The following is a 576,716-nucleotide window of genomic DNA, read 5'->3' as shown; positions in this document are numbered from 1 at the left end:
GACCTAATTTCAAGATTGTTGTGTCTAAGGGAAAAGGGAAACTTGAGGAGGAGAGAAGTAAAGAACAGTTGTTCAGTAAAGCAGTCATAAAACACACTCAATATTTATCAATTAAATTCACTGTATTAAATGGGCCCATGTAATGGGCAATTACAATTAATAATATCAAATATAATCATAGTAGGTATAATAATAATGAAAATGTTTGAAATATTGTGAAACTTATCTAAATGTGACACAAAGATATAATATGAGCACATATTGTTAGAAAACTGGCACAAGTAGACTTGCTTGATGCAAAAATGCTACAATCCTTCTATTTGTGAAAAAGGTGATATCTGCAAAGTATAATAAATCAAAGTGCAATAAAAGCCATGTCAATATGTACAAACAATTTTTATATAGAATATATTGGAGATAATCAACAAAAGAAAGTCATTAACATTAAAGGAGATTTGAAAAGGCTTTTCATGAAAGATGATGTTTTAGCTAGAATCTGAAGTAAGCCAGGGAGACTAGGAAGCAGAGATGAGGAGGAAGAGAGTTTCAGACATGAGGAATAGTCATTGAAAATACCCAGATTCTGGAAATAGAGTATCTTGTGTAATGAATAATAAGAAGGCAAGTATCAATTGATTGCAGAGTACATGGTCAGGGAATGAGGGTGGGGAGGAGGGGCAGAGACTGAGTAAGATTTAAGATCTTGCAGCACTTCTTAAGGTAGGAGGAAAAACAGATTATGAATATCAAACAGAAGATTTTGCAATTTATTCTGTATTGTATATTCATTAATATAATAGTTACTGGAGCTTATTGAATGGTTAAGTGGCATGGTCAAATGTGAGATTTAGGGACATTAATTTAATATCTAAATGAAAGTACTGGAGTGAGAAAAGACTTGAGTAAAGATGATCAACCAGGAGGCAATAGTCTGGGCATAAGGTGATAAGGATTTGCATAAGGATGGAGGCAGGGTCAGAAGAGAAATGTAACAAAAGTAAAATTGATAGGAATTGAAAACAGATTGATATTGGGAGTGACTAAAGAATCTATATCCATATCAGTAATATCTCTGGCTGCCATTATCAAGTGATCAATTAGAAAAAGTTTAGAAAGAAAACATGCCCTGTCTTGTTTTTGTCTTGGCTTTGCATAACATAGAAAGATAGATATTGGCTTTGATTGGCTTTTCGCCAGTAATAAAAGGTAAATGGAAGCAGTATAGAGCATTGGATAGATGAAAGTTTAAAATCAAGGAAATTTGGGTTCCTGGTTATGATTCATATTGTCTGTGTGGCCTTGGATAAATCACTTAAACTCTCAGGATATCACCCCCAGTAGTCCTGATAGGCTGTAGATTATAGTTGACTAATAGATCTCCAACAATGGAAGATGTTTACATACCAGAAACTACATTGATGAAATTTCAGGTCTGTACCTTCACTCTTTGTCTCAGAAAAAGAGGAAAATAACTAAATTCATTATAGTAAATATGGAAAGCATTCCTTAACAAAATGAAAATTCTTATAACCACTTTGCAACCTTACTCACTTTTCAACTGAGACAATACTCAAGGACATTGGCCTCTATTCCCTAGTCTTTGATACATTTAAATCTAATTCTTTAGTTCTTCAGTTTACTGAGTACCCATTATATGCAAGTCACTATGCCAGCTTCTGGGTAAAGTCAAAAACAAAACAGCCCATGGTCTCCAGGGACTTGCCTTTATTATTTAATCAGATTCTATGTCAATATTTAAAAATCTATGACTTCATCTATGTGGGAACATTTGGCAATTTCCCTCCTGCTTTAGTTAAAAATATCTGTTAGTTCCTGTGATTAAAAAAAAAAAAAATCAAACCCTGTGATGAGACTCTTTGATCATTTTTTAGTTTGGCCCTCTTTGCAGGTGGGTGACTGAGTGGATGGAGTGCTAGACCTAGAGTCAGGAAAACTCTACATTGTAAGTTCAAAGCTGGTTTCAAACACTAACTATGTGAACTTGGGCAAGTCACTTTACTCTATTTATCTTAGTTTTTTCATCTGAAAATTGATCCGGAGAATAAAATAGCAAGCAATTTCAGTATCTTCACCAAAACAGTCTTAAATGGGGTGAGGAAGAGTCACACATAATTGAAAATGACTAAACAATAACCAGTTCATTCTTTGACAATAACAATCTATTCCTGAATTCATTCTCCAGGCCTTTCTATAGTATGGTAGAACAAGGGAAAACTAATGTTTTGCTGGTCTCCACTTGGAGCCTTCATGAACCCCAGAAATGTAATGATTAATTTTCTTTTTTTCATGGTTCATTTTGTTTTTATTATAAAAAACAACAAAGAACATGAACATGTACAGGTATTTTAAGTAATGAGAAATATAAGACAAATCATAACCATGGTGAGTTATTAAAACCCTTTTCTGTATACAAACAACAAAATTTCCAAAGTGGAATATCATCAAATGTGAAACACATTATAGCATTATACTGTACATATGAAATATACACTCAGACCTGCTGGTTATCTCTGAATCTTTTATACATGTAATTTGATACATAAAACTGCATTTAGACTTTAATTTTATTTCTCATATGCTCTTTCCTGCTACAATAGGATGAAATTAAACAGTTTTAATGAAGTTTACAAATGAGGAGAAAATAAGTTAAAATGAATTTCTGGCTGGCAAGAGCTTTGTCTTTTATTCTCTCCAGAAGCCCATTAAAAACAAACAAAATACAGTTTTGTAGCCTAGGCTCAGTAATAGAAAACTTTGCTATCCAAGTAATTTTTAACTATGTAATTCTCTAATCTTGAATGCATAGTCCAGAAACTGTTTCAGTTCAAGAATCAATAGCATTTTCATTTTGTTTAATTAAATTTAAAATGCCACATATATATTTTTAAAAACCAACACTAAAAAAGATACTTTCTGCAGCAAAAAGGGCAAAGTTCAAATTTTTGTTATCTAATCATGATACAATATTTCAACCTATCATTATGTAAAACATGTCAGTCTTATATGAAATGTATATTCAACAATATCATAATTTTGTGAAGGTTATGCCTTCTAGAATAAAGTCATTAATATTTTTTTCTTATTTGCCTATAACAATAAGGAAGGTCTCTATCTTTTGCCTGGTCTTGTTGCTGATATTGCTTTGATCACTTCTGAATGGTGTCAATCAAATTTTCTGGTAAAGACAAAAAGGCACTTGGACAGATACAGTATCTTTCTCTTCAGAGGTTTAGCTGAGTTCTGCTACATTCAACTAATTGACTTCAATTAAGCCACACATAACAGCAGATGGGATAGTCTTTGTGGTCATTCCTGTCCAATTTTCTGGTACCTTGGTCACTTCTGCTGAATTTCTGGGACTCAAGTCACAAAGAGCATATATAGCTGTTAACTGAATACTCCAGGGTACATCTTCATCTAAGTAAATATACAAAATGTGATTAATTTCCTTACAATTATAGTTGTCCAATAATTGAAGGAATGGACTTAGGTGTCCATAATACTGGAGACATGTAAAATATTCATTTTTGGATATGGGCTCAGTTATATGGCCTTTGAGGTCTTCTAAACTCTGAGATTCTACCCAAGGTTATGATTAGTGGATTAACATTGATACTAATATTATAGTAAATCATTCCTCTCTCTAGTACTCAGTACCAAGGTAAAAGGGAATGCTATCTCCTATAGCAGTAACTGTTGATGCACCTTCATTGTTTCATTAGTAAAAGTCTGAAAGTAGATCTGTAAAAGAGCAATTAGAATATCAACCCAATGCTGGTAATTGGAGTTTTGTGTGATGATTGAAAGGAGTCCTAGATGTGTTGTAGGAGCTTTAGTGCTATGGTGAAGTAAGCTTGAAGATATGGTATGACCAGTAATAGTTTAGTAGGATTCAATCAGTGTTTAGAGAATGATACTATAGAGAGAGGTCTTATCAGTGAGGAACCCCAAAGAGGGAGGAGTAAGACTTTAGTACTATGAATGAGTTTGGGGAGAATGGTATCATGAAATAAATGAAGAAAAGAGAACAGAATCTCCTGGAATCAGGAACAGTGATCCATGGTGTACCTGCCTAGAAGCTGGTGATTGAATCCAACATGTACAATAACATTAATGAGCTTTGAGTTGAGAGGTGAAAAACCAAGAAAAAAGGTAGATTTGGTTTTTCCCCATTTGTGCAGCAGGCCAGATAAATTAAATATGATTCCTAGGTCCTATTGCTATCCAAGACAGTGATACTAACTGAGGGTTAATAATAAGATAGTCCTGTAAGATATAAAAATTTCTATACTTCCTTTAAAGAACCAGTGTTGAACCTTTGTACCTTTCCTGTGAGGTTGGTCTACTAAACTTGCTGCAAACCTACAATATTGGTTGATATTGGGCAAGTAGTTCATGAGATTAGGCTATTAACCTAGTTTGTCTTTCACTTCCTTAGTGACAGTGTGAGAAACAGAATCCAGCAAAAAGGCAGTCAGGAGACTTTTGGGGATATGACTATAATTTTATTTAATATATTGAATCATCTTTCTCTAACTTCCTATGGTTGGTCACTAAAATCAAAATTCCATGAAGGGCAAACAATGGGGTTTTTAGCTCTAAGACAGTAACTACCCAATGGCTCCTGACAAGGCTGATGCTCTACTACATAGACACACCATCAATTTCACAATCAGTGGCTTGTCTACAAACCTACCAGAACAAATTGTCTTTCTTCACTATTTGCTTCCACTTCAAACTAATTTTTAAATAAGTGAGATAGCCTTCTCCTGATTTGCTTATTAGTATTTTTTTCAGAGACAGGTTGAACTGGATCCCTTAATGTAAGAAAATTTGGCTCAGGGGTTAATCAATGCCACCGATGTTTGAATAAAGCAATCCTTCATTTTGGTGCCATTTTAACCATTACCTGAATGAAACTATCATCTGATAATGAGATGCCATTTTAACTTGGTTGGTAAAAAAGGGTTTAAGTGACAAAAATCATTTAATAGTTCTAGGATTTGTGGAATCCTGGATTTGGCCATGCTTTCTGATTTTAGATCATGAGAACATAACAATCATAGGCTGCATCTTTCAAGAATTCATACTGACATTTGAAACAATTAGAGATGGTAAAATAGTAAAGGACCAAATAATGTCCCAGCATCTGGCACCCAAGAGTTATAAAGTATACAGAAATGCATTGATAGTGCAGGCTCTTGGAGGGTAGGAGGACAATAAGGAGCCACTGCTATCAAGTTTAAGACTGAGGCAGAAGTAATGGAGTGGTACATCATTAGTTAGAAATAGTACTTATAATTAAACATACCATAAGTGAATTTGTATGTGATAATATAAAATATATATGTGTGTGTATAAATTTCATATATATTTATATATGTTATAGACATCTTTGAATTTTTAAAATATCATGTTTTTTGCTTTTCTATATTTTTCCCAAAAAATTTATTTTACTTAAAGAAACAAAATAAGAAAAAAGAAAAACAGAAAAGGAATACAAAACAAAATGAAACAAAAGAGAACATTGTCATGGGCCTAGCAGAACATCAGGAAGGATCAAAATATATAACAAATTACCAATTTAAGAAAGTATATATATATATATGTGTGTGTGTGTGTGTGTGTGTGTGTATGTGTGTATACGCGCACATGCACATAGACATAACACATATCTTTCCTATACCTTTATATTTCCTATACCTATAAATTCGCTGACCCTTTGCTTTAATTCAGCTTCTAACTTGCCTTGCTATTACTTAATCTCCTCCCACTCATGTATTCCTCTCTTGTGTTTTTCCCTTACCCTTATGAGCCCTTCTCCCCACACCCCTCTAATGCCTCTATGTCTATTCTTCCTCTGGACCTCATTTGTATGACATAATTACTATTTTTACTTCAATATTGCCCCAATGTTTCTTTTGAGTTGTTGTATTTTTTATATCAATCTTAAACATACACTATAAATTTTCCATATTAAAAAAATAATTGTCCACATTGAGTTCCTTGAAATTGATCTTTGATATTGGCTGTTATATGTTAAATTTTCTATTAAGTTCAGGTTGGCATTTGGTTCTAAGAAATAGAGTAGTGGATCAGTGGAATAGATTAGATACACATGACACAATAATCAAGACCTATAATAATCTGGTATTTGCTAAATCCCCAAACTCCAACTTCTGGACTAAGAACTCACTATTTGACAAAAATTGCTTGGAAAACTGGAAAATAATAAATGCAGAAACTTGGCATAAACCTCTCACATACCATAGCAAAATAAGGTCAAAATGGGCACATGATTTAGGCACAAAGGATGATACCATAAACAAATAAGGAGAGCAAGGGATAATTACCTATCCGATCTTTGGAGAAGGGAGGAATTTATGACTAAAAAAGAGCTAGAGAACATTATGGAAGGCAAAATGGACAACTTTGGTTACATTAAATTAAAAAGGTTTTGCACAAACAAAACCAATAGAAATAATATTAAAAGGGAAATTCAAAGCTGGGAGGAAGAATCTTTACAGCCAATGTTTCTGATAGAGATCTCATTTCTAAAATATATGAAAAACTATGTCAAATTTATAAGAATAGAAGTCATTCCCCAATTGATGAATGGTCAAAGGATATTAGCAGATTATTTTTCAGATGATAAAATTAAAGCTATCTATACTTATAGGAAAAATGCTATAAATCACAATTGATTAGAGAAATGCAAATTTGAACAACTCTGAAGTACCACCTTACACCTCTCAGATTGGCTAAGATTAAAAGAAAAGATAATGATAAATATTGGAAGGGATGTAGAAAAACTGGGACACTAATGCACTGTTGATGGAATTTTAAAATGATCCAACCATTCTGGAGATCAGTTTCAAACTATGCCCAAAGCATTGTCATTACTGTGTTGGTATCCCAAGGAAATGTTAAAGGAGGGAAAAGGATCCCCTGTGCAAAACTGTTTGTAGCAGCTCTTTTTGTGTTAGCAAAGAACTGGAAAATGAGCAGATGCCCATCAATTGGGAAATGGCTGAACAAGTTGTGGTATATGAAAATAATGGAATATTATTGTTCTATTAAAAATTACAACAAGCTGATTAGAAAGACCCGGAAATGTTTACATGAGCTGATTCTGAGTGAAACAAGCAGAATTAGGAATACATTGTACACAATAACAGCAAGAATATACAATGATCAACTATGAAAGACTTGGTTCTTCTCAGTGGTTCAGAGATCCAAAACAATCCCAATAGACTTTGGACAGACAGTGTCATCTGCATCCAGAAAAAGAATTAAGGAGACTGAATGTTCTTCTTGCTATGTTCACTTCTTTTTTCTGGGTTTTTATCTCTCACATGATTTTTACCTTTTGCTCTGATTTTTGTTTCCCAACATGATTCATAAAGTAATGTATATTAAAAATAAATAAATTGACTTCTGGAAGTGGAGCCAAGATGGCAGAGATGACACACATTTCTCTCTGACCTTCTCTACAACCCTCAGATTAATTAGTAAATCCAGCCTCTGAATTAGCTCTGGACCAGCAGAACCCACAAATATTTGGAGTGCAACAAATTATCAGCAGAATTTCGAACATTGCCAGAAAAAGTCTGTTTCAATTGGAAACAGAAGGGAGGCAGCCAAACACAAGACTGACAATAAACCCCAGCACTCTCAGCACACAGAGTCCCAGGCCAGTGCAGTCTCTGTGTGGTGGTGCAGATTCCGTGTGGCAGAGAACCTATGAGGAGGAATCTACAGGAATATGCAGCAGTGTTGATCACTCTGCCCTGGTTGCAAGCCAGTAGATTAGCAGAGAAGTTATAAAACATCCAACACAAACACAAAAAATAAATAGTGAACATGAAAACACTAGAATCTCATGGGACCTGGTCATGCCCACCAAGCACTGGGATTGAATCACCATTGACCCAGCTCAGCTGCAGTCCTTGGAAAGCCTCCCCTACTCTAAAAGCAGACCTTAACTTTAAAAAATAAAATGAGAAAAAAGTAAAGAGGACTCTGACAATAGACAGCTTTTTTGGCAAAAGAGAACAGAATTCAAACCCTGAGGAGATTAAAGGCAAATTGTCTCCAGATGAAGCCCCAAAAGGTTATATAACCTGGTCCCCATCACACAAGGCTCTCCTAGAAGAAATGTAAAAGGATCTTAAAAGAGAAATAGAAGAAAAATGGAGAAAGGAAATAAAAAACTTTGCAAAAGGGTTTGGAAAAGGCATGTAACTCATTAAAAGATAGATTTGATAAAATGGAAAAAAAGAAAGCAACTCCCAGAAGAACAGGATTTGTGAAACAGAAAAATAAAATAACTCCTTGAAAAAGATAATGTGTTCATGATCTAGACATAAAGAATGATATTAAAAACAAATTAGAAGAACATAGAATAGTTTATCTCTCAGATTTATGGAGGAGGAAGAAATTTGTGACCAAAGAAGAAATAGAGATAATTATTCTCATAAAATAGATAATTTTGATTATATTAAGTTAAAAAGCTTTTGTACAAACAAAACTAATGCAAAGAAGGTTACTTTTTCCTTTAAGATGCAGCTTAGAAATCATCTTCTGAATGAGACATTTCTTGAAACCTAGCCTCTCCCCTCCTTGTGTTCTTTCTCCTAAACTATCTTGTATATTCATAAACATTAATAATTGTGTATTTGTATAGACATTTATTACCTTCATATTTCTGCATTATGTAATTTATACTTGTATACTCATTGTTGCCTCAACTAGAATGCAAGTACCTTGTGAGTAGAAATTTTTTTCATTTTTTATGCTGTACCTACAATGCCTAATAGATGTTTCAAAATACTTTTTAATTGATTCATTGTTTCTTGATATTCAATATTTTTCTACTAAGAATTTTTCTGCTAAGAAAAGTGATATATTTACATGGAGAATTATAACAAAAATTGTTAAGAAGAAATTGAAATAAAATAGATAAATTAGATGAATGATAAACTAGAAAGTGGTAAGAGTATATTAATGTATCCTTGATGAGCTGAAGTTAGTGCTTTTGAGTGTAGAGAAAATACTGGCAAATATTATTGCTTGTCCCTATAAGTGATCTTAGAAGAATTATTAAAGATGAGAAAAGTTTTAATGCACTAAAAACTGACAAATATTTTCAAAAGAAAGAGAAAGGTGGTATTTTCCAACTCTAAGTAGGCAATCTTAAAAGTTGTTGACCATTGTGAAAATAATGACTTATGGGGGCAGCTAGGTGGTACAGTGGATAGAGCACTAGTCCTGAATTCAGGAGGACCTGAGTTCAAATCTAGTCTCAAACACTTAATACTTCCTAGCTGGGTGACCCTGAGCAAGTCACTTAACCCCAATTGCCTTAGCAAAAAAAAAATAAATAAATAAAATAAAAATAAAATAAAATAAAATAAAATAAAATGACATGAGCATTTAGAATGGAAAATAATAATCATAAAGGATTATGGTGAATTTGTTAAAATAAAGTTTATGAGAAATTAACTTCCTTTTTTTTTTTTTAAATTTTCGATGGAATTATTACCTTGTAAATCAGAGGATGTCATAGACCTAAGACACTAGATTGCAGCAAAGTAGGTAATAATATCTCATGTTTTAACTTTGGACAAAAGGAGATGTGAATTATTGGGTAGTATTGTTATATGCATTTATTACTATTTGAATGACCAAATTAAAAAAACTGGTGGGGGGAGGAGAGATTCTGCCAAAAACTAGTTTGGTATCTGGGTGACTGGTATTGGAATTTGGGAGAATCTAGGCAGTTAGAAGACTCCCATTTCTTTTTGATGGTGAAGAAAATCCTAGGTGGTTCAAGTCTGTAAGTATTTTATTTTCCTTTGTAAAGTCAGGTGAGTCCATTAGCGAGGACAAGATACTATGAATCATGGGAAAGGAACATTCTAAAGTATATATGATGTGTCTACATAAGTGTACATATACATATATGCATCCATATGTATACATATACATGCACCTAGCTCTAAGAACTTGTATAATATATCAAAAGATAATCCTCTGGATTATAGTCTTAAGCAGGGGTCCTCAAACTATGGCCTATGGGCCAGATGCGGCCCGCTGAGGATGTTTATGTGGCCCGTTGGATTATGGCAAAATCAGACCAAAAGTGATGTTCAACCTAAACTCGTGTTAGCAATGCACATTTCTACCACTGGGCTGAGGTGGTGGAGACAGAGTGTGAGGCAATACTGAGGTGAGGTAAGTTCCCAGGCCAGGGTGTATGGTGTGGGGAAGGGAGAGAGATGCAGAAGAGAGAGAACTGATGGCCCACGGCCTTGTAAAGTAACAGAAGCCACCACAACAGACAGGCAGGAGGGATGTACAGTGCATGCTGCGCATGTCACATCTGCTGCAGGGGAAATATATGGGTTGTGTCTAGTACACAGGTATAGTAACAGTTAGTACTACAAGTCCCACCTTGACTCTATCATTGTCATTATGCTGTAATGACAATGTAACAGCTTCTTCTCTGGCACATGTTGTGGTACTAACTGCTATTGTCGCCCAGAGTGAGGCTCCTGGTACTAGGCCATGGCCCTGTATCCATAGTGACCTCATGTCTGGCTGTTGTGGTCATCAGTTTTATCATTGTGTGTATGTTCTGTAGTTTCATAAAGAGATGGAATATTGTTAATATATGTCATCACCTTATAATCGCTGGGAGTCTGACCTTAGTGCCCCCCCCCACTTATCTGAGTATGAGGGGTTGCAGAGCTGGTGTACTGCTTCATCCCCCTCTAGATTCTTAAGGTTTCCATATACTTGTGCAGCTTCAAGTCACATGATGACCTCCCCTGGAAGCCCCAATGTATGATTTGTCACTGAAGATCATTCTGCACATAGAATATATCGCACAGTTATATACATATATGCAGTCTTGCCTGTGAATATGATAAATTACGAGTGCAACACGTATGATCATGCAGCACTGGATCATGAGAATTGATCCCAGGATTCAGAGGAAGCCAGGGAATTTGGGAGGGTCACCTGAATGGTGATTTGTGTGCAGTGAAGGTCTGAAGTGGGAGAAAGAGTGTGGGAAATGGAGGCATCACAGCATAGAGGCAGCTTGGAGGAAGTTGGGCATTGCAGTCTGTATGTCTCTGTGTGGGCAAAGGTATTGCTGGTATGTTGTCAAGAATTATGTCAAGAAAAAGAAAAATTGACTTGGAGTGTAGGTATTCAAAGAACAGCAGACTTTTTCATGCAGTACAAGGAAAGAGTTGTATGTCTGATATGCCAGAATACAGTGTCTGTGTTCAAAGAATATTTGTGTCAACACTATGAAACTCAACATAAAGATAAATATGATTGTTTAGTTGGAGAAGTGAGAAAAGATAAAATATTAAAACTGAAAAATACACTGACAACTCAGAAAAATATTTTTGTGAAGCAGAAGCAGCTAAATATTTCATCACAGTGAGCAGGTTTTCAAGTTGCCAAGTTAATAGCACGCATTGGCAGACCATTCATGGAGAGAGAATTTGTTAAAGAATGCCTTCTTTCTGTTGCCAAAGAGATGTGTCCAGAGAAGGCCAATTTATTTAGTATAGTGAGTCTTTCAGGACCTACAATTACATGGAGGATTGAAGAAATGGGAGACAATCTGCATCAGCATTTGCAAAACTCCACAGGGAAAAAAAAAATCATGTTTTTCTTTGGCATTCGACGAAAGCAATGATGTTTGTGATTCTGCACAACTTCTAATTTTTATTCATGGGACAAATGATTATTTTGAAGTCATAGGAGAGCTTGCTGCACTGCAAAGCATCGAAGGAACAACTACAGGAGAGGACATCTATAAAATGGTTTGCCAAACTATGAATGGTTTGGAGCTAGACTGGGCTAAACTAGCCATCATGACAACTGATGGTGCCCCTAGCATGGTGGGGTCTAAGAAAGGAGTAATTGCTTGATTAACCAAGAGATGGACAAACATAACCATTCTCATCCAATAGCCATACACTGTCTCATCCATCAAGAAGCACTGAAGTGAGACTTTGTTATGAAAATTGTGGTATCTCGTGTTAACTTCCTTAGAGCTAATGCAATAAATCACAGACAATTTCAGGAATTTCTGTCTGAGCTAAATGTTTAGTATGAAGATGTTCTGTATCACACAGAAGTCCGTTGGCTGAGTCAAGGGAGAGTTTTGAAACATTTCTATGACTTACTTCCACATATTACAACTTTTCTGCTTTCAAAAAAACAAAGAAGTACCAGAGCTCAATGATGCATAATGGAACCTTGTTTTTCTGACAGATGTAACAGAGCTACTCAACAATTTCAATATGCAATTTCAATGAAAGGGGAAGCTCATCAGTGATATGCAATCACATGTCAAAGCATTTGAAGTAAAATTAGCCCTCCTCATCAAACAAGTGAAGGAGGAAAACTTCTGTCATCTTCCCACAACTCAAAATCTGCTAGCAGAAAAACAGCTGATTGCTTTCCCAAACAAAACATGTATGGTTTCATTGGAAAAATTGCAAAAGGAGTTCCAATTTAGATTTAAAGAGCGTCATCTCCATGAACAGGACATACAGCTTTTCTGTAACCCATTTTCTATTGACATTGAAAATGTGGATACAATTTACCAAATGGAACTGGCTGAACTGCAGAATTTGACTCTCTGAAAGACACATTCAAGTCAAGCAGCTTTCATAATTTCTATGCATCTCTCCCCTCTGAGACATATCCTCAGGAACTATGCACTCAAAATGGCAACTATCTTTGGCAGCACTTATGTCTATAAACAGACTTTTTCTAGAATGAAACATTTGAAATCTCCAGCCAGATCAAGACTAATAGATGCATACTTGCATCACTTGTTATGACTAGCAGTGACAAATATGGAACCAGACATTGACCATCTCATTAGCCAAAAGCAGGCCCATAGTTCTCATTAAAATACTGATAAGTTTGTTGATTTGACTTTACTTCATTTTAAATATTGTATTTGTTCCCATTTGTTTCTTCACTTCAAAATAAGATATATGCAGTGTGCATAGGAATTTGTTCATAGTTTTTGTTTTTACTATAGTCCGGCCCTCCAACAGTCTGAGGGACAGTGAACTGGCCTCCTATTTAAAAAGTTTGAGGACCACTGGTCTTAAGAATTGGAATAAAGTATTGAAATGTGCAGGAAAGGACAAAAAGAATATTATTAAATACTGTTGTTTTGTTTGGGCAGGCACCTCACCCAGAGGAGATGTCTTCTGGCCAAGGTATGGATTTACCAAGATCTGGGTGAGGCAAAAATTGAATGAGTATGTAAATTCAAAAGCAGTCATTGGGACGTCCAAAACCTGAAGGATGCAATCTTAATCCAGTTTATATCTCGTGGCCTGTATACTCTTGCACATTACCTAGTGAATGGTTGCTTATTTGTTGAAGGACAAATAAGTCTGCCCTCTGCCAGGCACCAAAAGGAGGAAGGCCTCTGAGAATCAGATCTATTTAGGTGGACTTTACTGAGCTGCCTTTGGTGGGTGGCCTCAGATACCTGCTTGTCACAATAGACCATCTTTCCCAAGACCCAAGTACTGATAGGACTGTTAGAACTTATTGGAACAGATTATTCCCAGATATGGGATGATGGAGAAGATAGAGTCAAACCAGAGCATTCACTTTACTTCTAAAATTCTCCAGTCTTAGCAAAAGCCTTGGATATTACCTGGGAGTTTCATACTGAGATAAGGTGGAAAGAATTAACCAGATCAAGAGGCAGTTCACTAAGTTAATGTTAGAATGTTTCCCTTTGGTACTCTTGAGAATTGGGACCAAACCCCAGAGGGATATTGGATTATCCCCTTATAAACTCCTCTTTGGACATCCTTTTCTGGAAATAGGAGAAGGAAACTGTGATCCCATATTTGACAGTAGAGATACATTTCTCAGGAATTATCTATTCTTTTGTAAAACATTTGACTATGTTGTAGAATAAAGGGCTGATTGCTCAGACTTCACCACTATGATTTCCTATACACAAATTTCAGTCTGGGGACTGGTATTGATCCAGACTTGGAAAAAGGAAAAATTCACTCCCTCCTGGGAAAGACCTTTCCAAGTCTTGCTGACGTTAGACACCACTGTGAGGATCAAGGAGAAAAGCTGGAGTCACCACACTCAGACTATGGGGCCATAAGGACCAGTTACCATTCCCATGAAGTGAATTATGGATTCAAACCCTCCCAGTGACCTCCCACTGGATGGATACATGCGCTTTTAAAATAAATTTGTGATCTGTTTCTTTTAGCATTTCTGTTGTTGCTGACTTTAGTGATAGACATTTTTATTCTAATTACTGGGGACCCAACTGGTTGGGGTGATAGATGGCCTCATATAGAAGTTGAGCTGCAGGAGGTCCAATTAGATAAGGATGGACCCCAGTAGAAAAAAAGGACAAGTAAGGTCAAGAGGGATTGGAGATTGAGAACAAGCTGGTTGAGGAAATAGTGTGTGAAGTCTTCAAAGGATGAATAAAAAATGGAGGGATTGTGAGGAATTAACTCACAATGAAGAGGCTCTCTTGGGAATATAGCCTTAAACTATATTTTAATTGTGACTTGAGACTTTATAATAATAAATGGAGCTTTGGCTAAAAGTTGCAAAAGATTGTTCCCTCCTATTTCCCCACCATCTCTTAATTATCATTTAAGTATTTCTTTTAGATGTAATGATGGCTTTGGATTCTCTTAAGAGTTTATTACTTATATTTCTTTGTTTATAGATTAGATGCAACAATTAGAATGTAAGCCTGGACTCCCCCAAACAATGGGAGAAAAGGCCAGGCTGGAGGGTTGGGCTTCTGTGTTCAGGCTATTTAATTTGATACTTGCAATTTAAGCTTTGTGCTCCTTCCACTGTCAAATAGCTTGTCAGATGGAAGATGCCCTTTCTCTCTTTCTCTGTTTTCTTAATAACTCCCCTTTTGCATTTTCTTACTCTGAGGGTCTTGGATTGTTTTTGTGGATGATGCTGTCACCCACACTATGCTCTGGCCAATCTGGTATATTTGTCATAGAACTCTGTATTCTTTCTCCCATGTCATTAAGAAGTCACTTTCTCCTCATATTTATCTGTTACAAATTCCTAGGTTTCTTCAAGGCTCACCTCCAATTACAAATTCCAGGAAGCCTTTTCAGATCTTTGTAGTTGAGTTATTCAGTCATGTTGATGAGAACTAGATAAGGAGTACCTAAATGAAATTAGGTTTAATTGCAGTCTAGTGGCAGGTTTGGGGTACAGGGAGTCAAATAGAGCTCCCCTGCAGCCCCTTTGGATTCAGCACAAGGATACAGAGTTAAATGAGGTCTAGTAGCGGCACAAGAGTCCTCTGTAAAGGAATTTACAGACCTGAAAACTTACATTGATAAAAAGAGGCTTATTATGGGGTTTGGAAATAAGGTTAAAAGGTAGAAAAACACCAGAGCCAGAGATCCAGCTTGACATGACCAGTGTAAGGATGCCATGTTTGGGATATCTGCAAAGAGTGGACTCCAGTTTGGCCCTTATTATGATCTGAAGGGGCTCATGGATGGAGTCCCAGATTGGCTACTGGCTTGAGTTCCAGGCAAGGTTAGAATTTGCTAGGTGGGGGTTGGGGAACCTGAGAAGATCATTAGAATGGAGGCTGGGACAGCCCAAGTTGGCTCAGATCCAAAGGGGGCTGGGAGAGCCCAGCTATCTCCCACTGGAATTCAAAAAGGTACTTTTGACCAGGATTTGTGAAGCAAAGGTCCTCGCTTCTTCAGCCATGGGGGGTTGGGAATCAGAAAGGAATCTTAAAGAGACCAACCCACATCAATGTTCCACTCTTTGTGACCCTGGGAAGCATAGAAAATCAATACTGTCCATGGGCACTTTTTTGGCAAAGATATCAGGGTAATTTGCTATTTCCTTTTCCAGTGGATTAAGGGAAACAGAGCTATAATGACTTACAAAGGGTAACATAGATAATGTCTAAAACTGGATTTGAAACTCAGATCTTTATGATTCCAGGCAGTGTTCCTTCCACTGAGCCACCTAGTTGCCTCCACTTTCTGATTCTCTTGGTTATTAATGCCTTTTCCCTGTTATTGTCATGTATACATTTATCTATTTATATGTTGTTCTTCCCCCATTAAAACATAACCTCCCTAAGTCTAGGTTGTTTTTTTATCCTTAGCACAATGCCTTATACATAATACTTCTTAAGCATTTTTACATTGAATGCAGAGGGAATTACAGCAAAAGATTATGTTGTAGACAGCTAAGTGGCTCAGTGGATAGAGAGCTGAATTTGGAATCAGAAAAACTCATCTTCATGATTTTAAATCTGTCCTCAGATACTTACTAGCTATATAACCCGGGGCAAGTCACTTAACCCTATTTGCTTCTGTTCTTCATCTATAAAATGAGCTGGAGATGGAAATGGCAAACCACTCCAGCATCTTTGCCAAGAAAATCCTTTTTTACAGAGAGTCAGACACAACTGAAAAATGACTTGATAAAAAGAAGTATATATCGTTTCCTTCCACCATTGAGATTCTGGGATCCTGCAATTCTATGGTAATTAGGATGTTATATTTATCCTCTATTAAAAGTTTGAAGATCACTGATGAGGTGTGAAAATTGGGGTGAGAGATCCCCTCTGGTTGGAGCTGTAGGTCTTATGCGCAATAATTCACAAACCCGGAATCTGTGGCAAAAGGAATTTTATTTACCCTAAGAAGCCAGCTTGCTAGGAAGTCAGCCTGTTGAGGGCAGTAGCCCCTTGATATTCCTTGTTTGATCTCCAACTTCCTTTGGGACTTGGACCTTTGATACAAGATCTGGTCAAACTAGTTTGGGCTATCTGAGCTGGCTGGGGTTTTACAGCCCCCATTCTAATCTGCTCAGATAGACCAAATGCCATCAGGAAATTCCTTTTTGGGAAGAGACTTCTGTCTGTCCCCAAAAGATAACAAGAGAATCCTTATCTTATTTACATCACTCTCAGGAACCTCCTTACATCACTGCATCTGAATGATTGTGCTCTTGTATAAAACAGAGTCCTCAAAAATCTATTCTTTGCAAAGTTGGCCTTGTACCATGCAGCCATTTTGCCCACCGGCTCTCTGGTGTTTCCATTCTAATCAATAAAGACTACGTTTCCATATAGCATTAAGTAGCAAATTCATTTGCTGCTGACCCCGCCCTTGGTTACTTTGGGGAAGGAAGGAGAGAGAGAAAAGGAACTGACCCATCTTGGTTTAGACTTCAGTTTACTCCTCATTAAGCCTACTTAGTGGGCAGATTATAGGTAAAGGTGGGTTACACTGAAAAGAAGATATCTTTAACAGTGGGCAAGGTCCTGTTAGGGTGTCTGGGAAGATTCTATATTTGTAGTCATCAAAAAGCTAGGAGTTATATTCTTGTCATGTTTTTCTTTTTCTGCTTTTTCTATCTTAGTTAAATGTTTATATTGCATTCTTTTTTGCCTAACACATACATATTCTCTCCCTTCAAAGAGCTTACAATTTCCCTACACAAATAGTGCTTACATATTTGAAGTAAGTAAAAACAATACATGTCTGTCTATAGTTGTTAGTGATCAACTCTCCAGAAGGAAAATCATAAATGTCACTGGGTTTTAATGAACAAATCATATCAATAAAATGTAATTGCCTTATCAGTCCACTCCAAAGTGAACATAATAAACATTATATATGATATAGCATGATTTCAGGAAAGCATTCAGGACCAAGTATCTCACACAGTTTATTTGCCAAATTAATTCCAAATGGATAAGATTCAAACACTGTCACAAGGTCTGAAATCTGAATGAAGGCTTCAAAACAAAGAGTAATGAAAAATGGCAATGTTTCAAGGCAAAGAGAAGTCTCTTATGGTGGTTTTATGTTCTGTCTTATTTAACATCTGTATTAATTGTAGAAGGAGTAGTCATGTTAATTAAACTCACAGATGACACTAAATTAGTAAGTATTGCAAACACCACTGGGACCCTGGTAAGTTTCACAAAGAAAAATGGAAAACAGTAGTTATAATGAAGAACATAGAAAAAATAGTTCCAATATTACTATAGAGAAGAGAAAATTTAAAATTATCTCAAAGAATATTCCAAATTTTTCCTACCCATTCTTCTTGCTTCTTTCAATCCAGAAAGCTCTTCTTATTTTAAGCTTGCTTAATAGTTGTCTTTTGAATTTCTTAAAATGCATATTCAGTTCATTATACCTATCAGACTTACTATTTCTGCATTTCCATATTTATTTTCAATATTTTTCTGCCCTAATACGTGGTCAATTTTTTTTATAAAATTCCATCTGATGCTGAGAAAAAACACATATCTTTTAGCAGATTCATGTAGAAAATGTCATAAGTCTGTTAGGTGTAACTTTTCCAGTAATGCATTTAGTTCTAAAAGTTCCTTTTTGTTTATCTTTCTGGGCTAGAAGGACATTGAAGTTTTCTGCCACTATCATATTACTTTATATTTCTTCTTGTAGTTCACATATTTTTCCTTTATGATTTGTTAGAATTGGTTTATCATTCGTAGTTACTTTCTTCCTGATATAGTTTTGTTGTTCATCATTTTTAATGTAAATATTTGTGCGCTTTGTATGAAAATGATTGCAATTCTTGTTTTTTTTTCAGATTTACCTAATGAAAAAGTAAATTATTTTCCAATGCCTAATTTTTATTCTGTATGCATCTTTGTTTTTAAAATATGTTTCTTATATTATAACAGAGCATGAGATTTTGTTTTCTTACCCATCCTTTCTTTTTCATTTCATTGATTGTTTAATTTATTTGCATTTCAAGTTATGAGTTCAATTTATATTTTCCTTTAGTCATCTGCATTATTATTGTTTTTTCTAAATTAATTTCCTTGTTACTTGTCCTTCAAAATTGTCTCAACTTCCATCCACACTGGGCAATTCAAATTTCATAGGCCTCAGTAATTTCTGTTCCTGATGACTGCTTAGGGAACAGAACTATCTTGAACTGAGCCTTAGGTTCTTTCCCCCCAGATTTACACAATTGTCCTATGTGTGTGTTTTTCTTTTGTGTGTGTATATGTATAATATACATATATACACATATATAAACTTATACATATATAAACTCATACACATATACATATATATATACTTATTTACATACATGTTTTTTTTTCTAATAAAATATAAGCACTTTGAGGACATAAACTATGTCATTTTTATTACTAGGTTCTTAGCACAGTATCTAACACATAGCACATAGTTTGGAATGGCTTGTTGATTGATTAAATGGGATTTCCATTAACAATTAGTTTGGAATATTGGAAAATGACTACATTTACTTACAATTCCAGTAATTGAAGGTTAGATGAAGATATAAATTAGAAAAATTACAAATTTAGATTTAAAAGGACCTTGGGAATCACATTTTAGGCCAGTGTTTTTTATTTTATAGATGAGGAAACTGAGGCTCAAAAATTATAAATATAGTACTCCTTCAGACTGCTACTTAGAAAGAAATTGTTACTCCCAAATTTAAGGATCAAAGGATTGTCTCTGGGCACTCATTCCTATTCCTATAATTCATGTATATTTTCTACTAGATACAATTAGCCCAAAGGAAAAGCATTTGCTAATCTTGCAAGAAGATGAGTTGTTACAAAATATTGCCCTCGATCTTTTATACTGAATACAATATAAATATCTCTGGGGAAAGTGGAGGATACAGAGTATCCTTATAATTGAATGCATACATAGGGAACAAATTCTTCCAGAACAAAAAGATTTTAAATTTTTTTTCTCTCATCATAGAGTTCTCATGAAGCTCTCTCTTGGGACCAATATTTCCTCTGGGTGAATTGCTCAACTGGATTCCCAGATTCTGTTCTATTAAATAGAATTATCCTGTGTTGCCAAGCTTAGGTTTCTCTTGCATCTAAGGAAACTCTTTTTTACTACCAAAGATCATGTTCTTTGAAACTGCTTCTGAACTCAAGTGACTACTTCTTTGTATCCAAGGATGTTTCAAGAATGTAGTTCTCTTCTTCCTCAGCTGTGTCTTAATGTCTCTATGAATGGCTCTGTAACTACTGGGTAGCATATCTCCCAAGTAAGTAGCTCCTCTGCTAGATGTAGTGGTTGATATGGAGTAAAGAAGAATACCTTCCCCCTCCCCCCTTCTCTCTCTGCCACATTTTGATATAGATACAAAGATAATACCCATAACTGTTCCTAGTGAACCTAGACAATCTTGTATTTTTTAGCTGTTTATCTGCTAATTTTTAAGGATCACTTAGGAGCATATTCATTCATTGTTCATCCAATTGCATTACCCCTTTCCTACTCAGTAAAAGAGAGGTTTTCATATTTCATAATAGTATAATTCAACATTAACAGTTGTTAATAGTTAGTAATTTAATACCTTATCATCTGTAATTATATCTTGATGTAGTCATCACATTCTTGGGTGAGGGGGAATATTATTTTCTCCTTTATATAACTAAGTTTTCCAAAGTCACACAATAGTAGCAGACCCATTTTTTTTTAATCTCTAGATCCATTGCTCTTTCTATGATATGATTTTACACAGCACATACTCCAAATATCTTCTAATATTTTAAAAAAGTTTTTCACCAAAAAGTATTTGCTTCAAGCAAATTACTCTTAGAAAATTAATCAAATTCAATGATTAAGAACATTTTCCTTCCACCTATCTTTTCTCTTTAATTTGTATCCCTCACCTTTTCAGACCTTTTCAGATCTAAATGTATTTCCTTAAAAGTGGATACTATTATATGGAAGTAACAATAATGTATGCAGACATATTTTTAAATTTTATATGCATTATAAACATTTTATTCATCAGTTTCTTAAGTTTAGAAAATCAACAAAACAACCGATAGAGGCCTGATTTTTTTTTTTTTTCTTTTTTGGCATTTGCCAGTTGCCTTGTTGTAAATGCTCACACTGAAAATTTAACAATCTGCTCATGAGAACCAGTTCGAATTGGCTCCAAAATGCTCCTGCTACTATATCTGCTTTTCATTTTATTGTTTCAATCTCTCTTGATGCATTTCTCAATTTTAATTTCTCAAATGCAATCTCAATTAATGCATGTCTTCCCCCTTTTCTGAAATTATGCCTAATTTTTTTTCTCAAATCCCTCTTTGAAAGATTAGGGGAATATGATAGGATTAATCACATTTTAATTGTGAAAAGACAGGACATTATCAATTAAACTATTTTAGTAAATCCTGGGGAACCATTTATGTAGTGACATTGAGATATTTTAAGGCAAACAAACAATTTTATAAGAATGCATCTTTTTAAAATATATTGTTTGTTCCTTCTAGACTTATATATATATATATATATATATATATATATATATATATATATATATATATATATACAAGGCCTCAGGATCAATATAACTAATTATGTAAGGCAGCATTTTGGTATTTTAAGTAGTTTATACATTCATATGTCTCCAATACAGCTCCACCATTTATCTCTTCTATTTCTACTGCAACAACCCCATTCCAAGTTTATTACTTTTCAGTAGAATCTTATAATAATTGCCCAAGTCTCTATTCTTTGTCACTGGAGGTAAGATGGCAGCAACAATCCATGCAGAAGAAAAAAAAAATAGCTATTGTGAAAAACACAACTCCTGGTCAGTAATCCTTAAAAGTTTGTGAAAAATTGGAGAAATGCTTCAGGATTGAAAAACAAAGGTTTGGATTTTTTTAAGACATCTTTTTTTTTTAATAAAGAAAATGTAATTTGCAAACTGTAGGCAACAGAGCTTGATTTTGATTCCAAGAAAAATTGTTGAATATACATTAAATGGAAAGATAGGAACATATACAAAAAAGGAGTAACTAATCAGAAAGATCTGGCCCATCATACTCAATAAGAAGGAGTCTTGTTGGATGATAACATTTAATAGAGTGGTAGATCAGGGAAGTACTCTGGATAGAGGTTAACCTAGATTTTAGCAAAGAAGGAACAAAGACAAAGAAGGAAAATTTATAAAGCTCCTATTATATTCCAGGTTCTGTGTTAAGCACTTTACAATTATTATCTCATTTGATCCTTAAAACAGTTCTTTCCAGTACAAAGAATATTTTCCTTGGAAGAGAAAATAGAATCAAATGAGAATTAAGCCCTGCACCATTTCTTTGACATTTATCATCATTATCATCTTCCATCTCTCATTCCCCTTCCCCTCTCACAATATTACTTCAAAAATTTCTCTTTGTTGTCTTTGCCTTTCATCACTATTTTCAACTTATTTTAAGTTTTAGCCCTACTGACAATATTTTCACAAAATGTACAAGGAACTCATTTTTGCAATCTTATATTTTTATATAATAACTGCTCTGTCTTCCATATATGTATGTGTATACATACACACATATGTGTGTATGTGGGCATATGAATATATATGTCAGGATGAGAGATTATATCTATCCTCTCTTTAAAGTTTTGAAATTTTCCTTCCAAAAATCTGGGGTACATGTTAAACTATAATCAGCTTTCCTCATTCCTACCACACAGTTTAAGATGGAATGATCATTTTCTCTTGAGGTATCCATTATCTCCCCCAGAAACAAGTCCCCTGGAGAGAATCATGTTCAAAATTAAAATTACCTTCACTCATTTCAACTAATAACTAAGAAATTGTTAGTTGCTATGCTTTGAATAGATAATTCCAATACTTCTGAATCTCTAATACCGATAAGTCATGCCTTCATTCCAGGATTGCAATGTTGTTCCTATATTCCACATCTGTTCTCTTTTCCTATTCAGTTTGGCTGCAATTTTCCCCAATCACACTATCACATCTATTTCTGTTTCTGTATCTCATTTTGTTGTTTTCATTATTGTTGTTCTCCTTATTCTTTTTTTCTTTTTTCTTTCTTTCTTTCCTTCTTCCTCTCTTTCTTTCTTCCTCCTCCTCCTTCTTTTTCTTCTTTAACATGAATTTGAGGATTTCTGTCTCCTGGCTACCTTCCTCTGGTTACTTCCAAGTTTATAACAATTTCATCATTAACTTTCACACCCAGGGTTGAACATATAAACTACTAATATTGTCTTGTTAGCACTGGTTCTAGAAACTATGATTCTCTTAATAAAATATAAAGTCACATTGGCTTACTTTGACTTCCATATATCCTGGAAAAAAAGTGAATTCATAATGATGGTTTGAAGCCCTTTAAGAATTGTCAAGTGGAAGAGGTATGGACTTTATTCTACATGAACCCTGAAGGAGTACATATCTAGGAAAAAATCTCATCAGTTGAGGAGAGATTGTTTTAGGCATATAGTAGGGGAAACTGGGTGGCATTTCTAATTAGAATTACCAAAAGCATAATGGCCCACCTTGAAATCAGATAATGGATTCACTTTCCTTTGAGGTCTTAAAGCAAAGATAAAAAGCTAGGAAAGCTATAAATGAGATTATTTTCAGTTTTACTTCACAGAATCTGTAGTTTCCTTCCAAGCAAAATTCAGGTGCCATCTCTTACATAGGATCTTTCTGGAATCCATCCCACGTAAATTGTTAATGACCTTTCCTTTTTGAAATTTCTTTATATTATTCCAAATTTATTTATCTGCATGTATATTCTGCAGTACAATATAAGCTGTATGAGGGCAGGAATTACTTTGTTTTTGTCTGTTCATCTTCTGCACCTGTAGCGTGCTGTCGTCTCCAGAAGCTGCTGGATCGCTCTCTGGGAAGAGATCTGCTGTGTCTTCTACTCAAATCTCTCCGACAGATTCTTCTTCCTGTAACGAACCGTTGTCGCCAGGCAGTTGCTGTTAACTCTTGTCCAAAGAAGTGACTTCCCTTCCTGCAGAGAGCCCCGTCAGGCCTGATGTAATGCAGAGAGTCTTTCTCTTGAATCCTGGCTCTGAATCTCCTCCAGCTCTTATCCTTCTCCAGGCCGATCTAGGACCACCCCAGCCAATGAGCTTGCCCCCTCTATCAAGTCAACCTGAGTTCTCACCTTGTAATTGTCCAGAAAACCTGAATTCTCACCTTGTCACCATCCAGACAACCTCAGTTCTCACCTAGTAATCCCAACATCTCCCCCTTTCTTTTGATTTAGAACATAGGACAGTCATGACCTTGAAACATAAATCCATCAATATGGGAAGTATTACAGATAATTACATAAATTACATAAGCACATAGTAACATAGTAACATAACACATGCTAGAAGTATATAACATAATCATAATCATAAATTGAAAATTTATAAATGTCCATAAGTCCATTGCCCATTAGTCTCATCTTGTGTGAGGAAGTCCAATGGCTCTTTCAGTGTCAGATGTTTCTTAGATCTTCTCCTTTATTTTGAGATCTTTCTCTTTTTCTGTCTCTCTCTGATGGACAAGGCGAATATGACTCGTTGGCACCCATCTGATTCCTTCTCCTGCTGAAGAAATACAAACAAACCCTCTCTCCCAGGCAGTTAACCTATCTAATTTCCTTCTATTTACCACTTTCTAAATCTCTTCACATCACCTGGCGATTATCTAAGGACAGTGGAGATGCTCTCACTGGACACTGCCCTTCTGGTGGGTTATAAAACCTGTCTGCTGGAGCCAGTGCATCTTTGTCAAAAATTAGAAAATTAATGGTATAGAGAACTAAATTTAGAAGTTCCCTAGGGCTACCTGTGGCTCCCCCTTTCTTTTGTTTTTGGAGGAGTGTCTTAATATCTCTGTTTCTTCTCTCTACTATTGCCTGCCCTTGAGGATTAAAGGGTATGCCCGTGGTATGTAAAATCTTATACTGTGCACAAAAGTGTGTAAAATGTTTGGACGTATATGCAGGTCCATTGTCTGTTTTTATTGCTTGTGGCACACCCATAATTGCAAAAGCTTGTATAAGGAATTCAGTGACCACTCGGGCTGTCTCTTTTGCTGCTGGCATTGCAAATGTGAATCCTGAAAAGGTGTCTACCACGACATGAATAAAAGATAGACGACCAAAAGATTTATAATGGGTCACATCCATTTGCCAGATTTCATTGGGTCTCAAACCACGAGGATTCTTCCCTGGAGGGAGTGTAGGAGCATGGAAAGGAAGACAAGCTGTACAGCTTTTTACTATGCTCCTAGCTTCCTCTCTTGTGATTCCAAATTGTAAACGTAAAGCTCGAGCAGCCTGATGATATTTAGAATGAGATTCTTGTGCTTCCTGAAATAAAGGACTACTGGCTAACATGGTTAGAAGGCTATCTGCCTTTGAATTTCCATCAAAAATGGGACCTGGAAGTCCACTATGTGAGTGGACATGCAAGATATAAATCTTGCCTGGATGTTTTCTTACTTGCTCTTGAAGTTCCTTAAAGAGCTGATAAATATTGGAGGCTGCAAATTTTATTTGGGCTGTGGCAATTCTTTGTACTACACCTACTGAATAGGCTGAATCAGTAATTATATTTACGTCTCCTGGGTAATAAGTGAGAGCTAGCATGATAGCAAATAATTCATTCTGTTGAGTGGATTGAAAAGGAGTCCTGATTACTCTCTTTATGGTTAAATCATGAGAGTATATGGCACAAATATTTTCTTTGGAGGCATCTGTAAAGATTGTTGGTCCTTTAAGAGGAACCTTAGAAACCTTTTCTTCAAAAATCCATCGCCAATTATGTAGTAGCCGGGTAATCTTTAATGGAGATCCATGTGCAAAATTTGGAGCGGTGGCCAATAAAATTTGCCATTCTGGGATGTTCTCACAGCATACATTAATCTGTGCGTTAGTATAGAATGTGTATATTTTTTCAGGACTTATCCCAGATAATTGTGTTACTCTCTTAATAGCCTTTAATAAAATCCTAGCCACAAGCACTGGGTAAGGTGTAAGGCTTTGTTCTGGTTGTGCTGGGAGGTTCACCCACTCAATCACTCTGTCTCCTTGATGAAGGACTGCTGTGGGTGCCTCTTTTGTAGCAAAAACTGATATTTCCAAGGGTTTTTGAGTGACTCTTTCAACCACATTGGATAAAGCCAGTTCAACTTCTCTCAAAGCCTTTTGTGCTTCTTTTGTAAGCTGGCGTGGTGAATTTAAAGCACTGTCTCCCCTTAAAATATCATATAGTGGTTGCAATTGACAGGTAGTCAAGCCTAGCACGGGACGCATCCATTGGATATCTCCTATCAATTTCTGGAAGTCATTTAAGGTGTTTAGCTTCTCTGTTCTTAAGGAGAGTTTTTGTACTGTAAGCACCTTAGGATATACTTCATATCCTAAATATTGAAAAGGAGCATGTCTTTGAATTTTTTCTGTAGCTATATGCAGTTTGTAGTACTTTAATGTTTCCATGGTCCTTTGTAGACATGCCTCTAACATTTGTTCCTCAGGTGCACATCCCAAAATATCATCCATATAATGTAACAATATTACTTTTGGAAAGGCTTTTCTTACTGGAGCAAGAGCAGCTGCAACATACATTTGGCACATAGTAGGGCTGTTTTTCATTCCCTGTGGCAAAACTGTCCATTCTTATCTTTTATAAGGCTCAGCCAAATTAACACTAGGCACTGAAAAAGCAAATCTTTTCATATCCTCCTTATCTAGAGGAATAGAATAGAAACAATCCTTAATGTCTATAACCCATAGAGGCCATTCTCTTGGCAACTGAGTAGGAGATGGAAGTCCAGGCTGAAGAGTTCCCATAGTTTCCATCTGTTCATTTACTCTTCTTAGATCAGTTATCATCCTCCATTTTCCAGATTTCTTTTTCACCACAAATACTGGGGAATTCCAAGGACTTAGAGAAGGCCGCAAGTGTCCTTGGTCAAGTTGTTCTTGCACTATGTCTAATAAGGCCTGAATTTTATCACTTCTTAAGGGCCACTGTTCTACCCACACTGGTGAATCAGTTTTCCACTGAATAGGAACTGGTGAAAGTGCAGGTAGGCCTTCAACAGCAGCCCTGCCTAAAAAGCCGAAGTGCTTATTTGTAATCCTATCTGCTGTAAAATGTCTCTTCCCCACAGATTGATGGGGATTTTTTCAACCACAAAAGGAGTAAAAGCTCCTGTTTCTCCTTCAAATACCCATCTCAAAGGCCTAGCACTAACTTCTGCTGCTATTGATCCTCCCACCCCAGACATATAGGTGTCTGCTTTAATCTTTGGCCAGTGACCGGGCCAATTGGCACCTCTAATAACTGTACTATCTGCACCCGTGTCTACCAATCCTTCAAATGGTATTCCGTTTATATAAATAGTAAGCATAGGTCGGTCAGCTGTCACAGCTGCTGTCCAATATATTCCTGGATTTTGTTCATTGGAGTCAAAATCTAGGCGACTATCACTAGATTGCTTATTAGGGGTCCGTAACAATAAGGCTGATGCTACTACTTCTCCTGGTTGATAAATCACACGTTGTCTGCCTGTGTTAGTGACTGGGATATTAGATACACATTCTCCAGTCTCCCACATCAGTGTATGGATGGACACTGTTTTGTAGGCACTCTCAGAAGGTGAAATGGTCAAGCCTACTGTGCCTGGAGGCAAAGGATCCATAGGCTCAACAGGAACAGATTTCACTTCTCCAGGGAGTATCTCGGTAGTCTCTACTGCACACAACTCTATTTTTCCTAATTTCAATCCCTTTCTTCCATCTGATTGCCTTTTGGCTGCTCCTCCCACACAAGTCACTTCCCTCTCTTTGTCTCACCAATCAAGTCAGCACAGAACAGCTGGGGAGGGTCAACCTTAAACAAGTTAATAGGGAACCGTCCAATTGGCAATTAGTCTCACGTGCTTCATCATCCAAGTGCATTGCTCAGTTCTAGCCCTTTACATCTCCCGCTTTCTTTTGTTTTAGACCACAGGAGGTCGCGCCATCCCTGACCTTTCAGGGAGATGAGAACCCCAAAAAGGACGTGATCACGCCCCACGTTGGGCGCCAAATGCTGGAACTCTGTCTTTCCAGAAATCAGCAAGAGTCAGGATCACTAAATGTCTTTATTCTAGATCTTTACCTTCGCCTCCAACGCCCAGTCACGAGTGCAAGTGAGCGTGAGTTCCACCACCCAAGTTTTTCTTGCTCCTCCCACACAAGTCACTTCCCTCTCTTTGTCTCACCAATCAAGTCAGCACAGAACAGCTGGGGAGGGTCAACCTTAAACAAGTTAATAGGGAACCGTCCAATTGGCAATTAGTCTCACGTGCTTCATCATCCAAGTGCATTGCTCAGTTCTAGCCCTTTACATCTCCCGCTTTCTTTTGTTTTAGACCACAGGAGGTCGCGCCATCCCTGACCTTTCAGGGAGATGAGAACCCCAAAAAGGACGTGATCACGCCCCCCCTGACTTCTCAGGAGGGGAGATGAAAGCACTAAAAAGGAGATAATCACGCCCTCCCTGACATCTCAGGAAGGGAGATGAGAAGCACCAAAGAGAAGTGGGGATTTGCTAGCGGGTTTCTGGATTGAAGGGCCTTATTAGAGGCAAGTATGCACAAACCCATCAGCATGGGAGTTATTACACAAGCACATAGCAATAACGCAGAGGCTATTAGTGGTGACTCTCCCCACAATCAGTGCAGACTCGATGTGGTGTAACAAACAGGAATTGTACATGCAAATAGTGATATAACAAACAATATAAATCAACATGGTATTGTAAGAGATTTCCAGAAGTCCTAGAAGGAGGGTATGTAGACACCAGACACACATACCCCTTCTTCAGCAACCAAGAAATAGTCCAAAACCAATCTATTGTCCATTGCTTCATTGTTAGGGAATCCAATGATCCCCACAAGTTTTTGAAATCCCACATCAGTCTTTTTATATGTTAGGGAATCCAATGATCCCCACAAGATTTTGAAGTCCAGCAACAGTCTTATGATGCCTCAGAGAATCCAATGATTCCCGAGGACTTTCAGTCCTACAACAGTCTTATGATGTCTCAGAGAATCCAATGATTCCTGAGGATTTCAGTCCTACAACAGTCTTATGATGCCTCAGAGAATCCAATGATTCCTGAGGATTTCAGTCCTACAACAGTCTTATGATGCCTCAGAGAATCCAATGATTCCTGAGGATTTCAGTCCTACAACAGTCTTATGATGCCTCAGAGAATCCAATGATTCCTGAGGACTTTCAGTCCTACAATAGTCTTATGATGCCTCAAGCCCTTGCATTATCCCACGCCCATTCTCTGGGAGGATAAAAAGAGACAGCAATGGGCGCAGACAGCAGATCGGCCTGGAGAAGGATAAGAGCTGGAGGAGATTCAGAGCCAGGATTCAAGAAGGAAGACTCTGAATTGCATCAGGCCTGACGGGGCTCTCTGCAGGAAGGACCACCCCAGCCAATGAGCTTGCCCCCTCTATCAAGTCAACCTGAGTTCTCACCTTGTAATTGTCCAGAAAACCTGAATTCTCACCTTGTCACCATCCAGACAACCTCAGTTCTCACCTAGTAATCCCAACATGCACCTACAATAAGACATTGCACATAATAGGAACTTAATAAATATTTGCTGAAATTTTGAAGTTGCAGATTGGACTAAAAAGTCATTGAGATGCCCTCCAACTCTGAACAGTGGTGATTTTATAATAGAAAAAAAATAAATTTGGTTCTTCTTACCCTTTCAGAATTTTCTTTTCTTTTTCTGCCATAGGACACAGGATTGTTTTAAGCAATGCACTTGAGAAACTTTAAAGTTCTTCATATTTGATATCATTGTCTTATATTATATTATTAACATAGTATATGCTATTACTATTAGAAATGCCATCAGTTTGGAGAAAAAATGGAGTGATTTAGGGCTACTTAGTTTATCTCAGAGTATAAAGCTGATGAAGACAACAAATTAAAGTTCCTCAGACAAGTGACTGCACATTCATTATTACTACAACTATGATGATTTCTGGAGGATCTCTGGATGGGTCTGTGTCTGAGACTCTCAGTTCCCAGTCCTCAGCCCTTAAATACCTGTGAACAATTATATCACTACAGGAAGTAAGCATGTTCCAATTATAGAACATTACATCACCATATTACACTAAATATATGCCCAGTAGAGTGATTACATCATTACATCACATTAAGTATCTGTTTAACTATAGAACTATTATCCCATCAATCACAGAATAGGTGTTTAACTATAGGCCTCTTGCTGTCCTTGATTCAAGTATTCATTTCCAGCCCTCTACATCTTCTGAACAGGTGATCACACCCTCCCTGACTTCTCAGGAAGGGAGGTGACAACACCAAAGAAGACATGATCATGCCCTCCCTGACTTCTCAGGCAGATGGGCACCAAAGAAAAATGAGGAATCAAACTACATATTATTAGCAGATTTCCTCTAGGCTGAAGGGTCTTAATTGAAACAGGTATACATAAATCCATCAGCATGGGAGGTATTACATAAGAATATAGGAATATAACACAGGCTAATAGTCATGTAATAAACAACATGAATCAATATGAGAAATTATACATATTCATAAGTCCTAGAAAGAGATAAATAATAATCAGACATATACCTAGTTCAGCAGCCAAGAGATAGTCCAAAATCAATCTATTGTCCATTACTTCATGTGTCAGGGAATCCAATGATTCCTGCAAATTTTGAAGTCCTGCAACAATCTCATCAATGGGTTTTGATGTTCATGAGTCAATGGCCATATTTATAGGGTTAACAGTCATGCTTTTTCAGTGGCACATGTAGTCAAAATGGAACCACTAGACGTTTCTTAGGTCTTCTTCTTTATTTCAAGGGTCTTTTCTTTTTCTTCCTTTCTCTGATGAACAAGGCAATTATGGCTCATTGGCATGCATCTGATTCCTTCTCCATCAGTAGAGATATAAGCAAACCCTCTTCCTCAAGCAGTTAACCTATCTGGTCCCTTCTATTCACAACTTTCTGGATCTCTTCACATTACCTGGCAATTGTCTAAAGATAGTGGAGCTGTTTGCACTGGACACTGCCCTTCCAGCAGATTATAAAACCTGTCTGCCACAGCCAGTGCATGTCTATCAATTCTATCAATTTAAAATTAAAATTAAAAAAAAAATTAACTGTTAAGAGCTAAATTTAAAAGTTCTTTAGGAAAAGCATAATCAGGGGATAATATGATGGCAGGAAATACAGAATTAGTAGTTTTCACTGTAAATGTGAATGGGATAGCAGACTGGATCAAAAGTCAGAACCCTACAATATGTTGTTTCAGGAAACACACTTAAAGAAGGGAGATACATACAGAATAAAGGTAAAAGGTGGGAGCAGAATCTATTATGCCTCAGGTAAAGCCAAAAAAGCAGGGGTAGCCATCCTTATCTCAGATCAAGCACAAGCAGAAATTGATCTAATTAAAAGATATAAGGAAGGAAACTATATCCTGCTAAAAGGTAGCATAGACAATGAAGTCATATCAATACTAAACATATATGCACCAAGTGGTATAGCATCTAACTTCCTAAAGGAAAAGTTGAGAGTTGCAAGAAGAAATAAACAGCAAAAGTATAATAGTGTGAGATCTCAACTTTGCACTCTCAGAATTAGATATATCAAATCACAAAACAAATAAGAAAGAAATTAAAGAGGTAAATAGAACATTAGAAAAACTAGGTATGATAGATCTTTGGAGAAAACTGAATGGTGATAGAAAGGAGTATACTTTCTTCTCAGCAGTTCATGGAACCTATACAAAAATTGACCATATATTGGGACATAAAGATCTCAAAATTAAATGCAGGAAGGCAGAAATAGTAAATGCCTTCTTCTCAGATCACAATGCAATAAAAACTACATTCAATAAGAAGTTAGGGGTAAATAGACCAAAAAGTAATTGGAAACTAAATAATCTCATCTTAAAGAATGACTGGGTGAAACAGCAAATTATGGAAACAATTAACAATTTCACCCAAGATAACACATCATACCAAAATTTGTGGGATGCAGCTAAAGTGGTAATAAGGGGAAATTTTGTATCTTTAGAGGCTTACTTGAATAAAATAGAAAAAGAGAAGATTAATGAATTGGGCCTGCAACTTAAAAAGCTAGAAAAAGACCAAATTAAAAACCCCCAACCAAAAACTAAACTTGAAATTCTAAAATTAAAAGGAGAAATCAATAATATTGAAAATTTAAAAAAAACTATTGAATTAATAAATAAAACCAAGAGTTGGTTTTATGAAAAAGTCAATAAAATAGATAAACCTTTAGTAAATCTGATCAGAAAAAGGAAAGAGGAAAATAAAATTGTTAGTCTTAAAAATGTAAAGGGGGATCTTTCCACCAATGAAGAGGAAATTAGAGAAATAATAAGAAGTTACTTTGACCAACTTTATGCCAATAAATTTGATAACTTAAGTGAAATGGATGACTACCTCCAAAAATATAGGCTTCCTAGATTAACAGAGGAGGAGGTAAACTGCTTAAATAGTCCCATTTCAGAAAAAGAAATAGAACAAGCTATTAATCAACTCCCCAGTAAAAAATCCCCAGGACCAGATGGATTCACATGTGAATTCTACCAAACATTTGAAGAACAATTAGCCCCAATGTTATATAAACTATTTGAAAAAATAGGGGATGAAGGAGTCCTACCAAACTCCTTTTATGACATAGACATGGTACTGATACCTAAACCAGGTAGATTGAAAACTGAGAAAGAAAACTGTAGACCAATTTCCTTAATGAATATTGATGCTAAAATCTTAAATAACATATTAGCAAAAAGACTTCAGAAAATCATCTCCAGGATAATACACTATGATCAAGTAGGATTTATACCAGGAATGCAGGGCTGGTTTAATATTAGGAAAACTATTAGTATAATTGACCATATTAATAATCAAATTAATAAAAAACATATGATCATCTCAATAGATGCAGAAAAAGCATTTGATAAAATACAACATCCATTCCTACTAAAAACACTTGAGAGTATAGGAATAATTGGACTATTCCTTAAAATAGTCAGTAGCATATATTTAAGACCGTCAGTAAGTATAATATGTAATAGAGATAAACTGGAACCCTTCCCAGTAAGATCAGGAGTGAAACAAGGTTGCCCACTATCACCATTACTATTCAATATTGCATTAGAAATGCTAGCCTCAGCAATAAGAGTCAAGAAAGAGATTAAAGGAATAAGAGTAGGTAATGAGGAAATCAAACTATCACTCTTTGCAGATGATATGATGGTATATTTAGAGAACCCCAGAGATTCTAATAAAAATTATTAGAAATAATTTACAACTTTAGCAAAGTTGCTGGATACAAAATAAATCCACATAAATCTTCAGCATTTTTATATATCACCAACAAAATGCAACAGCAAGAGATATAAAGAGAAATTCCATTCAAAATAAATGTTGAGAGTATAAAATATTTGGGAATCCATCTGCCAAAGAAAAGTCAGGAATTATATGAGCAAAATTATAAGTCACTTGCCACAAAAATAAAGTCAGATTTAAATGATTGGAAAGACATTCAGTGCTCATGGATAGGCTGAGTGAATATAATAAAGATGACAAGATAATCTATTTATTTAGTGCTATACCAATCAGAATGCCAAGAAACTATTTTAATGACCTAGAAAAAATAACAACAAAATTCATATGGAAGAATAAAAGGTCAAGAATTTCAAGGGAATTAATGAAAAAAAAAACACTATATCCATTCATATGAAAGAGTGTTCCAAATCTCTACTGATCAGAGAAATGCAAATTAAGACAACTCTGAGATACCACTACACACCTGTCAGATTGGCCAAGATGACAGGAACAAATAATGATGAATGTTGGAGGGGATGTGGGAAAACTGGGACACTAATACATTGTTGGTGGAGTTATGAAAGAATCCAGCCATTCTGGAGAGCAATTTGGAACTATGCCCAAAAAGTTATCAAACGGTGCATACCCTTTGATCCAGCAGTGCTACTACTGGGCTTATATCCCAAGGAAATACTAAAGTTGAGAAAGGGACCTGTATGTGCCAAAATGTTTGTGGCAGCTCTTTTTGTAGTGGCTAGAAACTGGAAAATGAATGGATGTCCATCAATTGGAGAATGGTTCGGTAAATTATGGTATATGAATGTTATGGAATATTATTGCTCTGTAAGAAATGACCAGCAGGAGGAATACAGAAAGGTTTGGAGAGACTTACATGAACTGATGCTGAGTGAAATGAGCAGAACCAGAAGATCACTATAAACATCAACAAAATATTTAGAAGTATATGCAGGTCCATTATCTGTTTTTATTGCTTATGGCACACCCATAATTGCAAAAGCTTGTATAAGGAATTCAGTGAGCACCTGGGCTGTCTCTTTTGTTGCTGGTATTGCAAAAGTAAATCCTTAAAAGGTATCTACTACAATATGGATAAAAGACAGATGACCAAAGGATTTATAATGGGTCACATCCATTTGCCAAATTTCATTGGGTCTCAAACCACAAGTGTTCTTCCCTTCACCGAGTGTAGGAGCATGGAAAGGAAAACAAGCTGTACAGGTTTTTACTATGCTCCTAGCTTCCTCTTTTGTTATCCAGAATTGCAAAAGTAAAGCTCGAGCAGCCTGATGATATTTAGAATGAGATTCTTGGGCTGCCTGAAATAAAGGAGTATTGTCTAACATAGTTAGAAGGCCATCTGCCTTTGACTTTCCATTAAAAAAATAGGACCTGGAAGTCCACCATGAGAGTGAACATGCAAGATATAAATCTTACCTTGACACTTTCTCACTTGCTTTTGAAGTTTCTTAAAGAGCTGATATATATTAGAAGCTACAAATTTGATTTGGGCTGTGGCAATTTGTTGCACTACACCTACTAAATAAGACAAATCAAATATTATATTTACATCTCCTGGATAATAAGTAAGAACTAGCATGATTGCATACAATTTAATCTACTGAGTGGACTGAAAAGGAGTTCTGACTACTCTCTTTATAGTTAAGTCATGAGAGTATACAGCACAAATCTTATGTTTTGATGCATCTGTAAAGATAACTGATCCATTAAGAGGAACATTAGAAACATTTTCTTAAAAAATGCCTTGCCAATTATGTTATAGCCAGGTTATCTTTAATGGAGACCCATGTGTAAAATCTGGAGCTGTGGCTAATAAATTTTGCCATTCTGGGATGGTTTCATAGCATCCATTCATTTGTGCATTGGTATATAAGATGTATATATTGTGAGGTCTTATCCCAAAAAATTGTACTATTCACTTAATGACCGTTAATAATTTTTTTTGCCACAAGGCAAAGGCTTTGGTCTGATTATGCTTGGAGGGTCACACATTCTACCACACTGTCTCCTTGATGAAGGACCACTGTACATACCCCTTTTGTAGCAAAAACTGATATTTCCAAATCACTATTGATCAGAGAAATGCAAATTAAGACAACTCTGAGATACCACTACACACCTGTCAGATTGGCCAAGATGATAGGAACAAATAATGATGAATGTTGGAGGGGATGGGGAAAAACTGGGACACTGATTCATTGTTGGTGGAGTTGTGAAAGAATCCAACCATTCTGGAGAGCAATCAGGAATTATGCCCAAAAAGTTATCAAAATGTGCATACCCTTTGACCCAGCAGTGCTACTAGTGGGCTTATATCCCAAGGAAATACTAAAGAAGGGAAAGGGACCTATATATGCCAAAATGTTTGTGGCAGCCCTTTTTGTAGTGGCTAGAAACTGGAAAATGAATGGATGTCCATCAATTGGAGAATGGTTGGGTAAATTATGGAATATGAATGTTATGGAATATTATTGTTCTATAAGAAATGGCCAACAGGAGGAATACAGAGAGGTTTGGAGAGACTTACATCAACTGATGCTGAGTGAAATGAGCAGAACTGGGAAATCATTGTACACTTCAACAACAACACTATATGAGGATGTATTCTGATGGAAATGGATATCTTCAACATAGAGAAGAGCTTATCCAATTCCAATTGATCAATGATGAACAGAATCAGCTACACTCAGAAAAGGAACACTGGGAAATGAGTGTAAACTGTTAGAATTTTTTGTTTTTCTCCCCAGGTTATTTTTATCTTCCGAATCCAATTCTTCCTTTGCAACAACACAACAACAACTACAAAAATTCAGATCTGCATGTATATATATATATATATATACATATATATATATATATATATTGTACCTAGGATATACTATAACATATTTAATATGCATGGGAATGCCTGCCATCTAGGGGATGGAGGGAAGGAGGGGAAAAATTTGGAACAGAAGGGAGTACAAGGGATAATATTGTAAAAAAATTACCTAGGCATATATACTGTCAAAAAATGTTATACTTATAAAATTAATTAAAAAACAAAAACAAAAACAAAAAACTGATATTTCCAAGGGTTGTTGAGTAACTCTTTCAACCACATTAGATAAATTCAGTTTAATCTCTCTCAAAGCCTCTTGAGCTTCTTTTTGAAGGTGGTGTTAAAATGTTATATAATGATTGTAATTGATAGATAGTTAAGCCTAACTGGAAGCATCCATTGGATTATATCCTATCAAATTCTGAAAGTCATTTAAGGTGTTCAACTTCTCTGTTTTTAAAGAAAGTTTTTTGTACTGTAAGCACCTTAGGATATACTTCATATTCTAAATATTGAAAAGGAGTGTCTTTGAAATTTTTTTTTTTGGAGCTATATGCAATTTGTAGTTCCTTAATGTTTCTATGGTCTTTTGTAGACATGCTTCTAACATTTGTTCCTCAGGTGCACACCACAAGATATCATCCATGTAATGTAATAAAATAACATTTGGAAATGCTTTTCTTACTGGAGTAAGTGTAGCAGCCATATATATTTGATACATAGCAGGGCTATTTTTTGTTTCCTGTGGCAAAACTGTCCATTCATATCTTTTATAACTCAGCTAAATTAATGCTATGCACTGAAAGGCAAATCTTTTCATATCCTCCTCATCCAGAGGATTAGAACAGATATAGCCCTTAATATCTATAGCCCAAAAGACCATTCTCTAGTCAATTAAGTAGGAGATGGAAGTCCAGGCTGAAGAGGTCCCATAGTTTCCATCTGTTCATTTTCTTTTCTTAAATCAGTCACCCTTCTCCATTTTCCAGATTTTTTTTTTTTTACAACAAAAGTATCCTTGGTCAAGTTGCTCCTATACTATATCTAATAAGGCCTGAATTTTTTCACTTTGTAAGGGCCACTGTTCTACCCACACTGGCGTATCAGTTTTCCATTGAATGGAAACAGGTGAGAGTGCAGGCAGGCCTTCAACAGCAGACCTGCCTCAAAAGCCAAAGTACTCAATTGTAATCCTAACTAAAAAAGGAGTAAAATCTCCTGTTTCACTTTCAAATATCCATCTCAAAGGGGTAGCACTAATTTCAGCTGCTATTGATCTTCCTTAACCAGACATATGGTAGTCTGCTGTAGTCTTTGGCCAATGACTAGGCCAACTGGCACCTCTAATGACTGTATGATCTGTACCATGTCTACCTACTCTTTCAATGGTATTCCATTTACATAGATAGTGAGCATAGGTCAGTCAGTTATAACAGCTGCAGTCAAAATATTTCTGGATTACTTTTGCTGGGAGTCAAAATCTGGTTAAATATCACCAAATTGCCTGTCAGGAGTGCGTATCAGTAAGCCCGATGGTACTCCTTCTCTGGGTGATATCACACATTGTCTACCTGTATTATTGATTGAGATATTGGCTATATATTCCCCAGCTTCCCAAGTCAGTGTATGGATAAATAACCATTTTGTAAGCACTCTTAGGAGGTGAAATAGTCAAGCCTACTGTGCCTGGAGGCAAAGGATCTATAGTCTGGATAGGGATAGATTTCACCTCTCCAGGGTATATCTCAGTAGTCCTAGCTTCATACAACTCTATTCTTCCCAATTGTAATCTCTTTTCCCCCATCAGGTTGCTTCTTGGCTGATTGATCATGTCAAAGTACTGAACTTCTAAAGACTCTCTGGATATAACATCAGCTACCAACATGCCCCAAGTGTTTTTTGTTTTTTGTTTTTGTTTGTTTGTTTGTTTGTTTGTTTTTTGCCTGAGGCCCTGGAGCCGAGCCCTGCTTTTTGTTTCCCTGAGTCAATCTACATTCTGTTGCCCAGTGCAAGCCTTTGTTACATTTTGGACATAGGTTTTAGGTTTTGTTCTTCTACCCCTTTTTTTCACTCTATCTTTATGCCAACATTGAGCTTTCAAATGCCCTACTTTACTACATTAAAAGCATTGACGAGTCTCTCTGGAAGTTCCTTGCCAAAAGGGACCCTATCTTCCCATGTTCAGATCTTGAAAAGTCTGCATTATAGCCTGAGTATAAAAGGTACTTGTGGCTACTATGGCACAGCATCTTATGATCCCCTCTAAAGGAGCATCCTTGTGTAGTCTTATACTAGGACTATATTATACTAATTCTTCCACAAACTTTATTAGCATTTTCCTTAGGAAGTTATCTACAATTTCTGTTGCTGCACTTTCACCAATAGTTCACATGACAGCTGTCTTCAGACATCCTACAAAATCAGCAAGGGCTTCCTTTGGACCTTGTGCTATTTTAGGGAAGGCTTCCCCTCTATCTTGTCTTCCTGGGAGGATGCCCCATGCTTTGATAGCAGCAGAAGCAATTTGCTCATATGCTGTCAAAGGGTAATTAATATGCACTTGGTCCATAGCCTCCAAGAGCTTTGTGAGTGAAATAATCTTGTCATTGCTAGAATTCCCCCTCCTAAAATCTCTAAATGACCTAGATAGAAAAACACCTTTTGTTCTGGGCTAAACCTGATTCAGGTCATTCTGGTAGTTTAGGTTTCATAATGGGACAGAAGAATATACTTCTATGTCACTCAACAGTTAACATAAAAGAGAGATACTAGTTGTAGTGGGAGAATATTCATCAGGGATAGGCACTGAGAATTCCTTGAATTGTTCCAGTTGGGTGAAACTCCCATTGAGTCACTAGTCAAGTTTCTGAGAACCCCTTGAGCTCCCTATGGTAGCATTATACTCAAGTGATGAAGTAGTATTGCCAGCTGCCTGAGTCCTTATTTCCCAAGATCCAACTTAATTTCAAGGAATGTCTCAAAACCTTTTCAGGTTTCATAACCTGTAAGAAGAATTAGGATATTGATCCTGCTTCTTATTTTTAATACTAGAGTCAAGGAATAGAGCTCATTGTGATATAGCTGTATTTTTTGATATATGTAGCTACAGTGAGTGATTCAACCACAAACATAAAAATCCATGTGCTTGTTTTTTGGGGTTTTTGTTTGTTTGTTTGTTTTTTGTTGTTGTTGTTGTTGTGGTGATGGTGATGGTGGTGGTGGTAGTTTTTCCTAATTTTCCCCCCTCTTTTCCTCTCCCTTCCCAAGATAGCAAGGAATCTGATAGAGGTTATATTTGTGCAATCATGTTAAATATATTTCCATATTAGTCATAGTGTGAAAGAAGAATCAGAATAAAAGGGGGAAAAAAGAAAAAAGAAAAAAAAAAAAACAAAGTTGAAAGTAGTATGCTTTCATTTACATTCAGACTTCAGAGTTCTTTGTCTCAATGCAAATAGCATTTACCATCATAGGTGTTTTGGGATTGTCTTATATCACTCTATTACTGAAAAGAATAGCCAGCAACAGTTGATCATTGCACAATGTTGCTGTTATTTGGGTAATGTTCTCCTATCTCTGCTTACTTTACTCAGCATCAGTTCATATAAGTCTTTCCATGTCTTTTTGAAATTTTGTTTATCATTTCTTACATTTTCCTATAAAAATCCATAGAATGAATTTAAGTTAGATTATTTTGAAAATTCCAGAAAGCCCTTAAATTTTTTGTCATAGCCTAAGGGCTATGACAAAATCAGTCATAGTACTCTGCCTCCTAAGTCACAGATTTTAGATAACTGCATTTTTTTTTATTTAGCTATATATTTAGGTGAAGTCTAAAGGACTGGGTTTATCATAGTCCAAGATATCACCAATAATTCAAAGAGCTTTCCAATATTCTCAAATGATATTAAATTTTTGGAACAGGAGTCATATATCATATATCAGTTCTTTGATCCTTCATAATAATGCATCACCCAAAGATTGTACTAGGCATGAGTATATTATAATATTTGTTATTATGTAGAACCTGAATGATATCTGATTAGAGTGCTTTTTCCCCCTAATGCACTATTTTACTTATGTCTTTTTACCCAGGCTCCAGGGCAAGAATTGCTTTTTTTCTTCCTCTCATTAAGAATATCTTCAAGTAAAGGGTTTTATAATTTTGCATTTTAAGTGAATTACATATGTGAATTTGATGATCTTAGTGACTCTAATCACATACATAAAAACACATAGGACACAGTCAAACCTAAACCCTAAAATTTTTTCTTTTCATACTGAGACTTGTCTTAATTCATTTATCTGCTATGCAATGAGTAATATTTATTATTTTATAATCCACATCCTGACTACTTAATGTTTTCCTTGCATTTATGATACCTCTGTTTCTATTTATCATTTGTGAACTTTTTGTTTTGTTTTGTACTTAATACAGTACTATATACCCTATGGATTCTCTACCCTTTGGAAATTAATGGCATTGAATTTGCCAGTCTGGCTTCCTCAACTAAATTCCAGTTAAGAAATTAAATAATGAGAGAAGGGGAGGGGTGTATCTCTAGGGGCATAAGGTTCAGGTCCCTTGAGATTTTCCTCCTGGTTCTCCCATTGTTTCACCCTGTGATCGTGAATTAGTTACTATGTTCCTTTGTTATCTTCAGTATAAAACTGGAGTTAGACCAAGTGCAGGCACTTGTATGGTAAGAATGAATGAATGCCTAAAATGTACTTTGAGAGCCTCAAGTAAAATGCACTATGCTGCATGTGGAAATTATTATTAGTTCATTCTTCATGCACTTCTAGTTCTTGCCCTCTAGGCTCAGACTGCTAGCCAAGGCACCAATTATTGACGATTGGGCTGTTGGTTCTTATGATGTGAACACCTGTCCCCTAGCAAATGAACTGAGATAATATATACCAATTTACTATGTGTGTCATATGCCCTGCAAATTGAGGCCCCCCAATACAGTACTGAGTTGAATAATAAATGACAAGAGCTGTAAATGACAGAAAGAGGATTTAATATAAGTAGCCAGGCATCTGTATGCACCCAGGCTTTTGTCCAGTCTGGCCTGCTGCTGCAGCAATGCCATACATTCACTCGGCAGTTTCAAAGCTGACTAAAGGAACCATCTGTATCTGCAGGGTCACTGCTGAATTATTTGCCTTCCTGGCCTGGGGTGATTAACTTGGTAAAGATGGGGATCTGGCCTAACTAGATCTGTACCACTCACCAGATAGGACAAAAGTATCAGAGAATGGCACTACCATCCTAAGAAATGATCAAGTTCATCTTTAAAAGATAAGGCTTTATCTTTTACAACTTCCCAAGCCTCTATATTACACTTGGAATATCCTGAATTTACAGTAGAAAAAGAAATCAGTTTTTTTAATAGAGGAAAAAAAGATTAAATGCACTAGTCAAAATCTTTAATTGTGGCTTAATTAGGAACTTATTGTTCTAGGCTGGAGAAAAGAGAGTAAATGCAGTATTAAAATTGACCAATCCAACTAAGATTCTTCAATTGAAAGTACCTAAATATTATATACATATATATATATATATATATATATATATACACACATATACATATATGTAATTATATATGAATATTATAGATATTTAAGAACAGATAGAGGGGAAGAAAAATTTATGTAGGGATCATTGTAAATTTCATATTTGGAGGAAAATATCTTAACAATGTTGTTATTCTCTCCATGCAATATGGCACTCCATCTTAGAGCATTAGTTCATTCCTTTACTGATTGAAAACACCATAAAAGGAAGTGATCGCATCCTCCCTGACATCTCAGGAAGGGATATGAAAACACCAAAGGAAATGGGAAATCAAATCAGATTAGTGGGTTTCTGAAGGGTCTCACTCTTAAATCCATCAACATGGAAGGTATTACACATGCATAAGCACATAGCAACACAGGCTAGTAGTGATATAACAAATAACATGAATCAACATGAGGAATTATACATGTCCATAAGTCCTAGAAATAGTCCAAAAGGAATTTATTCCTGCTGGTTTTAAATTTCTTTAACAATCTCATCATCAGCCATGCTCTTTGAGTGTCAGATGTTTTTTAGGTCTTCTCCTTTGTTTCGAGGTTTTTCTCTTTTTCTGTCTCTCTCCAGGTGTTCATTGTCACCCATCTGATTCCTTCTCCATCTATAGAAATACAAGCAAACCCTTTCTCCCAAGCAGTTAACCTATCTGGTTCCCTTCTACTTACCACTTTCTAAATTTCTCCTCATCACTTGGCAATTACATTGGAGCTGCTCACTGGACACTGCCCTTCTGTTGGGTTAAAAAAGCCTATATTCTCCAATTATAATCCCTTTCTCCCATCTGATTGCTTTTTGGCTGATTTATCATGTAATCCTTTTCTGCCATCTGATTGCTTCTCTGGTGACTGATCACTTCTAAAGACTCTCTGAGTGTAACCTCAGCTGCTATCATGCCCCACCTGTCTTTTGTTTGATATCTTGGAGCTAGGCCCTGCTTCTCATTTTCCTGGGTCAATCTACATTCTGATGCCCCGTGGAAACTTCTGTTGCATTTTGAACATAGGGTTTTAGGTCTTATTCTTTCATCCTGCTTCTTACTCTATCTCTATACTTACATTGGGCTTTTAGATGCCCAATTTTTCCACACTAAAAGCATCAACGAGTTTCTCTAGAAGTCCCTTGCCAAGAGGGATCCTGTCTTCCCATGTTCTTCAGAGTCTGTGTATAATAAGTACTTGTGCACACTGTGGCACAGCGTCTTATGATCTCCTCTAAAGGAGCATCTTTGTGTAGTCCCCATGTAATTCTTCTGCAAACCTTATTAGCATTTTCCTTAGCCAGTTATCTTATCATAATTCTTGTAGCTGCATTATCTCCAATGGGTCTTGTGACAGCTGTCTGCAGATATCCCACAAAATCAGCAAAAAGTTCATTGGGATCTTGCTCTACTTTTGTGAAGGCTTCCCCTCGATCTTTTCCTGAGAGGGAACCCCATGCTTTTATTGCAGGAGTAGCAATTTTTGCTCATAAGCTGCTATGGGGTAATTAATGTGTGGTGAATTGTCTGCATACTGAACTTCACCTTCTAGTTGGTCAAAGGTGATCTGTATATTAACTCCAGTTTGCTTGTATCCTACATAATTCACTATATTCAGAAAACCACAACAAGTTTTGTCCAGGTTCTAAACATGTCCTTGCTATAGATTTCTAATCACTATGGGTTAAGATTTCATAAGCCAAATTCTCTAGTAACATCTTAAGATGATGTAGCCCCATAAAGAATGCAACCCTTTTTCAAATCCTTATTTTTTTCCAAATCAAAAGGAGTGTATCTTCTCCATTGTTGACCTGAAGAGTCAAGCTTTTCAATCACAGGGTATACATTTATTAAATCAGATTTTTAGCCTTAATCAGTGCCTTTTGTAATCTTGCCTAAGCTGCTTCATAGATGGTGTTGATTGTATTACTGCCTCTCCCCCTCCTCCTTCTCCCTTCACCCATGAAAGGTCAATTGAGAGAGGTAGGCCAGAAGATGGGGAATGCCCTAATTTCTCCTACTGTGAAGCACCACACTCAGAATTGTAATTAACTCTATTTTTATCTGATTCTTCATCCTTTTCTCCTAATTTGTCTGGATCCTCTCTCTCCTGATCTTTCTTATATAACATACAATTTCCTAAAGCCAGTGGTATTGAATTGTATGTATAAAGTATTTCTTTGGAAAAAAGTTAGGTCCATTATCATTGTAGTATTTACATAATTGCTCTCCTGCTAATTTCCAATTGCCTGGATTTAATTCTTTTTCCTTAGAGAACCAAGGAGATGTGTACTATACTGTTTCAAAAGTTTTGTACCCTATTCCTTGACATCAGTCTAGTGATGCTGGCTTTCTGGCTGTTCCATAAACAAGACACTCCATCTCTTGGTTACTGGCCTGGAATGTTCCCTTCTCATCTCTATTTTTTTTGTATTTCCTGCTTCTTTTATGGACCAACTAAATACTTATCTTCCACTGAAAGCCTTTCTCAAATCCTTTTAATTCCAGCTCTCTCTCTCTCTGTTATTTGCTTTTTAGATTTAGGAAATGCTTAATCTCACCCAGAGAAAGAACTATGGAAAGTGAATGTGGATCATGTATAATATTTCCATCTTTTTGTTTGGTTGTTTTTTTGTTTCTCATGATTTTTCTTTTTCCTTTTGGTCTGATTTTTTTTTTTGCATAACACAACAAATATGGAAAAATGTTTTTTTAAAGGATTGTGCATATTTAACCTATATCAGATTACCTATTGTCTTGAGACAAAAGGAATGAGAAGAATTTGGAGCACAAAATTTTACAAAAATGAATGTTGGAAATTGTTTACATGTATTTGGAAAAATAAAATATTATTAGAATATGAAAAAATTCTTTATCTTGTATATATCTTGTTTGTATTTATTTGTTTGCTTGTTGTCTTCCCATTAGACTGTGAGGTCCTTGCAGATGGGGATTGCCCTTTACCTTTCTTTGTATCCCCAAACCTTAGCACAATTCCTGGGACATAATGAGCATTTAATAAATGCTTATTAGCTATTTCACTAACTGACTGATACATACTACCTGCATGATTTTGGACACTTATTTAATCTTTTAGTTTTCCATATGATTCTATAAAACTTCAAATCAGAAAGAAGGTACACATGGGCACCAATAATTTTTAAATTTGTGAACTTAAAGTCTGAGTAAAGGTTAGCAACATGTGATGACCAAAAAGTGTGATCATTAACCATGTCACCCTCACTGTCCCCATCCCATTTAACAAACTCCAATGGCTTCCTTTTTACATCCAGGATCAAATATAAAATCCTCTCTTTGCATTAACCTGGCTTCTTCTTACCTTTCTAGGCTCCTCAATATGTACTCTGAGATTCAACGCTATTGGCCTCCAAAACACTTTATCTTCTGACTCTGGCCATTTTCACTGTCTCCTATCTCTCTCCTCATTTTTACCTCCTGGCTTCCCTTTTTTCAAGTCTCAGAGAGCTGTGCCCTTTGTAAAAAAAAAATCTTTCTGGTACTCCTTAATATTAATACTTCCCTCTGAGATTATTTCTAATTTATTCTGTGTTATCTTGTTTTTTCATAGTTGCTTTTATATTGTCTCTCCAATTATATTATGATTTCCTTGAGATCAGGGACTTTTTTTGTTTGTTTGTTTTGGGCCTTTTGGCCTTTCTTTGTGTTCCTTGTACTGAGCACAGTGTAACACATATATATGATTCATAAATGTTTGTGGACTTGAATGCAAAGTGAATCAATCGCAATTTTTTTTCAATTTGTGGGTGAAGCAGTCCTTCTATTCCTTCTCCATCATCTCCTTTTGGTAAAAGGATGGAGGCAGGGGGAAGTGCTCTCAAAATGACTATCCATTTCTTCTCTATTAGTGTTTCACAAATAATCACATATTAATTTATCTGGTACAAGATTCAGAAATACTTTTCAAGCATGAGAATTTATGACACTGATTGTCTGCCACTGAGATTTAATTGACTGATTACAGGGCAAGGGCCCAAGCATAAAGACTAATAATTGTAATAGGTGAATGTTCTATTAAGAAATAAATAAAAATGACCTGAAAACATCAGAGCATTAATTATGTCTATGGCACCTTATCTATTTTTGAGTAATTGATAAACCTTTAATAGGGCTAAAATGCACTCACAAATTACTGTTTTCTAGAAGAATACACAGCAGAAATTATGCAAGCAATGTCACTGTGACATTCTTCCAGCTGTCACATGGCACAAGAATATAGTAACTTCCACCAAAATGCCAAATAATAGACAAGATATCAAAGTTTGAAAAGAGTATCAGAGGTCTTTTAGTGTGACATGTATCCTCTCTACAATATATCCAACATGTGATCATTTAGACTTCATTTTATATCCTTTAATGAAGAATAATCCATTATCTCAAAACATAGTCCATTACATTTCTAGACAATTCTAATTATAAGAGAGGGGCAGTTAAGTGGTAAAGTGAACAGATGACTGGGATTGAAATCAGGAAGACATCTTCATGAGTTCAAATCTAGTTTTATATAATAGAAGTTATGTGATCCTGAGAAAATCACTTAACTCTGTTTGCCTTAATTCTTTATCTGTATAATGAGTTGGAGAAGAAAATGGCAAACCACTACAATATCTTACTTAGAAAACCCCCAAAGTCTTCATGAATAATCAACATAACTGAAACAACTGAACAACAAAAATCAGGAGGCAGGGTTTTTTTTTTTGTTTTGTTTTGTTTTGTTTTGTTTTTAATATATAACACTGGACTGAAATCTTCCTCTTTGGAACTTTCAAGCATTTCTTCTAGTTCTCTCATGAGGAAAAACAGATCTAATGTTAGAGTTCTTCAAATAGCTATAGAGCCAATTAACTTAGCCAATTCTACATCCAATGTCTGTACATCATGGTGATGAGGAGAAACTGAGGCTCTAAGCCGAAATGGATCAGCTCTTTTTCTGGTTGTCTGATTACCTCTTTCTCCTTCCCCAAAGTACCAAAGGGCAAGTCCAGTTAGCAAATGAATTCGCTACTCAATGCTGTATTAAAACAAAGCCTTTATTGATAGTAAAAGGATAGGCAGGAGGGATAGGCCTCTAGAGAGAAAGGCCAGGGACGCCAGTACAGAGTTGGTGGGCACAAGGAAAAACCAAGTGTGAGAAATAGAATTTTAGAGATTCATTTTATACATAATCAGGGATGTAAAACAAAGTTTGTTCTCTGAATATAGATATGCTATCCAAGAGGTTCCAGAGAGATTTGTAAATAAGACCAGAATTTGTAAAAGTCTATCAATTATTTGTGTCTCAGGTTATCTCCTTTAACATCTCCTGAGACAGGAATTTCCTGTTAATTATTTGTATCTTGGGCTATCTCCTTTTAATCTCTTCATTTCCCCCCTCAAATAATTGGACCCAAATTCTTTTGGGGGTAGGGAAAATGGGCATTGAAGATTGTCTAGCTGCTTCCTTCTGGAAAGGGACATTGTTGATGGAGGGGGAAGGAGTGGGGGGAGACGAGATCTAAAAGCAATAGCCATAGCTTTTTAACAACTCCCATTTCAAATCTTAAACACACAGTAATAGATAACCCAGACAAGGTTTAACAGTCATTCATCAATCATTCCCAAAGTCTTCCTCAACAGTCCAAAATTCACTAGAATCAGGGTCTAGTAGGCTGAGATATGTTTGGATGTTCTGAAGAACTGGTCTGCATTCCATGCAGAGGGTGCTGTGCTGACAAAGCTGATCAAAGCTGATCTAGGTCCCAGAAGCAAGTCATTATCTGTAATTTGACCAAAATCTAGAACAAAAACATAAATCTAACTAATAAAGATTAGAACAGCCTGTGATAGAAAGACTAGTCCCCAAAACTGCTGGAAAATGCCCTATGTGAAGAAATGAGTTTGTGTTACAGGCCAGGCTGAAATCTCAAGTCTTAACAGTAGTTAGGTCTCACAAACCTCTGTTAATTGTCCTCTTATCATTTAAAACCCTTAAAAAAAATATCCAGTATCAGACAGATGACCAGGATAAATACTTATTTGCCCAAGTGTATAGGATACAATGATTACCTATAATCAGACTGAAAATAACACAGTATGATATAATTGAATTGCATTAACAATTCTATTGACCATTGCTTTGATCATAAAAATCAGTTACAGGAGGAAAAAATGCAAGAACATAACTATAACATGAGCTGTTAAAATTCAACCTTAATCCAGTTTCATTCCAATTATGTCCCACTAACTATCAGAGGGTGGAGCTTTAAAACTCCTAAATAGCATTAACCACTAACAGATTCCATCAATCATATTTCTGATAAATTCTAAACAAATATTTATCATAAACTTATATTGATAACAGTAAGGAATTTGTCCCAATAAGTTCACAACTTAAACAATTATCATATCCAAGTAGATGTTTCATAAGTGAGCATTATTCATACAAATCAGTTTGCTCTTAAAATACCCATTACATAGAAAAATATCCCAAATTGCATATTGCCCTTAACAGAAACATTTTCAAAAGGACAAAAAAAAAGAACTATTATTTTAGAGGCTCTTTAAATAATCTCAGAATGACCCAACACAATCTATTTAAACTTATACAGAATGTGCAAATACCCCATAAAAGAATAAAAGAAGTTCTTAAAAATAACAATTAAACTTTTACCAAAGTATGGATCACATTTATGACCATATTCCTCGAATAAGAAAAACCCTTATGTATCAAGAAACAAATATTTAATCAATTAACCTAAATGTGAGTCTGTCTCTTTAAATCACCATTTGCTGCTCTGACAGCAACTTGACAAAAAAACCAGCAGGAACACACCTAGAGGAAGGGATGGGGATTCCATGTGGCCACCGTTCCTCCATTCAATTTCCATCAGTTTATTCACTTCCTCCTATTCTCTGGCTACATACTTAATTTCCAACAACTTTTCTGTCTAGATGCTCCACTACTAAAGACAAAGAAAGCAGGGGGATTTGGTGAGTCTCCTTCCCCCACCTCTTCTTCCTATTCCTCAATACCTTCCAATACCTTGCAAATCTTTAATTGCTCAATCCTTCCTAAATCATTTATACATTAGTACAACAGGTTAAAATTTAAAATCACAAGCAAATTTTCAAATAACCAATTCCCAAATTTCTTAATCATTGTTCTTAAAACTTCTAATGCCTCCCAGATTTCACAGGGAATGTAGGAGGGTCTGGTGATTATTTGGAGATTTAATCAGAGAGAATTGAGCTCCATTATCAAATTTCTACCCATCAATGGGCTAGGATAGGAAGGGACAGTTATTAAAGACTATGGAAATTTGAGGTCCCTGCCAAGGCAGGGAGGGGGCTCCAAACAATTTTTATTTCTCCCTTCAATTCTATCACCTTAGGGGGGAGGGGGGAGTAGGACCTGAATGGAGGAGCAGAACAAAAAGAGTCTTCCGTATGAAAAAAGGAGATTGACATACCTGCTAAGTCCAAAGTTACCCTGGGCAGCTTGGTTTTGCTGATAGAAGAAGGGGGGGCAGTCCAGGGGCACTCCACCCCAATTCTGGAGAGGCCTGGAGGGTAAGGCTGGGGGTGCATCATAGTCCTTCCCTTCTCTGGGCAGTCACTCTTCCAGTGTCCTTCCCATTTGTATTCAGGGTAGGGACATAGAGTTTGAGGACAGAACTGTACTACTTGCCCAGTAGCTGTGCTGACTGCATCTGAAGCAGAAACTTTGGGGCCCATGGGAAATAGAGGTAGCCAGAATCTGTGCCTGCTGTCTGCTCTTTGCTCTGACCTTTCCATCCTCCTCCCCATCCCTGTCATTACATACCCCAAAGGTGACTTCTAATAATTGAGTCTTGGAAGTCTGGGACTCTAGAGCCAATTTCTGCAGATTTTGTCTTATACCTGGGGAAGACTTATTGATAAAATGCATGGCAATGACAGCAATCCCCTCTAGAAAAGTGGAGTGCAGGTTAGTGAATTCTCTAATAGCCTCTACAAGGGGACCCTGAAATAAAGTAGGATTCTCATCAGCTGCTTGAGTAATTTCTCCAAGCTTCTTGTAATTCACCTGCTTTTTATTCCCTTTTTGTATTCCTTCAATGGGACAGGTTAGGAGATGATCCCTCTTCTCTCTATCACCACTGCCTCCTCATAGTTCCCCTTGGGGTTTGGGAATGGCATGCCCCCCTCCCCGGCCCCATACCTCCCAGTCATGGAGGTCCCAGATCCTTCTTTTCTCCTATATTGTTTGATAAGAGGAGATAACATCTCCCCAGGGCAGATTGTGCTGGAAAGGAATGGCTTTAAACCCCTCAATAAGTTTCTCCATTATGTGGGAAAAATCCCAAAAAGAGAGGGGCTTTTGCATTCTAAGCGTTTCCCCCATAGAGCTGGCCATTTCTCTTCGGGAGACAAGGCTTAAAGATAGATAAATCAGAGTCCTGAGCTGCAGCTATAGTAGAGTCAGGCTGCGAGGGAGGGGTAGGAGGACTCTGGGGTAGGGAAGTCTGAGAAGGAGGTGGGAGGGAGTGGAATGAGGAGAAAGAAGCTCTGCTTCTCAGCTGAGAAGGGCAAAGCATTGGAGTATTCCCAGAGTCCAGCTCTGGGGGTGAGTTAGGAGGGTCCTGGTGGGGGCTGTAAGGGGGGGTAGATGCTCCCTGCACCCCCAAAGGAGTGGAAAAGTGAGGGTCCTTCAGGGGATTAGCGTCTCTCACCAGTTCTCCCTCGGTAAACTTAAGCAGAAACATCCTGCAAGTTAAACCCAATTTGGGATCCTGGGAGAGGCCCCAGAAGGCCTGCACACAAACAACTTCTAACCATTTGCCTTGTTTTCTGCAAAATAAATCTAATTCCCTAATAGTAGAGAAATTAATTGAGCCATGAATGGGCCATGTCTCCTGATTATGTAACTTATAATAAAGCTATATCTCATTGCAAAAGTGAATAACCCCTTTCAACTTTAAGTCTTTGAGGCCGAATTTGTCCCTGTTTCTTAAGAGACAGCCTAATGGTGAATCTTTAGGGATGGAGGAGAAGAGTTGACCCATTTTTGCCACCATACAAGCCTGATAATTTCCCACTTCTATAGCTCAATCTGAGCAGACATTTCAGACAGATTCAACAAATGCTCCCTTGTTCTTTTCAGGAGAACTATTTGTCCAAAAAATAAACCCAGTAATTCGTTTGCACCCAAGCATCCCGAGTCAAATGATCCTCAGCGCTTTCCTACCTCCCAGCAGTTCAAGGCCATTATTTCCTAGGAATTTTGAACTGCCCCCTCCCTCTTCCCCCTCCAAGCCCTCCCCCACCCCCACCCCCGCTTATAGAAGGAATATATTTCCAGCTTACCTCCATAAAATTTCCTTTCGAGGGCCACCAAATGATGAGGAGAAACTGAGGCTCTAAGCCGAGATGGATCAGCTCCTTTTCTGGTTGTCTGATTACTCTTTCTCCTTCCCCAAAGTACCAAAGGGCGGGTCCAGTTAGTGAATTAATTCGCTACTCAATGCTGTGTTAAAACAAAGTTTTTATTGATAGTAAAGAGATAGACAGGCATTTGGCCTCTAGGTTGAGAAAGGCCAAACTGCCTGGAAAGGGGACTCCAGAACCAAAATTGGCGGGCACAAGGCAAGGAGACCAAGTGCAAGGAATAGAATTTTGGGGATTCTTTTTATACGTAATCAGGTTCATAAAACAAAGTTTGTTCTCCGGATATAGAGATGTTATCCAAGAGGTTCCACAGAGATTTGTAAATAAGACAAGAATTTCTAAAATTCTATTAATTATTTGTGTCTCGGGTTATCTCCTTTAACCTCTTCTAAGACAGGAATTTCCTGTTAATTATTTTTATCTTGGGCTATCTCCTTTTAACCTCTTCAATGGTGTCTAATGCTCTTTACAAGCTAGCTACATTTATTGCTTCTATTTCTCCTCTCCCTTATGTCTTAGTTCCACGTAATCTGATTTTGAATTATCATTCAAATAAAATTGCTCTTTCCAAAGTCACCAGTGATGTTTTACTTATCAAATCCAAGGGCCTTTTTCAAAATACATCCTTTTTGACTTATCCAAAGCAGTTGGCATTTTTATCACCTTGTCCCCCTGGATGCTCTACCTTCTGGGTTCATAATGGTTCATATCTAATCAACTTTCTAAAGCATAGGTCTGGTATTCCTTCAAACCCCCCCCCCCCTCATTACTTTAGGTAATAAACTCTAGAAGCTTGCTATTATCTCTAGGATCAAATATAAAATCCTCAGTTTGGCTTTTAAAGTTTTACTTTCTTCAAATAGTCTTTCCCAATCGTCCTTAAATTTTGTGCCTCCCCTCTAAGACTACTTCCAATTTATCATCTATTTTGTTTGTACATAACAATGTGTGTTGTTTATTTTTTTGCATCTTTAGTGCTCAGCATAATCCCTGGCATATAATAGGTGCTTAATAGATGCTTATTGATTTATTAGAATAATGGTTGGTAAGTAGTTGCTTAATGAATGCTTGGTGACCTGCCAACTTAGGTCAGCTTCTATCTATCTAACTGCTCTTTCCCAGGCCCATTTTGAGGATTGTCATTCAATATCCTTTCCTTATATAAGTGACTTTACATAAAGAATATGTTCTAGCCCCTCTTATCTTTCTTTCTGTACTCACTCTGGTTACACAGGTATGAAGGGTTGAATTACCAGCTCTATTATATGCTATATATTCAGACTCAGATGACTCCCAAGTTCTAGTTCTCATTTTCCCATCTTGCATCTGAACATTTTGAACTTCTATTGGCACTTCAAATTCAACATTTCCAAAATAGAAATTGTTACCTTTTCCCCAAAATACACTGGTCTTCCTACTGTTTTCATTTCTGTTAAAGATACCATCCTTCCAATCACTTAATTGAAAATCTCAGTATAGCTCACCTTATATACTCATACATAATTTGAAAAGTCTTACCAATTCTATGTTTATAATATTCTATTTTTCTATATTTATTCACATGTCCACTAGCTTAGCTCTGGTCCTTATCACTTCTTGGTTGGATAACTACAATAAATTCCTAATTGGTCTCTCTGCTTCAAGTCTCTCCCCTCTGAAATCCATCCTCCCCATAGAAGCCAAAGTTACACTCTAAAAGCACTAATATTATCATGTAATTCTGCTCAAAAAGTTTCAATGACTCTTATTGCCTTTGGATTTACATAAAGTCTTATTTTTAATATATAAAGGCATTCATTACCTATCTCTAGCCTACCTTTCTAATTACATTATATGTTATATCCTTTCCCACCTACTAAACTATTACTAAACTATAAACTATAATTATATGTATATAATTTATATTTATATATATATATGTAAATTAATTCAATTATATGTAAATTAAACTATCTCCATTTGCTGTTCCTTGCACAACATTCTGTTTTCTCTCTCTGTTCCTTTGCACTGGCTGCTTCCTATACTTGGAAAAGTATCACCTTATTTTCATCTCCAAGCATCCCATGCTTCCTTTAGAATTCTGTTTATGTGAAATCCTGGATATAAAGCTTTTTCTTATCCTATCTCTACCTGCTAGTGCCTCCCCACCTCAAAACAATTTGTCTTTTCGTTGTTGGGCATATGTATGTGTGTGTATGTATATGTTGTATGTGTATAATATATGTGTGTGTGAATATATAGTTTGTGTGTATATGTATAATTTAGGCAAATATATCCCTCTTTCTTTCAACATAGTGTAAGTTCCTTGAGGATAGGTACTATTCTAACAAAGTGCTTGGAGCATAGTAGGTTTTAAAAAGTGTTTATTGATGAATGCAACATTTGTTGATGCTACAATTCCAGTATTTCTTTCACCATTAACTTTTTTCTGCTTTTCTCATAACTGGGTTGGATAAAACTTTGGTGGATCAATCTTGGGGTATAGGTGTGCTTATTATGGCTACAGCAGATAACAAGTTAAAAAAGAAGAGATAATGATTTTAAATTAAATTTTATAGAGAATACTATATCAGCGGTTGGGAGGATAATGATGATAAAAAGACATTCTAGACATGGGGTATGGTGGATGTAAATTCACAGAGGGAAGGGGGACAAGATTTGAGTGAAGAATAGTAAGTAATCCAATTTGCTATGGGTATAGAATGCATGAAGTATGAGAGAAGAAATGGTTGGAAAAATAGCTTGGAGGCATATTTTGGAGAACTTTGAATACCAAGAAGAGAAGTTTATATTTCTTTTTTGTAGGCAATGGGAATTAATAAAAACATGAGTAGGGGAATAACATAAATTAAGCCTCCACACTGGGAAGATTTGTTAGGCAATGGTACCAAGTATGAATTAAAGAAAATAATGATATGTAAAAGATGAATAGTTTGGAAGTTCTTTATAATACAATAGATAAAAACAAAATTGGCATAATTATGTATTTATATGCTGAGGAAAACATCACCCTAACTTTATGATGGTTGTTGTCTTATATACATGCACAGAAATGTTTCAGTGATTTTGTTTTAATTGAATTGCATTGTGTTGCCAATAATGAAGTAAAAGAGGGTGTGACCTCACAGGTGACAGAATATTTTCCTAAGATTTGTTGGACTTCACTCTCCAATTTATTTCCTCTATGTGTAATGCATTCAGTACCTCTTACAATATTTATGTGTGGTGGTCCTTTACCTGGAAGCACTGAGTGGCCTGAGGACAAAAGTGAAGTGGTTCTCATAGGTTGTTTGTCCTTTCCCTTTCTCTTAAAGAGCATATTTTTCCTATCTTCTTTCCTGGATCTCCTCTACCTCAAGATTTCTGGCCTTTGTAACCTTAATTCTCTTAATCCTTTCCAATAAGTAAAGGATAATTAAATTGTTAGATGATGTGGGCAAGAGTTATTGACCCTTACAAAAAATTTGTATTTCAGCGGGAACTCTTTAAGATCAAAAAGCCTTTATGATTCAAATTAATTGCCCTATAATAGTGATGGAAGATATGACCTGCAAATGATGTTGGCCCTAAGAGCTCCTGGCTGATGCTTCCTCAAATCACAAAACTCAGTATTTGATACAGGAATGTAAAGCTAACATTGGATAGAGATGTCCAAATGATTCTTTCAAAAGCAAATGGAGTCAAATACACACATGTATATATGAGTATGTATATGTGTATATATATATATATATATGTATATATATATATATATATGTATATATATATATATATATATATATATACATATATATATATATACACACACACACACACACACACATCTGGAAACACCCATTACCTGTAATAGAGGGAAAAAAACAACTGGCAATCTTCTCAATATGTATATAGAAAAAATATATAGAATATATAATGATATAATGGCCTGAATAGTTTTAATGCCTTCCCATGTGTCTTTTTCCTCATGCTCTGATCACTTCTACAATTGACTGGGTGTTTAAGTACATACATTTAAATCTGCAAACGCATATCTATATCTACATCTACACACATATGCATATATGCTATACACATACACACATTTATATATATATGTATATATAAATAGATGTCTGAAATAATACCACACAGATATATATACATCTGTGTGGTATTATTTCAGACATCCAAACTCTGATGTTCATATGATGTGTCATTTGAAAGTTTAAAGAAATATTACATTTTACCTTTCTAGAATTTCATGTTCATGTGGTCATAAATGTATCACTTGGAAATTAAATTTCTTCAGGAAGGCAAAGCAGCCAGGATAGACTAGATATTTAATTTTGAAAAGAAAACTAATTGCTAATTAATTGCTGAAGAATGTTTCTTTTAGTTCTAAAAGGGGCCCTTGGAAAATGCCATGGATTTTTAGAAGTTCCACTAAGTAAAAGTAAAATCAATATAAGAATTAAAACAACAAAAGAATCCTGTGACAGTGTGAATAATTACTGGAAAATAATGATATGACAAGTATTAGACATGTTTAATCAGAGAACCTGAGTTCAAATTCAGACTTTGTCATTTATTTTGTGTGTGAGTTATTTATTTGGGCCTTAGTTTTCTCATTTGTATTCACTCAATCTATAAGCATCTATTTAAGTTGCTTACTGTGTGCCAAGCACTGTATTAAGCTGGCTGAATAAAGAATGAAATAGTCCTTGTCCTTAAATGACTAAATAAAAAGGAAGCTGCAAAAGAATGGAGGGCAGAATGGGAAGAAGGTATCATGGTGGGGAGAGAGCCACAATAGAGGTGTCCAAATTGTAGTCTGATGTTGTTGTATTGTTATTGTTGTTATTATTTGTCCATCACTTTTAAACAGGGCCATGATATCAAGAAGATGATGTCATGACATGCAAGTGAATTAGATGTGAGTAAAGAAAGGCTCCTCCAGAACCAGTTGGGTTCAGTGGTAAGATATAGATCAGGATGACTCGAGATGGCCCTGGTTGCCATCTTGACTTTTTTAAACTAAGGTGGTCTCATTTCATCTGATGCAATTGCCCATTTAGTGACCAAAACTAGGTAAGAAATAAATAAAGCAAAGAATTGCTTTTTTTTTTTTTTTAATCTGTTCAAAAAACAGAACAAAACAGGAATCAATCTGTAACCCCGGTAAAAAAGGAAGAAATGGTTGTACTGGGCACCCTATAAAAATGGGGACTCTGAGAAGAGACATTCATATAAGCAGGAGCTAAGGATACTTCCAGAGCATGAATTCCAGGGCTGGAGTGATTTTTCAAGGGAAGGGAAGGGGAAGGAGAAGAGGAAGGAGAAGGGAAAAGAGAAGGGGAAAGAGAAGGGGAAGGGGAAAGGGAAGGAGAAAGGGAAAGGGAAGGGGAAGAGAAAAAGAAAGGGAAAGAGAAGGAAGAAGGGAAGGGAAAAGAAGGAAGAAGCTATAGCATGCACAGTAGTCATACACCAGTAAAACCATCTTGGTAAATGAACTAAATGGTTGAGGGAAATGGAGAGATCTCAAAGCTAGTGGTAAATTAAAAGGATGTCTACCTGAAGCATGTGAAGACTTCTCCTAGCAGAATCAGTGGATGAGAAAAATTTGTTCCAAGGGCCATGAAAGGTGGTTAGGCTAAGTACTGTGCAGTGCTTAGAGCTTGGTCAGATGTAGATGACACCAAGGTCATTCACTGCATTCTGGGCCATTGCTAGTCATGCTGACTTTTGTCTTGCCATTGGACTTTCATGACTTGAAGAGAGAGTAAAGTTGACAACTTTGTGCAACTCTGCTTCACTCAAATCCAATTCATGCATGAGTCAAGATATCACCTGTCTTGTCATTGGTGCTCTTCCAAATGAAAGACAAACAAACAATATGAAAAGACAAATCATCCAATGTAAGAAAATATAGTCAAGATGTAACCTGCAACACTGAAGCAAATGTCCCCAATGTTAAGATAACAGAACCACGTAATGATCTATCTATCTATCTATCTATCTATCTATCTATCTATCTATCTATCTATCTACATATATATATATATATATATATATATATATGTAGATAGATAGATAAATATGTATGTATGTATATCACAAATGACCAGGGTTAACACTGGAGAAAATCTTGTTTCTCCACAATACAGAAAAAAAAAAATTGAAAGAAAGAAAATCAAAAGAAATATTTGAAAAGTTTTCATTGCTTCTCCCACTACCAAAATCAAGGTCAGCTGAAATCAGTTGTAATTTACCCCATCATGAAGGAACCTTCATACTTGGACAATAATGACACACTTTTCTTTGACTATGGTAGAGTACACTTTGCTTTGATTACTATTTTTAATAATATATTAAAGTTTAATCAGATTTTCTTTGGTAGATTATATAGATATATGTGTATATATACACATGGATAAGTATGTATGTAGAAATATATAATATAAAAATCTATGTGTGTATGTGTATATATATATATTATATACATATATATATATAATTTTTTGTGTGCATGTGGAATTTTTAAGATAATATTTCAGTTTCTTTCTATCCTTATTTAGAGGGGCCACTCACGTCATTTTTTCTTAGAATTCACTCTTCATATCCTTGTTCTTCAGATAATAGTGAACTGATAAATGTTAATAACTAACTCTCTGAAAAAAAGAAATGAACATATAAATACAATTGAAGTTTAATCTGTGTAATTAACATTTTTACTAGATTAACAACAAAACCTGAGTTGTAGCCTTTGCCAATTTCCAAGTTATAAATGTTCATACTGAAGATTTAACAGTTGGGTCTTGAGAGTTAGTTTGAACTAACATCAGCAAACCCATGGATTCACTCAAGCATATATACTTGAGAAATATTTGCAAGAATGCTCATTCATGGCAGTCTTTTGCAGATTTCTACTCCTAAAATGCGATTGTGCCCATTAGGGAGACCTCTGCCATCTGACTGGGATTACAGACTTCTCTGAGCTAGATCCATGACTTTAGCAACAGGCATCAGACTAGGGATTTACTCTCATACAATTCAGCCTGAAAGAGGGTACTAAAATTAGGGCCTTCAAGGACTGATTGAAAGGAATGAAGATGCTTTGCCTGGAAAAGGAAAAAAAATATTGTCTTTGAGTTTCTGATATTCTGACAAATGAAAAAAAAATTTTAGAAATATTTGGGTTGACCTCAGAAGCAACAACTAAGAAACTGGTGGAAATGGCTAACAGGTAGATTTGCACTCTTTGGAAATATAGCCATCCCAAAATTAAAGTTTTTCAAAAGTGATGGCTAGCTGGCCTCTTGGGACAAAATTTATAGAGGGGATTATGAGTTATGTGTAAGTTGAATGAGATGCCTTCTATAACCTATTCAGCTTTGATATTCTGAGATTTTGAGTTGCACATCCTCCATTCTTGAAACTCTTCTTGAAGTTGTCCCTATAATTCTTGTTTGTTCTAATTTTTTAAACAAAGGTTTCCAGGTTTAGGTAGGTGATCTTTCTCCCACTTCAATGTATTGTATCCCTCTGATTCTAACAATAAAACATTTCCCCATTATGTTTCACTTCGTGTTCTCTATTTTGTAATCCTTTAGCGTTAAAGAGCATTAGATTTATACATTTAGAATAGAAGGGACTTTAAAGGCCACCAGGTAAAAAATCCTTTGTTTTATAGATGAAGAAACAGACACTCAGAGCAATTAGGTGATTTGTCCAATGTCACACAAATGGTAAGTATTAGAGGCACATTTTGAATAGGTCTTCTGAGACTCTTTTCACTGAAGCACTCATTCTAGGAGTATTAAAATTATATAAATTTGTTAGTAATTTTCAAATATGATAGACTGAGTTATCAGACCTTCTTAAACTGGCAATGTTTGTTTCCATATGGTTACTTCCTCCAACTGGTAAATTCCTTACCAAACCTCAGTTTACTGTCTTCCTGCTCTCTTCAGACCAGAACCAGCCCAGGATATACCAGCCCAAGTCATTTCCCCATCTGCATTTCTAGTTTTTTTTTTTTTTTTTTTTTTGTTTGTTTTTTTTTTTTTTGTTTTTTTTTTAAATTTTATCCACTCTACTTCTTGTGCTATCTTCTGTCTCTAAAACTGTAAACTCCTTCAGGGTAAGAACTCTCTTTCTTATTACTTTTATTTGTTTGTTGTCCTGCTTCATGGGAAGTTCTTAAGAGAAATCTTATCCATTTTTATCTATCTTAATTAATAGCCTAAGTGGCAATTATATTGTTGTGCCATAGTTTTCTTTTAATGTCCTGACCCAATTTTCCTAATTGTCCTACTCAGTTACTCTGCCTCAGGTTATAACAATTCCCTCTTAATGTTTGATGGGATAAAGGTCTTATATCTTAGACATCATTAGAGTATCAGGAGCCTCCATTATGTTATCCTAGGTGCCTGCCTCCATTATGTCTTCCTCATCCTAGGAACCTCCCCTGTTCTTGTTATCCTATAAAAGAATCTTGTATCCAACATTCTCTGCTGGACTTTTGGAGACCATAGTCTCATTCAGCCCATGGATCCATTTGGTCCCAGTAAATCTCTCCCTTTCAAATAAATTATTAAATTGTTCTCTAAATCTATCCTGCCTCAGTTTCTCCAGCATTACAATGCCTTTTACTGTACCCTGCAGTTGGAAAGTAAGCCATTCTTCTAAGTCAGCATAGGCAGAGAGAGAAAAGGTGAGTATTAGGGAAGAAGAGAGAAAGATTCCAACACAAGTTGTATTTATGATGAGTATTATATAATTGACTTTCATAGCATTAAATAAAAGAACCTCTGGCCCTTTAATGAAAAGAAGTGATCCAGAGATTGGAACATTGTGTTGAGTTGGGAGTGTTGTTGCATTTCTGATCTCCTTGCACATGAAATTATCCTTTATTTGCCTCACTACTGCCATAAAGTAGAGTATATAATGGAAAAAATGACTAAGGAAAATATTTCTTCTTCAGTGTTTATGTAATGTTTCTATCTTATATGCTGTTTAAAGTGGTCAACATATTCAGAGATTAGGGTTAATCATTAGTTTTAAGAATAGACAAGGCTCAAAACATTTGATAAATGTCATCCAGTAATAATCAATTTATCAGTAAACATTCATTAAGTTTAGTAAACTTAATCTACATAGTGCCAGGCACTGTGTTAAACTTTGGAGATACAAAAAGATAGTCTCTGCCTCCATGGTGTCCATAATTTAGTGGGGGAGACAATGCAAACTAAATATTTATATCTCAAGCTATATATTAGATATATAGGAAATAATTAACAGGAAAGAATCTAGAATTAAGAGGGGTTAAGAAAGGCTTCCTATAAAAGATGACTTTTTTAGTTAGCACAGTTGAGGACGGAGAGCATTCTAGAAATGGGAGACAACACAAACAAGAAATGGAGTGTCTTGTTTTTGGGAGAGCCAAAGATCAGTATCATTGGACTGAAGAGTACATGTTGAAGAATAAGGTTTCAAAAGACAGGATAAAGATGAAACAACTTATGAGTCTGTTATTATCAGCAATAAATTCATCTTCATGATAACATTTCATAATGAATTAAAATGATCAAAAACTTTAAATGAGAGCTATCTGATTGGTATATATAAAAGTCAGTGGAGAGAAGAGAATGAATTCAAGAGATATTATGAAGGTAGAAATGACAAGACTTAACAACAAATTGGAAATATGAAATGAGTGAGAGAATTGAAGATGACAACCAAGGTTGCAAAGCTGGGTAACTGCATGGGTGATTTCTTCAACAGTAATAAAGAAATTGAATAGGGAAGGGACTTATTTATTATTGAATAAGGGAGGGATAATGAGATCCCTTTTGGACATATTGAATTTGAGATGCCTATGGGATATTCCATTTGGATATCCAAAAGGCAATTGGGAGTGACAGATTTAGGCAACTGATTGAGGGCTGAATATGTTGATCTAGGAATTATTTACATAGCAAAGATAAGGTTGTATAGGTAATCTTTATGTAAGACAGGAAATGATCAGAGTATTTGGAATACACTTTTTTTTTTTTTTATTAATGACAGGGTATAAAAACATCTCTTTTTCTGACTTTTTACTGATCCTATATGATTAGATAAGAAAAATTAAAAAGAAATAAATCTGGTTTCCTTCTAGGGCATAAATATTTTAACAGTATTTCTCTGAGGCTTTTTGCAGCAATTTTAAAAATTAGTGATTTCTAGGTAAGTACAAATATGAAGTATCATATATGCCCTATCTTTCCAACTAGATTGCAAACTTCTTTGGGGTAGTGATTGTGCCTCACAGTTTCTGCATCTGCAATGCTTAGCACAACACTTTGCATGCAGTATTCATTCATTTAATCAATGTTGGTGATGATGATGTACATTTTATCTAAATCTGGTGACATTTTCATTAATTAAGGAGAATAGTGCAAATGAATAGCCGTAGATAATCAGATAGATGATCAGATTCAAAAACTCCTTGACATGAAAATGATCCATAGAGAACCAAATAATGGGGCAGGAAATTGCCAACCTGACACAGCGGTGGGAATGGTGTTTTTGTGACAATAACTTCTGAGTGATAAATTTAGAACTATACAAATAAACAAGCAGAACAGTCATTGATAATTATAGGGTCCAGTAGTGAACCTGTATTTTAGTACATGGTCAAAGATTCACTGATAATTCTGTCAGTGATCACAGAAGTGGAAGTTGATTAAAAACAACAACAACAACAACAACAACAACAACAACAAAGAGAATAGCTGCTCAAAGACAAATGAGATCCATTTCCCATCATAGTCTTGTGATGAAGAAAACTAAAGACACTAAAGGAACACTTCTGTTTCAGCCAGAATTCAAACTGAGCAAATATAATGATAGCTTGGAAGTGTTAACACAAACTAGGATTGAAAAACATTCCTGAAGTAGCAAATAGAATTCTTAATAGAAATTTCAAGAACTCTAGTAACTTCTGGTTAACATATATGTATTGATTTTATTTTAAGGGATGGATGTGGGGAGAGGAATTCATCTTCTAGGAAAGTGAAGGCTACATGGACATTACTTTTTTAAAAGATCACATTGGGAATCAGTGAATTATATTTAGTAAATGACCTACCTTTCACAGTTTTTTCTGCAGCCATTGAGGAGTGGAAGGGGAGAGCACTTGTCCTTTCTCTTGAAAGCTTTATGGAAAACATTCCTTTCTGGCTCTCATCTTTCCTCCCTTTGAACATCTAACCAGATGCACACTCTCAGCTGCTTTACTCAAGCTACCAACTGCCTCCTTGCAATCTTGATTAAAGAGAGAAAATGAGAATATGGCTTGCTTAGTTAAGAAGGAAAATGAATAATATTGGTTTTGTTTTTCTCATTTCCTTCTCTTGTTTTCTTCCTTGCCACTAGTTGGAATTCTATGCTTTGTAGAATCAAAGTGATTGAAGTTTGCTAATTAATTTTTAGTTAATGATGAAATGGATAGAAAACTGAACCTTGAAGTTAGGAAAACAAGTTCAAATCTTGACTTTTGCATCTATTTATTTATTATTATACCTTTTTATTTACAAGATATATGCATGGGTAATTTTTTAGCATTGATCCTTGCAAAATCTTTTGTTCCAATTTTTCCCATCCTTCCTCCTCCCCCCTCCCCCAGGTGGCAGATAGACTAATACATGTTAAATATGTTAAAGTATATGTTAAATACAATATATGTATACATATCCATACAGTTATTTTGTTGCACAAGAAGAATCGGACTTTGAAATAATGTACAATTAACCTGTAAAGGAAATAAAAAATGCAAGAGAACAAAATAGAGGGATTGGAAATGCTATGTAGTGGTTCACACTCATTTCCCAGAGTTCTTTCTCTGGGTGTAGCTAGTTCTATTCATTATTGAACAAATGGAACTGATTTGATTCATCTCATTGCTGAAGAGAGTCACATCCATCAGAATTGATCATCCTATGGTATTGTTGTTGAAGTATATAATGATCTCCTTGTGCTGCTTTTTTTCATTTAGCATCAGTTCATATAAGTCTCTTCAGGCCTTTCTGAAATCATTCTGTTGGTCATTTATTACGGAACAACAATATTGCATAACATTCATATACCTCAATTTATTCAGTTATTCTCCAATTGATGGGCATCCATTCAGTTTCCAGTTTCTAGACACTACAAAGAGGGCTACCACAAACATTTTTTTCACATATAGGTCCCTTTCCCTTCTTTAAGATTTCTTTGGGATATAAGCCTAGTAGTAACACTGCTGGATCAAAGGTTATGCATAGTTTGAAAACTTTTTGAGCATAGTTCCAAATTACTCTCCATAATGGTTGGATTCGTTCATAATTAATTCCACCAACAATGTATCAGCGTCCCAGTTTTCCCACCTCCCCTCCTACATTCACTGAAATCTTTTCCTGTGTGTGTAGTGGTATCTCAGAGTCATCTTAATTTGCATTTCTCTGATCAATAGTTATTTAGAGCACATTTTCATATGACTAGAAATAATTTCAATTTCTTCATCTGAAAATTGTCTATTCATATCCTTTGACCATTTATCAATTAGAGAATGGCTTGATTTCTTATAAATTACAGTCAGTTCTCTATATATTTTGAAAATTACTGTAAAAATGTTTTCCCAGCTTGTTTCCCTTCTAATCTTGTCAGCATTAATTTTGTTTGTACAAAAGCTTTTCAATCTGATATAATGAAAATTTTCTATTTTGTGATCAATAATGATCTCTAGTTCTTCTTGGGTCACAAATTCCTTCCTCCTCCACATGCCTGAGAGGTAAACTATCCTATGTTCTTCTAATTTATTTATAATCTCATTCTTTATGCCTAGATCATGAACCCATTTTGACCTTATCTTGGTGTATGGTGTTAAGTGTAGGTCAATGACTAATTTCTGCCATACTAATTTCCAATTTTCCCAGCAGTTTTGTCAAACAATGAATTCTTATCCCAAAAGCTGGAGTGTTTGGATTTGTCAAACACTAGATTATTAAAGGTATTGACTATTTTGTCCTTTGAACTTAACCCATTCCACTGATCAACTGGTCTATTTCTTAGCCAATACCAAATGGTTTTGGTAACCCTTGTTTTATAATATAATTTTAGATCTGGTACAGCTAGGCCACCTTCATTTACTTTTTTTCATTAGTTCACTTGAAAGTCTTGACCTTTTGTTCTTCCAGATGAATTTTGTTGATATTTTTTCCAGGTCATTAAAATAGTTTCTTGGGAGTCTGATTGGTATAGCACTAAATAAATAGACTAGTTTAGGCAGTATTATTGTCATCTTTATTATATTTGCTCGACCTATCCAAGAGCACTTAATATTTTTCCAATTGGTTAGATCTGACTTTATTTGTATGAAAAGTGTTTTGTAGTTTTGTTCATATACTTTCTGACTTTCCCTTGGCAGATAGATTCACAAATATTTTATACTATCAGCATTTACTTTGAATGGAATTTCTCTTTGTAACTTAACTGTTGGATTTTGTTAGTGATATATGAGAATGCTGATGACTTATGTGGGTTTATTTTGTATCCTGCAACTTTGCTAAAGTTGCAGATTATTTCTAAAAGCTGTTTAGTAGAATCTCTGGAGTTCTCTAAATATACCATCATATAATCTGCAAAAAGGGGTAATTTGGTTTCTTTATTACCTACCTTTATTCCTTTAATCTCTTTCTCAATCTTATTGCCAAAGCTAGCATTTCTAATACAATACTGAATAGTAATGGTGATAGTGTGCCACCTTGTTTCACTCCTGATCTTACTGGGAAGGGTTCCAGTTTATCCCTATTACATATGCTGCTTCCTGATTGTTTTAAATAGATGCTCCTGATTATTTTAAGGAAAAGTCCATTTATCTGTATAGTCTCAAGTGTTTTTAATAGTAATGGATGTTTGGTTTTATCAAATGCTTTTTCTGCATCTATTGAGATGATCATGTGATTTTAGTTAATTTGGTTATTGATATAGTCAATTATGCTAATGTTTTTTCCTAATATTGAACCAGATCTTTATTCCTGGTATAAATCCTACTTGGTCATGGTGTATTATCCTTGCGATTATTTTCTGTAATCTTTTTGCTAATATTTTATTTAAGATTTTAGCATCAATATTCATTGGAGAGATTGGTCTATAATTTTCTTTTTCTGTTTTTAACCTTGTTTAGGTATCAGTACCATGTCTGTGTCATAAAAGGAATTTGGTAGGAGTCCTTCATTCCCTATTTTTTCAAATAGTTTATATAACATTGAAGTTAATTGTTCTTTAAAAGTTTGGTAGAATTCATATGTAAATCCATCTGGTCTTGGGTATTTTTTCTTAGGGAGCTGATTAATAGCTTGTTCTATTTCTTTTTATAAAATGGGACAATTTAAATAATTTACTTTCTCCATTGTTAATCTGGGAAGCCTATATTTTTTAAGGTAGTCATCCATTTCTCTTAGGTTATCAAATTTATTGGCATAAAGTGTAGCAAAGTAAGTCCTAATTATTGCTCTAATTTTCTCTTCTTTGGTGGAAAGTTCTCCCTTTTCATTTTTAAGACTAACAATTTAATTTTCCTCTTTCCTTTTTCTAATAAGATTTACTCAAGGTTTATCTATTTTATTGTTTTTTTCAAATAACCAGTTCTTAGTTTTATTTATTAATTAGTTGTTTTTTTTTTACTTTCAATTTTATCAATTTCTCCTTTTAATTTTAGAATTTCAAGCTTAATATTTGATTGGGTGTTTTTAATTTGGTCTTTTTCTAGCTTCTTAAGTTGCAAGCCCAATTCATTGAACTTCTCTTTCTCTATTTTATTCAAACAAACCTGTAGAGGTATAAAATTTCCCCTATTACTGCTTTGGCTGCATCTCACAAATTTTGGTATGTTGCCTCATTGTTGTCATTCTCTTGAGTGAAATTATTAATTGTATCTATGATTTGCTGTTTCACCCATTCATTCTTTAGGATAAGATTATTTAGTTTCCAATTACTTTTTGGTCTATTTACTTCTAGCTTTTTGTTGAATGTAGTTTTTATTGCATCATGATCTGAAAAGAATGCATTTACTATTTCTGTCTTTCTGCATTTAATTTTGAGGTCTTTATGTCCTAATATATGGTCAATTTTTGTATAGGTTCCATGAACTACTGAGAAGAAAGCATTTTCCATTCAGTTTTCTCCAAAGATCTATCATATCTAACTTTTCTAATATTCTATTTACTTCTTTAACTTCTTTCTTATTTGTTTTGTGGTTTGATTTATCTAGTTCTGAGAGTCCAAGGTTGAGGTCTCCCATTATTATAGTTTTCCTATCTTTTTTTTCTTATTAACATCTATCTATTTCTTCTCTTAATATCTCCTTTAAGAAGTTAGATGCTATACCACTTGGTGTATATATGTTTAGTACTGCTATTGCTTCATTGTCTATGCTACCAGTTAGCAAGATATAGTTTCCTTCCTTATCTCTTTTAATTAGATCAATTTTTACTTTTGCTTGATCAGAGATAAGGATGGCTACTCCTGCTTTTTTGACTTCACATGAAACATAATAGATTCTGCTCTAGCCTTTTAATTTTACTCTGTATGTATCTCCCTGATTTAAATGTGTTTCCTATAAACAACATATTGTAGGATTCTGGCTTTTGATCTGCTGCTATCTGCCTCTACTTTATGGGAGAGTTCATTTGGGCACCTATTTATCTGTGTGACCCTAGGCAAGTTATTTACCATCTTTCTTAGCCTTTGTTTTTTCATCTGCAAAATTACAATAATAATAGTTACAATAACACAGAATTGTGAGAATTAAGTGAGGCAACTTGTCAAATCAAAAATTGTATAGTAGGTTGGAACTCTGGAGAAGTATACTTGAAACAAGGTGCTAACTCAGAGGAATTGATGAGATTATGGTTCTCTTGTTCACATATATATTTAATACTTAATATGGTGATGTAATGGTTCTCTAATTCACATATATTCAGTATGCTGTAATGATATAATTGTACTAAGATATATAAGGGCTGAGAAGGACTGGGAATGAGACATTCCATTTTTGTCCATCCTCCTGATGGCTCTCCCCAACATGCCACCCATCCCCTCTCCCACCAAGATCTGCTCATAAAATAGGTTTCTGTTTACTCATTTCTTTGCAGAAGTCTGCAATAGGGCATAGCCTGCCAGCATTCCTGTTCACTGAACAGACATGCTCTTCTCAGTGCCAAACTCCATTTCCCTAACAGGACTTTGCCACTGAAAAAGTCAGTTTTTCTAGCAAAGCTGACTTCTCATCCAACAATAAACTTCCATTTTTATCACCTAAAACTCTTCGAGTTTGTGAATTCTTTCACAAAGGACTTGTATAGACCAAAAGGGGATTTCCACAACTCTCTGACTGCTATTAGAACACCATCACTATCAGACATGACATCATACTCTTACCAAAGAGCTTATGATATACAGACTCTTAATGGGTGATCCCTAATTCAGTTAGTCTGCTGATACACAGAAAGAGAGCCTTGAACAACTATACTGATATATAACAAGTTTGAGAATTGACTGTCATCTTGAGATTTGTAGTTCATAGGAAAAAAACATTTTCATCTCAACCCTTACAAGCTACTTGTCATGATCTCTGAATCAGAATTTTGAACCTTTGAATCTCTGTCTTTGAGGTGGAATTGACTCAGACTTCACATTTCCTAAAGAGATACACATAGTATTTAAGAAACAGAATGAGAGGAAATGGTAGGAATCTCAACAACTGAGCAGCAACCACAATAGTCAGCCTTTTCAGTCCCAGGAACAACCCTAAGAAAAAGGAAAAGATAGATTGAGTTATGCCAGAGAAGGAAGAGCATCATCCTCTGTAGGTATCTCAGAGGAGAAAATTCCTGAAACCCCCAATGTATCTGCCTCTTTAAGGATTGAAGGAAGTTCCAAGAAAAGCTCTGCTCCTTCACCAACTTTCCTCCCTGTTTCTGTTCAATAACACATATTTTAACATGCTCCATATTATTTCTTTACCTTGGTATTTCCCAGGAATCTAAATGTTTGCCTCAACTCTACAGATGCCATAGTTTAGCTAAAGACAAATATAAATTTAAATTCAGGCAAATCCAAACCTCTGACTAAATGTTAGGAATTTTCCTAATTAGAGGCTCTGCTACTCTCAACTTCTTTTAATAAAAACTCCATAAAACAATAGAAGAAGGAACCACATGGACTTGATGGAATATTATATTACCCTAGGTAAAGATGAACTAACTGATTTAAAAGGATATGTCTACTTAAAGTTCCAGCACAAAAGAGAGGGGAAAAATCACCAAAGAATCTCAAAGATCAATTACACCATTCATGGTGACACAACAATCAATGTTTTACATTGCTCTTCAATAATGTTGTGCTTTACCAAGAATAGCAAAAGAGAAGAAAGAATGTGTTTAGCCAACTAGAATGGTTGCCTATCACTATTAATTTTTATTTGATCCTTTTCTCAGCTTCTGCCATTTTTAGTCCCTCATGTTCTCAATCTTAGTTTTATTTAACACCTCATGTTCTGAGGTATGTATTCACTTGCTAAGTTTCAGCTTTATTTTCCCATCATCTCTATTATCTGCTTCTTTCTCTCCACTTGGTAGTTCAGATTTTAGTATTTCTACTTCAGGGTACTTTCCTTTCCAATACATCCTCTATATAGCTACCAAAGTACCATTCTAAAATATATCTTTGCTCAAGCTACCCTCAAGAAATTTCAATGACTCCCTATTGTCACTATTTTAAAAACCATTCAAAGTTCCAGCAAGTTTTCTAAGCATCTAAAATACTTCTCCCTTTCATACAATATATGATATAGCCAGACTGACTTCCCTTCCTTGAAGAAAACATCCCATGTTCCATCTCATTGTCATTGTGTGTACCTGAAATGTACAAGTACATTTCCTCACTTCTGCCTCTAAGAATATCTAGCTTCCTTTAAAGTTAAGATGAGGGATCATTGCCTATTTAAGGACATTTCTGTCCCCTCAACTGTTCCCCTGAAATTAATTCACATATATTTATATATATATCATTTCCTCTTATAGAATGTGGAGGGCAGATAATATTTTTAAAATAGTTTTTATTTACCAGATATATGCATGGGTAACTTCACAACATTGACAATTGCCAGACCTTTTGTTCTAATTTTTCCCCTCCTCCCCCCTCCCCCAGATGGCAGGTTGACCAATACATGTTCAATATGTTACAGTATAAATCAAATACAATATATGTATACATGTCCAAACGGTTGTTTTGCTGTACAAAAAGAATCAGACTTTGAAATAGTGTACAATTAGCCTGTGAAGGAAATTGCAGGAAGACAAAATTAGAGGGATTGGGAATTCCATGCAGTGGTTCATAGTCATCTCCCAAAGTTCTCCCGCTGGGTGTAGCTGGTTCAGTTCATTACTGCTCTATTGGAGCTGATCTGGTTCATCTCATTGTTGAAAATGGTCACATCCATTAGAATTGATCAACATATAGTACTGTTGTTGAAGTATACAACGATCTCCTGGTCCTACTCATTTCATTCAGCATCAATTCATATAAGTCTCTCTAGGCCTTTCTGAAATCATCCTGTTGGTCATTTCTTACAGAACAATAATATTCCATAACATTCACATACCACAGTTTATTCAGCCATTTTCCAATTGATGTGCATCCACTCAGTTTCCAGTTTCTGGCCACTACACAGAGGGCTGCCACAAACATTCTTGCACATACAGGTCCCTTTCCCTTCTTTAAAATCTCTTTGGGATATAAGCCCAGTAGTAACACTGCTGGATCAAAGAGTATGCACAGTTTGATAACTTTTTGAGCATAGTTCCAAATTGCTCTCCAGAATGTCTGGATGTATTCACAATTACACCAACAATGTATCAGTGTCCCTGTTTTTCCACATCCCCTCCAACATTCTGCATTATCTTTCCCTGCCATTCTAGCCGATCTGAGAGGTGTGTAGTGGTATCTCAGAATTGTCCTAATTTGCATTTCTCTGATTAATAATGACTTGGAGCATCTTTTCATATGACTAGAAATAGTTTCAATTTCTTTATCTGAGAATTGTCTGTTCATATCCTTTGACCATTTATCAATTAGAGATTGGCTTGATGTCTTATAAATAATAGTTCTCTATATATTTTGGAAATATTTTGGAACGTTTGACTGTAAAAATGTTTCCCAGTTTATTGTTTCCCTTCTGATCTTAGGCAGATAATATTTTATTTATATTTTCTTATCCCTAATGCCTAGCTCCTCACATGACACAAAGTAGGTGAGTAGTAAATGTTTATAGATTCACTGTACTCCAATAGATGTATAGTCTTTAAAGATACAGAACCTTAAAATATAGCTCTTCCTTGACCTTCAAAGAAAACACTTCCAAATTATAGTGTATTGGAAAGTGTGCAAAATCTTATAATCAATGACTAAATGTCTTGTTAACTGGGAGAATGGTGGTGGTGGTATCAGGAATCTAACTAATATAAGCTCAATAGCTTAAATAAATTATGTAATATGAAGATCAATCATCGTGGCAATTATTACATTGCTACTATTTTGGATGGATCCTCAACTCTTTTGAGGTAAGCAAAATACTTGAATGTTTTAGAAACAAGTATAATTTGAAAGTTTTTATTAATCTTCTGAACTGTGAGAAGAATTTAGCATTAATTAAATACAAAATATGAGTCCTAAGATAACAGATAAGATATTCACTAATAAATAGAGTTTAAATAATCTTAACACATTTAAGTATATTATAAGGATGAATTGAAATATATCAATTTATCATAACGACAGCCAGGGCTTCATTTATGGTAGAGACACAATAGATTGCAGAAATGGATCAACTGAGCAATTAATACAGCTAGATAGGTTTTAAAAAGAAGCAAAAAAAATGACAATACGAAATAAATTTTGCTTATCCTGATGAGAGATTTTAATTTTCAATTGTCAATAATACCTGTTAGCTGACAGAGCATTGACTTTGAAGTTAAAGGACTGTGTTTACATGCATTTGCTGATATGTGATTATAGGCAAATCATGTAATTTCTCAGAGCATCAGTTTTCTTATCTATATAACAAGAGTAGTAATAATAGTTGATTTCCATATGATGTTTTTCAAAGTTTGGAAATCACTTTACAAATATTTTTTCATTTTATCTTTATGACAATCTTGTAGCATATAATTATTGCCATTTTACAGATTAGAAAAGTGAGACTGTAAGAGAGTAAGGAGTTTTTCTTAATTTATGATTAATCAAAGGCATTACTTAGGATCAATGTAACATAATTACTGACTTGCTCCTCTTCCTTTTTCTTGCCCTACACAAAGATAGCTACACATAATCACAGATCCAAACCCAGAAGTTTTATTAAAAGGCTCTCTGTGGACCTTTCTCAATTAACCCATTCCCTTATGCCTACAGTCCTCTAGCTATCTTCCTATGCTAATATGGGCTTGAACACTGACCAATTTGATTTCTCTTTGGATTTCCCAATTACCACTTTGTCTGGTGCTCTTCTTTTACCTTTGTTGGAGTAGTTGTAAGAAAGAGCTTAGCTATATTATTTATTCATGCTGTATCATCTTTCCCAATCTTACCTCAGCATGTCTTTAAAATTTTTTTAAATATACTTTATTTTATTAAATATTTTCCAGTTATATATTTTTTAAAAATTAACATTCTTTTAAAAAATTGTTTGAAATTCTCTTACTCTCTCACAATCCTTCCCCTTCCTTCAAGAAAACAAGCAATATAAATCCATTATTTATGTTAAGTCATGCAAAATGTATTTCCACATTAGCCATGTTGCAAAAGAAAACATGTTAAAAAAAAGGGGGGGAACAAAAAGAAAGTAAAAAAAATTAGACTTTAATCTGTACTCAAGTACATCAGTTCTTTCTCTGGAGGCTGTTAGGATTCTTACAAGGTGCTAAGTCACTGAAATTGATAGAGACAATAATTATCTAATTTAGCATGGTTCAGTATAATTGATCTGATACTTCAAGGAGATGTTATGGGCCAGAACTTGAAACAAGGTACTAAGTGGAATTGATGAGATAATAATTCTCTAATTGACATGTACTTAGTACTTACTATAATTCCACAAGATTTATACCTTTAGGAGAGCATATATAAGGAGGAGCTCTCAGGGCCAAAGAGGACAAGCCCACTTAAAGCTCATTTGGAGGGAGCTGGAGGCTGAAGCTGGCAGAGGCAAAGGACTAGCAGCAACAGCTCTCGGAACCAAGGAGAGAGATAGGTCTCTAAGAAAGCTAACCAGGCCCAAGGAAGGAGACAAGACTTGGAAAGAGACAATAAAAGATTTGGACTTTTAATTCCTGGCTGCATTCAGAGTGATCACTCTAAACTGAAACAAAGGCTGCCTCCAGAAGCTCCCCAAGAAATCTGCTCCCAGAGAACAATATATTTTAGAGAATAATATTACAGGAGGTGAATAACATTTTTTGTCATGGTTCCTTTGGAATTGCCTCAGATCATTATTTTGATGAGAGTGGCTAAATTTCTCTATAATATTGCTATTATTGTTTCTAATATCCTCCTGGTTCTGCTCACTTCATTTTGTACTAATTCAGATAGGACTTCCCAGATTTTTGTTTTTTTCCTGAAACCATCCTGCTTTTCTCTTCTTATTGCAACCACAATCAAAAACCACAACTTTATTTAGTCATTTCCCAATTAATGGACATCTCTTCAATTTCCAATTCTTTGCCATTACAAAAGAGTTACTATAAATATTTGGGATACAAACCTAATAGTCGTATTGCTGAGTCAAAGGGTATAGGTAGTTTTATAGGCCTTTGTGTGAAGTTCTAAACTGTTCTCCAGAAGGCTCAAACTAATTCACAGCTCCATCAAAAATGCACCAGTGTCTCAATTTTTTCATATCCTTTTAACATTTGTCATTTTCTTTACTGTTGTATCAGTCCATCTGATAGATGTGAAATAGTGCCTCAGCAAGTCATTGTCTTTCCATGTAAACTCATGTAAACTTCTAAACTTCCCTAATTCTGTTGAAAACTCCACAATCATAGGTTCATCTTGGCATTATTTTCATTCTTTCTTATGAGACGCATTGAATCCATTGCTAAATGTTGCCATAAAACCTCCACACTATTTCTTACATATATTCCTTTTTTTCCAATCATACAGATGTCATTCATCATAATTCAGAACCTCCTCACCTTTTAACTACATGATTTTAATGACCTCTTAATTAGCATCTCTTGCTTAAATCTCTTCCATCATTAGTCTATCTTCCATATTGTTATCAAAATGATTTTCCTGAAGCAAAGAAATAATCATGTCATTCTTTGGTTCAGTAACTATCTATAGCAACTATCACCCCTGAGATAAAGTACAAACTCTTCAATTTTCCTTCACAAAATGGTCTCAACTTCTTTCCAATCTCTTTGTATATTCTTCTTCTTCCTTCACTTTTTATCCTAATAAAAATTTCCTCCTTTCTGCTGCTCTCATATAGTACTCCATTGTCCATCTTTGTGCCTTTTATGTCTAGAATGCAATTCCTCCTCATCTCTGCTTCACAGAATCTCATTCCTCCTTCAAGACAAAACTCAAGTGTGAATTTCTACATGAAGCTTTTGCTGATCTTTTAACTATTCTAAACTCTGAAACTTCCTAATAGTGCCCTTTCTAACCTCTCAGGGCTGTTAATTTACCTTTGGTATCCATTTATTACTGAATTATCACCTGTGGTTCCAAGATGTTTTAGGATATTCAATATCCATATAATATCTTGGCAGATGGTTTAGATCAGGTTGAGAGTAACCAATGGGTCTCAAACCCATTGGTGAGAAAAGAGCTGCTTATACCAAGAATGCGAAGATTTCCCCCAGTAAAATGGGTGAATTAATGGCCATAAAGCATTATGGTCAGACATCAAAGAAACAAGTCATCCATTTCATCCAAGACTATCACCAGTTATTTTGACTTTTGTCCTATCACTGATCTTTAATGACTATGGAAGAAAGAATGAAGCTGAGGACTTAGTACAAATCTGCTTCTCTTAAATATAGTTTACATATAAGTTAAGACATCATACATCATCCACTATTTTATCCTGATATCATTATATAATTGGTCTTCTTTGAAAAGCAAGAAAGAACATTTATTTTCTTTATTCTTATATATATATATATATATATGTATATGTATATATATGTATATGTATATATATATGTATATGTATATATATATGTATATGTGTATATATATGTGTGTGTGTATATATATATATATATATATATATATATATATATATATATATATATATATATATATATATATATATATATATATATATATATATATATATGTTGTTTTCTCTCCAGTTAGAATGAATCTACAAAATGAGAGATTGTTTCATTTTTTGGTATTTCAATCCTCATGCCCAGCATAGTCAGTGCCTGGTCAATAATAGGCATTTTAACAAACCCTAACTAATTGATTGATTGATAAAGAACATCAGTGGAGAGTCTCAGTAATTCACAAAATCTGTGAAGAGGAGCAGTAATAATATTCATATTCTAAGGTGTGTATAAACAAATTGCTGATAATAAAAAGAAGTAGAGATCTTACTTTTAGGAGGTAAAATTAAACCGAAAGGTAGCACTAACATTTCACAAAGTATGATTAGTGATCATAATGTCATTGCAAGTATCAGACATACTCTTTGTTCTCTGGGCATCCTCTCCAGGGTTCTCCAACTCCACACTCTTTCTCTTTCCCCCCCCACTTTCCACATCTTTAAATATATTGTCTCCCTGAATTAGAATATAACTCTTTAGACTAGTGGATTATCTTCCCCCCATTTTTGTATCCCCAGAATTTAGCACAATGCTTGCTACATAATAAGTGCTTAATGAATGTTTTATCTAATCTAATCTGGAATATGTCAATGGGAGGGAAGAACTTTTTTCAAAATGATCATACTTAAGCAGACATGAAGATTATATGAATAGTTTTGTCTCTAGTGTAATTACAACCTGTTTGTTCACATCCTGTGAGATCCTTGTCTTTGTCTTCCCATAAATATTTCTATGATTATCTACTCAATATTCCAGCAGAGTTTTTTTTAAGGTAATTTAGCTTTATATATATATAATTTATATAATTTAATTTATATAATATAATTTAATTTATATAATATAATTTATATAATATAAATTAATTTATATAATATAATTTATATAATATAAATTTATATATATAATTTATATAATTTAATTTATATAATATAATTTAAGGTAATTTAGCTTTATATATATATATATATAAAGCTAAATTACCTTAAAAAAAACTCTGCTGGAATATATATCAGTGGAGCACTTGGATTGCCAATTTTATCTTGTGTTTTCTCTATATGATAGTAAGTCTCCTTTTCTGGTTACATATTTCCTGTGTGTGTGTGTGTGTGTGTGTGTGTGTGTGTGTGTGTGTGTGTGTATTCTTATATGACTGAAACAGAAAAGATTTTTCAGGAAATATATTTACATGAGAAAGCTTATGAATCAGATTGGATATACATAGTAGAAAATGCAACAGGACAAATGATAGAAGAAACAAAAATGATGATGTTGTGCTTATCAAACCATCAGACCAGAAAGAAAAAATAGGTGATGAATTTCAGAAATGGTTCACGAACTTGGTATGTAAGTAAACATAAGTTATGATGGGAGGGAGGATTTCAACTATTCTGAAATATGTTGGACTTCTTGACTAGCCTTAGAACATTTTATTCTTCAAAAAGTGGAGAAAACAATGAAAGAAATTGCTATTGACATGATTTTGACACATAAGGAACTTTTTTTTTTTTTTTCCAAAATGGAAATGTTGTAAACCTTGGTGGGAAATGGGTAGACTATATTAGGGTTTGTGATAAGAAAAGAAAAGCTGTAAATAGTCTGATATGTATATGAGATTTTGGTATAACAAACTTTAAAGAGTTTTTTGGGGAAATTGGTATGGTTCCATGCTCTCCTTAATCTTCATGCTTCCTGAGTTCTCTTTGCTCTTCCTTTTCAAGGAAGCAGAATCCAAAAATGTTCCTTTCTTCTTTTCTACTCCACTTCACCACTTCAATATGTGTCATACCATATCTTTCAATGGGACAATAAATATAAATGGGATCTATTCAGGCTCAGCATCTCAGAACCTTTGAGCTCTAGATCTACATCAACAACTGCCTCCAAGACAATATTATCTAGATATCTCACAGGCACATTTAACTCAGGATGTTCAAAATCAGGTCTATTATTTTCTCTTAAACCTTCTTCACCTTCTAACTTGACTTTTTCAGAAAGTGATAACAGTATTTACTCTATTTCCAATATTTGAAAATTTGTTATCTGGCTTTTCACTTTTCTCTTATTTCTAATATCCAGTCAAGTGCCTAGTCCTATCAATTCTACATTTGTCATGTTTTGTCCTTGCATGCCCTCCTTTCTATTAGCACTGTCACTAGCCTCATACTTGTCTTCATTATCTTGAATGTTTGGCTTAATGCAATTATCTCCTAATTTAACAGATTTCATTCCAATTCTAATATCTCTCCCTTCCAATATAATTCTTCATACCTCTGGCAGAAAGATCTCTCATGAATAAATAGTCATTTCACTCCCCTAAAAAAAAAATAAAATCTTCCTACTTAGCAAAGTTTAGGTTCTCTTAGCTGGCATTCAAGATGCCCTCCACAATTGACATCACCTGATTTTTCCAGCCTTATTGATCTTCAACTTCTAGTTTATGCTTCTGGCAAACTATATTACTTTCCATTCTTCAAAAAGGTACTAAACTTTCCCCAATTCTGTGCCATCATTCATTCAGAACTTCACTGTACCTAGAATGTCCTTCCTACCTTTTTAACCTATTGAATGTCTCACCACTGCATAAAACCCAACTCACCCTTGCATAAAGCCTCTTCCCCCAACCTTACCTAATATTGGGGAGTTGATTTGTAAATGCATTTAGCATTTATAATCTATGTGTGTCTTCAAACTAATTTATACAATAAATTACAAGAAAAGGCTATTTCTTATCAAAACGTTGGATTTCTTCTGGCTCCTGACACAATGCTCTGCTCATAATTTAGATGCTCAATAAAGACATTTTTTGATTTTTTTAAAATTAATTGAACTTCTTTCTCCTGACTTAGGGGGTAGGACCCTGACTCATTTCAACATTAGTGAGTTTTTGATGGTGAATTATCCTAACTTTAATCTCTCTTTTTCAAGTGTAAATCCATTTTTTTCTATTCAATAGTTTGCTATGGAACTGGAGAATGCATGTATTAGAATGCCTATTTCTCATATTAGTTAGAATTAAATAATTCAGATATAAGTTACAAATTAGTCATTGTTCTTTGACATTAAAAGGTAATACAGTATTAGACATAGTATAAGGTGAAACTAGATTTATAATTGAAATATATCAAATTTGTATTATTCTGCAGATCAGAATTCTTTGCTATTTTCATTATGGAAAGTATAAGAGAAAGAGCAAAATGTACCCTAACTTTTCATAATACTTTAGGAGCTACCACTTGCCTAAATCCTTTAAATAAAGTTTTCTTGCTGTTATTTACTTCTATTTCTTAAAATGCAACATTCTGGTTACTTGAAAGTTCTGGCTAGTTAGATTTGAGCTAATTTCATTTTTTTCTATATTTGAGTGGCAATATAAGATATAATATAAAATATATATATATATATATATATCTGTATATCTATGTATGTATATAATATATTAACTTAAATACATCAAATAATTTGCATAATCTGTCATACCTTTCAAGCTTGTTATTTTTCAAAACAGAATACTAACACTACAAAGAAACTTCAGATATGTCATTTCATTTTTACATAAAGTTAAATTATCTCTTTTGTAATATCTCATTAATTTGTACTACATATCACCTCGGAGGTCCCTGAAAATTCTAAATTTATATTCCTATGATCATAATTTAGTTATCACTAATTTGTAATTTGCTATGATTCACTTAAAAGCTGCATTATCATTATTAAGGAAAAAGTTCACATTATTGTGGCATGACAGAACTTTCATTGACATGCTACATTTAATGAGAATTATAACTTTTCTCATTAATTTAACATATTATCTTCATGAATGTCCATTGATCTTCTCAACAGAGCTACCTTCTATCCAAGGGCATATTGAGATGAGTTGAAGTCTTCCACAAATTCAAAAGTTTAGAGATAGGGGATGGGTGAGACAAATAGTAGAGGTTCTCATCTTATTAAATATGACAAATTGCCACAAACTCTTTGAACAAATTTGGACCTATCCTTTGACCTAATTATTAGCAGTTTCACTGACTCACCTTTTTTTCTTATTTTTCAGTTGACTGTGTCCAACTCTTTGTGATCTCTCTTGGAGATTTCTTGTAAAAGATACTAGAATGGTTTGCAATGTTCTTCTCCAATGCATTTTACAGATGAGGAAACTGAGTTAAACAAGGTTAAGTGACTTGCTCAGGGTCATACAGATAAGAAGTATCTGAAGCCTGATTTGAACTCATGAAGATATGAAGCTGAGTTTTTGTGATTCCAAGCACAATGCTCTGGACAATTAGTTCTACTTTAATTCCCAGAATTCTACTGCTACTATATATAGTAATAAGACCTCATCTCTGTCTTTTCTGCCTCTATGTTAAAAACTTAGTGTAGATCTCTTTCTTACTGTCAAATATTCTCCTTTGCCTTTGCTCCTTTTTTGACCTTTCAAAGTTTCTATGACTGACCACAGCTCCTGGTCATGAGTCTATGTTATTAAACCCTGGGAGATTTTAGCCAACATCTTGGAAGACTGCTTTCTCTTACCTTATCCCAGAGCAGAACCTGGTAGAATAGGAAAATCAGTATTCATTGATATAATTTTAATATGGAAAGTTCCTTAAAGCAATTACATTTAAAAAGTAACTCAATTCTTCTAAGACAACTCATAAGAGAGAGAAATTCTCTCTTTTATTTTAAATAAGGAAGTTTTATTCTCTCTATATACACATAAATAAAGATATAGTTCTCTCATATAAAAATATAACAAATAATTTAGGGGATAATGAGATAAAGAAGAAAAATCCCTGAAATGGAGCAGAAATAAGGTTTCTACATCATGTATAATTGCTTGGCCCTGAAAGGTAAAAAGAACTAAGGAGCATTTATGAATGGGTAGAAATTGCTTAAGAGCAGATTTAAGTAAATAAAATAAAACTTTCAAACAATTAGAACTTTCTGTAACTTGGATAGGCTACGTTTAGAGAAAGAAAAAAATTTCTTTTACTGAATATATTTAATAAGGTACTGTATTACTATTTCTTTGTAATGTTTGAAGGGATGCTTGTATTCTTTTTCTGTTATGTGCTTGGCTCTGAGATGTTCTGATTCTATTTGAGAAAATTTGACCCATACATAATTACTAGCTATGTGGGTCCTGATTTCCTCATCTATAAATGAGGAGAATAAATGGCTTTTAGGTGCCTTCTGGTTTTCCATCTATGATCATCTAATTCTGTAATTCTGATCTATTTGATCTTTATCAAATCTAAAATTCTTTGATCTATAATTCCTGCTAAAATTAGAGAAAAACAATTAGCAAAATAGCAAACATTAGGGAAAAATCAACAAGCAAATACATGGAGCAGATATCTATGAAGACTTTTAATATGAAATGCAATAATTTGCTTACATGTGATTGTGTCTTGACTAGAAAAGTCAGTATGACAGAAATATTGACTAATCATGGATACTTGCAGGATATTTTAAATCTGAAATTCTATGATCTATAGTACTTACTAATATTATAGAAAATATTTAGCCAATTAGCAAACATTAGGAAAGAACAATGAACAAATTCATGGATCAGATATCTATGGAAATTCCTATTATGAAATATAATCATTTTCTTAAAGATAACTTTATGCTTTGATTAAAATATCATTATTTGAAAAATGTTGATTAAACAGAACTTTACTAGATGTTGTAAAACTGAAATTTCCTCTTGAAATTCATTTATGCTATTTTTTTTTCTTCTGATAGGCACAAGCTTGATTTTAATGAAGGGAATGTGAAGATACTTAAATCCTGATTTTAATGAAGGAATATTACTTTAGTTAAGACAAACAAATTTAGACTTGGAAATAGAAGCACGACTCTAATTAATGATTTTTCTAATTTTTCTCTGCTTCAGGATTTAACTAACAATGAATCTTTAGTCCTGACAAATATTTACTTTAAATTATGAAAATATGTTAGTCATGACTATAGCAGGTGGTTCTTCATACTCTTTTTGTGATATAGCATCTCCTCTATTTGCTCTTGCTAAAAGCCTCATCAATTTAGGTACTAGGGCTAGGAGGTCTTCAGTAAGGATACTTAATACACTTTCAAGATGCTGATAGAGCATTTGACCCCAAATTAGAGACAATATGTATAATTGAGGCACTTGGAGTCAGAAGAGGTCTAAAACCTTTAAGCTTTTTTTTTTTTTTTTTTTTTTTTTAAAGCTGTTTGACTATCAATGAGTCACTTGTTAGTGTCAGGTTACTCACTTATAATATTCAGATGATAATAAAACATGAACTCTCTAGCTCACAGTTATGAGGAAAGCTTGCCAAAAATCTTAAAGATTTTATATAAAGATGAGTTATGATCATTATTATCATAGAAAGAAAAAGGTTAATTTCCATATTGTTCAGAATCATTAAGAAGAATAAACTCCACTGTTCCCCCTACACATGCACATATATTACAGTCATAGATCTTCTCATTTTCTGTATCATAAAGCAAATTGAGAGGTAGTATGGTAGTTGATAGGGGGTGAGGTCTAAGTCTTTCTTCTGACATGTCTTAGCTGTATGACACTGGGGAAGTCAGTTAACATCTTAGTAACTCTCTAAATCCATTAGTCTCAAAATCAGCATTGATAGAAATAATTTTCCACAATAATTGAATCAACCATCTAGATAATAAGTAGTAGTAATAAAGAAATTAAAGAATAATTGGAATAATAGGATTTAGGGATCTTCAGATTTCCACTGTTTACAAACTACATACCTTAAGAGATTATGCTCTGGACCCATACCATCTCCATATCTCTTTTAGTTCCTAACCAAAAGATTACAAAAATCTGTAATTCATGTCAGTAGGATCAGGGTTGCAAGAGATATCTGAAGAGAAAATGAAAGGTTTAGAGTAGTTACTATGGTGAAGGAGAATACATCAATGTAGAGGTGAGAGATTGTTGAGTAGCAACAACTTGGCAAAAGCTTTTTTAGCATAAATGTATAGCAGTTGAAAGAAATTCATCACTCAGTGTCATTACCCTCTCTTCTCTGCAGCTTAGAAAGAGTAGAAGAATCACATGACAGGGGATATTCAACCACATTTGAGGATAAGTGGACTGGAAACAGGAGAAGTTCTGGACAATCTGATATTCTCTGGGGGTGGCTAGTGAATCACTGAAGTGGCAGGCCATGGAGTCAAGGCTGGGTATCCATGCAAATAAAATGAAAGTAGAGAAGCTGGACTAGGTGAACATTGGGGATAGAGGGACACTACTGCCAGAAATATTAGTTTTCTCTAGAGAGAAGAAAACTGTACTTGGGAAGGAACAAGTTGCTTGAAACAATGCTTTATATAAAGCAAAACAACAACAAAATTCATTTCCCTACAGTGCCAAACTTGAAATTTTATGAATATTTTCATTCCTGATCAGTCTGACAGAATTAGGAGATTTAGCCCTAGGACATGAATGTGCTGCCTAGGGGTTTCTATGGAAATGAATTAGAATAAATAATGGGAAGCTATAAGAACATAGGTCTATAACTGATTTAGCTACCTTAAAATTAAGGTAGTTAAAGTTAAAGTAAAGTTAAAGTAGAATTGGAATCCAGCTTTCCATCTACTCTAAAATAACAATGGAGACAGACTGTGTAAGTTATATATGTAATACATATTGAGAATTCCTACAGTCTGGGAAGTAATGCACATGTGGTCTATAGAACATTATACATGTTCAGTTATTGTTAAAAAATAAAATTGAAAGAACTAAGAAATTTAAAGGCAAACTGTCTTGTCCTGTATCTCTGTGGTAACTATAAGATATATTTTTAAAGAAAACCTATATTCTTCCATAATGGGGAAAGATTACCTTTATAAAAATAGCAAGTTAGCACATAGCTAAGATGATATTTATATTTATACCCCAAATATTGCCTCTTTATTTGTTTGATTCAAGACTGGCAAAAAATATTGTTAGACCATAAGCAATATTAATTATTGTTATTATTATATAGATATAACTATTATTATATAGATATAACACAGAGTTTTGGGGCTCTCAAAGAACTCGGGACTCATACAGATGAGAAGGATGGCAGTGAGCATGCTTACAAGTCACAAGAAGAAGTCCAGTTACTTCAAATTGGCCCATGCCCTGGAATCTCTTTTTTTCTTATTTTACAAATGTTTTATTTTTTTCTAATTACTTGTAGAAAAATTCAAAAATTCATTTTTTTAAATGTTGAGCTCCAAGTTTTTTTCCCTCTCTCTCTCCCTCCTCGTCCTCCTTAATGAAAAGGTTTAATGAAAAATTTGATATAGATTATACATATGCAGTCATGTAAAACATTTCCACATTAATCATGTTGTGAAAGAAAACACAGACAAAAATCCAAGAAAAATATATATTTCTTAAAATTCAGTAGTATTCCATCACAATCATATATCACAAATTTTTCAGCCATTCCTTAATTGATGGGCATCCCCTCAGTTTCCAATTCTTTGCCACCACAAGCTGCTATAAATATTTTTACATGATCCTTTTCCTTTTAAAAAAATCCCTTTGGAATATAGGTCTGGTAGGAGTATTGCTGGGTCAAAGCATATGCACAGTTTTATAGCCCTTGGTACATAGTTCCACATTGCTCTACAGAATGGTTAGGTCAGTTTACATCACTAACTGTCATTCCCTGAAATTTCATCAAATTAAGTGGGAGAATTGTTAATATATTAGGACCTTCCATTACTCTCATTAAACAATGTAACATTTGTGTCATTCAGTTGCTAGCTCCTGCTATAACTGATATGCCTCATGTTGAAGGCCTCTCTTACCAATCTTTATGGTACATTACCCCACTAAGAAGCTTTTTGCAAGAAACTTCAGATTTTTGTTTCTTTTACTCTTTAATGCTCCTGGAAACATTAAAATATATTTCATTTTTCTCCCCAACAAGAAGAGATCTCTCTTAGAGGTTTAAGCTAATATGACTTTGGATGTGAAACAGTTGTGTTGCGGTTATTGTTTTTAACTCAAAAAATATATACAAAAGAGATTCATCTCCAAATTCCTCAACAATCAGAATCTTTCCTCTTATTTCTGGCAAGAATCAAGGCATGCATACAGAATAGATGAAGTGAAGATACAGAGGAAAGCAAGGGCATGGAGTTGTAAGAGAGAGAGAGAGAGCAATGCATTATGACTAAAAATGCCTATATAACTGGTAATTAAGTTGACCCATGAATTGCTAGATCTAGTTCAGTGTTTAGGAGGCTCTGAAGGAAAGTGTGGAAGAGAAGAGGAATTAGACTGGCTACTAAACTGATCTCATTATTGTATGTGTGTGAAGCCTGGGAAGTATACCAGTGCCATTCCAGGAAACTGAACTTATTTCCATTTGAATTATCTTTGGAAGATTCTGATTTTCACCTGGCAGGATAAGATACCAGACCCTGAGGTTCTTTCTCAAACTAAATTACCAAGCATTCAAACTCTACTTTAGAGAGCTCAACTCTGTTGGGCTGGCCACATTGTTCGAATGCCAAGTATAGGTTTGCCAAAAGACTGTTTTATGGAGAACTCATACAAGGCAAGTGCTCAGAAAATGGTCAGAAAAAGTGACACAAGGACACTCTCAAGATTTCTCTGAAGAACATTGAAATTGATTTCATGACATGGGAGACACTGGCACAGGAGCACCCAGCATAGTGTGCCTTCATCTGAGAAGGTGCTGTGCTCTATGAGCAAAGTAAAATTGAATTTACTCAGAAGAAAGACGAGATGGGCAAAGAGAATCTATCCAAAATGTTCATAGGGACTATTTGTGTCCAATCTGTGACAGAGTACTCTAAGCTTGTATTGGTCTCATGAGCCACAGTTGGATACACTAACTTAACTAACAGTGATGCCATTTTGGTCCTCTTTGAGAATGAAGATGATCGCCAACCAACCAATTATGTACAGTAGTGAAGTAAAGAATAAAGTGTAAAAAAACACTGAAAAGGAAAGAAAAGACCAGGTTGTAAAGGGCTTTATAGTCTAAACAGATGAGTTTATATTGGACTTTAGAGATAAGGGCAGGCAGTGGAGTTTACCGAATAGGGGGTGATATGGTCAGACTTGAACTTTAAGAAAATACCTTTGGATTGGGGCAGAGCCAAGATGGTGAAGAATAGACACAACTTTCTGTGACCTCCTTTGACTTTCTCTCAAAGCAACAGCAGATTGAGCCCCAAACTGGATTTGGAGTCAAAGAACCCATACATATTTGGAGAACAACACATTCCCAGAAGATATCTTGGAAGAAGTTCAGAATAGGTCTATTTTGCTGGGGCACAGGGGGTTGGGTCTGCTGAGCCCAGACCACAACACAGGGAGACCAGGGCAAAAAGGTGAGAAGTCAGACCTTTGCAGCTTCTACACACCTGGTAATCTGTGAGCCTCTTGGGCTACTCTGTCCTGGTTGAAAGTGGGTGGTTTGGTAGGTTTGGTAGGTTTGCTACAAAAGGCAAATTGTAAATTACTGATCCCTAGAAAAATGCGTGATCTAGCTGTGATTATCCAACACCTGAAGTCAATCAGCAGAACTTCCCCAGGGCAAACTAAATACCCCTTTGTACTGAGCAGACCTCAAGCCTAAAAACATGCTGAACCAAAAAAAACCCCAAAAAACAAAACAAAAAAAAAAAAAAAAAAAAAAACCTCTCACCATAGACAGCTTTTATGGAGAGAGAAAAGAACAGACCTCAAATCCTGAGTTTCCTAAAGGCAAAGCAACACCAGATGAAGCCCCAGAGGGAGATATAAGCTGGTCTCCATTTCATACAGTTTTCTTGGAGGATTGCATGAAGGAACTTAAAAGACTTAGAAGAAAAATGGGGAAAGGAAATGAGAAAAATAGAGAAAGGAAATGAAAAGCAAAAAGGAATGAACAAAACATATAATGCCCTACAAAATAAATATAAAAAGGGGCAGCTAGGTGGCACAGTGGATAGAGCACTAGCCCTGAAGTCAGGAGGACCTGAGTTCAAATCTGGTGCCAGATACTTACTAGCTGTGTGACTCTGGGCAAGTCACTTAACCCCATTGCCTCAGCAAATAAATAAATAAATAAATAAAAGTAAAAAAATAAATAAATAAATAAATAAGATACCAATTCATTGAAAAACAAAATTTGTGAAATGGAAAAAATTATGCAATGAACAAAACAATTCAATTGGCCAAATACAAAAGGAACTACAAAAGTAACTGAAGAAAATAATACACTAAAAATTTGAGTTGAACAAATGGAAGTGAATGACTCACTAAGATTTCAAGAATTGGTCAAACAAAAACAAAATAAAATAAATAGAAAAAAAAAATGAAATACCTCCTAGGAAAAACAACTGACCTGGAAAATAGATCTAGGAGAGACAATCTAAAGATAATTGGACTTCCTGAAAACCATGATGAGAAAAAGAACCTAGAGATTATCATACAGGAAATCGTAGAGGAAAACTGCCCTGATATTTTAGAATCAGAAAGTAAAATATCCATTGAAAGAATTCACTGATCGTCTGCTGAAAGATACCCCAAAATTAAATCCCAAAGATATATCATGGTTAAATTTCAGATCTATCACACCAAGAAAAAAGATATTGTGAGCAGCCAGAAAGAAACAACTTAAATATTAAGGAGCCACAATTAGGATTAGCCAGGACCTAGCAGCTTCTACCTTAAAGGACTGAGGGCCTAGAATCTGATATTGTGAAAGGCAAATTACTAGGTTCTTACTAAGTGCTAAGTCGGTGCTTAACAATTCTCTAGTTCACACCCTTGAGTCCAGCCTTTAAGGGGAGTTTACCCCTTTGAACTTCTGAGGAGGAGTTTACATATGAAAAGGAGTTTACACAACCTTTAAAAGGAGCAAATTCGTTGGTTGAAGTAATTTTCCCACAAGCTCCTGAGTTCTCACGGGCCCCTTCTCTGGGAGGATAAAAGAGACAACATTGGGCCGGGAGAAGTGAGTCTACTCTAGGTCAAAATTGGGACTGCTCTCTACAAGAAGAGTCTGGCCGGCAGGTTGAGTTGAGACAGATCTCCTCCCAGAGAGCGATAGGCAGTTTCTGGAGACAACAGAACATTACACTTTGGCGTCCACAGCATGGGGCAAGGACTTTTGCTTATCCTGAAGAGGACTTATTCTGAGCCTTTCAGAGGACTAGCCGGGACCTTGACATTTAAGGACTGATTCTGAGCCCTTTAGAGGAGCTAGCCGGGACCTTAGCATTTTGGTGCCTGAACAGGGACAGACAAGATCCTGATTCCAGTGGAAAAGCCTCCAATCCAGATCTCAGTGGAAAAATCTCTCTGACCCAGAAGCATGAGTAACAAGGAAACTGTTAAAGAACTAAAGTAGAATTCCAGTGAAATGGGGCAAATGCCTTCTGTTCAAGGAAAATATTTAGAGAGCATTATCAAGATTATGAAAAGCCAAGGATTGCTTATAATTTTGGAGGAGATTACTGAACTTTTAAAAGCTGTGCAGGTCATATGTCCTTGTTTTTCTCTGGAAAAAGAATTGGATCCAGATCAGTGGAAATCAGTAGGAAAGCAATTAGGTAAACACTACAATTCCAAACCAAACTTAATTTCCAAAGATACACTTCATACCTACAATTTAATCCAAATAGCTTTAAAAATTGTTAGACTAAAAGAGCCAGATGGGGAGAATCCAACTAAAGAAGATGAATTAGATAACAATGGAGTTAGGTACAATTCTGAGCAACAAGAGCATTTCCCATCTCCTCCCTCAATTAACCCTTCAGGGGTGGAGCAAGAAAGAGGAGGGGAAGAGGCATAAATACAAACAGAATCACCTGTGAAGCAGCCTATGACAAGATTAGAAAAAGCATTGATTAAGGCTAAGAGAGAAGGACAGGATATAAGTGATTTTATGCATGCATATCCTGTGATTGAAGATATTGACTCTGTAGGTCAAAGAAGGAGAAAATATACACCTTTAGATTTGAATAAAATTAAAGATTTGAAAAAAGGTTGTACCCTTTATGGGGCTACATCAGCTTAGGTTAAAATGTTACTAGATGGTTTGTCTTATGAAGTCCTAACCCTGAATGACTGGAAATCCATAGCAAGGACATGTTTAGAACCTGGACAAAATCTGTTGTGGCTTGCAGAGCTTCATGAATTATGTAAGATCCAAGTCAGATGCAATTTGGAAAAAGGAGTTAACACACTTTTGAGCAATTAGCTGGTGAAGGTCAGTATGGAGAGATTTCAGAACAGATTAATTATCCCATGACAGAATATGAACAAATTTCTAAGGCTGCAATAAACGCTTGAGGTTCCCTCCCTGGACAGAAAGATCAGGGGGAGGCTTTCACTAAAACAGAGCAAGGTCCCAATGAACCTTTTGCGGATTTTATGGGATGTCTGCAAACTGCTGTCAAAAGAACTATTGGAGAAAATGCAGCTACAGAAATAATGACCAGACATCTGGCTAAGGAAAATGCCAATGAGATTTGCAAAAAAATTATATGGGGATTAGACAAAGATGCTCCTTTAGAGGAGATATAAGATGATGTGCTACAGTGGGAACAAATGCTTTTTACACCCAGACTATGATCAACATGGAAAGACAGGGTCCCTCTTGGCAAAGGACTTCTAGAGAAATTCGTCGATGTTTCAAATGTGGAAAAATTAGACATCTAAGAGCTCAATGTAGATATGGAGATAGAGTGAGAAGACAGGGTGAAAGAAGACTTAAAACTCCATGTTCAAAATGTCACAAAGGCTTTCACTGAGCCTCATAATGCAGATTGACCTAGGGAAATGAGAAGTGGGGCCCAGCTCCAAGATATCAATCAAAGGATAGGTGGGGCATGAATGCAACTGAGGTTACACCCAAAGAGCCTTTAGAAGGTCAGGACTCTGATGTGATCTATCAGCCTAAAAACAATCACATGGAAGAAAGCGATTACTTTATCAGTCAGCCAAAAGGCAATCAGATTGCAAAAATGAATTACACTTGGGGAGAATACAGGCCTTTTAAACTAACAGGGCTGCTGTGTCCAGTGCAAACAACTCCAATGTAATTGCCAGATGATGAGAAGAGATTTAGAAAGTGGCAAATAGAAGGAAATTAGATAGGTTAACTGCCTGGGAGAGAGGGTTTGCTTGTATTTTAACAGACAGAAGGAAACAGATGAAGAAGGAAACAGATAGGTGGCAACAAGCACTCAGAGACAGAGACAGAACGAGAAAGACCTCAAAACAAAGGAGAAAAATCTAAGAAACATCTGACACTGAAAGAGCATGGCTAATAATAAGATTGTTAAAGAACTTTAAAACCAGCAGGAATCATTGGATTTCATAACACAAGATGAGACTAATAGACAATGGACTTATGAACTTGGATTGCAGCCAAGAATAAGCTATCTAGCTAAAATGAACATTATCTTTTAAGGAAGAAGATGGACATTCAATGATGTAGGTAAATTTCACCTATTTCTAATAAAAAGACCAGAACTGAACAACAAATTTGATTTGCAAACACAGAACTCAAGAGAAACATTAAAAGGTTAAAAGGAAAGAACTCTTGAGAACTATATTTCTGTTATTGGTATACTTAGAGAATGCGGGTATAATTAAATTCTATTATGATAATATAAAAAAGAAACTAAAGGTACAAAGGGTAAAAAGGGAAAAAAAAAGGAAAATGAGGTAAAATAAGGGAAACATCTCATAAACAGGCAAAAAAATCTATTATAATTGAGGGAAACAAGGGAGAGGGATGACCATTGTGTGAATCGTACTCTCAGAGGATTTAGCTCTAAGAGTGAATATCAAACATAGTGTTTTCACAGAGAAACTTAGTTCACTATATAGAGAAATAGAAGGGAAAGGGGAAAAGAAAAGGAAAAAACTAATAGAATGGAAAACAGAATTATTAGAGGAGAGGTGTAAAAAGGGGAGAGGTTCTAAAGGTGAAGGGCTGGTTGAGGGAAGTGGTAATCAAAAGCAAAATATTGGAGAGGAGAGAAGGGGGAAAAGAAAGAGAAAAGCATAACTTAGGGTAAATAAATAAGATGGCAGGAAATACAGAATTAATTATTTTAACTATAAATGTGAATGGAATGGACTCTCCCATAAAATGGAAGTGGAAGACAGACTAGATTAAAAGCCAGAATCCTGCAATATGTTGTTTACAAGAAACACATTTATAGCATAGCAAAACATACAGGGTGAAGGTAAAGGGCTGGAGCAGAATCTATTATGCTTCAGGTAAAGTAAAAAAAGCAGGGGTAGCAATACTGATCTCAAATCAAGTAAAAGCAAATATAGATTTAATTAAAAGAGATAAGGAAAGAAACTATATTTTACTATATTTACCATAGATAATGAATACAATATCAATACTATCAATATCAATATTAAATATATACTCACCAAGTGGGATAGCATCTAAAACCCTAGAGGAGAAGTTAAGATAAATGTAAGAAAAAATAGAAAAACTATATTAGTAGGGGATCTAAATCTTGCTCTGTCAAAACTAGATAAAATGAACCACAAAATAAATTTTAAAAGAAGCTAAAGAGGTAAAAAAAAAAATGTTAGAAAAGTTAGAAAATTGCATGGAGACAGAAAGGAGTTTACTTTTTTTCTCAGTGGTTCATGGAACCTGTATAAAAATTGACCATATGTTAGGGCATAAAAACCTTAAAATCAAATGCAAAAAGGTAGAAATAGTAAATGCTTTTTTTTTTCAGATCATGATGCAATAAAAGTCACATGCAATATAAGGTCAGGAGAAAATAGGCAAAAAATTACTTGGAAATTAAATAATCTAATCTTAAAGAATGAAAGGGTGAAACCACAAATCATAGATACAATCAACAACTTCATCCAAGAGAATGACAATAATAAGATATCATGCCAAAATTTGTGGGATGCAACCAAAGGAGAAATTTTATATCTCTAGATGCTTACTTGCATAAAATTAAGAAAGAGAGAAGATCAATGAAGTGGACTTACAACTAAAAAAGCTAGAAAAAAAAACAAATTAAAAACTCTCAAATTTGAAATTCTGAAAATAAAAGGGGGAGGTTAATGAAATTGAAAATAAGAAAACTTTTTTTTTTTTTTTTTTTTTTTTTGCTGAGGCAATTGGGATTAAGTGACTTGCCCAAGGTCACACAGCTAGGAAGTGTTAAGTATCTGAAGCCAGATTTGAACTCTGGTCCTCCTCATTTCAGGGCTGATGCTCTATCCACTGTACCAAGTAGCTGCCCCAAAGGGAGAACTTTCCACCAATGAAGAGGAAATTAGAGCAATAATTAGCAATTGCCCAACTATATGCCAATAAATTTTATAATCTGAATGAAATGGAAGAATATCTACAAAAATATAGATTGCCTAGGTTAACAGAAAAAGAAATAAATTATTTAAATAGTCCCCTTTTTAAAAAAAGAAATAGAACAAGCTATTAATCAACTGCCTAAGCAAAAATCTCCAGAGATAGATTTACATGTGAATTCTACCAAACATTCAAAAAACAATTAATCCCCATACTATATAAACTATTTGAAAAAATAGGGAAAGAAGGAGCCCTACCAAATTCATTTTATGACATAGACATGGTACTGATAGCTAAACCAGGTAGGATGAAAAACAGAGAAAGAAAATTATAGACCAATTTCTCTAATAAATATTGATGCAAAAAAGTTAAATAAAATATTAGCAATGAGATTACAGAAAGTTGTCCCCAGGATAATACATTATGACCAAGTAGGATTTATACCAGGAATGCAAGACTGGTTCAATATTAGGAAAACTATCAGCATAATTGATTATATCAATAACCAAACAAAAATCTTATGATTATCTCAATAGATGCAGAAAAAGCATTGGTTAAAATCCAACACCCATTCCTATTAAAAACACTAGAGAGTATAGGAATAAGTGGACTTTTCCTTAAAGTAATCAGTAGCATCTATTTAAAACTATTAGCAAGCATCATATGTAATGGGGAGAAACTAGAACTATTTCCAATAAGATCATGAATGAAACAAGGTTGCCCACTATCACCATTACTATTAAATATTGTATTAGAAATGTTAGCTTTGACAATAAGAGAAGAAAAAGAGATTAAAAGAATTAGAGTAGGTCATGAGGAAACCACATTATCACTCTTTGCAAATGATATGATGGTATACTTAGAGAACCCTAGAGAATCAATTTAAAAACTACTAGAAGCAACTCACAACTTTAGTAAAGTTGCAGGATACAAAATAAATCCACATAAATAATCAGCATTTTTATATATTACCAACAAAGTCCAGCAGCAAGAGATAAAAAGCAATTCCATTCAAATTACTGTCAATTGAACAAAATATTTGGTAATCTATCTGCCAAGAGAAAGTTGTGAACTGTATGAACACACCTACAAAACACTTTTCACACAAATAAATTTAGATCTAATCAACTGGAAAAATATCAAGTGCTCCTGGATAAGCCAAGCAAATATAATTTAAAAAATGACAATACTACCTAAATTAATCTACTTATTTAGTGCCATACCAATCTAAGTGCCAAAAATTATTTTACAGACCTAGAAAAAATAATAACAAAGTTCTTCTGGAAGAACAAAAGGTCAAGAATTTCAAGGGAAATAATGAAAAAAAAAAAAAAAAAAAAAAAAAAAAAAGCTAATGAGAGTGGCCTAGTGTGCCGGACCTAAAACTATATTATAAAGTGGAAGGACAAAATAGCTGTAGCTATATTATAATAACTATAGCATATTACTGTAAGCAATCTAGTGTTTGACAAACCCAAAGACCCCAGTTTTTGGGATAAGAACTCACTATTTGACAAAAACTTCTGGGAAAATCGGAAACTATTAGGGAAGAAATTAGGGCTTGACCCATACCTAATACCACATACCAAGATAAAATCTAAATGAGTTCATGATTTAGACATAAAGAGTGATGTTATAAGAAAATTAGAAGAATACAGGATGATTTACCTTTCAGATATGTGGATATGGAAGGAATTTGTGTCCAAAGAACTAAAACTCATACTTGAACACCAGATAGATAATTTTGATTATATTAAATTAAAAAATTTTATACAAACAAAACTAATGCAGACAAGATCAGAAGGGAAGCAATAAATTGGGAAATTATTTTTACATTTCAAGGTTCTGATAAAGATCTCAGTTCTAAAATATATAAAGAATTGACTCAAATTTATAAGAATCCAAACCATTCTCCATTTGAGAAATGGTCAAAGGATATAAAGAGACAATTTTCAGATGAAGAAACTAAAACCATTTCTAATCATATGAGAAAGTGCTCTAAATCATTATTGATCAAAGAAATGCAAATTAAAACAACTCTGAGATACCACTACATACCACTCAGATTGGCTAAGGTGGGAGGAAAAGATAATGAAAAATGTTGGAGGGGATGTGAGAAAACAGGGACACTGATGCATTGTTGGTGGAACTATGAACAGATCCAGCCATTCTGGAGAGCAATTTGGAACTATGCTCAAAAAGTTATCAAACTATGCATACCCTTTGATCTAGCAGTGTTTTTTTAAATAAAACTTTAATTTTCAAAACATATGCACGGATAATTTCACAACATTGACCCTTGCATAGCCTTGTGTTTCATATTTTCCTCTTCTTACCGCCACCTCCTCCCCTAGATGGCAAACAATTAAATATATGTTAAACATGTTAAAATGTATGTTAAATATATATATATATATGTATATGAAACATATTTATAAATATGTATAAGCATATTCATACAATTCTTTTGCTAGATAAGGGAAATCAGATCAAAAAAAAAAAAAGCAAATGAGTAAGAAAATAAAATATTAGAGAACAACAACAAAAAGAGTGAGAATGTTATGTTATGATCCACATTCAGTTCCTACAGTTCTCTGGGTGTAGATGACTCTCTTCATAACAAGATCATTGGAACTGGGATCAATCATCTCATTTTTAGAAAGAGTCACGCTCATCAGAATTTATCATCACATAATATTGATGTTGCCATTACAATGATTTCCTGGTTCTGCTTTTCACTTAGCATCAATTCATGTAAGTCTCTCTAAAAGTCTTTCTAAAATGTAAGTCTTTCTAAAATTATCTTCCTGATCATTTTTTTTTCATTATGAAATTTGTTTTATTCTATCTAAAACATCATCTTGATTATTTATTTGACCTAGGGATAATTTTGATAATTAACTTTATTTTTTAATTATAGCTTTTTATTGACAGAACATATGCATTGGGTAATTTTTCAACATTATCCTTTGCATTCACTTCTGTTCCAATTTTTCCCTTCCTTCCTTCCACCCCCTCCCCTAGATGGCAGACAGTCCCATACATGTTAAATATGTTAAAAGTATATCTTAGATACAATATATACATACAGATTCATACAGTTCTCTTGTTGCACAAGAAAAATCTGCTTCAGAAGGTAAAAAATAACCTGGGAAGAAAAACAAAAATGCAAGTAGTCCACATTCATTTCCTAGTGTTCCTTCTTTGGGTGTAGCTGATTCTTTCCATCACTGATCAATTGGAACTGAAATAGATCTTCTCTTTGTTGAAGTTATCTACTTCCATCAGAATACATCCTCATACAGTATTGTTGTTGGAGTGTATAATGATCTCCTGCTTCTGCTCATTTCACTTACCATCAGTTCATGTAACTCTCCAAACTTCTCTGTTTTCATCCTGCTGGTCATTTCTTACAGAGCAATACTATTCCATAACACTCATATATACCATAATTTATCCAACCATTCTTCAATTGATGGGCATCCATCATTTTCCAGTTTCTAGCCATTACAAAAAAGGGCTGCCACAAACATTTTGGTACATACAGGTCCCTTTCCCTTCTTTAATATCTCTTTGGGATATAAGCCTAGTACTAATACTGCTGGATCAAAGGGTATGCACAGTTTGATAACTTTTTTGAGCATAATTCCAAATTGCTCTCCAGAATGGTTGGATCTGTTCACAACTCCACCAGCAATGCATGAGTATCCCAATTTTCCCGCATCACCTCCAACATTCATCATTATTTTTTCCTGCTATCTTAGCCAATCTGACAGGTGTGAAGTGGTATCTCAGAATTACTTAATTTGCATTTCTCTAATCAATAGTGATTTATCACACCCTTTCATATGAGTAGAAATAGTTTAAATTTTATCATTTGAAAATTGTCTGTTCATATCCTTTGACCATTTATCAATTGGAGAATGGCTTGATTTCTTATAAACTACAAGTCAGTTCTCTATATCTTTTGGAAATGAGGCCTTTATCAGAACTTTTAACTGTAAAAATATTTTCCCAGTTTATTGCTTCCCTTCTAATCTAGTTTGCATTAGTTTTGTTTGTACAAAAGATTTTTAACTTGAAATAATAAAAATTTTCTACTTTTCAATAATAATCTCTAGTTCTTCTTTGGTCACAAACTCCTTTCTCCTCCACAAGTCTAAGAGGTAAATTATCCTATGTTCCTCTAATTTATTTATACTCTCATTCTTTATGCCTAAATCATGAGTGCATTTTGATCTTATCTTGGTGTATGGTGTTAAGTGTGGGTCCATGCCTAGTTTCTGCCATACTAATTTCCAGTTTTCCCAGCAGTTTTTGTCAAATAGTGAATTCTTATCCCAAAAGTTGGGGTCTTTGGGTTTCTCAAACACTTGATTGCTATAGTTATTGAATATTTTGTTCTGCGAACCTAACCTGTTCTACTGATCAACTAGTCTATTTCTTAATCAACACCAAATGGTTTTGGTAACCATTACTTTATAATATAGTTTTAGATCAGGTACAGCTGGACTGCTTTTATGTGATTTTTTTTCATTAGTTTCCTTGAAATTCTTGACCTTTTGTTCTTCCATATGAAATTTGTTGTTATTTTTTCTAGGTGATTAAAATAGTTTCATGGGAGTCTGATTGGTATAGCACTAAATAAATAGATTAGTTTATGTAGTATTGTCATCTTTATTATATTTGCTTGGCCTATCCACTTGTTTAAATCTGACTTTCTTTGTGTGGAAACTGCTTTGTAGTTTTGCTCATATAACTCCTGACTTTCCTTTGGCAGACAGATTCCCACATGTTTTATATTATCGACAGTCATTTTAAATGGAATTTCCCTTTGTATTTTTTGCTGTTAGATTTTGTTGCTGATTAATTATGTGGATTTATTTTTGTATCCTGCAACTTTGCTAAAGTTGAAGATTATTTCTAATAGCTTTTTAGTAGAATCTTTGAGGCTCTCTAAGTATACCATCATATCATCTGCAAAGAGTGATCATTTGGTTTCCTCATTACCTACTTTAATTCCTTTAATCTCTTTCTCCACTCTTATTGCCAAAGCTAGCATTTCTAATAGTAATAGTGATAGTAGACAACCTTGTTTCACTCCTGATCTTATTGGAAATGGTTCCACTTTATCCCCATTACATATGATGTTTACTGATGGTTCTAAATAGATGCTCCTGACTATTTTAAAGAAAAGTCAATTTATCCCTATACTCTCTTGTATTTTTATTAGGAATGGATGTTTGATTTTATCAAATGCTTTTTCTGCATCTATTGACATTATTGTTACTTTGGTTATTGATATAGTCAATTATGCTAATAGTTTTTCTACTATTGAACTGCCCTACATACCTGGTATAAGTCCTACTTGGTTGTGGTCTATTATCCTCATGATGATTTTCTGTAATATTTTTGCTAATATTTTATTTAAGATTTTTACATCAATATTCATTAAGGAGATTGGTCTGTAACTTTCCTTCTCTGTTTTAGGTGTCAGTATCATGTCTGTGCCATAAAAAGAATTTGGTAGGACTCTTTCCATTCCTATTTTTTTCAAATAGTTTATATAGCATTGGAGTTAATTGTTCTTTAAATGTTTGGTAGAATTAACATGCAAATCCATCTTGTCCTGGGGATTTTTTCTTTGGGAGTTGATTAATAGCTTGTTCTATTTCTTTTTTTTAAATGGGACTGTTTAACCAATTTACTCCTTCCTCTGTTAATCTGGGTAAGATATATTTTTGAAGATATTCTTCCATTTCATTTAAGTTATCAAATTTATTGGCATAAAGTTGGGCAAAGTAACTCCTAATTATTGCTCTTATTTCCTCATTAGTGGTGAGTTCTCCCTTTTCATTTTCAAGACTAAGAATTTTATTTTCCTCTTTCCTTTTTTTAATCAATTTTACTAAGGATTTATCTATTTTATTGTTGTTTTTTTTTTTTCATAAAACCTACTCTTAGTTTCATTTATTAATTCAATAGTTTTTTTTTTTTTTTTACTTTCAATTTTACTAATTTCTCCTTTTATTTTTAGAATTTCAAATTTGGTATTTGACTCAGGGTTTTTAATTTGTTCCTCCTCTAGCTTTTTTAGTTGCAAGCCCAATTCATTGACCTTCTCTTTCTCTATTTTATGCACGTAGGCCTCTAGAAATAGAAAATTTCCCCTTATTACCACTTTGGCTGCATCCCACACATTTTGGTATGACATCTCATTATTGTCATTTTCTTGGATGAAATTATTAATTATGTCGATGATTTGATGTTTCACCCAATCATTCTTTAGGATGAGATTATTTAGTTTCCAATTATCTTTTGGTCTATTTTCTCCTGGGTTTTTATTGAATGTAATTTTCATTGCATCATGATCTGAAAACGATGAATTTACAATTTCTGACTTTCTGCATTTGAATTTGAAGTTTTTAATGTCCTAATATATGGTCAATTTTTATATAGGTTTCATGAACTGCTGAGAAGAAAGTGTCTTTCTGTCTCCTTTCAGTTTTCTCCAAAGATCTATGATACCTAACTTTTTAGTTTTCTATTTGCCTCTTTGACTTCTTTCTTATTTATTTTGAGGTTTGATTTATCTAATTCTGAAAATGCAAGGTTGAGATCTCCCTGTATTATAGTTTTGCTATTTATATTCTTCTTGCAGCTGTCTTAATTTCTCTTTTAAGAAAATGCTACACCATTCCAATAATTCTCAGATTATCTCTCCTAGATCTATTTTCCAGGTTTGTTGTATTCCCAAGTCAGTATTTAACATTTTTTTCATAGTTTTATTTATTATTATTATTATTATTTATTTATTTTTTCATTTTGCTTGACTGATTCTTGGTGTCTCCTAAGTCATTTATTTCCATTTGTTCAATTCTGAATTTTAATGAATTATTTTCTTCATTTACTTTTTTATTTCTTTTTGTAATCATTCAATTGAGTTTTTAAATGAATTGTTTTATTCAATGGAATTGTTTTTTTTTTTCCATCTAGCCAATTTTATTTTTTAGAAATCTATTTTCTTCTTCCAATTCACTAATTATGTTTTCCTTGGAATTGTTTACCTTTTCTCATTCACTAATTCTGTTTTTCAGGGATTTGATTTCTTTATCTACTCTACTTTTAAATGAGTGGGATGACTTATCCAGACCCTCTTGCCAAATTTCCCTTTTCTTTCCCATTTTGCTTCTAGCTCTCTTGTAAGAGCCTTTTAAAATTTCTCCTATGAGAGTCTTGTGTGGTGGGAACAGATCATATCCCCCTTTGGGGGTTCATCTAGAGGCCATAGGTTTTTAGTCTCCTCAGGGTTTGAAGCCTGCTCTCTATCCATATAGAAGCTGTCAATAGTTAGAGGGCACTTTAGTTTTTTACTCATTTTGACAAAAAAAAAATCAAAGAAAACAAACTAGCAAAAGCAAATGCAGTCTGCTTTTTGGGCAGTGTGGTGTTACCAAACTTCCTCTACAGACTATAGTAAGTAGTAGTGAAGCAGAAGTGGAACAGTAATGGCTGTGCTGCCTGCACAATGACCACTCTCTGAGGACTCTGAGAGTATTCTGAGTCACTCTGGGTGTTGGGTATGGTCAGGTCCTGAGGGACCCCAGTGCTTATAGCTTATCTGCTGATCTACTGCCTTGCTGCCAGGGCAAAGAAGCTCACGATGTGTAAAGTTCTCCCCACAAATTTTCCGATGGCTGAGACTACACCCTGCCCCTTCCAGTCTGCTCAGCTGCCTTTGCTGCTCTCACTGCCTGCCTGCAGTCTGTGCCTTATCTAACCATCCTTGCTTGCAAAAATAGACCTTTTCTGGTGAATTTTCTGTTGGTAACATATTTATGGGTTTTTTCAGTCAAGCACTAATTCTGAAGCCATATCATGAAAAAAAGTAGTCTGAGGGTAAGGAAGAGCTTAAATAAATGTATGTGTCCCCTCCATCATCTTGGATGGAAGCCAATTAAGTAGTGTTTTTATTGGGCCTCTATCCCAAATATATCTTAAAGGAATGAAAGGGACGCACATGTGCAAAAATGTTTGTGGCAATCCTTTTCATGGTGACAAGAAACTGATTAGATGCCCATTAGTTCAAGAATGGCTGAATAAGATATGGTATGTGAATATTATAGAATATTATTGTTCTATAAGAAATGACTAGCAGGATGAATACAGAGAGTCTGGAGAGACTTGTATGAACTATTGTACATGGCAACAACAATATTATATGATGATCAATTCTGATTAATGTGACTCTCTAACAATAAGATGCCAGTTCCAATGGCATGTGATGAAGAGAACCATCTACACACCAGAGAGAAGACTGTGGGAACTGAATGTGGATCACAACATAACATTCTCACTCTTTGCTCTTGTTCACTTTAATTTTGTTTTCTTACTCATTTACTTTCTTTTATGATGTGATTTTTTTTGTGCAGTAAGAGAATTGTATAATTATTTTTTTCATCATGATTTTCAGGGAGTCCAATATTCCTTAGAGTATCTCTCCTAGATCTATTTTCCAGGTCTGTTGTTTTCCCAAGTAAATATTTAACATTTTTTTCTATTTTTAAAATTTTTTTGGTTTTTCTTGACTGATTCTTGATGTCTCATTGTCATTCATTTCCATTTGTTTAGTTCTGATTTTTAATGCAATATTTTCTTCATTTCCTTTTTTTTTAAACTTTTTTTTTTGTTTAAATGAATGTTTTGTTCTATGGAATTTTTTCCCATTTCACAAAAAAATTTTAAGGAGTTATTTTCTTTTTCTAATTTACAATTCTGTTTTCCTGGGAGTTCTTTACCTTTTCCAATTCACATATTCTGTTTTTCAGGGAGTTGTATTATTTTTCCAATCTATCTTTTAATGAGGTATATGCTTTTTCCAAATACTCTTGCAAAGTTTTCCTTTCTTTTCCCCATTTTTCTTCTAGCTCTCTTTTAAGATCCTTTTTAATTTCTTCTAGGAAAGTCTTATGTAGTGTTTGGGACTTCATCTGTATACAATCTGCTTTTAGTCTCCTCAGGGTTTGAAATCTGTTCTTCTCTTTCACTATAGAAGCTGTCTGTAGTTAGAGCTCACTTTGTTTTTTTACACATTTTTTAAAATGTTGGTATCTGCTTCTAGGGCAAAGAAGTTCCAAACTTCCTTTACAAACACTTGGAAGTGGCAACAGCTATGGTGGGATCACGCTGAGTCACTCCTGGTGCTGGGTGGGTGTGGCCAGATCCCATGAGACTCTGGTGCTTTGGAGTACATGCTTTACCTTTTGTGTTTGTGTTGGATGTTTTATAACTTCCAGGGCAACCAGGGCAGAATAGCCAACCCTGTGATAGAATCCTCCCTGTAGATTCTCTGCTCCACAAAAAACATACCCTTTCACTAGTCTGCTCAGTATGGGCTGGCCTCTGTACTCTGTCTCCCTGCTTGAGCCCAATAAAAACAGACCTTTTCTGGCAATCTCATGAAATTAGCTGATAGTTTGCTGCACTGCCAATATTTGTGGATTCTATTTCAGAGGGTAAATTTTGTAATTAGTGTGAGAGTAGTAGGAGAGCTCAGAAAAAAAAAAAGTGTATGTTCTCTCCACCATCTTGGCTCCACTCTCACAAAGATTCTTCTTGATAGCCATCTGAAAAGCTCTATCTATTAAGTGTACCTAATGGTACCTTGATGATAGGATTCAGAGAATACATGATAACAGATACATGATAAGAATATAACTGAGACATGAAGATGTGCAAGACAACTCTCTGAGACTAATATTCAAAGAAAATTATTATTAGATTAGTGAAAGGAGTTGTCTTTATGGACAGTTATGTATACATAGATAGATACCTATCTCTCTCTCTCTCTCTCACTACACACACACACACACACACACACACACACACACACACACACATATATTAGTGATATCACAGACCCAGTCCCTATTCCTACCAGAATTAATAACCATTTATCATCTCTGTGAAAATATTTGCATCAAAACATTATTATTATTGTTGTGTTAATTTCATACTTGGGAAAAAGCTTTCAATCATCAAAGCACTAGACAATTTTTCAAATGCAATGCACCTCACCCTTTTACTCTTGTTCAATGCTGGGTCAATTCACTGACCATTTGAGGTGCCTGGATTCATCAGTTTAATATATCAAAGAACTATCAATCCATAGCTTATCATACTTCTGAAAATAATCATTTTCATCTACTTCATTTTTCTGAATAGTTTGGACACCATAGAAAAACTATCATAATAGTTGTTTTAAATCATCAAGAAATGACTAATGAAATAAATAGGCATTTGGAGAAAAATTCCATTGCTCTTCACAACAAAGGGAACCAAATCAAAATCCGTTGAGAATGGTAAAGATATCATAAAAAATAATGTAACACTCCCCAAAATGATGAAGAAGCAGTTCAGCTTGTACCAAAATGCTTCTGAAGAATAATCAAATAAATAACTATCACAGAAACAGTGACAAATTGTAATTCTTAAAGAATTACCAGATAGTAAATTTAGAACAAAAGACAGACACAATAAGATTAAAAGAGGGTTGTCTGAAAAAGAAGACATGATTAGAATGCAAAAAATTGAGGAAAAAAGAAGGAAAAATAATGAAAAAAATATAAAAACAAGATTGGAAAAGCATATAAATTCTGCACAAACCCAGTGTTTTAATACATAATACCACTTTAGAATCAGGAAAAGTTGAGATGAAAGAGAATCAAGGACACTATACTGGAAAGGACCTAATCTAGTTTAACTGTGTTGCATATGTTAAGGAAAATTGAGCCTTTCCATCTGTTCTGAAAGTGAATTCTTTTGTATGTGTAGTTTCCTCTATCAGAGTGTGAGCCCTTGAGAATAAGAAGTATTTGGTTTTTTTTTTTCCTATTTATTTGTACCCCCAGCACAAGGCAAAGCTCTTGGAACAAAGCTAATGCTAGTTACTTTTTCTCTCATTTCTAATTCTTCAGTGGATATATGATTTAATTTGGGTTTCATTGAAACTTATCCTTCCTTATATTTTTTTCCATGTCCTCCAATCATTCTTTCATAGAGCATCTATTCAATATGCTAAAAATCTTCTTCTATGTCTTATCAATCAGTGGCTACCAGTGATGTTCTTAGACTGACATTCTACTATTCTTCCTCTGTACTATATGATTAGCCCTTAAATGTTGATTTATTAATTTTTTTTATTTTGAAAATAACTTTTTAATTTAGAAAAATCACTAGCCAGCACCTGATAGAGAAAAGATAGATGAATTATGCAATTTAAGATCCACATTTTTGGACATCTACAATAAAGAAATCTCTTTGTTTGACTATGCATATTGACTAGGAAGTTTTGCTTATTTTTTTTCTAGTGGAGCAGGTGGGAAGTATAGAAAATAAATGCTATTAATTGAAAAAATATTACATGACCAACCTGACTTCTTTTCTTATCATATATTTCCTATATAATATCTTTTAGCAGTATAGCAGAGTAAATAGAATCCTTATTAGCTAAGTGTGGAGAAGTTCATTACCAGCAAGTTAGTCAAAAGTGTGGTTGCAAATATATATGTGAATGTGTTTCACATAGTGATAAGAACTGCACCAGGGAATAGATTATCCATAGTAATGAATTGTTATATATTTTAAGACTTCAAATATTTTGCCTTACTTTTGTATGTCATATGTTATTAAAAAGAGATAGATTTGTGGATTTCTTCATAGTAGGTTTTGTTAAATGAAAATAAAATGAGAGTATATGTCTTCATAAAGAGAATGGAAACCCCTCCCCACAAAAAATAAAACATTAATTCTGTCATGTATAGTTCTTATTTCTAATCCTAATAGCTGACTTTTTTTACAGTGATTTAAGTTACAAAACATTTTAAAAACATTATTTCATTTAATTCTCACAATAAGCCTTTAAGATAAATGTTATTATTCCCATTTTAAAAATGAAGAAGTTGAGCCTCAATGATATTAAAGGACTTTGAATTTTCTCTGGGCTCTCTGTCTCTCTCTGTGTGTTTCTGTCTCTGTATGTCTCTCCTTTTCTGTTTCTGCCTCTGTCTCTGTTTTTTTATCTCTCTGTATAATGTGAGTATAAATGTGTGTGTGTGTGTGTGTGTGTGTGTGTGTGTGTGTGTGTGTGTGTGTGTGTGTATGTATGATTTAGAACTCAAATTTAGGCCTTCACTACCTTAGGTACAGACTTTATCTATTATGTTTCTGTACAAAGCCAATGATGCATTTAACATGAAAATTTTTTATTATCAACTAATGTAGCAAACTAAACTATGTATCATAGGCACATGTATAAAGAACTATTCTTAAATTTTATTCAATAAATTATATTCTTGTAGATGTGACTAAAAAGACATTTATTCATATAGAATCATACAACTTTAAAGATTATCTAGTCCAGTGCCCTAATATTGTTATGTCGTAAAAGCATGGCTCACATAGCATGGCATTAGGAAGAAATACAAATTTTAATACAAGAAAATAGTTTAAAACCTCTATATCTGAAAAAGCACCAGGGATATGCTGTTAAATATAATCAGTGTGTTTTTTTGTTTTGATTAACTCTACTTTTTCACAAGGAAGAGTGTTGTGGGGGCTAGGAGGGAGGGTAACAAAACAAAACAAAATATAACCCAACAAAATTATTAATTCATTTGTTTTCTGAGGCAATTGGGGCTAAGTGACTTGCCTAGAGTCACACAGCTAGGAAGTGTTAGATGTCTGAGAACAGCTTTGAACTCGAGTCCTCCTGACTTCAGAGCTAGTGCTCTATAAGCTGTGCCACTTAGCCATTTGAATTTCTGAATATTTATAAGTCATTACAGAAAAGTTTCTGCAGAATCACCTTCTACACAAGGTACTGTGTTATTTAACCGGTAATTAGGAGTATAAAGCAAGAAAGCTAGTACCAAATTTCAGGAACTCCAACATCTTTTGTACCTTCACTATAGAAAACCTTGGTTTTGATTATGAGCTGGGATTCATATCTCACCCTGTTTGGTACTTATACATTGTACCATGAATTTCTCTGACTTTTTTTATCTGTTAAAGTGAGATTCAACAATTATAAGAAAATAGTGTTCCTATAGTTTCTCACAAAGATCAAGTTTCCTATAATGTTTTCAATTGTTGATTTAGAATGCACAAAGAAAATTATTTGCTTTAATAAAAGCCAAGCAATTCGTTTGTTTTCAATTTGACATTTGTCAATCATCCCAGTTAAATGCAAAAATCATAAACATATATCTCTGAAATAGCAGAACTCAAGATATTTCTTTGAAAAGTTTTAAAATATCTAAAAATATGAGAAGCAGTAGAAAAGTCTGCTGAATGTGGAGGTCTAGAAACATAGATTTGTCTTTCAAACAAATGCTTTAAAATATTAAATAAAAAATATTTTACTTTTCAATCACATACAAAATAATTTTAAATTTCCTATTTAAAATTTCTGAGCTCCAGAGTCTCTCCCTTTTTTCCCCTCACCTCTTATTGAGAAGGCACGCAATTTGATATAGGTTACATATGCTTAGTCATGCAAAATGTATTTTCATAGCAATCATGTTGTAAAAGAAAACAAACTAAAAAAAAAAAAAGAAATACCTTCTAGAAAAACAAAGTTTAAAAAATATATGTTTCCGACCGCACTCAGATGCCATTGATTCATTCTCTAGAGCTGGATAGGATTTTTTCACCAAAAATCCTTTGGAATTGTCCTAGATTATGATATTACTGAGAATAGCTAAATTATTCATAGCTGATCATCATAAAATTATACAAAATATAATTATGTACAATATTATCCATGTTCTGCTCACTTATTTTTCATAAGTTCATGTAAATCTTTTAAAGTTTTTATGAAATCATCCTTCTCATCATTTCTAATAACAAAATAGTGTTTCATCAAACCACATACCATATCTTGTTTAGTCAGTCCTAATTGATAGGTATCCCTTCAATTTCCAATTTTTGCCACCAGAAAAAAATTTCTCTAAATGTTTTTATATATTTAGACCCTCTTCCTTTTTAAAAGCAAATTTCTTTGGGACAAAGACATAGTAATTGCATTGCTGGGTCAAAGGAAATGTACAACTTTGTAGCCCTTTGGACATAGTTCCAAATTGCTCTCCAAAATGAATGGATCAGATCACACCACCACCAACTGTGTATTAGTATTCCAATTTTCTCATATCTCCTTTAACATTTGTCATTTTTCTTTGCTGTCATATTAGCCAGTCTGATATGTGTAAGGTGATATTTCAAAGTTGTTTTAATTTGAATTTCTTTAATTAATATAGAGACCTGGATTTGAATCTGTACTTTGTGAATCTATTTAGAATAAGTGACATCGACATGACTTAATTTTTCTTAGCTTCAGTTTTTCTCTCTATAAAATGGAAATAACAATACTAGTATTACCTACATCACAGAGGTGTGAGGAGAGTGGTTTGAAATTCTTAAAGTACTGTATTTTATAGTCATGGAAATTATGTTTCTTTTGATTATACCCGAATCTAATTTTTTCCCTAGTTTTAATGAGTCTTCAATTCTGAATATTTGTAAACTTACACTAGTGTGTTGAGTCAGGGAATTAACCTTTTACTATATGTCCTCAAATAAAATTATCTGTGCTTAATTCCTAGCAGTATGAGTAGTTTAAAGAATTACAATAAAGACATAAGTTAACAACCAATAAAGAAGCATAAATGTCCACTTTTGGAAACCTACTGCTCACTTTTGGCTTCATACCTTCATTAAGTGATGAAATAAATATGGGAGCATGCTATGAGTACTGTATTATGCATAGACTTTGTGATCCACACAAAGAGCTGAAACCTCTGCTTCTGTGCTCCTTGGAGTCTAATTAGAAATAAAATGCATTAATGAAGAGTATTTTAATTTTTATTAAAATTGCTTTTGTTATTTAAAACAATACAGGGTAGCTTGTGATCAAGTACCAAATGAGATAGACATAATAAGTGATATATAAGCTCAGAGGGGTCCTTGAGTAATCAGGGAAGGCATCCTCAGCCCAGAAAAACTTAAATTGGATCCTGAAGGATCAATAAGATTCAGAAAAATAGAAGAAAAGGAAGAAAAGGGTTGCAGATGAGAGAAATCTTTCCCAGGGATTCCAGTATTTGGAAATTAAATATCCATAATAATGAGAAAATTATACAGTAGAAGAAAGTATGCTCTTTGGACAACACTGTGCATACTGAATAACAGTTCATGGTCACCCATTTCTCTGAATTCCTTCCTGAAACCTCTGTTCAAAATATTGCAGCATTCACCCTATGAACCCACAATTAAAACATTCATGATAAACTTGTTCTTCTTTTCCCTTGATTACCAAAAGATATATACTCATTTAGAAAGATGATTTGAAGTATCCTACGCATCCTGTTGCTAGTTTCCTCTCTGTTTTCAGCACTTAACTTACTGGATTGAAATGAAAGAGGGATGATTGTCCCAGAGATAGATTCTAATTCAACAAAGATGTTCTGTTTCTATTCCAGATGTATTATATCTACTAGTCTTCCAGACGTGCTAATGGAGGGCAGAAAATTTTTCAAATGTATGTCTAATCTTCTGTACAGTAAGAGCCACAACTTAGAACAATTTATTTATTTTAGAATAAAATGTTTTCTCACACAAAAAGGTGAAAAATAAAAACAGTCAGGGTGGCCTGGGGCGCAAGGAAGCTGTTGTTGCAGGAATCCTGCAAGTTAATGTGAGAATTCACCCGGGACTCTAAGAGAGATGTGAAGAGGGAAGAGGGGGAAGGGGGTGAGGGACAAAAACTCTCTTCCCCTTGCAGCTGTCCCTTTCCTTCATTTGTTGCTCCAATAAGCAGTAATTAGGTCCTGAGCTAATGGTGTCAGCTGATCTGCTGTTTTTAGGCTAGACCCAGAGGAATCTCCATGGAAACCCTGCTGGAGTCATCCCCCCACCTGGATGCTGCGTGCTCCTTTCTGCCACCTGGCTGCTGCCTGGCCCGCTGCTACCACTTCTGTTGCCTCCTCCCTGTCTCTAACCTGCAGCCTGCAGCATGCGCACTGCCCCCGGGATCCCTAAATGGGACAATTCTGCCCGTGACGTAAGCGCCCAGCCGTCTCCACAGAAACTTTTGTCCCGCTGTCCAATCAGGGAGCTTGGAAAGGGCTGGAGAGGGGGGGGGGGGGCGGGAGGAGAAGAGAGTTGGGGCGGGGGGGGGGGCGTGGAGAGGCGAGAGGTTTAGTGTGTGGAGCTGTTCGAGCTCAGCCTGGGCTGTCAGTCCCTGCTCCAGCCGCTGCGCGAGACCTCCTAGATTCATTCTCTCTCTCTCTCTCTCTCTCTCTCTCTCTCTCTCTCTCTCTCTCTCTCTCTCTCTCTCTCTCTCTCTCTCTCTCTCTCTCTCTCTCTCTCTCTCTCTCTCTCTCTCTCTCTCTCTCTCTCTCACACACACACACACACACACACACACACACACAAGCATACGCACATACTTCATAGGAGAGGGAGGCACTGACCATTTTTCAAGTGCTGGGACTATACTGCTGTGCGGTGGGTGCAAAGACTCTTCGTTCTCACTTCTTGCTTTCGCTCTGGATACAGAAGACAGGGGAAATACGGAACTTGAATTGGACTAGTTATTTGTACACTTATCTGACAGTCTACTTAAGAAAGCAGCTGAACTGGACGAGTTCATGCCTTAACAGTCTAAAAAAAAAGAAAAGGATTGCAGCTACAGCACGAGGAAGATGGGAACTCCCCTATTTCTACCTCTTTAATAAATGGAATGAAATATTGAATGGAGGAGCCGCACACTACATTTGCCTGGGAAAGTCGTCCGGCGGAACTAACAATTTGGCTACTTTCATCAGAGGAGGGGGTGTTCATTACGTGGCAGGGGGGAAAAGGAAACCAGAAACTGAATGTATGAATTTTAAACTATTGGCCAAGCAAAGGGAGAAAAAAAATTCAAGATTTTATTTTAAACAAAGGTTTTCTAGGCTTTTATACCATAAACTCACTTCAGTGTTTTGTGACCAGTTTAGCGGAGACGGAGAAAAAAACAGGAGTCCTACATGTGTGCACCATTATTAAACTGGCAGACACACCGACAGCCGCCTTCTTTCATTTACCAACATCCAACTGAAATTGAAATCTCTCTTCCGTCCAATAGTTGATCATGTACAAACTCTATATGAATATCATTATATGAATATATGAATAGCTTATATGCTGGGGAATAACTAGTAGGACATAGGTGTGGAGCTGCAGTTCAGAGTAGATTGAGGAGCTTAAATTTCATGGTATTTTTTAAAGAAAGAATTCTGTTACTGTGAAATAAATTCTGATAGGTTTATAAGATGACAGGTAAGAACTTTCACTGCTCTTAGCACCTTAACGCCCAAAAGCAGAGTGCAGAGAGAAGAAGCAGGGGGTGAGCACTAGCGACCACTTTGCCCTCCAGTGTTTGCAACCAGGATAGAGGCTGCTTTAGGGGGAGGATCAGTCCTCCAGGACAATTAGAAGAGGGAAAAGCTCTTGGAGGTTTGAGGAGGGAAGGCTTTTTTTTTTTTTTTTTTTTTAAGCCTGCGGTATCCGGGATAGGACCTGGAGTAGGGATGTTATCCTAGGCCTGAATACAAGTAAACATTTTGCTTTTTGGTAAACCTGGATATAGGGTTTTACTTATTTTAAACCAAACCCCTCTGGGCTAGATGCTGTTGGAGACACTGGGATGGTCCTGGCTGAACAACATTAAAGAGACTGATCACGTAGAAGGATAAGAAAAGCTTCAGAGACCCCCGTCATCCCCTCTTCTGTGAGCCGGTGCAATTAAAAATGAACAAGAGACTTGGTAGATCTCGGCACTGATTGCTCCCCACCCCCCTTCCCTGACCCGGACCCTCTCCTCCCTCCCCCATCCCAGCTCCCTAAAGCCAGGATCTGATTGCAAGCGGGACCTCCTCTTGTTCCACATTGTGGTAGTGGATGCATTTTTCATGAGCACTAGGTGAACAGGTGCAAAGTACATTTGGAAAATCCAGGCGGCCCATTTCGGTGGCGTGGCGTGGCGTGGCGTGGAGGGTGGTATCTGGCTATCTCCGAGGGGATCATGGAGAGCGACCGGGACATGTACCGTCAGTTTCAGGACTGGTGCCTCCGGACTTATGGAGACTCCGGAAAGACCAAGACGGTGACCCGTAAAAAATACGACCGGATCGTCCAGCTCTTGAACGGCTCCGAGTCGAGCTCCACGGATAATGCCAAATTTAAATTCTGGGTCAAATCGAAAGGTTTCCAGCTCGGCCATTCGGACGAGGTCAATGGTGGAGGTGGCAAGCAAGTGCTCTTCGTGCCGGTCAAAACCACGGTTAGTGAAGTCCCTGCCTTCCTCTCGTGTTTGTCCGCCGAGCGACCCACCAAGGCAGCCTGGAGGGGAAGGGGGAAGCCACAGTTGGCTCGTTTCTCTTCCTCCCCCCCTCCACCTGCCCGCCCCTTAGTCATCCCCATATCGCATTTGCCAGGCACGTTTCTCCCCACAGTTAAGTCTTTGTGGTCTTTTATTGCACAGCTCTAATGCACTTCGAGTCCCCTCCCTTCCCCTTCCCCTCACCCTCCTCGGCAGCTTTTCTCCGGGCAGGAGACGGCTTTGGGGGTGGGCTATTGTCCCGTCTCTTCAGCTGCCCGTCTGGCGTGTGTCCTGCCCGCCACATAAAGGCCACATCCTCATCCCACCGCCGCCACTGCCCGGTTTGATAATGTACGATTCTGATCGATAGTGTACAGTGTCTCCTTATTGGCACAAAGCCCGAGTGTGGCGCTGGTCGTTGATTTGGGGGTTTCCCCAGGATATCAGGTTTTATTGTTAGACCACAGCCTGGGAGACGCGGGGCAGCCGGCAGGCACGCACGCCTGGATTATTGCGATGACTGGTTAGATTTTAGATATGCGGGTGTGTTCGCTCCCCCTCCGCAAATAAAGAAGCAGTTAGAGGATGATCAACAAAGAGAGAGACGGGCTCTGAGCTCGGTCAAATGCAGTATTTATTGCTTACTCTTTCTGGGATTGCTCAAGTCTCTCACAGCTATGAAGCTTGCTTTAAGCACAGTCTCTGGGAACCACTAGCATTGCCAGCTTTGCGAGATCTGAGCCTGGAAAGCTAGATTTGTTTTTTTTCTCATAGCAGAAGAGCTATAATGCTGGGTAGCAGCAGGAGCACCAGAATTTCCTATTTAAGAAGATGGGAACTATGGGCCACAAGTAGGTTTGCATATATCAATTTAATAATGTTTCTCTTTCTACATCATGCCACGGTAGGTAGCCTCTTGATTTGGGGGAATGACAGAAGGTAACACAGCCATCTTTTCATTTTTATCTTGACTTTCTGGTTTAAGCATTCTTATTTACTACTGGCAGTCATTGTTTACAATATCCCTAGAGTATGCAAAATAGGAGATTTTTGGGGAGCTACTCTACTCTCACCATGATAGAGGAAAATGAAAATATTTGAATGTAGTTTTTTTCAAGGCATCAGTGAGAAAATATTTGAATGTACTTTTTTCAAGGTATCAGTGAGAAGACTTTTACATTTGAAAACAATTTCTTCTATTCAACTAAGCTTTTTGGTGAATCTCTCTTTTTTTTTTTAATAGGTGTCTGGGCAATAGGAAAATGAGAAATGGAAGTAAATGACAAAAACTAAGTATAGAAATTGTGTTGTTTTATTTGGTGTATCTGTGAATCAGATCTTTCCTTTTACTCTTTGGCTTTACTCTGGACAATTGTTAAATTGAATTCTTCCCCTTCCCCCACTATTTAATATAAATATAAATTGTAGAGTTGATCTGAATATTCAAATGATCTGCATATATTGTAGAAATAATAAGATGAAGTTTTTTCACTTTATGAAATTATAATTTTAAGAGTTGGAAATCTGTTTTTAAAATTAGATTTTGATAGAAATCATAATCTATAAGTAAAAGGACTTAATTCTCATTTAGACATTATAAAATTAATTAAAAAACAAAAGAATAATCCATTTTAAAAAAGATAGTAAAGACCTAAAAAAAATCTTTTGACTAGGATGAGGATTTGTGGTGACAAAAACTTTTTCGGCTTTCCTCCTATGGAAAACTTATTTCCTTCTGTCAGGTTGCTTTCCAATACTTGTAAGCTTAGTGAGCTGATTATGATTTGAATCTATCACTGGAAAATATTTGTACATAATATGAAACTTGCCATCAAAATCACGTGGATTTGTAAGATGAAAGTGAGTGCCAAGCACCATTTCCTCAGAAACACCTTAAGGACACACTTGAGTTTGAGTTGTCATAGCATAATTAAAGATTATTACAGAGATTATTTTACAACTTTTGGTAAGTTTTTTTTTTCCTAAAAGCAAAACACATTTGAAAATTTTAGAGAAAAAGCCATCTAATTTTCAGATGGTGAGAAAACAATGTTTTTTGTCTAAAGCTTGAAAGCTCTGCTTCCCATTCAAGACTGTATCAAAATGTTAAAGGTTATAATTCATGAACAACCCTACTGCTCTGTGGTAGTTTATGAAATTTTTATGTTACCGTTGTCACAGAAATGTTAGTCCCTTCTGCTTATAAAAAAACAATCTACCTATGTAGCAAAGAGTTTTTCCTTGAAACCCCCAAGGCAAGTTTCTAATATTATTTGTTTCCCCACATATGAAAATTATTTCCCTCTGAAATAGTTTGGTAATTTTCAATAGGAGTACACTTACTCAATAAAAAAAAAAATCACCATTTTGACTTCAAAGATAAACTGTTTGTTTTGTTTTGTTTTTTAAGGGGAAGTAGGGACGGGGAAGATTCCTTGCAAGTGCAATTCCAAGAATGATTTTAAGCTACTGGAGGTGTTGGGGTTTGTTGCTCAGTTTTGCTGTCAGCCAAAGAGATTTGCTCCTGACCATGCAGTAATCCACTGCTGCTGGTAATTAGACATCATTACTGCTGGTTAAAGGAAAAGAGAGAAGGGGAGAGGACAGGCTAGGGCTAATTAACTACTTGATTCTAATGAAAGACAGAGAGACTGATAGCAACTGGGAGGTTGCACAGACTAGACATACAACATAGACTTAATTGAAGTAAGGATTATCTTGTAGTCTTAGTCTTACAGTAAAAGACTTTGTTTTATTTTTATTTTTCATCCATGATATATAGTTAGGCTTTAGAATAGATCTCTTAAGGAAGTCTAATCTTAACTGGTTGCAAAACCATAATATTAATAAATATTTAATGATGGTATATATAACAGTAAGACATTAAAAAAATGTATTCTTCAACCAAATTTGACCATCCAAGAACATCATGAAGGGATCAGGCCTGATACACAGATCATTCTGTGGTCTAGGAGACATACTTTTGATCACCAAGCAACATCATCCTCTAAACAGCCATTTTTAGGTCTAGAGTAGGACAACAACACATATGTAATGAAATATCTATTCCTGAAGTCCAGAGAATATTCCATTTCATTTCAAATTAGCAGTATTATTTGTCTATGTTATTTCAAACAGAGCAGACTGCCCTATATTGGAAATGATGCCCAGCTTATGACTTTTTTTTTTTAAGAGATGAAAAATGAGCAATAAACCAAATGGATGACATTAAATAATACAAACTTTTTCATCAGTGGTACTCAACACTTAGACTTACTGGTAGTAGATTTTCCTTCTTTGATAGTTTTCATTCTGGTTTCTTTGGATTCTCTTCCTGGTTGGTCCTTAATGACATAGTTGTCAAATAGCATGTAAATATGACACCACAATCACCTATTACCTTATCCAGAATGTATCATTTTATCCCATATTTTAGAAAGTAAACTTAAATACTGCTACAAAATGTTCAAAGCTTTAGGCTAGGAATGAAGCTAATATAAATAACTCTTTTATAAGCCACACTATTTCAGAAAACTGGAAAGCAAAGTAAGCCTGTGTTTTGTTTTTGATTCATTCAGAGGCCAACTCTAATCTAAATTGAGTGATGAAGTAATGGGAAGACTACTCTTTTTTATATAAATCTGTAGGAACAGACGCCCAAGTCTAAATTGTTGCTTTTTCTCATAATTGCTTCCTCTTATATTTATCCCACTTGAGAACATAAAAGAAAAAATGTGTTATCTTTAGTTGCATCTTTAAAAAATAATGATTTATTCATTTCTGCAATCTGTAAGCCCCAGATTTCTATTGTTCTGTTGTGTATACTATGAGCTGATTACTGTACAATCATTAGGATGAATATTCATGTAGTAGTTTATAAACAGTTATGAGTTTTATGAGTTACTTAGCTGTGGATTTGGTTATACATCCCTCTATATGTTTATTGTGATTCACCCCCTTTGTGTGAAGGAAGTAAGTTATTTAAGGATCCCTACAGATGATGTGTATGTTTCTTCTGGGCACAGATCCATGCCTGGGGCACATGGCTATGCATTCCTCTATATGGATGGGACCTTGGTGTAGAAATGGTAGGGCATAGTCACTGATAATATAGCTAAAGCCATGGAAGACACTTGATTGCTATCATATCAAATAGTTATGAAATGGGAGGGGGAACAACAACCAAAAAACCAAAATCAAATATTTACCTTGATGTGAGTCCAGCTTTTTGTTTGTTTGCTTTCTTCCCCATCACTCGTGAATATAGACACCAATTACTAAGTGAGTTTCCTTTTCATTCATTACTAGTACATGAAAAACCAAGGGAGATAAACTGCCCAGAAGTGTGCTTGTAGAATCACCTTCCTGAACAATAGCATAAAAGAGAAAATAGAGGATTTCTAAGTATTTAAGGATTCTTTCCAAATTTATACATCATCTTACTTCTTTGAGATTCTGAACTCTAGCAATTTCAAAGGAATGGGGAGTTTCCCATTTCCCATATTTTTCTTCCAATGTGTTCCCTCTCTGTTTAAAGACATCCTACCCATCAAGAAAGGAATACACTGGAGGTTGGCCCTTATATACTGCTCACAATATTGCAGTGAGATAGACATAGAGGAAAGGCATAAGAGGGAAATATGTTGAAGGTGGTAATTATAGAACTTGTAGAAATTTCAGTGCTATGCCATTAAGAAAGCTGTAGATCTAGTAATTGACTTATAGACTCAAAGGCTTGGAAGGCATCTGTGAGATGACTTATGCCATCCATTCTTTTCATTTTTCAGATGAGGTCCAAAATGTTAAAAAAAAAAATTAAGGTCACACATCTAGCTAGTGTGCTAGTTCTGAGACCAAATACAAATTCTATTCAGTCCTTTTTCCACTAGTGAGAATGAGGTGAAGCACTTAGGTGGCACAATGGTTGGAGCACCAGCCCTGGAGTCAAGAGGATCAGAGTTCTAATTCTGCCTCATATACATATTAGTTGTAGAACTCTGGGAAAGCCATTTAACCCTGATTGCCTCCTAGGAAAAAAAGAATTTTAAAATTAATAGTAAATTCTCTAACACTATTGTTGCCTTGCATAATGAAAACATCTAGCATGTTTTGCCTTTTAGTTTCAAAATATTCAATGAACAGAATCAACTGGGACAGATATCTTTAATATCTTTAGTAGTGATAAAATGTTTGGACTTGTACACATTTTAGGTGGCATTTTGATTTTTTCATTCTATATGATTTATATACTTATATCTATGTTATTGGTAGCCATCCATCATAAAACAATTAAAAGTATGTAAGCCATGTGAGATACAAAGATTAAAATACAAAAAAGAATTAAAATACAGGGTGAATTTTTCCTATATACATGAATTAAGATAGTGCATTAAAGAGGGAACAACTCATTTAATGTATGGGAAAAGGGGTATTTCATAGTTTTAATCTGCTGGGTATTACAAATTATGATATAAAAGAATAGAAAATTAAAGTACATGACTCTTTGGTTACAATGACCATATGTGTCATTTGAAAAAAAAAAAAAGAAACATAGAAATGACTGTCATAAAGGGATTTAAAATGAATCATTAAAGATCTAATTGGATAGATGGTATACTCCTGACATCAAGAATACTGACAGAAGGCCCTTAGCATATGAGGTAATATGTGACCAATTTATGGAAGGATATATACTAAAGTTATATATGTTGGTAATGTATGGAAATTACAAAATGCATCCCTGAAGGGAAAATACTCCAAGATGATTTATTGAAGTAATGAAATGCTTTCCAAATATTAGATAACCCAGTGATTACAATTCTGGACTTGGAATAAGGAGGGCCTGAATTCGAATGCTTCCTCAGATACTTAACTGGGTTATCCTGAATAAGTCACTTAATCGATTACTTTCAGTCTCAGTTTCTTTATCTATAAACTAGAAATAATGGTTATGAAGATCAGAAAACATATAAAGTACTTTGCAAACATTAAAATATTACATACATGCTCAGTAGTTGTTTTTATCTTCTTGTAAATTAGGCACAGAGTACTCAGTTAACCATCTTTATTATTTGTAACTGGATTCACTATTTATTAGCTCTGTGAGTGTGAACAAGTAACTTAATCTCTATCTGCCTCAGTTTCCTCATTCATAAAATTATCAAATTGAACTCAATGATTACCAAGGACTCTTCCTAAATTCTAAAGCTATGAGCCGATAATCCTGTGGTACTAAGATGTATGAAACTTTATTATTAATAAGGAATTAGTTTACTAAAATAAGGAGCTAATATCTTATTACATGAAAAAAAAATACTACTGAACATTCCAAGAAGTCTATGAGAACTGCATCCTAAGGGGTCACATCTACCAAGTGCTTGCCAGTCAATAAACTTTTTCAGAAATCCAAGTGTAGATTCCCATATTCAACGCCTGACTAATTACAACATAAACTTTTTGAGATAGCAATGTTTGTTTCAAACAGCACAATTAAAAACAAACAAACTACTTTAAGGCTGGCTGGTCCCTGCTCAGTTTCCTATTTTATTCATTTACTTTCTACTTATCCTGCCTCTAACACTATGGAAATTTTAGAAATTGATTTTCAATGTTTTCACAAATTTAATAATTATGAATAGTCTTAAAATAATGTATCCTGATAGAACAGAACCAATCTTGTCAATTTCTTTCTATTTTTTTTTTCAAAATACCTTGATGGCTGAATACATGTATTTCAATATTTAAGTGGATCTATGATCTCTCTTTTATGAAAACTACATCCAATGGCATAAATCGCAACTCATATCTGTTTGTGTCAGGAAATAGATTGTGATCACTGACATCACTCAAAACATACATGTACATATATTTAAAAAAAATTCCTGTTTTCACTTGATGCCTTCTTTGTGACTGCAGCTTCTGTGTTGTCTTTCAGTTAAAGTATTAATTTCTTGTCATTTATTCCCCAATTTCTCTTTGTGGAATGTCCTCTGCTGCTCCTATTTCCCCCTGTTGAAATTCTACATTAGTGCTCCAACTATGAAAGCTGTCCCTATCCACCTATCTGTAAGTGATTCCTTCTCCCTTTAAAATTCCATGGCATTATGGTTAAACTTATTTATAATTATTATATTCTAATTTTATCATATATACTTGACATATTATTTATTATAAACTCTTGATTGTGTTCTATTAAATGAGTACTTTTTAGGCAACTATTCAAGGTACTGCTTAGTTATCTCTGTATTTCTTGGGGGGGTTTTGTATGCATTAGGAGTTTTTAATAAATATTTTAAGAATGAATGATCAAGCTAGTAAATAGAATGATGGCCTTTCTCTCTCCTCTCCTAATTTTTTGTTATGTGTATATATGTGTGCATGTTTTGTTGTTACTTTATTTTGTTTTTGACTAAAATCCTTGAAAATCTAATCTATTCCCAGTGCCTCCACTTCCTCTCCTTTCATTGTCTTTTAAGTCCTCTGCAATCTAGTTTCCAACTTTGCCATTCATTTGAATCTCCTCAAAGTCACCAGTAATTTCTTAGTTGCCAGATCAGATCTAATGATTTCTTTCTCAATACATAGCTTTCTGGAATTTATCACACTGTCAATGACCCTCTGCTGAATATTCTTGATATTTTCTAGGTTTAAGTGACATTGCTCTCTACCAGTTCTCTCCTTATCCATATGACTAACTGCTCTTCAATTTCCTTTACTAGTTCATTATCCAGGTTAATTTTACTAATGTCCCTATCTTTACTCCAAGAAAATCCTCTGTTTGGCATTCATAAGCTAGCTTTCTTCTTAATTTTCTTATACCTTACTCTTCAATCCAATAACATCAGCCTTCAGACTCTTAGCTCTGAGAATTTTCTCTGTCTCCCATACTCTTCTTCCTCATTTCTGCCTGGGGACAATTAGCATTAAACTGCAATTGGTTTTAATGATTATCACACTGTAATTTATTTCAAGGAAAGGACCTCTTTGGTTTCCCCTTTTATGGGAAGTAGCAGGATAACTTGTAAGTGCTTATTGGCTGATTTTGAGTAGATCTTATTATTTTTTTATAAATGGTAGAGATTTCAGAGGCATTTTTCCTCCTCTAAGTTGAGTTTGTTTTGTTTTGTTTTGCTTTGCTTTTTCCTTTGCAGCTAAGAATTCTACAATGGGTTCTTATATCATGCTCTCAAGAAATGTAATCAAGTACCAGCTGTCATAAATGTTCTTTTAGTGGCAAAATTTTGAAGTATTTGGGAGAAGAGCAAGAAAGTCAGGGATTTGGGGAATTTACTCAGAGATCAGGTTTAAGAATGTCAGATCCTTGATATTTATGGGAGTTAAGAAGAATGTGTTTTATAGGAATAGATCTGGTACTTGACATTTATTACCTTGATCTCTATTTTTAGGATGAGTAGTCATTGATAAGGCACTTTGTTATTTATATTTTAACTATTTTGTGGAGAGTTAGTGGCTATTTTTAAAATGTCTTTGGAATTAATGATTTTTTTCAGTGAGAAGTGATTACTTTGCAAAGAGTAATGAAAATTCTATTTGTTACTTATACCTTATTATAACTAACAGTAGCAAATTCCAGATGGTTGGTTGGACTTAAGGGTTCAGTCTGTGGCCATGGAGTAAAGATTTCTGGCATACACAGGGATCTAATGTGCTACCTAGGACTTATTAGTAGTACTCTGCCATAAGCAAATGATTTCATTGGCTAATGTTCTTAACATTACATTATAGATATTTTCCTAAATGTCAGGTGTGGGTCATAGTTCTTTTAGTTTGCTCTAGTTGCAGTTCTACAAAACTTAATGAAAATGCCTTTTTTATTGCTACTTTTTATAATTCACCAAAAAACTATTATATCAATACAATAATTTTATTAAGTTATATTAATTAAGAATTTGTGCTAATTTAACCAGAACTGAGCAGAAATTTATCATAAACAATGAAAGTGAATAAAGTTAGTAAAGCAATAATGTAAATCAAATTCAAGGCAATATGTTTAAAATTTAAAGCTCTTAATTTCTTTCATTGCATAAACATAATCCATATGCTTATTACAAATAGCCATCTTCTGTTCATTAATGCAGATATTATTCTATAAGGGAATACTTTGTAAACATCTAGTTTGAGTTATTGTGTAGATGGACAGACAAAAATAACTTCAATTCCTCCATAATTCAGCCTTTTTTCACTAATTCAAACTGGTCTCAACCATGTTTATTACATCATATGGGAGGAACACTGTGCTGTAGTTAAAGGAGTGCTGGGTTTGAAATTAAAAGGTATCTTTAAAGATACTTTTCAAATCTTGCCTCATTTACTAATTAGCTGTAAAACTGCAATTCCTTGCTCCATCTATTAAACAGGGACAATAATACCAAAGATGCTTATCTTCATAAGGTTGTTAGGATCAAGCAGGACCATATAGGTGAAGCATTTTGCAAATCTTAAAAGGCTAGAACAATGCTATTATTAAGCCTTAAAGTCAGAAAATTGGCAAATGATAACTCATAGAATAGTACACCTTGATACAGTAGCTGAAGTTTTTAAAAAAGTTGCATATAAATCAATTTTGATGGTTAAAATATTTTCAATGTACTCAATTAACTCATTAATGAAATTCCACAGTGAATCTTTTATAAAGTGGTATATTATTTTATAAAAAACAATAATTCCTTTTAACTTAACAGTTTTGTAGATAGAGATGAAGTACCAAGAGATGGTATTTGTGCCTGGAAATGTGAAAATATAAGATGATTTTTTTTGCTTTTGTTTTTAGCAGGACAAGATAATCATGATGGCCCATAAAAATAGAAAAAAAACTCTTTATCAAGATAGCCCCTCTTTTTTGATATTGAAGAAAAGATTTTAAAAAATGTACATTCTTCCAAATTTCATATCAAAATTAAAATGTCTTCATTATAATTCCTGGTTATTTGCCCAATTTTTTAACTCTGATACTAAAATGTTTTTTTTTTTTTTCACATTGCAAAAATTTTTGTTCCCTTTATTATGCTGACAAGGCTACAACTAGATCAAAATATTAGATTGGGGGATAGAGAGGAATGGGAAAGCAGGAACTAGGAAAGAAATGATTGCTCCTAATTCCAGTTTTTTCCAGAAGCTTGGCATGAGATAGATCTAATTTCCCATGACACAAAGAGACAATCAAGCTTCTTTTGCATATCAAAGGGACTTTTAAGTCTGAAAAGGAAACTGAGTAATATCTCCTATAATCTTAGATTTACAAGTAAATTTCTAAATATCAAATTTTAGGTTCATACATCTATAAAATCTTTGGAATTCTCTTAGAAACTTTTACTTGAAAAATAATTTTTTATGTTTGATGATAAAAAGCATAAAGTCCTTTTATTTTTTCAGTCTTCACACTCTTTCTGCCTAATTGCTGTTCCTTATGTACAACACTCAATCTCCCCCACCTTCATGACTTTTTCCTGGTTTTTCCCCTTTCCTAAAGTGCTCTCCTCCTCACTTCAGCCTCTTAGAATACCTATATCTTAGAATCCCTGCTATCCTGTCATCTCATTGGTATAAGGAATTCTGAGGTAGAAAGTCTCTCTACCAATGTAGGTATGCATTTTTAGAGAGAGTGAGTGATTTGCTTGGATCACAGAATAACACATGTCAGAGACAGGACTTGAACCTAGCTCCTTCTATCTCCTAAGCAACAGCTTAGTATTCAGCATACCATTTAGTATACCAGGAAGCTTCTCTTTTTAATAAAAGAATGATGAAGTGAAAAACAGCCTTTACAAAAGTAAATATATATATTGTTCTTAAAGACCTTACACATATGAAGGAATAGTAACTAGGGAAAGGTGTTTTAGGGAAGTCATAAGAATAGTTATTGGAATAAGAGTTCCTTTAATCCACAGCATCCTTTCCAGGAGCAGTTTTAGGATTGGTCTGATTATAACTTGCAGAATAAAGAGAAGGAGGAAAGGGAAAAGTAAGATATATGCACAGCAGCTGGCTTGAAATTGACCTGTATGAAGAAGTATGGTTCAATAGTCTGGGACTTTTCCTCTTTGGAGAGTGCAGTAACAACATGAAAATAGAAGGACAAATAATGATTTAGGTGAAAGAGTACTTTGGTGATGCAATAGCATTTTTTGAAATGTTAGGGTGAAGATATTGGAATTATATCTACAGTCATAGCCTGAAATATTGGCTTTTCTAAGACTTTTCACTTCAGAATGGAAAAAATATTGAGATTTGTTCAGTTGAAAAATTAGATAAATTTAATCAGACAACTTATTAGTAATATTTAGTAGTGTTAATTCACAGTCCAGCATGATATTCTTTTGCTTATTTCTGTGGACACATTTTTAATAAATGATTCTAAATATTACTGAAAATATAATTGAACCAAGTTATTTTAGAAAGGAAATATATAATGAACTATAGCACTGATGAGAAAGAAGTAAGGCTAGTAGCATACATTGCCAAACTTAATGTGATTGATAGTAAGAATTAGATTTTTTTAATTACTGGAATATTTTAAAAATTATCTTCATTTCCCAATATGAACACTTTTCCTGTCTTCTTACACTCTCCTCTCCTCCACATAATCTAAAATTCACTGACAGTGGCCTCCTTGCTATTTTTTCCCATTATCCTCCATTTTCCAACTCAGAGTTTTTATCAGCTATTTCCCATGTCTGGAACTCTTCCCTCGTCATCTTCATTTCCCTGGCTTCTTTCAAGTGTAAGGTAAATGCCCATATTCAGCAAAAAGCCTTTCTCAGTTCTTAGTACTTTTTCCTGAAACTTCTCATTTTAGCCTGTCTATGTCCTTTTTGTATACAGCCGTTTTCATCTTGTCTCTTCCCTTTAGTCTGTGATCTCCTCCATAGCTGGGACTGCTTTTTGCCTTTCTTTGTATCCTCAAGAATTAGTTGAGTACAATTAGTACAATGCTTGACAATAGTAGAATGACTGACCAATATATTCTGACCATCTTCCACTTTAGAACTATTATCTCTCTTTAAAGAAATAAAGTTGTCTTCCATTTCTACTGAGTTATATTTGAAACAGTCCAGTAGGATATGCATATGCATTGCTAGACAACAGGAAACACTGTAGACAAAAGAGAAAAAGAACATGATAACAATTATAACAATAACAGTCACTCACATAGTGCTTTTGAGAAACAGATAGGTAGAGACAGAAATGAGTATAAAAATTACAGCAAAGGAATATACGAGTGAAGGAAAAAATAAGAAAAGGAAGTGGACCTAGGGAAAGAATAGGGTCAGATTTAGTAACTAAAAAGAAGGAAAGAAACATCATCTATTTTTGTCAAAAATTTTACTTGTGATAAAACAATATGTTGGAAAATGGTGATCATAAGAGAAATTTGAAGAGGAATTTTAGAACCGAGGATGAGAAAGGTAGAAAAATGATGACACATGCTTTCAATGTGGAATTAGGAGGAGTATAAGTGACAGCTATAAAACAAAAAAACTTTGTTAAAGTCAAATTTTAAGTCCAAGAATTTAATAGATAGTTAATAATAATGAGTACTTTTTGAATTAAATGAGGCAGCTAGGTGACACAATGGATAGAGTGTCAGGCCAAGAGTCAGGGAGACTAATCTTCCTGAGTTTAAAGCTGGCCTGATATATTTCCTAGATGTATAACCTTAGACAAGTCCTTTAAGCCTGCTTGCCTCATTTTCCTTATCTCTAAAATGAATTGGAGAAGAAAATGGCAAAATACTCCAGTATATTTGCTAAGAAAACGTCAAATGGATCTCCAAAGAGTCAGATAAGACTGAAAAATGGAAGTTACATTTTCTTCTGCACCATCACAGATATAGAAGAGTGAACAGACCAGTACTTTGATTTCAGATTACCACTACCATAATAAAAAAATGACAAAAAAGAGCTAACAGTTTAAGAAAATAAAATGTGTGAATTTTTCCAGGACAGAGAAGAGGCCAAGAGATGAAAAATAGCTATTCCCATACTTAGGCCATTAAAACTGGCCTTCTTCCTGAAGGCCTGAAGGAAGTTCTACTGAAGTTGTTAATAAAATAATCTGGAGAAATGGCCAAGGCTGAGCAATTGGTTAGTAGAAAAACGGTTGGAGGAAGAATCACTGCTCAGAATCTATCTCTACTCCCACTACTCTCAATTCTATATACTGATGCCTTTGCCTCTTCCCCCATTCTACAACCCCCACTTTTACCATTCAGGAGACCATGATTGGAAAAACATATGGAGAATGTTACAGTTTCTGGTAGAAATAACTAAGTGTGTATGTGCCCAGGAAATCCCAAATTGGGGGGGGGGGGCATGTCTATATTCTAGGTAAGATTTGCTTGGATCAGAGATGAGCAATTTGGCATGTATGTAACCTATGCTGTTGATTATTTTACGTGGTTTACTTCTATAGATGTGAATACATAGTTTGACTATACTTATGGATTTGACTCCACTGACGATGTTTATGTTAATAAGATCCATTAAGATGGTAGCATATAGAGGAGGGCAGAGTTTTCTCAGTAGTCAGAGACTATCATGATTACAATTGGATAACTTCAAACTGACCATACCCTCAACTAAGAAAAACACTGCTATCCCCAAAAACAGAGCTAGAGATGGAGTTTCCTCAGAGATTGAGAATCATAGAAAATTTTGTGTTGGTATATACTGTGGTGTGGGATGAAGTACATAAAACCCTTTGGGTAGTGGAAGTGAAGCAGGACTGGGCCTCCCATGTTATGTAACATGATGTTTTTAGCAATATTGTCAGATGTCTCCAACAAGGGCAAAAATGACATCAAGTTCATCTAGTACATAGATAGTAATTTATTGACAAATTATTTGACTTGAAAAGGCTACAAATCAAGACCAGAGTAGAGGGGGAGTTGGTTTGTGACTTTTTCTTTACAGAAGACCATTCACTCAAGGTAGCCCCTGAGGCTGAGATGCAGCAGAGTACAAATCACAGTGCCACCCATATTAAGAAACATCAGTTACAGCAAATGGAGAAATTTTGAATATGGATAAATTCACTCACCTTGGCAGTATATTTTCCAGGAATGTACACATAGATAATGAGGTTAATGCACTCATTGCAAGAACTAGCTCACTGTTTGGGAGGCTCTAAAGGAAAGTGTCAGAAGAATTATTAGCCTGCCTATCAAACTGAATGTTTACAGAGCCATTGTGCTAATATCATTGTTGTTTGCCTGTGAAACCTGGATAGTATTCCAGTGCAAAGACAGAAAATTGAATCACTTCCATTTGAATTGTCTTATAAAGATTCTGATTCTGATTTTTGTAAAATAAGGTGCAAGGTACTGAGGTCTTTTCTCAACCTGAATTGTCAAGTATTTAAACCCAACATCAAAAAGCATAATTTCAATGGGCTGGTCATGTTGTTCAAATGCCAAATGGAAGTTTGCCTAAAAGAGTACTTTATGGAAAACTCTTACAAAACAGGTGCTCATATGAAGTCAGAAGAAGTGATACAAGGATAGCTTCCACGTATTTCTGAAGAACTTTAGAATCATGAGACAAGGGAAACACTGGCACAGGGCTGTCCAACAAGGCATGCCCCCATCAAAAAAGGCTGTGTGCTATAGGAACAAAGCAGAGTTGCAGTAGCTCAAAAGAAATGTGGGCATGCAAATTTAGAGACATCTCCATTTCAAATGTTCATACATACTATATTTGTGCCCAAACAGTGGTAGAACCTTCTGAGATCATTTTGGTGTGATCTGTAGTTGAATATACTATCTCATGTCCTAGACATATTGCTATTTCATTTTGGTCCTCTTCCAGTATGAAGAAGACCCACTATTAAGTGATAGGTACTTAGCTTATTCTACTTTTGGATTGTTCTGATCTTTATCTTGAGCCAAAATCCATTTATTATAGCTTTTACTTATTACTTTCTAGTTATATGCCATACAATCAGACAAAAGAAAATATTCCTTTTTAATAAAACAGCCTTTCAAATAACTGAAGATAGCTTTCATGCCTTATTGGGCAGTTAAGTGGTACAGTGGATAGAATACTAGGTCTGGAGTCAGGAAGACTCATCTCCCTGAATTCAAATTTTGTCTCAGTCATTTGCTGGTTAAGTCAATTAACTCAATTTGCATCAGTTTCCTCATCTATAAAAGGACTTGGACAAAGAAATGGCAAACTACTTCTGTATCTTTGTGATGAAAACCCTGAGGAAAAGTCCAACATGATTGAACAACAATGACAATATACTGCTGACTCTTATTAGACTTATAGACTACATATGAATTATTGTCTCTATTTTAGCCAACCTATACTTGGATAGATAATGCCTTTGAACTCTCATTCTGTAAAGTTGTGGTCTGCCTTCAATATTATTTGTGAAAACTTGATTGTTCCCTTTATAGATCCAATCAAGGGTGCCCTTGATGAAGGAATATATCATTCACATAAAAATATGATTTATAGTTAGTTTTATAGAACTGTGATTACTGGGAATAGTTGCTCCAATGATGCAATTCACAGCCCAGATATATCTGTTTAGCCTGTGTAACTTTTACTCCTTTCTATTCACAAAATTTTCCACAGGGAGCCATCCAAAATGCCACAGGTCTTTTTTTTTTTTTTTTTTCTTTAGCTCTCTTGATGTTGAATGGATGTCAATATAGCAAATGAACCTAAGCCATACCCGGAAATTCTGGTACCTGAAATAATTTCAATTCAATTAGATTGTCTAAAGCATAACTTCTTCTATATGTGGCTGAACTAGATTGGGGGATAAGATTCTGGAGAGATGGCAAAGTAAGTTGGTAAAATTCAAACTTTCCAAATTTCCCCCACAAATAGAACAAATTTGTGTCTCAGGGTATTCCCCATAGACTGGTGAAAAATCAAGAAGACTTGGAGCAGAACAAGAGTCCTCTAGGTACAACCTGAAAAGCTATGAAGAAAGATCCTAGGCCAGAGATTGAACCATATGAAGTGAAAATACCCCAAGGTTAGCTCTTCAGAAACACTAAAATGGAGGATTTCCAATGGGAACTGGTTTGGCTGGAGTCTCAGCAGAAACCACAGAAACTTTCATGTTCTGGACACTATGTGAAGTCAGGATCAGATCTGGAAGACTGAGAAAACCTCATCTGATTAGGAATGTAAGGCCCTTCTGTGTTGTTGAGATGAGAGCCCTGGGTAAGAAAAAACCAGCACCCAGTGAGCGCAGAAGCAGTGGGGTAGGGACACTGTTAGCTATAGGCACTTACAAGATGGGGGAGTGCAATGGTCTGGTCTAGCTCCTCTGAATGGCTCAGAATAAGTCCTTGTCAGGATAAGCAATAGTCCTTGTCCCACATTGTGGACGCCAATATGTAATGTGCTGTTGTCTCCAGAAACTGCCAATCTCTCTCTGGGAGGAGATCTGCTGTCATTAACTGCTGCCAATTCTGACCTGGTGTAGAGACTCTTTCTCTCCCTCCAGAGAGCCGCCCCAGGTCTGGCCTAGACAAGACTCTTTATCTCTTGAGTGTCACCCTCTTTTATCCTCCCAGAGAATGGGTGTGGGATAACGCAAGGGCTTCTGGGAAAAATTATTTCAACCAATGAACTTGCTCCTCCTAAGCATGCAAGCTCCTCCCCAGGAGTTCAAAGGGATTAAACTCCTAGTAAAGACCAGAACTAGAGAATTGTTAAGTACCAACTTAGCACTTAGTAAGAACCTAACATCTCCCCCTTTCTTTTGATTTAGAACATAGGGTGGTCATGACTTTGAAACATAAATCCATCAATATGGGAAGCATTGCACATAATTACTTAGATTACATAGATTACATAAACACATAGTAACATAGTAACATAGTCTTGTCTAGGGGACTATCACCAGGTTGCTTATTAGGGGTACATAACAATTAGCCTGATGCTACTACTTCTCCTGGTTGATAGATCACACGTTGTCTACCTGTGTTAGTGACTGGGATATTAGCTACACATTCTCCAGTTTCCCACATCAGTGTATGGATGGACACTGTTTTGTAGGCACTCTCAGAAGGTGAAATGGTCAAGCCTACTGTGCCTGGAGGCAAAGGATCCACAGGAACAGATTTCACTTCTCCAGGGAGTATCTCGGTAGTCTCTACTGCACACAACTCTGTTTTTTCCTAATTTCAATCCCTTTCTTCCATCTGATTGCCTTTTGGCTGATTGATCATGTCTTAAAATTCTCTGGATGTAACCTCAGCTGCCATCATGCCCCATTTGGGGGCCTGAAGCTGGGCCCCTCCTGTCATTTCCCTGGGTCAATCTACATTCGGAGGCCCAGTGGAGACTCTTGTGACATTTTGGACATGGAGTTTTAGGTCTTCTCTCACCCTGTCTTCTCACTCTATCTCCATATCTACACTGAGCTCTTAGATGTCCAATTTTTCCACATTGAAAACATCGCCCAGTTTCTCTAGAAGGCCTTTGCCAGGAGGGACCCTGACTTTCCACATTCATAATAGTCTGGGTGTAAAAAAGATTTGTTCCCACTGTGGCACAGCGTCTTATGATCTCCTCTAAAAAAGCATCTTTGTCTAATAACCATATAATTCTTTTGCAAATCTCATTGGCATTTTCCTTAGCCAGATGTTTGGTCATTATTTCTGTAGCTGCATTTTCTCCAATAGTTCTTTTGACAGCAGTTTGCAAACGTCCCACAAAATCCACAAAAAGTTCATTGGGACCTTGCTGTATTTTAGTGAAAGCCTTTTCCCGATCTTTCTGTCTGGGGAGGGCACCCCAGGCTTTTATTGCAGCCTTAGCAATTTGCTCATACACTGTCATGGTATAATTAATCTGTTCTGAATTCTCTCCATACTGACCTTCACCAGCTAATTGCTCAAAAGTGAATTGTGTGTTAACTCCTATTTCCAAATTGTATCTGACTTGAATTTTATATAATTCATGAAACTCCATAAGCCATAACAAATTTTGTCCAGGTTCTAGACATGTCCTTCCTATGGATTTCCAACCATTTGGGGTTAGGACTTCATAAGACAAACCATCTAGTAACATTTTAACATAAGCTGATGTAGCCCCATAAAGGGTACAACCTTTTTTCAAATCTTTAATTTTATTCAAATCTAAAGGTGCATATCTTCTCCTTTTTTGACCTACAGAGTCAGTATCTTCAATCACAGGATATGCATGTATAAAATCACTTATATCCTGTCCTTCTCTCTTAGTTTTAACCAATGCTTTTTCTAATCTTGTTATAGGCTGCTTCACATGCAATTCTGTTTATGTTTCTGCCTCTGAAGGTGGAGTTGATGTGGGCCTGTCAATAATCTGCTCTCTAGGCGGGGATGAAGCTTCTTCAAGAGAATCAGAGTCATCACACCCTAATTTAAATCCCTTTGCTCTTGGGCAAGATCTTGATTTTTCCTTTTTTCTTCATAGTTCCTCCTCTGTTCACTTTAAAAACTATCCTTCCTTGCTCGATAGTTTAAGGCTAATTGAACTATGTTGTAGATATAAAATACCTCTGCAGAAATTGAACAAGGCCCATTTTTTGCATGAAATTCTTTCATTTCAAATGCCACTAGCTTCCAGTTATCTACATCTATCTTTTCTCCCTCTAAGAAAACACATAGGAATATTATTGCTAAATTTTAAAACCCTCAGACCAAAGAGAAAATTTTGCAAGAACAAAGAAAAAAAAGTCAAATATCCTGGAGTTAGAATTAGAATTATACAGGACCTATCAGCAGGTACTGGAATAATATTTATTTATTTATCTACTTATTTATTTATTTGTTTATTTATTTAATTTAGAATTTTTTTTCCCACAGTATATATGCATGAGTAATTTTTTATAATATTATCCCTTGTATTCATTTTTCCAAATTATCCCCCCCTCCCTCCACTCACTCCCCCCGATGTCAGGCAATCCCATACATTTTACATGTGTTACAATATAACCTAGATACAATATATGTGTGTAAATACCATTTTCTCGTTGCACATTAAGTATTAGATTCTGAAGGTATAAGTAACCTGGGTAGAGAGACAGTAGTGCTAACAATTTACATTCACTTCCCAGTGTTCCTTCTCTGGGTGTAGTTGTTTCTGTCCATCATTGATCAACTGGAAGTGAGTTGGATCTTCTTTATGTTGAAGATTTCCACTTCCATCAGAATACATCCTCATACAGTATTGTTGTTGCAGTGTACGGCGATCTTCTGGTTCTATTCATTTCACTCAGCATCAGTTGATGTAAGTCTCTCCAAGCCTCTCTGTATTCCTCCTGCTGGTCATTTCTTACAGCGCAATAATGGAATAATATTTATAAACAATTGAAATAACTAGGCCCATGGACAAAAATATCATATTCAGAAAAATTATGTACTATATTGAATGAGAAAAAAATAGACTTGCATATTTTCAGGAATTTCTATCAACCAAATCCTAGCTTAATAGAAAATTTAACATATATGAATCAATATCAAAGATCAATTTCAAGGACCTCAACATGGACAAATTGTTTTTTTACATGGGACATGTACACCATATGTTTAAGATTGACATTAACAATACGGTAGCTCAAAAGAAAGATTGGGGTAGAGTTAAGGAAAAAAAAATATGTTTTACAAATGAGATGTGCAAGAAGAATAGTCACAGAAGCATTAAAGAGAGGAGGAGGGCTTTTAGTTCTGAAAACCTGCTCACAATGGGAATGGGCTAAATAGACATCACACAAATACCAAAGCTATAGCACCCTCCAAAATCTATAAAGAAATAAGGGGGGGAAGAGATGGGCAGACAGGGAAACAAAGAGTGAGAGAAGACTAGGGTTAAATATTTTTAAAAATATTAAAAATACTAGATTGTAGACAGGTTTCACAATCATGAGAGTTGAGGTTGAAAATTTTTGAGGCCAGGGATTTAAATAACAGGATTGATTAGGGTAGAAATGTTTGTTTAAAAGGTGTTTTGGAGAAAAAAGTGTCCTGGATAAACCATGATCTGGACAAGATAAAGTATATTTTAAAGGAGTAATTGCTGAGCAGTACTAATGTATTATGTGTGCTCTTTCCCTTTGTCTCTGAACCAGCAAGGCTACATCACTCCTCAAGATTTAGGATTCCTTAAGGGGTTTGTGTATGTTTCTCTATTGTCTTAAACCCAAAAAACTGTATTTCTGCCTATTTTAGGAAACTAGAGACTAGCAAGATCACTTCTATTTGATTATTTAATATCAGCTAGCTTTTACAAAGGGGTAAGTACCTTACAAATATAATAAATATTCTCTTACCTATACATAGAGCAGTTAATATCCCCTATATCACCTTGTTCTCTGGCAGGGACAGGAACTCAATTTCAAATTCCAACCCAATTCCTACATAGCTTTGGTCCTACCAACTATCACATAAATCCTTCCTTTGGCATGGAATCCCAAAGTTTCTCCTGATGATCTCCTTGCAGCATTGATGCTACACTGACTACATCTCTTGAATTACTGGATGCCTGGAGATTGTGTTTCTAGCTTTTGAAACTCTAAAGATCCAGATTCTGTTTCTTGCATCAAGCATGAAAAAGAACAATCAAACAATCAAAAAATAAGGAGGGCTCATTTCTTGGGGGAAGGGAGCCCTAAGAATCACTCGTATCCCATGGTTTCACTGAATTTCACAAATGAAGGAGTCTCTTTGTTTCTCCAGATGCAAATCAAAGAGAACAACAGGGTTAATTTACTCATGCCATTTTGAAGATTCTGATGGTGTTGGCACTAGGGAAAAATGGCTCCTACCAACCATGGGGCAGGCCAATTGGAACTAGTCACATAATAGTTACACCTTCTCCAATCATCTCAGAAAGATCTCCCTAGCATCCTTTATGAGGAGATGCCGTCTTAGCAAGCTAATGGGGTATGCATGTATGCCAGATTGTCACACTAATAGTGAGCAAGTGGTTATGGATTCTTCTTGGATCCTGTATACAAAGAGGGTACAAGGGAAAATCCCCTCTAGTGAGGGGATTAAGAGACAAAACATATTCAGAAGAAAATTAAATTTTGGTGAGCACCGGAAAATGGTTAAATTCTTTTTATTTTATTTCTTAGGCAATTGGGTTTAAGTGACTTGCTCTGGGTCACACAGCTAGGAAGTGTTAAGTGTCTGAATTCAGATTTGAACTTGGGTCCTCCTGACTTCAGGGCTGGTGCTCTATCTACTAGTTGTCCTGAAAATAGATAAATTCTTAAAGCAATCTAGGATCATAGATTTAGAGCTGGAACATACTTTGGAGGCTATATAGACTATTTTACAGGTGAGGAAATTGAAATCTAAGTAACCCAAGTTTACCAACTGTGACGGAATAGCATTTGAACTCACATCCTCTAATTTTAAAATCAAGAATCTATTCATTTTTTTAAATTTGTCTTTCATCCTCAAACAGGAACATGATATCATCAGGGAGGTGATGCCATGACATGCAAGTGAACTGTGTTTAAATGAGGGAGACTTGTGCTATATCACCTGCCTCACTTTCCCCTCCAAAGTATCCCTGAACCCTCCCAAGATATCTGGGTGTTTACCATCTAGGTTTTTAAAGGATCAGACCTTAAACCAAAACCAATCTGATTCTCATTGGTCACCAATGAACCCTAGGCTAAGTCCTATTTTGTCATTGAGTCTTAATTGACTCAAATTAAATGTAAATGCCAGTCATTTCAGCTTTGGCCATAAATCTTGAGGGTCTTTCTCTTCAAGATTCATTCATCTTTTTTTTTTTTGGACTAGGTGGAAGAGGAGATTCTTTGACTCAATTGCTACTCTAATCTTAATCACTAAATGGGTTCAGTCTCATTCAAACTGCAACCTGTTGAAGACTCAGCTTAAAAAAAAAAAAGGCCAAGGTCTTCCATTATATCCAGGGCCATCTCCAGTTACCTTGATCTATATCTGGCCATTGGACCCAGATGGTTCTGGAGGGGAAAGAGAGGCAGATGACCTTGCACAGCTTTCCCTCACTGAAATCCAATTCACTTGCATGTCATGGCATCATCTCCCTGATGTCAGAGTCCTCTTGGAAAATGAAGAACATAGTGGAAAGGGATGACAAAGGAGGAAGAATGGAGCTGTTTTCTGTGGGACACAGTGATAAAGCCAATGCTTTCACTGGTGATCTGGATTTGTTTTTAAGTCTTCCAGCTAATCCCAGTCTCCTGGTGGGGAGTGGATGGACAAAGAGTTCTCCTAAGTAGTGGGGCAGAAAAGGTAGCTCCAGAAAAGAATCTGATAACTCTTCAGAGGAAAAGAGGGAATGATATGGCAACTGGTATTTTTAAAATAGCTTTTTAGTTTCTCAATTACATGTAATAATAGTTTTCAACATTCACTTTTGCAAAATCTTGTGTTCCAGTTTTTTTTTTTCCTTCCCTCCCTTCTTCCCCTTAGCTCTAGACAGAAAACAATCTAATATAGGTTAGACATGTGTAATTATTCTAAACATATTTCCATATTCATTATGCTGCACAAGAAAAATCAGATCAAAGGGGGAAAAAACAAGCAATCAATCATAACACCAAAAAAGGTGAAAACATTATGCTTTAATCCACATTCAGTCTCCATAGTTCTCTCTCTGGATGCAAATGGATTTTTCCATCAGTCTATTGGAATTGCTTGAATCATTTCATTGTTGAAAAGAACCAAGTCCATCATAATTGATCATCATACAATCTTCTTGCTGTTGTGTACAATGTTTTTCTGGTTCTACTCACTTTACTTAGCATCAGTTCATGTAAGCCTTTCCAGGCTTTTCTGAAATCATCCTGCTCATTATTTGTTATAGAATAATTTCCATTACATTCATATACCATAACTATTCAGCCATTCCCTAATTGATGGGCATACCCTCAATTTCCAATTCATTGTCAAGCGGTATTTAAAAGGTGATGGGAAACATGAGAATACTGTTATGTGGAGGACATTCCAAGTATTCTATGCTAATTCCATTTCTGATGCAAACTATCTGGCCATTGACTAGCATGCATTTTTTCCAATAATATATTTCTTTGAGGCAGTTCCTTTTGCCACTAATACAAAGATAATTACTCATTGGAAATTGACTTGCTTTTTGAATATTCTTCACTTCTTTAAAGAACATGGTATTTCCTGATTTATAGCAATACAACATTACAAGAAAAAATAATTGTTTTTTTTTAAATGTTTTTATTTCAGAAGGATGTTTAGAGATTATTTAATAAGAAAATCTGTACAATTTCCCAAAGATAATTTCACCTTTTCTCCTCTAATTCTGGGTGTACTTTATTATCTATACACTGATGGATGAGCTCTATGCTGTTATATGTTTCAAATACTATTTTATGATCTTGATACTTGTATGACATATCCTACTTGGAATAAAACCCTTAGGGCAATATATTGATTTACCAAATAAATTGTTTTAAAGAGAATTCAAATATATACCGTGTAATAGAAAGTTGGATTATGTATTCTTTTATTTTCAGTCAATTATGTGATTACTAAATTGTGGGATTATACATATTGTTTGTGAAAAGCTACATGTGTTTTCCTTATATCCTATTCAAAGTGCCTTTGAGATATATATATATATATATATATATATGTATATATATATATATATATATACGTGTGTGTGTGTGTGTGTGTGTCTATGTATATATATATATTTCACATAAAAATTTATAGAAATTGTAAGATAAGTCATATGGGCTAGCCAAGTTTTATAATTCTTATTCATTTTATCTTAACAGATTTATTTAATTCTCATGGCTTCCAATTTCTTTTTTGGTTGTGATTTTTTTTTTGGAGAGGGGTTTATAAATCCAGACTGAACCATCTACACCATAGGTTCTCAAGAATTTTTTTGGTTTGTTTTTATTTTGTCTTAGTAATTCCTTTGTATGCTTAAAACTTATTGAGAACTGAGAGAGCCTTTGTTTATGAGTTATATCTGATATTTTTCATATTAGAAATTGAAATATTTTAACATATTATAAAATATTTTTGATCTTTTGGACTCATTGAAAAGGTCTCAAAGACCCTTAGAGGGCTGTGGACCATACTTTAAAACTTTTGCTATAGACTAGTGAGAAAAGTACTGTCTACCTAAAAAAAGGTAGAACTAAGGGTCAGAGAACCATAGAGACAGAGTTCTGATCTCTGGGAACCAAATATAAAGGATTGCTTTTGCTAAATAAGCAATCCATAATTCATTACAATCACACCCAGCCTCTACATAACTAATCCAGGACCACTAAACACTGCCAGAAACACCATACCCTACCACATTTGACCAGCAGTGGGAAGCTATGCTGATCCCATTCTTAACCTTAATAAATAAGAGCTTAACAATCATATTTCAATAGCTTCAGTTATAGTTCATTTGAATCTGATAGCTCAAGGTCAATGAAGGAGGTCTCTTATCACCTCTTCATTTTTATGTGTCTCCTTTACCAAGCTGTTGACTTTTTAAAGATTTTTTTGCACCACTCTCATTTTTCTTCCTAATTGTTCCTCTACCTGTCTTACTTGATTTTCAAACTCCTTTTTTTTAGCCTTTCCATGGCCTGAGCCAAATTCATATATTCTTGGGGCATTGGATGTAGGAGTTTTGATTTTATTATCTTGAGTTTATGTTTTGATTTTCCTTGTCATCATACATAAGCCATTTTATAGTCAGAATTTTTCTGTTGTTTGTTCATCCTCCAGTCAATTTCTTGACTTTTAATTCTTTGTTAAAGTGAGGCTCTGCCTCCAGAATGTAGGGTGCATTGTTCCAAGCTTCAAGATTTTTGTGTAGCTGTTTTCAGAGATACTTCAAGGGATCTATAAGTTTTCAGTTTCTTCAAAGTTGTATGATCTAAGGAGAGATATTTATTACTCTCCAACCCTGTTCTCTGGTCTTCGATTCATCACAAGCATTCTTTTTTCACTCTGGAACTGTGAAGAGAGCCCCTGCTCCACTAAGGCCTGCAAGTTCTGGTGTGCTAGTACTCCTGCTTGTCCTGGGACTGCCACCCAGGACTTCAACTCAGATCTGAGTATAAGCAAGCAACAGACTCCTGCCCCCAGTGCCAACAAAGAAATCCCTTCAATTTCCTTGTGACCAGTTGTTTGACCCCCTTATTTTCTGTGGGCTGAGAGCTCTCAGAGTACTCACGATGCTGCAGATTCAGTGGCTCCAAATGTCTGCTCCTGGTTTTCTGGGATGTGGTCTGTTCTGGCTGCAGTGTGCACTGGACTATGCTTTTCTCTCACACTAGTGCCACAGACATTTTCTTCCTACTTTCTAAGTTCTCTTTAGTGGGAAAATTATTTATTATGTCTTTCTGTGGATTCTGCCATTTTAGGAATTGTTTTATGGAATTATTTAAAGATTTTCAGAGGAGTTTTGGGGGGAGCTTAGTTGAGTAAATACCATTTCACCATCTTGGTTCCACCTCACATCTAAGATTTATCTTAAATCTTCTATGTATTACTTTTCAAACATGACAAATTAATGTATTCCTTTTGCAACCATATTGGTTCTCTTTACACAAACTTCTTTTTCTTCTTCAGAAATAATTTGTCTTTTTGTCAATATAATTCCATTCTTAAGAGTCTTATTAATCTTGAACCATCTTCTTCTATAGTGTCTTGCACTTATTTCTTTCTTTCTCTGTATTCTTGGAAATCTACTCTTCCAACATTCAACAATTTTTTGAGCTAATGCCTTTTATGTGAAAGGTAGTCCAATCTTGTGGGAAAATATACTGGATTTGTAGTAAGGGGAACTGATATCATATTTTTATAAAGCCACTTTGTAGATATGTGATCTTGTCAAACCTCTCAGAGTCTCAGCCTATTCATCTGCTAAATGGGGATAATAATACTTGCATTATTATCTTGTCACAGATCTGCATCTGTATTTGAAGATTGTAATTTTGATGAAGATGAGAATAAGAATAATGATAATAGCGATGCTGCTGTAGCTACTGGTGGTAATGGTGGTGCTGTTGGCAATGATGATGATTTGCAAAACTATAGTAGGCACTAGGGATATAAAGATGAGGAGTTGCTAAGGCATATGCACTAATAAGCATTCTACAAGGAAGAGTATGATAAGGACAGAGGAGAATCAATCAAAGATCTATGAAAAATTTAAGGAGGGAAAAATCAGTTTTACCTAAGAAATGATACAGGAACAATGAAACTTTTCCAACATATCCTCTCCTCCTCACATTCTTCCCCTGTCCCACTCTCACTGGCATCTATCACAAATTATAAGATGGTGTAGTTTTAATCACTTCCACTTCAATAACCAATACCTTCTTATTGGTCAGAATGAGGTTTAAATAGCATTTTCACTTGTGACTTTTTCTACCCTAGGAAAGAAGAATTTGATCAACATGGCAAGTCAAGAATTTCTGGTGACATATTTGAATGGAGCTTCTAGAAAATCTCTAGAGAGTCCTTATTTATTTGATGTTGACTATTTCCAGCATTGTGATATGCTTGTAGAATCAATCATCTATTGCCTTTTATGGGACTGCTGATTATAATATAATAATTCAAATGGTTCATTTCTCCTTCTAGTTTTTAGTTAAGTGTTTTCAATTGTGTTCCTCAACCCTATCCCTATTTTGGATGCAGAGATTTCAAAACTATTTTTTTGGAAATATAATGCTGCTGCACCACTGCTGGGATAATTTACAGAGATAAATTATTCTATTGAAAAAAAAAAGGAGAAATCTCCCTACAGTGATTTCATATAATAGCAAATGCACTTCATTGTCCCAACACAACTTGATTAACTCAAATTAGAAAAAAAAAAAATATATATATATATATGTATGCATATACTTATGTATAAGTATGTATCTAAGTAGAAATACTTATATTTATAGTTATAGACAATGGAAGCAAGGTCATGGGTGTGTGTGTGTGTGCGTATTTATTTAATATAGCAATTCATAAAACTGCCCATTTAGGAATAGTAAGGTAAAAATCTGTTTCAATAGGCAGAATATTCACACTGATAAAATTGTTGTAAAGTTACAGACTGTTAGAGAGTCAAATCCAAATAACTTTCAGCTATGTCTTGTAAAGTTGAACATCTTTCCTTTTGATTTAGAATTCTTTCTCTCTTTTAAACCTGCTGAAAATGAGATGCCTAAATCTCTATGGCTCTTACCATTTGTTATCTTCCAGGCTGTCTGCCATAGCAATTTGCCTATCTTCATCTATTGTCCTTTGAGTATTAGAGGGGTAAGATAGGATGAAAGATTTCTAATGAAAACTTCTTTATGGACTTTTCTCTATTTTTCTAAGGATGCTATATGCCCAAGTATTTTTGATCTGCAATTAGATTGCTAACAAGGCCTCAATGCAAACAATGGCTATAATTTATCGCTTACCTCCCAGAAAGGCATTTTTCAGTATGGACTTATAGTTAACTTGTGTTGTATCTTCCTTTCTCTTCTCTCTCCTCCTGGATGGTCATATTGATTGGGTGCTTGTGTTTCCTACCACTTTGCTCTTCCATGTTCTTCAATAAATTATTGGCTAGATATATAACATGTCTCAAATACCTCTATGTGGTCAAAGGCCTCAAGAAGCTGTTACTATGAAAATACGTGATTTATTATTAAAAATTAATAACACTGGTGAATAGACTAAAACAGGACTAGTATTAAACTTGTCCCTAAAAAATGGTGGCAAGAGAGCTAAATAATTTTAGAGTTATATTTCGACGTTGGTTTAAAAAGCTGAATAATTTATAAAGACAAGTAGGCAAACATGGTACATACTAAATAAATCTGGGTTCATATCCTACTTCTGTCACATACTAGCTGAATGACCATTGGCATACCATTTTACCTTTCAGTGTTCCAACAAATGTTTTAAGGATTATAAATTACAGATGAATGCTGATCTGCAATTTATATTATGAGTTTCATATACCCATGATATTGCATATACACATACCCCACACCCCCCCACATCTACACATCATAAATATGAAGTTATAGGTTGATTAACATAATAATAACAAGTAGCATTTAATAAAGCTGCTTCATCTTTTTTTTTTATTACATTTTAAGAATACCCTAAAAAAGCAAAAAAAGAAAAATGTATTTGTAAATATTCAAAAGGGCTTTTTAAAAAGTCATTATAGGGGCAGCTAGTTGGTGGTGTAGATAGAGCACCAGCCCTGAAGTCAGGAGGACCTGAGCTCAAATTTGCATTTGTTCTTTGGAGTAGAATGTCTGGCAACTTCTATTGACCTGAAAAGAATTTGGATTTGTCATTGATTGAGTTTGTCTGTTATCCCAGCCAAATCCCAGTTTATGTTCAGAGAGGTTCATCAGTAGGCCACTAAGTTATGATTTGAGATGAGGGAGATATCACAGTATGTCAGAAAAGGGGAAAGTGCAAAGAACATTTCCTGAAGTCTAAGGACCTGAGTTCAAATCTTGTCTCTATTATTTACTATCTGTGTAATCTTGGATAAGTCGTGAAATTTCCCTGTGCCTCAGTTTCCTAATCTATAAAAGAGGGATTCTATCTCAATGACTTCTAAGGTCTTCTCCATTTCTACATATATAGTCTCAATAAACTTTCTATAAAGACGAGAGGAAGCTACCGACTTCTTTGGGCCTTATTTATTCATCTCTAAAAATGAGGAGTTTGAATTCGATCACTTCCTAAGTTCCTTCTAGTTCTGTATCCTGTGATTCAATAATCATATATAGTAGCCTATGAATCATTCTATTAGTCTGGATGTTGCTTGAATGTGTTGCCATGATTATGGGAGAGAAGCCAGTGAGAGGCTATCAAAGAAATGTGACGATGTGGACCACCCCTTTAAATGATGCTTTTGGTGACTCAGTAAAGAGAGCAACAGACCCTTCCTGCAGATCTTCCAAGCCTTTTTCAGCTGGAAAATTATTCTTATCCATCTTTTTGTGAGTTCTGACACTAAAATTTATTTAGAGTTATTTAAAGGTATTTGGAAGGGTTTCAGAAAGAGTTCAGGCAAGTTCCAGCCTTTATTCTGCTATCTTGGCTCAACCTCCTAAGTAACTTCTTATTGTAAAACTTGCTTTAAATATATGTTAATAGTCATTTTTTTCTGGTGAATGAGCTTTTTTTCAAATATGAATCTGATCAAAATCTTTCATTGGATAAATTAGACCTTAAATAATCTTACAGGTCTTAGATTTTTGATATTTAGCTGAACATATTTTATTATATGGAAAAAGGCTTTTTGGAATATTTGAGAATCAAATTTTACAATAACAGAAATGTTTCATGTTCTTAATATGATTGTTAAGAGCAGAGGGAGTCAATAATGTGGAAATTATATTATAGAGGGAAAATAGGGTCTGTCCACAAAAGTTTTATTGGAGCCTCATACTTGGCTGGGCAACTGAGAGTCACAGTGAATCAAATTCCAGGGCTAAAATGAAGCTATCTTCCTTAATTCAAATCTGTCTTGTCACTTTTTAGCTATGTGATCCTACAGAAATTACTTAACTCAGTTTACCTCAGTTTCCTCATCTATAAAATAAGCTGGAGAGTAAATGTGAAACCACTCCAGCATCTTTGTCAAGAAAACCCCAAATGGGACCAGGAAGATTTGGACACAATTGAAATGACTGAACAATGAAATCATTGGCTAAAATTACTCCTTTGAGGAGAGAATTCTGGGAAGATGGAAGAACAGGTCAGAAATAGGTCCTTCACCAAAAAAGACAGAACATTGCCTCAGAGGGAATATAGAACAGTGGAAATAAGTCATCAATAAAGCAGTTGTTCTCCTAAGACAACCTAAAAAGACATTCAGAAGACAGACCTGACCAGGACCAGAAATTCAGTCTGAATAAAGTGTAATTAACAAGCCCTAGGACAGCTGGTATTAGGAGGCAACTTTAGCCTTAGAAACTTTCATCTCAGCAACAGTGTGGGGATCTGGTGGCTGAATGGAAGAAGATAGAAGGGCCTGCCCACAACATATTTTGCTGACTGGATGCATCCTGGGCTGGACTGCTGCTGCTGTGTAGCACCTGGTGAATGCAGTAGCAGAAGGTCTGGTCAGCCCAAAGGCTGTGGGCACTTGAAGTAGAGCCGAGTCCCGGCTCTTGCAGGGAAGAGAAGACAGGTGCAGTTTGCAGCCATTGAAAAGAGCACAGGGAGCAAAATTCATTTGTAGGACAGCATAACCAACAACTCTAGTGGAGGCTTAGGAATGGAAAGGAAAGTCCAAGGTTTAGCCTCAGAATAGATCTCAGAAAATAATGATAAGAAGAAACTGAAGCTTGGAGCATCATTCCCCATACTTTGTGATGAGAACTTAATTATAGTAATAACCACTAAAAACAAAAATAAAACCAAAAAATATAAACAAATGAAAATTAGTCAGAAAAGGAGAAAGAACTCAACTATAGATAGCTACTATGGAAATACAGAAGATATGGGTTTTTCTTCAGAAGATAATGGAGCTTTAAAAAAAAAAAAAGGCATTCCTTTTTACTGAGAAATGTCAAAGGATCCCAAAGCACAAAAAGAGTTCTTTGAAGAACTTTAAAAAGGACTTTAAAAATAAAATAAAAGAGACTAAGAAAAAATTAGGGGAAAAAAGAGCAATCCCAGAAAATCAAGAATTTTTTTTGAAGTCAACCAATTTGAAATTGAAAATCAAAAACTTAAGGAAGAAAATAATCCCTTAAAAACTAGAATTGGGTAAAGAGAAGCTAATGACACTCTAAGATACTAAGAAATAAAAGAAAATAAAAAAGATGAAAAAATAGAAGAGAAAGAGAAATATTTCAACAACAGAATGACACCAACAACAAAAAACAACTGATTTGGTGAACACATCAAGGAGACATAATATAAGAATAATCAGACTATCTAAAATTATCATTAAAAAAGGAATCTTTATACAATATTGCAAGAAATTATCAAGAAAAATTGTTCTAAGTTTCTAGAACAAGAAGGCAAATCAGAAAAGGAAAAAAAATCCACCTATTACCACTTTAAAGAGATCCTAGGAGGAAAACTTAAAGGAATATCATAACTAAGGTTCAAAGTTCTCAGGTTAAAAAAAAAAAAACAAGAAAGAAAAAACAATTTAAATATTGTGGAGCTACAATATAGAGCAAAACATTTGGGATTACAATTAAGTTTTTTTTTAAACTTTTTAAATTTACAAACAAAGAAGTATAATCTTGAATGGGAAAAATTGATATTTAATGAGATGAAAGACTTTCAGGTATTTGTAACAAAAGCAGCAGAATTTAAGAGAAAATTTATCAAAGAACATCCAGAAAAAATATAAGGTAAAAATTAAAGATAAATTATAAGGAACTCAATAAGTCAAATTGTTTACTTCTTATATGTGAAAATATAACTCTGTTTTATAATTTTCATTTTTATTTAGGTAGTTGGAAAGAAAAGCTTGGGCTAAAATGAGTCTGATGGGGTGATTCTAAAAAACATAAAAGGCTAGGGAGAGATTAAAAAGGAGCTATTATCTTAATCAAATGTCATAAAAGGAAAACATATACAGGAGAAGCTAATAGGGGGAAGACAGGTAGTGCTGAAACATTACTCTTATCAGGAATGTGTTAAAGAGGAAAGAACATATATATCTAGAAGGATATAAAAGTTTTCTAAATTCAGAAAAAAATATGAGGGCAAAGGGATAGGGTGGGGAGAAAAAATAAGGGGGGATCTCTTGGAGGGATGGATAATTTAATAATAGGAGGTAAAGGTAATAGGTAGAAGTAAAGCAGAGGAGTGAGGATGGATAGGAATAGAGTGAGAAGGATGACAAGGAAAAATAGGAGAAAGAAAATAATAATTATAGATTACAATGTGAAAGAAATTAAATTACCCATAAAATGGAAACAGATAGAATAAAAATTTGAATTCAACAATATGTTGCTTTCAGAAAATGCCATAAAAATGAGAGTTAAACACACAAAGAAAAGATAAAGATAAGGAGGAAAATTTATTATGTAAAAAGTTAGGGCTATAGTAATGATCTGACAAAGTAAAAGCTAAAATAGATTTAATCAAAAGAAAAATAGGAAAACTACAACTATGTGACAGAAATATTATTCAATATTTAGATTATTTATAACTGGACAGTATACAATTTTTGAGAGTATACCTTTTAAAATATACAGAGGAACTACATGATTGTAAACATAAAACACTTTTTATGCAATTAAAGTCAGATTTAAATAATTGAAGTAATATTTATTGTTCATGATGAGTAAAGCCTATACACACACACACACACACACACATATATGTTTAATGACACTTTTAACTAACCTATTTATTTAATGTCATTCCAATTAAATTACTAAAAATTATCTTAGTAGATTAGAAAAATAATAACAATCATTCAGGAAAAGCAAGAAGTTAGGAACTTCAAAAAAAATGGGAAAAAGATGTAAAGGAAGCAGATTCAGTAGTATCACACCTTAAATTATAAGGTGAGATCATTGTTAAAGTGCAAAATGGATAATTTTGATTAAATTAAAATAAAATTTTCTCGTATAAATAAAACTTATGTAGCCAAAAATAGAACAAATACAGGCAATTTCTCTCAGATAGAATGTGATTACCCTGGAATATTGCTGTGGTATAGGAAATGATGAGCTGATTTAGAAAAAAAAAAAAAAAACATGGAAAGATTTGGACTCATAAAGGAAGATACTATCTACCTTCAGAGAAACAGATGACAAGTAGAAATAAGCACCACAGTCTTACATTTATATGTATGAGTGATTATGTATATATTCCTATAAATCTGTGTGTGTGTATGCACATGTCTGACCTTAATTGTAACTTTTTTCAGGAGGGGGTGAAGAGAGGAGAAAAATAAAGTAAAAAGTGCATAGCAGAGAACAAAAGAAAACCTACAAGGAAGCAAAGAAAAGCTGGACAGTTTTGAAAACAATGTATAACTAAACTGCTAAACCATGAACCTAATCTGTATCATTAGGTTAGAAAGCTTAGCCATGGCTACAGAAGTTATAATATTCATATATGAGATTTGAATCCAGATCTTTCTAACTCCCAACATGTTATTTTCCACACCACAATTTGTCCCTCAATAACAGAGGTATTAATTATGTTATTTCAGCATGTGTCTCACCTGGGTATAACACTGAGCTTTCAAATAAATCAATTTCTTTATTTTTAAGTTTTAAAGCTTATTTTAAAATTAAATACCAAATAAGAAAAAAATTGTTATGTACATAGCAGTACATGAGGATTCAATATTTTTTTAAAAATTTCATTTCAAGAAAACGTATGTTGTAGTTACTGTATTTTTTTCATATTTTCCTAATAGGCTATAACCTCTGTGAGGTTAGAGATCCTGATTTTAAGATTTCATATCTCCCCCAGTTCCTGACATAATGTTTAGCACATAGTAAGCACTTTAATAAACATTTGTTGGACCAATTCAAATTTGTCTTTCTATTGAGATCTTCAACTTAAAGCTTCAATACTAAGAAAAAGTTTCTCAAGGCTTATGAAAGATAAGAGAATTAAAACTTTCTTCATCCTCACTAAGGTGATAAGCCATTATCTCATTATTATTATAATTTTCAAATATAAGCAGAATTTTTAAAAGTATAAAAATATTTTATATGGATATAAACTATATACTTATATATTAGTTATAAAAAATCTCCCAATATAAATAGGATTAACAAAGTTTACCTTTTTAAATTTTTTACAAAAGTTAAAATTCCCAAATTTTAACACATATAATATGTAATATGGTAGGGGTATGGAGATGTAAGTTCAGCTACTGGATTTTATAATAAAATGGGTATGTAATCAGAAGCTCAGGTTAAAAATGCTTGTATAAATGAGTATACATAATTGTATTCTTATACATATATTGATATTTATGTAAGGAAATTATGCTCCTTTTATCATGTAGAATAATTTACATGTGAGTTTAGAATTACCTGGATTGCTTCTCAAAGGAGCATCTGATATTTCCTAAGTAAGTGCTACTTCACCATATTTAAAATCATGAATGTGTGATGTCGAGTCATATCTGTGCCAGCCACCTTTCTGGTTTCCCTGCATTTGCTAGCAGGAAATCACTAGTTGTACAGTAGCATTTTTCTCTGTGACCTAGAAACCTACATATGCAATGTAATTCACAGTGTTTTAAAAGAATATAAAACTCCTTTAAGATTTCACCTGATTTAAGTAATGACATTTTTCCAGTAGTAATTGTATATCTTAAAGAAACTGTCAACTATCTAGTTACATCTTCAATATAGAAATAAAAATTATCAATAAATTTAATTGTCTTAATACCTTAAAGACAGACATCATGCTATATTTGGATGCTCTCTATAAATTGCCCTGACAGCCCTTGCCAGCCACTTTGTATGTAGGTGCTACTGGACAGAAAGGGAATAAAGGAAGAAACAGTGGTTTGTCAAATATAAATTTATTACCACTTCTGAAAGAGAAATTTAAAACATAGCTTTTATAGAAGGTGATCAATGCCATCTTTATTTATGTATAATACAATAGTCTACATCTTACATAAATGTTATACTTTTTTAAAAAAACAGGAGGGACATAAGAAACTCTGTAGTCCAGCCTACTATTTTTATAAATGAGGGAAAAGGCACAGAATTTGAATGATTTACTCGAAGTGGCCTCTGAAACCTACTTCTCCTGATTCCCCATATTAGCGGCCTTTTGATTTTGTTATATCTTTTCTCATCCATGGTTCTCAATTTTCTCATCTATAATGTGAGGCAATTGAATCAGGTGATATCTTAAATCCTCCTGTATTAGAAAAGTTTATGACTTTCACATAATAGATACTCCATAAATGTTTACTGAATGAATTGGTTTTTATTTGACAGTAAAGTAATTGAGAGCTATCTTTACATACAGGTGCTACAACTATTTATAAAAACCTTTGAAAGAAAATGTGCTTATCATATTATGATTTATACTGAATATTTACAGCTTAGATTTTTGTTATATGTTATTACTTTTCCCTCCCTGTTTATGAAATCCTTCAACATTTTTAAATTCTTACAAATTATTCCAAATGGATACCCAATGAACTGTTTCCCCTTTTATGCTATATTTACAAATTGAGACCTCCTGCTTACAAATTTAAATCTTGGCCTAAATGTGGATGTTGAAATTCACATTTACATAATCTATGTGCAATAGGACCAAGACATTCTTATAACATTAGTCAGTTGGTCTACTGTGCTGGCTGAATTTTAATTTGTAATCTTTGTTTGGGAGGAATATGATTTTGATGGGTAACCAGATGCAGACTAAAAAGCAGACAAGAAGAGACCTAACAAAAAGGCTTCTAAATCTGGATACTATAAATTCAAGTTTCCCAGGTTCAAGCCACCCACAGCCATCTGGAAATATACAAAATATATTTGTACTTTTAAAATGGAGAATGGAAATCAAGTAAATATTTTGAATTTGGCTATTTGTAAAACTTATAATTTGTATTTTACATTTATACAAGTATAAATAACAAATACTTAGTTTTAAATAAATTTAAATATACATAATCTTGAATTTTAAAATTAGTGATAAAAAGAAAAAAAGCTTATAACTCAGTAACCATTGATTAGTTACTTTTTGTTAAATTTATGGAGTGTCTACATCCTGCTTGATGCTAAAAGTATTAAACAGTTGATACGCTGTTTAAATTATTATTATACTCCAAAATATCAGTATTTTCAATCAATTAACTTTATTAAGTATTTACTGTGTCTCAGGCACAGTGCTAAGCCCTGGGAGAAAGAAAAAGAAAGGAGGAAAAAAAGTGACTTCTTCCCTTAAGAATCTCACATTCTAATGAAGGACAATATGTAAACAACTGTGAAAAGATAAGATTTATATATTCAAAATAGTAGCTAATCTCAGAAGATAGGGAGAACCTATCTTCAACAGTAGGGAAAGCAGTAGGGAGAATCTCCCAGGGAAGGCTTCTTGGGATTTGAAATGAGTCTTGAAAGAAGCCAAGAAACACAGGTAAAGGAAGAGCATCTTGACAGTCTTTCAAGACTGTGAAAGGACAAAAGGGCAGGTAAGTGGTTCAAGGAATAGAGTGGACTTGAAATCAAGAAGATTCGTCTTCATAAGTTCAAGTCTGGCCTTAGACACTACCTAATTGTGTGACTCTGGACAAATCACTTAATCCTATTATTCTGTTTCCTCATCTGAAAAATGAACTGGAAAAGGAAATGGCAAACCACTTTTAAAAAACCCCAAATGAGCTCAGGAAAAGTTGGACACAACTGAAAATGAAAATGACTACACAGGAAAGGACAAAATGTGGACATGTAAATATGTAAATAATTATTAAATCCTAGCTTTTCTACTTTCCTATTTTCATAAGTCCCAAACAGCCACCTGAATGATTTTCTTGCAGCAAATCTCTGACCATCTCACTCCTTATTCAATAAATTGTAAATTTCTTAAATTTCTTATCTTTAGTATCAAATACAAACTAGTTTAGTATTTACAACCTGATTCCAACCTTACTTCCCTAGTATTATACATTACTCACTTTTCATGTAAGTTTCGTGCTCCAGACAAAGACTTTCTTGCTGTTCTTTCCAAACAACCTTCCATTTTCCTGTTTCATGCCTTTGTATAAATAATTTCCTATGCCTGATACCATCTTCTTATCCTAGCTTCTGAAAATTTTTGCTTTTTTAAAAAAAATCTCAGACCAAGTGCTACCTTCTAAATGAAACTTTACATGAATCACCCATAAGTGTTCGAGCTTCAACCTGCCAAATTACTTTGTCTTTAGTTTGGTGTATTATTTTTTCTTGGAAAAATGATCTCTTTTTAGAGACTGTTTCACTTCTGTTTTTGGTGCCTGGCACAGTGTCTGACACATAGGAGATTGTTAATAAATGATTGTTGGTTAATTGATTGGCAATCGGCAAAATCATTTAACCTTCCGGGACTTAGTTTCTCATCTATAAAATGATTTTGATTATATGGTGTCTAAGGTCTCCTCCAATTTCAATCTACGATCCTTAATGTTTGTTGAATTGAAAAACTTGATTCATGGCTTTAGCAATGTGACAAGTTAAATAGACATAATCCCTATTCTCAAGGAGCATTGATTCTAAAGTATACAAGGGGAATACAGAGTTGTACATGATTCCTATTCATTATATATATGCAGTGAAAACACCTAAGAAATGTGAGGTAGAAAAAAAATTTTTAAAGTTTTATTGTGTAATGTTTGATCATGAGGAATAGGCAGTTATTTTCTTTATATGAGAGAGTTGACAAGTCTTCCTATCTTGAAATTCATTTATTTGAACTTATTATTCCCTACCTTATTTTTCTTCTTATTTTCAACTACCCCTAGCATCTTTTTTAAAAATGTATTATGAACTTGGAAAAAAGTCAAACAAATATGAACATTTCCATATACAAAGAATGACAGAAAAAGAAACTTGTATACGAATTCAGGAATTTTTGTTGAATATTATATAAAATGATCTGAGGACATTGAAATATTTACCATAGATTTCTGTTAATTGCAGGTGTGTATGTGTATGTGTTTTGAAAGTTTAGGTCATATCTCTGAGCATCCTAATCTCAAGTACCATCGATGTATCAGGTTTCCAAAGCTTAGCTCCATCTTCCCCTCAACTTTGTAAGTTATCACTGAGGGGTCAGGGATGATTCTTGAGCTCCTGCTTAGGTGATTCCTCTCAAGACTATTGACTGAGAATCAATTTATTCATTGTTTTAGCAAGGGTTGCTTATTAAGTTAATACATTAAGAATAAAGTTGTACAACATGTCACCCCAAAAAGTCTGTAACAAATGCAGTGTATAGGAATGTGTTTAGAGACTACATGTGTCAAAGGACTCCTGGTTATTGGAAGTTCTTTTCTTTCATTTGGGGGTATTCTGGAAGGCTCCTTAAGGCATGGGGATTCTATGTTCATCTGTCTTTGGTAGATGTAAATGCTACTGCCAAGTGAACATTCTAGGACACCAATTGGAAGATGAGAAGTTTGAAATTTTGAAACTTGTAAGGTCCTTCTTCAGTCAGGGATTGTGAGGGGAAGGAAGCCTGGCCATGGCCAAAACTAAGACTTCTTTCCCCATTTCCTCCAGGAGATTCTTCTCAGGTAAGGGGGAGAGTGCTTCAAATTCATACTTGCTCAAATCTTTTCAAGTCACTTGATAATTTATAGATAATCTCTGAGGCACAGGGAAATTCATGAGCCCATTCAAACATGACTCTTGTTCGGTATCATTCTTGTTTAAAGGCTTTCAGCCCTTTGTCTAGGGCCTATGGGCCAACTTAACAAGTCAACAAGTAATTATTAAATTTACTATGTGCCAGGTAACATGTTAAACACTAGGATGATAATTGATTGAAATATGGTCTCACTAGTAAAGATATAAAGGCATTAGAGAAGTTTAGATTGCACTCATAAAAGTTTTATTTAATTAATTCCAATTAAGTTTAATAGTAACACCATCTCTACAAAAAATGGTTCCATTTCCTTTTTATCTAATCTCTTCTTCAACCTCGAGAGCAAACTTCCAGATTCTATGAAAGAAAATGAGATTTAGATACCACATGAATTCAACAAGTGAGTTTAGATTTGAAGAAAGATAAATTTTGAGGTTGAAAAGGAGGGAAGATCACTTTGGATTCCCTCAATCTTAAAAGAGGAGGAGGAGAAAAACAAGGAGAAAGAGAAGGAAGAAGAAGAAGAAGAAGAAGAAGAAGAAGAAGAAGAAGAAGAAGAAGAAGAAGAAGAAGAAGAAGAAGAAGAAGAAGAAGAAGAAGAAGAAGAAGAAGAAGAGGAGGAGGAGGAGGAGGAGGAGGAGGAGGAGGAGGAGGAGGAGGAGGAGGAGGAGGAGGAGGAGGAGGAGGAGGAGGAGGAGGAGGAGGAGGAGGAGGAGGAGGAGGAAAGGAAGGAAGGAAGGAAGGAAGGAAGGAAGGAAGGAAGGAAGGAAGGAAGGAAGGAAGGAAGGAAGGAAGGAAGGAAGGAAGGAAAGAAAGAAAGAAAGAAAGAAAGAAAGAAAGAAAGAAAGAAAGAAAGAAAGAAAGAAAGAAAGAAAGAAAGAAAGAAAGAAAGAAAGAAAGAAAGAAAGAAAGAAAGAAAGAAAGAAAGAAAGAAAGAAAGAAAGAAGAAACTCATCATTCCATATCATGAAGGAGGTGATATGTGTTCAACACAGACTATCAAAAGTAAGATAATGCCAGATAACTAGGTAACCACATAAGCCCTGAAACTAGTAAATACCTCTGATCTGAAAGGCTGGCAGCACACTTTGGCCTATGATGATACCAGCCAACTGAATTAATACTCTATCCAGTGTAATGAACATTTTGATATGGAAGTGAATTGTATAATATTCCACATTCTATTACCACAAGAAGGCAAAATCCTAAGTACTGATCAGAAATACTTAAATTCCATTTGCCTTTAATTGTTTGTGGATTATTATATCAATCATTAAGGCAAGCAAACTACAAGTATATATGAAATATTCCAAGAAGATGAATTCTTATCATAGTCTTCTATTAGCCTCCCATTTCCCTTCTACTTTCTTCTCTTCTATACCTCTTCTTTATCCAAATTGACACCTAATTCTTTCTACTTCACAATACTTTGTCAAATCTTTCACACTTCAAAATGACTTTTCTTTCCTCCCTCTCCAAGTTCAGCACTTAGCCATTTCATCACTAAACTGCTCTCTGTTCTTGAACCCCTTGTTCCCTTGTCCTATCCCATTTCTTTCCTTCACAAATTTCAACCTTGGGTTACTCCTTCCATCAGCCACTTTGACCTCTACTTACAGACTGCTGAAGGAAGTTTTCCAGAATTACTAACCAGGTAGATTATGAATTCGTTTTATCCAATCCTAACCGTGCCCTATTTCTCACAAAAACATCTTTTTCTCTCTTCTCTACCTCACTTCCCTATAGAAGCTATTTCAAACTAGTTCTTCCTCCCCTGTCGCTCTTAGCTGAGGACTTTAATTCCTTATTGAAAGAATAAGGACATTTGAAGCGTGCTTCTTCTTTTCCCATTCTCTTTATCTCACCTCCCTACACACACACTTTGATGTACTTTCCAGTTCTCTCCCTTTTCTGTAGTGTCTGACAAAGAGGTAGCTCTTAGTTTTGTCAAGGTCATACTTTCTACGTTTGTATCTGAGACATTTGCTTCTCATCTTCTCCTACAGATTGTGTCATCATTTTTCCTTTCTCTAAAAATTTTCAATCTTTTCTTATTAACTAATACTTTTCCTATTACCTTCAAACATGCTCAAGTCTCCCTCATTTCCTTTTCTTGGCTCATTACAAACAGGGTTGAAAGCTTTCATTAGACCTACTTACTACCACTTCAAGTTATGGTTGTATATCTTTTCTTTCTTCCTTAACTATATTCACTGCCTCCTTTTCTCTCCTCTCACTCACTCTTTTACCCTGTTGATGTTGCTTCAGACAAACTGAGACTTGGGAAAGACTTTAATTTTTAAAAAGCCAAGTTCTCCCCTTATATGCTGGGCCATTGCCAGGTGTCCTGACTTATGTCTTGTCACTGGACTCTGATGACTCTGGAGAGAGTGGGGCTTACAACTTTGCCCTGCTCTACCTCATTTAAATCCAATTAACTTCCAATTCAAGACATCACCTTCCTGATGCCATTAGTTCTTTTTGAGAAAGAAGAATGAATAACAACTCTGCAATTAGGCTTCTGAATTCATTGCTCAGTTGAAACCACTCCTCTCCAAAGTTACCAGTGATCTTTTAGTTGTCAAATATGATCTTCTTTCAGATCTAAGCCTTGTAAATCTGTCTGCTTCATTTGATGCTATCAATCACTCTTTTCTTCTACTACAGTCCATCCTATATAGTATTGCCAAAGTAATTTTCCTTAAATGCATATTTGACCATGTGACTCCCTTAATTATGCAACTCTTATTTCCTATTACTTCTTCTAAGACAAAATCTCTGTTCAGCTTTTAAAGTTGTACACAATCTGACCCCATCTTCTTTCTAGCCTCATTTGATTTTTTTCCTATTTCTGCACTAGGTTATCCAGTCAAAGTCACCTTCTATTTTCCTCACATACTCTACTCCATCTTGGTCTTTGTGCCTTTTTACTAGGCCATCCTCCAAGCGTGAAATTCATTCTCTTTTTATCTCAACCTTATAGAGTTTCTCTCTTTGTTTAAAATGCATTATCTTTTTTTTAAAGATATAAGTACTAGTGCTCTCCCATCTAAATTTATTTGCATTTAAAAACTTTGTCCATATTATTCACTTTATATGTATGTTGTCCACATTTGTATAAATAGTTGTCTCTTCCATTATAATATAAGCACATAATGGATAAGGATTATTTTACTTAATATGCTTGTATTTCCATGACCGAATATAGTCTTTGGCATATAGTAGATATATTCATCACGTGCTTATACTATAACACAACAAAACTGGAAATGGCATCAGCTAGATGGCACATTGGATACAGCACTGCATCAGGAGTCAGGAAGAACTGAGTTCAAATCGTATCTCAGTCACGTAATAGCTTTGTGACCCTGGACAAATGACTTAACTTTATATTCCTCAATTGTTTCATCTTTAAAGTGTGGATGATAACAAATCTTAAAGGTTGTTGTGACAATATAATGAAATCATGTTTATAATGAGCTTTGCAAACTTTAAAGCCTAATATAAATGCTACCAGCCACTATTACTATTACCACTATTGCTACTGCTACTATTATTGCTGCTACTGCTACTGCTACTGTTGCTGCTGCTGCTGTTGCTGCTGCTGCTGCTGCTGCTGCTGCTGCTACTACTACTCCTACTATTACTACTACAACCTCATACTGCTTTTTATCCCTTGTCCCCTGTGACACAATAATATATTGCTAATCAATATAAGACAAAAATAAGTTAATGCTTAAAGCAGATGAAATATGAGCAGCTACTGAAATCAAAGAGGGAAAAGCTGAAAAACACTAAGTCATTAATATTTGTGGTTTAATACAAACTCTATAAAAGTCTTCCTAAAAGCAAAATAAATAATAAAAGCAATATTGGATGTCTCAGATAATTTTAAAGAAGAATTGAGGTTACTTAGAAAAAAATCTTAAAATCTCTCTTTTGTTTGATAGAATTAATTCAACAAGTTGATCAATTATAACAAAATATATTTTTTAAAAACTAGAATTTTCTCTGACATTATGAACAAGCACATTCTCTTGCAGCATTTGACAGAAATCATAAAAATGTTTCAGGACCTGCATACAAGAGTATGCAGCAGTTGTTGCTATGGTAAAAAAAAAAAAAAAAGGGTAGAGTTACCAAAAATATTCCTAAAAATAAGAAACAAGTACTACTATGGTAGAAGCATTGGAAGATTACATAGATATCTAGTTGATATGTTTAATGCAAAACTGTTACAATGTTATAAGGATGTTATAAGCATCCCATTAAAGCATCCTAAAAAGAAAATATACAAAAAAGAATCTGAAAAGCAAAAGTATATTAGAAATTCTAAATTCTCCTAATAAATTGAAACTTAAAGTCAAATAAGATAATAAATCAAAGTACCACAAAGAACAAAAGAAGCAATTCAACAGCAATAAATGCTTCAGTACAGAAGCTTATGAAGAAAAGAAATTAGGGAGAAATACTTCAGCTCTAACTGTGAAGGATAATGCAGAAAATTTCTATTCATTTATAATCTCACAAGAAATTTCAAAATGACTAAAACACAATTTGTACCAAACAAGAAATAGTAATCTAGTGTACCATGAATTTGATGAATAAGAAAATAGTTATATGGTGAGTCACCATAGTGATTCAATCTATATCTTCTATGAAAAACCTGAAAGTGAAAGATGTAGAAAAGATTCATTTTTATTGGTTTAAAATAGATGCTTCAGTGTGATGCACATGTTACTAACAAAGTACTTTACCAGCTTTTTCTCTGCACATGTCTATTCTCATTGTTCTTAACTGAAAGGATAACATATCTACCACCCAAAGATGAGAACAGTAGTGACTTTTCCAAATATAGGACAATTTTATATTTCTGTACTATACAAATCATTCATAACTTGGACTGATGAAAAAAAATCTATCAGTGTTCACAGTGATGTGTTGATTTAAGAACATAAAGTTTGCTAAAATTATTAGAAAAATAACAATTTGTTGATTTATTAATTATTGGAAAAGCTACCTTAAAGGCATTATGACACTTGTACTACCTTTATTGATTATTGTCAAATCTTTGAGTAAGTTTTTCACTCATAGCATATTTACGCACTGTAAATATGTGAAACTGACCTAAAGTACAAACGTTAAAAGCATTTGATAGCCATGTGAAAAAAAATCCTCCATTTAAAACAGTCCATTAATAGAATAATGTTTAATTTTTTTAAGATATAAAAGGGAATATCTTTAAAGGAGAAAGTTTATGCATTTTGCAATTTCATCTATCCTTAAATACATTTTCATTTTTTTTTTAAATTGAGTTTTGCTTCTTGCTTCCAGCTGACAATGTATATCATCTCAGTATTGAGTATATTGAGGCTCACAAGGTCCTGTTTCTTTTTTTTTTTAATTTTTAAAATTATTAATGTTACTAAAATCAGTCAGCATAAATTTCTCGCTATGCAAATAAGATCAAAAAAGAGGATTACATGTGAAAATTTAAATTTATGTTATATATATATATATTTCCTTTTATGGAATCTTGTAATCCCTAGCTGTTTCTTGCGCATAAAGCTATGAAGGAGACTTACTAGCATCCTTAAATTCAAAGTTCAATGGAAATAAAGCATTTAAAGCAGTAAATGCATATGCAAAATTATAAGTTTTCTGAACTGTAAAATGAACTATAATAGATTTGAATGGAAAATATCCCAACAAAACCTCAGGTAATATTAACATTATATGGGATTCATCATTTTAAAATTAAATATAGGCCGTTAACACTTTTCACCACTTCTGATAAATGATCCTGAAATTAAAAAATAACATACATTTTCTGAACATTAGTTAAATCTGAAATAAATATACATGCCATGATATTTGTAAAATATTATTTAAAATTATTTCTTTTCCTGGGTGGAATCTACCTATGAAATGACCAATCTGGGTGGTTTTGTACAATAATTGTATTCTAAGAATGCAATCAAAAGGCCTTGCAGTGTAACATTCACATGAATTTAATAAAAAAAAATGATTACCAGGAAGCAAAAAATTGAAGAAATTATGAGAATTTGTTTATAAAAGTAGAATGGTTTTTGAAACACAAGTTTCAAAATGTATCACCACCAGATATTATAAATGTATTATTTTTAGGGAATTTGGATTTATTAATCAATGCAAATTGTGTATAGCATGGAAAAAACAACAACTGTGATACATATAAGTTCAGACTGCAGTAATTTAATGCCTACCAAACACTTAGCAAGATAGGATCTGGTAGCTAGACATAATATCAGAAGCTCATTCTTTTTATGAAATAACATTATAAATTCCTCACACTATAAATATAGACCTTAAAATATCCTTAAAAATATCAAATCAACTATGCTGGAACTGGATCATTTAGCTAACAGAATAAACTCACAATCCCCTATCACAATGATTTTAATTTTAAAAAATTTATTCAATGTTAACTAAATTAAATACTCAAAATCTTCCAAATCAATATTAGGTATGAACAGGTTAAGGCATATTTAATTTTTATTATTCGGATTCCTGCTAGAATTGCTCTGAAGATTATTTCAGTGAGCATAAAGAAGATAAACTTGACACCCAAATGCTTATATTCAATTTAAAAAAAAAACAACAGTTACCTACCTGTGTAATATTAGTCATCAGTCATAGACAAGTGCAGAATAGAAAGTTATCCAGGATAATTTCTATCTGAACTCTTTTTTAAAAGATGAGAAGATGAACAACAACAACAGTATTTGAAATGAAGTATGGCAAAATGTTATAGAGAAGTGACAGAAAAATCAGAAATATTGGGTACAAGTCTTATCTATGACTTATATTGACTTGCCTATTTACTTTAGGAAAGAAAGTTCCTTAATAGGAATTTCTTTTACTAAATGAAACTACAGGTTTAGTTCAGCAATAAGATTTAGAACTAGAATATTTCTTAGATATTATCTAGCTCAATCCCCTCATTATACATATAAGGATTAATAATAATCACATTTGTATAAGACTTTTACAAAGCATTGGCTTCACAGCAACTTTGTGTAGCAAGTTGCATGTGCATTATTATCCTTAGTTTGAGATGAGAAATCAAGCTCAAGAGAGGTAAGTTCTTCCAGATACCAACTTAAGTTATGTGATTTTGGATGAGTAACTTAATCTCTTGTTTTGTGCCTTATTTTTCTCAATGGTAAAATGTAATTATAATAGTATCTATGTCACAGGGATGTTGTCAAGATCAAATGAGACTATTTATGTGTAAGTGTGTGCATATATATATGCATGTATGTGTATATATATAATATATATATACATATATATATATATGTATATATGCTGTGCTTTACAAACATTAAATCACTATATAAATGTTATTGTAATTAAATCACTTCTCCAAGATCATACATCTCTGTGAATCCACTCTCTGACTATAAGTCCAATATTCTTTCCTTAGCATCATACTGTTGGGAAACTTGAAAAGAGGGACTTCTTTGAGATCTTCCTTCTGTTTAGAATTTGTCAGACTGAGCTATAGATTAGTTCTTCTGAAATTTTGAATAATAGAACTATATTAGTCTCTAACATTTATAATCACCTCACTTTTAACTTCCTTAAAGTCATTTGTGCTCTGGGTCTTATCCTGTTTCAAACACTTCTCTTCCTTACCACTACCTTCAATTCCCATGGTGACATCTGGTTTCCACACTTTTCTTTTTATTCATTATTTAACTATGCCTTGGGGATTTCCAGTTTAATCAGCCTCCTTTCAGCTTAATAATTCTCTATCCTTCCTGTTTCAACCATTTATTCTTAATACTTAACTCTTAGTCAATTAGCATGTAAAAACACATCAATTACATAAAATATACAATAGCTCAATTCTACCCATAGCAAAGAGGATATTCAAGAAGATATACTGTACAAAATACCCCCACACATAATTCTTTGAAGAAATACAGATATTGATTAACTAAATAATAACCATTTAAACCATGTTTTCAAAATTCTACTAAAAACAATTCATTATTTAAAATGAAATACAAATTTTTGTTTGTTTTTCAATTAAGTCCTGAACTGAGTTTTCCTCTGCACTTGGGTGAACTTTAATTTGGACCATTTCTGAAACAGGACATAAACTTCTTGAGGGCAAGGACTTTTATTTTGTGTTTGTATCTTCTAACTAGTTTCTGCTATAATTTGAGCCCATTGCTATGGATGGAGCAGCCAATGTACCTGAAGTGCAGACAGAGCTATTATATGGCAGACAGATCAAAACATCACCACCTCAACTACTACTCTGCTACACATACCAGTGAAGACAGTAGGTTCCTAAAACCCAAAGTCCTGGTAATAGCAGACCATCCAAGATGGCCAGCCCTATTGTCAGCCGAGAACCCCCAATCATCATTTAGAGGAGTAACTCCTGTCAGGAAGGGCCCCACTAGCAACTCTACCACTGCTGACACCAACTACTTATCAACTGCCATTGACACACAGATAATGTCAAAAGACAAATAGTAGCTCCCCTCACATACCACCAAATAGCCCAGAAAAGCAATAATCCCTATCTACTCAGCAGCCTTAAATATTGAAGATGTAGAAAAGAACATTTTAATCCTCAATTCATTGCATTGTCAAGTGATTCACCATCAGAAAAAAAATTGTGCTTTCATCAATGGGAATGATCTCAAAAGAGAAATATTACTCTTTTCTGTGTATCACCAATGCTTTGCTCATAGTATTTGCTAAGTGCTCATTCATTCATCCATTCATAATAGGCACTTAATAAATGTTTATTTAATGAATGACTGAATTAATAAATGAATAAATCTGCTGATTCCTTCAGTTAAATATATATGTGTATATATACATATGTGTATGTATATATATATATATTATAATTTTTGTTGTTTAGTCATTTCTGTCATGTCTGACTCATTATGATCCTATTTGTAGTTTTCTTGGCAAAGATACTTGGAGTGATTTTGCAATTCTTTTTCTAGATCCTTGTACAGGTGAGGAAATGATGAGAGTTAAATAACTTACTCAGAATCACAAAGTTAGTAAATGTCTGAGGCTGATTTTGAACTTAGGAAGATGAGTCTTTCTGACTTCAGGCTCAGCACTCTATCTACCATGTCACTTAGCTGCCCTCATCAATTAAATTCATATATGTTTTTCTGGTATATTAAATGAACCATATTTTTGCTATATTTTCCCCTAGGATCTAAGACAAGTGGACATAACATTCCTTCTTTTGTAGCTATCTTTGTCTTTATTTTAGAAACTTCATCCAAGGAAGAGACTCAGGAGGGCCACATAACATGGGCTTGCTACAGATTCTATGGCTGCTTGGAGGTTGCCTCTTTGGCCCATTTATTAGCAGAGTTTTAAAGTAGGATCACATCATTGATTTTTCCATTCAATTCCTCCTAGAGAGGACTCCTCATTCTAGCTCATATAAAGGTGTTAATAAGTGTTTTTTTTCCTCTGTAGTCTCTATAATGGCAGTGGAAGTCATGGCAATTTGTCCAAGTTGAGACTGGGGCAAGGGCAGTGGCAGTCAACATGCCCCAAAAGAGAAAGTTCTGCTATAACCTTAAAATGAGGGAGATCATCAGAGAATTAGCTCCCACTCATTCAGATGTAATTCTCTAGATGTGTGCAATCCATGAAAATGAAATATAAACCCTAGATTGTTAATCATTAGACAACACAAAAAGCATATTTTATATTTGATAACAGCAAACAATATTGACTGGAAAACATGAGGATCTATGATAAAGCAAACATGCCACAGCCTGACCAACTCAAAGGCCAGCCCCTCCCACTCTATTTGGAACTAATACACCTGACTGGGCAATAACATAAATGTACTTTGCAGGAAACTAGGAGTGGCAGTTGTATTGAACAGAGTGGAAGCATTACATAGGGATTGGAAAAGTTGTGAAAATGGAAAACAGGCAAGGTAATCAAATATAAAATAAGGTTAGGATCTTGGCCCATGGGGGGTTTGCAGAAATGTTGGATGGTACCGGTCAAGGATAACACCTTTTTCCCCAGCTAATAAATGATGAGTCTCTGTAAATGTGTTATTTTTTGGAGTTTAAGGTTTCTTATCAGACAATTCAAGGGCTTGACCACTTACTAATATTACTATTTATTGCCCTACAAAAGATGGGCCATGCTTTTATAAGAAGACACAGGCTTATAGAAAGAGAATTAAAGTCTCAAAAGAATGAGAGCCTTCTTAAGAAGACTGAAACCTAGAACAAAATAATTGTTTAGAGTCTCTGGTAGCTTTGCTTCTTTAGATTTGAATAAAATTATCAGTGTTATATATTTTGAATGGTTGGGCTTATTAAAAAATGAAGTCATGATGAGAAAGGAGAAAAGAAAGAGTAAGCACATACACACACACACACACACACACACACACACACACACACACACACACACACTTTGTACCAGGCATTGTGCTGAGCACTTTCAACAAATAATATCTTTTTGATCTCCATAAAATCCCTGTTAGATATGTGCTACTGTTGTACCCATTTTGTGATTAAAGAAATTGAGATAAATAGAGGCTAAATTCAAAGGTCACAGAACTAGTACACACATATGAAAAAGGATTGAACTCAGGTTTTCCTGACTCCAAATCCAGCTCTTTTTCTGTTACATTACAGGAGGTTAACCATTTACCCAGGTTAACTCAGATACTTATTAGAAGTGTGATCCAAGGCAAGTCACTTAATTGAATCTTGATTCAGTTTCCTCATTTGTAAAATGAGTCAGAAAAGGAAATAGCAAACCTTTCCAGTATCTTTGTCAAGACATCCTCAAATAGCATTAGGAAGAGTCGAACAAGACTGAAACAACTGAACAACAACAAACAAAAAACCAGAAAATTGTTTGTCTCTAAGGTCATCCAATATTTTCTTATATCTTCTAATTCAATATGTTTAGTCATAGTTTAAAAAATTATCATCTATGATTTTCATTGAGGTAGATTGCAAATGGTACATCTATATGGATCTTCATAATTTAGTTAGATTAACATTCTGCCACAGTAAAATTTGTTATTAGAGGGAGGTAAATTTCTAATTCTGCTTGAAAATTACTAGATCATCTTGGGCAAATGTTTATACCCACATTCTCACCATAGAAAACATCTTTGTGGTTATGATTGCCAATTACTCTTCAATCTCTTTCCCTACATCAATTAAATTCAGTTCAATTAAAATATAACTTCATTAAATAATTACTATGAGTAATACAAGATGATTATTTCATATGATACATTGATTAAAGATAAAATTAGATATAATCTGGCTTCCCAGGCAAGTAACCAATAAAATGGAAGATTAGACATTTTTTTCTGATACTCAAGACCTTCCAGACTACTCCAAAACAGAGATTATGTGCCAAAGATGAAACAACTTCAGTTGTCTCTATGGCTAGACTATAACCAAAAAGTTAAAAAGAAGAAAAAAAAAAGACAGGAATTGACATCTACAATGAATTCACACAGCACTCCCCCCACCCCATCCCACTCTGCCTCCCATAACTCTTTGGACAGCAAAGCTAAACTAGCTAGCCCAAGTACCTGACAAAACCACACCATATCTTTACCACCACCATCCCTTCCAGTACTATGGAGATATGGGCTCTAGGATGTGGAACTTTCCTGAGACATTGATGTATTCCATTATGCAAAATAGATTGAGATCTATTTCAAGCTCAAATATTCTTCCTGCCCCATTTGCTCTGTTCTTCCACTTTACTTCTCCATACCCTACCTTATTCCAGCCTCAGAGACCCAAATTTCAAATGATAGAAATAGTTACAGTGGCATCATTGTGGCAGCACCTTAACTTCTGAAATTCGATACAGAGGGAATGAGATAGGATACTGTGTGTGTGTGTGTGTGTGTGTGTGTGTGTGTGTGTGTGTGTGTGTGTGTAGAGCAGAAGAGGTACTCCACTAAGGCTGAGGAAAAGAGCCCAACATCCAACTGAAGACAGTTTTTTTCCCCTCCACCCCCTCTGCAAAGTTTCTTGGGGCAGAGACCTAGGTTGATGAACCATGAGTTGACCAGTATGGGAGAAAGCTGAAGATCTAGTCCTCAAAGAAAAGGGGGAGGGATAAGAGAAGATAAATTACCAAAGATCTTAGGAAGAAAACATTTCAAAGATTTCAAGCATATATGTTTAAATCAAGAGGGAAACTATGAACAACATAAGGAAATATAGCCTCTAGATCTAGCAAATGAGTTCAGGCACATATAAATAACAAAGGAAAATGATCCAACAGTTGATAAGACAGAGGTATTTATGGAATTTGAGGAGAACATGGAACTACAGTACACTACTGCTGGTAGTTTAAAAGAGAAATGGGAATGATTAGAACACATTTTTGGCCTGAACAGCAAAAAATAGAATTAGAAAAAATTGAATCTGTGATGGCAAGTTTCACCAAAGAAACAAAAGAGATAATAATTGTCAATATAAATGTACTGAAGTGAAAAGAAGTCTAGAAGAAGAGAAACAAAAAGCTATAATATCGAAACAAAATATGCTCAATTTGCAAACAAAACATTGATCTTGAAGACAGGTTATGGATCTTTTAGAATGTCTTTCTGATTCAACATTATTTAAGGAATTATATTTGAAAACTCTACAAGAAAAGGAAATACCAATTAAAAGGATAAATAGATTGTCTCCAGAAAAACAAAAGACAAGGTTCTTGCTCTCAATGGTTTTGCAGTCAAGTAGAGGAGATAACTCAAATATGAAAACCTCAATTACTCAAATTGATTTGTGATCTCATTGATTTGTGTATTTCTTCTGATAATGCCAAATTTTCTATGTCTGATAATACTGTGAAACTCTTTATGTGTACATAAGTTTACCACAGTACATTCACTCAATGTGTGGAAGCCTTCTTTGTGGTTTTTTTTTTTTTTTTGACATCTATATCAAAGAACCATTCAGACTGTCTTGGTTATTCCTTGTCCTTTCCACGTGGAGTCTCTTTTCTTCAATTCATTTCACTGAATGTCACACTTTTCTCTCCCAATATTTAAAATTTCTCAATTATAAGCTGTGGCATGTACAGAAACACATAAGTGAAGACACATTCATACATCCTGTCTCTCTTCATTGTCCTCTGGGTACTATGTCTTGAAGCAAATGCCTGTAAGAGAAAAGGCAGCATAGTATAATGAATAGAGGGTTGGACCTAGAGTCAGAAAAACTTAGTTTCAAACCAGACACTCCTTTTCTGTGTCTTTTTTAAAATATAAGAACCCTCTAAGATTTCTTTCAGTTTTAAATATCTTATCCTATAAACTAAAATACAAAGTAGAACCCAAATAAGTAATAAGGCAACTATTACCTGGGTGAATGTATAATATTTATGTCATACATTATAAGTATATTTTGAAAATTGAGAAAGGCATGAAAACTACACTGAGTTCAGTGATATATTTGCTAGTCAGCAATTGTTTAACATTTACTATGTAACACTAAACCAATCCATGTGAGGTTTTAAGAAATATATACATATTATCATAAAGTTTACAAAGATTTCTATTTCTTTCTAGTTAAGAATAAAAAACAAAGGTATAAAACATGAAGATATTTACAAATAAAGGAATACACAGTTGGAGATGATAGGCTGTACATAACTCCCATTATATGGCTTTAAGGCTTCTAAGTGTTTGTTACAACAAACTTGAGATAACAAATAAAAATAGTAGCCTTATTTTCCAAAAGAAGAAACTTGAGAGTCCAGGTAAGTGCTAGAATCTGGATATGAAGCAAGCTCTTGAGTCCAAGACTAGTACTTATCCTAGTATTCTACCATTTTGTGAGAGACCACTGGGTTACATACATTTCAGTTACAAATATATATCAATATATATATATATATATGTATATTTACACATATATTTGAGTTATATATAAAATTTTTATATATACTATACATTATACATATCATGCATATCTATATACATACACATATATATGTGTATACATGAATTCAAATGAGTTGATATCTAGTTTCAGATGCTAGTCTAACTACAATCACCTTAGGCAATTCACTTAATCCTATTTACCTCAGTTCTCATCTGTAAAATGAGCTGAAGAAGGAAATAGCAAACTGTTCCAGCATCTTTGCCAAAAAATATCCAAATGAGGTGATGGAGAATAGGACACAGCTGAAATGGGTCAATAAACATTATCTATCTGTCTGTCTGTCTACCTACCTACCTACCTATCTGGTGTCTCTTCCTAACTCCAAACCTCTAGGAATTATTCTTTTCATTTTTCTTTGCATCTCTAGTGCATAGAAATAGGGTAGTTTGGAGGAAACTGATTTTTGTTTTAGTATGGTATGTCCATTTGGAGATTCTAATATCACATACAGATGGAGATATCCAAATAGATGATCTGTTTGGATCTGGAGTTCAGGAGGGAGATTAGTCCTGGACATATGGATTTAGTAGTTGTCTGCAAAGAGATGATAATTCAACCCATGAGAGCAGATGAAAAACAAGAAAGCATCACAGTGGGAGGAAGAGAAAGAAAGACAGAGATAGAGACAGATACACAGAAAGAGACAGAGACAGAGAGAGAGAGAGAGAGATACAAAAGCTTGGAGAATATCCACATTTAGTTGATATAATATTGATGATGATGATCCAGAAAAAAGGAACTAAGAAATAATTAGGTAGGAAAAAAGCCAAGAAGGAGCTGTGTCAACAATATCCAAGGAGAATGTGTTTTCAAGGAAGAAGGATCATACAGAGAGTCAAAAGAGGTTAAGCAGAAGGAGGAGAAAAGACCATTTAATTTAGGAGTTTGAGTTCCTTGGTAATTGTGGCAAGAACAATTTTAAAACAGTGGTAGATATTCAGAAGTCAGATTGGAAGGGGTAAGTAAATTAAGATGTGATCAAGTGAAGCATAGGAATGCAATCAATCCTTTGTAATAGTTTGCCTCTTAAAATGAAGAATAGATAGTATGATAGCTTGAGATAATGACAGGGCCAAATGAAAGTTTTTATGAAAGTTTCAAAGAATTACAATAATTCAAATTGGGAATGTTTTTTAGGCTATAGATATGGAGGGTGTAGAAAAGGAGACCTTGGAGATGAGAGAAGACCTCCAGAGAAGAGGGAAAGATATGGGATCAAAAACACAGGTAGAAGGGGCAATGGTGTTAGCAAGAAACACTTCATCAGTGACTGGAGTAAAAGATTCATTTAACCTGTTTGCTTATCTATAAAATGAGCTTGAAAATTTCTCTTGATGGGATTATTATAAAGAAAATTATTTTACCATGAAATGCTACATAGATTTGAATTATTATGATTGCCATCCTATATTGGTTCTCAAGGATTAATGAAAATTTGGATGAGCTTCTAAATACAGGATGAAAAGATTCTAGTTTTGTAAAAAACCTTAATTTGCTAACCTAATTTACTACCAAATACTTGAATCCCCTCTGCAACATCTTCAACTTCATCCAGGCTTTGCTTAAATACAGTAAAACCTCCTGTCTCATGGGGCAACCTATTAGGCAGCCAACTTTTAATTATTAGTAAATCCTTCCCTATAATGAGCTGAAATCTGTCTCTCATATTTTCAAGGGATATTTTATAATTCTTGTCACTTAAGACTTTTTAAAATAAAGGCTATACCTTGAAAATATGTCAGTAAATTATCATCATTCTGAAACAAGATATTGGTAAAAAAAAAATACTTTGAAGAGCTTGAACATTTATCAGTTTCAGTTTTCAAACAATAAAGGAAAATGTGATATTTTTCTAACTTTGCTTATAGTCCTCTAAATATCTTACATTTTTAGGTGCTTCAATTTTAGTTACCTTAAAATCAGAAGTTATTCATCCCAAATGCTTTCAGAAATCTCCTTTAGTTTCACATCTTAGGCATTGGGATTAAATACTCCAAAATATATTATACCCCAAAGAACATATAATACAGTTCAGTACTTGAATTTGCAAGCATCAGGACCAGGCAAAAAACCTGCCAGATTTGCTGGATGCCTTCCAATGCTATGTGAAATATAGAGAGTAGGAAGGTTAAGCTAACCTTTCAGATGGCATAAGAAGGGGGTCTAGCAGGTCTGGCATTTCTCCCTAGTTTTCAAATTCTGCATGCTTAAACAGTAGGTTGTAGTGATTCTGAGAGCACAAACTGAGATGTTAACATTTGGTTCCTTATGTCTTCATACATCACTTAATAATGGAACTTATTTCCAGTTGGTTCTTTGGTCTTTAAGAAGAGGTGGAAATAGATTTTAACTTTGGGGAAGACATAGATAATATACTTAGGTAATAGGGAGTAACAAGTTACTTAGTGCTTTTGACTGTTAGGAGGAAGACCAGATTTAAGGACATTTAATTTTTCTCAAAGACCATTCTGTGTGTGTGTGTGTGTGTGTGTGTGTGTGTGTGTGTGTGTGTGTGTGTGTAGAATATTACAATATTAAAGTTGAGAATTTGGGTGCACTGAAATCACTTTAATTGATAAAATAACATTTCCATAAAGACAAAAATGTAATTTCAAAAGTTCTAATTAAAAATTCATTATATATATATATATGTGTGTGTGTGTGTGTGTGTGTACAGATAGATAGATAGAATAGATAGATAGATAGATAGATAGATAGATAGATAGATAGATAGATATTCAGGTCTTAACCGACTGAATGTGCATTTATTTATCTGCTTATGCAAAAAAATTTCAGTGGAAGATAGCACTTCACTATTGGATCAGTAAGTGTAGCAAGTGTAATTTCAGTAATTTGTATCAACAATTGTAATTTCATTTTAAATAGATTCATCAAACACTTTCATAAACGACTAGAAAATTTACAAAATACTCTAACCTCATAAAAAAGAAACGTTTAGCCATCTTTAATCAAAGGAAGACTAAAACTGGCCCTATAAAAAGTGCTAGAGAGTAATCTCTTCTATAGATATGGGAGACCCGAAAGTAAGACGCTATATTCCCAAACCGTTGGGGGCTCATATATGAAGTTAAGGGTTAGCTAGTGGTTTTACGTCTAGCTCTGTCAAAATAAATAAATAAATAAATAAAATAAAAGAGCTTGCTTTTGTCTAAAGTCTTCAGAATATAATGCTTTAGCCCCTCCCTTTGGGACTGCATGTACAGTTTCATAGCTGACTGACAAAGTAAACACAAGTAAGCACAGTTCTGGTGGGCACTGAGAGCACTACAAAGAATGCACCTAACTCAAGCAGAGGGATAAGGAGAGCGAGTTTCCTCTTCATCCAGCACCTCTTTCCAGCTAGGGCTCTGCAAGCATTCCCGCCCCCACACCCCACGCCCACCCCAGGCTGCTGGGCTGCCGCGGTCGGGATGCTGCCCGAGGCCGGTAGCCACGTGCCCCAGTGCCCACGCAGAACTGGCTGAGCCAGTCAAGGCCGCGTGTATGTGAGAAAAGAACGGACGTTGGGTCCAGGGCAGATGGAGAGCTCAAGGGGGGGGGGGGGGAATGCGTGTGCAAGCACAGGGCAGGCCTCCCCCCTCCCCCAAGGGTCCCGGATCCCAGAGAGGCTGCGGGAGCAGAAGTGCGTGGGGGGCAGCCAGCCCGTTCCTTCCCCGCCCAGCCTAGTCCTCCCTAAGGAGGCGCCTCCCGGGCTCGGCCTCAGGGGAGAGGAGGGAGGAAGGAGGACGCCAGCCCGCTTCGATCTCGGTCCACCGGGACAGGGTACCGCGGGAGGAGCAGCTGTGCTTGGCGGCTGTCTGGCGGTGCAGGGCCCGCGGCTTCCCCACCCCCCCACCCCCACCCCCATAGTGTGGGCCCGGGGCACATGGGCTGCTCCGGCGGGGGAGGAAAAGGAAAGAGAGGTGAGCTCCCGCTCTCCGCCTCCCTCCCCCGTTACCCTGGTAACGGCGCTACACCTCCTGGACCTCTAGCCCGGGAAAGCTGGACTCCCTAGCTCCCGGAGCGCGCAGCAGCCACAGCCGCCGGGCCTGCTCCTGATTGGTGGAGGTCGGAATCGGAGCGGGGAGGGGCAAGAGAGGGAGGTCTGGGAGAGAGATCAAACCTCCCTCGCGCCACTGGAGCGCGTCCTTTCCAACCCTCCCCCGCCCCCAGAGCACAGAGGCTCAGTACGTTCCCATGGAGACTGCTTGGGCTGCACCTGTATGGGCTGCAGCCGGGCAGGACCCGGCAACAACAGCAACCTGAGCCCCCGCGTTCCTCCGAATAACTGTCAACTGGCAGCTGCCCCTCTTGTCTAATGCAAACAAGCACTTAGAGAGAAGGGGGTGGGGCAGAGACAGAGAGATCAAGACAGAGAGACAGAAGAGGAGAAAGGGGGAGAGAGAGACAAGGCGAGAAAGGAGAGACAGAAACAGAGAAAGAGAGACAGAAAGTGCAAAACCCTTCATTCTCCTTCCACCTCCCTTAAAAAAAGCTATTTGATCAGAATTCAATATTATTCTGCATTTTCCACAGCAAACAGTTTAAAGGATAAAAAAGAACCGTGCCGCACCTCTTCTATTTGAAAAGAGACATGCCAGCCTTGGCCCAAGCCTATTGTGGTTTCCTAGGGTTAGGATGGAGCTTTAAAATACTGCCTGTCATTGTGGGTGTAAAGTCCGTATAGTTCACTTACAAGATGTCTAAGACAATGGACGTTCATTGTATTTGAATATCACCCATCTTGATGTTTAGATCTAAGGTGTTTTAGGAAAATCCTCCTTCCCCAACCTAGGGCTAAAATTACAAAGGCTACCAATATCCCGAAACCTATTTCCTTTCTCATGAATTTTCCAGAACTCCACCCACTGCTTTTAAAAACAGGGTTTTGACTTTGTAAAGATTAGGGCAGCTGGTCTATTCTTTTGATCTTGGAGAAATACATAAGCTGAATAAAGGAGATATGTCTTTGTAGCATTTGATTATTAAGCACCAATTGGATGCAGGGCACAATATGTGAAACAAGAGAAAAAAAGGTAAACTTCAAGACTTCTAGTCTAAAGACCTTTTATCTCCCCGGATTGCAACTGTCCGTCTCACTTTGTAAATACCTGACACACATTTCCCCTTTGGATGCCCACCAAGGACACATCCTGATCTTTCTCTCAAGTTTGCATATGTCATAAATTTCCATTTGTTTGCCTTTTTCCTCTACTTTTTCATATTTCCACCACAGTAATTATTCCTTTTCACTTAAATGAAAAACCATTAGGGGATTCTAGACTTGTCTATGAATGGACTTGACTGGGTACTTGAAGTTGTTAAAAGCTTGGAGCTGCATTTGATTGGACATGGGTTGGATCTTGAAAGCCATATAGTTTGGGCACAGGCCTCTCGAGCTTGTACTTGTTGTGCACCTTGAAGAGCATGTTGGGAAAAACCACAATATTCCTCAGAAAAAATCATTGCCACAAAAACCAAAGACACTTTCTCTGTTCTACTTATATCAAGAGGCAGGGACTGGAGAGGGAAAATAGGAAGTCAGACTTGGAAATAAAGGCTCAATTTTCTGCATTTGTGTTGAAAATCATAATCTTCCCATCACATTTAACACTATTTTGGCCTATAACAGGTGGCAGTGGCCTGGAGTTAGGAAGGCCAGACTTCAAGTTCAGTCTCAGATACTTACTAACTGACCTTGGGCAAGCCAGTTAACCCTGTTTGTCTCAATTTTCCCACATGTAAAATGAGCTGAAGAAGGAAATGGCAAACCATTGCTAAGAAAGCCCCAAGTGGGGTCATGAAGAGTTGGACACAACTGAAAACCACTAAATAACAAAAATTATGGTCAACATAAGTTGCCAAATCCTCTTGACATTACTACAATGATATCGCTGGAATAAATTTCCTCCTTACCACCAGTAGTACCACCATGACAGTTGAAGCCCTCATTAATTCTTACTTGAATCAATGAACTTCCAACTTTTTTGATTAGGCATCAGTTAAAAAAAAAAAAAAAAAAAGGAGTCCTTACCTCCAATATATGTGTTTTTAAATAATATGTATTTGAGATATTGTACATGACTCTAAAGTTTAGTTTACCTAATTTTTAATGACTATCATAGCTGAAAAGTATAATCTCACAAATACATGAATCTAAATGGAAAAATGCACCATTGGCTATGATTATAAAAATCATGATATTTGAGATAGCCCAGGCAATAAAATTCAGGACAGCCAAGGTGTTTGTAATTTTGAGAGTGTTTATTACCAGCCGGAATGGACCTCTCAGTAGAATTACATCCCGAACAGAAGTAGAGACAGCCTTATAAATCGTTCTTGTTCAGCCTTGAGTTACATTTGAGTTAAACATTGACTCGATTTCCCTCATACAAAGGGAAATAAGGAGCTTACAGGATGTAAGGAGAATACACAATGACAGATGTTGACATTTATTACTGGAGTAAGTCTGACATTGTTAGGCAAGCATTCTATAGAATGAACACTTCTTAGAGCTTGGTTGAGCAAGTACTTCTTAGAGTGAAACATTTCCCTAAATCTAGTTGAGCAAACATTTCTCTGGGAGCCCAAGGCCCCTTGACCCAAGACGGGGTGAGGGGAGGGGAGGCCAGTCTTTTGTCCATTTCAATATTCATTTTTCAATCCCATTTGCTAATTATACAGAGGTTTTATAGCAATATGCCTAGTAAGATTTCTGTCTTCCCTAATGCCAGTCAATTGTTCTTGCAAAGTAGTTTGAAAGTATTGCATTTTTATATTTTTAACAAGTGGGTTCAAAATCCAGTGGAAGATTTTAAATAGACTAGAAAATCATTTCCAAGTTTTTACTGTGTGCAGATATGGAAGTTTTCATATGTGATATTCATAATTTTTGGCAAAAAAAATCAGTGGAAATGTTTCCAATATCTTTTTTCTTAATGTTCCCTCCATTGAACAAAAAAATTTTGAGAAGCAGTTTATTTTTCATTCACTGTTAAAAATTCACCATTATCTCAAAGGGACAAAGTAAGTGGCTTTTTTTTTTTTTTTGAAGATGTTTGCTACATAGTATGCTGTTGACAGTCACTTGTCATCACCGAAAAGGTCAGGAAATTTGGAACACTTGTCTTTTTGTGAAAGAAAAATTCATAACTAATTTTTAAGCTCAATAACTTTTTAAAGTACTTTGCCATATGAAAACCATTTATCCTCTGTGAGGTACAAAAGATATCCATGGTCACTTCCCATCTCATTATATTGATAAACTGTATCCTGCACAGTGACTATAAGATAGAATGTTAGTAATAATGCTCATACATATGTCCTGGAGGATAAATAATAATTGTTAGTGATTAATTATTCAGCTAATTTGATCTATGAAGCTAGCCAAGCTGATGAATTTCAATACTAAAAAATCATTTCTATTAAAAATGAAACCAGATGTTCAGTTATTCAACAACTGATTTCCTAGAGCATAGTTAAGAGGTGACAGCAGCTACATGGTGATCTCAGGAGCAAAGTATATATATATATATATATATATTACATGGGGATGATGTTGCCCAAAATAAAACACCTATGCAAATGATAGGCATCTGGATCTGTTTTAATTGCCCTTGAAGACAGACACATAGTTTAGAAAGGAAGAAGTGAGAGTTTGGGCAGGTAGAATACAAGATGAGAGACTTTTGGGCAGTGATGTATGAAGTGATGAGGTATGTTTTTGAAATGTCTGGTTTGTTACCTATAATGGCAAAGGTTGGATGAGACCAATCTTCTGACCTAGTGGGCCTATTCTTTTGTGGTTCCTACATATCCCCTGGAATGTAGGAAACTTTGTAAAACACTGATCTGGATCACTATAGGAGCTTCTGTTTAATTATCTGTCATTCTTCTCTAAATCACTCATCCAACAAATCCTTGCATATCATTAGTACTGTGCTAAATACTGTAAATACAAAGAATGGACAAGAAAAAAAAAATCAAAACATTCCCTGCCCATAAGGCAATAAAGTTCTATTACTGGGAGAATGCATTACATAAATGAGTAAAAACAAAATCATTTGAGGAGGAAGAGAGCAACAAGAAGGGTATCAGGAAAGCTTTTCAATAGTAAATAGCATCTTAATTGAATTTAACTCTGAAGAAAGTTTAAGATTACTAAGAGACAGGTAAAAAGAAAATACCTCTGAAGCCTGGCAGGCAACCCATGCAAAGGCAAGAGGTAGGAGTTGTAATTCTGATTTTGGATCTTCAGGTAGGCCAGTTTTATGAAAAGAATGAATTCATGAAGAAGAAAAAAGTGAAATAAAGTCTAATATGGTGCGCCAAAACCATATTTGTAAAGGGGTTTAAATGACAAGCTGAGGACTTAGTGTTTAATTCTAAAGCAGCTAAATATTCTTGCAGAGAGAAATGATGAGAATAGACCTAGACTTTAGGATGATTCGTTTGGCAGCAGTGGGGAGGATTGATTAGAAAATGGAGAAAATGAACTACAGGAGATCAATTAGATGGCTACTCCAGAGGGTAATGAAGGTCTGTATTACAACGGTGGGCATGTGTGCAGAGAAAAAGCAATGGATTTGATGAATGAGAAAACTGTCATGGAAATACAATCAATAAAATCATCCTTCATACTTTTCTCAAAATATTCAGCCTTGTTTCCATTCACAAGTCTGATTAAATCATTCTCCTGTCTAAAAATGTGCAATGACCCTATAGTATATACAAAATAAAATGCAAGCTAACATTCATTCAAGGACCTGTATAGTGTGGCTCCAATCTATGCAATTGTTGAGGTAATAGAGGAGATGTTGAGTTGTCATCTCTGAAAGAATTCAGGCTCAGACTGTCTCCAACTCAAGCAAAGGCATTTACTAAGGTTTACAAATTTGATGTAGTCAGCAGACCAGCAAAATAATTCAACCATATTTATAGAATAAATATACTATATTGAGATGAATACTCATCTTAAGTTTAAGTAATCTAAATACCAAGCATCTCCCTTTTAATATCTAAGACAATAGACCTTCCTAGTTATGCTAGCATAATCTCCATATAAAAATTTTCCTGTAGGTATAATCATAATCTCACTATCACCCCACACCTCCCCCAACCTCAGGAGGAAACAAAGGAATTAGTGTCACATGTGAATTTAGCTAGATCCCTAAAGATATGATCACCATATATTTTTGACCTTGAAACCCAACTTTTCTTTGTGCTTCCAACCCTTCTCTAACTTCCATCTTGTTCCCTGGCATTTGGAGTTATCACAGGCTGATCTCAACCAAGGCGTCATAGGATCTTGAAGGATGGAAATTCTAATCAAAAGGTACTTATCTTTCTCTTCTATGGATGGCAAACTCCCCCTTTCCTCTTTCCTTTATCCCTTACAACAACAAAACAAACCCATCACTTATAATTTTCTGTAACTTGAACAAATCTACATCAGCCTCCATCTACTCTTTTTTCATTATACCCTACGGATCTCTCATTATGCCATTAAACAGCTACTTTTCATACTGTATTTTGTCTCCAACTTTTCTGTTTTTTTGTTTTTTTGAATCACAAAAACGTGTTTGCTTGTGGAAGATAAAACATGTGTGGTTTCCATCTTTATTGCTCTCTCTTATGTCCCTGATATACTGGGCTAGAAGAAGAAATAGCCACATTCCTTGCTTTTCATGCTTACTTCAAGATTGACCAGGTGTAACTGACAACGTACAGCCTTTCCTTTTTTGAGATTTATTCCATCCATCAATAACACCTCAGGGTAGGCTCTTGCTGTACTCTCCTTTATATCATTCTTTTTCCTAATAATCTTCTTCTCCACCTCAATGTTGTTCTGATAATTTGATTCAATTTAACAAACATTTATTAAACATCTAATATTTGCAAGTCATCATAGTAGGTATCATATTAGAGGGTTTTATTTCTTCAATATTGATATTGCACCTTGATATCCTGACTTCCTAGTTCATCACTTCAAAGATCTGTGACCTATGCTTTTAGTCCAGTCAATTACAAGGAAGGTTATACTGCAGATTTCATCATCTTCTACTTCAATAATACCAAGTTTTAAAATTCCCCTTTGGGTTGATAACCACTAATTATTTTATCTTTACTTCTGTCTCTCTCCTAAACTTGTCTTCCACATTATCACCTTAGAAGTATATCAAAAGATTTTATGTTTACCCAATTTATCACCCCTGACTAGACACACTTTTCTCCTATAACAATCTTTACCTCCCCATTAATTAGTTAATTCCTCTATCATTCAATCCCTTGCCAAATCACAGTATACCTTGTCAACCCCAATTATGGTTTACCTTCAATATCTGCCTTTGCTATTATTCTATATAAAAAGGGTCCCTTACAAATTAACAATATTTCACTATTACTCATCAATTCCTTTTTTTTCTGTGTATAACTCTCCATATCATTCAGTTTCTTCATCAAACATGATACCTTTGATGATGTCCCCTTACTAAAAGCAGTCTCTCTATCCTTAAAAATTTCAGATTGTTCTATTTGACCTCTCCTCCTCATTTAGCCCTAACTTGCAATATAGTTATCGTGTACAACTCATTTCCCTATTGCTCTATTGTTAGCTCTTACAAACCAGAGATTATCATTTTTTCACTTTTATATTCCTAGTTCTTAGCACAATGCTTCAAGTGCAGTAGGCAGAATTAGGTATTGAGCTGAATTGGTGAACTAAATTAAATATAATCTAATGGGAATCATACAGCTATTACTCAACTTTCATATAAAATAATATGTAAGTACAAAAGATAAATACAAAATGTTAGAAAAATTGATTGTGGGAGAAATCATCTCTGTGGGAGAATCAAGGAACAACTCAAAGAAATGGTGATTTTTTCCCAGAATCTTGAAAGATGGATAGGTGATGTTAAAGGAGAAATTCAAGGCATAGGGAACACCATAAGGAAAGATGCCCTGGTAGAAAATGGGACATATATTCAGTATTGCTGGAGTATATAAAGTGTGAAAGAGAGTAGTGTGAAATAGAACTGGGAAGATAAGTTAAAGCCATATTTTGATTGTGTTGAATATAAGGTTAAGATATTTAGACATTTTCTGGGCATAAGGAGAGAAGAATTTAAAATTTTGTAAGAGGAGATAAGATCAGAGTATTATTTTGAGTGGTAAGGTCCTTGAAGGCAGAAATCATATCTTACCTGAACTTTTGTTTTCCTTAACAAAACTGCTGCTGAGTTTGGGGAATAGGTATGCCCTCTGGCATTGAAGGGCTTTAGCTCTGAGGTCATATTCATGGACCCAGTACATAGGAAATCTGTCCTTGAATGAAAGAAAACAAGCTTTTTCTCATTGCTTCTGACTCTTCTTCCATCCCCATCCTACAGCCCTGGGGCAAAAAAATAGTTAAAGCTTAAGTTTGGTTCATGTCTAGGGTCTCTTCAAAATGAAGGAGAAATGTAATTAATATAAAATGTAAGTCAAGTGTAGAACTATTATGTATTTTGTTTCCATGAATAAAATGCTTAAAGCACAAAAGACCCATAAACATACTATGACCAAACTTAAAACAGAATGTAGTAATCCATAACTCCTTTTATACTCTTTTGGGACTGATACTTTAAACATGGAGTACTTAGTAGGGGAGCTAGGTGGTGCAGTCAGGAGGACCCAAGTTCAAATTTGGCCTCAGAAACTTACTAGTTATATGACTCTGATCCAGTCATTTAATCATGTTTGCTTCAATTCCTCATCTATAAAATGTGCTGGAGAAGGAAATGATAAATTATTCTCAGATCTTTGCCAAGAAAATATGTCATGGAGATTTGGACCTAACTGAAATGATTCAACAACTTAGTTTGAAAAGGCACTTTGCTTTCATTTTGACTGAATTGTTCATACAGCTCCCTCATTTCTTCTGGACAGCCAAACCAAAGTTTTGACTCATCAGTCCCTCATAATCATCTTCTCTGAGAAGGGCTTAATTGCAGAAATCTCCTTCTAGTTCTAGTCATTTCCAACTGAGACCCAGGAATTCTCAATCTCGAGAAGTTTCAAGACTACCTAAAGATTCAAAACATCAATCTTAGCATAAATGTTTAATCACTTAAACTGAGAGAAACAAAAAAACAATAGGTATCCAGAAGTCTGAAGTCCAGACTCAGGTTATCATAGATATTCTGCTACAATCAATTGTTAAGAAGATTTGAGCAACTCCTTGTACTAACCTCACTTCACAGAGAATTCCACATCAAGTTCCATCTCACACATTTGAGAGAAAGGAAAGAAAAAAAGAGCAGATATTGCCTATGTGGTAAGGATGATCTTAGTTTCTCAAAAATCAAAATGCTTAGCACAGAATTTATAGGCTGTATGGCTCAGTGGACATGTCTATAACTTGGCAGATCAGAGGGCTCACTCACCTCTTTATCCTTATTATATACATTTACTGAAGCTGAAATGGATATATTTGAGGACAGAAGTAAGATAGAAATTATCTTAGGCTGAAGTATTGGATATCTATTGGATAATAGAAATCTTTTAAAAATTCCATAATTAGTTTCAAAGAAAAACCCTGTACAAGTATAGGATAGAAAATAATTTGTGTGCAAAAAGCATAAGTTTTAGAGATTTACAAGTTCAACATCAGTCAACTAGTGTGATGTAGCTGCAGCAAAAGCTAATTACATCTTAGGTTATATTCACAGAAGTAGAATAGGAAAGATTATCGTAGTTATTACCTTGCTTTGACAAGACTATATTTGGTGTTTTTTTGTTAAGTTTACAGCATCATGTTTTAGGCATAAAACTGGGAAGCTGTGCCTTGTTCAGAGGAATGCAATCAAGATAATTCTTAAAATCATGCCATGTAAAGATTAGTAGAAAAAATTGGGGAATTTTACCTGGAGATTTATAGACAATGAAATAGAGGTCTTCATGTGAAAGGGGGATGAAACTTTTTCTTCTCTGTCTCTAACGTTGTTTTATAGGGTCAAGTTTGGACTCTTAAAAATTTCCTAACAAATTAAATTAAAATTTTTCTGTTGTGTAAAAAACCCAAACAACCCAGAATGAACTGATTTACATATTATGAATTCTCCATCATTGAAGGTATTCAAATAAAGTCTAGAGGGCCCCTTTTGATGCAGGCGTAGCCCTCTAAGATTCCTTATTCTGATCTCCAACTTCTTTTGGGACTGACCTTTGATTTTACAAGATCTGGTCAAAACCACCCTTTTATATTCCAAGAGGAGAGATCCTATCTGAGCCAGTTTGGGCTTGTACCCAGCCTCCACTGGATCTGAGCTGGCTTGAGTTTTCAGCCCCTACTATTTGCTCAGGTTTCCCCAAAACAGTTTCTTCCTTATCTGAAAAGCCCGCCAAGAATTTGGCAATGCCCTAAGCTCCTTGAAGCAAATAAAAGAGCCAAGAGGGAATCATCCCTTGGTGGAAAGTTGAAAGATGCCAGCAGCATGCTTTGCATCACAGACTCTCTGTCCTGCTACTTTGGTGTATTTCTTCCTCTATCTAATATCTTTTACTAACCAGACTTTAACCTTGCTTCCAAACCCTACAATAAACTTCTTTTTATCAATCTAAGTTTTCCGGCCTGTAAATTCATTTACAGGGGACTCTCCTGCTGCCACTAGAACTCATTTAACTTTTTATCCTTGCGCCGAATCCAAAGGGGTTACAGGGGAGCTCCATTTGACTCCCTGTACCCCAAACCTGCCACTAGACCTCAATTAATCCTAATGTTATTGAGGTATAGACCTCATCATTAGGTATATATCTCATCACTTTGTAAGGGAATCTGCTCAGTTATAGATTGAACCTTTGATATGTTTTCTAAGTATTTTATGATTCCATGATTATATAGTTATTCTATGTAAGATTTAACTGTATAATCATGGAATCATGATTAAAGATGGGATAGTAGGAAAAGAAAATGGAACCAAGGAGACTTATTTAGCAATAATTGCAAGTAAAGCACAAGCAACACGCATTCATACAGTGCTTTAAGCATCTTAAAGTGTTTTCCTCACTACAACTTTATGTAGTAGGAAAGGAAAGGAAAAGGAATAAATATTTATTAAGCAATTACTATGAATCAAGTACTTTATTAAGTTCTTTACAAATATTTTCTCATTTGATGTAGAAAAATATTATCCCCATTTTACAGATTAGGGGACTGATGCTCAGGGAGTTTAAATGACTAGAGAGACAGGCTGTTACTATGGAAAGAAATAAGTTTGGCATCACATTTGGATTCAGATCACACCTCTATCACTGGCTGCATTTGTGAAATTACTTAACTTCTTTTGTTTGTTCTCTTAATAGTAGGAATGCAAAAGTGTGGCTGCCAATGGATATCTACTGAGAGATAGTTTATTGTAATGGAAAGAACCATAATGCCTAAAGAAGCCTAAATAGCCTAGAGATAGGAAGCATTGTAATAAAATTCTTTTACACAAACTCCTCTTATATAGATCTATAAAATTCAGTAGTCTGAAGGACCAAAGGAGAAAAGGGGGGTGCGGGGAGAAGTCACACTGTATCCTTTGTCTAGCCAGGTAGTCAATCCTGGATGTTTTTGGACATTGTTGATGGGGTCAAGCCAAGAACACATTGAGAGAATGTCCTGGGAGAGAGTGTCACCAGGGCAAGGAGAGTTCTCAGACCAGAATAGACCTTCCTCAGAATACAGGGATAGGCATTAGCTAGCAGGTTAGTCACTCACTACTCGGTCCCAAATTTCAGGTAGATGTGAGAAAAGGACGTTCAAAGGCCCTTGTTCCTGGATAGGAACCCTGGGTGGACAAAGGAAGAGGAAGTTCAGAAGCCAGCAGCAGCAGCAGCACCTATGGTTTGGATCAGTCATCTGACACCAAGCAGAATCTCATTTCTAAGATTTAGTTCATCTTGCAGAAGCATAACCAGGACAGGAACCCTTGGCACCTTCAGATCAAAGGAGAGCCTACCATTCTGCCTTTCTGAGTTAAAAGAGCTTTCCAGCTAACTGATAGGGATGGAATCCAATAGGATTTTACTATTGTTCCAACTGGAACCCAAGTCAGGAACAAGCATAGGAACGAAGAGACAGCACTCAGACTTTTACCCTGGATCAAAACCACTCTGGGGTCACTGAAAGCTTTCAGGTTTTGACAGTGTCCCTGAGATCCTGAAATAACATTACACTCCATACCACCGAAAGCAGCAAAAAGACAAACACAGCCTTTCCCTCCAGAAGTGCTGCAGAGCCTAACATCAAGTTGCTAGAAGCATGGGCAAACAAACAAAAAACTCCATTATTGAACAATTTACTATTATTTCATTATTTCAGGGGAACTCAAGACATAATGCAAAAAAAAAAAGAAGAAGAAGAAGAAGAAGAAGAAGAAGAAGAAGAAGAAGAAGAAGAAGAAGAAGAAGAAGAAGAAGAAGAAGAAGAAGAAGAAGAAGAAGAAGAAGAAGAAGAAGAAGAAGAAGAAGAAGAAGAAGAAGAAGAAGAAGAAGAAGAAGAAGAAGAAGAAGAAGAAGAAGAAGAAGAAGAAGAAGAAGAAGAAGAAGAAGAAGAAGAAGAAGAAGAAGAAGAAGAAGAAGAAGAAGAAGAAGAAGAAGAAGAAGAAGAAGAAGAAGAAGAAGAAGAAGAAGAAGAAGAAGAAGAAGAAGAAGAAGAAGAAGAAGAACAAGAAGAAAGAATTCCAAAACTTTTATTAGCAGTGTCTCAGAGAGAAACCTAGCATGGGCACAAATTCAACTAGAATTTCTAGAAAAGATTAAAGCAATTTAAAAACTTAATAAGTGGAATGAGAGTGCTTGAAGAAAAAATAGAAAAAAATAGGAGCTATGGAAGAAACATATGAAAAGGAAATTAATAGCTTGAAAGAAGTACAAAAGTTTACCCAAGCAGCAGAGTTCCCCACCAAATTCTAATGTATAAAATAAAAGCAAATGTCAAAAATTTTAATTTTCATTTATTAAAACAAGCATTTCCATAACATAATGCAAAAAAAAGATGATCACATGTGAAACTGCAAATCTACTATGCAAAATTTTGCTATTCATTTCAAATAAACAATAACATAATTATGTAATTTTTTTATTCTTCCTTTCATCTGTCCCCCCAGATATCTACCATTATCTATAAATAATGGTGTCTGTGTATGTGTGTGTGTATACACACATATACATATATACTCATATATATATATATATACATATATATATATCTTTATACATTTTTCTATTTCTCAGTTTTTTTTTCTAAAAGCAGTTAGCATCTTTATACATATGAAGTTATATATGAAGTATACATATGAAGTTTTATAGTTAACTCAGATATTGATAATGGTCAACATAACTTATTTTTTCTTTATTCGTCATCAGCAACAGCAAGCTTATAAGATCATCAATTCTGATGGACATGGCTCTTTTCAACAATGAAATGATCCAGGCTAGTTCCAATGGTCTTGTGATGAGAGGAGCCATTTGCACCTAAGGAGAGGTCTGTGGGGACTGATTATGGATCACAATATAGTGTTTTCACTCTTTTTTGTTGTTTGCTTGCATTTTGTTTTCTTTCTCATTCTTTTCTTTTTGATCTGATTTTTCTTGTGCAGCATGATAATTGTGGAAATATATTTAGAAGAACTATGTTTAACATATATTGGATTATTTGCCATCTTGGAGAGGGCATGGAGGAAAGGGGGGAAATTGGAATACAGGGTTTTCCAAGGACTTATGTGGAAGAATTGTTACAATTGGAGTACAAATACGAGAATGAAGAGAAACATAAAAAGATAAACATAAATGAAAATTGATAAAGTATCAAACAAGGATAAACAGCTAATATTCAAATAGAATGAGAATATACTATCTTCTTTGAACTATATTATCATCAAGGTTCCCAGAGCTAATTCAGGTAGACAAAGTTTGAAGTGATTGTTAGGACATTATCTTAAGAAGAGAATGGAAAGAGAAAAGAGGAATATATTGGGATGGGGGGAAAGGAAAGGAAAGTTAGGGAAAATCATATCACATAATGAGAGTATATAAGTAGACATCTATACAAACAAGAAGGTAGAGGAGTTTGGCAGTGACTTTCACTTCATTCTTCTGAAATGGTTAAAAGAATGAATATACACACAGAGTTGGGTACAGGTATACGTGTCACTCAGTTGTGAAATAGGAGGGAGAGAGAATTAAAAGAGGATAGATTAAGGCAGGAATTAATGCCAAGTAAAATAAATTCTAAGAATGTACAAATATATTTATTATGACATTGATACTAATATTATATTTTTTAAATTCTCATAGCAACCCTGGAAGAAGGTGGTATTATTATCCCCTTTTATAGATGAGGAAATTGAGGTACAGGTGAAGTGACTTGCCCAGTCTCTGGAGGGGAAAGTGAGAAGGTGACCTTGTATAACCCTCTCTCACTCAAATCCAATTCACTTGCATGTCATGGCATCATCTCCCTGATGTCACAGTCCTCTTTGAGAATTAAAGATAAACAACAAAAACATTTATAGTCTTTTTGAGATGGCAAAGAATGGAAATCTGAGAGGTAGCCATATACTGAGGAATGAATAAAGAAGTGATGGAATATGAAAGTTATGGGATACTATTGTCCTAAACTCTTATCAGTGAAATGATTAACTATACAATAACTCACCTTCTTGTAAAGAGGTAAAGTACTCAGAATGAGACAAATATTTTTAGGAGATAGCTAATGTACTTGTTTATATTGATTATATGTGTATAATGATCGTGTGTGTGTGTGTGTGTGTGTGTGTGTGTGTGTGTATTCTCAATATGTGTGCAGGTGGTACAGTGGGGAAGAGAGGAAGGATGAGTGAGAAAGTCAAACATGGATGATTAAAACCAATTTTTTAAAGAAAACTTGGGAATTTTGATCAACACAATCCAATCACAATTCTTAAGGTTTGGTGATAAGACAGGCTGCCTCCCTCCTGAAAAAGAATTGATGGATTCAAAATGCAAATTGAGATTATTTATATATATATATGTATATATATATATATATATATATAATATATACATATAACATATGTATATATTATATATTATATATATATATATATATATGTTAGAAATATCCATTGAGGAATTTTGTTGTGTTTGTTTTTCTTGTTTTCTCAAGGTATGGTGGAGGAACAGAAAGTTGATCTATTTAATTTAATAAAATTTAATTTAAAATTGAAAGGACCCTATATTGGAAGTCTAAAGATCTGAGTTTAAGTTCTAGTAGACCTGTAATTAGGAAGGTTTTCATCTTGGAACAAAGTAGTAAATAGGATAATTTGTCCAAAGTCCCATAATTAATAAATCCTAAAACTGAATTTGAACTAAAGTCTTTTGCATCTAAGTACAGTAAATGAAGGGGTAGAAAAGTATTTATTGATATGCTAGGCATGGTGCTAAACAATGTGGGACACAAATAAGAAAAAAAAAAACATTGCTCCTTCCATTAAGAAACTTTCATTCAATACAGGCAGAGAACATACAAAGGGGATAATGTCCATGTCAGGAAAGTTATGGTGATTGTGGGTGGAAAAATAGGGCAATCTATTGACATATTCTTTCTAGAAATAGTATTAGTAACATGCAAAACATTTTTTCTCATTTCTCATTTCCTAGAATTCTGTGATCTTTTATGCCAACATATCAATAAAAATTGCTTTCAGACAATATTCACTTTTCATAGCACTTGAATATTCTAGTATGATAAATAATATACAGCAAATAAAATTCTTAAAATGAAAACTTTTTTAGCATGAATTTTGCCTTCTACTGTGTCAGATGGCAGTGTGAGGGTGTTGTACTGAATACTATACTATTACACCTCTCTGCCTTGGCCATCAAAAGAGAGACTGTTGGGAATTTAGGCACTGTTTTTAGAAGATGCCAGTATTGGTGAGGACTTGACATCATGTCTGACACTTTGACCTTCTTGGCTGGTAGGTGGCATTGGAGATGAGGAAGGATACATCAACTTTGAAATAATATATCAGTGACGTCTGTTTTGTGGGCTGTTTGAGATCAAGGGTTTTCTGGCAAACAGTGGCTATAGACTTACTTAACTACTATCACAATTTCCTCAGTTTTAAAATGAGGATCATAATAGCACTTAATGTGTCAGTGTTGCGAGGCTCAAGTGAGATATTTTTAAAGTGCTTCTACCCTAACTCTCTAACCCATATCCCCAATTTAATTTTAAATTTAAATTAAGTTATTGCTAACTTAAGTAAGCAATAGAAATCTAGAAATCAGAGTCAGATTGTACTATGTAGAGATGCCTCAAAGTGGGTTATATGGTGTCTTGGAAGATATCATATTCCCTCTCTTTGAAAGGCCTTCAAGGGAAGTCTGGCGCATCACTTGTAGGGAATGTTGTAACAGGTATTCTTGCTCAGATTGAACTAGATGGATTCTGAGATTCAGTCCAACATCAAAGGAAGATTTTAATGGAGAAACAAGAATGGGAATAGATATGGTGATATCCCCCTTCATGACTTCTTGACACACCAGGTCCATGCTCTCCTCAAGCCTGTGATTATGATATGTAGCAAATTATCATCCTAAACTTACCTTCTTGTTCTTGGTCAAGTTCTAGTTACCTCTAGATTAAAATTGGCATTTTATAATCCAATTAGCAGAAACCTTTATTAAACTCCTGTGGAAAATATTTGGTTTTATAAGACTCAAATTTGAGTCTTGCTTGTGTTATATAGTAGCTATTCTTCCCCAAGGAAGAGGTGAAGATGGATAAAGAAAAGTCCTTCAGATTTAGAAATTAAGACAACATTTCTAACTCTGATGACCATTTTGCTTGTATTTCTTCCTCTATTCATCTTACAAGTGTGTTCCATTATGCTCTTTCGCTTTGTTTTTTTTTTTTTTTAATTTCTACCTCTATGATTTCCTTATGACTACCTAAACAAACAAAAGGAAATGGAACAAGAATTTAGAAAAGATAAAAAAGTTGTCATAGAGATATGATAGAGCAGTTATGGGAGATCTCATTATTCAACCATCTCTTGAAATGTGTGCTCTCTGTCCTCTTTCTCTCTCTGTTTCTGGCTCTCTATCTCTTCCCTCAAAAAAAAAAAGTAGGGCAACCAATATTTTATTGACTGGCCTTAAGGAACCAACACAGAGACATTTTATGAAATCTCATTCTCACTAGCAAGAAAGAGCTTGTTGTTGGGCTGGAGATAGTGCATATAATGAAAAGTGACTCCTCCCTAGAAGAGTGATAACAGCAGAAGAAAAGATGCAGAATTTAACTAGGAACCTAGATTAAAAAAAAAAAAAAAAAAAAAACAGATTCTGAAGGTTTTAGAATGATGATTTTATCCCATTCGCAAAAATTTGACAGGAGAAAGTATGCCTAGCACAGATGGAAAATTCTCATGAATGAAATAAAGAAGATCATTAAAGGAATGTGTTAAAAGAAACAGTGTTTCTGTTTGATTTATCAAAGATAATAACTTTTGCATTCAAAATGACAGAACAAAAATGGCTAATAGGAAGTTAACACCCAAGAGAAGAAGGAAGTGCTTCATTACGGTTGTAATCATAGTTTTCAAGAGAAGGAAGGGAAAAAAACAGTAAAAGTAAGGTTCAGAGTCAGGTTTGAATCCAAGTCTCCAAATTTCAGAGTCAGTGTTTTTCCTACCATAACATACTACCTCCCTTGATTTAATTCATCTGGCCCCAGGAGAATTATACACTATATAATGAAGGCTGGCAGAGGTGATTGCTGAGTCATTGTCAGAGTTATTTGAAAGAACATGGAAAAAGAGAAGAGTATCATAGGAAGAAAAAAGGGCAAATATTTCATTTTTAATGGAAAAAGAACATAATTTGAAAGCTATAGACTAATGAGTTTGACTTTATTTCTTGAAAATTCTAAAGTAGATGATGCAAGCAATAGTTAATAAACTTCTAGAGAAGGAAATATTAATTTTAAAGAACTAACATGGTTTGATCAAGAATAGGTCATACCAGACAGACTTTATTTCTTTTTTTTTTTTTTTTTTGAGCAATGTTCCTAAACTATTAAATTAGGGGAATTATGATGTAGTTATAGTTTGCCTAGATTTTAGCAGAGCATTCAAAAAAAATTCACACTATCCTTGAAAGATGGAGAAATATGGATTAAATAATAATAGTTAGATTTAGAAATAGTTCAATGGATAAACTTAAAAAGTAATTGATAAAAATGTCAGGTAATACAGGACCAATCATAGATCCCTGGACATTCCACTAGAGACCTGAAAAGCAAAAATTGACCCTCTCAGCCTCGTCTCCACCCTCCTACTGGCACAGACAGGTTGGGACCCAGAAGGGCAATGAATTATTTCCCTTAGAGTTTTGGGCTTAATTGAGAAGTTGGAGTTTCTGGTAGTTACTCATTAGTTTTCTTCCAATATGATCTACAATATCAATCAAACTTCTGGAAATGAATATTTTACAAAGAGAATATGTATTAAGAAGTTATAGGTATAAGAGAATTTTTAAAACAATCCTCCCAAATTGGAGATAGAACAGTGTCTCCTTATTTGCAAAAAAAAATTATCGAGAAGAGTAAATTCAAATCTAGAAAACTCATATAAATAAGGATTAAGTAATAGTTCTTGGTTACTAGAAATATTTTTCTCTCTGTCTTGTGAAAATCTCTGTAGGTGCAGCTCTCTGTAAAAATTCTTTAAAAAATCCTGAAGCTGCTGTTTATGGCTTGTTCCAGTATGCCTCTCAGTTACTGACGCATCTATTATGCTGTCAGCCTCTATTGCTCAAGAGAAACTTCAACTATTCTGGTGAATTTTGCAGATTGTTTGACATTTCAAAGTGTCCCTAGTCAACAGCCAGGGAGAGAGGGAGCTGAGAAGAGTTTAATCTGGTGTTTTTCTACTATGACCATGGATACTTCCTTCTAAAAGTTATTCATCTATGGATTTGACCACCACATGCTCTATCCTGATGGAGTACAAATTGGCTATAATTGTTACACAGAGATCCAGCCAGATAGGTGTCTGATTTTCTTTAATTAATCATGTTTGGGCCAAAAAGAGACCTACAGAAATTGACTACTCAGATCACTCATAGAAAGCAGAATTATTTATTAGAATCTCGAGAAGCAGACCCCATCCTGGTCTGTGAGCCAAATTCACCGCAGGAGAGAGCTACTCCCTTGAAAATGTTCACAGTGTTTATACATTTCAGACAAAGAAATCCAAAAATCCCACCCTCTATATGTAGTTATTGGTCACATAAGCCTCTATTCCCCTATTTGGTCAGTGGAATGTAGTAGACAAGGTGATATACAGCTTCTTCAACCACATATACTTCTTAAATCCCTTCTTTGGACAATGGAATGTAGTCCAGGCTTTATCTAAAATCACTTGACTCCAGAGAGGCTGAATCTGAGGCCTTAAGGCTTCAATCAATTTAGCTAACAGTCTCTGATTAATATGTTCTTAACCTGTAAGTTCTTCACCTTTCCACACAATCACAACAAATTTCCTATGTGGCATCATCCACTTTCAATCCAATGATCAGTCAGTCAATCAAAAACCATTTATTAAGTGTTCATTAATTCAGGTACAATGCCAAAGCAGTTTATTACTCTTAAGTTAATAAAGGAATTGTCCCCTAATTTATGCTTTTGGTTGATTAGCTTATTCAATTAACAAATTTTGTCCTTCCATAATTATTGGGATGGGATGGATATACACCCTTACATAAAAAATGACATTTGAATATTTAGTGTGTAAAAGAGAAGATTCATGGAAAACATAATAACTTTCTTGAAGTATTTGTACAACTGTCATGTGGAAGAGGGATTAGACAAATTCTATGTGTTACCACATGGCAAAATTAAGAATGGATGTTACAAATGTTATAATGGAAAGATGTTACAAAGATTAAATTTGGACTTGAAATAAGAATAATCCCAACTTCTATAGATTCCATAAATGGAATGAGTTGTCTTTGGATATTGTGTTCTCCCTTATTAGGGTTTTTCAAGGAGAGGTTGAATTGTGAATTGTGAATTGTGACAAATTGTGTGATGAGCTCTAATGGGAATTCTTTTTGGGTTTGGGATGCATTAAATGCTCCTTTTCTTTGGTACTTAGCCTATTGTTAAAATTTCAATTTATTTGAAATGTTTATATTAGAAATTAGAAATCTTTCTCCAATATTAAAGGAAAAAAATAATAACTGAATAAGGTATATTTATATTTATTCTCTCTTAATATTCCCTCATTTTCTGTATTTATTTTAAAGTATACTTTATTGGTGAATTTTGTCTTTATACAGCAATCATTTCTGAGAAAGAAAGGAAATGAACTCTACCCTCTCCACTTTGAACTTTTTCTTGTGATAAAGAACACTAAATCTGTTCTCCAGAACTTTTGTTTTTCTTATAAGATATTTCACATTCTGTTCTATTTTCTCATTCTTTATAATGTTTTGTTATTTCTTGGTCTTTCATTGCTTTGCTGGCTTCCCTTTGCCCAATTATAATTTTCAAAGAGGTATTTTCATCTTTAAGATTCTGTACCTCCTTTTCTAATTGGTTAACTTTTTTTCATAACCATGTTTTTCTTGGATGGTTTTAATTTTTTTCTTATTTTTCTATGTCTCTCATTTGATTTTTTAATTCTTTTTTTAGTTCTTCCATAAATTCTCTCTCAGCAGGAAGCCATTTCATGTTACTCTTTGGGGTAGAAGGTTTGTTGTTTTTGATTAAAGTGTCCTCCTCTGAAGATGAATCCCAATCTTCCCATGTTTCAATAGTGGGGTTCTTTCTTCTTTGCCAATTCATTTTTTTTTAAATTAGAGGTATTAGTGTAATCATCTCTAATTGTGGGGTGGGGAGATGGTGTCTCAAACTTCTCTTCAGCTCTCCACTCTGATCAGGAGTCCCAAACCAAGAGCTTCATCCTCTTGCAATTGCCCACAGCCAGCAATGTTCCTGTCTCACTGCTACTACCCTCATTGGGTGCTGATTCCTTCTTTCCCAGGGATGTGTCTCAGCAGAGTAGCTGGGCCTGGCATTCCCAGTCAGCCAAGATTTGCTCAGTTCCAGGACTCAAACCCTGTGGTTCCAGGTGAGGCTCTAGACTCAATGGAATAGCCCAAGGGATCTCTACTTGATATTCGCTGGCTCAGAGGTGTTTGTGCTTCAGACAGGTTAATCCTGGCCTGGGGTCTTTCTCCAGATTTTATCAGGCTGTATCTGGAGGGCCCATTTTCTGCTTCAAATATTCTAAAATTTTCCATCAGTCTATGGACTATTTGTGCAGGGAAATTGGGAAAGCTTGAAATTTATCAACGTACTCTGCCATCTTCCCAGAATCTTCCCTTTTTTAGTTATTTTAAAAATAAATCTTGTGCATGTCTTTATGGATTAATGCTAGGTATGTTATGCATTTTCTGGGTATTTTGGATGGATGGATATTTTTTTTGTTATCTTTATTATTTCTATAATCTCTCCATAATAGAATGCCATCATCATATCCTTTATCTGAATTACATATTACATAATAGAGTGCCATCATTGTATTCTTTATTGAAATTTAATCAGTCATAATGATTTATTTTAGGAATATATTAACATATTCTTCTAATGATGATTTCCACCTCCTACCCCATACTACATTCATTAATTATATTTGTCTATAGTTCTCTTTGCCTGTTTTGTTTCTCCATGATTTAGATATCATGACAATGGCATATCCCCTGCAACAAAGAAGTTTAGTAGAATATCTTTTATTTTCTTTTAAATAACTTTTGCAGCATAGATATTGATTGTTCTTTAAATATTTGATATAACTTATATATGGTTCCAATATATTTATGGGTATTTCCCCTTTTTCTTAACTCACTTAAGACTTTTGCCAAGATTGTTTTTCCAAGATTGAATATTTAGGATCTTTATTTCTTGTTTTGTTAATGTGGACATTTTATAACTTTGTGGTACTCATTAGCATTTTTTGAACTTTTAGCTTTGTTGGTACCTAACTGTATATAGTAGTTTTGGATAATTATTTTTATTCAAAACATTTTTTTTATTTCTAAAACTACTCCCCCAATTTTCATTTTCTCCCACCTCCTCTATAACCTTTGCTCCCCTATTTCCAATATTTTAAAAATAGCTCCTTCTTTACTGGCCCTTTTCCTTTCACTGTCCCTAAACACAAAGGATAGGAAAGCAAATAATGCAAAACTAAGCCTTCCCTTGACTTGGACACTCAAGTGATCTCTGTTTTCCCTTTCACCTAATTCTCATCCAAAGATTAAAAAAGCTGTAGCATACACAGTGGTCACACATAAAACATCTAGGCAGATGAGCTAAACCAGGTTGAGGGTAACAGATGGGCCTCAAATCCATCCAATGGAATGGATAGATAGGAATAACTTGTTCTAATAGTCACTAAGATGGTTGAAACAGGCACACAGAGTTTGGTCATTCATTTGGTCATATTGCGCCATCACCAGATTTCTTGACTTTTTTCATCATTGGACTTAAATGATTCTGGAGACAATGAAGCTGGCAACTTTGTATAACTCTGACTCACTTAAAATTAAATTCACAAGAAAGTAAAAATCTCACCCTAATGTCATTAATCATCTTAGAAAATGACAATAATTTCATTATGACTATTTGTTTAATGAAGAAGTAGAGGATTTGAATTCAGTATTATGTTGTATAAATCACCTGTGGTGATACATACCATGCATGTAATGAATGGCCTGATAAAAATAATAAATGATTATGTATTTACTATTAGCAGAAATGTGTTTATATCAGATCAAAGGGCCAATATTTTCCTTTACATGTGGTGTCCTTGAAAAAAAGGTCCTTTTTAAATACCACATAGGAAAAAGTAGGATTTGTATTTTTTTTTCATTTTAAAAGATGGCAGCAACTCTAAAACTAAAAAAAAAAATAAAATTTTGGATAAGGAATTCTGGAGATGATAGCTCTTTAATAATAACCTGTAATTATATATTTTTATATATTAATCATATATCCTTTCAGTAATTAATTTCAGAATGTTAGAGCTTGAAATAACCTCAGAGACAATATAGTCCAACCTTCTTGTTTTATACATAAGGAAAATGAGGCAAAGAAAAAGATGACTTTCCCAAATTATATAAGTGAAAAATTACTCAATAGTAAGTTGAGTGACAACATTTCTTATAAATCTTTACCTTTTTTTCATATTCTTGTTTTTAATTCTTGATTGAAATTCCTTTCATTGAATTTCCCTATATCAAATCCTACTTGTAATTCTATCTCAAATGAAATGTCACTTTCTCCATAAAGTCTTTCCTGACTTCATCTTGTTCTGTATTTAGAAGCAGCCATAGGGTTTGTTTGTTTATTTTTTTGGGGGGTAAGTTATTTCATGTTATTTTTCTGTTCAAATAGAAAAAAATCTACTTGTTGATCCTTCTAACTTCACATGATTAATCTCCTAAAAGAATGAGAAGGAAAACTGATGGTTTGGATTTTTATTTTTATTTTATTTTATTTTTTTTTTGGTGGGGTTGGAGGGATGTCTTAGATGCAAGCATAATCTACTATTCAGCTATGTAGAGATCCTAATCTACTATGGGTAGAGATAGTGGGATAGTACAAGGTGGAATCTTAAAAGTCCCGAAATCTGACTTCTTTTTTAATAAAGTTTTTAGGATTTCTGTTTTGCTGCTTCCTCACCTTCTTTCCTCTTTCTCCCTTCTTCCTTTTCTACCTAGAGATAACTCCCTTCTTTCCTTCTTAATTGGCAATCTTTAATGTCTATTTGATTTCCAGACCCTTTACTGAGATTGACTACCAATTTATCAATTATAGTAATTGTAATGGTGATTTTCATGATTAGCACACATATTTCCCCCCTAATAACTGAATTGAAGTTATGTCAGATGTTAACTAATTTCATTCATTGATCTTGAACAGATAGATTTAAATAGACAGTGTTCTCATGTATTGTCCTTCTATTGAATTTCTTCCTTGACTTTTAAATAAAAATATAAAGCATCAGAAACTTTCCTTCACTGATTTTACTATAGACTTACTACTTTGTATGGAATAATTTATCATTCTGTGTTCATTATTGTCACAATTTTTCTCTTATTCTGGCTTCACATCAACCTAATTTGCATTAGACATTTTCTAGCTATGATTTATTTTCAGGAAGAGCTCTGAATGGGGGAGAAGGGGAGTTAGGAAATCTTGATCACTTTAGATTTTATGATTCTTAAGTTAATCCTTTATTATTTGACTTCATTATGATATCTAAACTATATTTATAGCTATCTTTCAAGTAGATCCTATACCATCTAAGAGGCAGAATGATAATGATATAGCAGAGTGCTAGATTTGGACACAATAAGAATTGGGTTCTATTTCTGCCTCTTACACTTATGAACTGTTTAACCATAGATAAGTCATAGAATCTCTCAAAGCCTCAGTTTCTTCATCTACAAAATGGGGGTGATAGAACATGAAATATATAATCTATGGATTAATTATAATACTCAAGGTGTTTTAAAACACTAAATACTTTAAAATGTTATGCAAAGGTCAATTTTCATTATTATTCACAAGGAGATACATGACAGAATTTTAAAATGAATCTTCTCAGACCAAATTTTGTTTTCCTCCTTTATTGCTTTTTATGTGTTTCAATTAGACCAGTTTAGTAAACATACCATAGTTTGAAAAGGGGATTTCCAACAGACTCAAAATATCTATTTGGTGGTTATTAATAACACTAGAATCAATATATTACATTCATAGTAGAGAAAATAATTTATCATAGAATCATGACTTTATTCATATTCTTAAATTATATTTTTGTCTTGTAATTAAGTCCTTTTTTATTTAAAGACATATCATGAGAGGTAATGATGAAGACTCTTTAAATTGAAGTTTATCTCATTTTGTCCATTCTCTCTATTGCCACCATAGTTTAGGCCTTTATTACTTCTCTATTTTATTATTTACAATAGACTCTTAACTAATCTGTCTTTAGTGTTTCTTTCCCTGTTCCAATTTATCCTGTACAGTACCTCTAAATTAATCTTTCTAAGGCACAGTTTTAATCATGCCATTTTCCTGCTGAAAACCCTTCAATAACTCCACATGCCTGTTAAAGTCTAAACTCCTTAACGTGGCATCTAAGGTCTTTACCAGCTGGTCTCAACCTAACTTTCTAGATTTATTTTTATGTGTATACCCTTTACTTCAGCCTAACTTAACCTTCTATTGTTCCTTGAAAATGCTTTATAATGGCAAACATCATTTGTTCTACATGTCTTGTTTCTTCTACTTGATTGTAAATTCTATAAGAACAAGTTGTTATTTGCAATGTTTTATTTATTATAATGTTGTCATATTCTCTAGACCACCTAGGAAAATATTCGTTAGATTTCATTAGATTATTTATTGAATTAATAAACAAATGTATAAACTAGAAATTATGATAATAAACCTAATAGTAAGTAACTTATGCTTAAAATTTTTCTTCACCAACTTTTAAAAGTTTTATATTTCATTGTGTATACTTCGATAGAAATAAAATAAAATGATGAGGTATTACTTGATGAAATAAGCAACTGTGCTGAAAGACTAAGTGATTTTTTTTCTGTTCTTATGATTCTGAATGTAAGTGACAATAATGGTAGAAATATAAATCTTCATTTTACTACATTATGATGATTAGCTTCATAGTTTAAAATTGTTTAATCAGATTTCACTAAAAAGATGCATTATATTCTTATCAAAATGTATTCATGATTCTTGCATTCTTTATCTCTTTTCCAGGATGGAGTGGGGGTAGATGAGAAGCTGTCTTTAAGACGAGTAGCTGTTGTTGAAGATTTCTTTGACATTATCTATTCCATGCATGTGGAAACAGGACCTAATGGAGAACAAATCAGAAAACATGCTGGACAGAAGAGAACATACAAAGCAGTAAGTAAAAGAAAAAATGTGAAATTATTTCAAGTATATTTATGAAGAATACATTAAGTATTTAAGACTTTATATATATCATAGAATAAGCTATAGCCAAATGATATTTACAACTTTAGCTATAACAATCTATATTTTATATTATGTGCCTATAAAACATAATCAATATAAGTGTTATGTTATGTATAAATGAAACCTGCTTATATTAATCTAATATTCCTGCAAAGATATATATATATATATATATATATATATATATAGATATATATATATATATATATGTATTTTTAATCTGGAGGTTCTAATAATGGCTATAGCTAATGCCCAATGAGCTATAACCAGAATCAGATATCATTAGGATACATATAATTCTTGAATGTTATTTACATTTTGAATTGAAATCTTTTAATGTTTTTACAATAAAATGAATATGTGAACAACATATTTAATATTGTCAATTTAGTAAATAATGAAACTATAAATATTTTTCTTGTTTAATGGTATTTCTAGATCTACCTAAATATTTTAATTCAATTTTTACTTAATTAAGCTATTTTGTTATGAAATTATATTTTGCAAATTCATATCTTTCTATAAATATTTCAGTATCCTTTTTCAAAAGAGCTACTAAAGGATAAATCTATGTACTTCTAATGTGAAAAAAAATTACATTCCATGGACAAAATAGTGGTTGATCCATAATTTATGAGCCTTTGTTTTTGGCTGCTGTTATCTTCATTATTTTCAGCTCTATTGATACATAATATCAGCCTGGATGCATTTTTTCTTTACAGATACAGAAAAAAGTGTGAAATGTTCAAAGTTTCAAATACAGGTACTTATGTTTGAAAATTAGCTACTGAGCATAAGAAATAGCTTCTTTTCCATAACTATTTTTTGCTATATTGCTAGGGTCATATCAAATCTTTAGAGTTGCATAATAACCTTCAATATTTGTTATATTTATTCCCTTTATCCCCATGGTTTTGTTTCCTGGCTGTTTCCAAATTGCATGGTATTTGGATAGGCACCTTAGTAAATTTTCTCACCTAATTCTGCCAAATAAACATAATTTTTACCAATCATCTGAGGAGATTTTCTATCATTATTAATGAAAGTTGCTCATTTGGGGGAGGGTATTTTGATATAAACTAATATTCACTGAACACCCTAATTTTCACTTACCCTTTAAGCGAGGCTTGAATCCTAAGCTATTACTAGAATCCTAACCCATTACTAGAAGAGAATAGATGCATTTATCTACTAATTTCATTAACTATGCATTCTTTTATGGTATTTCACTTGTATGAAACAGATTTGTGAATTTTAATTTCCAGTGAGATTTTTCATCAATGGAATACCAAAATAGTGTGTATTAAATTAAACTAAAAACCTAAAGACTTTTTTGCATAGTGGTATGTTATCCAGTATACAATATTTACTAAAAGTAAATTTTACAGTTTAGTCTTTGAAACTCATTCATTAAAGACCTTTTATTGTTGAAGTAATATGACTTAATTACATAGGGCGACATTGCTTTCTCTTTATGTAATTCCATATTAGTTTTCTAACAGGATTATATGGAGAGAATCTGATCTACAATTCATTTAAGATATCTATTTAAATTACTTTGCTACAATATTTCTTTTTATATTATCTATTTCAGAGTATTGTTTGCATTATTTTATTGGAGAAACAACTTGAATATAAGAAGCATCTTAAGCTTGGTTTATTCCTTGATGAGAATGGATCTTGACCCCCCTCCCAACCATTTATGTGCCTTTCCCAGCATGCATCTATTTATTCCTTCTGGTAACTAGTTCTGTCCTTTTTCTAATACTGTCAAGGTTCCTATTCCTTTGTTCTCTAATAGATTTATATTATACCCCAGTAGTTTAGGTTTTCTATTCCAAGTATCAATAACTAATTATAGAAAAAGAAAAAGTCACCTTTGCAAGCAAATGTGAATTCTATACAGTAAAATATTTACTTAGCAGACAGTAAAACTATACAATTTTTTCATAGAGATATTAAAAGTTGTATTAGCCCCAACCTATAACGAATACTTTTATAAGAATTATTATCATTATTAAGAAAATTAATGGAGTATACTGGATAGCTAAAATTTCTTTTTAATTTCAACATCTCAACTCATAGAACATTCTCCATTTTATATTTTTTTCTTTTTTTCTTCTCTCCTTCATTATTTCTCCTTCTTCCACCTCAACCAATAAAACCACATATTCTTAATCACATGACTAATCACTATGTATTATGTTCATTATTAGTATTAAGGTCAATATGGCCTACATTTTTGCATACCTAGTTTATATCTTCTCATTATGAAGGACATTATTTTTGTTGGGTTAACATGGGGATGCTACTTAGTGTCATATAACTGCAAGACATCATTCCCTGAAATATCTAGATGTAGACAGTTTGCACTTATTTCACCATGATTTGAATCTAAGTACCTACTTTCTATTTTACTTAAAATTTTTTGAAAGTCCTCATAAAATGACACATTTTAGAAATAAAAAGGCTATCTGATACAAGTGAATTACATTATCAGTCTTATTTCGTTCAGATATATTCTTTTGCTTTTAATGCATATGTGTGTGAATATATATACTACTTACAAATGAAATACATGCCAGTACAGTCAACTCTTGATTATCTCCAATCATGAAGGGGAAATAGCCTAAAACTACATTTGACAAATACAAAAAAAAACCAACAAAAAAAGCCACCTATTTAGTGACTTAAAATGTTTTTGTTGTTGTTGTTGTTGTTGTTGTTTTTATCTAATGGTGAATCTGGGAATTTTTGATGATTTGAGATTTTACTTAATTTTATTTTTAAGGAACAGTAGTCACAGTATCAAACTCTGTCCAAAGAAGGACCATGTTATTTTACAATTTCCCAGTTCTTATACTTGCCAAATCTTCTCTGAAATCAATAAATAATGGAGATATTCTTTTTCCTTTCTCTTAACTGTCTCTTTTCCCCACGCTTAGTAGATCTTGTTCCTGCAAAATTCCATTCAGAACTTAAATTATTAAAAGATTTGAGATTGAAAGAGTGCCCTTGTTAAATGCCAAGTAAAAATGGCAATGGCAGTAGAGCAAGTAATTAAATAGAGTTGTGGCTGTAAAAAAAGGGAGCTGTATGCATTGCTTCATCAGCAAAGAACAAGTAACTAAGCAGATTATCACAGGTGAAAATAATATTTGCCATTGATAAACCATAAATATGAACAAATGTGAATGATAGATCCTATATTTGCTCATGTGAAAGCCTGCTGATTAGGACACTGGTTCACCAAAGTAACAAACTGCAGTGCATGGATGGACCAGTGAAGCTGTTTAAATAGCTGTGCCAACTGCTATTACAATTGGAGTTTTTTATGGTGCCATGACTCAAAGCTTGAAAGATAAGGGTAGTGCCAGATATTAACCCTTTACTGTTAGTGTAGTCTTTGGTTCCAATTTAGCCTAATTTGTGTCCATTTTTTTGTCTAAATGGAAATCAATGTTTTCACTGAATTGGTGAATAAGAAAATAGAGGTTCAAGTATCATTGTTCCTGGACATCTTTATTGCTTTTCTGGAAGAAATTGAAGTTTATACTGGGTTTGGCTCTTTTTTCTATCCATATTAAGAACAAAGCTTTTCCTGAAGAGGAAAAGACAGAGCAGTGAGGGGAAATTGATGACAGAAAAGAGCGTGGAAGATAAAAGTGAGCAAAAAAGTGGGGCACGATATATTAAAAAAGGAGAAGTTGTAAAAAAAGGAAAGCAGGAGTTTCAAATAAGAGGAAGAAACTGATAAAAATGAGAAATGATAGTAGGGGAGAAAAGAATGAGTGAATATGACACATTCAGAAAAAAAAAACAATGTGAATTTTGGCTATAGTATTTCTGGGAGTTTTCATTTTAGGATTTCGTTTTGAAGGTGCTGGAGTGAGAGCATGTAGATTTTCTATTTGAATAAGAGAGAATAAATTCTAACTATAGTGACAAATTGACAAGATAAACCTACAAGAAACATTTTCAAATATGTCTTCTTTTTCTATCCCTCAGTTAATCATTAACTTTTATTAAGGACCTATCATGCACTGGACATTATGTTAAATTCTATCAAGTACCTCTCCTGTAAAGGGTAGCATGTTGAAGTTTAATGAAGAGGTTATTGATCAAAGGAGACTTTCATAAGAATGAACTTTTTTGCAATAGAGTGAGTGATCATGTGTGTGAGAGAGAATGAGAAAGCTCAAATAAATCAGTCAGCCAGTGGGCAAGAGAGAGGCACATAGCACATCAGTTAATTCAGACTTTTATTTGAAATACATTCTTCTGAAAATCTTAGGATGAAGAATCCTAGGATCAAAATTGAATGATATAAATAACAGCAGAGAAATCAGAAAAAAAAAAACTGGGCATGAGAGGAGATGATAGGTAAGAAGACAGATCCCTGAACTTAGTCTCTGGAAGATTTGAATTTAAATTATACCTCTTATAGTTTCTCTGTGTTAGCCTAGGGAAGCCATTTCATTTCCTTGAATTTTGTTGTGTAATGAGGACAAAAAAACACCTACCTCTCAGGGTGGTTGTGGGGATCAGATGAAATAATATATGTAAAGGGCATTGGAAACCTTAAAGTGCTATATAGATATAAGCAATTATTATCCTTATTATTATTAAAATAGAAATATAGGGGGAAATGAGGAAAGCCTTATCCTTGACCTTTTCTTTGTCTCTTCTGTATTGTCTAGATTTTATAGTAGAAGAAGGAGTTGAAAAAACTTCACAGTTGAGTGATTCTTATTCTGGGTCTTTATTCTGAGATCCTCTTTTGGTAAGATAACTCAAAAATTATGCTAGAAGGTAGATTCTAAGCATAGGTTGTTGGTGGTGGTTTGTGTGTGTGCATGCATGAAAGAGAGAGAGAGAGAGAGAGAGAGAGAGAGAGAGAGAGAGAGAGAGAGAGAGAGAGAGAAGGAGGGAGGGAGGGAGAGAGAGACAGAGACAGAGACAGAGAGAGACAGAGAGAGACAGAGAGAATTAAACATTAGATTCATAGGAAATTAATTATATATATTTTTTAATTTAAATGAACATGAAATAGTAACAAGATGACTTTTTGGTCTAAAAACTTTCAGACCCTTCAGCCTTTTCCCATCCCTTTTGTGTCGAAATTTCTTGAGAATGGTGTCTACATTTGATCCACTTTGTTTCTTCTTATTCTTTTAACAATCTCACAGATGACCTCATCATTCAACTAAAACTGCTGCCTCCATATTTGTCAATAATCTTTCAAATGCTCCATCTAGTGATGTTTTTCTCAGTCCTTTTAAAAATTATTTTCAATTTCAAATTTTCTTCCTTTCTCCAGCCTCTTTTCATAACTTTGAAAAGGTGAGAAATACAATAACCTTTATAATGTAATACCATGTTATATATTAGTCATATTAAAAAAAAGAAAAAATAAATGAAAACATAAGCTTCAGTCTGTATTCTGAAATACATATCTAGAAATGGATAGTATTTTATACTATGGAACTTCAGAGTTGTGGTGGTTCATTGCATTGATCAGAATTATGAAGTCTTTTATAATTGATTATCTCTGTAATACTTCTGTTACTGTGTATAATTCTGTTACTGTTTCTCGTCATTTTGCAATAGTCTCTATTTCAGTATTCTCAGGTTTTTTTTTTGAAATCATCTTCATCATTTCTTATAGGTCAATAGTACTCCATTGCAATCATATGTTACAACTTATTCATCCATTCCCCAATTGGGAATCCATCGTTTGCAATTCTGTATCACCACAACAATTATATTTTTATACAAATGGAACCTATTTCTTTTATCTTTTATCTCTTAGAATAATTATAGACCTAATAGTAATATTGCTGTAACAAATGCTATGCACAGTTTAATAACTTTTTGAATAAAGTTCCAAATTGTTCTCCAGAATAGTTGGACTAGTTCACAGTTCAACCAATAGGTTCATTGGAGTACCTATTTTCACACATTCCCTCCAGCAATTATCATTTTCCTTTTCTATCATTTTAGGCCATCTGATGGATATGAAGTGGACTTTCATAATTGTCTTAATTTGTATTTTTCAAATTGGTGATTTGGAGTGTATTTTCACATGACTGTTGATAGTTTCCTCTGAAAATTGCCTTTTTCATATAATTTGCACATTTATCAATTAGGGAACAGCTATTTTTAAAATAAATTTGTCTCAGTTTGCTATATATTTGAAATATGAGAGTAACTTGTAAAATCCCCTCTCATCCCATTTCCTCTTTTTATTCCAATTTTGGCTACATTGGTTTTGTTTGTGCAAACCTTTTGAATTTTAAATTTAAAAACAATTAAATTTTAAATTTAATGTAATCTAAATTATCCATTTTATTCTGTGATCATCTATATTTGTTTCATTATGAACTTTTGAAAAAATTCATAGTTATACACATGCTCCCTTAATTTGTTTGATATCATTATTTATATATAAATCATGCATCCATTTTGAACTTATCTTGGTTTATGGTATGAAAAATTGATTCTATTAGCTGGAATCTTTGAGTTTATCAAACACTAGACTACTGTGTTCATTTGTTTCTATCTATTGGACTTCAAATTGATTACATTGGTCACCCACTCTATTTCTTTTTCAGCACCAAGGTTTTTTGATGATTTCTTCTTTGTAATATAATTTGAGATCTGGTCCTGGCTTCTTCCTTCACATTTTCTTTCCATTGATTTCCTTGATAGTCTTGACTTTTTCTGCCTCCAAATGAATTTTGTTATTATTTTTTTCTATGTGTGCAAATTAATTATTTGGTAGTTCAATTGGTATGGCATTAGGCAAGTAAATTGATTTAGGTTATGTTGTCACTTTTATTATATTGACTTGTTCTACCCATCAGTCATTAATATTTTTCTAATTGTTGAATGACTTTGTGTGGAGTGTTATAATTGCTTGCATACAATTTCTGTGTTTGTGTCTTGGCAAGTATTTTGTTCTGTCTGCAGTTATTTTAAATGGAATATCTTTTCTTGATGGGTTATGTTGATAAGATGTAGAAATTCTGATGATTTGTATAAGTTTATTTTATACTCTGAGATTGTGCTAAAGTCATTAATTGTTTTGATTAGTTGATTCTCTAGCATTTCTAAGTATAGCATCATATTATCTGCAAAAAATAGTTTTGTTTCCTCATCGTCTATATTTATTTTTAAAATGTTTTTCTTCTCTTATTCCTATAGCTAGCATTTTTTTAGTACAATATTGAATAATAATATGATCCTGGAAATCCTTGCTTCTCAACTGGTCTTATTGGAAAGGGTTTTAGTTTACTCCCATTACAGATAATGATTGTTCTTGGTATTAGATGGATGCTATTTATCATTTTAAGAAAAGTTCCACTTATTACAGTATGTGTGTGTGCATATTTAATAGGAATGAGTATTATATTGTATCTAAAGTGTTTCTGCATTTATTGATATAACCATATAATTTTTGTTATTTTTTATTGATAAAACCAAATATTCTTAAAGTTTTCCTAATATTGAACCAGTCTTGTATTCCTTGTGTGTGTGTGTGTATATGTGTGTGTGTGTGTGTGTGTGTGTGTGTAGATAGATAGATATGTTCAGTTTAGAATGATCTGGAGGATATATTACTGCAATGTCCTCACCAATATTTTATTTAGAATTTTTGTATTAATAATCATTAGGGAAATTGGTGCATTTTTTCTTCCTTTTTCTTTATCTTTTCTTTCAAAAGTCATATTTATGTCATAGAAGGAACTTGGTAGAATTTCTTGTTTACTTTTTTTTTTTTCCCCAAACAATGTTTACAATATTTTAATTAATTATTCTTTAATTGTTTGGAAGAATTTGCTTTTTTTTGTTGTTGTTGTTGTTTTTGTTGTTGTTGTTTGTTTTGTTTTTGTTTTGTTTTTTTCTGAGGCTGGGGTTAAGTGACTTGCCCAGGGCCACACAGCAAGGAAGTATTAAGCGTCTGAGATCAGATTTGAACTCGGCTTCTCCTGAATTCAAGGCTGGTGCTAAGAATTTGCTTGTAAATCCACTTGATCCTGAGTTGTTGTTTTTCCACTCTTAATAAACTTGTTTGTGCTTTCCTCATTTTTTCTGAGTTGGGTTATTTAAGTGTCCTACTTTTTTCATCTGGAAAATGTATATTTTCATAAATATTCATCTATTTTGCTTAGAACTCAGCTTAATTGTCATATATTTGAGCAAAATAGCTCCTAGTAATTGCTTTAATTTCATTTTCATTGACTGTGTATTAGATTTTTTAAAAATTTTTGATACTGGTAATTTGGTTTTGTTTCTTTAAAAAAAACAAATTAGCTAATGGACTAATAATTTTTTCATTTTTTAAAAAATAAAGTCAGCTCATGAATACAAGGGATAATATTATAAAAAATTACTCATGCATATATACTGTGGGAAAAAATTCTAAAAAAATAAAAAATTATAAAAAAATAAAGTCAGCTCCATTTTACTTATTTTTACTGTCAATTTTTTTTTTATAATTTTTAGGATTTTTACTTTAGTATTTATTTGGGGACTTTAACTTTATTTTTATTTCAATTTTTTAGTTGCATGCGTACTTTATTGATTTGGTCTTTTTTCTCTTTTATTAATAGAAACTTTTAGAAATATGAAAATTTCCCTTAGTACTGCTTTGCATCCCACAAATTTTAATATGCTTTCTCATTGGTGTCATTGTTCTTAATGAAATTATTGCTTGTTTCTACAATGTCTCCTTTGAGTTTGTCATTTTGGAGAATTAGATTATTTAGTTTTCAATTTATTTTTAATCCATATTTCAAAGAAATTTCATTAAATGTAATTTTTATTGCATTATGGTTCAGAAAGGGCAAATTTAATATTTCTCTCTTTATGTATTTGTTGATCAGGTTTTTGTACCTTAATACGTGATCAATTTTTGTGAAGGTGTTATGTGCAGCTCAGAAACAGTTATTGTCCTTTCTGTTCCTATTCAAACTCCCCCCCCAATAGTTTATCACATCTCAGTTTTTTAAAAAATTCCATTCGTCTTCTTTCCTGTTTATATTATGCTTAGATTTCTCTAAGTAAGTTTTTAGAAGAGAAGATGGTTTTGCTATTTCCTCTTGAAACTCATTTAACAATTCCTTCAAGAATTTGGATTCTATATCATTTGGTGAATATATTTTCAGTATTGATGGTAACTCATTATTTAGCTTACCTTTTTGTTTTAGCAAAGTGTAGTTTCTTTCCCATTTTTCATTAGGTCTATTTTGACTATTGCTCAGTTTGAAATTATGATTGTTTCACCCACTTTTTTTTTTACATCAGCTGAAGGGTAATAAATTCAATTCTCATTCTTTAGTTTGAATCTTTCTGTCTTTATGTTTCAACTATATATATATATATATGTATACATATACATATACATATATATATATATAAATACATTATAAACAATGTTATTGTTTCCAGTCCATTCTACTATTCTCTTTTATTTTGTGGTTGAGTTTTTTCCATTCACATTCATCTTTATTATTAGTTACTATATATTTCCACGATTTTATCTTCTCCTTTTTATCCTTGGGTTGTTTTTTTTTTAATCCTATCCCTTTTTGAAAAATATGTTTTACTTATGACTTCTATTTCCCTTAACATACTTCCCTCTTCTTATACCTCTACCTTTTCCTCTTAACCTTTTCCTTTTATAAGATGGATTTCTATAATCAACTGTATGTACATATCTACCTACCTACCTATCTATCTATCTATATGTACATATAACATATAGATAGATATTAGTATCCATACTTATTCATCTATTCATCTACTCATCTCTCCTTCTGTCTTTAATTCAGATAAGAGAGAAACTCAAGTGTTGCTTTCTTCCTCTCCCTTAATTTTGCCCTTCATTTCAAAGTCTTCTGTTTGAACCTCTTTTATGTAAGATACTTTTTTTCATTCCTTTTTGTCACTTGCCCCTTATCCTAATGATTCCCTATTTCATATACTTCTATTTTTCTTTTGAGATGATCCCAACACAATAGACCAAGGATTCTCAAACTATGGCCTGCAGGCCAGATGCAGCCAGCTGAGGACGTTTAGGCCCTCTGGGTTATGGCAAATGGACTGAGGGGCAGAGACAAGAGTGTGAGCTATTGTTTTTACTATAGTCCGGCCCTCCAACAGTCTGAGGGACAGTGAACTGGTCCCCTATTTTAAAAGTTTGAGGACCATTGCAATAGACACTATTCCACTTATCTAAATAGACTTCTAACTGCCTTCGTGATGATAAAGTTCTTAGGGATGACATGTATCATCTTCCCATTTGAAAATATAAACTGTTTAGCCTTATTAAATCACTTATGAATGCTCACTGTCTCTTACTTGTATCTGTCCATGTTCTACTTCTATTTTTATTTCTCTATCCTAATCCTATTCAGTTTTTTGAATATTAGGATTGTTCCCAGAGTTTTCCTTGCTGACCCTGGAATTTCTTGTATTATGATTCCTTATTTGAAAGCTGCTTCCTTAAAAGAACTTCCTGTTCTCTCCACTACTCCTTTTCCACTAGAATTTTTATTACTTTGGATACCATGGAAATCTTATCTTTATCCCTGAACATTTCTTTTTTTTTTTTTTTTTTTTCCCTTATGTTGCTGACAAGAAACATGCCCTAGTTCAGGGTTTCTTGAATTTTTCCTACTCACATCCCCTTTCATCTGAGAAATTTTTATTTGACTCCAGGTATATAGGTATACAAATCAGATATTTATTGATAAAAAATCTTAATTTCATAATCTCCACATTCATTTACAAGAATGGAAACACAAACTACAGTTTAAGAATGTGAGTTTAACAGTTCTATAATCTAGCATTATCAAGGTTCTTCTCTTTACAATATGCTGCAGGAGTATAGAAATGAGTAAGATGCACATGTTGCCTGCTCTCAAGGAGCTTACTATCTTGTCAAAGGATAAAATAAGTATGCAGATAATTATAATAAAAATTTGGGCAAAATATACTAAAGTATTATACCAGTTTGGACAGCTAGGTGGTACAGTGGATAGAGCAATGGGCCTGGAGTCAGGGAGACTCATTTTTTGTGAGTTCATATGTAACCTTAGACTTATTAAGTATGTGATACTCAGCAAAAATTTTTTTAAAAATTTATTATAGTTTTTATTTACCAGATAAATGCATGGGTAATTTTACAGCATTGACAATTGCCAAACCTTTTGTTCCAATTTTTCCCCTCCTTCCCCCCCCTTCCCAAATGGCAGGTTGACCAATACATGTTAAATATGTTAAAGTATAAATTAAAAACAATATATGTATATATGTCCAAGCAGTTGTTTTGCTGTACAAAAAGAATCGGACTTTGAAATAGTGTACAATTAGCCTATGAAGGAAATAAAAAATGCAGGCGGACAAAAATAGAGGGATTGGGAATTCTATGTAGTGATTCATAGTCATCTCTCAGAGTTCTTTTGCTGGGTGTAGCTGGTTCAGTTCATTACTGCTCTATTGGAACTGATTTGGTTCATCTCATTGTTGAAAATGGCCACGTCCATCAGAATTGATCATCATACAGTATTGTTGTTGAAGTATATGATGATTTCCTGGTCCTGCTCATTTCACTCAGCATCAGTTCATGTAAGTCTCTCCAGGCCTTTCTGAAATCATCCTGTTGATCTTTTCTTACACAACAGTAATATTCCATAATATTCATATACCACAATTTATTCAGCCATTCTCCAATTGATGGGCATCCGTTCATTTTCCAGTTTCTGGCCACTACAAAGAGGGCTGCCGCAAACATTCTTGCACATACAGGTCCTTTTCCCTTCTTTAAGATCTCTTTGGGATATAAGCCCAGTAGTAACACTCAGCAAATCATTTAACCCTGTTTGCTATAGTTCCTCATCTGTAAAATGAGCTGGAGAAGTAAATGGCAAATCACTTAGTATCTCTGTCAAAAAAATCCAAGTAGGATCAAAAGAGTTAGATAGAACTAAAAATGAACAAACCAAACAAGAAAAGAAATACATATGTATTATAAGAAGCACAACTTATGCAGGAGCAATCTCATTCATTTTGAGGCCTCATAAAGTAGATATAAGTTAAACTGGACTTTGGAAGATGTATATAATTTTGAGAAAGTTAGATATGAAAGGATTTTCTAAGCACTTGTTAGCAAGCCATAGATAACTTCCACTATGGATATACTGTTCCTCAGAGTTTGTTTCATATTATAGAGATAGGCATCAGTCACCCTTACTCGCTTTCTAATGTTCTTATACGCCACTGCCCAACATGTATTCTGCAAACCAATGACAGGGGCCTCCCAGCTGTTCCAAAAGAAAAATACTCAATCTCTTGATTCTAGTCATTTTCTTCTGGCTGTTCTTAGTACAGGAATACTTTCTCTCTTCAACTTGCCTAAGTATCTTGGCTCCCTTGAAGCTTTTCCTAAGCCCCTTTAATTCTAATGACATTCCTTTGTTAATGATTTCGCATTCATCTTGAATATAGCTTGTTCCTACTTGCTTCTTTCTGTCTCCTTCATTAGCATGTTTGATGCTTTTGTAGGGAAATTCTAGAATAAAAACAATAAAAATATGAAATATACTTGCTCAGTGTCATTTTGGGCTGATCATTTCATCTCTTAATGCTCTAGGCAACTTTCTAAGATTGTATGTTGTACAGAAGGGTTGCTAAACCCTTATCCAGAATTTCCCTGTATCAGTGAAGCCATAGCCAATTTGTAGCCTTTAAAATACATTTAATTTTGACCTTGATGATATATATTATATGGGCTACTCATGTATGAAATTATTGTTTCTCTCCTATTACTTCTATCTTAGAACTAAATATTCTGATCACAATTGTTTGTTGTTATTACAAGGTCAAGGCTGGATTTATGTCTACTTTGCCTTCCTTTTTTTTTTTTTTTTTTTTTTTTTTTTTTTTTTTTTTTGGTTAGGGATGCCTTTACATTGGTTATACTCTATAGGTCATATATTAGGGGTCCCAAAAATCCCATTATACAAATATCTTTAATTCTGTCATCCTGCCTTACATTCTGCCATCAAAAATTCATTTCTTTGAGTCAAAGCAATATCTGCTGCTGCTTTAAAAATACAAATGCTAAACAGGAAGAACAGCATATTGAATAATAAGTGAAAATAATTATTTATTATTGAATTTTTAGGATTTGAATTTTTTTAGTAGATTGTGATTGAAATAATAATAAATATTATAATTCCTTATTGCTGTAACAATTAACTGAGATAAAGACTTAAAAGAAATGGGATTTTTGAAAACAAGCACTCAAAAAGGGGAATTTTGGAGAAATAGGGTCTGGGTAAGGGAGAGCCAATCTAGGTAGAAGATCAAAATGATGTTTATTGAGACATAAAAGGATTAGTTAATCCTAAAGGATCCTCAATTAAATATCCCATTTGTATACACACACATTTATATATATATTTATATATATATATATATATATATATATATATATACATTTTTAAAATATAAAATTAATTATATATATATATGTAAATGCCTAGTGGAAATTAATTGTAATTATTTTTGAATATACATATACCATATATACATATCATATATATTTCTTTTAAAATAGTCCTTTTACAAAGGCACTATTCAGATAAATGTGGTATATTTTCTCCTTCTCTGGTAAAGTAAATGATGAGGTTATATGCCTGCATATGAAGTGACAGTGACTACTTTATAAGCCATAAAACATGGGTGTTCTATTCTTCCTTCTCAGTTCCCTGAGATGGCATGCAATGATGTATATAAGGCAATAGGCTAAGTAGAACCATTTTGCAAAACGTTTCTTCAGGGCTCAAAATTAAATTTTGTGCTATTGCCATGATGTGATCTCATTATGAATCTTCTACCTTTTTTACACTTACAGCATAATATTTTTTTAATGTTATTGCACTAGCAATAGAGAAAAAGATCAAGAAAGTATTCTGTGGAAGTGTTTCACATTTGTTTCAGGAAATACTTTGACACAATTTTTCCTAATGAGACAACTTTTGAGATGGAGCAATTATATTGCTTTCTTTCTCTCCAGATGTTTACTTCCCCCAAAGCAACACAACACAGAATGCGTTACAGCCATAAGTATTATCTCAGGTCAAATTTACATGCTTTGCTTAGAATCTCTAGTTCAATTTGATTGTTTTCCAGTACTTTTGTCATTTTCCAACCATCTGCAGCCATAGATTTTATGCAAGTATCATATTCTATGACCAGTATAATATAATCTCCTTAAGGACAAAGAGTGTTTTTCATTTAAATTAATCTTTGTATCCCATACATTAGCATGATGTCTTACAAATATCATGGAAATAATATATTATTTCTTAATTGAACAATTGTACATAACTATGTGCAACTCAACGCATCTATTTTTCTATATAAAATATTAGATCTAGACATAAAACACACATTAAATTTCAGTTACAGGTTAGGACAAGCTTATCATGTTAAGTAACTGAATAAAATGAACATAATCAGATTGTGGATTGTACCAGATATGTAGAATTTCTCAGGAGGGGAAAGTAAAATTCAGTGTCACAACAATTAAGTTTGTTAATGAAGCAACATTAAAGCAGTTTAATATGGTGGTTTATTGATATCAATTGCTTCATTGTCCATGAGAGTCTGGATAGAGTCATCAAAGGGGAGAAAAACATTTTTGTGATCCTTAGAAATTAATTGTTGAGGACTGGAAAGACAAGAGTTCAAATCTATCAAAGTAAAGTCTGAGAAAGAATCAGATGAAAGCAAAACATCAGTTAACATACATCACAGCCACCATCAACTTATATTTTATTAGACAATATCCTTCCATTTCTCAGACTAGTCTGTGTCTACAGGTTAAATGTTTTGTAAGAATTCATTTGTTTTTCCAAGTTAATTTGATCTTATCAGATGTCTCAGTGTGTTGTATCCAAAGGGATCTGAAAGAGCTAAAACTCTTGGGAGTGCTTGTGGAAGTACATGACCCTTTAAACTAGAACTGGAAGAAGCAGCAGAAATAATTTAGATCATTTTACAGATAAAGATGCTGATGACAATAGGTGAAGTGATTCGCTTGAAGTCACACCACTACGTAGTGGCAGATTCATTATGTTACATTCTTTGAGGAATTGAAATTTTGAAATTAAAAAAAGAAATTTTGTATTATTTTAGAGTTTTATCTAAAATATTCTCTTAAAGAATTTATACTTCAAATGAATATGAAATGAAAACAGATGAATATGAAATAAAAACAGCATTAGGTTCCAGTAGTTTAGTAAATTGGGATTTTAGGGATTAATAGGGAAGGAAGCAGAGAAAGTCTGAAATTAAAAGGTTTGGGAGTTGTTTTGTGTGAAGTGGTGTTCTGAGCTACTTTTGTATTAGCTAGGGAAATAATAGCCCTACTGATGATTAAATTTTATATTTGATTTTCATGACACTAATAGTATACTTAAGTCCAGAGCATGTTACCAACTATATAATGATGATGATGAAGATGAAGCAGCTATTAAGGGTTGTAGAACATTATGTACACACACACACACACACACACACACACACATATATATATGTATGTATGTATGTATGCATTGTTTTTTGCTAATAGAAACTCTGGGAGATAGTTTCCATCAGTATCTACTTTTTACAGATGAAGAAACTAAGGAAGACAATGGTTAAGTGACATGCCTAGGATCACACAGATAATGTCTGAGATAAAATGTGAAATTAGATGGTTCTAACATCACATGCAACATTCTTATTAAGTAGGCTACTCAATTGACTAGCTATATTCGTTTTAGTACAATGGATAGAAAATACTTTTTTGGTTATATAATCTTCTTTAATAACCATTTTTATATTTATTATTTTTATGGGGGAACTGTCTATTGTGATACTTCAGAATTGTTTTAATTTCCATTTTATTAATCAATAGTGATTTAGAGCATCTTTTTATATGACTATAAGTGGCTCTAATTTCTTCATTTGAACATTGTCCATTCATAATCCTTTGACCATTTATTGATTGGAGAATGGTTTGCATTCTTATAAATTTGACTCAGTTTTATATATGTTTTAGAAATGAGGCCTTTACGAGAAACACTGGCTGTAAAACTTGTTTTCCAACCTTCTGCTTCCCTTCTAATCTTGGATGCATTGCTTTTTGTTTTTTTGTGTAAAAACTTTTCAATTTGATGTAATCAAAATTATTTGTTTTGCATTTCATAATGTTCTCTATTTCTTGTTTGGTCATAAATGTCTTCCTTCTCCAAAGATCTGACAGGTAAACTATCCCTTGATCTTTTAATTTGCTTATAGTATCACCCTTTATGTTTAAATTGTGTATCCATTTCAATCTTTTCTTGCTATAGAGGGTGAGATGTGGGTCTATGCCTAGTTTCTGCCATGCTATTTTCCAGTTTTCCCAGCAATTTTTGTCAATTAGTGAGTTTTTACTCCAAAATCTGGAATCATTGGATGTAATAAACATTACTATAATCATTGACTATAGTATCTTGTATACTTAACTTGTTCCATTGATCCATCACTCTATTTCTTAGCCAGTACCAAGTGGTTCTGATGATTGCCATTTTATAATAAAGTTTTAGATCTGGTACTTTGAGGCCACCTTCCTTTGCATTTTCCCCCATCTTTCCCTCAATATTCTTATTCTTTTGTTTTGCCATGTGAGTTTTTTATTAAATGTTTTCTCTCTCTAAAATAGTTTTTGAAAGTTTGATTGGTATGGAACTGAATAAATAGATTAACTTAGGCAGAGTTATCATTGTTATTATATTAGTTCTGTTGTGGGTCTGCTTCCCTGCAGCTTCACTGGAAACTGAAAGTTTCTTACTGCGCGCTTCACGCTATCACCAGCCTTCGGACGTCTCCGGCCCCACTCCGGAGACAAGAGCGGGGAATAAGCAAACAGAGAGCCAACATGTAGCAGAGCTGTTCTTTATTGTCTGCTCCCCAAAATGTCTCCCTGAACTGTTGCTGTTCCCTACTTTTATACAGAATCTTCTTGGACCCTCCCCGATTCCTCCCTTCATGGGTGGGGCCGGCTCCTTTAGCAATGCCTAGCCGTTTTTCTCCTTATATGGCCAGGCAACTCATAGTTCCACGCATCTACTGACACGTAGCTCTATTAGTCGACCCGGAACCACATCCTGGAGATGACTGACATTAGGGCGGCTCCCTTCCGCACAGGGGGATCAGTTCTAGGTCCCTTACAAGTTCAGCCTACCCATGGACAACTGATATTTTTCTAATTATTTATATTTTACTTTATTGTGTGAAAAGTGTTTGATAATTGTATTCATATAGTTTCTGCATTTTTCTTGGCAGGTATACTCCTAAATATTTTATATTGTCTACAGTTTTTAAAATGGTATTTCTCTTTTTATCTCTTGATGCTTGACCTTGATAATGTAAAAATATTGGTGATTTATGTGCCTTTTTTATATCCTGCAACTTAGTTAAATTTATTAATGATTTCAAATATTTTTTTTAGTTGATTCTCTAGGATTCTCTAAATATATCATATCATCTGCAAAGTGATAGTTTTATTTCTTCATTGCCTACATTAATTCTTTAAATTACCTGTTCTCTTATTACTGAAGCTAACATTGCTAATATGATATTGAATAATAATTATAATAATGGGAATCTTTATTTCTCCGTAATCATACAGGCAATACTTTTAGATTATCTCCATCACATATAATGCTTGCTGATAGTTTTAAATAGATGTTGCTTTTCATTCTAAGGAAAACTTAATTTATTCCTATGCTCTCTGGTGTTTTTAATAGAAATTGGTGCTATATTTTGTCAAAAGTTTTTTTTTTTTTTGCATCTATTGAGAAAATTATATGCTTTCTGTTAGTTTTTTTATTGATATAGTTAATTATTCTGATTGTTTTCCTTATATTGAACCAGTTCTCCTATCCTGGTACAAATCCCTCTGGACCACAGTATATTATCCTAGTAAAAGTATTCTGTAATATCTTTGCTAACATTTTATTTAAAATTTTTGCTTCAATATTAATTATGGAAATTGATCTATAATTTTCTTTCTCTGCTCTTCCTGGTGTAGGTATTAGCACTGTATTTATATCTTAAAAGAAAATTAGCAGGACTTACTTCTTCTTTGCCTATTTTTTCAAATAGTGTATTGGAATTAATTACCCCTAACTTTTTGTTGAATGTGATTTTTATTGCATTGTGATATGAAAAGAAAGCATTTACTATTTCTGCCTTCCTGCATTTAATTTTGAGGTCTTTATGTCCTAATGTATGGTCAATTTTTGTATGGGTTCCATGAACTATTGAGAAGAAAGTATACTCCTTTCTGTCACCATTCAGTTTTCTCCAAAGATCTATCATACCTAATTTTTCTAATATTCTATTTACCTCTTTAATTTCATTCTTATTTGTTTTGTGGTTTGATTTATCTAATTCTGAGAGTGCAAGGTTGAAATCTCCCAATATTATAACTTTTCTGTCTATTTTTTTCTTGCCACTCTCTTAACTTCTCCTTTAGGAAGTTAGATGCTATACCACTTGGTGCATATATGTTTAGTATTGATATTGCTTCATTGTCTATGTTACCCTTTAGTAAGATATAGTCTCCTTCCTTATCTGTTTTAATTAGATCAATTTTTGCTTTTGTTTGATCTGAGATAAGGATGGCTACCCCTGTTTTTTTTTTACTTCCCCTGAAGCATAACAGATTCTGCTCAAGCCTTTTTGTTTTACTCTGTGGGTGCCATCCTGCCATGCGGATTCGTGAATACCCCACAAAAACTCCTGGTGCAGAATGCCTATGCACAGCTGTGTTTTGGTCTGTACTGAGTCACTTCCAGTCCTAAGTAGGCACAGCCAGATTCTGTGAGGCTCTGGCCTCCTTCAGAGTCCCCTCTACCCTAGGCTCTAATTTCTCTGCTGGTCCACTACTCCACAACCTAAACAAAGCATTCAGCCTATGGCAGAGAGCTCTGTGTAAACCTTCTAACTACAGAGGCTGCCCAGCTCCTGGTTCGCTCCAAATGCTGCCCTCTGGTTCTATCCCTACCTGGTGCTCAAGACAAACCTTTTTTGGTGATCTTCCAGATTATCTTTGGCTGGTGAGTTGTTGCACTTCCAATCTTAGTGAATTTTACAGTCAGAGCTATTTTTGAGGCTGAATTAATAACTGATAGTGAGGATATGAGAGAGTCTCAGAAAGTCATGTGTGCCTTCTCCATCATCTTGGCTCCGCCTTGGTTTTCTTTTTCTAATCAAATTAAGCAAAGCTTACATATTTTATTTTTTTTTTCCACGAACCAACTTTTTTGCTTTGTTTATTAGTTGAATAGTTTTCTTATTTTTAATTTTATTAATCTCTACTTTGATTTCTAGAATTTCTAATTTGGCATTTAAGTGAGAGGTTTTAATTTCTTAGGGTTTTTTAAAGCTTTTTTAGCTTTTTAATTGCATGTCCAATTCATTGAGTTCCTCTTTATCTATTTTATTCACATAAGCTTTTAGATATAAAAAGTTTTCTCTAAGAATTTTTTGGTTGCTTCATATAAGTTCTGTTATGCAACCTCATTATTGTCTCTTAGATAAAATTATTTTTTTTATGATTTGTCATTTGATCCACCCATTCTTAATGGTTAGATATTTTAAAATTCCAATTAATTTTAATCTATGTTTCCTTGGCACCTTTATTGCATGCCAACTTTATTTTACCATGATCTGAAAATAATGCATTTAATATTTCTGCATTTAATTGTATGATTTTTATGCCCTAGTAAATGGTCAATTTTTGTGTACATGCCATGTATATGTATTCCCATTAAATTTTCTCCAAAGTTTATGTTATCTAAGTTTTCTAAGATTCTGTTTACCTCCTTATTTCTTTTTTATCTTGTGATTAGATTTGTTTAGTTCTGAAAGGTGAAAGTAAGATTCCCCCAGTAGTATGATTTTGCTGTCTATTTCTTCTTGTTGTCCACTGAATTTACTTCTCAGAATTACTTCTCCAATGATGCATCAGTTGATACATTTAAGTTTAGTATTGATATTGCTTTATTGTCTATGGTATTTTTAAGCAAGATATAGTTTCCTTTCTTATCTTTTAAAATTAGATCTATTTTAGTCTTGTCTTTGTCTGAGACTAGGATCACTTCCCCTGTTTTTTTTTTTTTAACTTCAGCTAAAGAAGAATATATTCTGCTCCAGTCTTTTGCCTTTACTCTGTGTGTATCTTTCTGTTTCAGATGTGTTTTTACTTAACAACATATTGTAGGATTCTGTTTTTTTAATACACTGTGCTATCTGCTTCTGTTTTATGGGAGAACTCAGCCCATTCACATTCATGGTTTTGATTACTACCTGTGTATTTTCCTACATCTTATTTTCCCCTTGTTTATATTTTTTCTCTCTTTTCACCTTGTCTCTCCTTACCATGGTTTTGTTTATTACCACCTCCTCTCTTAATTTTCCCTCCCTTCTATCATGTTTCCTCCCTTCTCTTATCTCTTTCTCCTATTATTTCTGCTCTCTCTTCTAGTCAGCCCCTCCCTTTTCTTTCCTCATTCTCCTTCTACTTCTTCATAGGATAAGATAAATTTGTATGACCAATTGAGTACTTTATTCCCACTTTTAGCCAAATCTGATGAGATTAAGCTTCATACAATGATCATGCCTCTCCCTTTACCCTCTACTGTACCCTATTTTATCTTCCCTTTCCTCTTCTCCCAGTACAGTCCTTTCCCCATGATTTAATATCTATTTTTATATTTTTATTTTATATAATTATTTATTTATTTTATATAATTTATTTATTTATATTATATATTTTAATATAATTTATATATATATATGTTTATATATAATTTATATATAATGAATAATTAATATTTATAAAAATAGTTTATATTTAATATCTATATTTATATTACATATAAATATAATGTCTATATTTATATTATCATATCAAAATAAACTTATATCCTCATCCTTTTTTTTAAAGGTATATCCCTTTTAACTGCCCTAAGAAAGATACACTTCTCAAGAGTGACAAGTATCATCTTCCCATGCAGGAATGTAAACAGTTTAATCTTTAAACAACATCTTTGTGGGGGGTTTTTCTTCCCTGTTTACCTTTTTATGCCTTTCTTGAGTCTTATATTTGAAGATTAGATTTTATATTTAGATTTGTTTTTTCATCAGGAATGATTGAAAGTTCCCTATTTTCTTGAAGATTCATCTCTTCTGAAAAATTATGTTAATCTTTTTGGATTGTTGATTTTTGGTTGTAATCCAAGCTTCTTTGCCTTTCAGAAAATGCTATTTGAGGCTCTCCCCATTCCTTTATTGTGGAAGCTGCTAAATCTTGAGTGATAATGCTTGTGGTTCCTTGATACTTGAATTATTTCTTTTTGGCCACTTAAAGTATTTTCATTTTCTCTTTGACCTTGAAATTCTAGCTACAGTGTTTCTTGGAGTTTTGCTTCTGGGACTCTTTCAGGAGGGGATTGATTGATTCTTTCAATGACTATTTTTCCCTCTGCTTCTAATATATCAAGGCAGTTTTCTTTGATGATTTCTTGGAAGATGCTGTCCAGACTTTTTTTCTGATCATGGCTTTCAGGTAGTCCAGTGATTTTTAAATTATTTCTCTTGGATCTGTTTTCTAGATCAGTTATATTTTTCTGAGGTATTTTATATTTTATTAAATTTTTTTTCATTCTTTTAGTTTGCTTGATTGATTCTTGATGTCTCATAGAGTTATTAACATCCATATGCCCAATTCTAGTTTTTAATGTATGATTTTCTTCAGTTAGCTTTTGTATCTTTTTTCTCATTTGGCTAATTCTATTCTTAAAGATATTTTTCAGTTGATATTTATCCTTTTTCTAGCTGTTAACTCAATTGCGTCTCTCTCATTTATTTTCCCAATTTTTTTTTCTTATTCCTCTCTTATTTATTTTTAAAAATCCTTTATAAGCTTTTCCAAGAAGACTCTTTGGGCTTGAGACCAATTCATCTGTCCTTTTGGCATTCCACATGTAGGTATTTTGTCCTCTTCTGACTTAGTGGTTTGATTTTCCCTGTCACCATAGTAGCTTTGCATGATCATGATTGTTTTTAGTTTTTTGCTCGTTTTCTTTTTCCCTTCATCCTCCTTCCTTTCCTCCCTCCTTCTCTCCCTCTCTCCCTCCCTCTATCCTTACCTCTCTCCCTTCCTTCCTTCCTTCCTTCTTTTCTTCCCTCTCTACCTCCTTCCTCAGTCAACTTCCTGGTTTCTCTCTGCCATCTTTACATTTTTATATTCTTAAGAGAATCTGTATAATTAATTATCTGTACATAATATATCAGGGGAAAATTATCCTAATTGTCATAATGAATTAATTTAAAAATCTTCTTTTGTGAAGAACCCAATTGCTTGTCTCTAATTAGAGCTATACTAAAAAGATATCACATATCTAATATCACCCTTCTTAAGAATCTAGGGTATCTAATATCATAATTGTAATATAAAGAAAATTTAGAAATCATGATAATATGAATTTGTTCTAATATGTAGCAAGATTTAATTTTATGTGTAGATTTAACAAAGATAGATTGAAATATGTATTTTAAATATTAGAAATTTTGTACAAATAGTATATTACATTAACATTTATTACTGTTTATTCTAAGCACTGTTATTGTCCTCAAGACTATAAAGAACAGTACCTTCTTGGGCTTAGTGATAATGCAGAACCTACTACTATCTAAGAATAGGGCACCTGTTTACTAATAATATTCTCCAAGATGGCAAAAACCTGACCTTTTAGAGATTTCATAATGGGGCTGTGCAAGAATCATGTTTTTGCTCCAAAATAGCCAAAATTACTTCTATGTGTTGACATTCAGCATGTGGAAAAGATTTGAGGATAGAGCAGTCAATTCTTAAGCAGGCATTGAGAGTTTTGACTTGACCTGTGTTATTGCTGCAGGAATAGGGGCACTGAGTGGCTGAACTTGTGTGTGTGTGTGTGTGTGTGTGTGTGTGTGTGTGTGCGTGTGTGTGTGTGTATTTCTTTTCTTCCATGAACATCTCCCTCTTGTATGAATCATTGGAGTGTGTTCAGAACAGGGTCTGCATGTTATTCTGACAAATGCTAGTTGCATGTCTGTAGGAAAATCATTTAATCTCTCTGAATACATTTCCTTATCTAAAAAAGAACAATAATGTTGGTATGTCTACCTTATGGGGTTATTTTGAAGAAATTATTTCTAAATTTTAAAGCATTATACAAGTCCAGTCTATTTGTTTGGGTTCCAATACATCAGTTAGCCATGAAGAATATGTAGTTTGAAGCAAGCATATAAATAAACATGAAGGTTTTGGTGAGATAGCAACAAATGGAGTTCTGAGTATAGTATAAATTGTAGGTATAAATTGGGTTGGGAAGATTTAGGACAGGCAAGCAGACAAAATATATATTTAGAAGATAAACCTTTTTTTAGTCCTATTGATTTTTACTTTTACTTCATTGTTTATTTTATTTTTTTTAGTATCATCACAAAAAGTGAAGTTTCCTTTTTTATTGTCAATACCTTGATATTTCCTGTTTTATAAGGCTGTTCCTAGTTACATTCAATGTAATGACCATCAACACTGTTTCTTTGGTATTTAGTTTATGAAATTACCATTGTCCAGGCAGAAATGTTATGTAGAAATATGTTGATTTATTTCTACTGTTTATGTTTTCTCAAGGATGGGGAAAGGCAATTTGCCATCTATTGAGTGGGATTTTCAAATTTGTATACTAGTTAGGAAAACAAGTTCAAAAGTGTCATGAGACTTTTACTGTAAAAGTTTTGCCAATGGAACTATGTGAACCATACTGTTTGTATAGGTTCTTATAAATTTAAATAAATGGTCCTTCCTATCTTATGAATTGTTTTGTTCGATTCTACATCATTTTACAATATTTATGAAAAATATTTGAGTTAGAAATAGTACTTGTGACACACACACATATACATTGAAGACTGTTGAAAAGAAACATAATGTAAGATGTTCTTCTTGAATAATTTCAACTGAAATTTATTTAATTTAGTAACTATAAAATTTCAGGAATTATATAAGATGAATGAATTCAATGTTCAATTGTTATTTTGGTCTCATGAGTTTGATGGTGGCCAGCAGAGGTGATAATAAGGGTGTGACCTAAAAGGCAAATTCTACTGATGGTTTACATAAGTGAGTTCTTTAAATTTCTTATTTGCTTTTGAGATGTTTGCTCTTGGGACATGAAGATTTTATCTTCAAATATGGATTGTAGAAATTGATGAAATAATGTAGATCATGTCCATTTTAGTAAATGCAACCACAGAGTTCAAAAGAAACTAAATTGAGTTTCAAAAACTTTTAAACAGTGGGCGAATGCAAATTTTAATTGAAATGTAAAATAAGAATTCTATTTCTCCAGGCTTCTTTTCTTTTATTGAGAATAATTCATTATTGGCATAAGTATGTGGTATATGGTAAAAGTTTTGTTGCTAGAACTTTTAATTGGGTGGATTTTTTAAAACTTTACTGAAAATGTGTACTAGTTCTCATGCACAACTTTAAGTTACAAAGTGTGATTTAAATGTTTATTTCAACATCTCCATACTTTCTATCTTCAAATCTTCGACTCATGTATCCTTAAGATACAGGTTTTTATGAAAAATTAGTCTCTTTATTTCTTTAAAAATGAAGAAGTACTTGATGCATTTGCAAAACATGAGGCCTGCCTAACTGCTAAGATAATTTTATTACCTTATACTTTTATAGATCTTAAACAATTTTATTAAGACGACCAGTGACTTCAGGATATTACTTTTTATCCACCAAAAGACTCATGACAATGGATGGATTTCCAAGTCTCAATTCCTCTTTTATATGTTATTCTTTGATATTTCAATAGATCTATGATCCCTTCATACGGTTTCAACAAATGCAATTCTTTTTCATATCTTCCCATATATCCTCTACACAAAGTATAAGTGACATGCTGAGAGGCATGAGAGAATGGAAGTTCCTTTATGTCTCTTTGAGAAACAACTCTGGAATTGTAGTAGTTGAATATGAGTCTTACTTTTCTCACTATTGATCTTTTTTTGGCTCCAATTCGATAATCCTCTGAATAGCACATTACCTGACTTGCACTATACCTATATATACCACTATATGACTAGACAACTTTTTTTTTTTCTAGACACATTTCTATGATATATTTTATACTGATTTTTGTATGCCACTTGTTAGTAATGTTTCACAAACTATTGTCCACAATTATACATATCTTCAGAGATTATATTATTTCTTGAGTAGTTGCTATCAATTAATAATCAATAAGCTCTAAAGTTATAAAGAAAAAAAGCAACAAAATTCCCTGTCCCTCAAGAAGTTTGGATTCTAATAAGGGAGATTACATATATACATAAATCAGGTGATACCAAATAAATATCAAGCATACAAAAAGTTATCTCAACGAGGAAGAAACTAGCATTATCAGAAGTAAGCATGTATTTGATTTTTTTTTTCAGAAAGAATCTTGGGGTCACTAAATGGTCCATGCCATTTAAAAGATACATTCCAGCCTACCTTCTTTTAAAATTCAATTCTGAACCCAGATCATTGTGCATCTGCTCTGTCAGTTCAAGATAAATATATTATTAAATTTTCTGTTTCAGTAAATTGGACTCATTTTGATTGATTCTTAAAAAATCATTAATCACTAATAACTAATTAATCGTGATTAATATGACTTCATCCTTGGAATTGTTTTCTTTATTTTCATTTGCTAATCCATCTAAAGATATTTTAAATTATTTTAATATAAAATATCATATTTTTTCTAATTAGAACTAGCATTTTTATTTAAGATTTTGTAAGTGTTTTACATACTATCTCTGGGGGGGGGTTTGGCTGTATTTTATTTTTTCCCAATTACACACGAAGACAATTTTTAGCATTCATTTTTGCAAGAATTCAAAATTTGTTTCACTCTCTCTTCCTCTCCTTCCCCTTCTGAAAATGGTAGACAATTTGATATAGATGATGCATGTGCTATCATGTAGAACATATTTCTATATTAGTCACAGCTGTGAAAGAAGAAACAAATCAAAAGAAAAAAAGCACAAAATGGAATAAAATAAATTTTAAAAGTATGCTTCAATCTGCATTCAAAGTCCATCAGTTCTTTAACTGGATTTCAGTAGCATTTTCCCTCTCAGGTCCTTTATACTTGTCTTGGATCATTGTGTTCCTGAAAATAGATGTGTCTTTCATAATTGATCATTAAACAATGTTATTGATATTGGGTGCAATGTTTTCCTGGTCCTACTAATTTCACTCTATCAATTCGTACAAGTCTTCCCAAGTTTTCCTAAACTGCACCTATTCATCATTTCTTATAGAACAATAGTATTCCATTTTATTCATGTTCCACAACTTGTCCAGCCATTCCCCAATTGATGTGCTCCCTCAATGTTTAGTGTTTTCTCATAACAAAAAGGGCTGCTACAAATATTTTTGAATGTGTAGATTCCTTTCCATTTTTTTGTTTTGATTTTTTTGGATTCAAATCTAGTAATGATATTACTAAATCAAAGGTTATGCAGTTTGGTTGCCCTTTGGACATATTTCCAAATTGTTCTCCAAAATGGTAGGATCAGTTTATAATTCCACCAACAGTACAACACTGTCCCATTTCCCCCACATATTCTTCAACATTTATTACTATCTTTTTTTTCATATTAGCCAATCTGATATCTGTGAGGTCTTATCTCAGAGTTGTTTTAATTTACACTACTCTAATCAAAAGTAATTTAGAGCACTTCTCAGTATGTCTTTAGATAGCTTTGATTTCTTTATCTGAAAACTGACTGTTCTTAACTTTTGACCACTTAGCAATTAGGAAATGGCTTATGTTCTTATAAATTTAGTTCACTATATATTTGAAAAATAAGGCTTTTATCAGAGATGCTTGATGTAAAAATTGTTCCCAGCTTTCTGCTTTTCTCTTAATATTGCTTGCATTGGTTTTGTTTGACCAAAACCTTTTAAATTTAATATAATCAAAATTATCGATTTTACACTTCATAATGCTCTCTCTTATTTGATGGTAAACCTGTAACTCACTTAACTTCTTTAAGAATTTAGATGTCATACCACTTTGGTGCATATTATTTAATGTTGATGTTACTTCATTTTCTATGATATCTTTTAGCAAAATGTAATTTTCTTCTTCTTTTTGAAATAGGGCTATTTTTCCTTTGAAATCAGGATTGCTACTCCTGCTTATTGTTTTTTTTTTTACTTCAGCCAAAGCATAATAGATTGTGCTCTAGCTATATCGCATGTACACCTCTCTGCTTCAGGTTTATTATTTATAAAAAACATATTTTAGGGTTCTGGTTTTCGATCCACTCTTTTATCTGCTTCTATTTTATATGAGAGTTCATCCCATTCACATTCACAGTGATGATTACAGTATATTTCTACCTATCAAATATTCCTTCTGTTTATCCTCTCCCTCCTTTTACTCTTCATCTCTCCCCAGTGTTTTGCTTCTGTCTACCACCTCCCTCATCTGCCCTTCTCTCTGTCAATCCCTCTCCTTGCCTTTACTTAATCTTCTCTCCTCTTATTACAAAGATGGTAGGATGGAGTTTTATATTTGGCTGGTTTTGTATATTTTTCCCTTTCTGAGCCAATACTGATGGGAGTAAGGTTCAAACAATACTTATTGCCTACCCTCCCATCTTCCCCTCTATTGTAATAGATTTGTCACACCTTCTGTAGGAGTCTTGTAGCTTATCTGGTGCTAAGCTGGGCTCCTATTACTGGTGTTGGGTGAGTGCTGCGTGCTGAAGGCAGATGGGGAAGGTGGTAGTCAGAAGCAAAACATTGGTGAGGAGGGAAAGAGTGAAAGGAGAGAGGATAAACAGAAAGAAAAAAATTGATGGAGAGAAATACACAGTAATCATCACTATGAATGTGAATGGGTTGAACTCTCCCCAAATGGAGGCATTTCCCCTAATTACATTGAAGCATATTGCTTTTTGACCACTATTGGTTACCTGCCATGGCTATGTTGAAGTGAAAGGAGATCTGACTTCTGGAAGTTGCCTTTTTGCATAGGACTATGATGAAACACAGGTTGGTTCTTAGAAAGAAAGTTTTCCTATTCCCCTGGCTGTGCTGACAGACATGAGGTTGTGGGGTGGGGTGGGGAGGGCTGATGTTGGTGTTTATCAGTCTCACTGCATTCAGGCTCTATATCTTCCACTGGTTTGTTGAGGTGGAAGTTGCTGCTGCTTTATGGGTATATTTCCTATCCTTGATTCTGTTCTCCTTTGCTGAGTGAGACCTTTCTTCATAATCTTCCAAGGTTCTTGGGCTAAAAGAGTTTCACCCAAATTTTGCTGATCCTTATGCTCCATGATTTGTTTCAGGGCATTATTTTATGGTTATTTGGAGATGAATATGGGAAAATATAGAGATATGTCATCTTGACTCCTGGAAGACTGAACTAAACTTATCTCACTGATCCTCACTACAACTCTGTGAAGTAGGCAGTGGGTGTGATTAGCCCCATTTTACAAATAAGGAAATTGATAGAAACAGAGATTATCTGACTTGCTCTTGGTAGCACAGTATTAAATGTCTGAGACATGATTTGGATTTAGCCCTTCCTGAATTCAAGGCTAGTAGTGCATAATCCACTACAACACTCAGCTTTTGCTGTCTTTAGGGGAACTTCTTGTCAGCCCCTAAAGAGGCACATGACAGTGAGCATATCAACTTATTTTTGCATCTTTCAAAAATATTTTAATTGACTTATTAGACTGGTAGATCACAGGAAATGCTTTAGACATACTATTCTTATGTTTCAGAAAATAATTTTTAAAATCTCTTATACTGCCAATCTTTCTAATATAGTAATATAATTAGTCATAATTCTTCATTGACCATACTCAAAATTCACTAATTGGTCCATGATATTTTTGAGGAATGTCACTTTGAATGTTCCTGGAATCTTGATATTTTAGGCTTTGTGTTGTTTAACAGATTTTTTTAATATCTTTGTTGAAAGTCTTAATGGCATGCCTTTCAAATTTGTAGATGAAACAAATCTGGGAAGGACAAAAGACAAAAATTAGGATCCAAAAAGCTCAATTATCTAAAGCAATGGTCCAAAACTGAACATGTCAGAAGTTAATCTAAACTCCTACATTTGAGTTTTAAAAATCATATTGATAAGTACAAAATGAGAACAGATATATGAATAACAATGGATGTGAAAACAGACATGAGAATTTTAATGAACTATAAGTTCAACATAAGTTTGACATGGCAGCCGATAAAGCTAATGTGATTTCAGGTTGTATAATATCATTATTAAGGTAACTTTCCAACCGGAACTCACAATTGAGGATTGAAACTCTAGTGAATGGGCTACTTCCTCAGGTACTATGGATAGCCCTGTAGTTCTATACTTCTAAGATTATATTTCATGAGCTCACACCAGTGTGCTTTCTATTACTAGTGTAGTAGGCTCAATTACTTCTTTGTCAAGAAGTGACATGAAGACAGTGTCCTCCAAGCAGCACTTAATTTGTATCTGGTTCAGTTTGCTCATTAGTAAAAATTGGGATAATGAAAATTGAGAATAAGTGAGCTATTTGTAAAATCCCATGGAAAATTTGAAATGTGATATAAATGCAATACATACATACATACATACATACATATGTAATGCTATTATTACTATTAGTCAATGAAGTTTTATTAAACCTCAAATGAGTGAGGGTAGAAGTATTGCCCTCCCCCCAACCCATACCATTTGCTATTCAATTAGTAGAAACTTAGTGTCTAAAAAAAGGGATAGAAGTTTTTTTTTTTTTCCTACTCTCCCAAATGTCCCCATTATTTTACTTTTTTTAGAAATGATACAAAGAAACTTTAGCATACTCAGAGAGAATGATCAGGTGAGTGAGGGAATGGTAATGACTATGGTAAATAGGGATTGATTGAATGAACATAGAATAATTACCTTGAAAATGGGAAGATATAAAGTAAATGTGATAGCTATTTTCTTTTATTCAAATGAATGTCACCTGGAAGAACTGCACTCAGAGGATAGAAATGGAAAAAAAAAGTTAGTGTAAGTTATGAAAAAGTAGATTTTATCTTTATAATTTTTTAAAAAATTGTTCTCAATAATTAGAACTTTCCAAATGTAGAACTGACTTCCTTGGAGTATTGGTTTCATTTCTCACCATAAGGTTCATGGAATATTCTAAAGGATATTTTTATCTCATTAGGTATGTGCTGTACTATGTCACCTTGTTAAATTCTAACTCTAAGATTCTGGGTTGTTTCTTCCTGTTTATATATAGCATGAGCATTGTATATTTTCACTTTAGACATTGATTTTTATTGTTGTCCAGTCTTTTCAGTAATATCTGACTCTGTTACCCCATTTGGAATTTTCTTGGGAAAGTTACTAGAGTGACTTGTTTTCTTCTCCAGCTTATTTTACAGATGAGGAAACTGAGTCAAACAGGTTAAGTGACTCTTCTAGGATCATACTGCTAGTTAGTGTCTGAAGCCAGATTTGAATTCACAAAGAGGAGTCAGCCTGGCAATAGCATATCTGTCAAATAACAGCTAGCACCAAAAAAATCAAACAAACAAAAAACAACAATCTAGAATGAAGTAAGTCTAAAAATCATAACCGTGATGAATATTTATATCACATGTGATTAATAAAACCAATTTTATTCATATTGATTGCCAAAAGAAACCATTCAAAAAATTTTAGAATAGCATGCTTATTTCTTCTTACTCCATAAATATGAGTCACTTTGAGGAGGGTGCATAGTAAAGTATTGTATATATATTTATATATATATATATTGAATGCATTTTACAGTTACAAATTTTTAAAATCTGGTATAAATTGCTACTATAGTATAAGGTATAGAAAGCAGTTACATTTGGAAAGAAGATATGTTCAGGTGCAAGGAAGATACTTGTACAAGTACTTTGATACTTTTAATGATCTAATGGTTTCCTTTGTGTGGGTATTTCTTCTGCTGTTGGAGAACATTATTCCTTCATATCTTCTTTTTTAATGAAATTTCTTATCTGTTTCCTTACAAAACTTTCAGAAATTGGTTGTAGGCCCTCATTTTCTTCTTTTAATTACCACTTGGGTAATCCACTTTAATAATGCTTTATACATAAATTCTGAAACAGAAGGTATCATCGGAAATATTTTTTATGATGTCACATGTCAATAGAGTTTACTGCTAGGGAAATTGAGTCTAATGGATCACTTGAATTCAGGAGATCCGAGATGCAGTGGAGAATAATCCAATCAGCTGACTTCACTATCTGGCAACAATATGGTTAGCTAAAAGGAACAAAGGAAAGGACTATCATCCTCCCTAAAGAGAGCTGAATTGATCAAAATTGGAAAAAACACAGCCAATTAAAGCGTCTGTGTTGATCAGAATGGGAATGAATAGCTGATGTACTTCTAGCTCGATGAGCCCAAGAGATCTGTGATGTGAAAAAAAAAATTTTATATAGAACACTCCTGCCTGCTCACCACTGTTGCTGCTTGTCTATTTTCTGTTTGGATTTTTTTTTTTTTTTTGCCATTATAAGTATCATATGTTTGTGGCACGTGCTTTATGATTTGTAACCATCAGTAGCATCATCATGATTAAATTAGTATGAACTGGAAATGTTCAAGCCAAAGTGGATGGTCACATTTGAGGGGTGCAGGGAGAGTTGGATGTTGTAATTATGATGCAGAAGTGATTATTGTTCAGTTACAGGTTGGATTAAATGGATCCTGTAGATTCTTCTAACTCTGAAATCCTGTGATTCAGTGATTTTGTGAAAGGGGTGATTGGCTTTTTTTTCTCCTTAGAGACAGCCAGTCTGGGTAATTAAAGGCAATGTACAATTTTCCAAATGAATATTAACCTGATATCCCCTTCCTCCTGAATTCTTGGCTTAGCTCTTTATTCCATGATGCCTGTCCAAAATACATATATTGGTGAACTAATTTAATGTCAGAATCTGGATGAAAACCACTTAGTGCATTTCAGAATCTTTGCAATGTGTGTGTTTTTGTTAAATCCATTTTTGTGATTTTGTTGCAAATATTGCAAAACTTTTAAAAATATCATTCCTTCTTTCGGGATCTTTTCTATAACTGTAATTATGAATGCTACTGAGAGTAGAATGGGGAGGTTAAAATATATTTTTAGGAAGACTATCATATAATGTTCCTTTTCCTAACGTCCTTATTACTGGAAATCAGAGTATCAAACATCCTTCCTGTTACCTAAATTTTATCTTCTTCTTCTTAGTCTCTCTTATCTTTCTAGGGTTGGTGAAGCTAGTGATATGGTTAGTATATGAAGGGAGCCTAGGTTTGTGTGTAGATGAAGAAGGGCAACTAGAAGTGGAAGAGATCCGATTAGTGTATAGAAGAGGAAATATAGGCCTGCATTAAGTTGTTCATTTTGGCTTCCTCATTGTGTAATGATAATAAGGATGGGGATTAGGGTTGTTTCAGAAAAAGCTATACTATTAGTTGTTTATCCTGTCAAACCTAAGCTTCTTTGTTCATCTATATATCCATCCGTACACACAGAGACATATGTAGATTGATATATACACATATGTCAATATATGTGTATGTAAATAAGTGTAGAAATATATGTAATCATTTACATGTGCTTACACACATATATATATACATACATAAATGTATATAGATACATGAATTATGCATAGATCTGTATTTCATAGCATCTCTTGTATGTCCCCTTTTCTCTCTTCTGAGATGCAGTCACCCTCTTACAAGCTCTAATTGTTTAGGTATGCCTAAGCTATTACAGTAGTCTGCTGGTTTATATACTTGCCTTGTCTCTCTCTACTTCAATATATCCTACTCTTAGCTATCAAATTGATCTTCCTAAAGTGCATGACTAATCATGTCACAAAAATCTACTTCCTCTTTCAAAAATTGCACTGGTTTCCTGCTACCTCCATGGTCATATACAAAATCCTTCATAACCTGCCTCTTTCTACATTCCAATTTTCTTACACCTTACTTGTCTCCACATAATCTGTGATTCCACATACTCTGTCCCAACACTCACCTCCATACTGTTCCTTGTACACAACAGACACCCCATCTTCTGACTCTGAGAGTTTTTACTTTCTCTCCCTCATGCTTGGAACAGTCTTTTCTCATCCCCAATTCTGAGCTTTCCTAGATTCTTTCACATCTTTTGCATCTTAGCTCAAGTCTCACTTTCTGCAAAAAGCCTTCCCTCAGAGATTATTGTATATTTGTGAGTTCCTTGAAGTAAAGAACTGGTGGGTTTTTTTCATTTTCATGTATACTTATACTTAAAGGCCTAAATATTAAGTGCCTATCACACAGTAGGTACTCACTAAATGTCAGTTGAATTGACTTAACTTTACTTCTGATCATTTTTTCTTCTTCATATGCATAAAGATGACATGTTTTAAAGCTGCTAACTCTGTGAAGTCATTGCAATGTTGCCTTATACTGACATCTACTCTCAGAAAATGGAAATAACTAAATCAGGAATTAGCTACATTATTTCCCTCTTCATAAGAAATTGAGCAGGAAGAGAGTTGGATATTTGCCAGACAATTTATCTTTAAGTGGCTCTTCTTCCATGTGTCTTTAGCCTGGGCAGAAAGAATTGGTTAAGGTGAGAATGAGGTAAAACAAAGAAATACTGTAGAGGAACAAGAATCCTGAGACAGTGGCAGGTTATAATGGCTTCTCAACATGTAGAGATGCTTCTGTAATTCAGAATGGATATGATAATGCCAAGATAGCTTCTTAGAATCAGATTCACCAAGGACTATTTATTAAAAGTAAAGACTTTTTAACTTCTCTCTAAAGCAAGTAAAAAAAGTGGGACTTTGCAGTTACAAATCTTTTTCTGTGTCAGACTATCATGCATATGTGTTGCTTGCTGTAGGGCAAAATATGCTAGTGGGGGGTGGGAATGTCATGATTGAAAAATGATTTAATGAAAAGGAATTAACTTCAAACTGTGCTAATGGTCAGATGAATTATACAAATGAGTCAGGTCAAGCCTAAGTCTATTCAGAAAGAAATTCTGCAGAAAAATATAGAATTGGGATATATAAGAAAAGGCAAGTAGAGAACAGGGTCCATGCCATTGAAACTAATGGGGCTACTCATCAAAATCCAGACTTTACAAGTTCACTTGCTCCCTATGGAGGATTTCTTTTATATGTAAGTGGGACAAAAATTTGATAGGAATGCTTGATGAAAACAAATGAAGCATGCCTGTCAGACCCAGGGTGCTAATGAATCATTGGTCAGCCCCATTAGTTTCAATGGACTTAAACTTCAGATATATTTAACTGTCATAAAGGCATATTGACTGAATATATGTTGATAACAATTTTTCAGATTTTATTTGCAAGAGAGATTTTAAAGTAAGTTATTGGACACTTCATACAGTACTCCCCTTTCAATGTAGAAATCAATTGAGTGTTGTATTTTCTTCCACATAAAAGGAGAATGAAAACCTAAACTCTGTTTTTTATATGCTGAAAATTTCCTTGTTAGATCTCTAATAAGAAAACTTGTAGTAAAGTGTCTTCTGAGTGAATCTGTCTGTTTCTGTCTGTCTGTCTATCTGTCTGTCTGTCTCTCTTTCTCTCTCTTCTCCCCCCGTCTCCTTCTTCCTTTTTTTTCCTTCTTTCGCTACTTCCTCCCTCTAGTTTTTCCTCTTATTCTTTTCCTGGGATGAAAAAAAAAATAAACCACAGCAAAAATTTAATCTTAAAAACCAAGTCAAGATCAGAGGTTTGACTTTCAGGATTTGTCACAGTGTAGACTAAATTAGCTATGTTTGTATTGTCCAGAACAATTTTTATGCTAGGCTATTTTTCCCCTTTCACTCCTCACTTATCTTGGTAGCAAAGTGGTATGTAATAAAAAACTTAATTTTATCATTAAATTAAAAAAAAACACATTGAGGTAAATATGGAGCTTGACAAAAAAGGGGATATCAAAGCCACATTTTAATGTCTTTTGGATTATCATTTGTTTGTATTATGTGCACCATTGCAATCTCTCTATTAATGTGGATAATCAAAAGTTGACCCTCTCGGTGTCAATGGAGTGGAGTGGATATATAGTAAAACTGGATAACTTCTTGGTTCATAACTTTCCATATTTTCTGTTGATTTTAAGTCCATTAGAGTTTATAATGGTAATGATGCATGGAATCTGAAAAAAAATGGTGATTACTTCATCAAATTTTAAAATCTAGTTTATAGGGTTTTTTTTTTTTAATTAACATTTTTCTAACATTTTCTGAGTCTTATAATGCTAATGATTTGATAGAAGAATGATGTTTGCATCAGATTTCTCAGTAGCATACTCCTAGTGGGTGTCTCCTTCCATTTCATTTTGTTATATTTACTAATTTATCATACCTATGATGGTTCACTTTCATGTTATAAAGTCTTTACTCTTAAGAATAGGAAAGTTGTTTGAAAAGTTGAAACTTACAGATTTGCTATCATAGGAATGTTAGTATCTAACTAGCTTGTAGATGACAATCTTGAAATTGTCAGCTATTTATTCTTGGTTGTAGAAAGTCAGGAATATTTGCTCTGACAGAATTTATGAAAGATTATGAACAAAAATATGAATATCTGATATGAAATATAAAGAGAAGTAGATGGCCACTATGTGTTTCCAAGTGTGTCATTTTCTGTGGAATGGGAAAACTTTGGCAAAAAAGTAAGAGTTCTTATTTAAAAAGATTATAATTTATTTATGTCAAAGATTATTTTGCATGATAAAACAAGGAAGTTACTGTCATAGTGCAAAATTCAACATTTGCTGTTTGTATTAAGTCTCAGTTTAAAAAATAAAGAGTTTAAAATTTAATTTTTATTTTAAATAATTTAATTTTAAATAATACCAGAACTATTAAAATATTTCTGGCAAACAAAGTTTTTGAGAAAATTACTTTAGGTATCTGCAAACTATGATTTTTTTTTGCTTTAAAAATGTAGAACTGTAAGTAGAAATCCATGCTGATGTGACCAATTGCCTCCCCTACCCCCATCACAAATTATCAACCATTAAGTGATACACAACCAAATTGGATAGATATTTCTTGAAATGATGCATGGTATGCAGTGCATGCTTTCATTGTGCTTCTTGCCATTATGATATAAAGTGCCTTATTTGGAAATATAATGATCAGTTTGGTTAAATCATGTTCAATCAGCTTATATAATAACACCTATATTTGTGAATCATTTCAGATTTCAGAGAGTTATGCCTTCCTACCGAGAGAAGCGGTGACACGATTTCTAATGAGCTGCTCAGAGTGCCAGAAGAGAATGCATTTAAACCCAGATGGAGCAGATCATAAAGGTAGCTTCAGAGTCAAATACTGAGATGTAAAGTAATTTTATTCATCATACCAATTTATATCTCCTATTTTAAGTTAGGGTTCATAAAAAACGTGGCAGACTGGAACATTTCAACAACTCAGTTAGAAGGAAGAGATCTCAGAAAACCTCTTAAAGCAGAGATCAACCACACTTGTTTGTCTTCAGCAGAATAATCTATGAGGATCCTCTAGGAGAAATGTTTTTTGTGTTTTTTTTAAATAAAGACATTTATATAGAATCTTAAACTAGGATAATTTTTTTATTTGCTTGGGATATTTTGTGTTGGCCTTCTATGAAGATGGAGGGATCAAATATATAACCTTTTTGAGTCCTTTCCATTTCACTAAAATCCATAATTCTTTTTTTTTATTAGTTTTTGACATTCACTTTTATAAGATTTTTATTTTTGTTTTTTCTCCCTTTCTCACCTCACCCATTTGCAAGACAGCAATCAATCTGATATAAATTATATATGTACAATCATATCACACTTATTTCTACATTAGTCATGTTGTAAATTAAGAATCAGAACAAAGGGAAAGATCATGGGACAAAAAAACAAACAAAACCAGTGAAGGTAGTATACTTCAACAATCTGCATTCAGAGTCTTTTTTACTATATCATATAGTCTCTCTCTCTCTCTCTCTCTCTCTCTCTCTCTCTCTCTCTCTCTCTCTCTCTCTCTCTTTATATATGGATAGCATTTTCCATTGATGGTCTTACAGATCACACAGCCAAGAAGTGTTAAGTGTCTGAGGCCAGATTTGAATTCATGTCCTCCTGACTTCAGGGCTGGTTGCTCTCTCTCCACTACATCAACTAGTTGTTCCCCATCATTATATTTCTGAGAAGAGCAGAGTCTACCAAAGTTGATCATTGCACAGTGTTGCTGTTAGTGTGTACCTTGTTGTCCTGGTTCTGGTCACTTCACTCAGTGTCAGTTCTTGTATGACTTTCTGGGATTTTCTGAAATATTAATGCTCATCATTTCTTATCTGTTACATTCATATACCATAATTTGTTTTAAAAGCTGATGGGCATTCTCTCGATTTCTAATTTAAAAAAGGAGCTATTAGAAACATTATTTTATGTGTGGGTCCTTTTATGTTTTATATGATCTATTCGGGATACAGATTTAATAGAGGTATTTCTGGGTAAAAGGACCTGCACAGTTTAATTATTTTTTTGGGCATAGTTCCACATTGTCCTCCAGAATGGTTGATAAGCTCACAGCTCCACCAACAAATAATGAATTAATGTTCCAGTGTTCCCACATCTTCTCCAATGTTTATAATTCCCCATTTTTGTCATCTTAGGCAACCTAATAGGTATGAGATTATAGCTCAGACTTATTTTAATTTGTGTTTCTCTAATCAATAGTGATTTAGTTCACTTTTTCATATGGCTATAGATGAATTTAATTTATTCATCTGAAAACTGTCTATTCATATCCTTTGACCATTTGTCAATTCGGAAATATAAGTCCTTATTTCTTAAATGAATATATAGGAATTAGTGAATAAGTAGATATTCATCCCAACCTTTTAATTCTTTGGGTTTTACTTTAAATTTTGATAATATAGATGTTTGTGATGTATAAATTGCTACAAGCAATTGCTAGTTATAGGGAGAGATGTATTTACCCTGATATACAGAAAATTCCACATTTCAGCTAGATCATTGATGTCGGTGGTACACTGAGAAATGTAGCATCTCTTGCTATTAATTCAGATCATCACCTGCTTTGCAATTTAGTTCTAGAGAGTTGCCTGAAAGTTTAGGTTTCATAGGCAGTATGTGTCAGAAGTAGGCAATGAAGAGAGTACCAAGCCTGGAGTTAGGAAGACCTTAGTTCAAATATAACCTCAGATATTTAATAATTATGTGATTGTGGGCAAGTCACTTATACCTGTTTGCTTTAGTTTCATTTGTCAAATGAGCTGGAGAAGGAAATGGCAAACAATTGTAGTAGTGTTCCCAAGAAAAACGTAAAAGAGGTTACAAAGAGTCAGACACTATCAAAACAAATGAACAACGTCTGTTTGAGCTGGAATTTGGGCCTAACTCATTATGCTGGAAGACTATTTTTCTATCTTTTCTGACATACTGCCTCTTCAAGCAGTATGTAAAATCCCCTATTCAGGGTGATACCTCTCCATCTTATTCCAAAGTGGTGTATAGGGATTGTTCTCCTACATGCAAAGAGAGGGAAAAGGTGAACTATTTTTGTGCCACTAGAATAAGATATTTCCTATTATCTAGGTAGCATGACAAACAGTATGGTGTAGCAGAAAAGATAAGAATCAGAAAAAAGTCGGAAATGTGTGGCTATGTCACTTGCCAATTATTTAATCATTCAACAGCAGTCAATCAACTTCTCTTAATCTCAGTTTCTCCATCTGTAAAATAGAGTTAATAACTTTATTTCCTTACCTGACTATTGTGAGGAAAGTGGTATAATGATATATAGATGTACATAATAATGAGAAAGCCAGGATATGAAGTATCCTGGTGATTTGAGAGAGTTAATGAATCACTCTGTGATCATTTATAGTAATTTGCATTTGGAAAAATGTGACTGATCTTATTTATTTTTTAGAACATTTGAGGAATTCATATGGTATCTTGGAATCCTATTCCAATAAGACACATTGAAACTTTTGAGATTTGTTGAATAAATTCAACATGAAGCTATGCAATTAATCCATGTGTCTGAAAAATACTTTCATTACAGATAACGGGAAACCTCCTACTTTGGTGACCAGCATGATTGATTATAACATGCCAATTACCATGGCCTACATGAAGCACATGAAACTTCAACTTCTCAGTTCCCAGCAAGATGAGGTAATGACAATTAAATAGCTCGACTCCCTATGTCATCCTTTAAAAATTATTACAAAATAAGTGTAATTACAAAATCACAATTGGAACTATTTGTAACAGCTAGGCTACTTTAAAATTATAATTATCTTTCATTATAAAATAGTCTTATCAAGGTCATACAGAGGGGAAAGTTACTCAGCTAAAAGTATGGAAGTAGGCCACTAGGCAAATAGAGAAGGCTTTGCTAGCTAACATTCAGAAAGTTTACTTATATTCCATAAAAAGTTCACCAACAGATATTTTGAGGTCAATGTTTTCTTTTCTCCATGACTACTTTCAGGAGGACTTTAACTTCTTTTTCTATTCTCATTTCCACTGGGATCTTATCACCTGTCATGATTTTAACATATATGCCTGTAATTACATGGGCTTGGAATCAGGAAGACCTGAATTCTAATCCAGCCTCAGATACTTACTGGCTGTCTGATATTGGACAAGTCACTTAATATCTGTTTTCTTTAATGAGCTGGAGAAGGAAATGATAAATCACTACAATGTCTTTGCCATGAACATCTTATGGAAATCATTGGTGTTCTAGGTCACAAAGAGTCAGATGCAACTGAATGATTGACAACAAACAACATGTAAGCATACATATATATTATTCAAAGCCCTGCATTTCTTTTCCACATCTTCTCTAGGCTTATATCTTTCTTTCTGTAAAATATCCTCATAAGATTACATAAAATGAACATTGAAAGGCAAAGGACCATATAATCTCTATCCATCTCCTTAGTTTATCTCAACTATCTTCTCTATTAATAAGAATGGCCACCCCAGGGAGTTTCCTTTATATTACAGAAATGTATCCTTTCAATAACCTAGTCAACTCTTATAGATTAAATATTATAGATAATTTGCAGTTCTACATTGCTAAATGGATGTTCCTCACTTCAAGCACCCTACAAACATATTTGCTTATATAAAAGGATATAAATAAATTTTTACAACTCCCCAAGATAATTCCACAAAGACTGTCAATTTTTGGAGTTCTAGAAATAGAAAACTGTTTTAAAAGTAACTTATTTAAATGAAAAGTTACTTAAGATTAAGCATATATTTGTTGAACACTACATACAAAGCTCTGCATTAAATGTACAATGGCTTCTGAACCCAAACTGCTCTCTCCAAAGTTATCAATGGTCTTTTAATGGCCTTTTTTCAATCATCATCTCTGACCACTCTGCAGCTTTTAATATAATTAATCATCTTATCTTTAAGATTCCGTTCTCTCTTGGTTCTCCTTCTACATGTCTGACTGCTCTTTCTCTGTTTCCTTTGCTGGATCTTCATGTTTACTGACAGTGAAGATCTCTAAAGTTCTATCTTGGCCCTCTTCTATTTTTCCTCTTTATAAACTAGATCTCATGAGTTCGTAGAGTTTCACTTTTCTCTCTGTACAGATGGCTCTCATATCTACTTGTCTAACTGTAATCTTTCTCCTGATCTCCAGGCTTACATCTCTAATTGCCTTTTATATATCTTGATCTAGATATCTCATAGATATCTTAAGCACAGTATAACCAAAGCTAAACTCATTATCTTTTCTCCAAAACCCTCCCACTTATAAATTTCCTTATTATCATTAAAGGTATCATCATCCTTCCAGATATCCAGATTTGGAATTTAGATGTCATCTTTGACTCCTTACTCTTTCTGCCCTCCTCACAAATATAATCAATGACAATATGGTTCAGTGGACTTGATCCACCAAAAACAGAAATTGTGATTAAGAATTGATGTCAAACTGAAGAAATGTCCCTAGTAGAGTGTCACAGAGACCTGGTCTTGGCCTTGTTATGTTCAATATTTTTATTACTAGAACAGAATAAGACAAGGATGCTATATTTATCAAGTGCATATGTGACATTAAATAGGAGGGAATAGACAATAATATTTAATAGACTATATAACAGAATGTCCATCCAAAAATATCAAGATGTTATCATTTATTAAGATGAATTTAATACCAATAAATATAAAGACATTGCATTTGAAAATAAAAAATGGATTTGCAAATAAAAAATATGAAAAAAAAACATGATGAGCCAATTGTGTGGTAAACTTTTTGGTCAATACCTCTCCATTCACAAATAACTAACTCACTTTTATTAAATACCTGTTACTGTATGTCTTAAGAATTATTCCAGGCATTTGAGAAACAAAGAAAGAAATGACACATTATTTGCCTTCAAGGAACTTACAGTCTAACAGGGGGCTTAACATATAAATATTTAAGGATATACAGAATATTTGCAAGGGCCTGAGCATCTGGGAAGATTAGAAGTATAAACTTAAAGTGAATCAGCAATATCACCCCACTGTACAAGGCAATTCAGTCTTAGAGCACATTCACAAAATCTTGCATCTTGAAATCATAGTTATGATCTTGCTGTATTCTTTCCCTGTATTCAGCTCTAGGTACCACATTTTATGAAGTTGGGGAACAGGGAAAAATATGGTGCAGGGACTGAAAACTGTGATATATATGAGGATTAACTTAAGAATGTGAGTATATTTGCTTTGGAGAAGAGAAAGAGTTAAGGGTAACATGATAATTGGTATCCAACTCCCCATGACCACAATTGGAGTTTTCTTGGGAAAGATGGTGGAGTGGTTTGCCATTTTCTTCTCCAGCACATTTCACAGATGAGGAAATGAGATAAATAAGGATATGGCATCATATGGTTTATAAGTGTCTGAAACTAGATTTGAATTTGTCTTCCTTTTTCTAGTCAGGTACTCGATCCACTGTGCCACCAATATTTGAAGGGCTATCACAGGAAAAAGGGATAAGGCTTTATTTGCTTGGTCCCAAAGAGTAAAATTAGGAAAATTAGAAATTTCTGAACATTATATTTTAACTTGATATCAAAAATTTTCCTTAATGATCAGACATGTATAAAACTTCAATCAGCTGTTTTTTTAGTCATTTTCTTATAGGTTCATAGATTTAGAGCTTGAAAGTACCTAACAGATTTTCCAGTCAAATTTTACAGGTAAGGAAACTGAAGCCAAGAAATGCTTACCTCCCCAACATCACACAAGTAGTAAAAACAAGAGCCAGAATGAGAAATAGGTCTTGTATCTCCATAGCATAACATCAAGTAGTAAAAGAAAGGGAACAAGCATTTATTAATCCCCTACTACATTCCAGACACTGTGCTAAATACTTTACAAATATTATCTGTTTAGTGTGATCTCTGAGGTCTCTTCCAATTTTGAGATTCTGTCATGTTCTGGTGCTACTTTTTAGTCATTATCTTTAACCTTCATGAATTTAAAATATATTAAGGATGATAAAAATTTTAGACCTTAGTATAACCAGAAAGGAGATCAAGCAAATGTTAATAATTACCAATTCACATATGTGACTACTTTCTTTTCTCTCTAATTTTTCTTTTAATATTAGTTTTTCCAATTACATGTAAAGATAGTTTCCAGTATTCATTTTTTTAAATTTTGAATTTCAACATTTTACCCTCTCTTTCTTCCCTATGTCCTCCCTTAGATAGTAAGCAACCCAATATAAGTTATATATGAATACATGTTAAACATATTTCCACATTAATCAAATTCAGAAAGAAGAATCAGAACAAAAAGGAAAAACCACGACAAAAATAAAACCAATGAAAAAATTAAAATAGTATTCTTTGATGTTCATTCAGGCTTTACAGTTCTTTCTCTGGATGTGGATGATATTTTTTTTTTCATTTACAAGTCTTGGAATTGTCTTGGATCTTTGTAGTGCTGAGAAAAGCTAATCCTTATCTAACTGATCATTCATTGCACAATATTGCTATTACTCTATACAGTAAATTATGCTTGTTCTGCTCACTTCACTCACCATCAATTCATGTAAATCTTTCCAAGTTTTTCTGATATCCATCTGCTTATTTTTTATAGAACAATAGTATTCCATTCCATTCCATCCAATCCATTCCATTCCACAACTTGCTCAGCCATCTAACAACTACTAGGCATCCCCTCAATTTATAATTTGCTTTATAAAATTTTTTGAGATAGTTTGATTGATATGATACTGAATAAGTAAATTAATTTAGGTAGAAGTGTTTCCATAAAATTTTATAAGGATAATCTATCCATGTATCAAGGGAATCCTTAATGAAAGTATGAGAAGGGACAGGGAGAATTTTGTTGGAAGTATTCATTAGTAGATTTCATCATAGGCAACCAATAGAGTGAAAATTACAAGAGGAAGCTAGTACCATCTTACTCTATTGCTTGGTCAGCTAGGTGACACAGTGGAGAGAGCATTGGTTCTGGAGTTAAGAGGACCTGAATTCAAATCCAGCCTCAGACACTTAATCCACAATCACACAATCCAGTGTGACTCAGTTTCTCATCTATAAAATGAGTTCTAATACTTCAGTTCCCAAGAAAACCCCAAATGAGGTCACAAAGAGTAGGATGTGACTGAAAAGACTGAATAACAACAACAAAGCTCTATATAAATGCTAAGTATGAAATCATTCCATGAAAACCATAGGAATGCAATAAGGGTTCCAAATAAAGAGAGGTAATGTGAACTATCTGATGAAATAGTACATGAGATGAATCATCAAAGATGGGTTATGTTATTTTAGAAGGGTTAATACACTCAAAGTAAAGAGACTACCAAATGTAAGTAGGAAGTTAGAATAAACAAATAAATGTGTCTTTAGTCAGAGAGGGTATGGAATGCTAGAATGACTAAAGAAAATAATTTGTTTAGGGAAGTAATGGGGGATAAAAATGATTAATTTAAGCAGGACCAGTTCATGAATGATTTTGAATTCCAGCTATGTAATCAAAACATAATCTGTTCACTAAGCAATTGTTTAATTTTCTGAATTGAAGTGGAGGTAACCAGGCAATTCCTATTATCTTCTGCCTATATAATTAGTACTAGAATTTTCAAGCCTGCATATATAGTAGCTAGATGGTACAGGGACAGCCAGGTGTGGAGTCAGGAAGACCTTGGTTCAAATCCAACTTCAAACACTTACTAGCTGTGTGACTTTGGACAAGTCATTTGACCTTGATTGCCTCAATTTCCTCTGGTGAAGAAAATGGCAAACTACTCCAGTTATCTTTGTCAAGAAAATCCCCAAAAGGGGTCATGAAGAATTGGATGTGACTGAAAAATAATTGAATACCATTAACATTGCATTATATAAATAAATATATCAAGTTCTTGATTTTGCCTAGTACATAGAAAAATTTTATATTTTTCAGTCATATCAAAGATTTCTAGCTAGAAGGAATTTTGGAGACAGTCTGATAGTATCATAGAGATGATACTTTTCATAGATCTAATTCTGAAAGAAACTTTAGATATCATCTAGCTCATTTTATAGATGACCAAACTGAGGTCCAAGAATGTTAAATCATACCAAAGTCACACCAATAGAATGAAGGGCAGGATTTAAACTGATGGCATAGGACCCCAAAGTGCCTGGAGCTGAGTTTTTTTTTTTCCTATTCTACTATATTGCATCTAGTCGAACATTTTAATTTGCTTATTTATGCATGGATTCATTCATTCATTCATTCATAAAATCTTCTTTAAATGTATACTCTATTCCAGCCACTGATCTAAACATTGGGGATACAGAGACAACCTCAAAACATTGCTTGCCCCAAAGGAGTTTAAATACTATTCATTTTTATAAAAGTGGAACAGATAGGACTTACCTAATGTTTTCCAAGTACTGAATGACAGGGTCAGAATCTGAATGTAGATCATCTGATTCTAAGTTCACTGTTCTTTCTATCACACTATGCTTCCTCAGAGCTTAGAATTATGAAGTTAATAAAATTTTCATATTTCAAAAATAGTGAATTAAAAAGCACGTAATAATAAAGATAATGATAGGAACTAGAACTTTGATTTCATTTGTTTAGGGAATCTAAGGTGAAGAAGTTCCATCTTCTATTGCAGGTTGGCACTTTCCTGTCAGCTGACAATCCTACAAAGTTCCCTATAACACTCAGAAATTAAATGACTTATACAGTTATATGGCTAGCATGTGTTAGAAGTAAGTGGAACTTGAACTCAGGTTTTCTGGGTTCTAAAGTTGCTTATTTACTTCATTTCATTTTGGCTCTTATAATTTTCAATAAAAACTTCAATTTTAAAAAAGTTGTACTTTTAAAAGCTTTAATTGTAACTCAAATTATTAATTCATTTTTTTTTTGTTGAGTTGTTTTTCAGTTATGTCCATCTCTTTGTGCCTCCGCACCCCATTTGAGGTTTTCTTGGCAAAGATAGTAGAGTGGTTTTCATTTCCTTTTTCAGATTATATTGCAAGTGACAAAACTGAGGCAATCAGGGTTAAGTGATTTATCCAGGGTCTCAAGGATAGTGATTGGCTAGTGATTCCCTGAAATCAGTCTTCTTCATTCCAATCCCAGTACTCTCTCCACTGACACACCTAGCTGCCCACTAGAAGAAGGTTTAATTAATTAATGAGTTCATTAATGCATTATTAATATGATTTTAAAACTATTTTGGTATATATATATATGTTTATTATATATATGCATATATATGTGTTTTATACAAATGTATATATATATATATATATATATTTTGCACACACACACTCACACATATATGTATATGTTCTAAAGAAAACTTTTCTCTCTACTTGAGCAAGCTCCACTTTAAGAATGCCCTTTTAAGAATTTAAGAATTATTTGATCAATAGTTCCTGTCAAAAGACTGTTTATATATGATATAAGAGAGTTATGCAATTTTTTCATTTTTATTAATATTATGATTGTATTTTTACCAGATGGCTCTGTATAAATTATGAATTAAGTGATTAGATAAGCATCAAGTTAGGTTCATCAAAGAAAGCAAGGAAAAATTAATTCCTATGATTAAAAAAGGGCAAAAAATCAATTCATTAAACAATTTCAAATAATAGATTTCAATTATTCCATGAAATGAATGGAAACTGTCAAATTATTTGTAGCAATCTCATCTAGTGATATGTTTTTTTCTCTGCCAAAAAGTGAGGAGATCAACATGGTGCCAGTGGAGCTGTAGCCACATGCTGGGTCCTTCTGGCTACTCAAAATCAACAGCATGTTAAAAGCAAAAATAAATCCCTTCCTGTCACTAAATAGTTAGGCCTTCTGAGTTCTGAATCATGGAAAAAAAAACATGGTTGCATTTCTAAATGACCAGATTCCTTCAATGATTAAAGTTTTATCTTAAAGAAAGTCAAAATCCAAAGCATCAACCTGGAAGTATAGCAATGAGGCCCCTCATCAGAGGACTAAAATAATTTGCTTGTAAATAGATGGTTTAATCATCATTGAATAGTAATTTTATTGAAAATGATGAAAGACATATACAAGTTTTGGTGAGAAGTGAAAATGGAGACTTACTGAATGGAGAATAAAGACTTCAGTCTCTTCCTTTAGTGGAAATGAGATTAGAACAGTTTGGGTGGGGAGAATATGAAAGTCAACAAAATTACATTGAGTCAAATATGTGTCCAAGTAGACAAACATAGTGAGTTTCTTTGCCTCCTCTCTAGTAATTTATCCATTCTGCAGTATAGCTACTTAATAATATTGATTCTATGTAGTTGTTCCCTTACAAAATGAGATTAAAAATGCACATGTAATTCAATTTTGACCATATAAATGGATAAATATGTGTGTTTGCATTACATAGGAATTGTTATACAATTTGGAGTTGGTGTAGGAGAGTTTGACCAGTGATCTCATTAATATAGAGCATGTTTGATAAGGTAATGAACAGATAAGGTTAAACAACAACAGAGCAGCAATTTATTTTGCAATCTATATCTTTAGATAATTGCCAGAGGTGGAAGAATATTGTCAAAATTTAGCTGATTTGCTTAGGGTCACATAGCCAATATGTATTAGAGAAGATAACTTGGGTAGATAGATAGATAGATAGATAGATAGATAGATATAAATATATATGAATAATATATAAATATTATAAATAAATATTTAGTTACATGATACATTTTGTCAAATATAACTAGAAAATATGTGCTTCTTTGAATTATTCATACTAATAGATGTAATTATAAAGGTTAGATTACATTTACAGGCATACCTCAGACAAATTGAGTTGGGTTCCAGAGCACCACAATAGAGTGAATAATGCAACAAAGCAAGTAACATAAATTATTTTCCAATTCACATAAAAGTTGTTTCCAGTATTCTGTAGTCTATTAAAAGCACAGTAGCATTATTTCTTAAAATATATACATATATATATGTATCTTAATTTTAAAAAATTCTTTATTGCTAAAAATATGCTATCCATCACTACAGTCTTCAGTGAGTGATAATATTTTTGCTGGTGGAGGGTCTTGCCTCAAATTTGATGGCTACTGACTAATCAAGGTTGTAATTGCTAAAAGTTGGTGGCTTTTTAAAATAAAACCAACTTTGAAGTTTGTTGCATTGATTGGCTCTTCCTTTCACTTGAACACTTTTGGCCATTGTAGACGTATTAATGGGCTAAATTTTAATACTGTTTCTCTAGGTATATGGAGGCCTGAAGAGAGGGAAAAAGGATGTAATGATCTGTGGATAGAGTAATCAGAGCATAGACATTTATTAAAGAGGTTTTTGTCTTATGTGGTCCCCAAACAAATATTCTATAACATCAAAAATCACTGATCACAGATCATTGTAACATATTTAATAATAATTAAAAAGTCTGAAATATTATGAGAATTACTAAAATATGACACAGAGACATGATGCTGTTGGGGGAAAAGGTATCAGTAGGGCTTGTTCAATGCAATTGTAAAAAACCTTCAATTTGCAAAAAATTAAAAAGTGACGCACAGTAACATAAAGTGTGCCTACATAAAGCACTTTAAGGCTCATGAAGCATTTTTCTCACATCCCACAACAACTTTGAGACATAGTATGAGCATCATTACCTTCATTTTACACAGTTAGAACCCAAGGGTCAGAGAGAGAAGTGTCTTGATGTTTATACAGCTAGTAAATGTTAAATTGGGGTTATACATTGAGATCTCTTGGCTTGCATTCTCTTCTGTTATATTACACTGTCTTTTGCATTTGTATTTGTTTTTGTTTTGTTTTGTTTTGTTTAACATCATCAAGACTAACAGAAATTCAAATTTCATTAATAGTAAAATGGTGTCCAAAGTGAGGAAGATGAGTGAACCAATGGGTTCTACCTTGGTCAAACTTCTGAAACATCATGTTCAGTTCTTGATATCACCTTAAGAAGAAGGTTAACAATCTAGAAAGATTCTGCAGTGTGTTGGAATCAGCTCATAAGAGTTCTGAGAGCCAATTGTTTATTTTTCTGTGTGAACATTTAAACCTCAGAAAACAGCAAAAACTATAAATCAAGATTTGATTTATTATTTTGTTGATTGCCTAGACCTAAGAAAATGAGGGGGAAAATGTTGATAAGGCCAATTCAACTTTAAAAGCATGTCATGGACACATTTTTTCCCTCTTGAGAGCTGTGGTTAATCATTCCTAAAAGCATTGTAGAAGAGTGTGACTGGTGAAAGAATTTTCCTAGAAATAAGGAAATTAATGGGATCATTTTGACTCTTTCCAAGTAAACGAAAGACTGTTCTGTAAAAGGATAAATTTGGTTTGTTTGGGCCCATACTGCAAAACTAGGGGCAATGAGATAGAAGTTGCAGGGAGGTGTTTTGTATTTATGTAAGGAAAAACTTTATAAAACACAGAGCTGTCCAAGGTAATGTATTCCCTCTCACTAGTCTTCAAGAAGATATCGGATGACCATTTGTCAGAAAGATTTGGAGGAGGGATTTCCATTTCAGCTCTCTTCCTAATGTGGGATTCTGCAAATGGATCATGATTACAATGAACTATTTGTCATCATATTTGTGTATATAAGATTTGAACTCTATGAGGAAAAACTTCCAAAAAGAAACTGGTTGCCATGTTTGTGTGTGGAATTTCCTCCCACAAACATTTTTAAATGGAGGAAAAGAAACCTTGAGAACAACTTCATGTCAGGACACCTGAGTCCTAGTCCTAGTTCTGCCACAAACTAGTTGTGTAATCATAGGAAAATCAGTTAATAGTCTTGTGTCTCAGTTTCCTCATTTGTTAAACGAAAGGGTGGGATTAGATGTTCTCTAATTATAGCTTTCATCTTCAGAGTTCTCATGGATTTAAAAATTAAAGAAACCTTTATGAATGATTTAATAAGAATTATATAGAATTCCAGAATATCTGAATTGGCATTTCTTGAGACTATTTTATCCCACCCTTTCCTCTCCACCACAACTTCAAAAAGGGATCATCCAGTCTCTGCTTAGAGATTTTTAGTAGGAGGATGCCACTGAACACTGAAACATGGGTAGTCCTTATTTTTTTATTTAAGATTTTTTTCATATGAGAAATTGAGACCCAAGAAGAGAGGAAATGACATGTACAAGGAACACATATAGGAAGTAAGAGGAAGTACTTCCTGGTTCAATCAAGATACTTTATTCCTAGTCTATTCATATGAAATACTTTTTTAAAATTAGAATATTTGTCTCATTATCTCTCTATAACAGGTAAGTAAAATGTTTAAAAAAAAGATAGTAAGATAATTATTTGAAAAGAAAGAGTAATTCTATGACTCTTTTGAGCCTGGAGATAAGGATATAGAAGATCCCTCTTATTGTCACATTTGACTAATATCCTTTGATCTTTCCTAAATATTATAGAAAATAGCATTTATGCTATGCTTTTGTATTTAAGATATATTTGCCAATTTAAATTAAAAGATAATTCTTAAATTAGTAAATAGTTAGAAAATGCAATGTAATGTACTGACTTGGAATTTTTATTAATGCATTTTAAAATTCATATCAATGGCATAATTAACATTTTAGAATAATGAATGAGGTTATTAAAGATGAATAATCATCACAGATAATCAGAGTAGGAAATATTTAAAATAAAGTTGCGATTTTTATGGTACTTGAAATAATGAGTGAGAAAGGCATATTTTTAATTTCACAAAAAAATCATAGAAAAGTCATTTGACAGTATAAATGTTTTTGCTGAATGTTTCATTTCTCCCACAGCATCTAACTTTTGGCATCATAAAATGCACAGAAATCTTCTAGTACAAATTTAACATACTAAAGAGTTATTCCCTGTTATAATGATTCATTTGAATCCTAAAATTTCTTCTAAATATATTTCATTAAAGATATGATTCTCATCCTAGCCTACCAATTCCACCATTCCAGTGCTTATAAAATCTATTAGTTTTAGCTTTTCCTTCCTTACATTCTTTAAAGAGCAAGGATTTTTCTTGTTCCAGCACTACTATAGTTTCTATCGTCTAGTTGAAAGATCAAAGATGTTTTCCTCAGCAATTTAACTGACCTTTTTATTTGTGGATTTTCCTTGGGGATTCCATTTTTCACACTTATTTATCTATCAATCATATATTTATTATTATTTGTCTCTCTATCTATCTATTTTTCCATCTATCTATCTATCTATCTATCTATCTGTCTGTCTGTCTGTCTGTCTATCCATCTATCTATCTTCTCTCAAACTTTGGATACATTTTTGACTTGCACTACATTATCAATCATATTTTGCATTCTCAAATCTTGGATAATAGAATCTTTGTGTTCCATTCCTTAATCAGCTAATTCTAATGAACTCTGTTTCTCACCTTGACTTTTAAATTCACCAAACTGAATTATCTATGCTTTTTTGACTAAAATTTTTCTTTACCCTTTCACAACGTGTCCTTTGTTTCTCTTTTTTTTTTCCTTAGGAATAACCTAAATGTCTAAGCTCTACTTCATTTCCACATACAAATTCATGTTTATAATAGCGATACTCAAATTAGTGGATTCACATGACAAATTTCTAGATTGAAGTAAATCCCTAGTGGCTTCTAATTCTTCAAATGAGCTGTAATTTCATTGCTATACCCTTCCATGGCATGTGAAGTATAACTTCTCCATGCCTTACAAGTCAGCATCATTATTTCTGGTAATCAAAATAAATGATCACTTAGTAGCTAGCTTTTTGGTGATGAAAATTTCTAAACTTATGTCTGGACCATACATGACTTCATAAGATCTGCCCCATCTGTATTCTGCCCACAGCAACCATGACTGGACATAAGAGTAGAACTTTTGTAGAATAATCTTTCATTTCACTAATATTTAATAAATATCTAACATGACTTACATTTGTAATTTAACAGAGAAACCTCAGGATAGCCCTTCATTTTCATTTTAATACATACCTAGAAGAGTTATATAATTTACAATGTCAAGAAGAGCAAAATTTGCTACAGAATATACTTTACCCTTTAACTGCTAACTTGGGCTTTTAAGATTATTACTAAAGCCCATTCTATATCTTTTCTCCCACTCAATCCCAGCTTATATCCTCTTTGATGACTAAGGTTAGCTCACTGCAACTTTTCCTTCTCTGATCTTTTCCTGAGTCATTCCTAACACATGAAAAAGCCCCCACCTTTTTGTCAACCAAAGTAGAAAACCTTTCAATTTAAGTTTTACCATCAAGTTTTACTTCATTTGGGATGCTTTTACTTATAAATAAATAATAATAAATAAATTATTCTAAGTAATATTTGTAAAAACACTGATGTTTTCCCATCTGCTCCTTTAAACATATGATTGCAGTTTCAAACTTTTTTTTTCCATTTTGATAAGACCAGTGAAAAACAGCAATGTCTCTTCAGCATAGAGTCTCAGATTTGGTTAGAAATTTAAAAAAAATTAATGACTTACATAAGAGTCAGTACTTGAATCCCGTTTTTTCTGACTCTGAGGTCTATTCTTTATCTACTGGTCCAGGCTTCCTCTCTTATAATAACATTTACATGGTCATATTAATTGAGAAATCATTGAGTGACAAATTATTGAAAGGAGGTATATTACCATTCATACTAGATAGATCTAAAGTGCCTGCTAATAAAATATGTTGTAAAAAAGCTTGTCTCTTTTTTTCCTTTTCTTTTTTTTATTCATCTATTGCTAATTCCCATAGTTATCGCCAAACATCATCTCTCCTATCCTTAAAAAAGGAAGTACTGCTAGAAGAAATTGCAAAATCTTTCTGATGAATTAGGTCCATCAGAAATATATGCTGTTGTATTTTATTGGAACTCACAAAATGCACATGGAAATCCTATGCATTGAAAAAGCATTTGCAAAATCCAATATCCATTCCTACTAAAAACGCTTGAGAGTATAGGAATAAATGAACTATTCCTTAGAAAAATCAGAAGCATATATTCACGACTGTCAGTAAGCATAATATGTAATGGAGATAAACTGGAACCTTTCCCAGTAAGATCAGGAGTGAAACAAGGTTGCCCACTATCACCATTGCTATTCAATATTGTATTAGAAATGCTAGCCTCGGCAATAAAAGTGGAGAAAGAGATCAAAGGAATAAGAGTAGGTAATGAGAAAAACCAAACTGTCACTCTTTGCAGATGATATGATGGTATACTTAGAAAACCCCAGACATTTTAATAAAAAGTTATTAGAAATAATTCACAACTTTAGCAAAGTTGCTGGATAAAAAATAAATCCACATAAATCCTCAGCATTTTTATACATCACCAACAAAATGCAACAAACAAATGTGGAGTGTATAAAATATTTGGGAATCCATCTACCAAAGAAAAGTCAGGAATTATATGAGCAAAATTATGAAACACTTGCTAAAAAAATAAAGTCAGATTTAAATAATTGGAAAGACATTCAGTGCTCTTGGATAGGCAGAGCGAATATAATAAAGATGACAATACTCCCCAAACTAATCTATTTATTTAGTGCTATACCAATCAGACTCCCAAGGAACTATTTTAAAGTCCTAGAAAAAATAACAACAAAATTCATATGGAAGAATAAAAGGTCGAGAATTTCAAGGGAACTAATGAAAAAAAAAAGTCAGATGAAGGTGGTCTAGGTGTACCTGATCTAAAGCTATATTATATAGCAGCAGTCACCAAAACCATTTGGTATTGGCTAAGGAATAGACTGGTCTATCAGTGGAACAGATTAGGTACACAGGACAAAATAGGGTACAACTATAGCAATCTAGTGTTTGACAAACCCAAAGATACCAACCTTAGGGATAAAAATTCATTATTTGGAAAAAACTGTTGGGAAAACTGGAAATTAGTATGGCAGAAATTAGATATGGATCCATACTTAACACCATATACCAAGATAAGATCAAAATGGGTCCATGATTTAGGCATAAAGAATGAGATCATAAATAGATTAGAGGTACAGAGAATAATCTACCTCTCAGACCTGTGGAGGAGGAAGGAATTTATGACCAGAGGAGAACTAGAGATCATTATTGATCACAAAACAGAAGATTTTGATTATATCAAACTAAAAAGTTTCTGTACAAACAATACTAATGCAAACACGATTAGAAGGGAAGTAAAAAATTGGGAAACTATTTTTAAAGTTAAAGGTTCTGATAAAGGTCTCATTTCCAAAATATATAGAGAACTGCCTAATTTATAAGAAATCAAACCATTCTCCAATTGATAAATGGTCAAAGAATATGAACAGACAATTCTCAGATGATGAAATTGAAACTATATCCACTTATATGAAAGTGTTCCAAATCACTACTGATCAGAGAAATGCAAATTAAGACAACTCTGCTGTCAGATTGGCTAAGATGAAAGGAACAAATAATGATGAATGTTGAAGGGGATGTGGGAAAACTGGGACACTAATACATTTTTGGTGGAGCTGTGAAAGAATCCGGCCATTCTGGAGAGCAATTTGGAACTATGCCCAAAAAGTTATCAAACTGTGCATACCCTTTGATCCAGCAGTGCTGCTATTGGGCTTATATCCCAAAGAAATACTAAAGAGGAGAAAGGGACCTGTATGTGCCATTATGTTTGTGGCAGCTCTTTTTGTAGTGGCTAGAAACTAGAAGATGAATGGATCAATTGGAGAATGGTTGGGTAAATTATGGTATATGAAGGTTATGAAATATTATTGCTCTGTAAGAAATGACCATCAGGATGAATTCAGAAAGGTTTGGAGAGACTTACATGAATTGATGCGGAGTGAAATGAGCAGAACCAGAAGATCACTGTACACTTCAACAATAATACTGTATGAAGATATATTCTGATGGAAGTGGATATCTTCAACATAAAGAAGATCCAAGAAACAACTACACCTAGAGAAGGAACACTGGGAAGTGAATGTAAATTGTTAGCACTACTGTCTATCTACCCAGGTTACTTATACCTTCGGAATCTAATACTTAACGTGCTACAAGAAAATTGGATTTACGCACATATATTGTATCTAGGTTATACTGTAACACATGTAAAATGTATGGGATTGCCTGTCATCTAAGGGAGGGAGTAGAGGGAAGGAGGGGAAAATTTGGAAAAATGAATACAAGGGATAATGTTATTTAAAAAATTACTCATGCATATATACTGTCAAAAATTATAATTATAAAATTTTTAAAAATAAAAAAATAATTAAAAAAAAAAGAAATCCTATGCATCTCTGACTGATTCTCTATAATGATTTGGAAATGACCATTCTGGATATCTCTCTTTGAGCTCCCAATTCCATTCTTCCTAGGAGATGACATTTGGCTTCTATTTTTACTGATTATTGAATTTGTATCAGAATTATCAACTTCATCTCATGCCTCTCATTTATCCAGAATTTTAAATAATATATTTTATCTTCATCTATTCCTTTATCCTTCAATTGGTTCTGAAAAAAATCATGAAACTAAATTCTTTACCAAGGCCAGCCTATCTCCTTGTGTTCTTGACTTCATTTTCTTTCTTCTCAGCATTTTTAGCTATTCTCACTTAGGTTCAGTGAGAATCTTTTCTACTTTTTTTTTAGTTCTTTTTGCTCCTCTTTCTCTTTAAGCATGAAACATTCCTCTAGAATATGACATCACTTTTTCTTCTCTCTGTAATTCTCTTCATTGACAATTTCATCAAATTAAATGGCTTTATATGATTTAGAATTGAAAGAGATCTTAGAGATCATTAAGTTCATATCTCATTTGACAGATAAGGAAACTGAAGACCATAAAATTTGGTAATGACCACTATTTATATGGTATTTTAAGAATTGTAAAGGACTTTAGAAATATTGTTTTATTTTATTCTCACAATTACCATGGAAGGTGAATGTTATTATAAAATCCCTTTTTACAAATGAGAAAACTGAGGCAAGTAGAGGTTTAATCATTTACAGTCACATAGCTGGTAAGTGTCTAAGGCTGGATTTGAATTCATGTATGCTTGATTCCAAGTTCAACACTCTCTATGCTTCTCCAAAGTGCCTCAAATGTCACAGGAATAGTAATTAGCAGAGAGGATTCAAGCTGAGGTTCTCTGACTCTAAAATGTCATATGGGAATCTCTATGTAAACTCCCATATTCACAGATCCAGTTTCTATCTTTTTTTTTCTGAATTCTAAGTTTATAGTTCCAATTGTTTATTGAATATCTCTATGTAGATAAAAATTCATTGAATTGTTGCATTGCTGACTACCTAAAATTCAACCAGAAGTATTTTTTCTTAATATCTTAACTTTTCTTGGCAAAATTACTGTCATCTTAATTATTCAAAATCAAAACCTCATCTATATTGTTTATTCCCAACATCAAGTTGCTTTCTTTGGCCTGTGCATTTTATTATGCAATATTTCTTACACATCACATACATTACCTCTACACTGCCATTCACTAATGTAGACTCTCCTTCCATCTCACCTGGAATATCCTAACATTTCCTTTCTGGCCTGATATTTTTCATTCTTTTCCAATTCTAATACATTTTTCCATAGCTACATATATTATCTTTTTAGCCTTCTCAAAAAGCCTTTCTTTTCTTATTTCCTAAATTTAAAAAAGTGGACTAGCATTTGAGACCTTTCACAACTTCTCTCTGGTCTTTTTGTCATAATCCATATACCAATCAAACAGTTGAATAATTTTTATATTCTGTTGCTTATTTTCAATTAATTTTCTCTCATGGAGACTATCCTCATTGTTTGTAATGCATTTTCTTCACATATCCACCTGGCAAAGTTGATTCTACTCTCTCTAAAAAGCCTTTCCTGATAGCCAAGTACAAAAGTTATCCATTGACATATTTCTCACAATACTTCACCTATGTTTCTTATTTGTTTTTTTATCACATTCTACCTTTTATGTATATCAATGGATTGGTTAACTGCCAGATTGCATGATTGTATCATACTTATTTATGTACTTGTATTATCTCTTCTTCTTTTCTCATTATATTGTAAAATGGTTTAGGGACCAGTGTTTTTAATATAGTTCTACTAAACAAATGGACTAATATTTTGTGGTTAGCAAATACGTGTTGAATTTCATTAAAATTCACTAGCTGGGTATTACCTAGTTAAAATGTAAGTAATTTTATCTATAAAGTAGAGATGTTAGTGGAATATACTGACTATTTGAAATTTGTGTCATGCTATAATGTTTTTATTTTGTAGGATGAAAGTTCTATAGAAAGTGATGAATTTGATATGAGTGATTCCACACGCCTATCAGCTGTGAACTCTGACCTTAGTTCTAACCTTGAAGAAAGAATGCAGAGCCCCCAGACTGTTCCTGGTCAGCAAGATGGTGAGTGTTTTAATTTATAATAAAAAATAGAGTAAATATGAATGTATTACAAATTCTGTCTCAATGTCACTTATTTATCTATTAATAATTTTGGGATTCAAGTATGTTTAGTTTGAACTTTTATATTAGATTTGTTTGTGGCATATAAATGATTTATACAATCAATAATATGATGCAATTTGCAGATTTTTGTGCTTGTAAACTCTCCCTCCTTTGTTCCCTGGACATCAGTTACATTTTTGCTAAATGCAGTCTAGTTGTGTTTATTTCAATAACCCAGGAATACAATGCAATTCAGGATGATTCTAAGATTATTTTATTTTAAAAAAGTAAAATCAGTGTGATGTACTAAAATTTTAATCAAGAGTAATTTGATTATGATTGCTTTTAAAAACTTTACAATAAAGAATTCAAACTAATAACTAATGCATTTAGAGTATTTTTGTGGTGGAAAAATATTTTGTTAGAATTCTTGTTTTTGTCATGTAGACTTTTCATTTTAATGAAAAAATGGAGACAACTTCTGCTCTTAATATCTAATAGATGTAAAGATCCCTAAATACTGACTATATCAAGAATAACTGTTTGCTTCTTTTGTTAAAGTAGATGTTTAATTCACAAAGCTAGAATGTCAACAAAATTTGAGGCACTTACAAGTTCATCTTCTCTCAGTAGAATTTTAACACATCAGAATTATATCAAATTATAAAGAAATAGCTATAAATTACGTCTACTATCTCTAGAAATTACCATTTTCATATGTGTAAAATTCTACATGCAAGTATTTTTTTCTTCTTTTTGGCTAATTATGTATAAAATCCTCTTTTGGAGGCTTCTAAATGGATGGAAAGTGGATGATTTTAACCACAATTAGTTGATTATGCAATTATCTAAGTATAAAGGAAGTTATTGTCTGTATAGTCTTGTACCTACAAGTAATTTCAAGAACTAAAAATTGCTTGTAGCAAAAAAAGAGGGACAAATGTATTTGTGTTTCATCCTTCCTAGAAACCATATGCTGCAAAATCTCTGTTAGTTTTCTTAAATGCTGTTTATTGTTCATGGATCTGATAAAGACTAAGAAAATCTTAATTAAAAAACAGGCTTCAAAAAGGCCCCTTTCCCTTTCTTTACATACTTTCTAAAGGCCATAATTAGCTTTGATTGCAAGAAATATAGAAAGAGATGCTTATGTGAGTATCTTTTACAGTACTGGTAGCTTTAATAATGTCATTAAAAAAACTTTCTATAGGAAGGTTATTGAAACAGACAAGGCATTTAGCTAGTACCATACAAAGAAGATGTTTTGCTGGTTAAGAAATAAAATGTCTTGTATATCTTGTTTAAAATGCTAGCATATGTAGCTCTGGGTTAATGTAATGGTTTATTGGAATGGATATCAAAATGAGATAAGCTTGCAAAAAATTTAAGATATTACTTTCTATCTATTGGTTTCATATACATCATTCAATAAGGCTGGTATATAGCTTTGGTGAATAGTGAACAACGAGTCAGTTATTCTTTCATTATAGAATTGTTTCCTTGAAAGAAATTGCCTAGCTTATGCTTCTAGGATGCAACTGATATATCTGACAAATCAACATTGACTTGAAAATACAGTGGAAGAATGTGAAGAATAATTATGCTGGGAAAGATATGTTCTTCTATAGCTTAGTTTTAGGGGAGAATATTAGAGAGATCCTATCCCTGCTCTAATAAGTTTTACCAAGCTTCAGTGGATTTGATCAATCTGTATACTCCTTTGTTTTGCCAATGTGTTCCTTTGGAATAAAATACTTAAAACCAATAATTAGATAGAACTTGCAATTTTCTCTTGAATCGAATTCTCTTGAAACTTTAGATAGCTTGAAATTGCTTTGATTTTTTTTTCTAAACACTTTTGCTTTGTAAATAAATAAATAAATAACTCTTCTGTGGATTAGACCTCTTCTATGGATAATAAGCCTCTTTCTGGAAAAAAAAATGTTACTCTTCCAATTGTCTCTTAATTCATCTTTTATTGAAAACATTTAATTATTCATTAGTCTAATTATGTACATTCATGAATTGATCATTGATTTATGAAATTATGAAATATAATAGACATTTCCTGTTCTTAGCATACAAGCTAGGAAAGCAGCTGGAAGCAAGGTTACATTTTAATAAGATACAAGGATTATAGGAGAAATCAGTATCCAAAAGTATAGAAACAAGATGCAAAAGGGGGCACAGATACAGATGGTACGGAAGTGGGGGATGGGGTGGTGAAGGAAGGCATGCAGCTTGAGGACCAAGATGGGGAAGGATGAGTCACTTAGATATCTGCTGTTAGATTTGGGAACACATAAGCAGCATGGACTCTTAGGAGATGGGACAGTATTCCCTAGAGTAGGAATCTGAATTCTCATTTTTATGGAATTTTTTATGGAATTCACTACCACAGATATGGTAGTGAACTAATCCCAAGATGTCAAGTCTATGGAGAACAGACCTGCCACTTTGGGATTAATTTACTATCATAGCTGAATTTTCTCAAAGTTGTTGGCAAAACTTTAAAATTAATATATTCATGTTTTTTCAGAGTTACTACTATCATTTAGCATTCTGCTGATATCATTACAGGTATGTGGAACTTACTTGAGATTTACATATCACAGAACCCCAAATACATGACAGTAATGTCTATATGTCTTTCCATTATTTAGCACATATCACCCAAATGTGCTTTTTAATTAATAAATTATATAGTTTATAAACTATGCTCCTTTGATTTGGGAGATGGTTTGTATGTGACTTCCCATTTGTGATCTTCCTGCTATTGCCATTGTACACTGGCTTCTCCTCAAACTTGATATGTTAACTAGAAGGTGAGAAAGGGTGAGGAGGGAAGGACTGGTTGGAGAAACCAGAACAAGATATCATTTAAAACAATCCATAATAATACTGCTGACAATGGCTGACTTCTGTATTCCTTTGAAGCTACAAAGGAGTTTCAAGAATGTTTCATTTGATGCTCACAAAAAATAATCTTGTGAGATATGGTATAAGCTTCTCTTTATAGATGGAAGAAGTTAGGCTCAGTCAAGTGACTTGCCCATAGTCATCTAGCTAAGACCTTAGGATCTAAAAAAGAAAAAGACCTCAGAAGTAATTCAAGCTGCTCATTTTACAGATGAGAAAAAACTGAAATTCAGAAGTTTAAATGTTTTTCCCAAGGATACATATGGTAAATGTCAAAGAAGCATTTAAACCCCAGTCCTTTAATTCCAGAGTGATCACTCTTTCCACTTGAACTTCAGATCTTCCTTGCACCCACCTGAATAAGAACTTAAGTACCTTTGTCACTTGTTGTCCACTCCAAAAGATAAAGGGTTTTTTTGAATTTTATGACAACTTTGCACATTTCCACGTAAAAATATTGAGAAAATTATTTAGTTCATAATTGGTACTTAGTACATGGAGTTAAATTAAGCTGATTAAGATGAAGAAGAATGATGCAGAGCAAGTTTTTTCTTCTTTAATGGTTCCATTAGTATAGATTTGAAGAAGAGAAGAAGAAGGAGGAGGAGGAGGAGAAAGTCATACAACCCATTAATTAAAATCAACAAACATTTGTTAAGTATTTATTATATTCATGACATATCACTTTAGAGGCATAGAGCCTTTCTTGAGATCAAAATTGACCTTTGAGATTACATTTAGCCTAGTCTTTGATGGAAAATAATAAAGTGGGTAAAGAACATATTTTTTTACAACTTGAGAAAAACATAACAATAATAATAGTTAACATTTATATGGCATCTACTATTTGCCAGACACTATCCTAAGCACTTTACAATTATTTCGTTTGAATCTCAACAACAACCATTATTATGCTATTATGATCTCTATTTTAGAGATGAAGAATCTGAGGCTCATATAGTAGAGTGCCTTCTTTTATATGGGCATATCCTGTTCCACTGTCTTTCATATTTCACAATTGATATCAAAGTTCTTCAGAGATACCTTCAGAATGTCCCTGTATCACTTCTTCTGACCTCACTGTGAGTACTTCTCTTGTATGAGTTTTTTACAAACTAATCTTCTTGTTAAATACACATTTGACATTTGAACAATGTGGCCAGCCCATCAGAGTTGTGTTCTCTGCAATAGTTGAATACTTGACTATTGAGCTTGAGATTGCCAAGTGATCTTCAGAATGTTTCTAAGAAAATTCAAATGGTATGGTATGGAAAGTACATCCTCTATGAAAGATCCTAAAAAGAACATAGAGAAGAATTTCATATGACCAAAAGATATATATGAGTGATGATCATCATCAGTGAATAATAATGAGAATCTAAGTGCATTCATGATATGCCCTCCATGATATCCTGGCACTTCCCACCTTGTGATATTATAACATTAATCTAATAACACAAATGTGTTGCTTAGTTTATTGCCCTTCATTTTCAAAGAGGCTAAAAATTACACCATTATGTTAGAGTTAAGGTAGTGTATCTGACAGTGCTTAATCAGACCAATATGAGTTCAGAATGCTTTATCACAGATTGGACACAAATGGTCTTTGTGAACATTTGGGGTGTATTTTCTAACTTTGTGCGTCTTATGTTTCTTCTGAGGTAATTCAATTTTACTTTACTCATAGAGCACAGCACCTTCTCTGATAAGGGAATTTAATTTTTTTTATTAAAGCTTTTTTATTTACAAAACATATGCATGGGTAATATTTCAACATTGACCCTTGCAAAGCCTTTTGTTCCAAATTATCCTCTTCTTACCCCAACCCCTCCCCTAGATGGTGGATAGTCCAATACATGTTAAATATGTTAAAATATATGTTAAATCAAATATATGCATATATATTTATACAGTTATCTTGATGCACAAGAAAAATTGGATCAAGAAGGAAAAAAAACTGGGAAAGAAAACAAAATGCAAGCAAACAACAGAAAAAGTGAGAATGCTATGTTGTGATCCACACTCAGCTCTCATGGTCCTCTCTTTGGGTGTAGATGTCTCTCTTCATCACCAAATAATTATAATTGGTTTGAGTGAATTCATTGTTGAAGAGAGCCATGTTCATCAAAACTGATCATTGTATAATCTTGTTGTTGCCATGTATAATGATGTCCTAGTTCTGCTCATTTCACTTAGCATCAGTTCACGTAAGTCTCTCCAGGCCTCTCTGAAATCATCCTTCTGGTCATTTCTTACAGAACAATAATATTCCATAAAATTCATATACCATAATTTATTCAGCCATTCTCCAGTTGATGGTCATCCACTCAGTTTCCAGTTTCTTGCCACTTCAGAAAGGGCTGCCACAAACATTTTTGTACCTGTGGGTCTGAAGAATATGGGGTAGCTCCCTGAAAAGCCTCAGGGTCAGCCCAAGTCAGATAAATTGAAGTCTTTGTTCTTTAGGGGGAGAAGTGAAGGAGGCAAGCAAGCTGCCATGCTGCTTGCCAAAGACCTATTCTGGATTCTGGAGTTCAGAGTCACCAACCTCTCTTCTCCTCATTCTGTGGCCAAGTGACTCTGGCCTCTCTCTCCCTCTGTCCTCTAATCCTTGCCTATGATTATCTTAACAGCAAACATTTAGCAACCACCAACAGTGAGAAGAGCCATTTATCCAAATATATATATATATACTAATAGAATCATTATCTCACATCAAATAGGTAATTAAGCTGATGTTAGGCTCTTACTAGGTGCTGTCAGTACTTAACTGTTCTCTAGCTCAGGGTTCACACCTTTAGTTCACAGCTTTAAAAGGAATTTACACCTTCAGACTTCTGAAGAGGAGTTTACACATTTAAAGGTGCTTACACTTTTAAAAGGAGCTAGTTCATTGGTTGTAGGAGTTCCCACAAGCCCCTGGGAGTACCCACAAGCCCATTCTCTAGGAGGATAAAAAGAGGCAACATTGAGTCTGGAGAGTAGTCTGGATTGGGTCAAGGACAAGACTTCCCAGGAGAACTTCAGGGAAGCTGGAGGAGATTCAGAGCCAGGATTCAGGAAGAAGAGGATTTGAGATTCTACCTTCACTCTGGCTGAAGGCTCCAGAAGCCTCCCAAGAAACCTTCTCACAGAGAAAAGGATTTACAGAAAAGAAGCCTCCTCCCAGAGAAGGATTACAATTGATAGACAACAGGACACTACAATTTGGCATGCAACGTGGGGCAAGGACTTTTGCTTATCCTGACTCTGACTGATAATGAGCCCTTCAGAGGGAGCTAGCCCGGACTTAAAAAGTTTAAGTGCTCAGGTGTCTGATTCAAGCACACCTATTTGAGTTTCAGCCCTCTACATCTCCCCCTTTATTTTGTTTTCAAACATAGGTGTTAATGCCCTCCCTGAGTTCTCAGGATAGTGAGAATCACAAAAAGGAGGTGATTACACCCTCCCTGACTTCTCAGGAAGAGAGATAAAAAACACAAAAGGGAAGTGGGAAGTCAAGCCAGATATTGTTAGTGGATTTCTGGGCTGAAGGGTCTTACTAGAAACAGGTATACACAAACCCATCAGCATGGCAATAAAGCACAGGATAGCAGTGATGACTCTCCCCACAGCTGGTGCAGGCTCAATATGGTGTAACAAATATAAATTGTACATGTAAGCAGTGATAGAATAAGTAATATGAATCAACTTGGTATTTTAAAAGATTTCCAGAAATCCTAGAAGGAAGGTATGTAAATAACAGTCACACATATACCTCCTTTAGCAATCAAGAGATAGTTCAAAACCAATCTATTGTCAATTATTTCACATATAAGGGAATCCAATGATTCCTGCAAGTTTTTAAAGTCCTGCAACAGGTTTTATTTTTATGTGTTAGGGAATCCAATGATTCCTGCAGATTTTGAAGTTTTACAACAGTCTTGTTATGTGTCAGGGAATCAATGATTCCTGAGGGTTTTCAAGTCCTAAAACAATCTTATCATGTCTTAGGGAATCCAATGATTCCTGAGAGTTTTGAAGTCCTGTATCAGTCTCATTAACAATTTTTGATGTCCATGAGTCATTCGCCATAACTGCTGTGCTCTTTCAGTGGTGGGCACAATCAGCAATGGAACCACTCTATGTTTCTTGGGTCTTCTCCTTCGTTTCAAGGGTCTGCTCCATCTTGCTCCTATGGACAAAGTGAATACAGCTCATTGGCACCCATCTGATTCCTTCTCCATCTGTAGATATACAAACAAACCCTCTCCCTCAAGCAGTTAACCTATCTGGTCCCTTCTATTCACCCCTTTCTGGATTTCTTCTGGCAATTATCTAAAGATAGTGTAGCTGCTCCCACTAGACATCGCCCTTCCAGTGAGTTATAAAACCTGTCTGCCAGAGCCAGTGAATCTTTGTCAAAAATCAAGAAGTTAATTGTATAAAGAGCTAAATTTAGAAGTTCTCTAGGATTACCTGTGGCTCGACCTTTCTTTTATTTTTGAGGAGTGTCTTGATTTCTCTGTTTCTCCTCTCTATTATCCTTGAGGATTAAAGGGTATGCCAGTGGTGTGTAAAATCTTATACTATGCACAAAAAATGTGCATAATGGTTAGAAATATATGCAGGTCCATTATCTCTTTTATTGCTTGTGATACACCCATAATTGTAAATGCTTGTATAAGGAATTCAGTGACCACTTGGGCTGTCTCTTTTGCTCCTGGTATTGCAAAAGTGAATCCTGAAAAGGTGTCTACTACAACATGGATAAAAGACAGACAATGAAAAGATTTATAATGGGTCCCATCCATTTGCCAAATTTCATTGAGTCTCAAACCATGAAGATTCTTCCCTGGAGGGATTGTAGGAGTGTGGAAAGGAATGCAAGCTATACAGGCTTTTACTATGTTCCTAGCTTCTTTCCTTGTTATTCCAAATTGTAAATATAAAGCTTGAGCAGCCTGATGATATTTAGAATGAGATTCTTGGACTTCCTGAAATAAAGGAGTATTGGCTACCATTGTTAGAAGGCTATCTGCCTTTGAATTACCATCAAAAATAGGACCTGGAAGTTCACTATGAGAGTGGACATGCAAGATATAAATCTTACCTGGATGTTTTTTCACTTGCTCTTGAAGTTCCTTAAAGAGCTGATATATATTGGAAACTACAATTTTTATTTGGGCTGTGGAAATTCTTTTTATAGCAAATACAGGGGAATTCCAAGGACTTAGAGAAGGTTGTAAGTATCCTTGGTCAAGTTGCTCCTGTACTATATCTAATAAGGCCTGAAATTTATCACTACCTAAGGGCCACTGTTCTATCCACACTAGTGTATCAGTTTTTCCATTGGATAGGAACAGGTGAAAGTGTTGGCAGGCCTTCAACAGCAGCCCTGCCTAAAACACCAAAGTACTCTTTTATAATCCTACTTGTTGTACAATGTTTCTTCCCCACAGATTAATGGGGATTTTTCAACTATAAAAGGAGTAAAAACACCTATATATATATATATATATATAGTGAGCATGGAACAGTCAGCTGTCATAGCTGCTCTCCAGAATATTCCTGGATTTTGCTGCTTGGAGTCAGAATCTGGACATCTATTACCAGATTGCCTATTAGGAGTCTGTATCAGAAAACCTGATGCTACTACTTCTCCTGGTTGATAAGTCTTACATTATTTGTCTGTATTAGTGACTGGGATATTATTTACACATCCCCCAGTTTCTCATCAGTGTATAGATGGACACTGTTTTGTAAGTACACTCAAGAGACGAAATGATCAATCCTACTGTGCCTGGAGGCAAGGTATCCAAAGGCTGGAGAGGAACAGATTTCACCTCTCCAGGGGGTATCTCAGTAGTCCCAGTTGCATTACTAGTCTATTCTCCCCAATTGTAATTCCTTTCTCTCATCAGATTGCTTCCTAGCTGATTGGTCATATCTGAGTACTGAACTTCTAAAGGCTCTCTGAGTGTAGCATTGGCTGCCATCATAGCCCAAGTATTTTTTGTTTGTTTGTTTGTTTTGGGCCATCCTATTTCCCTGAATCACTTTACATTCTGATGCCTAATGGAAGCCTCTGTTTTTCCTCACATTTTTCAGGGAGTCTGATTATTCTCAAATTGTCTCTCCTGGATCTGTTTTCCAGGTCTGTTGTCTTTCCAGTAAGGTACTTGACATTCTTTTCAATTGTTTCGTTTTTCTGGTTTTGCTTGACTACTTCTTGGTTTAGTCATTCATTTCTACTTGTTCGAGTCTAATTTTCAATGATGTATTTTCTTCACTCACTTTTTTTATATCTTTTTGTAATTGTCCAATTGAGTTTTTAAGTGAGTTTTTTTCTCCTATGGAATTTTTTTCCATTTCATTCATTTTATTTTTTAGAGAACTGTTTTCTTTTTCCAGTTCACTAATCCTGTTTTCCTTGGAGTTGTTTACCTTTTCTAATTCACTAATTTTATTTCTCAATGATTTGCTCTCTTTATCCACTCTGGATAACTTCTCCAGACTCTCTTGCCAAGCTTCCCTTTCCTTTTCCCATTTCTCTTCTAGCTCTCTTGTGAGAGCCTTTTTGATTTCCTCTATGAGATTCTTTTGTATTGAGGAGCAGCTCATATCCCCCTTAGGGGATTCCTCTGGAGATAATCTGCTTTTTGTGTCCTCAGTATTTGAAATCTGTTCTCTCTCCATACAGAAGCTGTCAATGGTTAGAGACCTTTTGAATTTTTTGTTCATTTTGTCAGAGCAGAATCAAAGAAAACAAATTGACAAATGAAACAATTGGTCTGTTTCTGGGGGGGATGGGTCTGAATGGTGTTACGGAACTTCCTCTACAGATTGAGGGAGACAGCAGTGAAGCACTAACAGGACAGCCATGGCTGTGCTGCATCTGCACTCTGAGGCTCTAAGAACTCGCTGAGTCACTCCAGGTGGGGGTGGGGGTGGCCCGACCAAGAGATGCTAGTTTTCCAGGCTTTTATTCTTCACCTCCGGTAATTACACCTTCTCTGCTGCTCCTGGCTTGCTGCCAAGGCGGAGTATCTACTCTGAGGTAAAAGTTTTTTCACAGAAATGGAAGATATTGTACCCCTCCCCACTCCAGTCTACAGTGTGAGCTGCCTGTCTTGCTCTGGCTGCACCCAGTCTGTTCAACCTTCCCCCAAGCAAACACAGACCTTCTCTGGTGAATTTCAAGATTGTCTTATTATGTTGGTTATTATTCATGGGTTTCTTTTCCAGTCAAGCATTAACTCCGAGGCTTGTCATGAAGTAAGTTCTGAGAGAAAACATGGAGCTCAAGCAGCTGTCTGCCTTCACGCCACCATCTTGGCCGGAAGTCTAGTATAATTCTTTTACAAACCTCATTAGCATTTACTTTAGCAAGTTGCCTTATCATAATTTCTTTTGATGCATTTTCACCAATAGTTAGTATGACAGCTGTCTGCAGACAATCCACAAAATCAGCAAAGGGTTAATTTGGCCCTTGTGCTATTTTTGTGAAGGCTTCTTCTCTGTCCTGTTTACCTGGGATAAAGCCCTATCTTTTGATAGCAACAGAAGCAATTTGCTCATATGCTGCTATGGGGTAATTAATCTGTGCTGAAGTATGTGAATAAGAACCTACACCTGTTAGTTGGTCACAGGTGACTGGTGTATTAACTCCAGGTTGCTTATTTTGTTGGGCTTGTATCCTACAGACTTCACTATATTCAGAAAGCCACAACAAGTTTTGTCTGGGTTCTAAGCATGTCTTTGCTATATATTTCCGGTCAGGAGGGGTTAAATTTTCATAATCCAAATCCTGTAATAACATATTAACATAAGATGATGTAGCCCCATAAAGAATGCAAGCCTTTTTCAGATCTTTGATAATTTCTAGATTAAAAGAAGTGTATGTTCTCCTGAAGAGAGTTAAGCTGTTCAATCATAGAATACATTTGTATTCTCATATCAGCTGTATGCTGCCCTTCCTCTTTGGCTTTAAGTAGTACTTTTTGCAATTGAGTCATAGAAAGGGGTGATTGCTTGTGGGGGGGCGGGGAAGTGTTGATGATATCACTGCCCCTCCCATTCCTCCAGAAGGTGGAGTTGATGGGAGAGGGTCAAGAACCTTCTTGGTTGTAGGCAGAGTTGAAGCTGGGAATTGAGTGAGAATCACATTCTTTAAGTTCACTTAACTCCCCATGCCCTCCTTTGATATTTCCATTATCCTTTCCCTTTTCTTCCTCTTTCAACTCACACTTCCTTATGTGGCTGTTCTTAAAGAGCCACATTTTTTTTTCTTTTTTCTAGAACTTGTGGGATTCTTTAAGGCCAATTATATTATGTTGTGTATATAGAATGTTTCCTTAGAAATTGAATCAGGACCTTTATCATTGTGATATTCACATAGTTGATCTCCTACTAGTTTCCAATTATCTGTCTCTATTTCTTCTTCCTTGAAGGATCAAGGGCACATGAATTCTAATGTATCCAAGAGGCCATCAATCAGCTCCCAAGTTACAAGCAAATCTTGACTCTTTATTAACTTAAGTATGCTTTCTATAGACCTCCCTTGTGGTGGGGGTAGGAGTAGGGGTGGGGGTGGGGGAGAATCTTTTCCTAGTATCTGCCCCACTTCAGCTACAAAAAAAAAATTACTAGTTTAGCTCTTAACAAAGTAAGTTCCCTATTTGTCTATTAAAATACTCACCCTATTTCCTGGTGACAGGGACTATTTCAGTGAAATTAGGATCCTTGGTCCAACTTGGGTTCCAAATGTAGAATATGGGCTAGCTCCCCAGAAGGCCTCAGGGTCAGCCCAAGTCAGGATAAATTAAAGTCTAGGTCTTTAGGGGGAGAAGTGAAGGAGGCAGGCAAGCTGCCATGCTGCTTGCCAAAGACCTATCCTGGATTCTGGAGTTCAGAGTCACCAACCTCTCTTCTCCTCATCTTGTCACCAAGTGACTCTGGCCTCTCTCCCTCTGCCCTCTAATCCTTGCCTATGATTATCTTAACAGTAAACATTCAGCAAGCACCAACAGTGAGAAGAGCATCATACGTAATGGGGATAAACTGGACCCATTCCCAGTAAGATCAGGAGTGAAACAAGGTTGCCCACTATCACCATTATTATTCAATATTGTATTAGAAATGCTAGCTTTGGCAATAAGAGAAGAAAAAGAGATTAAAGAAATTAGAGTATGTAATGAGGAAACCAAATTATTACTTTTTGCAGATGATATGATGGTATAGTTAGAGAACACTTGAAAATCAACTAAAAAACTATTATAAATAATCCACAACTTTAGCAAAGTTGGAGGATACAAATTAAATGCTTTTGTCCTACCTGGTTTAGGTATCAGTACCATATATGTATCATAAAAGGAATTAGGTAGGAGTTCCTCATTTCCTACTTTTTCAAATAGTTTAAATAGTATTGGAATTAATTGTTCTTTAAATATTTGGTAGAATTTACATGTAAATCCATCTGGTCCTGGGGATTTTTTCATAGGGAGCTGATTTATAGCTTGTTCTTTCTTTTACTAAAATGGGACTATTTAAGTAATTTATTTCCTCTTCTGTTAATCTGGGCAATCTATATTTTTATAGGTATTCTTCCATTTCACTTAGATTATCAAATTTATTGACATAAAGTTGTGCAAAATAACTTTTAATTATTGCTTTAATTTCCCTTTTCATTTTTGAGACTAACAATTTGATTTTCCTCTTTCCTTTTTCTAATCAAATTAACTAAAAGTTTATTGATTTTGTTCTTTTTTCATAAAACCAACTCTTAGTTTTATTTATTAATTCAATAATTTTTTTAATTTCAATTTAATTAATCACTCCTTTTGTTTTTAGAATTTCAAGTTTGGTATTTTATTGGGGGTTTTTAATTTGTGCTTTTTCTAGCTTTTTTAGTTGCAAGCCCAATTCACTGATCTTCTCTTTCTCTAGTTTATGCAAATAAGCATTTAGGGATATGAAATTTCCTCTTATAACTGCTTTGACTACATCCCACAAAGTTTGGTATGTTGTCTCATTATTGTCATTTTCTTGGGTGAAATTATTAATTGTGTGTATAATTTGCTGTTTCACACATTCATTCTTTAGGATGAGATTATTTAGTTTCTAATTACTTTTTGGTCTGGCTTTTTCCCCTGACTTTTTATTGAAATTAATTTTTATTGAATTTTGATCTGAAAAAATATACATTTATTTATTCTGCCTTTTTGCATTTGGTTTTGAGGTCTTTATGTCCTAATATATGGTCAATTTTTGTATATGTTCCATGAAATGCGAGAAGAAAGTTTACTCCTTTCTGTCTCTATTCAATTTTCTCCAAAAATCCATCAAATCTAATTTTTCTAGTATTCTATTTACATTTTTTAACTTCCTTCTTATTTATTTTGTGGTATGATTTATCTAGTTCTGAGAGAGCAAGGTTAAGATCTCTCACTGTTATAGTTTTGCTGTCTATTTCTTCTTGCAACTCTCTTAAGTTCTCCTTTAGGAATATAGATACTACACCACTTGGTGCATATATGCTTAATATTGATATTGCTTCATTATCTATGGTACCCTTTAGCAAGATATAGTTTCCTTCCTTAGCTCTTTTAATTAGGTTAATTTTTGCGTTTGCTTGATCTGAGATAAGGATGGCTACCCCTGCTTTTTTGACTTCACCTGAAACATAATAGATTCTGTTCCAGCCTTTTACCTTTACTCTGTATGTATTGCTCTGCTTCAAGTATGTTTCATGTAAATAACATAGTGTAAGATTCTGGCTTTTAAATCAGTCTGCTATCCACCTCCACTTTATAGGAGAGTTCACCCCATTCATTTTTATGGTTAAAACAACTAAATCTGTATTTCCTGTCATCTTATTAACCCCAAATTATATTTTCCTCTTTTCTTTTCCCCTTCCCCTTTCCCTCTTCCCCAGTATTTTACTTATTAAGAGCACTACTTGCCTCAAGCAGTTTTCCTCTTTTAGAGACCTTCGCTATTTCTTATATCTTTCCCTCACTATTTCTGTTTTCCCTTCTATTTAACCTTTCCCCTTCCAATTTTGTATAAGGTGAGAGGAGTTTCTTGGTGAAATAAAATATGACTAATATTCTTTCTTTGAACCAAATCTGTGGAGAGTAAGATTCACACAATGTTCATCACCCTCTGTTCTTTCCTTCAATTATAATAGGTTTTCTTAGCCTCTTCCGAAAATGCAATTTCCTTCATTTTACCTCCACTTTCCCCTTTTTCTGGTACAATTGCCTTTTCACCTTTAGTTTCTTTTTATATTATAATAGTAAAATCAGATTATACATGCTTACTCTATGTATACTCATAAGAGAAATACAGTTCTCAAGAGTTCTGTAGCTCCTCAGTATTTGAATTGTTTCTTTCTGGTTGCTTGTAATATTTTTTCCTTGGTCCAATAATTCTGAAATTTAGACATTATATTCCTTGGAGTTTTAATTTTGGGGTCTTTTTCAGGAGGTTTCCCTTTCATATATTACAAATGAGCAAAAACTACTCAAAAATGACAACAGTCAATGATGGACAGATTTGCAATGATAATCCCACTAATATATTATTGGAGGAACTGTAAAATGGTACAATCATTTTGGAAGTCAATTTGGAATTGTAAAAATAATGTGACTACAGAGACTCCTTTATTGGGCTTATATATCAAGGAAGCTTATGGGAAGAAAGTGTGAAACAGTGAGAAAGAAGACTGCACTAGAAGAAAGGAGAAAGGAGGGTTAGAATGCAAAAATCCTGGACTACCATTCATATTTGTGTATCAAAAAAGAAAATTAGCTTAGTTTGACAACTTGTCATTTTTTTTACATTATAATGGTTCTTTTTGTTCACTACTCCTTCTTTTTCTAGATACATACTTAACCATGTCTTCTACAATGTATTCTAAAATTTTTCCAGAAATCAAATTCAAATTCATTACCTTGGTTTTTGCAGACTTCAATATTTTCTTCTTTTTTTGAAAATCAAGAAAACACTGCTTTCCACTTCTCATTTATCTTTCATTTATTCATTAAGATAATTAGATAATCATACATTTTATTCCACTTCTTTTGATATCTAATGATGTGATATATTTGTATCAGTTGTCTTGATATCCTCAAAGGCAGCTAGGTACTTTTAACTATTTCTACTTCTCTTGGTTTCATCAGCTATTGTGTTATGTTGTTTCTAATCCAAAGATCAACTGCATGGTTTGGATTTTAATTATACGTTTTTAGGGAATTCTAAGAGATGTGAACAAGACTGAGATTTAGACATTTTCTCCAATCTTTCTGAACTTTTAAACACTCACCATAATAGTAATTATGTTCAAGAGATAAAGCAAATTCAGCTGTCTCCATAGGCCAAGATAACAAGAAGTCTAACCATTTAACAACCTTAAGAATTAAGAGAAAGCATCTATCACTAACATACTCACTTAGCACCCTTACTTCTTTTATTCTTCAGTCTCTGGAAGGTTTGACAGAACCTGAACCAATGGCTTCTGCTCTAGGATTGACTCAGAAATTTCTTTGCTGTTGTTGAAATTTCTGCCATCCCAACCTGTCTCTGTACTTACTCCACTGCTGTATGCCAAGAAATAATAGATCTCAATTCTGTCCTTATCTGTCTACTTGTGGGAAAAGGAGAGATATAAGAAGGCAAGGGATTGTCCTGTCTCAGGACTAGTATACTATTCTTCATGAAATGGCATTCTTCAGAGTAGAAGAAATTGAAATGAATCAGCATGTGCATGGAGCTTCACCAACCTTGAAAAAAGGGGGTTCATCTTTATGTGGAAACAGGATTATTCCCCGTGATTGAGGTCACAGGAAAGAGGAAGCCGAGACAGATTTGAAATCCATTCTTCTAGAATTTGTCAACAAAAGTGAAAGATTGAAAAATTGAGAAAAGAGGAATATAAGAAAAAAGATATAATATTTGTCAAAGATCTAAGGAGAAGTAAATTTGAATTGAAGAACTAAAACATAAACAGATAGATCAACAGGAAAAATATTAAAACAAAAATGTCTATGACCATAAGATATCCAATGAATTTTGATAGCACAAGGGAGGAACCTTTTCTGGACTCCAACAATCCAATGTCTAGGTTATAATAGGGAGGATCTGGAGAAAAAGGCCCTAGATAGAAACAATAGATAGTACTATTTGGACATATGGGTTAATGAATATGTGGTGTTCCAGTCTTTCAATCGGTACTGAACTTACACTTAAGCATAAACTATGAGCTTCTGGGCCATCCCAGAAGCTACCTTTGATACACTGAGTCTCAGGCTCCATGATAACTATGAGCTTTCTTTGAAATATTGGCCATTTTTTACTTTTGACTTTATAAAGCTTAGAATCCCTTACTGTGATTAGATCTCTAGAGAGTGAGATAACCTGTTTATCATGAGTCCTACCTTCATCTCTTGAAAAGTACCTAGCAGTTTTTCTGTGTTCCTACACATAGCAAATTGTTTGGGAATACTAACTACCATCAGTGAATAGATTTACAGAAAATCAGAAGTGTTACTTAAAAGATGAACATGTACTTTTTTGAACTAAGGATTCAAAATCTGAAAACATTGTGAGGTAAGTCTTTTTGGTTTAAAAAAAAAGGTGATTTATAAAAGATAAAAATTAACAAGAAACAAGCATGTCATGTGCTATGTCATGAAGATACAAAGACATAAATGAAACATCCCCTTTCTTCAAGAGCTTACCTGATATGCACACCTAAAAATATACTACATATATATATATAATATATATATATTTAATCATTCAAGCATGTTGAAAATAACACTAAGAAAATCTATATAAATAGTCATTGATCAAGCATTTATTTCTCCTGGGATGGCTCAAAATGAAATTTAGGCAAATGTTGAGAGATTAGCTGAGAGTTGCATTCATACAAAAATGGGAAAATGTGAGAAGACACATAGTGTTACTTAGTAGCTAAGAAATTATGATGGACAGAGATGCACAAATGACCCATATTCTTCTCCAATAGAGGTTGATAGATGAAATGATCGTTCTATAAGGTATCAATTTTCTTCATCCACCCTCTTCTTGAATATACTCTTGAAGCTGTTGATGTGCTATCTGTCCTCAATTATACTTTGGATAAGCAATCATAAAGTGGCAAAACAAAGACATTCCAATGTGCATTTGAATATCTGGTTGTTTTTATCTTGAAGCTTGGAGCTTATTGTCTGAGACAATCTCTTAATTGATGTTTGTTAATGGTACAAAATCATTGATCATAAAATCCCTAATATCTCTTGTTTTTCTGTAAATAATAATTAGCTTTATATAGCTATAGTACAGTATCTTTTTGGAATATGCTCATACTTAATATTTCACAAAAGCTTATAATTTTATGTGAAATCATCAATCTTAAGTTTTGTAAGAAATAGTTATTTTTTTAAAGTTTTACTGGTTGTTTTATATGAGGAACTCCTTAAAACCATGTGATTGACAGGTAAATAGCATAGATTTATATTTTTAGATATAAACTAATGATAAATTTTATTACTATTCACTGTTTAATTTAGTGAAAAATCTAATAAACATACATTTTAATAAAGTGATTTATAACAATATGATTAATAGGAAATTAAATTTAACAGTTCTTTACTGTGCTAAGTTTTAATTAGGAAAGCTATTAAAATGTTTTTCATGCAGAACAAAAAATTCCCTAGTGATGTTATGTTGTCTGGGGAAAGTAATTTTCTTTGTTCTGCAAGTTTGTTTTCCTTTAGCCATTTTTCATAAAATAGAGAATTTTGACTGTGATACCTAAGTAAAGAATAATGTCTTCTTAAACAAATGTTTGACCCACATAATTTAATCAATTCTTCACAATGTTAGTGTTCTAAGTTAACAATTGTTTTTGCTATTTAAAAAATGTGAAAAAAATGTTCTTTCCCTTTCTTTCTAGGTTCTCCACTGCATATTTTTTTTTAAAAAGGAAATCATTTACACAATGTGGGGGGGAGTAGTAATTCATTAAATGAATTATTCTGTGTTGAGGAGGCTAAAGCTGATGAAGCTCTTTTCAAAGTCTTTTCTCTATAGCAGTTGCTCCATAAATAATTATACGACAATTTGTGGAACTATAAGGCATGGCACCTTATAAGTAAAGTAAAGCAAGTAGATAATTAGAAATAATGTTGCTGTTAAATGGAAAGAATTCTGATGGCTGAATTCTCTTTTGTAAGACTGGTCCTTTTGTTATTTGCAATTGCTTATAAGTAGAAAGGCAGTAATTTTTTTTTAACTTTCAGTGACAGAAAAAGAACAATTTGGACTTAAATACCAACCATAAGTTGGAATAAGATAAGGCTGGTAATGCATCTTTTTAAAGTATGGTGTGTATGTGTGTGTGTGTGTGTGTGTGTGTGTGTGTGTGTGTGTATTTTTCCCAAGAGACCAATAGAATTTCATTTTCTATTTGCATTTGGGGTTTATTTCTTGAAACTAGCTTATTCCTTTTTTGGGGGACAGAATTCAGCTTTCACATTTTCTATTACATATTTGTTATTAATGTTAGAAATCTGGCTTATAAGGAGTACTTGAATTTCTTGTTTAATGGGAATTAAATTGTTAAATATAAATTTGCTGTCCTATATGGACAATGATAGTATTGATAATACATTTACCTATAAACATATATATTGATTGTGATTCAAAAAGTCACTTCTTCAAAACAACTCTGTGAGAAAAATAGTTCAAGAATTATAATTCCCATTTTACAGATAGTAAAATTGAGTTTTAAAAGGAACTCTATACATTGATATCTTTCAAATAAGTACAGTATTGATGAAATTTGCTCAACATTAGAAGACATGTAATTATATTTATTCCTCTTTTTGATATATTTTAAGCATTAAAGATGTTGATATTAGTGGAATCATTTGGGAGATTTGATAATATTTTCAAAATAGTTCATGTTCACTTTTTATTCTGTATAATTTCTACAAACCTGCAGAAAGGTAAAAGACAGGCAAGACTCTTAGGTTTTAAGTCCTGTAGCAAGCCATTAACAATAACTTTTAGAGTTGGGAAGGGAGGAGGAAAGGATTTTTTTGCCCCACTTTTGTACCATTTCCAGAAGGGCAGAAGGAAAAAGGAAAATTAATAATGTCAAAAAAACTGAACAAAGCTTGTTGACTCTTTTTTTATAGACCAGCACAAAGGGTGGTTCTTACCCAAAAAGTTTATGCTCCCAAGACTCTGGGCCATTAAATCCCCTTAGATGAAGTCCCAGTATCTGAAAGCCATCCTCTAAGGGGCACTAATGGATTGACTTCAAACCAACCAATTTATTTTAAAGGCAACTCTAGAGGTTAAAACAATTCCAAGTTTTCTTCTCAAAAAAGTGCCAGAGAACACCTTTCCAGGAATAATGAGATGCAGAAAATTTAAGTTTTCAAACAAAGGCTGATCATATTGATTAGGGATTTCCCTCATCCACTTTTACATTAGCATTATTCTTTTGAAGACCTCAAAATATTCATATCAGTAGAAAATATTTATATTGGAAAAGCAACCGAAAATAGTGAAAGTAAATATGAACTTGGAATTAAAAGGACTGGATTTATATCTAGTTTCTAAAGTTAGAAATTATAAGCATCAGTGGTTCCATAACCAATTCATTTATCCTCAGTTTCCTCAACTATAAAATAATGAAAATGACACATAGTATATATAGTAACTTTAGTATCTTTACAGATTTTAAAATTTGGAAATCACATAACTCATCAAGACTATATCCACTACCTCTACAATATTTCTAGGTATTAGTCATTTAGCTTTTGCTTGGAAATCTTCAATGAATTGTTGTTGTTCTTTGTTTTTGAAGGGGACCAAAATAACATCACTAAGTTAGAGCCAAGTTACAGCTATGTATTATCAGATGAATACAAGATCAGAATGCTCTGTCACGGGTTAGACACATGGGTTACCAAGTGAATATTAGGGGTGGCTTCTCTGTGTGTATCTCACATTTGATCTGAATTAATTCAATGCTGTTTTGCTTATAGATCACAGCACCTTTTCTAATGAAGGCATATCATGCTTTATGGTTCTGTGTCAGTGTCTTTTATGTCATAAAATCAATTCTAAAGTTCTTAAGAGAGATCTTGAGAGTATCCTTGTATCACTTTTTCTGACCACCTTGTGGGCACTACCCTGTGTGAGTTTTCCATAAAATAATCTTTTTTGGCAAGTGTATATTTGGCATTCAAATAGAGCAGAATATTTTCACATCCCAAATTTTAGAAATATAAAGCTATGGTAAGACTTTTGGCCAAGATGGAGGAGAGGACATACACATCTATCTAAGCCCTTCCTTGCCCTCTGACTACTTTTCTTCATGTTACAGCCTCAGAATTAGTGCTTGACTGAAAAAAAAATCCCATGAATATATTGCCAACAGAAGATATCCTCGATTTTCACCAGAAAAGGTATTTTTGCTCACAGATGGGGATAGTTAGACTAGGCACAGACGGCAGACAGAGGCAGCAACAACATGGAAGGCAGCTCAAGCTGAGCAGACCAGAGTGGTGGGGGGAAGGGGTGATCTCAGCCATCAGAAAATTTGCAGGGAGAACTTTACCACTATGTGAGCTACTTTGCCCTGGTAGCAAGCTAGTAGATCACCAGAGAAGCTATAAACACAAGGAGTAAAGACTTCAATCCCAAAATGGGATTTCTTGGGACTTGACCATACCCACCCAATACCCAGTGACTCAGCACACTCTCAGAGTCTCAGAGAGTGTCTGCTGTGCAGGCAGCACAGCCATTACTGTTCCACTGCTGCCTCACTATTACTTTCTGCAGTCTATAGAGGAAGCTCGGTAACACCAACTGCCCAAAAAGCAGACTGCTCATTTGTTTTTTTGTTTGCTTGTTTGTTTTCTTTGATTTTTTTGTTGTTAAAATGAGTAAAAAATTAAAGTGAACTCTAACTATAGATAGCATCTATATGGATAGAGAGCAGACTTCAAACCCTGAGGAGACTAAAAACAGAATGTCTCCAGATGAATCCCGAAAGGGGGATATGAACTGGTCATCACCACACAAGACTCTCATAGAAGAAATTAAAAACATTTTTATAAGAGAGCTAGAAGAAAAATGGGGAAAGGAAAGGCAAGCTTGGCAAGAGGGTCTGGATAAGTCATCCCACTCATTTAAAGATAGAGTGGATAAAGAAATCAGCTCCCTAAAAAACAGAATTAGTGAATGGGAAAAGGTAAACAATTCTAAGGAAAACAGATTTAGTGAATTGGAAAAAGAAAATAGCTCTCTAAAAAATAAAATTGGCGAAAAGGAAAAAAACTCCATAGAACAAAACAACTCATTTAAAAATGCAATTGCACAATTATAAAAAGAAATAAAAAAGTAAATGAAGAAAATAATTCATTAAAAATCAGAACTGAACAAATGGAAATGAATGACTTGAGGAGACACCAAGAATTAGTCAAGCAAAACCAAAAAAAAAAAAAAAAAAAAAAGAAACAATGGAAAAAAATTAAATACCTACTTGGGAAAACAACAGATCTAGAAATTAGATTTAGGAGAGATAATCTGAGAATTATTGGATTTCTTGAAAATTACGATGAAAAAAAGAGCCTAGACACTATTTTTCAGGAAATCATCAAAGGGAACTCCCAGATATTACAGAAACAGAGAGTAAAATAGACATTGAAAGAATTCATCAGTCACCCACTGAATGAGACCCCAAAATCAAAACTCTAAGAAATATTTTGGCTAAATTCTAGAACTATCAGACCAAGGAAAAAATACTACAAGCAGCTAGGAAAAAAAAAAAAAACACTTCAAATATAGAGGAGCCTCAATAAAGATTACTCAAGATCTAGCAGTATCCACATGAAAAGATCAAAGGACTTGGAATCTGATATTCCAAAGAGAAAAGATACTTGTTATTCAGCCAAGAGTACCTTACCCAACCAAAATGAGCATTTTTTTTCCAGGGAAAAAGATGAACATTCAATGACATAGGTGAATTTAGTCTATTTCTGATGGGAAGAAAAAAAAAAAAAAGAAAAAAAAAACAGAACTAAACAAAAAGTTTGATCTCCAAATATAGGACTCAAGAGAAACATAAAAAGTTAAAAATAAATCTGGGGAACTATATTTCTGTTATGAATATACATAAAGAACACAGGTATCATTTGGTTTTACAGTTATAATATAAAAAAGAAACTAGAGGTGAAACCTATTATAACTGAGGAAAAGAACGGAAGGGGATGAACATAGCATGTATCTTACTCTCATCAGAATTGGCTTAAAGAGAAAAATATTAGATATATTTGATTTACAGAGAAACTTCTCCCACCTCATTGAAAATGGGAGGGGAAAAGTGAAAAAAGAAGGAGTAAGGTGAGCAGAAGGAAATACAGAAATAGTGAGGAACTCCAAGGTGAGGGGACGGATCCTAAAACAGGAGGGTTAGGAAGGTAAGTGGTGCTTACAAGTTTAATACTGGGGAGGGGGGTAAGGAGGTAGGAAAGGATAAAAGCATAAACAGGGATTAATAAGATGGCAAGAAATGCAGAATTACTCATTTTAACCATTAATGTGAATGGAGTAAACTCGCCAATAAAGAGGACCCAGATAACAGACTGGATTAAAAGCCAGAATCCTACAATATGTTGTTTACAGGAAACATACTTGAAGCAAGGCAAAACACACAGAGTAAAGGTGAAAGTACTGAGAAGAAGCTAGTATGTTACAGGAGAAGTAAAAATAGCAGGAATAGCCATCCTGATCTCAGATCAAGCAAAAGCAAAAATTGATCTAATTAAAAGAGATAAGGAAGAGCACTATGTTGTGCTAAAGAGTGGCATAATGAAGCAATATCAATATTAAACATGTATGTACCAAGTAGTGTCACATCTAAATTCTTTTTTTTTGTTGTTGTGGTGGTGGTTTGTTTGCATTTTCTTTTCTTTTCTTTTTTCTCTTTATAATAATTTTTTTAGGACTTTGTTTTTTTAATTAATTTTATATTTATAATTTTTTGACAGTACATATGCATGAGTAATTTTTTAATAACATTATCCCTTGTATTCATTTTTCCAATTTTTCCCCTCCCTCCCTCTACTCTCTCCCCTAGATGACAGGCAATCCCATACATATTAAAGGTGTTACAGTATAACCTAGATACAATATATGTGTGTAAATCCCATTTTCTTGTTGCATGTTAAGAATTGGATTCCAAAGGTATAAGTAACCTAGGTAGAAAGACAGTAGTGCTAACAGTTTACATTCAATTCCCAGTGTTTCTTCTCTGGGTGTAGTTGTTTTTCTCCATCATTGATCAACTGGAAGTGAGTTGGATCTTCTTTATGTTGAAGATATCCACTTCCATCAGAATATATCTTCATACAGTATTGTTGTTGAAGTGTATAGTGATCTTCTGGTTCTGCTCATTTCACTCCGCATCAGTTCATGCAAGTCTCTCCAAGCCTCTCTGTATTCCTCCTGCTGGTCATTTCTTACGGAGCAATAATAATCCATAACCTTCATATACCATAATTTACCCAACCATTCTCCAATTGATGGACATCCATTCATCTTCCAGTTTCTAGCCACTACAAAAAGAGCTGCCACAAACATAATGGCACATACAGGTCCCTTTCTCCTCTTTAGTATTTCTTTGGGATATAAGCCCAGTAGTAGCACTGCTGGATCAAAGGGTATGCACAGTTTGATAACTTTTTGGGCATAGTTCCAAATTGCTCTCCAGAATGGCTGGATTCTTTCACAACTCCACCAACAATGCACCAGCGTCCCAGTTTTCCCACATTCCCCTCCAACATTCATGATTATTTGTTCCTGGCATCTTAGCCAATCTGAAGAGTGTGTAGTGGTATCTCAGAGTTGCCTTAATTTGCATTTCTCTGTTCAATAGTGATTTGGAACACTCTTTCATATGAGTGGAAATAGTTTTAATTTCATCATCTGAAAATTGTCTGTTCATATCCTTTGACCATTTATCAATTGGAGAATGGTTTGATTTCTTACAAATTAGGATCAGTTCTCTGTATATTTTGGAAATGAGGTCTTTATCAGAACCTTTAACTGTAAAAATATTTCCCCAATTTGTTACTTCCCTTCTAATCTTGTTCACATTAGTTTTGTTTGTACAAAAGCTTTTTAATTTGATGTAACCAAAATCTTCTACTTTGTGATCAATAATGATCTCTAGTTCTCATTTGGTCATAAATTCCTTCCTCCTTCACAGGTCTGAGAGGTAGACTATCCTCTGTTCCTCTAATGTATTTATGATCTCATTCCTTATGCCTAAATTATGCACCCATTTTGATATTATCTTAATTTATGGTGTTAAGTGTGGGTCCATATCTAATTTCTGCCATACTAATTTCTAGTTTTCCCAACAGTTTTTTTTTTCAAATAATGAATTCTTCTTCCAAATGTTGGTATCTTTGGGTTTGTCAAACACTAGATTGCGATAGTTGTACCCTATTTTGTCCTGTGAACCTAATCTGTTTCACTGATCAACTAGTCTATTTCTTAGCCAATAACAAATGGTTTTAGTGACTGCTGCTTTATAATATAGCTTTACATCAGGTACATCTAGACCACCTTCATCTGACTTTTTTTTTAAATTAATTTCCTTAAAATTCTCGACCTTTTATTCTTCCACATGAATTTTGTTGTTATTTTTTCTAGGTCATTAAAATAGGTTCTTGGGAGTCTGATTGGTATAGCACTAAATAAATAGATTAGTTTGGGGAGTAATGTCATTTTTATTATATAAGCTCGGCCTATCCATGAGCATTGAATGTCATTCCAATTATTTAAATCTGACTTTATTTTTGTGGCAAGTGTTTTGTAATTTTGCTCATATAATTCCTGACTTTTCTTTGGTAAATGGATTCCCAAATATTTTATACTCTTGACATTTATTTTGAATGGAATTTCTTTTTGTATCTCTTGCTGTTGCATTTTGTTGGTGATGTATAAAAATGCGGAGGATTTATGTGGATTTATTTTGTATCCAGCAACTTTGCTAAAGTTGTGAATTATTTCTTATAACTTTTCATTAGAATCTCTAGGGTTCTCTAAGTAAATCATCATATCATCTGCAAAGAGTGACAATTTGATTTTCTCATTACGTACTCTTATTCCTTTAATCTCTTTCTTATTGCCGAGGCTAGCATTTCTAATACAATATTGAATAGTAATGGTGTTAGTGGGCAACCTTGTTTCACTCCTTATCTTACTGGGAAAGGTTCCAGTTTATCTCCATTACATATTATGCTTACTGACGGTCTTAAATATATGCTCCTGACTATTTTAAGGAATAGTCCATTTATTCCTATACTCTCAAGCATTTTTAGTAGGAATGAATGTTGTATTTTATCAAATGCTTTTTCTGCATCTATTGAGATGATCATAGGGTTTTTATTATTTTGATTATTAATATGGTCAATTATGCTGATACTATTCCTAATATTGAACCAGCCCTGCATTCCTGATATTCCTACTTGATCATGGTATATTATCCTGGGGATGATTTTCTGAAGTCTTTTTGCTAATATTTAAGATTTTAGCATCAATATTCATTAAGGAGATTGGTCTATAGTTTTCTTTCTCAGTTTTCAACCTACCTGGTTTAGGTTTCAGTACCATGTCTGTGTCATAAAAGGAGTTTGGTAGGACTCCTTCATCTCCTATTTTTTCAAATAGTTTATATAACATTGGGGCTAATTGTTCTTTAAATGTTTCATAGAATTCACATGTAAATCCATCTGCTCCTGGGGATTATTTCCTGGGGAGTTGATTAATAGCTTGTTCTATTTCTTTTTCTCAAATGGGACTATTTAGGCAGTTTACCTCCTCCTCTGTTAATCTAGGAAGCCTATATTTTTGGAGATAGTCATCCATTTCACTTAAGTTATCAAATTTATTGGCATAAAGGTGGGCAAAGTAACTTCTTATTATTTCTCTAATTTCCTCTTCATTGGTGGAAAGATCCTCCTTTTCATTTTTAAGACTAACAATTTGATTTTCCTCTTTCTTTTTTCTGATCAGATTTACCAACGGTTTATCTATTTTATTGGCTTTTTCATAAAACGTACTCTTAGTTTTATTTATTAACTCAATATTTTTTTTACTTTCAATATTATTGATTTCTTCTTTTAATTTTAGAATTTCAAGTTTAGTTTTTGGTTGGGGGGGTTTAATTTGGTCTTTTTCTAGCTTTTTAATTTGCAGGCCCAATTCATTAAATCTTCTCTTTATCTTATTCAAGTAAGCATCTAAAGATATAAAATTTGCCCTTATTACTGCTTTAGCTGCATCCCACAAATTTTGGTATGATGTCTCATGGTTGTCATTATCTTGGGTGAAATTATTAATTGTTTCTATAATTCGCTGTTTCACCCAGTCATTCTTTAAGATGAGATTATTTAGTTTCCAATTACTTTTTGTAATTTACCCCTAACTTCTTATTGAATGTAGTTTTTATTGCATTGTGATCTGAGAAGAAGGCATTTATTATTTCTGCCTTCCTGTATTTAATTTTGAGATCTTTATGTCCCAATATATGATCAATTTTTGTATAGGTTCCATGGACTGCTGAGAAGAAAGTATACTCCTTTCTATCACCATTCAGTTATCTCCAAAGATCTATCATACCTAGTTTTTCTAATGTTCTATTTACCTCTTTAATTTCTTTCTTATTTGTTTTGTGGTTTGATTTATTTAATTCTGAGAGTGCAAGGTTGAGATCACCCACTATTATAGTTTTGCTATCTATTTCTCCTTGCAGCTCTCTTAACTTTTCCTTTAGGAAGTTAGATGCTATACCACTTGGTGCGTATATGATTAGTATTGATATGGCTTCATTGTCTATGCTAACTTTTAGCAGGATATAGTTTCTTTCCTTATCTCTTTTAATTTGATCAATTTCTGCTTTTGCTTGATCTGAGATAAGGATGGCTACCCCTGCTTTTTTGGCTTCACCTGAAACATAATATCTTCTGCTCTAACATTTTACCTTTACTCTGTATGTATCTCCCTGCTTTAAGTGTGTTTCCTGTAAACAATATATTATAGGGTTCTGATTTTTGATCCAGTCTGCTGTCCACCTCCTTTTAATAGGAGAGTTCATCCCATTCACATTTACAGTTAAAATGACTAATTCTGTATTTCCTGACATCATATTATCCCCTGATTATGCTTTTTTCCCCTTGTCCCCCTTAAACCCCTTCCCCAGTATTTAATTTGTGGACCCCATTTGTGATGCACAGCCTTCCCTTTTTAATATCCCTCCCCCCTCCTTATAAGTCCCTTCCCCTTTATTGTACCCTTCCTTTATTCCCCTTTTCCTTTTTTCCTTTTCCTCTTCCCCCTTATAATGAGGTGAGAGAGAATTCTCTGAAAAACAAATATGTCAATTATTTACTCTTTGAGCCTACTCTCATGAGAGTAAGATTCACACAATGTTTCTCTCCCTCTCTAAATTCCCTCAGATGTGGTAGATTTTCTATGCCTCTTCCTGGGATGTAGTTTCCCTCTTTTTATCTCTCCTTTCCCTTTTTCTGATATTATCCCCTTCCCTTTACTACTTCCCTTTTTATGTTATATCAGTAAAATCAAATTATCCATGTGGACTTTCTGTATATCCACAACAGAGATATAGTTCTCAAGAGTTCTTTTTACCTTTTTCTGCTTCTCTTAAGTCTTGTGGATATAGATCAAAAATTTTAATTCTGTTTTTTTTTTCTTAGAAACAAATGGAATTCCTATTTCATTAAATGACCATCTTCTTCCATGGAAGAAAATGTTAAACTTAGCTTGGTAGTCTATTTTTGGTTGCAATCCTTGTTCTTTTGCCTTTTGGAATATCAGGTTCCAGGCTCTTTGATCCTTTAATGTGGAGCACATCTAAATTCCTAAAAGAGAAATTAAGAGAGCTTCAAGAAGAAATAGACAGCAAAACATAATAGTGGGAGATCTCAACCTTGCACTCTCAGAATTAGATAATCAAATCACAAAATATATAAGAAAGAAGTCAAAGAGGTAAATAGGATACTAGAAAAGTTAGATATGATAGATCTCTGGAGAAAACTAAATGGAGACAGAAAGGAATACACTTTCTTCCCAGCAGTTTATGGAATCTATACAAAAAATGACTATATATTAGCAGTAAAAACCTCAAACTCAAATGCAGTAAGGCAGAAATAGTAAATGCATCCTTTTCAGACCATGATGCAATGAAAATTACATTCAATAAAAAGCTAGAGGAAAATAGGCCAAAAAATAATTGGAAACTAAATAATCTCATCCTAAAGAATGATTGGGGGAAATAGCAAATCATAGACATAATTAATAACTTCACCCAAGAAAATGACAATAATGTGATGTCATACCAAAATGTGTGGGATGCAGCCAAAGTGGTAATAAGGAGAAATTTTATATCTCTAGAGGCCTATGTGCATAAAATAGAAAAAGAGAAAGTCAATGAATTGGCTTTGAAACTAAAAAAAGCTACAAATTAAAAATACCCCAGTCAAACACTAAATTTGAAATGCTAAAAATAAAGGGAGAGATTAATAAAATTGAAAGTAACAAAAAAACCTATTGAATTAATAAATAAAACTAAGAGTTGGTTTTAGGAAAAAACCAACAAAATAGATAAAGCCTCAGTAAATTTGATTAAAAAAAAGGAAGAGAAAAATCAAATTGTTATCTTAAAAATGAAAAGGGAGAACTTGCCACTAATAAAGAGGAAATTAGAGCAATAATTAGGAGTTACTTTGCCCAACTTTATGCCAATAAATTTGACAACTTAAATGAAATGGAAGAATAGCTTCAAATATATATCTTACCCAGATTAACAGAGGAGGAAGTAAATGACTTAAATAGTCCTCTTTCAGAAAAAGAAATAGAACAAGTTATTAATCAACTCCCTAAGAAAAAATCCCCAGGACTAGATGGATTTACATATGAATTCTACCAAACATTTAAAGAATAATTAACCCCAAAGTTATATAAACTATTTGAAAAAATAGGGAATAAAGGAGTCCTAACAAATTCCTTTTATGACACAGACATGGTACTGATACCTAAACCAGGTAGGTTGAAAACAGAGAAAGAAAATTATAGACCAATCTACCTAATGAATCTTAGCAAAAAGACTACAGAAAATCATCCCCAGGATAATATACCATGACCAAGTAGGATTTATAGCAGGAATGCAGGGCTGGTTCAATATTAGAAAAACTATTAGCATAATTGACTATATCAATAACCAAATTACCAAAACCATATAATCATCTCAATACATGCAGAAAAAGCATTTGCTAAAATCCAACTTCCATTCCTAATAAAAACACTTGAGAGTATAGGAATAAATGGACTTTTCCTTAAAATAGTCAGGAACATCTATTTAAAGCCATCAGTAAGCATCATATGTGATGGGGATAAACTGGAACCATTCCCAGTAAGATCAGTAGTGAAACAAGGTTGCCCACTGTCACCATTACTATTTCAATATTGTATTAGAAACATTAGCTTTGGCAGTAAGAGTTGAGAAAGAGATTAAAGGAATTAAAGTAGGTAATGAGGAAAACAAATTATCACTTTTTGCAGATGATATGATAATATACCTAGAGAACCCTGGATATTCTACTAAAAAGCAATTAGAAATAATCCACAACTTTAGCAAAGTTGCAGGGTACAAAATAAATCCACATAAATCCTCATCATTTTTTATACATCACCAACAAAATCCAACAGCAAGAGATACAAAGAGAAATTCCATTTAAAATAACTGTCGATTGCATTAATATTTGGGAATCTATCTGCCAAAGAAAGGTCAGGGAACTACATGTGCAAAACTACAAAACACTTTCCACACAAATAAAGTCAGATCTAAACAATTGGGAAAATATTAAGTCCTCTTTGATAGACTGAGTGAATATAATAAAGATGATAATATTATCTAAACTAATCTATTTATTTAGTGCTATACCAATCAGACTCCCAAGAAACTATTTTAATGACCTAGAAAAAATAATCACAAAATTCATCTGGAAGAACAAAAGGTCAAGAATTTCAAGGGAACTAATGAAATAAAAAATCAAATGAAGGTGACCTAGCTGTACTTGATCTAAAACTATATTATAAAGCAGTAGTCACCATAACCATTTGGTATTGGCTAAGAAATAGACTAGTTTGATCAGTGGAATAGCTTAGGTCCAAAGGACAAAATAATCAATAACTTTAATAACCTAGTGCTTGACAAACCCAAGGACCCCAGCCTTTGGAATAAGAACTCAATGTTTGACAAAAACTGCTGGGAAAACTGGAAATTAGTATGGCAGAAACTATGCATGGACCCACATTTAACACCATACACCAAAATAAGATCAAAATGGGTTCATGATTTAGGCATAAAGAATGAGATTATAAATAAATTAGAGGAACATAGGATAGTTTACCTCTCACACTTGGGGAGGAGGAAGGAAATTGTGACTAATTATTGATCACAAAATATTTTTTTTTTGTTATATCAAGTTAAAAAGCTTTTGTACAAATTAAACTAATGCAAACAAGATTAGAAGGGAAGCAATAAACTGGGAAAATATTTTTACAGTTAACGGTTCTGATAAAGGCCTCAAACTTTCCCAAGTTTATATAGCCAAGCATTTCTTTCTATTCATTTTTGAATACCTTTCACTGCTCATTTTTAGGGATGGTTGAAGATAAAGTTATTGATAGATTGGTTCAATGGGCTTCTTATATAGATACATGCCTATACCTCCTCTCCCCCCCCATAGAATTAAATCAGTCCATTTCATGGAGGACTCTTTGTAGTGTTCTTGGATGAACTGTGTTTAAGTCTTACTTCTAAGACATGTGGTCAAGTGACTCTGCGAAAGTCATTTAACTTCTTAGTGATTTAGGTAACTTTTAAAACTATAAGATGTACAATACATGTTGATCTGCACTAATAGAGGGAGTTTCACATCAATTATTCCAAATATCAATTAAATTACAGATGTGAATGGGGGAAGGGAAAATAATTGAGAGTTACATAGTGCTTTAAATTTTATGAAGCATTTTACTGGCATGAATTGATCAAAAATACCTAATAAGGAGTTGCTAGTCAAAATAAGGCCTATGTGAACTTTGGGAAATTGTGCAGTATTCTAATTTGTCTCAAATAGCATTTTACTGAGAAAGCTCACTTTTTAGCACCACCATTTCCCACAGTAATATCACAATGCTATGATTTATGGAAAATTATACTCTTAGAAGAATTAAAATTAGAAGATACAAAATATTCACGTTAGGTGAAATCATATGAATCTTGTTATTAGTAATACATTGTGCAGAAAAAGTGGTGACTTGAAGGAAATATTAGCCCTGAAAAGGAGAGAGCTCAGTCACATATTGAGAATAGGAAACAACATATAGTTTGAATGGGTATGTTAGTATGCCAATATACAAAGAGAACAAGTATATCTAAACACTTTTAAAATCTCCAGAGAAGACCCTTTCCTTCTATGCAAATACAAGAAGAATATATAATGAAAAATTATTACTGAGGGGTTAGAAATATGTCAAAGGAGAGAGTAACTTTATCAGTTAAACAGTACTCATGTCAAAGCTCAAGCTGCAAAATACAAGTTCTTTTCATGATAAAATAATTAAAGATTTGTAGAAATTGTCACAGGATGCCTTTTGCATAGTTGGTGCTAAAAATGATTGAATTATCAAGTATATGATCTTTATAAATTTCTGGAAATGATTTAGTGATTATTACCAAAAGTCTCCCTCTCAGCATCTTGGTTATTCTGTAGAAATCCCTTAATATATAGCTCTAATAAGATATACAATTACTAGAACTAATATATAGTTCTAGTAAGATATACAATACTAGATATATTGTATATCTAGTAAGACATGTAATAAAGTTCAACTTATGAGACACTTTATTGATATTGAATGTAATTTTTAATAGTCAACTTTTGGGTGGTAGAGAAATCATGATGGTTTAACTATAATATACAAATAAATACACATCAAATATGCCCTTGGAATGATTATAACTAAAAGTAGTGATCAGGGGAGGAAAAACATTTTAGTAATAATGTCTTTTTGATCATAGGACATGGATAATTGAAAAGATTTCCCAGTATCCTTTCAAAAATTAGTTTATTAAACCTTAAAGATCTCCTTGAGTTCATACTATTGCTTGCTTAGTTATTTCTTTTTTAAATAGTTTTTTACTAAACACTCATTTTGTACTATATTCCATACTTAGAAGCAGCTAAATATTAACAGTGAATAGAGTTCTGGGCCTAGAATTGGTAAGACCTGGATTCAAATTTGACTTTAGATACTAGTTGTGTCTCGGTTCATCTCTGTCTACCTCATTTTCCTTGAGTCTAAAATAATGGATCAAAATAGCACTTACTTTGTTATAAGGATCAAATGATAAAACATTTGTAAAGAGTTTACCATACTGCCTGGTATATAGTCCTCCTTTTATTGGACATTGTAGTAAAAGTATATTACGTTTCCTGCTTTCAAGGTTATTTCATTCTAAAGAAAAGATACATTTGTCTCTAGAAACTCCTGAGAATAATTTGTATTAAAATTCTTTTTTGCAGCAAAAGTAACTATAAATCATCAGTTCTTTAAATATTTTAAATACTTCTTTGCTCAAGGCTCAGTTTAAGCTACTTCAAATGTAAACTTAGTGAAAATAGGGGTGTATCATTCTTTATATTTGTATCTAGTTCCTAATAAAGTGACTGACACATAGGACATACTTAATAAATGTTTATTTATTAATCCTCATCCCCTCTAGGAAGCATGTTTCCATCATCCTAATCCACAGTGATTCTTCCTTCTGCTGAATCCTTAGAGGAGTTATACTTAAAATTTTTCTTGCACATATATTGTACATTTCATGCTCTGATATACATGTTCTTTTCAACCAACTTGATTATAAGCATTATAAGGCATAAGAATGTCTTTTTTAACCAAGTCCATCGTGTCGCTCACCTAGGAATCAATTAATAAATATTTGGTGACATTGGTTACAGTGAGGGTAATGATAATTACTAATATTTGGAAATAGTAGTTGGCAAACTTTCAGAAGTAGTGTTTTCTCTGTTCTTTCTCCTTTTTACAATGAATTGGGAGGTGTTCTTGGCATTTCATTTTTTCCTAATTAATTTTTTTTTCTATTTGCATGTCAAGATAGTTTTCAACATCCATTTCTTAAGATTTTGAGTTCCATTTTCCTTTCTTTTTTCTGTTCACCCTCCCCAAGATAGCAAGCAATCTAATATAGATAATACATATACAATCATGATAAGCATATTTTCACATTAGTCATTTTGTGAAAGAAAAGTCAGAACAAAAGGGGAAAAGTGTGAGAAAGAAAAATAAACAAACAAAAAAGGTGAAAATAGTATGTTTTGATCCACATTCAGAGTTCTTTCTCTGGATGCGAATAGCATTTTCTTGACTTAGATCACTGTATTATTGAAAAGAGCTATGTCTAAACTAGTTGATCATCACATAATGTTGCTGTTACTATGTACAATGTTCTCCTGGTTCTGCTCACTTCACTTATTATCAGTTCATGTAAATATTTCAAAGTTTTTGTGAAATCTGCCTTATAATACATCATTTTTTATAGAACAATAATATATAATTACATTCATATACACACCTTGTTCAGCCATTCCCTAATGGGCATCCCCTCAGTTTTCACTTCCTTTCCTCAACAAAAATACTTTCACATTTTTGCACATATGAATTCTTTCAGTCTTTTATAATCTCTTTGAAATAAACACTCAGCTGTGACTCTGCTACATAAATGCACAGTTTTATAGCTCTTTGGACATAGTTTCAAATTATTCTCCAGACAGGTTGGATCATTTCACAATTCTACCAACAATGCATTAATGTCCCAGTTTTCCCTTCAACATCTGTCAATATCTTTTTCTGTCATCTTAATCAATTTGATAGTTATGAGGCGATATCTCATAGGTGTTTTGATTTGCATTTCTCTAATCAATAGTGATACAGAGCATTTTTTCATATGACTATAGGTAGCTTTAATTTCTTCATCTGAAAACTATCTTTTCCTTTTATCAATTGGGTAATGACTTGTATTCTTATAAATTTAACTCAGTTCTTTACAAAAATGAAGTCTTTTTCAAAAACACTGGCTTTGGTGAGGAGTGATGTTGTAGTAAAGGTTCTTATAGTGATGGCTGATACAAAACAAGGCTAGAATAAGGTGCTGTTTGTAGCCTTTGTGAATTTGAAGAATTTCATGACATGCACAAAGAAAGGGTACTTTACCAAGCCTAGCCTTAAACACAGGCACAGTCTAGGAGATATAGAAGGATTTCTCTTCATGCCTCAGGCTCCCAGAGACTTAAAGGTAAGAATGGATAGTGAGGAAAGGGATAAGAGAATAGCACATTAAAAGGATTATATTTCCCTAGTAGTAGATAAAAGAGATACTTCATTCCCCACATGGTTTTGTGAACTATATCAAGGAATGATGCTACTTTAACATAGATTCCAATAGGATTGGGGATATTTGTGGCATACATGGTGGGAGTTTGATTGTGAAACCAAATGAAAGAAGAAATGAAAATTATTTTTCAAGAGAAAATTGGAGAGGGAGAAGATGAGCATTGTAACATAAGCTCCCAGAACCCTCTCTGAATTTTAATTAATAAGTTGACAGGAAGTGGTTCTTACAAGACTTGCTTAGGATTTAGTGATCATGGTTTCCTATGCTGCTTCTACTGCTATTTTGACTGTTCTCAAGGCTTTTGCAGCTTCACTAGATGGGAAAGGAAGCAACTATATAGAAAAACTGTTTCTAGATATCCTCCCAGTTCTGCTTTCTACTCTCTAAATTTTGCCACTATGTCTTATCTGCCATTTCACTCTCTTATTGATTACTTCCTCCAGAAAGTTTCATGCTGGGGAGGAAGCCAAGTTGGGCCATCCTCCTAACCCTCTTGATTCCTCCTTCTGATTTTCCAGACTTTAGTTCCATTCCTTAGTACTTTTGCTTAGCTGCCTTCTCACCCTGAAACTTCCCTCAGTACCTGGAACTTTAGGTTTCACCACCACGTATGCCCTATATCTTTGTTTCTGAGAGGAGGTTTGGGAAGAAGAAAAACTCATCATTTGTTTGTTTGTTTGTTTTGTTTTTGTTTTTGTTTTCTGATCACTGGGCAACAGGTTGGAAGTAAGATTACTGCCTGAATTAATTAAATCGCTTCAAGGAGACAATCAAGTCTCCTTGACTTAGTATTTCCAGTTTAGGCTAATCAAGTTTCATGCTTGAGAAAGTATCACTGAGACTCTACTTGTCTCTATTTTCAAAGAATTGTGCTTAGGGAAGAAAGAGATATCATGAGAACCTACCCAGAGTTTCAAGCACCAGGGTTTGTTCTTATTTATTTTCACTTTTATGCACATGATGCTCTTCTGAAATATAATACAGAGATTCTAATATCCTGCTCTGTCACTGAAATCTGCTTTTTAGTATGCTGTCTAGATTTCCCATAGTTTTCCTTCCAAAGATCAAGTGTCTTTTAATTTCATGGCTACAGTAATCATCTATGGTGATCTTTGACACCAAGAATATAAAATCTGACACTGTTTTCATTTCTTCTCTATTTGTCAGGAAATGGTGGAAGTAGATTCTAAGATCTTAGTTTTTTTGGATGTTTCGCTTCAAGGCAGCTTGTATATTCTCATCTTTCATCCTTATCAAGAGGCTTTTCAATTCCTCTTCACTTTCTGCCATCAGAGAAAATCATTAGCATATCTAAAATTTTTAATATTTTCCCCAGCAACTTTACTTCCAGCTTTTGATTCATCCTGTTTGGAATTTTTAACTCTCTATATAAGTTAAATAAATAAGTGACAGTATGCATAGCCTTGTTGTACTCCTTTTCCAATCTTAAATCAATTAGCTGTTCCATATGTGGTTCTAACTGTTGCTTCTTGGCCTAAATACAAATTCCTCAAGAGACAAAATAAGATGATCTGGTACTTTGAGGACTCATCATATTTTATTGTGACCCACACAGAAAATGACTTTTTTTAGTATAGTCAAAGAAGCAGAAGTAGAGGTTTTCTGAAACTCCCTTGCTTTCTCTAGAATCCAGAAAATGTGTACAATTTAGTTTCTAATTCTTCTGCTTCTTTGAATACCAGCCTGCTCTTCTGATAATTTTTGGTTCACATTTTGCTGAAACCTACCTTGCTGAATCTTAAGTATAATCTTATTGGTACATGAAATAAGGGCAATCATTTGGTAATGTGAACATTTCTTGGTATTGTCCTTCTTTAGGATTGGGATATAAACACAAGATTTAGATTTAATCTTAACTTCTGCCTCTTAAGATCCTGAGCTAGACCCAGCTCTTTTTTTGCCATCCACAGAGGTTGAAAAACCAATCTTGTTACATATTTTTTTACTACAATAATTGGTTATGTTAGTAATATAATCATAATCATATGGTGGCAGATTTATTTTTTTCTATTTGCATATATTGTATTTCAAAATTTAAAGCTAGTCTGTTTCCAGAAAAACTAGTCTATCTTCACAATGGCTAATCTGTCCTGTATAAATGAGGGAAAATATTGAGCTCTTAAGAAACCAATTGAAATGTTAACATTCTTTGAAAGAAGACTATTAGCAAAGTCAGAATAAACAGGTTTATATTTATGATGAACAAAAGAGACAAAAGAATGAAATTCATTACATGGTACTTGAAGTGATTCTCCCTTTTAGAGATTGATTTTGATTAGTTAGAAAAAGCAGAATATGAACAATAGAATTAGAATGAACTAGGTACCTGATTTGTTTATCTTATTGTCTAGGATAATAATCCTTGTGTTTTGTAATGGTCCTTTAACTGTCTCTATGAATTTGAGGTACATTTAAATGTGTTGGTTTATACTTAATATTAATGATCACATCTAGAAAAATTTTTTACAAAGCTCTTTGCTTTGAATAATTGTGGTAGATGTTTATTTTTGCTACCCTTATTTTGGAGATAAGGAAATTAAGTCCCAGAGAGATCAAGAGAATGGCATGTATTCTCTTAACTAGGCAGTTTTAGAGTTGAGATTTGAACCTGTCATTTCTAATTCTAAGTCCAGGGCATTTTTAATACAATGTGCTATCTCTGGGATCTACTGATAATCACAACTGAGTTATGAGGGGGGGGAACACAATTCAAAATAAGTATTAATCTGGGGAATTAAAATCTATTATTAAAGTAAAATATATATTTTGTCCTCTTTATTTGAATTATTTTCTTTTGCTACTATACTAATATTACTATACCAATATTAATACTGTTGAAACTTATTCAAGACTTTTTTTTTTCTAATTCTAGGTCACTGTTTTTTCCTGTGCAATATGTGACCAAGTGATGTATAAGAATAAGACTATTTTTTTAAAATGAGTCAGAGTTTAAATTTAGACCACTGAAATTTACTGATGTCTTGTTTCTAACATCCTAATCTCAGTCCTTCATCTTTAATATTTGGCAGAAATCTAATCCAGTGATTTTATTTTCAATATTGTAACTTTGTTCATCATTTAAATTGAATCTTTGACAAGAAATTATGAAAGAGAGGAAGTGTTATGTAGTGAAAAAAGGCCAGTTCTGGAGTCTTTCTCACTAAGTACAGGTTCTGACTCTGAGTCATATTAACTGTATAGCCATGAATAAATTTCTCTCAAGCAATTTTCTAAGACTAAAAGTCACAGATTATTAGTTCTGCAAAAGTGGAGTAATTTTCCACATTAAGAACATCCCAATGAAACCACATATATCATTTAGAGACACCTTTATACACATGTGTGTGCACATACATATGTGTTTATATACACACATGCATATGCATACATGGCATTTAAGTCTATGCAACTTCTGTCCAAGGTACATTGGTAAGAGATTCACTCCTTACTAGTGAACATAAATGTCCTACCCTATTTGAGGTTTGGGGCAGAGTTGGTGAGAATCAAGTGAGCTTTAGGTTTCCCCTTTTGTAAATCTTCCAGGTAAATTCTCTTCTAGCTATGCTCTGTACCCTGATTTCTGGCTGCATCTGTTTACTAGTATATGTATATGTGTATTAAAAAGCAATATAAGGACACTTAAGTGCTCTCTTAAGAACTTTAGAATTGATTGTATGATATGGAAGACACTGGCTCAACACTACTTAGCATGGTATGCCCTCATCAAAGAAGCTGGCTCTATGAGTAAAGCAGAATTGAATTAGCTCAGAAAAAAAATTAGATAAACAGTTAGAGAATCCATTCTATTTCTGTCCAACATGTGGCAGAGCATTCTTTGCTCATATTGGTCTAATAAGCCATGGTTAGACACACTTACTCGACTCTAACATAGTTAAAATAACTAAATATTTTAACTATTTCATAACATAAGGATTTGGATTCCATATTGATATTTACTAACTTTCTCCCCCCCATATTTGTCACTTTTGATCAAATGTCCTTAATATTACTTAAGTTATTTTCTTCTTTCCCAATTTTTGAAATTGTCATAATAAACTAAAATAATAAAATTATAATTGAAAAAGGGATGGGAATAGTAAAGAAATGATATTACACATGCATGGCCTTATGTCCTAGAAAATATTTTAGAGACAGTAATATATAGCAGATAGACTTCCTGACACTTAGAGTCATCATGAAGAATGCCAAAAGCAAGAGCTTTGTATTTCATTGCATGTCTTTATTTGTAATGGAAAAAAGTCATACTGATAAGAATGATTTAGCAGTATGTTGAGAAAAGGAATGTATTGCAGCTGAAATGTTTCTGTTTCAATTAGAGCTCAGTTTATTTTCACCAAACTTGTGTTTTAGTTACCTGATCAGTGCTGACAGTAGGTTATCACCACTATCCTCTGAAATCAACATTCATTATATTTTAATATTACCAACTGAAAGAGAAGTAGTGATATGTATATAACACTTATGTATATAACAAACATACTATATACATATATATATATGTATATATACATACATATATATATATATATATATATATATATATATATAAATTTCATGGGTAAGTCAAAATATATATTTCTCTTTTTTTATATTTATCATAAGATGGAACTTTTCAGACATTAGCATGCTCTGTGATTACCTGAGATTAGATGCTATGCAATACAAATTTCCTGGTAAAATACTTATTATTAATATTTGACCCTTTCCTAGGGAAGGTTCTCTTGTTTTTATAGGAAATTGATCTTAATAAATCTAAGTGAAGATTTATTTTTGTGATTAAGGGAAAATTTATCAACCGAAATAGGATGAAGCAAAACAATTATATTTCAAAGCCATGTTCATATTAAAATAACCAGTATTGTTTGCCTACTGGACATAGAATAGAGTTATTTCTAACCAATATTTTTGTCATTAGAATCAGCAAAGGAGAAGAATGAGATTAGAAATTGATTTAATAGGCATTAGTTTTCACAAATAACCAAAGAATACTATTTATTACAAATTAAAGTGATCCAAAGTTTTTTTTTTTTTTTTTTTTTTTATCTTTTTAATGCCATATTTGGAATTTCCATTGAAAAGTTTCAGAATATTTTTAATACTTTTGGAACATCATTAATCACTTAAGATAACATCTTATAAGATAGTGTTTTATGTAAATAGTGAGAGACAGTGCTGTATAGCAACTGATTAAAAATTCTTCTAGTAACAAATACTCGCTGTGTGACCAAAAGTAAGTCAATTAAACTTTCAATGTCACAGGAAATTCTTTAGAACTCTAAATTGGGAATAATTGCTAATCTACCCTGTGGAGAGTTTCTATCCTAGGAGTTATTTACCTTCACCAGTAGTGTCAAACTCAACTAGAGGAGTCACTACACTGTGCATAAAGTCACCTAATGACCTAGAAAATCACAAATTAACATTACTTATGTTCTATTGTATTTTATTTATTTTGTTAAATATTTTCAATTACAGTTTAATCTTGCTCTGCCCATACTGGGGAGTTCTGTGGGTGACTTAGGATCAGGACTGGCATTTGACACTTTGGGACTATGTTATTGAAATTATAAATCTGGATTTCTATGCCCCCTCAAAAATAAATGAATTTACTCAATCCTGAAGTAATGTTAAATGCATCTTATTATTAAGAAAAATGTAAGATTCTATTTTAAAAAACAGATCAACTTACATTTTCAAAAATCAAATCTCAAGATTTCAATTGATTCTAAAACAAAATTTCACTGTAAGGTTACTGCAAGATTTACTTAGAGACTTTTGAAGGTGCTTTCATAGAATTTGTAGAAGTCTCTGTAAATCAAACATAAAAGGAAGGAGACTTTATTCATTTGTGTTGAAAATAAAAAAAAAAACAACATTATTTTTCAAATATCTACAGTCACCATTTTTAATCCTGTGCCAGAATGGTCACTGTATGAAATGGAAATAACTGCATTTTTTTTACACACATATCCAATAATTCTTCTGAGCTTAGTGCTTTTTCCCTTTTTTATTTTACCTTAACTTATGGAAAAGATGATTGAAGAAAGAAGGACTGGTTTTACCCCAGTTCTTTTCAATATAATATTCCAATAAACTTCAGTATTTCCTAGAATGTGACTAGGAGTATTGAGAGAAAATGATATTGGTAATATTTTTGTCTCCAAATATTAAATATAAAAATTTGTATTATCAACAGGATTATTACATAAAAGAATATTTTGATATTAAAATAGATTTCTGTAAAGGGCTGAAACTCTTGAGTTAATGCACTGAGGTCAGACATCCAAGCACTTAAGGCTAATTATCCATTGGACAATACTCTATTAGAATATGCTTGGAAAATGGGTCTTCCCACTATTCTGTGCTGGCTCAATTGTTTGGTGTGTACAGAGTGGATTAAGACTAGCCAGAGTCACTTCTGGGTAGGAGATGAAGAGGTGAGGTCTCAAAGATTCTGGGTGTCCATTCCCTTCATTTCTACTGCTAAAGACCAAGAATAAAGACCAAGGACTTTTGCTTATCCTGACTCTGGCTGATTCTAAGGTATCCAAGCTTCTAACTCGGTCTTCACAGATTTCATTTTGTTTTTTGCTCTAAATTTTTCATATCCCCCACTTTTTTTTTCCTCCTGAGGCTGGGGTTACACAGCTAGGAAGTGTTAAGATTTGAAGTGACCGCATTTGATCTCGGGTCCTCCTGAATTCAAGGCTGGTGCTCTGTCCACTGCGCCACCCTCCCCCACTTTTTCCCAAGAGAATTTTGTACCCTCATAACATTTCAAAATAACTTCTATTAGTAGATTTCAAATTTTAAAATGTTCCCTTTCCCCCAGATGCTGTTGGTTTTTTTTTTTTGTTTGTTTGGTTTTTTTTTGTTGTTGTTTTTTTTTTTTCTCTTTTGAATGTATTAGTCCCAAATGTAGGAAGGGCAGCATGGTCTAATAGAAAGATCTGGAATAGTGATTAGTAAATACCATAACTAGTTAATCTTGTGCCTGAGGCAAGAATCTGAAATTGTGTCCTAATTGTATGGGATGCTTGAGAGAGTACAGGAATATTTTATATGGTTTTTACTTGACTCTCAGTTTTGTATGCCTAAGGCAAATGAGCACTTCCTTTTAGTTAGGACACCAGGGTTGCAGTCCTTATTTACTAGTACTGTTCTAGTCAGCTATTTTCTAGTTTTTAACTTTCATTTAACCTCCTTGTGCCTCAGTTTCTCACAGATTCATTTTATTGTCTCACAGACAATAAAATACAATAAACTATTTTGAAGTATTTGATAAAATCAAAGATCCTTTGTTTAACCCCAGAAAATAGAACTACCCAAGCACAATGCATAGAAATCATAGAAAGTCAGGTTGTATTTTGATATAAGAGAAAAAACACAAACTCCTTAACAAACTAGAGCTATTCAAAAGCTAATTGACTACCTTGGGATGTAAAATGAAGTGCTCCTTATGGGAAATATTAAAGCAAAAGCTGGATGGCAACCTCACTTATTGGTTAAAAGTGATAGCTTCTAAAGACATGTCAAACAGTAAGATTTTAACATTATAAAGGCATTGTTTAAAAAAAAAAAAAAAAAAAGACCTTTGTTTGCATCCTGACAGCCACTTTCTAACCTTGGAAATCTCTTTGGTTCTGAGTTTCCTCTAAAATAAAAGGATTAAATAGATGACTTCAGAGGGTCCTTCCAATTCTAAATATGTGATCCTAAAGATTTTATAAGTCTGTGATTTGATGTAGAATTATATTTTTAAAAAATTATCAGGGACAATTAGATGGTACAATAGATAGAGCACCAGTCCTGGAGTCAGGAGAGTTTCAGTTCAAATGTGGCTTTAAACACATACTGGTCATTTAATTCTGTTTGCCTCAGTTTCTTCAAGTATTAAATGAGTTGGAGAAAGAAATGGCAAACAACTCCAGTATCTTTGACAAGAAAATCCCAAATGAGGTCATAAAGAGTCAGATACAACTGAACAACTATTTTATTTCTCTTTGAGTTCCTCATTCCCACCAAAAAATAAAAACAAAATTCATGTAACAAAAATGCATAGTCTGTCCAAAAAAATAATACATCGCCCAAGTCCAAAAATATGCCATATTCTTCATCTTAGATTAATCCTTTTTCAGAGGAACATTCTTTATCATTAGTTCTCTAGAATTTCTCTTGGTGACAGCATTGATCAGTTTTAAGTCTTTCAAAATTGTTAATTTTTAAAATTATTTTTATTTTGTTAAATAGCAACATTAATATTAATTTAATTTAAAATTATTATTAAATATAAATATGTAAAAAATCTAACATTTTTAAAATTTTAAGTTTTAAATATTCTATTTTCCTCCTGTTTTCCTCCATCCTTGAGAAGATAAACAATTTAATATTATTTCTACATATGAAATTATCCAAAACATTTCCATATTAGACATGTTGCAAAAGAAAACAGACAAAAATAACCAAGAAAAATAAAGTATAAAAATATTCTTCAATTGAAATTCATTGCTTATAGGTTCTTTCTCTGGTAGTGGATAACATTTTTCATCATGGCACTTTGGAATTGTCTTAGACTATTGTCTTGATCAGACTACCTAAGTTTTTCACAGTTGATCACCATTACAATATTGCAGTAATTCTCAGTAAAGTTCTTCTGGTTCTACTCGCTTCACTTTGCTGTTCATATAATCTTCGTTGGTTTTTCTGAAATAATCCTGCTCACAATTTCCAGATTCCTTGCAGGTTTTTTAATTTTCTTTTCTATATGTTAGCCAATAAGATAGGTGTGAGATGATACTCCAGAATTAGTCTTTTTTTTTTTTTGCATTTCTTTAATTAATAGTGATCTAGAGCATTTAGAGCATTTTTAAAAATGAAACTATTAGATAGATACAATTTTTTTTTTTTCTGAAATGTACCTGTTCATATTCCTCAACCATTTATCAACTGGGAATTATATTACCAACAGAAGACATACTAGAAATTCACCAGAAAAAGTCTGTTTTGCTCATGGAAGGGGACAATTAGACTAGGTGCAAACCTCAGGCAGGCAGGGAGAGCACTGAAGGCAGCTAATGCTGAACAAACTGGAGGGGGGGTGAGTGTGGTCTCAGTGGTGAAAAATTTTCAAAGAGAACTTTACCATAGTGTGAACTTCTTTGCCCTGGCAGAAGCCAGTAGATCAGCAGAGAATCTATAAACACAGGGGGTAAAGACCATAACATTAGAATCTCTTGGGACCTGGCCACACTCACCCAGCACCTGGAGGACTCAGCATACTCTCAGAGCACAACTGCTGTGCAGAAACAGTGTAGCTATTGCTATCCCACTGATGCTTCACTGCTACTTTCTGTTGTTGGTAGAGGAAGCTTGGTAATACTATACTGCCCAAAAAGTAGACGTAATTTGTTTTTTTGTTATTTGTTTTTGTTTTCTTTGTTTCTTTTTTGTCAAAATGAGTAAAAAGTTAAAGCGAGTTCTAACTATAGATAGCTTCTATACTGATAGAGAGTAGACTTCAAATCCTGAAGAGACTAAAAACAGATTATCTCTACATGAAACCCCAAAGGGGGATATGATCTGGTCCCCACCACACAAGACTCTCATAGAAGAAATTAAAAAGGCTCTTACAAGAGAGCTAGAAGAAAAATGGGGAAAGAAAAGGGAAGCTTGGCAAGAGGGTCTGAATTTGTCATCTTACTCATTAAAAGATACAGTGGATAAAGAAATCAACTCCTTGAAAAATAGAATTAGTGAATCAGAAAAAGAAACTAGCTCTCTAAAAAATGAAATTGGCAAAATGGAAAAAAATTCCATAGCACAAAACAACTCATTTAAAAACTCAATTAGACAGTTACAAAAAGAAATAAAAATGCAAACAAAGAAAATAATTCATTTAAAATTAGAATTGAACAAATATGAATGAATGACTCGAGGAGACACTAAGAATCAGTCAAGCAAAATCAAAAAGAAAGAAAGAAAGAAAGAAAGAAAGAAAGAAAGAAAGAAAGAAAGAAAGAAAGAAAGAAAGAAAGAAAGAAAGAAAGAAAGAAAGAAAGAAAGAAAGAAAGAAAGAAAGGAAAGAAGGAAGGAAGGAAGGAAGGAAGGAAGGAAGGAAGGAAGGAAGGAAGGAAGGAAGGAAGAAAGAAAGAAAGAAAGAAAGAAAGAAAGAAAGAAAGAAAGAAAGAAAGAAAGAAAGAAAGAAAGAAAGAAAGAAAGAAAGGAAAGAAGGAAGGAAGGAAGGAAGGAAGGAAGGAAGGAAGGAAGAAAGAAAGAAAGAAAGAAAGAAAGAAAGAAAGAAAGAAAGAAAGAAAGAAAGAAAGAAAGAAAGAAAGAAAGAAAGAAAGAAAGAAAGAAATGAAAAAAATGTTAAATATCTACTTGGGAAAACAACAGACTTGGAAAATAGATCTAGGAGAGATAATCTGAGAATAGTTTGGACTTCCTGAAAATTATGATGAAAACAAAGAGCCTAGACACTATTTTTTCAGGAAATCATGAAAGAGAACTGGCCAGATATTATAGAAACAGAGGGTAAAATAGATATTGAAAGAATTCATTGATCTCTACTAAAAGAGATCCCCAAATCAAAACTCCAAGATATATTGTGGCTAAATTGCAGAACTATCAGACCAAGGAAAAAATACTACAAGCAGCTAGAAAAAAAAAATAAAAACAATTCAAATATAGAGGAACCTCAATAAGGATTACTCAGAATCTAGCATCATCAACATTAAAGGATCTAAGGGCCTGGAATCTAATATTCTTTTTTTGTTGTTTGTTTGTTTGTTTTAAAATTTTATTTAGCATTTTATTTTCTCTCAGTTGCATGGGAAAACAATTTTTAAACTTTTCATTTTTAAAACTTAGAATTTCAAGTTCTTTCCCTTTCATCTCTCATCTCCCCCACCCTGCATTGAGAAGGCAAGCAATTCCATATTAAACATTCCCCTAACAGTCATGTTGGATTGTAACGTGCTCTCCTGGCAGTTACAATTACTAATCTGTCCTAGACCCACCAGAGTACCTTTGACCACTGTCCTTTGCAGTGTGAACTCTACCCGGCTCGCCTCCTCTGAGGCCTTCAAAGGTCTCTGGCCACAATCTCTTGAATCTATAGCTTAATAACCGGTAGCAGCACTCAAGAACAGCCATGTGTAATCTTAAAAGCCTTTATTATACCTACTCACATAATGCCCTGACTGATGCCCTGACTTGTTGGTTCCTGAGTGAACACCTGGTCAGAAGACCCACGTGTTCACTACCAAAACCCTTACCTCTTTTGGCTATCCATCTTGGCTTGGCCACCCAGGCTAGGGAGCCAGGGTGAAGAGCACCAGGTTAAAGAGAGCAACTGCTGCCTGCAGTGGGCTTACATAGGGCCTGTGAGGTCACACACACAGCCAATCAGCGAGAGAGTCACCCATTACGAAGCTATCTCAAAATGGACAGGATCCCACCTACAAGGCAATCCTAATATCCATATAAATTACTTCTGGACCACTCAATCTCCCGATGCACTGTGGCGCCCATTTAAAGGGCTCTTACATTGGATCATCAACATTATTTGATGATGCTGATGGCAGTGATGTTACCAATAACAACCCAAGGAAGGCTTAGCTTTGGAAAGCAGAAACTTCCTTTCTAAAGAAAGGAAGAAAGATACTTCTTTGGGATTGTAAAAAAAATGAATGCAGAAATGATGTATAACATTCTTTCTATTTCTAATATGAATAAAGCATAGTCGAAGAGCATTGATGGAGGCAGATATTCTAAAGAAAAGAAAAGAACATAACCATCTTTTGGAGAAAATCAGCAAGCTAAATTCCAAAGGGTCTCCTATTGTCTGCTCACTTCTTTTTTTTTTTTTTATTTAATAGTTTTTATTTACCAGATATATGCATGGGTAATTTTACAACATTGACAATTGCCAAACCTTTTGTTCTAATTTTTTCCCTCCCCCCTCTCCCAGATGACAGGTTGACCAATACATGTTCAATATGTTAAAGTATAAATTAAATACAATATACGTATAAAGAATACATATATAATTTGATTTTAATGTTATAATATTAAAAGGAAGCTAGAAGTGGAAAGGAAATTGTACCAGGAAAAAAAAGGGTAAAGTATGGGGTACTACATCTCATGAAGAGGCAAAGGAAACCTATTATATCTGAGGGAAAGAAGGGAGAAGGATGAACACAGTCTGTGTAATCAGAACTGGCTTAAAGAGAAAAAATTAGACATATTTGATTTACAGAGAAACTTCTCCCACCTCATTGAAAAGTGGGAGGGGAAAATGAAAAGGGAAAGAGTAAGATAAATAGAAGGGAATACAGAAATTGTGAGGAAAAGGGGTAAGAAAAGGGGAAGAATTCTAAGGTGGGGGGAGGGATTGTAAAGAGGGAGGCTGTGTGAGGGAAGTGGTGCTCACAAGTTTGATACTGGGGAGGGGTTTAGGGGGAAGGAAAGGAAAAAAGTATAAACTCGGGATAACAAGATGGCAAGAAATACAGAATTAGTAGTTTTAACTGTAAATGTGAATGGGGTAAACTCCCCCATAAAGTGGAGGTGGATAGCAGACTGGATTAAAAGCTAGAATCTTACAATCTATTGTTTAGAGGAAACACAATTGAAGCAGAGCAATGCATATAGAGTAAAGGTAAAAGACTGGAGCAGAATCTACTATGCTTCAGGTGAAGTCAAAAAAGTAGAGGTAGCCATGCTGATCTCAGATCAAGCAAAAGCAAAAGCTGATCTAATCAAAAGAGATAAAGATAGCAAAGATATCTATGCTAAGGATAACATAGGTAGCTAAGGACAGCAAAGAGTATCATAGATAATGAAGCAATATCAATATTAAACATATATGCACCAAGTTGTGTGGCATCTAAATTCTTAAAGGAGAAGTTAAGAGAACTACAAGAAGAAATAGATAGCAAAACTATAATAGTGGTAGATCTCAGCCTTGCACTCTCAGAATTAGATAAATCAAACCACAAAATAAATAAGAAAGAAGTCAAAGAGGTAAATAGAATACTAGAAAAATTAGGTATGATAGATCTTTGGAGAAAACTAAATGGAGACAGAAAGGAGTACACTTTCTCCTCAGCAGTTCATGAAACCCATACAAACATTTTCCATATTAGGATATCAAAACCTCAAATTCAAATGCAGAAAGGTAGAAATAGTAAATGCATTCTTTTCGTATCACAATGCAATGAAAATTATATTCGATAAAAAGCCAGGGGAAAATATACCAAAAAAATTAGAAACTAAATAATCTCATCCTAAAGAATGATTGGGCAAAACAGCAAATCATAGCCACAATTAATAATTTCACCCAAGAAAATGACAGTAATGAGATATCATACCAAAAGCTTTATATGCTCTATTTTGAATATAAGCCAATCATTATCTCACTAGGAAACCATTATTTGTTATAAGATTAAATCAATAATACTGAACTTAGAGAACCATGCTAAACTAGATAATCATTGACTCATCAATTCCACTGAATCAGCACTTTGTAAGAATCCTTATTTTAAGTACAGAGTTCTGGCCCATAACAGATGCCCATCAATTGGAGAATGGTTGGGTAAATTGTGATATCTGAATGTTATGGAATATTATTTTTCTGTAAGAAATGACTAGCAGGATGAATACATAGAGGCTTGGAGAGACTTACATGAACTGATGCTAAGTGAAATGAGCAGAACCAGGAGATCATTATACACTTCAACAACAGTACTATATGAGGATATATTCTGATGGAAGTAAATATCTTTGACAATGAGAAGATCCAATTCAGTTCCACTCGATTAGTGATGGACACCAGATATACCCAGAGAAAGAACACTGGGAAATGAATGTGGACTACTTCCATTTTAGTTTTTCTTCCCAGATTATTTTTATTTTTCTGAGTTCGATTTTTCTTGTGCAACAAGAGAACTGTACAGATGTGTACACATATATTGTATTTAAGATACACTTTAATATGTTTAACATGTATAAGATTGCCTGCCTTCTAGGGGAGGGTGTGGTGGGTAGGAAGGGAAAAATTGGAACAGAAGTGATTGCAAGGGACAATGTTGAAAAATTACCCATGCATATGTTTTATCAATAAAAAGCTATAACAAAAAAAAAAATAAGTGAATTAACTTAGGTAGAATTATCTTTTATTATACTAGATAAGCCTATCTATGAGACATTAATATTTTTCCAAATTTTTAGATCTGTTTATTTTTTGTGAAAAGTGTTTTATAATTGGGTTTATTTAATTTCCAGGTTTGTCTTAGCCAGTGAATTCTGAAGTATTTTCTATTTTTTGCAGTTATTTTAAATGGAATCATCTTTCCATCTTTCTTATCAGATGTTGTTGATATTTTATAGAAATATTAATGATTTCCATGGATTTATTTTATATCTTTCAACTTTGCTGTAGTTGTTAATCTTCTCAACTAGTTTTTTTTTTTTAATTGCTTCTCTAGGGATCTCTAAGTATAAACAGTATACCTGCAAGCAATGATATATTGGTCCCTCATTGACAATTTTTATTCAACTTTTCTTATCTTATTGACATAGTTGGCATTTGTAGCACAATTTTTGATTAATAGTGATGATAATGGACATCCTTATTTCATCCCTAATCTTATGGGTAGACTTTTAAGTTTATCTTCATTATAAATAATGCTTGCTCTTGGTTTAAGATAGATACTACTTATCTTTTTAAGGAAAGCTTTATTTTTTTCCTATGCTTTCTAGTATTTTTTAATATAAATGGGTATTGCATTTTGCAAAAAAAAATTTCTACATCTATTGATATAGTCATTTGAAGTTATTGTTTTTGTTATTGATATGATCAATTAAACTGATACTTTTTCTAATATTGAATCAGCCATGCATTCCCATTATAAATCCCACCTAGTCAAAATGGACCATCTTTATGATTTTTAATACAAATGGGTATTGCATTTTGTAAAACTTTTTCTACATCTATTGATATAGTCATTTGAAGTTATTGCTTTTGTTATTGATATGATCAATTAAACTGATATTTTTCCTAATATTGAATCAACCATGCATTCCCATTATAAATCCCACCTGGTCAAAATGGACAATTTTTATGATATAGTGCTATAATCTCCTTTATAACACTTTATTTAAAATATCTGCATCTATAATTTATTAAGAACATTGTTTGGAACATTTAAGTGATGCAGCAAATAGAGCACTGACTCTGGCATCTGGTGGACCTGAGTTCAAATATAGTTAAGTGACTATATCTAACTATAGTCTACCAATTATCTATCCACCATGACTCTATCTCCACTTCCTTTTCTACCCCACTACCCACAAAAAAAGAATATAGGTCTATATTATTGTCTGATTTTGCTCTCCCTGGTTTAGGTATCAGGATCATATTTATATTATAAAAGGAATTTGGTAGAAATTTTTCTTTGTCTCTTTTCCCAGATAGTTTCTATAGTATTAGAATTGATCATTTTTAAAATGTTTGGTAGAATTTACTTGTAAATTCATCAGGTCCTGAGGATTTTTTCCTTAAGGAGCTTGCTGATAGCTTATTCAATCCCCTCCCCGCAAGATAGACCTATTTTTAGTATTCTAGGTCCTCTTTTGTTAATCTTAACAATTTATAGTTTTCTAAATGCTCATCCATTTCACTTAGATTGTCAATTTTGCTAACATACAATTGAAGAAAATAATTCCTAAGATTTGCTTTATTTTTAATCTTCATTATTAATACATTCACTCTTTTCATTTTTGATACTGGTAATTTAGTTTTCTTTCTCTTTTCAATCAAATTAAATAATTTCTTCATTTTATTGTTATTTTGTAAAACTAGTTGCTATATTTATTTATGAGTTCACTCTCGCTGCTTTTTTTAATTTTAATTTTTTTAATCTATCCTTTGATTTTATAGGTTTCCATTTTGATGTTTAATTGAGGGTTTTTAATTTGTTCTTTTTCTAGTTGTTTTTTTTAAATTGCAACCCCAATTCATTGATCTATTCTTTCTTATTTGATGTATATGTTTAGTGATTTAATTTTTTCCCCCCTGAATACAGCTTTGGAATGTTGTCTCATTCTTTTTAAATAAAATGATCAATTATTGGTCTTTGAATCACTTATTCTTTAGGTTTATATTGTTTTTAATTAATTTTTAATCTTTGCTTCCCTGGCTCTTTAATGTATTTTTTTACATTATAATAAATATTTCTGTATTTTTTTCATCTATGCATTTTAACATCATTCTAATCAACTCAGTCTCATGCATTCCTTCTAATTGCCCTAACAATGATAAAGATCTTAGAAGTTACATATGTAGCAGCTTCCCATATAGAAATAAAAACAATTTCACCTGATTGGAGTCCTTATTCTTTCTCTTTCATATTTTTCTTTCCATGCTTCTTTTTAATCTTGCACTTGAAAGCCAAATTTTCTATTCAGCTCTGATATTTTCATCAGTAATGCTTGAAATTGTTCTGTTTCATTGAATATCTTTTTTCCCCTGAAGGATTACACTCATTTTTGTTGGGTAGGTTATTTTTTGTTATAATCTCATCTCTTTTGCCTTTTGAAATATCTTATGTCAAGCCCTCCTCTCCTTTAACATGGTAGTTACTAAATATTGACTTTTTTTGAATATGGTTTTTAGGTAGTCAACTAGTCTTTAATTATCTTTCCTCAACCTACTTTCTAGGTTGTTAGTTGGTTTTCCAGCTGGGTAATTTACATTTTCTTCATTTTTCATTTTTTTTTACTTTGTTTTATTGTTTCTTGATGTCTCATGGAATCATTAGCTTGCACTTGTCTAATTTTAATTTGTTTTAAAAAATATTTTTTCAGTGAATTTTTTTACTTCTTTTTATTAGTATTTTTATTTCTATTTCTACTTATATTTCAATTCTATTAAGATACTATTTTGTATTTTTATTCCTCTTTTACCAACTGTTATTTTTTTTATTTGCTTCCATTTGTTTGCTTAATTTTTTTTCTTTGTCACACTTTATTTGATTTTGAAATTTTTTTTTAGTTCTTCCAGAAGCTATGATTGGACTTGTGTGTCTAATTTATGTTTTTTTCCTCTTTGTGGCTTTGTTTATAGCTATTTGACTTCATATTTTGTTTTCTGAGCTTGTGTCTTGATCTTATGGTTCACTACAGCAATAGCTGTTTTATGGTCAGGTCTGTTTTTGTTGTTGTTGTTGTTGTTGTTGCTGTTGTTGTTGTTGTTATTGTTGTTGTTGTTGTTTGACCATTTTTTCCACCCTATTGCCTAATTTTGAACTCTGTGTTAAAATGGGCTCTGTTCCCAGCATGGGGAGTGGAAAGGGAAGCATTGTCTCAAGCCTTAAGCTTTTTCATACTGTTGTTTTTAGACCCAGTTTTGGGAGTTTAGAAGTTATTTATACTTGTTATACTATAACATGGTAGATTCTTCCTCCTTTTTTTTTTTTTTTTTTGTCTCTGCCACTGGATTAAAAAAAAAAAAACACTGAATAAAAAATAAGAACCCCCCCACACACACACACAATATAAAGAAAAAAATACAAAAGGGAAAAAAAAATTGCCATGTGCCCAGCAGAGCATCAGGGAGGATTTAAAATATATAACAATAAATTTCCATTTCAAGAAAGCATACATATAATAATAATAGAAGAAATTATATTCATTAGTATCTATCTTTTCTTTGCTTTCTTGTAAATTATTCTTTTCTTCTCTACAGAGCACTTTTTATTTTATTTTTCCCCTTTCATTAATCCCAATTTCCCCAAGCAGGCTGCAGTTAAGCACAGATATATTTATATACACAAACATGTATGTCCACATTCATAATTATCTACAGACCCATACAAATATATGTATACTTCTATACACATACATAGACCTACATACACATACACATATACCCACATGTACTCAGACACACATATATACATATATATATATATATATACTCATATGTAAACATATGTCTGAAACAATAATTATATGGCTGACATATAATGTCGATTTTTCTCTTAATTGAATCTTTTACGTTTGACTATGTCTAAGATCAGTGATTATTTGCCATATTTTTTGCCCTAGTAAATTCTACTCAATATTCTTGTTGTCGTGTTTTGGTATATCTCTAATTTCCTATTCCAGCTAACTCTTCTACTTTTATTCTGTTTTTACTTGTCTTGCTATTATTACTTAATCTTCCCACACCCCTAGATCCTTCCTTATTTTCTATTCCCCCCTCATACCCTTTCCTTCCTTCTTTATTCCTTTCCCATTAATTTATACACTTTTTCACTGCCATAAATCTACAATTTTTTTATCCCTCATCTTATTTTATTTCCTCTGCCTATATTTTCCCTTTCCACCCCTTATTTCTTCATAGATTTTGGAGTGTGGTATACATATAGTGTTGCCTATTTTAGCCATTCCCAATGTGAGTAGGTTTTTAGAATTATGAGCCTTCCTTCATCTTCTAATGCCTCTATGTCTATTCTTCTGCACCTCATTGTATATCAATTATTATTTTTACCTTTTCCTAGATAGTTTTGCTTTTTAGAGTCATATCATACTCAATTCTGCCCCAATCTTTATTTTCAGTTACCCAATTACTGATGTTAATCTTAAACCTAGAGTATACATTTCCATATAAAAAACATAAATAAGTTGTCCATGTTAAATTTCTTTAATTCTGATTTTGATATTGGTTTTCATATGTTAAATCTTCTATTAAGTTCAGGTTTGGTTGACAGAAGGTTCTGAAAATCTGCAATTTTTAGTTGTTAAATGCCCTTTTTTTCATTCAACATTATGGATAATTTTCCTGTATATGATATTTTTGGTTGCAGGCCAAGTTCTTTTGATTTATTCTAGGACTTGGGTCTTTCATTGTGATTGTTGATAAATCCAATACAATGAAAATAGAATACAATACAAAACAGGACAGAATAGAAAGATATGACACATCTTATTCTAATTTTTTTCATTCTTTATATTTTGTTTTGTTATTTCTTGGCCTCTAATAGCTTTTCTGGCTTCCATTTGCCAAATTATAATTTTAAAATTTCTTCTTTAAGATTTTGTTTCTTACGTTGTTGGTTTAATTGTGAATGAATCCAACCATTCTTAAGAGCAATTTGGAACTATGCTCAAAAAGTTATCAAATTGTGCATACCCTTTGATCCAGCAGTGTTACTACTGAACTTATATCCCAAAGAAATCTTTTGGAAGGGAAAGGGATCTATATGTGCAAAAATGTTTGTGGCAACCCTTTTGTAGTGACTAGAAACTAGAAACTGAATGGATCCCCAGCAATTGGAGAATGGCTGAATAAATTGTGGTATGTGAAGGTTATGTGAAGGTTATGTAATATTATTGTTCTGTAAGAAATGACTAGAAGGATAATTTCAGAGAAACTTATATGAATTGATGTTAGATGAAATGAGCAGAACCAGAAGATCATTATACATGGCAACAAGAACAATTCTGATAGACATGTCTCTCTTCAACAATGAGGTGATTCAAACCAGTTCCAGTTGTTTAGTTATGAAGAGAGTCAACTACAACCAGAGAGAGAGCTATGGGAAATGAGTGTGGGCCACAACATAACATTTTCATTCCTTCTATTATTGTTTGCTTGCAATTTTATTTTCCTTCTCAGGTTTTTTTTTCTTTCTCGATATGATTTTTCTTGTGCAGCAAGATAATTGTATAAATATGTATATATATATTGGATTTTACATATACTTTAACATATTTAACATGTATTGGACTACCTGCCATCTAGGGGAGGGGGTAGGGAGAAGGGAGGGAAAATGTGGAACAGAAGGTTTTGCAAGGGTCAATGTTGAAAAAATGCCTATATGTTTTGTAAATAAGCTATAATAACAATAAGAAAAAGAAAAAAAAAGATTTTGTATTTCCTTTTCTAGTTGACTATCTTTTCCCCCCCATAATCTTCTTGTTTTTGTATGGTTTTTGTTTATTTTAATTAATTAATTAATTAATTTTAGTTTTCCCTCAATCTCTATTATTTGATTTTTAAAGATTTTTTTTGAGTTCTATAAATTCTCTCTGGGCAGGGAGCCTTTTAATGTTACTCTTTGGGGTAAAAGCTTCAGTGTCCTCTTCTGAAGATGAACCCCAGACTTCCCTATTCCCATAGTAAGTGTCTATAGTTGGGTTATTTTTAATTTTTTATTTTAAGTGAGTATTAGTATAAGCATCTCTAATCATGGGGTGGAGGTATAGTGCCTCCAGCTTCACTTCAACTCTCTCCTCTGACCTGGAGTCCCAAGCCAAAAACTCTTTCCTTCTATAAGTTCCCACAGCCAGCAGTGCCTCTGCCCCACTGCTTCTGTACTCACTGGGTACTGTACTCACTGTACTCACTCTTCTTACCCAAGGCTGTTTCTCTTCAGCACAGTTGGGCCTGGTGTTCCTCATCAGCTGAGTTCCCCTCAGTTTTTCCAGACTCAGATCTCTGACTCCACATGCTGTCAACAAGGTGAATATTTTTGTGGTTTGGAACAGATATTCCAGTCAAACTCAGCTAGTCCTAAGGGTCTCTAACCTGGAAGTGTTTGTACTTCACACTAGTTGATCCACAGCCTGTGGTCTTTCTTGGGATTTTCTTGGGTTGTCCCAGGAGTATCCCTATTCTGTTCCCAGTCTTCTTTGTGTTTTGCTTGTCTATGTTCTCTCTGAGGCACAGATTTGTTCTGTTTTAGGGGGAAATCTGGAAATTTACTGACATAGTGCACCATCTTCCCAGAATCCTCCAGGACCCCTGATTTATTAATATTGAAATACTATTCCTCAGGGTCCCTAATCATAGTCCTGCATTCAGTGCTAGCACAGAAGACTTCTGTAATTATTTTCTGACCAGTTAACAGGTCCCTTAAAGAACACTGACTTGAGAACTCCTGAAATTATTGCTTCTAGCACCGATACTTAGTTCCATCATTGGTATTTCATTCTTGTGGACATGGGTCCTCCTCCTCCTGAAATGTCTGGACTACATATATCTTACTCTGACTATTGCATCTATAATTCCAGAATTCAATTTAAGGCATTACTTTATAGTTATTTGAAGGTTAATGTTGGGAGAACTCAGCTGAGTGCTTTCTCTTCTCCACCGTTGTCACTCTACCTAAAAATCCAAAGTTCTTAATTTTCATAGAGTCATCATATAAACTTTCCTTCTTCTTTCACTTTAAATCATTTCATAACACAATGATATTCTGCAATATTTATATGTTGTCATTTATTATTTTGTATACCATTTTCCAATTGAAGAACCTTCATTTAACTAATACCTAATTCTTTGCCTCTACAAAGAGTATATGTATGTATAAACACATAAATAAATACTTACATACACATATGTTCTCTATATATGTGCATATGCATACATATTATTTTCCTTTTTGTTTTATGTCTTTGAAAATAGAGAACTTATAGTGTAAAGCCTCCCTGGAGGCCTCAGGAACAGCCAGAGTCAAGGTAAGTAAAAGTCCTTGGTCTTTAGGGGGAGAAGTGAAAGTAACAAACAAAACTGCCACAAGGCTCCTGGATTCTCAAGTCCAAAGTCACCAATCTCTCTCCTCCTCTTCCTGCAACCAAGTGAAGTCTGACTTGTTTCACCCCACTCTCCAATCCTGGTCTACAGTTATCTGTATGCACCAAACATCTCACTAATGGTGAGAAGGGCCATTTTCCCAAACATATGCTAATAATCATTTTCAAATGGGTAATTAGCCTTAAGTGCTTGGTTGTTTGATTCAAGCATACCTTTTAAGAGTTTCAGCCCTTTACATCAATGAATCAGAGGGTATCTACAGTTTTGTGATGTAATTCTAGTTAATATATAATTCCAAATTGCTTTCCAGAATATCTGGACTCTACCGTTAGATGTCTTTTCCACAGTCCCTCTATCACCTACTACTTTATTTTTTGTTGTTTTCAACTTTAGCAATCTAATAGACACTTGCATTATTTTAGCCTGAACCTTCCTTATATATTCTTATCCTAATTCAGCCACTTTTCTCACCTTTCTTTTCTTTCTTTAGGGTAAATTTCTCATATAATACACTGGAGACTGTAGTATCAGTACCCAAAGTTCAATTATAATGCTACATGTTAGATTCCAAATATGTTATCCATAGAACTGTCCTATCAGTATACACACATAATATGAATATATGCACAGACTAGTACATATATAAATGTGTATTAGATACATACATGTGTGTGTGTGTGTTTGTGTGGCATTCTATAGTCTGTGGAGTTATGTGTTGGACACTACTGAGTGACTGAACAGTAACACACATGGACATGCAGATACAGATATTTTACATATATGTGCATATATGTACATATTTTGGACAGGCATATGAATTGTCCTTTAGGTTGAGAGAATTAAAAGCTACCTTTGAAAGACTGTTCAGGGTTTTTAAGATTTCTTTAAACTTATTCCTGAGACAAAAATCTTAACATTTAAACAACAGTTTTCCAGTGATGTATGATGATTAGTCATAGGATCCCACACAGTCTTTGAAGAATTCAAATTGAGTCTCACCCAAAAGCAATGGAGTGTATATGGTAGACATCAACAGGTTAGATTATCAAGGAAGAACTATGCAAAAGAATTATAAGAGAAGTAAGTAAAAGAAATCTTGGCCAGAAAAGAACATAGGTAAATCATGAAGCCAGTAATATGTTAACAGTGGTATACACAAAATTTCAAGAGATTTACAATAAAGTCTTCCACTTCATTGGGTGAACATTCTATAAAGAATTTATGATATTACACAGGATCAAAAGCTTCATATGGGTTTATGATCTGCACTGATGGAGAATGTCCTGATTCTGATAATAAAAAATGCCCATCTCAATATGTTGAAGAATTCCTGTACCTTCTTCATTCATTAAATCACCTGGCAATCAAGGGGAAAAATTTGAGTTCCCTGAAATAAGATTTACATTTGCCAATGTCTTTTTTGGATTGTTCTGCCAGTCTAGTGAAGTTACATATTTCTTTTTCCCTCTCCTCCACAGGAAACTTCCCACAATCAAAATTTTAAATTTTTCTGTCTTCTTTTGTTTTTTTAATGAATAGGGAAGGGGACTCATTTAGGAGAGGAAAAATAGGAGAGCATATCACTCTTCTTATGTTTCATGTGTAATCTAGTAAATTTATAGATAATTTTTGGAGAAAGATGACAGAGACAAAATTTAACCCTTAAAATGAAAAACTGTCACATCTATTCAATTTCATTTGTGAATCCTGGCATACATTGGGAGTTTAATTTCAATGCAAAGATGCAAATAGTTATGCAGGAAATAGAGATTAAAAATATCTAGTATAGCTATTAAATTTTGTTGCTGAATGCTTCTCATTTTAGTTATTTTGTACTTACAAGAAGGATTGGGATTCTGATGAGATGGAAGAGGTGGCACTCTAAAGTGTGGTATTTGAATGTTTTAAGGAATGTTATCATCTCCTTGACAATATATCTACCTCACATCTGTCAAGGTACCTAAAGGTTTGGTATCTATAGGAGGTCTCTCTCAAAATATGATAGATCCATATTTAATAAGGACTACATGTTCTATTATATTAGCCTGGAGTACTACTCTTGCTGGAGTTGCTACTATTGCTAGTTAATCTTGTGCTAGAGACAAAAATCTGAATGGTATAAGGTCATAAAATCCTGAATGGAATGACACCTTAAGTTATTCTAATATTTTTTATATATTATTCTATATTCTAACATTCTAATATTCTTAGATATTCTATATCTGTTTATTTAATGTAAGCTGAAAGACTTTCTTTGGATATAGGAATAATACTTGACTAGTAGTTTGGAATCAGAGAAGTTGAATAAAATCACTGAAATGGGAGTTGCCAATGATACCAGCTTTTCCTAATTCCAATTTTCCTAACCCTTGACTTCTCTACAGGATCAGATTTGATCATTCCATATGACTTGTATAAAAAATGAATTTTTTCTTTTTAAAATTTGTCTTCCATAGGTATAATAGAATAGCTAATATATGAAGAAATGAGCATCTTTAATCTTCTAATACTTCAAAAAAATGAAGAGGTTTTATAAAAAGTCTTTAAAAAGGAGCAAAAGAAACTAAACACATATCTGTTAAATGTAAAATGAGAGGCCTGTGTAACAGTTTCATATTCTTCTTCTTGCCAATAGACTTTATAAGTAGCTTATGGACTCAGTGCACAAAATGAACACCATATGAGCTGTTGTTTTTGTATGTTTAAATAACAGCAGCTCTAGATAATGTGGAGTTAATGGTTTAGCACTTTTACAGTGTCAGTGTTCCAGTACTAATGGAAACATTTTCCTTTACAACTTTTAAAAATAGTTTCAAAGAAGACACACTGTGTATCATATGGATTCAGTTATAGCTGTAAAAGGAAACTTGACAGAAAGTGATTGGAACTCTTGAGTACTACCCCAGGATAATGCAGTGTAAAAACCATTCCAGTATGGAACCATTATTGTACTTTTTTTATAAGACATACATAATAAAGCCATACAGTTTTATATACTGAGTTATTTTGAAATTGTGTTCATGTTAAATGTGATAATAGATTTCCTGTAACTCAGTGAACTGAATAGAGACAAAATACTGTATAACCTCCTTTGATACTCATTTTATTAAATAGATAAATGTAGTGTACATTTAACTTAAGGGTAAGGATCAGCAAGAAAAAAAATAGAATAGCTGCAGAGGCTTGTGACTTGTCTTCTCTTATTTTTATACACATAGGCTGAAAGCAATTCCATTTTAGTCTGTAGTAATATTTCCATATATAATGAAGCAAAAAGCTTATATGTATAGCAACTTAATTTATTCACTGTCCTATAAGCTTTCATTAAGATTTCTGATTAATGTTTAATAGGTCTTAACATTTATTCTTTTCATCCAGGGCCATCTCCAGTCATCTTGATCTTTATCTTGCCACTGAACCCACATGGCTCTGGAGGGCAAAGTGAGACATGTGACAACCCTCCCTCACTTAAATCTAATTCACTTGATGTCATGATCCACTTCAAAAATGAAGGAAAAACAATACTACAAAATATGATATAGAATTCATCAGTGTGTCAGCAATACAGGTGTTTTTTCCTAAAGGATCCCTAAGTCTTCCTATCCTGCATATCTCACATCTATGTTTTTCCACAAATTTTTATCAAAGATTCATAGTGGGATGGAATGTTTCTTAAGGTTTAATGGGTATTAGTATATTACTTAAGCTCTCTATAAGGGAGATTCTTTCTGTAAGGAAATTCTAGCTTTTAAAAAATTGATTTATGATCGATAATCTGTGTATAGTTGCAGAGAACTCAGCTCTATCTTGGGCCTTTGCAACTATATTCAATAGGCAACAACAATCTTCCACATTATTGCCAATTAGCATTTATTAATGAACTACCAAGAAATATTAGATATAAAGCCAACAGAGGCTGGAGCAATCAAGGACCAATACAGAGCTCTTAAAAAGTTGACTAGAGAGAGTTCCACATTTTTGTTACCCCTTAGAGTAGAAGCATCTTTAAAATTAAACAGAGAATAGGTCCAAACCATAACTATTCTTTTTTACCTGAAAAATTGAGATTCATTAGTAATTTATACATAGGAGTATTAAGTAGTTAATGATTTTTCAGCAGTCACTTAAAGAAGCTAAGTGAATTAACTATTTAAGAAAATAATGGTAAATGCTTTGGAAACACAAATCTTTGTTAATATAAACAATACCCAAACAAGATATTTTTGTGCCATAAGTAAAGTTATAAAGTTGTGACTGTTTTCTTAATGGCCTTTAAAGAAAATTGTTCTAAAAGACAAGTATTTTGTTTTTCATTTTAGAGGCATAGCAGAAGCAAAAGATACAATCAAAACTATATTTGTACAAGTACAATTGCAAATCGAATAGTGATTATAATAGAATTTTTCTTTATTTAAAGGCAGCAGAGTAATTGATCATAAAACATTGATTTGCTTTATAGTAGCACAGTGAGTGGAAAATATATTTAGATTTGACAATCAATTCTAAGCATTTTATAATTATTTTCTTTTTCCTCACACTTCTTTGCTGAGGTTCCATGGTAATTAGATATATAATAATTATATTAAAAATGAGTAATAATGTGTTTGGATTTGGATGGCAACTTTTAAGGCATCTTGTGTCAACTGGCAAAGATCAACAGTTGCTGCTGATTCTGAGCTTTTTTGAATCTGACTCTTTTAGTTCTCTATCTCTAAATAGAATTCTGACATATCAATAGTTTTGGGTATATCTTAATTCTAAGGCAGCTAGGTGGCAAAATGAATTGCGTGTTCTTCTTGTTCTTCTTGAAGTTAAGAAGACTCATCTTTGTGAGTTCAAATCCAGCCTCAGAGCCTGAGCAAGTCACATAACCCTGTTTGTCTCAGTTCTTACCTGTAAAACTGAACTGAAGAAAGAAATACAAAACTTACAGTAACTTTGCCAAGGAAAACTATGTATATTTATATATGTATATATAACATATGTATGTATATATGTATATACATGCAGAATATATCTTACTATATTCCTTTGATTCATTGGCTAGAAGAATACTGACATATAAATAGTCAGTTGCTTTTCTATATACGTCAGTTGAAAACAAAAGAAGCCTGGTCTTATTTTATATTTCTTAAAAAACTTTATTATCTTACCCTCCCATCACAACTACCCCCATCTGAACAATAAATAGATGAAAGCAAAAACTCAGTCATAATCCAAACTCATGCATAGTCACAGTTATAGTCATAGTTATAACCATAGTCAAAAATTCATGCATAGCCTAGCAAAACAAATTCCCACATTGGCCATGTCTAAAAATATAGGATTCAATCTGCATTTTAAGAATATCACCTTTTTAGCAGGGAATAATGGTATGTTTTATATTTTATCCTCTGGATCCATTGTTTAACACCATGTTGGTTTGTATTCTAAACACTTTCAAAATATTTTTTTTTCTTTATACTGTTGTCATTATATAAGTTGTTCCAATTCAACTTACCTAACTTTTCATTAGTTCATAAAAGTCTTCCCAGTTTCCTCCAAAACTGTCTATTTAACTATTTCTTATGGTACAATAATATTTCATTGCATTTGTATAGCTAATGTGTTCAACTATTCACCACTATATTGGCACCTCCTTAATTACTATTTTTGGATACTGTGAAAATATCTATTATAAATATCTTAGTACATATAGATCTTTTTTTCTCTAATTTCTTTGGCATATAGACCTTGAAAATGATAACTTGGGGTGAAAAAACAAACAAGTTTATTCATTTTGGGGCCACAGATTCAAATTGCTTTCTAAAATGGTACACCAATTCACAATTTCATCAATAATGCATTGATGAACTTTTCTGCCTTGTATGTCCTGGACATTTGTCATTCACTTCTTTTGTCATCTTTGCAAATAAATGGGCACTTAGTTTTATAAACTTGAATCCATTTCTTTTATATCTGGGCTATGTAGGCTTTATCAGAAAACAAAAACAAAAACAACAACAACAACAACAACAACAACAACAACAAAAGGTGTAAATGTTTTTACCAATTATTTGGTTGCCCTTTAATTTTAATTTAATTCTATTTTATTTTTTACAATTTTTAAATTTTAAATCATCAAAATTATCTGTTTTATTTTCTTGATCCTGTCTATAGATTGTATAGAAATGAATTCTTCATATTTCTATGTATCTGAAAGATAATTTTTTCCTTGATCCTCTCATTTGATTAAGATATCACCTTTTACTTCTAAGTCATGCCTCCATTTAGTTTATATGTTAAGAGATATTAGTCCATACTTAATTTCCATTAAACACCTTTTCAACTTCCCTAGAAGATTTTCTTCAAATGATGAATTTTCCCCCCAAGAAAGAGGGCGATTTGAGTTTATTATATACTGTGATACCATGTTCATTTGCTTCTCTGTTCCACAGATCAATATTTTTTTAACTAGTATCCAAATCAATTTAATCATTAGTAATTGTACTATATTTTGAGATCAGGCACTGAGAGATTCCCATCTCATATTACTCATTATTACTTTTAATATTGTTGATTTACTTTTCCATTCCATGAATTTTGCTATATTTTTCTGCCTTTATAAAGTAATTTATTGAGGGTTTGATTGATATGGAATTGAATAAGTAAATCAATTTAGATAATATTGTCATTTTTAGCAAATTGGCTTGGCCTACATATGAGCAAATAATTTTTCCAATTATACATGTCTATATTTCTGCAAAGGTATTTATGGCTAATGAATCTTGGTTGATATGATCCCAAATATTCCATTTTTATAGCTTTTTATTTACAAGATATATTCATGGGTAATTTTTCAGCATTGACCTTTGCAGAACCTTCTGTTCCAACTTTTTTCCTCCTTTCCCCTTCCTTCCCTCCCTCAGATGGCAGGTAGACCAATACATGTTAAATATGTTAAAATATACATTAAATACAATATATGTATAATATATCCATACAGTTATTTTGCTGCACAAGAAGAATCAGACTTTGAAATAATGTAAAATTAACCTAAGAAGGAAATAAAAAATGTAAGAGGATAAAAACAGAGATGTTGGAAATGTTATGTAGTGGTTCACACTCATTTCCAAGATTTATTTCACTGAGTATAGCTGGTTCTATTCATTATTGAACAAACAGAACTGATTTGGTTCATCTCATTGTTGAAGAGACCCACTTCCATTAGAATTGATCATCACATAGTATTGTTGTTGAAGTATATAATGATCTCCTGGTTCTGCTCATTTCACTCAGCATCAGTTCATATAAGTCGCTCCAGGCCTTTCTAAAATCATCCTGCTGGTCATTTCTTACAGAACAATAACATTCCATAACATTCACACAACACATTTTATTCAGCCATGCTCCAATTTATGGGCATCCATTCAATTTCCAGTTTCTAGCCACTACAAAGAGGGCTGTCACATTTTTTCATATACAGGTCCCTTTCTCTCTTTTTTCTCTTTTTCTCTCTGAGATATAAGCCCAGTAATAACACTGCTGGATCAAAGAGTATTCACAGTTTGATAACTTTTTGAGCATACTTCCAAATTCCTCTCCAGAATGGCTGGAGATATTCACAATTCCATCAACAATGTACAGTGTCTCAGTTTTCCCACATCCCCTTCAACATTCAGCATTATCTTTTCCTGACATCTTAGCCAATCTAAGAGGTATGGAGTGGTACTTCAGAGTTGTTTTAATTTGCATTTTTCTGATTAATAATAACTTGGATAATATTTTCATATGGTTAGAAATAGTTTCGATTTCTTCATTTGACAAAATATCCTTTGACCATTTATCAATTGCAGAATGGCTTGATTTCTTATAAATTAGAGTCATTCTCTATATATTTTGAAAATGAGGACTTTATCAGAACCTTTGACTGTAAAAATATTTTCCCAGTTTATTGTTTCCTGTTAATCTTGTCTGCATTAGTTTTGTTTGTACAAAAGCTTTTCAATTTGATATAATCAAAATTTTCTATTTTGTTATCAATAATGATCTCTAGTACTTTTTGGTCACAAATTCCTTCCTCCTCCACAGATCTGAGAGGTAAACTGTCCCATGTTCTTCTAATTTATTTATAATCTCATTTCTTATGCCTAGATCATGAACCCATTTTGACCTTATCTTGGTGTACGGTGTTAAGTATGGGTCCATGCCTAGTTTCTGCCATACTAATTTCCAAATTTCCCAGAAGTTTTTGTCAAATAGTGAATTCTTATCACAAAAGCTGGGGTCTTTAGGTTTGTCAAACACTAGATTATTGAAGTTATTGGCTGTTTTTTTCCTTTGAACCTAACCTGTTCCACTGATCAACTAGTCTATTTCTTAGCCAATACCAAATGGTTTTGGTAACTGATGCTTAATAATGTAATTTTAGATCTGGTACAGCTAGGCAACCCTCTTTGATTTTTTTTTTCATTAATTCCCTTGAAATTCTTGACCTTTTGTTCTTTCAGATGAATTTTGTAGTTATTTTTTCTAGGCCATTAAAATAGTTTTGAGGAGTCTAATTGCTATAGCACTAAATAAATAGATTAGTTTAGGTAGTATTGTTATCTTTATTATATTTGTTCAACTTATCCAAGAGCACTTAATATTTTTTCCAATTAGTAAGATCTGACTTTATTTGTGTGGAAAGTGTTTTGTAGTTTTCTTCATATAGTTTCTGACTTTCTCTTGGCAGATAGATTCCCAAATATTTTATACTATCATTAATTACTTTAAATGGAATTTCTCTTTGTAACTCTGTTGGGTTTTGTTAGTGATATATAAGAATTCTGATGATTTATGTAGGCTTATTTTGTATCCTGCAACTTTGCTAAAGTTGTGAATTATTTCTAATAGCTTTTTAGTAGAATCTCTGGGGTTCTCTAACTATACATCTAACATCATCTGCAAAGAGTGATAATTTGGTTTCCTCATTACCTACTCTAATTCCTTTAATCTCTTTCTCAACTCTTATTGCTGAAGCTAGCATTTCTAAAACAGTATTCCAAATATTCTATTTTGAATGAAATTTCATTTTTCCCTCTTCCTGCTGTGTTTTGTTCATAATATACAGGAATGCTGATGATTTGTGTGGTTTTATTTTATATTCTATAATGTGACTGATCTTAATTGTGTCAGTTAATTTTTAAGGGACATTTTAGGACTTGTTTTACATAAATCATCATATTATCTTTAAAAGTGGTTCTTTTTCTTGTTGCATATGCTTATCATCTTAATTTCTCTTCTTTTTTATTGTTATATCTAGTATTTCTAGGACTGTATTAGAGATTGTATGGACATCCTTCTTTTATAACTAATCTTACTAAACAGATCTCTATGTTTTCCTTAAAGGCTTCTAGCTCTACTTTTTTTACATAATAATGTTTGTTTTGGGTTTTTAGATTGATATTGCATATTGATGAAAGATCTCTATTCTTATGCTTTCTACTATGTTTTTTTTTTAAAGAGAAATGAGTTAATGATTTTGTAAATTCAATTTTTATATCTATTGATCATATAATTTTAAATATTACACAATTTATATACTTTGTCATATTTGTAGTCTTCCTTATGTAGAAATAATCCTACATTCCTGAAACACCAACTGGTTCATATTTGATAATATTTTATTTAAACATTTTTGTCAGTGTTCATCAGCAATATTGTCTTTTAGTTTTCCTTTTTCATCTCTAGTTTGGGTATCAAAACCATATTTGTATAAAAGAGAGATTAAAAAGCCCCATCTTTTCTTATTATTACAAGTAATTTATATAACACTGGAATTAATTATTTTTTGCTTAGTATAATTCACTTGTAAATCTATGTGCTCTTGGAGGGTTTTTGTTTTTTCACTTCTTTTATGGTTATTTTTCTGATAATAGATTATTTAAATTTCTTGTTTTGTTAATCAGAATATTTTATATATTTGTACATATTTTATTTTCCTCTAAGTGATTGGTTTTATTAATACGTAATTGAGTAGAATGGACTCTGATAATGTATTTTTTTCCTCTTCAACTGTTGTCATTTGTTTTCATTTTTGATCAAAACAATCTTGTTTTTCTCTTTTTAAACACATACTGATAACTGTTTATTTGACTATTTTCTTCAAAAAAAAAAATCAAAACAATGTTTTTCAATTTTATTAATTTTTTTCCTTTATCATGATTTCTATATTGTTATTAATTTTGGAAATTTTGATTTATAGTTGTTCAGATTAAAAATATATTTTTAATCCAGATTGATCGATTTGTTTTTCTCCTTTGTTGACGAAAGTGTTTAGAGAAATAAAACTTTCTGTAAGAATCATTTTAGCTGCATCCCTTAAGTTTTGGCATGATTTCTTGTTTTTCTAATTTTCTTTAATTAAATTATCTATTTTGTTTTCTAATTTGCTCTCTGAACCTCTAATTCTTTAGATTTATTTATTTTCTTTAATTATTTTCAATTCTTTCTTAAATGGCCTGTTATTTAATATTATTTAAAAATTTCTTTGTGATGAATAAATGATGTTTTGCATTACTTTCTTATCACTATTACAATTTTCTTACATGCAAAGGATAAATTGTTCAGATTTATCTTCATGAGATAGACTTACCATGCTGAAATCCAACTACCATTTGTGAGTTTTCTAGACTGTTCAGCTCTTGGGTTGCAGTGATTTATTTACTGTATTAAAATGGTTTAGTATTCAATTCTAATTCAGCAGTATGCACACAAAAAATAAAATATATTTGATTAAGAAGTCTTTAAGGCTGTAGAAATAATTTCTGAATTTGCGAACATATTTGGGACAATATCATTCAACACATTAAATGATAATGTTATTTGTGAATGCAACACTTTCATAATACTTGCCTCAGGGTTTCTAAGTGACCTTTAAGAGATAGCTGTAATGTATTCATTAACATTTTCCAGCAGCTGGTGAAACTTAAAAAGAATGTGAAGGTCTTTGTACTATTTTGGAAAAAAAAAAAAAAAGAGGCATATTATTTTTAAAAAACCTGAATATTATACCTGCTAGATTAAGATCACATGCCTGTATATACATCACAAATGTAGTAAATTACTTTTTCCTGCAGAAGTTGTTTGCATTACTTTGTATTTAATACTCATATTTGCTGCATCAATTATTATAGTTTTAACTCCTTGAATCTTTTTTTTTAATCAATCCAATGTTAATTTCTAAAGATTTGTGATTGCAATCTAAACTTTTCAAAGACATCAGTGAAGTCTATAGAACTCTTTTACAGAAGTCCTTAAATGGATAACAACAATTTTTTGAATAAAAGAATGATAAGATCAGAGTTGGAAGGGATCTCAGAACTTTTCTAGTCTAACCTATGCACCTCAAAGGATCCCCTCTACAACATAACTAAAAACAAGTCACCTATCCTGGAATCCCATTCCATTTCTGGGATGCCTCATTGCTAGGAACGTTTTCCTTGTATCTGGTACAAATTTGCCTTTTTGCAACTTTTTCCTATTGTTCCTTGTTCTTTACTGTCTTTTAGGGTCAAGTATCTTTCCCACATTATAGCCTTTTAAATACTTAAGATAGTTTGCAATCCTTGAAACTTTGTGCAAAAGTTACTTATTAAATCCTCCTTAAGAAAAAAAAAGTAAACAGCACCAGGTTCTTTTTTTAAATTTTTAATTAATTAATTAATTTATTATTACAAAAATTTATTCATAGGTAACTTTCCAGCATTGACAATTGCAAAACCTTTTGTTCCAACTTTTCCCCTCCTTCCCCCCATCCCTTCCCTGAGATGACAGGTTGACCAATACATGTTAAATATGTTAAAATATAAGTTGAATACAATATATGTATACATGCCCAAACAGTTATTTTGCTGTACAAAAAGAATTGGACTTGAAACAGTGTACCATTAGCCTGTGAAGGAAATCAAAAATGTAGGCAGACAAAAATAGAGTGATTGGGAATTCTATGTAGTGGTTCATAGTCAACTCCCAGAATTCTTTTGCTGGGTGTAGCTGGTTCAGTTCATTACTGCTCTATTGGAAATGATTTGGTTCATATCATTGTTGAAAATGGCCACATCCATCAGAATTGATCATCATATGTATTGTTGAAGTATATAATGATCTCTTGATCCTGCTCAATTCACTCAGCATCAGTTCATGTAAGTCTCTCCATGCCTTTCTGAAATCATCCTGTTGGTCATTTCTTACAGAATAATATTCCATAATATTCATATATCACAATTTATTCAGCCATTCTCCAATTGATGGGTATCCACCCAGTTTCCAGTTTCTGGCCACTACAAAGAGGGCTGCCAAAAACATTCTTGCACATTCAGGTCCTTTTCTCTTATGTAAAATCTCTTTGGGATATAAGCCCAGTACTAATGCTGCTGGATCAAAGTATATGCACATTTTGATAACTCTGAACATAGTTTCAAATTGCTCTCCAGAATTGCTGGATATATTCACAATTCTATCAACAATGTATGTGTCCCAATTTTCCCACATCTCCGCCAACGTTCTGCATTATCTTTCCCTCTCATATACTGGTATCTCAGAGTTGTCTTAATTTGCATTTCTCTGATTAATAATGACTTGGAGCATCTCTTCATATGGCTAGAAATACTTTCAATTTCTTCAATTGAGAATTGTCTGTTCATATCCTTTGACCATTTATCAATTGAACAATGGCTTGATTTCTTATAAATTAGAGTTAATTCTATATATATATATATATATATATATATATATATATTTTGGAAATGAGGCCTTTATCAGAACCTTTGACAGTAAAAATGTTTTCCTAGTTTATTACTTCCTTTCTAATCTTGTCTGCATTAGTTTTGTTTTTATAAAAACTTTTCAATTTGATATAATCAATTTTTTTCTATTTTGTTATGAATAATGACCTATAGTCATATGATGACTTTTCTGTTTATTTTTTTCTTGCCACTCTCTTAACTTCTCCTTTAGGAAGTTAGATGCTATACCACTTGGTGCATATATATTTAGTATTGATATTGCTTCATTGTCTATGCTACCCTTTAGCAACTTCCTTATCTCTTTTGATTAGATAAATTTTTGCTTTTGCTTGATCTGAGATAAGAATGGCTACCCCTGCTTTTTTTACTTCACTTGAAGTATAATAGATTCTGCTCCAGCCTTTTCCTTTTACTCTGTGTGTATCTCCTTGCTTTAAATGTGTTTCCTGTAAACAATATATTGTAGGTTCTGACTTTAGATCCAGTCTATCTGCCTCCCCTTAATGGGAGAGTTCATCCCATTCACATTTACAGTTAAAATTACTAATTGTGTATTTCCTGCCATCATATTATCCCCAGATTATACTTTTCCCTCCCCCACACACACTCTTCCCCAGTATTAAACTTATGGGCCCCACTTGCGTCACGCAAATCTCTCTCTTTAGGATCCCTCCCTCCTTCCTTTAAATCCCTTCTCCTGTCTTGTACCCTTCCCTTATTTCTCTTTTCCTTTTCATATTTCCTCTCCCCCTTTTTAATGAGGTGAGAGAGAATTCTCTGTAAAACAAATATGTCAATTATTTTCTCTTTGAGCTAACTCTGATGACAGTAAAATTCACACAATATTCCTCCCCCTCTCTAAATTCTCTCAGATATGTTTTCTTTGCCTCTTCATAGGATGTAGTTTCCCTCTTTTTATCTCCCCTTTTCCCTTTTTCTGACACTATCCTCTTTCCATTTCTACTTCCCTTTTTTATGTTATATCAGTAAAATCAAATTATACATGTGGTCTTTATGTGTAGCCACAACAGAAATACAGTTCTCAAGAGCTCCTTTTACCTTTTTTCTGCTTCTCTTGAGTCCTTTGGTTAGAGATCAAAATTTTTGTTTAGATCTGTTTTTTTTTTCCTTAGAAACAAATGGAATTCATATGTTTCATTAAATGTCCATCTTCTTCCATGGAAGAAAATGCTAAACTTGGCTGAGTAGTTTATTCTTGGCTGCATTCCAAGTTCTTTTGCTTTTCAGAATATCAGATTCCAGGCCCTTTTATCCTTTAATGTAAAGGCAGCCAGATCTTCAGTGACCCTTATTGTGGTACCTTGGTACTTGAATTGTTTTTTTCCTGGCTGCTTGTAATATTTTTTCCTTAGTCTGATAGTTCTGAAATTTGGCCACAATATTCTGTGGAGTTTTTATTTTAGAATCTTTTTCAGAAGGTGTTCCATGAATTCTTTCAATGTTTATTTTACCTTCTGATTCTATTGCCTCTGGGCAGTTCTCTTTGATGATTTCCTGTAAAATAGTATCTAGGCTCTTTTTTTTCATCATAATTTTTGGGAAGTCCAATAATCCTCAGATTATCTCTCCTAGATCTATTTTCCAGGTCTGTTGTTTTTCCAAGAAGATATTTAATGTTTCTTTCTAATTTTTCACTTTTTTGGTTTTACTTGAATGATTCTTGGTATCTCAATGAATCATTCATTTCTACTTATTCAGTTCTGATTTTTAATGAATTATTTTCTTCATCAGTTTTTTTTTTAACTTTTTTTGTATATGTCCAATTGAGTTTTTAAATGAGTTGTTTTGCTCTATGGAATTTTTTATTGAGTTATTTTCTTTTTCCAATTCACAAATCCTACTTTCCTGGAAGTTCTTTACCTTTTCCAGTTCACAAATTCTGTTTCCCTGCACTTTCTAGAATTTGTTACCTTTTCCAATTCACATTTCAGGAAGTTGTTTACCTTTTCCAATTCATATTTCAGGAAGTTGTTATTCTCTTGCATACCTTCTCTTTCCTTTCCCCATTTTTCTTCTAGCTTTCTTTTAAGGTTTTTAATAGTCTCTTCTAGGAGAGCCTTTTGTGTTGGGGACCAACAATTGTCTGGAAACTGTCTGCTATTAGTCTCCTTGGGGTTGAAAACCTACTCTCTTTCTGTATAGAAGCTATAGATCTTCCTTTTGATTTTTTTACTAATTTTTTTAAAGTCTGTAGAGTCTGCCTTCAGGGCCAGGAAGTTACCAGTATATTAACCTGATGATATGTTGCTGTAAACTCTTTGGTAATATTTTATTTAAATTTTTTGCATCAATATTCATTAGAGAGATTGGTAATTTTTTCCCTCTGATTTGGGTCTTTCTTGTTCAGCTATCTATATACCATATTTGTATCACAAAAAGAATTTGGCAGTGCTTATTTTTTATCTATTTTTCCAAATAGTTTTCATAATATTGGAATTGTTCTTTAAATGTTTGGTAGAATTCACTTGTGAATCCATCTGGCCCTGGAGATTTTTTTCTTAAGGAATTCATTAATGACTTGTTCAGTTTCTTTTTTCTAAAATAGGATTATTTAAGTAATTTATTTCCTCTTCTGTTAACCAGGGCAATTTAAACTTTTGTAAATATTCATCCATTTCAGTTAGATTGTCTGATTTACTGCCATACAATTGAGCAAAATAACTCCTGATTATTGCTTTAATTTCTTTTTCATTGGTGGTAATTTCACTCTTTTCATTTTTGATGCTGCTGGTTTGGTTTTTTTCTTTCCTTTTTTTGATCAAATTAACCAAAGATTTATCTATTTTGTTGGCTTTTTTCATAAAACCAATACTTAGTATTATTTATTAGTTCAATAGTTTTCTTACTTTCTATTTTATTAATCTCTCCTAGAAATTTCAGAACTTCTAATTTGGTATTTAATTGGGGGGGTTAATCTGTTCTTTTTCTAGCTTTTTTAATTGTATGCCTAATTCCTTGATTTCCTCTGTCTCTATTTTATTCATGTAACTATTTTGAGATATAAAATTTGCCCCTAAGAACTGCTTTGGCAGAATTCCATAGGTTTTGGTATGTTGTCTCATTATTGTCATTTTCTTGAATGAAATTATGGACTGTTTATGTGATTTGGAGTTTGACCCACTCATTCTATAGAATTAGATTATTTAATTTCCAATTGGTTTTTAGTCTATCTTTACCTGGTTCTTTATTGAATATACTTTTTTTTTCCATTGTGATCAGAAATGGAAGTATTTACTATTTCTGCATTTTACTGTGAGGTTTTTAATGCCCTAATTTTTATGTGGGTACCATGTATTGCTAAGAAAAAAAGGTGTATTTTTTTTACCTTATTCAATTTTCTCCAGAGGTTTATCATATCTAGATTTGCTAGGATCTTATTAACCTCCTAGTTTCTTGTTTATTTTGTAATTAGATTTGTTTGATTTGAGAGGGTAAGGTTGAGGTCCCCCACTAGAATAGTTTACAAGTCTATTTCTTTCTGTAACTTGCTTAAGAGCTTCTCACTACTTGTAAATTTAGTAAATTACTACTTCATTATTTACTGTATTTTTATCAAGATATACTTTCCTTTCTCATCTCTTTTAATAGCATCTATTTCTCTTTTTTGCTTTATCTGAGATCAGAATTGCTATCGCTTCTTTTTTGTATTTCAGTTGAAGCATAATAAATTCTGCTCCAGCCTTTTGCCTTTACTCTGCATGTAACTTTCTGTGTCAAATATATTTCTTGTAAACAAAATATCGTAAGATTCTATTTTTTAATCCACTCTGCTATTCTTTTCTGTTTTGTGGGAGAATTCATCTTTTTCATATCCACAGTTCTGATTAACAGCTCTGTATTTCCCTCCATCCTATTTTCTCCCCTGTATATATGTTTGTTCTCTCTTTCCACCATGTCTTTAGTTGTGTATCTTTTATTAACTCACCCCCTACCTTATATCCTATTACTCCTTTTCCCCTTTCTCTTACTTTTCTCCCTAATGTTTCTGCCCCCTCCATTTTCTTTTCCTCTTTATCCTCCTACTTCTTTATGGGTTTAGATAAATTTCTATCCACCAATTGAATGATTAAATTATTCCTTCTTAGAGTCAAAACATATGAGATCAAGCTACAGACAATGCTTATCCTCCCTTCTTTCCCTCAATTGTAATGGGACTTTTGCCTTCTTCATGTGAACTTATTTTCCCATTATACTTCCCCTTCCCTCTTTTTTCCAGTACAGACCTTTTTCCACCCCCCAATATCTTTTTCTTTGATTTTATTACATTAGAGTCCATTTATAATCACATCTTCAGTCCTTGTGATGCTCCCGTCTGTCTGCTCCAGTGAAATATAGTTCTCAAGAATTACAGATATCATTTTCCCAACTAGGGAAGTAAACAGTTTAACCTTGAAATAATACATATTTTCCCAGGTTTACCTTTCTGTGCTTATCTTGAGTCCTGTGTATTAGATTAAATTTTCTGTGTAGTTATTTTTTTTCCATAGCAATAATTGAAAGTCTTTTACTTCATTGAGGCTACATTCCTTCCCCTAAAAGATAATATTGAATCTTGCTGAATAGTTAATTCTTGGTTGTAACCCTAGGTTTGCTTTCTGGAATATGGTATTCCTTTATTATAGAAGCTGCCAGATGCTAGGTAATTGTGCTCCTTGATATTTGAATTGTTTTGTTTGGCAGCTTTTGGTATTTTTTCCTTGAGATTGTAGTTTTGAGTTTCGCAACAATGTTCTTTGGGATTTTCCTTATGGGATCTCTTTCCAGAGTTGACGGATGGACTCTGCCAATCAGTCTTTCCCTTCTCTGTTTCTAGAATATTAAGGCAATTTTCTCTAATGATCTCTTGTAGAATGCTATCCAAGCTCTTTTTTTGTTCATGGCCTCCAGATAGGACAATCATTTTTAAACTGTCACTTTTGGATCTATTTTCTAGATCAGATGATTTTCCAATGAGATATTTCACATTTTCTTCCCTTTTTTTTCATTCTTTATAGTTTGACATATTGTTGCTATCTGTTAAAAGTTATTAGCTTCCATTTGTTCTGTTCTAGTTTTTAATGTGTGATTTTCTTCAGTTAGATTTTGTATCTCTTTTTTCCATTTAGTCTATTCTACTATTTAAGGAGTTGTTTTCTTCATTTTTTCTTTCCTTTTCCAAGGTGTTGACTCTCTCATGAATACCTTAATGCATGTCCTCAGATCTGAGTTTGTTGTCTTGTCACCAATGCTGATCCAAGGACCTCACTAAACCATCCAATCAGTAGTAGCGACAGGAGGTGTGTACAAAGGGCAGGGACTTAATCAAGCAAGCTTATGACCCACACTTACTGGGAATTCCTCGTTCATGGGGAATAATTGCAATCCCCGATCCCCATCACGAATGGGGTTCAATGGGTTACCCGCGCCTGCCACCAATGTAGCTTTCCATGATCTTTTCAATTTCTTGTTAATTTTCTTTACTTTTCTTTTAGTATTTCCTCTTTTTCTTTTTACTTTTATGATTAAGCTCTGCTCCTGAGAAAAAGGGGATATTGTCCCAAGCTTCCTGTACAGCTCTGAGCCTTGGATATAGGCAGAGACCCCTTGTGTTTGCAGGGAGTAACTTTGCCTACTTTTTTTGAGAAAACAGTCTAGTTTCCCAGTTTGCCTTCTGAGATGGGACTGGAAGCTCTCCCAGGAATTTGCTCCTCTACTGAGCCAGGACTGAGGGTCTTCATTGCTGATTTTCTGTGATTAAGACCTTCTTAATGACTTTCCCAGAATTTATCTGATCTGGGCTGAACATCCTTATAACCCCAGTGAGACTGAGTTTTCTTGAAGTTTTTCCAGGCAATCTTGGGCTAGAGGGTGGTTTCTTTACATCAGATTCTGGTCCATAGGCTTTGTGTCATGTAGTTTTCCAGGGAAACTGGGAGAGCTCAAACAGCTTCCTAGTTTAACTCCACCATCTTGACTCCATCCCCCAACTTTAATTTTCTTAATGTTTTTGACTGCCAAAGTAGATCTTTTAAAAGTTGAAAGAAAAGTTAAAACATTTTCAGTCTTGATATCAAATAAAATTATGTGAATTTTCTCTCTCTTTCTCTCTATCTACCAATCTCTCTCTGTTTTGTCTGTCTCTCTCACTGTTCTCACTCTTGTTCTTGTTCTTTCTCACTCTCTTGCTCTTCCTCTCATTGTCAGTTTTGCTTCTAATTAGTGACACCCTTAATTGGCCCTTCCTTCTATGAGCACTTTGCCTCCCATCCCTTGCTTCTCTTATCCACTTTCCCCTCTTATTTTCCTATTAAATTAGAAAGATTTTTATACCCAACTGAATGTGTATGTTATTCCTTCTTTGAACCAAATCTGATAAGAATGAAGTTCAAGCATTTCCCACCCCTATTTCCCCCTCCACTGTAAAGCTCTTCTGTGAGTACCTCTTACATGAGAAATTGTTTTCCTTTTTCTTTTTTTCTCCTTCTCCCAGTACATTACTATTTTCACTCCATAATTTAAAAAAAATATTTTCTTTATTTACTTTTAACAGAAGTGGATGCCACTTTGTAATAATTTTGATCATTATATTGATCAGAATAGCCAATTCTTTCATTGATGATTATTATTATACTCTTACTATTATGTGCAATCTTCTCTTGGTTATATTCCCTTCACTTTGCATCAGTTCAAATGGGTCTTGTCATGTATTTTTTCTGGAATCACCTTTTATCTTTTCCCCTCCCCCAATTTACCTTTAATTATTTATTTTAAACATTCCTTTCCTTAATTTTTTTTTTGAGGTAGTCCATAGATAATACATACCTGTACTCTCTGTCTATATATGCTCCTTCTAGCTGCACTAATAATGAAAGAGTTCTTAGGATTTAAAATGCCATCTTCCTATATATTAATGCAGACAGTTTAATCTTGTTTAGTCCATTATTATTTCTCTTTTAGGTTTATCTTTTTAATAATTCTCCTGAGTCTTGGGTTTTAAAGTCAGATTTTCTTTTCAGTTCTGAGCTTTCATCAGAATGATTCAAAGTATTCTATTTTATTGACTATCCATTTTTCCCCTTGAAGTATTATACTTTTGCTGATAGTTTATTCTTTTTTATAATCCTAGATCCTTTACCTTATGAAATATTATATTCTAAACCTTCCAGTCCTTTAATGAGGAAGCTGCTAAATCTTGCATGATCCTCACTTCAAAGTATTAAAAAATTTTTTCAGTATGCTTGCAATATTTTCTCCAAGATCTTGAAACTCTGGAATTTTCGTTTTGGATAAAAAAAAGACCATTCTTAATAATTACTGTTTTGCCAAGAATAAATCCTATGATAAGAAGTTCAGATACAGGTCATTGTGTATTCATGATGTGCTAAGCTCATTTTGTGCTTAATTCCATAGTAGGAGTATCACCAAGGAAAAGCCTAATGGCCAGCCATGAATTCAAATTTACAGGTCTGGATAAATAATAATGTGGTATGATGGGAAAGTGGTAAATCTTTAATTGGTGGGCTTGAGTTTAACTGATTATTGACTGATTAATTATACTGTTTGAACTCTAAGGTCCCTTTTCAGGTACAAATGTTCTGTACTTATATTTTAGGAATAATAAAATTATTTGCAGATATTCTTACAAAACCATCCTATAAAACCTATCTTAAGCTGTATCAATAAAAGTTTAGTGTCCAGATTGAGTCAAGTCTTATGGGACCCCTATACTCCAGTCTCATCACATATGTAACATTTATCTTGTTGCATTCTAGATGTGGTATTGACAATTAGGCTTGTGTTCATATAAAAGCAACTTCAATGATAAAAGTACTTCAAACCATGCTATAGGACATAAACTGGAGATGCTAAGCCTGAGGAAAAGAAGTTGTAGTTGATATTGGCAGAAAAAGAACAGAGAAGAATTTTTCATATGTAGATATTTGAAAGTTTTTAAATGAAAGAAGGGTTAGATTAATTCTGATATTGCTGTGAGGGCCTTTGTGCTATTTTCCCTGTCAAGAATGTGTTCACTTCTTGTCTTTACTTCATGGAATATCTCACTTCTGGGAAGCCTGTCCTAATCTCTGTACTGCTAGTGTCCTACTGCCCTCACTGCCTTGTATTTATTTGAATATATTCTCTTTATATTTACTATGCATACATACTTGTTATCTCATTCCTAGCAACTAAATATTATTTCATTCCTTTTCTATATCCCCCTAGAAAATAGAATAGAGTCTGATATATAATAAGATTCATTAAATGACTGTTGGCTGATAATTGAGTATCGTTCAATGGACTGATATCTAGGTTCACTGAAAAGAAGTTACAAAATGATGGATTCTAACTTAGTATCATGAAAAAAAAAATCTGAAAGGTAAATGAAGTGCTTTAGGTTCACCCCTGACTTCCAAACATGTTTCTATTACTGTTTCATCTCTTTTTATATTCATCTATTGCTATTTAATTTTTTGTGAATTTTTTGCTATACTTCTATGATTAAACTGTAAAAGTCCTAAAAAGGATAAATTAATTATTTTTCAGTACCTCTTTATGACTAGATTAAGATATTATTATAAACAGTAGGCTCACAATAAATATGGGTTTATGGATTAGATGCTTGATAATTGAAGTATGATCACATTTAGGGTAAGCAGAAAAATCACTTAAATAGAAGTTGAAACACATCTTCCTACAATATGAAATTGCTTTAGAAACATAGAAGAAAACCCAACAAGTAAATTCATTTATTATTCAGTCCTAAGGAATAAGATGGATATAAGTGGGGTGCTCTTTTCAAAGAAAGGTATTATTTAGCTCTTGAGATAAAATGATTTTGTCACAAATAATGGCAAGCTCTAGAAAAATAATTGTAGGTATAACCAAATAATTTTTATATTTACATAAAGAAGAGAATGATATTATTGAAGAAATAGCATTTCTGAAAATGGAAAGCCATAATAGTATTAATATTATAACTAAGATTCAATAATAGCTCTTGCCTGCACCAAAAATGGTTAATGAATTCAAAGATTTTCTTTTTGTTTCTTCAGTTCCAAAGACAGAATATTAGTTTAAATTATGTTCAATGATTTAATCAGAGTTGTTTGCTATAAAGTATTGACTTAACTTGTTTTCTAAATGCTAAATATGATGTGAATTCTAAGCACATTTGTGAACTACAAAGAAAATTATAGTTGCCAACAGAAATCACTGTTGATGGGTAATTTTATATACCTTCTATTTACCACACTAGGAAGATATGTATGAAAGTGTCTTATATGAGATATGAAGTCACTTATTTTCTTAGATTTGAATTGGCCCTTTGGGAAAAGAGACAATTAACCAACAATAAATCTTCTTAGGGTAAACTTTTTCAGATATTTTGGAAAGAGCTTTATTTTTTCCCTCCTGCAAAACACATGTTTTAATGAAGAACATTTCCCATTAGCGATATGAAAGAGAATGTGCTGGATGTGTGGAGGCAGTATACATATCACTTTCAGGTAATCCATTTAGATTTTACGAAAATACCCCTCCACCTATCTTTCTTATCCTCCTCTAACAGTCAATTCAAAATTTCTTAAAAAATATAGTTCCTATAATTCAGCTCAATTTTCTAATCAAGTTTGAGAACTCTAAAATAATCGTAGAAATTACAAAAAATTAAGAGCAGGTGTTGATTGGCTAAGAATTAGGAATGAGGAAATTCCAATTTCTAATTTAATAAAAATGAAAGTTTCACTCAAAAGTTGTTTTAGTATTTCCTGAGTGTAATCAAATCATGTGAATTAAATAAATTACTACTCTACCATTAAGTTTTATATTAAAAAGAAAATTGAAAAGTATATATTCCTGATTCAACACACTTATTTAAAATGACCACATAAGGATACAACTAGATGGTATAGTAGATAGAGCATTGCCTCCGAAGTTAGAAGGATTTGAATTCACATCCAGCTTCAGATAGTTAACACTTACTAGCTGGGTAGCCCTGGGTAAGTCATTTAACCAATCACCTTGCCAATAAATAAATAAAAATAAACTGGACATAGAAGTCCAAAAATTCAAAGATAATATTTTGATAATTTTATTTTCAGCAGAAAGTAATGCTCTAGCTATGTCCACATCAGCCTTGTAGGTTTTACTCCATAAAATTGCAATTCATAGTGAAAGGCAGATTTTTAAAGGGATAATTATTTTTCCCCATGTTTATGTTAAAAATGAACTTGGAAAGCAAACATATATATTGGTAGCTTCATTTGCCTTTATGCTGTTATTAGATTGCCAGAGTGTTTGCTTCTTCTTCCTTCACTATAATATGGCTATGGTTTCCTAAGATTTATCTAAAGCATCACATGAAATGATGATTTTATTGTCCTTTATATACAATTTATAGAAATATATTATTTCTGCATGTCTCCACAGAGTTCTGTATTTCCTCTTCTTTGATGATAGAACACTAGGCAAAATGAATATTCATGGGCTTATTATATGTTGAGTACTCATAGAATATAAGTGACATGGATCTTATTTTAATTGTTAATCAAAAAAGAGTGAAATGTGAAGTCCTATAGTAACAAGTTAAAGGATACATGTCATGAAGCCCATGGGTCCCATCCTTCAGAATCTAAAGGACTTTAGATTGTATGATGCCATTGATGGTAATGGCTATTCCTCTCATTTCTTACTTATTTGATTTTTGAATTTAAGAAAGTTTCCTGACATATTTTTGTATCCTCTTTAAATTCTAAAAGGATGTGTTTCACTGACTTTAATAAAATAAATAAAATCAGTTCACAAGTGGCTAAAGACAACTGGTAAATTGATCATATTTAAATGTTTCTTAAAGATCTAAGCAAATAGCAGTGATCAAATTGCAAAGAATTAGACAACCAGTTTGTACATTTAAAAAAAAATAAGAACCCTTTAATTGCAAAGAAACTTAGAAATTCTGATGTTTTTATGAAAGAGTACCATATAAAAGGCTCAACTATTTCAGAGTACGGTAAAAGTAAACTTCCTTCAAAATAAACATAAAATTTATTTACTGTTCTTTAAATCAACTCAATTCTTTTAATTTTAACCTAATCTCCTATTAAATAAAATAATATATTGGATTCATTGCTTCTATATGCTCTGCTAATATTTCCAATTTTGATATTATTAAGCCCCATATATCAGTGGACTTTTCCCTTTGACTTTAAACAAAATATTGTAGAAATCCTTCAAGAGGATTGGGGGAAGATGACAGAGTAGGTTGATAAATTTCAAGCTCTCCAAATTTCTGTCACAAATAGAATATATTTTCACTTCAGGACAAAACTAGGCTGGTGAAAAATCAGGAAGACAAGAGGCAAAACAGGAAAACAAGGGCAAGAATACCCCAAGAAGATTTGGACAAAGACCCCAGGTTGGGAATTAACCCACTCAAAGTGCAAATTCTTCCAGACTAGCTCCAAGTAGGAAGCTCTGGGACTAGCTGGGTTTGGCTGGAGCCTCTACAGAAACCACAAAGACTTTTTTCTCCATGACTCAGTCATGGGTCTGAGTCCATGAAGACTGAGGGAAACTCTGCTGATTGAGAACTCCAGACCCAGCCATGCTGTGGAGACAGCCCTAGGTGAGAAGGAACTAACATACCTGTGAAAGCAGAGGTAAGGGGCAGGATTGCTGCAGGCTGAAGGCACTTGCTGGAGGATGGAACCCTTGGTTTGGGGTTCCAAATCAGTGGGGAAAGGTGAAGGGAAACTACACGCATCCCCACCCCATGATTAAAGGTGCTTGCATTAATATATCTTATTTTAAAAAATGAACCAGCAGCGAAGAAAGAATCCCACCATGGAAACAGGTAAGACTGGGATTCATCTCCAAAGGAGGACACTGAAATAAAAAGAGCTTCTACCCAAATGGCTTCCTGCCCAACTCAAAAAAGATTTTAGAAATTAAATGACAGACACTGAGGAAAAACTAAAACAAATAAAAATAAAGTAAAAACTACCCAAGAAAACTAAGAAGATTATGGGAAAAAAGTTAATATCAAAGATAGATATAATTACTTTGAATATTAGAATTAGGCAAAGGGAAGCCAGTGAAGCTATGAGGGACCAAGAAATAACAAAACAGACTACAAAGAATGAAAAAATATAACACAATGTGAAATATAAGAAAATGACAGATCTGGAGAACAGATCAAGAAGAGGAAATATAAGAATAATTGAAATATCTAAAAGTTGTGACCAAAAGAACCTTGGCAAAAACATGCAAGAAATAATGCAAGAAAATTGTTCTGGAATGACAGAACATAGGGGGGAAAGTAGAGGAAACATCCATAGATCACCACTTCAGTAAGATCCCTTGGGGAAAAGACATAGGAACATTATTGCCAAATTTAGAAAACCCCAGATTAAAGAGAAAATATTATAAGAAACAAACAAACAACAACAACAAAAACAATTGAAATATTCTGGAGCTAACAGTTAGAAATGTACAGGATTTATCATCAGCCACAATTAAAGACCACATGGAATTATATCTACCAGAAATTAAAAAAAAAAGGCCTGTAGCCAAAAATATCATATCCAGCAAAATTATCTATAATATTGATTGAGAAAAAAATAAACATTCAATGAACTTACAGATTGTCAGGACTTTCTATCAACCAAACCTAACTTAATAGAGACTAATAAGAGACAATTTCAACAAAGAACAATTTCAAGGAACTCAACATGGACTTTTTTTAACATGGGAAATGTATACTATATTTTTAAGATTGACATCAACAGTAAGGTAGCTCAAAAGAAAGATTTGGGCAGAGTTGAGGTAAAAATAGTAGTTATACTATATAAATGAGATACAGAGGAAAAATTAACAAAAAGTCATTAGAGGGGGAAGGAAGGCTCATAGTTCTGAAAACTTACTCACAGTGGACATGGGTTAAATAGGCAACATTATATGTATACCATGAAGGATATAGCACCCTCCAAAATCTAAAATGAAACAAGGAAGAAGGGATGGGTGGATGGGGAAGCAAAGGGTGAGGGAAGAAGACAAGGGAGGGATCCTTAGGTGGGAGGAGGATAAGTAATACCAAAGGAATTTAAGGAGAGAAATTAATGCAAAGAGTCAGAAGGGATAAGAAAGTTATGTGCATGAGGGGGTGTCAGAGTGTGTGTATATTTATGTAAAAGATATAAGAATATTTTTTCTTAACTATTTTTGCTTGGTGGTTAAAAGGATGAAAAGGAAAAAATAATAAAGTAAAAAAAAGATACATAGCAGAGAACAAAAGAACAATTTACAAACAAGATGCACATTTCATGAATATAATTTCTTCTATTAATATGTATATATATGTATATCATATGTACATATATGTATATGCATCTGTGTATATACTTTCTTGAATTGGTAATTTGTTGTGATATAATTTGAAAAAAAATTTAAAAAGAAACAAATTTGTCCACTATCACCATTACTATTCAATATTCAATATTCAAAAATGCTAGCTTTGGCAATAAGAGATGAAAAAGAGATTAATCAAGATTCCTTCCAAACCTTTTTTTCTTTGAAAAAATATTGGATTTATTGAACACAAATGATCAAGCTAATCATACTATTGGACTTCAGCAAGATATTACATGAAAAGAAGCAGCTAGGATAGAGCACCCGCCCTGAAGTCAGGAGGACCTGAGTTCAAATCTGGCCTCAGACATTTAACACTTTTTAGCTGTGTGACCCTGGGAAAGTCACTTAACCCCAATTGCCTAAGCGAAAAAAAAAATATTACATGAAAATTTAAATATATGTTTTATATAGGTTTTAATTTTATTTTTATAAGTATTAGTATTATAATAAATATTAAATATTAGACCTCCTTCCAAAAATACAATGCCTACTATTTATATAATGCCTTAAGATTTGCAAATTATTTTTTTTAATATTATATCATTTTATGCTCACAACAACCCTGGGAGGCAGGTAATATAATTATTCTCATTTTACACATGAGGACATTGACTTAAACAGAAGTTAAGTGATTTGCCTAGGATTACATAGCTGATAAAGTGTTGGAGACAAGATTAGCATTCAGGTCTTCCTGACTTAAAGTCCAACACTTCACCTATAGGATTGTAAATCTAGAGCTTGAAGTGGCCTTGGCAATCATTTAATGTAAGACTTTCAAAGGAGAAAACTGAGTCCCAGAAAGGTAATGTAATTTGCTCAGTGGAACACAAGTAGTTAAGTGATAGAGGCAAGCTTTAAACCTTAATCATTTGATTCTTATAAGGGTTCTTTCCATTATACCATGTTATTTGTAATACCATATTATTTGTAACTTTCAGAAAAATAATAGTTCATTATAGATGTTTCATAATCTAAAACCAACTTGTCCTCTTGCCCCTAATTTATCAGAGCAAAATAAATTTGAAAATTTGTATTATCTAAATCACACTCTCAGAAAATTACTATTGGATGCATTATTATTCCTTCTTTCATGATCTGAAATACTAGATAAAATTTCTCAAATGATAAATTTGTATGGAGGTTATATGTCCACATTTTTTCTTGGTACAAGGATGGATGCAAAAGGAAGAATTAACCTTTATGTCTTCTGGAGGTATAAAGTGTGAATAGCATCAAATGCAATACATGATGAACCAATAAAAATAAAGAATATTTGGAGATAAGAGTGTTAATAATAATCATTTTTTTATTTTATTCCTTATTCTTCTTTATTCCTTGACATTAGAAATTCTATTTTCCTTAGAAATGCAGCAGATAAGAGACTTTTAGGTTCCTCCACTTCTGTTTTAACAAATAAGCCTTGCTTTTCCTTCCTGTTTCATTTACCTTGGACCCAATAGATCTGAAAGGCTCTTCTTAATTAATGAGAAATTTTGTGGAAACATTATGCTTAAGAAGTGGCAGCATGCAGTTCTGTCCTTTTGACCATACTTGATTTATTTGATTACAAGGATATATTATAATGATTAACATTTGCATATATGAGTGACTGAATTGGACAAGTTGTACTATGGAGAATAACATATATTATATTAATGCATTTATAACAGCATTCCTGATTCAATACATCTTGTAGTTCTTGCAGGTATGCTATGAGAAAAGAGAGGAAATAATTATAAGGGTAAGCACTGAAATGATAAGGAAAAGAATATCTGGCATAGGAGAAGTACTTTATTCAGTACAGAAAACAGTTAATTTTCCAGTACTTATGAAGCAAAGAAGATCGATTAACTTTCAAGCCACACATTTCCTTTAGTACTGTTATTTTGTCATAATCAAAACCTTCATTTGAAATTTGTTGGGATTTTATTTTTTTTCCAGGTAGGAGTTGTTGAGAGGCCGCCTCCCCCATTATTCTCAAATTGGATCCATTAGTTCATATTTTAAGTTTCCCCATGTCTAAATGTGATTCTTGGTAATGGGTGATCCATTAATGACTCAGCAAATGGCTTCCATCCTTCTCAGTGAGTAGGGGGAAGCTTCATTTCAGAAAAAAAGTGAGGCTATGCTAAATATTTTATATTTTGTATTTCCATCATTAAAAAAATTTTAAATTGAGAAATGTATGGTTTGTCACACACCAAGTTTAAAGGTTTTGAATTGTTTCCATATTATTTTGTAGTTGTTTCAAGTATGTATTATTTTGCTATTTCTGTTTAATTTAAATATTCTCAAATTTTGGCCCAGAGGTTAGTTCCTTGTTTTTGCATATAAGTACTTATGACATTTTATTTGCTTGTATGACTTTTCTACAACAATTTGAAATTGACATGCTTTCCATTCACATGACTCTCTTCATTTTGACCTGCAAAAATATGTTGGATATTTTAGTAAAATTGAATTAATCGGTGCAATTTTGAAATTTATATAATCTCTCCTTTGATAGCTATGACACCTTCTGTAGACAAGCAGATTTTACCTGCTTTTAGAAAGTGTAAACATTTTAAATGATGCACAGGATAAAATTATAAGAGATATAATACACTAACTTATTTAAAATTTGCAATGGAAAAATTGATTTTCAGTATTTAGCTTTTAGCTATTTAATGATTTTTTCAGACTAAAAGACAATGTCATCTTCCATTTATATTAAGGAAGACCTAAATGTTATTTACTATACAAAAGAATCAGGAGACTTCTGGCCAAGATGGCTGTGAGCAGGCACACAGCTGCTTGAGCTCCACATTTTCTCTCAGAATTTACTTCATGACAAGCCTCAGAATTAATGCTTGACCAGAAAAGAAACCCACAAATAATCACCAACAGAAGACATCTTTGAAATTCGCCAGAAAAGGTCTGTGTTTGCTTGGGAGAGGGGACAAACAGACTGAGGGCAAGCAGCCAGAGTGAGGCAGGCAGCTCACACTGATCAGACCGGAGTGGGGAGGTGTCCAATCTCTGCCGTTTCTGCAAAACGACTTTTATCCCAATATGGATATTTTGTCTTGGCAGCAAGCCAGGAGCAGCAGAGAAGGTGTAAACACCAGAGGTAAAGAATAAAACCCCCGGAAAGCTAGCGTCCCTCGGGACCCAACCATCCCCACCCCCACCTGGAGTGACTTAGCACATTCTTAGAGCCTCAGAGCACAGACACAGCAAGCAGCCATCACTGAAATGCTAGTGCCTAGCTGCTGTCTCCCACAGTCTGTAGAGGAAGCCTGGAAACACCATCCAGCCCCATCTCCCCCCCACCCTTAAACAGACCCATTGTTTCTCTTGTCAATTTGTTTTCTTCTATTCCCACTCTGACAAAATGAACAAAAAATTTTAAAGGGCTCTAACCTTTGACAGCTTCTGCATGGATAGAGAGCAGACTTCAAACTCTGAGGACACTAAAAGCAGACTGTCTTCAGAGGAATCCTCTAAGGAGGATATGATCTGCTCCTCAATACACAAAACTCTCATAGAGGAAATCAAAAAGGCTCTCACAAGAGAGCTGGAAGAGAAATGGGAAAAGGAAAGTGAAGCCTGGCAAGAGAGTCTGAAGAAGTCATCCCAAGCATTTAAAGACAGAGTGGATAAAGAAAACAAGTCGTTGAGAAATAAAATTAGTGAGTTGGAAAAAGAAAACAGCTCTTTAAAAAATAAAATGGATGAAATGGAAAAAAAATTCCATAGAAGAAAAAACTCACTTAAAAACTCAATTGGACAATTATGAAAATATATAAAAAAAAGTGAGTGAAGAAAATACATCATTGAAAATTAGACTCAAACAAGTAGAAATGAATGACTGAAGGAAAAACCAAGAAGTAGTCAAGCAAAACCAGAAAAATGAAACAACTGAAAACAATGTCAAGTACCTTATTGGAAAGACAACAGACCTGGAAAACAGATCCATGAGAGACAATTTGAGAATAATCGGACTCCCTGAAAAATGTGAGGAAAAAAAGAGCCTGGACACTATTTTCCAGGAAATTATCAAAGAGAACTGCCCAGACGTTTTGGAAACAGAGGGTAAAATAGACATTGAAAAAATTCATCGATCACCTACTAAAAGGGACCCTAAAATCAAAATGCCAAGAAATATAGTGGCCAAGTTCAAGAACCATCAGACAAAGGAAAAAATACTGGAAGCTGCTAGAAAAAAGCAATTCAGATATGGAGGAGCCACAATAAGGATAACCCAGGATCTAGTAGCATCCACATTAAAGGAACGAAGGGCCTGGAATATGATATTCCGAAAGGCTAAGGAACTTGGTAAGCAGCCAAGAATAACTTACCCAGCAAAAATGAGCATTGTTTTCCAGGGAAGAAGATGAACATTTAACAAAATAAATGAATTCCATCTATTCTCAATGAAAAAGCCAGATTTACACAAAATGTTTGATCTTCAAATACAGAACTCAAGAGATTTCTAAAAAGGGAAAAAGAAATCTTGAGAACTATATTTCTGCCATAATGATATGTAAAGAACACATGTATAATTTGTCCTATAAACCAGAGGTGGAAAGGAAATTATATCATAAAAAAGGGTAAAGTGGTGGTACCACATCTCATGAAGAGCCAAAGGTAACCTATTATATCTGAGAGAAAGAAAGGTGGGGGATGAACATAGTGTGTATCAATTGACATATTCGATTTATGGTGAAACTTCTTCCACTTCATTGAAAAGTGGGTGGGAAGGAGTAAGCTAAGGGGAAGGGAATACAGAAATTGTGAGGAAAAGGGGCAAAATAGGGCGAGAAACTTTAAGGTGGGGGAGGGATACTAAACAGGGAGATCTGTGAAAAGCAAGTGGTGCTCACAAGTTTAATACTTGGGAGAGGGATAAGAGAGAAGGAAAGGAGAAAAGCATAAGTAGGGGTTAACAGATTGGCAAGCAATATAGAATTAGTCATTCTAACCATAAATGTGAATGGGGTAAACTCCCCCATAAAGAGGAAGCAGTTAGCAAACTAGATTAAAAGCCAGAATCCAACTATATGTTGTTTACAGGAAACTCACCTGAAACAGGGTGATACATTCAAACTAAAAGTAAAATGGTGGAGCAGAATCTACTATGCTTCAGGCAAAGCCAAAAAACCAGGGGTAGCCATCCTCATCTCACATCAAGCAAAAACAAAAATTGATCTAATTAAAAGAGATAAGGAAGGGCATTATATTTTGCTAAAGGGTAGCATAGATAATGAAGCAGTATCAATATTAAACATATATACACCAAGTGGTGCAGCATCTAAATTTTTAAAAGAGAAATTAAGAGAGCTGCAAGAAGAAACAGACAGCAAAACTATAATAGTGGGAGATCTCAATCTTGCACTCTCAGAATTAGATAAATCAAACCACAAAATAAATAAGAAAGAAGTAAAAGAGGTAAATAGAATACTAGAAAAGTTTGATATGATAGATCTTTGCGAAAGCTAAATGGAGACAGAAAGAAGTACACTTTCTTCTCAGCAGTTCATGGAACCTATACAAAAATTGATCATATACTAGGACATAAAAACCTCACAATCAAATGCAGTAAGGCAGAAATAGTAAATGCATCCTTTTCAAACCACAATGCAATGAAAATTACATTCAATAAAAAGCCAGGGGAAAATAGAACAAAAAATAATTGGAAACTAAACAATCTCATATTAAAGAATGATTGGGTGAAACAGCAAATCATAGACATGATTAATAACTTCACCCAAGAAAATGACAATAATGAGACATCATACCAAAATGTGAGGGATACAGCCAAAGCAGTAATAAGGGGAAGTTTTATATCTCTACAGGCCTACTTGCATAAAATAGAGAAAGAGAAGGTCAATGAATTGTGCTTACAATTAAAAATGCTAGAAAGGGAGCAAATTAAAAACCCCCAGACAAACATGAAACTTGAAATTCTAAAAAATTGGTGAGATTAATAAAATTGAAAGTAAAAAAATTATTGAATTAATTAATAAAACTAAGAGTTGGTCCTATGAAAAAACAAACAAAATAGACAAACCCTTAGTAAATCTGATTAAAAAAAGGAAAGAGGAAAAACAAAATGATAGTCTTAAAAATGAAAAGAGAGAACTCAACACTAATGAAGAGGAAAAACAAAATGATAGTCTTAAAAATGAAAAGAGAGAACTCAACACTAATGAAGAGGAAATTAGAATAATAGTTAGGAGCAACTTTGCCCAACTTTATGCCAATAAATTTGATAACTTAAATGAAATGGAAGAATACCTTCAAAAATATAGCTTGCCCAGATTAACAGAGGAAGAAGTAAATAGTCTAAATAGTCCCATTTCAGAAAAAGAAATAGAACAAGCTATTAACCAACTCCCTAAGAAAAAATCCCTAGGACCAGATGGATTTACAGATGAATTCTACCAAACATTTAAAGAACAACTAACTCCAATGCTATATAAACTATTTGAAAAAATAGGGATTGAAGGAGTCCTACCAAATTCCTTGAACTCTTGAAAATTGTATTTCCATTATGGGCATACATGTATAATTTTGTTTACAATTATATTATAAGAAAGGATCTATAGGTGGAAAGGAAATTGTACCAGAAAAAGGGAAAAGTGAAGTTACTACAACTCACAAAGGGGCAAAGGAAACCTCTTATATCTGAGAGAAAGAAGGGAAGGAGGTATTCATACTGTGAATCTCACTCTCATCAGAATTGGCTCAAAGAGAAAATATGAGACATATTTGGTTTGCAGAGAAACTTGTCCCACCTCACTGAAAAGTGGGAGGGGAAAAGTGAAATGGGAAGTAGTAAGCTAAGTAGAAGGGAATACAGAAATTGTGAGGGAAAAGGGCAAGAAAAGGCAAAAAACTCTTAAGGTGGGGAGAGGGATCCTAAACAGGAAGGGCTGCATGAGGCAAGTGGTGCTCATAAGTTTAATACCATGAAAAGGGATAAGGGGAACAGGAAAGAAAAAAAAAAAAGCAAAATCGGGGGTTAACAAGATAGCAGGAAATACAGAATTAGTAATTTTAACCATAAATGTGAATGAGGTAAACTCCCCAATAAAGCAGAGGTGGATAGCAGACTCGATTAAAAGCTAGAATCCTACAATATGTTGTTTACAGGAAATACACTTGAAGCAGGGCAATAAATACATACAGAGTAAAGGTAAAAAGCTGGGGCAGAATCTACTATGCTTCAGGTGGAATCAAAAAACAGGGTTAGCCATCCTGATCTCAGATTAAGCAAAAACAATAATTGATCTAATTAAAAGAGATAAGGAAGGAAAGTATATCTTGCTGAAGGGTAGGATAGATTATGAAGCAACGTCAATACTAAACACATATGCACCAAGTGGTATAGTATCTAAATTCCTAAAGGAGAAGCTAAAAGAGTTGCAAGAAGAAATAGATAGCAAAACTATTAAGTGGGAGATTTCAACCTTGCACTCTCAGAATTAGATAAATCAAACCACAAAATAAGAAAAAAGTTAAAGAGGTAAATATAACACTAGGAAACTTAGGTATGATAGATTTTTGAAGAAAACTAAGTGGAGACAGAAAGAAGTACACTTTCTTCTCAGCAGTCCATGGAAACTTTACAAAAAAAATTAAACATATATTAGGATATAAAGACCTCAAATTCAAATGCAGAAATTGTAAATACATCCTTTTTAGATCATGATGCAATAAAAATTACATTCAATAAAAAGCCAGGGGAAAATAGACTAAAATGTAATTGGAAATTAAATAATCTAATCCTAAAGAATGAATGGGTAATACAGCAAATCATAGACACAATTAATAATATCACCCAAGAGAAGGACAATAATGTGACAACATACCAAAATGTGTGGAATACAGCCAAAAAGGTAATAAGGGGAAAGTTTATATTTCTAGAGGTCTACTTGCATACAATAATGAAAAACAAAATCAAGGAATTAGATTTGCAAATGAAAAAGCTAGTAAAAGAGCAAATTAAAAAAATGATCAAATAATAAACTTGAAATTCTAAAAATAAAAGGAGAGATTAATAAATTAAAAGTTAAAAAACTATTGAATTAATAAATACAACTAAGAAAAAAAACAAAATAGATAAACCCTTGGTAAATTTTATTAGAAAAATGAAAGAGGAAAATCAAATTGTTAGTCTTAAAAATGAAAAGGGAGAACATGCCACTATTGAAGAGGAAATTAGGGCAATAATTTGGAGTTACTTTGCCCAATTTCATGCAATTAAATTTGATAACTTAAATGAAATGGATGAATACCTTCAAAAATATAGGTTGCCCATATTAACAAAGGAAGAAGTAAATTGGTTAAATAGTTACATTTTAGAAAAAGAAATAGAACAAGCTATTAATCAAATCTCTAAGAAAAAAATTACCAAACATTTAAAGAACAATGAACTCCAGTAATATATAAACTATTTGAAAAAATAAGGCATGAAGGAGTTCTACCAAATTCCTTTTATGACACAGACATGGTACTGATACCTAAGCCAGGTAGGTTAAAAACCGAGAAAGAAAATTATAGACCAATCTCCCTAATGAACATCAATGCAAAAATCTTAAATAAAATCTTAGCAAAAAGACTGCAGAAAACCATCTCCAGGATAATACACCATGACCAAGTAGGATTTATACCAAGAATGCAGGGTTGGTTCAATATTAGGAAAACTATTAGCATAATTGATGATATCAATAACCAAATTAACAAAAACCATATGATCATCTCAATAGATGCAGAAAAAAAAATTTGATAAAATGCAACACCCCTTCCTATTAAAAACACTAGAGAGTATAAGAATAAACGGACTTTTCCTTAAAATAATCAGGAGCATCTATTTAAAACCATCAGTAAGACTCATATATAATGGAGATAAACTGGAACCATTCCCAATAAAATCAGGAGTGAAACAAGGTTGCCCACTATCACCATTACTATTCAATATTGTGTTAGAAATGCTAGCTAGCTTCAGCAATAAGAGATGAAAAAGAGATTAAAGGAATTACAGTAGGTAATAAGATAACGAAATGATCACTCTTTGCAGATATAACGGTATACTTAGAGAACCCCAGAGCTTCTACTAAACAGCTATTGGAAATAATCCATGCTTTAACAAAGTTGCAGGATACAAAATAAATCCACATAAATCATCAGCATTTTTATACATCACTGACAAAATCCAACAGCAAGAGATACAAAGAGAAATTCCATTTAAAATAACTGTCAATTGCATTAATATTTGGCAATCTATCTGCCAAAGGAAGGTCAGGAACTACATATTCAAAACTACAACACACTTTCCACACAAATAAAGTCAAATCTAAACAATTGGGAAAATATTAAGTGTTGTTGTAAAAGTTGAGCAAATATAATAGACAATACCACTTAAACTAATCTATTTATTTAGTGCTATAACAATCAGACTCTCAAGAAACTATTTTAACCCTAGAAAAAATAACCACAAAATTCATCTGGAAGGACAAAAGGTCAAGAATTTCAAGGGAACTAATGAAAAAAATTATTAAATGAAGGTGGCCTAGTTGTACCTGATCTAAAATTATATTATAAAGCCATGGTCACCAAAACCATTTGGTATTAGCTAAGAGATAGACTAGTTGATCAGTGGAATAGATTAGGTTTACAGGACAAAATAGTCAATAACTATAGCAATCTAGTGTTTGACAAATCCAAAGACCCCCAACTTTTGGGATAAGAATTCACTATTTGACAAAAACTGCTGGAAAAATTGGAAATTAGTATGGCAGAATCTAGGCATTGACACATACTTAACACCATACACTAAGATAAGATCAAAATGGGTTCATGATCTAGACATAAAGAATGAGATTATTAATAAATTAGAAGATCATAGGATAGTTTAGCTCTCAGATCTGTGGAGGAGCATATGACCAAAGACAAACTAGAGATCATTATTGATCAAAAAATAGAAATTTTTGATTATGTCAAGTTAAAAACCTTTTGTATAAACAAAACTAATGCAGACAAGATTAGAAGGGAAGCAATAAATTGGGAAAACATCCTTACAGTTAAAGGTTCTGATGAAGGCCTCATTTCCAAAATATATAGAGAACTGACTCTAATTTATAAGAAATCAAGCCATTCTCCAACTGATAAATGATAAAAGATATTAACAGACAATTTTCAGATGATGAAATTGAAACTATTTCTACCCATATAAAAAGGTGTTCCAAATCATTATTGATAAGAGAAATGCAAATTAAGACAACTCTGAAATACCACTACACACCTCTTGGATTGGCTAAGATGACAGGAAAAGATAATGATGAATATTGGAGAGGATGTGGGGAAAGTGGGACACAGATGCATTGTTGCTGGAGTTGGGAATGGATCCAACCATTCTGAAGAGTAATTTGGAGCTATACTCAAAAAATTGTCAAACTGTGCATATCCTTTGATCCAGCAGTGGGCCTATATCCCAAAAAGATCTTAAAGAAGGGAAAGGGATCTAAATGTACAAAAATGTTTGTGGCAGCTCTTTTTGTAGTGGCTAGAAACTGGAAATTAAATGGATGCCCATCAATTGGAGAATAGCTGAGTAAATTGTGTTATCTGAATGTTATGGAAAATTATTTTTCTGTAAGAAATGACCAGCAGGATGAATACAGAGAGGCTTGGAGAGACTTACATGAACTGATCTAAGAGAAATGAGCAGATCCAGGAGATCATTATACACTTCAACAACACTACTATATGAGGATCAATTCTGATGGAAGTGGCTATCTTCAAACAATGAGAGGATCCATATAAGTTCCAATTGATCAGTAATGAACAGAACCAGCTACATCCAGCAAAAGAACATTGGGAAATGAATGTGGAGCACAACATATCATTTACATTCTTTTTGTTATTGCTTGCATTTTTGTTTTTCTTCCCAGGTTATTTTTACCTCCTTTCTTAATCTGATTTTTCTTGTGTAGCAAGACAATTATATAAATATGTATATATGATTTAGGCTATTCAGTAGTTGTGGTACAAAGAATTGCCACAGCCCAAATAAAATTTGCAGCTTCTAATATTTATCAGTTCTTTAAGAAACTTCAAGAACAAATGAGAGAGCATCTAGTTAAGATTTATATCTTGCATGTCCACTCACATAGTTCCTACTTTTGATGAAAATTTTGATGAAAAAATTTGATGAAGATAACCTTTTAACTATGTTAGCCAATACTTCTTCATTTCAGGAAACCGAAGAATCTCATTCCAAATATCATCAGTCTGCTCGAGCTTTGTGTTTACAATTTGGGATAACAACAGAGGAAGCTAGGAGCATAGTAAAAGCCTGTACAGCTTGCTTTCCTTTCCATACTCCTATGCTTCCTCCAGGGAAGAACCCTCGGGGTTTGAGACTCAAGGAAATCTGGTAAATGGATGTCTTTTTGTCTGTCTTTTATCCATGTTGTAGTAGACACTTTTTCAGGATTTTCTTTGCAATACCAGCAGCAAAAGAGACAGCCTGCATGGTCACTGAATTCCTTATACAAGCTTTTGCAATTATGGGTGTGCCACAAGCAATAAAAACAGATAATGGACCTGCATATACTTCAAAAGCAGCAGGAGTCATTGGATTCTCTGAGACATGATAAGACTGATACAGGACTTCAAAATCTGCAGGAATCATTGGATTCTCTGACATAAGATGAGACTATTGCCGTTCTTCAAAACTTGCAGGAATCATTGGATTCCCTACACACATGAAGTAATGGATAATAGATTCCTTTTAGACAATTTCTAGAAATTATGGACATGTATAATTCCTCATATTGATGCATGTTATTTGTCATATTACTACTAGCCTATGTTATGTTACTATGTGCTTATGTAATTTATGTAATGATGTGTAATTCCTCCAATATTGATGGATTTATGTATAGCTATTTCAAGTGAGACCCTTTAGAAACCCTCTAATCTGGTTTGATTCCCTATTTTCCTTTGATTTTAATCTCTCTTCCTGAGACATCAGGGAGGATATGATCACCCCTTTTTTGAGGAGTCAGGGAAGGTGTGATTACCTCCCTTTTTAGGGTTCTCACCTCCTTGAGAAGTCAGGAAGAGTGTGATCACCTATGTCCTAAAACAAAAAAAAAAAAAAAAATGGGAGATGTTATAGGCCAGAACTCTGAAACAAGGATTCCTTCAAAGTGTTAAGTCAGTGGAATTGACTTAATAATTCTCTAGTTCAGTACATGTACTTAGTATTTAATATAGTTCCACAAGATTCACATTTATGATAATGGAATATATAACAGCCAGCAGAGGCTGAGACATATTCATCCACTTTTGTGGTAGCTGGAGGCTGAAGCACAAACCCTTGGACTCAGAGAGATTCATTAACTTCATCTCACACCACCTTGGTGGCAGGCTGTCCTCCTGCACTTCCTCCACTGAAATCAAAACTCTGGAAGGCCTTTAAGGAAGCTAATTGGGCCCCAAGAGACAATACCTTGAAGGAGACAATAAAGGATTTGGACTTTAAACACCTGGTTGTTCTCATGGTGATTACTGAACTGAAACTAAGGGTGTCCCCAGAAACCCCAAGAAAACTGAATCAAAGAATATTATACCCCAATACATAAGCATAACTTTGTTCTCTTGTTCTAAGAATGGTGGGCATACACAATGAATATTTTTATTCAGTGATATCTGACTGTAATTCTGGAGAAACTGAGGCAAGATAGAGATTAGAAAGTTTTTAATTTTTTATTTGAGAGATAAAGATTGTGCTGGGGACACGTTGCCCCCAGGGTTGTTGTCTCAAAGCATACAGCAGCGAATGTGAGTTTCCCTTGAAATATATTTGGCTCTAAGCTCAGGTACATATGCAAAGGTGGGGTGGAGGAGGAGGGAGTCCAAACTCTGGTGAGCAGGAATCTCCAGGCAGGAACTATCAATCCAATTCTGACGGTTGGGGGGTAGGGCCATAAATTCTTACAAATTGGAAGAACTTAGGAGATGTCTAACTAGAGCCAGCATGTCTGAAACTTAAAAATATGGACAATGCCAATTAGGTGTCTGAGATAGGATATCTAGAGTCTTATCTTCTGGAATGTCAGATCTCCACAGCCCTAATTATCTCCATTCTAATGAGCAGAAAAGGGGAGTTGAAACCACGGGGACTGAGGCAGAACAATTCAAGGAATTGAGACAGGTCCATTTAGGGAAGCTAAGGCAGGACAATTAGGGAAACTGAGGCAGGAAAATTAGAGGATACTGTGGCATAACATGACTTTTCAACATCCCATGGATCATACTGTCTGTGAAGTTTTCTTGGCAAAGAAACTGGAGTGACTTGTTATTTCCTCCAGTGGATTAAGGCAAAGATAGGTTAAATAACTTGCCTAAGCACATAGCTAGTAAGTGTTTGAAATCAAATTTACACTCTTCCAGACTCCAGATCTACCACTCCATCTACTGCCCTACCATTAGCTGTCCTAAGCACCAACTCACCATCCCTGTGACTTCACATAACAAAACTCTTCTCTGGCTTCTACTCTCCTATTATTACCTCACTCTATTGGAACATAAAATATTAGAGGACAGGGATTGTCTCATTTTTTTTTATATTTGTCGCACAGTGTCAGACTCAGAATAATCTGAATAAATTGCCTTTTTTTTTCTTTTTTCTTTCATTTAAATATGATTCTTCTACTAAAAAGTTTATTTTCTAGCTGGAGAGGCAGAATCAAAAAAGATTAAGCCATTAGAGAACAATTAAGTGCTAAGTGGTGTGAAGCCATAAGCATGATAGGAGTTGGCACAAAACAGAATCATCAATAACATTTTAAACTCAAAGAGCAGAGAAATTTTAAAAAATAGATTTCTATTGAAATATAGATTTATATGGAAAACAAGATATTATAATTGCTAATTTATTGACAAAATCCTTCCCTAGTTCATTGCTGTTCCCTATGAATTTTTTACTCCATTTCAATGAAAAGCAGTTAGAGATCAATTTGCATGCTATTTCACTAGACTAATATTTTATGTAGGTGCTAGGACAGCATAATATAAGAACTGTGATTATACAGGCAAATCAGGTTTTTTCTTGAATTTGTTGAGAAGCATACTGATACCACTATCATCAGATTCACCATTTATAAATGTCAATACCATGCTTTGCAAGGTTCCAGTATAGTAAAGAGGTTCTGATGGAAGGTCTGTTGTTTTATTCAAATATAAAACAGGATAAAAGGGTTTTCAGTAAAATGAGGTAGGGATGTCTATTCAATGACCTCTAACATCTCTTCCATCTTCAAATCTGCAATCCCATGATCTTCATTTCTCGTGGAAACTTTGCTTTCAACTAGATAACTTGATTAACATTTAATTCAAATGAATATCATATTAAATATTTCATTCACTCTCTTCAGCTGGTGAAGAAGCATTAAGAGAAATGTACAGATATATTTCAAATCTCTTCCTCTCTTTTCTTAATTTCCTTTTTTCTATGCACCTTTTTTTCTTCTAAGGACATATCTGCAAGTAGCTCCTACATAACAAAACAGCAATAATGCCAGCTAGTTCCAGAATTTCTTTCTCTAGGAAGATCAAATCCCTTGAGATATTAGCCTCACAACATTCCTCTGAGGTAATTGAATAATATTATCTCCATTTTCACATGAGAAAATGGAGACACTGAGAAATGCAATGACTTTATCCAAGTCACACAGTAAGTCATTGGTAGAGCCAGGAATAATAATAATTTAAATTTACATAATGTCTTTATTCTGCATAGTCCAGAACATTTTATATGCATGATCTCATTTATACTCAAAGTAGCTTTGTGAATTAGCTGAGTAAGCAGTGGGAAGTTCAATATCTTGCCCAAGGTAATGTAAAATATTTAGTAGGAGAATCAGATCTAGATTCCATTTCCCTTGACTCCTTATTTTTTCTGTTTTCCAAGAAATTGCCAAATCCAGTTTCTCTGATATAATATATTGCTTTTAAAGTGTATAAAGTTGGTTGTTGAATAAACTGTACTATAGATTACCATATGTATTGCAAAATCACTGAAGCTATGATAAGAAAGGAAAGTTATTAGCATCTGAACTTTCTTGATTTTTTTTAAAATAAAGGAAAGCTGGATTTACAGTTGATATTTCTTATTCTCATTCTTATTTAATAAGAAATATAATTTCTTATTAATTTCTCTGAAATTAACTAAGTTGATCTTTGGACACAGACATCCTGGATATTATAAAGACAATATTTAAAATATTTCAGTTTTTGAAGGACCTACCTACTGGCATAAACTTCAAGAGCCTAATGTCAGCTCCATGAGAAACTATGAGAAATCAGTGTAAGTCTTCAGTGGTTTTCTCAACATGTTGAGATTGTACTTCACTAAATCAATTTTTTTATGTGAATAGCAATATAAGTATTTGGACCTGGTAATTTTAAGGTACAGTCCTATCAACTATATAACCTATTAACATTGCAAAGGGCTTTGCCCATATGATCTCATCTGATCCTCACAATAACCCTAAAAGTTCTAAGTAGGCTGCCTCTTATTGCTTGAAAACAATGACTTAAAAACTATCATCATAGATACGTATGAACTCAACATTATTGAGAAAATTCGGAAGAGTTAAATTTGCGGTTGAGAGCAAAGACAATCTCTTTCTCTAGTTGAAAACCATCAGTATCAGTTAGATAAGCCCATTCCATTTTTAATCAACTATAAACATTATGGGTTTTTTTTTTCTAATTTTCTTCCTACTTCTTTCTGTTCAATTAGCAATCTTTTACTCAAATCTGCATCTCCCCCCCTTCCCCCGGCAATGATTCTTTTCTTTTGGCTAAACATAAAGGTTTATCCAATCAGTACAAGTTCTGCTCTTTATCCTTTTTAAAAACAGAGTGTCTACAACAGAATCCAGCACTACAGATCTATATGACTAAAACAGAACGTTAAAATAAATATCTGTCTTCATGAAGTTTAAAAAATATTTTTCCATTCTAATTTAAGATTAATATTTTCATCAATGAATTTTCCAAAGCTTTCATAGTTATATTTTCTATTGTTTTTATCTGTTGAGATTTTTTTTATGGATGGCATACTGGAAAGAGTTGGGGGTTTGGGAAAATGTAGTTGCCTTGAAGATAGAATAATCTAATTTGATTATGTCCCTTATTTTTCTTTAACTCAGTTATTAATCAAAATGTATTAGATTGTATCAATGTATTATCAGGTATTTAATATTACCTACTGGTACTAAAATTATTTCTACAAGATTTTTTTTATCCAAGGGATTCTTTTACATTCAGAAATTCTGGTTGGTTGATTTTGAAAGAAAAACCATGTATTGTATATGTAGTTTGGCTTTTATCCCATTATACTGGAAAAAAGCAAACATTTTTAAAATGGCAAAGATAACTTTTCTTATTAGATAATGAAAATACAAATATAACCAATGTTTGGTAAAGTATATTGATATAATCTCAGAGCAAGATCTAAGAATAGAATTATGATCAATATAGTGATATGTATATATATATATATATATATATATATATATATATATATATACATATATATGTGTGTGTGTATATATATATGTATATATATATACATATATATGTGTGTGTATATATATATATATGTATATATGTATGTATGTAGTGGATACGTATCTAAGAGATATTCCAGTATTCAAATTGTAGTAAATGTAAGTATGTTCTATATAATTCCTCAGATATGCTATGACAATATCCAGAGGAGCCAATGAATGAAATTGTAAGAGGCCTTGAAAAAAAAATGCACTACCCATCATATGGGATTTTCTAAGTGCAAATACATTCTGCACAATATTAAAATACTAGTTAAATGCACTGTTTCTCAAAACATTTCAGTGTGATACATAAGAGCTAATTACAGACTCTGTTCAGTGATTGATTATTCTAACAATCCAAAAGATCTGGCTCAAATCTAACCTATAGAATCTTTTACTTGTGAATGATAGGAGCATTTATAAAGTTTTGTTCTCTATCTCAGCAAGTGAAGGGAGATGTAGATGAGGTAGATTGTATTGCTTTGTAATTCCCCCCAGTATTCAGTCACAAAGGACAATCATTTCAGCCCCATGTGGGGGAAGGGTGATATGTAGTGACTGCTCTTGACATAAAGGATTGAGAAATGGAAAGAATAATGGGAACATGAAGGGGTAAAAAAGGACAGCTTAAACCTAATTGATGGGGGAAAACCTATTCACATTGGCTTATTAAGCCAAATCTTTGCCACTGAGAGGTGAAAAATGTTTTTTGACATATGTTGATTCTTTTTCTTGAGATGAAAGGAATGGTCATGTTTGAATTTAGAGGGTCCTTAACAAATAAAATTCAATGTAAACATTTATAAAATTCTGATTAAAATGAAAATTATTTGATGATATATTTTCAAATGTGAAAATAAGATAAAGCATTTAAAAGATTTATCCTAAATATTTAACTGAGCAAAAAACATGTAAAATTTGTTTTATCTATTATGATCTGATAATAATTAATTTGTGTTCACAATAAATATCTTCAGTCTGACTTTTTTAGGTAAGAAGCACTTCTTGTGGTTGTTTTTTCATTTATACAAATATCAAGAATGTGGCTGCTGGGATTTGCTTTTGTCAGCTTCCCTTCCCCCACCACCCTAAACCTTAACACTTCAAACACTAAGGCTATGCTGCACTCTGTGTGTGTTATGTGTATGTGTGTGTGTGTTCATGTTTGTGTGTATAACCTTAGAATGGATAGGAGAGAGATGATAAAAAAAGAAAAAAAAATAGAAGTAAACCTTATCCTTTTATGGTTTTTATTTTACAATTTTGTTATAATAGTAAAACTAAGAGCAGAGATTATGTTTTAATAGAGTAAAAGAACAGTCTTCTAAATAACTACATAGTGTATTTAAACCAGCAATTTATATGAACAGGAAGGGCAGTTTTATTAAATAATTCTGTGATTTCCTAGCCATTTTCTTAAGCAGTTATCCCCCTGTAGCAAAATACATAGATAATCAACACTCCAGTCTGTCAGTAAACTTGTTGGGGAATTAAATCCTAAAGGAAGGAGTTCATAGCCCCAGAGGAAGACTGAGTGTATGTTTCACTGTGTCTTTTAAAGCTCATCTCAGTAGTCCCACTGCTAGAATGTGCTCTGTTGTCATAGCAACACCATCTCTTGCTTCATACAGGAAAGATTAGCTCTTACTGTGCAGTGGAGAGAATTTAGGGGAAGTCACACTAATCCCTGGGTGCATTTCGAGAGAAAGGTTGGACCTCGCCTGAGGGATGCTGTATCTGCAATGATAGAATTGGCCTGCCACAGACACTGGTATTTAAGTTGAACAGCGGAATTCACAGTAAGTGTCAGCTCCTCCAGAGTGGAATATTGATGAATGAGATTTTTCTAAGTCTTGTTGAAGACTGTCCCATGCCAGCAGTAGAATGACAGCAGAAGCCTATGATTAGAATGCCAATGTGCTTCACTATTTGGGGTGAGATTTCAAGTACAGGTGTTTAAATGCAAAGATTTTACCTGATAGGAAACTTGAGAACAAATTTCAGAACTACTTTTGACATGCCTACATAAAAACCTTAGGAGCATGTCCAATTAGAATGACACAATGAGAAAAAGCCAGTTCTTCAAGTGTGTATTGCACTTTGTGGTATGCATTCATGCTTATGCCTGCAACCTTATGTTTCCATTTCTTAAACTTCAGAAGTTTGAGGGAGAATGGATAGATCCCTTTGTCTAAGTAGTCAAAATTTTCAACTTCAAAAGTACTTAACTGCCTGTTCTAAGTGTGCAAATCTAATTGATTCTCAAAGATGTAGTCTTTATCAAAAAGCCCTTGTAGAATCATAAAAGTAGTAACATTGTCTTTTAAGATTCAATTGTGACATGATAAGAGATTTTCTTCGTGGAGTTGGAACTAATTTTTGTTTAGTTTTCCCATTTGATTCTGCTTCTATAACTTGTCTCTATAAAGCAAGTGCAATGTGAATGTGTCTGTTTTCTGTTGCTTGCATCAACTGGATGTTCTGAACTGTACCAGGGTCTATTTCTTTGTATGATTTTTAGTTTGCTTTCATTTTGAGCTTTTCTTCTACTAAGGTATCACATTTATATGGTATAAAAGGCATAAAACTCTAGTGAGCTCTGAAATTCTTGATGTTGATATCTTTTGTGATAAAGTCCAACCCCTCCACACTTGATTATTTTAAGTATCCCTTCATATTACAAAAGACAGAATTTGATTAGTACAAAAAATTTTTGATCAAGATTTTAATGAAGCACTAAAATCATGCACATTTGTGTATTTTTGTCATTTAAATTTTCTATTGTTAAAATATTATTGTGTTGAATTCTTGATATCCATTAGCACTACATATTTCAATAATGGATGCACCATTTTTTAAAAGTGTAATACATAAAACTAATGTATTTTCTCCTATACATATTCAAAACCGATCTCACTAATAGAGTATTTTATGTAGCAAAGCCTATGCTAAATATAGACATTATCTTGAAAAATTATTTTAATTGCCATTTGAAGTGGATTGATTTCATTTATCAGAAAGGAAAAGATTCAGATACTGCTACAAAATATAGCATAATTTATACACTTCTCTGGTCTTCAAACTTCTGTTTAAGAATGTTAGAGAAAAATGCAATTTGTTTCATCAAACATTTACTGATCACTCCCTATGTACATATTCTTCATACTCTAAAAAAGAACACAAACTTATCAAGATTTTAGTTGGTCTTTTATTATTCAGATTGTAATTATGTGAGAAGAAATATACTTTAAAAATCAGTAATGTAGGACATTTAGTGTCCCTCAAATGAATTCAGTGGTTCCACTTATTGAAAGGATTCTGGTTTTTTTTTTTTCCCAGCTGCTTTCTTCTCTATAAGTTCTCAATATCAGATATACTGTAGTATTCTTAAAATGTACAGAAAAAGGGAGCCTCCTCACACCTCTCTTTAACATGTTTCATATATAAGGAAGCTCTCAGGGAGAAGCCATTGATTTCATTGGAAAGGAGAAATTTTTGGTGTCTAAACTGAGATTTCTGGTATGTATTTGAAGGTCCTAGATTGGACAACAAAAGGAAAAAAAAAGGTTTTTGAGGAAGAAAGTGTTAATATAGGAAGCTTAGTGCATCAATACAATCCTTATATTGTTTTTAAAATACCTCATTTTATTAATGAATTAAAACCAATTTTCCCCTTCAAGTGAAGTTTTCCTAATTTCCCCTGTTCTTTATTTTTCTGCTCACCCTGCCAAAGGGAAAGGCAACAGGCAATAATAGTTAGCCTAATATCATAATTTGGTGCATAGGTCAATTTACTTCCCTTGTATAATTTCCAAATGATTGTACTTAAAGGATAGAAGGAATTGTATAATAGAAATTATGGCTAATTCAACAAAGAATGATTATCCTTTTTTCTAAATTCAAAAAGCTCAAGTTTAAAATTGCCCAATATGGAATTTTCTAATGTATTTTGTAAAATACATAGTAATAAGTTCAGCACAATCATTTACATATTTATTGTAATTAAACATTTTAGTGATGCTTACCTGTAGAAAGAAAAAAATAAGTGCCTGATAGAGTTCTCTTAAATTCAGATTATGAAACTTCTCTTCCAGTTTTTATAGTGGTTTATACAGCTGAATGCTTGAATGCCAGACTGGTTCCCTTAAGAGGGTTGTTAAATAAGGGATTCTTCTTTGCCTCTGTAAAAGATGAGATTTAAGTTGACTTATAACTTTCTCCTCTTATTAATTTCATTTCTCAGAATTTAAATATAACATACTCCATTAGCCTACCTCCCATAAAGTTACAAAATAAACAAATGATTTATTTTGCTGTATTTCTGTACAATTTGAAAAGCTTTTTATAAATAGATTTGATTAATTTTTTTTCAATGAACAAAATTCTCTTTTGTTTCTCATTCACTTCCCCCTTCCTACCTTTGAAAAGGAAAAAAAAAGGAAACAAATCCCTTAAAACCAGTAATCCTTAATCTAGCAAAATGCTTACTTTGGTCTGTGTCCAGAATATCCTTGTTCATATTGTGACTTCCTCTTCTGACAAGAGATGGGCAATATGCTTAGTTCTCTGGGATCATGGTAAGTTATGGAATTGACTAGGAACAGAGTCTTTATAAAAAGTCCATCTTTGCATTCCCAGTAGTATTTGGCTCAGATTATGACATTGAGATATTTCTTGAAATTGAAAAAATGGTTGGAATATAAAGGCTCTACTGTGATGGAAGAATTCAGAGAGAATATGAGAAGCCTTTCATATGTCTGGGTGCGTGCAACTGTACTTTCTTCTTTGAGATCAGATAAGTCTACCTTCTCTGTATGTTGGCTAGTATGAATCAAGTACAGATTCTACATCTTGTACTCTTACACAGGCTTCACAGATTCCTTAAAGGTACATAAGATGTTCATGTCCTTCTGCTTTGCTGTTTACTCCTGTTCTAGTGAGCTGCTCAGTTGCATTGGTTGTGGAGTCCCTAGTGTCAACAGTGCTGCCCATAAGACTCCTGTCTTCCTCTCTTCTATTTACTGAGCCTTTGGGCTTGGGGTCCTTCACTTCTGTTAATGGCTTCTCCTCATGGTCTTCTGCTTTTGCCCCTGCTATGGGCTCTCTGTGTTCTTTGGTTTGACAGGGGTGGCTGGATTCTTGATTAATCAATTACTCAATGCTGCTTCTTTTTATTATACTTTATTTTTTAATTAATTTTATAATTATAACTTTTTTGACAGTATATATGCACTCATTTCTGTTCTGAATTTTCCCCTCCTTCCCTTTACCCCTTAGATAGCAGGCAGTCCCATACATGTTAAATGTGTTATAGTATATCCTAGATACAATATATGAGTGCAGAACCGAATTTCTTGCTGCACAGTAAAAATTGGATCCAGAAGGTAAAAATAACCTGGGAAGAAAAACAAAAACTGCAAACAGTTTACACTCATTTCCCAGTGTTCCTTCTCTAGGTGTAGCTGAATCTGTCCATCATTGATCAATTGGAATGGAATTAGATCTCTTTGTTGAAGATTCAATGCTGCTTCTTTCAGAAGGTTGCTCACATTTGCAATGTAGTTCAAGTATGGCAATAGTATAAGTTTTGTTTTGTTCTGAACTATTTATCACATTCTGAACCTATTTACCACATTTTGTAGGGTCATTAGATTTCAGATGCCAATTAGTTCCAAAACCAATTCCTTTAAAAAATGGAAAGGGACTCATTTTTTGTTTGAATTAAGCAAATATTGAAAGTTGTATTTAAATTGTTTATTGCCTAAAAGATTCCGTACTTTACTTTGCCAATATATTTATTAATGGTCTTACTCTGGTTTTCATCTTCTCATTTTTTTCATGTGGCATTGCATTATTCTATTTTCAATGTTAAACAGAAAAGAAAAACAATAAACACATTTATTTTCAAATGACTTATTTTTGTGCATAAGCAACAGGAAGAGGACAAATGTACCATGACATACACAAAATCCTTACTGTATATGTTTTATGGCATTGAGTTATGTCTGGAATAATCTGGAACTTTTACTTGAAATCATACACATGCACAAGTCTCCTGATTTTCTCATAGTATACTGTCAGGAAAAAGAAAAATAAAATATTAGAGGGGAAAGAGCTTTATATTAATTGCTGTTATATATACATATATATCCTGTCATGTATGAAATTTAGGATATAGGTCTACCTTAGATTCTAAAGGTTATGATTCAATACAATCTAATTCTACAAACATTATTAAATTCTTGTTATGTGCAAGGCACTGTTTTAGGCCCTGGGATTACAAAGACAAAAAAAATCTACTTTCATTCTACCAGAGAAAGGGGGGAGAGTAGATTAGTATGTAATCAACTAAGGCATGTTAAATCATTTGAGGAGGAAGAGGGATAAAACTTTTAACAAGAGGATCAGGAATGACTTTCCATTGTAGACCCAAGGAACATGATTATCAGAAAGGTAGGGATTCCAAAAAGAAGAGTTGGGGAAGGAGTGTATAACTGGAAAATAGACAGTTTTACAAAGGCATTTATTCAGAAAAAGGATTACTGAGTTCAGGGAGCAGAAAGTATACCAGGTTAGTTAGAATTAATAGTGTCTTATGGGAAAGCAAAGAAAAATAGGCCCAGAAAGTTAGACTGGAGTTAATATGTGAAAGGCTTTAAATGCTAAACAGAGGAACTTATATTTTATCTTAGAGCAAAAGGGCTTAATGAGGGCTAACTGAATTAAAAATAGATGGATGGATGGATAGATAGATAGATAGATAGATAGATAGATAGATAGATAGATAGCTGTTTCAAAAGAATTGGTTTCCCTTGTAATCCTATATTTTATTTTATACATTTATAAGCATTAGTCTGAGAATTCATAATCATCCCATACCTATAAAAAGGGTTGACTTTGAGTTTTTTGTCTTAAAAAAAAGAATAAAATGTAATTGTAATGTCTGGGTGAACTTTTGGGACAAGCCTTGATCTTATTGGAGGAGTGCAGGAGGCAGGAGACCCATCAGAAGGATGGTCAAAGATAGAATGTCCTATTTCCAGCCCTTCTCAGTCCTTAAATATCTTGGCATGATTACATCATTATAGCACACTATGTATGTGTGAACTAGAGAACCATTACATTACCATGGTAAGTACTAAGTATATGTATACTAAAGAACCATCATCTCATCAATTCCACTGAGTTAATACCTTGTTGTAAGTATCCTTGTTTCAAGTATACTTCTCCAAAGTTTCGGCCCTCTACATGTAATAATAATAAATTTATATTGAATTGAATTGTTATTAGCTATATTAGTTCAGAAAGAATTTAAAGATCAAAGAATTATTATTTTTGTACTAAACCCATCAATGACTCAAAAATAGACTTATGAACTCTTATCTGTGTAAGTAACAGAATCTTTGAAGGTTCTTGAACAGAGAAATGACATGGTCATGACATGGTTATTATAGGAAGATTTTTTTAATAGCAGTGTAAAAGATGAATTGGAAAGGAGTCTAATTCCTAGCATGTACTAGTGTTTAACAAGTAATTGCTCATAGACTTAAAAGTCCAAGCAAGGGAGGATGAAGGCATGACAAGGTGACAACCATGTAAGTTAAGAGAAGCCAATGTATATGAGATGTTTTAAAATTTAGAATTGTTAACACGATACCTGGCACATAGTTGGGGCTTAAAATTTTTTTATTGATTGCTTGAGAGATTTTAGAATAGGGTAAGGTTAACAATAACTTTGAGGTAATGATCTAAGGGAGCACCCTCAGTGGAAATAAAGAAGTTTGGAAGAGCATGAGTTTAAGATAGAATATAAAAGTTCTCTGATATTTTAAAATTCTTTCTGTAATTACATATATAAAACTAATTGAACATATATTTATGTATGTTATATGTAACATTTTGCTTTGATTTACACACAAAAAAATGTACTCCAAGCATGTATCATTTCTACTCAAAAGGTTCTTTTACTTTGTGAAAGAAATCTTAACAGAAAGAACACTGTGCTGGGAGGCAGAAGTCTGAAATTCTAGTTGGATAACTTATTCATGATATGACTCAGTTTCCTAATCAGTAAAATATTTTCCTGGAGACATCATGGCATAGCTTATAGAGAGCCCTAATTCACCTTTTACTTCTGGTAAATACTATTTGTGGGACATTGAACAAATCACTTAACTTTAAAAAAAAGTTTTATTTCCAATAGTATTTTATTTTCCAAATACATATACAGTTTTCAACATTTGTTTTTATAAGACCTTGTGTTCCAAATGTTCTTCCTCCCTCCCTTACTTCTATCCCCAAATTAGCAAGTAATCTGATATAGGTTAAATATGTGCCATTCTCTTAAATATACTGCCATGTTTGTCATGGTATGCAAGAAAAGCCAGACTAAAAGTAGAAAAAAAACATAAGAAAAACAAACAAACAAAAAAGTGAAAATACTAGGCTTTGATCTATATTCAGTCCCCAGATCCTTTCTCTAGATGCTGATGGCTATCACCATCACTTGTCTATTGGAATTCAACAACCACATTGTTGAGAAGACCCTATTTCATCACAGTTGCTCGTCACATAATCTTGTTGCTGTATACAATGTTCTCTTGGTTCATATAAGTCTTTCTAAACTTTTCTGAAATCAGCCTGTTGATCATTTCTTATAGAATAATAACTTATTCATCCATTCCCCAACTGATGGACATCCACTCAGTTTCCAGTTCCTTGCCACTACAAAAAAAGGCTGCTTAAACACATTTTTGTACATATGGGTTCTTTTCCCTTTTTTATGAACTTTTTGGGATACAAGTCCATCAAAAGCCATTTAATTTCTTACTTCTCTATGAGACAATCTAAGACTATGGACTTCAGAGAATATGCATAGCTCCACTAGCAGAAGTTTATCCAGGTCTTCCCTATCCTATTTAAATCATAGGTTTGATCTCTAGTTCTTCTTCACAAGGTCATTATGATAATCAAATAAATATTATATTTGAAAATACATTTGCAAGTGGAAAGTACAATACAAGCTTAAAATGTTAATATTATCAACTAGAGGAAGTTGAATTTAACCACTGAAAGCTATAAAGTAGGTTCCCTCAACTTTTACATTCTGGTCTTATTTCATCATAATGCATTATGTCAAGGTTTTCAATTATTGCTCTACCTTTTCACTGGTCTTATTTCATCAGAATGTGCCAAATATAGTTATTCTTTAGGGTGTGGTTAAACTATTGATTTAAATTCACAGTTTTCTTTGCCAGACCCTAAGTGGTTTTTGAATTATTTTCTTATATAATTGAATATGTTGCCTTATATGAATGTGTAATGTGTGGCATTCATTTCTTTTAAAAATTCACAATTAAATGCCAATACTTGTTTGTACCTGTGAAATTACTTAATACAGACTTTACTCCCAGAAATTTGAAAATAGTTATTAAGGAGAAAGAGACAGAGGAGGGAGGAAGTCCTGAGAGAGGGGGTAGGAGGAGAGAGAGAGAAATAGAGGGGGGAGAAGAAAGGAGGTAAAGAGGAGAAAAGAGCAGGAGGAGGAGGAAGAAGGATGAAGAGAGAAATTTTGTTAAAATTTTATTCTTAGTCCATACTTTAATGATTACAGAAAAATGTGTTTCTTTGAGAATCTAGATGTCTTCCCAGTTGTGTAATTTGAAGGCAGATATATCACATTATATAACAGAAAACATTGTCAATACCTTACCTTAAGTCAAAATAATTTTAATTTCACATTTCTAAAGAGAAAATAGACATGTTAAAGTTCAATTTTTACTTCCATATAAACACTTCTAAGTGTGGCAACCTATGTTCTACATAGTTAAAATTATTTATGGGAAAAAATACCTAGAGTGAGTTTGAAAGAGTGTTGATTATTATTTTAAACCTCCACCAACATTTTCTGGAAAGTGATTTTTTAAAAAAATTTATTTTATTTTATAATTATAACTTTTTTGACAGTACATATGCATGGGTAATTTTTTACAACATTATCCCTTGAACTCACTTCTGTTTTGATTTTTCCCCTTCCTCCCCCTACCAACTCCCTCAGATGGCAGGCAGTCTTATACATGTTAGAGTACATACTATATACATACATATAGTACATACATGTTATAGTATATCCTAGATACAATATATGTGTGTAGAACCAAATTTCTTGTTGCACAGGAAGAATTGTATTCAGAAGGTAAAAATAATCTCAAAAGAAAAACAAAAATGCAAACAGTTTACACTCATTTCCCACTGTTCTTTCTCTGAGTATAGCTGATTATGTCCATCTTGATCAATTGGAACTGAATTAGATCTTTTCTTTGTCGAAGATAACCACTTCCATCAGAATACATCCTCATACAGTATTGTTGTTGAAGTGTATAGTGATCTCCTGGTTCTGCTCATTTCACTCAGCATCAGTTGATGTAAGTCTCTCCAAGCCTCTCTGTATTCATCCTGCTGGTCATTTCTTATAGAACAGTAATATTCCATAACATTCATATACCACAATTTACCCAACCATTCTCCAATTGATGGGCATCCATTCATTTTCCAGTTTCTAGCCGCTACAAAAAGGGCTGCCACAAACATTTTGGCACATACAGGTCCCTTTCCCTTCTTTAGTATTTCCTTGGGATATAAGCCCAGTAGTAGCACTGCTGGGTCAAAGGGTATGCACAGTTTGATAACTTTTTGAGCATAATTCCAGATTGCTCTCCAGAATGGTTGAATTCTTTCACAACTCCACCAACAATACATCAATGTCCCAGTTTTTCCACATCCCCTCCAACATTCATCATTAATTTTTCCTGTCATCTTAATCAATCTGATAGGTGTGTAGTGGTATCTCAGAGTTGTCTTAATTTGCATTTCTCTGCTCAGTAATGATTTGAAATGAGTGGAAATAGTTTCAATTTCATCATCTGAAAATTGTCTGTTCATATTCTTTGACCATTTATCAATTGGAGAATGGTTTTATTTCTTATAAATTAGAGTCAGTTCTCTATATATATTTGGAAATGAGGCCTTTATCAGAACCTTTAACTGTAAAAATGTTTTTCCAGTGTGTTGCTTCCCTTCTAATCTTGTTTGCATTAGTTTTGTTTGTATGAAGGTTTTATAATTTGATGTAATCAAAATTTTCTATTTTGTGATTATTAATGATCTCTAGTTCTTCTTTGGTCACAAATTCCTTCCTCCTCCACAAGTCTGAGAGATGAACTATCCTATGTCCCTCTAATTTATTTATGATCTCGTTCTTTATGCCTAAATCATGGACCCAATTTGATCTTATCTTGATATATGGTGTTGTGTGGGTCCATGCCTAATTCCTGCCATACGAATTTCCAGTTGGAAACTGATTTTTACCAATTAATATTAAAAAAGTAAAGAGCACATAATATAGAACTCTTTTAATTTGAAAGGAATTTAAGAATTGCCTTAAAAAGTAGCTTTATTAGAGAATGCTGCACAAATATAATCTCACTCTGAAAATTGCTATAAGCAAGTAAACAATATAAGGGGACAAAAAAGTTTGTAGAGATTTGAGGTTTTTTTGTTTGTTTTTTGTTTTGTTTGTATTTTTTTTATTTTCAGATAATTAGATCTCTAGAGATAAATATTGTTTGTATTAGGAAGTAGAAGAGATAAAACCTGTCATAAAAAAGCAGAATTCTTCTTTCCTAGAATTTCTTCTTGTTACCACCTATTAAAATGGGCACAGGAACCCTGGGGTGTTTAAGTCTATGTTTTCTCCTCCTGTTGTTTTAATTTTTTATATTAGGATATTTTCTTTTATGATTCATTTTTGTGTCTCATGTTAATTAAGGCTAGAAAAAATTAGGAAAAGAGCCCCTTCATTTTCTAAATGACTGTGATAACTTTAAAAAATTTTCCTCACAACACACCTATGAGGCACAAGTACAATTATCATATGTTTGTTATATAAGTAGAGATAACTAAGGAGAAATGTGATTTGTCCAAAATAACAGAACTTTGTGTTCTTTTATCTAGCAGTGGTCTTGGATTCAAAAATACCTGAGTTCAACTTTGACCTTAGATATTTAAAAGCTGGGTGACCCTATACAAATAAAATATTTATTAAGCCCATAGTATGCAACAGGCACTGTTCTAGATGGTTGAGTTATAAAGACCAAACAAGACAATTCCTATCCTCAAAAAAAAAAGTCTAAATGGTGTCACAGAGTCAAATATGGCTGAAATCACCACTACCACCACTATTACTACTGTCATCACCACTACTAGTACTACTACATAATCTATGTGTTATTATAAATTTTATGTAATCTGTATGCAAACATTTCAATGCTCATAAATATTTTCATTATTTCTCAGTCTATCCTTATATAAAATAATTTCTGACATATGAAAAATAATAACTCATTAACGTAAACCAGATTAAACAAAAATAAAGTCATAGTCATCTAATAAAATATTATATTCTTATTCTTTGATTTAAAATGTATGTAAATCTCTTGTACCCACTAAAATAACAAAACAAAAAGTTTTCAAAAATGAGGAAAGAGCTAGAATTTATAAATCTGTGAAACTTAATAAATTAAAATACATGCTTCTTGCATTTGTAATCATGGCTAGTATTTATTTAGTACTTTAAGGTTTGCCAAGCATATATATTTTATCACTTTACAAATGTTAATTCAATTGATCATTACAACAACCCTACTAGATAAGTAATATTATCCCTGTTAAATAGAAACTGAGGCAGACAGAAGTTAATTTGAATACATCTATTCAGAGCCTGGAGAAAGGATTTGAATTCAGATTCTACTGATTCTAAGATCTATAAAACTCACTATTATACAGCTGCCTGGTTCCTAAATGCATCAGTTCAAATTATTGCAATAAATATGCATAAAGCACCTAATGTGTATGTACTATACAAGACATGAAGAAGACAACTCTTCTCTTCAAAGAACTTCAATTCTAATAGAGGAAATGAATGAACAAAATCAATGTGATACAAGGTTAAGCATTAAAAAAAATTGAAAGAGAAAAGTTCTCTAAGAAAATTTGAGGAGGGAAAAATCATTTTAGTAGGAATAGAATAGAATAGAATAGAATGACTTCCTAAAAAAGGGATTCTTTTAAGTCATCTGTGATTTCATTTTTATAGCACAACAGTATTCCATTATATCCATGTACTAAAAGTTTTTGAGCCATTCCTTAATGGTTAGATATCCTGTTATTTTGTAGATATTTTTCATCACTATAAAAACAGTTGCTATAATATTTTTGTACTTAAAGAACTTTTTCTTCTTTCTTTGATCAGCATATATTTAGCAGTGGCATAACTATGAGAGGACATAAACTGTTTGGTAACTTTTTGCATATAATTCCAAATTGCTTTCCAGAATGGTCATACCTCTTCATAGGTCCATGAACTCTCTATCAGTTTCTCTGTTTTCCCAGTCCCTCCTAGAATTACCATTTTTGCTTTGTCACTCTGAAGTTCACGAGGTGGTACCTCAGAATTATTTTTTAATTAATAGCCATTTAGAGATACTTATTAGTTGTATGACCCTGAGTAAGTCACTAAATCCTATGTGCCTTATTTCCCTGGAAAAGAACAAGTCAAACTACTCTGGTACCTTTACCAACCCAAAGAGTTGGACACAACTCAATTCATAACAGCAACAAAATATAAAGGTATCCTTACCTGAAAAAAAAGAAAAAAAAAAAAAAAGAAAAAAATACAGAACATAAAATTCAGGGATTTATTGAGAACAATTAGGATTGACATGCCAACTTTTGCTAAAACCAAGAAAAGCTAGGGAAGTCCAAATTTTATTTATCATGCTGCTATAACACATTATAGTTAATATGTCTCATGGCATAAGGATATGGAGAAGATTTATTTTCCAAGGCATAAGTCGTTTAATCTTTGCATGGTTTGCACTGTTTAATAGCTGTCATAGTTTTTCCCAGAGGTGGCTTCATTTAAGTTGTAGGTGAAGTGGTTTGTACATGAATAAAAATGCACATTTTTTCATGGTTCAATTTATACCCTTAAGGGTTTCCTGAGTGTTTGTGACTACTATATCTTTGATCTCATGGATTATTGCACCCTGAGGAGCAGAAATGAAGAACACATTTTTAAACACTGAACAAATAAAAATATAGAAAATCTCAATCTGCTTAAGTGAAATTTTAATAAAGAATAAAGTACCATTATATAGCTTTTTATCACTTTGAATGACATGAATTATTTCCTCTCAAGCCATGTCTACATGAAAGAAAATAGGTATTTTTTTCAAAGACTAGATTAACATGTATAGTATGTCAGTGTCTTAAAAGCCAAAGCTTTTAAAAAGAGGAAGACAAAATTATAAAATATTCCTTTTTTCCCTTCTTCTCGGTAACTTACTTTTCAAAAGAATACACTTACAAGTATTTTCTTGTACTTACTCACAAGATCATCAAAAGAATCACAAGGACTCTGTCCTTCAGAGAGAAAGTACATCTCCAGTAGTGTTACTGGAAGTATTAATAGAGAAAGAGTTGGTAACAGTGAAGAGGGAGGGAGTCATTGAAGTTATTTTTCCAGCCATGCTAGGAAATACTTTTTGAAACCTAGCCTTTAAGAAGAGAACTCCTTCAAGTCCTTCATAGGAGGATTTGAGTTCATTATTCCTGTAGGCTCAATTTAGGTGGCTTCTTAAATGCTCTTTCAATAAAAATAACTTAAAATCCTAAAGAATTACACATAGCTAGAATTTTCTCCAACTATTTTTCTGTTCAACCTGAAGAAAAATATGGGGAAAATTATCCATAAAACTATGGCTTAGAAAATACAATCAGGTTGAATGTCACAGCATCACAAAATTTCATAGTGAAAATGAACCTCAAAGTCATCTAGTCTGCTCATACTTGAAAAAAAAATCCTTTCCAAGATTCCCATCTCTATGGTGATAGGGAGTTTACTGAAAGATTTATGATGAGGAGGACCCCAAAACTTCCCCATTTTTGGATAATTTTAAGTATTAGGAAGTTTTCCCCTTAAGTCTAAATTGAGTGTTTTGGAACTTCTACTCATTAGAAGTCTAATACTATTTTTTCCAAATAGAATTCTTTCATATATTTGGAAGGGACTATCTTAGGGGCAGCTAGGTGCCATAGTGGAAAGAGTTTTAGGACTGGAATCAGAAAAATTAATCTTCCTGGATTCAAATCTGGCCTCATTTACTAGCTATGTGAATCCGGACAAGTCATTTAACCCTGCTTGCCTCAGTTTCCTTATCAACAAAATGAGCTGGAGAAGAAGATACAAAACCACTCAAGTATCTTTGCCAAGAAGTCTCAAAATTAGGTCATGAAGAGTTAGAAATGACTGAAAATGACTGAACATCTTATCCCTCCTAATTATTACTTTGGCCCAGTTCCTTAAATTAATCCTTATAATGCTATGAACTTGGATATCCTTAACCATCATGTTTTCTCTCCCCTGGATGGTCTCTAGCTTTTCAATGTTCTTTCTAAAATGTGGTACACCAAACTGACAATTATACTCTATATGTTTTCTGACCAGGACCCAGTACAATGGAATCCTCACTATTTTATTTTTTGGAAACTCATCTGAGCAGCCCAAGAGAATGTTTTCCTGAGCATCATATCACAACCATTGATTCTATGGTTTTTAACATTTTAATCACTGGCTTGGTGTAACAGACATAAATATAATATTTACCAATGCTACAAAGCTGGGAAGAAGGATAACTAGCATGCTAAATGACTAGTTTAGAATTCAAAAAAGATTTGATAAACTAAAGACATTAGGCTGAATCTAATAATATGAAAGTTCATAGAGATAACTGCAGTCATCTAGATTTTTTGAATGAATTTCATGATTCAGAGAAAGGAGTAGAGAAAAAAGATAACATCTCTGGCCCCATCTTTTATGTAACAAATCAAATTGGAAAATATTTATGATATAAGGAAAACAACCAAACATAATGGCAAAAGGAAAAACTGAAAGCAAGTCAGAATTCTAGCAAGTAGTGAAGAAATAGGAGATCATTAGGTCTTTGCTGGCATTTTAGACTATAGAATTTGGGCAGAAGTTACTGATTATATTTGGATGAAGGGAAATCACCCCCAAATTCTGTAGCTTCATCCCCACAAAACTTTCCACCCAGTAACAAATACCATAATGTACAGTATTTTTTAAACCTAAACTGAGTTCTTTTACCTAAACATCTCTTCTATCAAAATATTCAAATATTAGTTTAGTATAGTCTTCAAAATAATTAAAGGAGAGAACCAAATCTCTATCTGAATATAAGGAATTTTCTTGAATGAAAGCACTGAGCTAATTTTTCTGTTATTGCTGAGTGCACCATCATTCTCCTAGTCACCTACGCTCACAACTTAGACATTATTCTCAACTTCTCAATCTCTTTCATTCCCATCCAAGCACTATGGATGCTACATTTGTAACATCTTTTGTATATGCCCTTTTCTGTCCCCTCATACTGTCACCACTCTGGTAGAAGCCCTCACTACCTCATGCCTGGACAACTGAAATAATCTGCTGGTAGGTATCACTAATTCAAATCTCTCCCTTCTCCAATTTATCCATCACTCAACTGTCAAATTGATCTCCTGAGAAAAGCAGGATAGGGAGGAGCTACTAGTAGTTAGAGAAATGACCCTTAGAAAAAGATAGTCATGTCCTAGGAAGGATTCGGCTTTGTCCTATTCAACAGGGATAAGGAGTAAGAAAGGAACAACTCCTGGATTGTTTACTGTCCCCTCCATTGTGATATCTACTATGACTAAATAACAAATAAGCTTAAAGTGAATCAAAACACTGATGACTATTTTGGAGACTGACCAGTAAAATAACTTCAAATACTGAATGACATTGTGGTCTAGTCCACATGTTCATTTCCAAAAGAAGATTTGAGGCTATTTAAAATATTTTCTAAAGTCTAAATAAACTATATATACATCATTAATATGATTTACCCGTTTACACCTCTCATAAAAACCTGTATCTATTTTTGATGAAGCCATGCTAATTCTTTCTAATCAACAATTCCTTTTTTAAATACTTGCTAAATATGCCTTTAGAGGCAACTGGTGGCTCAGTGAATACAGCACTGAACCTGAAGTCAGGAGCACTGATTTCAAATTCAACTCAAGGAACTCTTTAGCTGTGTAACCTTGAGCAAGCCATTTACCCTTATTTGCCCCTGGAGAAGGAAATGGCAAACCACTTCATTATCTTTGTCAAAAAAAAAGGACAATATGATAATAGGATCACAAAGAGTTGGACATGACTGAAATGACTGAACAGCAAAAATATGCCTTTAATAATTCATTATAATTTTTTCCATAAATTAGGATTTTTTAACTTAGAAGCCTAGAGTTCTTCCATTTTTTTTAAATTGGAAGAAAATGTATCCTTCCTTTAGAAAATTTTGGTAATTTTTGGCTTTGTATACCTTCTTTTTTTATTATTTCCTTCCCCCCTCCTATTCTACAAGCCATCTCATACAACAAAGAATAAAAAAACAAAAGAAAGAAAAGAAAATATATTCAGCAAAATTAATCAAGATGTTAACTAAGCTTACAGGATAGGCAAAGGTCCACACTCTTAGTTCTTCACTTTTTCAAAAACAGGAGAGAAATACATTTGCTCTTCTCTTTTGGTGGCATGAACTAGATGACTATAATTTCACAGAATTCTATATAGAGGTTTTGTTGTTGCTCTTTTTCATTACCTTTGTCTCTAGAATGTTCCTCTCATTTATTTATCTTATCTAGAATTTATCTTATCTTGGTATGTGGTATTAAGTGTGGGTCCATATCTAATTTCTGCCATACTAATTTCCAGTTTTCCCAGCAGTTTTTGTCAAATAATGAATTCTTTTCCCACAAGTTGGTATCTTTGGGTTTGTCAAGCACTAGATTGCTATAGTTGTACACTATTTTGTCCTGTAAAGCTAACCTATTCCACTCATCAACTAGTTTATTTCTTAGCCAATACCAAATGGTTTGGATGACTGCTGCTTTATACTATAGTTTTAGATCAGGTTCAGCTAGGCTACCTTCATTTGATTTTTTTTTTCATTAATTCCCTTGAAATTCTCGACCTTTTGTTCTTCCATATGGATTTTGTTGTTATTTTTTCTAGATTATTAAAATAGTTTCTTGGGAGTCTGATTGGTATAGTACTAAATAAATAGTTTAGGGAATATTGTCATCTTTATTATATTTGATCAGCCTATCCAAGAGCACTTAATGTCTTTCCAATTATTCAAATCTGACTTTGTTTTTGTGGCAAGTGTTTTATAATTTTGCTCATATAATTCCTGACATTCCTTTGGTAGATAGATTCCCGAATATTTTATATTATCGACAGTTATTTTGAATGCAATTTCTCTTTGTATCTCTTGCTGTTGGATTTTGTTGGTGATATATAAAAATGTTGAGGATTTATGTGGATTTATTTTGTATCCTGCAACTTTGCTAAAGTTGTGAATTATTTCTAATAGCTTTTTAGTTGAATCTCTGGGGTTCTCTACGTCAGGTATTGTTTATATTGCTTTCCAGTTTTGTCTTATTTCAGCCTGTTTGTAAGTGGCCCATGTAAGTGGACTCTATGAATTCTTTGTGTTCATAATTTCTTTTTACAAAGTAACATTTCATTATATTCACATATCACAATTTATTGTCATTGAATAATCAATGGTCATCTACTTTGTTTGCAACTCTTTTATCTCAAAAAGTGCTGCCATCATGATTTTGACACATGAGACATTTTTTCCTTCTTAAACTCTTTGGGATATATATCTATCCAAAAGATCTCTTGGTCAAATGATATATACATTTAGTATTTTTTACAAAAATGGTTGGACCAATTCACAATTCCACCAATATTGTCTATGTTCCTTTCTTTCAGTAGTCCTTTAAATATTGACTATCGACATCTCTTGTCATTGTTGGCAATATTTTGGATGAGAAATGAAACCTCAGAGTTGTTATTACATACATTTTTCTTATTACTACTATTTTGGTACATTCTTTCATATAGCTGTTAATGGTTTACATATTTTGAGATTCATTGGGGAATAAACTTTGGTTTATATATATATATATATATATATATATATATATATATATATATATATATATATATTTAGGTATTTGTTTCTCTTCTAAATGTAATTATATTGATTTTGTTCCTATAAAAGATTTTAGTTTTCACGTAATAAAATTGTCTCTTTTATCTTTTGTGGTTTGCCTCTGCTCTTAAGATTTCTTCTCCAGATATAATGGGTCACATCTATATTCCCTGCTACTAGGAGAGACTGAGGGTGGTAGGTTGCTTGGGTTCAGGAGTTCTGAGTCATAGTAGAACTAGAGTCATTTAGATATCTTTACTAAATGTGGCATAAATGCGATGAGCTGCTAAGATCAGAAGGCCATTCAGGCTGCTAACTAGTCCATGTCAGAAAAACAAATCAGGTTAAAGTTTTCCTGCCAGCCAGTATCAGGAAGACAATGAATTGTCCACTGTACTTCCAATAAGGGTGAGATTTATAGATATAACCTTGAAAAAAAGATTCTCCAAGAATATTGATGAAATATATGTGTTTTAATATTTAGGTAATTTTTGAGGTTATTGTGGCAAATGGTATAAGATTTTTTTTAAACAAACTTGTCCTATTTCGTGGTAGTTTTGCCAACTATAGAGATCTTTCTATATATAATTAATATTATTGGACTTGCTGATTATAAGATTTAGTTATTTTTTATTATTCTTTATTTTTCCATTCAGATGATCTACTTTTATCTTTTTAAAGAATATTATTTGAGGAAAATGTCAAAAAATAAAAATAAGATAAAAAAGAATGTTATTTTTTTCAATTATACATAGAAACAATTTCTAACCTTCCTTTCTTATGATTTTTGAGTTCCAAATTCCCTCTCTCATTCCTCTCCCCACTCCTTGAGACGACAAGGACTTTGGTATAGATTATACAATATTGTGTGACATCTCTTTGCCTACATTTATACCTTTAATTTCTTTCTTTTGTCTTTGTTTTTTTTTTTTGTCATTTTTTTTCTAGAGCTATGTAAAATAAAAGTGGCACAGAAGGATTTATTCCTGTGTTTATGAGAAAACATTAAGGGTTTACCCATTTCAAACATTACTAGCTTTTTCACTATTCTATAAAATTCTAATACTATTGCCTTTGTATATATCTTGGCTAATCGTAACTTTTTTGCTCTCTTTCTCTAAGAGATATGAGTTCATGAGAGAAGCATTGTTGTCATTTTTTATTCAAGGAAATAAAGTCTGGTCCTACTTTCTTTGTCCCACTTCTTCACCTCAATCAGTATTCATTCCTAAGTGCATCTTTTCCCAATATATCTGTTTCTATGGTCTCTTTAACATTCTGGTTGCAAGCTGTACTTGGAGATTGAATACTATCCAAAAACTTACACTTTCTCAGAGAAGGTGGGATTTTCTTGTGCAAGTTTTTCTCAAATAAAGCTCACTCTAAGTTCCTTGACTCTTCCTACAAATATACATCTCTCCCATAGGAATGATTTTAGTTGTATTCTTCCATTTCTTCTTCTAGGGTGAGGCATACACTATTTTTCTTACTGCCTCAGGTTCTCCCCTCCATTAATTTTGTCCTATGCTAACAAGGCTTTCTGCATTGTTGAGAGATCTCCAGTTTGTTTTTTGAAGGACACTGGCAAATCTTTTATTGAATGCCCATCTCTTTTTTTATTATTATTAGGCTCAGGATGTCATAATATTTTAATTTCAAGTCCAGCATGAGGCTTCTTTTCTTCTTGAAATATTGTACTTCATTCTCCAGAAATTGCTTTTCCTTCTTATTTGAAGATCTTTCACCTAAGTGCCTAAAATGTTTGGGGTCTCTTTGGTTATTGTTTTGCTTTGCTTTTTAAAAATTGTAATTGGAGGCAGAGAGAGGGGTAAAAGGGAGAGAGGGGATGAGAGAGAGAGAGAGAGAGAGAGAGAGAGAGAGAGAGAGAGAGAGAGAGAGAGAGAGAGAGAGAATGTTTATGTATTTGTATTTGGCATTTTGGTATTGGCGCTTGATTTTTTTTCATAATTTTCTTTGGAAGAATTTATGATACTGTAGTTTTATTTCTGCATAATTTGTCTTCAAGGTAAATTACTCTGGCTACACTCTGCAGGATTGATATTCTTTTGATATTGTTGCCTTTTGTTTCTAACGTTATTGCCTTTTATTTTTCTTTTGCCAATTTTGTTACTTCAGTGTCTTTGTATTCCACATCTATTATTTATTTTTTCTGAACATTTCCTTTGAAAACTTCTGTCGTGTATTCAATCTTTTCTACTCTGCTATTGTTACTTTGTGTTTTATTTAATTCTATAGTAAAATAAAATGATATACTTTATGGTTTTGTGATTTTTAAAAATTCTATGTTGAAATCTGATTTCTAACCTTAATTTATTTCTAATATCTTCTTTTAAGTTTTATTTCTCTTTTGAATAATTTCATGGTTTCTTGATTCTCTTATTGATACCTTTTGCCTTTACTTCTTTTCTTCCCTATGTACATTCAAGATTCAGGTCAAATCTTAAAAGAAGCTTTCCAAGACCTTTCCTTCTTTCTTCCACCCAAGATTCTAGTATCTTTCTTCCAGGATTATTTCTAATTTATACTGTACAACTTGTGTCTTCATAAGTATTTGCATGTTATCTCCCTCCAAAGCATGTCAGCTCCTTGAGGACAAGAACCATGTGTTTTATTTTCTTTGTATACCCATCACTTAACAGAGTGCTTGTCATATAGTAAATGCTTAAGTAAAAGCTTAAGAGCTTGTTGATACATTAATTGATTTTTACCTTATCTCTGGGGAGTCCATAATTATTCAATTTTCATAGGATAAAACTGGTCCACTTTTCTTCATATTATTATATTTATTCAAAATTCCTTGGTTTCTTCGTGAGGATTTAATGCATTATTTTAGTTAATTTTGTTATGAAGTAAGATTTTATTCAGGCTATCCCTCCTGTTTTTTTGTTTTTGTTTTTGTTTTTGTTTTGTTTTTTTTGATTTTACATCTTTTTTCTTTGGATAAGCTTTCTAACTGTTTGGCTCCTTTCCTTTCTATAAGTCTCATATGCCCTTGAGAATAAGTTATTTGGCATCCTTAGTTTCCTGGTCTTTGGAGATAGGGGCATTTGTAGGCCCAGGGCCCTTCCCTGAATAATAATCTAGTGAAAGAAGATTATACCCAGCTGGGTTGCCAGTCCCTTTCCCCAGACTTACTATTCATTTCTTCCAGAAGATTTAGTTGTTCTAAATATCATGTGTTATTTCTGTTCTGTCCAAATTTTCTGTCCCTTTCCCTCTACATGTTGCTATCCTTTGAATGAGTGGGATACAATCAGTGTCTATTGATCCATTCCTGGTTTTCAAGGATGGGAGCATATTTTCAAGTGGAGTCACAGAAAGGAAGGAGCCTTGTAGCTGAACCCTGTGTTAAAAGCCTGTGACTTTACATGTGCTCACTGAGCAGAAATATAGACTCAGTTGAAGGAAGGGAAGATAAGAATGCTAAATGAGAGCTCTAAGCAATACTTTTTTCAATGTTTTTCATTTTTAAGTTGTATGTTATTAGCATAGTACTATGAAAAAAAGTGGATTTTGAGTTATACTACCTAGTCTCTATTCCTACCTTACATTAACTTAATAAATTTCTTTGGACCCCAAATTTATTTTCTCTAAAAGTAGGGATTCTACTTGGTAATTTCTAAAATCTCTTCTTACAGTTTTTAAAGCCATATTCTTTTTTTTTTCCATTTTTCCAAATTATCCCCTCCCTCCCCCCGATGGCAGGTAATCCCATACATTTTACATGTGTTACAATATAACCTAGATACAATATATGTGTGTAAATGCCATTTTCTTATTGCACATTAATTATTAGCTTCCGAAGGTATAAGTAACCTGGGTAGATAGACAGTAGTGCTAACAATTTACATTCATTTCCCAGTGTTCCTTCTCTGGGTGTAGTTATTTCTGTCCATCATTGATCAACTGGAAGTGAGTTGGATCTTCTTTATGTTGAAGATTTCCACTTCCATCAGAATACATCAGAAGGATACTGTATGAGGATACAGTATTGTTGTTGAAGTGTATAGTGATCTTCTGGTTCTGCTCATTTCACTCAGCAACAGTTGAGTTAAGTCTCTCCAAGCCTCTCTGTATTCCTCCTGCTGGTCATTTCTTACAGAGCAATAATATTCCATAACCTTCATATACCACAATTTACTCAACCATTCTCCAATTGATGGACATCCATTCAACTTCCAGTTTCTAGCTACAACAAAAAGAGCTGCCACAAACATTTTGGCACATACAGGTCCCTTTCCTCTCTTTAGTATTTTTTTGGGATATAATCCCAATAACAGCAATGCTGGGTCAAAGGGTATGCACAGTTTGACAACTTTTTGGGCGTAGTTCCAAATTGCTCTCCAGAATGCCTGGATTCTTTCACAACTCCACCAACAATGCATCAGTGTCCCAGTTAAAGCCATATTCTATAACTGTCTAATTTTATTTGTAATTATTCTGTATCTGAAAAATAATTTCTTCTATTGAAGTTTTATAATTTGGGATTTACAGGAACACAAAATTCGCATTTTTCAGTGTTTGAGTATTTTGTTCACTGAAATCCAGATAACACTAACACAGCTATGTGCATTTTAAAAAATTATCTCTCAACCTTATATTGGGAATCAGCTCCCCTTGCTCATATCTGGACTTTTCAAGTGTAAGGATAATTTTGTCAAGGAGAGAAATAAAACAATGGATCTGTGCCTTGTGTCTCTATCATCATTGTCTTGAGTAGTGACACCCTCCTTACTTTTAACCTCATCTTTTCTGCAATATAGTTTTAAAAATCCTTTTCTATTGTCCTTTCCTTATGGCCTTAACTTATTCTAAATTTTAGTCCTATTAACACTTTTTGTAAGACATTGGCACACTTTGTATTCATCCGGTGTTTTGGCCCTTACTTCAGTCTTTATGTATCTGTGTACAGAATATGGAAATATCTATATCTTGAATATGTTTGTGTTATTGAGGAGTTTATATTAATAATGCAAAGTTGAAAACATGTTTTGAGTAATTCTTGATTGCCATTGGATAATTGGAAATATATTTCGTTATTTGTTGTCTTATTTTTAAATCATAAATTTCATAGTATTCTGATTAAATATAGTAATTTAGCTAAATGATTTTATAATAGCCAATCTAAGAAGCATTGTACAATTTTAATCTGAAAATTAAAATTCTTCTGGTGGTAGAAATCAGTTTATAGGAAAATAAGCATATATCATTACTATAGAATGAATATCTTTTAGTTAAAAGTCTTCAATCAGATGTGCATTCTGTTCTAGTACCCAGACTCTCTGTTAGTTTTCCTGTTTCTCTGTTAGTTCCAAATTCAACATGGCAAAGATGAAACCTTTTATTCTCCCATGTTTCTTCCTTCAAGGTTTCTTTTAAAACATTACAAACATAATATTATTTATTCAGTAATCCAACACAAAATCCTTACAGTTGAAAGTACTCATTAAATCACTGACTGTAAGTAACTGTGACTTAATAGTGAATCCTTTGGGGAAAGGGATCCATATACATGAAACAATAGAGTAAACATATGTAAACTGGCATAGTAAATTGAAATATATATGTTTGCAGAAAAACAACTAAACATGGCCTAAAATTTTCTAAAAGGACTTTATGGAGAGTATGGACCTTCCCCCTAATACTGTTACTTAGCACTATTCTTCTAATCCAACAAAGATCCCAAGCAATTATCTTTTTATTTCTGACAACTCTATGAACTACTTTCTGGATCCCATAGATTTATCATCCTAGTTGTTACCCTTCATTGTCTGTTCCCTCTTCGAATTCTATATCATTCCCATGTGAGTTTACATAAACTCACATTTACTCTGTCCTTTTATTTCTGTGTGGAAGTAATTTCCAAATCCTGTCTTCCTCTATAATTCTAAACTTTATCTTCTCTATATTCTTTGCTTAAAGCTTCATCTGGGTTCTGATTTTCTCTTATCTCACCTATTCTGAAGTTTTACTTACTATTTCTCTCTTACTGAATTGACCTTTCAATACACTTTCTAATTAAAAGGATTCATGGTGCTCTAAGTACCATTCTCTTGATCTTATTTAGTCTGAGAAGTAAAATTCAGCTGTCATAGTAAAATGAAAAAAAAAAAAACCTTTGAACTGACTATACAATTCTATAGTAATAGCCTTATGATTTCATAGAATATAATTCAAAGAATTCAACATATTTTGATGCTATTATCTGTAGATCCTTTCAGCAGAATGAATATTAAAAGTGTAAGAGGAAGAATTGAATCTAATCAATCATTTGCCCTACCCCTCACCTCGTAACCCCTGTTAAAGAAACTAACAAGATATTCTACCTCCTAATACCTTTATCAGGTGATAACACCTTTTTTGAATCAATCAATGAATGAAAGACATTAGACATTAGACTAGATGATTAATCAGTTTGGAAGGAGCAAAAGCCACTGGATGAAATGACATAATACTACACACAAAAAATGCATTTGGATTGACTAAATCCTGCCCCATGAGGCTTGGATTAAAAACAAACAAAAGTGTGCACTATGTTAGAACAGATGATTCTGGTGGTAGTAGCCTGATAGTGGAAGTAGCTCTAATCCATTCCCTAAAAGGGAATCATTTGGGGTGGGTATAGGGGAGGAGAATGCCTCTGTATTCTCCCATATCCACTTAGCCAGAAGATTACATAGAAAATTTCAAAAGGTTGTAAGAATTGTACTCTCTATCAATGTCCTTGCATCATTCCCATATTAAAACAATAAATGACATCAGTTGCATCAAGAGTAGAAGGCCAACTAAGCATAATAAGTGAAAGGCAGTTCCAAGATTCTATGTGGTATCTAGCAAAAGCCACACCATGCTTAAGGGAAATTTCATGACTTCTCCACAAAAAAAGTTTTTAGCAATCAGGGATAATTTGATGATTCTTGTAATGGTCTCTTTAAGCTTGAATCCACTTTTCCTTTGAATTTTGTTTTCAATTGTGAGATTTTGCACTATAGATTAGTTCCCTTGTTTGGTAGGAATATTTTGTATTAATTATCATGACTCTACTATTTTAACCAATTCTTTTCTAAAGGCTAATTAAGTCTGTGGCCAATTGATATCAAAGCTAATCAATTAATAAGACAAACTGGGAGGGACACATTAAGTATAACATTAGAGAAAAACCCTTAGCATTAACCCTAAGTGGTGAATTGAATAAAATGATGGATATGGAGTAAAAAAAAAAAAAAAAAAAAAAAAACCATATCTTTCTGAATTCAGTCTTATATCCCTGGCAAGATACTTAATCCTGTTTGCCTCAGCTCCTCATCTCTAAAATGGGCTGGAGTGGGAAATGGCAAACCAGTACAGTATTTTTGCCAAGAAAACCTCAGATGGGATCAAATATGACTAAAAGGACTGAACATCAAATTGTCCCTAAACCCCTGTGACCTTAAGGGAGAAGTAAGAGTTACTCTCTGAGGGCCCAGCTTTCTCCTGTGAAGGGAAGTTGGAAAGTATTTCAAGAGCCTGATTACCCATGAGGGCTTTGTCTAGGATAAATTTTGGGTCCCTCATATTTATAAGAGATTCACTGCAGTCATTCTCTACCTATGTCTCACTGTTGATTAGCAATTACCTATTGTATTCCTATAACTTGTATGAAGTTTGCATCCCTAAATATTTTTGCATAACTCTTTAGAATATTTATTTCTAAAAACCAGTTAAATCTGGTTTGATAAAGTAAGTGAGGGGGAAGGGTTTGTGAGTGATGGCATTAAAAAAAAACTAGTCCCAAATCTTTTTTTTTTTTTTTTTTTTTTTTAATTTTTTTTTATTATATATATATATATATATATTTTATAATATTATCCCTTGTATTCATTTCTCCAAATTACCCCCCCTCCCTTATTCCCTCCCCCCGACGACAGGCAATACCATACATTTTACATGTGTTACAATATAGTCTAAGTACAATACATGTGTGTGAATATCATTTTCTTGTTGCACAATAAACACCAGAATCCGAAGGTACATGCAACCTGGGCAGACAGATATTAGTGCTAACAATTTTCATTCCCCTCCCAGTGTTTCCTCTCTGGGTGTATCTACCTCTGTCCATCATTGATCAACTGGAAGTGAGCTGGATCTTCTCTATGTTGAAGATCTCCACTTCCATCAGAATACATCCTCATACAGTATCGTTGTTGAAGTATACAGTGATCTTCTGGTTCTGCTCATTTCACTCAGCATCAGTTGATTTAAGTCTCTCCAACCCTCTCTGTATTCCTCCTGCTGGTCATTTCTTACTGAGCAATAATATTCCATAACTTTCATATACCACAATTTACCCAACCATTCTCCAACTGATGGACATCCATTCATCTTCCAGTTTCTAGCTACAACAAAAAGAGCTGCCACAAACATTTTGGTACATATAGGTCTCTTTCCGCTCTTTAGTATTTCTTTGGGATATAATCCCAGTAGTAGCGCTGCTGGGTCAAAGGGTATGCACAGTTTGATAACTTTTTGGGCATAATTCCAGATTGCTCTCCAGAATGGCTGGATTCTTTCACAACTCCACCAGCAATGTATTAGTGTCCCAATTTCCCCACATCCCCTCCAACATTTGTCATTATTTGTTCCTGTCATCTTAGCCAATCTGACAGGTGTGTAGTGGTATCTCAGAGTGGTCTTAATTTGCATTTCTCTGATCAGTAGTGATTTGGAACACTCTTTCATGTGAGTGGATATAGTTTCAATTTCTTCCTCTGAGAATTGTCTGTTCATATCCTTTGACCATTTATCAATTGGAGAATGGTTTGGTTTCTTATAAATTATGGTCAGTTCTCTATATATTTTGGAAATGAGACCTTTGTCAGAACCTTTGTTTTTAAAAATATTTTCCAATTTGTTACTTCCCTTCTAATCTTGTTTGCATTAGTATTATTTGTACAGAAACTTTTTAGTTTGATGTAATCAAAATCTTCTATTTTGTGATCAATAATGATCTCTAGTTCTCCTCTGGTCATAAATTCCTTCCTCCTCCACAAGTCTGAGAGGTAGATTATCCTCTGTTCCTCTAATCTATTTATTATCTCCCTCTATATGCCTAAATCATGGACCCATTTTGATCTTATCTTGGTATATGGTGTTAAGTGTGGATCCATATCTAATTTCTGCCATACTAATTTCCAGTTTTCCCAACAGTTTAAAAAAAACTAGTCCCAAATCTTTATGCTAATCCCTAGACACTGATGAGAAATATAACTGATCACTGCCTAGAACTCAAGAAAGCTAGTAAAAAAGAGTTTGGAAATGAGAGCCCTGTGTTTCAGGAACCAAGCTAGAAAAGTAATGAAGTAATGGACTAGCACTCTTTATCTTTCCACTTCCAATAGACAATAGGATTTTTTGGGGGTAGAACTTACTGTATTTTACATGCCAGGCACAGTGCCTGCACATAGTAGGAGCTAAGTAAATTCTTATTGAATTGCATTGAACTAAAGTTATAGATGAGGAAACTAAAGTTGTAGAAGGAATTCTTGTATTTAGTGAAAAAAACTAGTGACTTTGAACCTATAATATTCTGAAGTTCTGCTAAATGGTCTAATATATCAAAATGGCACATAGAAGCTCAGCAAAATATAAGAATAAGAGCCTGGGTGACATAAATCCTGGATTATGTTTAATTATTTTATATCACATTGTCTTACTGGGTTGGCATCTTGCCAGTCTGTTGCTCTGATATGATATTTTCAATAAGGGAAGATAGTATCATATAAGGGACAGCTAGATGGTGCAATGGGAAAAAGCCCTGGTCCTGGAGTCTGAAGACCTGAATTCTCAGATACTTACTGTATCTTATTAGTTGTGTGACCTTGGATAAGCAACTTAACCTTGTTTGCCTCAGTTTCCTCATCTGTAAAATGATCCAGAGAAGGAAATGACAAACACTCCACTATTTTGTCGAGAAAACCTTAAATGAGGTTACAAAGTGTTGGACATGACTGAATAAAAATAATCAAAAGCATCATGTAATGCAAAGAGAAATGAACAAGACCTAAATTACAGTTCGAGATCTATCAATGGCAATATTTAACCTTTCCATGCCACATATAGTGAATGTATATAAAGTCTAAAGAGATATTAGAGATCATATAACAAAAACTTAATTTTACAGGTAAGAAACTCAAGCCAAAGAAGATTGGGACTGGGAATCTTTTGGAAGGACTTGGGGGAGGGAAGGAAAGATAATCAGAATTAAATGACTTTCCCAGGCTCACACTACTAATGTCTGAGGCTGGATTTATATTTAGGTCCTCCTAACTCCAGGTTCTGTACTGTAATCATTGGAGACCTTCAGCTACTCCTCAGACTGGAAATTTTAAAATAACTAGCAAAGTAATATAGCATACACAAATTAGTCTTTTTTGGCTGAGTATTTCATTGCTTCATAGTTTTGTAATTTCTTTACAACACTTTCATCTGATATATCTGGTTGCTGACAAATTTATTGACGATCTTATTTACCTAAAATGTCATAAGAATTTCTTTTTTGGGATGTAAATAATTCCTGCATTTTAGAGAATCTCAGGTCATACATTCCCATCCATATCTAATCAGGGACCTCTTCCACAATCCTGCCTCTTCTTGAATACCTCCAATTGAGAGGAATTCCTTATAATGTGGTTGCATAGGAAGCAACCTTTTTTCCCCCAGATAGTGTTTCTTCTTCTTCTTGTTAGGAATTTTTTTTTCCTTTTTATCAAGATGAAAGTCACATCTGTATAAGCTTACATCTTCTACCTATTACTTCTAGTTGTGCCCAAAGAGGCCAAAGAAGAATGTCTTTCCATATGCCAACTCTTCAAATGCATCAGGTCAGTTATCATTCACAACTCCCTCCTCTTACCTCAACCTGTTCTCCAGACTAAACATTCCCATTTCCTTTAGCTAGATGGTTGGATGTTTCTCAGTGTTACTGTTATGAGAGCAGGTTTGTGAACTGCTTCTTGACTCTTCTTCTCATTCTTCTTTTTTTTGGTGGTCATTATTATTTTACTTTTTTTCCCTTTTAATTTTTTTCTCACCCAAATATTCTACATCAAATTCCTTCTCCTCTCTGGTTTATGGATTTTCTCACATAAGTTGATGCTCTTCATCTACCATATTGTTTCACTGCTCCCTTTTCCTTACTTATACCTTTTAAATATTTTATATTCTTCCATTTTTCCAGATTCAGTCATGAGTCACATGTTACCAAAACTCAGTGAAAATTGTGACATTGAATTTATATCAATGTATTATTAACTCTAATTCATTTAGTTTATTGCCCATACTTTGTCAATTCATGTAAAGCTATCTTAAGGCATTATTCTCCTTAGATATTTTTCCCTATGGAACATGAGACCTCTCCACTGATATTTATATCATACTCTTCTTTGTGGCTTTTGTTTTAGTGAATTTATGTAGGCAATTTTCATTCTCCTCTCCATTGTCAGTTTAAAGTCCTTTGGATAAAATATGCTGGTGTGCTGGTATTTATATTCTTCTCTAAGCTTGCTAAATGAACTCCATCCTTGGCTAAAAGTCATTGTCTTTCTTATATGTGATGCCTTGGGATAGATATTTCATGATTTTTCTTCATTTTTGCTCCTTTGCCCAAACTACATATAATAGTTATATTTTAGGCCATTGTTTAAATATATATATATGTATATATATTTTTTTTACAATTATAAGCAAGTAGAAAGACAATCCCTGTCCTCAAGGAGTTCACAATCAAACTAGATAACTACAAAAACCAGAGTACCATGATATGATACTTGCCTATAGTTATGTATGATCTGACATGCTGCATATAAAGTAATTTTGAAATTTTGATTACTATACAAAAGTCATGTTACTATTATTACTGAAAAATGATTCCTCTCACCTTTTTGATATAGTTCAGATAGAAATAGTGCTGAGAAAAGTAGTTATTTTGCTATTGTATTTTGATATTTAGTATTCTATAGATTATTGCCTAGGTTGATAAAGTAATTTTTAAAATTGAATGAAGATATTTAGATATAAATTCATCAACTGTAGGATTGCTGAGATCATCCTTGTTATAATTCCAGCAGTAGACAGGACAGGAGGAATGGCATACTTTGTGCTATTCCCATATGATTTTAATGTCTACTGCCAGGCCTCTATACTTTGATTTTTTTTATATGTATCTTTGAAATTCTGAATTTGGGGGATGATTATACCTTTTGTTTTAAATGAATCAGTTTTATTCCTGGGCAGTTGATGGCTACAAGACAATTTAATTGTTAATATCTTTAGGATATTTTGAAGTCTACTATATAGTCCATGGAAGATAGTAAGCTTCTGGTGTATAATTCTTGCCACATGTTTATGGGTATTCAGTAGATGCTAAACTTTTGCAACCTACAGTGATAAGTCACATAGTCCCCACCATTGCATAATCTACATTGATCATGAAATCCACCTTTAAGAACCACTTTTTTAGTGTTTCAAATGATAGCAACTTAGTCCTCATTTGCCATTATGCATTTTTTAATTTTCAAAAACAAATATGCATAACTCAGCTACTCTTCAACACTTCTTTATTGATATATTATTGGCTGAATTTATGTTAATGTTGATCATAGAAGGCCTTTTGCTTCTACTCAAAGATCACTCGCATTTGACAAATCTTGAACATGGGATCAGATTTTACTATTAGTCAGTAAAATAATGCCCGCTAATTTCTATGCAGTTTGTTGTCTACTTACCATGTGTTTTGATAATTTCTATCCATCCTCTTCCTTCTTTTGACTGGAAATGTTAGTTTCTCTGTATCTGTCTTAGGGCTGATTGGTTCTCTATTCCCTTAATATCAATAAAAGTTTATCTATTTAACCTAGTTGTCAGTTCAAAGCAATGGATGATTTAAGTAATACATTTCTTGCACTTGTATCATCATATTTTCTATCAGAGCAGCTTTATGATAACAGCATCTCACACTACTGCTTGTGTCTATTGTACATTTAATGTGTTGCCTGTGTGAACCCGCTCTGTTTTTATCTGATTGATTTCTTTGAAAGGATTGAGCTACTATAAAATGATTTGTCTTGGTTTCATTTTAAACATCCTGTCAAGTTTTATCATTGTTTGTCAGTTGATCTGGTGTTCCTGACATTCAGTGAAAGTAACAATAGTTCTTATTGTCACCCAAGCCTTGTTCACTTGGTTTTTTGATTGTTGAAATAAAACAATTCATAAATAAACAATATATTCATAAGGTAGCATGGCAAATTAATTTGGGATGAAACTATCTATGGCAATATTTGACTTCTACTTTATCAATCACACATCAGTCATTAAACACTTATTGAACACTTAATATGTCTAAGTCATTCTGCTGGCCTCAGTAAAGGATGCATTGAAACATAAAATATGTGTTCCATAGAAACTTCAGAAAATGTGAGATATACAAGTAATAAAAATCCAAAATGATACATATTAAGTACCATAAAATGGCAAAGTTGGCAGTAGTTGAGAAATATTTGGTTTCCAAACAATATCATAAATGCATAATAATCCTTTCAGTTATAACCATACGGACAATTATGTTGCTAAAATCAATGAATCAATCAATCAAAAGAGCAAAAGACAATCTCTGTCCTTACAACTTAATGGGAGGGGTATGTAATCCATGGGAAAATGTTGGTAAATAATGTTAATTGTTTCTTAGAGATAATACGTTTTAAAATGGAATTTCCAGTTTTAGTTGCCATTAAGACTAGAAGAAAAATAGTTAAGCAAGCCTTTCCTATAAACTGAGATATAGAGTTGGTGCGTATAAGGAATATTAAGTATCAAAGATGTTATTGTTTACTTACTCTTTGTGACTTCATGGACCATAGCATGCTAGGCTCTTCTATCCTCCACTCTCTTGAAGTCTATCCAAGTTCCTGTCCATTGTTTTCATGATACTACCTATCTTATCTTCAATTTGTCTCAACATAAAATTCTATTATAATGAATCCTGTCTTCTCATTATATGGTCAATGTATTTAAGTTCAGAGACAGTAATGACCTCCCCATGAATAGCCTGGGTTAATTTCTTTAAGTATTGACTGATTTGATCTCCTTGCTATCCAAGAGACCCTCGAAAATCTTTCCCAGCACCACAGTTTGAAAGTGTCAGTTCTATAGTGCTTAATTTCCTTATAATCCAACTTGCATGCCATACATTGCTATAGGAAAAAAGGCATAGCTTTGACCATATGAACTATTATTTGTGATATCTCTACTTTTCAGTATGTTGTACAAATTTTCCAAAGCTTTCTTTTCAAGTAGCAAGAATTTCATTACTACATCACTGTCTGAAGTTATCTTTAAGCCCAAGAATATAAAATTCACCTCTACTTCCATTTCTTTTGCCAGGAAATGATGGGGCTAGTTGTCATGATCTTAATATAAAACAATTGTTTTAATGTTAACCTTCCAGCCATCTGACTTCTTTCATCCTCAACAAAAAGCTTTTTAATTCCTCTTCACTTTCTGCCATTGGAATAATATCATCTGAATAACTGAGATTGCTAATATTTCTCCCAACCACCTTAATTCCAGTTTTTAATTCCTCCAGTCTGACATTTTGCATGATGTTTTTTGCACATAAGGAACAATTTAGAGCCTTGTTGTGTTCTTTTTCCAATCTTAAACCAATCAATTGTTCCATGTTCAGTTCTAGTTGTTGCTTCTTGGCCCAAATATAGGTTTTTCTTATCTTAGAACTCTTATCTATTTGGAGATTTGCCACATTTTGTTGTGATATGAAGGTCAAAAGCTTTCATGTAGTCAAATAAGCAGAAGTAGTTGTTTTTCTGTGACTCCCTTGCTTTCTCCATAACACAGAGAATGTTTGCAATTTCATCTTAAGTTCCTCTTCTTCAAAGACCAGCCTGTTCTTCTGGTTATTCTTGGTTCATGTATTGCCAAAACCTGATTTGAAGAATCTTAAACATAACCTTGCCAGTATGTGAAATGAGTGCAGTTCAATAATTTGAACATTCTTTGGTATTTCCCTTCTTTAGGACTGGGATGTAAAATGATGTTTTCCAAACCAGTGAGCACTATTGTGTTTTCCAACTTTGCTGGCATATCCAATTTTAATAGCATCTTTTAAGGTTTTAGATAGCTCAGGTGAAACCTCATTACTTCTACTAATCTTATTGCTAGCTATGCTTCCTAAGGCCCCCTTGACTTCATTCTCTAAGATATCTGGTTCTAGAGCAGTAACTACATCATCATTATTATTAGTGATGTTAAAATCTTTCTTAAATTAGTTCTTTTGTCTATTCTTTCCACCTCTTTTAATCTCTCTGACTTTTGTGAAGTCTTCACCATTTTACCTTTTATTAAGCCTTTTATCATTTTTGTCTTTATTATATCTATTTATTTTTCTTATTTATTGTCCTTTTTATTTTTGCAGAAAAGATTCTCTTGAGATCATACACACACACACACACACACACACACACACACACACACACACGCACACATATGATTTGCTTGGTGAGATTTCTTCTTTTTCATTTTCTATCTTTTTCCTCTATTTCTTTCCATTGCTTACTTAAGAAAACCTTCCTATGTCTCCTTGCTGTTGTCTGGAACTCTACCTTCAGTTGAATATATCTTTCTTTTTCTCCTTTCCCTTTCACTTCCCTTCTTTCCTCTTCTATTTGTAAAGCCTCAACAGGGAGTCATTTTGCTTTCTTATCTTTTCTTTAGAATGATTTTTTGTTGTTGTTGTTGCTATCTCCTGTACAATATTGCAAACCTCTGGCTATAGTTCTGCAGGTACTCCACCTACAGGTCCTCCACCTTCAGATACAATAGATTTAATGGTCTACAAGACCTTATTCATTAAATCTATTCATCATCTCTTCTTCATATTCATAAGGCATGCTATTTAGGTCATACCTATTTAGTCTGGTGATTTTCCCTACTTTCTTTAGTTTAAGTCTGAATTGTACAAAGAAGATCTGAGTCACAGTTGATGAAAATATGAGTAACTTCCAAATCGCTAGAGAATAATTGGTTTTATTATAAGTAAATAACAATCATGCTAGGGATTCATTTGAATGGATAATGTAGAGGGAAGATGTTTAATATTTTTGGTGGTGTGCCTATTAAGAAAAGAATCAACATATGTATTACATCTATATATATATATATATATTTCATATTGGATATAGTAAATGAAAGTTACTGGTTTATGAAATTTCACCCAATTTTTTTTCTTAGCAGACACATTTTCAAAAGATATTAGGTGCAATTAATAACCAAAAAAGGTAGAAAGATCATTAAGAGAAGGATAATGAATAATTTTTATTATATTAAATTTAACAACTTTTGTACAAATAAAATAAATGCAACCAAAATTAGAAGGAAAGCAATAAGTTGGGTAAAGAAAATTTACAGCATGTCTCTGATAAAGTTCTCATTTCATAAATATTGAGAGAACTGAATCAACTTTATTAAAATATAAATCATTCTCCAACTGATAAGTAGTCAACAAACATATAAAGACAGTTTTCAAAAAAAAAAAGAAAGAAATCAAGATTCTCTAGAGTCATGAAAAAATGCTTTAAATCACTATTGATTAGAAAAATGTTATTTAAAACAACTTTGAAGTACCACCTCTCTCCTATCAGACTGGCTAATATTTCAGGCTGGTTTTCAAAGAAGTAGAGAAACTAGAGAACAAGTTGCCAGTGTTCACTAGATAATAGAGAAAGTAATGGAATTTCTAAAAAAAATCTATTTCTGCTTCATTGACTACACTAAAATCTTGGACTATGTGGATTACAATAAAATTTTGCAAGTCCTTAAATAGGTGGAAGTATTAGATTATCTTATTTTTCTCCTGATGAACCTTATGTGGATTAAGAAGCAACAGTTAGAATAAAACACAGAAAAACTGATTGGTTTAAGATTACAAAAGGAGTACAACAAACAATAACAACTTATGATAACATGCTGATGGCTGGAAGTAAAGAGGAATTGAAAAGCCTCTTGAGAATGAAAGATGAAAGTGCAAAAACTGGCTTGAAACTTAATGTCAGAAAAACTAACATCTTGTCAATTGGTCCCATCACTTCCTGAAAAATAGAAAGAGAAGAAATGGAATTAGTGTCAGGTGTTTTTATATTCTTGGGCTCAAAGATCATAGTTATTGCAGCTATGAAATTAAAAAACTTTGTTCCATGGAAGGAAAGCTATGATAAATCTGGACAACATATTTAATAGCAAAAATACTGCTTTGCCAACAAAGTTCCATATACCCAATGTTATGATTTTTCCAGTAGCAATGTACAGTTATGAGAATTGGACAACAAGGAAAGCTGAGCAGAAACAATATTTTCAAACTGTTTTTCTATAGAAGACTTTTTTTATTATTATAGCTTTTTATTGATAAAACATATGCATAGTAATTTTTCAACAATAACCCTTGCAAAAACTTCTGTTCCAACTTTTCCCCTCCTTCCCTTCACCCCTTCCCCTAGATGGCAGCAATCCCATACATGTTAAATATGTTAAAGTATGTTAAATACAATATATATATATATATATATATGTATATATATATATATATATATATATATATATGTATATATATATATATATATATATATACATATATATATATATATATATATACATATATATATATATATATATAAGTATTTATACAGTTGTCTTGCTACACAACAGATTTAGAAAGAAAGTAAAAATAACCTGGGAAGAAAAACAAAAATGTAAGCCAACAATAACAGTAAATGCTATGTTGTGATCCACACTCATCCTAGTGTTCTTTCACTGAGTGTAGCTGGTTCTGTTCATTACTGATCAATTGGAACTGATTTGGATCCTCTCTTTGTTGAAAATAGCCACGTCTATCAGAATTGATCTTCATATAGTATTGTTGTTGAAGTGTATAATAAAGTCCTGGATCTGCTCATTTCATTTAGATCAGTTCATGAATGTCACTCCAAACCTCTCTATATTCATCCTGCTGGTCATTTCTTGTAGAACAATAATATTCCATAATATTCATATACCACAATTTTTCTTCACCCATTCTCCAATTGGTAGGCATCCCTTCAATTTCCAGTTTGTAGCCACTACAAAAAGGGCTGCCAAAAACATTTTTGCACATGTAGGTCCCTTTCCCTTCTTTAAGATGTCATTGGAATATAGGCCCAGTAGTAACACTGCTGGATCAAAGGGTATGCACAGTTTGACAATTTTTCGAGTATACTTTCAAATTGCTCTCCAGAATGGTTGGATCCATTCCACCATTCCAACAACTCCACAAACAATGAATCAGTGTCCCAGTTTTCCCACATCCCCTCTAACATTCATCATTATCTATTCCTTTCATTTTAGCCAATCTGAGAGGTGTGTAGTGGTATCTCAGAGTTATCTTAATTTGCATTTTTCTGATTAATAATGATTTGGAATACCTTTCCATATGGGTAGAAATAGTTTCAATTTCATCATCTGAAAATTGTCTGTCCATACCCTTTGACCATTTATCAATTGGAGAATGGCTTGATTTCTTATACATTTGAGTCAATTTTCTAATACTTTGGAAATGAGGCTTTTATCAGAACCTCTAACTATAAAGATGTTTTCCCAGCAATAATGCTTCCATTCTAATCTTGTCTGAATTAGTTTTGTTTGTACAAAAGCTTTTTAACTTGATATAATCAAAATTTTCTATTTTGTCATCAATAATGATCTCTATTTCTTCTTTGGTCACAAATTCCTTCCTCCTCCACAGGTCTGAGAGGTAAACTATCCTATGTTCTTCTAATTGATTTATAATCTCATTCTTTATGCCTAGATCATGAACACATTTTGATATTATCTTGGTGTGATGGTGTTAAGTGTGGGTCAATGCCTAGTTTCTGCCATATTAATTTCCAATTTTCCCAGCAATGCTTGCCAAATGCAGCATTCTTATCCCAAAAGTCCAGGTCTTTGGGTTCTTCAAACATTAGATTGCTATAGTTAATGACCATTTTGTTCTGTGAACCTAACCTGTTCCACTGATCAACTAGTCTATTCCTTAGCAATACCAAATGGTTTTGGTAACCACTACTTTATAATATAGTTTTAGATCAGGTACAGCTAAGCCACTTCATCTGATTTTTTTTTCATTAGTTCCCTTGAAATTCTTGACCTTTTGTTCTTCCATATGAATTTTGTGGTTATTTTTTCTAGTTCATTAAAATAGTTTCTTGGTAGTCTGATTGGTATAGCACTAAATAAATAGATTAGTTTAGATAATATTGTCATCTTTATTATATCCACTCAACCTATCCAAGAGCACTTAATATTTGTCTAATTGTTTAGCTCTGACTTTATTTGTGTGGAAAGTGTTTTGTAGTTTTGGTCATATAGTTCCTGACTTTTCCTTGGCAGATAGATTCCCAAATATTTTATGCTATCGATAGTTATTTTAAATGGAATTTCTCTTTTTATCTCTTGCTGTTGGATTTTGTTAGTGATGTATAATAATGCTAGTGATTTGTGTGGATTTATTTTGTATCCTGCAACTTTGTTAAAGTATGGATTATTTCCAATAGCTGTTTAGAAGAAGCTCTTGAGTTCTCTAAGTATACCATCATATGATCTACAAAGAGTGATCCTTTGGTTTATTCATTACTTGCTGTAATTCAGTTAATCTCTTCTTCCTCTCATTGCCGAAGCTAGCATTTCTAACACAATATTGAATAGTAATGGTGATAGTGGGCAACCTTATTTCACTCTTGATTTTATTGGGAATGGTTCCAATTTATCCCCATTACATATAATGCTTATGATGGTTTTAAATAGATGCTACTGACTATTTTAAGGAAAAGTCCCTTGGATAGCAAGGACATTAAATCAGTAAATACTTAAAGAAATTAATTCAGGCTATTCATTGGAAGCTCAAATACTGAAACAGAATCTTAAATACATTGACCACATAATGAAAAAACAGTATTCATTGGGAAAGTCCCTGATCTTCAGAAAGATTGAAAGCAAAAGGCAAAAGGGATAAACGAGGGTGAAATGGGAAGATATGGAAGCAATGAATGAACAGGAACTTAGACAAAGTTGAGGAGATAATAGAGGATAGAAGTGTCTGGCATGCTATTACATACATGGAGTCATGAAGAGTCAGGCAACAATTTATTGTTCAATTACAACAAAAAAAATCATGTGTTTATCAGTTGTTATACAATATAAACACTACCAGTACTACTAAATGAGGTTCTACAATTTCTTTTAATATTAAAAAAAAAACAAACCTTCTTGTATTATATAAGTTGGAATTCATTGGTAATGAATACATTAGAAACTTTAAGAAAGAAGTATTAGCATATATTGTGTTTAATTTATAAGTTAACATATTTATCATGTATCGGTCAACCTGCCATCTGGGGGGGAAGGAGGGGAAAAATTAGAACAAAAGGTTTGGCAATTGTCAATGCTGTAAAATTACCCATGCATATATCTGGTAAATAAAAGCTAATAAAAAAAAGAAGAAGAAGAAAGAAAGAAGTATTAGCAGTGTATTATCAAATGAGTTTCATTTGAAGAGGTAGAACTTAATTGATTTTTAAAGATGTGAAAAGAGAAAGAAGGGAAAAATGTGCTTTTCAAGTGGATAGAAAAAATACATGGACAATAATGATCCAAGCATTGTGTGCTATGAACGAGTAAGTGATGATTCCATTTGTTTCATTTCTCACATAAAATAGTAGTAAGATATACAGTTGTGTGGGTCCAGTGGAACAACACTTTCAAAAATCTTTTGTCACCCTTTTAAAATGCCAGGAGTGGGAGAAAAATGAGGGAAATTAGTGATTGAGGGAGAGAACATTGAGCAGAAGTGTTAGGCTTGGGCTGCATACTTTCCCAAATACTTTTAAAAAGTTTTTGTGGTGTTTGTTTTTACTTAAAATTGGTAGGCATAGTTGTTTATTTCTGTAAATTGAGTTTTAAAACTCATTTTAATTTTAAGATAAAGGGAGTAATTTTCTTCCAGGGTAATATTTGTGAAGTTAAAGTACCAAAAAGCTTTTATATTTTGGAAACCAATAATAATGTTGAATTGAATGGTGTAAACTAGCTGTTTGACTTGCTACGACTAATTTTTCTATTTCTAATCTTGATTTTACCCAGAATTTTCTTTAAATATCTCTATTCCTTGTGCACGAGATTTAAGACCGTGCTGCAAATATTATGTACAAAGTTGAATTCAGTGTATGTGTATGTGTATGTATGGGTGTATTTTGGTGTGTGTATATATATGTATGTGTGTATATGTCCTGCACATGTTAGGAGTAATCACAGAAAATAGTAATATTTTAGAATTAAATAGTCTGAGGTTATGCATTTGCACATGAAATACTGATATGGATATTCAAACAGATTGATGAATGTCTTAAGTACTTTTAAGGTCTGCACCAATTCCTTGGGGTAAAGGAAAAAAAAAGAAAAGGATAAATGGGAAAATGTACCATCCACTGTAGTAAAGTTTGCTCAGTTATGCAATCAATTTCATATGAGCAAACACAGAGTGTTTTCCAAGCTGTTAAGTCTTCCCTATAAATTTGAAGGACAAAAAACAACTAAACCAAATACTCATTTCCCCCTTTCCCCAACTGCCCTCCTGATGTCACCAGGTTCCACACCCTTCCCTGTCATCACATTCCACACCCTCCCCTGTTGCTAAGGGCCCTGGACATTCTTATTTTTCAAAGCTCCAGGTGCTGTTTTCCCCTGGCATACAAATACAGAGTGCTCAGTCTACATGCTATTTCTGGTACCTGGACTGAAAATTTGAAAAAGGAATCCTCATTCATATTCTGTAAATTCTAATGCCAGATCCACAAACATAAACATTTGAACTTCTGTGTAAAGTCCTACAATCCAGTACCCATATACCAGCATCCACACATGATGGAAGAAAAAAATGTTGGGTAAGGAAGCAGATTTCAGCTTTATCAATTGAAAATGCCAATGATTTACTTATGCTAAGCAAGAATAGAGGATCAGTGATGCTGAAAGTGTTGAAAAATACTTTTGAAACTTTGACTGATGCTTTTAAATAACAAAATATAGCCACTAACTCAGTTATACAAAGCTAGCCAATATAATGTGTAATTTATTAACAATTTAATATATTCTGACATATATATACAGATATATATATAAAGGTCTGTGTTTATTTACACATTTATATAAATAAATATGTATCCATATATTGAAATTTATTGCAAATATTGAAAAATATATTTTAATTTCATTCATAAGATGGTGACATTTTCTTATGGGAGTAGTTCTTTTGTTTAAATTGTAAATCATGTTACTCTATATATAGTTATAAGTGATTAAAGCATTCATTTATTCTTAACAAAAATATACTATTTATTCAGGATGAAATATGCTAAGCTGTTGAATTTTGTTACCTTGGCAACATCTGGAAAGAATAACCAGCTCTAAAAATATTTTCTACTTTATTATTTATATTTTATAGCAAAATTACAATCAGTCCTTTTGTTAGAGAACATTCTGACATAATAATTTTTATCTTCCATGAAAAGGGTGTGTATGTTTATTACATACTCATGGTGATTACAGATTTAAAAAACATATATGTTCAATGTATGACTATAGTCAGAGTTAGATTTGTATTGAAGTTAATTGAAGATTTGCTTTAAAATTTAATGCATCTTAAAGGGTATTTACACAATTAAGCAGGAGGATAATATTCTCACAATTAACACATTTTATAGCTCTCTGAATATGAAAATGTAAAATCAAGTAAATATGGCAAGACATTGTGTGTATGTGAGGGTGAGACAGACAGAGAATGAGAGAGAACGAGAGAGAGCAAGAGAGTGAGAGCGAGAGTGAGAGCAAGAGCATAAGAGAGAGAGAGACAGAGAGAGAGAGAGAGAGAGAGAGAGAGAGAGAGAGAGAGAGAGAGAGAGAGAGAGAGAGAGAAAGGGAGGGAGATAGAGAAGAGAGAGCTTTCTTTTATTTCATTTCATTGGAAAAAAACTTTTTGTAGCAGGAGACATTTTTGTTTACTTTAATTCAAGGAATTTTATTTATATAAATAACATAAGCTATAGTTACTTGTATGGTTTCTATATAAATTACTTCATTATTTTTGCATTTCTAAAACTATATATTATACTTTAGGTAAACTATGTTTGGAACTTATAAAATTTCTAGTTTTAGAGGTATGATTCATTCTATCTTTGGCAAGATTTGTCCATTTTTTAGACTATTCCTTTTCATATAGACTAATTTTTAAATATACCTAAGGACAGTGAAATCCACAATAAGATATCATGAATAATCAAGTTTTTTGACTGTTTTACAAATTTAGATCCTTGTTATATTATTGGAATAACTTTATTTGAATTCTTTTGTTAAAGAACTTCTAAGCCTAAAGTACTTTTTATAAGGTATTTTATGTCTCATAAATTTAGCATTAGAAGCTGGATTTAGAAGCAATCTAATCCAAACTTTTCCTTTTGCAAGTGAGATAACTTAAGCAGAAAAAAAAAATTTGGAATCAAATATGTTTGATCCCTGGCTTCATTTCTTTGTATCTGCATAATAAAGTTGCCTACCCTATCAAGGCCTCAGTTTCCTTTACTAAAAATGAGAATACTATTCTATAAATGATCTCAGGGTCCCTCCTAACTTTAACTTACATGATCTTAAATTAAAGAAAATGCTTTCAAATTTTCTGGTCTCATTTTAATCTTTATACTCTTAAATATTATCAAGGAATACAAAGAATTTTGATTTGCAAGTTATATTTGTTAAATTTTATTAACTCATTGAAAATAAAAAGAATAAACTCATTGCATTTCAAGAGAAATTATTTTTGTAAGCATCTACTTTTTCCAAAATAAAACAATTTTATTGATAATGGGTATTATTTTACTTTATATTTGCAAATCTTCTTAATATCTTGCTTCCTAAAAGCCAGCTGAACTTTGATTCTGCTTATGCATTCAGTCTGTTGTGGTATATTTTATATGAAGAGAACCAATCTCAGATATGTAATTGGGAAGAAGGAAGACTGTTTTACTAGGCAACTGATGTTTTAGTATTATTAAGAAAATAATTTTGACTCCATAGACTCCCTGAAATGGTCTTGGGGACTCTCAAGATTCTTCAGATCATATACTTTGAGAACTTCTTAACTAAGGTAAAAGAAAATTGAATGACTTGTCCAATGTCACAATAAAAGTCAATAACAGAGCCAACTATTAAAACTCATGTTTTAATACTCTAAAGTCAGCATTATTTTCCTTTATCATGATGGAAAATGTCAGCATTTCATTTAGATCAATAAAAACAAAGCCTGCTGGAAAAGTATATAAGTAACATTCACATTTTTAGGACTGTAGTTAGGGTTAGGTTTGGGTTAAGGTTAAAATTAGGATTCCTTTTCTGGTCACATTCTTAAGGAATATTTTAATTTTGTTTTGGCTTTTTTTTTTGTAAATCTGTAAAAAAAATCTATTTTTGAAACCTTTTTGTAAATTTTAAAAATTTCAAACATTACTTTATAATAAACTATTGAGCACTTGGACTCAGGAGCAAATTCCTATGATATGAGCATAACAAACTCAATGAATTAAAAAGATTGAATTAGATGATTAACTATGCAAATTCACACATATCAATATATTAAAGAAATAACAGGTGATTTTTAGTCTCATTTTTGTTTCATCATAATATGAAAAGCTCTTATTTGCCTAATTCTTTTTTTTTAAATGCCCAAAAAGCTTTCGCTTGTCCCTGTTTTCCTGACCAATGATAGTTTCCTCTCCTATTTTCATATTTAAATTTCCAAACAGGTTGTCTGTTCAAACTGCAATTTTATTCTTTGCTAACTCCCATGATAATACTCTTATAGTTCATATTCTCTCTCTCTCTCTCTCTCTCTCTCTCTCTCTCTCTCTCTCTCTCTCTCTCTCTCTCTCTCTCTCTCTCTCTCTCTCATATATATTTCAACTCTAAAGTTGTTTTCACATAATTCCCCTTCAGTTTCCACTTAGCCAAATTCAATATATGCTACATTAAGCATAATTCAATATCTCATCTTTACCTGGGCCAATCTTCTAGTCTTTCTTTCTACACAATACTTTGTCATTTTTCATTGGTTCCTTTCTTCTCCTCAACTTTTATTAACATCTTTATTTATATTTAGCACTAGAATTACTGATTTTTTTTCTTCCAGAGATTTTTTTCTCCATCAAGTAGTCTATGTACCTCATCATTTTGCTACTAGTATATAGATTACAATAAAATCTGTTTTTCTAGCCTGGGTTTCTCATTTGTTTCTGGCCTTCACATAGATGTCCCACTGTCACCTAAAATATGAAAATTGGAAACTTGATTTCCTTGCACTAGCTGTTGGGAGGTCCATAAAGCTTCATCTAGAAACTAATATATGAGCTGTATTTTAAAAGAAGAGAGAAAAAGAAAACGCATTCCCAGCTTCTGAGATGGACAATGCAAAGATATAAGGATCAGAGATAGTGTTGCATGTAAAAGAGAGAAGGTCATTTTGACTAAATAACAGATTGTTGGAGGGGGAGTAATTTCTAACAAGGCTGGAAATATAGTTTGGGGTCATGGCTATGTAGGATTTTAAAAGCTGTTAAACACAGGAGTTTATCTTTTATTCTAAAGGGAATAAGAAACTGCTGGAATAGATTGAGTAGGAGAGTCACATGGTCAGATCTGTGCTTAAGGAAAATTATTATGGCAACAGTGAGTAGGATGGACTAGAGTGGGGAGAGACTTGAGTTAGAGAAACCAAAAAGGAAATTGTTGCAGTAATCCAGGTAAAATGTAAAGAAGTCCTTTGAAGTAAAGTGGTAACTTTGTGAGTAAAGAGAATGGGTCAGCTACAAGAGATGTTGTGAAATCAGAAATGGTAAGATTTGGTGATTGATTGGATAAGTAGAGTGAGAAAAAGTGAGGAATCTTTAAAAATATAGAAATTACAAATCTAGATGACTTCCATGGAAATATATGTTTGGAAGAAGGTTTGGCTTGGGTAGAAGATAATGTGTTATGTTTTGGACATGTTGTTTGAGATATTTCTGAGATATGCAGTTTAAAATGGTTAATAGGCAAATGGTAATCTACACCTGAAACTCAGGAAATGTAATAGAGCTAGTTGTCTATAAATCTTAAATAGTCTGCCCCAAAGTGATAGTTTAATTCATTAGAGCTAATGTGGTTATTGAAAGAATATAGAGAGAGGGAAAAGAGAAGAACAAATCTTTGTGAGCTCTTCATAGAAAACTGGAGTGGGTTAAGTTGAAATGAACCTTAAAAGCAATATGGTCTAATTTCTTCCTTTCACAAGTGAAAAAAAAAAACTGAAATTCAGTTAAATTCAGTAATGTGGCCAAATTTACAGTAGTAGTTAGTGACAAAATCTTAGTCCTTAATTCAGTCTTTTTTACAATTACCAGAGATTGCTATTTGCTCCCTATACCATATTTTTTCTGATATTTTGCTAATTAACATTATGATAATTGTTTTCCAATCAAATAATTCTCTCTTGTTATCTCCTACACATGCCTTATTAATTTTTACCTCCTGGTCTTTGTGAAGTATTTTTCTCACCTGTCATATCCCTACCTCTTCATCACTCAACATCCATTACTGCCTGATCCAAGATTTACATTTTCCGAGAAATATTATGTTTTTCCATGCTCCTTAATCTTATCCATTCTCTGTACTCTGTACTTTTATATCAGTTTCTGGACCCCTCCCTACCCCAACTCTGAATCTATCCTACTTTATAAAAATTTTTAACATCCAGTCAAAATGCAACCATGTTTGTGAATAATTTCTAGGTTGCCCCAAGCATAAGTGATTTAAAAAAAATGTTCCCACTATTTCAGTGGGCAGCCTATTTCTCCAATGAGTAGAATAAGAGATGTGAAAGCAGAAGTCCTGGATTCAAATCCAGCCTACTTACTAGCTGTGTGATAATGAATCAGTCATTTGGTATTTATCTGCCTCAATTTCTTTCTCTGTAAAATAGCTATGTACTATGTACTATATGATGTTTACATGGCAGGACAACTGTGAGGATAAAATGAGATAATATTTGTTTTAAAAAACTCTTTATGTTTCATATGTTTCAACTTACAATTATTGCATTATAAGCTCTTTTAAGTCAAAGACTATGTCATGTGGGGCAACATTGCAGTTCAATATTGTGCATGGCACAAAACAAGTATTTAATGAATGTTTGTTGCATTGGGTTGTATTATTAAATTAGGTAATAGTTCTGACATTAGAATAATAAGGTACATTATAATAATATTATTTTCATAATGTATTAATTTAGTTTTGTTCACAAAGACTAATGGCAGCACCATCATTTATTTTTCAACAGATGATTCAGCTGCAGAGAGCCTTAATGGCAATGAGACTGTGGGACCTAGTTCCATTGCTTCAGGGGGAGTACACTGCAGGGAGATGGGAGACACAAACAGCAATGGCAAAACAAATCTGGAGCAAGATGAGCAGCCTCTGAACCTGAGTGACAGTCCCCTCTCTGCCCAGCTGACCTCAGAATACAGAATAGAAGATCACAGCAGCCATGCGAAGAACAAATATAAGAATCTGCTAATTTCTGACCTCAAGATGGAAAGAGAAACAAGAGAAAATGGAAGCAAGGTAAAATTATTTCATAATTACTAGACAATATGTGTCATATTTTAAATAATTTATAAATTAAAGTGAAAAGTAGTATGCAACAAAAATGGGCAGAATTATTGCTCAGGCAAAACTTTTTGGGTAACTATTAGAGTTTGTTGAATTTTTTTCATTAGTAGAACCCTTTCTAACATATGGATATTTATTGGGTTGGAGATGCCAGACTTTATGCTATCAATTTTATAAATATATATATATATATATATATATGTGTGTGTGTGTGTGTGTGTGTGTGTGTATGTATAAACACATATAGGTGTGCATGTGTGTGTACCTATGTATACATAGGCACACATACACACACATATATGAATGTTTCTAATCAGTTAGATTTCTTAATTATTTATATGTAAATAAAAATTTAGAAACTAGAAATCCTAAAGAACTTTATTCAGTAATTTCCACTATGGGAAAAAAAGGAAAATGATTCTACTATACATGAAGTTCAGTAAAATGAAATTAATCTGAGAAAAAAATCATTTTTTCAAGGTTAAATAATGTGAAGAAGGTGGATTTAGCTTATTTAGTAATTAATCATTAATACAATTAATAAAATACTAATTTTTAAATGTTGATAACTATGACAAAATTTGAAATTTAGCAATCATTTTAACATCTTACTTTATGATTTAACATAACATTCCTGCTCTAATTTGCAACAGGATTAAATTTATGTGATGAATGTGAGTTTTTAGTAGTGAAACTTCTAAATTGTCTGTCAGCTTGAAATAGATCTTTCTATGTCTAATATCTTACTTTGGATTTACTCTAGGCTTTGTCAATAGATCCTTAATTCTTAGTTTAAATTGTTTTGCTATAGGATATCTGTTTTATCCCTTTTTAAGCCATTCAACCAGATATTATCAAACGCATACTCTCTTTCACCTGGGGTCAACAGTTATTAATTACTTTAGTAAATAATCAAATATCTTTTTAGAGGAAGTCTTAAGGTAGACATATCAAATGAAATGGTTAAATTCTCTTAGCATCCCTGATACGATCTGAATCATAGTATTAACTTTAGGTATACTAAGACAATTCAACTGATTTAAGGTTGAGTAATTGAAATGAATGTCTTTCTCTACTTTCAATTTACATGTGTATATGTGTGTGTTAAATGAGTGTGTGTGTGTGTATACACATGTATAACACAGACCACCCTAGGCCTTACTATCTGAAGACCAGTTATGTTATAATTTTACTTCTTCCCAGGGTTCTCCAATACCTCTTAGGAGATTATTTGGAAGGGTGGTGTCTAGACTCTCTGAAATGGCTCCTGCCCCCACTAATATTATTCCCTTAGTTGTAAGGAGTGCTCCATTACACTCTAGTTCCCATTAGTCCATATAGTCAGATTAACTTTTACAAACAAATAGTTACTTTAAAAGATATAATCACAAATATATAAATTTATTTCCTCAACATGTAGGAGATATTACCTTCCCTCTTTTTTTTTTTTTTTTTTTTTTTTTTTGGCCGATCTCAGTCTCTAAGGAGGGGAAGTAAATTAGGTTTAATGTAGTTTGGTTCTTATGAAGCACAGTCCCAGTTCCAAATCCAGATACCGTGGCTTCTCAGGACTTCCATATTGGGTTGGAAGATTATACTATCCTGCCTTTAATCCTAGTCCTAGATCATCATGGCATGAATTCCTGACTCCACAAAGATTACCTCCAGTACCTGAAACAGAGGAGCATGAAAACAAAACAGAACACACTAGACCTATTTCTTGGAGTCAGGGCAACCAAAAACGGTCAGAAGGACATTTTTCCTTCCCACTAGTTTTATGGTGCTCATGTCATGGATGAACCATAACCTTCACCCTCTCCATCTAGCAGATATGGGTGGAGGAAAAAATAGCAGCCAAAAGAGTGTTCAAACAGAGTGACGACTGGCTCAACCTCAGCAGTTTTAAAGACAGAAGCAGTCAATCAAAGGAGACTACCTTCACCCCCACGTGCAGGGAGACTGAGAGGCCTCCATGTTAGGCAATCTGAACATTCTTCAAAGGCCCCTCAAAGGCACCTTAGGCAAGTGGAGTTGGCCCAGATCAGCCTGGTTTACATGCAAATACCTACATATCTACATATATACAAATGCATGTGTGTGTGTGTGTGTGTGTACACATATAACTGGAGTGTTTTGCACTTCCTTCTTCAGCTCATTTTACCAGGGAGAAAACTAAAGGTAAACAGGATTTGTCTGTCTGTATCTGTGTCTGTATCTTAGAGGGACAGACAGAGACAGAGACTGTGGTCTTTTTTTTTCCTACTTTGTGTTCTTTATTTTCCATTTCATTCCTTTTTCTAGTCCAGGCATAGAAGAGGTGGGAGAGGGAAGGAGGAAGAAATCTGGCTATTTATAAGATTTAAATTCACTTTGGTAAAGAAAAAAACTGGAATGAAAAAACAGAGCTTTTGGACAATATTTGAATTTCTTTCTTTGACCTGGGGATGTAGAAACTTAAGACTTTATATATTTTAAAGATATCCATACAAATAATTTTTTCACACCTTTTCCTGATAACCTTGGGAAACAACTGGGACTTAGTTGTTCTTTTTTATCTGTTTCAATTTGACAATGAGGTGGAAAACTTATTTATCTACTGCTTACAGCCTTTTATCTTTGTAACTCTCTGACTGGGTTGTTTCAGTGTGCTCTGCGCTGCCCTTCTATTCTCTAAGCTCTCAACTTGATCTGATATAGACAAGAGTGATCTGCTTTCATATAAATGAGGCCTGTATGAGGTATCTCATTTCCAAATCAAAAACTTGAGTTGTGCTTCTGTTTACTTTGATATGAAATGTTGAGACTTTCTTTAATCGTAATCTACAACCTTCTTCCTAGTATAAATCTTCAGGGCCATGATGAATTCCTCTCTCCCTATATTTCATTCTTTCATCACAGCAGAACATCCTGTCACCTTTTCCTAGGTAGCAGAAGGCACAGGGTGTGTATATGTGTGTTTCTGTGTGTATAGCCACTCATTCATTCTTTTATTTACCCAGAAAACACTTATTAAGCATACCCTTAACAATGTAGGCATAGAACTATGCCCAGTAAGAAAAAACAAATAAATATATAGTATGATGCAGACCCACAAATGACAGAATTCAAAGAAGTTAGAGATAGCTATATCAAGTTGGTGTTGAGTTTGAATTTTGAATGAAATTTAGGCTTTGGGCTTTTCAGGGTAAGAGTAAATGGAAGACATTCAAGATAGAAATAAAAGGCTGAAGGGAGAGTCAAAGATGGGAAAAAGCATCACATATTAGGAGATATGTAAGAAAACTGATGCTGATGAAGCAAGAAGCCATCTTAAGGGCTAGTAAGATGAAATTAGGGAAAATAATATGAAAGCACTTGATAGAAACTCCATGATTCCAATAGTTTGGATAAAGTTCTGATGAACAATAAGAAGCCCTGATAAGTCTTGTTTTGATTTTTTATTTGTTTGTTTTTAGCAGGTGCTGAAATAAAGAAAGTGGTATTTTAGGCAGACAAGTCTTGGCAGCATGTTGTAAAATAGCTTTGAGCAGGGAGGCAGCCACAGGGCTAATGAAATTGAAGTATAAGGTGAATGAAGCCTAAAATGTGGAAAAACTGGATGGAAAAACCATGGCAAAGAATAACTTGAAAGAAATGGAAATTGATTGATTGGAGTTGGGGAATATGATTTAGAGACAGGTGTTAGAGTCAAATATAAATTCTAGGTTATGAACCTGAGGAATGGTAATAATAGTGACTGCATTCAGTATTGATCCCATGGAAAAATTCGAAGGATATAGATTTTTCTCTTGAATCTTTTTTTTTTTTTTAAGTTCTTCTTTACAATTTAAACTTGTCCCCTGCCTAAAGTGCTTCAGGGATCCCTAAAACTCAGAATCAGGTCTGGATTTGCCCCAAGGCAAGAGATAATGATAATACCTTCACATAAAAAGTCTTTTCCTCTATACCTTGCTTGAAATATTCTACTTGCCTAACAATTTTCCTAGCTGACAAAACACACATCTCTGACACCTACTGGCTGTGGTGACCCTGGATAAAGCAATTGTCTCAGACAATAAACTGCAGAGAAAGGGGAGCAACCTAAATTGTTAAGAGGGAATTTCCTTACCTAGGAATTCCTTATAACAGTGAAATCTCAGATATAGGCCCTGATCCTCATTATTTGGTTCCAATAAAGGTAAGAGATTATTATAATTTTAGAGTAATATACAAACAAGTGCTAATGATATAATAAAATTGCATAAAACAATGCATGTACTTATTTACTAAATTTATATCAACATGTAAGTATCATAAATTTAATTATCTACATAAATTTAGGTCTTTGAGGTCATTTTAGAGTTGAGGTCCAAGGGATTCAGTCATTATTCCAGGGACATTCAAGTAGTGAATCAGGATTTGAATTTAGCTCTTCTAACTTTAAAGCTATTCTTTCCATTGAAGCACCAGTCTCCCAATGGTGAAAATGTAACCATGAAGGTAATAGATATTCCTCCTGAATCTCCAACTTTTATATCACTTTACATGAAACATATTAGATTCCTAAAATCGTGTGGGACAAAGGTATGGTATTGTTGCCAATCTTCCATAAGTAAATTCTGGCAAGACTGTAGTCTCTCACTCCTACCTAGTTTGATTCTCATTCTTAGTCCAGAAACTCCTTTAGCTACCAAGGTAAAGTAAAATCAGGATAGGGAATTGTGGAAGCATTGCCCCTTAATACCTATCTCTCTTCTCTCAGAATCTGTGGGCCCTGTGGGGTACCATAGGTTCTAGAGCCACCTACCTATGATGATATTACAGGAAAATTGAGGAAGTACCCCATGTTGCTTCTATCACAGAGTCCTGGTCCTTTCTCTCTGTGACCAGATCTTTACCATGAATGGGAGGAGTCAACAGGCAAATTCAGAACCACCTCAGGACAAGCCTGACCCCAATCCCATAGAAGCAAAGTAGTTCTGTTATCTCATCTTTGTCAACTTCAATTTGAATTTTCCTTTGAAAAGTGTTGGAGTTATCTTCAAAAACATCTGATAAGTTTGGGTAAATGAGTATTGGTAGAAGACCCACAGTTTTTGGAAAAACCTAATTTAAGAAAGCTCAACATGTAACAAAATCATCAGTTTATTTTTTACTCTTATTCACCTCTGATGAGACTTTATGTAGACTGGAAGAGAATGAGGAGACGTAATTATATTATTATATAAAATCCATGACAGACTTTGGATTCTTTCCGGCTTAATAATGACTTACCTCCTAGCATTATTTTGAAGAAGATCTAGCAAAAATAATGCAAAGTACTCTGAAGTGCTTAAAAAGGAATTAGCTGCCTGGATTGTATTATTTATATTAAACTGATTCCTTATTACTATGCAAATATACCCATTAGTTTAGGTAATAGATACAATATCACCAAACTAAAGAATGAATGTGTGTGTGAAAAGGGTCTAACTAGTATAATTTTTTTTTGTTTATTGATGGAAATATCGGAGAGAATCCAGACAAGAGCAATAACAACTCAATATTTTTTTAAAGAAAAATAATAATAAAGAAAGGTGAAATGAAGAAAAGCCATAACTATCTACAAATATGTTATAAAATACCTAGGGACATTTTTCTCACTTGTCTACTAGAAGAGAATGAAAAAAAAATAATCAATAGCTATTGTTTGGAAAATGTAGATTTCATGTGAAATAACTCATAACTCTAGAAACAGGTTATGTTTGAAAATGAAGTACCATTGATTTTATTTCTAAATGCTTTCTATTTTTATCCTAGTATTTATGACCCAGAAGCATTATTTGCTTAATTTTGTAAAGCATCTAGTGACAAAATTCTTTCCAAGCATGTTAAATAATCATAATTATATCAATGTGGTTATTCCCCCCACTATTAGCAACTGCCACTTCTATGGAATTTACTGAAGTGTCTTAAACTTGCTATAGCTAAAAAAGCCATCATTCTCCCACCAATCCTATCACAAGTATTATGAACTTAGTTAAAATTGTCCTCATTTTTCAAATGCATGGTCTCTCAATGAATGCATACTTTAAACAGAGGCTCCTAATATAGTGTGTGTTGTATATATTTGTAAGTAAGTGTGTAACAGAGAGCGAGCGAGAGAGAGAGAGAGAGAGAGAGAGAGAGAGAGAGAGAGACAGACAGACAGACAGATAGACAGAGAGAGAGAGACAGAGAGACAGACAGACAGAGAGACAGAGAGACAGAGACAGAGAGAGAGACAGAGAGACAGAGACAGAAAGGCAGAGACAGAGAGACAGAAAGACAGAGATAGATGGACTCCTACAAATGCCATCTGATGAGGCGTATGGGCTCCTTTTCAGAATAATTTTTGAATGCATAAAATAAGTAGCATTATAAATCAGTGATATTGAAATATATAAGTATTTTTTTCTATCCCAATCCACAAAACCCATGAAATCTATCCACAGACCTCTAGAGATCTATGCAATATAGGATAAAAACCCTTCCTCTTTCCCATTTGAAATTAAATGTGCTATCATCCTGATATTTATGTGTATTATAAACTTGCAGAAAAATAAATTTTTAAAAGATGAGATAAGAATGAAATAGCATTTAAACCTAGTTAGTAGAGAACCACTAGAGGGTTTTGTTTGTTTGTTTATTTATTTTTTTTTTTTTTGTATAGGATAATGATATGATCAAATGTGTTTCAGGAAAATTTTTCCTTCTGGGAAGAATAGTTTTAAGTTGGGATGTGTGTCACAGAATTTAAAGAGGTGATCTGAGCTAGAACATTGTCTATAGTGGAGAAAAGAGATGTGAGACATGTTATAGACAGAAAAAGGAAGATTTGTCAACTAACTGAATCTGGGAAGTAAAAGTGAGGAATCAGTAATGATGACAAGATTATGAATCTGGGTAACTAGAAAGATGAATATGTCCTAGAAAATCAAGGGGAAGTTTTGTTTTATTTTTTAAATCTTATTTAAATACTATTAGACAGGAAAGATAATACAATTTGGTTGTGTGAGAAACATCACTATCATGAATGCTTATCCTATGCAACTCACTCTGTCTTGTTAGGATTACTAAGTGAGAACTCGGGTTGTCTGGATAGTGACGAGGTGAGAATTCAGGTTGGACAATTACAAGGTGAGAACTCAGGTTCACTTGATAGAGGGGGCAAGCTCATTGGCTGGGGTGGTTCTTCCCAGAAGCCCTTGCATTATCCCACGCCCATTCTCTGGGAGGATAAAAAGAGACAGCACTGGGCGCAGAGAGCAGATCGGCCTGGAGAAGGATAAGAGCTGGAGGAGATTCAGAGCCAGGATTCAAAGGAGAAGACTCTCTGCATTACATCAGGCCTGACAGGGCTCTCTGCAGGAAGGGAAGTCACTTCTAAGGACAAGAGTTAACAGCAACTGCCTGGAGACAACGGTTCACTACAGGAAGAAGAATCTGTCTTAAAGATTTGAGTAGACACAGCAGATCTCTTCCCAGAGAGCAATTCGGCAGCTTCTAGAGACGACAGCTCGCTACATTTGGCGCCCAACGTGGGGCAAGGACTTTTGCTTATCCTGACAAGAGGAGCTAGACCAGACCTTCGCAATTTGGCGCCCGAACAGGGACAGACACGGTCCTGATTCCAGTGGAAAAGCCTCCCATCCAGATCTCAGTCTCTCTGACCCAGAACCGTGAGTAACGAGGAAACTTTGTTAAAGATTAAGTGAGCGTGCTAATAGATAAATAAGGAACTTAACTTGTTAAGGGATAAACCAGGAATCTCTTATAGCTGAAATGGGGCAGATGTTAGCTATATTCAATCCCTGGACCTCAGCCGACTCATCCCCAGCCCCAGAAGCAACCTCAGCTCCACCCCCATTCAGGAGTGGTACTATAGAGAGTATAATCAACATAATTGAGGAGCAGAGTTTACTTGTAACCTGGGTACAGATTGCTAAACTCTTGGCTGCATTAAGACGCACATCCCCTTGGTTCTTAGAGGAAGAAAAGATAGATGTAGATAAATGGAAGCTAGTGGGATATGAAATGAAAGAATTTCAAGCAAAAAATGGGCCTCGTTCAATTTCTGCAGAAGTATTTTATATCTACAACATAGTTCAATTAGCCTTAAACTATCAAGCAAGTTGTAGGAGAAGGAAAAGTTCTAAAAATGAACAGAGGAGGAAGTGTGAGGAAAAAAGGAAAGATCAAGATCTTTCCCTAGAGCAAGAGGATTTAAATGAGGAATTATGGTATGATTCTCTTGAAGAAGCTTCAACCCTGCCTAGAGAACAGATTATTGACAGGCCCACATCAACCCCACCTTCAGAGATGGAGGAAGAAAGAGGGGAAGAGGCAGAAACACAAACAGAATTGCCTGTGAAGAAGCCTAAGCCTATGACAAGATTAGAAAAAGCATTGGTTAAAGCTAAGAGAGAAGGACAGGATATAAGTGATTTTATACATGCATATCCTGTGATTGAAAATACTGACTCTGTAGGTAAAAAAAGGAGAAGATATGCACCTTTAGATTTGAATAAAATTAAGGATTTGAAAAAAGGTTGTACCCTTTATGGGGCTACATCAGCTTATGTCAAAATGTTACTAGATGGTTTGTCTTATGAAGTCCTAACCCCGAATGATTGGAAATCCATAGCAAGGACATGTCTGGAACCTGGAGAAAATTTATTATGGCTTGCGGAATTTCATGAATTATGTAAAATTCAAGTCAGATGCAATTTGGAAATAGGAGTTAACACACAATTCACTTTTGAGCACTTAGCTGGTGAAGGTCAATATGGAGAGAATTCGGAACAGATTAATTATACCATGACAATATATGAACAAATTGCTAAGGCTGCAATAAAAGCTTGGGGTGTCCTTCCTGGACAGAAAGATCGTGGAGAGGCTTTCACTAAAATACAGCAAGGTCCCAATGAACCTTTTGCAGATTTTGTGGGACGTTTGCAAACTGCTGTCAAAAGAACTATTGGAGAAAATTCAGCTACAGAAATAATGACCAGACATCTGGCTAAGGAAAATGCCAATGAGATTTGCAAAAGAATTATATGGGGATTAGACAAAGATGCTCCTTTAGAGGAGATCATAAGACGCTGTGCTACAGTGGGAACAAATGTTTTTTACACCCGGACAATGATGAATGTGGAAAGACAGGGTCCCTCCTGGCAAGGGACTTCTAGAGAAACTCGGCGATGTTTTCAATGTGGAAAAATTGGACATCTAAGAGCTCAGTGTAGGTATGGAGATACAGTGAGAAGACAGGGTGAGAGAAGACCTAAAACCCCATGTCCAAAATGCAACAGAGGACTCCATTGGGCATCAGAGTGTAAACTAATTCAGGGAAATAGGATGAGGGGCCCAGATCCAGGGCCCCAGGCAAAAAAGACTTGGGGCATGATGGCAGCTGATGTTACACCCAAAGAGCCTTTAGAAGGTCAGGACTCTGATTTGATCAACCAGCAGAAAAGTAATCACATGGTAGAAAGGGATTACCTGATAAGTGAGCCAAAAGGCAATCAGATTGCAAAAATGGATTACACTTGGGGAGAATACAGGCCTTTTAAACCAACAGGGCTGTGTCCAGTGCAAACAATTCCAATGTAATTGCCAAATGATGAGAAGATATTTAGAAAGTGGTAAATAGAAGGTAATTAGATAGGTTAACTGCCTGGGAGAGAGGGTTTGCTTGTATTTCTTCAGCAGGAGAAGGAATCAGATGGGTGCCAACGAGTCATATTCGCCTTGTCCATCAGAGAGAGACAGAAAAAGAGAAAGACCTCAAAATAAAGGAGAAGATCTAAGAAACATCTGACACTGAAAGAGCATGGATAATAAGAAGACTGTTAAAGAACTTTAAAAACCAGCAGGAATCATTGGACTTCCTCACACAAGATGAGACTAATGGACAATGGACTTATGGACATTTATAAATTTTCAATTTATGATTATGTTATATACTTCTAGCATGTGTTACGTTACTATGTTACTATGTGCTTATGTAATTTATGTAATTATCTGTAATACTTCCCATATTGATGGATTTATGTTTCAAGGTCATTTATGTAATTATCTGTAATACTTCCCATATTGATGGATTTATGTTTCAAGGTCATGACTGTCCTATGTTCTAAATCAAAAGAAAGGGGGAGATGTTAGGATTACTAAGTGAGAACTCGGGTTGTCTGGATAGTGACGAGGTGAGAATTCAGGTTGGACAATTACAAGGTGAGAACTCAGGTTCACTTGATAGAGGGGGCAAGCTCATTGGCTGGGGTGGTTGTTCCCAGAAGCCCTTGCATTATCCCACGCCCATTCTCTGGGAGGATAAAAAGAGACAGCACTGGGCGCAGAGAGCAGATCGGCCTGGAGAAGGATAAGAGCTGGAGGAGATTCAGAGCCAGGATTCAAAGGAGAAGACTCTCTGCATTACATCAGGCCTGACGGGGCTCTCTGCAGGAAGGGAAGTCACTTCTAAGGACAAGAGTTAACAGCAACTGCCTGGAGACAACGGTTCACTACAGGAAGAAGAATCTGTCTTAAAGATTTGAGTAGACACAGCAGATCTCTTCCCAGAGAGCGATCCGGCAGCTTCTAGAGACGACAGCTCGCTACATTTGGCGCCCAACGTGGGGCAAGGACTTTTGCTTATCCTGACAAGAGGAGCTAGACCAGACCTTCGCACTGTCTCATCCAATGAAAAGAGAGAAAAAGATTGGTCACTGCCTCAGGGCAGAACCCTTCATCTAAGGATACATTAGGATATATATATATATATATATATATATATATATATATATATATATATACACACACACACACACACACACACACACACACATATATATATATATATATATATACATATATATATATATACAGAGAGAGAGAGACAGAGAGAGAGAGAGACAGAGAGACAGAGAGACAGAGACAGAGAGAGAGAGAGAGATCTGGTAATAGAATGAGCTATTCTCACATTGAAAGTGCCTTTAATCAGTGTTTTCAGTTAGATGTTAGTTCCATGTAGTCAATAATAACTTTTTTCCTAAGTGGTTAAAGGAAAATCCCCTCATAACACTGATGTGGAATATATTGAAAGCCCAATGTCAAAATGGTAACATTTTATGACAAGAGACTTAAAACTGTGCTCTTTTATGAACTCAGCCTATCCATTTTTTTTATTCTGATGAATTGTAATTCAGAACTCTTCATAGTCAGAAATGAATAGCAGTCCAGATCTTTTCACATCACTGTAATGTACATACTGGGGAACCAAAGAAACACAAGGATAACACTTGACTGACTTTTAAAAAATTAAATTTATGGTTTTTATTCATCACTATCACATTTCATTGAGTCCTGTGTCTCTAATAGAACACAGAAGTACCATTAAGCAAAACAAATAAATATGTTTGAAAATATTTGCCTTGTTTTCTACCAAGAAAAGGTGTGATCTAACATCATCTTTTGAAGGCACAGAATTAGTTATTGCTTTCATCAAAATTCTGCTCTCTGTCAGTGTTTTCCTTTACATTATTGTGATCACTAAAAAACACTGAACACATGATAAATTTTGTATGTCCATTCCTCATGATAAATAGCAACAGAAAAATGGTACAGTGAATAGAATGCTAAACATGGACTTGGAAAAACCTAAGTTCAAAATCCAGCATCAGACACCCTGGGCAAGTAATTTAAATCAGTCCCATTTCCTCATGAATAAAATAAAAGTAATAATAATACCTGCTTGTTAGGGTTACTATTAAAATGACATGTGATAATGTTTCTAAAGCCCTTTGAAAATCATAAAACTCTATGTAAATGATATTATTATTATTACTATTACTTTGCATTCAGCTATTGAAATATTTTTTTTAATCCAGTCCTTTGTAATAAGTAGGAAAATTCTTGGAAAATAAATCATTAAACACAGAGCTGACAAAAAAGGAAGCAGTGATTATAAAGGACCAGTATTATTTCACCTAGAACAGGTCATTACAGACTGACTATATATGCTTTTGTGAAAGTGTTCATAAACCAGATGGAAATTGCTTATGTAAATTTTAGCAAAACCTTTCATAATGTATACTATGTGAAAAGATATATTTATATATACATATATATATATGTATACATACATATACTAGAACAGGAGTTGATTCTTAGATCATAAGCCATGCATGCTTATCATATGCAATTTACTTTGTTCCACCCAAAGGATTCTTAGACTTCTAAAGCCTTTAAAATCTTTAATCATAATAATATTATTGAATGCATAAAATACAATTCATAAGATTACAAAGGGAACTGATAATATTGCTATATAGTTATAACATATATAATGTTTATATGTACATATAAATCTGGCTGTATATATATATACATATATATATATGCATATATAAGCAGTATGGAGGAGTGTGAACATCTGGTTAAGAAACATGAGATTGATTAGATAAGATTGCAATGAGATGGAATCATAATTGACTGTCTAGCCTTAAAGAGCACTTGTTAATAGTTTGAATATTAAGATGAAGAGACATAGAGAGACAGCAGTTCTGAAAGTGGGAAGAAGGGGTTGGTGGACTTCAAATACATTTTAAGTCAGCTGTGGGATGTGGTAGCTAAAAAAAGCTCTTTCCATCTTGGCTACATTAGGAAAGACATTTGTTGTGCTTCAGTCGTTTCAATAGTGCCCAATTCTTCATAATCCTATTTGGAATTTTCTTGGTGAAAGTACAGGAGTAGTTTGCCATTTCCTTTTCCAGATCATTTTACAAATACGGAAAATGAAGCAAATAAGGTCAAATGGCTTGCTAATAATAACTACCTGAGTGAGGCTGGATTTGATCTCAGGAAGTTGAATTTTCCTGACTTCAGGCTCAGCACTCAATCTGCTGTGGCAGCAAACTGCTCTTAGGAAGAGCATAGCTTACAGTAATGAAGAAATGGTAACCTCGATTGAGCACTGTGTTGATCAGTTGGAGTATTGTGCTCAGTTCTGGTAATATAATTTATGAAGGATATTGATAATCTGGAGAGGTCAGAAGCACAACAAGGAATGGTGAAAGGCTTAGTTTTGTCAGTAGGAAAAACTAGGAATGCTTAGTCTGGAAAAGAAAACATTCATAGGAAGGCATGGTATTTGTGTTCATGTATTTGAAGGCCTGTCATATGGAGGAGAGATTAGATTTGTTCTGTTTGCTGAAGAGGGCCAACCCTGGAGACTTAGTGGACTTGCAAGGATGGAAATTTAGGCTTTATGTAGGGAAAAAAATTCTTAAAAATTAGAATTCTCCAAAAGTACCATGGGGTATTTTTGTCCGTGTATTCTCATTCTGCAGTTGTGATTAGTGTGTACTTATGACTGCTTTTATTAACCTTTTTATTATTGCATTAAACTTTTTACCATGTTTATTTGTAGTTCTTATAATAATGTCTTAAATTTCTTCCTTTTAAAAAAATTATTGTTCATTTTTAGGGGCAATGAAGGTTAAGTGATTTGCTCAGAGTCACACAATTTTAATTGAGATCTAATTTGAATTGAGGTTCTCTTGACTTCAAAGCCAGTGATCTTACCTATAGTACCACCTAGCAGTATCTGTCATAATTTCAATATAATATTCAATCACCACTAATTTAGCTATTGTGTTATTGTTGGACATTGACAATTACAAATAATGGTACTACAAATGAACAGGAAGCTATTTTTTTCTTTTTATAATATTCAGAGTAATTTCCAATATTAGAATTATTGGATCAAAGTATATAGTTATTTTTTATAACTTTTAATAGATTCTTTCATACTATTTGTCAAAAAGATTTCCCAGTTTTCAATTCTACCATAAATAATTGTATCTATTGCCCTAATACTCCATAAGTTTTGATTTTCATTTTTTTTATTATCTGTGTCAATTTTGTGTTGATTTTCATTATGGTCTAATAAACTAAGATAACAAGTCCAAAAAAATTATTTTATGATTTTCTGATATGTAGTAATGTTTCATGTACATTGAGGTCATCAGTTAAAAATAAGTAAACAAAAAATTAGTGTTTGGAAGTGAAAGAAAAAGTTTATGTATCCAAGCCCCAGTCAGTTCTCATGTACCAATGAAAATTGTCAGTATGTGCTGTCAGTAAACTGATGATATAGAAAGTACTTGACTTCTCTTGGTGATAAGAAAGTAACACACCCAGAAGCAATCTATACACATTTCAAAGAGATTGGCATATCTAGAAACTAAATGAAATGTTCAACATTGATGCAAATTTGGAAGGCATAATTACTTAGCTGACAACTCATTTAAATAGTATAGTCAGAAAGCTAGTATATATTAAGCAGGCTGAATGTTACCCATTATATATTATATAACAATAATCATTCACTTTTGACGTATCTAATAGTATACAAGCAAAAATAATTATCTGTGTAGATTGTTAAAAGGCTTGAAATGTGATACATAGTAAGGGTGACCTGACTGTCAGTATGATTGTATTCAGCCATGAAGATATAAAAGCTTCTTCATTAATGTCCATCATAAGCAAATATCAAATGTGATATTTTCATTTTTACTTCCACAACATCTTTCACACCCAATTCTTTCTCTCTCTTCACACATACTATCACCTTAATTCAGGACTTCAATTACCTAGATTATTGCAATGACCTCCTAATTTGTATCTCAGTCTCAAGTCTCTTTCCACTATAATCCATATTTCTACAGCTGCCAAAGTAATTTTCTTTAAGCATAGACTTGACTATGTCATTTCCCTACTCAATAAATTCCAGCAGCTTTCCATTGCCTTAAGGATAAAATATGAAATTATCTTTATTTGATTGCTTTTCACAGTCTGAACCTAACCTATCTTTCCAGCTACATCATATATTATTCCTCTTACCACACAACAATAATGCCAAGCTAAATATCTTTGTTTCTCACATACTTCACTTCATCTTCCATCTCTTTGCCTTTATACTACTTATTAATATTCAGCCTCACTTCATCTCTGCCCTTTAGAATAGTTTTCTTACTTCCAGAAATGTCTTATGTACCATCTTCTGCATGATGCCTTTCCTCCTCATCTGAAGAACTAATGCCCTCTCTTCCAGACTACCTTTTATTTAACCACCTTGTAGATATTGTGTATATAATTATATATATATATATATATATATATATACACACACACACATATTCTCTCCCCAAAAAATGAAAGCTCCTTGAGAAAAGAGATTGAATTTTTTGGGTATTTTGTCCCTATCATTTCACATAGCGCCTTGCACAAAGTAGGCAATTAATAATTTAATACTTAGAAATTAATTTATTAATACTTGATTTGATATGAATTTCAGTGTATGTAATCTATGCCACTGAGATTCAAGTTAATCATGAGTATATGTAATACATCCTTTTAAAGGTGATATCAGTATTTCTTCATTTTTCCTTCTTCATTTATTTTTGCTTCTGCTTCTACTTTTGTTTCTTCTTCTCTTAGAAACATCATGGAAAATGGGAAAGGTATTGCAAGATTGTTGAAGAGCAAAAGAAATTCTGATTTTCAAAAACCTAGGAAAAATATTGTCTGCCTATTTTAGATAGGTGAGATTGGCTTTGAATGTCACCAAAATTCTAGAACATATTTTTAAAAGGAGAGTTAATGAGCATCTAGAAAAAAAGAAAAAAGAAGTGGCAATCACCACATGGCTTCATCAAGGACAGACCATGTGAGATTCACCTTATTTACTCTTGACACAGATATATATGTATAATTTATATAGATTCTTAGAAATATCTTCTTGTGGGTGTTATGAAGAGGTACAGGCAAGATGATAGCATAGATGGATTTACAGAATTTTATACTGGGAACAACTCCCCCTCCATAAAAAATAAGTTTTCAATTCATGTTTATCCAGCTTTTATTGAAAACTAAATGTAAGGAGGAAGTCACTGTATATCAAAGCAATTTATTTCACTTTTCAATAGCTGTAATTATCAAGGCATCTTAACCTACATTAAGTTTAAATCTACATCTTTTTATCTTCTACTTATTGTTCTCATAAGGGCTACTGAACCCAGGGTGTTGGAATGCTTAGAGTTTTATCAGACATCAAAGATTTCGAGGTTATCATGACCAGTCCTCCTGATTTCTGTCTTGCCACTGGAATTTACTGACTCTGGAAAAGAGAGTAAGAGTGATGATGTTGTGCAATTCTGCCTCATTTGAATCTAATTCATGCTTAAGTCAAGACATTATCCCATTATGTCACTGGTCCTCCTTAAAAATGAAGGACGAACAATAGGAACATTTCCTGGAGCCAAACATAACAACCCTAAATCCTGTTCTAGTGACAACCTTTCATTCAGAGCTGTGACTAGCTGTGCCCAGTTTGGGAAAGTACCAATGAAACTAGTCCGTTCTGTGCCTTTTGGGTTTTTTTATGGTTGTGGACAAATATATGGACAACAAGCTGCTGAAATATGCAGAGGACACGAAATACAGTGAAATCTGCATCATTAAAGCAAAGAGGAACCTTGAAAACATATCCCATGAGAAGTAGCTGAAAGAACTAGGGATATGGGAAGAATTTGGTCCATAGACAGAGGGTGGAGTATGGCATGATAGTATTTTCAAGTATTTGAAATGCTATCATATAGAAAATGAATTATACTAATTTTTCTTGGCCTTAGAGGAAGCTCACAGAACAATGGGTAGAAATTACAAAAAAGCATTTTTATATTTGGTAATAAGGAAAAAAAAAAATTCTATCAGTTGGAACTATCTAAAACCATGTTTAACATCTCATATTAGATACTTGATGTTTTTTTCTTTAATTCACTCATTTGCAAGCCAGCCTCATTGAAGAAATTAGGCATCCTGAAGGAGAGGCAGTATGAGTCAGTCATGTTAAAACACTACTACATTTAAACTCTAAGAATAATAACAAAGGACCCTGAACCAAAGAGTCTTCAAATCATGAAACCTGGTCTAGTCCAGCCATCACTAAGAGGAGAAATCTTTGTGAAAAAGGGACTCATTTTTCACCACCACTACCTGTCAAATGCTTTAAAACTGCAGCAAGTAGTTAGATAGGCATAGGAACCCTGGAAGTCACAATATCTCTTAGAACATCGGTCCTGAATAGGCTTGATCATCATCCACAATTCCTGTGAAAGAGAAGCCAATTATTCCCCAAAACTATAAGCCACCTGCAAAATATGGAGCAGATAAGCCAGTCTCTCTGAATCAGTGGAAGACTCAGAGGAATAGACAAGAAAGACAATGTGCTAAAGCCACTCCCATTACTTTGGCTTCTATCACCCCTAAGGATCTGTTGGAACACAGCCCAAGACCTTGAAAAGAAAAATTCTTGCCCTCTTTTTTTGGCAGTGTTAAATAGTTCAACATAAAAAAAATGATGTGATTTTACCAATCAAAATGACATTAAAGAAGAAGCATGAAATATGTTTTTATAAGGATCAATGGACTTTCCCATCTATTTTGTCACTGAAATGTTCCAAATGTATTGGTTCCTTCACTAGAATGTGTGCTTCATGAGAACAGGGACTGTATCACTTTCCTGTTTATATCTCCAGATTTTAGCAGTGTTGTACATGTAGTAAGTGTTTAGTAAATATTTCCATTCATTCCTTGTGCAATGGATTATCTCTGGAAGTACTGGCTTCCTTTTTTTTTTCCTCCTTCCATTCATCTCTGCTCCTCCCCCATTAAGAAGGCAAGAAATAAGATACCTAATATTCTTGTGAAATCATGTAAATATATATTTCTACCATAGCTATTTACTAAACAAAATAATGATAAAAATAAAAGGAAAAATAAAGGGGAAAAATAAATCTACATTCTGAGTCCATCAGTTCTCTGTCTAGAAGTGGAGAGCATTTTTTATCATGAGTCCTTTGAATTTGTAGAGTAGATCATTATATTGATAAGAATTACTAATTCTTTTGAGGAGATAGGTGGTTCAATGGAGTGTTGGGAAAATAATATTTTAGATGTGGCTTTATTTATAGGAAGTATATTTTGTAATTTTGTCCATATGTGTGTCTTGGCAAATAGAATACAAGTATTTTAAGTTGTCTGCAATTTCTGTAAATGGAATTTCTCTATTTCTTGCTGAGTTTTGTGGTTAATATAGAGAAATGCTGATAATTTGCTTGGGTTTATTTTATATCCTGGAACTTTGCTAAAGATGATAAATTTTCACCTAGCTTTTTAGCTGATTCTCTAGGGTACTCTAAGTATACCATTAAATCATTTGCAAAATGATGATTTTTTGATTATCTATACTAATTTTTTTTTCTTGTCTTCTGCTATAGCCAGAATATCTAGATCAATACTAAATAATAATGGTGATTATGGAGATCTTTGCCTCACCCCAAATCTTACTGGAAAGGCTTCTATTTTATCCCCACCACATATAATGTTTGTTCTTGCTTTTAGATAAATACTGCTTATTATTTTAAGAAAAACTTCACTCGTTTCCATGCTTTCTAATTTTTTTAATAGGAATGAGTGTTGTATTTTGTTAAAAGCTTTTTCAGCATCTATTCATATAATCATATGATTTTACTTCTTTTTGTTATTGATATAGTCAATTAATCTTATAGTTTTCATAATATTGAAACAGCTCTAAATTCCTGATATAAATTCTACCTGTATGTCATTTTGTCATATCTTCTTTTAATCTCTTTTGATATTGTTTTATTTAAAATTTTTGTATCAATATCCATTATGGAAATTTATTTACAATATCTTTACCTTTATCTGCCATCCTTGGGATAGGTATCTCAAACATATTTATGTCATAGAAAGAATTTAGTAGGATTCCTTCTTTATTTTGACTAAAGATTTTGATAGTAGAATATGTATTCCCCAATCTGAGGAGCATGAAGTCTCTTATTTGTAGATTTTATTGACTAAATATGAAGTATGATATATTTCTCAACTTTGTATCCATAATATGGCAGAATTTCCGAGAATCATGAAAACTAGTGCAAAGGGCTAGAACTAAGCAAATGCACTTGGATAATGGAGCACCTGAGGCTAATTGCCAATTGGACAATTCTCTATTAACATGTTTGAAGGATGGCCCTCCCCAACTATTCTGTGCTGGCTGGATCAGTGGGTGTGAACAAAGAAGGGGAAGTGACATGTGTGGGTGGAATAGGAGAAGGAAATTGATTCATTCTCCTGGAGGTGGAGAGAGAGGTGTGGAGATTACTAGATCTAATCCCCTGACCCAGACCCCAAAAGACCAAGAATAAAGACTTTTAATTATCCTGACTCCAGCTGATTCTAAGACATCCAGGGTCCCAACAACCTAGTACTAATTTTCCATGATTTTAACACTTTGTGGGAATAACATCCAGAAGATATTAGAAACATTTAAAATCCTTAAGATTTCTTAAATAAAAAGTTTAAAACACCATGACTTTATCTAGTAGGCAAGAAAAAGAAAGAAAATTCAGAGAAGAGTAAATAGTCTAAATCAGTTGGTGTATCCTCCAGAAGTTTGCCCTTTCTTTCATCTTCATTTCATTTGATTTAATAATAATGTCCAAGCTTTTACTACTATAAACTTATAACTTATATCTAGCAAGAAGGCTAGAGCTCCCAAATGAGAAGAAACATATAAGGTACTTTAAAAAAACCTTTATTTTTATGTTTTAAAGTTTTGTTTGAATTTTAAAAAATGAACAAAGAAGTAATTATAACCCTTGAAAATTTAGAGATAAGTGGAGAGAGGTGAGAATCTGAGCTGAAAAGAGGTTAGATTTTGTGATTCAAGAAAAGCAAGATGGCCATCTGACGTGTATGCTAAATTCTGGAAAATGAAGATCCCATTTCAAAATATTTAGAGGAAAGATAATCCCACAGTTTGTGAGAAAAGACATAAGAAATACTCAAAACTATATGTTGAAGACATGAACAGAAATATTGTTTGTTTGTTTGTTTGTTTTAATGAAAAGGAAATGAGACTCTTCTTGGAGCTCAATGAATTCATCAACCAATTGCCAAGAGGAAAATTTATTAACCAGAAGTTGTAAGCAGAGGCAGATATCAAAAGATAAATATTCAAGTGTGGAACGGTTTATCAGAATTGTATAAGGAATACTAAAGGACAAAATGAAACTTGACTAGTGAGGAAATTTACCCTTCCCAAGAATGTTTCTTTAAGATATTTTGAGCAAAAAATAATACATAAGAAGAGTTGGGACAACTTTTGGAAGTAAATGGGATGCCAATAACTTATGAAATAATAAAGTCAGTGCCACTAATTCTGCTTCTCTCTCTCTTTTTCTGACAAGGATCTTGAACTAGAAAAGACAGAACATAAGTGACTTATATGGAGTTGATAGCCAAGACAAGGAAAGATATGTGAAGAAAGCACTTTCATGAATTCTAATTAACTAATCCAGAGGACTTAGATCCTTTAGTTCTGAAAGAACTAGAAAATGTGATTACTGAACCAATGTCAGTGACATATAAAAGCTCATACACAATAGGAGACATCCAAAGAAGTGACAAAAAAAAAAAAAAATCAGTTCTCAATTTTCAAAGCAAAAATGGAAGAGAATTAAATCTTAACAATTTTAGACAATAAACCTCATTGAAATTTTTGGCAAAATTCCAAAAGTTATCATTAAAGAAATGGTCATTGAATTTCTAAAGCAATAAATAATATTCACAGAGCCATCTTGATTTCATCAAGAAAAAAATCATACCAGATGCACTTGATTTTCTCTTTTAGAAAAAAAATTAGGTTAATTATAGATCGATCAGGCAGATGTTTTAAATTTAATTTTCCTTGTATATGTATAAAGTTCTTTCTTGATATTCTGATGGAGCCAGCTAGAATGCTATTAAAATAGTTTACTCCAGACCAAAAAAAAAAAAAAAAAAAAAAAGAATGGAACCGGATTAGTCTCAAAGAGCATAGAAAAGAAGTGATAAATTCAAGTTTAATAGTGACTCTGGATTTCTGGATTTCCTCTGCATAAATGTGATAAGTGGACTATGAAAGCAAAGGACAGAACATGTTAATCATAAGGTTTTTCAGAGAGCAGATTCAGCTAAGTGATGGTATGGAGAACATAGGACTTTGAGCAAAGACCATTAGTATGCAATGTCATTCCCAACCATCCATCTCTACTCTAATTCATCTGAAGGACCTATAGATTCCAAAAAGTATCTCCTCTGATAACCTGCTGAGCCTTGAAATGATGAAAATGAAGAATAGGAAAGAAAATATTATTTTCAGAACAGAAGTATACCCTGAAAAGAGGATCAAGGCATTGCACTGGGAACCTAATTATTATAATATTTTGAGAAAATCACCAAGGATGTTCATCATTTATTTTAACTATGTGACTTGTTCACATTTTTTCTAGTCAAAATGTCACAGAATTTGAGAATTTAAAAAATTTGGGAATTAAATAAAATTGGTCCAATGCATATATAAAAGGAATACCTACTATAAGATGCCTGAGAAGTAGTCCTCAAGACTCTGCTTGAAGGAGAGAGAGCCTCTATGCAGAGAGAATCAAGTTATTTTTGAAGACTGTTCCACTTTTAAACAGAAACAGTTGTGTCTTCAATAATCTCCTCACTTCTCATAGGCAACTCTTTATAGGTAGAGATTCTCACAAGTCTGTAGTTTAGATGACTTATGTTCAAACTCCATTTCTACCATTTATTCCAAGTCCCATTGCCTTGCTGGAACACAGTTTCTTCATATGAAAAATGAAGAAGTTATACTAGATAGTTTCTAGTTTCTTTTCAGCTGTTAATTTATAATCTTATGCTTCTCAGATTGTTAATTCATTTATAATTCTAATTGTTCTAGATTTATAATTTTCCATGATTCATAAATGTATCTTCACTGAGAGAACGTCAGTGTTGAAGAAAGGCATTTTTATGACAATGAGAAGTTTGGAATGACTAAACATACTGTACATTTTGTGAAATACAATCTGGCGTAATCTCCTCTACCAAGGGAATTCTGTTAATTTTTTACAGCAACTGTCCACAGAATTTTTATTTAGAATGATGGCCAGAGGAACCGAATTCTCTCATACATGCTCCAACAATGATTTTAAAAGAGCATCAGATTGGACAATGTAAGAAATCCAAAGAGAAACATCAATAGATTACTTCATTTCTCTTAGGACTATTTAGAAAGACAGCCAGAAACTGAGCTCTGGACAAGGTCCTACTAGAGAAACCATTAATAAGGGCAGGTAAATAGACTAAAATTCAAGGAAGCTTTGCCACATCCTGACTAAGGAAGCCTCAGAGTATATAGAGGCGTCAGTACCTCACTAGGAACAGACAACCACACAACTCTGACAGAAGAAACTGAAGCCTGTCAATACTTCAAGAACACAGACACACCAGGGGAAGTGGAAGCCATTGTTGGGATCCCAGGAAATCAAGGTCAGGACAGAAGATCAATATTATTTAAGAGCATAAAAAGGAGCAGAATCTGGTCTGGAACAAAGATTTACATCAGAAACTGATATAGAGATGTGAATAAATGAAAAAAAAAAAAAACACTGAATACTATAAAGAAATATTTAGTTAAATGAATATCCAGCAGATAAACCAAAAAGAATTCCACAACAGCAGATAAACCAAAAGAGTAATTCCACAACAACTATAAGCAGAGCTTGAGAAAAAAAAAAAAGTTGTCCTTATTACAAGGACTATAAGAATACCTAGAAGATATAAAGCAAAATGTTTTTTTTTTTTTTAATTACAAATTAATTAAGAGCTGTGGAGAATTGGAAGAGAAGGATAAATAGCATAGAAGAAAAAGAGGAAAACTTTATTCAAGTAGTATAGTATGAAAATTATAATAGACCAAACAGTACTCAATGATTCTAAGAAAACAAAATGAGACATTAGAATAGAACCAAAAGACTGAAAAAATAGAAGGAAATATAGGGTATCTACAGGATATGGAAGACAATTTAAGGAGACACAATTTAAGAATCACTGGACTCCTTGAAAACCTTCCCAGAAAGTCTTGCTGTCTTAGTTCAAGAAATCTTAAGTTAGAAGTGTCTAGATTAATTAGGGCTGGAGGGCAAAGTGAAAATAGAAAGATTCCATCAGTCACTTTCTGAAATGAACTCCAAACTTGAGACTTTCAGAGATATTATAATAAAAAGCTGGAGCTTCCAGGTCAAAGAAAAGAAAATTTATATCCCTGATTAATTTTCATCAATAAAAGAGAGAAGAAACAGAAGAAACTTAAATTTATAGCTAAAAAGAAAGGAAAGCAAAGAATTTTTTTTAAAAAATCCTAAATTAAAAATAGATTTTCTGAAAAACTAAAGAAGAAATTAACAAAATTGAAATCAAAAAAGCCTTATTGAATAAATGCAATTAAGAACTATTATAGTTAAACAAATATAATTGGTTTCTTAAAAAAAAAAAAAAACTAATAAAACAAACTATTAGCCAATGTGATTTTTAAGAAAGGTCATATAAAAAATTAAAAAGTCAAATTCGCAATAAGGAAAGAGAAAATAAATGGAATTTTGGGGACTATTTTGTCCAGTTAGATGGCAACAAAATTGATAATAAATGAAATAATTGAATATTGCAAAAAATACCCAGTTTAAAAAGTAGAGAATATAAATAACTTAATATTGCAAAAGGAAGTAATAAAGCCATAAACGAACTCTGAAACAAAATTAGGACCAGATTGTTTATAAGCAAATTATATCAAATAGTCAAAGAACAATAATTACAATATTATTTTATCTACTTTAAAAAATCAAAAAAGAAAAAAGAATTTTATCCAACACTTTTTATGTCACAAATATGATCCTGATACTTAAGCCAAGAACAAACCAAAAAAAAAAAAAAAAAACTCCAAATATCCCTAATGAATAGTAATATAAAAATATTGAATAAAATATTAATACACTAACCATAGCATCACATCAAAAACAATTGTATACAAAACCATTTGCTGTGTTTTGGGGTTTTTTGACCATCAGGAATGCAATCAGGAATGTTTAGTTAGGGAAACTATAAAAATAGCGGACTACATTAGTATGTAGACACATGTAAAAAAACATGATTATATTAAGAAATGTCCAAAAATTATTTTAATAGAATATAATAATAAAAGAAAGAATCACAATAGTAGTCCAGATTATTTAGCACATTGTTTTGCAAGTTGCCTTACTGATTTTAGCTCATTTGACTTTCAAAACAATCTATCAAAGGTACTATTATTTATAATTTAAGAAGAAACTAAAGCTTAGAAAGACTTAAGTGGATAGCCCATGGCCACATGTGTTACTAAATTTATATTTATTAAGTTAATGAGTGAGATTGTATTTGAATCAAAGACAAACTGATTTCAATTCCACTCCAAGTTCAGCAGCATAAGCATTATACCAACCAGCTACCAAATCCCATATACTTAAAAACCATAGTCAACACAAATCACTAAAAAGAAAAGTAACAAATGTACCTTTCCTTAATAATTAAGTCATTTCTGCAACTAAGAATCACATTATATAAAATGAAGAAAGGCTAAAGATATTTCCAATAAAATCAGGAAAAACAGAAGGATATGCATTTCACCACTTTATCTACTTCTGTAAATGTTTGCTATATTAATGACATGGAAAATTCAAGGGCCTAAGTACAGGCAAAGAGAAAATAAAATGCAATTTTTCTATTTCATTTGATGATCTATTTGGAGAAACTAGATTCAACTAAAATTATTCTAAATGACTACCAACATTAGCAAAGTAGTGAGATATATAATTGTCCCCTCATCCCAAAGAAAAAATCATTAACCTTCCTGTAAATTACCAACAAAACTCAACAGGAAGAGAGAAAAGGAACTAGAAATTCCATTTGAAATAATCCTCAAATGTACAAAATATTTGGAAGTAAACCTACCAAAAACACCGAGGAGTTCAATGAAAGCAATTACAAAACACTTGTTATAGAAATAAAGGCATCAGGCAGCTACATGGCGCAGTGGATAGAGCACCAGCCTTGAATTCAGGAGGACCTGAGTTCAAATCTGGTCTCAGACACTTAACACTTCTTAGTTGTGTGACCCTGGGCAAGTCACTTAACCCCAGCCTCAGGGGGGGAAAAAAAGGCATCTATTTAAAAGAATGTTAATTGATCATTGTTGAACAAGACCAAGTTAATAAAAATGACAATATTACCTAAATTTATTTATTCAGTGCCATGCTATACAAAAGGAATACTTTACAAAGTTTCAATAAATAATTTGAAAATTTGATGTGAGCAAAATTAAGAATCTCAAAAAATTAATAAATTAAAAATAAAAATAAAATAGTCGTAACAGATCTCAAACTGTTCTACAAAGAATAAATTAGAAATATCATTTGCTACTGGTTGAAAATTAGTAATATTGGTCAATAAGACAGGTTAGGAATACAAGATCCAGAAATCAACAAGAATTTATTGTTATTATCATCAATTATCCATTACATACCAGGTACTATACCAAGTATTAGGGAAACAAAGGCAAAAATCAATCCTTGCTCTTAAAGATCTGACTATCTAATAAGAAAAAGCAAATGAACATACCGTCATTATATGCAATAATGCCAAAGACCAACACCAAGTTAATGAACTTTGGTCATTATTTGACCATAACTGGAAAGCAATTATACCCAGTGGAAAGTAATATACCCAATGTACTACAGTAAACTTCCAGCAGATAGAATTAACTATGTATAATAATTCCCAGGATAAATGAATTTGACAAATAGAAAAAGGAGATAACTTTCAAAACTATAGATAAGGAGAATCCTTGACCAAAGAAAGGATTGAAACCACAAGAAATAAGATAGACAATTTTTTTTTTTACTAATCAATTATACATTTTTGTATGAATAAAATCAATGGAGGTAAAATTAAGAGGGAAGCAATTAACTGAGGGAAAAAACCTTTGCAACAATTTTCTTTTATTATCTAATACCCAAGGTATAAGGGACCCTATTCACATATATTGGATATTTGAGACCATCTTCCAATAGTAAATAGTCAAATGATACAGTTTTCAAATGAATAAAATAAAGGTAACAAATATCATATAAAAAATTACCCTCCAAATCAATTGTAATTACCCTCCAAAAAACTGATAATAGAAATGAAAATTAAAATAATTCTGAGTTGATAATAGAAATGAAAATTAAAATAATTCTGAGGTTTTATCTCACCTCTATTGGATTTGAAATATGAATGAAAAGGAAAATATCAATTCTTGAAAAGGATATTGGAAGGACATTTTAATGCATTGTTGTTGGAATTGTAAATTGGTACAATAATTCTGAGAAGCTATTTGGAATTATACCCCAAAATTATACCAAACTGCGCATACACTTCGACCCAATGATATCATTGCTAGGCTGACATATCCCAAAGAATAAAGTATGAAAAAGATTAGTATTAATAGCAGCATTTTTGTTGTAGCAGAGTATTGGAAACAAAAGGGAAGTCTTTCTTCTCATATCCCTCTCCATCCCAGGTATAGATTATATGAATGATTTCTCAGGTCCTTTTTCAATTCTTGAGATTTTGTGAATCTGTGATCTCAGTAAGAAAAACATATATGGGTATGAGCTAACTAATAACATCAAGTCTAGACCATATTCAGATGTTCTTATACAAAGAGTATTTGGAATAAAGTATACCATAAACCATAAAAATAATAAAAAAAATCAGAAGTGGAATTTTATCCACAGATCCTTGGACTTGGGTGGAATTCACTATCTGAAGAAAACTTTCAAATTTGCATTTTGTTCAAACCACTTAGTTTTTGTTATTGTTGTTGTTGTTGTTCTTTTTTCCCCAAATCATTACACAATAAAGTGAGATTTCATATTCATTAAGAAACTTTTGTCAATTTAGCTACTATGAATATATGGTCTGGTGAAGAACATGTGAAATTCTACTTTTTTTCTTCTTGTGATTTCCCCATTAATGATATTTCTAGTACATTCTCACAAACATTGTATACTAAAGAGAAAATATGCATATGGATATATATTTCATTTAACACATATGGCAAATGATCCACTAGTGAGCTTTTCTATTTTTTGGAATCTATTATTTGAAATAACTTATTAATATCTGAAACAAGAATTTCAAAATCACATAGAGGGGATGGAGTATCTACCTGGTTTGTGAAGACAATGTTTTGGAGCAGGTGGGGCATTATGTTGTACCTCAAATCATAACATACTTAGAAATAGTCCTTATTGTGTCATTGTTGTATTTTTAAAAACATTTTTTCTTGTTAAAAATAAAGATCAAAATGGTCTTCAGAAATTATTTTTTTCTATTTAATTGAATAATAGACTACAATTAAATTCCTTCTTATCAGAAATTTTATTCTGAGTGCTATAATAACAAAAATAAATTAACATTATTTGGAGGATAGAATTCTTTGCAGAATGTAAAAAAATCACATCTGGCAGTTATCCTAAGTGAAAGAATTATAAATGATTAATTATCATTATATAATTATATTTGGTTAGATTATCTGCATAGTGAAGAACAATGAAGTCAATGCTTCTATTTCCACTTAGAGAAGTCAACATTGAATCACAGTGGGCAATAGAGAATTCAATTATGTTCAAAAAATGTTTTTAAAGATGTGAAAATTTTTAGGATTAATATAAAATATAAAGTGTGTTTTGGTTCTCATTTTCTTAGACTACATGAGGAAATTTACATGTCCATGACCCTGTTTGGAAGGTAGAATACCAGTGATCTAAAAGACACTTTAGAGTCATAATTGTCTCTCTATTCTGACTTTTAAAATCTTCCATATCATCACTTGCAGAACTACTATAAGTGAATAAAAATACCAATTTTCCTATTTGAGAGAGGACAGTAGTTGTGTCCTCTGGGTCTACACAAAGAATAATTGAATGCCACAAGAAGCAGAAGACAGAAGGTGAGAAGAGAGAGTCAATTCAAGTGGTTAATTTCCAATAACCTTATTTGACATAGTAATTTCTGTAGATTTTTTTAATACCATCATACATGTTGGGGCTGCAACAGAATTTTGAAATTGCCTAAACCAAATTTTCATTTTACAAATGAGATACGGTTATGGACTATAAGACCTCTTAAATTTCTTCTCAATTCTTTCATTCCTTATTGAGAAACTAAGAGCCATTGAAAGGAAATAGCTTTTTTACTCAATTCTGGGTTCTCTAACCTCAAATACATCACTCTCTTAATGCAATATTTTTATCCCCCAAGGGATAAACTGGAATAAAAGGAAAGAGACTAAATAAAAGACAATTCTACCTCTATCACTGATTTAATGTGATTTTTTTCAAGAAATTTCTGTGCTTCATATTCCCCATATGTGATATCATTCTATGAATGCTTGCTGCCTTCCTAACTCACAGGTACATTGAGGACAGGTAAAGATGACAAAAGACTTTGAAAGAAAATGTTATATAGGTTCAAAGCATTATTGAACTCAGAATTTACGTAAAGTTCACGTATTGATCATTAGGTGATATTTTTGAACAGTGGGAAAATCGTATTTTCCTACTTATGGCAGAAGTAGAATAAGAAAGTTTATTAGCCCAAAATCCCTTTATCCTTGGACTGTGCTTTCTATATATCCAAAATTCATTTGAACAAATTAAAGAAATCTTTGTTGAAAACTAATTACAAAAAGGTAATTGGATCCACAGTTAGGCTGCTTTTCAAAAAAATTTACTGGGGAAAAGTCAATTTGACACTTCAACAAACATTTATTAAGTACTTCCTATATTCAAGGAAATGAGTTTAACAATGACTATAAAATGACCAAAAACAAACAAACAAAAATAACCTGTCCTCCTTGAATTTACTTTACATTAAAAAGTGTTCTGTACCATGCTTCTAGTTAGAGTACATTATCAAAGTCACTACATCTTTTCACAGAAAAACATAGTAAAGGAAAGTTCATTACAGGTAGGTGGAAGTTAATAAGCATTTGCTTCATACATTCTTTGTACAAGTACTATGCTAAGCACTTTATAATTAATATCTCAATTGATCTTCACAAACTAGTAAGATAGTTGCCATTATGATTCCCATTTTACATTTAAGGAAATTGAAGTAGAGCTTAACTGACTTGCCCAAAGTCAAATAGTTTACAATTATTTGAGACTAGATTTGAACTCAGGTTTAAGTCAATTTGGGATTTGAATTTGAACTTCTAAACCAATGGTCATCCACTGTATTACCCAGCAGCCTCTATCATAGCTAAAGGAGGGAAAGGAAAGGGAGAGCATTGTCAAGGTGGTAATGATTACAGTTAACTAGAAACATGAATTAAGGGCAGTATTTTTTACAAATTTTGAATTCCTAAGAAAAAGTTGATTTTAAGAGCAGAGTATTTTTATGAGACCTTACTTAGAGGCAAAAACAGGTGGTTCTCTTTGAGTCTTTGTCAAAAATTAAATATTTGTTGAAAATCTCTGAATTTTGTAGCAAGTAGCATCATACTGAGTTATTAAAATGGTACCTTTGATCTTGAGTACCTTCAAATAGATTATCATTTTACTGAATATGCTCACATATATCACATATATTTTCTTTAAAAATAATTTCCCAAGGAAAACTTAGATATTTATAGTTTATAATTTAATCAATGTGATGTGGATTTTCAATACAGATAATTAAATTAGGATTCTTTTTATAACAGATGACATAGAGTGAGTGTTGCTACTGAAAAGCATTTTATTCTGTATTTGGGGATAGGAACTAGATTTGTGATTTCATTGATATTGGACTGACCTTCCTCTACCAATACAAGATGACAATGTCTCTGCAATTTATAGTTCAATAGAGTTGTCAAGAAAGTATTGAAAATTCAAAATAGCCTAACATACTGAAAGATTGAGTAACTTGTCCAGTATTACATAAGCCAGTGTATAAGAAGACCTAAGGCCATATTCCTATCAAATATGTCTCACTACTTCACTATATTATTGAACCACTATTATTTCGGAAACTGATTGCTATTTTTAAAATTTAGAAGTGATAACATGTAGAGGGTGCTTGCATATTTCATTGGCTCACTAGAGGGCATCAAGAAACTATCAACTGGGGGCAGTAGATTGAACACTGGTCCTGGAGTCAGGAGAACCCAAATTTCTATCAAAAAGAAAAAAGGAAGATACTTATTTAATATGATTTCCCCCCTAGATATTCTATTTTACCTCACAGAAATTTATGATGAATTATAGGCTTTTCTAATTTGCTGATCATTTTATTATGAATCATATGGGAGAACTAGGAGTTGGACATGATTCAGACACTAGAGTTACAAAACTGAAAAAAATAAAACTGAGCAAAAATAAGTAAAATTAAGAATGAACCCCCAAAATCCCATTACCTATCCCTCCATTCCACTTTTGCCACACTCCTCCTTTATCTCTCTTGCCCTTTTCTCAGCCAAATACCTAGAAAAAAACAGTCCTTTGCTATTTCCTCATCTTCACCAATTAGTCCTTAAATCTTTGAAATCTTGGTTTCTGCTCTCATCACTTAGCTAAAACTATTTTCTCCAAAGTTGATAAAAACCTAATTTTCTTCTAAACTAATGTTCTCTTAATTACTAAGTCAGATAATTCTCATCCATTTTGACCCTCCTAATGGATATATCTTTTAGATGTTCTCCAGGCCTATCCTCATGCTCTATACTCTCTCCTTTCTGTTTATTTATGACACTGCTCTCATTCTATCTATCTTATCATCCTGTTCAGTCTTCTTTGGTGGTTCATCCACATCATTGCTCTTAAATGTTTTTATTTTCCAAGGCTTGTCTTAGAACTTCTCTTCTGGGGGCAGCTAGGTGGTGCAGTGGATAGAGCACCAGCCCTGAATTCAGGAGGACCTGAGTTCAAATCTGATCTCAGACACTTAACACTTCCTAGCTGTATGACCCTGGGCAAGTCACTTAACCCCAGCCTCAGGGGAAAAAAAAAAAAAAAAAGAAGAGCTTCTCTTCTCTTCTCTTCATCCCTCCCTCCTTCCCTTTCTCTCTGTTTCTTTCTGTCTCTGTCTCTGTCTGTTTCTCTCTCTGTGTCTATCGCTGTTTGTCTTTCTCTGCCTCATGAGCTCCCATAAGTATGGTTATCATCTCTATCCAGATGACTCTGTCTCTATCTCTGTTTCTCTGTCTCTATCTCTGTCTATCTGTCTTTCTCTCTCTCTGACTCATGAGCTCCCATAAGTATAGTTATAATCTATATGCAGATGACTCACAAACATCCAGCCCCAATCTGTCCCCTAGGCTTCAGTCCTACCTCACTAATTACCTACTGATTGTTGTTGTTATTATTTGTCCTTCATTCTCAAAAAGGCCCATGACATCAGGACAGCATATGCATGTGAAGTGGATTTAATTCAGGGGGGCTGTGCAAGGTCACTCCCCTCCAGAGCCATCTAGGTCCAATGGCAACATTAGGAGATGGATGCAGTGAGTACCTATTGGAATATTTAATTGGATGTACTAAAGATATCACAAACTTAACATGTCCACAACAGAATCAGCTCCTTTGTCCCCACAATCTGCTCCTTTCCTTATTTGTCAAAAACACTACTAGTTATCCAGTTCCCTAGGTTCACAACATCAGTGCTACAGTTGACTCTAAAACATCCCATGCATGCAATTCATTATCAAAACATATATTTTCAATTGCTGCAATATCTCACTCATTTGACTCCTCCACTCTGCTCACATAGTTCAGGTTCTCATCACTCCTCATCTAGATTATTGCAATGGCCCCCTAAATAGTCTCTCTTTCTCAAATTTCTCTAACCCAGTATAATTAATCCTCCATGAAACTGGCAAAGTATTTTTCCTTAAACACAAATTTCACTGTGCCATTCTCCTGCACAATAAACTCCATTAGTTCACTGTTGCCTCTAGGATCAAATACAAAATCCTCCAGTTTTTACAGTCCTTCACAATGTGGTTAAAAATTATATTTACAGTATCATTTACTTACTTTCCTGCTTCCTACACTTTGTGATGGAATCTTCTTTGCTTATCACACTTGGCACTCTTATTTCCTGCTTCCATATTTTTGCAATGGACTTTCACAAGCTTGAAATGCAGTCTCACCTCACTTCTGCCTCATGGGATATCTCTCTTATTTTAAGAAGCAATGCAAGTACAATTTTCTACACACTCTTTAATCTCCAAACTTTATATATATATATTTTTATATATATATATATATATATATATATATATATATATATATATATATATATATATATATATATATATATATATATATGTATATATATACATATATATATGTATATACATATATGTATATATGCACACATACATACACGCACATATGTATGTATCTGTATGTATATACACATGCACATAAACAAACAAATGTGTGTGTGTGTGGTGGTGGTGGTGTTTAGTTGTTCAGTGCCAGCAGGAAAAGAAAGAATATGAGAAGAATATGAGCCATCGGGCTGCTATTGATATATAGATACAGATATATATATATATATATATATGTAGATACACACATAGATAAGATGGAAAGATACATATGTGTATGCATGTATACTATGCTGTATATATACAACATTGTATGTACACACATTTTCTCCCCTGAAGGAATGGAAGCTGCCTGAGAGGAGGGTTATTTCCTTTTTCTTGTTTTGTTTTGTTTTGTTTTGTTTGTTTGTTTGTATTTGTATCCCTAGGACCTAACAAATCTCATGGTACATAGTGGGTGCTGAATAAATCCTTGTTGCTAAGCATATCTTTTTCATTTTGTTTAATGGAGACATAAAAAAGTCGATATTTAAAAGAAGGAATAAATTCATATATCATTGGCATGACTTGCACTTTTTTTCACCTGTAGCAACAAAACACACTGAAGAAACAGTGTTAAATGTGTCTTCAAATCAACTTTTAACAAAAATTAAATTAGCGAAGATAGGAATGGTATGTGAGGAAGACAGATAATGACCCAAAGATAGAGTAAAAATGATTTCCTACCAGGGTAGAGGGAAGAAGCATCTAGTAATTTCCTATTTAAAATTATTTTTTCTAATTAAGTACAAAGGCCATTTATTTTTATAATGTTTTAGATGCTGTTGATATCCTCTAAATTTCAGTTCCCTCTGATCAAAGCATAGTTTGCCCTGCTCTAGTTACAGTTTTGAATAACATAAAGATGCATCTTGTAGTTTCTCCCTCCAAAAAAATTTATCATCTACTAATATTGCATATGAGAATTAATTGATGTTTCCTTTTCTATCTACTACATGTAGAAAAAAGGGAAGAATTTTCTGCTAACTTAGTCACATATTTGTATATATGACAAATTTGTACTTTGGAAGAAATTCTTATACCAGGTTTTTCCCAGAATAACAAAATTATAACTCTTTTACATATAAAATAATATAATTTTACATTTTGTGTTCTAGAAAATGGCAATATACTAAACTTTGGGAAAGTCACTTAATTTTGTCAGTCAGCTTAGTTTCTTCTTCTGTATAGTGTTTCACGAATTTCCTCAATTTACTTCTTTATAAAATGAAATTTCCAAGGTTTTCCCTTTATGTCCCATGTCCTGTGAAGTTACTGATAAATTGCATTAATTTATCTGTATTAATATTAATGTCATATAATATTAATAAATGCTTCCTCTCTTTAGCAGAAGATTACTTTTACTACATCTTTGGGTCTTTATCTCTCCTCTTACAAACTATTCTTACCTTAATTAAATGAATTTTTGTTAAAAAATTAATATGATATTAATCTATAGTGTTCTCAAGATGTATATTAATCTTCTTCATAAAAATTGTAACTTTCCTTAGCTGATTTCTTTGCCAATGCAGTATTTTATTATTTAAAGATAGAGATGGTCAAAATATGACCAAAATTTTTAGAGTAATTATGGTCAATATTTCAGACATTGGTACAGTAGATTGTCATGATCCTGAGGATGCACGACACATCAATGAATTTAAAGTTCCTTATTTTAAGGAAGGCAGCATAGTGCGATGAAAAGGCCATAGGATTTGGAGTCAATAAATTAGAGTTAACATCCCACCTGTGGTATTTAATTGCCTGAGTATCCTTGGAAAAATTATAACTTCTTTGGACTTCATTGTTTTCTTTTGAGGAAATTGGATTTCACCTCCAAAGTTCTTTCTAGTTCTAAACCTATGAATCTATGAAATATATGAGTAAAAGGAAACCAAATAGACAAAAATTGATTCATTGTCGAAACTCTGATATATCGTTGGATGAATAAGCTATAGGGCTTGTTCATCAGAAGTTATATTTTTATGTGTATATAAGTAAATATATAAATGTGAAATGACTGAACAGCACAGGACACTATAAATTCTGAAAAATTGAAGTTGGGATTGGCACAAAGTGCAACAGAGAGAGGTACTCACCATATTTAAGGAACTAAACATTACATAGAATTACAAAGGAGAGATGATGTAAGAGAAGTCAAGCAAAAATAAAATATAGGAACAGAAAAGGAGACAGATTATTCACATAGAAAAATTAAAAGATAACCTCTGGACAGCCTAGGTACACCCTTAATATACTTATAATGTCAAGAGAATACAAGAAAGGTCCCTAGTATGTTGGGTGGATCCTTTGTGGTAAACCTAGAGAAAAACAGTTAAAAGGGCACAGGATAGGCAGGTAGGAATTGTTTGAAATTTGTATCCATTGTAACACTGGAGATAAATGTAGAACCCTTGTTATGTTAACAATTAAGTTAAAAATAATGCTAAAATGAAAATTGCTAGGCCATGTATTTATAATATATATATATATATATATATATATATATATATATATATATCTTTCATATATATAAATGTGAAATAGCACACAAGAGATTAATAACCACATGAGAAATAACATTAAAGCTCAATTGTCATAGCCTCTATTTGTATATATTGCAATATTTTTTCACACATGTATTTGTATAGGTGATTATATCTTTTGCACAATTATTTTTTCAAAACAAGGTACTGTAGATACTTTGGGATTTTAAATTTTAATTATGACATTGTATGTGTCAGCTAATGAACATTTATTGAATTTCCATATAAGCCATTAGTGAATTGCAATAAAGATAATATCATAGGGTCATAGGTTATCAGATATAGAGGGACCCTAAAGTTTATCCACCCAAAACATGAATGCCCTCTGCAAAGTCCAGTTCAGCTAACCTCTGCTTGAACATTTTTAGTAACAGAGATTTATAATCTGAGGAAGTGACTTATTATTACAATTCTAATTGTTAATTCTTTCTTGTTAATGATTCAGAAATTTGAAGATCCATTATTTCCTAATTCTCTCCTGGTTCCCCTCTTGTCTTTCAGAGCCAACAACAATAAGTTTATTCTCTTTACTAAATAACCCTCAAATGTGTGGGGGTTTTTTTTGTGCACTTAGTTATATCTAACACTTTGTGAGCCCCTTGACCACACTGTCCATGGACTTCTCTGGGTAAGGATGCTGGAATGGGTTTCCATTTCCTTCTCCAGTGAAGTAAGTCAGAGTATAAATATGCTGCCCAGGGTCACATAGCTAGTGTCTAAACTTGGTTTTGAACTCATCTCTTACTGATGACAGGCCTAGCATTTTATCCACTGAGTCACTTCACTGCTTCCTCAAATGTTTATAAATTGTTATCTTTCCCATTCCCAGATCCTCCCCACCCCCATTCACAGAGACACAGCAATCTTGCCCTAATCCCAGTCCTCATTCTCATTCTCTAGATACAGCTTCTTAAACTGTGGTTTGTAACCCCTATATGGGATCTTGTAACTCAAAGTAGATGTCACAAAATTATGATTTATTATCAGTAAATGTTTGGTTTGGTTTGTATATTTTATATATCTATATACTTGGAGTCGTGTAAAAATTTCTTGGGCAAAAAGAGATCATGAGTGGAAAAAGTTTAAAAAGCCCTGGTCTATATCACAATCCCAGAGATTCTGTTCTGATCCACACCACTCCCCATCGTGCATTCTTCTGTGTCCCAGAGGCACTCACCTTATAGGAGCTCTCAGATTTTTCTTTTGGAGAATATGATTCCAAACAGTAACTCTATAAAGATACACAAACATTCTAAGGAGGATGGAATTAGAATTTCTCCTGAATTCAGTTAAGCCGACATAGAATCAAGTCAGCTTCCCAGTCGCAAATACAAAGAAAGGTAGAGATAAGTAGAAAAAAAAAAAAAACCAGCTTCATAATTTCCCTCTGCCTACAAGAGCAATACTATGCCCAATGATATTCATTCAACCTGCCAGTAAGGGCTAGGGAAGAACTAGGGGGAGAGGACAAGAATGACAGAGGTTGGCCTATCTTCTGGCTTCCTTGATACTTGCTGACCCAGCCTTTGCTCTCTATGATCACCTACATGCTCCTACAGTGCCTAGAACCTGGAGAACACTTTAGTGGTTGGTATGATGCAGACTTTAGCCCCAGTGGGTACAAGAAGATCAATTGTAGCTAAACACTGCAAAATGCTGGCTAGAAATTTGATATCTATTTCACCTCTATCCAGAAGACTGAAATTTTTACTCCTTGGACAGTATCAGAGGCATTGACCAGATGTGGTTGCCTATAGAAGCAGAAACACCTGATAAGCATGGTGAGGTCCAGGTAAAGATCTAGCAACATCCCACCATATCTAGTGGAGGCAAAACACCCTTTCAACAGCAATGCAGCAAGACCATCCCGTGAAGATCTTAAAAGCTGAGGATTAGCTGCTCTCCTGTGAGACACTACTGTACCAGCTCTATCCTTCTGGAACAAAGCATCTCCCAGATAAAGAAAAGAAATAAGTTATGATTGTAGACCACAGCAGTAGTCTTTATGGCATTGCTAAATTTCTTGAGGATGTGTATGAAGAAGCAATCATGGAATTGAATCTGCCCACTGACATAGTGTTTGAGTTGGACAAAAATCTGGAGCCCATCCAGCCCATGCAGTTCTTTGGGGATATGCCTTGGGCAAAGTCATGGAATATGTGGCAGCCCAAGGCAAGACATGAGAGTAGGGTATCAGCAGATGCCAGCAGTAGCCAGGTCTTTCCCTTTTCACTGTATCCATCACATCTCTCCCCTGCAGGCTGCTTCACACCCTGGTAATCACCTTAGGTAGCACAACATATCACCACAGATGGGAGACTGATGGATTCTTTTCTCATTTCTTCCCTAACTCAGATCAAAATCCTTTCCTGTCTCTTCCCCTTAAAGCCTACTAATTGGGACACTTGCTAAAAAGTGACCAATGTGGGAAGTCGAAAGAAAATGCTTTTCCAATTAAACCTATGAACCAGTCCTACTACTAGGGCAGCTTTCTCAGAGGTTGTTATAGGCAACTGCCTGTAATCTGGGAAGTTATTTAATGAATAACAGAAGTCTTATTTGGATCATGTTTCCTCCTAACCCAAGAAAAATGGATCTGAAAGGGTGGGAGCCTGTCCTAGTGTTTGTTTACTTGTTGTATTTACTTTCACAAAAGACCCTTCTTTTGTTCTTTTAGTAGCTTTTAAAATTAATCTGTCCCATGTGGTAGTCATTAAAGATCTTAAATCACACCAGAGAGGGGAGAATTCTTTGATTTCTAAAAGGGGAACATGTATATCCTCCTATGTATGCATTTTAAAGCCTCTGCTCTGTTCCATGGCAGGGAAATGCCTGTAGATATATTAAAATGTGTTCTATTGTCTTCCATAAGCAACCTGAACCTGCCAGCTGAGTCTTCATCAGTTTGAGCATAACAATACTAATATTGCCCTACCATTTTTGTCACTCACTTTAATAAAAGAGTAATATATGATTAAAAATAACAAAATTAGAAAAGTCACAGAAGACCTGGCAACTTTTTGCCCTTTACAATAAGTAAAAATTCCATCTAGTCAGAATCTATACTTTGTCATACAACTATAGCTCATGGGATCATACACTTAGCTGCAAAGGACCTTAAAAGCCATCTATTCCATCTCCAACCCCTCTAGTTTTGCATTTGAGATTTAATAGGCCCATTGTGATTAAATGATTTATCCAAGATTATACAATAAATGACAGAGCTGAAATTCTAGTTGAGTCCCTCTGATACCAAATTCAGTATGCCATGAGAAGTGAACTTCACTGGCTTTCTTATTTAGCCTAAAGTTTGGATATAAGAAGGCATTAAATTGCCTCCAATTCTTAGTACTTCCTATCAATATCCACACCATGTTTGCTTTTATGCACACCTTATCCTCATCTTTTTTATCACAAAATCCTTGAACTCTGTCTTGCTGGGCCCCAGAAATGATATTTTGCTGTATTTTGCCCATAGTATATATGGTCTCTTTTCTAGCCCTTTCTACACCATGCTGACTATCCACATACCATTTTGTCCTAGTTCCTCTTTTTTGGTTATCTTGACCACTGGAATATAAACTCTTGGGGAGAAGGATTGCCTTGATGGCTTGCAATTAGCACAGTGTCTGGAATCTTATGAGTATAAGTATGGGCAAAATCACACATTAACTGCCTTTTCTAAAGTCACTAAGTAGCAGAACTCAGGATTAAAATTCAAGTCTTTTGACTCAAATGTTAAATTCTCTTTCCACATCTCATTATATTCCACTATTTTATGCCACATTCTCTTTGTACTCTTTAAGATATTTCAGTATTTGTTCATTTATTTGTTTTTTTATTTTGTAAACCTATGCTCTAGATAGGGACTGAACCTGTTATTTTGTTAATATAAGAATTTCTCCAGGAGAGGGAAGTCCATCCCCCAATTTGGGTGAGAATTTTCTCTGCAGTTTAGTCATAGAGAATTGCATAGAGCCCTGAGAAAGTAATCAGAGGCAAGATTTAAAGCTAGTTGTCCCCAACTTTCAGGCTCTCTATCAAGTCATGCTCCCTCTCAAAACTTTAATATAAATATAATTATTTTCCCATGACATTAATACCATGATTACTTGGATTAAGCATTATTCCTTAGCGGCCAAATCTTAACTAACATCAACAGCTGCAGAAGCAGCATGTGATTAATCAATATCTCCTGGGCATCTTGCACTCTGTAGTATCTGCTACATGAAGTAGGTGACCTTAGCTCTTTTGGTTAGAGATAGTGCTAATGACTTCAGAGTAATAGTCTAAGCTTTTGTAGTGGCCACATACCTTCAAGTTTTTGAATTGAGTTTAGTAATAGGGCTTTTGGTAGAGAAAGAAAGAATGCATTGCCAAAAATCTATCATTATTTCTTTGAAAGAAATCAAAAGACTATATTTGTACATGAAGAACAGAATTATTATAGGCTTGTTTGTAGCTTTAGTGAGCCAAAATGCAAGAAGGGGAAAAGTATCATTGTCAATATTTATTGATTACCTACTATTTAAGAGTAACAATATTAGGTATTAGAACTTGATATATTACAGCAATTAATGTAACTGTCAAAAATCTTATAGTCTAGTTATTTGGAAATAGTAAAAAAAAAAAAAAAAACAAGTTTAAAAATAGTAAATATGGTGACATATAAGTGCCAAATAATTGGAACAGAAAATAAACTCTGTAGGATGTGTGTACATAGACACATGGGAATCATATTGCATAAACAGATATAGGCATAAGTATATACAAAATTATAAATATTGTCATTTTAGCAATTAGTAGTATGTCTGAGTTGAATTCTTTGTGAAGTAAAGTTTATGGAAGCTTTTAAGGGATGATGTTTTCATTGAAAGAGAAATGGTATACTGGAGAAAAGAAAGAAATTGTTTCAGTCAAATATATATCCTGGAAAAAGGACTAGGAAAAGGCAGAAACAGTGTTGTTAGAGGATGGTCAAGGTTTTTGCTCAGCCAGAACTGAAGTCATAAGAATAAAGGGAAAGTATGATGAGAAAGTAATAAAGAAGAGTTCAGTAAGCCCTCCTCACCACCCCCCAAAATCCCTTGAATTTTATGACCAGTTGCTATTCTTTGATTTAATGGATAATTTGACTTTATTATAAAAGAAGATATTTGCAACAAAGTATAGGTTCAGTTGTAGTACTTAGGATAAAATGGAATGGGAGAACTCAAGTAATAACCCCAGTATTATGTTTGCTAAATAATACCCTCATAGACTGAAAGTAGTGGCTTTCAAAAGTTACTTATTTCACGATAAATTATCTTATAGGCACTAGAGAAATCTGAATGAAATGAATTTCTTTAGAATGAAATTATCAGGGGCAGCTAGGTGGCACAGTGGATAGAGCATCAGCCCTGAATTCTAGAAGACCTGAGTTAAAATCTGGTCTCAGACACTTAACATTCCTAGTTGTGCTACCCTAAAGTCACTTAACCCCTAATGGCTTCAGCAAAAAAAAAAAAAAAAAAAAAAAAAAAAAATCATCAACTTAGACTAGAATTTATAGACGGGGGGAATAGTCAGGAAGTCAATACATTCTAATTTTTGTTGCAAGCTCAGATTTTTGTAGTGTTCCTAGGAGGTTCAGAGTTCAAATAGTCTTGTATGTGCCTTCTCAATATTTACTAAATAAATCACCATTTTCTATGAAAATTGAACTTTGAAATTTTTTCCTATGACAGTATTATCACTATTCCCAAATAGGTGATAAAGAAACTAATGTAATATGAAGTTCTACAAAAATCTTTTGAATTGAGGCATTTGAAGTAACCTTTCTCTATAAAAAGTTAGACTGAGTTTTTTTTTCCTTTAGAAATGGTATATTTTGTCAAGTTTTTTTGATACTTATACTTCAGTGCTTCAGGATCTGTGATTTCCTTGGTATTTCTCTGGTATGCATCCTCCTTCTTGGGACATAGAACACATCTTATCTATACAATTAATAGATAGTTGCTTTGAGTTTCCTAAATGTTTTCTCTATGTGCTCCTCACACATAAACCTATGAAAACCCTTTTGTCCTAGGTAGAAGGCAACCAAAATATTCCTCCTTTTAGCCATGGAAGGAAAAACATTTTTTTTTTAATTTCTTATCTGTAAAATGTTTTATCTTTGAGATTTGTTTCTTTGAAAGAGGATCATATAAAATGACACCTTCCCTTTGAGAATAATTATTTTTTGAGATGTAATGTTTTGGTGTAAAAATCACAGGAAACTTTTTACTAAGCAACATTTTAATAGATGACATAAGTAAAAAGGATAGAAGACCCTTCACTCCTCTGCCCCCACTGACTTTCTACTCCTCCAAATCTCTTCTTTTTCTTTCTCATATTTCTCATGTTCTCAACAATAGTTCCAAGTATAGTGAGAAGAACTCTATTAGAGTCAGAGATCCTGGATTCAAATCCTGCTTCTGCCATTTGCTCTCTGTGTAGCAAATACCTTTGACTTCTCTGGGCCTACAGATTCCTTATCTGTAGAAATAGGAAGTTGACTTATAAATTCCCTTTCAGTTCCCAATCTATAATTCTTTAAGTTAGAAGGGCTTAGCTAAATACATTCTTAAGGAAATCCATGTGATCATAAATGTAAACTTTAGAATTTTTTTTTAGAGTCAGTGTTTGTTTGTTTTTTTAAATTCCCTTTAAAATATATTTGAGAGTATTTAAAATTCATGGATACAATGAACTAAGACTGAATGAGGTCAAAATTCCTTTGAAAGGAGAAAAGTTAAATCATATATCGCAGTTCAAGAAAAGGTAATATTTCTCTTTATCAACTTTGGAGAACTTAGATGTACAACAGGACAATATATTCCCTAACAGTGAAAATATAAACACTTTTATTTGGCATTGCTTTGTAAAGAAAGTCAAACTGACCAATCATTTTAAGTATTTAAATGGAATTCATTAAATTGTTGAATATATGTGTTTTTCATGTATATATGATTCATACATCAGATTATCATACACTGACAAGACTTTTAGGATAAATAATAGCTTTATTGTTATTGTAAATGTGTAGTTGTGACATTGAAGAATAATCTCACATACTCCAAATCAGAATGGAAAGTTATGCAAATACTAAATACAATTTTAGGTTAAGTAGAATTAAACAGAAAAAAATAGATTTCCATAGTACCAATCTATTCTCCTGTTGATGTACGAGTATCTCTCATTAGCATTCTTCTATTAACATTTATGGAAGATTTATGCATATGATGATGGGAATATTAACCTCTGAATCTGTAATGTCAAGTGTTTTCCATAAAAAGCTTAAAGATACCTGCTTGAAGAATTTAGCTGTTTATAACCAGAGATTCCAACACTAATTTTACAAAAATGCTTTTATTAATTTTACTTGCAGATATATCAAATGTGAAAATGTATAGGGCATAATTTTGTCTAATTTTATTGCTCCATGAACTCATATCCATATATCCTACATGGATTAGATATCTCTGTAATTAGCTGATCAGAAATCCTGAGTTATGCATGTCTTGATTTCCTAGCCATACAAAAAGCTACCACCACCTATAATAGTCAGTAAAATAAATTACAATGTCATAGTTTCAATTAAAAAATGGTAACAGATGATTAATGGATGATTTCTAGAAAACTTAAGCATGCAAATTAATTTAATGGTTGGCAGTGTCGTTACTATTATGGAGTAAAGATGATACTTAATTTAGATAAGACATTAATAATTCTCAGCACCAATTCTTTAAAAAGAAACTGCAATATATAAAAATATAGATATAAACTTATCTTTGGGGGAAAATACTCCAGTTTTGAGGGGAGAATTTTCATGAATGGGACATCATTATTTATGGTAAAATATGGAATCGTAATTTTCATTATCTTATAAGCATAGATTTATAACCCTTAACAGTCATTAAGTACTACTCTCTCATCTACCAGTTAAGGAAACTAAGACTCATGCATGATTTTATCAAGATCACATTTAGTTAGGTGAGGCAGAACTAGGATCAAAGTACAGGTTCCTTTCTAGTTCAGATCTCTTTGTACCATGCAGTAGCTTCCACTATATTATAGGGAGAAAATTATCTTTTCTTCTGATTTTTCCTTGGTCCAAAGGAATCACAAATGCCAAACAACTGATGAGACATTGTTGCAATTCTATTTGTCACCATGTGAACAGAAGAATATAATTTCAAATTTTTTAAATTTTTATTCAAGAATTCCAAGTTTCATACATATATATGCATATATAAATACATTCATGCATATATGATATTTATATGATATGATATAGGGCAAAGGGAAAGAGTTTCACTCTAAAGGGAAATTCAAAGAGGAGTTATATTTGCTTAATAAAGAAATTTCTCTGATGGCTAAAGAAATTTCAGATGATCTTTGAAAAGAAAAGAATGTTTTAATTATTAAGGTTTTTTTTGCTCTTATGTTTTGCTATAATAGCATTTTCAGTCATAGAGTTAATTAAAATAGTAGATTGGGATGAAATAATTAGTGGGTGCAAAGTGAAATGTCTAAAGAGTAGGGGAGATAGGAAAAGTGTAAAAGCATGGTATAAAATATTTGAAAAAATGCCATTATGGTTGAATTGACTGACAACTATTTACCAAGTATACATTCGGTGTGCAAGGCATTTGGGGTGTATCAAAAAGAGACAGAATCCAACATAGAAACATATTCTAGCTGTGAAAAGAAGTAGAAAGCATATATATGAGTGATAATGTTTAATTGTCTATCTTAATTTGATATGAAAAATCAATCGTTGTGGATTGAGCTTATCTGGGAAAGAGGAGGTAATGTTAATTTAGACAAAAAGATGAAAAATATAGAGTAGGATTGAGTTTAGAGGTAGAATTGTACAAATTATGTTGTAGGAACAATGAATAGAACATTATAGCAGTATCAGATTTTTAACAAAGAGGAGTGAGGTTAGAAAAACTTGGAAAGAAAGGCATATTGAATACATTCTATTAAGTTTGCATTAGCCATCATAAGTTATATGGACCCCTCAGATATTTTAAAGAAGGAAAGTAAAATGAAAAAAATGGCATATAGATGGTATTATACTAAAGGCAATATTGAAGATGAATTGTAGGGGGAAACTAGAAGCAGGAAAATCATTTAGGATAATGGCAAATGTCCAGTCATAGGATAATAAAAACAGTATAAGGTAGTATCAGTTAAAATGAAAAGGACAAATAAGAGATGAAACACTATAAATAAAAATTCAAAGAATTTTGTGATTGACACCACAAGCAAAAAAAAAAAAAAATCAAGATAATTTCAGTTCTAGATAAATGTAGTAGAGAAATGATAATACAAGTGATCAAAATGTCAGGAGACAGAAATTATTTAGGGAGGACAGTAGTATTGAGACTTTCCTAATTCAAGTTTCAAGAGCCTTTCTCTGACCTGGAAATTATTTTGTATACCAAATGCCAAAGAACATACAATTCTTAAGAACAGAGATTGTTTTGTTCTTTGGCTCTATATTATCAACACCTAGTGCAATGCCAAGCATATCATAGGTAATTAATTACTAATTTTAGAGCTATTAAGTTTAAGACAATAGACATTTAGGAAAATCCAGAGGTCCAGAAAGCAGTTGGAAATACAAAATTTCCCCAGAGTTAAAGACAGATTCCAGGACTGAATATGCACATTTCTGAGTTAATCTGAACCAAAGTGATAATTAGAGCTATACAAATTCATAAAATATCCAAAGCAAAGAGCATGAGAAAGAAAAGAATGCTTAGGTTTTATGTTGTCTTCATATTTTGGTTTAAGAAAGAAGAAAAGGAAAAAAGCAAAATTGTTAAGAGAAGCAATGGTTAGAAAATTTGGGCAAGAACTGTCCCCCTCCTCCAATAGATGCTTAATTATAGTCACATGCCTCACTCCAAAATGGCAAATGAATCAAAACACTCTGGAAGTTGTTATGTGGCTTCTTTTCAGCAGGGAAATGTTGGCAGCTTTCTATATACATCTCATAGCCTCGGGTCTGTTTGTTTTCTTTTTCTTCAACTCTTTTATCAGTCAGACACACAGCTATACATAGTCAGCATAGTGAGAGTCCCTTAAATCAAATCTGTCTTTTAATTTTTTTTTAAGTGTAAACTATGCCTCATAGCTATGAATAAATGCTTTTCACTTCCAGTTATGCCTCTGACCAGAGCCATGGAGATTCAGAAACACTGAAGGAAATGGATGGAACTATTTTTGTCCTATAACATGAGGTTACCGTCAAGTCGATGCTCTACCATCTCTATGACCTATTTAGTACCCTGATTGCCTTATAGATTAGATTTGAGACAGTTTCTTTCCATACTTAAAGTGCAATCTAATTTTGGTTATAATTACAAGTGGGATTCATAAACCTGTCTGGTAAATCACAATAAGCTTCACTTTTTTTCTGATATAATCACTTTTCCTAAAAAGTATCCTCTTTTTCAGGCTAAATAGGATTTAAGCTAAGTCTGAATGTTTTTAATCACAGGATTGGAAAACAGCTCAATTCTACCCTTCTTTGCAATAGGCAATAGAAATAATTAAATGTAATTTTTAAAAATAGCCAGTAGTTATTGGTCTGGACCACAATATAATTCCACCAAATTTTCACACATTATTATCCGATAACTCCCTGTTTAGCCCCCTTCATATGCTGATACCCAAAACTATAACAAATCCCCAAACTTCCCATTCTGCTCTAGAGGGCAAACCCTCAAGATGATTGATCTTTATCTGCTACCAGTTACCAAAAACAGCTCAAAATTCTGACAATTCTCAACTTTCTGACACCCTACCAACCCTCCCATTCACAGCTCAACTCAGGGTTGCAGCAGAAACTCTCTGTTCAGCTATGTGTTACTATTTCCTGGGTATATCAGTGTCCCCCACTACTGAGCCAGATTGAGTCACATGAGTGAAGAAGTACAACTCATTGCAGCTCTTTCTTCCAAATCTACCCTGTCTTCTGAACTTTCCTATTTCTGTTCAGATTCCCGCCATTCTTCCAGTTTACTCAGGTTCCCTCTCTTGGTGTCATTCTCAAATCTTCACCTTCTCTTATCCTACCAATCCATTGCCAAGTGTTATAATTTCCACATTCACTTGATCCATCTCCTTTTATCTATTCTCACAACCACCATCCTTATTCTAGCTCTCATCACTTACTCTACATTTTTGTAAGTCTCTTAATTGGCTGTATTCTCTCAGGTCTCTCCCTCTCCAATCCATCCTCTTCACAGCTACCAAAGTGAGTTTATAAGAGCATGGTCTGATCATGTAACTTCTCTACTCAATAACCTACAATGACTTCTTATTGATTCTAGGACCAAATATCTTTTCAAATTTTATCTCATCCTTTAAAATGTCCACTTGTCTATAATTGTTAGAATAAACAAAATCACTAGGAAAAAATATAATTTATAAATAAATGAATGCTCTACAACTTTTTTTAAACTTATTGTAGTGTAGAATTTATGCATTAACTAGGATAGATGTTTTCTAATGTTTTCTAATATTCCTTCCCAGCTCTAAATATTATGATATAATTTAAACCAAATGAACAAGTATTGTTAAGAATCTACTGTTTTCCAAGTAATTTATTAAGCACTGGATATGCAAAGACAAAAAAAAAATATTCCCACCCTCAAGAAGCTTGCATTCTTCTGAAGAAAAACAAGACCTGCACAAATATAAATGTAATATATGCATATTTGTGTGTGTGTGTGTGTGTATACATATTGGTCTTTCTGTCTCTATTTCTTTGCTTCTATAAAAGCACTGATAAAACTATTTTTGTATAAATAATACTTTTATCTCTGTTTGCATATATAAAACCCTTACCTCTTTAGGAAGCATGAAAAATGAACTAAAATGGGGGGAAACTTAGCATAGGAAGACCAACAAATTTACTCCAGGAATAGTGTCAGAGGAAAGGAGAGGAGACAAGAAATGTTGTGAAGATAGAATTAATTAATAAGACTTCACAATAAAGTGAATACGGAGTGAGTATGAGAGAGAGTTAAGACACAATCGCTAGATTGTGAGCCATGATAAGGAAAAGGTTGATGGTGACCTCAACAGTATTGGAGAACTTTGAAAGATGAGAAAATTTGAGACAAAAGGTAACACATTCAGTTGTCGATATGTTTAGTTTCTAAAACAGCAGTTTTAAATAGTATAATAGACAGTTGGAGATGTAAGACTAGAGTTAAGGAGGGAGATTAGGACAGGATAAATAAACCTGAGAATCTTTTGTCTACAGATGATATTGAATCCCTAGGAAATAATGAGATCATCAAGTGAAATATTATTTACTAAGTTATTTGGGGGCTTAATGAAATAGTTTGTGCCTTTAATTAGCCTTTCATTTTTTAAACAGTAACAGACAGTTATATTTATTGTTTGGGGAATTACTCCTTTGTTTCAATTTTAAATTATTTTTCTTAATAATCTGCATCTATGCTTTTTAGATGACTTTTGTGATTGTTATATCTCATTATATAATAAAATGATCCTTTGCTAGTTTGTTTGGCATCACGTAAAATCGGCAAATTAATGTAGATAATACCAAAATATTATTTAAATTATATGGATAAAGCTCAATCACGAACAACAAATATTTTTCTAATTGTATAAGTTTTACTTTATCTTTATAAAGACTTTTGTAGTTGTATTCATATAAATTCTTAGTATTTATTAATAGCTTAACTAATTCCTAGATATTTTATGCATTTTTTTTCATTATTTTGAATTACCTTTCTTTTTGTGTGTCCTACTGCTATTCTTCATTGTTAACATACACATGTGATTGTGAATTTCATGGTTTTATTTTTTAAGCTACCAGAAAACTAAATATTTCTTCAATTGTGGGGGGGGGGGGTAAAATGTTTGGAATTCTTCAAGTAAACAATCATGTCATCTGAAAATTAAGATAATTTTTCTACTTCTTTGCATTATTCCCACAAATTTTTTTCTTATTGCCTCATCTCCATGAATTAATTACTTATCTTCATTAATAGGATTATATAGATATGAAACTTCTGTGTAATCTACAAGTCTTTAATCTCTTATCTTTATAATAAAAGTTGGGTAATCAAATGATATTTGACAATAGGCTTCATCTTTACCCATTTCAATAGTAATCAAAAACTATAGCTACTATAAGATCCTTTCTTTAACTTAAACTGTCTTTCGATTAACAGGGGAAAAGTTTGTTACAATAAGCTATCATTACAGATTCTTTAAAAGTTGTTTTTCATTCATGAATCTCAATCAAAATTCCATAATATAACAACAGAAATACTATTCCAAGGCTTCTGATCACAAATGCCAAAGAAGGCACAAAAAGGGTGCTGATATTGATTTGTCAGAGGGTGCCAGTGGAAGATATACACTACAAAGTATATGTCAAAGAAGAATTTCCTGTGAATCATAAAAATCCTCTAAATGGTCCTTTTTTGTTGTTGATATCATGCTAATCATATCATGCCTCAGAATACTCCAGAGACTCCTTGGATAAATTTCCATACTCAATTGAGAGATAATGTTCTTTCTTTAGGCCAAAACTGATGAGATTAAATTTCAAACAATGCTCATTCCCCTCCATTTTTTCCTTCTATTTTAATAGGCCTTTTATGTCTCTTCATATAATCTGTTTTGTCCCATTTTACTTCCCCTTTTGTCTTCTCCTACTACAATCATTTCCTACTCTTTAATTAAAGTTGTTTTCTTTGATATCACATCAGTGTCTATTCATATCTACATCCTCAGTCTATGTATGTCCTAACTGCCCCAATAACAGATATCAACTTTGAAAAATTACAGATATCATTTTCCCATCTAGGAATGTAAACAGTTTAACCTTTAAATAATATATTTTCCCCTGTTTAGCTTTCTATGTTTCTCTTGAGTCCTGTGTTTGGAGACTAAATTTGTGTGTGTGTGTGTAGTTTGGGTTTTTTCAATAGAAATTATTGAAAATCCCTTACTTCATTTAAGATCCATCTGCTCCCCTGAAAAATGGGACTCAGTCAGCTGAGTAATCAATTCTTGGTTGGAATTCCTAGTCCTTTACCTTCTAGAATATGGTATTCCATATTCTTTAATTTAGAAGCTGCCAGGTCCTGAATAATTCTGATTGTTGTTCCTTGATATTTGAATTGTTTTTGTCTGGCAGCTTGCAGTATTTTTTTCCTTGAGGTTGTAGTTTTGCAACATTATTGCTTGGGATTTTCTTTGTGGGATCTCTTTCTGGAGGTGATTGATAGATTTTTTTCAATGACTATTTCCCTCTCCAATTCTAGTATATCAGGGCAGGTTTTCTAGATGAACTCTTGAAGAATGCTATTCAGGCTCTTTTGTTTTTGGTCATGGCATTTAGGTAAACCAATGATTTTTATATTGTCTCTTTTGGATCTGTTTTCCAGGTTGGTTGTTTTTCCAATGAGGTATTTTACATTTTCTTCCATTTTTTCATTGTTGTTGTTTTTTTTGTTTGTTTGTTTGTTTGTTTGTTTGTTTGACTAATTCTCCATGTCTCATAGAATTATTAGCTTTCATCTGCCCCATTCTAGTTTTTAATGTATGATTTTCTTCAGTTACTTTTTATATCTTTTTTTTCATTTTTAAAATTCTACTTTTTAAGGTCTTATATTCTTCAGTATATATATATATATATATATTTATATTTATATATATATATATATATATATATATATATATATATATATATATATTTTTTTTTTTTTTTTTTTTTTTACATTTGGCCTATTGTGTTTTTAGGGAATTGATTTCTTCAGTGAATTTATTTTTAGACTTGGCCAGTGTACTTTTTTTTAAAGAATTGTCTTCTTCTGTCAATTTTTTTTTTCCTTCTCCAAGGACTCTTCTTGTTTATTTTCTCATTCTTCTTTCTTATTTGCTTTTTAAAGTCTGTTGTGATACTGGAGCCACCTGCCAGAGGCTGATGGAGGTCTAACTCAGACCTGTATGGGATGATGATGATGCCACAAGGAAACTGAGAGATGATACAAGAAACTGTGTTGTTTGACCTCTCTCCTCTCCCTCTGTCTCCAATTTATTTCATTCCCAGTCTATAGCAGCCCTTAACCATAAAAAGCTACTATGCTAACAGGCAAGACCAAAACACCAACTAAGATGAGGATAAAATGTCTAAAGAGGAAATCTCAGAGTGATATTATTTGGTGTCAAGCCCAAAGAAGCTTCTTAGAAGTGCTCATAAAAGACTTTTGTACAGGCAGATAGTGGGGGAATTCTGGGTAAAGTATAAGGCCCATCAGCCCAGAGGGAACCTGCTGACAATGTCTGGTTTGGCTCTCCATCTTCCCTAAGGGTTCTCAGCATTCCTGAGAAGTCAAGGAGGGTGTGACCATCTGTGTTCTACTTGAAGCAAGGGATACTTATAGTAAAGAGAAGTATTTACATATCAATAGGAGAGTGCTTATAGTTAGCACAGTGTGATATGGTGATATAATGGTTCTACAGTTGGCACATGCTCAGTGTGCTCTAGTGATGTAATTGTACTAAGGTATTTCAGGGCTGAGAGGACTTGAAATAAAAGGATGCCATCTTTGACCATCCTTGTGAGTCTTCTGCCTTCATCGCTCCTCCACTAAGACCAAGGACTCGGGCTGGTCCCTACGTCCTTCAGAGAGCTAGACTGAACACTATATCTTAATCACTCTCCTGTGGGAACTCTAGAAAGCAATGGTACATTTTGTCACCCCAACATGGGGCTCTAGAATGGAATGGGAGACTTTAGGCTTTTTAAGCTAAGGTCTTCAAGAATTTGATTAAAGCTCCATCCATGCAGTGATTAAGGCTGGGTAACAATTGAGGCAAAGAATCTCCTCTTTATATCTATATCTATATCTATCTATATATGTCTATATTTATGTCTATATATAACTGTTATCTATATATCTCTAACTATCTATAGATATCCATATCTATCTATCTGTCTATTTATATATCTACAGATAGATAGATATGTAAATGAATGAATGAATCTGGGAGGAGAAGACCTTCAGGTTTTCTAGCCAAAGCAGAAATAATCACTATTTACATTCAATCTGAGTCAATCAGAACCCAAATAATGATTAAATAGAGCTTGGCCTGGAACCTATTGGTAGCCAATGAGAATCAGATTGGTTTTGGTTTAATGCATAGTAATTAAGAAAAAAATCTAGCCAATAAACTTCAAGATCATCTTGATTTCAGAAGGGAAGCACTAAGAATTAGGATTGGTAAAGTTTTCTTGCAGAAGATAGAAATTTAATTAAGATTTGCTAGACGGTAGGGAAGCTAGGAAGTGGGAGGGGGGCATCCAGAGAAAGAATTTAATTAACAAACTGAGTATTTTCATTAAGAAACAAAAGAGTAGGGTAGAGCCAAGATAGCAGAGAGTAGACTGAGTTTTGTTTAAGCTCTTTCTGGCTTCCCTCAAATCAACACCAGATTAAGCCTTTAAATGGGTTTTGGAGTTACAGAACCCACAAATATTTGGAATGTAACAAATTTCAAACAGAAGATATTTTGGAAGAACTTCAAAAAAAGTCTGTTTCAACTGGGTAGCAATGTGGGGGGGAGACAAAGGAGTGCAGTAACAACACAGGTACACTAGGGTAGTGTGCCTTCTGCACTTTGGGGAAATCTACTGGGAATATCACAGCGAAAGTACAGCAGCATTGGCTACTCTGTCCTGGTTCAGAAGCCAGTGGACCAGCAGACTACCTATAAGACATCCAACACCACTACAAAAGGCAAATAGTGAGCCCCTGAACCCCAGTATAACATAGGACTTGGCCATACACATGCCCACCCAGCATGGGAAGGAAGCCAACTGCACTAATCCCAGGGCACCATAAATTCCCTGTTACATGTAGAAGAAGCTTAGGACAATTTCCCCTTTGCCCTAAGAGCAGACCTCAATCCTTAAAACTGAACAAAAAAAAAGAGCTCTGACCATAGATAACTTTTATGTAGACAGAGAAGACCTCAAACCTTGAGGACTCTAAAGGCAAACACCTCCAGAAGAAATTTCAAAAAGTGATATTAATTGGTCTCTATCTCACAAGGCTTTCTTGGAAGAATCAAAAAAGATGTTAAAAGAGAGAAGAAAAATAGGGGAAAAAAATTAGAGCTCTTGGAAAAGGAAACACAGAAATTATCTGAATAAAACCAGTCCTTAAACAATAGTTTTGGCAAAATGAAATCAAAATCAACTCCTTGAAAAACAATTTCTGAAATAGAAAAAAAAAAAAAAATCCAATGAACAAAATGACTTATTTAAAAATTCAATTAGCCAAATGCAAAAGGAGATTTTTAAAAAGACTAACTGAAGAAAATAATTCACTAAAAATTAGAATTGAACAAATGGAAGCAAATGACTCAATGGGACATCAAGAAAGAAAGAAAGAAAGAAAGAAAGAAAGAAAGAAAGAAAGAAAGAAAGAAAGAAAGAAAGAAAGAAAGAAAGAAAGAAAGAAAGAAAGAAAGAAAGAAAGAAAGAAAGAAAGAAAGAAAAGAAAGAAAGAAAGAAAGAAAGAAAGAAAGAAAGAAAGAAAGAAAGAAAGAAAGAAAGAAAGAAAGAAAGAAAGAAAGAAAGAAAGAAGAAAGAAAGAAAGAAAGAAAGAAAGAAAGAAAGAATAATACCTTATCAAAAATAATAATAATAATAAATCTAGGAGAGACAATCTAAGAATTATTGAACTCCCTGAAAACCACATTGAAAAAAAAGAGCCTAGACAATATATTTCAAGAAATCATCAAGAAAGTCTGCCCCAATATGCTAGAACCAGAAGGTAAAATAGCCATTGAAAGAATCCACTAATCACCTCCCAAAAGAGACCCCAAAATGAAAACTCCTAGGAATATTGTAGATAAATACCAGAATTATCAGATCAAAGAGAAAATACTGCAAACAGCCAGAAAGAAACAATTCAAATATCAAGGAGCCACAATCAGGATTACCCAGGACCTAGCAGCTTCCATTTTAAACAAAGGAAATATGATATTCCATAAGGCAAAAAAACTTGGACTGCAGCCAAGAATCAACCATCCAGCAAAATTAAGCATTATCTTTTAGGGGAAAAGATGGACATTCAATCAAATAGGGGATTTAGATTTATTTTTGAAGAAAAGACCAGAGCTGAACAGAAAATTCGATCTTCAAAAAAGAATTCAAAAGAAGTATAAAAAGTAAAAAGGGAAGGAAAAAACCTGTCATTTAAATGTTAAATGTTTATATGCCTATATGGGAAGATGACATGTTTAACTCTTGAGAAATGTATATTTGTTAGGGGTATACTAAAATTTGACTTTACTGTGATGACATAAAAAAGAATGATATTGGTGAAAAAGGGATTGTACTGGAAGAAGAGGGAAGGGGAGATAAAATTCAGGTAAGTTATCTCACAAGAAGAGGCAAAAAAGACCTATTATAATTGAAAGAAAGAAGGAAGGGGGATGAACATTGTATGAACATTAATCTCATCAGATTTAGCTCAAAGAGATAATAGCAGAAATTTGGAGTTTATTACAGAAACTTGTCTCATCCTATAAGAAAATAGGAGTAGGAAGGGGAAAGAAAAAGGGGAGGTAATAGAAGGGATAACAGAAATAGAAGATGAAAGGGATAAGAAAAGGGGGAGAGGACAGATTGAGCAAAACATTGGTGAGAAGAGAAAGGGGGAAAGAGAAAAACAAAAGAGCATAGAAAGGGAAGTAATGTTAAAAAAAAAAAAAAAAAAAAAGTGTAAAAAGACTGGAAAGAAATGGTATAAGCCAGGTTATAAAAGGCTTTGAAAACCAAACAGAAGTATAAAGATAATTAATTGTACCTACAGGAGAAAATGAGATCACCAAATGAAGATAGATAAATAAAAAAGGATAGGGGTTGGGACAGAAGAACTATTAGCTTTATCCATAGTCAGAGAGGATGGATTTAATGAGTCAGAGGTGGGAAAAGAATTCTAATGCTTAATTTTGAATAATAAAATCAAGTTATTCTTTAAAGAAATAAGTGTTTAATCAAATGCAACTTTTATTTCTATCCTTCTCAGTGGGATGCTCCCAAGAAAGTCTGTTTTATATAAAAACTATTGCAGCTTTAAAGGGGGTTCCAAATGTGTTAGGGCATTTTGTGCCTTAATTTCAGAAGTATAAGTGTTATGAATCCACAGAACCCATCATTTGAAAACTAAATCATTTAAATTTGTTTTATACCTATTTAGTTTCATGGATTTCTAGTAATTTTTAAATTTTAACAAGATGGGATACCCCATCATTATGCAAGTTTCAGATGATATTTTATTAGACTAGTGGATCAGAAGAGATTTTATATTTATTTATATGTGTATATATATATATATATATATATATAGATATATATATAGATCATATATATGAAATTTAGTTCATTAAACATTACCCAATTATAATTTTAAAATAACATTAATTTATTTTTTTTAATTTTGAGTTTTACATTCTTTATCTGTCCTTTTTCTTCCCGTATCCTTAGTGAAGGCAAGCAATATATTGATTATACATGTGAAGTCATGCAAACTATACTTCCACATTAGCAGTGTTGCAAAAGAAAACACACACACACACACATACACACACACACACACACACACACACACATATATACACAGATACATGCATACCCCTAAACACACACAAGAAAAATAAAGGGGAAAAAAAACTTATCTTAACTCACCATTTCTCTTTTTGGAGATTATTATTACAGATTTTGCTTGGCCACCTTGGTTACCTAAAACATCTCCATTAGACTTTTTTCCTGTGGGATCATGAATGCATCAAAACTTGATTCTTTGTGTGGTTCTAAGATGAGGATTAAAAATGCAATCCTTCATGTCATTGAATAGCAGCTAATAAATCTTTTCACTAAGTTTGAAAACTGACTAGAACAATCTATAGCACAAGTTAACAGTCATGCTAAATTTTAATCAGAAACCTATCAATTTTATTTATAAATTTTAAGTTTAGTTTTTGTAAGTTTAAAGCATTTATACTTTTGAAGTTATTAAAGATTTAAAATGCACTAATACTTTGGGGAAACCAATATTTTGCTTATAGTTCACAGTTACTTCCTGTTATAAAAGGCATTCACTTATTCATTTAATAGCCATTTTAAATAATGTTACATATAAGAAAAATCAGTGTTTAAGAAAAACCAAAAATTAGTCAGAGATGGAAAAAACAGATATTTTTTTTATTGTTTGGAGTGTTGGTCAATGAACTCCTCTACTAGGATGTTTTTTACATCATTTCTTGTTGTTTAAACATTATTTTTAAAAGCTATACTGATCACTTTAGTAAGATTTCCTCTAAAACAATTTTTTTTCCCTCTAAAACTGTTATAAGGAAAATCAGTGTAGCATAAGCATTTGAATGGTGGCATTAGTGTTAGGAAGAAATTATTTCAAATTACTAAAATTATTTTCTTTTTCTTGATTTATTTTCAGAAACTAAAGGACAGAGCCTTAGACTCTGATGTAGTAGATAGCTCTCTATATTCAGTACCGTAGAGGATATTTCTCTATATAGTAGTTTGATTTTTTTCATCTGGAAAATGAAAGTGGGTAATAATATGTTTGACATCTGACTGTGTGCCTTGATCTCCATAATGATAAATGATGCAAAAATGCATAGATAAGTAGGAAATCTGAATTTTGTTTCCATCTAAAGAATAGTTATATGCTCTCCCTGCCTCTCCCCACCCATACAAAATGTGGATTGGGGTTAGAATGCCTGCATTAATTTGCCATTATTTAAAAGCTATTGATCTACTAGCCCCAGCACTACCCTATAATGACAACATTTAATATCCTGCTTGTGCTTGCATTGTCATTTACTCTACGCGCTGTGGTCAATTAGTGAAGTCATTTTGAATCTGAAATGTCATGAAAGAATAAACAAAGAGCATTATACATTGAGGAGCCTGGCAAAGCTCCTACTAACTCATGTGCCTAAATGGATACTTGCTTTAGCTGCCATTGATAAAATATTGTAATGATTATTCATGTTTCAGCTTTATCAGTGCAATAGTATTCCACCTGCTACTGGTGTTTGTTTTTGGAGTCAGGCTGAGAAATTCAATATGTTTTCCTTGATTCTTGTTAATATTATTATTTTTTAAATTTTCTACTTTTTCAGCTAAAGTGGTTGATGTGGATGGGTACTGCAGAAGCCAGTAGGGTGGCAAAGCACATGGTCCATTGTTTAGGGTACTGCCTTCAAGTGTATGTTTTGTTTAATGAAGTGGAGGATATGTGCTGCCTCAGTGAGCACTTTCAGCTGACTGATTTCCCCAGCTGGCAAAACCATGACTGTCACAAATGTCCTTGTGGTAGTTTATGCAGCTGGGACAAACATTTAGACATAATTCTTTTTTCAGAGACATTAGATTTGGAATATAATGATTTGTAAAGAACTTAATTCTATCATCAAGACTCACCTTAATCAGAAGATTAAATCTCCTGTGTTATTCCTTGGTGTAGGACTTTTTTGTTTTGTTTTGTTTTGTTTTCTTTATAATCTAAGTAACCATTTTACTTCTACTGTTTCAGACTGAGACTTACCCTGTGCAAATATTGACATTATTGCAAAACCTTAAAATGGAATTGGATTTGTCTAAAGTCAATAAAGGACTAGAGATCATTGAATTCTTCCCTTCAATATTAATCATCAAATTATAATAACACCTTATATTTGTAAAGGATTTTAGAGTTTTTAATGTGCATTCACAAGCATCTCATTGATATTATATAAGAATATGATGATAATACAAATATTAACATTCTTACATTAATAAAGTTACTACTATTAATTGTGTTATTCATTAATTAATATTGATAATGATAATGTGATTAAATTAAATCCAAGGGATATACTCATTCTTAAGTCTTCTATATGTTGATATTTTTACTTGTTTTTCATTTTTCTTTTTCCACTAGAATGAGGGATATTGAGAGAAACAAGAAAAATTAAAGTTAATGATTAAAATAAAGTTAATGGTTATAAAATGCTATTTTATTTTCAAAACATAAGCCTAGATAATTTTTCAACATTGACCCTTATGTTCCAAATTTTCCCTTCTTTTCTCCTATCCCTTCCCTTAGATGACAAGTAATCCAATATATGTTAAACATGTATAATTCTTTCATACATATTTCTATAATTATCATGCTGTGCAAGAAAAATAAAATAAAAAGGGAAAAATAAGAAAAAAAATACAAGCAAACAAGAAAAAAAGTGAAAATGCTATGTTATGATCCATACTCAATTCCCACAGTTCTTTCTCTGGATAAAGATGGCTCTCTTCATCACAAAACCATTGAAATTGGCCTAAATCAGCTATCTCTATCAGAACTGATCTTCGTATAATCTTGTTGTATACAATGATCTCCTGGTTCTGCTCATTTCTGCTCATGAACATCAGTTCATATAAGTCTCTCCAGGCCTCTCTGAAATCATCCTGCTGATCGTTTCTTATAGAACAATAATATTCCATAGCATTCATATACCATAACTTATTCAACCATTCTCCAATTGATGGGCATCCACTGAGTTTCTAGCTTTTGGTCACTACAAAAAGGGCTGCCATGGGGAAAAAAACAAAACAAAACAAAACAAAACAAAAAAACAAAAAAACTTTTTAACCCCCTATAATTTTTTTAAAATGACGTTAATAAAACATAAGGGAAAAAATTGTATCTTATACTAAAGTGCATTCTTACTTTGTCATTAATTTTATAGGGACAAATATGAAATTCAAGCTGGTATATTTCGACACTTCATTTCTTCAATGTTTTATTTTTATGAAACACATATTTCCTCCTGAAATATTATTGTTGCTTAGTACTAAAGTATTTGCTCATGTAGACCAAGTATTCAAAAAATTATATCATAATTTGGAATTCTTATCCTTAGATTTTTCCCTGGGATCTTTCCTTTTTTTTCCCTATTTCACTCCACATTCTCTTTAAACTGTAACACCCAATGGCTCCCCCTATTTACATAATATACCCTTTTGATCTCTGTGCCTTGATTTATCCTTCTCTGAGTACCTGAAATACCTTCCTCCTTTTTTTCTCTGTCTTCTTCATTCCCTTCCACTACCCCCTAAAATTTGAACTCTTGCCCATCCTTTAAAACCCAAGTCAAATTCCACCTCTTCTAGGAAGCCTTTCCCCTAGCCTCTCTCTCCTAGTTCCTAATGATTTTCTTTCCTCAAACTTCCCATAGTTGCATGGTGTAATGGAAAGACTTGAAAAAATAAAATGCTCTCTTGTTTAAATCCCGTGTCTGATATTTATGAACAGCAACTTCCTTTGCCTTCCTTCATCTATCTTCCCTCCCCACCATTCTTATTTTACAAGATATGTAGAAAGTCGTAAGAAAGTAACAATCTTCCACTCCTCAGTTTCCTCATCTGTTAAAAAAAAAAAAAAAAAAGAAGAAGGATAATAATAGGATCACAACCTAGGTTAATAGGATTTGGGGTGGGGTGGGGTGTAGGAAGGGATTTGTAAAGCTGAAAGTGCTATGCAAATGAGTTACTTTTCTAGCAGTATGCAAACAAGTTCAGTGCAATTACTATGCATTATATCACATTATCATTAATTGTTTAATGTAGTCAGACCATCTTCCACTATTATTACTACCATGATAGCTATCATTTATTTTATATAGTTTTTTTTAAGCTTGAAAAGCATTGTTCATGTTATCTAGTTTATCCCCACAAAGTTGTGAGAGAAATGCTCTTAGCATTTTGATTCATCAAAAATTGCTACTTTCAAAAATTTCCTATTTGTACTTTAAAGTGAATATTTCTGATGACTAAAGAAAGAAAACTGCCCAGGATTTCATAGGTTTTTGTTCTTTACCTTAAAGTTTTTATTGCTTCCTACAGGCCAAATGTCATTTGTGTTTTATGGATGGGAAAACTGAAGCTGAGAGAATTTAAATCATTTGTCCAGGTTACCCAGCTAGCAAGTGTCTTGAGGCTAGATTCAAATTAAAGGCCTTTACTCTATCCACTATACCATCTGACTGCTACTGAATAAGCACCAAAGGAAGCATCAGGTTAGAGAGAAGTTAAAGAGATTATGGCAACAGCTTCACCTGGACCAAAGGAACCATTGAGATGAATGCTGAAACTCCAGAAGTAGATCCAACTACAAAAAATATTTTTAAACCCTATCCTATTTGCAAAAAATTATGCTACACTGGAGATAAAAATAACAAAAAATAGCATCGATTACCTTCAAAAATTAAGGGATTCAACAGTAATCTAAGAAAACACACATCCCACAATTATATGTACATATTGTTATGGTTCTGATATTAGAATGACCTTGCAAAAATATTTTGGTGATTTTTCCTTTATTAAAGAGCAATGAAAGTTTATGCTTACCTCTTCTCAGCTTACATAGCCAATAAGAGTTGCTTGGTTTTTTTTGTTTTTGTTTTTTGTTTTTTTTAACATCATGCTGGAGAGCATAACATAGCAGAATTGAAAGATCTTTGGATTTGAGGTCAGAGGATATGGATTTAACTTCTTTCTCTGTCCCTTATCTGCATGTTCTTAAAAAAAATTGTGAAACTTTTCTAAATCTCAATTTCTCCAGTTATATAATCAATCTAATACCTTGCATAGCTCTCCCTTACTTAAATCCAATTCACTTATTTGTCATAGCATCTCCTCCCTGATGTAATGGTTCTGTTTGAGAAAAAAGGACAAATAGCAACAACAGTTCTTGCTATCTAGTATATAAGGTTTGTGTAAGAATCGGTGGAAGTAATATGGGTATATGGTGAACAAGATATAAGTTATTAATGCTGAACCTATCTTCCTTATGACCATTATTAGCTTGCATTTGTACTTATTTCCATTCAATTCACAATAATCTTTCTAGTCACCCAAATAAATGTCAGAGGCATCCCTCTTGTTTCACCTCCCATATCAAATTAAAAGTTTTTTTAATTAAATTTAAATTTAAATTTAATTTAATTAAAAGTCTTTTTAAATGTCACATTATATCTGGCATCCATGTCTTCACCATTCACAAATAATTTATATCATTGATGTGGTACTAGTGGTAGTAGAGAGGTGTGAGAATTGAGGTGGGAAATCCCCTCTGGTCAACACTGGTCCAACACAAAGGAATCTGCGAACCTAAAAAGTCTGAATGGCAGAAAAGAAAAGTTTATTGTTCACTAAGAAGGTGCTTTCTTAACAGACAAATTCCTATTGAGGAATTTGGCAAAAGTATGTTTAAAAATAGTATTATTCCATGTCTAGTATCTCTTGAAAAAAGCAGTTAATGATATATAGTCATGAGGCTTTGATAAAATATAAGTCTTTGGTCTCTCATTCTACCTCACTTTTAAAACCTTTTCAATGTATTTTTTCTCTTTCTTCCTTTCACCTTTACACTTGAATTTTAAAGTTTACATTTATTTGATTTAGAGTAATGTTTATTGCTACATAATATTCAAATTCCTTTACTTGTATATTCAAGGTTTTCCATAATCTGGAATCATTCTTTGTTTTCAGTTCTAGTTCATATGGTTTTCCTCATTTAACCTATGATCTAAATAAATTGTAATATTCTGTCTTCCCGTTTCCATTCTTTTATTCCTACTAGTCTTAATTGCCAACATCCCACTCCTGCCCATTCTTGAAAACCCAGATCAAATGACTCTATATTCTTTGTAGTTATAATGATTTTCTGCTCTCCAGTATCAAGGACTTCTCTAATGCTAATGTTTTATATCATATTTTCCTATGAATTCTAGAGTTCCTTGATGACAGGAACTCTTTCTTATCCAAACTGCCTATCTCCCCAGGGATCTAGTTCAGAATTGTATACACAAAGGGCATTTTATAGAGATTTGTGGTCTACAAACTATTGATTTGCAAACCTGGACTAATAGGAGAAAAAAAAAATATATATATATATATACATATATATATATATATTTAATATTTACTTCTGGTAATATGTTATCTTTCCAAGAAATGGTCATCCAAATGATTCTTAATAGTATTTCCTTAAAGCAGAAGAGGAACTATGAGCATAGAAAATTAATTAATTAATTAATTATTTAAATTTATATTCTGTGCAAGTGATTAGAACATTCATCTTTTATGGGCTTTAGTTTCCTCATTGGCAAAATGAGGGAATTGAATCAAGCAGTCCATAGAAATTCTTAAGGCTTTAAATCTTACTATTTTTTCTAATTCCCAATAATAGTATAACTTTCTGCAAAATAGTTTGTAAATGAATTGAGACTCATTTCATCTGTCAAACAATGGATATTTATCTATTCCCTATTATACAACTAGTAATGTCAGCATTACAAAAAAGATAGAGAGCAAGCCCTGGAGTTAGAAAGATATCTTAGATCAATTCCTATCTTTAAAATATACTAACTACATGATATTGGCCAAATAGCTTAGTCTCTCAGTTCCCTTGATGATTCCCTTAAACTGTAAGTTACAAAAAAAAAAAAGTATGAAAAGCCCACTATGTGCTATATGTATATGTACAAATAAATCATTTATATCTGGGATAGAGAACCTTCATTTCTGCCAAGGACCATTTGGATATTTATTGCATCATTCATAGGCCATATAAAATTATCAACTTATATAACTTAAGCAATGGAAGGTTATTATATCCATCTTTCATCATTGCCTTAGCAAATGATTTTCATGGACCTTATACAGCTTCCCAATCCTGATTTTTATGCATGTATATATGTGTGTGTGTGTGTGTGTGTGTGTGTGTGTGTAACTGAGCTACTTATATATATTCACATTTTATTGTAAAATTTTGAATGCTAGACTTCTGTTCTTGGTTAAAAAAAAAAATACAAGATCCTCCAAACCTGTTCATTTCTTAAGGCCATAAAAGCCTTTCCACACTGAGAATTTTTTGGAAATAACATCATATGCTTTTTTTTTCTATTTATGTATATAGAAGAATAAAAATACATATGTATATCTCTTAAATTTTATATGAGTTTTGAGAGAATTCTGTTCACTATTTCTCCATTACTTAAAAATTCAAAATGTACATTGTTTAAAATATAAATGAATTACAGACCATTTATTTTTAAATGTGCCTATATTTTGGTTTTCTCAGGTTTTTAAAGCTCCATGGAATGTCATTTAGTGAGTGTTAGTCATTCTGATGACCCCAGGAATATGCCATCATATAGCACTTGAATCATTAGGTAATTGGGCATTCATTGTAGCATCTAGCTCCCAGGCTGAAAATACTCATCCCAGAACTTATTATATATCATTTTCATGACCTGGAAGATTATATTAGTTCTGAGATCATCTAAGACATTTCATATAAGTATAGATTACTCTGCCTTTCCCCAGGAGAAAAATAGTACTTAAAGCAAATGTTTTTGGAAAATAGAAAAAAATAAAAATTTGGCAATTTGCAATTACTATAGTAATATAACTATATGATTTATATTTAATATCTTAAGTACACCAATTGCCATGTAAAATGCCCTTTTCTACATTCTTTTCTTTGATAGGTCCATGATTTTTCTGGTGTCAGCCCACCCCCCAACAATATAGATTATACCCTCATCACACCTTCTAGTACTTTTGTGACTTGTCTGTGTTTTCCTCTAGATCCCCCATAAACAATCTCCCTCAGAGTACTTGAAGGTGTATTCTTGTCCTTCTAATATTTCAGGAGTACCAGTATAACATTAGTGGTTTAATTATGCTTTTCCTAACTGTATATAAGTGGTCTGCTATTTTACTTTCCTTTTGAGGAAAAAGCATAAAAGAGGTCAAACTTTTATTTTTTTTTTATTTTCAATTAGCAAATAGAATAGTCTGTTCAGCAGACAATTTCAGATGTGGAAATTAAAACCATCTATATTTATATGGAAAATGCTCTAAATCACTATTGTTTAGAGAAATGCAAAGTAAAACAACTTTGAGATACCAACTCAGACCTCTCAGATTGGCTAAGATGACAGGAAAAGAATAATAGTAAATATTAGAGGGGATGTGAGAAAACTGGAACATATGCATTGTTGGTGAAGTTATGAAATGATCCATCCATTTTGGAGAGCAATCTGGAACTATGGCCAAAGGGCTATAAAACTTTTTCATACCCTTGACCAATTATTGGGTCTATATCCAAAGGAAGTCATAAAGGAGGGAAAAGGACATACATGTGCAAAAATGTTGTAGCAGCCCTTTTTGTGTTAGCAAAGAATTGGAAAATGAGTATTCATGCCCATCAATTTGGGAATGGCTGGACAAATTATGGTATATGAAGGTAATGGAATATTATTGTTCTATTAAAAAATGATGAACAAGCTGATTTTAGATAGACTTGGAAAAATGTGCATCTTTCTGCTGAGTGAAACAAGCAGAACCAAGAATATATTGTACACAATAACAGCAAGAATGTGCCATAATCAACTCTGAAAGGCTTGGTTATTCTCAGTGGTTCATTGATTCAAAACAATCACAATAGACTTTGGACAGAAAATGCCATCTGCATTCAGAAAAAAGAACTAAGAAGACTGAATGTAAATCAACATATGCTATGCTCACTTCTTTTTTCTATCTTTTTTTTTTTTTATCTCTCCTATGGTTTTTCCTTTTTACTCTGATTTTTCTCTCCCATCATGATTCATAAAGCAATATGTGTTAAAAATAAATTTTAAAAAGTACCAAATTTTTCTCTAGAAAAAAAAAATAATTAAATTGTCTGTTCTGCCTCATCCTCCAAAAAAGGAAAAAGGGAAGTAATAAAATCTTTATGAAAATACAAATAGTCAAATGCAACAAATTCTCTTGAAACCATGTCCCAAAATCTAGCAATCTAGAACAATGCCAAAGAAGTCACTAAATAATCAGTTTCCTTTGGTTGAAAATTCACATTTTAGCCTATATCCCACAGGGATTGAAGAAAGAGGAAAAGTAGCCATATGTACAAAAACATTTATAGCAGATCTTTTTGTAGTGGTAAAGAATTAGAAAATAAAGGGAGTATCTGTGAAGGCCCTGTTGTTTCTCAATTGGAATCCTTCTCTGGCAGGAGATCTCTTTTCTGTATAATCTTTTCTCTGTGAGCAGGTTTCTTGGGAGCTCTGAATCTCCTCCAGTTCTTGTCCTTCCTCAATCCAGACTGCTTGTCCAGGCCCAAGGTTGTCTTCTTTTATCCTCCCAGAGAATGGGCATGTGAGAACTCAATGGGGCCTGGGGAAATACTTCAACCAATGAGCTTGTTCCTCTTAAAGGTGCAAACTTCTTTTTAACATGTAAACTCTACCTCAGAAGTTCAAAGGTGTAAACTCCCTCCAAAAGCCTGAACCAAAGGTGTGAATACTTGAGCCAGAGAATTGTTTAGACAACTTGATTTCTCACCTTGTAATCCTAATAAGTATCTATTGTCTATTTTTTTTAAGAGTAAAATGTGGTTTTCTTTTTTTTTATTATTTAATTTTTATTTTATTTTATAATTATAACTTTTTTTTTGACAGTACATATGCATGGGTAATTTTTTTACAACATTATCCCTTGCACTTACTTCTATTCAGATTTTTTTCCCTTCCTCCCCCAACCCTCTCCCCCAGAGGGCAGGCAGTCTTATACATGTTAAATATATTACAGTATATTCTAGATACAATATATGTGTGTGGAACCGAATTTCTTGTTGCACAGGAAGAATTGAATTCAGAAGGTAAAAATAACAGTTTACACTCATTTCCCAGTGTTCATTTTCTGGATGTAGCTGATTCTGTCCATCATTGATCAACTGGAATTGGATAAGCTCTTCTCTATGTTGAAGATATCCATTTCCATCAGAATACATCCTCATATAGTGTTGTTGTTGAAGTGTACAATGATTTCCCAGTTCTGCTCATTTCACTCAGCATCAGTTGATGTAAGTCTCTCCAAAACTCTCTGTATTCCTCCTGTTGGCCATTTCTTATAAAACAATAATATTCCATAACATTCATATACCATAATTTACCCAACCATTCTCCAATTGATGGACATCCATTCAACTTCCAGCTTCTAGCCACTATGAAAAGGGCTGCCACAAACATTTTGGCACATACAGGTCCCTTTCCCTTCTTTAGTATTTCCTTGGGATATAAGCCCAGTAGCAGGATGGCTGGGTCAAAGGGTATGCACATTTTGATAACTTTTTGGGCATAATTCCAGATTGCTCTCCAGAATGGTTGGATTCTTTCACAACTCCACCAACAATGCATCAGTGTCCCAGTTTTCCCACAGCCCCTCCAACATTCATCGTTATTTGTTCCTGTCATCTTAGCCAATCTGACATGTGTGTAATGATATCTCAGAGTTGTCTTAATTTGCATTTCTCTGATCAATAGTGATTTGGAACACTCTTTCATATGAGTGGAAATAGTTTTAATTTCATCATCTGAAAATTGTCTGTTCATATCCTTTGACCATTTATCAATTGGAGAATGGCTTGATTTCTTATAAATTAAAGTCAATTCTCGGTATATTTTGGAGATGAGGCCTTTATCAGAACATTTAAATGTAAAAATGTTTTCTCAATTTGTTACTTCCCTTCTAATCTTGTTTGCATTAGTTTTGTTTGTGCAGAAACTTTTTAATTTGGTGTAATCAAAATTTTCTATTTTGTGATCAATAATGGTCTCTAGTTCTCCCTTGGACACAAACTCCTTCCTCCTCCACAAGTCTGAGAGGTAAACCATCCCATGTTCCTCCAATTTATTTATGATTTCGTTCTTTATGCCTAAATCTTGGACCCATTTTGATCTAATCTTAGTATGTGGTGTTAAATGTGGGTCCATGCCTAGTTTCTGCCATACTAATTTCCAGTTTTCCCAGCAGTTTTCGTCAAATAATGAATTCTTATCCCAAAATTTGGGATCTTTGGGTTTGTCAAACACTAGATTGCTATTTTTATTCACTATCTTACCCTGTGAACCTAACCTATGCCACTGATCAACTAGTCTATTTCTTAGCCAATACCAAATGGTTTTGGTGACTGTTGCTTTATAATATAGTTCTAGATCAGGTACAGCTAGACCACCTTCACTTAATTTTTTTTTCATTTCTTCCCTTGAAATTCTCGACGTTTTGTTGTTCCATATGAATCTGTTGTTATTTTTTTCTAGGTTATTTAAATAGTTTCTTGGAAGTCTGATTGGTATAGCACTAAATAAATAGATTAGTTTAGGGAGTATTGTCATCTTAATTATATTCGCTTGGCCTATCCAAGAGCACTGAATGTCTTTCCAATTATTTAAATCTGACTTTATTTTTGTGGCAAGTGTTTTGTAATTTTGCTCATATAATTCCTGACTCTCCTTTGGTAGATATATTCCCAATATTTTATACTATCGACCATTATTTTGAATGGAATTTCTCTTTGTATCTCTTGCTGTTGGATTGTGTTGTTAATGTATAAAAATGCTGAGGATTTATGTGGATTTATTTTGTATCCTGCAACTTTGCTAAAATTCTGAATTATTTCTAATAGCTTTTTAGCAGAGTCTTTGGGGTTCTCTAAGTATACCATCATGTCATCTGCAAAAAGTGATAATTTGATTTCCTTATTTCCTACTCTAATTCCATGAATCTCTTTCTCAGCGCTTATTGCCGAGGCTAGAGTTTCTAGTACTATATTGAAAAGTAATGGTGATAGTGGGCAACCTTGTTTCACTCCTGATCTTATAAGGAAAGGTTCTAGTTTATCGCCATTACATATGATGTTTACTGAAGGTTTTAAATATATGCTCCTTATTATTTTAAGGAATAGTCCATTTATTCCTATACTCTCAAGCGTTTTTAGTAGGAATGGATGTTGGATTTTATCAAATGCTTTTTCTGCATCTATTGAGATGATCATATGGTTTTTATTAATTTGATTATTAATATGGTCAATTATACTAATAGTTTTCCTAATATTAAACCAGCCCTGCATTCCTGGTATAAATCCCACTTGGTCATAGTGTATTATCCTGGGGATGATTTTCTGAAGTCTATTTGCTAATATCTTATTTAAGATTTTAGCATCAATATTCATTAAGGAAATTGGTCTATAGTTTTCTTTCTCAGTTTTCGATCTACCTGGTTTAGGTATCAGTACCATGTCTGTGTAATAGAAGGAATTTGGTAGGACTCCTTCAATCCCTATTTTTTCAAATAGTTTACATAGCATTGGAGTTAGTTGTTTTTTAAATGTTTGGTAGAATTCACCTGTAAATCCATCTGGTTCTGGGGACTTTTTCTTAGGAAGTTGGTTAATAGCTTGGTCTATTTCTTTTTCTGAGATGGGACTATTTAGACTACTTACTTCTTCCTCTGTTAATCTGGGCAAGCTATATTTTTGAAGGTATTCTTCCATTTCATTTAAGTTATCGAATTTATCTGCATAAAGTTGAGCAAAGTAGCTCCTAACTACTGTTCTAATTTCCTCTTCATTAGTGGTGAGTTCACCCTTTTCATTTTCAAGACTAACAATTTGCTTTTTCTCTTTCCTTTTTTTAATCAAGTTTACTAAGGGTTTGCTATTTTGTTGGTTTTTTCATAGAACCAACTCTTAGTTTTATTAATTAATTCAATAGTTTTTTTACTTTCAATTTTATTAATCTCACCTTTTATTTTTTGAATTTCAAGTTTTGTGTTTGTCTGGGGGGTTTTAATTTGTTTCTTTTCTAGCAATTTTAGTTGTAAGCCCAATTCGTTGGCCCTCTCTTTCTCTATTTTATGCAAGTAGGCCTGTAGAGATATAAAATTTCCCCTTATTACTGCTTTGGCTGTATCCCACACATTTTGGTATGATGTCTCATTATTGTCATTTTCTTGGGTGAAGTTATTAATTATGCCTATGATTTGCTGTTTTACCCAATCATTCTTTAGTATAAGATTATTTAGTTTCCAATTATTTTTTGGTCTATTTTCCCCTGGCTTTTTATCAAATGTAATTTTGATTGCATTATGGTCTGAAAAGGATGCATTTACTATTTCTGCCTTACTGCATTTGATTTTGAGGTTTTTATGCCCTAGTATATGATCAATTTTTGTATAGGTTCCATGAACTGCTGAGAAGAAAGTATATTCCTTTCTGTCTCCATTTAGCTTTCGCCAAAGATCTATCATATCAAACTTTTCTAGTATTCTATTTACCTCTTTGACTTCTTTCTTATTTATTTTATGGTTTGATTTATCTAATTCTGAGAGTGCAAGGTTGAGATCTCCCACTATTATAGTTTTGCTATCTATTTCCTCTTGGAGCTCTCTTAATTTCTCTTTTAAGAATTTAGATGCTGCACCACTTGGTGCCTATATGTTTAATATTGATACTGCTTCATTATTGATACTGCCCTTTAGCAGGATATAATGCCCTTCCTTATCTCTTTTAATTAGATCAATTTTTGTTTTTGCTTGATCTGAGATGAGGATGGCTACTCCTGCTTTTTTGGTTTTGCCTGAAGCATAATAGATTCTGCTCCACCCTTTTATTTTTAGTTTGAATGTCTCACCCTGTTTCAGGTGTGTTTCCTGTAAACAACATATAGTAGGATTCTGACTTTTAATCCAGTCTGCTAACTGCTTCCTCTTTATGAGGCAGTTTGCCCCATTCACATTTATGGTTAGAAGGACTAATTCTATATTGCTTGCCAAACTACTAACCCCTGCTTATGCTTTTCCCCTTTCCTTCCCTCTTACCCCCGTACCCAGTATTAAACTGGTGAACACCACTTGCTTTTCACAGCCCTCCCTTTTTGGGATCCCTCCCTCACCTTAAAGATCCTCCCCTTATTTTACCCCTTTTCCTCGAAATTTCTGTATACCCTTCCCCTTAGCTTACTCCTTCCCTTTCACTTTTCAATGAAGTGGAAGAAGTTTCACCATAAATCGAATATGTGTATTGATACACACTATGTTCATCTCCCTCCTTTACTTTCTCTCAGATATAATAGGTTACCTTTGCCTCTTCATGAGATGTAGTACCACCACTTTACACTTTTTTATGATATAATCTCCTTTCCACCTCTAGTTTCTAAGACAAATTGTACATATGTTCTTTACATATTTTTTTTGGCAGAAGTATAGTTCTCAAGATTTCTTTTTACCTTTTTAGAAATCTCTTGAGTTCTGTATTTGAAGATCAAACCTTTTATGTAGGTCTGGTTTTTTCATCAAAAATAGATGGAATTCATTTATTTCGTTAAATGTCCATCTTCTTCCCTGGAAAACGATGCTCATTCTTGCTGGGTAAGTTATTCTTGGCTGCATACCACGTTCCTTAGCCTTTCGGAATATCATGTTCCAGGCCCTGCGTTCTTTTAATGTGGATGCTGCTAGATCCTGGGTTATCCTTATTGTGGATCCTCCATATCTGAATTGCTTTTTTCTAGCAGCTTCCAATATCTTTTCCTTTGTCTGATGGTTCTTGAACTTGGCCACTATATTTCTTGGTGTTTTGATTTTAGGGTCCCTTTCAGTAGGTGATCAATGAATTTTTTCAATGTCTATTTTACCCTCTGTTTCCAGAACGTCTGGGCAGTTCTCTTTGATAATTTCCTCGAAAATGGTGTCCAAGCTCTTTTTTTCCTCACATTTTTCAGGGAGTCCGATTATTCTCAAATTGTCTCTCCTGGATCTGTTTTCCAGATCTCTTGTCTTTCTAGTAAGGTACTTGACATTCTTTTCAATTGTTTCGTTTCTCTGGTTTTGCTTTACTACCTCTTGGTTTCTCCTTGAATCATTCATTTCTACTTGTTCCAGTCTAATTTTCAATGATGTATTTTCTTCACTCACTTTTTTTATATCTCTCTGTAATTGTCCAATTGAGTTTTTATCTTCTATGGAACTTTTTTTCCATTTTATCCATTTTACTTTTTAGAGAGCTGTTTTCCTTTTCCAGCTCACTAATCCTGTTTTCCTTGGAGTTGTTTACCTTTTCCAGCTCACTAATCTTGTTTCTCAATGATTTGATTTCTTTATCCACTCTGTCTTTGAATGCATGGGATGACTTCTCCAGGCTTTCTTGCCAAGCTTCCCTTTCCTTTTCCCATTTCTCTTCCAGCTCTCTTGTGAGAGCCTTTTTGATGTCCTCTAGGAGATTCTTTTGTATTGAGGAGCAGCTCATATCCCTCTTAGGGGATTCATCTGGGGACAGTCTGTTTTTAGTCTCCTCAGTGTTTGAAGTCTGCTCTCTCTCCATACAAAAGCTGTCAATGGTTAGAGCCCTTTTGAATTTTTTGTTCATTTTGTCAGAGTAGGAATCGCAGAAAACAAACTGACAAGAGAAACAATTGGTCTGTTTTGCGGGGGATGGGGCTGGATGGTATTAATGGGCTTCCTCTACAGACTGGGGATAGGGCAGCAGAGAGCCACTAACAGAACAGCAATGACTGTATTGAGTCTGTGCTCTGAGGCTCTGGGAGAAAGCACTGAATCAGTCCAGGTGGGGGTTGGGGGTGGCCAGGTTCTGAGAGATGCTGGCTTTGCGGGGTTTTAATCTTCACCTCCGGTGTGTACACCCTCTCCACTGATCCTAGCTTGCTGCCAAGACAGAGTATCCACACTGGGGAAAAAGTCTTTTTGCAGAAACAGCAGAGATCGTACTCCTCCCCCTCCGGTCTGAGCTGTGTGAGCTGCCTGTCTTGCTCTGGCTTGCCTGCCCTCAGTCTGTGCCCAGTCTGATTGACCCTCCCCCAAGCAAACACAGACCTTTTCTGGTGACTTTCAAGGATGTCTTCTCTTGGTGATTATTTGTGGATTTCTTTCTGGGTCAAGCATTAAGTCTGAGGCTTGTCATGAAGTAAGTTCTGAGAGAAAACGTGGAGCTCAAGCAGCTGTCTGCCTCCACGCCGCCATCTTGGCCGGAAGTCCCACTTATTTTTCTCTCATACCGTCTTTGATAGTGACATTATACCTTTTAAGATATATAAAGGCAGAAAGGATTTCCAACTCCAAGTGGAAGAATTATTCAACCCTAATTTCAGATTATAAGATTGAGAAGGGGAAGAGAAAAAGATTTCTAGGTAGAGGAGAGTATAATGGTGGAATCATGGGAAGCATGATGGGATTATTTAATACCTGCAATGTATCTTTTCATTGTTCTTGATTTTATTAATAATTTACTTATCATTCATCTTTGAGATAATAGCTTTAAAGCAAGCCACAATCTCAGCAAGTCACCCTGCCATAGATTTCTCCTTACTCTGTCTTCCTTTCAGCTGCCAAAGTAATCTTAAATAAAATTCCTAATTACAGGTCCCTCTTTTTTCTAAATAATGTTTAATTTTTATCCTAATTACACATAAAGATAATTTTTAACATTTGTTATTTTTTAAAGTATTAATCAAGTATATCTTTCCCTTTCCTTCCCCCTCCCTGAGACAGGAAACAATTTGAAATAGATTATATGTCATATAAAACATTTTCCTGTTAGTCATTTTGTACAAGAAAACTTGAGAAAGAAAGGGAGGGAGGAAGAAAGGGAAGAGAGAAGAAGGAAGAGAAAAAGGAAGGAAGAGAGAAAGAGAAAAAAAATTAAAAAAGAGAATGAAGGAAAGAAAGAGAAAGAAAAAAAAAAGAAAAAGAAAATTTAAGTCCATATTCAGACAACATCAGTTCTTTCTCTGGAGATGAATAAATAGCATTTTGTCTGGGATTATTGTACTTTTATTTCATAGTTGATCATCATGCAATATTGCTATTACTATGGATAATGTGCTTCTAGTTTTGCTCACTTCATTCTATCCTTGTGTATTATAGCTCTCTTTAAGACCCCCATAGAGCAAAAGCTATATTTTAATCTTACCGTCTGTCTTTCCTCACTACCCTTTTCCTAACAAACCCCTCCTTTGCCATGACGCACCAGATACCACAAATGCTATTTAATAGGTGTGACGCTTTTCGCTTTCCTCAGGAAAAATCTATCCTCCTCTGTACCATCCACTACCCATCCTTATCAGCTATGCTACCTCCTTTATCCAAGAAGATTATGGTTCAAGGTAGTATCTTTGTCAAGAAGATCCCAAATGAAATAATAAATTGAACAGGACTGAAAACTGAACGACATTTCAATGGATCAGTGAATGCTTCTCCAATAATGCAAATTACAACCTGCCCATGACTTCTCTTTCTTATTGAACTATTAAACATGTCCTCACAGGTATTCTCCAGGGAAGAGTCATTTAAAATTTTGACAGCTTCCACAACATTTTTTGATGTTATATCAGTACTCCAGCAGATATCCTTTATTCCTGCTATCAGATCTATTTCCTTTTCTGATCATTGTCCTATGATAATATTGATAACTTTACTTCTAGTTTTTACCCTGCATCATGATAATGTAAACACTCATCATCATATACTTAGACTATTGTAATAGTCTGCTAATTGATTTCCTGCCATGAATCAGTCTCCCCACTACAATCCATTCTCCACTAAGATGCCCAAGTGGGTCTTCCTAAAATACATATCTGATCATTTCACTTCCCCTCTCCCTATCTAATAAATCTCATTGGCTACCTATTAACTCCACAATCAAACATAAACTCTAATTTTTGTCTTTCAGAGTCCATTATAACTTGTTCACATACATATGTTTGCATGCACATGCACACATGCACGCGCGCACACACACACACACCTTTCTAGTCTTTTAACATATATTCTTCAATACAGTGAAACTGGCCTGCTTACTGTTCCTCAAAAAAAGAATCTCCACCTCCAAATTTCTGGTGTTTTTACTTGCTATCTTCTGTGTCTGAAATGCTCTCCGTTAATTACTGCCCCTGACTTACTTCAAGTCCCAGCTAAAATCTCACTTTCTACAGGTAGTTTAATTTTTTTTCCTCATTCCTCTTAATTCTGGTACCTTCCTTCTGTTGATTATCTCCAATTTATCTTGCGTGCAGCTTCTTCTGACAGTATTGTTTTCATGATTTCTCCTCCATTAAATTATGAGTTCCTTCATAACAAGGACAGTTGTTTTTTGTTTGTTTGTTTGTTTGTTTGTTTTTTGTTGTTTGTTTTTTTGTTGTTGTTCTTTTTACTTTTTTTGTATCATAGCATTTAGCACAGTGTTTGGAATACAGTAAGTTTTTAATAAATGTTTATTGATTGACTGATTTTGTAGTATATTGCTGTTTATTCACATCTGTTTTATAATTGTCCCTTTTCCTTCAAGTGACATGCAACTATGATCCATCAGAGACTGTGATATTTCATGATATGTAGCCACAAACATCACCAAAATACATCAATATTAAAAAGAGAGATATCTTTTTCAGGCTAAAAACTTTGGGTCATTAAAACATCAAATTTTCTAATTACAATCCAGTCAGTTTTCTTACTTCAATTCTGTTTTGGGTCCACTTCATTCTTCATCCATAATGTTTGTTTTCCTTCTGGTTTTATCTATAAATACTTTTGGGATGCTGTGGTTTAGGTGGTTCTGAGGTCAAGCTTTCTACAGTTTCATCTTCTACTCAAGTATTTTTGTATGATTTGTGAGACAACATTACCGTATCTTTCTATCATTCTTCGACATAACATTTTGCAAATGAACTTATGTTCTAAACTGGTATTGTCCTTGACTGCTGCACTCCTCCACTAGATAGTGAACTGCTTGAGATCAGGAACTCTGTAAGTCATCTTTGCAACGCTCATGCTTTACACATTACCTGGTACTAGTCAGTAATTAATAAATGCTTGATGATGTGGTGGTATATCTCCATCTATTGAGAAATCATTTGCAAACTAAGATAATTTCTTTAGATGGCACAAAAGATAGATAAGGTGGGCTTACAGTCTCATTTTCTTAGGCTCAAATGCAGCCTCAAAAACTTAGTATCTGTGTGACTCTGGGCAAGATATTTCCCTCAAATTTCCCATCTACAATGAACTAGAGAAGGAAATGACAAACTATTCCTATATCTTTTCCAAGAAAACCCCAAATGAGATCACAAAGAATTGGACAGTACGACTGAACAACAATAAAATTTTATCATTTTATGTATATTTAGGAAAAATTTTTCCATTCTCAGAGCAATACATTATAAACTAGGATTAAAGTCATTTTTATTATTTTTCCAATAACGGTCTTTGTCTTTACTGGATACTTTGCTAATTTTAGAAATTTAGAAAACTCATTGTTTCTCTCATCAAAGCAAGCATTCTATTCCATTTTATATTTTATATGTGTGTGTATGTATGTCTTGCTTTAATGTAAATGAAAATTTAATGTAATGAATGGAAAACACATAACTATTGAAATATTGTATTATTTAAATCTGCAGTTTGAATGTGTTGATACAACTGATAAAAAGTAAACTTTTTCAACAGATGTACTTATGTAATTGCCCTTTTCTTTTTATTCTCAGTCCCCTGCACATAGCTACTCAAGTTATGAATCTGGAAAGAATGAGAGCATAGACAGAGGTGCTGAGGACTTATCAATGAACAGAGGAGATGAAGATGAAGATGACCATGATGAGCAAGAAGATTCCGAGAAAGTTAATGAGACAGACGGAGTAGAAGCTGAGCGACTGAAAGCTTTTAATGTGAGTCTTGCCATACTGCTGTGTGGTTTAATTTTATCAATTTATTTTACATGTTGTTACTCGGTAAATGTGGATATTTTAGACGCATGTTTGTTTAATTTACAGAAGGATTTTTAAAGTACATGAAACACTCTTGGCCAACCAGACACCAAAATTGCTGTGTTTTGTTTAGAATTTTAAAGCCAAATGTCAGCTGAAAACTGGAGTTGGGTTGTGTGAGTATGCATGTTTATCTAGTGGATGAAGGGGGCCACAGCTTGTTCCTCTGAAGAGTACAACCGTGATCAGCTATTTCTGTTGCTTTCCCAGCTTAATCTAATTATGCATGACAAAACAAGCAATTGCTAATTTTCAAAGATTAGTATTTTTCGAAGTACCAAAAGTGCAGCATTAACTTGTAGCGGTTGTAGTTATTATTAATAAAAAAGTTATGGGGTGCTCAATTTTACAGCTTATTGTTGATTATTTCATAATTTCTATACACAAGTCTATTCTTTTCTGTCTCTGTCTCTGTCTCTCTCTCTCTCTTTCTTTCTTTATTCAGCCCTTTAGAAAGCCCTTAAAGAGTGTTTGCTTAAAATTTCTGCCTCTCCATTGCAAAATTCTTCAGTGCATAAACCAGAAAATGGTATTTTCCTATCAGTAATCAAGACAGGAAGCTAGAAAGAGAAGAGAGCAGCCCTCCAAACCCTTCTCCTCTGTCTCCCTCTTGCCAACAGATGTTTGTCAGGCTGTTTGTAGATGAAAACTTGGACCGAATGGTCCCAATCTCTAAGCAGCCCAAAGAAAAGATCCAGGCTATCATTGACTCATGCAGGCGACAATTCCCTGAGTATCAAGAACGTGCCAGGAAACGTATACGTACTTACCTCAAGTCCTGCAGGCGGATGAAAAGAAGTGGTTTTGAGATGGTGAGTTTTGACTTAAAACACAGCCCTAGATTCCATCAAAACCCCATATGTAAATTCATGACACTATTTTGTTTTCATCTTAGTGTCTTTTTTTTTTTTTTTTGTAATGTCAGGTCAGAGTTTTTTTCCCCCTTTCATCTTTCCTGAATTTTTCCCTTTGTTCATTCAATAAGAAATACCTTGTGAGAATACAACTCCCAGGAACTGTCTAGTATCATTCTATAGAAAATGAGGATTAAATGAATAGCAATCAATGGGAAAGAGCATCTCATTCATATTTTTTTCCTTTCTGTCACTCCTAAACCAGACATGAGGTTCATCATCTTGAAATGAATCCAAATTTCTTTAGGACTTATCTGTTAATGGCTTTTTCTGAGCAGAGTGGAAATGGGAAAAGTATTAGAAAAATCCATCTAAATAATATGTTTTCCATATGAATGGTTAGCAAATAACAGGTCTTGAAAATAAAACAGGAAGAGCAGAGGAATAAAAACTATAGTGAAATTGGGGCTTTGTTGTGCTTGGTGTGTTTGTACTGTGTTTATGTGTTTAATATTCTGAATTTTTCATAACTCTGGACAGAGAGAAAGATCAATTTAGGATATCAATGGATATTGTTTGATGATGGAGATTACATACATCAATGCTTTAGTAAACACTACATATATATATATATATATATATATATATATATATATATATATATATATAATCTTCTAATTGTCCATTCTACCCCAAAATTATATAATATATTATTATATATAAAATATAATATTATTGTGTAATATATATTACATATATGATGGTATTATATGTATAATATTATATATGTATAAATAACTTCTGGGATAGAATAAAGATTTGAATTAGAAGGAATAATTATATATATAGTGTGTAAATATATATGTGTGTGTATATATATACATATATACACACACATACATATACACATTCATATATAAAATTATTGACTTTCTGTTGTTTTTTTTAAATTTCAGAATTCCTATGGTGTATTCAAATGTATACACACATATATACATAGATCCATATATACACATAATGGAAATGACAAATCCTAACAAAATTATTACTTTCTGAATTATGACATATTTAAAGCTTTTATATATGCCTGGTATCTAGAAGCATTATAGTACAGGATGATGCCAGTCCATGTAAGTGTATATAATAACTTCAGATAAAACACTCTGTCACCAACCTTATATTTTAAAATTCATTTTCCAACTTAACATTACTTGGTAAATGATCTGATAAATCTTACAAAATTATCTTTTTTCTTAATTGCAAAAAATTCCAAATCTTTATAACTTGTTTTAGTTTTTGTTTCAATTTCAGTATAAGTAGAATATGGCTGAGCTATCTGATTATTCTTAAAGCATCTTCTGATAGTTTTCAAAGAAAAAAAATGACATAAAAAGAGAGATAAGGGAAAATAAAGATTTATGTATAAAGAGAGAGAGAAATCTGGTTTCAACACAGCATATTAAAGTCTAATATTTTGCCTTTGTGGACAAGGTGGATAAATATGACTGGATGACAAAGAGATTCCTACTAATATCTAAACAACACTGATTAGTGGATATTAATGTGGAAAGTTTCTAGTACTGTATTATATCATAAGTTTTGTGTTAGTAGCAATCAGTGATTTGAATTAAAACATAAATGGTACATTTATCAAACTTATGAATAATACAAAGCTGAATGGAATAACCAGAATAAAGTGTTGCAGAATCAGAATCCAAAAAGATTTCAATATTCTTAAATTTGAGTTTAAATTAGTTAGAAAACATTTAAATCTTTCACTTAATTTTTAAAAGCAATAACAGGGCAGATATTATTTAACAATGTCATATACAAAGACTTTAATTTATTACTAACTCAAATCAAGTCCTGTATCAGATAGACATTACTAGTGTCAGAGTGATATAGTACATTTAGGACTCATCTCAGATGTGGAGAAAACCTGGGCTGAAGCAATAGCTTCGTCTGAACATTAACCAATAGTTTTTTTGACTCTGAGCAAGTCCTCAATTTTTTAACTCCCCCTAAAAACTCTGCAAGATTATAAACTGCTAACCTATTACTGGTAGCATTACTAGTGTTCTCAGCAAGTATACCAATGAAATCAGAGATGTGTCCTCTACTCATCACCCCCTCCAAATAACATATTCATAATTCCAAAGATTTGTATTTGAATACATAAAAATGTATTTAACTTTAGCTCTATTCTCAACACTAATTCTAATTATTTATCACTCATGTATTTACAAACATAACATTTAAAAATACAGTGCTGTGTAATATATACCCTGAAGAAATCCCAGATATTTTGCCTATTTAGCAGTATTTTAAAATCTAAAAGTTGAAGTGTTTGCTTCTGAAATCTTACATTCTCTGTGTGGATCAGTCGTTAGATGCCAACCATGTTCAGAAATAGCTTTTGTTTACTCCTTATAGAATAGATTTCTTAAGAGGAAAAGGGTAAAGGAGTTCATGATGGTGATTGAACATTAATATTAATAATAATAATAGCCTTCTCTACCTTCTATCTCAACTTGGCAAAATACTCATCTACTTTCTTATTTCCCCCTCTATCAACAACACCCCCAAGTCATCCCTTGTGAATCCATGCATATCCTTATTTATCTCTGTATCTCCTCCAGCCTTTGATATGGTCCATTGCAACTAGCTAGCACAAAATAAATTATTTTTGAGTAGATATATGGGTGGGTAGGCAGTTGGATTTTTTTAAATATACATTTCCTCTTAAAGGAAAATTGTCCTGAAAAGGTAACAAATAAATATTTATGGTTATTATTTTTACATAGAAGCAAAAAATTTTAAGAGTTGAATCTTCTTTTTTTGGTATTTTTTGTTGGTACAAGAATGTCTATGGTTTATAGTGGTCTGCTTGGTTGATATACACATATGCATGCACATATACATACACATCCACAAACTCTATCTTCCAGTTCTTCAGTCTAATTAAGCCAATCAGCTGATTTGCTTGTTAGCTCATTGTCTTTGTGAGTCATGTAATTTATTTAAAAAGTCATAAGTGTACTTTATGCTAGGCTGATTTTTTTTAATTAAAAAATTCAGGGATCGATAATCCAAAGAAAATTTGAAATATAATATTGCTTCAATTCTTAAGAAACTGGCTCAGAGTAAAAAATTTACTTAACAGAATTAGTTGTGAGTCCTAGTTTCAATTCTGTCACTAGTGAGCTATTTGGCCTAGAAAAATCACTTTATCCTTCTAAAATTTGATTTTCATTACCTATAAAATGGGAAGTGGAATTCTATGATCTCCAAGGCCCTTTCCAATCTTGAGGATCAGCCTCTCAAATCTAAATCTCAGGTCTGGATCTCTTGCCTAAGCTTAGTAAGTCCCCATTATAAATCATCCTCATAGCTGACTTATATACTTTCCTGCATATTGGTCTATTTACGCTCTCCAAACATGCTTATCTCCATATCTGTTCTACTGCTGATGTTTTTCCTTCCTGGAATTGCCTCCCTACATCTCTTTTCTCATCCAATGTGACATATCTAAAAACATCTTAATCATTTTAGCCATATTGATCTCTCTGTCCTCTTGTTCTCCTTCAAAACATAATATTTGGACCTACAAATTGACTCTCAAACATGTTACCTTATCTTTTGTATTGTCATTATTGTATTGTGTTTGAACTTTTAAAATTGTTATTTATCTTTATATGTTCTTAACCTCTATATGTTATTTCACTAATTAGAGCCCAAGAACACTAAGGTATAGCCTTTTCAGCAATAAATTTATTTGAGATGAATGAATGGATGGATGAATGGATAATATATTAATTAAATTGTATAAATAAATATAAAGACATGTAGAATTATTTTACCATAGGAATATTTTTCTTTAAAAAAATGTGACATTCTGTCGTCTGAAATTACTGACAAAAAATAAGTAAAGTACAAACTAAATGGAGAATCTGTTCCAGATACAGATATAAAGTATCATGGACAATTTTGCAAGCATCTTCATCATTTTAAAAGATACTCTCAGAAGATGACTGTAAATAACCTTTCCTTGAGCTATTGTTAATATAGTAGAGATGTTATCTTGATTTTTAACCACTAAGGCAAGATTTGTTAAACTATGTTTCACAGAATGTTAGTATTCCATAACCTATGAATGGTGTATCCTGAGATGTGACTCTAACATGATTTTTCCTCTAAATATTAAATTATCTATATGACTTTAAAGTAGAAAATAGTCTTTATTTCTTCTGTTTTGCTTTAAAACTTTCCCAATCTTCTTTCCCAGAGGTATTATACCTTTATATTAAATTAAAAATCCTTTATGAATTTTAGCTGTATATAATTAGACCAAAAATATTCCATGGCCAAATTAGCTAGGGAAAAATGAATGTAGAGAAATTTTATGTCTTTCTTTTCCTTCAGATAGAATCTCTCTAGAGAAACGTTGCCTTGGTTTCTTGCTCTAGGCACATTGGCCAAGATGGGTGACCTGGTTTGGGGCTCAGACACTGTCCCTTACCATATGTCAAATTAGGCACCAAGCCTCATTTTTTTTGCATATAAAATGGGAGTGGTTATATTTGAACCACCCTGCTAGATTACAGAGTTGTATAAATAAGATGCTTTTTAAAACAAATAAAAGCATTTTAAATATTAATTTATCATTTTTAATCTTAAGGCAAGATAATTCTCGTTTCTATATCTTCTTATTTTTGTAAATCATACTGCAACTATGAGTAAAACTTTCCACTTGAAAATGTGAATATGTAACTAAAAAGATAGGTAGGTTGATAGATAGAATGTTATATGTTACCTCTATTTGTTGTTTTAATAATGATATTATATACATAGATACATCTAGCTATACATATACATGTATATATGCACACATATATGTGTGTATGTATATTATATAGTCTATAGTCAAGCATTTATTAAGTGTCTACTATATGTCAGACAATAACATGGGAAAATAAAAGCAAAAGGTACCCTGCTCTTAAGGATGTTTATAGTCAAATGGAAAAGATAACATGAGAACAGGAAAGACAAATTGGAGAAATTTTACTAAGGGAAATCACTAGCCTTAAAAATCAGGAAGAGCATCTCATTGAATATGGGTTTTTAGCTGGTACTTGGAATAAGCCAGGGTAACCAGGAGTAAGAGATAAGGAATGAGAAAATTCTAGGCATAGAGGTCAGCCCATAAAAATACTCATAACTAGAGGTGGAGTGTTTTATTTCAGAAACCACAAGGAAATTATGTCACTAAATCACCAACTGCGTGGAGACTGAGTAAGCTATGGGAACACTGGAAAGATAGGGCCAATTGTGGAGGAATTTGAATGCCAAGCAGAGGGATCTTTATTTGATTATACAGATAATATTTGGAGGTTAATAGAGTTTATTGAATGGGAGGGGAAGACATGATCAGATCTGTTCTTTAAGAAGATTAATTAGATATGATGGAATAAAGTGGGGAAAGACTAGACATAGGGAAATCAACCAAATGACTATCACTGGTGCTACTGCTCCCTCCAGGTATGAAGTGATGAGAGTCTTTCCTAGGGTGGTGGAAGTGTCAGAGGAAGGAAGTAGGCAAATAATAGAGAGGTTATGAAAGTAGAATTGACAGAACTTAGAACAGATTAATTGTTAATAAACAACTCATAAACATTATTCCTGAGGAAATTTATTTAGCCATTCATTCTAATCCTCATGCTCTAACATTAGATAAATTGTTTATATACATCTTTATGTAAATATGTGAATAGCAAAAGAATTCAATATATCCCCATGATGTTAACATTCTTTTTACACATGGACCGTGATTTTGTAAGTAAACATCTTTATTTGGGTGCATTCTTTCACAGATTCAGTAGAACTCTCTAGTTGGAAAAGACACATGATTATGTTTTTCCTGCACTGATCCCATACTAAACCCACTTATCATTTCTCAGTGTAGAAAAAAGGAGCATTGTATCTTCAAATATGTGTATGTGAAATAAATTTACTCCAGAGGATTCTGTTATCTGTCCTCATTAGAATTTAAGAACATACTCAGTCAAGTAGTCATTAAATGACTGCTTAGCTAAATATTTTTAGTTGTTAATTGGCTCAATAGGAGGTCTTTGAATTTCACTCTACTTCTGCCATTTCTTTGAATGTTTGTTTTGGCTCCAGAAAAAAAAAAAGTATGCAAGGCATCCAAATATGTAAATTGAATGACATCAGATTAAATGTGTGAAGGAAAAAAAGTAAAACTTCAAGTAAAGGGATCTGTATATTCAAAGGATCATTGATTTTCTCCTTTTTGGCACTATGGGAATTCAAACACTGCATTTTGTGTATTGTTAGCAACTATATTAGCAAAGCTGCATACTGAAAACTTAATTATGATACAAACAAGGAGTAAATAATATTTTACTTTTTTGGTTGTTAGATATTTATTTTGTGGAATCATAGTCACCTAAATAAAAACTATCTAGAGGAATCTTATCTGAGTGAAGTTAGTTTAGTAAAAGGTATCTACCATTTACCTTTCAGAGATTTTTTTAAAGTGTTCCTTTAATATGAAAATAGCACAAATAATAAAGAATATATCTTTAGGCTTCACACAAGATAAGCAAGCAAGTTCCAAAATCATAATTATATTCATTTGTATTATAATTAGTATCATAAGTTGCAGTAAAAAAAAAAAATTCTAGATTTCCTCAAGCTACTTTCTGTGTGCCTTCTAAAATGTATACTGTAACTTTAAATGGGGAGAGGGCAAGAGAATTTTATCTCCAGACAGTGATGCAGATCCACAAAGAGAAATAGTCTCTCTATAGTGATACATTCATGTCTCTGACTCCTACTATCAGGAGGCTATGTGTTTTGGAGCCAATTAGGTAGTTCAGTGGATAGAGAGCAAGTAAGGCTTAGAGTCAGAGTTCAGTTCCAATCCAGCCTCAGACACTGCTTTGTGATCCTGCAGATAACTTAATCTCTGTTTGCCCCAGTAATCCTACCTATAAAATGGAGATAATAATAGTAACTCTCTCTCCCTCATTGTGAGAATGAAATGAGATAATAATTGGAAAGTGCTTGGCACATTGTGTGCTACATAGTAGCATTATATAAATATTAGTAGTATTATTGTTGTTATTTATTATGATCATATAAATATTATTATTATTTTTATATCTTCCCTTCCCACTCAAGCTAAGAATGGGGATGAATACTTCCTTTCTTCATTTGTTTTCTAGGATAATATAAGCAGGGACTATTTTCATTTTTTATATCCTTAGCATCTAGCACACATAATAGGATCTAGCAATTGCTTCTTTCTGTAGAGACAATTTTATCTTTATAAATATTGTTTAGACATATAACTTCTAAGTCAAGAGGAGGATGCAAAGAGAAAAAGATAGATAGATAGATAGATAGATAGATAGATAGATAGATAGATGATAGATAGATAGATAGATGTCAAAATTACCTCATCCTTGTTCCTGGAAGGGACAGAGGGAGAAGATCTATGAAAGAGGTAGGGGTCAATTCAAAGCATAATCTCTTGGCAGTGGGTCATTGCCATCTTGAAGTGGATAAAACAACACATCTTAACGTGTGTAGTAGTTTTTGTGACTGGTTAAGATGAGGTTCGGCACGGTGTAAAGAATTGTGGGAACCCCCTTCAGGTTGGTGCAGATCCTTCATAAATGGATTTACGAACCCAAAAAATTAAGACTGGCAAAAAGAAGTTTATTGGTACTGGGAAGCCAGCCTTTGCTAGGAAGGCTGACTTCCTTAATGGCAAGGTCACAACAGAGAAGTAAAGGTCTAACATAGGAGAGAAAAAGCAAAGAGATATCTGTGGCAGAGAGAGATAAAGTTCCCAGCAGAGAAATCCCCACAGAGAGGTAAAGAGGGGTGTAGTCCTGTTAGGAAAATAGGTGAGAGAGATAAAGAGGGGTTAACACTGAGAAAAGAGTGTCTTCTCAGCAGGCAGAGGGTCCTCACAGGCAACCATGCCAAGGGAGGTCCCTTGGTTTGGCATGATTCCTGCTTTGGCCTCTCTGCAAGGAGTTGAGCCTAGTTTCCCCTTTTTATAATTGAAACTTTGGCTGGAGGCTGGAGGCAGTTTGAGTTGAAATCAGACAGAAATTTTTGGAATTGAATAGAAATTTTCCATTTTTATGAGTGTCCCTGGACTAATCTCCAACTCAATAGAGATCATAGAAATCTAGATCTCCAGCTGGGGCTAAGTAGGAGTGCTCCTGGACTCAACTAGTCCCATCAAGATAAACAGAATGAAATCATTTTATCTTGATTTCCTAGGGTGGGGATCAGGGGAGAACTTCTCCAAGGGTTCAAGATATTTCTCAAATGTTCCCCCCCTTTTAGGATTCCCTACATCATTTTTATAGTACAGAAAGAATTTTACCTGTGAATTATGAGAAAGAATAATTATTACATTGTCTATTATCTCAGTTGTCTATAATAATATATACTATTAAAAGGGAGGAAAAAGCCATAAAGAAAATCCTTAAAATCAACTTCACCTAGAATCCTCAACCTTTCCCTCCATCAAAACTATTAACAAATATCAAAATGGAATAATAATCTGGATTTCATCTATTTTTCTGTTCATCATGATCAGTTCAACTGTTGTTGAGCACTACATTGTAAAATCTAGATTTTTATCATAACATACATTGTCCTCTTGCCCAAATATATATTTCATAATCTACTTAACAATCATTTTTCTAAACAATGATTATTCTAAGATATTTTGGAATGAAGTTGTTTTTGTCATTAAGAATATCTAAAAATATCATTTTAAACTAGTTTTTTCAAAATATTGGAAATTTCACTTTTTTTAATAAATAATCCTTCTGTAAACATTTATTAAATATCTGTCATGTATAAAACACTGTGCTAGTTGATGGGGATATAAACATAAAAAATTATATGTTCTAGTCCTCCAAAGAGTTAACAATCTCTAAGCCCTAACATCCTGAATTCCCAAACATACTGAGTTGTGTTTAGGTTTATTCCTTTTGCCCCTAGGAATAATTGTGTTTTGTTGTTTAAAAGCAAGCTTGCTCTAAGAGTTACTAATGAGGACAATTATGCCAACTATTATCTTGGAGAGTAGGGAGAGAGACATAAGAAGATTCATTTTACTAATTTGCTGACCACTGGTGGGTTTTAGCCATTTAATTGATTCTAGTTGTGAAATATATTATGTGCCATACATTATCCTTATTTTTTCATCTTAAGAGATATGATAACTGTTAGTTTAAATATGCTTGTACCTTCCCTGTTAAGAGTTGCTTTAAGTAAGCATTTGCTTGGGTGTGTGCTTTGTGATAATGGAATGTTGGACTTGTGAAATTCAAATGTACTTGGGAAATAAAAATATAATTGTTTTTATTAATGTTTAAAATTTCTATCAAGGCAAGAATCTACCACTAACTATACTCAAAAATATTTTTTTTTCTTTTTAAATGAAGTTGTTTTACTGAACAATTCAAGAAGTACATGACTTTTCAGCCAGGCTTTAGTCAGGCTTCACATGGCCTGTTTCCTTGAACTTTGAAATTCATGTTTTCAGTGGTGTTCATCACCACTTGCTTTGTGTTTTAAAAACATTTTTATTAACATGCCTTGGTTTCATATTAAAGACATTTATAGATTATCTTCACTGCTAGAGAGGATTCTTGGAATTATATAAAGCTCCCCAGAGAATGATTTCATTGGAAAGTGCATGCTGCATTCCACATTTGTAGAACCTTCCTATTTACATATCTCTCCCTTTTTTATTATATTTTTCAATCAAAAAGTTTATTTCCTGACCCTCCCCACTTTCTCATTCAAAAACAAACAATTCTTTGTGATTATGTGCCTGGTTCTTAGGTATTAAAAAATGTTTGACTGACTGAAAAATATGAAAAAAAATGTCCTCATCTGCTCTATATTAATATGGTCGTGTGTACATATGTATATGTGTTTACGTATGCATATATTTAGATGTATACATATGTGTTTGTGAATAGATGATGTAGGTATGGATGGGTTTATATGTTGAATCCTTAATTTGTCTCATCATGTTTCATCATCAATCTTTTGGAATAAGAGATGGTCATTGTATTGATCACAATATTTAGAGCTTGGAAAATTGATTGTCTTTATAGTTTTATTGTAAATAAATAGTTTTGATTATTTTTATTGTAAAAAAAAAAAAGAATTTCCACAGATTTAATTTGGTTTGCTTTTCATCTGACTATAAAAATTTTATTAAATGGTTCATTTACCTAATATTCATGTCCTGGTATAAATTGTTCCCTTTGTTCTTTGATCATTTTATTCTTTATCAGATTATAACTTTTTTTTTTACCACATTCCAAGCTTATATTGTTCTGATCAGCCATAGTCAATTGTAACTCAATTCTAAAATAGTGATGTCATTTTAGTTGTTTTCAAAAATGAAGGACAAGAACATAAAACATTTAAAAAACTGAATTATCATATAATGGGGAAAGTGTCTGATGCTGAAGTCATATTGCCTGGCTTCAAATCCTGCTTTTGATGCTAATTAACCTGTGTGACCTTAGGTAATTCATTTAACTTCCACAACCTTAATACCATTGTCTATAAAATCAGGAGGCTGGATGAAATGGCCTCAGAGGTCCTCACCAGCTCCAGCTCAGTGTAAGCCTCAGATAATTCTAGGGCCCTGAAGTTGGTCTGGACAGGGCTTGGTGGCAATTTTAAAAGGTTAAAAGATCCTACACACATATGTTCACTATAGCCTAAAACAGAAGCATCCCAGACTTGGTTAAATTTTGGCTTCCTGTCATTTTAATAATTCTGTGATGAAAAGTAGGAATATATTTATAGCCACTCTGTGGTTACAAAGGGGCAGCTCGGTGGTGCAATGGATGGATCATCCACCCTAGAATAATGAAAATCTCAGTTCAAATCCAGCTTCTGACAATATGTGGCCCAAGACAACTCATTTAACCCCATTTACCTCAGTTCCCTTATCTGTGAAAAAAAAAAAAAAGAGTAAGAGAAGGAAATAGCAAAATACCCCAGTGCCAAGAAAACCCCAAATGGGGTCACAGAGTCAGACTTGACTAAAAGAAATGAACAGTAAATGGTTGCAGTCTATCCCAATAATCTTGTAAGATAGGTTATATGAATATCTTTCTGCCTTTGACTCAGAAATGAAGTAGCTACAGCAGAGCCAGGATCCTAACCTAGAGTTCAGTGCTCTTCTTATTACTATCTGAGGTGTATTAGAAACATCTCCATCCAGCTGCAGCAGATTGTTAAATTCTCAGCCTGAGCACTTATATGTCTAAAGTGACAGATGCTATAAATCACCTTGAATTATTATTATTGATTGTCCAGGTTTAAGAAAGTGATGGGAGAAAATATTAATAATGTAAATGAAGTTTAAATTTTGCTGTGTATACCATATTTTTGGAGAGTTAATTGTTAAATATTTATCAACATATTCTTACTACTAGTATGCTAAAGTAATGTAAGAGCCTGAGTAGAACCTTCTTAAATATAGGATGGAGGAAGGTTGATTGTTTTGTTATTCAAGAAAAGTTTAGGTCAGAGATTCTTAACTTTTCTAATATCACTCACCCCTTGGGAATCAGTGAAGCCTTTTTTCACAAAAAACGTTTTAAAATATATATAATAAAATATGTAGTATTACCAAGGAAAACAATTTTATTGAAATATAATATCAAAAACAGTTTTAAAAAAATAATTTCACAGATCCAGGGTTAAGAAAACCTGACTTCATTTTTTTTTCATTTGGCTTATAGAACACTATTTATGTAAATAACTATTGCTGCCTTCCCTTCGGCTTCAATCTTCAACGAAAGAGAAGAAGAAATGCAAGGAAAAAAGAAAAAGGAAAAGTCCAGTTTTACTGGAACAGCTAAACCATATGCATAATGACACAATTAGCATTGATTCAAATATAAGTAATTAACAAGATAAGAGCAGTGCTGAGGAAAGATGCTCCCAGAAGCAAATTGAGAATGACAGCTAATTATGACCAGTTAATTAGTAAGCAGTGAGTAGTTAGTTTTAACCGACCTTCCCGATATCAGCACAACGTTGTCCACATGCCATGGTGTAATATTTTAGTTCTTTTTTCCTTTTTTTTTTTTTTTTTTAAGGTTATTCTTCAGTTTTTCTCAAATGAACTAGAGTGGAACTAATCTGAAAGAGGGACATATTTTTCCAGGGTTTTTGCCAAAATGCTTTTCATTTATTTTTAAATGTTCCCTTTATCTTGTCATTCCCTAAAATCTTTTGTTTCTATGGTCACTCTTTCTGGCATAAGCAGGCACTGAGTCTGAGCAGTAGCATTTCTTTGCCAGTCAAGAGCTGCAGCACTTGGTCCAGAGTAGGCATTGATTCATTATGCTAATTACCTGTCAGGAACACTCAGAAACAGTGACATTTCAATGAACTCACGATCGTCCACAGGAATAAAGAAGACTAAGAGTATAGACAAAGGAAACACACAAATCCCATTTTTGACAATAATTTAAACCTACTCCATCAAACCCTTTATAATAAGAAATATTTGTTATTTTTTTTCCAAAATTATGCCATCTTGGTTTGATTACCATAAAAAATAAAATAGACCCAAGAAGGGAAATAGATCTATGACTAGTAACAAAAGACTTGGCTAGTCAAAACTGTATAATCAGCTTCATAATAATTAATAATTTGGCGCTGGGGGAGGAAATAACTGGTGTTTAATACTATCTTTGGATACAAAACTAACCTCAAGGGACTGTCCAATAGTGGTATTATAATAGTGCTATTTTTTATAAAGCAATACATAATCAACCCTGACTTCTCTTAACCAATTTTTTTCTTCTTTTTTTTCTCAATAGTATTTTATTTTTCCAATTACATGTAAAGATACTTTTCAACATTCATTTTTGTAAGAATTTGAGTTCCATATATTTTCTCCCTTTCTTCCTAATTGCTCCCCACCCCTCTACAGCAAGCCATCTGATATAGGTTATACACATTACAATATTTTAAATGTATTTCTATTATCAGTTACATTGTGAAAGAAAAATCAGAACAAAAGGGAAAAAACATGAGAAAAAAGCAAACCAAAAAAATAAAGTGAAAATAGTATGCTTCAACCCACATTCAATCTCCATAGCAATCTCTGAATGTAGAGAGTATTTTCCACCCCAAATTTACTGGAATTGTCTTGGATCACTGTTTTGCTGAGAAGCCTATCATCATTAACCATCACATAACCTTGCTATTACTATGGAGAATGTTTTTCTGGTTCTGCTCATTACCCTCAATATCAGTTCATCTAAGTCTTTCCAGACTTTTCTGAAATCAGCCTGCTCATTATTTCTTATAAAACAATAATATTCATTTATATTCATATACTATAACTTATTTAACCATTCCCCAATTTATGGGCATCCACTCAATTTCCAATTTCTAGCCACTTCAAAAATTGCTACTATAAACATTATTGCACATATGAGTCTTTTCCCCTCTTTTTTGATCTTGTTAGTATACAGACCCAGTAGTGACACTGCTGGACCAAAAGGTTTGCACAGTATTACAGCTCTTTGGGCATAGTTGCAAATTGCTATCCAGAAAGGCTAAATCAGTTCACAACTCCATCAGTAGTACATTAGTGTCCCAGTTTTTCCACATCCCCTCCAACATTTTTTATTATATTTTCCTATCATCTTAGCCAATCTGATAAGTGTAAGGTGGTACCTCAGAGTTCTTTTAATGTGCATCTCTGTAATCAATAGTGAATTAGAATATTTTTTCATATGACTAAAAAATAGCTTCTTTTACTGAGCCAATTTTTATGTAAAAGATTCTTTTGGTTATTTTTACTGACAACTAATACAACTTCAATAATTCAGATTCACAAAGTATTTGTCTTATTTCTATTATTATTAGAAGCCTATGTAAAAGTTGTAATATATGTTGGCTCCTGTGTCCCTATATTGTCTCCAAGTTGGGTGACTTTGATTCTACGCTTTAATTAAAATTCAAAACTTTCAACATTCATTTAACTCAAAAACTCAAGAGCAAAAGCCTTCTGATTAAGCAATAGGTTTGTGTGTTTTTGTTTGAGTGCCCTTTTTGGTTGTTTTTAAATAAACAAATTAATAAGATAAACACTAACACTAGTGTTTACCCACTTAATAAAAAGCCTATTGAATGGTTTTAAGCATTTTCATTGAGGACTCTTGTGTGTATATATATATGCATATATATGTGTGTGTGTGTGTGTGTGTGTGTGTGTGTGTGTGTGTGTGTGTATCCATAAAAATCAGATTATGGTGAGGTTTCTATTTATAATTATAAAATTCCTAATTAATATATAGATATATTTTAAAGTAATAAAATTATATTTTAAATATATAATTCTATAAGTTTATTTAACTAATTTAGACTGGCTTTCTTTACCCCAATTAGTACAAATTAGCTTTACTATAGTATTATTTTTCATTCAAATGTTATAATCATATTATTGTTTTACCTGTGATTTCATGGGTAGGAGTCACAAGTCTTGGCTGCTATTTTATAAGGAAATATCTTCTGTTTTCATAATTTTTAGTTGTGAATCATGTTTGCTATGTAATTACTTAAGCTTAATGTAATATCTGAGATCCCAATGATAAGTAGTTTAAAAGAAATGTCATAGGGTTATTTTAGGGAGTGAGGTGGGGAGAGAATAATCTAATGAAAAGAGCACTTACTTGAGAATCAGGAGCTACATGATAGTTTAGGATGAGTTATTTTACTTCTCAAGGACTCAATTTTTTTTATTTATAAGATATAGTGATTAAATAGAATGTAGCTTACAGTGATCCAAGATCCAATAAACTTTCAATGGAATGGAAAATGCCATCCTTACCCAGAAAGAGAACTATTGAAACTGAGTGTAGATGGAAGCATACTATTTTCATCTTTTGTTTATTTGCTTGTTTGTTTGTTTTCTTTCCCTTGGTTTTTCTTTTTTGTTCTGATTTTTCTTTGACAACATGATTAATATAGAAATATAATTAAATGAGTGTAAATGTATAACTTATATTAGATTGCTTGCTTGAGGCAGGGAGAGGTAAAGGAGGCAGAAAAAATTTGAAACTCAAAATCTTACAAAAATGAATGCTAAAAACCATCTTTACATATAAGTGAAAAAATAAAACACTGTTAAATGAAAAAAAGAATTTAAAAAAAAACTGGTTTTCTTGTGGAAGTTTGAGTAGGAAAGGTTGTAGCTTGTAGCAGTGTAAAGTAGTGCAATTTTTTGCTATTTCTCACAGAAATCATACAGAAACAAACCTGGAATTTAGTTATACTCAAAATGTTCCATAATATATCAATTGCATTATAATAAATTTACTTTCAATATATATTAAATAAATTAATGTGATATTGCTAAGATTCCCTACAACTCTTAACATTCTATAATTAGAAATTAAATCGCATATGGACTTTCTGAGTCTCAGTTTCCTCCAGTGTCAGCTATTCTCTTACTCTGTCTCTAGATAAAACTATTTAAATCATTTGGAAACATTGAAAAAATGTAAGATTTGCCAAACAGATTCCAAACATTTTTGCATCTTTCAACTTCAAAATTTTTTTCTGTAATCTTTTACAGTGTGTGTTTACAAATTAAACACCCATTGCAAAATGATGTAAATAAATGTACATAATACCATAAGCATTTTATTACATGTTTGACATTTTAATCCCTCTAGTTTATATATAATTTCCCTTAAGGAGCTTTTATTTCTGTCAATTAATCTCTGTCTACCAGTTAACCATCTCATCTTTTAATAAAGTCCTGATAGAGAGACAGGAGGGAAAGCAATTAGAGGAACTGAGAGAAATTTTCCTTTCTGTGAATGAATGGTTTTAGAGAATATGAGAAATTTAGAGAGATTTGAAAAAGAGACACTTTGAATCTCTGGAATTAAAAGGGGGATCTAAAAAAAATTTAAAAAAAAGGGGGATCTATCAATTTATATTTCTAAACCAAATATTCTTATTCTTCTTTTCTGTTATAAAGCCCTGTGGCACTCTAATGAACCTTATGAGTCCCTTCCTAGAGTAATGTTTTAAATGTACAAAATGAAATATATGGGATAACAAAGAAGAGATAACTATAATGAAATATAGTTATAAAAGTTTGTTTTGTTTTGTTTTGTTTTAAAACATGCTCAAACACCTAAGGTCAAGAATCCCATTCTAAAAGGATTAGTATAATATTAATTTTCTTTTAATATATGTTTCTCTAAAAAACAAACAAAACTGTCACCACTCCCATTCCCAAAACAGTGTAAACAAAGACATAGGGATCAGGAAGCCATTTCTGATCCCTCTGGTTGGCAAACTTATAGTTATGCTTAACTGTTGGTATGTTGTCTCTTCTCAGTAGAATGTAAACTCCTTAATGGAAGGAACTGTTTTTCATTTTGTCTTTGTGTGTCTAGGATCTAGCAGAGTGCCTCTCATTTAGAAGATGCTTAATAAGAGTTTGTTGAATTGGATTTAGGATAGAAGTAAGGCCATATTTTAAGAAAACCTATAATTTGTTACTTTTCTGGTTAAGAAAGAAGAATGAAATTAAAACATTTCAATAGAGTTGTATGCATTTTAAAATTGATCAGATACTTCTGGAATGTTTTATAGCCCAGTTTGTTTCTCCTCAATGCATGGTGATAATAGGCACTTAATAAATGTGTAGTGACTTGACTTGAACAATATAGTTTCAATAGACTATCTCTCTGCTTGTCCACTAGCATTTTAGTTTTCCCTCTTCTATATTATTTTTTCTTCCCTGTTCTGTAACCTATTTCTTAAAAAAAAAAATACTACCTATACTCAGTAATGCTAGTTGTATTTCTCTATTGCCAACTCTATATATGATCAACACTTGAGAGATCTTACAAGGTTAGTAGATGGGTAGACATTATTATGGTACAGTATCAGCTTTTTTTTTTATTTACTTATTTACTTTTATCAAGGAAGATTACCATCTCCACAAAAGCAGGGAGCAAATCTGCTGACTAATACATATGCATTGCTTTATAATTCACACAAAGTCAGAGCATTGATTTCTGTCTGAGTATAGGAAATAACTATAACTATCTATTAGAAAACTATTGGCCTAACATAATTTTTGTAGAAACTGGAATGATTATATAAATCTTACAATGAGATCTAACATTTCTTATAGAGAAAGTTAGAGAACTGAATGCCAGTAGAGAAAATGCTAGAGCTTCATGGGGCTGAGGTAGAAGGAAGCTATTTCCTATCAGTTCAAGTTTTTAATAACTTACAAACACATTGTTGACCAAAACTTAATGAAAAGAAACTGTAAAACATGTCAAGTGCATTGATTTCCTTAAGCACAATTTTGCTTGTATTTTAGAATTGTATTCAGATCCAACTTATTATTCATATCATTTTGTTTCTATCTTTGTGCTTCTTAAATAACAAAATTGGTTTAGTTATTTAGCTCTTCATCTTTCAGGAAGATTTTGTGTATAATCATTGAGAAAAGACTGAAAATAATCTGTCTGTGGTCTTCACAACTTGATATGAAGCGTTGCATTGTATTTATAGCCATTTAGGTGGCAGTTCACCTGATGATTTCTCTGTGGGTCATAAGGAAATTAGATTTCACACATACAAATATTATTAAATTTCATAATGTGAATTCATATTTTTAAAAATACCACATGTTTGAGCCCTGGAAGTATATCCATATTGCAGTAGGATGGCCATCTATTAGTATATCTATTAGTAGGGATAGGTTCATTTTTAAATCACATTAATTTCAATCACATCAATCATGCTGCAACAAAGATTGTAAATATTCATTAAAATTTCATATCAAGAATGTTCTGAGTTGGTCTGGCAATCTGTTATGTTTTCAGTGATATTTGAGTCCCATCACTTGTGTTTTTATAAGTTTAAAAAACACTATCATCTGCTAAAAAGGAATTAAAATGAATTTCTAGTTTTGTTAGAAATATTCAGATAGCAAGGTTGCTGCTGTGATGCTTCAAGTGTGACACTGTCTACAGAAAATGCAGCCTAATGAGCCAAACTCAATACTCCGGACAGTGGTGCTGTGGGGGAAATGATGGATCTCTATATGCACTGCAGCTTTAACCTCTAACTAGTTTTCATTTTTCATCTTTACAATTTCCATTTCCTCCTTCTGTTCAAATAAATTAAGTTACAATGAATGGATCCTCCTGCACATGTGACTCTTCTGTGAGTCCCTCTAAGGAAATCATTGGGTTTGTTAATGAGCCTATTATTAATGTTTATTTCTTCTTTATTTTCTGTCTCTCTTTTTTTTTAGTCGCGACCTATTCCTTCTCACCTTACTTCAGCAGTTGCAGAGAGTATCTTGGCTTCAGCTTGTGAGAGTGAGAGCAGAAATGCTGCAAAGAGGATGCGTCTGGACAGACAGCAGGTACCTAGGTGTTTGGGGATTCACCTTATTCCTAATTATAATATATTAGAGAAAGTTTTTGTGTAATACAGAAGAATGAATCATTTAGAATATGTTTAGTAGGGAAACAACTCATAATGAAATTTTGTGGAAAAAACAGGAAACTTTTCTATCTTAAATAAGCTGATAGATACAGATAAAGTTCAAATAGCTGTTGTCAACGGTAAAGGGGGAACAATAAACAATTTTTCTATATCTTTTTGCTATGATATCCATGTTTTATTGCTTAAGCCAAAGTGTATATATTTGTCCTGATGTTAATTGATAATGTAGGGATGGAAGAACTTTAGGCTTTTGGTTTCATTTTATCTGCAGTAAGAGATAAATACCAAAAATTAGTATTACTCATTTATGCCTATAGTTGTAAAAATACAACAGAAGCTATAAAAGGTTTACTGGCATTAAAGTAAAAAAAAAAAAGTAGAAAATGGGATATTAGTTCATAAAGGACCATTTCTTCATATACATGTCCTACATGTGTTGCTTTATTTCTGTGGGTTTATATAGTTGTACTTTTATAATCTCTGTGAGTTTGTAACTATCTCCATTTGTGTATCTAGTATTTGTGTATGAATATCTATGTTTATTACACTGGTTTTCTTGCTGTTTCCTTTTATCTGTGTCTCTTTTTATATTCATTTTTCTATATCTTCCTCCTTCCCATTTCCTCTTAACTAGTGATAAGTTAGAATGAAAGCATATTTTAAATATCAAATAGAATTTAATGTTCCCTGTCCTTAAGTTAAAAGGCATATCTGCAGAACATTTGATTCTACTCTCTCAAAAAGAAACAAATTAAACTGATTTATAATATGGCCCCAATTGTTTGTTTCCCCTACTGTACCTCCCATGACTAAATATACCTTAATTGAAAAATGGATTTCTCATTCCTGCCATAGGAAATGTGTTAAAATCTGTAATTCATGACACAATTGTGTGTACTAACTAGGCCAAAGACCTTAGCTGAACAAATACATACATAGCCTTACTCCCAGGAATAAAAGAGTAGATAAATAACAATTTATACTTTGACTAATTATTCATTTTTGTCATTTGCTTTTAGTTTTATTTGTTGTTGTTGTTCAGTCCTTTCAGCTGAGTATGCCTCTTTATGACTTCATTTGGGGTTTTCCTGGCAAAGACACCAGAGTGGTTGGCCATTCCCTTCTCTAGCTCATTTTACAGATTAGAAAACTGAGGCATGCAGGGTTAGCGACTTGCCCAGAGTCATATACCTAATAAATAAGTGCTACATTTGAACTCACAAAGAGGAGTCTTCCTGACTCTTGGCCCAGCACTCTATTTATTATGCCACCTAAAGGTCCCATAAGTTAAAATATTGTCATGCTATATTATTTAAATTAATTTCCTTGGAAACAAGATTTCTTTTAACAAAACCAGCTCAGCATTAAATGTGTAAGGTTTCTGGTAGTTTAGGGAGGAGGAGACTGTGTGTTGTCATAGCTGTAAGGATCTCAAGAAGTCAGAATATGATTGTGCAAGGACTCCAATCACAGTCACATAATTGCATTGCTCAGTAGTGGGAAACAACACATCCCTCCTTCTCCCCAGCTATATTATGTAGCTCTGTATTATTGAGAGGGGAGCCATACTTGAAATATGGAAGGCGTCTCTTCTGCTAGGAAAAAATCAGCTGGTGAATTGATAAAACACACCACCCATCCTGAAGGATAGTCAAGGTGTTCCAATGTCTGAAGATCTATTGTTATGTCTGATAACAAATACCTAACAATAATGCTTTCTTGAAATATAAACTCTTCATTAATGGAGACTTTATTGCAAAAGCTTTAAATAGTGAAAATCTTCCAGGCAATGAATTAGGACAAATATGTGAAGTAGCCAGCTATTAGAAAATGCTTGTGAACTTCCATCAGTGCCTGAAATAGCAATTTAGAAAGAACTTAGTTCTATGTTTAGAATCAAAAGAATGTTTTAAGGGGGATACTTAAACTCTTAATAACATAGATTTCAGTGAGATATTTTGCAGTATTTACAACAATGTCCCCATGGGCAAAAGGGAGAAATATGAGTTAGTAAAGTGTATATCAGGTAAACTTGGAAATTCTTTAATGACTTGACCCCAAAGTTGCTGATTAATAGATGAATGGAGAAGGATGATATAGTAGAAACAGTACTGGAAATGAAGGAAGATAGTCTGTGTTCAAAGTTCCAGCAAAGCCAGTTTCTGTGAGAGATTTTGTTGTTGTTCATTTGTTTTTCAACTAAAAACAGTGGTGTCCAACAGATGAGAAAGCTGAGAAGGGTAAGTGACTTGCAGTATAGGGTTTGGCATGCATAATGTACTCAATAAATGTTGATTGACTGAGTCACTGATAGACTTGCTCATGGTCACAGAGGTAATATAAATAGTGTCAGAATTCATTTCTTCTGACTCTAAACTGTTCTTTCCATTGGATTAGATGATACATTAAATAATAAGACTGGATCTCAGCAGCTTCTTGATCTTAAATCTAATATCATGAAATCTAGTACTGTATACCTAAAATCTTCTACTCAAATTAAAGAAAATAAAAAATAAAATAAAAAGATTAGTGAGGATTGAGAAAAGGCCATTAGATTTGGCTGCAAAGTGATCATTGGTAACTGGAGAAAGAGCAGTTTCAGGTAAATGATTAGGTCAGAAGCCAGAAGGTAGAGTTAAGAAAATAAGAAAGGAATGAAGGTATCAATTATATATGCCTTTCTCCTTCAGTTATTTGAAAGACTTACATATGCAAAAGAAATGAGAGTTGACCAAATTTAGAATGTCAGAATTAAAAGGTAACTCAACCTACATCTAGTCAAACCTATACCTAAATGTAAATAAAATTTACTATACTATAAATACTTACAGGAGGCAGTCCAACTTTCTTTTCTTGAAGACTTCCAAATTTGCCTCTGAAAATTTCGTTTTGATGCCTTTGTTGCTATTTACAGACATTGTGAAATTAATTAGTTAATTGAATGTTTTAAGAGCTTTGCAATCTGGATATTTAACATTTGAAATGTTAAATAACTTCCTCTGTTCCTTACTCTAAAACAAACTCACTTATAAAACAGTCCTGTGGTAAAGGCTAGAAGCTAGTATTGTAGCAAAGACAAATGGTAAAAATTTTAAGAAATAAGTTTTTTTCTCTTATGGAAAGTATCTGATTAATCCCCAGAGTATTACAGCTTAAGATATTTTATAAATTACTCTTTTCCAGAAGGACTGGGTTTTTTTCTAAGTTTTCAGCTTTAATATTTGATGGATCTATTAATTTTTATTTATACCCATAGAATTTTCGATTTGATTTGGAAAATTGACTCTTATTTTCTACTTTGTCCTTGAAGAAATATGAATAATGTCATGTTTGAAGTCTGCACAAATCAAAGCAGCTTCATCTAAATTTATTCTCTCACCATTATTATTAAATGGTTGCTTATTGAAACTCAAATATTTCATTGCTTTTCCTTATGTTTTCATTGGCAAAATATATAAAAAGATCTGTGCAGGTAATTGCTGAAGTATTTTTCTCGCCCAGATTTGAAAATTTGAGAAATTTGCATACCTCTTTGATTTTTTCTCCATTATTTTAACGGGAAAATTATGGTCTATTAGGGATTATAATGAAAAGAAAGTAGAGATCTCTCCTAGTGATAGCATTCTGAGCTGTAGCAGTGACCCAAAGCTCTACCATAATCCCTTTCAGTTAAGCAAAGATTAAGGTTCCTAAAAAAATGTGCTTTACTCCAGTAGGTAGTTTTATTTCAGTGGAAGATTTTAAGGGGAACTTTGAAATCCTTCTATGTTAGAAAGTTTGTCACCTAATGTTAACAGAGGAAAAGTTCAAACACTGACCAACTGAGGCAACATAAGTGGTTTTAGACAAGTGGATAATTGCTAAAACAACAAAAAATAATAATTATTATTGAAAATTTGTACATGAATATATATCTTTGAGACCTGCACATAATCAGGCAGCTAGAACTTACAGAATTTAGGAAACAATTACACTAAGTTATACTAAGAAATAATATGTATTTCTTACCTGTTGGGTTTTTATAATGCTTAAAGAGTAAATATCATATTTGTCCCTGAAATTCTACTCATGTTCTCTGAACTTAATGATAAGAAATGGATTAAGGTGGCTTGACTTGGAGAAATGAGAGGTAAAAAGAACCATTATTGAATATAAGGGAGATTGTTATAATGAAACTTTTATGGGCAAAAACATTATTTTTGAAAAAGGACCATTGGTCGTGACTGAAGCTTTTATTCAGATAGCTAGTGTGTGTGTGTGTGTGTGTGTGTGTGTGTGTGTGTGTGTGTGTGTTTGTATGTGTGTGTGTGCATTTTATTGCATTTTTATTTCAGGCCTGTCTGACTCTTCTTATCCCAATTTTGAGGGCAGAGATTTCTTTGGCAGAGATACTGGAGAGGTTTGCCATTTTTATCCTTCAGTTCATTTTACAGATGTGTACACTGAAGGAAACACGGTTAAGTGACTTGCTGGGATCATGTAGCTACTAAGTGTCTGAAGTCATATTTGAATTCAGAAAAATGATTGGACTGTTTATTACATGGCTTAGCTCAGTATGTATGTGCACATATATACACACATATATGCTTATGTGTATGCATCTGTACATTATTATAACATGTGTGTATATATATAGTACATATATACCTTTTCTAATGTCATCTTTCATATGTAGAGGGTTTAATTAATCTTTCCTTTTTATTTGAATATTTGTAATATTTGAAAGCAAAAATAAATGCTGTAAGTAAAAAATTAAGAAGGATAACTTAAAATTATTGCTTGAAATCCATGGTCTTACTCTTAATATACCTTCTTCCCTTTCCCCACAATCAACTTTAACCCATTTTTAATTCTTAATTTTATTATATAACTCATGTAACTGGAAATTGCACCATGTGAGGATTAATTGAAGGAATAGGAAGGGTACTCTGAAGAATTTTTAAAATATTGGGATTTAGCATTTTAAGTTTTGCAAAGAGCTCTATAAGGTATATTCTATCCTTACAACAACCTTGAGAAAGAGGTGATTTTATTTTCCTTTTTTTTTAGATGCAGACAATGAAGCATAAGTGACTTACCCAGAATCAAATCATTAATAAGCACAATTTACAAATGAAAATGAGACAAGCATCAGTTAAATGACTTCTGTAGCCTTCAATTTCTGAGACAGAATGTTAACTCAGGTCTTTCAGATTCTAGACCTAGCAGTCTATCTATTGCATCATGTGGCTTCCTAGATAAGATTATAACCAGGAGACAAAGTAGCTAGCAATTTTCAAGAATTAGAAGTTCTGTGATATTGCTTTCATTAGTTCTAAGAAGTCCAAGAAGAACCACTGAATAGAAATTGCTAAGAAGAAAATTTATCTCAATATATGTAAAATTTTGTAATGAGCAAAGCTATCCCTAAGATGAATGGACTCTTACAGGTTTTTCAGCAGAGATTGTGTGTAAACTTATTAGAGGTATAAACTAGAGAGTTCTTATTTTATAAAGACTAGAATAAATATTATTTAAGATACTTGCCATCTCTGAGATTCTGTTATTCTGTAAAATTTTAAATTATTAGCTTATAGGAACATGATGCAGAGAACAAAGTGAAGGCAATGTTGTTTTTAATATTAAAATATGAAACACTATAGACACATTTGCTTTATCATTTCTAAATGTGTGGGGATTCCGACATTGAAAAGTAAAACAAAAGTAACCATTTTGTTATGACAAGATAGAGTTGCCTGCAAATTTATGAACCTTATTACTAGTTATAAAAATATACCCTATCTGTTGGTGTTAAGTGTTATGGGAAACATTATTTCAGAGTGTATTGTAAGAGATTTAGCAAGTGAGCTTTTGATAGGTTTAGTTCTGAAAGTCAATAGAGAGAGTCTGTGCATGAGTAATTCACAGTACATGTGACAGCATTTCTGGAGCTTAATAACCTTGTGTAAAAAAATCAGATTATATTCAGGTTGATATTTGAACTTCTGGTATGTATGTTGGTACTAAAAGTAAATATTCATGCTATGTTCTCTGTCTTAATGCAGCAATACAGTCTGGATAGATTCTGTATTTCACAACCTAATTGAATATTATTTAAGTACTAAAGAGATTTTAGTAAGAAATTTTAGTAGGAAGGAAGAGAGAAATTTTAGTAGAAAGGCACTAGGGGATCAAAGGCTTGTGGTTCAAGTAATTCTAGCAAAACCAGATACAATAGGTTCTCTTACCTCCAAGTCAAATGCTGTGAAAAACAGGCAGTGAAATTTATTTTTACAATTTACCAGAACTTAGATACAACCATTTTAAAACCATTGCACAAAGAGCATGCCATTTATTGCCCCCCATTAATAAAGTAAAAGTCATTTCTATTCTTTGTTTAGCCCCGAAGCATAATTTTTTTCATCAGAATTGAACTAATTTTCGTCTTCTGTGTTGCCATAATTAAATGTCTTTTCTGTACTGTATTACTGTAAAACTGATTGAAATTTTGTGTTTGGACTGAGTAATATGGGAATTTTCAAGAAAGAGTCCCTGTAGGTCTTAACAAATATGTTTTCAAATTTAATTATTTTTTTCAATATGCTACCCATATACAAAGATGTTGCTGTTTTCCCTTGCTAAAAGAATGTTCACTTAAAGTTGATTTTCTTGAACACTAAGAGAGATTATATTGCAATGAAATACTTCTTTTCTTCACTTGAACACAATTAACCCAAATGTGTTCTGGACCCAAAATCTGGGTCTCATCAACCTCAGGCTTCAGTCAAGGGATCTTGCCAGATTGGAGAAGTTTAAATAAAACATTCACAATTCAAATAACCAATTTTAACCTTTTATTGACCAAAAATGGATCTGGATAGTATTATCATTCATGTTCCTCCAGCAATTTAAAAATGTTAATTTGAAGTGGCTGAAAATTTTGCTTTGGAAAACATTCACTTAAGAAATAGAAAAAAATGCTATTTTCTAATATTTTATTCAGTTATGATGAATGTTACTATTTCATTCAGGCTGAAGTCATATTACTTGACCAGAATAAATACATTATTTATGGATAGTTACAATTTAGATATTAAAAAGTAATCATAGAAACTGGATAAAGTGTATACTTTCAAATCTAAATGCATCCCCATATATTACTTATTTACTTATTTATATTTGCATTTTACATAATTGCAATTGTATTGCATAATGCATTTACTTAATTGCATGTCCAAAATTGAGTTTGTGAAAATGTACACTTTTTCAATAAAGAGAAACATGATTGACCAGACACAACATGTACCAATAGCATACATAATTCTATTAGTGTCCTATTGGCAGGCAACTAATGGAAGGTAAAAATGTTAAACTTGGAGTCAAGAAAGACCCTGATTGAAATCCTGGCTCAGAAATGTATCAGCTGTATAATCATGAGCAAGTCATTTAACCCCCCTGGGGTCTCAATTTCCTCATCTTTAAAATGTAGGTAATAATATTTTTAATACCTTGTGGAGACATTGTAGCATAATGAACAGAGGGATGAAGTACTCTTACTGTCAAGGCAACCCACATTAGGTCACTTCCCCACTTTCCAAATATACACACTTGCTGTGAGATTCTGGACAAATCACTTCTTTCTTCAGTGTCACTAAGAAGCTTTTTAAAACTATGAGTAAAATACTTTGTAAACTTTAAAGAAATATAACAGCAGCAGCAATAGCAATAGTAACAGTGGTAGCAGTTAGCATTTATATAACACTTTACAGATATTATTTCCTTGGGAGTTAGTATCTATTATTCTTTCCATTTTACAAATGAGAATACTGAGGTAGACAATGATTAAGTGACTTAATCAAGATCATGCAGTTACTCTCTGAGTCAGGATACCAATTCAAATAGTCTTGCTTTTGAGACCAAGAATGTCTTTATCCATTGTGCAATTTAGTTGCCCCTGTATGTAATATATGTCTGTGAGTGTGTGTATGTGTATGTGTGTGTGTATGCACACTCATACACACTCCCTTATTTTTCTCATTGTATATTAAATGTGTGTATTCCTTTCAAAGAAGTTTAGGGATCTGGCCTATTCATGACCTGGTATTAATTTGGACTAATAGAGTATGTCTATTCAAAAGAGATTTAGGAACTTGTATTCTCTGTATATTCTGAATAGTTTCAGATCTTGACTAACACAAACTAATCCTAACAGTTTTTTACTGGATCATTTGTTTGCCTTTTCATGATAGTCTAATCTAGGAATGTGCTGGAGATAGCTTAAACCTGCTAGCAAGATTGATTCTTCAGTGTGGGCATTTACACCCTCAAAACTGGTAAATGCTACAAATAAGGACTTGATTTGATTTTTATTTTAGATTTTCTAGACTTTTTAAAAAAAGGAATAGGGAAAATATTAATAATGTAGATTAAACTGAAAAAAAAGTGTCACATGTACTTTTTCCCCTTTACCAGACCTAATGGTTAAACATTTAGTACGTCCCTCATCTAAGCTTTAAAATGCTACCTGTGTTAAATAACATTCTAAGCATTTCAGATAGTATTGTTATTCTCTGCAACAACATGTACATAAATCAGAAATATGAAAAGGAAAGACACAAATCTATATAAGATCTTTAAAAATTAATTATATATGTCACATATAATATATGGGAAATATAGGCATAGGTGTTTTTAATACACACATATTGTGAGTGTGTTTAATCTCTAAAGGAGAAAAATTGGTTTATGTCTCAGAGAAAAGGGGGGAAAGTAAGTTTATGAATTGTATTTCTTGTGTCTTTTATTCAAAAGGCAAATTGCTTACAGCTTTCTTATTTAAAATTCTTAGTAAATCAAAGGAGTTTTGTTTTCCAGTAAGTCAACATTTATTAAATGTTTACTATGTGTCAAACAGTGTGCTCAGTTACAAAAAAAGGCAAATGCTCAGTCCCTGCTCTCAAGGAGCTTGTCTTCTAATAGTAAAGATACCATGTAATCTTTAATTTTTGTTAAGCTAAACTTAACAAATATACATCTAAATAGTTCAATCCCTAAAAGTTAATCGTTTTATTTCAACTACCCTCAAATACTATAAACAAAAGTAGAATTGTGAATTTGTTGTGCTCTGATCTAATTAAAGACACTTAAGACATTTTTTCTACTATCATAGTTTTGAAATTTGTGAATTTAAATTCTAAAATTTTATTCAAAAACATTTATTAACTGCCTGTACTGTTCAAGGTACCTTGCTAGGTGCTGAGAATATAGAAGTGCAAAATGATATATTTCTTTCTTTTGAGGAAATGAAATTCTACTGCAACCCTAAGTATTATTTGTATTATTTGTATCTGAGTGGCATCTATGTTATGTTGAATTTCATTATTGCCATAAAGTGAAAAATATCACTATAATAATGGGGATAGAAGTGAAATCTTAGAACAAAAAATAGGGTAAATTGCATTCATAGTTGCATACATTCATATTTTGATAGGGAGAAGAGACCACATTCCAAAAATGATGTCTAGATTAGTGAATCATACAATTGTATGTATATATTCCCTACTGCTCATCATAATAAAAATATTGTCATAATTGGAGTGACTTTTTAAAATAAAGATGCTTAAGAGTTTCAAACTATTAGTTTGTAATCTTTTTGTTGGTCACATTTTTAATGCTAGATTTAACTTGTTTTACTATGTATCATATAATGTCCACTTCTCATTGCCATCTGATTAAGTTACTCATGAAATGAAAAGTAATTTTAATATAAACATAAAAAGCAATAAGGAAAACAAATCTTCTGTGGAATAATTATTAATAATTCATTTTAAAGTTAGTGAGATTTTGATATGTGCATTGTTTTAAACTATACCCCCAATCCTTTAATTCTAATCATCAAAATTCAACTATAAATTCCTAGGCTTTTACACAGAGTATATGATACTAAATAGAAAATGAATATAACTTTTTCAACTATAAATTCCCAGGATTTTACACAGAATATATGGTATTATATGAAAATGAGTATAACTTTTTCATAAGTAAGTCAAAGTTGCTTCATAAGTGATGTTGCATAGAAGTACCAAACATAAAATTTTGCTAAGTTGAGTTCCCTTATTTGTCTGGATTACAGCTCTATCAAGTCAGTTTGTTGTCACATTAGCTTGCAGTTTTCCTGGTAAAATAGGGATGTACATCTCAATTAGACTAAGTCAACAGATGTTTATTAGACTTTTCCCATGTGGAAGTCACTGTTCTAAAAGATTCCGGTAATACAGGAATGAAGACAACATGATCCATGATATCTTGGTCTAAGAAAGTAGAATCAGATTTTGAATAGGTGTTAAACAAAATACAAGACAATATAATTCAGTGCTAACATTTGGGACTGTCCAAATGTGAAGAGAGTGTTAAATTTCCCGCATTTACTGTGAATTGATGGTGGAAAGAAACAATAAATGGAAGTAGGGATATTGAAGATGGGATTCTTATCTATATATAGGTTGGCTTGGATATCTCAGGTTCCTTCCGATTCCAATAAAAATATAATTCAATAAAAGCACCAGGGAGGTATAGGCAAATTACTTTGGGAAATCTGAGAAATGAGACAGTTTCTATCTATTGAGGTCAGGATTGTTTTTATAAAGGAGGCAGCAGTAAGCCTGGAACTTGAGAAATGATTAAGTTTTTAGTAGGCAAGGATAGATAGAGAAAAGGAAAATAAAGTGATTGCTAAGTATAGTGGAGAACTGGAGCAAATTCCATGAAAGATGAATAGCATAATTTGATATAATATATGAAGGAGAATATGGTAAAAAAAAAAAAAAAAAAAAAAAAAAAAAAAAGTAGGTCTTCCTGGTAGTCACTTCTCAAGATACAGAATAATATAAAAGATTTTTTTTTTGAGGTAGGCATTTGGTCCAGCTTATATTCACCACTCTAAAGGAGTGGGTGTGGGTACACTCTAAATCTAACTTAGCTGGAATTTCAACCACATTTTTATAGGAAAGACATTGTCATTTTCACAGCTATTTGGGATCTTTGCTATATGTTGATAATGAGCCAAACACTGCAAGTTGAAGCAGAAAGGTTGGAGACAAAACATTCAGAGTATGAATTAAAGTGTCAATAGCTTTATTAGTAGTATTATTTATTTAAAACCAATTTATTTTTCGATAAAGTACATGAAATAGTAGTTCTACATATTTTTCATACCATATATTCATCTTAATAATTTCTCTCACATAATTTGTGTTCCTTTTAGACTATCTTTTCTTTTTCATTTACTCACTTCAAAACATTTTAGTTACCTTAACATAACACTATCATTTATATTAAGGCAGCTGAGCTAAGTAGTCACATATATATTATGAAGTCAGATGTTATAATAATTTTAACTTAAATTATAGTTTCAAAAGTAGAAATAGTTATAATAGTTTGATAATCTCAAATGGCATATATATATATATATATATATATATATATAAATAACTGGATGCAAAAAAGCAGTGAAGTAGTTTTTCTATATTCAATTAATTGTGCTTCTGAAATAATATTAGAGTAATGATTTTTTAAAAAAGAAAAAGTTAACATTTTTCTTAACCCATTTGTGAATTATCTTGTAGCCAGTAAGCATTATCTTCATGTGTTAGGGGATATCTCCCAATGTCATAGGAAAATAATATTTTCCTATTATAAAAGATCATATTTGATGGTAACCTAGCTTAACAATAATACACATAAGACTACTCAAGCTGTCTTGCTTTATTTGATAAGATTTGATAGAGAAGACTAGCAATCACCATGATAAAAGTTATTTCATAATCAGCACCATATCACTTATGTCATCAGCATGTAAAAATGTTCAGAGACTAAACTACATTCAAAAATCAATTATCTGGGGGGAAAAAACCACAAAAATTCATTTACAGGGTTATAATCAGTAAGTTATATCTCTTAATTCAAAGCTTCCTAAATATTTTATACCTTGTATCATTATTGTTAATGTAATTACATTTTAAAACTCTCTTCTTGCCATGTTTTGGCAATATACAGAATGTACAGAATATACACTATAATATGGATAATATATAAAAGGGCTGATGATTTCTATAGATTTTGGAAATGGTCATTTTGGTGAAGTTCCTAATTATTTCAATTTACTCTTTTCTGTAAATGTCTATCCTATAATCTTTTAAAACTAATGATTTTGATTTTGTTTATGTTTTGCTTATGAGATTAATCTAGTATTTTTTAATTCAAAAGGGATTAATGTAAAATACTTTATTCAGATGAAAATAATTAACTTATTAAGTATAAGATAGAGGAGACATATTGCAAGACAATATGTTTGTTTTGGGTTTTGTTTTGTTTTGCTGTGTTTTTTGTTTTTATTTATATTTTTGTTTTTGGTTTTTTTTGTAAAAGGCCTAGGGAGTTAGAAGACTATAAACTCCATAGGAGATGGCAATGTGAAAAAAAACAAGATATCATCTAGGATTATATTAAGGTGGTGATAGTCCTCACCTTATCTCTGCTCCCATCAGACCTCAAATGAAATTCTAGGCCCCATGACTTAAAAAGGACATTAGTTTTTGGGGGAGTTTTTTTGTTTTTTTGTTTTTGGTTTTTTATTATATCTTTTTATTTACAAGATATATGCATGGGTAATTTTTCAGCATTGACAATTGCAAAACCTTTTGTTACAATTTTTCCCATTTTCCCCCCCACCTCTTCCCCCAGATGGCAGGTTGACCAATACATGTTACATATGTTAAAGTATATGTTAAATACAATATATGTATACATGTCCATACGGTTATTTTGCTGTACAAAAAGAATCGGACTTTGAAATAGTGTACAATTAACCTGTGAAGGAAATCAAAAATGCACGCAGACAAAAATAGAGGGATTGGGAATTCTATGTAGTGGTTCATACTCATTTCTTTCACTGGGTGTAGCTGGTTCAATTCATTACTGCTCTATTGGAGCTGATTTGGTTCATCTCATTGTTGAAGATGGCCACATCCATCAGAATTGATCATCATATAGTATTGTTATTGAAGTATATAATGATCTCCTGGTCCTGCTCATTTCACTCAGCATCAGTTCATGTAAGTTTCTCCAGGACTTTCTGAAATCATCCTGTTGGTCTTTTCTTACAGAACAATAATATTCCATAATATTCATATACCACAATATTCAGCCATTCTCCAATTGATGGGTATCCACTCCAGTTTCTGGCCACTACAAAGAGGGCTGCCACAAACATTGTTGCACATACAGGTCCCTTTCCCTTCTTTAAGATCTCTTTGGTTATAATATAATCCCAGTAGTAACATAATTAGATCAAAGGGTACAGAGAGTTTGATAACTTTTTGGGCATAGTTCCAAATCATTCTCCAGAATGGCTGGATATATTCACAATTCCACCAACAATGTATCAGTGTCCCAGTTATTTTCATAAGAAGGACATTGTTAAACTAGGTTATTCAGAGAAGGGAAACCAGCAAGGCAAAAAAAAAAAAAAGGCCTTCCCATTGAAACTTGGAAAGTTTAGGCTAAGGAATATAAAATGCACAAGAGGCTTGATAGGGGTTTTCTTCAAATATCTGAAGGATAGTTATTTAAATGGGGGATTATTAGACTTGTTCTGTTTGGCCCCAGACAGCAAGACTGGGAGCAATGGGTAGAAATTATTAAAACATAAATTTATAATTTAAGGCAGAAAAAAAACTTCCTAACAATTAGAAGTATCCAAAAATTCAATGGGATGACTTGAGAGCTGTTTTAAAAGTCTTCAAACTGAGAGTGGATGAATGCTGGCTTGCCAGTTTTGTTCATGTAGAGATACATTTTTGGTGATGGGTTGGATCACAGGACTCTTAAGGACTCAGTAAACATTGGATCTGTGATTTCCATTGGCTTGGGGAACTCCTATGTGAGGAAAAAAAATCTTTTATTTCTTTTAGTATAGGTTAGCAACTTCCATTTATACTCTTTGGAAATAGATTAGGGAACCAAAAGTTAAGCAGTTTTACCAGGGTCACACAGACAATATGTATCAAAGGCAGGACATATGCATGCATATATTATTATGTGTGTGCATATATATATATATATATACATATATATATATATATGTATATGGTATCCCCAAATGATTCCACAATCACAATATTAATAGATTATATCCAACCCCTCTTATAAAGTCATGAAATCTCCCTGTAATATCACTTAAGAAAATATCTACTTTAAGTTTTATTCCTATAGAATTTACCCCATGGCATCATTTTATCTAGTATCTTCTTTTTACAGACTATACTAATTTAGAAAAAGATATTATGCCTATAAGGCCTGAGTCAATCTGTTGTTTATTCTATTTCCCACACAACCTTCTGTCTTTCTGTTTTGGAACAGAAGGTATAACTTCTTTAAGTTTGAGGGTCTTCATCTGTGAGGTTGGACTAGGTGATCCCTGGGTCCTATATGATTTGTTAAATAAGTTAACATATATAAAATACATTTCAAACTTTAAACATAAATGCTAGCTATTATTAGTATTCTTATATGATATGCTTCATTCTAAAGTGTGACTTTTGGGGACAATTTTTTTTTTCTGAAAGAAGTCATCTCTAATTTAATAAACTAATTCAGTGATAAAATAAGGGGTAAGAGGGCAGCTAGGTGGTGCAGTGGATAGAGCACCAGTCCTGAAGTCAGGAGAACCTGAGTTCAAATCTGGCCTGAGACACTTAACACTTCCTAGTTGTGTGACCCTGGGCAAGTCACTTAACCCCAATTGCCTGAGCAATAAATAAATAAACAAATAAATAAAACAAGGGGTAAGAAAATTATTCAAGCCACCTTTTTATACTGCTTGATAATTAATAATTTACTTAGTGAAGCTTGTTGGAGGCAGGGCAGCCCTTCCGCACTTGATTATCATAATCTTGGCATTACTTTAAAAAAAAAAAAAGAGAAATTTAGAATATCTTACCTGTTTTTTTTTTTTTTAATTCTTAGGAATTCCTCTAAATAGCATTTGTTAGATGTCAATCTCTAAAAATATTTTCTTGATTCAGCTCTGCCTCATGGCTTCCCTGGTTTCTTTCAAATTTCAACTGAAGTTCCACCATTTGCAAGAATATTTTCCAGTCCTTCATCTTAGTGCCTTCTCTTTGATACTAGCTCCCAATGTAGCCTATTTATATTTTATTTCTACATATTAGTTTACATTTTGTCTCCACCATAAACCTGTGATATCTTTAAGGGGAAAGAATTTTTGTTTGTTTTGCCTTTTGGGGGGTAACCTCTGCTCAGCTTATATTGTATGATAGCTCGTATATTGTAGGTACTTAATAAATACTTGTTGACTTGACTCAATACCACTCTATTATCTGTATAATTAACTTACTATTCTAATGATATGACCAATCTGGGATCAGTATAGATTATGTTTTTGTTTTATTTGTTTTGTTTTGGGGTGGAGAGACAATATTTTTTTCAGTATACATAAATGTGTATTGAATTACAATTAAAATTCTAAGTGGCTATACAAATACAGGGAGTTTTCTGGTTATTATTCCTGGAATTTGGAGAATGAAGTTGAGTGGAGTAGCTATTTAGCACTCTGATTTTAACTTGAATTCCTGTATATTCACTAAGTTGTTCCTTCCTATTAGACTTTATTCATATAGCTCCCCCCACTTGAATATCCTCCAATCTCTTCTGTGTAGATCCTATATGTACCTGATTATTTTCTTCTAGTCTACCCCATTAAAATGTGGGCTCTCTGAACAAAAGAATCATTTTTTTAAACCTTCCTTTGTACACCCAGCATTTAATTCAGGGCCTAGAATATAGCAAGTGATTGATAAATGCTTTTTAAGAATTAAATTGTGACTTCATCAATCCAATGGTTCTGCAATCTTTGAAAGTCTAGCTCAAACCCCACTTTCCATCTCTATGCTTCAGTCTTCAGAAGTCACATACAAAATTAATGCAGGCCAGACCTCAAAGGTCATCTATTCCATCTGATCCCCTCATTCATTTTACAAATGAGGAAACTGCAACCTCAAAAGGATAAAGTAATTTGCACAGTGTCCCCAAAGCTAATAAGTGTTGGCTAGAATGTGACTCTATACCTTGTGACTTCAAGTCCAAGGCTGTCTTTGATTATAGTCACTACCATACTTTTTGAACAGATGATTACTCCTTCCTTCTCTGGATCCCTGATCCATGAACCTCTGCATGTCTGTATAGGCTATATTGTTCTGGATTTGTTCCCAAGGTATTTTTAAAATATATTTCTTATTTTCATTTTGAAATCATAAGTTCTCAAGGGCAAAAATATTTTCTTCCTGTTGCTTTGCATATCCCTCTTCAAAAAGAATGAATACACCTCTAGTTTTATAAGAGGAGACTCAGTAAATTCTCATTGACTTGAATTTAATTGTTGCTTAGTGACCAGGACATTTTTTTAGGAAAAAAGATAAATAATTATAGATCACTTAATGTTTTGTTTGTGAACACAAATCATCTGAGGAATTGTTTCTATAATATTAGAATGGTTGTATCGTTGACCACACATAAAGACCTACTGAAGACCAAACTGAAAAAGGGTTGCTTTATGTATGTTGACTTTTTAGCACACATTAGAAACATCTAGATCTATGACCAAATAAAATAAAACTATAAATTAGATATTATAGAATCAGGCACATGGTGGAAAGAGTGACTAAAGAACATTACATCACTTACTTGAGCACTGGAGCTTTTAGCAGTTCCAGAGAGTGAACATAGGTGCCTATTAGGTCTCTGACAGAGCAATTATGTCCTAGACATATATGCCTGGAGCTGACCTGACATTTGCCTCTGGAGAGTTGTCATAGCAGCAGCAAACTGAATAGAGCATCTTGAGACAAGTGCCTACTGCTTGCTCTGGGGGGAAAAAGATCCCTTCTAATGTGAATATTAATAGAGTTGCATATATGTTGCTCCTTAGGAGAGGCTACCATTCTATATGTTATTAGTTTTGTTTTTGTTTTTAAAATGATCACTTTTTTTAAAATTTGAGAACATTTTAATTATCTCCCTCTCCAGAGAGTTTACAGCACCACTCACTAGAAGTAGTTACCAAGTAACGGAGGTGTTGTTCCTTGGTGAGATGTCTCAAAACAATTTTAACAAAAGAATTCAGACGCTGTAAGCAGGGCATCCTCTTTAATTCTCATGTAGTGTGTTTCTACTAGGTTAATATCCTGTTTTCTTCTTCCCCATTCTCTTTTCTATCTTTATTTTGCTACTGTAGGAGAATTTACATAAGCAAACAATAATCATACATATAAATTGACACATGGGCATAGATAATTAAATAAAATGGGAGAGAGAGAGTGAGAAAAAGAGAGAGAGAGAGAAAAGAGAGAGTGATTTGTGGATTCTTAGAAAACAATTTGGTATTTTGATATTATTTCTAGTCTATCCCACAATGCTTGGCATTATTAGGAACTTGTCATTCTTCACTCAAAAAAACCCAATGATAAGGACTAAAATAGAAACTACTATAAGAAGTCTTCTCTTGAAATCAGTCATAATTTTATAATTTAGGCATAAAGTAAAATACTTAAATAAATTAGAAAAAAAATTCAAAGCCATTTGGCAAGAAATTGGCCTATACTTCAAGAACAAAGAAATTATAGTTGAATCAAGGGCTATCCTGTCTTAAAAAAAAAAAAAACTAAGAGGATGCTGATTCTTTGTATGGGAAGACAGAATTGCAGCATCAGTCTTGCCATTAAAAATGCTCAACTCTTCTTTGAATTCAGGTACAAGAAAGAGAAGAGAAGTTTATAGTGGGGACTTCGTTTGTCATTATTTCCATTTCTGAGGCAAAAAAAGCAATAATGTTTCACCTTAGTAAAGTGGTAGGAGAAATGGACCCAGAATCAGGAAAAACCCAGAAATTAATTTTGCCTTTTATATTAGTTATAAAAAAGAGATGCTTTTTTCCAAGAGCTCCCTCTTCTCCCTCCTTATCTTACATCATTCATATGCCTTTTCCCACTGTCTCTTCTTTCACCCCTATCTCATAAGAAGAGGTGTTCCTTCTTGCCAAATCAAAACATTTTGTATGCACCCTTATTCCCTGCCTTCCAGTCTTTTCCAGAAGATTGCCCTTTTATCATCATTAGACTTTCTAATCTTTTTCTCAGCTGCCTACAGACACACCCCCATATCCCCATAATTATTTTTTAAAAAAACCTCTTTTTATTCAACTATTTCTGCTTGCTATCATCTTACATATCTCCTGATATCAATGGACAAATATAAATAAAAGTAATTTTCTGTTTTCTTGGGACCTTATTTATAAGAGATATATTTTTCATTGCTTGGATAATGTCAGAGGTTTGGCAGTGCATTTTATTTCCATTCTAAACATAGTACAGGAAAACAGTAGCATTCAAAAAGAGTTTTATTTTTATGATATGGAAAATCCCCAGTCAGTGATCTTGAGGGGAATGAGAAAATTTGTCATCATAGAAGAGCAAGGATGTGAATGAGACACCACTTGAAATATCTAGCAAGAAGCTTTTCTGACTGGGGGATTTAAAGTTTGTATGTGTTTCATCTCTACTAAAGTCCTACTCCCATTGCCATTGCCTTACGGAAGTGACACTGTGGCTAGATCAATGGAGAAGAAATTTTGTGAAATCTTATTAAAGCAGAAAAGCTTCAAACACAGGCCCAGAGCATATCTCTTAGGTGAGTATCAGTCTAGCTAAGTGTAGAGATGTTTATCCCCAGATTAGTGACAGGATAATGAATTATTCTGCCACAGAAAATTATGAAGATCATTTACCAAGCTTTGGAAGTGTTGCAATCTATACAGATGAAGGAGTACACATGCTAACCAAGTCACAGCTATGTGAAACATTGAACAAGCATGTATTACAAATAATAACCTATTGTACTTGCCAACTCTCCTCCCACTTTCAACTACATTCAATAACTTGAAAGGATTTGTGAATACAAGTGAATGCTCCCTTCCATGAGGCATATTGCAAACCATCTCTGCGTACTTCTCTTGTGCAATTCTTATTCATGGCTTCTCATAAATTTGTTCCAGAGAAATTATCTGATATATTCAGGTCTTCCTTGCTTTCTCTTAACAGATATCACAAAGATATCATGACTTTCTATTAGTTATTTCTTATTTTCATCATGTTGTTTGTTAAGTAGGTAGGCATAAATAATAGAGATAGATAGATAGATAATTAAACACTTATATGCCAGGAACTTATAATACACACTCTAAGGATATAAATTTAAGCAAGTAAGCAGTCCTTGCCCTCAAAAAGTTTATATTTTAATAGAACAATAGAACACATAAAAGAAAATTATGAAAAGCACAGCGATAGTGATACCCAGAAAGTGGTATGGAACCATGGTTTCAGGCAGGATGAGGCCAAATCTTATCTATTGGAATTGCCACCAGAATTATGTACCAGTATGACTGAGAGAGAATCAAAAATTTGGAGAGAAAGGTTTTAGGATCAGAATGAAGACAAATACACAGATAGAATTATATGAATATGACTAGAAACTAGAATGGAGATGACCATTTTTGGAGTGGCATTCTTTTTTCAATAATACACTTTTTTTGATGGCACCATACACTATGTTCCTTTTCCATGGTTCCTTATTTATTATGTTACAGCCAGCTAAACTGCATCAGGTACCTTTTCATTTTTCTCTGATTTAAAAAATTAATTCATTCATCATTATTTAAAGAACTATCAATTCTTTAAGATGGCAGAATTCTGTGACATAGTCATGTAGTGACCGTAGTAGAATATTATATAGAATATTATAATTAAATGGATGCATCTCTTCTCCAAGGAAATATTTGGCACCATTTGAGAAACTTTACACTCTCCCAAATGCAAATCAGCTCAATTTTTCCATTGTTAAATTTTGGTTCTAATTCATCATCCATTTTCACTGCTTATTCAAGATATATATATTGATAGATGAGAAGTGGGGGTGGTTTATATAACTGCATGTCTTCATAGTTGACAATAGACATCACTTTGCTTTTTCCCACATCAATTTTTAGATTAAAAATTTTTGAAGGTAGTGTAACTCATCTAAGAGACAATACCATAGTATGAGTGATCCAATAACACTGGAATGCAGCCAAGCTAAGTAAAGTCAACAAGCACTTATTGAGTACCCACTGTGTGCCAGACATTAAACTACAGACTGAGGATACAAAGAAAGAAAAAAAATAGTCCTTGCCTTAAAGGAATAAACAATATTGTGGGGAAAACAACATGCAAATAAATTAAACAACATGTGAACAACCAAACAACAAACAAGAAGACACATACAGGATAAATTAGAAATAATGTAAAAAGGAAAGCACTAGTATTAAGGAAAATTGTGAAAGGCTTATTAAAAACATGAGATTGTAGATGAAAAAGGAAGCCAGGGAAGCCAGCAGATAGAGAAGATAAGGAAAAGACTCAGAGCAAGGAGGGAAATCACTAAAAATGCATGACATTAGGAGATAGAATTTCTTGTATTGTTTGAAGAACAACAAAAGGACCTGTGTCCTTGCATCCATCATCTGTGTTTTGGAAAGATCACTTTGATAGCTGAACAGGATAATCTGGAGTGGAGAGAGGCTCACTGCAAGGAGACCAATCTAGACAATTGCATTAGTCCATACATGAGGTGATGAGGGCCTGCACAAAAGTGATAATAGTCAGAGAATAGAAAGGGACATATGTGAGAAATGTTATAAAGATAAAAATCAACATGACTTGACAATATATTTTACATGGTGAGGTGAGGGGATGTAATGAGAAAGAGCATGAAGAATGAAATCACATCTGATTGTCCTGAATAAGGATGTGTCCTTGACAGAAACAGAATATCTTGTGGACCCAAGAATTAGCAGGAATGACTAGATGAAGACCCAGGAAAAAGAGATTAAGAAGGAACAATAAGACAGGTTGGACAAGAAATAAGAAGCAGCATATTATTGAAACCTAGGCAAAAAAGAGTTTTGGGGAAGATATTGGTCAATAGAGTCAAAAGCTACAGAAGATTAAGGATGAAGATTGAGAAAAGACCATTGAATTTTGAAATTAAGAGATCATTGCTAACTTTTGAGAGAGGAATTTTGCTTAAATGATAAAGTCAAAAACAAAATTACAAAGAATTAGGAAGGGAGTAAGTGGAAATCTTACAATTATGAATGGTCTTCTCAAGGAATTTAGCTGTAGAAGAAATAAGAAATTTACTATAATAGCTAAAGGTAATTGGCAATCAAGTGTATGGGGTTTCCTTTGTTTGTTTTTGTTTTGTTTTAGCATGAGGGATGGAAGAATATACATTGTATATTACTCCCAGAAAAAAAAATTTATTTAGACAGAAAAGTAGTTATGCATACTCTCTCACACACATTCTTTTTTGTATACTCCATAACAATTTATAACTTCTCCATATATGTATTTGAAATGGTTGTATTGAGTCCAAGAATAGTTGCACTATTGTATTTGATGATAAAAGATGCTTTTTTAAAAATCTTTGCACATCTTTTCCATTTAAAAAAAAATTTTGTCATCTTCCCAGTTTCACACTTTAGTGTCCTTTGAATGATTTTGCTTAGTCTTTTTTTTAAATTGTTTCATTTAAACTTGTTTTACCCTTTACTATTTCTGTTTTTTGAGACAACTGGCCATAGTGTTGCACTATTCTTCATAAGATTTATCAATAGCTTGCATACTTATTCAATTTGGAGTTCATTTACTTATGCAACACTGATTTTTTCTCATTTTTATTCTTCTAGATTTGTATTATTGTTTTTATCCTAAAAAGTTAGTAATCTCACACAAAGATAGTTGATACAGGAATGATTCTCCTATCAGTAATGAAAAATATTATGTCTATTAAAATGTAGTGAAATTGTTGTGTTATTTGATATTCATCATGACCAGAGCCTATTATGTTCTTAAATTAGTGAATAAATGAAAAGCACTTATTAAACACTTACTATATTTTAAGTACTAGGAATACAGATGTAAAAATTTGAAAGTCACTGCTGTCAAGAATTTGAAGGAGTGATTCTAATGGGCACAGACAGGAAAATGGTAGCCAGAGAAGGGCATTCTATTCTGGAGAGTCACATGGAGAGTGAGTTGATCCAGATCATTGATACAACAATAATATTAATTTGATTATTTGCTAGGGCAGATAGTAAAATTGCCTGGAATAGAGTTGAGCAGGGAGAAGTGGAGGATAGATGGAAGTGGGGACAAACTTGAGACAGTGATGTTTATTATGAAGTTATTGTAGCAATCCAAATAACAAGAGATTAGGACTAGAAGTAGAATGGCAAGAGTAGAGACAAGAGGATGTATAAGACATAAATATTGTAGAAAATTGAAATTATGAGATGTGGCAATCAATTTAATACATTTGACTTATTGTAAAGATATAAAATCTATAAAGTCTTTCTAGTACTTCTAAATTAAACCTTTTTTGTAAAAACTCATTATGTATTTCTTTGAGACTAAAGCTCATGCTGTAGCTAGGCAAAGTAGGGAAGGATGTACAATCGAAAATTCCTTTCACAGAAAACCCTTATTTTTACAATAGAAGTGAGAATCTTAAAACCCACAGCTCTGGAAAAGCAGTTTTGTTCAGGCATAGTGAAAGCAAGAAAAAGATCTTCATTTAAAATGAGCTTATTATTTGTTGATCAGCTTTCTATAGAATTCATTATCACTAGCTATTTTTTAAAATGTATTTTTATATCTCCTCTCTATGTAACATGTTGCTTTGTGGAACTCAAAATATTATAAATGTTAAATTTAAAACTTTTACAATTGTTGTGTGTGGTAGATGCAGTTGTACACATTCTTCTTGTAGTCACACTAGAAGAGGGGTTAAGTAGCTTAACTTAATTTTTATGATAATGCAATAATAGAATCTTGAAAGGGAGTTGTACCTTGATACTCTTGTCTCATTGATCTGATCATTGGACAATGCTCTGGTCATTCCAAGGGCTGAGAATAGATGAATCAGAACACAAAAAGAAGTTGGCCAGGCAAGGAAGCCATCTTCCATTTGTTTCTTATTATTATTATACTATCATCTTTTTTTCTGGATTAGAAAACTCTGTCTAAAAAGAGATGATAGTATAATAATAATAACAGTAATAATAATAGTACTTAAAGGTTAACAAAGGACTTCACAATTTTTTATCCACTTGATCTTCCCAACAATCCTGGGAGGTGGGTGATATTATTTTTCTTATTTTAAGATGAGAAAATAGGCAATCAGAAGTTAAGTGACGTACTCATGGTTACAAAAGTAGTGTCTGAGACTAGATTTAAATCAGACCTTTTTGACTCCAAGAACAGAAGTCTGTCCACTGTGCCACCTAAGGGTGGTCTGTTAATAAAAGTAGTTTTTCACATGAGCTTTGGATTATAGTAGACTAGTTCCAATGTAGAAGACTAATATGTTCTTATCAAGTAGTAATTTGGTTTATCAGAAGCAGTAGTAAAGAAAACATCAGTACTCACTTCAGTGTTCTAACTTATCCATCTGGCACTATTGCCCTGTGCCATCTCATAGTTTGCACATTTTGTAGCCTAGTATGAGTGAGCACTAATCAAAGATTCCATTTATATCATGCTTCAACAGTCTTGGTTATGGTGATTTCTGTTGTCAAAGAGAATAACAACAATGGGACAACTAATCAAAATTTATGGGATGCAGTGAAAGCAGTACTTAAGGGAACATTTATTTCTCTAAATTCTTATATCAACAAAATTGAAAAAAAAAAAAAGAACAGATCGATGAATTTGGCAGGCAATGAAAAAATACTTGAAGAACAAATTTTAAATCCCAAATTGAGCATCAAATTGAAAATTCTGAACCCAGACGTGAAATTAATAAGATTGAAAGAAAAAAAAAGTAATGAGTTAATAAATCTAGGAGCTTGTTTTATGGGGAAAATCACAAGATAGATAAATCATTGACCAATTTTATTTTTAAAAAAGTAAAGAAGAAAATTAAATATTCAATATAAAAAATAAAAATGATGATATCATCATCAATGAAAAAGACATTAAAGAAACCATTAGGAAATACTTTGCTTGACAGATTTCAGAAAAATCTAGACTTAAAAGAACTAATACTGAATGAAGTGAGCAAAATCAGGAGAATATTGTACACAGAAACAGCAACATTGTGTGATGATCAACTATGACAGATTTAGCTCTTCTCAGTGATAGTGATTCTAAAACAATTCTTATAGAGTTGTAATGGAAAGTGCCATTCACTTCCAGTGAAAGAGCTATGGCAAATGAATGCAGATCAAAGTATACTATTTTCACCATTTTTTCCCAGTTGTGGGTTTTTCCTTTAGTTCTGATTTTTTCTTTCACAAAATGACTAATATAGAAATATGTTTAAAATTATTGTGCATTTATAACCTATATGATATTGCTTGACATCTTAAGGAGAAAGAAGGAAAAAGAGGAAAGGAGGAAGAAAAATGTAACTCAAAATCTTACAAAAATGAATATTGAAAACTATCTTTACATTGGGAAAAATAAAATAACATTACATGGGAAAATATTTAGCCCAATTATGTATCAATAAATCTGACAATCTGAGGAAAATCAATGAATATTTACAAAAATATAAATTACTGAGATTAACATATCAGGAAATAGTAAGCTTAAATAACCCCAGTTTAGAAAAAGAAATTGAACAAACCATTATCCCCAGAATCAGATGAGTTCATGACTAAATTTTACCAAACATTTAAAGAACAATCAGTTCCAATACTATATAAAGAATTTAGAAAAATAGGTGAACAAGAGGTCCTGCCACACTTCTTTTATGACATAAATATGGTAAATATAAATATAAATATAAATACCTAAACCAGGAAGACCTAAATCAAAAAAAGAAAAAAAGAAAAAAGAAAGAAAGAAATTATAGACCAATTTTCCTAATGAATATTGTGGCAAAAATGTATCAAAACAAAACAATTATATACTATGACCAAGTAGAATTTATACCAGAATTCAGGGTTGGTTCAATATTAGGTAAACCATCAACATAATTGATCACATCAGTAACAAAATCAATAGAAATCATGATTATCTCCAATCAATGCTGAAAAATTTTTTGACAAATATAGTACCCATTCCTATTTAAAATACTAGAGAACACAGAGGGGAAAAAAGGGAATGTTCCTTAAAATGATAAACTAGCTATCTAAAACTATCAGCAAGTATTTTCTGTAATGAAGATACTCTAGAAGCCTTTCTGATAAGAATCAAGGATGCCCATTATCACTATAATTAATCAATATAGTACAAAAAAGGTTAGATATCTAAGAAGAGAAGAAAAAATCAGAAGAATTGGAATAGACAAAGAAGAAACAAAACTATTACTCTTTGCGGACAATATGATAATATACTTAGAGAAGTCTACAGTGGTCCTCAAACTTTTTAAATAGGGGGCCAGTTCACTGTTCCTCAGACTGTTGGAGGACCAGACTATAGTAAAAACAAAACCTCACAATCTGTCTCTGCCCCTCAGTCCATTTGCCATAACCTAGCGGGCCACATAAACGTCCTCAGCAGCCGCATCTGGCCCGCAGGCCATAGTTTGAGAACCCCGGTCTAGAACATCAACTAAAAAAGTACTTGAAATAATTAATAGCTTTAGCAAAGGGGAGGATATAAGACAAACCCACATTAATCATCATTATTTCTTCATATGACCAACAGTGCTCAGCAGCAAGAGATAGAGAAATTCCATTTAAAATAAATGTAAACAATATAAAATACTTAGGAATTTACCTGCCAAAATAAACTCAGAAACTACATAAACAATTATAAAATACTTTTCACACAAATTAAAGCAAATCTAAATAATAAAATAAATGCTTATGGGAGTCTGAGTCAATATAATAAGAATGATAATTCTATCTGAAATGTTATACCAATTGAATCACCAAACAACTATTTAATAAAGTTTGAAAAAAAAAATTCATCTGGAAGAATTTATGTTTTAGAGTGTCAAGGGAATTAATGAAAAATATATAAAGTAAGATAGCTTGGCAATAATAGATCTCATATGGTAATGCATTGATCTTCAGAACTATCTGATACTGGTTAAAAAATAGAATGGGGCATCAATGGAATAAATTTGATACATAAGACAGTAATCAGTGACCATAGTAACCTAGTTTTTGATAAACTTCACTTCTCAAGTGAGTCAAATTTATAAGAATGCAAGCCATTCCTCAATTTGTAAATGGCCAAACGACATTATGAACAAGCAGTTTTTGATAAAGAAGTTAGTTATCTATAGGCATATGAAGTGCTCTAAATCACTTTTGTTTAGAAAAATGCAAATTAAAGCAACTCTGAGATACCATCTCATACCTATCAGATTGGCCAAGATGGCAAAAAAAGGAAAATGATCAGTTTTGGAAAGAATGTAGGGGAAATGGGACACTAATGCATTGCTGATGGAATTATGAATTTATCCAATCATTTTGGTGAGCAATTTGGGACTATGCCTAAAGAATAACCAAACTCTGCATATACTTTCACCAAGAAATATCACTATTAGGTCTATATTCCAAAGAAATCATAAGAAAAGGAAAAAGATCCACACCTACAAAAAATTTATAGCAGCCCTTTAATGGTGTCAAAATATTGGAAATACCTTATGTTTCCATTAATTGGGGAATAGCTGAGCCAATTGTGGTAAAGAATGTAATAGAATACTATTGTGCAATAGGAAATGATGAATAAGCAGATTTTAGGAAACCTGGGAAAGACATGTACAGACTGACACAAAAGGAAATGAACAGAATCAGGAAAACATTGTACACAGTATCAACCACATTGTGTGATGACCAACTATGATTGATTCAGATCTTCTCAGCAACACAGTGATCCCAGACAAGTACAAAGGACTTAAGAAGGAACATGCTGTCCATAACTAGATAAAGAACTGATGGATTCTGAACAGATCTAAACATATTTTCCATATGGTTTATTTCTTCCCCTGTTTTGTTCCCTTTTGATATGTTTCTTCTTTCACAGCTGTGACTAATAAGGAAATACGTTTTACATGATAGCACATGTATAAACTGTATCATTATCTTCTACTATCTTCTAAAGAGGGAAGGAGAGGAGAGAATGGAGAAAATTTGGGAACTCAAAATCTTGTAAAAATGAATGCTAAAAATTTTCTTGATATGTAACTGGAGGAAAAATAAAGTATTATTTAAAAGTAAAAATAATAAAATGAGCATTAACTGGTAAGCACCTTTGGAAAACACAAATAGATAGTCATGGCAAAAATAAAAATCGTTAACTAATTTCCTGCTAACATATTAAAATAAAGAATTTCTTACATATTAAATCCTGAAGGATGTAGATATTTTAATATTTAATTGAATGTATTCAAACAGTTATGCAGTCAATATGCAGTTATTAAATGCTTATTATGTTTACTGGCCTCTTCTGCTTTAGGAAAACAGGGCAAAGTGATGGATAAGGGAATAGATGTTGCTAGGTATCATACACTTTTTCTTAATGAAAGATTTTTATTTTTCAAAATATATGCATGGGCAATTATTCAACATTAACCCTTGCAAAACTCTGTGCTCCAATTTTCCCTTTCTTCCCCCATGCCCTCCCCTAGATGGCAAGTAGTCCAATATATGTCAAACATGCTAGAAATATATGTTAAATCCAATATATGTATACATATGTATACAATTATCATGCTGCAAAAGAAAAAAAAAGAAACAAAAGAAAATGCAAGCAAACAACAATAAAAAGAGTGAAAATGCTATGTTGTAAGCCACACTCAGTTCCCAAAATCCTCTCTCTGAGCATGGATAGCTCTCTTCATCACTGAACAATTGGAAATGGTTTTAATCATCTCATTGTTGAAGAGGGCCATGTCTATCAGAATTGATCATCATATAGTCTTGCTGTTGCCATATATAATGATGATCTGGTTCTGCTCATTTCACTTAGCATGAGTTCTTATAAGTCTCTCCAAGCCTTTCTGAAATCATCCTACTGGTCGTTTCTTATAGAATAATAATATTCCATAATATTCATATACCCTAATTTATTCAGCTATTTTCCAATTGATGCACATCCATTCAGTTTCTTGACATTACAAAAGGGCTGCTACAAACATTTTTGCACATGTGGGTCCCTTTCCCTCCTGTAAGATTTCTTTGGGATAGAAGCCCAAAAGAAATACTGCCGGATTAAAGGGTATGCACAGTTGATATCACATACTTCTGAACTATTAAGCTAATGCTAATTTCTCTCTTGATACTTATGTTATCTTTAATGACCAATAAGCTGACACATATAGTGGAAATTAACTATATTCACATTAGTATTATTACTACAAAAATATAATGAATTATGAGTAAACACAATTTATATCCCTATGGTCTTTATTTTATGGCCAACATCCAACAAATAAGCAAAAATGTCAAAAGATGTGAATACTCAACAGTGAACGATGGAAATATTATAAAAGAAAAGCTGAGAACTGGTTCAACTACCATGCAAAACAATTGTGAATTAAACTAACAAAATAACTAAAATCTCTGTATTCTCTGACCCAGGATTTTGCTACTAAGTATAGAGCCCAAGCATATCTTAGAAATATTCCAGGTTTGGTTAAAAACCACTGTAATAAAATGAATAAAACAATAAAGCAAGTTACAAGTTTTTTTTTTTGTTTCCCAGTATATATAAAAGTTCTATTTTCACTATTACTATAATCTATTAAAGTGCAATAGTATTATGTCTTTAAAACTATGTACCTGTTATAATTTTTAAAAAATGTTTTATTGATAAAAGATGTTATCCATCATCTGAGCCTTCACTGATATTTAGTCTTTATGCTTTATGATGGCTGCTGACTGATCAGAGTAGTGGTTGCTGAAGGTTGGGATGGCTCTAGCAATTTCTTAAAATAAGACAACAATGAAGTTTGCCTCATGAAATGACTCTTTCACTTGAAAGCGTAAAGATATCATAGGTTTGTTAATTGGCCTATTTTCAATATTGTTGTGTATCAGAGAATAGGAAAGCATGATGAGAGGAAGAAAGATTGGGGAACTGCCAATTGGTAGAGAAGTCAGAACACACATAACATTTATTGATTAAGTTTGTCATCTTATGTGGGTGTGGTTCCTGTATCTCCAAAATAATTGAAATTAAAACATCTGAAATCACTGATCACAGATCAACATCATAGACATAATAATAATAATAAAGTTTGAAATATTAAGAAAATCACCAAAATGTGACACAAAAACACTGTGTGAGCTCATGCTGTTGAAAAAATAATGTTGATAGACTTACTCAACACAGGGGTTGCCACACACCTTCAGTTTGTAAAAAATGCAATATATATGAAGTGCAATAAAACAATAAAGTTCCTATATACACAAAAAATTATAGCAAGCCTACTAGCAGTAGCGAAAAACTAGGCAAAGTAAAGTAGCCAAAGTGAGAAGAGAATCATTATTAACAGAAACTGAGAATTTTGTAAGGGGGGACATGTTAGTTGTGTAGTAATGAGTTGAACTTTGATTTATTAAGTTTGAAATATAACATACTATCTCCTTAGTAGGCAATTGAAGATAAGAAGCTGGAGCTTGGGAGAGAGGAAAGCTTTATAGATGTAAATTCTGAATGAGATAATTGAACACTGTAATAAGTCACACCCTAGGAAAAATTCATGGAAAATTGAGTCTATATTGGAGTTAGGATGTAGCCACTTTTAGTTGTTGTTCAGTCTTATTCAATTACTCATGACCCCATTTGGGATTTAGGGGAATAGTCAAACAGACCTTAAATAATTATCTAAAACTAGCATTAGTTTTTCTTAAATCTCTAATCTCTCTCTCTCTCTCTCTCTCTCTCTCTCTCTCTATATATATATATATATATATATATATATATATATGCATATATATATATACATATACATATACGCTATAGTTTCTTTATTATACTCAATAACTATCCTTATGTCTTTTAAAAATATTTTTATTATAGCTTTTTATATACAAACATATGCATGGGTAATTTTTCAACATTGACTCTTGCAAAAACTTCTGTTTCAACTTTTCCCCTCCTTCCCTCCACCCTCTCCCCTAGAAAGCAGGTAGTCCCATACATGTTAAACATGTTAAAATATGTTCAAAACAATATATATATAACAATATATATATACAGTTATCTTCTTGCACTAGAAAGATCGGATTTAGAAAGAAGATAAAAATAACCTGAGAAGAAAAAAAATGTAAGCAAACAATAACAAAAGGGTAGAAATGTTATGTTGTGGTGCATACTCATTTCCCAGTGTTCTTTCTCTGGGTTTAGTTGGTTCTATTCATTACAGATTAATTGGAAATGATTTAGATCCTCTCATTGTTGAAGAGAGCCATATCAATCAGAATGGATCATCATGTAGTATTGTTGTTGGAGTGTATAATGATCTCCTGATTCTTATCATTTCACTTAGCATTAGTTGATGTGTCTCTCCAAGACTCTCTGTATTCATCCTTCTGGTTATTTCTTATAGAAAAATAATATTCCATAACATTCATATACCACAATTTTTTCAGCCATTCTCCAATTGGTTGGCATTCCTTCAATTTCCAGTTTCTAGCCATTACAAAAAAGGCTGCCAAAAACCTTTTTTGCACATACAAGTCCCTTTCCCTTCTTTAATAATTCTTTGGTATATAAGCCTAGTAGTAGCACTGCTGGATCAAAGGGAATGCACAGTTTGATAACTTTTTTAGTATAGTTCCAAATTGCTCCCAGAATGGTTCAATCCATTCACAACTCCACCAACAATGCATCAGTGTCCCAGTTTTCCCACATCCCCTCCAACAATCATCATTATCTTTTCCTGTCATCTTAACCAATCTGACAGGTGTAAAGTGGTACCTCAGAGTTGTCTTAATTTGCATTTCTCTAATCAACAATGATTTGGAGCATCTTTTCATATGGGTGGAAATAGTTTCAATTTTTTCATCCGAAAATTGTCTGTTCATTTCCTTTGATCATTTATCAATTAGAGAATGGCTTGATTTCTTATAAATTAGAGTCAATTCTCTATATATTTTGGAGATGAGGCCTTTATCAGGACCTTTAGATGTAAAAATGTTTTTCCAGATTATTGCTTCCCTTCTAATCCTGTCTGCATTAGTTTTATTTGTACAAAAGCTTTTAAACTTAATATAATTGAAATTTTCTATTTTGTGATCAATAATGACCTCTAATTCTTCTTTGGTTACAAATTCCTTCCTCCTCCACAAGTCTGAGAGGTAAACTATCCCATGTTCTTCTAATTATTTATAACCTCATTCATTATGCCTAGTTATGAACCCATTTTGATCTTATTTTGGTGTATAGTATTAAGTATGGGTCAATGCCTAGTTTCTGCCATACTAATTTCCAATTTTCCCAAAAATTTTTGTCAAATAATGAATTCTTATTCCAAAAGGCTGGGGTCTTTGGGTTTGTCAAACACTAGATTGCCATAGTTCTTGACTATTTTGTCTTATGAACCTAACCTATTCCACTGATCAACTAGTCTATTTCTTAGCCAATACCAAGTGGTTTTGGTGACCACTGCTTTATAATATAGTTTTAGATCAGGTACAGCTAGGCCATCTTCATTTGATTTTTTAATTAGTTCCCTTGAAATTCTTGACCTTTTGTTCTTCCAGATGTATTTTGTTGTTATTTTTTCCAGGTCATTAAAATAGTTTCTTGGGAGTCTGATAGGTATAGCACCAAATAAATAGATTAGTTTAGGTAGTATTGTCATCTTTATCATATTCACTCAACCTATCCAGGAGCACTTGATATTTTCCCAATTGTTTAGATCTGACTTTATTTGTGTGAAAAATGTTTTGTAGTTTTGCTCATGTAGTTCTTGACTTTCTTTTGGCAGATAAATTCCCAAATATTTTATGCTATCGACAGTTATTTTGAATAGAATTTCTCTTTGTATCTCTTGCTGTTGGGTATTGTTGGTGATGTATAAAAATGCTGATGATTTATGTTTTGTATCCTGCAACTTTGCTAAAGTTTGGGTTATTTCTAATAGCTTTTTAGTAGAATCTATGGAGTTCTCTAAGTATACCATCATATCATCTGCAAAGAATGATATTTGGTTTCTTCATTATCTACTCTAATTCCTTTAATTTCTTTTTTATCTCTTATTGCCAAAGCTAGCATTTCTAATACAATATTGAATAGTAATGGTGATAGTGGGCAACCTTGTTTCACTCCTGATTTTATTGGGAATGATTCCAGTTTATCTCTATTACATATGAGGCTTACTAATGGTTTCAAATAGATGCTACTGACTATTTTAAGGAAAAGTCCATTTATTCCTACACTCTCTAATGTTTTTAATAGGAATGGGTGATCATATGGTTTTGTTAATTTGGTTATTGATAGTCAATTATGCTAATAGTTTTCCTAATATTGAACCAGCCCTGCATTCCTGGTATAAATCCTACTTGGTCATGGTGTATTATCCTGGAGATGATTTTCTGTAATTTTTTTTGCTAAGATTTTATTTAAAAGATTTTTGCATCAATGTTCATTAGGGAGATTGGTCTATAATTTTTTTCTCTGTTTTCATCCTACCTGGTTTAGGTATCAGTATCATGTCTTTGTTATAAAAGGAATTTGGTAGGACTCTTTCATTCCCTTTTTTTTTTCAAATAGTTTATATAGCATTGGAATTAATTGTTCTTTAAATGTTTGGTGAAATTCTCATGTAAATCCATTTGGTCCTGGGGATTGTTTTAGGGAGTTGATTAATAATTTGTTCTATTTCTTTTTTGTAAAATGGGACTATTTAACCAATTTACTTCTTCCTCTATTAATATTAACTAATCCTCTATTAATATTAACCTATATTTTTAAGGTATTCATCCATTTCATTTAAGTTACAAATTTATTGGCATAAAGTTGGGCAAAGTAATTTCTAATTGTTGCTCTAATTTCCTCTTCATTAGTTGAAATTTCTCCTTTTTCATTCTTAAGACTAACAATTTGATTTTCCTCTTTCTATTTTCTAATCAAATTTACCAAGAGTTTATCTATTTTGTTGGTTTTTTCATAAACCAACTCTTAGTTTTATTTATTAATTCAATAGTTGTTTTTACTTTCAATTTTATTGATCTCTTCTTTTATTTTTAAGAATTTCAAGTTTAGTGTTTGATTAGGGGTTTTTAATTTGCTCTTTTTCTAGCTTTTTTAGTTGTAAGCCTAATTAATTCATTGATTTTCTCTTTCTCTATTTTATGTAAGTAAACCTCTAGAGATATAAAATTTCCCCTTATTACTGCCTTGGCTGCATCCCACACATTTTGGCATGACATCTCATTATTGTAATTCTCTTGGGTGAAATTATTAATTGTGTCTATGATTTGCTGTTTCACCCAATCATTTTTTAGGATGAGATTATTTATTTATCCAATTATTTTTTAGTCTATTTTCCCCTGGCTTTTTATTGAATGTAATTTTTGTTGCATCGTGATTTGAGAAGGATGCATTTACTATGTCTGCCTTTCTGCATTTGAATTTGAGGTCTTTATGTCCTAATATATGGTCAATTTTTGTATAGGTTCCATGAACTGCTGAGAAGAAAGTATACTCCTTTCTGTCTCCATTCAGTTTTCTCCAAAGATCTAGCACACCTAACTTTTCTAGTGTTCTATTTACCTCTTTAACTTCTTTCTTTATTTTGTGGTTTGATTTATCTAGTTCTGAGAGTGCAAGGTTGAGATCTCCCACTATTATAGTTTGCTGTTGATTTCTTCTGGCAACTCTCTTAATTTCTCCTTTAGCAATTTAGAGGCTATACCACTTGGCACATATATGTTTATTATGTTTCATGCTACCTTTTAGCAAGATATAGTGCCCTTCCTTATCTCTTTTAATTAGATCAACTTTTGCTTTTGCTTGATCTGAGATCAGGATGGCTACTCCTGCTTTTTTGGCTTCACCTGAAACATAGTAGATTCTGCTCCAACTTTTTACCTTTATTCTATGTATATCACCCTGCTTGAAGTATGTTTCCTGTAAATAACATAATAGGATTCTGGCTTTTAATCCAGTCTGCTATCAACCTCCACTTTATGGGGGAGTTTACCCCATTTACATTAATGGTTAAAACTACTAATTCTGTATTTTCTGCCATCTTATTAACCCCAGATTATACTTTTCTTTTTTCTTTTCCCCTTACCCCTCTCCCCAGTATTAGACTTTTGAGTACTACTGGCATCACATAGCCCTCCCTCTTTAGAATCCTTCCTTCCCCCTTGAAGTCCCTTCCGTTTTCTTAAAACTTTTCCTTGCTATTTCTGTATTCCTTTCTATTTACCCTAACCCTTCCCTTTTTTATTTTCTCCTCCCACTTTTCAATGAGGTGGGAGAAGTTTCTGTAAATCAAATATGTCTAATATTTTTCTCTTTGAGCCTTTTATTTCCACTTTTCCCTTTTTTCTGGTACAATTTCCTTTCCACCTCTAGTTCCTTTTTTATATTATAACAGTAAAACCAAATTATGCACATACTCTTTATGTATACCCATAACAGAAATATAGTTCTCAAGATTTTTTTTACCTTTTTATGCTTCTCTTAAGTCTTATATTTGGAGGTCAAATTTTTTGTTTATCTCTGGGTTTGTCCTCAGTAATAAATGGAATTCACCCATTTCATTGAATGTCTATCTCCTCCCTGGAAGAAAATGCTCAGTCTGGCTAGGTAAGTTATTCTTGGGTGCATGCCAAGTTTTTTTGTCTTTCAGAATATCAGATTCCAGGCCCTTTGATCCTTTAATATGGATGCTACAAGATCCTGAGTGATCCTTATTGTGGCTCCACAGTATTTGAATTGTTTTTTTTCTGGCTGCTTTTACTATTTTTTCCTTGTTTTAATAGTTCTCTGGAATTTAGCCACAATATTTCTTGGAGTTTTTATTTTGGGGTCTCTTTCAGTAGGTGATTGATGAATTCTTTCAATTTCTATTTTGCCTTCTGTTTCCATAACATCTGGGCAGTTCTCTTTGATGATTTCCTGAAAAATAATGTCTAGGCTCTTTTTTTCATCATGATTTTCATGGAGTCCAATAATCCTTAGATTATTACTCCCACATCTATTTTCCAGATCTGATGTTTTTCCAAGTAGGTAGTTAACATTTTTTCTATTTTTTTTCTTTTTTTTTGGTTTTGCTTGACTGATTCTTGGTGTCTCTTCAAGTCATTCATTTCCATTTGTTCAAGTATGATTTTTAATGAATTATTTTCTTCATTTGCTTTTTTAATTCCTTTTTGTATTTGTCCAATTGAATTTTTAAATGAGTTATGTTATATGGAATTTTTTTTCCATTTCACCAATTTTCTTTTCTTAAGGATTATTTTCTTTTTCCACTTCCCAAATTCTGTTTTCCTGGGAGTTGTTTATCTTTTCCAATTCGCAAATTCTGTTTTTCAGGGAGCTGATTTCTTTATTCATTCTATCTTTTAATGACTTATCCTGACCCTCTTGCAAAACTTTCCTTTCTTTTCCCCATTTTTCTTCTAGCTCTCTTTTAAGATCCTTTTTAATTTCTTCTATGAGAGCCTTATGTGATGGGGACCAGATCATATCCATCTTTGAATCTAGAAACAAATTGTTTTTAGTCTCCTCAGGGTTTGAAGTCTGCTCTCTTTCTGTATAGAAGCTATCATTAGTTAGAGCCTGCTTTACTTTTTTGCTCATTTGGGGAAAAAAAAAAAAAAAAACAAACCTATGGTCTGCTTATCACAGGCAGTGGGGTATTTCCAAGCTGCCTCTACAGACAACAAGCAGTGGCAGTGAAGGGACAGTGGGACAGCCATTGGCTGCACTGGAATTAGCAGTTGTGCTGAAATCAAAAGGCAGCTACTAGGACTTTGCTGGAACCAATAACTACAGTTGCACTTGGGATCACACTGAGTCACTCTGGGTGTTGGGTGGGTGTGGCCAGGTCCTGAGAGACTGTGTTTATACTTCTCTGCTGATCTACTGACTTGCTGCCAGGGCAAAGTAGCCACAGTGTGGTAAAGTTCTCCCTGCAGATTTTCCACTGGCTGAGACCACACCCTGCCCAACTCTGGTCTGCTCAGCTTGAGTTGTTCTCCATTTTCTCATTGCCAACTTGCCTGATGCCTGCGCCTGGCCTAGCCCCATTCTGTCCCCGCCCATAAGCAGAAACAGACTTTTTCTGGCAAATTTTGAGAATGTCTTCTGTTGGTAATGTGTTGTACTCCCAATATTTGTGAGTTCTTACAGTCAAGCACTGATTCTGAGGCTGAATATCATTAAAATAGATTGAGGGAAAAATAGTTTAGGAAGATACAGGTGTCCTCTTCTGCATCTTGGCTCCACCCCCTGTTATGTCATTTTAAAAGATTCTGTTTCTATTTATGTTCTACTTACTAATTTCAGTAAAATAACATGCTTTGAAGTTAAATGTGCTCCTTCATGAATATCTTAAAAACTTAAATCTGTACCTAACTTTTAGTTCACTACAAATTTAATTATATTTGGATAGATATGGGCTAAGTACAGATAGGGAAATGTCACTACTACAAAGAACCCTCCAAATTAATAGAATCCTCCAAAATTAATGGTAATACACTATTTCAAAGTCTGATTCATTTTGTGCAGCAAAATAACTATAGACATGTATACATAAAATTATTTAACATATACTTTAATATATTTAGCATATATTGATCTACCTGCCATCTGGAGAAGAAGAGGGGAAAAATGTGAACAAAAGGTTTTGCAACTGTGCTGAAAAATTATCCATGCATATATCTTGTAACTAAAAAGGTATAACAAAAAAATAAAAATTAAGAAAGCTGGAGAAGAAGAAAATTAATGGCAATATCCAATAAAAAGAAATTATAATTAAAATATGAATGATGCAGCTAGAGTGGGGACTAGCTAGACCTGTATTTACCCGGGGCCTCTTTTAGGCAAGGTGATCTGCAGTGATTTGCATGCTCATGGGAACATTAATATTGTTAATTCCAGAAAGAATTCCATAGTTACAATTCAATTGGGGAGAGGGGAGCCTTCTTTTTCTACTTCTGGCCCTTCATCTTTCATAATTCATCTTTTCATATCCTATTTATTGATTCATCAACAAAATATTCCTTAAGAGGGACTCTTTGAATTGGCATATTGAAGTATCTTTCACTAGCACCCCATGATGGCTACAAATGTGCTGAACTGGAAAGAGAAATGATTTTAGAGGCAGAAGACAAGGGTTTTGTCCTGACTTGGACACTATATATAACTGAACAAATTGCTTACCTGCTCCTGCCCTCATTTTCTTATTATGTGAAGGTTGATATAGATTAGGGATTTTTAATCTGGAGCCTGTGAAAATTTTAAAAAAATTGATAACTGTTTGAATTCAATTGGTTTCCTTTGTAACCTGCTTATTTTATTTTATGGATTTGAAAACATTAATCTAGAAAAGGTTTCCATAGAGTTAACAAACTACTAAAGGGAACTATAACAGAAAATTTTAAACTCCTCATTTTTATCACCTCCAGGGAGGCTTCCAGCTTTAAACCTATTATTCTAAACTTAATGAAAAACCCCAAGTCAAAAAGACTGAAGGTGAAATACACCATTCACCTTCTTCCAGAAAGATGATGAAATTAAAATACAAAGAAAGACATACATTTTGGGACATAGCCAAAGTGGGAATCTGTTTTGGTAGACTTTGCATGTTTATAATGAGGATGTTTTATTTTTTTTTTGTTTTGAAGGAGGTTTAGTGAGGGAAGATGCATATAAAATAAATTTATTTATTTTTAAGATCAATCTATGATCCTAAAAAATTTATACAGAGAATTCCAAAATGAAAAGAAAGAAAAAATTGCTTTTTGAAGTATGAGTAAGAAAGAACTATCCAAATTTCAAAAGGTATCCCTTCTTCTATCCATGATTTGGAGCATAGTCAAGTATCTGGAGAAACAGACTGCACAAAATGACAGACTACAGCATCCCCCTGCTTTGCATCCTCCCAGTGTGTTGTCGTCCAGCCATCAAGATTAGTACAGATACATATCAGCATATCCAACACCACCACCTGGAGGCAAGAGATGTTCACAGACTTAGGGGAAAAAAGGGGGAAAAAATTGATTTTCAAATAGTTTGTTTTATTAAAGATCACATTTGAAAACTATTTTTACATTGTGTTCCTTTCATAATTTGGGAAAAGCAGCATATAATTTGATATGTAACCAGAGTCCCTGATAAGGAGATATTGACTTCAGTAAGTCTCTAAAAGCTGGATTATTGTTCTCACCCTCATCTTCAATAAAGAAAACTATCTGGTATATACTGGTATTTACCTGTGTGTGTGTGTGTATGTATGTATGTATGTATATATATGACATATGCTAAAAATATATATCATATTATATATCTATAATATGATATATATGTGCTTATATGTATATGTATATATATGACATATGCTAAAAATATATATCATATTATATATCTATAATATGATATATATGTGCTTATATGTATATGTATATATATGACATATGCTAAAAATATATATCATATTATATATAATATGATATATATATATTGGTAGCTGAGCAAGCTAGTCATCTCAGAGCTCCCAAAAATGAAAGTCAAGAAACTTGAAGTCCAACCCATACCCACATTCCTTATTTGTTTTGTAAAGAATTGCCTTCCTACTGATTTGGAATTTTTGGCCATAAAACTAAAAATTGTCATCTAGTGCCCAACGTTTATAGCAGACTGTGTTACTAGTTGGTGACAATAAAACTGAAGTACAATATACCTATAGTCATTGATTTGTTTTTCATCTTGGGTCAGGGAAGCATAGGAGAAAGAAGTGGTATTTAGTATTTGTGTTTATACCAATGGCCCCCTTTTCTCTCTTGCTTACTGCTACAAAAGAGGATCTCATGGTCTCCAGAAACAAGACAAGAACTAGAAAGCTGACATGGTTCATCATGTATTGTTGCTTAACCCTCAGAAATGTTTGCCCTGAAAAATAGCCATTGACCCCATCTTTACTTAATAGTTTCAGCCCTTCCTGCTCATGTGTACAGCCCTTCCTTTCTCCTTTCTGGGTAAGAAAAAGGCAAGCTTCAATCTGTAACAAGCACTGTTACAGCCTGCATTTCAATCATCCCATGACATCTTTCTTGGTTCCTTTCTTTATCATTTACATTCATGGGAATATAACACAAATATTCATTGATATATTTGTGGCTTCTCAAATTGTCCTAGTTTGACCACTTTACATGTTTACTGAAGATGTTCACAAGCACAAAGTCCAGTTTGAAAAACACCGGTGAAATAGGAAGCAGGGATTTAATTTTTATTTAGGTTCCTCACAACTATTACATGCACCTTGTCATGTAAGCTTTATTTTTAGGGTTATCTTAAGGCTTATGCCAACTCTATATGCAAATGAATGTCATAAGGCCTTCATAAGGCAGAAGAAAAAAATTTTGAAATGATTTTTACTACTGCTTAAATAAAAGAATGTTTTCAAGCATTGTAGATGGGATAGCATATTTTATGTTTGATTCGTGAGACAAGTGGTTGTATGTTTTTTTCTGACTATACACCACCTCCAGTGTGCTTAATTATAAGTATTTAAGTAACAACATTAGGAGAAGAGAAAACATCAACAAATGCTTTTCCCTGTGTGCAGAGTAGGAATTAATAGAATATCACATAGCCTGATCGGCTCATTTTTTGAGTTGGCTTTTAGAAAGATCTCCCTTGGTTTGGCATGCTGTGCTATAATAGCAGATAGATATATGGACGTAGATAAGATATATAGATCAACTTTTCCAAAAAATTATATATAGTAGCTATTTATGCTTAATTGGTCAATATTATTATTAGCTGTTAATAATGAATATTAATCATGTTTTATACATTAAATATTAATGTTTTATAATTATTTGGATAATACATATAATTTTCTGGGAAAATGCTATCTATATCTATATCTATCCTGTCTATCCTAAACCTATTAGGGGAGGAGGAATTAAGCTAGGTGACACAGTAGAAAGAGTACTGGACTTGGACTCAAAGACTTTTCTTCCTGAGTTTAAATCTGGCCTCAAACACTTTCTGAGTGTGGCTCTAAGCATATCATTTAACCTGTTTGCATCGGTTTCCTCATTTATATAATGAGTTGGAGAATGAATTGGCAAATTACTCCAGTATCTTTGCCCAGGAAATTTCTAAATGGGGTCATGAAGAGTCAGACATGACTGAAATGATCATCAACAAATACATTTGTGGGAGGATTAGGATATTTTGTGTGTGTGTGTGTGTGTGTGTGTGTGTGTGTGTGTGTGTACATTTGTGAATCTGGTATTTGGTGAGGAGGTCTCATACAGAATTCATTTATTGTTTATATTTATAGTAACATTAAAGGGGTATGAACTCAGTTTGATATTAATATTTCCATGACTTTCCTAATTGTCTTATTTTAATCAATTCATATCTAATTTTTTGGGAACATCATAATGCATGGACAGATTTGACTCCCATTCCATTCATATTTAAGACAACCTATAAAAACCTTTACTCAACTCTAAAAAAGTTCTACCACTTCAAAAGCTCCTTCAAGATCTACAATGGAAATTGTAGTTCCATATATAATTCCAAATGGATTGTGTTCACTCTAGAACTGAAAGTCCTTCATCATCATCATCATCAACTATGTGTGATCTTGGAATCCTCCATATGTAGGTGACATAGGGAATGGCTTTTTTCCTCATTTTGTTCCTGAATCATATCTTGAAACCATTTATGATTGTCACCAAAGATAGACCTATTGAAATGGCATGAATTAATCAAGTTCTTCCACCTATATGAAGAAAAAAGTGAGCAGGAAAGCAAATCAACCCTCAGCTGAGTCAACTTTTATTTAACATATTATTTGTAGTTTGGGGTTCAAAGGTGAGCCTGGTTGGTCAAGATATGTAACCAGAGCATCCAGAGAATGAACTATTAAACAAAATGGACTTTGGTGGAAGAGGAAGGACTGAGCCATACACCCAAGATGGGAGGATACTTTAAAAATTTTGACCAATGCACTAGCTCTACTCCTACATTACACATAACAAATTTAACCACATCATACAAAACAAATTCAAAATATTGATCCTGTCTTAAGTTACTTGAAGCCTGTTCCCCACAAAAATAGAAAAAGAAAGATATCTATTTTGTGTATTTATGTGTAAACTGTATAAGAAGTTGGTCTTTGGTGATGTTTAAGTTTGCAAATGTCACTAATAATAGCTAATTAGAAAATGTTACTAATAATTTCATCTAATAACAATTTAACAGAAAGATGTGAAATTTTACAAATCTGAGGACAAATAAAAAATTACAATATTATTAATAACTTAGCAACTCTTAAAGGCTAGTCATTATAATTATACCTCTTTACAAAATGTTTTTTCATGATACATATTTTATTATATTATAGCTCAGCCCATGCCCCTGTTCAAAATAGAGTATTTCTCTCTTATGTAAAACAGTTTCCTTGACTCCTGACATCAGCATTATAGTAGTATTCTACTGAATTAGCATCTTAAGTAATTGGGCAAAAACTCTGAACCCCTACTAAGTTAACAAATCTTTGTTCTTCTTTGAAGATTCTGCATTATCTATACTTATCTAGAACTTGGATTACAACTGTTAGATAGATATAGACAGAAATAGATAGATATAGATATACACATATTGGGGCCTTTGCTTCTAGGAAAATTCATTGTTATTGGTTAAGATATTTAAAATCTCACTTTCCAAAGCTTATTCAATTATAATTATTTTGCTTGCCACTATGAGAGCTAGAGAATTAAATTGTTTTAGTCTTTAATTTTAATGATATTTTCTTTTTCTCTTATTTCCTTGTATTTATTATATTGTTAATAATTGAGAACAGGAAAGAAATGAAATCATGAGAATTCATATAATGGCTCATTTCTTTGGGATAAAGGGGATGTATATGATAAATCAACTATACTCTATCTGGGATTGAGTAAAAGTTTTTGCTGAAAAAAATTTTCTTATTTCTTTTTTGGTTTATATATATTTATATATATATATATATATATATATATACATATATATATATATGAAAAAATATTATTTGCTTCTAGAAAATTTAGGGGAAAATAAGGATAATCCTTGAAATATAAACATACTTTTTTATAAGCTGCCTTTCTGGTTTACCTGGAAATCACAGAATCAGAATGTGAAGAAATCAACAATCACTCAGTCCTATCAATAGTTGAAGTATGAAATTACCTTTATGCTTAGTAACTTCAAAAATTTGTTACTATAAGATTTTCAATAAGACATCTTATCTCAGATGATGATATAATAAGATAAATTTACATAGAAACATATGTAAAGTGCTAATCTTGGTTCAAAAAAATCAATTAGCCAAGGAGAAGACATTATTAGGAAACAGTTTATATGAAATAACTTTAGGAATTTTAGCATACCCAAAGTTCAATGTGCATCAACAAGGTGATACAGGAGTAAAAAAAATATTAATAAAAATATAGATTTTTCAATATAAGTGTATTTCTCAGGATAAGAAAAATGCTAGAGCTACCAAACTCTGCTCTAGTCAGATTATATTTAGTTTGTATTAATTTCTAGGTATTACATTATTATTTTCCCCCCTGAGGCTGGGGTTAAATGACTTGCCCAGGGGTCACACAGCTAGGAAGTGTTAAGTGTCTGAGATCAAATTTGAACTCGGGTTCTTCTGAATTCAGGGCTGGTGCTCTATCCACTGCGCCACCTAGCTGCCCCCTCTAAGTATTACATTAAATAAGGCCATTGCCAAACTAATATGCATCTAGAGGAGGGTAAGCAGAATGTTGAGAACACTAGAGACCATGCCATATAAAGACTAGTTGAAAGAATTAAGATTATTTGGTTTAAATAAATAAACTTTTTGAAAAGCAGCACAATTAGGGAAAAAGGATTCCTAAATTAAAATATTATGGGTTGTTATATAAAAGAGGATTTTTTTTTTGTTTGATCCAATAAAGCAAAATTAGGAACAGTGGGTGGAAATTGTAGTTAATTGTTAAAAAGCATGCCTTGAGAGATGAGAGTCTCCCTATCATAGGAGATTTTCAAACAGATTTGGCTAACTGTTCTTCATGATGTTTTGGAGAGGGGATTCTTGGTCACTTGTGATAGATTGGACTAGTTAACACCTAAAATTAGTTTCTGCTTTAAGAGACTATAAAGTTATGCTAACTCTCATAGATATATATAGAGATATAGAAGCTATATTAGGTATATATATATATATATATATATATATATATATATATATATATATATATATATATATATATATAGAATAGATAAATAGATAGATAGATAGATAGATATTAGATATATAGATATATATTAGATATATATAGAATATATATAGATATATATGTAGAATATATATAAGCTATATTAGATATATATAGATATAGATATAGAAGCTATATTTTCCTATTTGCTTTTGCCAGAACCTGAGTGGGTTCCAAGTGGAGGGAAAGAAAGTTTAAGGATGTCAAAACTAGGTTTACAGAGAGAACTTGGTCTCAGAATTGAGGTGACCAAGATTTCAATTCCAGACCCTGATATATGCTAACAGTTTCATTATGTTACTTAATTACTGTTACTGTTACTTAATCTGAAAATTCTTTAAAATTAGAGATTGGTATATCTGAATCAGTGTTAACATGACACAACTGGTATTCTCTGATGAAATCATATATATTTCTTTTTTTTCTACCCAGAATTAGGTTAGCAGTTAGAAAACTTTTTATGAGAAAAAAACAATTGGGAGAAATAAAAGGAGAATAATATATTTATTGAAGAATTAGCTTTAAAAAGTGTGTATATTTTCATCTGTGGATGCTTTACACTTTTTTTTTTGAAGGAAGGAAACAAGGATTTATTAACTCTTACTATTTGTTGGACATTTTATTAAACACTTTGCAAATGTTATTGTATTTAATCATCACAATAATCCTAAAATGTACATTGGTATTATTATTATTATTATTATTATTACCATTTTACAGTTGAGGAAACTGAGGCAGTTAAGTAATATGCATATGGTGACACTGTTGGTAAATGTCTGAGGCTGGATTTGAGATCTTTCTAATGCCAAACCCACTATGTCATTCACCTGCTTTTCAAAAAACTACACATTTCATAGATGGAAACAGTCCTCTTGGCTAGGCTTTATGAGGCAGTTAACTGATATAGGAAGATTAATAGATACTGTAGTGTTTCCAAAGTTTATTGTTATAATATGACTATTCTTCCCCCCCTCAACCTTCCTCCCCCCCTCTCCCGCCATGGCAATTGGTGACTTGCCCAGGGTCAACTTGCCCAGGGTCACACAGCTAGGAAGTGTTAAGTGTCTGAGATCAGATTTGAACTCAGGTCCTCCTGACTTCAGGGCTGGTGCTCTATCCACTGTTACCTAGCTGCCCCATGATAAGGCTATTCTTTAATGTGAAATAGAGCTTTGTAAATATACTCTGAGCATTCAATAAACCAATATATTCTGGGGGGAAGACAAGGAAAAGTTGACCATATGTGTGTAAGATTATGTATCTAACAATTTCTAGGGCTAATAACTTTTTTTCTATTTTGATATTGGGGTTAATACATCCCTACTCCAGTTTAAAACAACAACCACCACAACAAAACAAAACAAACAAAAAAAAAAAAAACTGGTATACAATTTTTGTTAAATTGAACTAACTGGGACATAATGTTAAAAAATTAGGAATCACTGTTGACTTTTAGAAATATGCACAAAGAATGCTAAATTTCTCATTCGTTTCAGGCTTCATTTATTTCTGAAAACTGAATTAGTACTGCATTGCATATACATAAACCTAGGTGTGGGAATATGACCATTGATTATTCAGAATATCTGAAATGATCTATTAATTTTCATATGAATTAAATTATTTCTAAATTACTTAATGGTAGTTTGTGTTGAAAGATAAAAAAATTTTCACAGTATAGTTTTTAAAATATAATTTTGGCTATTAAAATTCATGTTTTTAGTATATCAGCAATATTCTGATTTTCTCATCTAAGATGTTTTGCAGCTTTTTGAAAGTATGTGGAATTACTAAATTTTAAAACTTTTAGTTTATAAAGTATACTGTGTAATATATTTCTTTATTATGTAATGTATTATTTATATATGTATATTTCTAATAAATTTTAAAACTTTAACTCATTGCTAAACATTCAAGATCTCTCTGTCTCCCATGTATATGACATCCTAAATCTGTTTCACTTTGATTACCAACCTTTTAGTTTCTGAATTTAGCGCAGTTGATGCTAATATGAATTTGGTGAAAATATGAAAAATGGCTAAACAAAATGGTAGAAACTGTTAGAGAATATGAGTTAAATAAAATAAGGATGAAATTTTCCCTTTAAAATTGTCTGAAAAGAATTTTTTATTTATTCTGCTAGCCTAAGAAGTCATTATAATATCTCTTCAGATTTAATGGAAGAAGTAATCTAAATTCTGAGGATTCAGGATGAGAATGCAAGCAAAAGAGTAAGCAACTGGGAATTTGAACACTCAGGTCTAGCTGCATAACCTTAAAACATTTTACCTCAGCATGCCTCGATTTTCTTATTATCGTCATTGTCTTGGGTGAAATTATGGATTGCGTCTGTGATTTGTTGTTTGACCCACTCATTATTTAGAATTAGATTATTTAATTTCCAATTGGTTTTTAGTCTATCTTTCCCTGGTGCTTTATTGAATATAATTTTTATTGCATCAGGGCCTGAAAAAGAAGCATTAACCATTTCTGCCTTTCTGCATTTGATTGTGAGGTTTTTGTGCTCTAATATTAATGCATAGTCAGTTTTTGTGTAGGCGCCATGTACTGCTGATAAAAAGGTGTTTTCCTTTCTTTCCTTATTCAGTTTTCTCCAGAGGTCTACCATAACTAGGTTTTCTAGGATTCTATTAATCTCCCTATTCTCTTTCTTATTTATTTTGTGGTCAGATTTGTCTGAATCTAAGAGAGACAGGTTGAGGATCCACACTAATATAGTTTTGCTATTTCTTCTTGTAACTGGCTTAACATCTTCTCTAGGAATTTGTATGCTCTACCACTTGGTGCCTATACATTTAGTATCAATACTACTTCATTGTTTATGGAAACCTTTTATCAAGATATACTTTCCTTTCTTACCTCTTTTAATTAGATTTTGAGCTCAGAATTGCTACCCCTACTTTTTATACTTTAGCTGAAACATAATAATTTCTGTTCCAGCCTTTTACTTTTACTCTGTATATGTTTTTTGTAAACAACATATTGTAGAATTCTGTTTTTTAATCCACTCTGCTATTTCCTTCTATTTCATGGGAAAATTCATCCCATTCACATCACAGTTATGATTACCACTCTGCATTTCTCTCCATCCTATTTTTTTCCCCTGAACATACTTTTGTTCTTTTTCCTCTCTGTCCCTCTTATATTTTATTTTTAATCCACCCTGCTCTCTATCTGCCCTATCTTGTATCACCCTTTCCCCTTTCCCTTACCCCTTTCTCTTAGTATTTCTGCCCTCCCTTCTAGCTAGCCCTTCACTTTTGTTTCCTCTTTCTCTTCCTATTTCTTTATAGGGTAAGATAAGTTTCTATATCCCAGTGAATGATTAAGTTCCCTCTTTGAGCTAAAACTGATGATATCAAGCTTCAAACAATGCTCATCCCCCCTCCCTTCTTTACCTCTATTGTAATAGGTCTTTTGTGCCTCTTTATGTGATCTAATTTGTCCCATTATACTTCCCCTTTCCTCTTTTCCCAGGACAATCCCTTTTCCCATTACTTAATGTATTTTTCTTTGATATCATCACATCAAAGTCCATTCACAACCACAGCCTCATGTGATGCCCCTTCGTAACTACCCCAATAACCGATACAGTCAAGTAATCTAGTAATGTAAATAGTTGAGTCCATTGTTTGAAAAATCAAATTTTCTGTTTAGTTCCAATTTTTTCAATAGAAATGATTGAAAGTCTCTTGCTTCATTGAAGATTCATCTCCTCCCCTAAAAGGTTCTTTGCCTTCAAAATATGGTGTTCCAGATTCTCTGATCATATATTGTAGAGGCTGCCACATCCTGGGTAATCCTGACTGTTGCTCTTTGATGCTTGAATTGCTTTCTTTAGTCAGGCAACTTTCCTTGAGATTATAGTTCTAGAATTGTACAACAATGTTTCTTTGAGTTTTCCTTGAGGAATATCTTTCTAGAGATGATTGATGAATTTTTTCAATGACTGTTCCCCCTTTGTTTCTAGCATATCAGGGCAGTTTTTCATGATGATCTCATGAATGTTATCCAGGCTTTTTTTTGGTCACAGCCTGTTAGGATTCTTACAAGGTACTTATGCACTTAGTTTAACCTTTAAAGGAGTTCAAATCTTTAAAGGAGCTCGCTCATTGGTCCACAAGGAGCTCCCACAAGCCCATGGAGTACCCACAAGCCCATTCTCTGGGAAGATATAGGGAGCCATGATTCAGTGGGGAAAGTCAGAGTCTGGATCAAGTCAAGGAGAAGACTTCCCGGGAGAACTTCAGGGAAGTTCGAGGAGATTCAGAGCCAAGATTTCAGTGGGGAGATTCCAAGTCCAGCAGATTCACAAGTCTAAAGGAAAAGCCTGCTCATGGACTTCCAGGAGATTCACATCTAGGATTGAATTCTGAGAAACCCACAATCCCACACTCTTGGAGGCAGAGTATGATTCATTCCCACATCTACCTTCGTGCTAGCTCGAGGCTTTGAATTCAGAGGAAGCTAGAGACTGAAGCTGGCTGGAGACATTCTGACAAGAGCTCATCAAGGAACCAAGGAGAGAAATAGGCCTCTACAAAAGCCAACCAGGCCCCAAGAAAAGATTCAGGATTTTGAAGGACACAATAGAGGATCTGGACTTTAACTCCTGGTGGCATTTTGGGATTATTGAACTGAACTGAAACAAAGGCTGCCTCCAGAAGCTCTCCAAGAAATCTGCTCCCACAAGAACAATTATATTTTAGAGAAACAATACATTGCAATGGCCTTCAGGTAGACCAATGATTTTTAAATTGTCTCTCCTGGATCTACTTTCCAGGTTGGCTATTTTTCCAATGAGGCATTTTATATTTTCTTCCATTTTTTCATTCTTTTTAATTTGAATGATTCTTGATGTCTCTTCCATTTGCTCCATTCTAGTTTTTAATATGTGATTTTCTTGTTAGTTTTTATATCTTTTTTTTCAAAGTGTTATTTTCTTCAGTGGATTTTTTTTTCATTTTGCCAATTGTATTTTTTAAGGAATTGCCCTTCCTTTTCCAAGCTGTGGACTGACTGACTCTTATAGACCTCTTATTTCTTTTGTAATTTTTTTCTTGTCTCTCTCTTATTTGCCTTTTAAAGTCTTTCATAAGCACTTCCAAGAAGCCTCTTTGGACTTGACATCAATTCATATCACTCTTTAAAATTTCCTCTGTGGACATTTTGTCCTCATCTGAGTTGGTATTTTGGTCTTTGTTGCCATAGTAAGCTTTCTATGGTCAAGATTCTTTTCTGTTTCTTGCTCATTTTCTTTCCTTTTCTTTTGGTATTTTATGACATTTATGGCTGAGCTTTGCTTCTGGGGTAAAGGGGGTCTATCTCAAGCTTCCTATGCAGATCTGAAATGTGATTTTGAGCACAGGGGCCCCTTTTATTTACAGGGACTAACTTTACCCACTTTTTCCAGGAAACAGCCTGGTTTCCCAGAATTTGCCTCCTGAGCTGGGACTGGAGGCTACCTCAATGGTCTGCTTCTCTACTGAGCCAAGACCAAGAGTTTCATTTGCTGATCTGCTGTGATTAAGACCCTCTCATTGACTTTCCCAGACTCCATCTGAGCTGTGCTGAGCACCCCTTTCATCCCAGTAAGACTAACCTTTTTTGAAGTTTTTCCAGTCTGTCTTGAGCTGGAGAGTAGTTTCATTCCATCAGACTCCATTCAGAGACTTGGTTTCATTTGGTTTTTGAGATGTTTCTGTTTTCTCATCCATAAAATGACACATTCCATATGACATCTGAAATTTCTTTGAATACTATGACACATGATATGATGCTTTTTCAATAAGTATTTATTGATTACCTATATGTACATAGCACAATCCTAATATCAAAGGTGGAATGAGAAAAGAAGGAAAGAAAGATAGAAAAAGAAAAAGAAAGAAGAAAGGAAGGGAGGAAAGAAAAAAGGAAGGAAGCAAGGAAGGAAGGAAAAGAAAGGAAGAAAGAAAAGAGAAAAGAAGGAAGGAAGGAAGGAAGGAAGGAAGGAAGGAAGGAAGGAAGGAAGGAAGGAAGGAAGGAAGGAAGGAAGGAAGGAAGGAAGGAAAGAAGAAAGGAAGGAAAGAGGGAATGAAGAGGAAAAAAAAAAAGAAATAAAAGAACAATCTCAGCTATTATGAAGCATACAACATAGTAGGGGACATGCCATGGCAGAGTAAAATCCAAAAAAAACTTACATTCAAATCCTCCTCTACTTTACTACCAGTTAGTCAGATAAGCAACTTAATCTCTCCTGGGCTCAGTTCACTCAACTAGAGATAAAACTTGAACTAAAACTATGGGGTTTTCATGAAGAAAAACATTTGTAATTGAAAAATTGTTATTTTTTGAGAGAGTTTGACATGTATACAAATAATTATAACACAAAATATTATGTAATGATGACATATATAAAATCCACAGAAACAAAGTGAGTCAAAGTATGAATTAGAATTTTTGAGGCAGAAATAGAGGAAGGTATGAAAGATGAGCATGACAGTCCCAAGGAAAAGCTGTGAATAAAAACATGGAGTCATGAAAGTAGTACTCAGAATTATCAGTCTTACAAGGCTAGGAAAGTTATGGTGACATCAAAGTAAAAAGGGCCTAAAAACTTATTTACATGTTTAAAAAATAGTTTCACATAATCAGTGGTTTTTTTCTGCCCCACTTCATAATTTTTTTAAATTTCTAGATTTGTTTCTTAAGATAAGTGGCAGAGCCATGGATGGCCAATACATTAAAATATTTTTTCCAACCAACCATTGGAAATAAGCTAAATTTGACCTCACTGTGGAAAACTGCACTCACTGTGGTCATAATTGTTGCATTCCTTTTAAAAAAAAAATTTTTATGACTTCTCTCCTGCTAATCAAAATGCTTTACTGCTCCCACTTTGGGAGTTAAATACATCCCTACTTATACTGTTTTAATTCCTTTATTCTCTTGAGTTGTTATCTAATCTCAAATTTGTATTGGTTTAGGATATGCTTAATACTCTGAAATGCAAATGGAAGAGTCCAGCAGGAAATTGAAATTAAAGGTCTGGAGCTCAAAAAATAGAGAGGTAGTCTTGGAGTCATTTGTATAGAGATGATACGTGGAGTTGGGACTCATAGTTTTATATATATATATTATATATATATACATATATATATATATATATATATATATATATATATACTCTTTCTTATTAGAAATTTATAACATGATGCTTGTTTACTTAGTTACAGTAAAAATGGCTACTGGGTCTTAGAGTTCATGAGGGATGCAATCATTCTGGAAAATTAGGTGGAAATATGGTGATATCGTGCCTTAAATGTCAAACAGATAAATTTGTATTTTATCCTCGAAGCAATAACAAACCACCAAAGTTTGTTAAACAGTGGAGTGGCCTGGTCAGATAACTCTAAGGTTATTTTGGCAACTCTGTAGAGCATGGTTTAGAAGAGAGAAACTTGATAAAAAAAAAAAAAAACAAAAAAAACAATTAAGAGGTTATTGCAATAGTTCAAGAGAAATGAAGATAAGTGCCTGAAGAAGAGTAGTAGTAGTAGTAAAGTGAATGGAAATAAGACAGGAGAGATGTGATAGAAGTTGGGAAGAAGAGGGAGTGAGTAAAAATGAGAAGAGGTAGTGACGAATCCTAGGTTTTGACCTTGAATGACTAGAATAGAGTTCTCTCAGCAGAAATAAGGAAGTTATGAGGAGAGAATAAGTTTCAGGGCAAGGAGAATTATGAGTTCTGTTTTAAGCACATTGAATATGAGATTTTTATTGGACATCCAGGTGGAAATGTTCAACAGACAGTTGAAGATATGAGAATAAGTACAAAAGAAAGATGAGGCTTAGATTTGTGGATTACATAGAGATAATTATAAAATATCTGATGAGATCAGACAGAAAGGGAAGGGGGAGGATCCAAAAAATCTTGAAAACTATTAGTCAATTGATGGAAGAATCAGTAGAAGGAATATCCATGATGAGGAAATTCTAGATACCTAAAGTATTATGTAACTTGAAATTATATTAAATTAAGTATTCATAATTATCTATCGAATAACAATTTTGTTTTTAGCACTATACATCAAGATGAAAATAATATCTAGGTATTAAGAATATAAGTTACTCTACTACCAAAGAACATGAGAAGGAATTCATTCAACTTGGAAAGAGAAAGCACCAAAGCACTTCCATAGCTGATTTGAAAGGCCAGATTCATAATAGCAAGACTGGTCAGAGACATTAGCTTATTCATTGTTGAAAGTAGCCAAGATGAGCAATAAGATATGAAAATTGCCTTCATTAAGAGCAGTTTATTTGTGAATAACAGAATAGATTCCATATTATTGTGACAAACACTGACTATATGAATTGGCCTGTCAATCAGTGAGCAATTCAAGAGGATTGAAGTTATCTGTAGCAATGAAAAACATAGTTATACTTTTGAAATAAATTAAAAATCCAAAGTTAAAAAAAAATTTAAAATATGGTTTTTTGTTAAATTTGGAAGATATATTTCCTAGACTGAAAATAATGCATCCCAATATGAATCAACTTTCTGAATCAAATTTTTGAACTTCACTATTTTTTTTTGAAACAACTCTTAATTAGATGAGCTAGCCACACTCCTAAGTTGTTTTTAGAACATGCAAATACTGTTTCATTTTCTTATTGGACATTTTTGGTTTTAGTAAATTGAAAGGAAAAGATTTACTTAGATTATGGTAAAACATTAATGTTATGTAACTCAATCTGAAGTTATCAGGCACAATTCAAAATTGGATTTATTTATTATACCTGGTAACTTTTCATATGAAACTTGTCTGTGCCTTATGAGGATAAGTTTTATTAATATTGTTGCCCTGGATAATTTTGTTTTGTTTTAAGCCAAGTCAAATTTTTTTTTAATTTTTTTATTATATAAATATATATATATTTATAATATTATCCCTTGTATTCATTTTTCCAAATTACCCCCCCTCCCTCTATTCCCTCCCCCCGATGACAGGCAATCCCATACATTTTACATGTGTTACAATATAGTCTAGGTACAATACATGTGTGTGAATATCATTTTCTTGTTGCACAATAAACATTAGAATCCGAAGGTACATGCAACCTGGGCAGACAGATATTAGTGCTAACAATTTACATTCACTTCCCAGTGTTTCTTCTCTGGGTGTAGCTACCTCTGTCCATCATTGATCAACTGGAAGTGAGTTGGATCTTCTTTATGTTGAAGATTTCCACTTCCATCAGAATACATCCTCATACAGTATTGTTGTTGAAGTGTACAGTGATCTTCTGGTTCTGCTCATTTCACTCAGCATCAGTTGATTTAAGTCTCTCCAGGCCTCTCTGTATTCCTCCTGCTGGTCATTTCTTACAGAGCAATAATATTCCATAACCTTCATATACCACAATTTACCCAACCATTCTCCAATTGATGGACATCCATTCATCTTCCAGTTTCTAGCTACAACAAAAAGAGCTGCCACAAACATTTTGGCACATATATGTCTCTTTCCGCTCTTTAGTATTTCTTTGGGATATAATCCCAGTAGTAGCGCTGCTGGGTCAAAGGGTATGCACAGTTTGATAACTTTTTGGGCATAATTCCAGATTGCTCTCCAGAATGGCTGGATTCTTTCGCAACTCCACCAGCAATGTATTAGTGTCCCAATTTCCCCACATCCCCTCCAACATTTATCATTATTTGTTCCTGTCATCTTAGCCAATCTGACAGGTGTGTAGTGGTATCTCAGAGTGGTCTTAATTTGCATTTCTCTGATCAGTAGTGATTTGGAACACTCTTTCATGTGAGTGGATATAGTTTCAATTTCTTCCTCTGAGAATTGTCTGTTCATATCCTTTGACCATTTATCAATTGGAGAATGGTTCGGTTTCTTATAAATTATGGTCAGTTCTCTATATATTTTGGAAATGAGACCTTTGTCAGAACCTTTATTTTTAAAAATATTTTCCCAATTTGTTACTTCCCTTCTAATCTTGTTTGCATTAGTATTATTTGTACAGAAACTTTTTAGTTTGATGTAATCAAAATCTTCTATTTTGTGATCAATAATGATCTCTAGTTCTCCTCTGGTCATAAATTCCTTCCTCCTCCACAAGTCTGAGAGGTAGATTATCCTCTGTTCCTCTAATCTATTTATTATCTCCCTCTTTGTGCCTAAATCATGGATCCATTTTGATCTTATCTTGGTATATGGTGTTAAGTGTGGATCCATATCTAATTTCTGCCATACTAATTTCCAGTTTTCCCAACAGTTTTTTCTGAATAATGAATTTTTATCCCTAATGTTGGAATCTTTGGGTTTGTCAAAGATTAGATTGCTATAGATGTACCCTTTTTTGTCCTTTGTATCTAATCTGTTCCACTGATCTACCGGTCTATTTCTTAACCAATACCAAATGGTTTTGGTGACTGCTGCTATATAATATAGCTTTAGATCAGGTACACTTAGACCACCTTCCTCTGAGTTTTTTTTCATTAGTTCCCTTGCAATTCTCGACCTTTTATTCTTCCATATGAATTTTGTTGTTATTTTTTCTAGGTCATTGAAATAGTTTCTTGGGAGTCTGATTGGTATAGCACTAAATAAATAGATTAGTTTGGGGAGTATTGTCATCTTTATTATATTCGCTCGGCCTATCCAAGAGCACTGAATGTCTTTCCAATTATTTAAATCTGATTTTATTTTTGTGGCAAGTGTTTTGTAATTTTTCTCATATAATTCCTGACTTTTCTTTGGTAGATGGATTCCCAAATATTTTATACTCTCAACATTTGTTTGGAATGGAATTTCTCTTTGTATCTCTTGCTGTTGCATTTTGTTAGTGATATATAAAAATGCCGAAGATTTATGTGGATTTATTTTGTATCCTGCCACTTTGCTGAAATTTTGAATTATTTCTAGTAGCTTTTTAGCAGAGTCTTTGGGGTTCTCTAAGTATACCATCATGTCATCTGCAAAAAGTGATAGTTTAATTTCCTCATTTCCTACTCTAATTCCTTGAATCTCTTTCTCGGCTCTTATTGCCGAAAGCCAAGTCAAATTTTACATTTATATTGCTAGATAAAAATGACAGAATTGCTGTTCTGATTCTCAACTGATTTGTACCCTCTGAAAACACTGATCCAATCTTCCTATGTAAAATTCTCCCCTTTGATCTTTTTTTTCCCTCCTCTTCTTTCCTCTCTTCTTTTCTCCTCTCCCCTCCTCTCCTCTCCTCCCTTTCCCTCTTCTCCCCTCTCCTTCCCTCTCCTCTCCTGTCCTCCTCTCCTTTCCTCTCCTATCTTCTTCTTTCCTCCTCCTCCTCCTCCTCCTCCTCCTCCTCCTCCTCCTCCTTCTCCTCCTCCTCCTCCTCCTCCTCCTCCTCCTCTTCCTTCTCCTTCTTCTTCTTCTTCTTCTTCTTCTTCTTCTTCTTCTTCTTCTTCTTCTTCTTCTTCTTCTTCTTCTTCTTCTTCTTCTTCTTCTTCTTCTTCTTCTTCTTCTTCCTCTTCTTCTTCTTCTTCTTCTTCTTCTTTTCTCTGTCTCTCTCTCTGTCTCTCTCTGTCTCTCTGTCTCTGTCTCTCTCTCTGTCTCTCTCTCTGTCTCTCTCTGTCTCTCTCTCTCTCTCTCTCTCTCTCTCTCTCTCTCTCTCTCTCTCTCTCTCTCCCCCGTTCCTCCCTCCTCTTTCTCTCCCCAATTTTTGTAAATTTTCTCCTAAATGACAGCATTTAAAATTTCATCACCATAGAAAATTTCTTTTTATCCTTCCATAGACAATTGGTCACCAGGTCATTTCTCCTTTTACAGATTTTTTTGCATGGAACATAAATCAATCTTCAATAAATTATTTTAAATGTTTTCTATGTATCAGGCACAGTGCTAAGTACTAGGATCACAAGTGCAGGGAATGAAACAATCCTTACTCCCTAGTAGCTGAAATTTTATTGGGGGCCATCAATACATATAAAAATAAGTGCAGTATTAATTTACAATGAACATATACCAATGTATACAAATATTTCAAGAACTAGTTTAGTACTTAGATTTCACTCAATAAATATCAATTAATTACCAGTTAAGCACTTTGACTTGATCATTTTTTCTTTTGAACTCATGATAGAGAACTGATATGAATAGATTTTGGCTAATCAATATCTTGCTTTTTGACATGAGCATAATGTAAATCTCTGCTCCTAAGATCCTGTTCTTTGGGGATAGCAACTATTTTGTTGTTTTCATTTTTATTTTCTCTTCGTGTACAAAGCCTACCTCAAAGCTTGACTTGTTCTAGCCACTTAAAATATATTAGGTAAATTGTTGACATGAATTCTGATTATGTGGATTGAGGCACAATCAGAAAAATATGTGTGTGTGAAATAGATCATACATATAATATATATATATATATATATATATATATATGTATCTATTTTTTTGCATGATACTAATTTCATCTAAATCTCATCACTAGGCTGCCCAAAATAAACTACAATATGGCTTTCCTTTAATATATATCTTAATGGATATGTATTCATCTTTAGAAAAAAGACAGAGAATATATTTTGTGAGTTTTTTAATCACCTTTAGAGCCAGCAACTAGACAGAATATACAAAGTACTTCAAATTGTGCAAATGAATTGTGAAGAAGGGAGGAATGAATTGAAGATTCTGAGTGTTCCAAGTACTACCTCCATTCACAATGAGTATAGGCAGGCAGGTCATTTTTGTTCCTCTGGAACAAAGAGATGTTGTAAGGTAGTTATTTTTCTTAGATATTCCTTATGGAAGCATTTGTTATCAAATGGACATAGAGAATCTATTTAACTACGCTATATTGATGTTTTCCATTTGTTTAAACATGAAATAAAGAGCTGTCCCTGACCAAGTCTAATAAAGTGAAATATAACTAAAGCAGTAACATAGATAATTCAAGTAAAAATGCTGCTCTTTGCTGAGATCTAGCTTACAAACACACATACACACAGAGAGAGAAATAGTAAGAGATTTAAAATTTTAGATGCGAACTTGTCTCAGCAATATTGTAGGTTCAGTTCCAGACCACTGCAATAAAGTGAATTACAATTTTTTTTATTTCCCAGTACATATAACATTTATGTTTACACAATACTATTGTATATTAAGTGGGAAATACTATATCTAAAATGTACATAATTTTTAAAGTATTTTCTTGCTAAAAATGCAAATCATCTGAATCTTCAGCATATCATAAATCTTTTTGCTTGTGAAGGGTTTTACCTCAATATTGAAGGCTGCTAAATAATCAGGGTGGTGGTTGCCAAAAGTTGAGATGGTTGTAGCAATTTTTTAATACAACAATAAAGTCTGCCTCATCAACTAACCCTTCCTTTCACTTGAACACTAGAGACCATTGTAAAGGCTTACTAATTAGCCTTAATGTTAATACTATTTTCTCTCAGGGAATAGTAGGGAGTACCAAGGAGAGAGAGAAAGAGAAACAGGGTAACTACCATTTGATGAAGCAGTCAGACACACACAGTTTATTAAGTTCACTATCTTAAATGGGCATGGTTAATCATTCTCCAAAACAATTACAATAGTAACATAAAAGATCACTAATTGCAGATTATTATAAAAATGAAGAAGTTTGAAATATTGCAGGAATTACAAAAATGTGACACAGAGACATGATGTGAGCACATCCTGTTAGAAAACTGGAACCATAGAACTACTCAGTGCAGTGTTGCCACAAACCTTCAATTTGTTTAAATAAAAAAGGATGTGCAAATATTAAAGTTGCCCAAGAGAAGGATTACAGTAAGTAATAATTCTACAAGAACCCACTAGTTCTTGTCAAAGAAAAGCCTGTTTACATGAAAACCCTGAGATTTCTCTTAATTACAACATTGTTAAAGTGCAACCTTTCAACAATAAAAAAATCCCCAAAATATTCTTGAATTTTAAGTATCAAAACCCTAAGTTTAAATATTTCAAGACATTTCTAGTATTAGCTCAAGATGAATAGTACCCTACACACACACACACACACACACACACACACACACACGCACACACACACGTATATAAAAATCCAGACTATATTAAATATATAGTAGAATAAGCCCATTTTCCCTTGTCTTTGCATTGGCTAAAATTAATCTTAGCATGTGTTTCATATCCCAATTACATGACAAAACTAAATAAAATCAGTATTTGGGGGTGGAGAAGGAGGATTGTGGCAGATAGGCATTTCATATTTTAGTTTCCCAGTTGTCGTTTTGTCTTCCATCATTAATCATCATACCTATTCAGGGTTAATTTGTGGGGAAAGCAATGAAGAGTTGGGAGAGGTACATTTGAGTGCTGCTCTTCCCAGACTGTGTAATCTTTGGCAAATTACAACTTCTTGGAGTCTCAGTTTCCTCAGCTGTAAAATGAAGATAGCAATATTTATGCCATTTACCACCAGATGCTTATGAAGATTAATAATGTAAGGCAAATGAAATACCTTATACTGGTAAATCATAACATAAATGTGAACTATTTACTTAGCTTCAAGAAACTGGTTCAAATTATAATTTTTAAATAGCAATCATATGTCTCTATAACTGTATATGGAAGTTTATACTGTAAATAACTCCTCTCCAAATCTACCCAAGTTAACATTTACAAAGATAGTATAGTGAAGATATGAAGAATGTTGTGCTTTGACATAGAACTTTTCCATTGTTCTTTTTGGCAGACTGAAATTACTGATGAGGTGAAAAACATATGAACAGAAAGAAAGAAGGAAGGAAGGAAGGAAGGAAGGAAGGAAGGAAGGAAGGAAGGAAGGAAGGAAGGAAGGAAGGAAGGAAGGAAGGAAGGAAGGAAGGAAGGAAGGAAGGAAGGAAAGAAGGAAGGAAGGAAGGAAAGAAGGAAGGAAAGAAGGAAGGAAGGAAGGAAGGAAGGAAGGAAGGAAGGAAGGAAGGAAGGAAGGAAGGAAGGAAGGAAAGAAGGAAGGAAGGAAGGAAGGAAAGAAGGAAGGAAAGAAGGAAGGAAGGAAGGAAGGAAGGAAGGAAGGAAGGAAGGAAGGAAGGAAGGAAGGAAGGAAGAAGGAAGGAAGAAGGAAGGAAGGGAGGAAGGAAGAAGGAAGGAAGAAGGAAGGAAGGAAGGAAGGAAGGAAGGAAGGAAGGAAGGAAGGAAGGAAGGAAGGAAGGAAGGAAGGAAGGAAGGAAGGAAGGAAGGAAGGAAGGAAGGGAGGGAGGGAGGGAGAGAGGGAGGGAAAGAAAGAAAAGAAGAGGGGGAGGGAGGGGAGGAGAAAAGGAAGAAAAAAGAGGAAGGGAGGGAAAGAAAGAGGAAAGAAGGATGGAAGGAAGGAAAGTAGAATTTATTGCATACTCACTATGTGCAGTGTGCTAAGCACTAAGTAAAAGATGAAATCACAGAAGATAGATTACTGATGAAGCAACTAATGTTATCAGAAAATAATACTTGTGGAACATTTGTCATACTTTGGTTTAAAAACAGAAACAACAAAAGGTCACAGTGGAATGAGTGAGATTCTTTTCTATATAACACTGTTTATTTGAATATTTCTGAGGGATGTATTATAATATAGAATATGACAGTATATAACTTGGAAGCCAAAGCTGTACAGCCAAACCAATTTATTCTTCCTCTGGGCACAGCCTCTGAGTTGAGTAGAGAACAATGAGAGCATTGGAGTAGCTGGGCCAACCCAACCCATTTTCAGTCAGAACCCTGCTATAAATAATTGCCCATGCTATTACATTTCTTCATTCATGCTTTAATAGAAGACAAGTTTTTTTTTTCCTTTGATGTATATCAAAATGGTATTAAGCAGTTTGTCTAAAATGTAACTATAGAAGTCACCTTAAGTTTATTTAGTCTGTCATGTCTCTTTTCCTCAATGATCCTTCTAAATAGAAACATTGTGTGTTTTCCAGCTGAGTGTGTCTTGCTGGTCAGCCTCATCATATTTTTGTCTTTTTATGACTACTTTTTTTATTTTTCATAGTATATAAATTGAATCAGAAAGCGACGGGAATATGGATATGTCTGTGTGTGTGTGTTTGTGTGTATATTTTCTGTTCAAATGAATGAAAAGTCATTACACTGACAAGCATTGAAGTTTGCATCCATAAGTCGCATATTATCTTTATACCAATTCAAGAAACAAAAGCATCAGGTCAGGGAACATTGGAAGTAATAATTGTTGAAACTTGCTGGCCAAGATAAAAGTGACTCCAAGGGATATTAATTGTTTTTTGTCATTAAGGGGGGAAAAGTGATAATCCTATATAACTAATAATAATGATCTTCCAAGATAAAAAATAAATTAAACTTATATTAAAACCCTGTTAAGGAACATGACAGCTTCTTTCTTTGTTAGAATTTTCATATGGTGTATAATGGAACATATAGTGGACTTTAACGGCTTCCAGTAACATCAATAATGCAAATCTATGTTTGAATACAAATGAATGCCTACAAGGCCTGTTTTGGTTATTAATGGTATTAATTATCAGACTGTTCAGTGTTGTTACTGTTGTGTTTGGAGCAATACTTAATAATAAAAGGCCAGAGGCAAATCTCATGGAAAAAAAGCAAACTTAATAACAGAGATTAATTCTACTATACAAAGAATTCAAGAGAATATTTACTGGTGAAAATCCAGCCTACATTTTAACTCATTAGGAAGACACTCTTCCAGTGAATACAGTCTGTGAGTACGACTTACTTTCTTTTCCCAACCAAAAAGAAATGGCTCTGCTGTATTTCTGGACAGTAGCTAGTTTCCTAATACTAAAAACAAAAGGCTACCTATCATAAATGGTGATTATTTAAAAGGATCTTGTAGCTGGAAGTCTACCCTAAAGAAGAAGCTGTTATTCTTGAACAGAACTTTAATGACCTTAGAACTACTTTGAAATTCATCCCACTCAAATTTCTCTTCAAAGGCTTATTGGCTATTTAACCACATAGGACATAGTGACATAGGAAGTGGAAATATTATGCATGACCTGATTTGGTCCTCTGGATATCTCTTTTGTGGCAAAAATAGTCCAGAACAGCTTCACAGAGGAGCAGCACAAAGTGAGGGAGGCTGTCAAAATCTTCCCTATATTCTCTTCTAGTATTTGATTGTAGAAATTGACACTAAGCTATTGTGGCAGGTGACATATGGGGTACCACCCCATCTGGTTGGCCAGGTTTATTGCCATCATGGCAGGTAAAGCTATCATTCATAATCAAGTTGACTACAGCTGCCAGTGGATGCTGTGTTTTTGTGCCATTCATGCCAGCTGTAGCAGTTTTCACTGATTTTAAAATTGAACTACTTTCATTCTGAATCCTCCCCTCATCTCTTTTTTCCATAGGAAATAACCAGGAGCTCAGTACTCCCAGGAACATAATGGTGAAAGCTCCTCATGTTGTATAACTCTCTCTACCATTACCAAGAATGCAGACCATCAAGGAAATGAAATGTAGATTAAATATCTCATGTCTCTCAGTTTTAATAGAAAAAATATATATTTTTGCAAACAGAACCTCTGGTCTGCCCCATTAAATTAAGTGAATCAGAGAATTGTAGATTAGAAACAGGAACATAAAGTTCAACTAACTTACTCGGGGGTCATCACAAGAGGAAGAGTCAAGACATGAACTCATGTATTGATTCCCAAGTCTAATAATTTTTCCACTTATAAAGCACTTTCTCCATAATACCTTTGTGATATAAGTTGTTTGATAAGACCAGTCTTAAAGATTAGAAAAATAAGGTTTGGTAAAAATAGAGTGATTTGATTATGAACGGATAGCTATTAAGTATCAGAGCTAAGGCTTGAATAAAGAGCTCTTAATTCCAGGATTGTCACTCTATCCTTTCTTTAGACAATGAAAATCTCAAGTCTACCTCAACAGAAATGTGAAAGCTGGGAACTATCTTGGAACCAGAAACTATCAAGGAGTTTGAGTTCTCCATTAAGGATCTATCCTCAACACTGGATGAGGAAAAGAAAGGGAAAGGAATAAACATTTATTTTTATCATCTATTATGCACTAGGCACTGTGCTAAGCCCTTTTTAGAAACATTATCTCATTTGATCCTCACAACAATCTTGGGGACTATTATTTGCTCATTTTATAATTGAGGTAACTGGGGACAAACAAGGGGTAACTGACTTGCCCAGAATCACATATCTAGGAATTGCCTAAAAACTGGATTTTTTACTCAGATCTTCCTGATTCTAGGCACAGTATTCTATCCACTGGCCTATCAGCTACTCTACTAATGGTGTTAGAAGTATGGACTCCTTGGTCAGAGACAGCTATTCCCATTATCATCCCATTATCAAGTAGTATTGCCCAAGACCCAAAAGTCTTCTTCTTTTTTTTTTTTTTTTTTTTTTTTTTTTTTTTGTTCATGGTCTTTGTTGGCAATCTACTAAAGTCTATCTATGGCTTCCTTTTAAAAACAATATTTGATGACTATATTAACAATTGAACAAAATGCTAAATTTCAGTTAGAAATTAGTGACAATAAGGATATATTTTTTTTCATATCCAAATTCATAAACTCCTTTCTAATAACTGACCATCCTTTTGACTTCCAGGTCAAAAGAATCTTAAGAAAAGAATCTATTTTTATGAAACTTAAAGGTCAAGGATTAGATTCATCAGTTGAACATTTTGCAGTTTATTTGCCTTTATCTATTTCCCTTTTTAATTTCAGAATCTCATTTTGGTACCCTAAAAATGTGTCCTACTTTAACCATAAATCCTGGTTTCCAATTAGACACCTCACCAAGTAAATGAAAAGGATATCCCCCCAAGAGTGGAAACCCTCATGCTAAATAACAAATATTTTTATGAAAACAGTAATATTAAAACAGGAATTTTTTTAAGTGTTGAGGTGATCCCTAATTTGGGGGAATTTAAACACAGAAATGTTAAATAGCTGGAAATGATTTGTCTTTCACAGGTCAGAATCAAGGTATAGTACAATAAAAATTCTACAGTACAATATATTATGAATCTACTTTTGTCCTGTGAAAAATTGGGGGTCATTCCCAAAATGACAGTATCTCTGCATTCACAGAGCTCTATTATTTCATGTTTACTCTCTAAGCATTTGGGGCCACAAAAATGAGTTTTAAAGTTGCTTGTTCCGTTAAACATGTGCCATAAAGTTAATGGGCTGCAAAATTCTTCAGATTATGACTAAAAAAGCTCATCAGAATTCACCAGTGATTTGTTTTATATTGTCTCTGCAGTCATAAAACAAGTTAGAAGCAAAAAAAGCTACCACATGCAGGAGTCAAATAAAGTCAGATATGCCCTATAGATTAGATCCTTTTGCATTTCCATGTCAATGGAGAAAATTTGCTGTCTCAGTTTCTCAATCTGAAATGATGTCAAGTTTATTGCCAATTTTGCCATCTCAATTCTTTGTGACTTGACAGGATCTCTGGGGCAAAAAGATTTGTAGCCAATTCTCCAAGTACCAATGCAAGACTTTAAAAAGACTTCTAGAGATGATTTGGAAGAACTGTTCTTTTTTATCTTTTTCTTTTATTGTTATTTTAATTTTGTTTGGAAAGACTATAAAGTGTTGTGTCACTATTCCAGTAGATCTTCCACCTTGTTGGACTCCTTGGCAAGAGGTCATTCAAAAACAACCATTCAGGTTGAATATCCACTACCACCCCTTTTATTCCCTCCCAATAGCAGCACTTGCAGAAATGTAGATAACAATAAGAAAAGTCCTGTTCCAAGTAAAATATAATAATGATTTGACACCCTATAATGAAACATTGTCTTTTCAGGACGAGTCTGCTTCAGCTGACAAACAATATAAACAAGAGGCGGCCCAGGTCACTTATTCAACATCAGCTGTTTCTAGCACACAGGAGGTGTTGTATATCAATGGAAACGGGACCTACAGTTACCATAGTTACAGAGGGTTAGGAGGAGGACTGCTAAATCTGAATGATGCTTCTAGTAGTGGTGAGTTCTTATTACAGATTGTGTATGTATGTCCAGTTGGGGGTGGCATCTGTTTGAAATTGGAGAGAGAAGAGAGAATATACAGAAGTTCCCAAATACATATTCCTATAAATGTGCTTTTTTTTTCCTTGCTGTTCCTCAAAATGGCAAAATCATTGTGCAATTGTAGGATTACAAATCCCAAAAAAAAAAAAAAAAAAAAACCTCACTAATAAAAAGAAAAATTCCCCTTAGAAGTAGAAACCCCTGTTTCTAAATAACAACTTTTTAAAAAATGAAAACAGTAATATTAAACTAGGAATTAAAAAAAAGTGTTGAGGTGACTACTGATTTGGTGGGAATTTAAGCAAAAAAAATGTTAAATAGCTTATTCAAGGACACAAAGATATTAAAACATATGAAAAAAAATATAAGGACCAAAAGTCTTGGATATCAGCAATAGAAAATCTAAGTAAGAATTTTGTTTCTGATCATGGAACCTAGAGATATTCAAGAGGCAAGTCTGGTAGCTACTTTCCTTAGCATCAAAAGGTTAGAGATTTCCTGAACATTATCATTTCCTCATAACCTACTATGGATTCACAATTCTTGAATTATGTTGTATTACTTGAATCTATTTTCATCTTCTAACCATAAAATGTATTATGCTATGGAAACACAAAGTTGGTTACCCACTGTAAAAAGTATTCTTCCTTTAATTCATCTTGACTCTCATTCTTTTGCATTCCAAGGGCTGTCTCCATAGTTCTGTTATTCTGAAATATGCAAATATGTATCATTTTATACTCTTTCGTCAATCAGTGCCAGATTTAAGGTCTTCTGGCTTCCATTCTTATGGTATTAAACTCTTAGCTTTGCTTTAAAATTTGCCAAAAACCTCTTAGCCTAACTTCATGATTACAAAATGCCCTGTATTGTTAAGCCCATATATTCATGTTATTTTCTCCCTGGAATATTAATGAGGATGTTTGGAGGAGATGGTTGTGAAATTATTGACTATGGTCCATTGGTAAACCACTATAAGGATTAATAAGATTTAGAGTTCAAAGGGACCTGAGAAGCCATCTAGTTCATTTTAGATGAGAAAATAGAGGTTCTATAAGAATAGTTTGCCCAAACTTCCACATGTAGTAAGTACAAATTTTAATGCAGAAACATTTTCTAAGTTATGATGTACTAACATCATATGATACTATAATATGTTTTATGAAATTGTACAGGACCTTATATTTTTAAAAATTATCTCATATGTATTACTAAATTATTTCCTAAAATATTAGTCTGCTGTGTGTATGGTTGACTCTATCATTATTGCTTTACATAGCAGCCATGTGATAGGGCTCCAAATTCAAAGGTGAGAGACCTGAGACAGAAAAACAAAGGTGACTCAACAAAATTATAGCTAAGCCAAAATTATAATAAATGCCCTGTCCTAGGCTCGGATTAATAAATCTTTATGTCTCAATTCAAAAGTAATTTTTATGAATAAACTGAATTGTTCCACAATTCATCTTATAATTTACAAAGCATTGTGAGTAGAAGGGGGGAGGTGATAGCGAGAGAATATTTTGGTGATCATTACGATTCCCTCAGTTAAAAACAATTACATGTGAAACTTTGTAATAGGGTTTTTGGTTCTTTATTATTATTATTATTGTTATTAATGCAAAAAGAGATGTGTGTTATGTATGTGTCTTTTCCTGCCCACACTATTGAGGATGTAATAGGACTATTAATTTTTTTATTATCTTTTTATGTATTCATTTTAAACCATCATGTAATAAGACAATAGCTTTAGTTAAGGAAATGGTTTATAAGTGAAATAAATATTTTTAAAGTGTAATCTAATAATCTATGTTAACTTTTTAATTTTAGAATTACTAGAGCCTAACAAATAATTAAATGTTAAGTGGTTGATATGAAATACAGGCCATACTCTGTTCTCTTTAAATTTCATATGTGAAAAGTCTGGTACGGTTTTCAAAAGAACTGGCTTGTGATATTTTAGTTTAGAAATGGATATCTTAGAGATTGTTTATGGATATGCCTGGTGATGCCATGAAAAGTCAAACTTTATCATTTTAAATGAACAGCTGAACATGAGATTTTAATGGACCTATAAGCAAAGTTAGACTTATTAAATAATGAACAACTCATAATCAAAAATTTTTCTTCCTGGTTTGTTTGCATGTTTGTGAAGCTGTACTAGGCAACATGGTAAATATAGCCCTTATGACAATTTCAAAATCTACTGTCACTTCCACTCAAGTTATTTTATAGGAAATGAAGACTTACTTAATTCTCATGTTACATTTATATTTAAAAGTTAAACCTATATTTGCTTTATTTGAGTTTCTGGATTGCATTAAGAACTAAAGAGTGTCTTCAAGGGCAAGATTATTAAATTTTTGCCCAGACTAATTCCCCTGTGATTCAAAAGGGTGTTATCTTAGGACCACAAAGAAAAGAAGAGAATTTATTTTGGAAATGAATTGAGAACCAGAAGTATCTTCAGTATTTCATATTCTAATGAGTCTTCTTATTTTCAACATTCGTCTTGTTTTCTGGGCAGCAATTTGGACAAAGTATATGTTGATTCTTTTACACATGACTGACTACAAGCTAAGGATGTTTTTTCATCATCTTAGAATATTTGAAATTCCCTAATAGTTAATTTATGGTATTTTTAGATAGGAAAATCTTAGCAAGAGCTGGTAGTTTTAAAAAAAATAGATGAAAAGCTATTTCCATTAACAAATTAAATTTTCCAGACATTTCAAACACTTGTGTATTTGTTATTGTTGTTGTGTTGTTGTTTTATATATAAATAAATTACATTTATTGGTTAAAATATAACATAACTTTAGATCATAATATAATATAGAATACTGACTTTTTTAGGAATCATTTCTGTGTCAGAGTCAAGAAAATAGTAGATAATGTTAAGGTCTCTAAATGAAGAACTACATCCATACATATGAGCCATAATCAACATACAAGAGAGCCTAGTTTTATATGAAAAGACACTGAATTCAGTTGACTGCTAAAACTCTTGCAGATCTGTAGTCATTTATCAAAGTAGTAAGAAGATAGGGACTTAGAACAACACATTGATAAGATTCTAGCATGAAGCAAGATTAATATGGGGTTTTTTTGGCCATAAACTAGATGAAGGAAGATAAGAATCTAGACCATTAACTGGGGTTAATAAGCCAGGTCAAAATTTGGGATGAGAGCAGTATTGAAACATATATAAGGTTTATTACAGAGGCTCTTAATCCTTTTTGTGGTAATAGAACTTTTTAGTACTCTGATAAAGCTAAGAAGTTCTCAGAATAACATTTTTAAATGCATTAAATAAAATATATAAATTTTAAAAGAAATTCATTATATTGAAATAAAAAGGCAGTTTTTCCCATCCAAGTTCATAGATTCTTTGATATTGCTCCCAGTATGCATAATCTCTAAATTTACCCTTGAAGGAGAGCATAGCTAGATAGATGTGTATGGCTCACAAAGAACTAAGGATACTATCCCTACAGAGGGAGACATGGATTTTGCCCTCCACAATTTTAGAAGTGATGCAAAAAAGAAATTGTGTTCTTTTTGTGTCATCACACAATTTTTATATCACTTCTAAGTTCTTTCTGGATAAGAACAAAAGAGAACAAAGCTCAATTTGCAATCTAACAAAAAAGGTAGAAATTTCTGAAAATATTTTTCTTGTGTTTAAAAAAATTTAATTTTGGGATTAAGAATAAGATATATAAATATGAAAATGTATAGATCTTAAGGCTAACATATGAGAATTAACATGACATAGAGGGTAGAAAGTGAGCCTGAGAGTCAGACTTGAAGGGTTCAAGTTATTCTTCTGCCATATCCTTGTCATGTTATACTGGGAAAGTTATGTAACTTTCCTAAGACCATAAGTTGCAAGGAAATTGCTGATATTGATATTGTTTCATCCGTGGTAACTACCTATACTGATCAAAAAGATGAATATGAGAGAGAATATGTAGTCTTAAACAGTATTTCAATGACTTTTATTCTTTTATAGGCCAGTCACTGTGATAAGCCCTAGGAATTCAAAGGCCAAAAATAACAACAACAATTTAAATTTAAATATGATTTAAATGCAAAAGAATATAGATTCCCTGGATTTTTCATTCCAATAGTTACAAACAAAAATAGCATTTTGACAATGTAGGCTAAATTTGTTTAATTTTTGCTTAATGAACAAAATTGTTACTCTGAAATTTATGTTACACAAAAAAATTAGTCATGAGGGAAAGTATAGTGTGTGTGTTCTAACGATTCTCCTAATGAATTCTAAAGCAGAAATCATTAAAACATCTCTGCTGCATACTTCAAATATGAAGTTGAAAAATGACACCGTGTTTGCCCAAAAGAAGCAGCTACTCTAGTAGAGCTCTCACTAGTAGAGTGAGATAAAAGCAGTACACTGAAAATAGATTTAAAAGACATGATTTTGAATCATAACTTTAACACCAGTTGATTGATCACAAAAGACATAATATTTTAAAATTTTATTTCTTCTACTATAAATGGGATAATATCACTTATATTACCTCCTCCATAGGATTACCATAAGGAAGTATAACACCACCTCAAAGATACTCTAACACTGGCATTTTTAATTGCCCTCTCAACCCAATAGGATAACTGACACTGCTAACTCTCAGGTTGAAGAGAGAGAGTATGTATTCCCCAAACTTACATTTCATGTGTTCCTACTAGTGTGCTTTCCCTTAATAATCAGCCAATAGAACCAACTACTTCAAAGCCAAGTCATTCACTAAATGGCATGTGAAGTTTAAAGAGGGGGAGATTGCTTCTAGCTGGAAAAATTAAAGAAGGTTAAATACAAAAGGAGAAACTTGAGCTGAACATTGAAGAAAAATTTTCAAGCTAAGAAGTTTGTTTTATCCTGTAAACGACAGAAATCCTGAAGCTTTTTTGAGCAGAAAGATTATATAATCAGACTTGGTCTATGCTTGAGAAAAGTTATTTTTAAAATTTAGTGAATAATGGATTGGAAAAAGAAGCTGGAGGCAAATATACAAGTTATGAGCCTATTACTCTAGCCAAGATATGATGAGTGCTTGAAATGAACTGGAATGATAGTAGTAGAACTAGAAAGAAAAAGAGTGGATATGAGAGATAAGATACAATTGATGTATAAAAAGGAGATTCATTCAAATTATGCAGCTATGAAGAAAAGAAAACAAGAAACTTGTTCTCTTTACTTTAAGGCCTCTGATATTAAACCCTTGGGGACACTACTATTGTTGAGTTACACTAAGCTTTCTAAAGAAGTTCAGAGTCCCATTATTAATGTGTATTCTGTTACTTGAGTATAAACCATATTCATAAGTTAGTTATGTCAAAGGTCCCTCTCTATGGAATCCATTTGGATTCAATATACAGCTTATATCATCTATGCCCTCAAGGAACTTACACAGAGACCAGATTCCAGCAGATGGAATTATTGAATATTCAGGAATTTTTAGCTGTGAGAGGAAATGTAGTCTTAAACTGTGCATCAATGACTTTCCAAGCATATATTCTTCTATATGCTAGGCACTGTGAAAATCCCTAGGAATACAAAGGCCAAAAACAACAACAAAACTACAAAGCAGTCCTTCCCTAAAAGAGGGACTACATTCTATTAGGGAAAGCAAAAATGTATATGCATATGTATGTCTGTATTCATATTTTCAATTTTTTTATATTTTGTATAATATAAAACTTACATATATTATCATGTCTTATTTATACTAATTTTATTACATCATGTTATATAATTATATCTGTAATTATCTTAATGTATTGATTATATTAATATTTTTCTATTGTTATGTTTTATATATGTGATAGATAGATAGATAGATATACTATTATGTATTATGTGTATGTATAATTCTTCCTCTCAAGAAATATAGACTGCTTTAGAGCAGTTGTTTTATTTGTGTATGTGTGTCCTTCTGTGTAAATACAACACACTGGAGGGAATACTAATGACTGGATCAAGAAATATCTGCAGGAAGCAGCACATGAGTTTAATTATAAAGGTAGCTAGAGATTTTTTAAGGTAGAGGTAAAGAAGTGCATTCCAGGAGTGTCAATGTCAGCCTAGACACTGTTGTAAAATGGGGATATAGATTATATTACATAAGGAATAGTTTTTAAGAGACCTTTAACTAATTTAAATTGTAAGGGAACAGCTAATAGAAATGAAAAAAAGTAATTCTTAAGTTTGGTTTTGCTCCAGGAGCCCAGTGAAGCAACAACATAAAGGAAGAGAAAAATGTTTGGGAAGCAACATTGTGGAAATATATGCATCATGTACATTCTGATTGGAAGTATATTACCTAAAGATCCCTGTAGGAGTAGTGCTGGTTGGTGTACTCAGGCTAGTGGTGAGGTGAGCTTTTTGGCTCAATCACACTGTTCCTGGGTGAACTTCTGCATTGTGCCTTTCAGAAGCCTATGTACATACAATACAGCAATAAAATTAATAAATATAAAAGGCTAATATAGTAAAAGAAATCTTGTAAGACAATTTGGAATTTCTTAAAGCATAAACAGATTTTTGGATAGTGTAAAACAGATAGTCTGAAACATTTATTGATAAATTTTCTAACATAGTTTATACAATTTTTAAAATTTAAAAAAAATTAGAATTTTTAGACCTCAAAACTAGTTGTATGACCTAGAGTATAAGTCTACTTTAATAGCTGGCAAGAAATTAGAAGTAATTGGATGTGGAGATTTTATTGCTGTATCCTGTTATTCATAGAATCACAGTGAAATAGAACAATGAATTTGATGACAAAAATATTGGATTTAAGTCCAAACTCTGCTACATTAAATCTTTTAGAGTCTCAGTTCCCTCGGGTTTAAAGCAGAAAAATGTATTTCGCAGAATTTTTTTTTTGAGGAAAGGACTTTAAAAATAAGTCACAAGATTCTATGTAAACACAAACAATATTTCCTGTGAATCTAGGTACTGATCTACCTCACTGAAGGGTTTGTGAATTATACATTTGTCTCCTGCTACTTTGTTTAATAACATCTTGCGACTTATATTCTTTCAGAGAATCTTGCTTTTTAAAAATTTGCATCTTTTGTTCATTTTTTCACCTTACTGTTTACATATTTATATTTAACATTTTAAGCCAATTGCTCACTTTTAACAGATCTGAGAACATGAAAAAAGAACTTTACACACATATAATTATATCTATCCATATACATATAGAGATATATAATTTCAATTCAATTCAGCAAATTCCTATTGAATGCCTACCATGTCAGAGGCATTGGGATAGGCCTGAAAAATAAAATTATCTTTGCACTTACAAGGAGGGATAAGACAAAAATATAGAAAAAAATGTCAAAAATTGAAATATGAAAAATACAAAGGGGGAAATCACTTTTATCTTTGAGGTGATAGGGAAGTGATATAGAGAAAGCGATGCCTGAACTGATTTTTTAAAGAAAAAGGATTCTTTTAAGTAAGATTGTAGACGGACTCCTTTCTACACCTAAGGGATGGCTTAGAAGAATGTACAAAAGAAAGAGTAGGAAAAATCAAGGGACAGCTAAAATGCCAGTTTGACTGAAAAATAGAATTGGTGAAAGGGAACAGTATGAAATAAGACTTTAAAGGCATATTGGAGTCAGATTACAAAGATCCTTAAGTACCACGCTGAATAGTCCATAGTTTATCCTAGAGGCAATAAGGAGCTGCAATAGATTTCTGAACAGGAGAATAACATAAGCAGCCCTGTGCTTAGAAATATTATTTTGTCAGGTAAATATGAAATGGATTGGACAGGGGGAAAAATGGAAGCAGAGAATTCAACTAATCAGTCAGTTAGCCTTTACCAAGTGCCTTATATGTGTCAGAATCATGCCAAATGCTAGAGATACAAAGAAATGAAAACTAGATACACATTAGAAACAATGAGGCTCTAAACCTGAGGAGAGACAGAAAAGTTCTTGAGGAGAGGTAAGATTTGTGTGTTTGAGATTCCAGCGCTACATGTGTACAAATATGAACACTAGGGGGTTGGAAAAGCAGGACTAGAAGTCAGTGGAAATATTGTGGCTGATTGTATAGATTTTTGAGTAATCTGTAAAAAGGCAATAATAAACTATGAGAATAAATCAGATTGTCCAGCAAGAGAGTATATATAGAGAAGAGAGGAAAAGATGAAGATAGATCCCTAGGGGACATTTATATTGAAGGTTTAGAAGAAAGAAGAGGAAACCAACAAAAGACATTCAAGAAGGAAAGAAAGAACCAGGAGGATATCATGGAAGTCAAAGAAAGAGAGCATTTCAAGGAGAGATGATTAGCAATGTCATACCACAAAAAGGTCAAGTCAGGTGAGCACTGAGAAAGGGGCATTTAAAATATGTAGGTAATAGTTTTAATACAAGAGTAAGTGAACTGTAAGAGAGTAAATACAGTGAGTATACTTGCTTTGTGTTTGCCATTGAATGGAGAGGAGACTCACAGGATGATAGTTAATGGGGTAATAATAAAGGAAAGGTTTTCTGTAACATGCTGTTGTCTCCAGAAGCTGCCGATCGCTCTCTGGGAGGAGATCTGCTGTGTCAACCAAATCTCTCGGACAGATTCTTCTTCCTGTAGAGAACCGTTGTCTCCAGACAGTGCCATTAGCTCTCGTCCAGAGAAGTGATTTTCCTTCCTGCAGAGAGCTGCCTCGAGTCTGGTCTAGAGCAGACTGACTTTTTCCTCCAGAGCTGCCCTCTTTATCCTCCAGAGAATGGGCGTGGGATAATGCAAGGGCTTCTGGGAAGAAGTACTTCAACCAATGAACTTGCTCCTCCTAATCATGCAAGCTCTTCCCCAGGAATTCACAAGTCAAGCTCCCAGGAAAGGCCAGAACTAGAAAATTGTTAAGTACCGACTTAGCACTTAGTAAAAATCTAATATCTCATTATCTCATTAGCACTTAGTAAGAACCTAACAGTTTTCTATGTTTTAGAAAGACCTAAGAAGTCTGTATGTGTATGTGTCTTCACACACATATATGTGTATATGATGTATATTGTGTATACACAATGATAAGAGAAATGTGAGCTCTCATCCCTCTTTTGCCATTGAGATCACAACTCAATCAGCTTTTCCCACATTTAACTGCACCTTATTGAGAAGGTAATAGAGAACTGTGAAGAATTATTTAAATAACTATAAAGATAAATGTAAATTCTGCACCATCAATTGTTATGTTTATTGTCAGTTTTGTGTCTTCTTCCAACTCCTTCAAATTAAGAAGGTTCCTCTGGGGATCTATCTTGGAAGATAAGTTGAAGTTGAGCTTCACTGGTCTCATCAGCAATTCTGCTATGCAGAACAAGGATCCTACAAGGCAGCTTTTCTCCTGTCTAGGAAACCAAAAATCTCCCTTCCCATCTGGAAATGAAAATGCCTATTCATAAGCTTCCATAAGCCTGGAAGTGAATGGGATTAATTAAGGAAGAGTGTGCCAGCTCTTTTCCTAGATAGACATATAGCAACTATCTATTCTAGCTCCAGAAGAGCATTTGTTTACCAATATGAAAGACAGTCTTATATAGTAGACAAAGGATTCTCTCTGGAATTAGGAAAGATCACTAGTTCAAGTCCTACCATTGGTTTTTTGACTCTGGGAAACTCACCTAGGAACTAGGACTATAAACCTCAGAGCACGTGTCTGATATTCATTGATAGAGTAAGTTTTCTTATTGATAGTTCTCTGTACCAATGAAATCACAAGTTCTAGTTTTAAAAATATCCCCCCAAATGATTTTAAGTTACAAATATAGCCATCATTGCAATATTATTTTTTCCTTTAGCTTTGCAAGTAGATTCCAGTTCATTTTAATGTTTAAATCTTGAATGCTGTCATTTAGGTTTCCATCCCTGAAAAGTATTTAGGGTTTGGGTTTTTTTTTGTTTTTGTTTTTGTTTTTGTTTTTTTGGAAATAGCAGAAAATGTATCCCTATGTTGGCTACCCTTCATACTCAACTATTAAAGATAATGGATGTTTTGGGTACATTTTAGTGGATAAGTCCACTATCCCATCATGAAACTCATTCTATGTGTGTTTAAGAAATAAGTGTGTTATCATATCTGAAGGTCAATTGATAGAAAGGAAACATGTTTTATGATTCAAAGTAATGAATGTCTCCTATTGTGTTCAAATACATTAAGTAATTAACAAAAGTAATTTCTGACCTGACCGTTTAGATCTTGGATTCCTTAACTCTTTTAGGCTGGATGAAATACTTCTCTTTAGAAAGTATTCCATACAGTTATGCGTAGTCTGTATCTAAAATGACCTTGAATGTCACTATAGAAAGACATTACCTGATGCTTAAAAGTCTCTTGACAGTATATAGCCCAATTCTACTTTTAAATATGGTATCAGGGAATGGGATTACTAAAATTTCAGGGTAAACATATTTGATGAGACTTCTGTATGTAATGCCATATTCAGAGAAATGTTTCAATGTATCTTTGTAATAATGAGTTTCTACTATCTTTGCTTTGTAAATGTCTTATAACAATCAGAATCCATTCTGTCTTTATCCATTCAGGCTTTATCTTTATATTCCAGAGCCACTCTTGATATACTACTCCATTATAACTATGGTTTTCCTTGAGCAGATTTTCTTTACTAGTTTTCTCACTTCACCTTGAAATAGTTTTTATTTTTTATTTATTTTTTTTTTTTAATTTTTTTTTCCCTCTCTTAGCCAAGCTGGCAGCAGCATATAAGTTTGAAAGGAGGAAGCTGGATCAATTGTTGAATTCTCTGAATGTCTAGATAATCTATCCCTAATAACCTCATTTTAGCACCAATCTTTGTTATTTCTTCATGGAAGGAAGGAAGGAAGGAAGGAAGGAAGGAAGGAAGGAAGGAAGGAAGGAAGGAAGGAAGGAAGGAAGGAAGGAAGGAAGGAAGGAAGGAAGGAAGGAAAAGAAGGAAGGAAGGAAGGAAGGAAAAGAAGGAGGGAAGGAAGGAAGGAAAAAAGGAAGGAAGGAACGAAAAGAAGGAAGGAAGGAAAAGAAGGAAGGAAGGAAGGAAGGAAGGAAGGAAGGAAGGAAGGAAGGAAGGAAGGAAGGAAGGAAGGAAGGAAGGAAGGAAAAGAAGGAAGGAAGGAAGGAAGGAAAAGAAGGAGGGAAGGAAGGAAGGAAAAAAGGAAGGAAGGAAGGAAAAGAAGGAAGGAAGGAAGGAAGGGAGGAAGGAAGGAAGTAAGGAAAAGAAGGAAGGAAAGGAAGGAAGGAAAGGAAGGAAGGAAGGAAGGAAGGAAGGAAGGAAGGAAGGAAGGAAGGAAGGAAGGAAGGAAGGAAGGAAGGAAATGAAGGAAGGAAGGAAGGAAAGGAAGGAAGGGAAGAAAAGGAAGGAAGGAAAGGAAGGAAGGGAAGAAAAGGAAGGAAGGAAGGAAGGAAAGGAAGGAAGGAAGGAAGGAAAAAAGGAAGGAAGGAAAGGAGGGAAGGAGGGAGGAAGGAAAGAAGGGAAGGAAGGAAGAAGGAAAGAAGGGAAGGAAGGAAGAAGGAAAGAAGGAAAAAAGGAAGGAAGGAAGGAAAGAAAAGAGGGAAGGAGGGAGGGAGGAAAAGAAGGAAGGAAGGAAGGAAGGAAGCAAAAGAAGGAAGGAAGGAAGGAAAAGAAGGAGGGAAGGAAGGAAGGAAAAGAAGGAAGGAAGGAAAAGAAGGAAGGAAGAAAGGAAGGGAGGAAGGAAGGAAGTAAGGAAAGGAAGGAAGGAAAGGAAGGAAGGAAGGAAGGAAGGAAGGAAGGAAGGAAGGAAGGAAGGAAGGAAGGAAGGAAGGAAGGAAGGAAAAGAAGGAAGGAAGGAAGGAAGGAAGGAAGGAAGGAAGGAAGGAAGGAAAAGAAGGAAGGAAGGAAGGAAGGAAGGAAGGAAGGAAGGAAGGAAGGAAGGAAGGAAGGAAGGAAGGAAGGAAGGAAGGAAGGAAGGAAGGAAGGAAAGGAAGGAAGGAAAGGAAGGAAAGGAAGGAAGGGAAAAAAGGAAGGAAGGAAGGAAGGAAAGGAAGGAAGGAAGGAAGGAAGGAAAAAAGGAAGGAAGGAAAGGAGGGAAGGAGGGAGGGAGGAAGGAAAGAAGGGAAGGAAGGAAGAAGGAAAGAAGGGAAGGAAGGAAGAAGGAAAGAAGGAAAAAAGGAAGGAAGGAAGGAAGGAAAGAAAAGAGGGAAGGAGGGAGGGAGGAAAGGAAGGAGGAAATTGGTATCATTAAAAAAAAAAAAGCATTGCACAATTTTCCAAAGGCAATTCAACCTGTTTTTTACCCTGTTACTCAAAGCTAAACCTAGTTTGTTAATCTGCAGTACATTTCCAAAATATAAATGCTGAGGCAATGTGGTACAGTAGATTGTTGTTTGTTTTGTGTTCTCAAAGAAGAACACGATTATCAGGAAGGGGATGCCATGACATGCAAGTGACTTGGATTTGAGGGAGGGAGGGCCGGGCAAGGTCATTTGTGTCACTTTTCCTCCAGAGCCATCTGGGTCCAGTAGCCAGATGTAGATCAGTTCTACTGGAGCTGGCCTTGGATGCAATGGGAGACCTGGGCCATTTTAAGTTAAGGTCTTCAACAGGTCTAATTTTGATCAAGCCCACACCCATTTAGTAATTAAAGCTAGATAGCAATTTCTTTCTTAAGAACCTAGCCTTAAATCAAAACAGTATGATTCTCATTGGCTACCAAAAGGTCCTAGGCCAAGCCACATTTGGTGTTTCTTTGGATCCTGATTGATTGATTGATTGAATATAAATAGAGTCATTTCTTCTTTGGCCAGAAATACTGAGCATCTCTTCCCACCACTCACAGAAGTGGGGAGAGAGGGAAGGAATAAGCAAGAAGAGGGGAAGGGAGGGGGAAGAAGAGAAGGGAGGGAAAGAAGACTATTTTAGAGGATTTCCGCCTACACTGTCTCTCTCTCTCTGAAACCTGCTTTGCAATTTCTTCTATCCCTCACAAATTTAGCTCATTCTGCCTCTGAAGTTCTCTCTGTTGTTACAGTGACAAGTAACCTCTCTAAGCACTTTATCCATTGTTATATATGTACTAATGTTCCTCTCCATTAATTTGTATAATTGAAAATAGAATGTATAGATTTCTCAGCATTCTCCTAATCATGATAACAGGCCTTATTTGCCCTCTTGCCCTTTTTCTCTTCATTCTTTCACTCAGAATTAGTTTCTGAGGAAAATTAAGTTATTGAAGAAGGAGCTACTACTGTTTTATTCTTTATTTTGATTTCCTTTTAAAAATTCTTTAAAGAAATTTAGGAGTGACAGGAAATCTAAGAGGTCATGTAATCCATTCTTTTGCCTCTAATTAAGGCACAACAAAGTGTCCTAGACATTTTTTTAATGAATATTTTCTTCCAGAATTTCAAGACAGTTAGAAAAAGGGGATTTGAGGGGAAATAAGCTTTAAGAAACAGTTTAAAGAAGCAGCAGCACTACCTTTCACTTCATCAATAGTTAAAATATAGATTCAATAACCATTAGTCAATTGAACTCAACAGCAACTGAAAAATAACTATATAACAATATATTAAATTTGTTTATATTTCTATTTATAATGGGAAAAAAATATCATATCATGCATATCATATATATATCAACAGAGCAGCTGTCAATTTTTATAAAAGTATTGGTAAATATTTAAGAAAGATAAAACCAACTTTATGCTTTAACATAACCATTTAAAAACATTTGACTGCTCTTCCTCTCCCCCAGGCCAGTCTTACTATAAATAATATAAATCATGGTCTATAATGAGAATGACCATTTTGAGGGAAGTATTGGATTTATTAGGACATTATTGGTTCCCAGCAGGCTATTAACCATCAAACTGATTGTTAACTACTAGTAACAAACAATTCTGAAGGGATTATTGCTGAGATAACTCACATATAGCCTTGCCTCTTGGGGCTATCAGTGCTTTATCAGCATTACTGAAATAAATTGCTATTATATAGATATGACTTGTGGACAACATGTTAAATAATGGATGCTATCTTAGAATATATAACTTTATTTACAGAACAATTTTCAATTTAAAAAACAAATATTTGTCCACAAGGTTTTTAGTGATATTTTTATTTTTCATGTAATCATGAAGTAAGTGATCATCCAAGAAGACAAATAAGGGCCTCCTAGATTATATTTGGAAATTAAAAAGTCATTGGTTATAAATGAGACATTGGAGATACATTAAAATAAATGGATGTTGGAATGGAAAATAATATATTGCAATAAATCCTGAAATGGGCTGCCTCAGGAAGTGGAGAGGTCCCTATCCCTGTAGTTGTGCAAAGATATCACACTTACAGACACTGTGGAAAGAATTCATGTTACAGGTGGGAGCTGTCCACTGAGATCCTTTCCATTTCTAAAGTTCCATGATTCTATGAAATGCAAATGGCTGTATCTAGTAGAAATATTATAAGTAACAGATTTACAAACATGCATTGTGGAGAGTTTTTTCTTAGAATTTCCTATATAGGATATAATCCTATCCATTACATCTTGAAGGATTAACCCCAGGGTTAATGCTATCCATTACATCTTGAAGGAATTCCTTATAAGGATGGAGTTGAAAGACAAAATTCATATAGGCTACTAGGTAGCACCATTTTGCAGAGACTGCTGGGCCTAAAGTCAGAAAGACAGGAGTTCAAATGTAGCTGCACTTGGGAGCAGATAGGTGGCATAGTAACTAGAGCACGAGTCCTGAAGTCAGGAGGACTTGAATTCAAATTTGGTCTTCCTAGCTATGTGACCTTGGGCAAGTCACTTAACCCCAATTGTCTCAGCAAAAAAAAAAAAAAAAAAATGTAGCTGCAGCTACTAACTATAATACTATGTACTGTGAATTACTTAACCTGATTTTCTCTGTTTCCCCAACTGTAAAGTGAGGCACAAAATAATAGCATTTGTTTCCTAAGGTTGTTGTGAGGATTAAATGAGATAATTGTAAAGCATTTCATCCAGTGTCTGGAAAATAGTTGGTACTACATAAATGTCAGCTATCATTATTATATACAGGTTCTACTCTCCATGCTTTGTAATGAGAAAGACATGTAATATATTGTTCAATAAAATAGGAGCTAAAAATCTAACTAGAGAATACAGAGGCACTTTATTTAAGGATTTTACTAGAGCTGTGTAAATATGAGGCATTTAGGCATAAAATCTAAGTTCCTATTTATATTTCATTTGCAATAAATATAATGAAGAGTTATATTTGAACATCTTTGTTCATTCTTAAAATTGTGAGGTGATTTTTCTTCAAACCTAGGGAGGAATAAAGATAAACTCTTATAGAAAGCAATTAGTTTTCACTCTATAGAATAAAAGTGACTGCATTTGTTATGAGTTCTATAAATGCAAGATATTCAGAGTGGCTCAGACACTACAATTTATTTGTTTATTTATTTTATTTTAAAGCTTTATTTTCTATTGTAGTAAGTTTACTTTTAATATACATTGCTTTATGAATCGAGTTGGGAGAGAAAAATCAAGGCAAAAGGAGGGAAAACCATGGGAAAGATTAAAAAAAAAAAAAAAAACAGGTTGCAGAAGGCATTTTCTCTCCAAAGTCTATTGGGATTTCTTTGAATCACTGAGAACCAAGCCTTTCATAGTTGATCATTGCACATTCTTGCTGTTATTGGGTACAACATATTCCTAGTTCTGCTTGTTTTACTCAGCATTACTTCATGTAAATCTTTCCAGGCCTTTCTATAATCAGCTTGTTCATCATTTTTTATAAAAGCAAACTACATTTTAAATGAGGGAATTTCATAACAGATCCTAGAAAACCCAAGAAAAAATTTACAGCATAAGATTTGTAGTAGGAATGGTCATTTTTTTTCCTGTTTTGGTTTTAATCATAACTTTCCATAAACAATATTAATTTGGTGATGAAATATATTAACAGAAAACAACACAGTTGTTTTGTAGGTTATTATCACACTAACTAGGTAGTTCACAAAGTAACTGTCAATCTTCCTGTCATCTTGTCATGGATTAATTATTTTGCATGCCAAGCCTCTTGGTTGTTGATTTTGGTTGTTCAGTCAGTCACTGCAGATTTACATTGCTTTATAAACCCTTTTCTGAGTTTGTTAGGGAAAAGCAACAACAAGGGGGAAAAAGGAATATGCAATAATATCTTTACACTTATCAAAATAATGGTTCTGTAATTCTCAGAGAAGGGCTGGACTGAAATAACTGATTCTAACAAGGGTTAACTAAATAATTGCTCTAAGATAAGCCTTGTCTGAAAAATTCAGACTCACTCTGAGTGGAAGGATGTAGTTCAGAACTTTCTTTTAATAGTGGAAAAAAAAAATAGTTGAATGGAGATTGGCCTTGTTTTGTTATTCTTTTGGCAGAGAGAATTCCCATAAGAGGAAACTTCCTTACCCAGTACAGATTGGCATCTTTTTTTTCGCAACTCATAGTCAAAAAGAATTGTCTAGACCACTAAATGGATAAGAGATTTTCCCAGAGTTACATAACCAGTATGTGTTGGGAATAAGACCTTAACCCAGTTCTTCCTCTATCCATTAGGCTGTGGTCTTTACCCCTTGAGGAGAATAAAACAAAAACATGGCTGTTGTCATAAAATTGTTTTGGATTTTATGGGTATTTCAGATTGTATTCCTTTTTCCAAACTATTCTCAGAGATGTCTCCAGAAAATACAGGATATACACCCCTCCAGGAAACAAACCTTCTGAAACACCAATACAAGTGTGGATAGTAACACATTTGTCTTACTTACCAATCAAGCATTTTTTAAAAGATAATAGGCCATCAATAGTCAATAAACAAGTGCCTATTATATGTCAGACACTGTGCTACCTTCTGGGAATACAAAGAATGGCAAAAGACAACCCCTGCTCTCAAAGAGCCTACAGTCTCATGAGGGAGACAACATGCAAACAACAATATACAAACAAACTCTATACTGTGATCAATGAAGATAATTAACAAAAGAAAAAGCACTAGCATTAAGGGAGATTGGGAAAGGCTTCTCACAGAGGATAATATTTTAGCTGGAACTTGAAGAAAACCAGGGAAGCCAGGAGGTAGAGATAGAAAAAGACAGGGCATTTCCAGACATGAGGAACAGTCAATGAAAATGTCCGGAGTTGGGAGATAGCGTGTCTCGTGGAAGAAATAGTAAGCAAACCAGTGTTACTAGAGTACATGGATTAGAGGAAGTTGTATAAAGATTCAGAAGGGGAGTCACAAGTTATGAATTTTTATTATTAAACAGAGGATTTTATTTTTGACCCTGGAAATGATAGGGAGCCATATAGTGAATAGGTGGGGAGGCAGGGCCATGAGGAATAAAGTCAGCCTTGTACTTTTAACTATTGAATGGGAGGATGGACTGGAGTGGGGAAAGATTTGAGGCAGGGAGAACAAACAAAAAACAATATCAATAATTAAAGCATGAATTATTGCTTCATTGGGTTGGTGGTGATATCAGAGAAGGGGACACACACAAGGAATGTTAGGAAGTTAAATCTGAAAGATTGAGTATTGAGGATGGAATAAAGGAAGGAGCCAATGGTGAAACTTAAGCTATAAGCCTGAGAGACTGGATGATGCTATTGTCCTTTACAAGAATAAGAAACTAAGAAGAGAGAGAGTTTAAGGGGAAAGTTATTGAGTTTAGTTAGTTTAAAATCTCTATAGGACATCCTAGTTCAAGATGTCAAAGATGGTGTTGTAGATGTTAGACTAGATGTTAGAGATGGATAGATTTGAAAATTATCAGCATAGGCATTATAACTGAATCCATACATAGAGACAAGGGTGTCAAAATGTATATATATATATATATATATATATATATATACTACATTTTATAATTTCCATTACACTCTCACAGAACACTGGATTATATTTAGAGGAAATTCAAATGATGGCCCACAGTCAGCTCAGGTTCAAGTCCCAGATATATTAGGAATCTCTAACATTATTAAGCTCAGCTGCAGATCTTTTCTTTTTTTAGTAGATCAAACCAAGGAAAATGTATTTTATAAGCAAATCACTTAATCAAATTCCAGAAGTTAATAAGGATGATTGTATATAGCACAAGGGAATCAAAAGATGTAAATTCATGTCCTGATTCTACCATTTGCTATTGTGTAAAGCAGCGGGATGGTAGAATGAGGAACCCAGAATCAGAAAAACTTGAATTTGAATCCAGTGATATAAATCAGGGTATGTTATTTCAATTCTGTATACCTTAGTTTCCTCATTGGTAAAATGTGAATAACAATACCTAGTAAAGGATAATAGCTCAGAGATTTCCAAAGAGCAGAATGAGGTGGAAATTTCTCAAAGCCAAAACAGTATTCTATTTCAGTACAAAGCTTATAAAAATGAAGCCCATACTGGTGATATGGATAGACAAGAAAGTACTACATGTGAGACTCTTATGAAAGAAAATTCATTAGACTCATCGACTTGCATCTAGGAGGGAACTCAGAAGTCAGAAACTGAAATCCATAATGGTCAAATGATTTGTTCAAAATCACAGAGCTAGTAAGCATCAAACAAAGAAGTGGAACCTGTATCTTCTGACTTCAGGACTAGTTCATTAAACCTTTGCAATATCTATATCACTGAGGGAAAGGCCATTCAATTTTTTTCTGGTCCAAAAGAAAATTGTTCTGGTACTGGGCTCCATCCAGTCATGTAGTTAATGGATATTACTGACCATAAGTGGATTGTCAATCAAGGAAATGACCTGGAAATTAATGAGAGCTTATTCAGCTCACACTGCCTATAGTAGAATATTGATCTTTTCCCAATTGTTGTTTTAGTGGGAGAAGCTCTGGATTTGGAATCAGAGGTTCCAGAGTCCCAATCATGACTCTGCCATTTAGACCCATTTAAAATTCCTATACCTCAGGTTCCTTAAATTAAGAAATTAAATTATATTGCTAAGAGCCCTCACAGATAAAGATGTATGATACTTCCATTGGTACTGATTTTTGACTTAGTGCAGTTCTGTGACTTGTGTTTGCAACTTGATTTCCTTGGAGTACTTTAGACTCTTACATAAAAATGCAGTAAAGTAGAGCAAATCTTGAGTTTAAGAATCACCTTGGGGGCAAGTCACTGAACTCTTAGAACCCCAATATCCTTATTTGTAAAATGAAAATAAAAATATTTGGACTACTTATCTGCTGTGATGGTTCAGAGGAAATTAGTTCCTAAATTGGAAAGTGCCATGTAAATGATGGTCTTATTCCATAATAAGTAGGACTTATTCTTCTTATTCACACTAAAACAAGGAATATGTATTATAGATTCCAAGACCAAAGCTTTGGAATGCCAAGATAATTAAAAAATTGATAGATACTGGGAACCAATTTGAAACTGCCTGTTCTCTAGTTCCACTTTTTTCCTAAGTTAATTCCAGGCCTGTTCCAAGCCTGCCAAATCTGAAACTTCCCTCTTCTTTGGCAGACCTTTGGTTGAAATTGCTAAGAGTAACTAACTCTGACATCTCTATTAAAAATCTCTAAAATTTGTCTTGAGAAAGTTTTGACAGCCTTTTCCCAAATAGTGTTGTGACATTCCAGCAAGTGACACCCAACAAAGATATTCTACTATCTAGAGGATCCTAGAATGATATCATAGATATCTGTCAGATACCAGGTACAGAATTGGCACTTAATAAATGTTTGTGGATTGCATGTAGGTCTATCTCTTTCATTTTTGGGGTGAGGAAACCTTAACCCAGAAAGGTGATGTTATTTTCCTAAGATTACACAAGCAATAAATTGCAAATTTTTGTTTAATTTTCAGTCAGTTTATGACTCTTTGTGACCCCATTTTGGGAATAATTTGCTATTTCCTCTCCCTGCTAATTTTACAAGTAAAAGAACTGAGATAAACAGAGTTAAGTGACTTGCTCAGGGTCACAGAGCTAATAATTTGGAGACCAGATTTGAACTCAGGAATTTGAGTCATTCTGATTCATGACTTCTTAATTCTATCCACCTTGCCCCCAGGCTGCCGAATAAGTTGCAACACCAAAATTCAAAAGCATCTTCCACCACTGAAAGATGGAATCCCTCTGTTCTATACATAAAGTGCCTTTTTCCCCGTTGTCTGATTTCATTCATACAACACTATTAGGTGGTTGCGAGTGCCCCCAAAGTGCGGAGATCTAACAGCTAAAGAAGAGAAAAGATTAAGTGCGGTAAGATCCTTAGTGAAGGGTGGAATGGATCTACAGAGGTTATTGATTATTTTTCTTGTGGCTCTCATTTCCAGGTCCCACCGATCTCAGCATGAAGAGACAATTAGCCACCAGCTCTGGGTCCTCCAGCACTTCAAGCTCCAGACCCCAGCTGAGCCCAACTGAAATCAATGCTGTGCGGCAGCTCGTGGCGGGATACCGAGAATCTGCAGCATTTTTACTCCGCTCGGCAGATGAACTGGAAAACCTCATTTTACAGCAGAACTGAATTCGATGACCTTGGCACTCACTGGGTCTCATCTTGGAGTTTCCATTAATGACATGTTGGTTTCCCAGAACAGATGCTTCAGGTATTACTACTGCACGGTCTTTTAGGAGAGTTAATTACCATAAAGCCACACTGTTCTTGATCCTTAAGGTGATGTGTTAAGGTGCTTCAGGGGAACTCTGGCCTCTGATCTTTTCGAGGTACTTTCATGTGTCCAGCCCATTGCTTTCTGTTTTAGTCTATCAGCAAAATATAAAAAAAAAAAAAAAGTGACTGTAGAATGCTAATTCACAGATGAAACAGAAGATGCTGTGGTCCTTTCTATTGGTTCAAGCTGCAAGTGCAATATTGTGGAATATGCTACTGACTCATTGGACCGAAAGCTGCAGTATATGGCAAAAAACAATGCCAATTTCCTGTTGGTACAGGATAAAACAGCAATTAAAAGGATCTTGTATTTTAAAGAGAAAATGTAATTTTTATAAAAAAAAAAAAAAGTTGTTTTTTTCATTCAAAATTGTCATTTTTACTTTAATAACTTTTTCACTGGTCCTAAAAACTGTTTTGAGAAACTATTGTAAGTCCCCTTTCCATCCTTTTTTTCTTCCTCTATGTCCAAATTCTTTCTACAAAAGAAAAATACACTTGATGCTGGAAAATCCATGTATCTACATTCTGTCAAATCATCACATCAGAAACTACTACCCAAAGGAGCCTGCATTACTTGCATTCATGCTGTTTTCAAAGTCATCCCATTCAACATGGCAGCTTTCTTATTAGCAATTGTTATCACAGAGCAGATTGTTGTTTTTGTTGTTTGTTTGTTCTTTTGTTTCTTTGGGGTAGTTGTTTCTTTTATAATATCTATTTATCTATGAAGACATATCATTTTTTTTTTAAATCATCTCCTTGGTTTGTTACAGCTGCTCACTCATGATTACTGCTGTTGCTGCTGTCCTGTAGAAGTTCCTGAAGTAGTGATTGGATGTAGATGACTGAATGTTAAATGGTTGCAAGTGACAATCTGAAAATTTGCACTCTTTTCTGTAGTTTCCTTTCCATTTTTCTTTCTGAGATACTTTCCAAAAACAAAAACAACAAAAAAAGGCCATTTCCTCTCCAAATATGCTTTATAGAATTCTCAGAACCAGTTTCCAATGTTCTACAAACTCTCAGTGGATGCAGCTGTGACTCATAGTGAACTCTCACCCTGCTTCTCCCCCGCCTTGGCCCTGCTTTCTTATTTTCTAGTGTTGGATCCACATAAATGGTGTTTTCTTTATGCGCTGAGGCAAGCCTATTTTTAAATATATAGAGATGAGTCCTTTAGTTGATGCTTACTTGTACTATTTGTTCTGTTGTTTAGATTTGGTTGGACAAACAAGTTCCTTGTACATTCCTGAATTTGCCTTATTTCATGTAAAAAAAAAAAATCTGTAATTCCATTTTTAAAGATGAGTTTTAAGGCATCAGTGAGATTTCCTATCTACTTGTTCCATAGAGTTTTTCAAGTAATGACTGTGATTGTGACCCAGTAATGTGCACTTTTCTTGTGACTGTGGACATTGCTATGCTTTTTTTCTCTAGTGTTTCTAGAATTACTGTTGCTTACAGTTATGTTTTAAAAAAAAGATAAAAACCAAGAACTTTTGTGATACTGTTGGTGAATATAAATGTGAAAAACCTATTGAAATATGAGTATTTTGGAGATACATAGATTCACAAACATTTCAAAGTGTGGATTTAAGATTCACAGATTTAAGTGAAAATTCAAAAACTGAGGGCTGGTATAATTTCTTCTGTTTTGTTTGGTTAAATAAACAGATTTCTGTGTTTAAACATAATTGTGAAACCTTATCAACTTTCCAAGTGCTCTAGTGCCTAATCTGTTTTGAATATTTTGCCTTTTAAATACTAAATAGAACTGGGCATTCCTATCTAGTAAAATGTACAAGTCAATCCCATGTTTAAAGAAATAACCAGAAAACACAAGGGTGTTATGTATCCAGTGCATAACCGTACTGAAGAATTCTCTCAGAAACAAAAAACAGAGTAGAAGATAAATCAGAAAGTTCACTTCATTATAAGCTTTAATAATTCAAACCTTCAGGGTAATGCAATTAGGCTGGCACAAATTCATTTGGTAATACTTGGTCTTCTCTAGCAATTGTATCCTATTTCTTTTGTAAGGAATGGTTTCATTGTCTTGAAAAAATATATACCTCTGGGGGTTATTAATTTTAATTAAAGTATCTACTATGTGATCATGGATCCAAGGTGTATACTATGTGATCATGGATCCAAGTGCTCTAATAATGTGGGGATTTTGCCATAATTTTAATCTTATTAATTAAAATTCAAGATGGAATGGAAAGCCTCATATGCTAAAAATGAGCACCATACCATGTAGGAGAATTCTTAATGACAATTATCAATCAATTAACATTTATTAAATACTTTTTAAACAGTTTCAAAACCTAACCCTATCAATGGGGACTATAAACTCATAATAGAAAGCTAAATATTAACTCACTTGTTACATTGATTATTCTTCAAAAGATCTTATTCATTCTCTTCTCTCAGAACACATTTGATTGAAGTGTGCATATTAGCAAAAGTATGAGATCAGGAAAAAATTAGGCTGAATCCTCAAAAAAAATGGGTTTATGGAGAAATATAAAAAGATTATGTAGTAGTGCTCATTGAATATCGTTCTGTCTGCTATTAGGTACTGATGTCCCTGAGAATGCTGACAAAAACCCTATGGATCCCTTAGGTTTTTAAATCCTCTTTGGAAAACTGAATTTGGCTCCATAAAGGCAGACATCTTATATGGAAAGTAATTGGCTTTTACCCTGTTTTCTACAATGCAGAAATAAAATAGCTCTATCTACCCATCAGTCATCTTGGGTTTTTACCATGTGTTTTTGCTAAGCTTAGCTCCAAAAGCAAGAAGAAAGGAAAAAAAAAAAAAAAAAAAAAAAAAAAAAAAAAAAAAAAACAGAGCTGATGAGACAACAAAGCTCATCTTTTGAGGGAAGAAAACATCTATAAGGATTCACTTCACAATTCTTGTCTTGATAGACCATAGCTGGGAACCACCCTTAAAGTGTTGCAATTAACAGTTGATTTCTGTCATTTTGTCATGTAAGGATAATTCTACTGTATTGTTTGCTATAAGGTTTTCTTTCCATTGCAAAGTAAAAATGGTTGAGGACTGCATATCAGCTGCCAATATGTGGGCTGCTCCTTGTAGATATTTTTTGAAGACTAAAAACAACTGAAGACTCCCCACAGAGGCATAAATGATTGTAGTTAATTAAAAGGATGCTGTCAAAGTCCTTTTCAAGGTTTTAAAAATCAGTATATTTGTGCTTGTTTATAAAAACCTTATGGAATTTTTTTTTTCCTTCACTCTGCCTGAATATGGATTTATTATTATAGGGTTGCTTGAGAATTAATGTTCAATTGCTGGAATTTTTTTCCTTTATTTTTAATGAGAGAACAGAAACTTTTTGTGAAAAAGCCATACTTTAAATCTAATCAAAGGTAGACATGGAGAGGGAGGGGAGGAGTAAGTAGATCATGATGGGAGCCAAGTGTTTTTAATTTAATTTTCTTTTGGTTAAGCCTTTGGTTACAAAAGCTGTGGAGTCCAGTCACTATCTTAATTTTTTTGATTTATGCTTATATTTCCCAAAAAAGAAGGATATTGATGCTACTAGGATTTCTCTGGGTCAGCTAAGAACTTACCTTCTGAGCTAACATCTAAAAATACAGTCTAAAAATCTTATTTTGGCTTTCCTAAGCAGATGAGACTGGTATAAAAAAAAAAAAGGATACAATTCTTTAGTCTGTTTTTATGACATAATAATGTCCTTAATGGACAGATCAACTTGAAGGATCTAAAGGCAGATTTCTGGTTGTGACCCATTGGGATTGAACACTTAAAGTGTGCTCCTTTTCAGCCCAATTAAGTGGATGGTAGCAGTCTCTTTCTTGTTACATTCATTCATTTCCCATAGGAAGAAAACATGCTTACAAAATAAGGGAATGTAAAAACAAACAAATAAATGAATGAATGAAAAAAAATACTAAAAAAGATCAAAGTAAGGAAACATACCAACAGATATAAATAAGTAGTTATTTTTATTTTCATTTGTCAAGTTTACCAAATTCTGCAGATTACTTAAATCTTCAAACAATAAACTTTAGAGTTTACATAAGATTATATCATATTCATCATTCCCCTTTCTTTCCATGGGAGGGAAAAAAAATAAAAGATCTAGATCATAGTTCAAGAAATTTATATCCCTTCAAAAATTCAGGCTTTTCCCCCCAGGTCATCTTTCAGATTCCCAAAATTCTGATTTTTTTGTCAGAAGCATTCAGTAAATAAAAAGAGGTAATATAATTATGAATTTCTATGAATTATTTTAAACATTTTCATTTTCAAAAAATTTGGCCTGAATTGTGTTGCAGGTATGCTACTTAGAATAATGAACATGGGGATATATGATCTCAGAGTCCTAGAACTCACA

At 33.4% G+C, this 576,716-nt stretch overlaps 1 protein-coding gene and 1 long non-coding RNA gene across 9 annotated transcripts; one reads left to right on the top strand and one right to left on the bottom strand.

Annotated features, from left to right (window-relative positions):
* The first annotated feature begins 107,277 nt into the window (after positions 1–107,277).
* NOL4 (nucleolar protein 4) lies at positions 107,278–572,679 on the top strand. Of its 8 annotated transcripts, none has more exons than XM_074277643.1 (11): positions 107,278–109,288; positions 190,482–190,635; positions 191,402–191,466; positions 227,161–227,272; positions 230,028–230,140; positions 247,745–247,877; positions 393,525–393,808; positions 468,305–468,484; positions 487,841–487,954; positions 551,424–551,604; positions 571,982–572,679. In XM_074277643.1, the coding sequence occupies exons 1-11, from the start codon at positions 109,031–109,033 to the stop codon at positions 572,173–572,175; spliced, it is 1,788 nt and encodes a 595-aa protein (XP_074133744.1). In that variant the 5' UTR covers positions 107,278–109,030; the 3' UTR covers positions 572,176–572,679. The 8 variants fall into 8 exon arrangements, with proteins under 8 accessions (XP_074133744.1, XP_074133699.1, XP_074133713.1 ...); XM_074277598.1 differs by lacking the exon at positions 191,402–191,466 and adding an exon at positions 469,204–469,395 and having other exon boundaries at positions 107,280–109,288; positions 190,482–190,631; XM_074277605.1 differs by lacking the exons at positions 107,278–109,288; positions 191,402–191,466 and adding exons at positions 109,311–110,178; positions 469,204–469,395 and having other exon boundaries at positions 190,482–190,631.
* On the bottom strand, positions 382,378–430,348 carry LOC141548634 (uncharacterized). The gene is made up of 2 exons (XR_012484011.1): positions 429,981–430,348; positions 382,378–383,172 (listed from the first exon to the last, which is right to left on the bottom strand). It is a non-coding gene; the product is annotated as an uncharacterized LOC141548634 (long non-coding RNA).
* Positions 572,680–576,716: the final 4,037 nt, after the last annotated feature.

The sequence above is a fragment of the Sminthopsis crassicaudata genome, chromosome 1 (genome assembly GCF_048593235.1).
Source record: "Sminthopsis crassicaudata isolate SCR6 chromosome 1, ASM4859323v1, whole genome shotgun sequence".
Taxonomy (NCBI): Eukaryota; Metazoa; Chordata; class Mammalia; order Dasyuromorphia; family Dasyuridae; genus Sminthopsis; species Sminthopsis crassicaudata.
This window is presented reverse-complemented; position numbering and strand designations above follow the sequence as displayed.

Coding starts and splice junctions, on each gene's coding strand:
- NOL4 (XM_074277598.1), top strand. CDS start 109,031: ATGGAGAGCGACCGGGACATGTACCGTCAGTTTCAGGACTGGTGCCTC. Junction 190,632..227,160: donor AGAAGAGAACATACAAAGCA/GTAAGTAAAAGA, acceptor GAATCATTTCAG/ATTTCAGAGAGTTATGCCTT. Junction 227,273..230,027: donor AGATGGAGCAGATCATAAAG/GTAGCTTCAGAG, acceptor CTTTCATTACAG/ATAACGGGAAACCTCCTACT.